The sequence below is a fragment of the Bacillus rossius genome, chromosome 1, assembly GCF_032445375.1.
Source record: "Bacillus rossius redtenbacheri isolate Brsri chromosome 1, Brsri_v3, whole genome shotgun sequence".
Classification (NCBI taxonomy): Eukaryota; Metazoa; Arthropoda; class Insecta; order Phasmatodea; family Bacillidae; genus Bacillus; species Bacillus rossius.
This window is the reverse complement of record NC_086330.1, coordinates 224,657,819-225,234,534: the sequence shown is the minus strand read 5'-3', so window position 1 is coordinate 225,234,534 and position 576,716 is coordinate 224,657,819. Positions and strand designations below refer to the sequence as shown.

Below are 576,716 nucleotides of genomic sequence, written 5' to 3'. Positions count from 1 at the left end.
GGAGAGCTTATAATGATGTTTCTTCTCCCTGATTGGCTGGGAGAGGAGAGCTCTCTAGGCTTGTTAGCCCGCACAATTTATACACGTTTCTACTACAATCATTTGTGTTAGAATTTTACATATTCCTATCCCTTTGGATCATTTGTATTTACAATATTATTTACAAGTCTACAAAACATACTTACAATACACACTTAATAATCTTCCTAAATATTTACAATAATAACATATTGACGCCGACTGCCAATGCTCCTCTATGTCGCATAGACCGCTATGCCTCATCGTCTCGCAAAGGCGTGTGCACCGAACACGCTTGTGCGCACAACAAAGTGTAGTTCGTGCAACGAGGCGAACGCCAGGCAACGAGTGCTATGTCGGCGGAAGGATCCGGCCGGGTGTGGCATATCCCTCCGCCGAACTACAACAAATGCAATTATGTATATTTTTCCACAGGTTTTATTAGGCATTATTTTCATCATTTAATATTTCAGTCCTTTCAAAATCATGTTTCACTGTGCGCCTTGTCCCGAACCTGGCCGGTTCAGTTTCCCGCGAAATTCACACGTTTCCGCAGGAGGGCTGACGGGGGGGAAGGGGGGTCGCGCACGGCGACACCGGCAGTGTCCTTCAGGAGCTTGGATAGGCCGGCAGCCTTCGCGCAATGCGGAACTATCAACTCTTGCTTTCACCGACATGTAGTTTCATTAGTTATAATCTTTTCTTAATCTTTTACGTACAGTTCTGCGGTCGGCCTCAATTTACCATGAGGTATTTCACTTAAATAAATCAGTGCTCCAAGATGAGTGTTCAGCGTATTACATAAGTACTGTGAGGAGTCTACGAGACGTTACGTCGGCGCTTCACGCAACAACTTAGCTTACCGACTAATTAGTTTCAGCCCGCACGGTGCAGCCAGTAGGTGACACGTGCCACCAAACTTATTAACGAGTCAGTCTCTGGGACACATCTAAGAGCCACTTAGGTTCACCGGAGTTTCGGGCCTACGTGTCATTAGCCCAGTGTAATACGTAATATGTAGTAGTGAAGTGTTTTTGTCATCAAGGTATAATTTGTCATGTTAGAGTTTATTTTGTAACCGCAGCATCATGTGCAAGAGTACGTCCTTCACGCGCAGTAAAATCGTGAGCCGCCACTGAGGAAGTGGGCTGCGCGTGTGACTATTCGATTCGGGACAACTGTTACGGCCAGAACGGGCGGCACTATGTATAGGGCTGTGCCGTAATAAATTCATCAAATATCCTCCAGAAACTTTTTGTTCTTCTTCAGGCGTCCCGAGTGGCCATAACAGCTCGGGGGGCCCTACTGCGTTAACCCCTACCTCTAGCCACAAGGCCGAACCCTCCCTGAGATCTCGAACCCATGCAAAAATCACGTAAAAATAATAAGAGGTAGCGGGGATGGCGTCAATATATAACATAACTATAATACATTATCTCTTTATATTCACAACTGCCATCTGGTGACGAGAGGTGGCGCTACCAGGGCCTTGGCTGGAATATTGTACCGCAGACAGGGTTGTGGCCCGGGTTTTTGTTTAAATAAAGAGGAGGTACGACGTCAAGGTTATTGTTGTGCACCGCACCACGGGAGTATATTCGCAAGAAAATGGTGTTCTTACAAGTACGTATTATTTTAATTACTAGTGTAAATCAGTATATTTAAACTGTGTTGTATGAGTATTGTTTTAGCTGTGTAACTAAATATTTACCTATTGCTGGTATGATACTTTTCACGCTTTAGTTTGACATTGGTAATTATTTGTCATGAGTTATTATTTGATCAACTAAATCACACACCGTATTATAGTTATGAGCCCACGAGCGTGTAAATATTTCGAGTCCAACAGAGAATATGCCAGTTAAAAGAAATTCAAACAAATATTGTGTGTGAAATATTACCATCTGAAACAATTTTTTCAATATGGTCTCGTGGCCGTGTGGTTAGCATGGATAACATCCACTCCAAAGGTTATCGGTTGGAATCTCGGCAGCTGCGAATTTTTTTTTTTTTTTGTACTTGTAAAAATAAATATGGCGCATGCAACATTTCAAAAGTAATAAATATAATAGAATTAATGAATGCAAATAAAAGTAAATTTATTAATTAAATTGTACAAACATTTCATTTTACTCCTTTATATCCATACAAAATAGTGATAATTCAATAAAATTCATTCAATTTTTCTCATAAAAGTATGCAGAAGTAGAATTTATCATACAAAAGATAGAAAAATTTAAAAAAATTCTTCCTCAAAGAATATAATATTTTTAAAGGCCCTGTCACACTGTCAAATTTTAGCTTCCAACACCTTCCAATATGTTGGATCCAATATCTTTGAGGGTTGTGATGTCACGTTAAACGTCACTATCGCAGCCATGTTTATTTGAGAGATTGAATGTCTAGAGTTTCCTTCAAATATTTTACGTATAGGACTGGTTCTAAAATATGTTGGATGTTGGATGGGATCAGCCAATCAGAGTTATCTAAAATAAAGCGGCCGCTTTTGTTTCCGTTTCTGAGGTGTAATAGTTTAAATATCAGCAATGGCGGATTGGAAATAAATGCAGTAATTGAATTAATACTATTTTATTTCCTGCTGGAATATGTAATTGTTATTGTATATTTTCCTCCAATTGAATCTGTATGTACGGAAGTGCAGGTTAATATATTTGACTAAAAGAAGTTACTGTAGTTTTGGAATATTATGGTCCTTAAACCAGAAAACATCTTCTATTCAACTTACGATTATTATTTGACTGCTATACCAGTTTTGCTTATGTTCAGGTATTGTTGATACACTAAATTAAAACAGCAAGCATTGCGTACAAAATGTGCCATCAGGAATGAGGTATCAAAACTAGGATATGCATTTCGGAACTTTTAACTACAAATCCAAATTAATAACACCTAAAATAAATTTTAAAATATGCAATTCAGAGACTTAATGTAACTAAAATTATTTTGGCTTACCCAATCAATCTTTCTTATAAGTCATTGTTCTCCTTATTTCACAATAGCTGCTACTCTGTAAGTATTGTCTGGAATTTTCTGGAATATAGACTCATAATTTCCTGACAATATATGGTACTGACTTATGTTAAAGCAGCATCTCTGAGTAAGCAAGTAGCTCTGGTGATTTGCAAGAAAGGCCTAGAAATATTAAAATTCTGCCTACGTGTTCAATTATTATTATTTAAGTTTTGAAAGTAATACCATTTTTCGTGAATCTAAATATTTGTGTAGCAGATCCTTGTCAGTAAGCCTATACTTCCCAGGCTGTACGAAACAAGCATACCTGGTCTAATATCTCGTTAAAAAAATTATTTTAAAGAGATAATGTGACTGAGGTGAAGTTAGCTTAAAGGCTCAGGTTGAGGTTTGTAACAGTAAATACACTTAATTCAAAATAAAACAAAATTGCCAATTTCTAAACACAGCAAAAATTAACACATTCACTTTAAAGTATAGGAACAATTTTGATGAAATACAAGTGAAAGTGTCCATACAACAGCAGCTAGTTGGGTGAGAAAATAAGCGGGAATGAGAAGGGATATGCCTACTTGCAGATTTACATTTAATTATATGTTTTATTCTTACTAAACATACCTTTAAATATTGTTTTTGAAGAGCACTATAAATTGCACTACAAATTTCAGGTAAAAATTTTGAGATGGTGTTGTGTGGAATACTTAAGGGACTTAAATGATTCCCCTGTCGCCAAAAATCTTAATGTAACTGCCAGCCTCTGCTTTGCTGGTATAGACTGGCACAAATGAGTATCCTTCTTTGCAATGCGAGACTCCACAATTGAAAGAAGAAGATAAAAACTTTCAGAATCCATTATTACATAGTTCGGAAATGAATCGGCATCTTCGTATCGAAGTTCATGACAAAAAGGGGTAAAACACCATTTGTTTGCCGGGAAAGTATCCACTGTCTCGTCCACCATCTGCGTTTCCTTTTCTTAGATTTCTCTTCTAGTTTACTGAGACTTGCTACAATTGCAATTACAGCTACAGCTTTTGAAACACTTTGATGCTCTTAATGCAGGCATTGCAAACACCTGGAAAACGTAAATTTTAAACTGTGTATGATCACAATATACCTAAATTGGAATATAACCTACTTAAAAAAGCCCGCGTTCCTTGACCCAAAATTTGTTTTCGATTCTAAATACTGTAATTTACAGTTCTCTACAGAATGTTTGGAAAAACGAGCTCACTCAAAGAAAATTGATAGTGTGAAATGACTTCAAATATATTTTACATTGCTCGTCAAATAATATTGAATACAATATATTTGAAGACGTATTTCATCCAAAATCACCCTTCAAATTTTGTTGTCCAATTTATTGGATACAATATATTTGACAGTGTGACAGGGCCTTAATGCCTAAAAAGTTTGGTTGCAAAAACCTATTACGGCTCAGTCTCAGACCGATAATGATATTACCTTTTCTTCTGGATCAATCATTTCATCAATGTTTTGTTATGACGTTGTCACGTTAAACTATCGTCCATAAACCGACTTTACAGACAACCAATTTTTTAAAGTATTTTTTTCCAAATTAGTATTTTTATGTTCTTTTGGGTGATTGGTAAGTGCCTAATCTACATCTACCTTAAAATTTATATGTATTTCGTCTGTTAAGCTAAAGCGGTGAAAGTGAGTACCTTGCTCTTGTATTGCACCTGGTTGTTATGAAGGTTATAGCTCAAAACCATCATGTTTCTGCTAACCTTCACATTTATACTGGCGCCGACCGCCGGTGCTCCCTCTGGTTCGCACAGGCCGTTATGTCAAAACAACACTTACTCTGAAGTGCATCGAACACGCCCGAGCGTGATGTCCGCCGAGTGTGTAAAAGTGCGCCGCGACGAACACCCAAGCGACGACAGCGCCCGGCCGGGTGTGGCAATGCGCCTAATTAAATATGTAATTATTCTGTTAAAACAAAAACAATCATATTAATAACAATTAAAAGATAATTAATTCAAGGAAAATTATGTCCAATTGTTCTAAAACCATATATTGTGAAATATGTCATTTAAGTCCAAAACTGGTCGTAGCTGTTTTCCCGCGCTGCACGTGTCGAGGCGCGAGGCCGCAGGGCGGTCTCGAGTTCAGTTGCCGTCCGGGACTCGCAGGGGTCGGTCGCTCCGCGAACGCAGAGCCTTCAGATTTCGCGCCTCATCCAAGTCTCAGCAATAGTGTAAGTTTTTAAAATCCTTTTTATCAGCTCTCCGCCGACCCCACTCAGTCGCACGATATTTCGTGCGACTCGTTAACTAATAAATTTTATCCCAACAGGGAGCTTTGCATTTTTACGTAATTACATGTCCAGAGATTAAGGACAGCGTAATTGAGTTACGCAGTTTCGGCTTCAAAGCCAATTAATTGTTATCGTCGAAGACTCTTAGCAAAGTGTGTCGAGTTCTTACTCGTTAACTTACGCCTTTTAACTTTCATCGTCTGTAAATGTGTAACTTGTAACGTGCAATCTAACCGAGTAATTTCTGATTAATAAGTGACTGTAACGTGTATGTTTCCAGCGTACCGGGTTACGTACTTTTCGGGACCTTGATATTTCGCCACAGGTTGGATTGCAAATAACTTTGGAACGTCCTTTTGTATGTGCTGTTTTCCATGTTAACATAACTGCCTGTAGAAGCTCTTGCAGCACAGGAGACCTGTGACTATCCGCCGCCCCTTTCACATTTATAATCGGCCACTGTATAAGTCCGTGTACACCACTTTGCAACCTATCCTGGTCGCGTGTACCGTTTACGCAGAGAGATACGCGTGTCGCACCGGTCAGACAACAGACGCGGCCAGTACCTGGACCAATAAGTGTATCGGTTCTGAATAAAGTGCAGTGTCGTGTCAATTCGTTTACCAGTTATTTATAAGGCGTCCTGGGTGGCCTGAACAGCCCAGGTAGGTTTCGAATCGCGACGCGCTCCTGCCTGCAGCCACGAGGCCAAACCCCCGTTAAAATCCCTGAGATCACTTTCAACATTACTAATCACTTAAAAACTTAGACAGGCAGCGGAAGTGGCGTCAATACCTATCTCATACCTAGTAATAAATTTGATTTTTTGGGTTTTATTATTGTTATTAATATATATGTAACAATTCATATATAATTAATCCACCACATGTATTAGCTTTCATTACAAATATTACATGAGTGAAAATAGTGCAGCAACCATACATGAAAGTGATAAAAAAAAAATTAGGTTCTAAAGAAATTTTTTAACTTTTAACATAATCGAGTGCTGTCTAAAAATTAATTTAAATTTGAAAATCATATTCTGATAACAAAGTGCACCTTGAAAAATACATAGTATAAAAATAGATTTCATTCAAAGAAAAAAAGTTCATCACATTAATTATAATACCTAAATATTGTATTTGATATCAACATAACTCCTGAGTATAAATGCTAAAATTAAGAGGTGTATCCATTGGCCTTTATGTTAAAAGGCAAAATAAAACGAAATTCTTCCATTAGAAAGAATTACTGGATCTCAAAAATCATATTTGAAGGAATTACATTTTCTTTATGTTAAAATTTACAGCAAACGAATATCCTAGATTTAAACAAGCATTTTAAAACACGCTTTCTTATGGAATATTCCAGTTTGTTTGCGATCTGCAGTCTCAACACTCCAACTTTTAACTTACAATTACTGCAAAGATCAAAATTATTGCTATATAATATTATGACGTCGTCCGACCGACGACCATCCCTAAGCCCGACCTGCACCCGCCAGTATACTCTCCCGCTAACGGAACGCACCCCTGGCCGTGGCCCACCCGAGTCGAGCGAGCCACCGAGCCGAACGGCCAAACCAGACATTATTATTATAAAGCACACTAAATCCGAGTGGACTAGAGACGAACCACACCCATTCCCCCTCAAACAATTAATTACGAATTTTGCGACCTTAAAGTCTCTTCCAGACGCAGTCATTTAGTTTTTAACGTAATGAGGTCAAGCTTGGCGCGGCAGAGGCCGACGCGCCACCGGACGCCATGCCAGTTCGGCAGTTCAACTCGACTCGCGGACCAGGACGGAACTACGTCCCACGGAGAGACCACAACCATTGTCTTCATCGCAAGTAACGTCCGGTAAATATAGTCATTTAGCATAAACCAAACCTTTTTCTATTCACCTCTCCGTGCGTGCCCGGTCCGTTTTTTACGGTTCAGGACCTAATCCGACCGCGTAAACGTAAAGATGCCCCGCACCACACCTGGTGCGCAGGGTCGCTCTTCAGCATACGGCACGGGCCGCCTCCCGCAAACCACAGAACTTTTCTTAAGGCCACGCGCCTTCGCGCTGACCACAAACCCGCAAGGGAAACTTCGCCAAGTTTAGTGGCGGTGCGTGTACCACCCCAGTGAGCACGGCACCCGCGTAGAAACAATCGCTTACGGGACTGGCCGACTTCAGTCACCCACAAACTCTGGGTGCCACGTCAATTGTGCGCGCCTAACTTTCATCAAGTGTACTTTGTTAACGTAACTTTGCGCCACGTCATTTGTGCGCGCCTAATTTTCATTAAGTGTACTTTGTTAACGTAACTTTGCGCCACGTCATTTGTGCGCGCCTAATTTTCATTAAGTGTACTTTGTTAACGTAACTTTGCGCCACGTCATTTGTGCGCTCCTAATTTTCATTAAGTGTACTTTGTTAACGTAACTTTGCGCCACGTCATTTGTGCACGCCTAATTTTCATTAAGTGTACTTTGTTAATGTAACTTTGCGCCACGTCATCTGTGCGCGCCTCTCATGCATCAAGTGTACTTTGCCTGCATACTGTTACCCGAGTAACCAGTGCCACGAAACATTGAACATGTACCGGCCTGCACCTCGCAACGGACAAGTAGCCCTCAGGGGCATGTCTGTGCTCAGTAATTGTATGGTGTGACGTCAACCCCTTGAATAAAGGCACGTCGCTACTACGGCAATCCCACGCATTCTTCTTTAACGTAATTTCCCAGGCAATACCGCCGACGGTTCTAGCGGACCACGCTGGGGCAACGAACCACGACCCCCCCCCCATTGGTTAGACACCGAGCTAGCCTGGCGCCCTCCCGGAACATAAAACGTTAACCAGACCAGCCACCCCGCTAGAACTCGCGCCCGGACTCGAACACGAGACCGCAGCCGACGGCAAATGGCGCCCCTGCGTGTGGCAAAATTTTAAGCAAAAAACGTGAAAATTGAGCAAACGGCAAGAAAACAGCCATTTTGGACGCGCCAAGAGCGGCGGACAAAGGATCCATCAACCCCCACCCCCAGCGCTGACATTCCAGCAGAGCGTGCGACGCAGGCGAACAATATCACAGCCCAGCACCACCCTCAACCCCCCTTCACTCCCGCACCTGCCCGCTTTCACTTTCGCGCGGCGGTCAGAGTACTCTTCCCCCCCTCCCACCTAACCACCCTCGTTCTTCACTCTCCGCTTTGTGCGGCCATCCGGGCGCTCAACCCCCACCCATCCACCCCCTATCAATCTCCGCTTCGCGCGGCCATCCGGACAGCTCCCCTCCCCTTTCAATCCTCCACCCGTCCGCTTTGTGCGACTGTCCGGGCACCCATCCAGCCGGCCAGCGCGGCCCGCGCGTGGAACAGCCTAACAGCACAGACTGCGCCGCTGGCGAACAGACAACACGCGCGCCCGCCCCGTCAACAGAGCTCAGCTGTCAATAACCACGCACCATGCTGTCACACGGAGCCCACGCGACATGCGCGCAATGCCAACGGCCGAGAACAATGGACCTACTAACGGGACCATTACCTTGGCAGAACACCTGCCAATGCCGATCACTGAACAGAACACCACCGGAGACCGACCCGAAACACGAACAATGGGAAGTGAATTGGGATCAGATCTGGAAGGGAAAAATAGAGACGAGGTTAACCATACCACTACAACCTGTACCAATAACTGCCGCAACCGATACAAAACCAGAACCGCGCCAGGAGTGCGGACACGCAACCTGCACCAACACCGCTGCGGAGGGCGGGGCCATCACCCAACCCGAGGCCACACATACCTACACGACGCGGACAGCGAACTACATGGCGAAATTATCAGAGTTTAGCGGAGCACCCCACGAAGACCCCCTAGCATACACACACCAATGCGAAGTGCGCCTGGCATGCAGCGGGATAACCGTCGACGAGTGGCCTGAGAGGACCAGCGAACGGTTGCGGGGACCCGCCCTCGCCTGGTGGCAACAATGGGGACGGGCCGACATGGAGTGGCCCGAGTTCGCAGAGGCCCTCAACCACCGTTTCAACGCCGGGGCTACACTGGTACAATGCACCTCACAATTTTACAGTAGCACGCAGCGAGAGGGGGAACCAGTGGAAAATTTCATAGCCCACAAACTACAACTATTCCGCCGGATATCACCACTCGTAGAACCAGCCAGGGCACTACCCACCATCACACTGCTCCTCAGAGACGAACTCCAGCCCTTCCTACACATAGGACGCGCCACCACCGTCGAAGACTACGTCCAACTGGCAGTAGCCACGGAACAAAATTTCCAGAGAGCCTGGTGGAGAAACCCGCGCAGTACAAACCGGGAGGACCCCAACCCGCCGAATGACCGGCGCCCACTAGCCATCCAAGGGGCACCACCGCCCCAACAACGCAGGTCCTCACACCCCGACGACCGACGCCCGCCCTACGCGCTGGAGGCGCCTCAAGCGGACGCCAACACGGCCCCCCGACCGCCTCACTGCCAACTGGGGTGCCCAAGGGGCACTTACCACTGGCACAATGAGTGCCCACGGAAGGGGAATACGCAGAGGGAGAGCCGCCAACAAGGGCCGCGCGACACACAACCGGCGGGAAACGGGCCAAGGGGGAACTGAAACAGAGTCCCCCAACCCCCCCAAGTGACCACCACCCACCTTCCAGCGACAACAACGGCCGCGGGAACTACCGCACACACGAACGCACTGGTAACGAACCACCGCGCCGACCCAACAAACGCGATGACCAACACGACCCCCGGGGGGCACAAACCCCCAAGACTCGGGCAGCTGACCCAAACACCGGACAACTTGCTCCGCATACCGGTAGAGGTCAACAACACACCAGCCATTGCACTCGTGGACACGGGAGCGAGCCACGTGTTCATCCACCCCTCGCTGGTACCCCCCGGCTCCCTCCGCCCACACCGGGGTGAGCTACGCCTGGCCACCGCCACACACGCCGGCCTAATGGTGGGGTACGCTGACGTCCAGGTAAGCCTAAGAGAGCTAAGTACTAACGTGACCGCCATCGTTGTGAGTGACCTAAGTGAAGAGCTCGTGCTAGGTCAGCCCTGGTTGGCCGAACACGACGCCGTTCTGGAACTAGGCCCCGCCAAAGTGAATGTCGGTCAGTCCGAAAGGTTCGTAGTCTACGCCATAGGACGAGCCCCCACACCGGCAAATGAATGCGTGACTCTCGCCAACTTGCGTCATAACGTTCCCCCAGAATACGAAGCTGCGGTGAACAAGATCTTACGCGAACAACGGGACGTGTTCACGACCACCGAGCCCCTACGGCGCACCACGGTAGCCGAACATTCCATCCCCACCACCACCGATCAACCCATCTACGAGTCACCTCGCGGGTACGGGTTTCGCAAACAGCGGGTAATACGCGAACAGGTGATGGAGATGCTACACAGCGGAGTAATAGAGCCCTCCAACAGCTCATATAACGCATGCATAGTACTGGCCGCTAAGAAGGACGGCACATTACGTTTTTGCGCGGATTTCCGCCCACTAAATGCTGTGACAATCAGTTCACCACCCCCACGGATCAGCGTCGAGACCGCTGTAGCCAGTCTAGGTAGAGCCCGGATATTCAGCACCCTAGACCTCAAGTCGGGGTACTGGAAAGTGCCCATACGGCAGCAAGACCGGGAGAAAACGGCATTCACGGACCCCGATGGCCGACGTTTCCAATTCCGAGCCATGCTGTTTGGCCTAAAATGCGCGCCAGCAACCTTTCAAGCCATGATGACCCGAGTGCTGGAGGGGTACCTTGGCCAGTTCGCTCTCGCATATTTAGATGACGTCATCGTCTTCTCGGAGACGTGGGAGGACCACTGTCGCCATCTTGCCCTAGTCCTCGAACGGCTCGCCACCCACCACCTAACAGTCAACCCGGCGAAATGTCATCTAGGCACGCGGGAAGTAGAGTTCCTAGGGCACATGGTTAATGCGGAAGGGAGCCACCCGCAACCATCCCACCTGCAAAAAATCGCAGCGGCAGAGACCCCGCGCACACGGAAACAATTGCAGCGATTCATCGGCCTGGTGAATTGGTTAAGGAACTACATACCAAACTTCTCCCATGTAATTTCACCACTCACAGATTTACTGTCCCCCCAGTCCCGCTAACGCTGGAACACCTGGGCCCAACAGGCATTTGAACAGGTAAAGGGCGCGTTCACCAGGTGTCATACTTTAGCACGCATTGACCCCGAATGCCCGTTGATCCTCCAGACCGACGCAAGCGCGCTAGGGGTAGGAGCGGTACTATTTCAAACGGATGACCAGGGGAACAAGCAGGTCATTGAGTACGCCAGCGCGAAATTCGGGTCCGCTGAGCGGAAATATCATAGCAATGAACAAGAATGCTTAGCCGTGATATGGGCCGTGAAAAAGTACCGTCCCCACATTCACCCTCTGCACGGACAACCGCTGCCTTACCTGGCTCCAGACCATGCAGGGGCGTAAGGGGAAATTGATACGTTGGGCCCTCCTTCTCCAGTCGTTCGATTTCGTAGTGGAACACGTACCCGGAGAGGAAAACCAACTGCCAGACATGCTATCCAGACACCCTAGCGATCAGCACGAAGTAACAGATGCCGAAGGGTGGGAGGAGATGCTACCCCCCTCCCCGAAGGACAGCTGGCACCACTCACCAGCCACGTGCACACGCATAATCACGGATGAGGAAGGGGCTGACACACCACCTAACACTGCCGCTGACCTGGACCTCCGGGTACTAGCAGCCCAACAACAGTCTCCCGAGGCCGACCGACGGCGACATCGCCTAAGGGAGGAACCCCACGCAAATTGGAGGGTCGAAGCTAACCGCATCCTAAATCGTGCCCCAGGGGGCGCGGGAGGCTGGAAGACATACGTGCCACCCGAAGCACGCGAGGCGGTACTCCGCTTCGTGCACGACCACGACCTTGCAGGCCACCTGGGGGCAGACCAAACCCAGAGAGCGGTCTCACAACACCACCACTGGCCCGGGATGGCAAGGGACGTCAGGGAATACGTGCGCGAATGCGAAGTATGTCAAGTGCGTAAAGCACGCCGACGGGACGGCGAACAACAACAACAACCCCGCCAACCAACACAGGCATTCCAGACCATCGCGCTAGACGTGATGGGGCCCTACCCAGGTCACCCAGAGGCAAGCGATTTTTGCTAGTGGTGACCGACATGTTTACGCGATGGACGGAAGCCTACCCCTGTAGCAACGCGAGGGCCAACACCATCATCCACCTCATGACTCACGAGTTCCTGCCTCGGTGGGGCTACCCGCAATCAGCGTTGACGGACAACGGCAGCCAATTTCTTGGCAAACAGTGGCAGGAGTGGTGTAACGGGATGAGCATCCAGCACCACACCACCCCAGCCTACCACCCCCGGGCCAACCCCACGGAGCGCAGGAACCAGGACTTGAAGGTCCAACTCCGCCTCAGACTCGGCGATGACCACACCCAGTGGGACCAGCACGTCGCCGACGCGTTGTTTTGTACCCGCCGCCGCGTAAACGCCGCGACCGGGTGAACCCCGGCGGAAATGGTACAGGGGAACAACCTCCCACTACCAGGCGAGTGGGCCACTCACGGCGTCCCACGCACCGGGGAAGGAGAGAGGGAGCGTGCACGGTGCCTAACAGCAATGCACGAGGCCGCCAGACAGCGCCAAACGAACTATACGCAGGAAATCACCCCCAAAACCGCGCGGGAGCCCCCCGCGGTGCGAGCAGGTGATCGCGTATACGCTCGCGTACATCCACTGTCCGCAGCACCTCGCAACTACTGCGCCGGGCTGGCACCCCGCTGGGGGGGCCCTACACCGTGCAGAAACCTCTAGGGAGGACGTCATACCTGGTCCGACTCGGGGGCAGACGAGTGCGTAAAATCCACCGCGACGACTTACGCCTCGCCTCGATTCCCGGGGAACCTCCCCCAGGAGACCAGAACTTTGACGAACCACCAGGATACGACGAACCGGAGGAGGGTCACCGTCCACCACCCGCAGGTGATGGCCGCGATGACGCACCACCGATACTAGAGGCGAACGCACAGAACGCGGAAGACCTACTATCACCCGCGCCAGAAGTCCCGCACGAGGCAACGACACCGCACCAGCCAGGACGAACGACAGAATACGAACATGCCACGATCACCGAAATGATGACTGGGGACTTAACACCGCAACCGGATGACGTGACGGCAATCGCAGTGGAACCAGAGGAACTTGACGCGGACCAGTTAGTAAGCCCGACACGCGGAGCATGGGGACACACGGCCTCTCTCGCGGACGCCACATTCCGGATGTTCGTAGACGAACCCAATGAGGGAAACCCTGCACCGCGCCCAGGACCGGAGCCACGCCAGCTATTCGACCCCAACGACACGGAGACAAGCGAAGCTCCAGGTATCCCGAAGCACAGGAGGCAGCCCTACGCAAGTGGGTCGCAAGCGGGTGACGTCAGGGCCAACAACTGAGGCCCGACCAACCGAACATGCCGGCAGACTCAAGGACACACTCAACGCACGGAACAGAACCCGCGCCACCAACCCCACAGACGGGGAGACCCCAAAGAGACCGGCGACACCCGAGGTATCTGGCTGAGTACGACCTCGGGAGACCCACAAAGCGAAACACCACCACCCATCACTCTGGGCCGCCAACCCAGGACGACCCATCCGCAAGGGACAGGGTGTACCAGCTGCGGCCGCCACGGCCCCCGCCAGCTCGGACGTACTACCACCCCTAAGGCGGCAACACTCCCGCCTCCACAGGCACCACGACGCCGCCCCTCGGCCCGCCTGCCACAGCAGCAGCCGGGGTGGCGAGCACATCAGATCCAGGGCGCTGACCCTATCAGCCGCTGGCCACCACAGGCGCCACGACGCCACCCCCGGCCGGTCCACCACCGCGGCAGCCGGGGTGGCGTGCACAGCAGGTCCAGAGCGCCGACCCTACCAGCTGCCGACCCACGGGCGCGCACACCTGCTCCAGAACGCGGGGCCTATCAGCTGCAGAACCGCGAACCGCAACTGGACAGGGCTGCCGGAGCTAGGGGTGCTACTACGTGGCGGGACCATAAGCGGCACAAGGTCGGGCTTCTCGAGGGGGGGGGCGTTTGACGTCGTCCGACCGACGACCATCCCTAAGCCCGACCTGCACCCGCCAGTATACTCTCCCGCTAACGGAACGCACACCTGGCCGTGGCCCACCCGATTCGAGCGAGCCACCGAGCCGAACGGCCAAACCAGACATTATTATTATAAAGCACACTAAATCCGAGTGGACTAGAGACGAACCACACCCATTCCCCCTCAAACAATTAATTACGAATTTTGCGACCTTAAAGTCTCTTCCAGACGCAGTCATTTAGTTTTTAACATAATGAGGTCAAGCTTGGCGCGGCAGGGGCCGACGCGCCACCGGACGCCATGCCAGTTCGGCAGTTCAACTCGACTCGCGGACCAGGACGGACCTACGTCCCACGGAGAGACCACAACCATTGTCTTCATCGCAAGTAACGTCCGGTAAATATAGTCATTTAGCATAAACCAAACCTTTTTCTATTCACCTCTCCGTGCGTGCCCGGTCCGTTTTTTACGGTTCAGGACCTAATCCGACCGCGTAAACGTAAAGAGGCCCCGCACCACACCTGGTGCGCAGGGTCGCTCTTCAGCATACGGCACGGGCCGCCTCCCGCAAACCACAGAACTTTTCTTAAGGCCACGCGCCTTCGCGCTGACCACAAACCCGCAAGGGAAACTTCGCCAAGTTTAGTGGCGGTGCGTGTACCACCCCAGTGAGCACGGCACCCGCGTAGAAACAATCGCTTACGGGACTGGCCGACTTCAGTCACCCACAAACTCTGGGTGCCACGTCAATTGTGCGCGCCTAACTTTCATCAAGTGTACTTTGTTAACGTAACTTTGCGCCACGTCATTTGTGCGCGCCTAATTTTCATTAAGTGTACTTTGTTAACGTAACTTTGCGCCACGTCATTTGTGCGCGCCTAATTTTCATTAAGTGTACTTTGTTAACGTAACTTTGCGCCACGTCATTTGTGCGCGCCTAATTTTCATTAAGTGTACTTTGTTAACGTAACTTTGCGCCACGTCATTTGTGCACGCCTAATTTTCATTAAGTGTACTTTGTTAATGTAACTTTGCGCTACGTCATCTGTGCGCGCCTCTCATGCATCAAGTGTACTTTGCCTGCATACTGTTACCCGAGTAACCAGTGCCACGAAACATTGAACATGTACCGGCCTGCACCTCGCAACGGACAAGTAGCCCTCAGGCATAGGCGTGCGCACGGTAGGTGCCACAGGTGCCTTGGCACCACCATTAGGGTTAACGTTATTTTATTTTTTACAAGCATAAATAATACATACTTACAAAAATCCGTATTATTTCCAAAAAAAATATGTTTTTCAATTGTGTCGAGTTACAGATATGTGCTCATAACACTATCAGTATATCAATTATCAATCTAACCAACTATACACACGAAAACAAGCCAGTTGCAATTACTTGTGTTGTACACGCGGGCCGCGGCTACAAAACTTCTGAAATGTAAATACTTCTCATAGTTCTCCTCGAATTACATAGAATGCGCGCTCGGTGTCCACTGTTCACTCCACTCGGCAGGCGCACGGAATAATAGCCGCCGTCCGCCAGGGTTTATTTAAAAAAAGAGAGAGAGTTTAGTTAGTTAAAAGGATAGGCTTACTCGATGACTTATATGCAGTCGCCGACAAAACATTTTTGTTGTATTCCAAAAGTTAAAACTTTTGCCCACTCTTATTTGTGTGTTTTTATTATTTTTTTTATAAAAATTACACATATTTAAGGTATGTTACAAAAACTCCCTTGATTTGTTGATTTTAAAACTTAACATTTGAGAATGTTTTTTTCTAGCATTTATTTGGCATCTTCAGAAAAATTTAAGTACGGTTTTTCAATGCCACCAGCATGAATTCCATGCAATTTACTTTATGGCTCAACAAATCTTAAAACTGTAAATAGTTTAGTAGTTTTTCTGGTGATTATAACGTTCAAAGCCATAATTTGTCATACAAAATGTTAATATTTTTACATCTGTGTATTTAATGTTTTTGTTCGGAAACACCTTTAATAGCACAATTTTGCTCTTTCAAATTCAAATTTTTCCGGGGGAGGCACCCCGGACCCCCCGCTTTAGGCACGGGTCCGTGGATTATAGGGCTGTTGTGTAATCTGGCACCACCACTACTGAAGTCCTGCGCACGCCTATGCCCTCAGGGGCATGTCTGTGCTCAGTAATTGTATGGTGTGACGTCAACCCCTTGAATAAAGGCACGTCGCTACTACGGCAATCCCACGCATTCTTCTTTAACGTAATTTCCCAGGCAATACCGCCGACGGTTCTAGCGGACCACGCTGGGGCAACGAACCACGACCCCCCCCCCCCCCCATTGGTTAGACACCGAGCTAGCCTGGCGCCCTCCCGGAACATAAAACGTTAACCAGACCAGCCACCCCGCTAGAACTCGCGCCCGGACTCGAACACGAGACCGCAGCCGACGGCAATTAGATATGTTTTGCTAGAAACTGTGCTTCCACCCAGTGTCAAGAAGTTCCTCGCCTCCCCCACAAGGAAATCATCAACCCTCTTGAATAACTTTAGTTTTCTCAGCAGGTCCCTTGCATTTAAAGCAAACAGCTTCCGAATACATCAAAAAATTTAAACTGTAACCGAAGTTTAAAACGCAAGATAGTTTTCAAAAAATGTCCGATACTCTCAGATGTTAATAATGGCTTGAACTACAACTAGCGCCGTTAGTTTACAAATCGCCACGAGCTCACTAAGCGGACGGAAAATAAAAAATATTTTCCAAAATTATCTACATGACAGTGATATTAAGGTTTCCTGATACTCAGAATCAGACGTCAGGGTCAGATGTTCCAGCCGACCTCCGTAGCGTAGTCGGATGCACACCGGCTTATGGTGCGAGGGGTCCTGGGTTCGAGTCCCGGGTAAGGCATGGGTGTACTATATATATTCTGATATTTGATTATGACTTGAAATTGAGATTCACACTGAATATAATGATCCTTTGGCTGTTGGCAAAAAGCTGGAGGCCACATAACCAAAAAAAAAAAAAAGTCAGATGTTCCAATATGTCTACCACAGCCTTAAGAAAAACATTCCTGTACCACGTATTGCAAGCTCAGGTGCACGGAATGCCTCGGGAAGTAATATGTTAGTGAAGGACAGTACTCCGTCACGCAAAGATGGGGTACAAATCGGATTGGGTGTTCCCTACGTTAAAACAAACTTCAGTTTTGTGGAACATCGCCAGCACGATAACGTTCGCTGCCGTCGGACTTTTTAGCAAAATTTTAATGGGTCTGTATACTTACATAATGGTAAATTTCTAACGTAGACGCTCTTCTTCGTCAACTTCTAGTGTTGCTAAAGGCGCGTCTACAATTGCAACGTACTAAATTGCGTCCGACAGGCACTGATCGCTTATTGGTCGACATCACCCTCATACGATGTGGGTGATGGGTCGAATCTCCCTGGTCTGATTTCATTGGTTAACTTGGACGTTTTGTCCCAATCTGTGTCCTTTGGTAGCATAGAATAAGAAAAACGCCCATGATATTTATGTTACCGGTTCCCTCAAAAAAAGGTAAACAGAAAAGAATGGACGTTGTGCTAGAAACAGGAAGCCAAAATGACCAAAGTTGAAATAATGATTAGTGCTGTGCGTTTCCGACTAGAGCTTGTCAGAGACCGAAAACACAAATTCATTTTTGACAGCGTGATAAATAATTTTATAGCATTTACTTTTGTATTGCCTAATAAATAAATAATATTGTGCTCCCACAACTCTCCCAAGTTAAATTAATATTTCAAACTTAAGCTGCATACTCATTTACAATGCATGAAAAAAATAAACAAAAACAATCTAAAACAGTGTTTATTTACTGTGCTGTGGTGAAAACTTAAGAAATCAGTGTATTCGGACAGCGGTCATTTAAGGTTCGGACTGTTGTAGACAGGTCTTAACTTAAAGGTCTTTGTGAAATTCACATGGGATACGTAAAAAAAAAAAATCTCGATAGTGGGGAAGCATATTAAGACCAGGAAAATTTACCATCTCCTAGTGTAAGTGCTCTTCTGAAAATAGGTTAAGTCCATTTTAGAGGCTTCTGGGTAAATATGTATTGTACGGATTAGCGCCAAAAAAAATCGTACAAATATGAAATAACTTTCATTATATGCTCTTTTACGTCCTCTTTTCAAAACCGCCTGCGGAGATTAAAAATTCCAATTACTTTTGGAGATATCGCCGTTCTTATTTTGCAATACAAGCCCTATGTAATCATTCAACAGACGCCATTTTATATTTTGCCGTGTGTGCGTGAATGCCTACATAACAGAAATTTTCCATTAGGTAAGGTTAGTTACATGATAAATACTTCAAAATAAACGGAAATTAAAAATAATATCAATTAATTTTACTTGTATAGCTTTAAGTATTTATAATGTAACTGACCTGACCTAACAAAACGGGACAAAGGTGCATTAGGTCAGGTCAGCTACAGTATAAATACTTTGAAACTGAACGGACATTAAAAATAATAAAAATTAATTTTAATGGTTGTTTAGTTTTAAAGTATTTATAATGTAGCTGACCTGACCTAACAAACCGGGAAAAAGGATGAACAGTAGGAACTCACGTAATTTTCTTTTTACGTGATGTAGTCGTTCAACTACGTCGCGAAAAAAAAAAACATAATAATACTTGTAAACAAGCAACAATGGTGAACGCGGGAAGCCTACGCATCAGTGCACAACATGAAAATTAAAAAATTCCATATCTCCTAAAGTATTTGGAATTTCTGATCTCCGCCGGGTTTAATGAAAAGAGGAAGTTAAAGAGCACAGAATAAAGGTATTTTCAGATTTTTAAAAATTTTTTTTAAAAAAATCGCCAAAAAATGAATATTAAAAAATTCAATATCTCCAAAAGTAATTGGAATTTTTTATCTCCGCAGGTGGTTCTGAAAAGAGGACGTAAGATAGCATATAATGAAAGTTATTTCATATTTGTACGATTTTTTTTTGGCGCTAATCCGTACAATACATATTTACCGGCTTCTGTCGAAAAAGCAAAACAAATACCATCCAAATTATTTTTTTTATTCTTCTTTTGTGGTGGTTATTTTGAGACAGGAGACAAGTTGTTAGATTTCATTGATTTGCATAATGTGTACCTATAGCTGAAGGTTTGTATTCATGTCAGTATATCATTAGTGCCATGTTAACCATGTGTGAATTCATATTTTTTGTACTACTTGGGTTAAGTATGGTATTTTATTAATTATGAGAAAAGTTTTGCACATAATTGTATGGGTTTTTCATGATTAAAACTATAAAGACTGGTCAATTTCCTGATTTATCATTTTAAAGTTGTCATTCTATACCTAATCAATACAGGGTATCAGGGGCGTAGCCGGGGGGGGGGGGGGGTTAGGGGTTCAACCCCCCCCCCCCCCCGTAGCACCAAATCTTTAATTAATTTCTTATTCATCACTCAAACAAATTTCATATTAAAATTAATAAAATTTTTGCCATTGAGCCATTCCATTTCAATTCAGGCAGGAGCGTGTCAGGTCACCATCTTGGATTTGCTTTAAAAAATTACAGCAGTTACAACCAGTGCAGACAAGAAGTATGCCAAAAGGATTTTGTCCCAAAAAAATTTTTCCCCATGTTATAGCCTTTTGAAGTTGGTTCGAAATCAAAAAAGGTGGAAAAAGGGGTGTTTTTTAAATGAGCGGCATTTCAAAACTATTATACTGATTTTGTTGATTTTTTTTTATTTTGTACCTATTATAGTGAACTACAGAGTGGAATAGTTCCAATGAGCCCAACGACAATATCTTTAAGGGGGGGAAACTAGAATTTGGCAAAAAATTTGAATTTTTTTGAATTTTCAAAAAAAAAATTTTATGTGGAATAATCAATTTTCATAAAAAGTAATTCTGGTAATATGTGGACCTATTACAGTAGTTTTACAGGAAAAATTGTTTTTAATTCTATGATGCATGGAATTATTAAAATTTAACTTTAAAATTTTCAAAATTTGACAAAAGTGCCATTTTTGATTGAAAATTACTCAAAAATCCCATATTTTAAAAATCTGAAAATTTGTAACTTTGTAGTCCTCACCTTTAGTAATAGCATGCACTTTGTTGGATAGTGTGTTTTTGCCTGTAAACATTTCTAGAATTTTTTGAAAATGTAATTTTCTTACATTTTCTAAGGTCTGCACACTCAATTAACAAATGTTTTGTTAGTTTCCATAAAGTGAGATGTAATTTGTAAATTGGGGAAACCTTGGGAATTACAAAAGGAGAGTCTGTGTATACATTATCACATTAACATAATATGCACAATACATATACACACATATAATACATATGCATACACTTTAACTTGCATGAAAACCAAAATTTCAAAGTAAAATTGAAACCAACAATATGTACCTATAATTAATTATATGTAGACTGCTTACCCTTCCTCAACTATATGTAACATATATTGACAAACTTCCTAAAATATTATTTGGCTGATTAAAGACAGTAGATCTGCTGGATCTTCATCAACTCAGCTTTGTCGAAAGTGTGGAGTCTTGCTGATTGTCCAAGTGGAGTAGGATTGCTTACTGCTAACAAAACATTTTGTAGTGGCACCGGACATTCATCCTTCTTCTTTCCAGATTCCTGTGGCCACTGAAACCCTTTAGCTGGACCATGGGGATGCATAAAAGACACTGTCATGTCGTTCAACTCTTTAGATATACCAGTGATCTGTCCCATCCACCAATTCTGATCGTATACACAAGCAACGAACTGGCCTACTTGGAAATCATTTATTGAATAATGTGTTTTAATCTGGTTAGATTGTACAACTATTTCTATTTTATCTTTAATTGTGCGTCCCATGTATGTCTCAATTTTAATCAGCCAGTAATGTTTAGATTGTATTCCAACAACTGGTTTTACAGTAGCCCATTCTTTTTCCTTAGATGACCTATACATTTGAATTGTTTTACTTTCAAGAGCCAATAGAGTTATCTTTGGTACAAGGTTACCTACTTCAGCAACAAATGAAGCAGAATCTCTAATGGCATTAACACACTCTGCCCGAAGATTGAACTTAGTTGCAAAGTGTTTACACAAACCACCTATTGCATCACATGCACTTTTGCCATGCCCTGTAGCAGAAAAAATCCATTTTTTTTCAACAGTTTGAGTATTTTTACATAGTTCATACAGCTGAAACCTATTTTTTAAATGTCCAGCTGCCCCATCTGTAATGTACACTATTGAACTCAAAAGTTCTAACTGACAAAATTTTGAAATTTCCAGTTTTATAACCTCTAAAGCACAGAGAACGTGAGCAGAGTCGTGAGCTATATCATCAGATACTATAACAAAACTTCTTATTTCCGCACCAAAGTATGCAACACAGGTAAACAGTGAAAGCTGATCAGTTTGCCAGTGGTAAGTTTGGATTTCATCAGGCAATACAACTGACCAGTTCTCAGCAAAATCAAAATGTAAAACAAGAGCATTATTTTGTTGGACAGAACTTCTTGCTTCAGCTATTCCTTCCCTTTGTATTTTCCTAATGTAACTGTGAGGAATAGCTTTTTTAACCCAATGCCTTACATGTTCCAGAAAATTATTTACAGATACAGTTTTTTTTATGAGGTCACCATGTTCCCAAATCGCAAATGTAACTTCTTCCCCTTCATCCAAGCCAAAGTTTTCAACAGTTAATGTTTCTGTGCCAGGACAGTCACCACACTCCTCAAGCCAGCAATCTTCATTCCTTGTTTCGTCACGCAAACACTTCAGTAGAAGATAGTCTTCATCAATTTGGTTATTTGTTACATTTCGAAGAGCTACACAGATAAGTTGCATGTTACTGCAGTAAATACAAGAACACACAGTCTGTTCTGGCTGAATTTTCACCCATCTTGGTCGTAAGGCATAAAACTTTGAAAGACTAATTTCTATAAGAGGATTATCTTTTTTGAATGCTTTGCATTCCTCTTTGATGGACCTTGTCATGAATCTTTTAACCTTTTTTACTTTCTCGCCATTACCATCCTTAATGCAAATAACATCTTTTTTGTTTGGACTTTCCCTTGAACAGTCTTTACTATCTTCTAGGTAATATGATAATGCTAGATCTTGTACCTGTGTAGGTAAAGGATGTCCACTATAGGGGTCAGGTTGAGCATAAATTCCCTTATTTTTTATAACTGTGCGACATTTATCAATGAGGTACTTTGACACTGAAGGTAATTTTTCCTTCAATACAGTTTTACTAAATGTTTGTGGTACCAATGTTAGTAGCTGTACTTTTCCATTGTAGTTACAAGTATGAAGAGCTGAGTCAATATTCGAAAACCATAGACTACAATTGACACACACAGGCATTTCATCATCAGACTCACTTGAAAGATGCACGTGATATATGTCTTGTAATTTGTTCACAGCAGAAGTTTTTAACTCATGAACTAATTTTATCTTTTTCCTCGCATAACCTTCTCTCCTATCCATTCTCACCTCTGAAGGGGATTTCAATGGTGATACTTCTACATTTAATGTTTTAATGAGACTGCTATTTAAAACACTTACTAGTTCATCCTCCGGAATAAAATTCTCTGATGTGGATGTTTCTTCTGCATCTTCAGCAAGTTCCAGAAATTTCTTTTTATAAAAAGTAACACAGTTGCTACCCAAAATATCATTTTTATTTACTGAAACAGATACACCCACAAACTTTTGAATATCATCTGCTAAATCATTCACCTTATACATCCTCACACACTTTTTTTGTGCCTTTTAATGTAGTCCACACATTTAATTCTCTCCGTACTATGAAAGTCTGACATGATTTAGTTCACTAGCTGAACATCACCCATGAACACACACAACACAACTGTAACAGCAAAAGTTTGGGAATTCCCTTGTAGTCTTGTAGTTGATTCCCCCTATGGTCACCAGGGATTTCCCTCAAGCTACCAGGGATTCCCCTTACAGCAAGCGCCTGGGAATATTCAGATAGGGACTCCCCCTTCATATTTCCCAAGGTTTCCCCTCATACAAAACCAGTTACAAATTATCACATACTATTTAGATACCAACAAAACATTTATTAATTGAGCATGCACAACATACAAAAGGTAATGACATTACATTTTCAAAAAATTCTAGAAATGTTTGCAGGCAAAAACACACTATCCAACAAAGTGCATGCTATTAATAAAGGTGAGGACTACAAAGTTACAAATTTTCAGATTTTTAAAATATGGGGTTTTTCAGTAATTTTCAATCAAAAATGGCACTTTTGTCAAATTTTGAAAATTTTAAAGTTAAATTTTAATAATTCCATGCATCATAGAATTAAAAACAATTTTTCCTGTAAAACTACTGTAATAGGTCTACATATTACCAGAATTACTTTTTATGAAAATTGATTATTCCACATAAAAATTTTTTTTTGAAAATCTAAAAAAATCTAAATTTTTTGCCAAATTTTTTAGTTTCCCCCCCTTAAAGATATTGTCGTTGGGCTCATTGGAACTATTCCACTCTGTAGTTCACTATAATAGGTACAAAATAAAAAAAAATCAACAAAATCAGTAAAATAGTTTTGAAATGCCGCTCATTTAAAAAACACCCCTTTTTCCACCTTTTTTGATTTTGAACCAACTTCAAAAGGCTATAACATGGGGAAAAAATTTTTTGGGACAAAATCCTTTTGGCATACTTCTTGTCTGCACTGGTTGTAACTGCTGTAATTTTTTAAAGCAAATATGAGATGGTGACCTGACACATTATCTTGCTAACTGCCTGAATTGAGGTGGAATGGCTCCATTACAATATTTATCACTTTTACTACCGAAACCCCGGTCTCACAGACCGCTAGGAAATTGTACATCTTATTGTTGGCAACACTAGTGGGACGTCTCGGGTCCACCTCCCTAGTACCTTCCCCCCACCCTCCCCTCCTACTGCTGACACATCCTTTGTTCAGTTTGAGTGCGGCACTTGACCTTGACTGAGCCCTAATCGTAAACAAACCGGTCTCCCTGACCGACGGTTTCTGTAAGTGTAGTGGTGACGCGCGGTCACACAGACCGAGGGTTTCTGTTTATGTTTGAACTGATTTCTTTTTTTAGTTTTTAGTTACGTTGTAGGATTTAAAGTAGTGTGTATAACAATTTTAGGCTGAATCTGTGTGTAAGATATTGTTTTGTACTATGGATGAGAATCAGGGTGGGGTAAATATGTAGTTGGGCGGTATTTGCGAAAAAAAATGTTAAAAATCCGAAAATACTTTTATTCTATGCTCTTTAACTTCCTCTTTTCATTAAAAGCGGCGGAGCTAAGAAATTCCAAATACTTTAGGAGATATAGAATTTTTAAATTAAATCATATGTATTTGAGCGGTATTTGCGAAAAAAAAATTTTAAAAATCCGAAAATACCTTTAGTAGACGCTCTTCAACTTCCTCTTTTCATTAAAAGCGTCAGAGATAAGAAATTCCAAATACTTTAGGAGATATCGAATTTTTAAATTTCATCACAATTATATCAGTGCATTCATGTGGCATTCCGCATTGTTTCTTGTTTACAAGTATCTATTTTTTTTATTGGATAATGATGTCACGTGATTGATCGTGATAGGCCAGAATTCAAATGAACCAATACGTGATTATTTAGTTCATTTATTGTTTTAAAATGGTGTGTAATTACCGCCTCCAACTTAGGCGAGTTTTTAACGTTTCTAATTTTAAAGTCTTATTTTTTATTGTTGCTAAAGTAATAAGCAACAAAAAAATTTTACGTGAGTTGTTACTTTTCATCCTTTGTCCCGGTTTGTTAGGTCAGGTCAGTTACATTATAAATACTTTAAAACTAAAGAACCATTGAAATAATTTCATATTATTTTTAATGTACGCTTAGTTTCAAAGTATTTATAATGTAACTGACCTGACCTAATCGCCAATTTTCATTAATTAGGCATTCACAAACACACGGCAAAATAAAAAAAATGGCGGCGGTCGAATGATAAACGCAGGTCTTGTATGCAAAATAAGAACGGCAATATCTCCTAAAGTATTTGGAATTTCTTATCTCCGCCGCTTTTAATGAAAAGAGGAAGTTGCAGAGCATCTAATAAAGGTATTTTCGGACTTTTGACATTTTTTCCGCAAATACCGCTCAACTACATATGATGAAATTAAAAAATTCGATATCTTCTAAAGTATTTGGAATTTTTTACCTCCGCCACTTTTAATGAAAAGAGGAAGTTGAAGAGCGTCTAATAAAGGTATTTTTGGATTTTTAACATTTTTTTTTGCAAATACCGCTCAACTACATATTTACCCAGGGTGGTAGTAATCAAAACCGACCCCGAAGACGTTTGGACTCTAGTGATCCACGGTTTGGTGATGATATCTGAGATTTGTTGCATAATGACGTCCCTGACGATGAAACAAGCAGTGTAAGTGAAGTGGATGACTCCGACGAAGATCCCGACTTCATTTTACCAGGGCGGGAAGGACAAGTTATAGATGACAGTTCTGAGGAAGAAGATGAAATTATGTTAGAAGAGGATGCTTCGTACGAACCAATAGTGGATCAAGCTAATCAAGCTGTAAGAGAAGTCTTTTTCATTGAAAGAACTAAGAAGACTGATCTAGTAGTGCCAAACGCATGGACCAACAAGCCACCACCCCGAAACGTGAGAACACCTGCTAGGAACATTATTAGGGGCTTACCTGGATTACAAGTATGAGGTAGAACACTCGGAAACCAACCAAGCAAAAAAGAGGTATGGCAGCTTTTGTTTGATGACGTAATTATGAACATGATCCTGGTAAACACCAACATAAAACTTGAAGCCGTAAGAGCTGGTTTGTCAGTTACGACTAAAAAAAACAACTATAGAGATACAGACGTTGAGGAGCTCAACGCTCAAATTGGATTATTGCTGGCATCATCAGTTTTATCTTCAAATGAAGAGAAAATAACCTGTATTTACAAAAGATCCTTACAGTAGACCGATTTATTTAGCGACTATGTCCATCAAACGATTCGAGATACTTCTAATGTGTCTACGCTTCGATGATTTTAGAACACGAAATCAAAGAAGTGTAACAGACAAAGCTGCTCCTATATCTGAAATATTTGGAAATTTCATTGAAAATTGCAAAAGATCGTACTCAGTATCTTCTGAGGTAACGATTGATGAGATGCTCGTACCTTTTCGAGGGCGGTGCGGGTTTAAGGTGTTTATGCAGAATAAACCTAAGAAATATGGAATCAAAGTCATGTGTCTATGTGATGCTAAAACCTCCTATCTTCTAAATGCTTACATCTACACCGGAAAGAGTTCTGATTCCGTGGGACTGAGTGAGACAGAAAAAACCCTTGCCATACCAACTCAATCTGTAGTAAGACTTTGTAAACCGATCGTAAACAGTAACAAAAACGTTACTGCAGATAATTGGTTTAGCTCACTTGAAGTTGTAGATAAGTTACTGAAAATAAAACTCACTTACGTCGGCACAGTACGAAAAGACAAGAAGGCTATCCCAGAAGTATTTCTACAAGATCCTGTACGTCCAGTTCGCTCATCATTGTATGGATTGAGAGACAGAATTACTTTACTGAGCTATGTGCCAAAGAAAAACCGAGCTGTTATCCTCATTTCATCGATGCATCATTCAACTGAAACAAACGAGAATAAACGCAAGCCTGAGATAATAGCGCATTATAATGCAACTAAATGTGGAGTTGACATCATGGACATGCTATCTATTCTTCGAGCCGGCGAACAAGAAGATGGCCAGTAGCAATGTTCTACAGAATGCTGAATATTGGTTCCGTGAATTCGTTCATCCTGTACATGAGCTACAAGAACTCTTCTCTTCTGACACAATTCGAGTTCATAAAACAGTTGAGTTTTGAGCTCATCAAACCCCATCTTCAAAAAAGGTTCTCTCTTCCAAGCCTTTAACGAACCCTGAAAGAAGACATCAGAAGAGTGCTTGGAAATGACGTGCCAGCCGAAGAACGTAGAGGCAAGGGAGAAGGAGACGAAGCTGACGCTGGACCGAGTGACAAAATGTAGAAGAGGAAAACCTGCAGTACGTGCCCAAGTGCAAAGAAAAGGAAGACGGCCTACAAGTGCATACTTTGTTCAAAGGCTATCTGTCTGGAGTGCAGTAGAAAACTTTGCTTGGAATGTGCAAAGGAAGTCATCTCCTAATCAGGTGATGTTTTTATTTTCTTTGTACATTTGAAAACATTTGAAAATTCATTGAACATTCTAAAACATAATATTTTGATCTTATAATGATTTTTTTCATACGAAATAAATGTAGTTTTTTGGCTCAATTGGTTTTATTCTTTCAATAAACACCATTTTTCATACTATATAGGGTAATTACCATTAAAACCTAATGGAATCATGGGTTATATTATATTGAGGTCTGACAGACCGGGGGTTTCGGTTAGTGGTGTGAGGCCTAGGGTTTCGGTAAAAGTGTTAAATTTAAGAACCAAAACTGCTAAAATAGCACTATTTTACACCTTAAAATCCAAATTTTCCCGGGGGAGGACCCCCGGACCCCCTGCTTTAATAACGGGGGGGGGGGGGGGGGGGGGCATGTTTCTTAACACCCCCCATACACAAATCCTGGCTACGCCACTGCAGGGTATAAACCTGACCACCTCAGAATTTGATGAAATTTGGTATGAAGAGTCTCCTATTAACACTAAGAAAATTCACTCTAATCATTGTTCTACAGAGAAAGTAAAAAATACAAACTCTGCATTAAAGTGTAAATTCTTTTTAGGAGCTGAAGAATCATCTAGTGATGATGAGAATCTAGATGAGTAAGTTTTACATAACCTCAAAGAAAAGTTTTCTACATCAGCAAATAGAGTTGAGAAGTTAATGATACTTACGTGTCTCCCAGAGAAATTAAACATTAGAAAAATAATGTGGGATTTTAATGCACCAAATTATATGGTGAGACAGGCAAAAAAAATATTAAAAGAAAAGGGTATTTTAGAAAGCCTTAACCAAAAGCCTGGAAAGGCTCTTTCAAAAGCTATTTTCGATACTGTTAAGTCATTTTATGAAAATGATGATGATAGTAGAATAATGCCTGGTATTAAGGACTGTTTGACTATAGTCAATTTGAATGGGATTAAAACAAAAATGTCAAAATGACTAATATTATGTAATCTGAAGGAAGCTTACTTATTGTTTAAGGAAAGATTCTCAGATATTTCAATAGGTTTTTCAAAATTTGCCAAGCTGAGACCAAAACATTGCAAACTGGCAGGGCAAAGTTGTACACATTCAGTCTGTGTATGCACACTCCACCAGAACTTGAAGTTAATGATAGAAAATATGAAATTAGGAGCTTTCACAAATGGAAAACTAAATACTTATAAACACTGTTTGGCAAAAATTCTGTGTAATCCACCAAACATTACTTGCTATACAAGTGAATGTACAGAATGCTCATGTGTGGCCCCAGTTCACAAAATCATTGAAGAGGCTTTTGAAGAAAATCTTATTGAAAATGTCACTTATCGTCAGTGGGTGTCTGTTGATTGTCGCAGTCTCAAAACTTTACAGAATTCTAATGAGGATTTTATAAATATTTTCTGTGACAAACAGACCATTTTAAAAAAAGCATGATTTTATTGCAAAGCAGCAGTCATCATTCATTAATGACAAAAAACAGAAAGAAAATATTAAAGTGTCTGAGTTTGTAGTAAACCTAGATTTCTCTGACAACTATAATATTGTTGTTCGGGATGAAGCTAAAAGTTTCCACTGGGCAAGTGGTCATGTGACAATACACCCATTTGTAATTTATTACAGAGAGAATAATAATCTTAAGCTTTTAAATTTTGTTGTAATTTCACCATGTTTGAAGCATAACACTGTTTCTGTATATACATTCCAGAAAAAACTTGTTGAATTAATGACAACAATACCCAAAAAAAAATATTTTTTATTACTCTGATGGTTGCTCTGCACAATATAAAAATAAGAAAAACTTCATCAACTTATGTTATCTAGCAAGACTTTGGTGTAGAGGCAGAATGACATTTTTTCCGCTACTGCCTGTGGAAAAGGACCATGTGATGGAGTTGGGGGCTCAGTGAAGAGACTTGCTGCAAGAGCTAGCCTACAACGTCCATATGATGACCAAATTTTAACACCTATCCAGGCTGGTATATGTGTTGGAAAAGATTGAAGAAAAATATGAACTAAAAGTGACATTTCTGCATCCTGCTGGCCCTTCATCATCATTTTCATATCCAAGACAACCGGACATATTGTGGATACCACAGACAGTTGTACTTTGTAAAGTTGATCCCAGCACTCCTACAGGAAGGATTTATATAACAACATCTGAAGAAGCCATAAAAACTTCACAAATCATAAAGTTCTGAATAACTAATGCCTAAGATGAAAGCGTTAAAAATTTATTTTTAAGTTTATGATTAATGTTATATATAGTAAAGAAATCTGTACCTAGTAGGTAGGCTGACCAACAGTTTCATAAAACACCCTTTTTTTGTATTATTATTTAACTATGAATCTGTAGCCTCCCACTTTGAAATTTTGAGAGAGAGAGTTACTTACCAAAAGTATGAACTATTATTAGGAATTTTTTAAAAATTTTCAAAAATGCACTTTTTGAGAAAATCAAAATTATGAGTTTTATTACAGTAATTTTGAAACCGTTTGAGATATTTGGGGAAAAAATTGGCATTTTTATTAATCTCTGTGAGAACAACCTTCATACCAAATTTTTTCAAATTCTGAGGTGGTCAAGTAAAATTATTTTTCATTTTAGTGTGTTGATTTCATACGGAATGACCCAGTTCACCTTTGCAGTAACAAGAGCACCTCCATGTGTGGCATTAGTCCTACTGTACTTGCAGTCAGCTTGCCTCAAGAATGACAAGGACCTTTTTATCATATGAAGTAACAAAGGTTTGTACTTGCTGCAACTTTGAAATTACTATATTTATATTTTTATTGGATTATTACCCCACAGTTTCAGCAAGTATCTTTGTTACGTCACTTGGTACATTATGCGACAGGTTCTTATTTGAAGGTCTCTGTTATTATTGAGGCAAGCTGTTGACAATAACAGTAGGGACTCGGGCATAGTGGACCCACATCACTGAAAAAGCCACCTTAATTAACTGTTATATATTTTCAATCATGGAAAACTGCTAATTTATGTGTGATACTATTTTTATTATTAATAAAATACCACACTTGACACCAGTAATATCAAAACAGATACACACATATAGTTAACATGGCAGGCCTCGTCCCAGTTACCCTCAAACATTGCGTCTGGCTCTCGTCATATTGAGGAGGCAAGCCTAGCTTAGCTTCTCTCTTGCAAAGACATACACGGTGGCAAAATAAACTCGTAGGTGATTGTGAAGAAACTAACTAACCAAACTCCCTGTAATTTTTAGGTTCTATTTCTTAAGGTACTTAGCTGCCAATGGTTCAGGTGTTACTACTACAAAAACTTTAATAAAGCGGCAAAAAAAAATTTGCAAAGTATTTTAAGGTTTATGAAATGATTTAGTACAATTTTGGTTAACGAAATGACTTTGCATTCCTGTATACCCTAGCTAAGTAATGTAAGAGTATGAAATGTGCATCTAGGGTCTAATATTAAATCAAAGTTCACTAAATATTGATAAATATAAGTATTTCCCTGCAATAGTCACGTATGAATTCAAGTTGCGTGCACCCTCACACGTTTGCAATGGAAATGGCATTCGAAAATGCTGTCTATTAAAATGCCCCTTAGTTTCAATTGTGATAAACTTCTAACTTCATCAGGTATTTATCTGAGGGGCTGAGTGGCTGTGCAAATAATATGTTTACTTACAAGCAAATAAACATTTATGATGTGGTCACAAAAATCTTATATGTTTTGGCACAATAGGTCTTATTAACGCCATTGTTTCAATGAATTTGTAAATCATTGGTCGTGATCAAAGAGAACTTTGTTTTTAAATTTCTGTAAAATAAGTCAGGAAAAACTTATTGCTTGTTTGTAAAAAAAATCAAGATTAGTTGAGGGAACTCTGGGGGGAGACCTCCAACTTTCTTAAACTAAATACTAGTGAGGGTGTGCTTTGATGGTAACAGCGCCATTAATTCAACATTAAATTACATGGGGCTCAACGTGCAGAAGAAACAGTTACACTTTAGTATTCAGTTAAATCCTCTATAATGGTTCACTTCTCACAGAAGGCCGGCTCCCTAGTTAACTACTAGTGGTGCACTTCTGGTGAAAGCTACTAACAAACAATATAAAACCTTTTGCAAATAACACGGAAAACAATTTCTAACATCCAACTTTAAAATAAAAGGGGAGCCTTCCAAATGCCCAACGCTTAAAATATTTGAAGACAATCCACATACAATCAGCACCCTGATACAAATTACAACTAAGTTGTAGCAATAAAAATTAATTATAAAATTAAGTAGTTTCATTTACCAAACAACTAACCAATAATTTGCACATTTATTTACTTGAGCCATAAACAATAATTACTACTAAATGTTTGATCTATGACGATGCAACAGTCTTAAATTTTCTTTAAGAGCAACAACATACAAACAATATTAATCAACAGCAATGTCTTCTGAATGGGATATCAAATATTGACATTTACAATATTTACACGTTTCTACTCGGAAGTGAATCCTATATTATTTGGTGGCCTTTAAATATTAACTCCACTTGCCTTGTCAGTTTTAGTAGTTCAGCTGGTCGCCCTCTGGTGACCCGATTGAAGGCGGCTTTCATTGGCTGCCCAATGTCCGTCCGCAGGTGCACAGCAACTGCAACAGCTCCAACTTCCTCATGCCAACCTCTGACACCAGGTCGGCAATGTCCGCCCCGTCTTCGTGCTGCAGGTTACGTGTGGTGGATTGGGGGAGCACCCCGGTGATCCAAAACCGTTCACTGTCTTCACACTGCAGGTTCCAGGGGGTTATTCGAGACAGCACTCAACAGTGATCTGGAAATGTCCTCTCCATCTTCAGACTGCAGGTTCCATGTGGTGGATAAGGGCTGCATCTCACGGTGGTCCGGCAACGTTCACTCCGTCTTCACACTGGTACTTCTTGGTGACGTCCGCTCCGGGAGGCAGCTCAGATGGTTCACCCACTCGTTAACAACAAACAGAATGGTTTCTTCCATTATCTGCTCAGAATATCTTCGTTGTTAGTTAAGTCCAATTCGTCCGTCAGACTTTTGGTAATGTCTGCCATACCTCGTCCAGTACCTTCGCCAACTCACCTCTCAATAACTACTAGCAGTTATACAACATTAACAATTCGTCTTCTCCTACCATAACCAGTCACTCGTACTTATCACTTGCATACTACATGACGAAAGTTTCTAAGTGCAGGAGTGTAGTACTATACCACTACATCTTCCAGAGTCCATCCTGGCGTGGCTGCTTCCTCCAGCAACGTTAAGTCTTAGGTGAGCAGTGACGGTAGGTCAATTCGATGATGATCGCATGCTTCTTTCGTTTTTCTGTTTCTGTGACTGTTCTGTGTGGTGGTGCTGTTGGTCCCCCTTGTATTCAAGAAAAAATCGCTATGAGATCCGGTTTGTACTTTCGAATCACTGGTCAGTGATCCAGTTCTCTCCTGGGCATTTCACCTATGGTCTCGACAACGACTCTTGGTGACCCGGGTTACGGGTCAATTGATTCGGATCCAGGGACTGGGTCCTGGCGTGTGCCTGGGCGTAGATGGGAGACACATGGTTAGGATGACCCGGTTCACTGGTCATGGGACATGCTTCGCTGAACCATGTCTCTTCCAGTCAATTCGACTCAGCTCTCGCCCTGAGCGACTGGGTCATGGGTCCTCGTTCTCGGGACACGTGACACTTCCAGTATTTGATACAGAAAACACATTTTACTTATAATTAGACAACAAACGTTACTGTGTCTTTGACACTGCTAACAGATTTAATAATTCTTAAGTACAACCTCTTCGTTTGAGAATTAATATTTATGTTTTCAATGTATATATAGAGTAATTTACTAAAAATGACAAATGAAATTTTAGGTTTGGTTTCAGGACAATCAAAACCTTTCATAGCGTGAATGTATAACATAACATTCAGCATAAGCCAGTGGTAAAATTTATAAAATAAGTATCAAGTTTTTAGGTATTTCGCCTATTTTTCAACAAATAACAAATTAACATTCTTCTAAATTCCATATGTGGCAAACAAATTAAATGTACCTATACCTATACACGTGAGCAAATAGTAATAATATTTCAAATTTGTTGGTGAATTGTGTTAAAACGTAAGCTAATTAAAAATATATATATCCTTATAATGGATGGTTCTGTAAAGTGTTAAGAAAGCATAGTAGGTTGGGTGTGTATAATTCTTTGCGTATATTATACAGACGTGTTGAGCGCATAACATTCATAAAAAAATTATATGGGTGTGTGTTTCTGGATTTTTATATTTCTGGCTAACAAGCAAAGAGCTACGTTTGGCTGCAAAAATTTACGTAAATGGTAGTTAAGTTATTTTGATGTCTAAATTTGTATTTAAAATTTTTCAGTAAATCTCGGTAATAAAACAAAATGTTAAATGTTAAATGCTGTATTGTTGAAATCCTTACAAATCAGCAATACATTTTTTAATGTGATTATTACATTTTAAATGATGTTGCATTGTAGAAATCCATACAAAGCACAACTTGAGTATATTATTTTCATCGGCAGCATGCCTATAAGAAACTTTTATTTGTACCGTATCGTATAGTTGCAGAATAGTTAATATTTAAATTCACATCTTTTTTAGAAATTTAGATACCACATGGTAGATTTTTTAGATTTTATATTATTGCCAAAAAACTGAGCCTTTTTTTCATGTCATAAAAAATATCTGTATAAATAACAAACAGAAAAAAAATTAAACTTGTACTCAACCATTAAGGCCCTTAATTGTTTGTTTTTTTATTCTATTGTAAAAATATAATTGTGATGTATACAGATGCTTACCATTTTTGTTAATGTATTTGGATATTTTTTATTCAATTATCAACTGCAAAAAAATAAATATTTGTAACAAGATTTGTAATTCTGGAAAAGGGACGTACCAGGGGACTGTGTTTTGAGACGTTTGAGGTTCATTTATACAAATATTCTATTATGAAATTACTAAATAAGCTGTGGCATGCCAAGAATACCTAATAGTATGTCAGTATTAATACAAAAAACTGAGAAATTTTAAGATTTATTACATAAAATTAGCTTGGGACAGCGATTTTCCATTTAGTGGAGAAATGCCCATCAATCTTATTTGTTTGCTGTGATAAACAACAGTTACTTTATTTGTATACGTTAGCTTACAGTTCAGGCAACGCCCCCTCTGGTATTGTTTAGCGATTAGAATTAAATGTTGTGCCCGTCAAATTTGTGCAAAAATCAAGTGGGTGCGTGTTTATGCTTGATTATACATTAGAACCTCTTTAAGTCGAACCTCGATAAGTCGAAAACCTCCCAAACTCAAAAAAAAAATGTTGTGTTCCCTTCCATTCAAGCCCAAAAACCTCCGTTGCCCGAAATCTCAACCCTCTATTAGTAGAAATAATCAGTGAGTCCCTCCAAGCCATTTTTGTACAGATTTTCCCTCCATAACTCGAAAAATTAAATTGGACTTCTGTATCTCAAACATAGCAATGTTTTATTTTACAACCTTTACTACTCAATTATTTGAAACTTATAACCTCTATAGTACGAAGAAAAATAAGTTATACCGACTTTAAGAATTTGTCGAGAATGTAAGTACACCATTGTTTCTTAGAAATCAATTTAGGAGTATACAATAAATAGGATAACCACGAATTTATGACTCACATGTTTGCTTGCTTGGTGTCAGGTGCTTAATTTTATTATTTTTGATTTCATTTGAACTTTAGCGAAGAAAGTCATTTGTTGTCGACTGTTACGACTGCTACACATCAATTTGTACAACAGTTAACAAATAAAATTGTTAAAACATAAGTGCCGTGAAACGTAAACTGAAAACTTTGAGTCTGGCTGAAAAATTGGAAGTGCTCGAAGCTGTGAAGAGCTGTCAAAAGAAGAAAGATGTTGCTGAACAATTTGGCCTGCCAATGAGTACTCTGTCAACAATAATAAAAAATGAATCAGACAACATGAGAAAAATACAAAACCGTCAAAGTTTGTCCTGCATGAGACGAAAAATTGCAGAAATACCAGGCTTGGAGGAGTGCTTACTTAATGGTTTCAACAGTGTCCGAGCCAAAATATCAGTGTTAGTGGACCACAAGAAAAAGCGAAAACATACTCTAAATCATTGGGACTCGCTAATTTCAGGGCCCGTAATGGATGGCTAGAAAATTTCAAAAGAAGACATGAACTTGTTTTTAAAAAAGTTTTGTGGGGAAAGTGCAAGTCTCAACATTGGAACCTGTAACAAATGGAAAAGTGAATTGCAAGATTTGTTACATAGTTACGAACCTGACAATATCTTTAATGCTGATGAAACGGGGCTGTTTTTTAAATGTCTTCCTGATAAGACTCTAACTTTTAAAAATGATAAATGCCATGGTGAGAAGCATAGCAAGAAACGTTTGACTATTCTGCTAGCAGCAAACATGTCGGGCACAGAAAAACTCTCACCATTGGTCATTGGCAAATCTAAAAAACCTCATTTTTCAAGATGTAAATCACTACCTTTGCAATATGAAGCAAATACAAAAGCATGGATGACATCTGCAATTTTCAAAAACTGGCTCATAAATATTGATAAGTAAATGGCCAACGAAGTTGATTTTGATAAGCTTTCACCAAATCTTACATTGTTGGTTAAAATGTTACTGATTATGTCCCATGGAAATGCATCGGTGGAAAGGGGCTTTTCAGTAAACGCAGAATGCCTTGTTGAAAATCAACATGAAGAGAGTCTGATAGCATTAAGACAGGTGTATGATTCTGTATCAATTTTAGGGGGCATAGGAAAAGTTCTAATTGATAAAAGTCTTATCCATTCTTGCCTGAATGCTCATGCGAAATATGTGGAACTCTCAGAAATTAAGCAAAAACAAAAACATGAAGAGTCAGTTGCTATCCAAGAAAAGAAAAGGAAGGCCTTAGAAATTAAGGAATTGGAAGCCAAGAAGGCTAAACGGCTAGCAGATGCAGCAAAAGCAGCTGCATTAATTGAAGATGAGATTTCAATGAAAATAAAGTAACAAGTAAGTTGTCCATTTTCTGTTATCTTCTAAGTGTATATACCTACCTAATTGTAATAATTCCTATGTAGTTCAATAATTTTACGGCGTTAAATATATGTTACAGCCATTGTTTGTTGTGATTTATAATTTTCAAGTTTGTTGCAATGCAATTTCAGTGAGTTGAAAAAACCTGGAAAAAACCAGGAATTTCAAAATGTCAATAGGGTGACTACCCTGTTCCTTGATAGTTGTACAGACCATATTGATATTCCACAAATTAAAGCTGTTAAAATCCAATATCTTCCCGCCAATACCACATCAAAATTACAGTCTATCGATCAAGGTATCATTAAAAACTTTAAGTCTTTATATCGGAAAGAAGTTGTCAGGAACATGTTGGATAATATGGAAGAAAAAAAAGAATTCTATGATAGATTAATTGCAAGCCATGAGAATGGTTGATAAAGCTTGGCAAAATGTAACTGCGACTACTATAAAAAACTGTTATGTACACTGTGGTTTTTCGTCGTCATCAACAGAAGAAGCTGAAACCGAAGATTTTTCTATTTCACCTCCTGCAGAATGGAATATAGTGGTGTCTGAATCAGGAATATCCTTTGAGGACTTTGTTAAGTGCGATGATGGAGTTATGACTGCTGGGACATCATCTGATGACGAAATTATTGATACAGTAGCCAGGGTCGGACTGGGCCGGAAGGGCCCGGGTGGCTGACCACAAGGCCAGGGCCCGAGACTAGATGATGGTAGATGGGATACTATCGGAAAATACTGAGATACACAAATTGAGATAAACAAAATATAAACTTTAATTATGAAAGATGTAATAAATTATTAGGTACGGACAATAGCACATCAGGTTACCCACTACCAGTATAAAAGGACCTCCCTTAATAGTCGAGTTTCATATAACTGGAGCTCAGTTCAAGGTCAAAGTATAGTAACCTGATAGATATTCCAATAATTATTAATTATACTAAACACACACTTAAGAAAGGCGTTCTTTGTAAAGAGACTGATATTAATTATATAGTCTCTCCTCTAACATTAATGGGCTGTAGGTTATTTTATTTTCCTAGTATTTAATACACATGTACATTACCTACTACAAACCTTTAAATATTGTTTTTGTTTTTAAATTACACTTACATAAAATAGCAACCATTGGGTGCTTGGTTACTTTGGCAATAATGTCCTATTATTGACTTTTGTATTATGTATAACACAATTAAAACATGTTTATTAAATACAAGCTGTTGGATATCTCAATCAATAAAATAAAATAATAAGTATAACAAAAAATATATAAAGCTAGCCAATAAACATTTTTTTTAAAAGAGGAGAACTTTCAGCTAAGCAATTAATGACTCGATCGTAAAACCTGCTGTTCTCGTCATCCTTGATTCGATCCGATTCTGTGTTTAATATAATCAACGAATCCAATAGTTCTTGCCCCAGTAGAGAGCGAAGTCTCATTTTAATGCGCTTCAACGCTGAAAATCATCTCTCACAAGTCACTTGCATGAATGAAACTGTGAGAATTACACAATATGCAACATATAAGGTGGTGTACGTGCTGATATGCATGTTATACTGTGATAAAAGTTTACATGCAAATGGTATGCAACTTTGACAGACGTCCAAACCACTTCTGGTAAAACACACTGCGTCCTTTGCTGTTTGGTCTAAGTCTAAGACATCGTCGTCGTCTTCACTTTGTGAATCTGTCTTGCCTATGTTGCCTAGGTGAAATGTGCTCATCGCAAAGAGTTTTAGACAGTTCAATAAAATTATTTGCAAAGGATTTCAGTTCTTTTGACAGCAACTCTCGATCGATATTTGCAATTGATGCGAGAGACTTTAGTGCGTCATTGGAAATCCTATTTGTGTTGATTTTATTTAAGTTTTTTGGGTCCAAACAAGCAGCATCTTTCATTAAATCTTCGTTGCATATGAATTTTTCGTTTATTTGAACTAAAGCTGAATTAATAATGACTTTGTAGACAGAAATAGAATAGAATCTCTTTTGGTCTGTAGCCAATAATGTTGCTTCATCTTAGCATAACTCATCATGTTTCTTCGGTTTTTTAGACATTCTGGTAACGGCAACGTGGTTTGTATATCGAGATCAATGTTTCCGGCATCTTGAACATTGGATGCAAATAAACTTGCAGCCTTGAAAACATCATTAAAAGTATCTAAATATCTTCGTAAATTCATATCTAAACATTTGACGAATCCCCAAGCTTTAAGATAATCCAATGTAGGGGTTTGGAGATATTGGCTTACTGGGGTTGATAGGTCAAACATTTTTTTGTTTCAAATTTCAAAAAGGAAGCCATCAATGCATTTGCTTGGAACGAAACATTTGGCTTGAACTCAGTGCTCGAAGATATGGCACTTAAAATTTTTATTAACACGACATATCGAGTTTTCTCCATAATAGTGGTCAAGGCTTTGTCTTTAGCACACCATCTTGTTTTTCCAATATTCTGTAATTGTCTCAATTTGTCTTGTCCAGCTGTTAATTCTAAAATTTTGTCCACCCATAGAGATGTGCGCTTAAATGATTCATGAATGAATACACTGGTAGTCTCCAAGAGCCCAAACAAATTCTTTGCTTCAGTACAGCTTGACGTTGTGCCTCCTAGCACTTAAGTTTAAAACATGTGCATAACAATGTGTGAAAATTAATTTTGGCACTTCTTCCTTCAGATTTGCTTGAAGACCATTATACCTGCCTGCCATATTTCCGGCGCCATCAAATGACACGCTAATAAGATCTTGCAAATCTAAGCCTAACTGGGCTACTTCATTGCTTACAAGAACTCTGTAATCTTCTCCTGTTGATTTCCGGACAGGGACCATGCTGAGCATCCGTTCTTGTGGGATCCCATTCTTAATTTAGCGTACACAAATTGCAGCCTGGTCAACAACGCCAACATCCTGACAAAAATCTACATTGAGGCTAAAAGATTTTGCCGCCTGGATTTCTATAACGATTTCTTGTTTAACTTGACGTGCACATATATTTATTAATTTTTTTATAGTGGTTTTTGACAAAAAGGTAACAAGCCTACCTCGACCCTGACCTTTTCCTGAGTCTTTTCTTATTTTACTTTCAGTAATTGCCTCGGATATGTGTGCCTTAAGAACTGGATCATACTTCGACAACAGGACAACTAAATTAAAAAATCTTCCGTGATTCTGTTTCTGGTTGTCGTCAGCGATATCCGTTAATGAGTACAAGGTCTCCCTTTTTCCACGATAAGCAATGCCTTGTTTAGATATAAATAGTATTATAACAATTATTCTTTTCAGGACCAGACGCCTATTGGAAATCTCTTGCATATTCTTTCGCCTGAGATGTTGTTCCACATTTCCCTTTTTTTTTTTGCTGTAAGGAAGGCGACCACGGCTAACTGATAACTGTGGCTTTCCTCGTGTTTGACGAGTTGCTCATAAATATATTTTTTGGACGGAGTAACACCATCAATAAATGGACTTCCTCCTCCTCCTTTTTTTTGTTTCGTCAGATGCAAAACACATGCAGGCAGTGCAAAATAACTTATTTAATTCAAGAGAATAAGAGACAGATTCTGGTCGAATTAAAGTTCCTGTTGGTATCTTTCGGTAGTAAAACCCGATTTCCATCAAAAGGCAGACTGTTTTATCACCCGAAGGTTGGATAGGGTGAACAGATAATAAACTTAATTTCTCAGGAGTCGTAGCATTTTTTCTTGGCGGAGCAAATTCAGAAAGTTTTTTAATTTCACTGTAATCATTGTCTGTAAAAGTGGCTTTAGTGCAACGCTATCGATATTTGCATTAGCTCAAGTATTGCTAGAAATTGAAGTAATTGTGTCTTTAAGATTAGAAATGCATGCATTTGTTTCTTGTGATGCTGTGTCCTGCGTGATACGTATCGGTACAGCCGCCGCTGCCATGCTCTGTTCTGAAGTACTTGCATGCGAAACTGAATCCATTTTTTCATCTGACTCAAATATTGGTGATGATGATGAGGGTCCTATAAAAATAATATATTGTATATACATATTTGATAGCTATACACATTCACAAAAATTCATTGAAATCGGTTGCATGGTTTCGGAAATTTAATAAAAATCCGCCTTTTTCCTCTACAACAATACGAGTAAAGGGAGCCTCATAACAAAAGTTCAGCTACCTAGGTCCAAGGGTTTGGGCTGAGTATTAATGAGTTAATCAGCCAGGACTTTTGTATATAATACATTAAGATTTCTAAAAATTGAGCATTCTCTAAAATATTCCGTACCTATCTGCATCTTAAAATTCATACAACTGAAAAATTATATAAAAAGACGTAACTTTGGCTTAAAAAAAGGTAATTTCGACAGATTTTAGAATATAAAAAGGAATTAAAAAGTGAAACTACAGGTAAAACTAGCAAATATGTAAAGATTTGTTAAATTAGAAAAGAAAACAACTGTATTAAATTAAATCTATTAACCTGGTTTTATTTCGTTCCGATTTTGAGGATCTTCAAGCTCTTGAGATGTAGACGTGAAGGAAAGCCTGGATTGCTTTGGATTCGAGGCAGCTGTTTGTAATTCGATCTTTCTTTTATTTTTCTGTTTCTCGGAACCAGATTTGTGTTTATATGCAGCTGAATGTGACTGAAACCATTAAGTATATCAATTTGAGTAAGTAATGCATATATACTATTAGACATGTACAAAGTCTCCAAAGTAATTTTTTTTCAGAAGGCAATTAAAATAATATGCAACTTACCTTTTCCATTGTAATGGACAATTCATTTTTTTTAATGTATTAAGTGTTTAACATAATATAAGCAGAGTTAAAACAAACTACACGCATCACACATCAAAACATAAAAAAACCATCAATAAATTCCAAATAAAAAAAAAAATATTATGAACTTGCACTAACTAGAGTATCGGCGATAACGGCAATACAAACCGATAAAACAATGGAATACGATGCCAGGAGCCAGGAGCACACGTCGGGGATTCCCAACCATAAGATTCTTTACTTGTGTCCGTTGCGGTCCGTTTCATCAGAAATATGAGATGAGAGTGGATAAATATGTTACGTTCGTTAATTTTTATTTATAAATGTTGCAGTACGGAATCAATCGAGTTTTTAAGAACATGCAAAAAATTAAATTTCGTTTTTTTTTAATATCTATGAAACAATGTAAAATGTAATGCATTATACTTTAATGATACACGTCTAAATTAGTTGATTCGTTCAAAAGTTATTGCCGTTCAGAAAAAAATTCAAAACTAGTTTCAGTGGGTGGCTTGCTCAGGTTCAACCATTTTTCGAATTTTTCTATTTCTTTTCTCTCTAATTGTATGAGCGAACTATCATATCTAGTTTTACACTTAGGTCCCAAGAGCTGGGACCCAGCCTATCCTACGGTTGCCGCAAGCCCCGCAAGCCAGGACCGTGGGGGCCCGCGCAGGCTGGGGCCCAGCTGGCAAATGCCACCTCGACTATATGACCAGTCCGACACTGACAGTAGCTCAGAAAACCGATACTAATTATTAAGTTGACATAGAAGACTCAAACAATACTACATGCGCTCTATGGGTTTCCATCAAAGAGGCAAGAACCGCATTGAATACTTTACGGAATTTTATAGAGCTAACCAGCAACTCTGAAGAAGAAGAATTTTCTGCTCTTTATACCATAGACAAATGCTACCGATAGAGAACAACCAAATTATATAAAGCAAAAAAAAAATTACTGACTTTTTTAATGCCATATTTTTATTTTATTTTAAGGATGTTTTGAAATAATTATGATTTATAATAAATAAAAATATGTTTGTCACCTCAGCAACTTGAATTTTTATTTATTTTACCTCTCTAACTCAAAATGTATAAGAATGAATCTCAACCTCTTTATTTCGAATCAAAATTTGTTTAAGTCGAAATCCTCTATAAGTCGTAAACTCTATAACTCAAATTTTTTGGCGTCTCCCTTCGAGTTCGACTTACAGAGGTTCTACTGTATTTATAACTACAGGGAACGAGTCCTGTTTTGCTGCAAATTTATAAATGTTATAAATTGTATGTAGGTAGTTTAGTTTATTGTTTGTGTTTATAATAATTTAAAAATGTTTCATATGTTACCATGTTGGTAACTGCCTCGACCGTGTGTGATTACTTGCTGTTCTATATATATAATTGTTTTATATTTATTCAATTTCTTGTTATATTTAATTACATTTATTTACTTTTTGGTAATTTAATTGGTAAAATTAATTACTTGAACTTTTATGAATTTGCACTGTCGAGCTAGCGAGAGTTAAGTTGGTACACTAGACTGCACGCTTTCGGTAATGTTCGGGCCGAGCCGAAGATTTCCGAGTGGAATACTCCGTGTGAAGACCGCGAGGAAGTGGGACTGCTCGATGTGACGCCGGAGTGGACGGACCGCAAGGGACGAGTGCCTACGCTGAACGAGCGTGGAGGTTTCGACAGCCGGGCCGCGTTGGAGAGACGCGAGGCGAAGGACATCGCTGGTGCCCCGGGGTGGTCAAGTGCCACGGCAGCGACGGACTTGCTGCGACTCTGAAAATAAGACTAGAGACCCTTATTTATTTTCTGGTGATGGTTCACCTGCACGGAAGGTGGAAAAAGAAAATTGCAATTTGACTTAATGCTAAGTAAAGCGATCGTGACTGCGTTTAACGCCTGGCGCTAATGTGATTAATACCCTCAATAACTTAAAACTACTTCTGAAGCGTGCTCAATATAGCTCGATACCTTGGTGCAAAAACAATGTGGAAAATACCGTTCGGTAAAAATGACCATACAAACGTTTTTTTGAAATTTCATAATAATAGTTCATAATAATATTCTTTTTTTTTTAGTAAATCCATGCGCATGGTGGTATTGCGATTATATTTCCTGTATCACTTATTAATTTTTCATGTCGGCTCTAAATGTATATTATTATTATTGTACGGCATCATCACTCGCAGTAACAGTATTGCATTAAATTCATACTCCGTACGTCTGTTTGCTTTATATGTGACGTCCCATCGATCCCACTTCAATTTGTTTCTTATAGAATCTTTTTCGAATCCCATACACACAAGACAGGGGAAGGGTACATATAAGATTTTTTTATTATTTTCTTTTGCTTCCCTGTGGCGGTGTGTGTGGAAGGTTTTTTGTAGACCCCGGTAGCGATCAAGGTTTTTGAGATTGCTGGAGGCCGGGGTTACAAAAAATAGCTGCGCCACTCTGCTTCACGGGAGTCAAATGGGGACATGTCACTTACACATGTTAATCATCATCATGGCCGTAAGTTGGATTTACAAGTTAAACAAACAAGGGCTCATGGTCAATCTTGAAACGGCAGAAATACCGTTTGACGATGATGATAATGTAGATTCCTTACGTCGGAAACTGGCGGTCGTATGGTGGAAATTACGTCAGTTAATCAGAAACAGAATTTGTTGCTAAATGTAGAAAGGAAATTTGCTTACGATAATGTGAATAACGTTCCGTTTTTACGTGGTGGTCGAGCTGATGACATTGTACAATTTTGTTTGGAAGTAGATAAAATAAGAGAGCTTAAATTGTTTGAAAATGATACGGATTTATTACGTTGTGTAATCGGAAAATGTCACGGAGTAGCTCGAAATATTTTGGGGAAATGCCTAGATGAAAACTTTGTGTTGGTGGAAAGCAAAAGAAAGTTTGTGGGAAAATATGTGCCCGCGTAGAATCAATGATAAATTACGAAGGGAACGAGTTTACCGTTTTCAAAAATCAGGAGAAAGTATGGTCTAGTATGTCACATGTATTTCTGACTTGAATAAAGCTATGTGTATACCCATGTCGGGGAATGAATTAATTTCCCTGGTTATTGAGAGCATGTTACCCGTTTTGCGACGTAGTGTAGCTTTATTGATAAGCCAAAAGGTGTCACGGAGATTTTGCGGTGGGCTAGTGAAGTCTATAATTTGTGGTGTGTGCGGCAAGAATTTTCTTACTTAGAAGCTAATGGAGGGCGGAAGGAAAATTTTTCTGACACTATTGAAATTGCGATTGTGGGGAAAGTGGCCGCGTAAGGGTAATTGGTAACAGAAAGCGAGGCCGTACTGCACAAAACTTTACGTGTTTTAATTGTGGGATAGTAGGTCACGTAGCCGCTAAGTGCGGAGGCCGGGAAAAGGAAATTTCGGACGAAAATAAAATAAAAGCAAACATCACAATTCAGTCTTCTGCGAACGAGAATAAGGGAGAAATAAAAGACGAACGTAGTAACAAGGAAAAGAAAGAGTTGAAGAAAAACAATGCTAGTAAATTCCCGCGAATATGTTATAATTGTGGCGAAAGTGGGCATGTGAAATATAATTGTGCCGCGGGGAATTTAAGCTCTAGGCGTGGCGGCGAGATATTCTGTTATTACTGCCGAGGTATAGGGCATAAGAAATATGCGTGTCGGATTAGGAGAGAACAACATAATGTTTGCCGATATTGTAATAAGCGTGGGCATGTTAGCAATTCTTGTAGGTTTAAGAAAAGGGAAAATAAATATCGTTTTGGGAATAAGCATCGCCTAGCGGTTATTCGCGACGAAAACAATCTCTGTGTTAATTTGCTAATGTACGATAAAAAGTTAAATGGTTTAGTAGACACGGGCGTGAGTAGGAGTTTTGTAAATCAAGAGTTCATGAGTAATTTAGTGAAGGAGAAAAGGGAACTCCGTCATTTAATAAAAATGGGGGAAGGAATGACAGTTTATCTAGCTGATGGAAAGAGGATGGCAGTTAAAGTGAAAATAAAATTACATTTTAAAATACATAAATTTTCATGGAGCAGATATTTTTGGATAGTGCTGAATCTGATCCAGGAGGTAGTTTTAGGAATGGATTTTCTGACAGACACTAAAGCGGTAATTGATACTAGGAGGCGGGAATTGAAGTTTTTGTTTAATGATGAGGCACGAGTAAAGTTAAAGAAAAATAAAAAGGTTAAAACAATTTGTGGAGGTATAGAGGGAATTACAGGTTATTTAGATGCCGAAAAAATAAATAGGATTGAAAAAATAATTTCAGATTTTGATGACGTCATAACGGAGAAAGTGGGGAAATGTACGATAATGCCGTACCATATAGATTTGACGGACAGTAGCCCCATAAATGTGCTCCATATCAATGCGCGCCACCGAAAATAAAAGCATTTAGGGAAATAATACGTAATTTGGAGGACGAAGATATAATTGTTAAGTCTAAATCTTTATTTGCTTCCCCTGCCTTCTTAGTAAAAAAGAAAACTCCGGGGGAATTTCGTTTGGTTTTGGACTATAGGTTGTTGAACCAACGTATTAGGCTAGATCCTTTTCCTTTACCCAAAATTGAGGTTATTTTGCAATATTTAGGTGAGGCAAAATATTTCACGGTATTGGATCTCAATACCGCTTTTCATCAATGCGTTTTGGATAAAGAGAGTCAAGCGTGCACCGGGTTTGTGACGCCGTGGGGGCAGTATGAGTGGAAGCGGGTGCCATTTGGTGTTAATTTTGGTGCACAGTGCCTTTCCCGTATTTTGAGTCACTTGTTGCAAGAGTTTCAATTCATGTTTACGATAAGTTTTTTTTTTTTTGGATGATGTTTGTATATCTTCTAACAGCTTTCAGGAACATGTTGAACATGTGAGTATAGTATTATCTAAATTACGCGAGGCAGGTTTAACCGTAAATCCCAAGAAGGTATGTTGGGCGAAAAATCAGATAAATTTTTTGGGGTGTTTGGTGGGAAACGGTAAATTGGAAATGGACCCAGAAAAGATAAGTCCGATAGTTAATTTCCCCATACCTAAGAATGTAAAGGGGGTGATGAGGTTCCTAGGAATGTTAGGTTATTTTAGCCGGTTTATCACAAATTACGCGTCTCTATGCGCACCACTTAACCATCTAAAAAGAAAAGGAGTCGATTTTCAGTGGGGTGAAGAACAAGATAAGGCTTTTAAGCAGTTGAAATATGCTATTTCACACACGCCCGTGTTAGCATTGCCTGATTTTAAAAAGAAATTTGTGGTTCAATGTGATGCTAGCAGTTTAGCTTTAGGAGCAGTGCTATTGCAAGAGGGCGAGAAGGGGTTACAACCTGTCATGTTCGCGAGTCGGACCCTCACTCCCACCGAGCAACAATATAGTGTATATGAGAAGGAGGCATTGGCATGTATTTTTGCTCTAGAGAGGTTCGAAGCTTTTATTTAATTTGAGAAATTTGAATTATGGACTGATAATCAGGCCCTAACGTGGTTATTTTCGCACCCCCGCCAACTAGGAAAAATTGGGAGGTGGATTATGAGATTAACGAAATTCAGGTTTGACATAAAACACGTTAAGGGAGCCGATAATGCGGTGGCCGATGAGCTGTCCCGCATGTTTGATGCTCAGGAATTCCACCAAGGGGATTTGGAACAAGAACAAAATGTAGAAAAAGGGGAGACGAGTGAGTTAGGACCAGAAGAAATGGAGTCGCATAAGGAGTTTTGTAATGTGTTAAGTAATTATCCTGAAGCCTTTTGTGATATGAAGGAGTGGCAATGTAAGGATGAGGATGTACAAAAAATTTTGAGAAATGTTGATATGCAAAAGAAGGGGTACGAATGTATAAAAGGGGTTTTGTATCGAATTAAAGATAATAAGAAAAGGGTTTTTGTACATAGTGGAGTGCGAGGTATGGTATTAAATTATTTCCATGATTCCGCCTTAGGGGCCCATGGCGGAATAGACAAAACCTTGGAAAAAATATCTCATCATTTTTTTTGGCCCACGATGAAAATCGATATCGAGAAGTATGTTAAGGAATGTAGTGCTTGTCAGCTAGCAAAACAAGCGGGGAATACTAAAGTGGGGCTGTATTCCGTCAAACCCATTGTAAGGCCTTGGCAACGAGTTTTTATAGACGTTTTTGGTCCTCTACCGCGTTCAGTTTCTGGAAGTAACTGTTTGTTGGTAGTTATCGATGGTTTCACGAAATTTAGTTTTCTGTTGAGTATGCAAGATATGAAGAGTAATCAAGTTGTAAAAGCCTTGGAAAGTAGAGTGTGGAGTATATTTAGCGGTCCGGAGCAGGTTATATCGGATAATGCTAGTTACTTCGTCAGTACGAAATTTAACGCGATGTGTTTTGAATGGGGTATAAAACATACTACGACTAGTCCTTATTATCCTTGTGCGAATCTTGTACAACGTTTCAATAAGAATATTAAAGTGGCGCTCTCTATTTTCCATCAGAAAGACCAACGGAGATGGGATGAACGTTTACAGTTTCTAAGTTTAGCATTTAATATGGTCAAACCCGATTCTACCAAATTTTCTCCTGCGGAACGTTTTCTAGGGTGCAGTATTGGGAATCCCCTATTGAATGTGTGGGGCGTTCCTCCAGAATGTTTGGCTACATCGAGCCCCAGACTATTAGAAAAAAGTTGGGTATTGGCTGCGGAGAATCTTGAAAAGTCAAGGTTGAAAAGTAGTATCCAATACAATAAAGGTAGAAAGGAAAATAATTTTGTGGTAGGAGAGTTGGTGTTGTGTAGGCAATTTGTTTTGAGCCAGAAAAGTAAATATAAGAGTGCTAAACTAAAAAATGCCTACGCGGGTCCGTTCAGGATTGTGAGATTTTTAGGACCGGTTACGGTTCTTTTGGAAGACTGTGAGAATGCTTTTAAGACTAGAAAGGCTCATTTAAGCCACTTGAAAAATTTTTGTGATAAAACAGATGATTAATTTTTTTTGTGTTGATTTTGCCTGGTTTTATATATCATAGCTCCCTAGATTTATATATATATATATATATATATATATAAGGTATAGTTTTTTGTGAATGCTCGGTGGACATTTGGGTCACTGGGGGGTTTTGTTTTCATGAGCTTTTAATTGTTGTGCTTTTTGGTCGTAACTTTTATGTCTTGCGAGTTTTTCCTATCTTTTATAACTTTTTCCTTCTTGCTTCTCTTTTCACTATCTGTTGTCCGTGAGGGGAGTTTTGTGGTACGTGGTTGAACAGCCCAAACCTCTGGCGCGCTGATTTTTTTTTAAGGGGGGAGGTTGTTACCATGTTGGTAACTGCCTCGACCGTGTGTGATTACTTGCTGGTCACTATATATAATTGTTTTATATTTATTCAATTTCTTGTTATATTTAATTACTTTTATTTACTTTTTGGTAATTTAATTGGTAAAATTAATTACTTGAACTTTTATGAATTTGCACTGTCGAGCTAGCGTGAGTTAAGTTGGTACACTAGACTGCACGCTTTCGGTAATGTTCGGGCCGAGCCGAAGATTTCCGAGTGGAATACTCCGTGTGAAGACCGCGAGGAAGTGGGACTACTCGATGTGACGCCGGTGTGGACGGACCATATGGGAGGAGTGCCTACGCTGAACGAGCGTGGAGGTTTCGACGGCCGGGCCGCGTTGGAGAGACCGAGGCGATGGACATCGCTGGTGCCCCGGGGTGGTCAAGTGCCACGGCAGCGACGGACTTGCTGCGACTCTGAAAATAAGACTAGAGACCCTTATTTATTTTCTGGTGATGGTTCACCTGCAAGGAAGGTGGAAAAAGAAAATTGCAATTTGACTTAATGCTAAGTAAAGCGATCGTGACTGCGTTTAACGCCTGGCGCTAATGTGATTAATACCCTCAATAACTTAAAACTACTTCTGAAGCGTGCTCAATATAGCTCGATAACTTGGTGCAAAAACAATGTGGGAAATACCGTTCGGTAAAAATGGCCATACAAACGTTTTTTTGAAATTTCATAATAATAGTTCATAATAATATTCCTTTTTTTAGTAAATCCATGCGCATGGTGTTGTTGCGATTATATTTCCTGTATCACTTATTAATTTTTCATGTCAGCGCTAAATGTATATTATTATTATTGTACGGCGTCATCACTCTCAGTAACAGTATTGCATTAAATTCATACTCCGTACGTCTGTTTGCTTTATATGTGACGTCCCATCGATCCCACTTCAATTTGTTGCTTATAGAATCTTTTTCGAATCCCATACACACAAGACAAGGGAAGGGTACATATAAGATTTTTTTATTATTTTCCTTTGCTTCCCTGTGGCGGTGTGTGTGGAAGGTTTTTTTGTAGACCCCGGTAGCGATCAAGGTTTTTGAGATTGCTGGAGGCTGGGGTTACACATATAATTTCAATAATGCAACATTTAAAATTTATTAACTAAATTAAATCCATATTATGTGTTGATGATTTAAGTACACTTTACTTTATTACTGATTACTTAAAAATGTCCAATTTAATTTAAGCTAGCTAATAAGCAAAGGTTATTTTTATTAAAAGTGTATTGCAAAGTGTCAAATATTATTACAATCCGTTAACTAAAAGGTAAAAACACCATTTGTAATTGGGCTTAAATTCATCAAAATGTAAAAAAGTGTTTTGAAACATAATTGAAATCAGACACATTTTATTGGTTAAATATTTTTGAAGCACTGAATACTTTAGCAAGTTATTGTTAAATTTTTTGTTTAGGGCCTACTTAAAACTATGGTGTTTGGTAAATTAATTTTGACCAAATATTCAAAAGTCAAATATAGAAAATTCTAACCTCAGTATTAAATTTAATTGAAATAGGTAATATAGGAGAAAAGTTAATAGTGACATGCATTTATATATAAAACATGCCTATTTACATATTTATGTGTACATATACATACATATACACAGACCTACATACAAACAAGTAGATGATCTCTTAAGCATATATTCCTTAGAAAATTTGCTAAAAACCAAGAGCATTTCTCGAGATAGTTATTCTGAGACAATTACTATTATCCAAGTGCAAGGGCGCTCGAAGACAAAGAAGACAATTCTGAGTAAGGGAGCATTCAAGTATTACGTAACGCAATATTTGAAAATTTTTGACCCTCCCTCCCCCCATGTAATGAGCAGTAACATTTTTCTGTACCTACCCCCTCCCCCTCTTTAAACGTTACATAACACCCAAGTGACCATTTTTACCTAAAAGTCATAATTATGTTGCGCAAAGTACCGGAAAGTACTGAAAAGTCGCTAGAATACCTTTGTTATTGTTTTAATAGCGTTTGCGGTAATAATAAATAAAACAAGCAATTTATAACTGGCAATACATGCGCATATTGTTTATTTTATTTATTTATATTGTTATTTAATAAAAAAAATTACGCACAATATATTCGAGGGATTCCCCGTACAACATAAACGAAAAGGGTTGCAAACTTGGGAAATTTTAATTGCCTAGTTTTTTTATTTAAATAAAAAATAAAACAATATTACGTAACGCGTTGTTCGAACCACCCCTCCCGCCGTTGTAACGCATCGTAACATTTTACAAGACCCCCCTCCCTCAAATTGCGTTACGTAACTATTATAAAACGTGTTTTTGATATTTGATCCTAGATACATATTTCATCTGATTATAATACCTTTCTAGTGAAATATCGTGAAGGGATAAAGGGGGGGGGGGGGGGGGGGTGTCCACTTTACTCTACCTCAATTACGTTAACAAATAGATGAATGACAAAAAAAGCATTGGCCCTAGTAATAGGGTCAGGCAGAGTGCCAGACGTGTTGTGTGAAAAGTTAAGCCAAAAACCCCTAAAGAAAAAGCATAAATATCGTGACAACTTTATTATTAATTAACTCAAGACCCATATGAATATGGAGGGACAACACATGACAAGTGAACTGCCAATAAAGAGGGAACAATGTTAAGTACAAAAAATTTACGTAAATACACGTGATCAATACAAATAGTCAGTATACAATTTACGTGCTATCGTTATTTAAAATCCATACAAGAAATTCTGAGAGAATGCTGTCTGTTCGGACGTGAGAGGTGCCGCGGAGAAAACGGCATACGCCCCAACAGAAAATGGGTCAGAAGCAAGTAACAAACTCGAAGTGAGCACAAGGCAAACAAAGAGGCCGGGAAAAATTTAACCTTTACAAAATACATGGCCTCGAAGAGAATATATAAAAATAACTAAGGAAAGCCAAATAATGCAATTTAGGTAAAACACACTGGCAATGCAAACCAGATAATTACGAAATAGAGTCGGTGTCCAGCAAGCATCACTTTACGAGCCCAAAAGAAAAAGAAGGCAAACATGAACGCAGAAGGCAAACTACTGAACTATCTAAAATATAACACACCGACCAGAAGCCACACCCTAGCCATGCGTAACATGGCGCAAAGCCGAAGCACCCATCACGGCGATCGCTCCCGGAACAGAACAGAACGAGCAAATGAAAAACAGCTCTATGTGTAAAAAATCCAGATGGCGCTAGTGTCGCACTCAGTAGGCCTGGAAGGAGGTGCCTACGTCACGCGGACGTCAGAAGGGATGGCGGGAGGGGGATTTAAGGGGAACGAGGGAAGGGGAGGAGCCGGCGGGCGTCTGAATGCCGGCGCGCACGTTGCACTAGAATCATCAGTAATGAAATATTCTTTCATAAATAACATTGTACCAAATCACTTGCCAATCCTTAAAATTACTGTGTGACATTTTTTCTGCCATATTATAGTGAATGTGGTATAAAAAACTTAACCATTAGAGGCTATGTACATTAAGGATTATTTATTTTGGATGTTTAGTTTCTTCACAATGAGTTTATTTTATCGCAGCGTACTGCTGTACTGGCCAGGCACTTCCAGCTGCTCACCATCCTCCAAGTGACATCAGATGCCTTCAGCCAATGAACGCGCAGTGAGCGGGAATAGCTTACCTTATATACTATAATTACCTTGGCACTAATATACTGACATGAGTATACGAAAACATGTATAAATGTTTTGCAAACTTTTGAAATGGTACCTACTCAGTCTCCCATCTTAAAAAAATCCACCACAAAGGTAAGTTGAAAAAAAATAATTTAGTAGTTCTTTTTTTTTTAGCTGAAGCCTTTAAACTAAAATTTAGCCATGGAAATTCTTTACTGTAGGGGCACCACACAAAAAATTTTGCTTTCTTTGCAAAAATGTAATGGTGATGTGATACCAGTCTAATCTCTGCCTACATGATCAAATGAGACCTTTAAATCAGTGTTCTCAAAGTGTGTATATTGTTTGTCTAATAATTTTTCATAATTTTTTTTTTTAAATTAAACAATCAACAAGTTTTAATACAGGCATATTTGCATAATATTAATTATGAAAATTGACTTATTTTTTTAATGAGGCTCACAATCATGCCTAGGTTTTCCAACTTGATCATTTTGCCTTTACAAGTTGGAAACTTCGGATATACAGTACACTCCCGATTATCCGCGAAATTAAGTGGAAGGGCCACTGCGGATAGAGAAAATTGCGGATAATCCGCCGAAGAGCTTAAAATGGGAAACAAAAAAGGAAACATTAATATCAACTTAAAAATCTAACAATTTATGTACAGTAATAGTTACAATTAACAGTAAAAAAAATTTAAATGATGCTAAAATTGTAGTATTTTACTGAATAATTAACATACAATACATTTTAGTAATGTAAACATAAAAGTGCTCGGTACTTGCTTCGTAACAAGGATACAGTACCGTACGTACTCAGAGATTTCATTAGACACTGTATACTGCACACAAGACACTCGTCAGTAGAGTTCAAATTTGCTCACTTGTAATAAAATACAGATTTACATACCTATGTGCTGTATTTTTTCGTAGCATGCGTGGATAATAGGGAGTTTACTGTAGCTACATTCATTTGTCCTATACATCACACAGTGTCAATGTACTAGTAAAGGTCCACAAAATTACAACAGAATTATCAGTGATCAAAACAACGCATATTCTGCAAAATGGCAACTTTCTCTCATATCCTGTTTATAAGCTAAAAGTGTGACATAGAGGTTAGACACAGTTACGATATCAGTAGGATGATTCGATCTTTGTAGTAAGGGTTTTAAGTTAATGGTCATGGAAGCCATGCCTTATATTTTTCTGCCAGTTGTGTTTCTGTCTGCCTCATTTCATTTTTAAGTGTGCAGGCAGATTCAGAGAGTGCACGGTATTATTTTGCTACGTTTTACTCTGAATTATTTGTTTTTTTAATGTCTTTATTTGTAGCTACTGATGAAAAACCAGTTGTAGGTTGTTGAGACCAGGAGCCACAGCTCTTGGCATCTGCCCACTTGGTGCGTGTGTTGTCCACTACATCTCGCAGTTTTAGCCAAATCTTTTTTTTTTTTTTCATGTATCTGAACATTTTATTATTTTAATTTGGTAACAAAAAATTTTATTTTCTAATTTTAAATATTGTACTCAAATTCACATCAAAATTTGAAGCTTATCTATAGCTAATATTAGTCAAACATAACATTTCATTGTAGAGCAACCTTGTGAAGTATTTGTATAGCTATAGCTATAGCTATAACTATAGCTAGTATAGCTATAATGAACAGGGATGTTCTAGCAGCGCTGCTGTCGGCTCATCAGCACATCGACCCTGCTGTTTGCAGAGTGGCTCAACACGACGACGGTGTACAACAAGGGGGTGATAGACAGAGCCATTGACGGCCGGCCGCGTCACGTGCCGCTCGTCACCATCTCCAACCATTACTCCTGCTTCGACGACCCGGGACTCTGGGGTGAGTCGTGTCGCCCACCTTCATTGCTATCATTGCCGTTTATTGTCAAGGGCGCTTTGCAAACTGATTGGGTTCTTTATAGTTGGAAACATCTCAAGGCATATTGTGATTTAAATGGTCTGAGTGAACCTATAATTTTAGTAAATAAACTGTTGTACAGCTGCAAGAAATTAATTGCTTTCCTGGGCACCATATTTTCACAAGTTGTTTGTATATAGAGAGTGGTGGGCTTGATCACAATTCCTACACACATTTGGTGGCTGCCCAGTGCAATAGGTCTGTTAAGGGATAGTGTCCCAGTAATGTGTGCTGCTGCAACAATCATTTCACACCCCTCACATATGCTTTTAAAACTGTTGTTTTATGGAAGTTAGACTTTTTTAAAGAGCAAATATGTTTTTTTTGTGGTTAGGTTATTTTTATTTTTGTAATAGCCTGAACTTGGTCAGCATCATGAAAGGAGGTAAGGGCCTGCGCATCTTCCCTCCCTCCACTCCCAGGCCTCTGACGTCACCTGGCGGCCAGGCATGCGAGCAGCGCTGCACGTGTTGTTTGCCGCTCCTGGTACGCCGTTGTCTGTGATTGACCTGGTGAAATGTTTAGGAGACGGCAGCGGTTTTAAATATACTTAAATATAATATTATTTGTATTAGTTTATTATAAGTTATAATTCAACTCAAATATATGCAAGACTTTATTTAGAAACCATGTCATACTGCTCTGTCTGTGGGTGCAGTAATAGCAATAGGCGAAATAAAAGTGTGAAATACTTTCGTTTTCCTACTTGCTCTAAAATTCAGAAGTTATGGATCAGCTGCTGTCGAAGGGCAGATGTAATTAATGTCAAAACCAGTAAGTCATATTATAATACAAAACTTTTAATATTGTTTACACGAGAATTTCTATGTTTCTATGTTGTCAATAATCTATGTACGTGTTTTGTTCATTTTCAGCACGAGTATGTTCAGCTCATTTTAGCGAAGAGAGCTTCTACAAAAGCTTATGAGAGAAACTGCTAAATTACTCACCGGTGAAAACTCGAAAATTAAAGAAGGACGCAGTGCCTAACTTGAAGCTTCCAAACTTTACCTGCACTGTAGAGTTAAATAGAACTGAATGACAGAATATCAGAACAAGGAAGAAGAATTTAGTAAGGTAAATTCTACTACATGCAAACAAAACAACAGAATGAGTAGTAATTAAAATCTGTATACTAGCATTAATCTGTCGTAGTAGTAACATTAATTTAACATGCAGATCGATTTTTAATATATTTTATATATCTTTCTAAAACATGTTTATGGATATTTTTTGCTGGCTTGCGTTCTGTTTTTATTTAACAAATAATATTTCCGAGAAAATTAATTTTTTTTATTTTTTACATGCTTTTATATTATAGTGATAATTTAATTATTTAATTTTCACTCGTATTAATTCTGTGAAACCCACAAATGAATTACTCTGCTAAACTTAACCGCCTATAATTACGCATTTCTTGATCGTTGCTGTATATTTTATTCTCGTACAAATTCCCTTACAAAGTGAATTAACTTTTGAATTAGGCTTATATATAACCCTTAAATTCTCAAGTATAAATGTTTAGAATTTTCCCATATTGTATTGTAGGTCTATATACTGTTGAGATAATGTTAGTCCTATTTCAATTACTGCCAAGTGAATATTAAAGTACAGTAAACTCTCGATTATCCGTGTTAATTGGGACCTTCCGATGCCCGGATAATTGAATGCCCATAAAAAAAAACGGATAATCCGTTTCACCACTTAAAATGGTGTATTTACTGGCAAAAGAGTGTCTCTTCAGTAGAATTCTATGAGTACAGCAAAGGCTTTGTATACCGTGTCCCAGCTTATTGGACCGTAAACAATACTGGCACTGTGTTGCCGCCATCCTTCTCCTGTCCCCTTTATTGCTACGGGAGGGAGGGAGCGGAGAGCGGCGACAGTCCCAACTCAGCATCTCTCCACCCTTTTAACGACCTATTATCCGGGGTCACTACAAAATACTTGTACGTGTCTGAACCACAACACAATATTGTACACCTTTTTTTCCCCCTTCCAGCTATAGCATTTTATTTTTCTACCTCGCGCGGCAAGATATTGTTTCTTGTTAATTCCGCCTATTAAAATTAGGATGCACTTTACAGTCGTAACTACGAGTATGGGATACTACGAGACCTTCGAAGTTACGAGAGTTTTGAAATGCACCGTCAGTTTGACTACGTAAATAGTAATCCTAAACTAATCTGGTTATTACGAGTGCTTCCTTGTTGGCTCTTTCGTAAGAAAGAGTGATTTAAATGGCATCTTCAAACAAGGAAAAATACCGTTAGTTGGAAGGAAAAAAAGGTTCACGCAATAAACAAAGGCTGCAAAGCGAGAGAGGGCCGTGGCGCGTGGCTATGCTGGCACCGGGGCTGTCGAGAAAGAATGAAGGCTGTTGTCTGGTAGCGAACATGCTCCCTTTCTCTCTCTGTCTCTCTCTCGCTCGGGGGTTTCAAGAAGCCCTCCCCCTCCCATTGTGTTACTGGCTGCTTCGGCCGGTAGAGGGGAAATTCCTAAACCACCCCCCTTCCCCCCCCCCAAGTGTGTACGTGTGCACGAGAGCCCTGTTCCTTTTGTGCGTGTGTGAGACCTCGTTGCGTGCGTGTACATGGCAAAAAAAAAAACACACGCACTCTTCTTGTGTAGCTTTACTGGTTTTAATGATGCAATATTCCAATAGGTAAAGGAGGTAGAGGGACCTTTTTTTTTTTAGCGTGGCGGGGCGCTGTGAAAAGTACGCTTGAAAAGAAAATGAAAAGGGTGGGAGGGAGTTGAGCCGGAAGCAGCAGTCAAGGCATTCCTTTTTGGTTTAAAGTGTGACAAATTGACGGGTGAAGGTGGCGGGGAACGAGGGTCTGAAGGGTCAGGTAAATAGCTTTCTAACACAGCAGTTTAAAAAAAAAAAAAAAAAAAAAAAAAAACGCAGTCGCGGCGTAGCTACACCCGTCATTTTTTTTTACAACTTCATAAAAAAATCAAGCACGGATAACCCGAAAACCGGATAATCCAGGCCCGGATAATCGAGAGTTTACTGTATAATATAAGTTTTGAAAACTAATACATATAATATAGCATTAATGAATTTCAATAGCTCTAATATGTTTGTAAATAAAATGAAATAAAATTAAATGTCAACGCTTGGATTTTACAGGCTGAGTCCGAACACCGAAGAGCATGAATCACTGCCGCCTGTCTCTACTGCCTGCCAAGACTTGCCTCCTGTTTGTTCCGAGGATGATGTTCGAAAACTTCACGATAGGATTCGAGAACTGGAATCACAGGTTAAAGAAACTTTGATTAAAAATAAAGAACTAGAAAAAGAGAAGACATCTCTGAAGGAAGAAATGGAAGCAATTAAAACACTGCACACTGACTCTAATATTAAAGTGCAGGAAGTGTTAAGGAGATTTTTCACTTCGGGACAGATTCGTTTGATTTTACAGAATAAGAAACAAAGGATTTGTTGGTCTGCAGACGATATAGCTGCTGCCATTTCTTTGAAGAGTGCGAAAGCATATCGATACCTTAGAAACAAGCTTAATTTTCCATTACCTGGTTTAAGTACTATACGGAAGTGGGCTTCGCAGTTAGATTGTAACACGGGCATTTTATACGATGTTGTGGCTTTGATGAAATGCAAGAGCAGGGAACTTGGAGATTTTGATAAAGTCACTGTCATTTCTTTCGATGAGATGAAAATTAGTAATCAGATATGTATGGACAGGAAAGAGCAACAGATTCTAGGTCCTTACAATTACGTACAATTTGTAATGGCTCGTGGCCTCTTGAGTAACTGGAAGCAACCTATTTACTATAATTTTGACGAACCCATGTCTGAAACAACACTGAAGAAAGTGATTGTGTGTTTAGAAGAAAGCGGTTACAAAGTTTGCGCAGCAGTAAGCGACATGGGAGGAGGTAATCTAGCTGTTTGGAAGCAACTCGGCATATCTCCTAGCAACACATCATTTAAAAACCCTCATGACAGCACCAGGCTAGTTTATGTTTATCATGATGCGCCACATTTATTAAAACTAGCACGAAATCATTTCATTGATAAAGGCTACGTCCTTCAGTCAGAAGTTATTGATAAAAAATCTATTGAAAAGATACTGTGCAAATCAACACATGATCTAAAATTAGCACCAAAACTGACCCAAAATAATCTTGATGTCCAAGGGAGTGGAAGGCAGAAAGTCAAAATTGCTGCACAATTATTTTCAAACACGGTTTCGTATTCACTGAAGTATGCATATGCTAATAACCTTATTGAACCTGATGCTAGTGTGATCTCAACATCAAATTTTCTCAAATTATTTAATGACTGGTTTGACATTTTTATTTCTTCTGTTTTACAAACTGCATACCTACGGGAAAGGTTTGGTTCATCAGGATAAGAGTTTACGTGAAATGACAAACACAATCAAACTGCTGAGAGTTCAAGGTGGGAAACATAAAATCCCTTTTCAGAAAGGAATTCAGATAAACAATCAATCTTTGAAAGATTTATTTGCCTACTTAAATAAGTCACTGAACGTTCGGTACATCACGACTGTTAAACTTAATCAAGATGTATTAAAATGCTTTTTTTCATAAATCAGAGGAATGGGCATCCAAAATACACATCCATCATCAGTAGAGTTTAAATACAGGCTAGGAAACTATGTATTTGGTAAGCATTCTGCTGCAGTTTTTTCTGAGAAACAAAATACCAATGAGAAACCTGAAGAATCGTGCTTGATTGAGGTCGCATCTCATGTTTGCGAAGGAGAAAAATATGTGGGTGAACATAACAACTTATTACTTCAAAGAGAATTTGACATAGCATCAAAGCTGCAAATGGAAACTTTAGCTGCAAGTGACTGTGTAGAGGAATTTCCTTTCGAACACAATGAACATTCTGAATTAACGGAACATTCAATAAGGAACGAAGTGTTAAAATACATTGCAGGCTATGTTGCTCACCGCTTCAGAAATGCACATCCTGAGCTCGGCTCTGTGAAATTGACAACGGAAAATTATTTTATTGCTACACAATCTGCGGGAGGCTTTGTGAATCCCGAAAATGTATTTCTTGAAAAAATTTCTGTCGCAGGAAAATGTTTGAACGATTTTCATGGTCCACTATTTTCCATTGATAAAAATATATTTGAACTTTTGACAGGTGTAATTATGAAAGAAATAGGGAATACCTTACCTTTTAAAGTTGTTTACTGCTTCGTAAGGACAAGGACATATATACGCATCAATCATTTGAATATAAAGAACAAAAATGAAAAGGACATGGAAGAGGAAAGAAATAATCAAAATGAAAAAAAATATTAACTAATTTTGTTGAAAACTGTACAATACTGTCACCTAGGCTGTCAAGGTTTCTACGGAGTTGTTTTGTGTAGTAGAAATTGTTGAATGCATTATCTTGTTCTGTGAGAATGCACATGTCGAAAATAATAAATATTTTTGTTAATGTTTTATGTTTCCCAGGTATTGTGTTCAAATAAAAAAAAATTGTGTTTTGTAAATGTATACTTCTTTCATAAATTTGTTTTTGTTTACTATAAATTTCTACTTTGGTAAGTAATTTTTGTAACACGTTTGACTGGCCTACATGTTAATGCAAGTTCTAACTACTTCACAAACACTCATATATATAATTGCATTTATTAAGTAAAAAATGTATTTGTAATCATTCGCAACGTTGTCGGCCAGTTCAACATTGTACATTCCGCTGTCACCAATGAGGTAAAATAAACCACAGTAGCTGGCTGAATAGGGGCCGAGCGGAGAGACAAGCCAGATGACGTCATGCGCAGTAGCCGTCGAAACTCGTCGGCCGCTTGCCTGCCCCCTGGGTCAGCATGACCTAAGGATATTTCTGCCTAATTATCAACCATTATCAATATTTGTCTTTTTTTGGCCTCCGCATGCTGATACCACACACACACACAGATATATATATATATATATATATATATATATATATATATATATATATATATATATATATATATATATATATATATATATATATATATATATATGAGAGAGAGAGAGAGAGAGAGAGAGAGAGAGAGAGAGCTATTGCACAGGGTAGTTATTTAAAGGGTTTTATGATCATGATCATTTACCTCAGGCGTCACCACATGAATTACTGGGCATGCAGACCGGACTTCTCCTACCTCAAGACAGTGACGTTGCCCGTGTGTGACAAGACTCACAACTCTCCTTACAATCTACCCTATCAGACCGCTCTAAGCAACTGGCACGCTTTCTCACTTCACACAAAGGATTGCCGCCAGTGGGCTCTTAAAAGGCGTCCCACATTCTTTGGCTGCCACACAGGTGTTGCATTTGGTCGGTGTCAGGCAAAAGGGCTTTATTGAACATGTTACTTATTCGGGCGAACACTTACAAAATGTACACCTCGATAAAACTGTAAAATATGCCAAATGCAAATTGTCCAGCTTAAGTGCGGGCCAGGACACACAAGACCTGGCCTAGAAGTATGTATCATAGTTTTTTTTTTAAATATCCCGCGGAACTTTATTAATGGAACAGTCTACCACTCAGAATAGGCCTTAGGCCTTAAAGATAAAAGAAAAGGTTTAAAAGATTAATTCACACGGTGGATGCTAAGCAATCAGTTGAGAATAAGATGAGTTCCACAAGGTGTGGTGGCTGCGTCCTACCCCAGCGGCTATTGGAAGAGACTGGGGAGTGGTCAGGGTATCATGGCAACAGGAAGCGTATTTACCGTTAGCAACGAGCAATTTGGAGAAACAAAGTAGTGAATCAGAGGCCTTACAGCGCTTAACACTAATTAACACATATTTTCCTTGAATTAATAATACATAAATGTTACTTATTTCTATTTAAGTTCAAATGTAGTCTGCCCGCATCAGGGTAGTTCTGAAACTGGTCACGCATGACACTGCTCTGTCCTTATATCTAACTTGCAAATGTAAATACACTGGGGAAATTGTAAAAATAAAATATTAAAGATTGACAATTATTTAAATAAATAATTATGTTTGAGATGTGTGGCACAGATTCTATAAATATGCCTCTTGCAGGGCAGACCAACGCACACATATGTAGGCAGGTGGTTTGAAATAGAGGGTGATGTTGGGAGGAGAAGGGTCCTGGAGTTGGCAAGGCATATATATATATATATATATATATAAAATTTATGTTAAAGTAGAAAGAAGTGAAGATGGGATTCTGTATACAACAGTAATGTAAAACAGAACTCTGCTTTTCATAAAAACACACACATGGTATGGCTGTTATAAATGTCTGGCTTTATTAAAAACTGTGGATACTTTATGCTATGTAGTTATATGATATTGGATAGTACAAAAGGTTAAATGCAGCATAAATTATACAGCAGTTAAAATTTTAAGGAAATTATTCTTCTAAAATTTGGTCTTTGCAATTTTTAAAAAGATTTTTAATTTTCTTATTCATAATTTTTATTACTATATTCACAAAAGATGAATATGTATTTTGTATTACCAAAATTATAAAATAAAATTTCTTAATTGCTTGAACATCATGAGTGACATAGAGGGCGCACACAAATCTGTTGGCCGCAACTCAGTCGTGTCCGCAGTTCAGTGCTTACTGCATAAGAGTTGGGTTCTCGCGTGAAAATTAAGAATCTAGAAATATTTAGCAAGTGCCAATACTGCTTTGCTTTGATGCACAATGGCAATTTCCGTAGAATAAATTACAGAACTATATTAAATATTAAAAATAACATCAGATCTTAAAATAATATTTTAGGAAATCCAAATATATACTAATAATAACATTATTTGAGGCAAAAAGTTTGTATCATTAATGAAATTATAAAAAACTATTGAGCATTGCTATTTACATTATTGAGAATTAAAAAATATATTTTTAAAAATTTTTGTATGATTTTCCATCTGTTTGTGTATCAATCAAAATACTACTTGACGGCTTTTGATGAATTTTTTTTTATTAGAAAGGTCCTTGACTAACTTAACAACTAGACTGTACATAATTTCACCCCTAAGGGGGTGAAAAGGGGATAAATATGGTTTTAAGATTATTAATTTTATCTCTGAAACTAATTAAGCATAAGAAAAGATATTGGGTACAATAATTAACATACAAAAACTACCAACCACCATTTCTATATTTTTCTAAATCCAACCCTTAAGGTATGAAAAAGGTATAAGTATGTTTTTAACATTAATAATTAGGTATATTGTAACGACCTGTATGGGGAGAGTGGGTTTGTAAGGGATAGCCCAATTAAGTTTTATTACAATTTTATTAATTACTAAAATTTACATTATTAATAAATAATTGTACTTAAAAATGTCCGATCACAAATCACTTGCACTTAATGTTTATCCCCAAATCACTCAATGTCTGTCAAGTTCCACAGTTCGCACTCCTCACTGGAGCCAGGCTCAACAGTGGTTCGAACCTTACCTCGCGCCTGTACACACACAGTCTCCCGCCACTCAATCTCGCTCTCTTGATCTTGTCGCTCTGCGTCGCGCCACTCTCGAGGGGGCCTCTCACCCTATTCACCGATGTCGCCCTTCCCTTCACTCACGCCTGTGGCGCCCTTCTCAAACAGACGAGAGCAGCTGTGTCGAGTCGCGTCATCCCGGAAACATCAAGAATAGCGTTGCTTGCTCACGTCACTTCATGCGGCAGTCTCTCTGGAATTCCCAAGGCTACTCAGCGATAGATAACAGCGCCGAGGCAGGACGATGCGTGGGGAGCGAAGGGGGGAGGGGGGTAGTAATGACCCTTGTAATCCAGTCAGGCACACGTGGCATGCCTTATGTCAGTGGACTGAACGTGAGACAGCGTGTGACGCTAGTGGCCATGCAAGGCCGCCAGTCAGCTCCGAATCTAGCGCGCGTTGCGGTCCTGTAAATGTGATTTGAAGATAATTAATTAAATCTGTGAAGCTAAGCAAGCATAACAAAATATACTGACCAATAATAAACACACAAAAACTACCAACCATAATTTTTATATTTTGCAAAGATGAAACTCTAAGGGGTTAAAAAGAGGTAAATGTGGTTTGAAAATAATTTATTAAATCTACAAAGCTAAAATATACTTAGGACAAATAATAGACACAAAAACTACCAACCTCAATTTTAGCATTTTGCAAAATTCTAACCCTAAGGTTATTAAAAGGGGTTGGTGTGTTTTTAAAACAAAAAAACTAACACTTCCAATTCAATTAGAACTAAAAGTATGAAACAAAAAAAACTTGTATCTCGAGTTATGTATTGCTTTTTTTTTTGGTGTTTATTAAATTTGTCTTTTAATAAGGGTGAAAACAGGGTTTTTATTTATTTCTAAAAATATTCTCTCTGACTCTAATTTAGTAAGACGTAAATTAAATAGTAAAAATAATAAACTAAAAATTGTTATGTTACCTATTTGCAAAAACCCCCCCATAAGGGTTGCAAATTAAGAATGAACAATAAGCATATAAAGGGTTTTGTTTTTAGTTAGTTTCCAGATTTTGTCTTTTAAGGGATTGAAAAGTGAGTAAGTTTTGTTTTGTCTTGTCTTAAAAAATTCCTATCCCCTGAAAATAAAGCTGGATGTAAGAAATCTAGCATGAATAACGTAGATAAATAATTACATAAAGTACTTTTACAATTTTTCTATATTCTGCCACAAAGGCAGTGAAAAGGGGTCGCATTAGTATTCATAGTAATAAATCTCCAATAATTAAATATCCAAACAAATTAAGTTGAAGGTAAGAAACTGAGCGAGAATAACGTAGAAAATTATTATTTAATATCATGTCTTAACTTTACCATTTTTCTATGTGTATTCAACTGCAAAAAGGGTTGAAAAGCTGTCAGATTTGGTTTTTATTATTATAAAGGTCGTATATCTGAAGCTAATCAAGTGGGATGCAAGTTATGTGGTATGATAAAATAAAAAATCAACCAACTCTTTTTTACGATTTGCTGAAGTTCTACTTTTTAAAAAGTGAAATATTTTAACATGGTTTTGCATTTATAAAAAATATTATTTTCTGATCAAATCAAACTTAATTTGAGATATTGGAAACGATGAATAAACATATATACAAATATACATTCTCTTATTCAACATTCTCCAAAATTTCACCTCTTTTAAGTTGTAACGGTAAATTTATTTTAAAAATATAAAAGTTATGTAATCCATTAGATGTTTATTGGCAAGAAATATTTTCATTCAATATAAAAATAAGTTTATTATAATTATTTTGGAGTTCACATATACTGTAAAAAAAAGGGGGGGGGGGGGGATGAGATTTTTTTTAAATGGATTTTGCCATGTTTACTTGGTTCTGAATTTTTACATTTGCATCCGTTTGGGAAATAGGAACTTGGTAAAAAATTATGGCGATTTTGTTTATGTAATACTAAAGCAAACTAATAATCAACTAATACGTGGGATAATAAATTTGATATCTGTACTTAAAATTTCAAATAAAGATGTGATTGTAACAAATATCCTTAAATAATGGAAGGGATTTGCAGTAAGATTAAATGATTTAATTATTCTAAGCATAGCTTTAACAATAGTAAATGAGTGTTAGTGTAAACAATAGCATCAACTTAGTTAAAATGAAATAGGTTCATGTTAAAAAATTTGTTAAATTGTCTACCTCATGTAATGAAAAGGAGGTAAGTGTGATTTCATCAAGGTAGAATATATCCTTGAACACTCTAAAACAGAAGTTTTAAAATCAGATATTTAATTGATACTAAATTAAAATGACCAATGCATAACCACTTAAAAAAATACCATTCTTTAACGATTTTGTTATGAAATAAATCTTTTATGCATCTGAAAATTTATTGTGTATATTTATTTATGGAAAAAATGTGGAATTAATAACATACTTTTCTTTAAATGGTAAGATTTTAGCAATTCTCTGAAATAGCACGAGCAAAGCAGTGGGTTATAGCTAGTCTAATAGTGTTAATAAAATTCAAACTACAATACAATGCCTTCAATGCAAACACAGTCTAAATCTATATATATATATATATATATATATATATATATATATATATATATATATATATATATAAAAGCATTCTTACTGTACCACTCCTCCTAATGGGTCTCACAGTTTGTTAGTCAGTTTACTATGTGCAGCTACTAGCTTAACTGCTGTTACTATTTACTTGTATTGACACACAGATCGATATACACATATATTTATAGGTAGGGGTACAGTGGTTAATAGGTATACTATGATGTTACAAAACACAATGGTAATTTTAATTATTTAATAATAAAATTCAAAATATCTCAGGGTTATATCAAAAGTAAAAATATTTATTGCTTTCAAAATTTTAATAATTGTTGGCACTGCAGAACACATATATATCCATATATCGAAAAATGTCTGGAGTAACGATGCGCACATTTTCTAAATCATCAAATGTCTCTTTTGTTCGGGTTCGGAATCTTATACGCAGATTCGGTATATAATTTTGATTTACACATGTTTTTACCTCGGCTAGATCATAATAATTTAAGTCGGTAGAGCTTTGATGCTCTCTCTCCTAGACCACTGGATAATTAAATTGTGTGTTAAATTGTGTGTCAAATTAAATTCACGTAGTTAATATTCCAATATTTAAGTTTCTCAATGTCTTTCTTGAAATTAGGCTGCAAAATAACTAAGTATGGGTGTGATACGTGTTTTGTATCAAACGAAATGGAGTAACAGATACAGTTATTTCTTACTCACGTATTTATATACTCCTAGAATCTTTATCCTTTTGGATAAAGCCCTATTAATATTCACTGACACTTAAACAATCCGTTTATTTCATCCTTTTGTGCGGATGCCTATTTCTAATTAGCTATTCTTCAGGATAAATTTCCGACGATGTCATATACGTGTCCATTCATTGATAGGCCATTACATTCTTTCTTTTAAAACCTTCTTAATTTAACTTGTTTAACAATGCGTGCCACATTAAAAATACTGTTCCTGATTGGCTGAGAACTAATGATAGTTACACATATTTTAAATAAAACACATCAATTCCGCGCGCAACAATAGTGCGGAACACAAAATTCTCACATTACATTCAAAATAAAAACATGTAGTAATAAAATTTTACATTAATAAACACACTGTCAAATTAGCAATTTACCGTTTAAATTTCAATTGCTCCTAGAGGGGTCCTTGCAATTGCTAGTCCTCAAACGTTCGTTTTAGTCATAGAGTTTCAATTACATAGATAGACATATCAAATCCAAAGAGTTTTCATATAATAAAATATATACATGGAACGAAGAAATATAAATTAAAATAAATTATTAACTTAATCTGGGCTGGAAATATACATAGTTGCAGTACAGATTATTGCCGCCCTTGGCAATCATATTGAGCTGAAACCGTTGTCTCGTTTAAAACAGTACAATGTGATTGGCACTTTTCTTTCTCTGTCGCACAATATACAAAATATAGCCTCGTCGCTTAGCGACACGCGCACAACAAAACATAAAAAAAGAACATAGGCGCAACCGCGTGTCTTTTTTTAATCTTGTTTTTGTCCATTACACTCCTAGATTTCGCGCACTTTTTTACTGTTTCGCCTCAGGTCGTCATCGCTAGTAGACCTGCCCTGGGATGATCCATGGTTTCCCGTGCGAAATCTCTGTCGCTGTAGGAGCTGCATCTTCCGGAAGGCGTCTTCTTCCTTGAGCCGCTCCTGATGTGAAGGACGTGGGAGGGCTTACTTACGGTAAGTATTAATCACACAGGGATGCAACGGGTGAATGTATATGTGAATCAACAATAAGTGGATCGGCGTCCGCCTGCGGTGATGACAGCATCCTCGACGGCGGCTCTCCCCTAGTTGGCAGTAGACGAGGCGTCGGGACGGCGCCTGTCCTCAAAGCGGCCAACAATCCTGGCCTTGTTCACCTCACGTCGGCGGATCCTGGCGTGTGGCAACGACGCAGTACCGGGAGCACGACTCCTGGCTCTGCGGCGATTATCTGCAGCGGCGGACTGCATCTGGCTTCCGCCCTGCCTCACGACTACGCGCGAGGCAGCGTCGGGGCGTCTGCGGCGCTGCTCGTGTCGGCGGGATCACCACTTCCCACAAGGAAGCACTCGTCGGTTCCCATCACTGATAGGTACACGGCCGTTGCGAACCGTACTGTGTCTAGCTTAACTCGGCTTCGCACCTGTCTTAAATTATAGGCGTCCGGGTTTTAGTCACTAACTTATTCAATATGTGCGTACTAGTACTCTTGCAAATACAAGTGTCTGCAGGTAATTAAACTTGTGTTCTTGCAGTAGCGTAATGGAGTGCCAACAATTTAACTACCTAACTCTAATCAATAACAAAATAAAATTCTTTACTTATTAAACGAAAAAAATCTGATTAGCAATTAATTAACATTGTTTAACTTACAATTTACAATTATTCTCTATTTACATTGCACAACAATATATGGTTATTAACAAAAAAACAAATTTGATATTTTACTATTAACATGTCACATTGTTAGTTTACATTTTGTCATAATGCATCACAGTGCATTGAATTGCTCATGTTTTTCTTTCAATTAACATTTCATACATTAATATTTCATACTATTTACATTTCATACTATTTACATATCATATAATCAACATGTCATTATATTTATATATCTTGCTTTCATTAGCAGACAAGACCTTGTAGAAAGAGTTGCTTGTTTATTTTCTTACAACTTCTTTTATTTCCATTCGGCTGCGATTTACTGAATCGCGCAGCTGTTGCGTCTTATCATCTCTTCTCATTTTTCACTACTTTGTGCGGTCTAGCCCGCAGCGGATTCGCTGGGTTGACTAACGCGTTCATGTTTCATTTCAGCCTCATTACTTTTATCAGCAACTTGTGTCTTGTCGGTGCTCGAGGCTCCTGGCTTCGGCATGAATAAAATTCTCTTCAATCAGCTGTTTCAAAACATGCTGGTTCAGGATAGCTTTTGATGTTTGACATCAGATGTTCAATTTTTTTTCTTCTTTTCTTTAAGTAGAATTTTCTTGATTTTAAATCTACATAATTACAGTTTAATGAGATTGCTTGTGGACACTTGCTTGCCAGAGTGTATTAATTTCTCGAGACAATGGGCTTAGATACTGTGTTTTTCAGGTCGGCAATCTTCGCTACTCTTCACACTCGTCGATGAATACATTACAAACAATTACATAAAAATGCGAGTGCTTAGTGCAGTGGAATTATACAATTTTTTGTATAGAGCCATTTTACTTAATAAATCTTCGAAAAATGTCGTTTGCAAATCTCGTGTTCTCATTTCTTAAAACATCAGTGTTTGGACATCCAATGGCAAAATAAATAAAATTCATTGAGTTAAATTCAAAACAAAATCTGATTGGATTTGTATGCGAAATGAATGCATACTTTTCTAATCTGCATCCTGGGAAGAATGCAATCCTACAGATAATTCTCATCCCGAATCAATCCCAGAAATGGCAAAAAAAAATATTAAATTTTACAATTAGAATTTCTTCTCTTTTATCAGTGTTCATACAACTAATCAAATATTTATTTTCAATAAAATAAAATCTTGGCGATTTATTCATAATACTAGTGAAGTGCTTCGCAATTGGATTAACCAGCAACATCAATAATTCAAGGTAACCTTTACACTTTTGCTTGTAGTTGCAAAAGTGCTATGTGCTTCTAGATATGCTTTGCATGCCAGTGCCTACACATGTATACACAGCAGGATGGGTTCATACCACATAGGTTCATCGACAACATATAAGCTCAACTTTCTTCTCGTTAGTCAGTACTAGGTATTCACAGCTTCATACAAATATGTGAGTCTAATTTCCATATTTAGGTACTGTATTAGTAATAGTGAGCTCATACTCATACGAAGAATTATGCAAGCCAACTGATAAATAAATAACATTATACACATAATACACTGATAGTTTCTCAGGCTACAATATCTTCTGTATAGGTGGCATGTCACTTCACCTTTAATAAAGGAAACAAGCGGAAATCACACTTCCGCCTAACAACAGGGTAATTTTCAGTGGCTGCATTACGCCTCACATGGCGTATTAAATCACACAATCACATAATACACTTAACCTTCAGTACAGTAAGATCCTTGGTTTGACCACACTTAGACTGCGATCAGCTGTTCATGGTACTCTTGCTCGTACCATAACGAGGTATCTTTAGCTTGTGTCTGTCTTGTTTACATTGTGGTAGAACTCTGGTATGCCCTTAGCTGCGTTATGTTGTAGCGGCCTACTGGTCGGCCTGTTACTGGCTCTGATAACGTATAGCAATTCTCCTGCACAATGTCAGTGATGACATACGGTCCTTCGAATAACAAAAATAATTTCTTCATTACATTTTCCCAGGCCTTGCTTACTGGAGTTGTCTTCTTCAGTACCTGGTCGCCGATTTCAAATTTAGAAATTTTGGATGCTGGCTTCCTCCTCCTCCTAATATCAGCTTCTGCTGTTAGCTTCATTCTTACAAATTGTTCAACCTCTTCTCTGGTCGGTAATCTTGTGTCCTCAGGGTCTCTGTCAGATCGGGGTAAATAATTTGGATTGATCGCCACCAATCTATCCAGGCTCATTGCTTCTCCAGGGGTAACTCCAATTGAACCATGCACAGTATGGTTAATTACACATTCAACATATGGCAGTTTATCTCGCCATGACTGCTGCGAGCTGTAGCATAATGTGCGAAGTAGGCTGCCTATTGACCTCATAAGTCTCTCCACAGGATTGCTCTTTGGGTGTCGCACACTTATCGTCGTAGGTATAGCACCTAATTTACGTACGCCCTTCTGCCATAAATCGCTCGTGAACTGGGTACCTCGGTCAGATAGTACCACTTTAGGCGTACCTATTTCCTCAATGAATAACTTCAACTTGTTCATTACTGCTTTTGCAGTAGGATTCACAATAGCATATAGTCTTGTAAACTTGGTAAACACATCTTGCATAACAAATATATATTTGACACCTCCCTTCGACTGTGGTAGGGGGCCAAATAAATCAACAGATAATAGTTCTAATGGTGTTGTCGGAATTATAGGCTGCAACACACCATGTAGGTGTTCTCCAGGTGGCTTCGCCTTCTGACATAGTCGCTCACATAATGAGACATATTAGGCTAGTATACTTGCCTTCTCTGGGCCTCAATAAGCTTCTTGCTACCTACATGTCCTAAGGATACATGTATTTCCCAAGTGACTGGCTGTCTCAGGTCAGCTGGGATCACTGGTTTCCAGTGGTCTTCATACAGGCCTCTTTTCTTCGATTGGGCAAATAATATGTTGTCTTCTGACAGGCAAAAATGTTGGTGAATCTTGTTATCAGCTGATTGTTTCTGAAGCTGGTTGATGGTGCTCCTGTAGTACTCGTATTCTTGTTGCTTATCTTGTAGATTCTTCAGGATCTCTCGGAGCTTAGGGTTGTTTCGGAAAACTTCTGTTGATACAGGAGCAACTTAAAATTCTTTTTGATGAGTGGATGTTGAAGTAGAATTCTCTTGTAGTTCATGCAGGCGACTGAGGTAATCTGCAGTGGTGTTCGTAGATCCTTTAATGTGCTGTATCTGGATGTCATACTCCTGCAGTAAAGGAAACCATCTAGTTAGGCGGCTCCCAAATAGCTTGGCTGCCTTAAGGCATGTTAATGCTTGGTGGTCTGTTAGCAATTTTATAGTTTCTTCAAGCAACAGATCTCTGTATTTCTGTAATGCCCATACTATAGCAAGATCCTCTCGCTCTGTTACTGTGTAGTTTCTCTCTGCTTGGCTTAGAGTGCGGCTAGCCATAGCAACAGTTTTCTCTACACCATTCTCCTCTTGAGCTAGTTTGCATCCGAGGGCTGTGTCGGAAGCATCTATATACAGTAAAAATTCCTTTCCCTGGGTTGGATGGTAGATGACATGCTGTGCCAGAAACAAGTTCTTCAGGCTGACGAAGGCTTGTTCATACTCTTCAGTCCACACCCACACTTGACCTTTCTTTAGCAAGGTAAACATAGGAACTGCACACTGTGCTACTTGGTTAGAATATATTCTGTAGAAACCAATGATGCCTAGGAAAGCTCTCAGCTGTTTTACATTTCTAGGAGTAGGAAAATCCTGGATGGTCTGTAGTTTGTCTGGGGCTGTCTTGATGCCTTCAGGCGTGAGGATGTCTCCCAGGAAGGGTAGTTCCTCTCTGCAGAAAACCGATTTCCTGATCTTGATGGTCATGCCTGCCTCTTGCAATCTATGCAGTACTGTGGCAACATGCTGCAGGTGTTCCTCAAAACTGGACGATGTAATTAGAATGTCGTCGACATATGCCCTTGCAAATCTCTGGCACTCTGGTCCTAAGGTTGCATCTAAACATCTTGTAAAATCAGTCACTGCATTGCACAGTCCAAATGGCATGACTGTGAATACATATTGCTGGTTGCGGAACAGGAAGGATGTGTATTGGCACGAGCTAGGCTCCAGTGGAATCTGCCAATATCCTGATGACAAGTCCATTGTAGTTAGGTATTTTACACCTTCATATAGCCGTAGTATTTCCGATGTCTGCACAGGACTTTCCCTGTCTTTCACAGTGATCTGGTTAAGTTCCCTAGCATCGAGACACAGTCTCACTGTACCATCTTTCTTGCTCACACACACTATTGGGTTAGCATAGGGGCTAGCTTCCCTCCTAATCACCTGCCAGTCTATCATAAGCTGCAAGTAGGCTGTAGCTTCCTGTACGTACTTCACTGGAATTGGATATGATTTCCGGTGGTAAGGTGCCTCTTCGTTTATTCTAATCTTGGCTTGGTAAAATTTATTCCGGCCTGGCTTGTCGGAAAACACAGCCTGGAAAGTAGCCAGTACACTAAACAGCTGTTGCAGCTGGTTGGGTGCCATACTCTTCACATTTTGCAGTGATTGTGAATGTCTTCGAGCGATGCCTGGAGCTGCTCACTGGTCTGGCTGCTACATATTTGTAGGTGCATAGGTTCATTATACAAAATACCAACAAAATTATTTCTCACATGCCACTTGCCAGTGAGTGATACTGGAGTCTCACAATCACTCGAGTGGATAGCACACAGTTGGAAATCTATCACCACACCAAACTGTGATAAAAAAATCTGTTCCAATTATCAAGGGCTTGGCTAGGCCTTTTATTACAAGTACAGTCATGTCTTTAGGTTTACCTAGGCCATGTATTGTAATCAGCACCTGTCTATTGATTACAGGGCTGGCCCTTGAGGTCACTCCTATTATTTTGACTGCTGGTACTGGAATCTTAGGTATATGTATTGATACCTTGCTGTTCGAGGTAGCTCACTAACTCCTCACTGATACAAGTGACTTCAGCGCCACTGTCTATTAAGGCATCTACATTACAATTACAAATATTCAATGTCACTTGAGGACAAACTGTGCGTAGTTGATGATCTGAGTCTTCATCATTCTCCTTAAACAAAAATTCCCTCTCACTCTCGTGAAGCATAACAGTGCATATAAACTTCTGATAACTTATGCAGCTGTAGATTGGAGTCGTTTCATCCACCCCTGAGCCTGGATAGTGGGTTTCTGTTCGGGGCGATCGCACGGAAACCAGTTCTAGTTTAACGTGCCAGGATTGGCACGTCCACCTCGAGCATTATGTGTAGCTCCATCGTGGTGGGTCCACTGTTTATGTCCTGCAGCATTCGAAACAGCAGCCTTGAACTCGGCTGCTACTGGATTCTCCACTTCTCGTTGATAATACACAGCTTGCTGTGATGTCGGTGGCGTCGTAAATGGCGGTGGAAATGTCGCATTCTGGTGTCTTCTCTGGTACGAGAGATGGCTGTTGTGGGCACTGCCACCATTGTTCTCGTGTGTCTGGGGGGCATAATGGTATGGCATGCAGTTGTCCTCGTGTCTGCCGATGTAGCGGGGCTCGTCAGTTCTACCATTGAATATGTACATGGATAGAAGTCGCTTCCTAATGGAGAAATACTTTCGTGATTTTGGGGCGCTATTCAAGTAGTTGGCCTAACAGCCACGAGATGGCAGGGCTTGCGGGAGTGCGAGGCAGTAGGACAACTACAACATTTTATCGCCATCCTTTTCTTTCCAAAATGCTTGTCCTTCATGTTTGTGTGTGTATGTGTGACGGCAAGCATTGGGAAGCGCAGGATATCGCCTTCAACACTGACCAACTTCTACTTGACAATCATTGGCAGTTGGCAGGGGGGTCTCTTCCCGCTTATCGCTCATTTTCCCCCCTCCAACATCGCGCGCTGCTGACGTCACGTGGAGGATTCAGACCAAGCTTGCCGCTTGCTAAGTCGTACACACTGGCAAAGTGAACTCGTCATTGTGAAGAAAGTAATTAACCAAACTGCACAAAATTTTTAGTATATATTTCTTAATATCCATAGCTGCCAATGGTTCAGTTGTTACGACCTTAAAAACTTTAATACGGCAGTAAAAAAATAATACTTAAAAAAGTGTTTTTAAGGTCTATGAAAAGTTTTAGTATCTACAATTTTTGTTACCAAATTATTATGTATTCCTGATTACTCTAACTATGTAATGCAAGAAAACAAAATGTGCATCAAGGGTCAAATATCAAATCAAAGTTTACTAATTCCTCGTAATTGCCTTGTATGTTTTCAGGTTCCATTCGCTCTCGCACATGCACAATGAAAAATACCTTCAAAATTATAGTAGTCCCAGTATTTCATATGATGATTCCACCAACGAAACAACATGCACAAGTCCAATATCACAAGAAGTGATCAATAATCTGGAAGTTTACAGTAATTCAAAATACTTGCATACTCTTCAATATAACTCTTGATATTCGTAGATAGTCTTTTAAAGTTTCGTATTAGGACTCAAAAGAATAATTATATAAACCAATATAAATTGACAGTCCTTTTCAGTCTGCTTCATGTCAATTTTTTTTTCTTTGCCAGCTATATCATTCTTAATAAACTTTTAGTTTTTTTTTATGTCGGACTGCGCTTGTTTTAAACATAAAATATTTAATTACAACAAATATTTTAGTGATGTGCGAGTCTCGGCATCATCGAGAACGAGTCGAGACAGAAATTTTCTCAATCTCGTCTCAAGATAATTTTTTTGGCTCGGAATTTTCGAGAATTTTGTAAACAAGAAATAGGTTAGGTAATATAATATATTGAGGCAGCATTTTGCGTTGCGTGTTGAAATAATTAACATATCTTCAACGTAACGTAGATCGAATAAAATAAAATATACTTGTTACGATAGTATACACGATAAATTATTAAAAAGTTAAAAACGAACAACTTCCGTTCACAAGTCACTACATGAAACGGTAAACGTAAACAATGAATTGTGCTGTGGTTATCACATTAAACTACAGAAGAAAATGATTATTTTCCGTTAATAAAACCAACATTAAAGTTAAAAATAAATCATTTTCAGTATCAATATCAAGTATCAACGTAAAACGGTACGGTAAAAAATAAAAATATAAACATGACTGCAGAATTCTTCCGCGATTGCATTTTGTTTTATGGCCTTAGGTTATACACACGGCCAGCAGTATATAACAAGCAACATGATGTTTAAATTGCGGTCCGTATAGATAGTGACATATCGATAGTGGTGAATGTTCAGACTTTCATGATCAAGTACCGTCCATGGCTCAAGGAAACTGTATAGACTATGGAGTCAATAACGTATGTTTACATACGACAGTAGGCAAATAAACTGTTAAGTGAGTGTAAAGGTAAAGTTGTAATTGCAAACCGAAAACAAGTAAAGTTGAGTGCGATGGAGGAAAGTGTTAGTGGTGTGGATAAAAAAGAACGGAAAATAGCCACAATATGGAACTTTTATTTAAAAAAGAAAGAAGGTGGCGAATGTAAATTGTGTAAAAACATTATTAAAACGCCTTCATGCTCGACAAGTGGACTTTTGCGGCACTTGAAACAACATCCAGCCGCTGAAAAATAATTCAACAAAATAACTGCTGAAGAAAAGAAGACTTCTAGTCGACAACTTTCAATGTTTGAGTGTGTTGCAAAAAAACAGAAGCTTTGCATCAGCGATGTGAGGAAAAATCAAATAGACAAAAAAATTGCTATCATGATGGCTTGTGATTTTCAACCTTACAGCATGGTGGATGACCATGGCTTCAGAGGTCTAATCAACGAATTAGAACCTAGCTACGAGATTCCTTCGCGAACAACATTTTCAAGGACGGTTATACCACAGTTGTATCAAGAGGAAAGAACCAAACTGGCTGATGAAATTAGTACAGATGCCATCAATGGTCTGGAGTCGCTTTCTTTCACTACCGATACATGGTCACCTAGGAGACATGAAAGCTACATTTCGCTTACAGGCCATTACCTAACAGAAGAGATCAAATTAAAATGCCATATTCTTGGCAATTACCACTTTCCAGTCTCACATACTGCAGATGCAGTACATGCAAAGCTTGTAGGGGCAATGGAAGAATGGAATTTGCCAACTGATCAAGTCCCAGTTTATGTCATAACAGACAATGCAAAAACCTTAAATGTGCCATAAGAAAAACCTTATTTCATCATGTTCAGTGTTTTGCACATACACTACAGTTGGCACTGCACGATGCAAAAAATGAACATGATATTACAGCACTTTTGGCAAAAGGACGAGCTATTGTTGGCCATTATCGACACAGTAATGTTGCTCGTGAGAGGCTGCATGCACTTCAAGTGAAGCTAAACAAACCTGTTCACGAGCTACTGCCAATGGTGCCAACTAGATGGAATAGTGAATACACCATGCTGTCACGTCTTGTTGAGCAGCAGGTGCCCATTTCTGCTGATTTAGGAGAGAGCATGGCAGTGGAGAACTTCACCTCTAGTGAGTGGAAACTAGCTGCTAGCATTGCACATATTTTGCAACCAATAGATGAGGCCACAACCGAGTTATGTTACTCAAAGTTCCCAACACTGTCATCAAAAATCCCATTGATATATGGAATTGAAGCAATGCTTACAAACTATGTCCAAACAGACCAATGCAAATCTGGTACTGCATTTGCTAAATCACTGCAAAGAGGTTTAAAATCAAGATTTCCTTCATATTCTTGTGTGAAAGAAGATCTTCTTTCAATGGCGCTTGACCCTAGATTCAAGACTGTGATATTGCAAGACCATGAAAAGTTGTTGTGCACGAAATACATCACTTCACATCAGCAACCTGAAACTGATTATCGTCCTGAACCAGAACTGGAGCAGGTGACTGAAGCTAAAGAGACTTGCTCACTGTGGTCAAGTTTTGAAGTGTTGAAGAAGACATCACAATCATCAGTTAGGACTAAATCATCAAGTCTGGAGGAAGAACTAAAAATATATTTACGTGAAGATGTAATTCCAAGGAACGGTGACCCACTTACCTGGTGGAAAAACAACAAGATACGCTTTCCAGCTCTGGCTAAAGTAGCAAGAAGGTATCTGGCAATACCAGCTACACAAGTTGAAAGCGAACGAATATTTAGTACTGCTGGAAACACTGTGAGCATTAGGCGTGAAAATTTGTTGGCTGAAAATGTTGAAAAGCTGGTGTTTTTAAATAGCCGCTTTAGACCTTAAATTAGGCTAGCCACTAGAGTGTTCTTTCTTTGTAAACTAATGTTTCATTCATCGTCTTTTGTGGATACTTGATAAAATTATTGAATAATTATGTATGTTCTTTCAGATTATTGAGTTTTACTTTTTTGGATCATATTATCCTGTTAACTAAAGTACAGATTTCTCGATCTCGACTCGATTCTCGAGAATTTTTAAATTGCTTTCTTTATCTCGTCTCGAATTCAAAAAAGTCTTTCTTGCACATGCCTAAAATATTTAGTCTATAGAGCGAAACATTAAAATTTCCACAGATATGCTATGGACAAGCATAGAGTAATGGTGTAATTTACCATAAAATTATAAATGGTATTACTAAAACAAATATATTAATTAAATTGTCTATACAAACAAATTAAGTACAATTTCATTACACTTTCTTAGGAACTTTGCTAAAAAGCATATTTCGTGAGTTTTTGTAACGCGATACCATCGTGCAAGTGTATGCGCGCGCGAATCTCGAAAACATACAAAACGATTCTGAGCAAACGGCTATATCCATCAACGATTAGTTAACGTCTTTTTTATATTTGATCCTTAATGCACATTTCGCATACTTTTATTACATTTCTAGTGTAATCTGGAAAGAAACATCCTTCCATAACGAACATTGTACTAAATCACCTGCCAAACCTTAAAATCACTGTGTGATGTATTATTTTTTTTCTGCCGTATTATATTGTATGAGGCATTAAAAACTTACCCATTACAGGCTATGTACATTAAGGAATAAAACCTAAAAAAAAAAAAATTGTTTGGATATTTAGTTTCTTCACAATGACGAGTTTATTTTATCGCGGCATACTACTGTCTTGGCCGGGCAATACCAGCCCTATCTCAATCCTCCAAGTTACGTTCGACGCCTTCAGCCAATGAATGCCAATGAATACCTTGGGCAGTTGGCATATAGCTCCGCTTCGCTTCTCAGACAGCAGGCAGTAGCTTAGTAACCTGGTCGGCTGGGGATGAGATTTGCCAACCACCCTGCTTACCAAGAACCATGACTCTCAACACATTGATAGAATCTTTTCTTAATTAGTCCATCAAGTATCACATCAATTCATTCTTTTAAATTCACACCACGTATTGTAGTTGATGCCCGGTGAAAGTAAATGTCAATTTTCATAAATGCAATTTAAATTTTTTGTAATATACACTTCTCTGACTGATTCAGCTTAAGCGCAGTTTACCTTATGATGTTATCTATTTTTATTATTATTAATTTAAAAAACTTTACATCACAGCTTGACAACCGATGCATAATTGTAATATTAACAGTTACGGTTATTTGATAATTGTAACTGTGCAACCACCTAAGGTTAGTTTACGATTGAGCAATGAAAATTTAATACTTGTACATGACCCTGTAGGTACGTGGAAAATTATTTTAACAGTTTATTATTGACGTAGGTCTAGCCAATAATAACAAAATAATGTAAACAAAAGCAGACTGAAGTCGTGTTAACTGTCTTTTTAAATAAATTATGGTAGCAAAGGATTGTACGTGGTATCACCCTATTATTACTTAAATAGACAATATAACACATAAGATTTCAATGCATCATTTAGGAAATATAATAAATGCCAGTCTTTTTTTATTATGTTACCGATGTGTTTTCCGTTTACCGAAATTCAATATAGGCTTAATTTTAATGTGACCATTTTATAATCATGAATATTGCTATTCAAACACGTACACCAATATTTAAAATCACTGGCCCGATAATATCACATAACCTAAACATTACATTTACTGGCAATAGGTAGATGCTTAATTGAAATTTGAACTATTATGGCTAATCGAAAATAAGATCTGTACTACTACTGAAATACCGGTACGCTAATAAAAAAGGAGAGATTTTAAGAATTTTTTTTTTATTTTTAATTTTTTTTTTAATTTGTGCATTATGATAACTTTTTCACCCACATTGAAAGGTTTTCAAAATTCATAATGTTGTGGTAGTCTCCAGATTTTTTTCTCCGTACGGCACCACATGTAAAATCGTCTACTTCGATTATTTTCCTATGCTCTGTTTTCTAACCCGTTCTGTATCGTAAAAGCCAAACTGGTTTTGGTCTGCTTTTGTTCATTGAGATGTGTTGCAACATGTAGACAATCTCGCGAGCTTTTTCGCGCTGTGGCGTGCCAGATTTCATACGTAATTTAAATCCCGACGTAGAAGCCATTACATACGTAGATCGGTTCGTGTAATTCGGACTGCGAGACAGCCGAGCGCGGCGGTGTTATCAGCCAGATAGCGGCTTCATTAATAACCCCCTCCACTTCCTAATGCGCTCATCATGTGACCGTCTGCTGGCAGTGTGATCTGCGCAGGTTCTTTTCCTTGTTGTCCTACTCGCCGCAGCGCGCGCCACTGCCTCGCACTCCCACAAGCCCTGCCATCTCGTGGCTGTTAGGCCAACTACTTGAATAGTGCCCTAAAATCACGAAAGTATTTCTCCATATGGAAGCGACTTCTATCCATATACATATTCGATGGTTCTACGGTACTTCTGGCGTACTCCCTCTCATCATCCGATGAGGATCTCTGTCGGCGATCACGGGACTCCCTGGGAGGTCGTCCCTCTGGTGAGTACGATCAACGTCATGTGTCGCTGCGGTCGTCCTGCCTCCTTCTGTTGTCAGGGTGGCTACAAACAGGGAAAACAGGGAAAATGCAGGGAATTTTAATACAACAGTGAAAACAGGGAAATACCAGGGAATTTTAATAGCAGACTAAAGATAGAAATTTTCAATCACAACTAATTTTGAAAATAACCTGAATTTTTGTGTTTGTGTTTGGAATGTTCAGAAATTGTTGTTGGGTTTGATGAGTCTTTGAACAAGATGGTTCAAAAAGGTCAGATATTACAGTGAGGTTTTGGGACAAGAAAAGTGACACTATTTAAAAATGGTATTTCAACTCTTCATTTTTAGGACATTTTACAGCTTTAGATATTTTGAAAGCATTTTGAGGCTCTGTCAGAATTGAGATCGGTCAGAATACTGCAAGTATCAATGAATGGACCAAACTTAAACCTGAAGTTTCACAAGGACCTTATTGATGATATCACCTCACATGATCCTGATAGTGCTGTCAGGTGGCTGCAAAATATTGAAGTGGCTGAAAGAGCTCTTACTATTCTTACATGTATAGAAAAGTATGTGGCGGGAGTTCAAGCTGCCAAGAAAGTGCCAGGGTGCCAAAGTTTTCAAGTTGTGTCTGCAGTGATAAAGGACAAACTGTGAGCTGAAAAATTGGCTTTCTTTCAGTCAGTAGCTGCAGAAGTGGAACCATTTCTTCGTGAATTTCAAGCAGACACCCCGCTTGCACCTTTTTTGTATGAATACCTAAACAAGATTATTATCTCCTTAGGTAAGAGGTTTATAAAGCCAGAGTTCCAAACAGAATTTGAAACAAAATTAATCATTTCAGAGGAAAAGTTAATGACTGCCAAAAACGTTTACCTGGGATATGGAACAAGAGATGCCCTCCACAAAGTGAAGAATGTCACAGAGAAAGATATATTGGTTTTTCAACAAGAGTGTAAAATTTGCCTGAAAACACTTTGTAATAAACTATTGGTTTCATCACCACTTTGTTTCAAGCTGACAAAGGGGATATCTTATTTGGATCCTGGGGTGGCTCAGCATGCATCAGTTCGCGACAGAAGGCTCTGTATGGTATTGGAGGTACTAGTAACGAAGAAGTGGGTGTCTGGTGCAGGGAGAGCAGATCGTATTGATCGGCAATTCAAAAGTATTTGCTGTGCTTCAGATTTTGTTGGAAAAATGAAAGGTTTTTCCAAGAAAAGTGACAGATTGGAAACATTGTGGTTGAGCCTTATTCCTAGTGATGCCGAATATGGTGATTTGAAGGCTTTTCTGAAAATAGTATTCATCATTTCACATGGAAATTCAGCTTTAGAAAGAGGATTTTCTATAAATAAAGTGTGCATAGTAGAAAATCAATGTGAGGCATCACTTGTTGCTCAAAGACAAGTGTACGATGCGGTACTGGCAGTTGGTGGTGTAGAGTATATTGAAGTGACAAAGGTATTGATTCACGCAGCTCGTAATGCTTGATCACGATATGGAGAAGTATTAGCACAGCAAAAAAAGGAAAAGGAGTCCCATTGTGAAGCAGAGCTGCAGCAAAAGCATGGAATGAAAAGAGCTTCAGAATTTGAGGTTAAAAAGAGGAAATTTTTGGAAGAAGCCCAATTACAAGCAAGAGATTGGGTCTCTTCGAAAGAACTAAGAAACTTCCTGAGGGTGTGTCTTATAAAAAAATCCTACTTGATTGCAGTTATTCATATTTTTGTATATTTCTTAATTTGCCCCTTATTAAAAATATTGTCATTGTTGAAAACATTATTATGGATACTTGCAAGAGGAAAGCACAAAGTTTGCTGTCTACACCAAGAAAAATTAGAAGTTATTCATATAGAGGTATTTATGACCAGGGGCGCAACAACAGGGGGGGGGGGGGGGGGGCAAGGGTATTTTGCCCCCCCCCCCCTTCTGAAACCTTGAAGTGGGGGCAAACGGGGGCAAAGAAAGTGCTGTGTAATAAATTTTTAGATAATAAAACTGCTTAAATAGCACCATTTTCCACCTTGAAATACAAATTTTCCCCGCTTCAATAGGGGGGATCGATGATTCTTTATAAAAAGGTATATTCCCCCCCCCCTTTGGAAATGTAGTTGTTGCGCCCCTGTTTATGACAATATATTTTATTATTTATAACATTATGTTATTCTCATAGCATTTGTTCATTTATATAAAAAGTGGTTCTAAAAATATTGTTATCCAAGTATTATTGAGAAAGTTATTTCATAACAGGGAAGTTTTTTGGAATTACTCTGGAAAACAGGGAAAACACAGGGAATTTCAAACTTTAAGTTCTGTAGCCACCCTGGTTGTTGACATCCTCATCGTTGTAGTAATTATGGGCGTTGGACCACCATGTTCTCTTCTTTGGGTAGGGGCCCTTTCGATAATTCGTAGTTGCCACACAAGTATTAAGTATTTTTAACTAACCTAGCTTGACCATGGCTGCTGAAAAAATATCTGGCAAGATGTTGGTTAAGAAGCCCATTATTCTGTGACAGTGACCTGATTGCTGTGTAATTTACACACTGCTCTCAAATACCAATAAATGCTTTCATTTCATTAACTGATGTATCTTTCCAACGTTTAGTGGTTCCTGAGTACTTCACATGTACGCTTCAATGCTTCTGGTTGCTTTGAAGTTGGTATTATCACGCACTATAACTAGAATTTCAGTAGGAATAAAATGTAAATATGACTCTTAACACAGAATATTTTTGGTGCTTTCAGAAAGTGCCAGTTTATTACTTTTCATGATGTTATGAGCTCGCCATTTACTTTGACGTGGAGGATTTGAAGATCAAAAATCTGCAACTTTTAGTTTAATAAGTTTTCAATTCATTTACACTATTTTCATCATCTGATGCATCATTCTCAGTACTTCAAAACTAACCTCATCAGCAAACTCTCTTCTTCAACGAGATCTTCATCTTCACTGGCTCTCCAGATACTGAATATTTCTCTCTGTTCAGTTGTAATATACTTGGATCATCAATAGCTATTATTTCTTGTATCTCATCAGGAGTTTATTTTGTAAACATATTCAAATCATAAAACATATAAATGTTAACCATACATCTTTAGCATAAATATTGGAATTTTACCAATATATAACTTGCTGTTATATTTCCATTTTGATTGCCTCCCTTGGTAGCAGAAGTGTTAAATACAAAAGCGACATTGACACACATGTACCATGTTTGAAATAAATTAGAACTTATAATATTTATATCCAAAACTTTTCTATTCATTTTGAACACATAGTGCCAGTTATTTTATAAGTACTGATTTGTAAAGAGGATGATAAATAGTATTGTTTATTTCAGAATTAAATTTTTGTTTAAGATTTTAAGATTGAATTGTGCAACTTGTGTTTACACGAATTCTGATGCCCTCTATCATTGTATTTGTTTCATAACCATAACACTATTTTTTTTATATAAAATATTCGTACACTGTAATAGAAATAAAATTGTTTTTTTTTTTTTTTTTTTTTAAGTTTACTGTAATTATTTAGCATCTGATAGAGACTGTTTTAAATTTTTCCATTTTATTGAACACTTTTTGAATATGGTTGAAAATTTTTATTTATATACAACAAAATATGTTCTACTCATGCATATAACATGTAGGTTATCAAGCAATGATGAACACTTATTAGTACATATTTAGAACTTCAGAGCTATCAAAAATTCTGTAAAAATTACCTAATGCTCAACACAGTTTTGGTAACGTTGCATTATCTTACATGTATACAATGTTACATTAATTGATAAACATAATTGACACATAAAATTTGTGCTAGTTAGTTGTTATAATAAATTCAAGAAAGATGTCTGCATGTGTCAGTTGTTTGCACCATTAATTGGGAGAAATCCGTCTGCTGCCTTAGCCACTGGGATTTCCACACTGAGCATTACCATCCGCATTGTAGTGTGTGTGGTTCAATAGGTGTGTGTGTGCTGATCCTGTTGTGAAATGGTCACTTCGCTGAGATGAAGAAAGCATCCTACTATCTTCAAAGAAAATGTGAGAAACTGTAATTCAAAACCACTGAACTGACCAGAAGATTATAAAAACCATTTTACAATACTTTGCTTTTTAACTACATGATTTATCAAGTAGCTTTTGAAATTGTCAGTACCTACAAAATATATTTTGAACTTGCTTGGTTGAGAGAAGGAACTATTTCATGTAATTAGCGGTCAATCTGCCGGGTGCTCTGTGTTCTTGCTGGCTGACCTCCTACCCCGTGTTCTCTTTCCCTCCAGGTGTGTTTCGTGTTTCACTGTGCTGTCACGAGGACTCACGAAGCTCGTGCAGTTCAGAGACAATGTGATCTGCTCGCTCTGCAGGAACACTCAGCATGAAGCAGCTGACCAACCAAAAGAGGATACGCTGGTCTCTTGCTGCTCATGACATCTGCTTCACCAATGTGTTCCACTCGTACTTCTTCGCCCTGGGCAAGTGCGTTCCTGTGGTGCGTGGCCGTGGCGTGTACCAGGTGTGTACCAGCTGACTTGCATGCCACCATTGTGCTGCAGCCAGTCTTGGCTAGTTCATTACATTAATGGCTAATGAACCTAATTTGCTATAGTTTATTTGCATGGAATTTTTTTTTCTAAACAAATCCATTAATCAAGTACAACAGACTCCAGATTGTGTTTATCAAGGGGAGCGATGCCATGTTTAATCTGCGAGCTAATGTGTAAATGTGACAAGTAGGTGTAATACAGCACTAAACATACACTGTTGTATTATTTGTAACTTATTGTCATTCAGTGGTTTGTTCAAAAACCTTTTTTAAAGAAACATTAATTATTAAAATACAACAGGAAATTTGGTGACTGTTGAAAGTAACAACTCCTGCAAAAGGAGATGAACTAAGTAAGAAGTGATGCAATTTTTTCAGCGTATCTGGTTAATATTGTGTGATTTTCCAATGCAGCATTGTAACTTGCCAGTAATTTTTTACCTGTAAACATTTTTACTTATTTTGGTTTATGTTAACGTACCATTTTCACCATATTGAAGTCCATAAATCAGTTTTATGTGTTTGTTTTTAAGCTCTTTGAATGAAGGTAAGTGAGTTATTTGTACCAACTGTTTAGCAATAAATTGTTCATCCGGACACTGGCATATCATCTAAGGCCATCAGCATCATGAACAGTTTCGTGAATGACATACAAAATCTATATTATTGTAATATATTAAATAACTAATTGTTTCTATTGTTGGTTATGTATTGTATTCTATTCCTTGTTTATTTTTTCATGTAAAACTAAGAATTATTTAATACTATTTTCATTAATTGAAGTCATAGCAAATATTCCAATATTTAAGTAAATGTTCTGTGGTGTATAAAGTTGTAAGTATTTATGTTTCCTGTGTTACTGTATCTGGTCAGTTTAAAGATGTTCATTTAAGATCAGTGTAAATGATAAGACATACAGAGATGCATATTCTGTTCATGATGCAGAATGTGTAATGGTATGTTTTATAAATTTTTTTTATGATTTTGTTATTTATTGATTGTGTGTGATATTTAAGGATGAGGCAACCAAATTTAAGATTCCATGTATGATTCATAAATAAAATAATTTTGATCACAAGGCATTCAAGTGATTTTTGTAATAAAGCTTATGATTTATTTGAAAGGATATTAAATTCTTAGAAAGCATAACATATATTTTTTCGTATTGAAAATTTGTCTAAAAGATATTTTCCTTTCAGTTAGTAAACCTACATCAAGAGTGAAAATATACCATAGCTTAATGACAATAGTTAATGACCCTAAGAAGTAATGAAGTGCAAAGTACTAGAAAATTTTACTTTTTTCTTTTTTGTACATCGTAGATTTTTAACACAAAAAACACTTTTTGATATTTTGAATGTAGTATTTTCTCTACTAAAACATGAATCGATAATATTAATAAACGACACACACATGGTAAATTGCTGTGTGTGGCAACACAAAAGTTAAACATCCAGTACTTTCATATATTTGGTTATTTAGTGATTGCAGGATGGGAAGTTTTGACGAGTCACATTAATGCTTGGCTAAGACGACGATTGTTCCTTACACAAACGAAAAAACTTGAAAAATATTTCACCTGATTTTGCAGGTGTAAAAGTCTGTTAATTTTCTCAAAACTATTACTGGTTGTATTTAAATAGAAGAGTTTGAAACAAATTTTGGTAAATTATTCTTTTCTCATTGCATTTACATACCGGTTCCATGATTTCTGATGTCATGTAACGAAAAACACTTACTCTTGCAGACCGCTCCTCACAGTCCTGTGCCGTCACTAAATAATGCCCCTAGCGACCTCAGCTAGGTACCAAAATAGAAGGGAACTATGTTCCGGTGGATACACGGGCCACCCTGGGCCTGTACCGCATGTTTGGGCCCTGAATTTCTAATTTAAATGTTCCAATAATGCTAAAAAAAAAAAAAATTAAGACTTACTGCAGCATGGCTTTTACCCCAAACAAGAAATTGTCCACCACTTTTTGCTTGTACTATTTGTTTATGAGCCATCGCGTGGCACGTGCTTTCGGCACAGCATTCGAACAATGACTAATGAGGCTACGCAACTGCCAACAACCACGCCGGGAAGTGGAGGCTGCAGATATTTTTGACCAATCACATTGCAGCTGTTACACAGACACATCACTTATATACATTATACTTGCGTCTGGGCGTTTCTGTAAAAAAACAAACAATTTCAAAGTTAACTTCTGATGTTTTAACCATTCAACATAAAATTTCTAACCAAATACAACACGTAAGCCATAAATAATAATTTAAAATTCAAATCATTAACGTGTTGATTTTAGGTGAACATGCACAAACATGGTCTAGGAATGGACAAGTGTGAATCCCAGGCTTCCCAATTGTGGGGTGGCTGTGTTTACAAGAGAGACTAACATGTATTTTATTTTTATTCTTGGATTTAAATTACCTTTTTTTAAATACGTGATGTGACACTTATAAATGCTGGCTTTTTTGAAGTGGAGAAAAAATTATTTCCCCAGAAAAAGTAAAAAAAATATGAAAAATAATACTGAATTAACACATCTCATTTGTGTACAATTTACATTTTAGTAATTTAATTTGTTAGACTAAGAAATAATATTAAAGGTACGAAAAAGCCTTCAACATTGTATTTAATTAATGTTTTTTCTATCTCTTTGTTTGCATTTGATTTAGTTAATATGCCAGATGATAGGAGTTGGTGTGGTGCTTCTGTTTCATTTGACCATGTTATTTCGAAACCACAATACTAAAATAAAATAAAATGCAAATGAACTGCATGTGATATCCCAGCTGAAAATAATTGCAGTTTTTGATCCTGCAATGTATTACAGAGCTTCTGAACATTTAAAATTCAAAAAGTTTTCTTAATTAGTACTTACCATGTGTCTGCATGTTTAGCAGTTACTTATGTTAGTTTGATTGAATTTTATGAAGGTTATAGAAATAATCAGGTGTAGTATTGTATGAAAACATTCATACAGAAGTAACAGTTAAATTTAATTTCTCACTTAAAAACCACTGTTTGCTGTGTTTGAAATTGAAACAAGGTGTAATCAAACTATATTGTATTAATTTTCTCTTGTGTATATGCAAGTAATATTTTTAATGCATTGTTTTGAATAAGTCTTTGACCTAAATTACTTGTAATCTGAGTAAACACTATAATAAGATTAGTTTCAATTTAAATTTTCTTTTTCTATCCTTTGACATTTTATGACTGTGTTATCATAGTAAATGTGTTTGTTTAGGGATTTGATGTTTTAAATACCATTATTAAGTTCTAGAGGAAAAGGAACTCTTCTTGCAGGCCTCTTGCCATGTTGGGCCTTTTCGACTCACAAGAGGACCACCAAGTATGGTACAAATGGATTTTAATGGGTCTTATATATGTTGTGGAGGGAGGCCCTCAGAGTACTAAACTTAAAGGGTTTTGTCCAATGCATCTTAGTTTTCGCGAAAATAGTGGTTAAAGTTTTATACGAACGTTTTACACCAGTACATTTTCCGTCACGCCAGGCGAGCCAGCCTACCCTACTTGGTAAGGCTCTTGCCTAGCAGCTGGCCGGTCAGGGTTCGCTTCCTGCTCATAGTAATTTCATTTTTTGATTATTTCATAATTTTATAATAATTCTTATTTTAACGCTAGCGACGATGTATAAAATTCGTACTAGAAGTGTATTAAAATCACATTGAATATCATTAAATATAACAATGAGTGAATGATGTGTTATACATTCCTTCCTGACCATTTATTTCCCCTTTAAAAGATTAGAATCCCATTAGGACTCGCCTACCGTAACTACAGCATAAGAGTGATTATTAAAAGGAAGATTGAGAACAGCAAAATCAGGTAGCAATCGTTGCCCAAGTATGACTGAAAAAATTACATCACGCAAAAATAAAATATTTTTTGACTATTTATTTTAGCATTAAAATAATAATTATTAAAAAATTATGAAATAATAAAAAAAAAATTCTATGAGCAGGAAGCGAACCCTGACCGGCTGCTAGGCAAGAGCCTTACCAACTAGGCTAGGCTGGCTCGCCTGGCGCAACGGAAAATGTACCGGTCTAAAATGTTCGTATAAAACTTTAACTGCCATTTTCACGAAAACTAAGGCGCATTGGACAAAACCCTTTTAGCTTAGTACTCTGGGGGCCTCCCTCCACAACATATATAAGACCTATTAAAATCTGTTTGTACCATACTTGGTGGTTCCCTTGTCAGCCAAATTATTGGCTTAGTGGCTAGCTTAGATAGCTCACACAGGCTATTGCACTGTGTATTTGAAGCCTGAAGAGTTCAAGTGTCAGAATAATTAAGCAGATTTAAAAGTTCTGTTAAATAATAAATGTTACCAATAAATTTAAATTCAGTGCAAATCTTCATGGTAATTCCAAACCATCTGTAAATATTGTGTAGTTTTGAGAATTTTGTCAAGGCAAAGCAACCTCAATATTTTTCACCGCTAGTTGTACGTGCTAGGGTGAAATTTATTTCTAGTTAAGAACTGTTAATTCATATAGATTTTATTTGTATTACGTCAACAATATCTGTAAACAGTAATAAAAAAATATACTGGTCTTTTTTTCATAAACGAGGAGTCTGGGACCATGGCCCTTATGTTAATTGATTGAATGTTAATCTGAAGAATGATTTAAGTGTAGTAACTACAATTTACTAAGTCTGGAATTATATTTTGAACCTAAAAAACTGTCAAAGTTAAAAAAAACTCTTTGAGTTACTGTTTCGGGGTTAATTCACCCTTCTACATTATTTGTATGCTGCTGAATATTGGTTTTGTTATGAAACTACCAGGTCTACTTGTATTCATTCAGAGTATAGTATTTTAGCTGATGGGATATGATAATATACGTGTTTGTATGTGGCTAATTGTTAGTGAAGTAGTTATGTTTGTTTGTCGTTGGTTCTATATATTAAATGTTAATAATTTTAGCATTGAAAAACTGAAGTCTGAGTATTTAGTTTATATGTATAACCAAATAATCACTATTATTAGTCTGTGTATATAAGAATAATTACTTTTATATTTTAGCAACACCAGTTTGTGAGTATTGAACAGGGTTGTAAAGTTCCGTAAAAATGGTTTTATTTTTTACCAAATTTCGTTTTTAAGGTTAAGCATTTCGGTTTTATTTCGCTGTTATGATTTTTTATGTGGTTTTAAGTCTAAAATATTTGTAACTGTTTTTTGAAACATATAAATAAGTTAATTGAACAGATTAAATTTATTTTAGTCACACAGTGCACACTTATAATAAAAGAAAGTTATATTAAATTCTCAATAAAAAATGTTTTTGTTACATTCACATGCAACTTTATATATTAAAATTAAAATCAGGTGTAATAAGATGCTAAAAAAAACTATATTAAGTTGGCCTCATTGAAAAAAAAATTAAGAGATACAATATCTAAAGAAAAACAAAAGCAAAGTCACTTAGTCTTTGTTGTAAGAAACCATTGTATATATTTCTGCATTTTCTGGTGTATGTCGTCTTCTCCGGTCACTAACAATACAAGAATACGTTGAGAAAGACCTCTCAGAATCAGCATTGGATGCAGGCAGCCACAGCAATTTGAGTGCAAACGTTGAAAATTGAGGATAATCTGCTCTGAGAAAACAGAGAATTTCACAGAGATCAACATTCTCGATATTTGGATCTTGCAGCTGTTCTGCAGTTATTCGCTTCAGGACCCTTAAACCTTCAATTACACATGATGGTTCCAATCTACATTCCTTGAAAGTTGGCAGTTTATGCAATAGTGTTGTAATGTCTTTTTCATTCGACTGGCCTACGAGATGTCTCGGATGTAGCATTCCACTGCAAGCATGAAAAATGCTTCTGGCAGGATCCGAAGACATCAACGCTTTCAGTTTAGTTTCACTTTGTTGAGCAGCTGTTTTCAGTTTATTTACAATCTCAGCTTGCTTCACAGTTCGAAGAAAAGACAGTTTCTGTTTAAAAGCATGTGAGAAAATTCCATCTTTGAGTAATTCAAGCTTAGTACAAATGTCTTCCAACTTGCACTGAAGTAAGTGTGATGTCGGGAATGAAGTCCCTTCCAACAACTCTATTAACTTGGTTAATTTTGTACAATTCTCAGCAACAAAACAAGCTTGAACTCTGACTTCCTGAAGTTCATGTTGAGTCATGTCATTTGTCTTTCACCCCTGAATTGTTGCAATCAATGATTTCATTCATGAATGCAATTATATTGTCAAAATGTTTGTCAATGTACACCACTGCCTTAAACCAAGAATTCCAACGTGTTGGTACTGGCAGAGGAAACAATTTCACTGCTTGTGGGTCTTCTTTATATCTTTCACTTAAAAATGTCAGGTACACATGTCTCCTTTTTCTAGTGTTCAAGAATGCACTTTTAACATTTATGACAAATTTGTTCAACTCCTTAAGTGAATGCTGCCATATGTTGCCTACAAGATTTATTTTATGTGCCCAACATTGTATATGGATCAAATGTTCACCAATAACACCAAGAAGTGAAGTAGCACACTTATTCATATATGGAGCTGAATCTGTCACAATCGCAATACAGTTTTCAAACTTGACATCATATTTGTTCAGAATTTCAAGTATCGCCTGAGTGCATGTGGTTGAATTGGCCGTATCCAAAACAACTGAGGAGGCCAAATACACATCTTGAACTGATGAAGGTTTCAGTGTTTTAAAAAGGATATTAAACACACAGTTTCCATTTTTGTCCGTGGTTTCATCACACAATATTACCAAGTCTTCATTGCTGATGTTTTCCTTGATTCCCTCCATCATTTTCTGACCGATCAAAGGGACATATTTCCTTCGCAATGTGTTGGCACAAGGCAAATCTCCACCTCCAGTTACGTTACCAGCTATCCAGTTCGGTAAGCTGGGATGATCAAGTTTTTCTAGAGGGATTCCAGCAGCAATGAAGGCCTCGGTGGTGTTCTTCACAAAATATTCTTTCTCAGTTTTGCCTTCTTAGAAATTTCTTGCACCTCTTGAAGTGATACTTGTCTCTTGCATACACTGCCAAGTTTTTGTTTCTTGTGAGGATCACTTTCCAAATGTTTTTTTAAAGTATCCATCCGTTCATGTTCTAACCGACAATTACAGAACTTGCACATGAGAATATTGTCCGTAACATTAAACCCGTCACACTTGAACTGCGTGGCCCTGACCTGAGGGGTTACTTTAGGCTTAGGCATATTTAGAAATAATTTACTCAGCTTGACATAAAAATACCGTTGTATAATACATAACTTCACATACTTCGTTAAATGATAATAAAAAAACGTCACTTAACGAAGAACAACTCCGAAAATATTACATGTGCAGGTGGCTTTAAAACAAAGATGGCACAGTAAAATCATATATGTACGTTAGTAGAATACTACATGTAATACTTGGTAAAATTGATGGATACAATCCGAAATCATAATTACCCAGCGCACGTGTATCTGTGGAGTTTACGTCTATGGTGGAAGCAGACATCAATTGTTTTTGAAAGCCTAGGGAAGTTGGCAGATATAATTTATTTAGCAGTTGGTAGACTAGGTTTCAGATCGAAAACATGGTAAATACGTGAATATATTTTAACCACGGCCTAAGTTCTAAGGCCGTGATTTTAACTAAAATGAACAGTCTTCTTGATTAAAAGGTTATTTAATACTTTATATAAACTGCGCGTTCAAATAACAATTATATTTAATCAGAAAAATTTTTTTTCTCAGTAATTAACATATGCTATGGTGCATCTTCAACTATTGCAGTGAAAACATGGCAAACACAATACACGAGAAACGTTTCTTTTTTAGTAGCCAGGATTAAACTTAGGTGCGTACATTAAGGCGATTAGTGCACGGTAAAAAACGGTCACAGGCCCGAAAACAATGAATTTTGTATCATATGACCACTAAAAAGTCTAGATGCCTATGTGGGTGACCGTTACTATGTAGGGAGGTCAGGAGCTTAGTTCCAGCTCGTCAGTGGCGAGATGGCCTTCATACGGGAAGGGTGTTGCTGGCGGTCGCTCTGCGGCCTGCCATCTAGGAGGAATTAACAGAACCTCAAAGGTTTTATCTCCCTCTCCCTCTAACACACAGCCGATACGGTTCTATCGTGCCCGGAGGAGGGGAAGGTTTAGCAGGTTTTCTCTTTCACTCATCCTTCGCCATGGGGAGGCGGAATGGATTATTTTTTGTCCGCAACTGCGCAGACGTCATGTGGCCACTCCCGCACTCTTCTCACTCAACTCGCTCATTCTCTCACACTATTTCAATAAATCTTTTCAAATCTTCAACATCAATACTTTAAACCATTGCGCTTCCTACGGATTAATTATATTTCATGCAAGTGCCCGAATTCAGCTGCAAAAAAATAAAACTCGTAGTCAATTTTTTTCTTCAAAAACCTTCCCAAACACTGTGTGTTAAAAAACATTCTGAAAGCCCATTTTTCTAGATAAATGGAAATTCTAAATCACCTACGCCACAAGGAAACATTGTGCTTTAATATTATGTAAAGAAAACACCTCTTAGTTTTATAGTTATGTAAAGGTGGTGTGATATGTTTTAGATGTCGCACCATCTTATCATCCATGTAGAAGAGTTACCCGAAAAGCTAACAAGACTATTGCCATGGAAATGGAAATATGGTTAATGAAATATTTTTCAAATGTTTGTAAACAGTAAACAACATATAAAAAATCTTATAACTGTAAAATTAAAATACAAACAACCCTATAGCAAATTTGATTTCAATATGAAAAAGTCTACAATAATGTTTACAAGAAACGAAATTGCAATAGCAATACAAAAATATTGCAATTTTGTTACATTGTTAATATATATATTATTTTTAATAAAGGCAATAAAAATGACATACTCAATATTTGGAATACAATAAATACCTTAAGCCCTACATAATTGCTGCGATATTCACAATAAATGCTTTTCTTAAATATAGTAATTATAAAACATCGTAAATAAATTATGAACATACATATTATGGTGAAGGAAAGTGGACACTATCACACTGAAAAATCTTAGAGGGTAGTTTTCCTCATCTTATTTCTTTCTTTGCGTTTTTTGTCTTGTTCGTTAAAATATTTCATGTTCAAATACTTGATACGCATATACGTTCTTGTCCTGACAAAACAGTATATAACTTCTTCTGGATATTTATTTTCAGTAGTTCCGCAAATAATTTTAGTCAGTGATTCAAAAATCCGCTCTTTTTTGCACAAATTGTTGCCATGAATATTATCAAAACACATTTCAGCGATCTTTATTAATTCAAAAAATTCATTAGTGGGACATTTTAAGTTACCCTTTGATTGTACATGTATCCAGCTATCGTCCTCCGAATTGAAATCTGTAGTGCCAAGGTCAGGATATTTATTTCTGAAACGGTGAGCTATATTGCCAGAAACATATTTCAGCCCTTCAATAGAAATTTTGTCACTTGAAAGGGGCCTGGCCTCTAAATCTAAGTCTATTTCTTCCATGTCAGCAAGATCTATTTCATTTAAAGGTGATTTCTCTTGAAATGTCTTTGTAAAATACATTTCCTTGCACAAAAGTAGTTCTGTAATTTCATTCTGATAAGCACTGTCCTGTTCCATTTCATTTGACGAAAAATCACTTACCAAACACATTTTGTCTGTCTTCTCATCCGTGTTTTTCCGTTCAGCAAAAACTGCTGCAGAATGTTTTCACAATATGTAGTTTATAATTCTGTATTTAAAGTAAATGGGCGACAGATGCGTATTTTATTACATGCTTTATATTAGCTTCACCTGTATGTTTGTTTGTCTGTCCGTCTGTAACTCTTTCGACTAAGAGTGAGTGGCTCATCACTGCAAAATGTCCCACCAATTTCATCACGTTCGTTAGCCGAGCGGTCTAAGGCGCGCGACTTCTGAGACGTCAGCTTTCGTATTCAGCGATCGTGGGTTCTACTCCCGGCCACGCCGGAAAAAAAAATGTTTTTTTTTTCTGGTAAATTCTAAGATTATATCCATACATCTAACTGTAAATGATTCGGAGAGACTTTACCATTTCTTTGTGACATTGCAACTCCAAATAGTTATCTCAGATGGTAATAGGTAGTGTCGGTAACTCATTTCCCTATGATAATTATACATAAATATAGTTTAAAAAACTAAAAAAACATGCTTTTAAAGAATATCAAACTAAAAAGTAAAAAATAATTTTAAAATTTAATTTATGACAATAGTATATAAGCAATACTAGTATAAATGAGAAAAAAGCATGGGGCGCTTAATATACAAAAAATATGGCACAAAGCGCCTCAAGTTTTTTTTCTCATTTATACTAGTATTGCTTACATACTATTGTCATAAATTAAATTTTAAAATTATTTTTAACTTTTTAGTTTGATAATCTTTAAAAGCATGTTTCTTTAGTTTTTTAAACTATATATATTGATGTTCCATACCTCTAATATACGGACAGAGAAAAAACCACTCTAACACATCTTAGTTCAGTTTAACTGTTAACAAATATTTAGGTTAACAGGTCCTATACATATTTCCGAATGTTTTACTGACTGAGTTATACTGGACATTAATTAAATTGATCGCTGATATTTATACTTTTAAACGAAATTTTGAATTTATCATTTTATGTAAACTCTAATGCGTTAAAACGTGTAACGCAACACTACACACAGGTAGTGATGTCTAGTGCACTGCCCTATGCACATTAGTTAACAAAAAAATAAAATGAAATATTAATTACTGATAAATAATACCTTGATGTCGTGATACAAGTAACACATGATTATCTGATATTTATTTCAATTAGAATACGAAATAGGAAGATAAAATAATTAACTGATTTTAAGACTGATTTATTACTTACACAGTACAGTGCATTTTGAAGACAAATGGGTCTCAAGAAGCGAAAATCTAACTCGATTAAATGATGGTATGGTGTTCGGTATATTAAGGTTTCCCTCAAAGTAACGGTTTCAGAATGCTTTTAAGATATTAGTTACATCCCAACATAAGTTTAAAACATTTCTCTTAAGAGTGTGCTTCGTAGCATTAAAAAATGTGCCTTAACTATTTTGCAAATTTATCATTGTTATGGTGACGATGTCAGGGGTTTTCGTAATTTTTTTTTAGAAATATAGTACAGTATTAGCAACTACGTTAAGAACTGTTATTTTATTCACACAGAGAAAAGAAATACAAAATGCTACAATTTGGCGTTTGTCTTTTTATATACTATATAGGTTTGTTATTATATGTGTGTTGTAACATGTATAAAAATGTTAAATATTGTTACGATTTACCTGCGGGGGTTCGTAAAGGATAGCCCAATTAATAGATTTTATTTCACACACACAGTTTTATTTATTACCACTACTTGTCACTTACAAATAATCTTCTAAATTGGCAAATAATTAACTACACTTAAAGAAATGCCAATTCCCCAGTCACTCGTTTCACACACCTCGCTGGGCCGCACTTCCGGCGCAACTCTGACCGCAGCACCCCTCGTGGGTCTCCGCCGCGGGACTCCGTCGCCGCACTCCGCCGCCGCCGTCACACCCTTCGCCGAGATCCCACACGACGCCTCACTCGGAACTTCACTCGGCTCCGCCGCGCCCGCGACTCTATCGCCCGGAAACTCCGCCGAGGGAAAACTCCCGACTCCACTGAACTTACTCACTCCCTGCCCTGGAACCTTCGTCCAAGGACTTCGCCACTCTGCCGCACCCGCGGCACTATCGCCCGGAAACTCCGCCGCGGGAGAACTCACTCAGTCACCGACTGACTGACTCGAAGGTCGGCCCAACCTCCTTAAAAAGCCCTTGGGTTCCCATCCAGAACAATCGGGCATGTCTCCGAGATATCGCGCGACCTTCGCCGTCGAAATGCCCAGAAACTCATCGTGAGTCCTCGAAGGACGCGGTGGCTGCTCTAAGAACGCCGATAAAGGCGTCTGAGTCATTTTATTCCGCAGTGCGGCCTCTTTTAAGTAACCCGATCTGAGGCAGGTGCGCGCTGCGACGGTCAGGATGTAGCGAGATAGTATGACACGAGATACCAGGGAGAGGATGCGGGTGGAAGGGGGCGCAGACAGGCCGAACGAGTGCGGCGATGCCATGCACTGCAGCCAAGCGCGATCGTAACATTGCCCCCTCCTTAAACCTGTTCGTCCCGAACAGGTAATGCATCTCCTCCTGGAGGTCCCCATGCTACTCGAAGTTTAGGCCTCCTGCCTTTCCTCCATCGCGGGCTGTACAGTCTCACCAGATAACCCTCTCTCTCATTAGATGTAGCTTCTCTTGTCACCCGGCGACACTTCTGGGTCGCAGATTCCCCATGTCGTTCAGCCAGCTGCCCGAGACGGACCGACCATTGCCTTGGACGGACTCGATACTCTTGAGAGCATTGCTCGTTGCCTCCCAATGGTTCGCTTGTTTCTTCCCTTTTTCTCTCTGTTTGTTCTCTCTTAGCTACTCGTTCACAAAGCATTTCTTCCCAGCTCTTCTTCGTCTCTTCTTGGTTCCTCATTCCCTCTTTGTTCTTATGAATATCGTCTGGACTGTACTCAGTTACTCCTTGCACCATCTTCTTCACTCTTTGTGTTCTCATTTTCTCTTCTCGGTCTTTCTTCCCCTGTTCTTGGTCATTCTTCACCTCTTCTTGGTCTTCCTGTGTCTCTTCTTGGTCTACCTTCGTTTCTTCTTTGCACTTCTCTATCTCTTCTTGACTCATGTACATCTCTTCTCAGCTTTTCTTCAGCTCTTCTGTGCATTTAGCTCTCTCTCTTTGGTTTATCTTCATTTCTCCTTGTTCAATATTCCTTACTTTGTAACTCATATTCACTACTTCTATGCTTTTCTTCAGCTCTTCTTTCATCTTCATGTCCTGGCTGTTCTCCTCTCCTTGGCTAATGTCCTCTTCGCAGTGTTCTTGGCTGTTCTCTTCGCTGTTCTCTTCACTGTTCTCCTCTCGGCAGGTCTTCTCTTCACTGGTCTTCTCTTCGCTAGTCTTCTCTTTGCTAGTCTTCTCTTCGCTAGTCTTCTCTTTGCTAGTCTTCTCTTCTTGGCTGGTCTCCTCTTGGCTGGTCTCCTCTTGGCTGGTCTTCATTTCTTTGTTCTTCTCTTCGCTGTTCTTCTCCTGACCGGTCTTCTGTTCGCCATTCTTCTCTTCGCTTTTTTTCTCTTGGCTGTTCTTCTCTTCTATGCTTATCTTCACTTCGGTCTTCATTTCATTCCTCATTTCTTCTTGGCCATGCTTCAGTTCATCCTGACCCTTCTTAATTTCCTCTAGGCTATTATTTGACCCGCTCTTCTTTTCCTCATAGTGGTTCTTACTCTCCTTCCTTCCACTCTTCATTTCTTCCGTATAGTTCTTTATACTGGCTAACATTTCTTTGTTATAGTTCTCCCAAGTGGCTCTTATTTCTTCTAGGGCAACCATTATCTCCTTGTATTGCTCGTCAGTAAGCCCTTCAGTAGCCATCTCTCTCTAAAGCATTTACTAATAAAACAACCTAAATAATTTTTTTCTAATACTGATCTTAATTTTAAATGACCTAGCCGAACCTAAAAATATCTCTCTTACATTCAAAACTAACACTGACTACAGTATACTCAAACTAACTCTAGAAAATTTCAAATTCACTAAAGTTCTAAACACTAACTATATTCTCGTAAACTAAATTCTATTTCTTAACTTTATTCTAATAAAACTGAATCCTAAATCTATTAATTAGGGCTATCCCACTTCTGACACCAAAATGTTACGATTTACCTGCGGGGGTTCGTAAAGGATAGCCCAATTAATAGATTTTATTTCACACACACAGTTTTATTTATTACCACTACTTGTCACTTACAAATAATCTTCTAAATTGGCAAATAATTAACTACACTTAAAGAAATGCCAATTCCCCAGTCACTCGTTTCACACACCTCGCTGGGCCGCACTTCCGGCGCAACTCTGACCGCAGCACCCCTCGTGGGTCTCCGCCGCGGGACTCCGTCGCCGCACTCCGCCGCCGCCGTCACACCCTTCGCCGAGATCCCACACGACGCCTCACTCGGAACTTCACTCGGCTCCGCCGCGCCCGCGACTCTATCGCCCGGAAACTCCGCCGCGGGAAAACTCCCGACTCCACTGAACTTACTCACTCCCTGCCCTGGAACCTTCGTCCAAGGACTTCGCCACTCTGCCGCACCCGCGGCACTATCGCCCGGAAACTCCGCCGCGGGAGAACTCACTCAGTCACCGACTGACTGACTCGAAGGTCGGCCCAACCTCCTTAAAAAGCCCTTGGGTTCCCATCCAGAACAATCGGGCATGTCTCCGAGATATCGCGCGACCTTCGCCGTCGAAATGCCCAGAAACTCATCGTGAGTCCTCGAAGGACGCGGTGGCTGCTCTAAGAACGCCGATAAAGGCGTCTGAGTCATTTTATTCCGCAGTGCGGCCTCTTTTAAGTAACCCGATCTGAGGCAGGTGCGCGCTGCGACGGTCAGGATGTAGCGAGATAGTATGACACGAGATACCAGGGAGAGGATGCGGGTGGAAGGGGGCGCAGACAGGCCGAACGAGTGCGGCGATGCCATGCACTGCAGCCAAGCGCGATCGTAACAATATATTCAACAATATTTGGTAATTATATATATTAAAAATCTTTTATGTACGCGACTTGAAACTACGTGAAAGGTTTTCAGTCTATAAAGGCCTATTCTATGATTTTTTTTAAATTATTAATTCTTATGCAAACAATTAATAAAATTGGAAGTTTCTTACATTATCAGTATATGCATAACATTACAGTTATTCCAAACAATTCTCTACCAGTGTTTACCTAAGGTTTGCATGTTACGTTGGTTCTTCTACTAATACACGTATATTACAAGAGGTTTGTAATAGATTAAATGAGGTAAGTAAGAATTCATTTTTATAAACATTGTGTATGAAATTATAAATTTTGAGATGTATAATAACAAAAAGAAGTGCGTTCCGAAGACATATGTCGGTAGTGTTACCCACTGAAACATTATTCCCACTTCAACTCTCTGTAAAAATAAAAGTATGGGGTTGAATGCGTCAAAAGGGGTATATAAATAAAATTTGAGGCTTCTTCCTTATTTCATACGCTAGTGTCCCCCACTTACAATTGCAAACAAAAATTTTTCCTCGATGTTGTATTTTACTCTGCGTAATCACAAAAAATTTTGGCAGTAAATAAGTATTTAATTTTTAAAAATGAAAGCATTCATGTTTCGAAAAAAATATTAAAGCGATGTGGGGAAAAATGTTTATAGATACTCCAGTAAAATTTTCGGTTTGATTGTTTTGATAGTTTCGGAGCTGTTGCGAGTTTAGTTTGGAGGATTCTTCAGCCGCGCGAGGCGTGTTTGGCTCTTTTTCATTTTCTTCCAGCGTAGGAAGCCGATACCCGGCTTCACCTCGCATCCTCTGCTGGTCTTCCCTCGTCCTCTCCAGATGTATTACAGTATATTAGCTCCATGAGCGCGACCTTGACAGACCGTTTCTTCGGTCTCCTCTCTCGTCATCCCTCTACACCCCATTCTTCCCCCTCCCCACCCGCAGGCTGCGGCCCGCCGGCTGGAGCTCCGCCGGACTACCTGGTTGCGACAAGCGCCGCCCTCAGCGCCACGTCGCGGGGACATTCTTCCCGGCGGCGAGAGTTTTATACGCAGCACTAGAACTGTCACTCCAGAGGGCATGTTTTGAGTCGGATAGTATCAAAAACAAAAGGATATGAAAATATATACATAACTCAATAGTGTTCTGCCAATTATGTTTTCATTTTCATTTAAATTTATTCTTTAAATCGCTCCTGAAGTAGTCCAGCAGTGATCAATGGAAATTGTCAATATTAAACTGTAATTTTGATGATGAAAATTTTTTCTTCTTACTTTTATATGTGCAGAAACCTATTCGTACACTCGCTTCTTGAACTATACTTAAGTTTAACATAATTATGTGTTTTCTAAATAATTCTGGCTTGGAATAAAAATAAATGCATTTAAAATGACATAACTCAGTAAAAAAAAGTTTATTAAAAATATCCTAGGTATATTATGTCTTAAAAAGAAGCATCAAAAATAAATATGTACAGTTAAATTAGTTTTGTCGTAATATTTTCCATGCACCAATCGCCTTAAAACTTTCGACTTGCATTTTTTTTTGCACGCGATTATGTATTGTTAATATTAATAACACTGGTTTTAAGTTAATTTCGGTTTTTATTTCGCGGAAAACAACTATTTAGCGGTTTTGTCGCTAATTGAGGTTCATTTTAGTGTGTTATTTCGCAATATCGCAATTCGCGAAATTTACGTGCCACTAGTTATAACAGTATGTGGTGCGTTGTGATTTTCAATTGTTATTTGTGTAACCTATCCGCATACTGTTCTGAAGTCCACAACAAACTTCTTTATGGTTATGAAGAAGAAATATGGTCACACAGAGAAGTGGCTTGCCCTGAAGAAGGTCTACATCCATCTAATTTACTAAATTTCTCGTGTAGTGGCACAGAAAGTGACACCATATACTTGGGACATTGAGTATAGACAATCTAGAGCTGGTATTACTAGCCAGATTTTCATAAACCATCATGTTCTTCCCCTCCTTCAGGCATGACAATTGAGCCATCTGGAATAAAAGAATCTGTTAATTTTGAAAGAAAACATTCAAGTAAAAGAAAAGCTGATAATGATTCTAAGGTCTCAGACAAGAAAATGGCTCGCACATTCATGTCAGTAAACGATTCTAGCATTACTTTGAAAAGTCAAATGCTAAATTTAAGTCGTGAAGAAAAGCTCTCTTTCATTGCCACTAAATAGAGCTTTTTGCTTGTTTTTGTTGCATATAATACCAATATTTGAGAAGGTAAGCATAATGCTTCTGGCATCAGAAACCACAAATTCACATTTTGCAACATATGCTCTGCGAATTTTTGAAAGAGCTATTTTCTAGGTTTATGAAGCCTGCTGCTATAAAGAATGTGGATGTTCTTGAAGTTAGATATCATGCTAATGAAAATCATATGCATCACTCTGATATGGTGATTGGTTTCCAGACTTCACAAACTGTAAGTGAACTAAAAGCATCTGACAAAAAAGTTTTTTATGAATCTGTGAAAAAGTATTTTATCACTTCATGTGATTATATTGTGAATAAGTTCCCTTTGAAGAATGAAGTTTTTGAAGAAAGCTAGTGCTGCAATCATTGATGGCATTGAAAATGTCAGCTATTCTGATGTTGAGTACTTCCTGAATTTTTTTCCTGTAAATTTACCAATGCAAGACAATAAACAAAAGCATGGCCATGGATGAACTTCACAATCAGTTCATTTCCCTTCAGCTGGAAGACATTTCTTGTTTAACACAGAGTGCCAGTATTGTTGAACAATGGGTCTGTGTCACAAACAAGAAAAGCTTTACTGGGAAACCAAAATCTGACAGACTATCTAGAGTAATGTTTTCCATACTCACAATTCCCCACAGTAATGCAGTGTGTGAGAGGGTGTTTAGTTTGATGAAGATAAACAGGACCCAGTTCAGATCTCAGTTGTCAAATAACTGTCTAGAAAGCATATCTGTAATTAAATACAGACAAGTGGGTTTTTTCTATAATCAGAAATTTTCTGATAAATTTCTTCAAAGAGCTAAGAAAGCAACTGCAGCATCCATAAAGCATTTTCCATGAGAAAAAATAACTAGTTTAAATGTTGTAAATATATTTATGCAATGAAAATATGATTGGTGCAATGTTGTGTTAAGTACTATAAGAAGCTAGTTCAGAAGTGTGTAAATAAATTTGATATGAACAGATAATTGATGCAATATTGTGTAAATTACTATAAGAAGATGTGGGAAACTATGCAATTTACAATGCAGATTTCTCAGGTCAGTTGATAGCTATATATTGTATAAGGGTATATTAAATATTTTGGCTTCGGTAGATAATATAAAATGTACGATATTTAGTAAGTTGTCAGGCTTAATCATAGAGTAACTAAAGTGATGTAACTGATTTACGCTAAAATTAAAACCATTCTAATATTTCTACTGGATTGGGAATTTCGAAATTTGGCAAGTGTGTACTTCAAAAGACAAGAACACTTTGCTGCACCATCTTCCAACACAGATGCTCAGTTGGTCAGACACCATCATCTAGCTGGAACTGGGATGGCAATGTCACGCTGGCAAAGTTCAGCCAAACGTGAGTCAGGTCTGTTAACTCATTCGGGTCCATGCTCGAGCTCAGCTCTCGAGTCTAACTTGAGCAGATGTTTTCCTGTACTGATGTGTACTTGCTCAAACAGAAAATGAGCCCTGATTGTCACGCACACTTTCCATGGTCATTGTAGTTCTACCAGTTGCCTCTAGATTCCTCCGTTTTACGTGTTAGTGGCTTCGGGCATGTCGCATTGCACCTGCAGAATCATTGGGTTTTATTTGCGGTAGAAATGGCAAAAAGATTGTGCAAGAGTAATTAATTTTATGGAAAAAAAAGTTTTATGCTTCTTTTGGTTTAGAATGTGATTCTGATTTTTTGTTTGATTTATCATCTGAATATTCTGACACATCTGATTTGTATGCAATTATTTAAAAACTACCGAATGTGCTTGAAACGTGTTTGATACATGTCTAAACATGTATCAGTTTTGTACGTAATTCATCAGGAATTATTTTATTTTATACTAGCTGAAGTACCTGGTGTTGCCCGTGACAGTGATTGTCTTCTTAATTTTAACATCAAGTGTGCAAAATTTCATCAACAGTTGCCTAATTCTAATTCATGGTGTAGAAAAGGGTAATGGGGGGGGGGGGGGGGTGAGTAAAGTAGTACAGTCAACTCCTGATTATCCGACGGCGGATTATCTGATTTGCAGCTTAACCGGCGGGTTTTTTTAAGAAAGAATAATTTTAAACAGATAGTAACTTTTCGGTCACGCAGACTGCTGTGGCATGCGGTGTGGCAACGCTGTTGGATGACCGAGATAAAAAAAGGTCTGCACCTTTTTTGTTTACACGCTCCGATTCCTACCCCTCTCCCGTGAGTCATCTGGCTGGCGCAGCGCTGTCTTGTCTGCTGTACAGTCGCAGTCAATATTGAGTTTCATCAGTCGTGATTGCAATATGTCTACTTCCAAACGTAAACGAGTTGTTTTAACAATTAAACAAAAACTGCAGGTGTTAAATAAACTGGAAGCTGGTACTTCAGTTAGCCAGCTTTCAAAGATGTATGGTATTGGGGAATCTACAATACGGGATTTGCGAAGTAACAAAGCTAACATAATTGCCTATGCAAGTGCTTCACTCTATGAGCGCGATGAAGAAGAGGAAAACTATGAAAACAGCAGCGTACGAAGAACTCGATAAAGCTATGTTTGAATGGTTTAGTCAGAAAAGAGCCGAAGGTACTCTAGTGTCCGGTGTAATTTTTGCAGAACAAGCAAAGAAGTTTTTTGAAGATCTTGGGATGGAGGGAGAATTCAATGCTTCCTCGGGTTGGTTAACCAGGTTTAAACAGCGCCACGGCATACAAGATATTGCGATTCAGGGTGAGAAGTTAAGTGCTGATACATCAGCAGCAAGAGATTTTTGTAAAGAATTTGAAGAATTTATTGAAATGGAAAATTTACAGCCTGAACAAATCTATAATGCAGACGAGACAGGTTTGTATTGGAAATGCCTTCCTTCCACGACACTAACTTTTGAAGCAGAGCGTAGTGCACCGGGCCACAAGTCCAGCAAAGAACGATTGACGGCCATGGGTTGCGCAAATGCTACCGGCACTCACAAAGTAAAACTCTATGTAATAGGCATGTCAAAAAAACCACGCTCTTTCAAAGGGACTGAGAAAACAAATTTGCCTATCTCATATTTTAATCAAAAGGGAGCATGGATGGATCGACAAATTTTTAAAACTTAGTTTGATCCCAGTTTTGTGCCACAAGTGCGGGAGCACTTATAATCAAAAGGCCTACCACTCAAAGCTGTGTTGCTAATAGACAATGCGCCATCACATCCTAGTGCATAAGTTTTTAAATCAGACGATTGGCAAATATTCGTTAAATATATGCCACCTAATGTGACGTGTCTCATTCAACCCATAGATCAAGGGGTTATTGCAACAATGAAGAATCTGTACAGGGGCAGTCTTCTTAGGATACACATCAACGAGGGTGCTAATATCAAGACATTCTGGAAGAAGTTAACTGTACTGGATGCTATTTATGAAATTTCAAAAGCATGGAATTTAATCAATTTTACAACCATCACTAAATCATGGAAGAAAATTTTCCCTGACATTGAAATTGAAGATTTCACAGGGTTTGAGGATTAAGAATTTTCCGCAGAGAAGTTAGCGGCTTCTTTACATCGCATGGAAGGGTGCGAGAATGTTGACAGTGATTGCATCACAGAATGGTTTGAAGTGAACCGTAATCTGCTAGGCTACGAGATGTTGAGCGACACAGAGATAGTGCGACGTGTCCAAGGTCACACGGGAGAAACAGATGACAGTGCTCCTGACGATAGTGATGTTGACCTGATTCCACTGAAGCGTATTGCACACTCAGCAGCTCTGGAATGGGCTGATAATTTGCTGGATTATTTAGAGCAGGAAGATGATACACTATTGTCAGACAAACTTACCTTAAGAAAAATTTGTAGAGCGATTAGAAGAAAAGAAAGCACATCGCAAAAACAAAAGTCTGTTACAGATTTTTTCAATCAAAGTAGCCTGTATTGTTTAGTGTACATAACAGCTGTACAGTAGAATGTACCCCTACTACACCTATGTACATGCATTTATGTTTACATATTTGCCAATTGTATTTGTGTAGGCCTAAATAATTTTTGCGTGTTTTAAGATGTGTGAGTATTTTTTAATGCTTTAAAATGTCTATAAATTAACATTCTATCTTTCTTCAATTCTTGTTTACATTACATATTCATATGCACATACCGACATACGTATACGACCATACGTATTTGTATAAACATACTCAAGACAAACACGTGGGCTAATAGGCCGAGATTTTTTCGCCAGAAGCATTTTACTTAAATGCACTCGACTGTACCTCATTTCTTATGCCAAACGGCCGGAAAGTCAACAGAAAATGTCAGTGTGTGCACCAAACGTAAGTAAAATGAGTGTCTATGTAATGTTTATTTGATAGTAATGAGATGTGAAAGTGCATTATGTATCTACCCCACACAGTTTGTTCGTTTGTTTTATTGCATCTGTTATATTTTTTTCTTACATAACTCCAAAGATATTGAACAATTGCATAAATTAGTAAGTACAATTTTATATAATGATATACTAATACTGTACTATGTATACTGGCACATAATGGTTCATTAGTTACTAGTATTATTCACTGTAACACATTACCGTACTTCCGATTGCTTTCCGTCGCGGCCGTGGTCGTTTACACGATAAGGGGGGTGGAGAATGACCGTTTTTGTTTACATTGCTCTGTAAAAAAAATGGTTAAAGTGTATTATCCGGCGTTTTGGGTTATCCGCGGCCTCGGCCCCTTTCATTACCACGGATAATCGAGAGTTGACTGTATATACCAAAATCTGATGTATTCATTTAACATTTTGTTAAAATCATCTGTAGATAGTAGTGTTTCTATTGTTAACGTCAAGTCTCAATTGTGCAAAATTTCATATAGAAGGCTAAATAATGCTTTAAGGGGTAGGAAAAAGAAATGGGGGTTGTTTTTTTAATCTAATGTTTTCAATAAAAATTTTCTTCAATTGGATGTTGACTATAAATTCCCCTTTTTTGTACATGAACTGTTCAAAATTTCACCAAAGAGAGTCAAAAATCTGCTTTCAGAGTTAGTTCAGTGGAATATGGGGTACATAGTTATTTCTATTCTAAACTTAATATGTAGCCGAGAAAAGGGGAGGTTTAACAGTAATTTTATTTTATTTTTAACATTAAGATTTTAAAAGTTTGTTCAAGGCATGAAAAAATTCTCCTTTAAGTTGTGAGAAAGGGGAATGGGGTAGTTTTTTAAAATATCAGGTATTCAATAAATGTTCTTATGAAAACCAGATGTAGACAGTAATTTCCCTCTTGTTTGAATGTCAAGTGTGCAAGATGTTATCAAGTTGTACCAATACTATACTTTCAGTTTATATATATATATATATATATATATATATATATATATATATATATATATATATATAATATTATGGAGGTAAATTTTTTATTAAATTTAGACATTTATTTTTATCTTAACTAGAACGTTGAGTTTGAAATATTTCACCAAGAAGTACCATACATTATACTGCTTTTGGGGTAGGGAGGGTAATTAGAGGTGATATTTTGAAATCTCGTGTACATGGGGGATGGGAGAATTTTTTTTAAAATTGCAGAGCAGCCAACTATTACGGATTTTCCGTAATTATTACGGATTTAACACTGAATTACGGAACATCGCTGGTTTATTACGGAAATGAGGCTTTGTGCTGCATGGTAACGGAAAAAATTCCGTTTCTGGTGTGCGTGTTTCGTGAACGCAGTTCAAATACATCACGGGGTTGCGCAAATAACGGAACTAGTAAGTGTGTGCATGTACCAGTGATGCCAACTCCTACAAAATGTTCCCCCTAGGACCAACTTCAAATACCCCTAAATGTCGATCAAAAACCCCTAACGTTTTTGTTGTACACTTGGTTTGAGAGGTAATTTCAAATATGAATTAAAAATACGTTGAAGTAGTAAAAAATAGCTGTTGTATTTATGTGAGTACATTTTACATATTTATACCTATATGTTAATCAATGATTGATATATGTTAATCAAATTAAACGAGACAGAATTAAAATAAATTGCTCAATGTCTCCTTTTTTTCCTTCTAACACAATATTATTAAATGTCATTGGGATAAGCTTCTAATAATTTTGATAAAAGGAATACATGTTTACTAACCTTGAAGCTCGGGATCGGTCTCCCAACATTTTGTATATTTTTGTTGATATTTTTTGTTCTTTTCTTTTGTCATTCTGAAAAAGATTCGAACACGAATAATTAATTATTATTCATCTTTTTTGTTATTTCTTTGGACCACAGAAAAACTTAAACGACTTACTTTGCACCTCAATAGAACTCGCCAATAGATAAACGGACACAAGACACAACCTCAACTTGTCAACGTGAAAACGTCGAACAGCGAATAGCCAAAGCGCGGTGAGAGTAAAAAAAAATGTTCTCTTGACTTGAGCAGTAAGTTGTTATTGGTAAATTCAGCCACCAGCGCCACCTGCGTCTTGCTTAGTACAAGACACGAAGTACGGCATTAGTTTAAACATATTTTCAAGGCAAGTGTGTTTGTAGAGAAAAAAAGTTCTTGACTAAAGTACCCCCTAAAAAATCCCCCTAAATTAATGGACATCTTGTTTCCCCCTAAATTTGGGGGGGAAACCCCCAAGTTGGCATCACTAGCATGTACTATAGAAATAAGTAGATTAATTCTCGTGTTTGAAATAATAATGGGATGGTATTACGTCCGTTGTACGATACATAGTACATATTCTTTGACTTTTTGTTTGTTGGCTTCTTACATCACAATAAATTTTTTACGGTACTTTGGCTAACCGGTGTTGTTTTAATTTATTTCTTAAAAGCCATTTTTTTCATCAAAGTGTTTTTGTCGGGTCTACAGATGTGATTTTTTTTTTATGTTTTTCGATATTGTTGTGTTCTTCAGTGCCGGTTGTAGAAATGCAGCGTGTGACAGAACACTGTGTATCTGGGGGGGGAAAAAGAACACAATTCTTCAGAACTTTCGACCTAACTATTCAAAACAATGGCCATGCTTGTCCTCTTCAAATGTTTCGGAACGCCATGCGTTTTGTAATGTATGCCCGTGTGACTTTTCGATTGCACATGGTGAAAGGGATGACTGTAGACGGCATATTGATACAAAGAAACATGTGGAACATTTTAAAGCCATGACGAGCAATCTATATCGTCGTTTTTTCGCTACATCTGAAGAAACTAAAGTAACGAACGCAGAGTAATTGTTTACAATTTCTTTTGTTTGTCTTCTGTTGTTTGTTTACAAGACAGTTCTTATCCAACCAGGATAAAAGACGCAAATATAAAGACAGTTGTTCAAAATTTTTACTTTGAATACTTTGAATTGAAGATTCAAAATTTCCACTAAAATGATTGACATTTCTTACATATTCAGATAATTGTATTGTTCAAACAGTTTTTTTTTTTTTTCCGATTCATTAATTTGCATTAGTTCATATACATAGGCCTATATTTTTCATTTTTTTTTAATATTATTGTCCTTGTTTTATCTTGTGTGTGTCATAATTTCCCAGGAGAAAATTGTCCTGCATGATTTAGGCGTACTTTTTTCATATAATTGTCATTACTGATGGGTGTGATTTGAGGTTGGCAGCTCTGAAATTGTACGTAGATAATGACGTCAGCCGGGGCTTCGCCGCATAAGCCTGGTCCGACTCCACTGTCCCTTTCCCCTCCTTTCCAGCATTTGTATCGCCAACGTACATAGATGTACGTGTGTTTGAATTGCGCGCCACAGACTACTGCAAGAGTGCACTTAGCGGCAGTGCAACTTCCCCCTTAAATCAATAGCAATAATTATTGTAAACCTTTTCTCATCAGTCCCAAGGGCTATGTGTGTTCCAGCAGACCTTATTAGTGCTGTATGTAATTAGTATTTAGGTAATTAGGTTTAGTTAACAAAGATGTTGCCGGGCGGACCAGAGCGGACCCAAACTCGGCCAAAGCTAGGCCTGATTTAAATGTTTATATTAAAAGAAACTGATGTTTTAAGGTTTGAGCTCGGATGAGCCATAGTATAAATTATAAGAGTGTTTTTCTATTATAAGAGTGTTTTTCTTAAATTCACACTTGGCACAGGATCGCAGAGCTTACCAGAGGAAGGGTTGCTCATTTAAAGTCCTCTTCTGCAATGTTCATGCCTTGGTTGCCTCCTATCCCCCAAGTTCGCCGGTAGGTAGAGGCGCTGAATCACAGTCCCTTTGAGCAGCTATTTTTCTCAGCTAATCAAAATAAAACATACACTTTCTTTTAAATAACAATTCACCTTAGTCAACTCTTGGCAAATAAGTACATCTTACACAATACAATAGTTTATTCAACTTATTACACAACCTCCCATGGTCTTAAAAGTGACACATGCCAATTTATACTGTTTGCCCTATACATTGTTACGAATTATTAAAAACATAAATAAATAATAATTTGTCGTGTGGGAAACTACCGGGTTTGTAAAGTGATAGCCCAATTAAATATTTTACTACACAGTTTTATTTATCACCAATATTTACATCACTAACAAATAATCATCTAAAATGCCTAATAATTAATTATACTTAAAAATGTTGCTTCCCCAGTCACTCGGTTCTTACACACCGCACACCTCGCTGAGCCGCACCTCTGGCGCAACTCTCGCCGCAGCACCCTTCGTGGACCTCCGTCGCGGTACTCCGTCGCCGTACTCCGCCGCCGTACTCCGCCGCCACCATCGCACTACCCTTCGCCGAGGATCCATTCGACGCTTCGCTCGGAACTCCGCCGCGCCCGCGACACTATCGCCCGGAACTGAACTCTCCGCCCTGGATTCTTCTTCCAGGGACTTTGCCGCTCTATCGCCCGGAAACTTCGCTGCAGGAAAACTCCAGACTCCACTGAACTGACTCCACCCTGGAACCTTCGTCCAAGGACTTCGCCGCTCTGCCGCACCCGCGGCACTATCGCCCCGAAAACTCCGCCGTGGAAGAACTCCCAACTGAACTGACTCAGAGGCCGGCGTCCCGGGCTTATATATCACAGGCGCCACTTCTAGAATTCACGAGCGTGACTGGTACATTTCGCGTCATTCCGCGCCGACCCGACGCGAGAAATCTCTAGACACGCGTCGGCAGCTGCCGGGTGGCGCACGGAACTCCCCCAGCTGTCAGGTGTCAGGTGTCAGGTGTCAGATGTCGCTGAGATAAAGCGTCGCGTGGGGAGGGGAGTGGAGGGAAGGAGGGGGGAAGCGACAATCCTTGTAATCTTCCAGACGCGCGCGGCCCGTTTTACGTTGTGGCGGCCACGTGATGTCAGCCAGCTCTGCACCTGCGCACCGCAGCCCTGCTTATGTTCGTAACATTATGTACAGATTATACTACAAATGGTCCATCACACAATTTGAAAATCTTGTGGTTTTTTTTTTATCTTTTAATGATGACACTTTATGAAAAGCAATCACCCTTCTTAAAAACCATAGGTTTTAATCCCTTATAAATAATTACGTTTCCTCCTCTTTTCTTTTAACTCAAGTATTTTTAATATAGCACTTTTCTCTTAAGGGTCCGCCTACCTGGGCACACATACGGTGTGCAGAGCTTCAGGAAAAACAACGTGGTTTCAAAACTACTCAAGATATCCGAGTGGGGCTTATTTACGAATAGCATTTAAGAGTTCACTGAGGGCCGAAAAGTACTTTTAATTTCGGATTAAGTTTTTAAACTGTATTTTTAGAAGCGTTAAAATGCCTAAAACGCATGTTTTCAGAGTAATTTTTAGGCATAAAACAATCAGTACAGATTCTTGAAAGCACTTAAGGGGCTTGCATAACACCTTTATCTTCATTTCTCCGCCATATAATGTTACGGTCACCGCTCAAATTTCACAGTTATCCTGTGACGACGAGACGAATGCGCGCCAGTTCAGAGCCTTGCGCTTAGAGGCTATACCGCGCTGGAAGCACCAGCGAGCGTCGCGCTTATCACCCCGCCTCACTAACACACATACACCCCTGACGAGGCGGGCCCCTTAAGTTTAGTTGTTGGTAGTGTCTGCTACGTTAAATCAGTAGGTGAGAAACTTGTGCTTTCATGCCATACAGTTTATCAGTCCCTCCACTTCGCCCACTACGTTAGCCCATTGGCTGTGATTCTCATTAAAATACACTCTGAACAAGTGTCTCAACTCTCATCAACCTTCCACAGGATTCGCTGATGGATGATACACTGATGTGTATCCTACTTCTATATCTAAAATACCAGATAGTGTTTTCCACAAGTGCTACTGGAATTGAGAGCCAATTTATGAGATAATTTTTTAGGAGTACCCACCTTTTTTACATTTACATAATTATTTAATATATTGAACACAATAAGATTATACTTGTCTCCATCCCTCCCTAGGCAGAGGGCCAAACAAATCCACACACACCACTTCCAGCGACTATGACGCCATCACATGTTGCTGCTCCCCTTGCAATTCTCATTCATTACCTTGGTTTGAACACACAACAAACAACGACCTAGAACCTTCGCAACATCTCTTGGTACACAAAAACCGTGAATGTGTTGCACAGTCAAATAGTCCAGGCTCTCTATGCATCAGTGTACTTTTTTCAGTTCTAAAACTACCTGATACACACAACACTCATTTTGGCACAGTATTGTTTACATTCTGAAAAAAGGGTCTTTCTTAATCACAAATGTTTCCTTGATAACATCTCTACAACATGCTGACTCCAGCTCTTTTATTACTTTTTGCAACCTCGGATCCTTAGCAATCCCATCGTTCAGATTCTCTGAAAACTCCTTCCCATTTTCCCTCTATGCCATTTTCTTGCATAAACTCCTGATCTGAATTTCTTTCATTTCTACAGCCTTTATATTTGCAATACTACGTGACAAAGCATCTGCTACTATTTGTGCTTTCCCTGGAATGTTTTAGATGTCCAAATCATATTTTTGCAAAGCAACAGTTAAGGCTTTTTAACTTTAAAGCTAGGCTATCATAAATGTAAGAATGGAAGTTTTAACAAGAAAATACAATGCTTAGCAGTTCCTTTTCTGTTGTAGTGTAGTTGATCTCTTCTGTGTTCAAAGCCCTGCTGGTGAAATTACTGGTTACCTGTTTGTTCCATTTATGTGATTTTAACCATGTCAAATCAAAAACACTAGCTGTAGCTTCAAAACAACTAGCTCTGCCACCATGCTACCAAGAGACTATGATATTGTATCTGAGATTATGTATTGTCAAGAGAGTAATGCTAGTTTTCTTACATATTTTGAAAGTTGTGATTACTTTTTATTGTGACAATTTAAGTATACCAAATATATTCCAGCATAGTTACGTTATCATAAACCTTTATTTGTCACACCGATATGTTTGGTATCTCTCCTTATGTTCAATATAGCGGTTTGTGTTTCCACACATGGGTCTACCATCTTGGTGACTTCAGCTCGTGGGTATAGCAAAAAATAAAATGTGTTCTAGTATGGTTTAAGAGTTAAGGTGGACTCAAAATGATCCATTGGTTCCGTCTGACACCCATTAGTCCGCCATCCTTCTGTCTATGAACAAGTCAAACAATTCACAATAATCCTTACATCAATCAAATACTTTTCCATTTTGATTCTGCTTACTGACTATAAGGCTTAAATGGTGGTGAAAATGTATCTTTCATGGGTTGATGATCATTAAGTTAAGCACTTATTAATCACAAAACAATTTTTTTCACTCTGATATTTGTTAATATATTTTCAATTTTAACAGGCAATTTTTTTATCAATCATCAAACCTAGATATGTTTTAAATATTAGTTAAAACATTTAATGAAAGCAGCTAAACAGGCAAACAAACTAAAAAACCTTTTACGATAATAAAGGTTGCTGGTAATAGATATCTTTCTAACATTTTGTAATTATTTCATTCATTCATCCATCCATCAAAAGTTAAAGTTTTTTTTGGAACGAGGGGAAAATAAAAAAAAATTAGAGGGAAATTAGGGAAATTTCATGGAAAAGGTGGTGACATCAGAAATGAAAGGGCACATTATAATGTCACCCAAGATGGCGGTAGTCATGTCAAAGGTCACAGATCCAAATATGCGCTTGTAGTTACTATATCTAACTACCAAGCTGTAGACGGGCCAATGGGTTTCAGTGTGGGAGCCAGTGATCCGACCACTCGGCCGCACGGGGTAATGCTACGTGAAGTGTTGTAGTGGGGTTTTGGGTTGGAGTCCAGGACCGCTGGTTCGGTAACCTGCTGCAATGCTTGTTGCAGAAGGCACTGGACTTCTGCCTCGCCAAGCTCCAGGCGGGAGACTGGGTGCACATCTTCCCGGAGGGTCGTGTCAACGAGAGCAAGGAGCTGCTGCGCTTCAAGTGGGGCGTGGGGCGGCTCATCTACGAGTCTCCGGTGCTGCCCATCGTGGTGCCCATGTGGCACATCGGCATGGATTCCATCCTCCCCAACGACCCCCCCTACATTCTGCACGTGCACAACCGCATCACGCTCAACTACGGCCGCCCCATCGAGCTGGCCGACCTGGTGACAAGCCTCAGGGCCACCAACGCGACCACTCGCGAGGCTCGCAAGGCCATCACGGACCGGCTGCAGCACGAGCTCATGATGCTCAAGGCCGAGACAGAGAAGCTGCACGCCATTGGTGCTCCCTCCTGACGGCTCATCCTGTCACCATTGTGTTTGTGATATCCGTTCATTCGTTTCATCCTGGCCCATTATGTCTCTGCAATTTCTTGTACGTTCAAGATCACCAAGATGTGCTCGTGAGTCAGGGCTAGGCCCTAATGTTTATCTTAAAAGTAACAATTCTTTGCCTGAATGATTTGGAACCCACTTTAATTTTAGATTGTTTAATGCATTTAGCTTGCTGTGTGCTATTTTTAATTTTAGCCTTTCAATTTTTTGTATATGTGTAAATCATGTTTGTCATATTCTACAGGACAGTTTAACTGAGAATATTATTTTATCTTGAGACTACGAAAGCATAATGTGAAGTATGTCTTGTTTAGTTTTCCTTAAGCATCCATAAGTTCCCTGAGAGGTAAAGGTGTATGATAGGTATCCTGTACAGTTATGATCAAAGAGCCTTTGCCTTTTACTAATGTATAGTGTCTGTAAAGCCACAGCGTTTGCTTACTTATCAATGGTGGTGTACTTATTCTTGGTGCTGATCTCAACCATTTTATGTTTTTCAAGATTTTGACAAAGCTGGGTGTTGTGTACATCTTTTGTATTTAGTTCTAATAATATGTTTTATAGGTTTATTCATGGTTTTATATTGTCATCCTTTACCTTTTTCTGATGTTTTGTTATTTTCTTCTATTGTATTTTCTGAAAGGAAAGTTATGCTAATTTGAAGAGATTGAGCTGCAACTTGTCGTACTTAACAGGTCATTTTTTGTGTCAATTCTTATTTTGCTTTTGCATGCTTCTTGTGCACTTGGTAGAACTAAGATGTGTTGAACGTCGTCCAAAGCACGGTAGAATAGTGATGAAGGGCATGCTTAACTTATTATTGTATTTGTATTAATTTTTCCACTGCATAATTTTAAGAAAAATTATTTAAACTGATCACCCTCCATATTTTGAAAATGCTTGTTAACTAGTTCCAGACTGAACACTTCCCCTCAGCTTTTTGCAGTCAAACTAAATCTTATCACTTGAAATGGTTGCATCTGGAAGTGGTGCCAGGCAGGTCATTGAGGGGGTTGTTGGTTATATCATATTTGGTGATGAGCAAGTCGTTGAGGGGGTTGTAGTTCTTTATTTTGTGCCAGGCGGGTCGTTAAGAGGTGGTTCTTTCTTGTGTGGTCCCAAACATGTTGTTGGTCTGGTTTTTTCTTGTGTGTTGCTAGGCAGGTCATTGAAGTGGTGGTAGTTCATGTCTTGCCAAACAGGTCATTGAGGAGGTGGTTCTTCCTCGTGAAGTGCTGGACAGTTTGTTGAGGGAATGGTAATGTGGTGGTTCTTTGTGTCATGCTGGGCAGATCATTCGCGTGGTTATTTCTTGTGTGATCCAGAGCAGGTCGTTGAGGTGTGGTTCTTTCTTTCTCGTGTGGTGTAGGTCAGGCCGTTGAGGGTGTGATAGTTCCTCGTGTGGTGCACACAAGTCATTGGAGGGGTGGTTTTTTCTTGTGTGGTGTCAGGCAAGTCGTTGAGTTGTGATTCCTTTTCGTGTGGTGTCAGGTAGTTGTTGAGGGTGTGGTAGTTTTTCATTACTTGCCAAACAGGTCGTTGATGTGTGGTTCTTTCTTGTGTGGTGCTGGGGAGGTTGTTCAGGGGATGATTCTTACTAGTGTGGTGCCGAGCAGGTTGTTAAAGGAATGGTATTTATTTATGTGATACCGATCAGGTCGTTTAGGGGGTGGTTCTTTCTCGTGTGGTCAAGGGCAGGTCAATGAGGTGGTGGTTCTTGCTCGTGAAGTGACGGCAGGTCATTTAGGTGTGGTTCTTTCTCATGTGGTGCCATGAATGTCAATGAGGGGTGGCTCTTCCTAGTGTAACTCACCTTGTGTTCTGAAATTAAAAGACATTAGAATGACCATAGAAAAACTGGGTACAAGTATACATCCATGAGGACCAGCTGCTATAATGGATCTATGTAAGAGCTCGGCAAGTTGCACAGGAACGTAAGTCAGTGAAACTCCAATCGTAGGACTGTTTAAACCCCACTGTGAACAAAAGGCCACAGTGGACAAGTTAATCGAGACATCCAGAAAAGGACCAAGGGGGAGGGGGTGTGATAAATGTCACAAGACAGATAATTTTCACTTACCAAGTGGGGTAGAATACCAGACATTATTCCATGGGGTTTGAGAAGTAAACACACACACTGCAATAAATTCCATTAAGATCCTAAGGCAAATTTAAATTCCGCAAAAATACATTGCTATTGTTGGCAGGGAAGACACTCTCTAATGCTTCGGAACTACATCCCGGTTATTAGGGGTTGATCACCACAAGTTGCGCGATCAAGAATATATGGCGACTCTCCTGATTATTGGAAGAATGTATGATTAAATCCGGCGCTAGGGGCTTGGCACGTAAGGTAAAGGGAAACTGCCTTCAGATTGGCCAGCAAGGCAGGCCGGGAGGGGCCTCAAATAAAGAATAAAAAACTATGCTGGAGTCGCACTGTTAGCATACCAAGCAGGGCAACCAAGGATGGTCGAGTGGTGAGTGGTGCAATCCTACGAGTGACAGAATCACTATCTCGGGAAGCTTCTCGCAACTACCGCGAGAGTGTGCACCTTGGCATGAGTGCTAGACTAGGAAGTGGGCAAAGCGAGGGTTGCTCTCTGGGGAGCAGGAAGGGAATTAATTAGGATGTAAGTTTAGATTCAAGGTTGCTACGGTCAGGGAAAACCGGGAAAAATCAGGGAAATCAACAATATTTCTGGAATTTACTGCACATACTCAGAGTATATTTCAGTAATATATTTGTAAAAAAAATCAGTTATTTTCAGTAATTAACAAATTACCTATTACACCATTAACGACAAAATTGTACACAAGAAAACCACACACAAACTTATAGCACTAGAAATATAAAAAATTCAGCTAAACCAAATAGGCCTACTTAGAGAGTTCAATTTAACTCACCTATTTGAGCAGATGAATGTAATTTTCAACTTAGTCCTAATAGTTTATGTACAATTTCAATTTTCATATATAGTAACTTCACATCAGTTCAAATGGCGTGCACATGGATGCCCTCTTTTTTCACACACGGGATAAGGGATAAGGCTAAGTCTGTCAAATCAATATTCTTATAATGTTTCAACAACATGTGTAAAATTATATACAGTTAAAATTTGATGTCCCAAGAATTTCACTCAATTATGGTGACTTTTGCAACATTTTGTTAGTTGCTTTTTTTGCTCGAACAAGCAGTTCTGTGCTGAATTTTTGTTCGTAACATACTATTCCACTAGCCATCATGTGAACTTTTTGTATGATTAACGACTCTTAACAATTTGGACCCTAATGTAGAACGGAATTCTGTTTTGTTCTTCCTGACTATGCTGAATATTCTTTCACAAAAGAGGAATGCACAAAACTGCTAACATTACTTTTGGGACAACACTGAACTTAGGCGCACCATCAGCAGTTTTCATATTCATGATTAAATGCCATGAAACATCCATTCTGTCACTATTGAGAATTTTTGGAGGGAGGTTCTCTGCTTGATACCTGGCAAACTCAAGTTCCAAATTGGACGTTTCCTCCTCACTTAGCAAGAAACTGAATTTCTTACGGAAAAATTCCACAGTCATGTGTCATGTTATCACGCTGATTAACATCTGCAACTGCTGCATGAATCAAGATTTCACTGTTGAGTGGAAATTTGTCCACATTGTATTTACAGGCTGACTGAAAATATTTCCTGACACTGTTGTAGAATACAGTAATATTTTCTTCACTTAGTCCTACACTACTGTCTTTCATGTAGGACCTAGTTTCGAAGCCAATCACAAGACTGTCGTTTTCTTTTTGTGATTTTCTGTTGCAATACTCTACTGCCAAGACACTGTCAGCAGTTCTGATGGCTTCAGGCTTAATAAATCTTACATACAGTTCACTTAGCAAAGATAGGAGTTCACCACGAAGAACATGAATAAGTGGGTTCTCATTCTGCAGCAAAACATTAACCTTTGTGAACACTGGAACAGTACTCTGAAGAAAAAGACAGTACAACTTTGTAACTGGTGAAGAAATAGCTTTTTTAATCCTATCAAATCTACTATTGGAGGAAACAGGCTTAATCTTGCTGACTGCAATCTTTTTTACTGGTCGGTCATTGGTTGAACCATGTTTCTTGCGTTTACTTGATTTAGCAGACTGACTGCTGGAGGATTTGTGGCTCGCAATTTTTTCTTTTGAAATCAGTTTTGTAGGTTCACTCGTTTTAGATTTAGGACACATTCCCAATTTATTAGATGATGTAGACGTAACACTTGCAACAAACTTACTAGAACTCACTGGAGTGGGAGTGGAAACATATTTTGGCGTACATTTGTTTCAAGCTGAGTCAAAAGAAGACACTGAAACAGCCAACACAATTGTTCAGTGACAGCCATCTAGTGCTGGTATGTTTCAATATTTTATGGGTTGCTGCATCACAAAGAACTTGACACTGTTTCAATTTCTGATGATGCAGAGCACTTTTGTCCAAATAATAATACAGATCTATCAATAAATCTTCAATAGAAACAGGTAACTCTTTAGCTGCTTTCTGTGCAGCTATATGTATTTAGTAATAAAGGCAGCAGTTCCTTTATGGAGGCCAGTCATAGTGGAACATTTATCAGTAGCAAAGCAAATGCAGTTGCTCCATGAAAGGCCTTTATTATGCAGCTCTTCATTTAGGAGTTTGAAAATATTTTCCCCAGTATTTGACTTAACACAAACTGGAAGAGCCAAAACTTCAGGAACTATTTTCCCTAAATAAGATCTGTAGGCTGTAACAACTATCGGGTACAGAGTTTCCTCACCAGCATGATGACTACCGTCGGTAGCGATACTAAAAGCTGACCTCACCGTATTTCTCACGATTTCCTCTTGGGAAGCCTCTGCAAGTGTCTGCATTACAGCTGTAGTCTTGGTTCGTTCGCAGGAGTATTTTTAATAATTTTTGAATCGGGACACATTGCCTTTAATAACGTGCCCATGTGGTCTGCTACGGCAAGCGGTATGTTATGTTCCACTAAAAACATAGAAAAAAGCACTTCCGCATTTGTTGTAGGATCGACGGCATCACTCTTAAAAAAATTAGTTACAGGCTTGTTCAAAGTTTTCAATTTAGAAAATTCGACATGTTTTTTGCTATTTACGTGACGCCGGCAATCGTTCTTCCCGCCATGTTGTGTGCTAAAGTTACATTTACACAAATCACAAAATACACGTTCTGATACACTTGAGGCACTTAAAGATGTCCATAACTGAAAATATATTGGACGGTATTTCTGACCAGCTTTTGGTTTCGAATTCATTGTCGAAATTTAGAAGTTTACGCGCACATTTTACTTTAACTTCACTCGCTTGGCTATCAAAAACAAACAGAACAGCAGCGCTACCGCAGCGGCGCAGCATAGCATTCCGCGGAAGAAGCAACTCGAGATAAAACAAACGAAGCCGGGCGCATGCGCTTGAGGCTGCTTCAGAGGAATGGCTGTTGTTTTCGCCACACGCCACACTTCGGGTAGATACGTTAAACCTATTGTACATCTTTGGGCAAATGCTTGTTGGCTGACAGCAGTTGCCACTAACGGAATGTTGTTAAATCTATGGCAAGTTGTGACGTCACGCAACTTGAACAATAACAAGCACAGATACGTAAACACTAATGCTGAAAGTAAGATTTGTGATTTTGAAAATAACAAATTCCGTAGTTTTACAGGAGCAATCGTAATGCCGTAATAAAGAACTATTATTCGTATAAATTATGGAAAATTCGTAGTACTTGGCACCTCTGCATACTATGCACAAAAAAACTTTTTGCAACGCTGTTAAAATATAAAATATTCAAGTTATTTAAGAAAACGTGTTTGTTTCTCCTGTAATTTTTTATTTTGTCACGACAGACAAGACTGCATTTAAAAATGCACAATTAGCCCAGTTAAATAAGACCCTGACGTGGAAAAAATTGTTGGAAAGCTGAAAATCATCTTAAAACCTTTGGTTGGCATCCAAATAGAGTATCCTGAGTTTTCACCCTCACAGGTGGTGAGCTTAAGGAGGGGGGTGGAAAAAACTGTGAAATTATCGGACTTTTTGTGTTTTTCACACGTAACTCGAAAACGATGCATCTTAGGTTAAACTTAGCAGTAAGCATAATTAAAGTGTGTATTATTATGCGTCGAATAAGACCATAAACGTCCAAATCAGTTTAGTGGTTTCGCCGCAATTGACATTTTAATATTAGAAATGTTTTCTATATTTGTAAATATTTTAATTTTTCGCCTGGTTACCGTCAGATATGATCTAAACCACCACTCATATCAACAAAAACCACAAAATAAAGTTGTAGAGCATTAAAGTCTAAGTTGAATAGACACTTAATTGCAAAAATCAGCTTGATTCTTTGCGAGATATGTCCGATAATCTGAAATCCCAGTTATCATGAAAATGTTGTGCCAACCACTCACCCCACCTCACCCCACCCTACTATTTTATATATATATATATATATATATATATATATATATATATATATATATATGTGTGTGTGTGTGTGTTAGGGATGTGCGAAAGTGACTTTTTCCACACGAAATGAAAGTGAAAGAAAATTTATCAAGTTTCGCGAAAGTGAAACGAAAATGAATTTTTCTATGAGATAAATATATTCTTAACGAAAGTTAAGCGAAATTTTTTAATTAACAAAGAAAAAAGTGCCCCAAAATTTGCTCTTCAGTAATAAATTCTATTACATAAATCATTTTGGTACCTTTTGATATATATATATATATAAATATTATTATTTAATATAATCAACATCCGCCCTAGACCACACAACACAGCCCCATGTCACTCGTAAATTTCAAGAATCAATCCAGATCTTTCAGCGCACAGACTATTTCCTTTACAGTCGTAATGTCGCAGTCTATGATAATATATTTATCATGTGCATGGTACTGATGAAAAAATATGTGAATACTGCAGAACGGCCGCCATCTTGCACCACTGTCACACATGGCTAGCTCAGGAAGCTGTAGACCAGGCAAGGGACATGGTCAAAACAAAACATAACAAATGGTTGCTGCCAAGTGGTCATTACACGCAGTGACTTGTTGACCTTTTTGTCTAATTGGCTGTATATTATGAGGATTTTATATGCCAGTCAGAGTATGTAAAATTTAAATAAAGCAGACGACAATGTTTTTGTTTGGCTGTGCGCGAATAAAAGTAGGTACGTTCTTTGTTTATGTCTATACAGTAAATACTAAATACTGTACTAACAGTTCTGGAATGTATGTTTTACGAATATAGTACCTACATTACTGTTTGAAAGCAAATGAATCAGGTAATTTTTCAAATATTGCATGATTTTGTTTTGATACCTAGGCCTACTGTAATCACGGTTGAATTTTGTTTACTTTATCTGCCATGTTTGTTCAAATTATGATTTTACCGTATTTTCATTAATGTGAGTTTTTTTCATCACCACGTAAATTAATCTTGATGGAAATCTTTTTTCTAATTAATGTCTTTATATGATTTGCATATGTTATTACATTATTAGTAATAACAAGCAAATCATATAAAGACATTACAGTAGAATCTCAGTGCTAAGTACTTACAGGTACCTCAAGTTTTTGTACTTAGTACTGAAACATGCATACATATCTTTACAAAGAGAAAAAAAATATATAAAAAATTGCTACAGGAGAGCCGCAATGCCATATGTATTAGCAACTGCGACTTGCTTTTTTCCCCTTGTCTAGTTCTCTGAGTATATCCACTTTTTCCTTAAGCGTGAATTGCTTTCGTTTCTTTTTATCTCCAGGTTCATTCATATTGTAGCACAAATACAATGCGGTGTCTAAATAACGTAACCTGAAAATAAACTCAACAATAACATTAAACAATCCCGGCACAGACATCAAACAGTATTTTTAGCGTAGCGTAACAATTTTGTCTAAATAATTAATACTTCTCTCAAACTTCCGTCTTTCGATGTATCGAATGGTGTTGTGTTGCTCACGTCGCATACTACGTACGGTATAATCTATGGTTGTGCGCGCAACTGTTTGTTAACTTTGTTTTGAGAATTTAGAGGTTAGAAAATACGTTGCGGTGGTATTTGTGTATCTTTGTTCTACTACATTAATCATTTAGCTGGAAATTTATTTACCAGTTTAAGTAAATTTTGGTGTAGTAATGCCACGCTACTAGTAGAATTTTTACGTTATAGTGAAAATATGATACTTTAAACTGAAACCGTTTTGCATGGCGAAGATACGATTTTTGGCAGGAACTTAAAAAAAATTCGTTAAGTGAAATATACTTTATAATAAGGTACGTTATTGTACCGGTATTCTACTGTACATTTTTATTAAATTACGAGTTCTTTTTCAACTAGAACAAACGGAACTTCGGTAAGCTATTGAACTTTCGTTTGGCTCGAAATATTTCGCTAAAAACGAACTTCGACAGATGAAATTCTTACCGAAATCGAAAATGAAAGTAGCAAAATTTCGATTTCGGTATCGGTATACCGAACATTCGCACAACCCTAATATGTGTGTGTGTGTGTGTGTGTGTACCTAAAAAATGTGTTTTATGAATGAGGCTTGTTATGGTTGACACAAAAAAGTAACTATACTAAATTCCCAATTATCCGTGTTAATTGGGACCCACAAATGCCCGGATAATTTAAATCCAGTAAAAAACCCGGATAATTCGATTCACGGTAAGGGCTCTGCCATATATGAGGGCCGCACCATAAATTTGTCTCCAGTAGAATTCTGAGCACAATATAAGTCTTTATGAACTGTGTCACAGTTTAGTGGAACGTAAACACTATGGCTCTGTGTCGCCATGCGGTCTTACTCCGTCTGCTGTAGAGGCGGCATTCACCGACTCTTCTTCCTTCCCTCCTTTTTTTATTTATTGTTTCTACCCTTCGCAGCAAGTAATTCTTCCTCCCCCCCCCCCCCCAGTTTCTCCCCCACCCTCCCCCTTATGCTCCACCTCTTTCTCGTGTGTCCATTCGTCCAGCCGAATGCCAGCCAGATACATCACTCATCCGGCACCAGCTGGGCAGATTGTCAGCTGGCGACACCGGGGAAACGAGAGACGGGAAGCAGCAGTCAGGTCATTTCCCTCGGGTCTTAATAGGTTGACTGCTGAGGGGGTGGGAGATTAGAAGGGTCGGACCAGCTATTTTACGCGGTAGTAGGGTGGTTTAAAATATAGACAGGCCAAGCATAAAAATGTGCCACCCTCGCCCCTTGGCGGAAGAGGAAATGTCTTCTTAGGCGTCCAAATAGCCCTCCATCCCTTCCCCCCTTCACAACCCGCCCCACTTCACATTATTAGTCTTCACAGTAAGAAGATCTGACAAATTTTGGTCTGGCCTATGGTCAGATATGGCCATAGAACAGACCTTGATGAAATCTATGAAAACGGAAGGAGGTGTAAGTCGCGGAAGAGGTGTAACGGACAGTGTTCTAATGAAGTGGGTATCGTCCATGCCTGCAATCTTGGAGATATGTCTACAGTTAGAAAAATTTTGTGGGGTCACTTTCAGTACAGTAGAGCAACACGTGGATGCCAGGCCATCAAGGATCACTAGAGATGAGCTGGATGTGTTGAAATTTACTGAGTGGTTATCAACACACGACCCTTTGCCGGAAGGAGAATGCATTATGTCAATAGGCACCGGAGTGGTGGGGGACGATACGATAAACTGTCACGAGGCATACGAAATTGGGCTGAAGGTCATTAGACAAATAATTGGCAGCAATTTCAAAGATGTGAAATTTCAAAGGAAAATGCGAGTGACTCCATTGAAAAGTTTCAACTCCAAAGTCACGATCCATGAACAAGAAGTGCCAGTCAATCCTGACACAATCTTCAGGAGGATATCTCTTTTCATAAAGTTCAATTCCGATCTCAAAACATACTTTGAATTCGAATTGGCACCCTACCCCCTTTCCATATTTGATGAATCAGGCATGAGGAAAATTCTAAAATTCATGTTATATGACTTATAAAGCCCCTTGAGAGATGAAGATGAGGAAAATCATGATTTGTATGACCCAGTCTATGTCATTGATGGAGGTTTTCTTTTGCACAGAGTTTCGGTATCCGGTGCTCAGTCACGTTCGTCCGTCGTAGCCGGTCTGCCGCCGCAAATACCTGTGCCTGGGAGGCGAGGACATTGTTGATGACGTCGACGTACTCCTTTGGGACACCGTGCTGAAGATCCTCTAGGCGGATGACTGACTGAGGGGGACTGGGGGGAACCTGGTGCATGCCGTACACCGTCCAGTGCCCCCGGGTGCCGAAGTGCATCCGGCCAGCTCGTACTTCCACGGTGGCGTCGACCTCGTACAGCCACGGGACCCCCAGGATCAGCCCCTCGCGGAGCTCGGGGACCACCCAGGCCTCGATGTGGCTAACGTGACCAACGATGCTCAATGTTACCTGAGTGATGCCCCCTGCTGCGACGACGGCGTCCCTGGTGGCCAGCTGCACCAGCTCCCTCCGTGGCGTCACTGCCTCCGCTCTCACCAGGTGGGCCGCGATGTAGGTACGGCTGGCGGCGGTGTCCACCAGGGCCAGCATCTCCCGTCCGTTAGCGTGGACGGGAATTCGCAGCAGCTCCTGCTCCTCGGGGCCGACCTGCCCCAGCTGTGCAGTCGTCTGTCCCCCACCGCCCCCGGCCTCCTGGCCGTCCGGGCGTGGGGAACTCGCGGCGAGGTCCGCGGCTTGCTCTGGCGCTGACGTGTTGACGTTCCGGTGGCCCACCTTGTCACTGACAGGTCGACGAGTCGACTGGTCCGGCCCCGGAAAAACCTCCGTCGGGGCCGCTGTGGTCCTGGCGGGATCCAGTTGTCCCTGCACGGGAACTGCTGGCGGGATGCCTGTGTTGATGCTCCGGTTGCCCACCTCGCCGACGGCATGTCGACGAGGCGGCTGGTCCAGCTCTGGTATAACCGGCTTCGGGGCCGCGGTGGTTGTGACGGCATTCGGCTGTCCCTGAGGTTGTCCTGGCGCGGGGACAGCTGACGAGGAGCAGGTCTGTTGCCCCTCGCTCCCTGGCGGCGTACGCGATGTTGGTGTGGTAGGCGCCGGCGGTGGTCTACGAGTCCTGTCGGTTACTGGGTCTGCCGGTGGCTGGCGGGCCGGGGAGCGGCACCCAGTTGTCCCTCCGTCCCCGGTCCTGCGTTTCCCGCCTGCGACGTGTTGCCTTCGCGCGCCTCCTCCCACGCGGCTCTGGTGGGGCACAGGCATAGCCAATGGTACGCCTCCGGGCAAAACCGGCATCGCGGCGGACGCTCGTCCCTCTCTCGCGTAGCTGTCCGCTCGTGACGTCCTCCTCCTGCTGCAGCTGTCTCCGGACGTTCCCTGGGGCCACCACGGTCTGTTGTCTTGTGCGGTCCTGCGCCGTCGGCGTAGCTCACCACGGCCATGTCACTGTCCGTGACCTCTGTGACGGTTACCCCCCGCGGCCCCGAGCGGGCACGGGGAGCTCTCGCGCCCCTGAGTGCCGTCCTCCACTGCGACATGTCACGTTCGATCACGCGGGCGAGGGCCACGAACTCCTCCGTGTCATGACCAGCGGCCGTTCTCATGAAGGGGCGGAACTCTGGTAGCAATTGTTCGACAATGGTTGGCAACGCCGCACTCACGTCCCCACTCGTCCCCAATCGGCGGAACATGCGTAGCTTCTCGTAAATGAACTGCTCCGCACTCTCGTCCTCCTCCTGGTTTCGGCAATAAAATGTCCGCAAACACATTGCACGCGCCTGATCGTTATCAAACCTAGTCTCGACTTGGCGTACAAAATGTCCCCACTCGGTATCAAAACTCCCGGCCATTGACCACCAGTTTCTTGCCTCGCCGCGGAGCTGTCCCGCCACTCGCGACGCCCACTCTGCCCGTCGCACTTCGTATAGTTTTAGGAGGTGTTCGCACTCCCGCAAAAACTCCCGCGGGTCCTCGTTGTCTCTCCCCACAAACACTGGCAACTCGAACTGCGTGTTCACGTACCGCACTACCGGCCCCTCCACGTCCGCGGGCCTGTCCCTCTGTCCCCGTTCACAGTCCTTGTCCATGCTGTCCGTGCCGTTCGCGCACTCGGCCGCGCCGCCGGACCCGCACACTACGTTTTTCACGTCCATTTTCGCGGAGTCTCCTTCCTCATGCATGTCTGTTTCGAAACTTATTAGATCGTCTCTCTCTTGTTCCACCTGCTTCCACGCCATCCTGTCCTCCGGTGCTACTGATCCGGGATGGTGATCACAATCTGTCCCAGTAATACAATCCGATCCTACCCGGCGCGTTATCTTCAGTCGGAGATACCGCTGCGCCGCCGTCTTGTATTTCTGTCGCCCCCGCGACGCGCTATCTCGCCGAAACGTCTCGTGTTCGCGCCGTTCCCGCGCCGCGTTATCTCTCCGAAACGTCTCGTGTTCGCGCCGTTCCCGCGCCGCGTTATCTTACGCCGAACGTCTCCGGTTCGCGACGTTCCCGCGCTGCGTTATCTCCCGCCGGCGCGCCGGCGCGACGTCTCGAGTTCGCGCCGCTCCCACGCCGCGCGGCTACACCTGCTTCCGTCCTGCCCTGCACCTGCGCGCTTGCGTGCGCTTGCGTGCGCTTGCGTATGCTTACAGCCACACTAGTTGGGCGCCAAATGACGTCTGTCGGCTTTAGGCCCCTGATTTACCGCTCATGTAATTGTCCTGTTATGCCCGTACTGCTCTCGTCGGAGAGTTGTGGGTCCAGGCCGACGTGGCCGGGACCGGGAAATGCGGGACCTGGAGGGAGAGTGAGGTGGAGAGGAATGTTGGTAGGCTGTCGCAAGGAGAACACGGCATTGACGATTTCACGAGCCTATTTTTATTAACGTCTTAAAGCCTGCCCGCAGCCTGGCGGAACCGTCGCGGAACAAGCGCCCTACCCGCGGCGACCCGGACTCCCTGAAGACCGTACTGTTCGCGAATACGTTTCAACACGAATCGAAAAGTTCTCAATGCAAAACTGACCCCGTTAGAGATGACACGGTGACGAAGCGCTGTACGTACGCGGCCCGTTACGTAATGTCCCTTAAGGCGGCGAAGGTTCAGAAACCTGTAATAACACGTTCGCGCTCCAGAAACTCTCAGCTGGACACGTCTCCCGAAAAACTCGTAAATCAAGCACGTTGATGGTTCGCGGAGGCAGCTCAGCTGCCGCGGCAATCTGTGAACTGAATGAACGACTAGCCACGAGCGCAAGGTACGCGCCTCGCGGAGCGGCGTACACGTCTGTCTCCGCTCGAGACCAGGACACGACTGACTCTCCCCGCCCGCCCGCGGGCCGCGGGGAGGGGAGGGGAAATCGGCCGGCGTGGGAGAGGTCCCGTCCCGCGGCGCGCCAGGCTGTGGTTACATATTAACACGGCGAAACCCTTCAGAAAAGTTACAGAATTATTTATACAACTTAAACGAGACATTAATTAAACAGCGAATTTACACAAGAATTAATAAATAAATTAAGTTATTTACATACTTTTAAGACCCGTGATCGTTTGCAAATATATACACACAGAGTTCAGTTACACAGAGAAAAACCTCACTGGCATGCTAGGGCGCACGCGGGTGCGTCCCTGGCCGTCGCACTTCATCGATGTAGCACTGGGGAAACACACTACCTCAGGCCCCCGTCGGTGGCCAGGTACGACCTCTGAACCCGGGAGGCACGACGACTGTCGTCACAACATTAACCTGGCTTCCTTGCCCCCCCCCCCCCCCCCCCCCCACAAAGGCAGCAGCTCGAGAGCATAGCTTTAGGGCCTACCATCAGGTCCAAAAGTGGCTCGGTGTCAATAAAGATGCACTCAACTGGGGATGGAAAAACAGCAAAGTTGGATTGGTCCCCATCACTACTGAGAAAGAGGCAGCCCCACTGAATGTACTCAAGACAATATACTGTCAATGTGAAAAAGGATGCAAGGGATCCGGTTGTAGCTGCCGTTAAATGGGTCTTAACTGCTCCTACATTTGTGTAGCTTGCAAGGGGCAGTCATGTGCTAACGCAACAAATGTAGACACAGCTAAAGCCACTGACTCAGAGCACGATTCTGCAGCTGATGTATTGTCAGGTAAGTCTATTGCCCATTTAATGCTCCTGGTAATATTGTTTTAGTTTGTACAGTTATTTCCACCACAATAGGTATCAATATTGTTCACTTATTCAAATTACCATTCATTTACTGTTACTGATATATCATTATACTTCTTATTCAGATGCTGAAATCATGGACCCCAACCAAATGAATGACGGTGACGAAACAAGCGACATTGAACACAGACCTATCCTGTGCCTGCACTCAACAGTAGCCATCTTCTTCCAGGCTAGTCGATCCCCAGATATCCACATCTCACGATCAAAACCATCGACATCTAAACGTAGAACATTATCTTCGCTTACATATTTCTTCGCAACTGTAAATATAGTTATTTATTTTTTTGGTCAATCACAAGCCTCATTCATTCCTTTCTATAACCCGTTTGGCAGTATGTATAGGATTAGGGAGGGGGGGGGGATGCACAACAACTTCATAACTGGGATTTCAGATTATCGAGCATATCTCATGTTGAACTAAACGGATTTTCGCAATTAAGGTATCTTTTCAACTTAGAATGTAATGCTCTACAACCTTTTTACTGTGGGTTTTGTTGATCTGAGTAGTGGTTTAGATAATATCTGACTGTAAACAGGCGAGAAATTAAAATATTTACAAATATAGAAAACATTTCTAATATTAAAATGTCGATTGCGGCCAAACAACTGAACCGATTTTGACGTTTGTGGTCTTATTCGACGCATAATAATATACACTTTAATTATGCTTACTGCTAAGTTTAGCCTAAGATGCATCGTTTTCGAGTTACGTGTGAAAAACACAAAAAAGTCCGATAATTTCACAGTTTTTTCCACCTCCCTCCTTAAGCTCACCAACTGTGAGGGCGAAAACTCAGGATACTCTATTTGGATGCCAACTAAAGGGTTTAAGATAATTTCCAGCTTTCCAACAATTTTTTCCACGTCAGGGGTTTCTAGGGTCTAATTTCACTGGGCTAAATAGACTTTATAGCGTGTCCCGTGATTTCAACTAATCGATAGGGCCTGATCGTGGAATAGCATGAGGCAGTGATGTACTTTGCGACCGATTCTTTGGCGATTTCGATTAATCGATGTGGGCAAATGAAAGTAAAATTCTTATAACGTTCATGGCGTGCAGTGGTTATTTCATTATTTAATAGCATTGGTAAGTGAAAAAACTACTGTTTGTATTTTTTTCGTAGATCGTGCCTATTTTTCTTGAAGATTAACATAGAATTTGATTTGGGGGTTAATGAAGTTAAATAAAAAGTAGCGTAAAACATTTGTCTTCCTGGTGGACCTGGCTTTTAGGTTATTGAATACAAAAACTAATGTGTTCAGATTATTGTTTGCTTAGTCCGTGTTCCAATATGTAGCCGTTTCAACATTTTAAGTGGGTCTACGATTGAAAAAAAAAAATTAGAATTATAAACTTAATCTCTACGCCTACGAGTACACGGTTAAGTATTATCCCGTTTATGATTGAATTAGTGGTCATTAATTCCAGCCAATAAAATCGGGCGAGAATGGGCCATGTTATTTAAGCTGAATTTTAGAATTTTTAGGTATTGTTTGCATTTTGAAGTGTGTTTTCGGTTTGGGATCGTTGCTGACTGATATTTCGTTGAATGTAAATTTTTTATTCATGATGAAATTGGTTATGTACCTACTCCAAATACCGGACACATGGCTATGATTGAAATAAAAAATTGCAGCATTTCAAATCGTAACCTCAAATTCATACATAAATCAGAATCTAATACATATACAGTCAAACCTCTCTGAAACGACCCCTCACGGTTCCCAGGAATAGGGTCGGAATAGAGGGGGGGTCGTAATAGATGTTTTCCGAAATTTTCAGTTGATTTCAACCCCCCCCCCCCCCCCCCAACCCCTTTTCCCAAACCGCTACTCGCTAAGAAACCAGCCATACAATGGCAGGATGCTGTCACTCACAATGCTAGACGGCTGTGCTTTAAACCTTCATGACAAGTCCGTCGCCCTACAGGCCACCTCTAAAGAAAATATGTCAATAGACAGTTTATTTTTACTGGTTAGATTACATGTACGATTTCTTGCTTGCCGTAGTTAAATACACTAGAACCCCGATGTCACGAACCCCGGATTTAACGAAGCAGTGATTTTACGAATACATTCTCGAGAACCGTCAAAAAATTGGACATTTTGACCAAAATGTGAAAATCAGAAGAAAAAAAATTTAAAACAAAACAAAATGAAAGATTATTAAAATCTGTTAACTTTAACACACAGCGTATTTTTTGTGTCGGCTTTAATATTTCCAATAATGTTCATGTGAGAATAACAAAAAAATAATGGGACATTTCCTTTAAAAATACGGCAGCAGTAGCTTGTGCAACGTAAGTGGGAGCGCGGGAATATCGTCTAGACAGGCTGGCGGCAGCACAGGCGGCGGATGCATGACGTCATACGGCTTACCTCTCCTTCCCTTGTCTAGACTTCAAGGTTCATCCCTCCCAGGCATACAAACCATCGTGTCTCTCTCCCCCTCCTACTTCAACGTCCTTTGGCATGTGAAACTGTCAACATCCTTCCTCACCTTCACCAAACTGTGTGCGACTAAAGCCAGGTTTGTATAGTCCAGTTCTGGTAAAATGAAAAATTTTTAAGGGCCCCCGCGACAGCCATTTACCGTTAATTGTTTTGATACAAATTGTTTGTTAGTTACACAACATTATTTCTGAAGGAAAATCACTGAAACTTCAAAATTTATTTAATGGAAAAATTTAGCAGGGCCGTAAAAGTATTCATTTTTGCCGCAAATGAACTATACTCGCCCTTCCTGCCGGACAACATTCTCGGCGCGTGACGCATGGCAACTACAGTCGTGTGCCGCGCACAGCCACGAAAAACCTACGCAATTTCCAAACTATACTATATATCCGACTGGAGTCTGTTTACGAAAAGCATTTAAGAATTTGTTAATGGTTCTTTTGAGATAAAATGGCTAAAAGACATGTTTTCGAAGTTTTAGGTGTAAAAAACCCGTTACAAATTTCTTGAAAGTATCATAGGGAAATGCATTACACCTTTATCTTTATTTTTCCGCCATATAATGTTATGGTCACCGCTCAAATTTCACTGTTATCTGACGGGAACGAGATGACTGCGCGCCAGTTCAGAAGCCTTGCACTTAGAGGTTTTACCGCGCTAGAACTACCATTGAGCGTCGATCTTATCATCCCGCTTCACTAACACACACGCTGACCAGACGGCGCCCTAAAGCTGATTAGAGGAAGCATGTAGAAATGCAAGGCAGGAAATTTTTCCAGCTTATCAACCAGGACCCGGGCAAGTCTTGACTATTAAGCTTTTCACATTAAAATATAAGAGACTTGTATTGTGTAATTTCGGTGTTATTTAGCGGTTTTTCTTAAAAATCGCTTTTTTCGCATTTTCCATATAAATTCGCGGAAAATTTCGCGATTTCGCGATTCACCATATAATCGTGGCCCTAGTTATTGCTCGCGCGAGAGGAGAACGTGGAATGTTAGAAGAAAGATAAATGCGGGGTAGACAGACGGCAGCCAGTGTGTTTCCTGCGCGGGGAATAAGTGGCGTAGCCTTTTTTTTTATGCTGGGTGAAGCGACCTTTTTCTATCAACCCACGGGAAAAATTAATTGCTTGAGCTGTCAAAATAAACATCGCTGCGGCAGTTAAAACAAGTCGAGGCGGGCGTGCATCCAGTCGGTCGCTGTGTATTGTCAACCGATAGTAATCAAAATCAAGAGAAATCCAGCAGGTAGCTTTGCCTTAACTGCGTACCACACTAGACACTCGCAATAAGCTAAACGTAAACACGTTGCCACAAAAACCTTTATCTGCACCCTGCCGACAAAGGGACGTGGAATGGGGGTTGTTAAGCGCTGACAGCGGTCGACAGGAAGCACTCGGCAAGAGAAACGCAGCAACACGTTACTCACCACAAGAAACTTATTTTCTGTCTGTTTATCTTCGGATTTTCGGCAATTTTTTCACGGTTCCTCGAAATCGGGTTGTAATAGAGAGGTGGTCGCAATAAATGGGGTCGCAACAAAAAGGTTTTACTGTATTTAACTTTAATATATAAATACTAGTTAATGTAATCCTAATATATATTTCAGACCACCATGAAAAGTATTTACAAGTAAACATATATATTCATGGATTGTAAATTCATGGATTGTAGAACAGCAAAATTTAACCAGAAGCAATCAGAATAATCCATTTCTGAAATATTAAAACAATGTACATAATTATTCCAATCAGAGCTTTATTTTAATGGTTCGTGCAATTTTCTTCTCTGTTTCTTATAATTTCTTGGCATGGTGCTAATATTTCTGTATTTCGTACTTCTTTTGTACTAAATCATAACCTGTTTTCCCAATGAAACATTTTGTGCCAACAACACACAGTGTTCCCTGGTTGGTTGCTACTCATAACTCTTAAAGATAAAAATATATGTATAACCATTATTGTCCCGTCGTAACTCCTACACGACATTCATGAACCATTCGACTAGTAGCCTACACATAGTCATACCTATGTTAAGTAAAAGACCAATTTTAATTTTTAATCTTCAACCCACCTTTATCAATTAGCTTTTTGTGTTTTGTTGACTTTCAGTTGGAACACCTTGACTTCAATTTGTCTCTAGGTGTTCCATTGCAGTGCTTTCTGTTTCTGGTTACCCTTGTTTGCGTTGTGATACACCATTAGGTTAGTATGGAAAGTGGAAAACTACAACAAATGTGAGAACCAGATATGTAAATGTTTGTAACAAAGCGTGCAATAATTTTTAATTAATATGTGCTGAAAAAATTTGTATAATTATATGCTACAAATAAAATGTGTCATGGGTCAACCTGATATTTTTAAACAGAAATGGCAGATATTTTAACTTTTGTGATTTGTGTTTTGCCTGCTTGGAAAAAGGGTGTTACACAAATTGCAGATCGCCAAAATACATCATAGCTTTTGTCACCAAAAACGGGTTACATAACCATTTTGTTTGCAAAATATCGCTGTAAATATGTAGAGTAACGGTATATGCGGAAAAAAAATGCTAAAATTCCGAAAATACTTTTATTATATGCTCTTTTACTTCCTCTTTTCAAAACGACCGGCGGAGATAAGAAATTCCAAATACTTTAGGAGATATCGAATTTTTTAATTTTGCAATACAAGACCTGTGCAACCATTCGACCTTCGGCATTTTTGTTATTTTTCCATGTGTTCGTGAATGCCAAATTAATAAAATGGTCGATTAGGTCAGGTCAGTTACATTATTAATACTTTCAAACTAAGCCAGCATTAAAAATAATGTGAATTTTAATGGCTGTTTAGTTTTAAAATATTTATAATGTAACTGACCTGACCAAACAAACCGGTGACAAAGGATGAACAGTAGGAACTAAAATGGTTGATTAGGTCAGGTCAGTTATATTAAAAATACTTTCAAACTAAGCGGACATTAAAAATAATGTGAATTCATTTCAATGGTTGTTTATTTTAAAGTATTTATAATGTAAATGACCTTACCTTACAAACCGGGACAAAGAATGAACAGTAGGAACTCACGTAATTTATTTTTTTTTTACTTATTACTTGCACAACAAATCCAAATAACAAAAATAAAACATTAAAATTTGAAACGTTAAAAACTCACCTAAGTTAAAGGCGGGTACAATTCCTTTGCCATTAGTAGAAAATGATTTAGTCGTTCACCTACGTCGCGGGAAAAAAAAAATCATACTCGTAAACAAGAAACAATGGTGGCCGCATGAATGCACAGGTATTGTGATGAAAATTTAAAAATTTTATATCTCCTAAAGTATTTGGAATTTCTTATCTCTGCTGGGTTTAATGAAAAGAGGAAGTTAAAGAGCATAGAATAAAAGTATTTTCGGAATTTTTAAATTTTTTTTAACAAATATAGCCGAAATATTAAAATTAAAAAATTTGATATCTCCTAAAGTATTTGGAATTTCTTATCTCCGCCGATTGTTTTGAAAATAGGAAGTGAAAGAGCATATAATAAAAGTATTTTCGGATTTTTAGCATTTTTTTCGCATATACAGCTACTCTACATATTTACCAATATGGCAATTGGAACACAGCGATAGTTTGCCTAGGTCTATTTTGTCCAACAGGAAGAGAGAGTGTTTTTCATCGTTAGCTGTGGTGTAGCCTAGCTATAGTATGGTATTTCAGTGTTTTGTCTCATAGGTTTTGCTATTGTTCGCAGGTACAAATAACAATGTCTTGTTCAAAGAACAAAAAATCAACTTTCAACCCACAGTGGTTGAACGATCCTGAATTAGCAGCATGGGTGTCACCATGTGCTTCAGATAGATTTTCGATATTCTGTAGATTGTGTAAGAAGAATGTGCTTCGCAGTAATATGGGTAAACAGGCTCTTACCAGTCACATGAAAGAACAGAAGCACATTTTAGCAAAATGTGGACAGGACACATCATATAATATTAGTGTGTTCACGACAAAGAAACAGCATACTTCGCAGAGTAATGAAATCAGAGCAGGACCTTCAAAAGTAACTGTACCTGAAACAACAAAAGTAGTGGTAGAAGAGTCAGCAGTGAATGAACCAGTTATTACATCAGAACAATCACAGCCTATACTAAAGTCTCAGAAACGTGGATTGGAAACTTTCTTAATAAAATAAAATATAACAAAAGCAGAAATATTGTGGTGTCTACAAACTGTTTCTGTTCATGCATCAATGTATGCTGCAGGGAAAACAACTGAAATTTTTGTAGCTGTTTCCAGATAGTGAGATTGCAAAAGGACTTGTGCTTGGAAGGGCTAAAATGGCATACACGATTGTCTGTGGATTAGGTCCCTACTTTCAATTTCAAGCTAGAAATGATGTTCCAGACAGTGATAGTTTTGCTGTATCCTTTGACGAGAGTCTTAATAAAGTAAGCCAAACCCAGCAAATGGATTTTGTCTTTCGGTACTGGAACAAAGAAAAAATGAGGTTGTTAGTAGGTATACGGGGTCCACATTTTTAGGCCATACTACATCTTCAGATTTATTGGCAGCATTTAGAAAGGAGCTTGTATCCTTTAATTTGAAGCATATGATACAGATAGCAATGGATGGCCCTAACATAAATCTCAAGTTCTTTCGTGATTTGAAGAAAGAACTTCATCAAGATCCACAAGGTGTCTAGTGACCGGGAAAACCGGGAAAGCCGGGAATTGTACGGAAATTATAACTGCCAGGAAAAATCCGGGAATTGTAACAGGAATTTTTCATAAATCCGGGGATAAAAACAAAGTTTTATTAAAACGTGTTATGCTGCATTTCATTTCTGGATCATCATCGCTGACCAACAAATACCGTTAAAAACTATCAATAAGTTTTAAGTGGGACGCGAGTCTTCACAGGTCCATGCGGCGCCCGGAGACAGCGCGATAGACTTGGCAACACTGCTTGTGTGACTCACCCACGCGAGCGCACGCACACACACCAGTTCACAATCTCTCGTTCAGACGTCTGGCGCCGTCTAACAGCATTCTGCCGCCGTTTTCCGCTATCCAGTGTTTGTGTTTCGTTGCAATGCGTGTATGTGGATTATTAAGTATTTACAGTAAAACGTAAGTACTGCTTTAATTTTCCAAAGTGGAATATTTGCATTCAGAGGTGGCGGAATTTGTTGCTAATAATTAGAGACCTGAAAAAATCGCGATCGCGATAAACTCGAAAAATAACGCGAGTTGTAATGTTTTGAAGTTAAAAGCGATTTCATAATTTTTTCAGACTTTTTCACGAATTTCTACGAATTTTGCATGAATTTGTGCATTTTCACGTCTTTCCCATCTCAGAATACAACACCAAAACCACCCGATATCGTCACGTACCAAGCTTAGCTGAAAAACTACACGTTGTGCATCGAAACAGCGTTACGTATGCCTATTTTAACTGCTGCTGATTTTCATAACCTCCTTTAAAATGTCCGGGAAGGTTGCTGTCTTTTGATAAGTAAATTCAAACATATTCTGTTTGAATTTTTATACTCTTAAGTTTTAAATTTAAAAGGTAAACCAATTACAAAACAGAATCTCTGTAAAATCTTATTTAAACATTTGGTTTCGGTTCAGTTTTTTTTTAATTATATGCAGTCAAATAAAATTGCAAATAAAAGTAAAATAACCTCGCTTTTTGTTGCAAATTTTGCGAAAAATAACACCGCTTTTAAGAAAAAATAACCACTCTTTTTTCAGGTCTCTATATAATAATGTATGCATTGACAAAACACATTTCTTTGCGTTGTTTGGCGTTCAGTTTCCTTGCAAAGGTCGTATCCCTATGCCTAAGCAAAATTAAATACTTTTCCAACAAATAAGTTACCTTATTTACCCGTGTAAACGCCCCATTCTAAACTTAAAATATTTTAGAGAGAAAATTTTTAATGTTCTTTTGTTTACTCTGGAAGGCACAGTACTCCATCAAACTGCGTGCGCACATACATTTCACTAGTCAGTAATTTTGTGAACATAATTCTTTTATTGATAGCCTCATTGATAAACGTAATAAATTGAAATAGTGATAATAGGCGGGAGAAAATAGCTATCACGTGCGTGCGCTTGTCCCGTTCCTGGGTAAACATACTGTATTTCTTTTGTACAAATTGTAAACACAACTTTGCAATTTTCGTGCCTTGTAGCTTCCAGAAATTATATAAAATTTACTATCTTGCAATATTATGTGGTTTGTTGAAACATTTTTTTGTCCGTCACCCGATGTCTGGGACATCGAGGTCTGAGATATATAGGGTTTACTGTATACCTGACAATACCTGCTACAGATATTAACATTTTGGCCAAAAAGAATAAAGATTACACTACATATTTGTTAGAGACATAGTATGAAGCATTCACACGAGTAAATATGGTAATGAAAAATTGAAGTTACCTAATAGTAATTTTATAATTTTTAGGGACTTGAAATGGTTCGTCGGGTGAGAGGGAAAATTTCGTTTCAAACGGATTGGAAAGTAGAATTCCCTTGGGTTGAAGACATCAAGGATGATCGTCACTCTGCTAGGTGTGCAGTCTGTGGGACTACTTTTTCCATTACTTCCATGGGAAGAACAGCTCTTACAAGCCATGCCAGTGGAAACAAGCATAAGAAAAATGTGAGTAGTGTAGATAAGACAGCGCCAATTCAAATTTGGGCTACTACATCTGCCCCTGAAACATCTAAAGCATCTGAACCTTCACCTTTACCATCTTCATCTGTAATTCAACCTTCGTCAGCTGCTGTTATTCCTGGTGCGAGTATGAATCTACCTGCTGAAGATTCGTTAATCCCGAAATCTGCTTCTACAACCCGCTGTTTGGATAATTTTCTTCTTAAAGACGATGTGACTCGTGCCGAAGCTTTGTGGTGTCTTGAAACGGTGATGAATCATAACTCCTTACGCAGCGCTGCTAGTAGCGTAAACATGTTCAAGCGAATGTTTCCCAACGATCGTGTTGCAAACAATATGAAACTTCAAAAAGATAAAATTTCATATGCCATAGTTTATGGACTTGCTCCTTATTTTTATGATAAGTTGAAAAGTGTTTTGAAAGAGTGTGAACATTTCGTGTTCGGTTTTGATGAGAGTGTGAACAAAATTGCACAGAAACAACAGATGGACTTGTCTGTCAGAATTTGGGACTCAAATGTAAATAAAGTTATGTGTAGGTATGTAACATCCATCTTTTTGAATCACGCTACAGCTGAAGATCTCTTACAAGCCATGAAAACTGGCTTGGAAGGATTTGACATGATGAAGATTATCCAATTATCAATGGATGGTCCTAACGTAAATTTCAAAGTACTTAGGCTTTTACAGCAAGACAGCAGATCTGACCCAGAATCCCCACAGTTACTAGATATTGGTTCTTGTGGTTTACACACAGTGCACAATTCCTTTAAGACAGGCATCAAGAAATCTGGTTGGGAGATAATTGAGTTTCTTAGAGCCCTTTACAATTTGTTTAAAGAGGCTCCAAGTCGACGAGGAGACTATACAGAGGCTTCAAACTCACACGTGTTTCCTTTGAGGGTTTGCTCAATTCGTTGGATTGAAAATGGCAAAGTAGCGAGGAGAGCAATGGAAATATTGCCACTTGTTGAAAAATATGTCAACATAGTCAAAACCACAGCAAAGGAACCATCTTGTAATAGCTTTTCTGTTGTATGTAAAGCCCTGCAAGACAAACTCCTGCAAGCGAAAATAGCTTTCTTTGAGGCACTGGCAAGTGACGTTGAACCATTTTTGGTAGAATTCCAGTCTGATTCTCCAATGGCACCATTTCTTTTCGATAGTTTGACATTTATTGTAATGACTGCTATGAAAAGAATTGTGAAAACCGAGATTATTGAGAAAACTCCTCTTCACAAAATTGATGTTTTCAAACAGAATGCAGATAAGACTTTTGTAAATCTCAAGGATGTGAAACATGTTGAGCTTGGTTACAGTACCCGTGCAGCACTAAGGAAGTGTAAGAATGCCTCTGAGAAAGATATTTTAATTTTCAGAATAGAGTGTCGGAATGTCCTGCAATTTTTTGTGAGTAACCTGTTGCTGAAGTCTCCTCTGAAGTATTCTCTTACCAAGGCTCTTACTTTTTTGAACCCTTATCATATTTCTTCCAAAGATAGTTGTGTAAAACAACTTACTACTGCTCTTGACCACCTCCTTACGGCCAATCTTCTGCCAGCTAGCACTGTTGAAAGGGCTGATAGAGAGTACAGGTTTCTTTGCTCGCAATGAAATGTCATTGAAGAAATGAAAACCTACTCTAAGTCTGAAACTCGCTTGGATACCTTCTGGGTGCAGCTTATAGAAGGAAAGAAGGAATATGAGAACCTCTTTAAAGTAGTCAAACTACTTTTAATTTTGTCTCACGGCAGTGCTAACATCGAACGAGGATTTTCAGTGAACAAAGAAATTTTAGTCAAAAATCTGAAAGAACCATCACTCATAGCCCAGCGTCGTATTTTTGATTTTGTTAGTAATGAGCCGGGTGGACTGATGAAGCTAGACATTCCTAAAGCCATGATTCATGCAGTGAGGAATGCTTATTCCATGTACAGTGAGGCACTTGCAGAGCAGCAGTGTGCAAATAAGAAAATTTTCAAGCTAGCGGAAGAAAGAAAACGTGCAGCTACTGAGATCAAACAGCTTGAGGCGAAGAAACTCATGTTGCTTGAGGATGTACAGCGTGCAGTATCTGCCATCGATGAGAAGGTGAAAGATCTTAAAAAATAGTATAGGGCTGTGTATTGCATGACACTATACAGTTAAACTTCTCACAGTTTTGTACTAGTGTGACTATGGACCAAACAAGCTGCAAGACAATTACTATCGAACCAGGACAAATGAAAAATTCCAATGTTTTAATAATGAATTTGAAGTTCCAACATTTCCAGTGAGAAGGTAGGCCTGCATATGTCTTTGATGTTTATAGCATCTTTAGATGATCATTTTGTTAAAATGCTTTTTCTCATTACATACAGTAGTAATTTAGTAATTTATTGCATTTGTTCAATTTTGCATGTACTATCATGATTTTGGGGTAAAATTTTATCGCGTATGATTTACATGTATTCTTTTCATTTTTGACATGTACAGGAATTGTACAGGAATTTTTTCTGATCATTTCCCTAGACACCCTGATCCAGATGATCCTGTTGTTTTGGATATTGGCACTTGTGGATTGCATAGCCTACATAATTCATTCAAGGTAGCCATTAAGTCGACAGAATGGAACATTGTTGAATTCTTGAGGGCCATATATAACATTTTTAAAAATGTCCCTGCTCGTCGAAGTGACTATGTTTCTTTTTCTGGGTCCACCAAATTTCCATACACGTTTTGTGCCGTTCGTTGGCTTCAAAATATTGAAGTTGCAAGCAGGGCCCCCCCAAGAGATTGTGAAACATTTATAAGAATATGTAAAAGTTGCTACTAGCAAAAAAAAATAACCAGTTTCTGCTTGTTGCCAGATAATGAAGACTTGCTTAGAAGAAAAATTGTTCGGACCTAAATTAGCCTTTTTTAAAGTACTGGCTTCAGAAGTTGAACCATTTTTAACTGCTTTTCAAGCTGAACAGCATATGGCTCCTTTTTTGTATGGAGATTTGCTATTAATAGTCACAAATGTAATGGCCAGGTTTGTTAAAAAAAGAAGTCATGGAGAAAGCCAAAAATGTAAAAATTAACATCAACATAGGTGAAAATTTGATTGATGTTAAAAAAGTGGATGTAGGATATGAAACACGTGAGGCCAATAGAAAAGTTGTTGATTATAATCCTAAAGACATTCTTCTCTTTAAAAGAGATTGCTTGGAATGTTTACAAGCATTTTGCAACAAACTGCTTGACAGGTCACCACTGACCTTTTCGTTGACTAGAGGGCTGTCGTTTTGTGACCCCAAAGTAATTTCTGCAGACATTGAAGTCGCTTCAAAGCGACTTAAGTTATGTTTAGAAATTTTTGTTGGAAACAAGTGGATAACAGGGATATGTGCAGACAAATTAGAGAGAAATTTTAAATCACTTTGTTTAACCCCTATTTTCGCTGAAAAAATTAAAAACTATTCAAGAGGTACGCGGCTTGACTACTTCTGGAAAGATGTGCTTGAATCTACTGGGTCAGATTATTTTATGGTGCTTTTGAAGAAAGTGTTTGTAATGTGGCATGGAAATGCGGCAGTTGAAAGGGGTTTTTCTGTCAATCGTGAGTGCCTTGTCAACAGCCAATCGGAGGAGTCGCTTGTTGCACAAAGGCTTGTTTGGGAAGGGGTAAAAAATGCAGGAGGCATGAGTTATATAAAAATAACAAAGAGTATGATCCACTATGCTTGAAATGCTCGTTCAAGATACCATGAAGCTTTGGAAAAACGGAAGAAGAAAGAAAATGATAAAATTTTAAGGAAAGAAAAAATAAGATCAGCAGAAATGGTTCATGCATTAAAATTAAAGAAACAAAAATTTTTTTGATGAAGCTAAGAAGGAAGCCCAACTTTTAGAAGATGAAATCTCTACCATTACTTTGAAATGTGAAAGTTCTTTTTAAATTTAATCTTTTTATAATTGTGTGTTTGATAATTTGTGGGCTATGAATTTTCAAAATTGATATTTGTGTGTATTTTTGGTAGTTAATTAATTTTGTTTTCTACGTACTCATTGAAATGAGTACGTAATCTAATACTAAGACATGAACTTTATGAAAGGACATCTCTTCACAAATTATAAGATAGTCGTGCTACTAATAGTTTGGAAAAAATTTACTGTTTACGAACTTTCTAAAATATGTTACAAAGTATAATTACAATCATATGTGATGGTCTGGAAAATTTTCTGTATGGACTGGAAAACTTGGAAAAGTCAGGGAATTTCATATTCAAATATGTGTAGCAACCCTGAAATTGTCACCGAGGGTTGGTGCTTGCAGTAGCTCGTAACAGCACTGGAGTTGCGACTCGGAAGGACACAAGCTCCAGGGTTATGATCGGTCATTGAACGTGGCCGGTGTTCCTAGAAGCTCAGCAGAAGGCTAGTGGTAGAGGGGCAGAGGGCAGGATGCTGTGTTGGTGGGAAATGGGCCTGGAGATGTGCCAGGACGTTAGGGAAACTGACTCCGGGGGCCTGAGTGGAAGTGCTCACCTGACAAAAACCTGCTGGCCAGGTTCCAGTTGTCCTGGGGGCTGGTGCGTCTGTGGCGTGTGTCGGGCCAGGTAACGTTCCTGGCATCGTCGGGCGTCTTCGCGTAGATCGTCTGCGGTCGTTTCGTGCGAGTCTGCGAGTGTGCGCGCCTCCCCGGGCAGGGCGAGATTCCGGCCCTGCACCAGTTAGGCGGGGGAGTGGCCCGTGACGTTTGTCCGACGGCGCAGGCAATACAGCAGCGTCAGCAGGTGTAGGTCCCACTTGGTGTGGTCCTCGTCCAACCGGATGCGCAACTGAGTCTTAATGTCCTGATTCCTCCTTTCGGTCGGATTCGCGCGCGGATGGTAGGTGGGCGTCGTGTGGTACTCCACCCCCGAACCCGCGCAGGACATTCGCCAGTGTCTCCCCGTGAACTGAACCCCGTTGTCCGTCAGGAGGACCGCGGGGTATCTGTATCGCGGGAAGAACTCACGCTCAAGCAGGGCAATTACGGTGCCGGCCTTCACGTTTGGCACTGCGAACGCCTCCGCCCAGCGGGTGAAGACGTCCGTGACCACAACGATGAAGCGCCGGCCGCGGGATGTGCGATGATACGGCCCCATGATATCCACTGCCACAGTGTGGAAGGGATCCCGGGGCCGTCGTGGGACCTGTTGCTACTTGCCGTCGGGTCGTCTGAACTTCCGCTCCTGGCAACGCTGGCAGGCCCGCACGTAGTGTCTGCTCCGCGCCTGGATGCCCCGCTAAGGGGTGGTCATGCAGGTAGATCAGGACCCAGCGCCTAGCCTCGGGCGGCATGTGAGTCTGCCACCTGCTCGTCCTGTGAGCCCCCCTGGTCTGGAGCACCCCGTTCAGACTCCGGCAGCCCGGCACCACCCCTCCCCCGCACTCCGTCAGTCGAGTCTGGGTATCTGGTTCCCGGAGCTGCGCAGCGTGGATCCACGAAAGCAGTTCGGTCATAGTTTCTGGTCGAGTGTCTGGCGCAGGGGAAGTGGAGCTGGACATCGCATACAATGCGCACGGCCATGGCACCGAGTACTCGACCCTGTGTTCTCGCTCAGGGAGGAGCACCTCCTCCCAGCCCTGGTCATCGCGGAACTTGCTCTCAGGATCCAGATTCTGGGACAGCTTGTCGGCCAGCTGATTCTCTCGTCCAGGGACGTGTTCAACCGTGAACAAGAATTCCTAAATCAGCATGGCCCACCGAGTTAACGTAGACTTCCGGCCCTGAGCGGAGTCTAGCCAACGGAGGCATTGGCGGTCGGTTCTCAGTGAACATGAGCGCCCCTCGACGTGGTGACGGTAGCGCTGCAGGGCCCAAATCACTGCAAGACACTCCTGCTCATTCACGTGATACCTCTGTTCAGCCTGTCCAAACTTTGCGCTGGCGTACTCGATCACACGCCTCACTCTGTTGTCATCCACTTGGTATAGCACCGCACCCATCCCCTCCTGACTCGCATCTGTCTGGATGAAGATGGGGCGGCTGGGAACCAGACGTGAGAGCGTGTGACAGTTCCTGAACCAGTACTTAACCTGCTGCAAGGTCTCGTCCGCGGTGGGGGTCCACTGGAACTTGGTCTTTAGCGACAGTAGGTCTGTCATCGGGGCCGTGATCGTGGCGAAGTCGGGGACAAAGGACTGCAACCAGTTGAGTAGCCCCAGCAGCTTCTGGAGCTGCTTCCTGGTCCTCGGTGCCCCCTTCCCCTCGATCAGCTCCAACTGCTCGGGTCGGGGGCGGCACCTCTCCGCCGTCACTATGTGCCCCAGGAATTCGATCTCAGTTGCCCCAATGTGACATTTCTTTGGGGCACAGGTCAGTCTGTGTCTGGCCATATGTTCCAGCAACAGTGCCAGGTGGTGCGGTGTTCCTCCCACGTCCTGGACCAGATGATGACGTCGTCCAGATAGTCACTGGCGAATTCACCAATGTACCCATCCAGAACACGTACCATCAGGGCCTGGAATGTGGCAGGGGTGTCCATGAGACCAAAAGACATGGCGCAGAACTGATATCGCCGGCCGTCTGGTGCTGTGAATGCCGTTTTCGAGCGGTCTGCAGGGCATACTGGCACCTGCCAGTAGCCTGATTTCAAGTCATGAGTCGTGAAAATGGTCATGTCCCCCAGTCCGGCTAGAGCATCTGTGATGTTGATTTGTGGGGGCGGGGCGGGAATAGTCAGTTTGTTCACTGCCTTGAAATTCACACAAAAGCGTAAACTTCCGTCCTTGGTGGCCAGCACCACCCTCGAGTTGTCCGGGGAGGTGCTGGACTCTACCACTCCATCACGTAGCATTTCGTCAATTTGTGTCTGGATGGCCTCTCGCTCTCGGGGCCCGAACCCGTTTACCTTCTCGAAGGGAGGGTGGTGCGGTACCATCGGTATCCGGTGTTCTGTCACAGTCGTACGTCGTAGCCGGTCCGCGGCCACAAATACCTGTGATTGGGAGGCGAGGACACTGTTGATGGCGTCGACCTGCTCCGCGGGGACGCTGTGCTGAAGGTCCTCTAGGCGGATGACTGACCGAGGGGACTGGGGGGAGCCTGGTGCACGCCGTACACCATCCAGCGCCCCCAGGTGCCGAAGTACATCCGCCCAGCTCGTACCTCCACGGTTGCGTCGACCTCGTACAGCCATGGGAATCCCAGGATCACCTCCTCGCGGAGATCGGGGACCACCCAGGCCTTGATGTGGCTAACATGACCAACGATGCTCAATGTTACCTGAGTGCTGCCCCTGCTGCGGCAACGGTTCTCTGGTGGCCAGCTGCACCAGCTCCTTCCTCGGGGTCACCACTTCCGCCGCCACCAGGTGGGCTGCGATGTAGGATCGGCTAGCGGCAGTGTCCACCAGGGCCAACATCTACCGTCCGTTAGCATGGACGGGCACCTGCAGCAGCTCCTGCTCCTCAGGGCTGACCTGCCCCAACTGTGCAGTCGTCTGTTCCCCACCGCCCCCGGCCTCCGGGCCGTCCGGGCATGGGGAACTCGTGGAGATGTCGCCGACTCGCCCTGGAGTTGACGTACCGATGCTCTGGTCGCCCACCTCGCCGGCGGCAGGCCGACGAGGCGGTTGGTCCGGTCCCGGGAAAACTTCCGTCGAGGCCTCTTGTCGTGGTGACACACTTGTTTCTGTGGTCGCTCCGGCACGGAAACAGCTGGCGGGGATATATTCGTCTCCCGTCGTTCCCCGACGCCAGACACGATGTCGGTGTTCTCGGTGCGGGTGGTGGTTGACGATTCCTTCTGGTTACTGGGTCTGCCGGTGGTTGGCGGGTCGGGGAGCGGCGCCCAGTTGTCCCTCCGCCCCCGTCCCCGCGTTTTCCTTTTGCGATGCGCCGCCTTCGCGCGCTTCTTCCCATGCGGCTCTGGTGGGGTACAGGCGATGCCAATGGTATGCCTCCGGGCAAAACCGGCACCGCGGCGGGCGCTCGTCCTTTTCCTGCGTTCCTGTCGGCCTGGTTTCTGTCCTTCCCAGACGTCCCCCTTCTGCTGCAAATGGCTCTGGACGTCCCCTGGCGCCGCCTTGGTTAATCGCCTTCCGAGGTCCCACGTCGTCAGTGCACCTCGCGTGCAGGGTTATCGTCTGGAAGGCGGCGGTGGGCTCCCTGGGTCGCTGCTGTTCCTCTCCGTCCCATCGCCATGCCTTCCTCGCCTGGCAGACCTCGCACTCCCGGACGTATTCCCATACGTCGTGTGTGATGCCGGGCCAGTGATAGTGTCGCCCGATTTCTAGTTGCGTTTGGTCGGTCCCCTGGTGTCCGGCAAGGTCGTGGTCATGGAAGAATCTGAGTGTCGTCTCGCGAGCCTCCAGCGTGATGTATGTCCACCAGTCACCGTGGTCTCCTGGCGTCCGCACCATAATTAACCCCTGTTGCACGTGCCACGTCTCGTCCCCAGTGATCGCCTGCTGGCGGCATCTGTCAGCATCCAGTGACGGTATTGCACGGGTCCTCGTCCCCGTACACGTCGGCCGTTATGCGTGTGCACGCCCAGTCATGTTGCGCCCATCCGTCTGGCGTGCCCAGTGGTAGTATTCCCTCCCAGTCATCTGTGTCTGTTAGCAAGTCGAGCAGTTGGTTTTCGGTGCCAGGGATATGCTCTACATCAAAATCGAAAGACTGGAGGAACAGGGCTCACCGGATTAGTTTGCCCTTTCTTCCCTGCATCGTGTGCAGCCACGTAAGGCATCGATTGTCGGTTCTCAACGTGAAGCTCCTCCCCTCAAGGTGGGGCCGGTACTTCTTCATGGCCCAGACTACGGCTAGACACTCCTGCTCATTACTATGGTACCGGCGTTCGGCCGGCCCGAGCTTCGCGCTAGTGCAGTCGACGACCTCCCTGTTGCTGTTCTGGCCCATGTGAAAAAGCACCGCGCCCACGCTGCATGCGCTAGCGTCTGTCTGCAGTTAGAGGCGGTGCCCAGGGTCTACTCGTGTGAGGGTGTGGCAGCGGGTAAAGGCGGCTTTTATCCCGTGACAGGCACGTTGAGCGCGTTCGCTCCATCGGTACTTTGACTGAGGGGATTGCAGGTCGGTCAGCGGGACTATTATCTGTGAAAATTCGGGTATGTAGCTTCTAAGCCAGTTCACGAGTCCGATGAAACGCTGTAATTGTTTGCATGTCCGTGGGGGTTCCGCCTCCGCGATCTTCTGCAAGTGGCTGGGCTGGGGCCGATTTCCTGCCGCACTTACGAGTTGTCCCAGAAATTCCATCTCTTGGGTCCCAATGTGGCACTTCTGGCGCACAGCCGTTAGGTGGTGTGTGGCCAGGCGTTCTAATACTAGTGCGAGGTGTCTGACATGATCTTCCCACATATCGAAGAAGACTATCACGTCATCAAGGTAAGCGATTGCGAATTGACCTAGGTAACCTTCTAACACCAAGGTCATCTTCCCTTGAAACGTGGCTGGGGCGCATTTTAAACCAAAATACATGGCACGAAACGAACTTCCGTCCATCGGGAATCGTGAATGCTGTCTTCCGGTCCTCAGCTCGTATAGGTATTTGCCAGTAGCCGGCATTCAGGTCGAGTGTGCTGAAGACTCTAGCTCGACCGAGTCCGGCCACTGCGGTCTCTATGCTGATTTGAGGTGGAGGGGCACTGATCGTGATTGCATTTAACGGTGGGAAGTCGACAAAAAACGTAATGAGCCATCTTTCATGGGGGCTAACACCACAAACGTGTTATAATGGCTGCTTGAAGGCTCAATCGCCCCTTCCTTGAGCATGTCTGACACCTGTTCGCGAATGGCTTGCTGCTCAGGAACCCGTAGCATCTTGGGGATTCGTTAATGGGGTTGAGTGTTGTCGGGATATAAGGTTCTGTGACGGTGGTGCATCTGAGGGGGTCGGTTATGCTGAAGACGTCTCGCCTCTCTTCTAATACGCAGTTGACAAGTTGACAACTGTCTGGTACTCGAGAGGGACATTGTGGTGTAACTGCTCCAAGGTTAAGCTCTCCGCGTGTGCTTGTTGGGTGGCCCTGATAGCGTACACCATGAGGTGCTCTCGGTTTCCGATGTAGACTCGTGTGGGTTTCATTTCTATCACCGCTGCCTGTTCTGCTAACCACGGCTGGCCTAGTACGATCTCCTCGTGTAGCTTCTCAACGACAAGGGCAGTCACTGTGGTGGTGAAGTCCCTAAGGCTACCTTGAGTTCTACTTGTCCCACTGTCACTCCTGGTTGGGTGCTGGTTGCTAGTCTCAGCTAGGCCTAGCGTGGATGCAGCATGCCGGGCGGCTCCAGGTGGGGGGCCACGAAGATGTGGCACGCGACTGTGTCCACCAGGGCCGCCTCGGGGCGTCCTTTGACCTCCACCGGGAGGCGAAGTAGGCCATCTCGACTTCGGGTCAGCTGGTTCAACTGGGGCGGCGTCTCTTCCACGTCTTGCATGGTCTAGGTCGTGGTGTTCAGAGGCATGGTGTTTAGCGCCACGCCCCCGGGGTTGCATTTCCTGTCGTGGTGGTGGGCGGGGGTTTTGCTGGCGAGAGGGGCAGTCGTTGTGCCAATGATGTGTGCCGGTGGGGCAGCCCAGTTGACACTGGGGTAGTTGAGGGTCACCTCGCTGTGGTGTCCCGTCATGCCATCCTGGCGTCGCTGCTTCACGGTGCGGTGGTGCGCCTTCGATGGTGCGGCACCGCGTGGGTGGCGGGTATTCACCTGTATCGAGGTTATGCCAGACAGGCAACCTTGGTCCCAGTACGAAGCTGGTGTGCCCCCGTCCCATGTTTGGTGTATTGCGGCGCCATCGTCCTTGGAGGTTATGCTCAGTTTCTGTGGCCTGTTGTACGTAGTCCTCTATGGACTCGGGTCGACAACACCGCATGAAGGGTTGCAGTTCGTTTCCCATCAGGGCCGTCACTGTGGTGAGGGCAGCGATCGGTTCGGCGGTGGGCACCACTCGTTTGAACAACTGTATCTTCTGACCTACGAAATGTTCGGCGGATTCGCCGTCGCGTTGCTGTTCACCGTAAAATCGGGAGGTGCACTGGACTAGCGCCTGGTCAGTGTCGAACCGGTTGCTGAGTGATGTCGTGAATTCCTCCCAGCACATGCCGAACCGTCCCCAGAGGCTCCACCACTGGCGGGCAGTTCCCTTCAGTTGCTCACTGACGCGTCCCAACCACTCGTCTGCCAGTATCTCAGACCTCGCCAGTCTCGCATCACAATGTGCTAGGAACTCCTACAGGTCCTCGTGCTCTACTTCGCTGAATTCTGGTAGCACTAGTTTCCCTGAGTAGCAGGGACTGTGGCTGTACGCACCGGTGTTTGGCACGGTGAGTGATGTTGGTTTTCGGGCGTAAATAGCGGCCGGGTGGGTGTGTGTACCCGTCTGGCACGTAATTGGTAGCGTGTCTATTAATATGTCGCTGGTCGTTGCTTCAGTTTTGAGTGGTACCCATTGCCACGGTAATGGTACCTGAGATTTTTTCGGTGTCATTTCGTCTCATGGTCTGACCCAGGTGTGATCGGTAGCCTTGTTCAGGTGGGATGTGCACTGACATGTCCTGTACCATGGCAGTGATCCTGTCAGCAGGTCCATATTTTTGGGTAGTAGGCAGTGTGCGCACACGATGCCCCTAGGTGGTGCCTGCATGTTGTTAAGTTGGTTATGGTTTAATGTTCACTGTTTATTAGGCCGGCTAGTTCACGCGTGCGTGTTGTGTGCGCGGCGTTGCGGTCAGTGGCTGGACAGGTGCCCGGACAGCCGCACAAAGCGGAAGCCGAAAATGGCCGCATCTCAGGCGGGGGTGCAGACAGGCGTGCGAAGCGGCGGGCGAGAGCGCCCGGACAGCCGCACAAAGCAGAGGACGGAAACTGGCGCGGTGGAGGAAGAAGGGTGCGGGTGGTGACATCGGTGGTGCGTCATGCGCTGCTCCGAATGTTCCGTGGTAGGGGGGTTGTTGGAGCCCCTTTGTTTCCTCGCCTCGTTGCGCCAGCTTGACTGACTCTAATTCCCTTTTCCTGCACATGATGGCCGTGGCGTGTCCGCGCTGTGTCCGGAAAAATAATGGACAGATAGATGGCAAAAAAATGTTTTTCGTGAAAGTTTTTGTAAAATGAACGTGAAAAAAACCTTGAGTTTTCTGTCTTCGCCCCACGCAGCGGGCGCCAAATGCCGTCGTCCGGGTTCTCGTGTTCTAGATCCGGCGTGGTTCCTAGCGGGAAGGCTGGTTTTTTTACTGAAAATGTGTCCAGGAGGGCACCAGGCTAGCTCTGTGGCTAACCACGAGGTGGGTCGTTGGGTGCGAATGCCTCTGCGTGGCCTGCTAGGAATGGCGGCGGTGGTCATGGTGGGAGAGATCCCTGGTTATTGATACGCTACTGGCCCTACACAGTATATATGCTGATCTCTAACTGGATTGGGGAAGTTCACAAAATAACATACACGAGTCTGGTTTTGCACTGTCGTATACATGTCGCGCACAGAGTGTGCGGAGTGGACGTTTAATTGAAATCAGCTGTTATACTTGCAGTTACAGTTACACTATGCACACTAATTTTCCCTACAAAAATTACACTAGGTTGACACTGGGCGCTCTGACACGCCGTCACTAATAGTAAGTTCTCACGCCAGTCGAGGTTGAGAGGGGGGAGTTCGATTGGAGTCGGCCAATCCCGAAAATTGTAAACGACGACGCCCGGGTACACCTGTTTTGACTGCAACTCGCTATGAAATTCGTTAAAAGTCTTTAAGTCGCTGTGACCGGTGCCTGTGCACTCGGCGATAACCCAAAAGTCTGTGTTTGCGGGAGTCGGCCCGCGCTGCCCATACAGCACAAAATGTTACAGATATGTTTCAGAAATATAACTTTTGAAACATTGTAACATGTTTGAAACATTTCGCAACCTACCTGAAACATCTCGGATATATTTCAGAAACGTCTAAATGTCCGCCCTGTGAAATATTTCAATGAAACCCCCTGCAACATCAAATGGTAATGTTTCTGAAATGTTTCAATGAAACCTCCCTGCAACTTCAAATGGTAATGTTTCTGAAATGTTTCCACTAATGTCCCATCAATATTTCTGAAACATTTAACCGAAATATTTCCATAAATGTTCTGAAATACATATAAAATGTATCATGTGACCCAAAATACCTCTGGAAATTAGGATGACTGAGGGTATATTTATAATTTAAAAGAGTATTGCACTTTAACAGATACCATAATGTTACAGCTGCATTGGTCAGCTAGTTGTAGTGAAGTGCAGTGACTGTGTTCCAATTCATCACAGCATTCCCTCGTACACTTCCTCTTGATCACTTTTTGCATAATGCCCCTTGACCACACCCTTAGAAAGTGTTAATCGGTGGATTGATATGATCTTGTTCGTATCTTCTTGTTTTCGTCAAGTTTTGCTTGTCCATAGTAATGTGTCATTTTTTGATTATATAAAAAAATAGATATTGTAATATTATTTTGTTTGAAATTATTTTAAAGACGTGCTCTGGTAGGGCATAGAATGTAAATTTTTGTCGTTTTTAATGTAATGATAATTGATTATATTTTACTTAATAATTTGGCTTGTACAATAATTAAAAATTTACTTATAATTTCTAATGTAAGATTAAAAAGGCCTGCCGACAAAATCCAACAATTCAGGTAAATTAATGAAACCATATTCTCCACCCTACTGAGCTTAATTTATTATATATATATATATATATATGAACCAAGTTAAAGAAATAATTTAATTAATAAAGACATCAGATGTTTTCCAAGGTCAGCGTACCAGACTTGCCTAACATTAATTTTACAAACTATTTTATTATTCTAAAAACAAATTATGGTTATAAAAGTAAAATTTAAATAAGTCTTTTCAGTATGCTTGCAAAGTGAATGAAACTTACATGAATGTAATAGGTAGCCCAGCATTGGTGTCCATGGTTCCTGTCCATTGCATTTTATTTTAATGGGGAATTTGAATGTGATATAGTGGCAGGCAGGCATGCATCTACATCAGTACATGGGGAAAAAGGGACAAGCTAATGCACAAAGGTTCCATTATTAAATACAATGACAATGTCATCTTGTAATGAATAAATTAAATTGAGGCTCCCCAACTATCTGGATGTGATCTCCTTATGCTCAGCACAGAAAGTATGCTAATATTTACTTAATCCATAACAACCAAACCCCACTTGCATAGGAGACATGATTACTGAGCATTTTAAAATATAATTTTCACAACCCAATGTGTTATGGCCACTTCAAGTTTGTTTTTGAGTATCATAAATGAGCACTTGTCCATCGATGTCTTTATCTGTATTTGAACAATGTCTTGAGAATTTGGGTATGGTTTTCTATTGCATTCCAGATGTTGACATTCTCAAAAATCACGACACTGTTATTGTGTACGGTATCAGTGGTCTAGATAATCATGTGGTATTACATTAACTTAAAATACTTGATACACACAAGAAAAAAAAATCGCATTCAACCTCAAACAAATGTTATAGAAATAAAAAAATAATATACCTATATACAATACACTAACATATTATAATATAAAATTCCTACTTGTATGTTGCACAGGAAACCGGTATTAACATAATGAACAGCCATGAGACTTGACCTGTGCTCGTATTGTGATGTACTTTTCTCCTTATTTAATGCTATAGTAAGTATATATGGCTGGTGCTTGTTTTTTGGACATTTGCAAGAAAAAAATGTGCGCTTGAAAACCCTCAAAAGACATGTAACAATTTTATGTTATAATTAATGTCTTTTTCTTCTTAAACACACATATACTAATTTACAGAGGGTCTAAATATGAAACAATGCAGTCTTAATACAATTTCATCATATAGCTTTATAATCGACATATTGTTTTCCATTTCACACAAGCTCAACATAAATGAGACTGGACTAGAATTGGCTGTCCTCACTAAACAAAAAACTTGTCTGACCAGCCTAAATGAAGTGAGATGGTGGTGTAGTAGTGGAATATAAATGGGAATGAAACAAATGTGCAATGAGAAATACTCTTTAACATTGCAATGTCACTTTCCCTAATTGAAAGACTTATTGTATCAGACAAGAGCTCAAATTGATCCAGCTTCCCTAACATTGAGTGGCCAGTGACTTGCTGAAGATACAATAGTGGCAGTCCATAAAAAATCTGGTTTCCTTAATTTTTTCTATAGATAGCATGTTAATCTACCTAAAGTTCGTGGATTAAGCTAGGTTTTATATTTGTATTTTAATACTACCAAATTGACTAAATAGCCTAAGGATAAAACAACAAATACAATATGGCAATAGTATATAGGGTCTCTAAAATCCAAATTTTCAAAGTAAATACACAAAATAATATTAACACAACAGTACTTCCACACAAACTATATTCAAATGAGATCACAAATTTATTGTAAACAAATAATATAAATAATTTTGTAATATGCAGTACAAAATTTTAAAATAATATGAATGGCGAGTTATACTTTGTACAAAATAGAAGGTAGCTAGTTTGGCCTAACTCGTCAACAATGAAGTCATTAGAGATAGAGAAACTTATTCAAACAGACAATAGGGTTTTGGATTGTAACTTCTATGATCTATGTTATGAAACCAGCCAAGAATGCACCTGAAGTAAGTTAAGAACCATGTATAACCATAATCAGAAAGCCACACCAGGTCAAACCAGGTTCTTTCCATTTGAATACTTAACAATAGAGGCAAAGATGCAAAGGGGTATTTTCAATAACAAATAACAACATAGTCTGAGAAGTAGACTTTAATAAAAAAAAACTATATATATATAAATAATATATACAATACATTAAACTTTTAACGGACTCTCTATGCAGATGTTTTTGGAGATTTTTGCTGAAAAAAAAAGAAGAAAAAACAATTATTTTTAACTTGTTTCAGGTCAATTATGACATGTATGTGAGATTTTTAAACATGTAGACACTAAGTTGTTACATTATTTATTTTTAAATTACCATGCAAACAGAAAAAAAAAGTTTCTGATGCCAATGATAAATTTCAAAACTAAAAGCATCTTAAAATGGACAAATTGGTATTGCAACCTATGCATTTTTTTTTTCAAACTTATTAAGCAGGAATACTTCTTCACTGGGAATTTCTTAACATGCTATTTACATTCCTAATAATCAATTTAATGGTGTCTGGTTAATGCAAAGAGGCCCATGACATTGTATAATAACACATTTTAAGCAAAGTTTTAAAAGAAAACTTAAATTTAAATCCTAATGATTTCCTAATAAGTGTCTGTGTGAACAGTGCCTGTGATGTTACATCATTACAATTCAGCCCATGTTTTTGTGCAATAATACTCCAAAATTTCTAGTAATTTTTTGAGCAGATTCTCAATATTATCCTTTGTAGTGCACATTTAATGTTTATTTTCATTATTTAAATTGCTACCACTACATAACTATACACATGTAATCTAATAAATCATCATTTACTTAATGTGTTTCCTTTATTGTCATATAATGGATGGAATTAGGTTTTGTCAAACTCCCCAAATCAAACATACTTGGTTACTACCATAATTTAGCATAAGAAAAACTAATTTAAATAGAAAAACCAATGATGCTTATGCTTAGTACAACACAACTCGAAGACTTGTACCTTCTCTGCGGTAAAGGACAAGATTTATTTCAATTATTTTGCGCTGCAATTCCAGCCCACCAATAAAATGAAGGCCAGATTGCAGAAATAACTTTGTTAAGCGAAATGGCAATTAATGAAACCGCTGTCTAATTATATGTGTAGGCCTAGTGCATTCACTTACAATAAATTACATTTATGACAAGCCAGATATAATAGCAGGCTTTATTAAATTTCTGTTAATAGTAATACGTAGGCCTACAACATACGATGTAAGTACTACATGGTGCAGAACATAACATAATAAAAATAATTACTTAACCAGTAGAATTGTAAATTATTTCAAATAAAACACTTCAATATTTATATTAAAATAAACACAAAATAATTAATTCATGTGTTGTGCACAGTAAATAAACATTAATTACCCTTAACTACATATTATAGGTTATGAAATATATTTACTTAAGTATATTATAAAAGCCCGAAGGTGATAACTGAATAAAATAAATTGGTTTAATCAAATGCTATTAAAACCAAAATATTTAGGAACCTATAAGCCTATATTTGTGTGATTTTTAACTAAAGATAATAAATAACCCAAAAATTAGCATTCGTGTTCTACAGTCAACGACCATATATAGCTACAGTAAGTAGAAAACTCATTAGATGCTTTCGCAATTTTATTAAATCGCGAATATCCTGTTAATGCATCACATAAATTAAAAAATCAGACTGAAAACAGCGCACATATAAATATGGCACGGGAATGTTAAGCATACCGACAAAAAAAGACATTCCTTAACCTACAGCTTTACACATTTCGAAGACGCATAAAAGAATGTTTCTATACCGGTACTTGCTTAAGTGCGAAAGTAAAAACAAAAAAAAAGTAAACTAACATGAAATAAATAATGTTAAAACTTACAATTTATTCACCACATATAAAAATCCAAGTACCAAAATACTGCGCCAAAACAAGAAATAATACACAAAGACAAAGATTTCTAAACTTCAGTGCCAACAAGCATGATGGGAAGTTTCAATATAATGTCTCAGATACATTTCAGAATCAACCACAATGTAGTATTGCCAAACGAATCTTGCTGAAATGTATCTGAAACTTCATTTATAGACATGAGTACTATGTGTCCAATGAAATGTTTATGAAATATTCCAGAAACATGACAGATGAAATGTAATCTATTCGAAACATAGTAATGTTACTGCAATATCACAGACATGTTACTGAAACATTGTGTGCTGTATGGGTGTATGCTGCACTGCCCTGCGTAATGCTTTGTGCGGGGAGTATACATTTAAGCAGCTAGGATAGGCCCTACACCGTAAAAGGACTGGGCACACACAGGGAGTTAAATATGAAAAGGTTTTGTAGAGTGACTATAATTACCAGGAGTGCAATCGGTGAAGACAAATGTTGAAGGTTCCCCGTGGGATGCACGTCTGTCCCGGTCCGCGAGTCGCTCGGTACTGGCGTCTGGCCCTGGCGCGTGGGGAGGGCTCAGCATCCTCTCGCGCCAAAGTTTCTAAAGTTCCGTTATTCGGAAATTATTAAATTAATAAGAGATTGAAAGTGGCTCTAAATTCACACATTAAATAATAAACATTAACCTAATACACAGATACATTTTAGGAATTGGATTCAACAAGTTTACATTAATTAAGTTTGAATAATGTGAGTCACACTGGAGACTGTTCGTCACTTGTTGACCGTTCCAGCGGCGAATGATACACAAAAATTGGGGAGGTTATAATTACGTCACACACTACTTTATTTAATTTAGGTTGAAGGCCGCAAGGGGAGCACTCACAAATGTGTTAATAAAAATCCACACGTGAGTGACCCGGGCACTCCTACGTCGCACTTCCCTTGCACGGGGTTTTTAATTAAAAGTGATGTTATCATTAAATTATGTTTAATATATAATGCACAGGGATCGCGGTGGCTGGTTCATTAGGGTATGGTCTTTAATTCTTTTTTTTGTTCCGGTGCTCGCCTGACTCGGGTGTGCCATGGCTAGGCGTGCGTTCCGTTAGTGGGGTCGGATACTGGCGGTTGCATGTCGTGCTTTAGGGTGGCCTTCGGACGGACGACGTCAAGGTAACGAAGAGATTAGTGGTGCAGTATGTGGTTAACATTATGAATGATAGTAATTGGCTTCAGGAGTACCAACATAGTTTCAGAAAGGGTTATTCATGTGTGACTCAGTTGGCAGGTTTTTTAAAGGATATTGTGCAGGAAGTTGATGAGGGTTGACGTCGTCTGGCCGACGACCACCCCAGAGCCCGACCTGCACCCGCCAGTATACGCTCCCGCTAACGGAACACACCCCTGGCCATGGCCCACCCGAGTCAGGCGACCCGAACAGCAATCAAAGACAAAGCCGCGGAAACCTGAGTAGACAAGAGAAGAACCGTACCCATTCCTCCTAAAACATTAAATTAGGATTTTAGCGACAATAAAATCTCTTCCAGACACACCCGTTTGGAGTCTAGCGTAATGAGGTCACGCCTGGCGCGAGAGAGGCCGAGCCTCCCTCGGACGCCATGCCAGTTCGGCAGTTCAGCGCAGCTCACGGACCGGGGCGGACCTACGTCCCACGGAGAGGCAACATCCTTTGTCTACATCGAAAGTAACGTCCGGTAAATATAGTCACTAATTAACAGAACCCCTTTTATTACTTAACCTCTCCGTGAGTACCCGGTCCCTTTTTTCGGTCCAGGACCTAATCCGGCCGCATCAATTTAAAGACACCCCGCACCACACTTGGTCAGCGGGGCTGCTCTTCAGTATACGGCACGGGCCGCCTCCCGCAACTTACAGAACTTTATTTAAGGTCACGCGCACGGCGCTGACCACAAACCCGCAAGGGAACTTGGACAAACTTAATTGCGGTGCGTGTTTCACCACAGTGGGCACAACACCCGCGCCGAGACATTTGCATACGGGATTGGCCGTCTCCAATCGTCCACCCCCTTAATTCAGTGTATTTTTGTATCCCGTATTTTGTATTGCTAACTTACGTTACCCGAGTAACGAGTGCCACGTAACTTGTGCGCGCCCCCTTAATTCAGTGTATTTTTGTGTCTCGTACTTTGTATTGCTAACTTACGTTACCCGAGTAACGAGTGCCACGTAATTTGTGCGCGCCCCCTTAATTCAGTGTATTTTTGTGTCCCGTACTTTGTATTGCTAACTTACGTTACCCGAGTAACGAGTGCCACGTAACTTGTGCGCACCCCCTTAATTCAGTGTATTTTGTGTCCCGCCTTTGTGTTACGAAATTACGTTACCCGTGTAACCAGTGAGACGTATGAGACGTAGCAGCGTCCGAGGCCACGTAACGCGGAACACAAACCATACGGCGCCACGGAATAACGAGTAAACCCCCCCCGGGGACCTCTGTAGAGTGTTGTATTGTGTACGACTCGTTCCTATGAATAAAAGGTACGACACCACCACCTTAACTCCACGCCTCTTATTTAAAATCATCTCACGCAACACCGCCGCCGGCCCTAGTGGGCCACGCAGGGGCACATACATCCACGACCCCCAAACTCACGACTAGAACCGAGCTAGTCTGGCGCCCACCCGGACAATACGTAGCAAGAACCGCCTTTTCCCACTAGGAGCCACACCGGGACTCGAGCCCGAGACCCCGGACGACGGCATTTGGCGCCCGCTGCGTGGGGCAGAAAATAACGTGAAAATTTTTTTTTCTCCACCTCCTGGACATTTTCGAGATAAATTCACCAACAGGCGACAGCGGAGACACGAAACGGCCATTTTGGACGCAGGAAGGGTCGAAGGCCAGACAGACCGGCGCGACGAGGCGAGCGGACAAAGGACACTCCAACCACCCCCACCTCCACACGTCATCACGGCGAGGCGAGCAACGGAGCGACGTCACCACCCCCACCCCGCGCGGACCGTTTTCGCCTCCTCTTTGTGCGGCTGTCCGGGCGCTCTCGGCCATCGCCTCACACGCCCATCCGCACCCCCGCCCATGCCGCGGCCATTCTCGGCCTCTGTTTTGTGCGGCTGTCCGGGCACCTGCCTAGCCGGCGAGCGCGACCCCGCGCGCAGACTTGCACAGCGCGCACAGAGCCACGAGTGAAAAACACGACTCGACACAGCTGAACACGCACGATAACAAGAGATGGATGCAGACGAATGCAGTGGGTGTTACCACCTCTACCCGAGATGGTACTTAAACGGCAGGATCGCCGCGGGGTACGAGTGTGGCTATTGTCAAGAGTATCGCACATACGGGATGACGATGTGTGGAAGCCGGTCGTGTCCTGGAGGAAGTAGCATGGGCTACCACTGCGACGAGTGTACCGACCTATGGCATCGTGACTGCACCAACGAGCGTGAAGGTACTTTGAGGCGCGAGTCCTTCACGTTCACGTGCGCGCGATGTACCGCAGGACGAGCCACCCAAGTGCAGTATTCGGGAGCAGCGCTACTAATTCCTCCCCTACGATACGCCGCGACAATTCACGACATCGAGACGCCACTCACGCAGACGCAAGACGTATCACGAACTCACGCCCCGACGACATCCGCACCGTCACGTACAACCGTCCCGACGCCGACGACCTTCATCATGCCGCCAACAATCCCGCTCCCGTCGCCTCCTGTCCCGGAGCCACCAACCTCGGCATCCCTCGTAGACCTGACGCCTCCCGACCCAAGTCCGGAAACACCGTCACCAGCGAGACCACGCTACATCAACCTGACGCCACTCACGCCGACGCACTACGCCTCACCAAGGACGCCTTCCGTCCCGACGCCGACGCTCGTCACCCTCTCGCCGCCAATCCTGCTCCCTCCGCCTCCGGGCCCAACGCCACCAGCCTCAACACCCCTCGCAGACCTGACGCCACTCAACATGACTGCGACGACGCTTGACCCGCCAAAGCCGACCGAACGACGCACGACGCCGACCGTCCCACCGCAGTCTGCCACGACGACCCGAATCCGCAGCGTGTCGGAGACACCTCACGACGCCGGGATGGCCTCGCCACCGCACCTGACCACTGTCACAGTGCCGCGAAGGACCGTTCCGACGCAACCCGCGTCGTCTACGACACACGCCTCATCCGGGACGCCACCAGACTCGGCACCGACACGTCGCGCCACACCGTCGCCACCGCCTAGCTTCAATTACATGCAGCCGTCGTCACTGCCACATGAGCGCGCGGTCTCAAAAGGGACGCTGGAAAACGGAATGCCCAGGGCCACGACGCCGAGACGCCTGTGCGAGGCCCCGCCACCGGGACTCGCCCCGCGGTGCCCGCCTGGCTTCGAGGCACAGGGGATGGAGCCCACCAAAACGAGACAGACGCGCACGACATCGACGTCGACGCCGTCTTCGGCACCGCCTGAAACATCAAAAATGCTAGAGGCGCCACGACGCCGCCCCTCGGCCGGCCTGCCACAGCAGCCACCGAGGCGACGCGCAATCTGCCCTCAAGAGGCGCCACGACGCCGCCCCTCGGACAGCCTGCCACAGCAGCTGCCGAGGCGACGCGCACACTGCCCTCAAAAGGCGCCACGACGCCGCCCCTCGGCCAGCCTGCCACAGCAGCCACCGAGGCGACGCGCAATCTGCCCTCAAGAGGCGCCACGACGCCGCCCCTCGGACAGCCTGCCACAGCAGCTGCCGAGGCGACGCGCACACTGCCCTCAAGAGGCGCCACGACGCCGCCCCTCGGACCGCCTGCCACAGCAGCTGCCGAGGCGACGCGCACACTGCCCTCAAGAGGCGCCACGACGCCGCCCCTCGGACAGCCTGCCACAGCAGCCACCGAGGCGACGCGCAATCTGCCCTCAAGAGGCGCCACGACGCCGCCCCTCGGACAGCCTGCCACAGCAGCTGCCGAGGCGACGCGCACACTGCCCTCAAGAGGCGCCACGACGCCGCCCCTCGGACAGCCTGCCACAGCAACCACCGAGGCGACGCGCACTCTGCCCTCAAGAGGCGCCACGACGCCGCCCCTCGGACAGCCTGCCACAGCAGCCACCGAGGCGACGCGCACTCTGCCCTCAAGAGGCGCCAGGACACCGCCCCTCGGACAGTCTGCCACAGCAGCCACCGAGGCGACGCGCACTCTGCCCTCAAGAGGCGCCACGACGCCGCCCCTCGGCCGGCCTGCCACAGCAGCTGCCGAGGCGACGCGCGCTCCGCCCTCAAGAGGCGCCACGACGCCACACCGTGACGTCACCGCGGCTACCGGGTCGCCTGAGCTCCCTGCATCTGCCTGACGCAATGCAGGTCGACGCCACGGCACCTGGACGCCCGACCGCCCCCCCACCGCACGTGACCGCCACTCGGCCGATGACACCTGTCATCCGTCTGGCACGACGGGCCGCGAAACGCCCGCATGTCGGCAAGGCTGAGCCGGGCCGTGCCGAGCGCCGCCCGCGCTTGCAGCCCGCCTACCGAGAGCCACCTGACCTTGGTCGCCGCCGCCCCTGCCGGCCGGCACCCTGGCCACCACCGCACCGCTGCACGCTGCGAGACACCGCAGCCACACTCGGAACCACTGTCACCCCCCGAGAACGAGTCCGGGGAGGTGCTTAGGGCACAACCGCACAACGACCACGCCGACACCACCCTCATGATGATGGAACTGGACGACGGGGACGAGGAGGCCTCTACTCCAAACCCGCCCGGTACACCGGAACGGGAGAGGAGGCTGTACCCATCCACGCCGTACCAGACGCTGAGGGCCAACGTCAACAGGCCAGCACCCGGATGTTCGGCGTGGGACGACCCGGGACAGGTGCTCGGGCCCTACCAACTGCGGCCACCGAGAGCGCCACCCGGGTGGAGCTGTTGCCGGAGCTAGGAGGCGCCACGACGCCGCCCCCGGCACGCCCGCCACGACGGCAACCGGGGCGGCGCGCACGCTGGCCCAGTCGGCCACGTTCACCAGGTCCAGTGCGCTGACCCTATCAGCCGCTGACCCCACCCAGGCGCCACGACGCCGCCCCCGGCACGCCTGCCACGACGGCAACCGGGGCGGCGCGCACGCTGGCCCAGTCGGCCACGTTCACCAGGTCCAGTGCGCTGACCCTATCAGCCGCTGACCCCACCCAGGCGCCACGACGCCGCCCCCGGCACGCCTGCCACGTCGGCAACCGGGGCGGCGCGCACGTTGGCCCAGTCGGCCACAATCACCAGGTCCAGTGCGCTGACCCTATCAGCCGCTGACCCCGCCCAGGCGCCACGACGCCGCCCCCGGCACGCCTGCCACGACGGCAACCGGGGCGGCGCGCACGCTGGCCCAGTCGGCCTTGATCACCAGGTCCAGTACGCGGAGCCAACCAGCTGCTGAGCCGCGAACCACGCCGGGATGGAGTGGCCGGAGCTAGGGGTGGCCCCATGTTAGCGGGACCATAAGCGGCGCAAGGTCGGGCTTCACAGGGGGGGGGCGTTTGACGTCGTCTGGCCGACGACCACCCCAGAGCCCGACCTGCACCCGCCAGTATACGCTCCCGCTAACGGAACACACCCCTGGCCATGGCCCACCCGAGTCAGGCGACCCGAACAGCAATCAAAGACAAAGCCGCGGAAACCTGAGTAGACAAGAGAAGAACCGTACCCATTCCTCCTAAAACATTAAATTAGGATTTTAGCGACAATAAAATCTCTTCCAGACACACCCGTTTGGAGTCTAGCGTAATGAGGTCACGCCTGGCGCGAGAGAGGCCGAGCCTCCCTCGGACGCCATGCCAGTTCGGCAGTTCAGCGCAGCTCACGGACCGGGGCGGACCTACGTCCCACGGAGAGGCAACATCCTTTGTCTACATCGAAAGTAACGTCCGGTAAATATAGTCACTAATTAACAGAACCCCTTTTATTACTTAACCTCTCCGTGAGTACCCGGTCCCTTTTTTCGGTCCAGGACCTAATCCGGCCGCATCAATTTAAAGACACCCCGCACCACACTTGGTCAGCGGGGCTGCTCTTCAGTATACGGCACGGGCCGCCTCCCGCAACTTACAGAACTTTATTTAAGGTCACGCGCACGGCGCTGACCACAAACCCGCAAGGGAACTTGGACAAACTTAATTGCGGTGCGTGTTTCACCACAGTGGGCACAACACCCGCGCCGAGACATTTGCATACGGGATTGGCCGTCTCCAATCGTCCACCCCCTTAATTCAGTGTATTTTTGTATCCCGTATTTTGTATTGCTAACTTACGTTACCCGAGTAACGAGTGCCACGTAACTTGTGCGCGCCCCCTTAATTCAGTGTATTTTTGTGTCTCGTACTTTGTATTGCTAACTTACGTTACCCGAGTAACGAGTGCCACGTAATTTGTGCGCGCCCCCTTAATTCAGTGTATTTTTGTGTCCCGTACTTTGTATTGCTAACTTACGTTACCCGAGTAACGAGTGCCACGTAACTTGTGCGCACCCCCTTAATTCAGTGTATTTTGTGTCCCGCCTTTGTGTTACGAAATTACGTTACCCGTGTAACCAGTGAGACGTATGAGACGTAGCAGCGTCCGAGGCCACGTAACGCGGAACACAAACCATACGGCGCCACGGAATAACGAGTAAACCCCCCCCGGGGACCTCTGTAGAGTGTTGTATTGTGTACGACTCGTTCCTATGAATAAAAGGTACGACACCACCACCTTAACTCCACGCCTCTTATTTAAAATCATCTCACGCAACACCGCCGCCGGCCCTAGTGGGCCACGCAGGGGCACATACATCCACGACCCCCAAACTCACGACTAGAACCGAGCTAGTCTGGCGCCCACCCGGACAATACGTAGCAAGAACCGCCTTTTCCCACTAGGAGCCACACCGGGACTCGAGCCCGAGACCCCGGACGACGGCAGGGTAAACAGGTACCGGTAGATGCGTGCTTCATAGACTTTGAAAAAGTGTTTGACAAGGTGTCTCATGCGATGTTTATGAGGAAGGTAGATGATCTGCAGGAGGACAAGTCGTTGGTGAGATGAATTGGGGACTTTCTCAGGGGACGAAGTCTCAGAATGTTAGAGTGGGCAAGGCAATGTCAGAGAAGGTAGAGGTTACATCAAGAGTACCTCAGGGAAATGTGTTGGGACCTTTGTTGTCACCATAATGATAAATGACATGGTATTCAATATAACATGCTTGTATATAATATGCTTGTGAGAACTTTAAGGGAGTGGTATGTTCTGCGGGAGAAGCACTATCAATGATAAAAGACCTGAGTTAGAACATTTAACATATGGTAAACTACAAGGATGTTTAGCGCCCTTGCTGTTAAACAACACAATTAATGATCTTCCAAGGAATGTAACATCAAGTCATATTATTTATTCTATCACCGATATTATAAATGTTCATACTTCTCGATCTTGATAGGTTAAATGACATTGTTAATACTTCTTTGCATGAAGATCAAGAATAGTTTGTTGCAAATTGTTTTATATTAGATATCAATAAAACCCATACTGTAGCTTTTTTTTAACAAATGTTACAACTGAATAGAGATTTAAAAAAAAATTGCTGGTTAGGTCTGTAAAAGATGTTAAATTAACTTGGTTGGCTCATATAAATGTAATGGCGATAAGACTGTTATCTATAGTACTCTTCTAATGAAACATAAACTAGGCCTGCATACTTCTGTATCTCGTTTATTATCAAAATTGTGTTGCAAAATGACAAATATAGAAATGCAAAACTACATGGCCATGATTTTTTAAGTAGGCCTACTTATATTTTGCCAAAAATGTTATGTATATATTCTGTATCCAGTATTAAAATATATTTATACTCCACTAGGCCCAAACAAGAGGCATGTTTTAACCTTACATGAACACTAGACGACAATGATTAAACTTACTTGTGAAAAGTTATTTTCTTCTGTTTTTCTTCCAGCTGTTCGGCCCCTTTCCTTAGACTCCTGTTCGTGCACCCATATGCTAAAAAAGACGACATTTCACGTAAATACACACTCCAAGAGCTCGAATTCCCATCCAACATGATCCAATGTTAACACAACTGTCCTAATTTAAGTAAAACACTTCCAATTTGGTGCTAAAAGTTTTCACTTAGTATATATAAATGTAGTTTACTACATACTCTTGTACACAATCATTTTTCTCGAGTCAACGGTCTTTATTTGTTTAGTATTCGTGCACTTTTCCACCACCATACATACATCACTTATGAGAAAATTCGATTTTTTTCACAGAACAATATGGTGGCGACCTGTTTTCCCCTTACTTCCCTGGCTTCAGCAGTGATACCACCAAACTGTGTTTATGCTCCATCTGTAACTTTATCTATTCTCTGGTAAATATATATGAAAACTTGTTGATAATTATATTTAAATTTTATAGTTAAATGGCAGTTGATTACGAGTATAATTTCTAGTATTTATTCTTTTATTATTAAAATAAAAATGATTAAATTTTATTCATAAAAGTATGTTATCATTTCATCAATGTTTTGTTATGATGTTGTCATGTTCTATCGTCCGTAAACCGACGTTACAGCCAACCAATTTTATTTTACTATAGCGATTCCAAGTATTATATATTTATACTGTCTTCGTTTTAATTATTTGTCATCCCACAATTTCAGCCTTGAATCTAATAATAAACTTACTTGTGAAATGTAATTCCAGTCTGCTTTTTTACTAGCCTATTTGTACAACCATAAGCACAACATGGCATTGTTTTATTTCAAAAAAACACCATTTCAAACTTGTATTCGCCGTTAATTTTGGTCGCGTTAGTGGGCGTGTCCCAAAAAGCAAAATGACTCAGAATCCACGCCAAACAACTACTACAAGCCCAAGCCAACTGTGGTCCCGGGAAAAATGTGAACTACCCAAGGTCAGACGGACCCCTCCCTCCGCCGTCATCCCTTCCGCCACACTTTCCCCTCCCTTTCCCTAGTCCGCCTCAAGGCTCGGAGCGAATCATGTCGCGGGTGGGACGGCAAGTAGAGTTGTTACCATAAGTCACGACACAGTGCGCGGACACGGGCGTATCGCTGTTCAAGTATTTCACGGATCCTTTGAAAGCGGAGCAAGGTTTCGAAGTGTACGTGACTGTTATATAACGTGTATTGACAAATGGCATCGGGCAGTACAACAAAACACAAAACTATACATAGCCAGTGCAGGGAAGTGATTAGCAATGTGATTGCATTTTGTGATCAGGAGAAGGCATCAGGCAAACTTACCCATCCATTATGTAATGCAACAAAGCGTGCGGCCGTAGCGACAGGGAAATCGAAAGGAACAATATGCAAACTTAGAAAAGAAAGTAAAGAAGCCGCTATCAGTGGGGGACGAGATGAACTTAGCAATTTTTTCCAGATGGGTACAAGACAAGCTTATTCCAAATCTGCCTGCTAATTCGTTGGTTGTAATGGATAATGCCCCTTATCATTCCGTTCAGTTAAATAAGCCACCAACAGCCGGTACATGAAAACAAGATACCATCCAATGGTTACAGAACAACAAAATTCTGCATGACAATGATATGACAAAATGTGAACTCCTCCAGCTCGTTCGTGGTTGACGTCCACCTCCCACGTTTCGCATAGATGAGATGTTAGAAGAACATGGGCATGAAGTAATAAGATTACCACCATACCACTGTGAGCTTAATGCTTTTGAGTATGTATGGAACATTGTGAAATCACATGTTGCTGAAAAAAAATGTAGCTCAATCATTACGTACCATTGAAAACATCACAACAGAATCAAACATTATCATCACTAAAGAAGAATGGCAAAATGCTATTTTACATGTAAAACAAACAGAAGCAGAGTACTGGACAGGTGACTGTCTAATGGAGCACGAAATTGAAAAAATTGTTGTTAACTTTGGCGAGTCCAGCTCAGACAGTGAATGGGACTTTTCGGACAACAGCAGCACATATTTCAATGGTAACATATCAGGAATTGAAGAACTAAATGGATGAGTGGGCGTTTGTTACGTGCACTATGCACGAAACTGTGTTGAAATGTTTCTTGCATTTTTTTCATTAATTAATCACACAAACAATATTTTCTTTGATTATAGGCAAATGTATACCGACATGTATGTTAAATATGGTGCTGAGTAAAATAATTATTATAACACAAACGGTACGATGTGATGCTGTGACACACTTTGGTACACACTGTGACATCTTCGTAGACACTGTGTTTCGCTGTTTCATATGACTGTACCTTAACGTCGTACCGACCATGGCCTTTAAGCCCGTGCTCCGCACCGCCAGTACCGTATCCCGTTTTCGGAGCGCGCCCCTTGCCCAGCCGGATTGAGTCAGGCGAGCGCCTCGGGCGTGACCCCAATAGACATAATGAAATGTAAAGGTACGGAACCCCGGAGGCTCGAAACCATAATTCAATTAAGGGAAAAGCCATTAGTACGAAATTACTAATTACCCGACATGTAATAAGTGCATCGTAGCCACTCCGGGTGAGTACACCACGCACGGAGCAGACAACAAACCTCATTAACAGTAACCGCGGCCACTGGCCTTAATTAAAATGCCCGTGACTATGATCAAGTCAGAATAGGAGAAATCCCTCTAAAACAATTCACAGTGGGACAACATGTTCGTAAATTTACAGTCGCCAACTTGATGTCACAATTTAAATAATTAAATACATTAAAACCATTGTTAAGCCTTAAGCACACAATTACCAGGTGCTACATTTTAATTGGGCACCTGGAACATGTTTTAACTGGTTGCCGTCGTCCGGGGTCTCGGGCTCGAGTCCCGGTGTGGCTCCTAGTGGGAAAAGGCGGTTCTTGATCTGTGTTGTTTGGGTGGGCGCCAGACTAGCTCGTTTCTAGTCGTGAATTTGGGGTCGTGGATGTATGTGCCCCTGCGTGGCCCACTAGGGCCGGCGGCGGTGTTGCGTGAGATGATTTTAAATAAGAGACGTGGAGTTGAGGTGGCGGTGTCGTACCTTTTATTCAGAGGAGCGAGTCGTACACAATACAACACTCTACAGAGGTCCCCGGGGGGGTTTTACTTGTTATTCCGTGGCGCCGTATTGTTTGTGTTCCGCGTTACGTGGCCTCGGATGCTGTTATGTCTCAGACGTCTCACTGGGTACGCAGGTAACGTAATTTCGTAACACAAAGGCGGGTCACAAAATACACTGAATTAAGGGGTGCGTGCAGGTTACGTGGCACTCGTTACTCGGGTAACGTAAGTTAGCAATACACAATACGGGATACAAAAATACACTGAATTAAGAGGGTGCGCACAAGTTGCGTGGCACTCGTTACTCGGGTAACGTAAGTTAGCAATACAAAACACGGGATACAAAAATACACTGGATTAAGGGGGCGCGCACAAGTTACGTGGCACTCGTTACTCGGGTAACGTAAGTTAGCAGTACAAAATACGGGATACACAAATACACTGAATTAAGGGGGCGGGCGATTGGAGACGGCCAATCCCGTATGCAAATGTCTCGGCGCGGGTGTTGTGCCCACTGTGGTGAAACACGCACCGCAATTAAGTTTGTCCAAGTTCCCCTTGCGGGTTTGTGGTCAGCGCCGTGCGCGTGACCTTAAATAAAGTTCTGTACGTTGCGGGAGACGGCCCGTGCCGTATGCTGAAGAGCAGCCCCGTTGACCAAGTGTGGTGCGGGGTGTCCTTAAGTTGATGCGGCCGGATTAGGTCCTGGACCGAAAAAAGGGACCGGGTACTCACGGAGAGGTTAAGTAATAAAGGGGGTTTTGTTAATTAGTGACTATATTTACCGGACGTTACTTTCAATGTAGACAAAGGATGTTGCCTCTCCGTGGGACGTAGGTCCGCCCCGGTCCATGAGCTGCGCTGAACTGCCGAACTGGCATGGCGTCCGAGGGAGGCTCGGCCTCTCTCGCGCCAGGCGTGACCTCATTACGCTAGACTCCAAACGGGTGTGTCTGGAAGAGATTTTATTGTCGCTAAAATCCTAATTTAATGTTTTAGGAGGAATGGGTACGGTTCTTCTCTTGTCTACTCAGGTTTCCGCGGCTTTGTCTTTGATTGCTGTTCGGGTCGCCTGACTCGGGTGGGCCATGGCCAGGGGTGTGTTCCGTTAGCGGGAGCGTATACTGGCGGGTGCAGGTCGGGCTCTGGGGTGGTCGTCGGCCAGACGACGTCATGGTAATAGAGTAAATTCAATTAATATAAGTTTTTTGACGCCGACTCACAAAGAAGAGAAAGTTTCTCTTCCTTGCGAGGCGGCCATGTTCGGCAGTCTCGAACCACTCCGCGCCGGGAACAGACGTGTGTCCGTGGGCAGCATCCAAGTTTTCTTTCTTTGATTATTTTATTGTATACTAAATCTTTAAATTTAAAACCTCTTATTAATTCATCGCTGCCCACGTCGACTCGGCGCGTATTTTACGGAACCGGGCCTATCCCGACCGTCTTCATCGTGATACCGCGACGTATCGTATCACAGAACGTACGGTACTGGCCGACTCCAGCGAAAGTGTTTATACTTAAGGACGCCGTGCATATGCCTGCCGGCTGCACACACGTAAGTGTTTCGCCGAATTTAGGAGCCCGCTCATAGAGCCCCCCCTGCACCCGTTAACTTTCGGCGCTGGCCGTCTCCAGCGAGCATCGACCCACGTCCTGCGAGACTGCCGCGGTAACCATTGTCACGTTTGTGTTGTGTTTAATGTTGGTGAGAATTTTTGTAGCGGGACTGAACCGCGGAGCGGACTTGTAGAGTGTACCGTGTACCCACATGGACCCCCGGTGAAACTCACAAATTAAATGTATTCTCGCCAACTCGTATATCATTTTCCATAATTCCCCGTCCTCCACACGGCCGAGCGGCCTTCACAGTCAAGCGTAGAACGATTCAGGTTACAGTCAAGCCGTGTACCTGGCGGGGCACGCGGGGGCAGAGTACCCACGACCCCACACCAACGGCCTAGCAGCCCGCTAGCCTGGCGCCCCTCCGGACAACAAGAGCATCGCGACGCCCGTAGCGCCCGTCAGGTACCCCCCGGGCCTTTCACAGAGGTCGGGTGACGGCAACCTTCTCCTTATCACAACATTTCTTACTGCACGACTGCGCTTCATGGCCATCGTTTCATCCAGGTAATCATGCTTACATGTTGCGTACACTTATGAACACACGTGTATACTCCTTGCTTCCCCAGCTAACAGTATTCCCCTACTGCCAACCCCTCCTCATTCCCCACCCCTCTCTCACTGCGACATTAGCGCTCCCGTCACTCCCCTCCTCGGGACCACAGTTGGCTTGGGCGTGTAGTACTCCCTAACTTCCATAGAAAAGAGAGGGAGGGATAGAAAGGGCACACTCTGAATAACAGCTAGAATGCTATTTGCAGCGCTGTTGTGGCCGTGCACAGTACTAACCTTATAAACATTGGTGGAAGAATGACCTAAGTAGTTATTTATGCTAAACCCACCTATGTCACAAGCTAGCATTACTATTGAAGTTTGCAATCACATCTACAACATTAAGAGGGTGGAGAGTTTCCAGCTTCTCGACGTTTATTCTCTGTATCCATTCATTGTATACCGTTTCTTGGTAAACTGGGAAGTGGTGTCTAACAGCAAATTTATCATCGCAACCAGGCACACAGCATTTTCGTACATGTGGCGGCATTGTATTTTACTTAATACGTAATTTTATACTCAATTTAACAACCTTACCTCAATGAAAATATGACCACTAAATAATTGAATAAATAAACGCCAGATATTTTCCAGTTTCCACCTACTAAGCAATAAGCAAGTAGCACGCAAATAACCTAAAGTCCTAAACAAAAATACAAAAGAAAAATTGCCGCCATTACAAATGAGCCTTGGCAACGAATCGTAAACAAACATTGAGCAGTGATCACACTAGCGCTCTTACGGCCGTGCACACAAACAAAACGTCGTTCAAGCATCTCTCTAATTAGTGCCCATCCCGTGCTAACTTCTTACCTCCATGGTTAAAGAGTTTCTTGTTTAGCGAGGTTTCGTATTATTTATTCTTTCAGAAGTTTATTGAAATTTGAAATGGTAGCAGCGATGAGTGATGCTATGAAGAAGCGTGTTGCTGTCGCAGTTAAAGTTGTGACAGTTGTATTTAATTATGGATTTATCCCTGGTGTAATATATTTGGGTTTTCGTAAAGGAACCGACTCTGGCATGCCACCATTGACTATAATGAACTTGCTGTGGCAATGATTTAGTAGAATATACATATTGGAACAATTCTGTTTGAAATATGAATGAAACTTAGATTTGGTAGGTAAGTTTTGATATAAGTGTTTATTGTAATGCCGAACTACTGTTATAGCTTTGGTACATTGGGATGCAAAGAACGACTTGTAATGGTGCTGATAATGAAATAAGCTAGGTTGAAAGAGTTCTCATACAAAATCTTTAATAATTGGAATTCATTCGAATTTGGATATGCATTTAGTTTGGTCATGAACAAGGGATTTAGGAGGCTTTAAAATTGTTAAGTACTAACGTTCTTACGGAGGGACCTATACGTAAATTCAAGGTTTGAAAAAAAATCTGGTTTAAACCAGCCAACCCTGCGTTAAATAAAAATTTCGAATATACTTTTATCGACTACCTGGGACGTTCCTACATAAACCTTGAAAACAGTGTTTCTAAATTACTACACTGAGCTGAACTTAGCTCTATCCTGCGGCTCTATCCGGCCGCCCGGGACTGAGAGCTTGGAACAACAACAGCATAAGTCATTCCACGCAAATACGGCAATTACCATCCAAGTTTTAATTGTTTCCCAAGAGAATGAGCAGTCATAACGTTGAAGCAGTTACAAGAAAACATAAATACATCTGTTTACTATTAATAAAAATTAAATTTACTGTGTAAACCAACGTACAGGTTATCCCAAGGACTCTAAGCGCGACCAAAATGTTGTTTTATGTTGCGTATTTCAAAAATTAAGATGACCCAAAATCCTCCAAGAGATATACAGACCAAAATAATATATAGGGGTGTTCCTACAGAAGTCCTTAATAAATAAAAAATAAATTTGGAAGGATTTACAACGTATCCATTGCACAAGACACTCTTAGGGTGTACAAAGTGTTGTTTTTAAGGTATTTAAAAGAAAACTTTATTTTTTTTCGAAACTTTGGCCTACACGTAACGCCATGGCAGGTACATAGAACCTTTCCTCTATGATCCTTCTAACAAAAAACTATTAATTTCCAGAGGTAACCCCCGTACGAGATTCTCCAGGGCCTCCTAGGGCCTCCAAAGTGTGGTTTTTTACGAACTTATCACAAACATTATTTTTTTACATCAACTTTTGCGGCTGGAAGTAATACAAATGGTATATAGGGGTGTTCCTACAGGTGTCCTTAATAAATAAAAAATAAATTTGGAAGGATTTACAACGTATCCGTTGCACAAGACCCTCTTAGGGTGTCCAAAGAGTTGTTTTTAAGGTATTTAACAGAAAACTTTATTTTTTTTCGACACTTTGGCCTAAACGTAACGCCACGGCAGGTTCATAGGACCTTTCCTCTATGATCCTTCTAACAAAAAAATATTAATTTCCAGAGGTAAGCCCCGTACGAGATTCTCCAGGGCCTCTTAGGGTCTCCAAAGTGTGGTTTTTAACGAACTTATCACAAACATTATTTTTTTACATCACTTTTTGCCGCTGGAAGTGATACGCATGGTATATAGGGGTGTTCCTACAGGTGTCCTTAATAAATAAAAAATAAATTTGGAAGGATTTACAACGTAACGTACAAAATAAAGTTTTCTTTTAAATACCTTAAAAACAACACTTTGTACACCCTAAGAGGGTCTTGTGCAACGGATACGTTGTAAATCCTTCCAAATTAATTTTTTATTTATTAAGGACACCTGTAGGAACACCCCTATATACCATTTGTATCACTTCCAGCCGCAAAAGTTGATGTAAAAAAATAATGTTTGTGATAAGTTCGTAAAAAACCACACTTTGGAGGCCCTAGGAGGCCCTGGAGAATCTCGTACGGGGGTTACCTCTGGAAATTAATATTTTTTTGTTAGAAGGATCATAGAGGAAAGGTCCTATGTACCTGCCATGGCGTTACGTGTAGGGCAAAGTTTCGAAAGAAAAAAAAAGTTTTCTTTTAAATACCTTAAAAACAACACTTTGGACACCCTAAGAGGGTCTTGTGCAACGGATACGTTGTAAATCCTTCCAAATTAATTTTTTATTTATTAAGGACACCTGTAGGAACACCCCTATATACCATTTGTATCACTTCCAGCCGCAAAAGTTGATGTAAAAAATAATGTTTGTGATAAGTTCGTAAAAAACCACACTTTGGAGGCCCTAGGAGGCCCTGGAGAATCTCGTACGGGGCTTACCTCTGGAAATTAATATTTTTTTGTTAGAAGGATCATAGAGGAAAGGTCCTATGAACATGCCGTGGCGTTACGTTTAGGCCAAAGTGTCGAAAAAAAAATAAAGTTTTCTGTTAAATACCTTAAAAACAACACTTTGGACACCCTAAGAGGGTCTTGTGCAACGGATACGTTGTAAATCCTTCCAAATTTATTTTTTATTTATTAAGGACACCTGTAGGAACACCCCTATATACCATGCGTATCACTTCCAGCGGCAAAAAGTGATGTAAAAAATTATGTTTGTGATAAGTTCGTTAAAAACCACACTTTGGAGGCCCTAGGAGGCCCTGGAGAATCTCGTACGGGGCTTACCTCTGGAAATTAATATTTTTTTGTTAGAAGGATCATAGAGGAAAGGTCCTATGAACCTGCCGTGGCGTTACGTTTAGGCCATAGTTTCGAAAAAAAATAAAGTTTTCTGTAAAATACCTTAAAAACAACACTTTGGACACCCTAAGAGGGTCTTGTGCAACGGATACGTTGTAAATCCTTCCAAATTAATTTTTTATTTATTAAGGACACCTATAGGAACACCCCTATATACCATTTGTAGCATTTCCAGCCGCAAAAGTTGATGTAAAAAAATAATGTTTGTGATAAGTTCGTAAAAAACCACACTTTGGAGGCCCTAGGAGGCCCTGGAGAATCTCGTACGGGGGTTACCTCTGGAAATTAATATTTTTTTGTTAGAAGGATCATAGAGGAAAGGTCCTATGTACCTGCCATGGCGTTACGTGTAGGGCAAAGTTTCGAAAAAAAAAAAGTTTTCTTTTAAATACCTTAAAAACAACACTTTGGACACCTTAAGAGGGTCTTGTACAACGGATACGTTGTAAATCCTTCCAAATTTATTTTTTATTTATTAAGGACACCTGTAGGAACACCCCTTTGTATTATTTTGGTCTGTATATATCTTGGAGGATTTTGGGTCACCTTCATTTGTGAAATACGCAACATAAAACAACACTTTGGTGGCTTTCAGAGTACTTGGGACAACCTGTACGTTGGTTTACACAGTAAATTTAATTTTTATTTATAGTAAACAGATGTATTTGTCACCTTGTAAGTGTTTCAACGTTATGACTGCTCATTCTCTCGGAAAAAAATTAAAACTTGGATGGTATTTGCCGTATTTGCGTGGAATGACTTAGGCTGTTGTTGTTCCAAGCTCTCAGTCCCGGGCGGCCGGATAGAGCCGCAGGATAGAGCTAAGTTCAGCTCAGTATTACTACTGGTTTCTGAAAAATCACCATTGATAAGTTTCATTACAATGCATGGCATTGTAACGTTCGCCACTATTATTTTTTTTCTTTTCTGCATGTGGTCTGTGTGTATATGTGAATTGGAGAAATTGAGTTAATTTGTGAAAATGGTTGATTAAGTTAATGCTGAAGGTTGGTTAGGCAATTATTAAAATTATTTGACAGTATTATTAGTTTAAGGTAATTTAGTTATACTAACCCAACCAACAGTTCACAATGTTCTGAAGTATTTTTAATATTCCTAACCAATGTAATCTATGATTCTCATGGTTTAACTCAAGTTATCCAAATTATAACACACACTAACCCACAACGGAAAGCAAAACAAGGCAATGGCTGCGTCTGTCGTTGCAGGAATAAAATGAAACAAAAATGTAAAAATTCACCTATGTAGAAGGCAGGTACATGTACTTTGCAGTGAGCAGAAAATGCAGTAATTCGCGATTGTAATGATACTTTCGAAGGAACATGAATTCCTCAAGGTATTCAACATAGCTTTAAAATTCGCTAACCATATCCGCTAAACTTTTGGTATTCTTGAGGTGTTTGCCCCTGTGTTGAGATCAAAAATATTCATACTATGATTTACCTGAAGGTGAACATAATCATGGGTAAATATTTACTTGGGCGGTATTTCCGAAAAAAAAATGTTAAAAATCCGAAAATACCTTTATTTAATGCTCTTCAACTTCCTCTTTTCATTAAAAGCGGCGGAGATTAGAAATTCCAAATACTTTAGGAGATATCGAATTTTTAAATTTCTTCATTATGTAGTTGAGCGGTATTTGCGAAAAAAAAATTTTAAAAAACCGAAAATACCTTTATTATATGCTCTTCAACTTCCTCTTTTCATTAAAAGCGGTGGAGATTAGAAATTCCAAATACTTTAGGAGATATCAAATTTTTAAATTTCAGCACAAAACCAGCGCATTCCTGTGGCGTGCGTGCACCATTGTTTCTTGTTTACGTACGAGTATCTATTTTTTTATTGGATAATGATGTCACGTGATTGTTCGTGATAGGCCAGAATTCAAATGAACTAATACGTGATTATTTAGTTCAATTATTGTTTAAAACTGTGTTTAATTACCGCCTCCAACTTAGGTGAGTTTTTAACGTTTCTAATTTTAAAGTCTTATTTGTTATTTTGATATTGTTGCGCAAGTAATAAGTAACAAAAAAATTTACGTGAGTTGTTACTGTACATCCTTTGTTACGGGTTTGTTAGGTAAGGTCAGTTACATTATAAATAATTTAAAACTAAAGAATAATTAAAATTAATTCACATTATTTTTAATATCACCTTAGTTTGAAAGTATTTATAATGTAACTGACCTGACCTAATCGACCATTTTAGTTTACTGTTCACCCTCTGTCCGGGTTTGTTTGGTCAGGTCAGTTACATTATAAATATTTTAAAACTAAACAGCCATTAAAATTAATTCACAAAATAATTTTTAATGTCGGCTTAGTTTGAAAGTATTAATAATGTAACTGACCTGACCTAATAAACCATTTTATTAATCACGTATTCACGAACACACTGCAAAATAACAAAAATGGCGCCACTCGAATGGTTCCACAGGTCTTGTATTGCAAAATTAAAAAATTCGATATCTCCTAAAGTATTTGGAATTTCTTATCTCCGCCGCTTTTAATGAAAACAGGAAGTTGACGAGCATATGATAAAGGTATTTTCGGATTTTTAACTTTTTTTTTTTGCAAATACCGCTCAACTACATATGATGAAATTTAAAAATTCGATATCTCCTAAAGTATTTGGAATTTCTTACCTCCACCACTTTTAATGAAAAGAGGAAGTTGAAGAGCATAAAATAAATGTATTTTCGGATTTTTAACATTTTTTTTCGGAAATACCGTCCAAGTAAATATTTACCTAATCATGCACTGAAAGACAATTATAAAAACTCCCAACAGTTGCTAATAATTGTTGTTCCAGTGAAAATTAATTTTTCAATCACTTGCAGGAGAGTTCTGATATTGTTATCTTTGACAGGAATGAGAAAAATGTTTTTTATTTCTCTCAATTCCGTCGAAAACCTACTTACTCTGGACAACTTGACCATTATTATGTTTATGTTTACCAAGTTTGGCATTACCTATTCCAACAACTAACCTCAGTCTTCCAAATTTCCCTACAGATGCATCCATTCTCTATTTAGTCATCACCTCTTGATAGTAGCATGACCAATCAGTGATGTTTTTAAGCCCAATATGACAATGTCTGCAAATGTATTGAGTACGGTGTGTGGCCGGGTGACAACAGTACGGCCCGGCAGCATACGTGTGGACGTATAAACATTTGGTCCTTTACACTCCATAGACGCAACTTAACTTGCCATAGCTGATGTTTGTACAACAGCTGATAGTGTAGTTAGATAGACCTGCGGGTGCATCTCTTCCCCTCTCATATAGCTAACTGTATGCCTCAGTAAATCTGTTGTGAAGCAAGTTGAAGCAGACTTTGGGGTGTCATGCCCGAGTTTTTTTGACCTGTGGCGATTTCATGCTAACTGAAATTTACAGACGTGCGATTCAAGACTGGGGCAGTAAAATGAACATCACGCTAAATTGAATTATCACAATTTGAAGATGTGCCAAGTGTGGGATTGGTGTATTTTATTTATTTTCAGAGAGGAAATCCTTCACGCGTACTAAGCTTTAAAGCAGGAGACCCAGTTTTGGTTTAGATCTTGTGTGGAAATGTTGGGAAGTAGTCTAGATCAAGATGCCCTAATATTGATGAGTTCACCAACATGGTGGATCTGAAGTCATTACTACCCCTACATTCTTACAGAACAAGCACGGGGATATGGGTGTTTTGGAGGGGAACATTCACATGCTTGTTTTGCACAGACCACTTAAAACATGTTCTATGCCACAGCCCTACAAATTCTAGTATAGGTCACGAATACGGAGCAGTTTTTCCCACAGTATCATGTTCTTTATTTCAGTCATCCGTATTATATATAATATAGGAGCCATTCCATTTCAAATCAACCAAGGTCCCAACCCGACCTCAGATTTGTCTGAAATTTGGTATGGTGGTAGCCCTATTAAATAGTAACATAGAGAAATTTTATTTTATTATTATCCCTTCTGGTTTTTTAGTTGTACAATTCCAAACATTGCCAAAATTCAGGGTTTTTATTCGCGAGCAAATTTTTATTTATTTATAGGTTGAGTTCTAATAAAGCTGGAACTGTGAAAATAAGCTCATTTTTGAGATTATTTTCTGGGCTTTAATTTTATATACAACATAAAAACATTTTAAAAAAAATTCACTTTTCAAAAACTTTTTAAAAATTGTATGTACTGTTTTTTGAAAAAACAGAACTTTTAAAATTCTGAAAAAAAAATATGTTAAAGAACAACATACTGACTATGAATGCTGAAAGTTTTATTATGGGATGCCAATGGGATCATATTAAAATACAATTTTATGTATAAGAGTGGGTCACTATTTTAACCTGCTGCTGTACATGAGGTTAGTAAATTTGCTTTGGAATGTCAGTAAATTCACAACAATAAAGTAGGCCTTGAAGTAATTTATAATATCAACTACCTAATATAATTAATATCTTTTATTTTGGAAAACACTAATTGTTTGTGGTTTCATAAGCATATTTTTCAAAACAGTTATGTAGTTAAAAAATTGTATTGTAGCATATAAACAAGTAGGACAACTTACCAATTCTGATTCTCTGAACTGCACTGCAAATTGTTTTAACTGTTGCAATTGAACTGTCTGATGATTCACATCATTTAGCACATATTAAAAAATATTAGAACACTATATGTAAATATTGTACGGTTCTGAAAATAGTTTACACTGTGCAAACCATCTATAAGGTTGAGGGTTGAACTCATTGAATAAGTCTCGAGCATAGGAGCATTTCACAATGCGAAAGGGTGTATGTTCTTCCAGTGGCAGTTTTTGGATTTAATGTATCACTGCTTCTGATATGTAAAATGTCAAGATGGCGAGGAAATGAGAATGATGCTGCCGGTCCATGTGGATGCAAAAAGCTAACCTCAATCTCATCATTTTCTTCACTTTTATCAAGTACACATGCCATCCACCAGTGGTCATCGTATTTACAGGCAATATAGCCACCATGTGTTATTTTACTGAAGGGTACAGGATCAGTGTCTAAATCAGTAACCAGCACAACTTCACTTTTGTCTGAGTTAGAGTACAGTTTGGTCTTGATTTTGTTTTTTGTCAGAGGAATGTAAGAGTGCAACTTCTGAGTTCCAGTGATTGGACAACATTTGTCAAATCTTTATTTGAGGCTGAGTTCATGTCTTAAATGGTCTTCTGAAGTAGAGAACTGAAAGTGAATGCCTTTAATATTTTCTTTAGCAAACAAGTAAAATTGTTCAGGGCTCAGGACCTGGTCAGAGAGAGGTCGTTGAAGACTGGCACGAGCTGTTAGTCTCTTGACAGTCCCACCCACACCATCACTGGCTCCTTTTCCATGGGCAGTAGCAGAAAAATGCCATTCAGCATTGATTCCAAAATCTTCTTTATGATGGCATAAATTAATAAAGTTTTTTTTTCTTATACTGAGATGCTGAGCCGTCTGAAAAATAGAACATTTTGGTAGGATTCTTACCAAAGTATCCAGTTAAAAAGTCAATTAAATATGATTGGAATAGATGTACTGCCACTGTGTCATGAGTCAAATGCTCAGATATTACAACATAACTGATATGTTTGATTTCATTATCATCATTGTAATAGGCAACAATAGGGTGGACAGTTGCTTGAGTGTTCGTCCAATGGTAACCTTGAACCTCATCTTGTATTATAAATGTGTAATTTTCTGAAAAATCAGTAACTACCAAAAAAATGTCCTACCTTGAGGTCACACTTTGTGTTTTTTTGAAAATTAGATTGTTGTGTTGCAATAAAGGAGTGTCGTTTCAGCAAGTCCAACTTTTCAATCAAACAATCGATAAACTCTTCTGTTGGTTGTATCATCGTTTCTAAAGAAGTCCAATCAACTGTTCCAGCTTTATTAGAACTCAACCTATAAATAAATCAACATTTGATTGCGAGCAAAAAACCTCGAATTTTGACCATGTTTGGAACTGTACAACTCAAAAACTGGAAGGGATAATAATAAAATAAAAATTGCTCTATGTTAGTATTTACTAGGGCTACCACCATACCAAAATTCAGACAAATATGAGAAAGTTGGGTTGAAAACCGTATTTTTTTTGGTTGATTTACATGGAATGACCCATGTAGGACACAATACGGAATTAATTTTTCCCATGGTATCATCGTCTATACTTCAGTCCTACCTATTCAATGATACTGAATATTAATTTCCTACTGTATCTTATATACGGTTAAATTTCCTTATCACATATCCAATTTTATCCCTTCATCCTGATGGTATGATTCTTTATACCTTAATCATGTGGTATTTGTTGTTTTCTTTTTTAGTTTAGTATGTGGAAAGACCCTTGACGTAATAAATACTTGTGATAAACTAATAGATTATGATCACAAAATGTATATGAAAGAAAAAATTTCCACAAGACCTGATATAATATAATCCCACCAAATTTAGAATATTTTTCATTACCACGTTTTGTAATTTAGTTATAGAACACAATAATGAAAATATATTCCATACACTAATTTACTTTTCTCAACAACAATATCTTTGGCAAACCAAGCATGTGAATTTTCCCAATTCAAATCATCCGTTCCCGCACTTATACCGTAAGAACCTAAAGGTCGTAAATACTTCAGCACAGCCTTGTTGATGACTTCATCAATATTCCCTATATCGCAATGTATATATATATTAATTAGCTGATTAACCCTCATTAAAACTTTTGTTTTGTTTTTATCACTTTAACGATTGCAAAACTAACCTATAAAAATTCTGCCCCTATTTTTACATTTTTTTTTATTGTTTTACCTCCTGATCATTTTACAATTGCAGGCAAGTGCATAATTTGATAAGGTAATTCAGTAGAGGCATGGCATTTCCATTAAAAAAGATACAGTCTAAGTACTTCTAATGTTCATAGATTTTTCTCAATAAACAGCATTTCAAAATTCTAAATGGATTCTGAAATACTAAATAGTGGTGATTGAATAAAGTCCATGGAAAAAGTGAGAAATAAATTTAATAAAATATTTAAAAAGAAATAATTATAATATTAACATTGCTCTTAGAAATACCATTTTCAGAATTATTTCTCTTTTTACTCCTAAGCAGTGTTGCAGGTGTTGACGTAGACAAATTTCTACAATTTAGCTGTGTTTTTATGTGGCTATGCAATGTATAATTATAGACTAGAAAAAATGAATGTTTACAACCTTGCAAAGTTATTTGATACTTGTTTTTTCTATTACAGAGTTGTGTTATATCTAATTAGATAGTAGGCACAGATGCTATCTGTGTAAATACATAGTTTCAATCTTTATTGTAGTGTTTAATTTTCAGTGATCTAAAAGTTAATATCCTGTAAAAATATGAAACTTCCTTTGTTTAGTAAATAATTTTCAGACATGGCACTTTTCTCTTCATGTTCTAGGCCTACTTACGGGTTTTTTTTTTTTTTTTTCAACCTCCGATCGGCTGTAATAAAAAAACGGGAATGAATTGGGAAATTATTTTAATGTCAAAAGAAACGTACATCTTTACTCTATTTTTCCACATAATCACCGTGCAGATTGAAGTATTTGTCGTACCGATGCACCAGCTTTCCAATACCCTCTGCATAAAATTATGCCTCCTGCCTATTCAGTCGCATTTTAACACACAACACTCATTCGGCGATGGATTTCTGCTGCAGTGTGCCCTTCTGCCTGTAAGAAACGGATGACTCCACGCAGCTCGCATTTTGCCGTACAGTTTATCGTTGCAGCCATGTTGACATTCCCATAACCAAGCTTCAACTGAGGTGTGAGTTGGCCGCTCCACATGGTTGGTGGAAGGGGGTAAACACTACGAGACGTGTTGATTCGTGTACGAGCGATTAGGGTATCGATTAATGGGCATGCCATGGAGAAATGAAACTGTAATCACTCTGCAGGGCACTGTTAAAACGTGGCTGAATAGGCAGGAGGCATCATTTTATGCAGAGGGTATTGGAAAGCTGGTGCATTGGTACGACAAATGCCTCAATCTGCACGGTGATTATGTGGAAAAATAGAGTAAAGATGTACGTTTCTTTTGACATTAAAATAATTTCCCAATTCATTCCCGTTTTTTTATTACAGCCGATCGGAGGTTGAAAAAAAAATAACCCTCGTACATTTGATCTTTAAAAAACTTTTCTGCTTGGCGGGGATTTAATTTCCTAGGCGATGTGAATGTAAAATTACTGGGAACATTATTCTACTTTAAAAATGTAATGCTGCAATCAACTTTTCTATAATTGGTAGTGACATGGTGACCCTAGACTTTGCAGGGCCCTGATATTATGAAAGATAATCACTTACAGATAAAAATTAAATTTGAAAAAATGAATTCTTTAACATTTTAAGACAACCTGGAACTTAATTTCCAAGATTATATTTGTATATTCAACTATCTGGCATACCCTTGTTTCGTTACAGAAGTCTACAGGCATAACATATTCGCACTGTTCATTATACAGAGGGGCAAACAGAAACAGCGACAAACTATTTTATTATTACAGATTAACCTATAATAGCAGACAGGAAGTATTGAAATGCCAATTTTTTGTTAGCGGAATACGAAAATGAAAATGTTAACGTCTCGCACAACTGCATTACAAAAGTAATACAATATAAAAGTTAGTTATGATGCAAATAAAATTCTCATAATTCTCACAAATACTGCATTAAAAATCTGCAAAGAATTTTACAGTCGTCTATCTACTATTCTTTAAGCAATTATCCTATATATGTTATTCACATAGAAGTTTGGTGATGGTTTGTATAGATGAATGGCAACTAAAAAATCCTTTCTTAGTGCTGCTTTATGACCTACTATAAATATATGTACACATATTATTAAGATATTTTTGTATTTTGATATACAGTATTCATCTTTCATGATTACCCTATATAATTATCCTTGAGACCATTTTCTTGTTAGGAATGTGTCCTGATTGTTAAAATGATCTCAAACTATACTTATATGTTAGATTCTGTTCATCAGTTTACCTAAAAAATTATAAAATCCAGAGATTTATATATTTTTGGTCTTTATGCCTACCCGATTTTAACAATTTCAAAGCTGAAATTAAACATACATAGACAAACAATAACGAAATAAATTTATGGTCTGGGTTGATCATAGAGTCCAAATAAACATAAGAAATGAAATATAAAGAAAATAAATAAATATTGCATGAAATTAAATATTTACTTTTTATAAAACGTATATATTGCCTTTATAGTACTTTACACTCCATAGCCTCAATTTAACTTGCCATAGCTGATGTTTGTACAACAGCCGATAGTGTAGACAGGCCTGCACGTGTATCTCTTCTCCCCTTTTTTTCCACCTGTATCCCACGTCACATCTGTTGTTTACAGAAGTTGAAACAGACTTTGTGGCATCGTGCTCGACTATTTTTTTTTTGCCTGCTGAGATTTCGTGCTAACTGAAATTTACAGACGTGCTATTCAAAACTGGGGCAGTGAAATTCACATCGTGCTAAATTAATCCGCCCAACCTGAAGACGTGCTAAATGAGGGATAGGTGTAATTACAAAGTAAAAAAAAAAGTGCTATAAAAAATTTTTGTTAAGAAATGTTTTAGGTAATTCTGAAGAAGAGCCACTTTTCTGAAGGGGGGAAAAATTAATCCCATAATGATTTTTTTTTAAATTCCTATCATGTTTTTGAATTTTTTCCTGAGTGGGCTTTGCGATATTTCAAGTAGTTAACAAGTAGTTTACCATTTTCAAGAGTGTTTAGATATGTGTGCTATATAAGAAATACTGTGATATTGTGACAATGATAAGTTGGAATGTTTTTTTTTTTGTTATTTGTTTTATTTATAATCATTCTGTGGCACCACATCATATTTCAAGTACTCCACATTTAAAGCCATTAAAAATGAGTTATGTAAATTTGTGTTGTGATTTAATAGTTTAGCTAAGATGGACTATAATGTCAGTACATTTTGGCTGGTGCCAAGACTTTTCTAGCTTGAAGTGAATAATTATTGAAGAATATTTGAAAAAATATTCACTTGAACTGGAAAATAAATTAGGGTAGAAAACAGTCTTTGCCCCAGCTAAAACATACTGTCATTAAAGTCCCTGTATTATTAAAACAGCTTTGGCAACACTATATTCCTAAGTGTCTGTGGAGAACCTTAGTATCAAGTTGCAGCTGGTATCAAGAAAACATTGTGGTACAAGAGAACTATGACAATCTCATGGAAAATGGTATTGGCTACGCTATTGAAGCACAACACACATTTGTCACCATATTACATTACAGGTAATATTTCCCATAATTTTACACTACCCGTTAACCCAAAACACCTTTTTCCACGTACGGCTACCCATCCTAACCTCTGCTTAATTTGTTTACTGCGGGAAACCACGTGCAATGTACCTTTAAAGAATGACTGTAAAACATGTTAGAAAATAAAATTAAATGCATTTTTGAATATTTTAAAACCTTTTTGTGGAAAAGTAACTTAAAGTACATTTATACTGGACACTTGTGTCATGACATAAATGTCATCTGCCAGAGAAAACTATTGGACAGTGTTTAGACCTGACACTCATTCAGATTATATATATTTGCAACAGTGTCTGAGAATTAATTTCCAACATATAGTTGCTAAACTGTTTACACTGGACATTGGAACTGCAAAAATAAAACTATGAGATGAAATAACTGACTCTTTTAATGTAGAAAATTAGGTTGAATAAGATGTGAAATACAAAATGATGAGCAGTGCATTCAGAGTTATATTATTTTGTTCAAATAGGACAAATTGAAAAACAAAAAATTGTTTGTCCGTAAAGTCGGTTTACAGACGATAGTTTAACGTGACGTCATAACAAAACATTGATGAAATGATTGCATACTTTTATGAATAAAATTGAATCATTTTTATTTTAATAATAAAAGTATAAATACTTGAAATTATACTCGTAATCAGAATTTTAAAATGCAAGAATAATTAACCTTTATTGCCGAAATTGTTGTTGTAATAAGCAATGAAAACCACATTAACTTTTCACTTCACTTTATAAGCAGTCGATGAAACAGTTCACATGTAGATGACTTGTAATTAATTTAATAACTGGCATTTAGCTATAAAGTTTAAATATAATTATGAACAAGTTTTCATATAAATAAACTGTAATCAAATATATATATCATCAATTATATGAATCACTATAATTTTTTAGTCAATTGTAACATAACCTATTATTACTGCACTCGCCAACAGGTGCTACTTTTTTTTAATAATAAAAGAATAAATACTTGAAATTATACTAGTAATCAGATTTTTAAAATGCAAGAATAATTAACCTTTATTGCCAAAATTATTTTTGTTATAAGCAATGAATATCACATTAACTTTTCATTTAAATATAATTATGAAAAAGTTTTCATATAAATAAACTGTAATCAAATATCTAACATAACCTATTATTACTGCACTCACTGACAGATGCTACTTTTTTTAATAATAAAAGTATAAATACTTGAAATTATACTAGTAATCAGATTTTTAAAATGCAAGAATAATTAACCTTTATTGCCGAAATTGTTGTTGTAATAAGCAATCAAAACCACAGATTAAAATTTTTATTTTAAAATATTTTACGTTTTTATGTCTTCCAGTGCTCAAAATGGTTTGCAATTGTGGCCCCGGGCACGAAATTTTATTTATAATTCATTAATAATAACGCCCATCGCGATAAACAAAGGAAAATATGTATTAACGAGTGCCTGATTCCCGCGGCAGCTGATAGAGAGCACGATTCGTTCAGTTCGCGTCTGTCACCGTAGATTGCAGCACTGTAGGGGAATAATATTATTTTGTCTTTATAATACGATTTTATAACAAATACGCATCCAATATACACCAAACTTATTTATAATGTGTTACAATATTTTTTAAAACATTGTGCAAAAGATCCCGGGTGTAATTTGAAGTATTATGTGTAATTGTAAAACACCATTGTTCGTTAACAACGTATTTGAAAATTCAACAGTACTTTTAAATAACCGTACTGATTGTGCTGAAAATCGGTGTACGATCGTTAAATTATATAATAATAATTCAAATGATGAAAACATGATTGAAAAGTCAAATCGATTGTTGTTCCAATCGAGGGGAAGAGAGATACGGAGTATGCGTACAATGAGCGTAACGGGACACATTTGTAGTGGGACAATGTGCATTATGGGACACTTTTTCGTGCGTGCAGCAGACGTCACGTCAAAAAAAGTTACATGGAGTCCACACAACAGAAGTGAAACTCTTGCTTATTGGATATAGATAGAGATAAATTATTTGTATTTATTTATTTATTTATTTATTTATTTATTTATTTATTTATTTATTTATAGAACAAGAGATTATCATTGAGAATATTGCGCAAGGTGCTGTGAGGTCAACTCTCCAACTCTTAAAAGTTCAGAATATTAATAAATGTATTGTTTCGTTGTCCAGCAGGTTTTGTTTAAACAAACGTTATGGTTTTGAAAAACTAATTTAAAGGAAGTCATCTAAATTTGTGAGTTCGAGGAAATATGAAAGCCCTTTACTGTGTTTCAAGTGTATGTCTACAGACTTGAAACTTGGCAGGGATGTTTTTTATATTTCATACGCATTAACTGAGCGCAGGGTTTTTCTAAAATCAACTTCCAAGACAGGTTTCGAGAATGTTAAAAGATTTTGGGGCTTTAACCTCTCCCCTGGCATATTTTACACCATAACCCGACCTAATGGATCAGAAACACTCCAAATTAAAAAAAAAAAAATACTTTTTTTAATTTTTCAAAATTAGTCATTAACCATATTCTACTATAACATGACCTCGGAAACACTCTAAATCAAAAAGATTATATTTTTAAAATTTTCTAAATTTAGGGTAATTAACCCCACCCCCTCCGAAGGGGACAAAGTCAAACCCTGGGCACATTTTCCACCATAACCTGACCTTGGAAATACTCTAAAACAAAAAGGATTCATTTTTAAAAATTTTGGGAATTTGTCTTCCCGGGGCTCATTTTCCACCATAACCTGACATTTTGTATCAGAAACACAATCGAAAAAGCATTGATTTTTAATATTTTTTAAATTTTGTGTTATTAATCCCCTTCTCACCCTCCGTTAGGGACACAGTTAACCCCGGGCAAATTCCCACTTTGCCCCAACTTTATGTATACACAAAAAGCATGGTTATTACCCAAAGCTCGAAATTAGTGGTTCTTTTACCCTCTGATTCCCCCCTCCCCCCCAATTCCTAACTGCCCCTTAACTCTAAGGCCTTAAGTTACAAAAATATTGCATTGTCAGATGTACTTTATATGTAGGTATGCACAATTTCAACACATTTTGGCACCAAAATGTTAGTAAAAATTGAATGGAAAGATTTTATTACATAGTCCATTTATACATACAGGTCAAGCTAATAAAAGTTTTGGTAAAAAAGATATTAAACTCTACATAAGTGTTTTTATATCTTAGTAATATCTGAAGGCCAGGCATAATTTTGAGGTAGAGGGCATCTACTAAAATTACAATAAAAACTTATTTTAACAGTGGAATACAAAATATGAATTTTTATTATAACAAGCCGGGTAGTATCTATTTGGCAATAGTGGGTGCTATTTAGTCTGTAATACATACTAAGAGTGACACATGCTATATATACTCGACTCACATTATTGCTTTCCCTGTATATGTTATGGGAGGTTTGCGGCTGTGATTTAAGATTGTGCAGGAGTGTTGGTATAATTGACTCCCGAGCTTATTCCAAAATATTTGGACCTTGAAAAAAGTGTTATGAACATTATGAAGATCTGTATACATCCATCACATCATAATTTAAAGTTAAGAGATTATTTTCAAAGTTTGAACACACTAAGTTGAGAATAAGTAGCACATTTAATCAAGGCAGACTTGTTTTCTGTATCCGGCAGTTCCTTAGCTATGTTCCGGTGAGGATGCGACTGGATGCAGTGGTAGAAAATATTTACTGAGGTACAGCCATAATGAAGGTTTTGTGTTGATTCATTTCTTGTCTTTGTGCAGCCAACTAAAAAAGCATCAGCTAACTCTGTATTGAACAGTTAATATTGTAACACTAATAATAAACTCACCTCTTCCCTGGGAATCCAGGTTTAGCACAAATGTTCTTAATAGTCCTACACAATTTGTTAAACTGTGAGGAGAACCTTTACTCTGATGTTAAGGTGACATTCTGGGAGAGGGCTCTGAATTGGAGCACTGCTGTCGACGAGTAAAACAATTATTTAATCTAGTATGTATGCTTAAACTGTTAGTTGAAGTATAATTTAAGTGTCCATTTTTACCATGGACACCGAAATTAATGTGTTATAAACTACATTATATCTATATGTTTATATTTTAAAAATATCACCTAATTTACTCATAGTATATATTAGGCATAATAATTGTCACATCTCAGACCTCCCGTGCTAGCTCAAAATTTGGCGTGAAGTGGACTTTCATAAACACTTGCAAAAAGATTTGGTTGCTGAAAAATCATATTAGTTCCAAATAAATGTTTCTATCTGTGTTTCATTTACTGAAATAATGTCTCTCGGACACAGACTGATATTAACTGTTTATTACCATTTTACAAATATTCACAAGTCATCATGGTGGCCATCTTGTGACCACAAGAACAAGTACATGTAGAATTTACAAATACTCTGCACATAACCTCGTCACTGATTTCTGAACAAACAAGTTTACTGTCAACAGGTACCGAAGGATGAATATTTAAAGATAGTTGTAGTTAAGTCCCGTGGTTACACACAAACTCACTGTATAGCCGAAAGACTACTACCTCCCAACACTTGCACATTCACTCTATCATTGCTGTGGGTTAACATCTGCGAACTATGGTCAAAACTTCTAGTTAAAAATTCTGAAATATAAAATCAGGTTGGTGATAAGGTAGCGCCTGAACTACAGCCACTTAAATATCTATAAACTCACATACATAATTATATGCTTTTGTGTGCCACTGCCCGACTTGCAACCTACTCGGCACCACGTCCAGACAAAGACTGAAGGACAAGGCTATGTAGCTGCATATGCCCGAAGGACGTTGCAGGTTCTTCTCGCACTGAGCCCTCTTGGGTAAGAGCCAGTGATCCTGTTTCCAGGGGTGTACAGGGGTAGAGAAGGTTGAGCTGGTCTTGTGGCAGGATTCACATCCGGCTGGTATGCAGGTTGGGCGTTGGTTTGGTCAAGAGGGGGACGAGGGGTCTCACCATGGTGTGGCTGTTGGTCTGAGGTTCCCCTCTCCTTGTGGCTGGACGGTCTTCTTGGAGGGGCACGTCCGTCTCCGGGCTGGTACTGTATCGGCAAGGGCTGCTTGTAGATCCTTGGGTGAGGTGGTTTGATTCACACCTGGATGTCCTGGAGAGCTGGCGATGGGTTACAGAGGAGCCGGGAAGTGCTGGCAGAGACGTAGTATGCTGCATATGCGATTCTGGCTGGGTTCCTGGTCTCTCGATGCAGGGCCGAAGGGGCTGGTCCTTTTTCCTCCGGGAATGATGGACTGCTCGGGAGCAGGTGTCCTCGAAGGGCTGGTTATGGGTGAGAGCGGAGGTGGTATGAGGTGATAGGGGCGTAGGAGGTGGAGTAGTTGGTGCTGGTTGAGCTCCACCTCTTCCTTCCTCTTGATGATGGGTGCACTGATGTTCGGAAGGGCGGTCTGCAAGAGCTCGCAGAGTCCCCTCGGCAGAGGGAAGCCGAAGCGCAGATCTGGACGGCTCTCTTGACGTTGGACGAGCTCCTCCAGGGTTGGTGGTGGTCCGGGTATCCGGACCAAGGCTGGGAATAACTCCGGCGGATGCTTGAAGGAGGTGACCTTCAGTTTCCTCTGCTGTGCGGCCTGCTGGCGTAGGTGAATAGCTAGCGGGGTGAGGGATGGGGCTAAACTATTCATTGAGAATGACATTATGTTCACAAGAGTACTTTAATTGTCCTGGATAACAGTTCAGTTGGTCGTCTGCGATGACTTTCACATGCACAAAAATTACACTATACACCCTAGCATCAAGGAAGGGGGGGGGGACAAATTCCCTATGCCGATATAGGTCCTCGGATGCCCTGACTCGCGAAGGAGGGGTGCGAGCTGCAGAAAACTGATAGCCAGTTGTTCTGCTGCTCCCCCTAGGATCGTCCTGTGGTCAGTGGGTGGATTCCAGCCCCACTGGCCGTTGGGCCGATCAACTCCTTCAGGTGGATGACCTTCCCTTTAAATAGGGAGTAAAGCGCGGGAACGAAGAAAGGAAGGGAGGGGCGAACCAACTCCCTTTTGGAAGAGATGAGATGCGCGCGCATAAATTTTGCCGAAATTTCCCTGCCCTGGTGGTGGAAGTATAAACTAGATATTAGTAATAAAAAAAAAGATACACATGGCATAAATAATTATATGTACATACATATAAATTCAATCCTATGTATTAAAAAGTATTTAAACTTGCTTTCACAACTTAATTTATGCTCTTATAAAATATAAATATAGTTGGTAGATCGCCGGTCACAAGATGGCGTCCCAATGTACATGTTCAGCTGTGGCGAAAAAAAAATATCCATTTGCGTACATAACTCGTCCATATTTACTGTTATATCCCGAAATAAGTAAATATGTGTGGTTATAGCAACGTAAAAAATAAAGGGCGAAGATGGTTGGTTGCTTCAATGAATTATTCTATTGTTCGTCGCTTTGTTTATAACCTAATATGTTGCACAGATTCCTCGCCGTATATTACGTGAGTAGGCCTACTGCCGAAATACCTTTTTTCCCTGAATTGCTTCTGAGCTTACTAAAACTCGTTTTGGGTTTAATTATAACGTAAAGTAACGTGATATTTAATATAGAGAGGGCGGGCAAGCGTCAAGGTGCTTTACTTCTCCAGCCAATCACAGCATAGCTCTTACAAAACCATTGCAGGATACAATTTCTGACACCTCATAGCGAAGTGTTTCTGGCAAAAAATTTCAACAAGAAAAAATCACAAATACTAGTGACATTATTTTTCAACCAATCAAAAAATACCTTGGCAAATTACCAGCAAATACGGGCACATAGCAACAGCCGTCCGACACTATAATGTTTTTTCTCACTGCTACAAACTCTTGTCACACACTAATTATTACGCAACTAGGAAACCTTGCACCTGCTCGCCTTCACACAAAGGATCATGGCGAGAAAAAATATGTAATGGGAAATTACATTAGCATTCTCATTCATGAACAACGTAATGACAAGCAATCTTTTTGAGTTACAGGTATAAACAGGTAGGAGCCTATAAAGTAAGCAAATTGTACAAATAACTTAAAATGCATGAAATAATGTAAATCATGATTATAAAATATATGGCAAACATAGGAATACTTCTTAAAAGGACCAAAAAGCTGTTATATAAATTATATCATAAAAACTAACCATAGTACTGAATAAAAGACTACATACTGAATCATTGATTAAACCATTTAGCAAGTGGGGAGGGCATTAGCCTGGGTTGTTACATGTTCTTCCTCCCAGAATGTATTGTGTATGCCCTGACTAGTACTATTTTTATGTATATTAATGTATTTGTGCTGTTTACACTGAAGTCATGCCGTGTTTGTTTCCTGTTAGGTTTGCGTGATCCGCGGTGTTGTGACTGTAGATGCCACTTCTCTCTGGAAAGTGTTGCTCATCCATCCAGTAGCTGTGTACTTACAAGTTCTTGAATTGTTTACTGTTATTTATACACGTTTTTATGTAAAACACTCATTTAATTTTCAATAAAGGTGGTTTCTACCCTGTTTTATTTACTATTGGCTTGTTTTTAGTTGTATGTTTAAAGGATATTGCTGCATATTTAAATCTTTATTATAGGTGAGTAGTTGAATGGTTTTATTAGCCTTATTGAGTTCAAACATTTGCCACCTCTGCAGAGACAGCAACCTTAAAGAAGTATTGATAACATTTAGTCTAGTTCTAGTAGACGACTATTTTTTGTGTTACATCAACAGTGAAATGAGATTTTTTTAGATAATGTTCTATAATTTTAACACTATTTTCCTTACCTTAACTAACTGCATGATCGGTGCACTAAAATGAACCCAGTGGTATGAAAGCTAAGAATAGTGTGCTATTTGGAAGTTTGTAAAATCATTATTTCAAGGAAAATACCTTAAATTTGACACAACCAATTCACACATAATGTAATATATACCTGGCCAAATACATAAAACCCATGAATTTCCTTGGGCTATGTACAGCAAAACCCCTTATTTGCACTTTTCATGGGGACAAAGTAAAAAAATGTAAATAAAGGGAAAAGTAAGAAATACGTTAAAGTTAATTAAAATACAGTCACATCCTGCAGCGTTCATAACAAATACGGGCTACATTACACATACGCATTGCACCACAGTAAAAAAATTTAAAAAAAAGGGCCGCAAATTGGAAATTTACCGTCAATAGCGCGTCGTGCGCGGAGAAAGGTCATTGTACTCAATCAGCTGTTGTTACGGCGCGGCGTAGCCGCCGGCTGCCTCTCTCTGTTCTCTGAGCTGCGCATGCGCAGTATAACTCACTCAACGCTCCGCCCAGACTCGTGACCTTCCATCAGCAGCCAGCCAATAGATGTGAGCTTAGCGGGAAAAAATATAAGCTTCACCTCCCGTGTACCAGTTTTGTCCAGTTCTAATACCAGTTTATTGGTATACGCACAAAGTACGTATAAAACAGTTACCAAGACTCCGCTCATTTTATCTTGTGAAGTTATTTCGGCTAAGTTGTGACATAAATATAGTATCAGAAAAGAGCCTCGTAAAGTCCCAATATTCCCGTTAAGTGTATACATTCGTGAGTTTACTTTTTTCCCTAGTACATTTTAGATTGTCTCCTGCTATAATTACTTGGACTTTTACACGCCTAGGCTTATATTATTATATGTTTCGAAATAAAAGCAACTTTTCATGTTATAAAATATGTATATTTTGCGTTTTAAAATGTTCATTGCCGAATATAAACGTTACGTTTTTCACAATGTTTTTAGGCCTACTATGGTTGTTACGTGACGTAAATAGCGGGATGGACTCGATTTTTGAGACGTAATTCGCGTGAAAGTATTGTATTGGACTAAATGGGAACTAAATGGGACCCCTGAAGAATATAGTGCAAATAACGGGAAAACGTAAATAAGGGGTTTCGCTGTATATATTGTGCCGCAAATTAGAAGTAATTGGCACAAATTTATTTTTCACCTAAATTCCCTAATGTAAACTTTGTTAGCTCATTGCTCATCCTGATCAAATCTTTCTTACTAGAGTCTGGCATTTCTAGTTCCTCTTGTAGTGTTAAATTATTTTTCAAATTTTCAATGTTATAACTTTGGATAAAACTTCTTTTTTAATATCTTGGCATGTCCTATACTTTTTTGACATTGTAAATATGATCATGTGTCTTCAACTCTTAAATCATATTTTTTTATTTTATTTTGCAAGTAAGCCAACATCCTTGTTACTTCAGTGTAAGTACCTTTCTTTAACTCTTACAGAAAGTGCCTCGGATAGTTGAGAGTTTAAAACTGTCTCTTTATTCTTCAACTTCTCTCAAATAAATCGAAAAGTTGTGTTTGTAGTATTAGTTTGATTTTGTACCATTCTTTATCAGTAAATTTTATGTCAAATCTATGTCAATGAGAGCTTTCTCATTATACACTTTAAGACTCTAGAATTAAACTTAAATTCTTTCCCTGTCTCTTCTTTTACATATTTCTGCAAATTGTAAATTTGACTGGGTTTTAGTGATTTGTCAACCAATTCACAACTTTGTGTATCTGTGTGCAGATCTGCAAGCCAGTGTAGGATCCCCCAGGCCTTCAAATGATGCTGGATCCCATGGGATTACGGGACCCCACTTTTCTGGATTGCAATCCCTACTTCAGCATGACAAGCTACACACAGGCAGCATCAAAAAACTTCATGGTATTGGCAAACTTAGCTGGTGGTAGGATATGTGCATGAATCTGTATGTGTCAATAAACTGGACCAAGAACCTATTGCCCACCTTTTTCGAGAATGTTATAATTTTTCTTCGCTGTGAGGTATAATTATCTCTTAGGTGTCATACCCAAACAGTTTAACAATAAAGTGCTGGTTGTAGCCAAGATTATGAAAGAAGACAACTAGCTTCTTCGGTCTACAATGCAGCATGTTGCAGCCATTACAGGAAGGTCCAATTAATTGCCAAAGAAGTAATGATCCTTCATAACCTTATAGTTCATTGTCGTGAAGGGCTTGCATGCTGGTATGTAGCATACTGAACCTGCATCAGGGGCATCATCAGAATGGAGGTGGCATATATATCCTTCATCTTGTTCCCAATGTCGACCATGAACTTACTCGCTGCATCAACTTCCTGATATAAAACTGGTTCCTGCAGTAAGTCAGTTATTAGAAAAGTTGTTATACTAGCATTGTCCACCTTAAAGTATATACCATAGTTACATGCTTCTGGTACCTCTCTGTGTACACATTAGGGTTAGGCTGGCATGAATCCACCCTGGTCAACATGGCCTTGAAGTATGCATATACAATGATGGGTAACTTATACATGTGGTGTGAGTTGGAGAAATCCATCTTGGGTGGGTGTTCATCCCTGTCGGGAAGTGGCATCTACACACATACTGGTGCATGTTGTTCAAGGCACAGTTTCCCTATCATGCCAGTCGAGGGGGGGGGGGGGTTCATCAAGCATATTGAATTATCGCTTGCAAATATATATTATGCCATCTTTAAGCTTACCAGTTGCTAAAAGTTCATTATGAAGCAGTAGTGCTTGTGATCGACATCTTATATTAACAGAAGGTCAAAATGCTGCTACTTCTCTTTGTCCGCGACCCGGATTGGAGCCACCTTGTTTTCTTCGTCGAGGGTGTTGAAATTTACTGATACAGCTTGGCTATGCCACTTAAATACATCAGTCTGCTTAACAGGTGCAGGATACCGGAATCCGTCAAAATAAAATTTTGTCTACATGTCCATGTACCATTCGACCACTCAGCATATCTTGTCACCCTTGACAAATGTGAAGAAGTTGGCCCACTTGATACATTTATGATCATTTTCATTCTGTGAATTAATGGTGGCATGTTTGATAGCGATGAATGGAGGCAGAGGCAGATAGGAAGATGCATGCAGTGGGTCAAACTTGCTGACACGAAGTTGTATATGCTTCACTATGGTCAGCGACCAACCAGACCCTTTACTCATATAATCTCCCTTCTCCTTCCAGATATTGAGAATGCTGTTTCGAGCAGCTTTGGCAACATCATCTACATTATATGGGGAAATTTTGGGAGTTTTGAAGGCACACAGGTCCGTGTCATGGCTTCTCATATAAACCGTCCATCTAGACATTGAACTTGATGTGTCCCAATGTCTCTTAGCGTGATAAGTTGCGCAACTATGCGAGACTCCATTGCTTCCAGGAAGATACTGATGTCTATTGTTCTATAAAACCTTATTTCAGCAACATATATGCACAGGTGGTTTTTGAAGGCGATCATTATCTGTATGAAATTGCTAGCAGCATCACCATGGGCTGAACTGCTCTATACGTAGAGGCATGCTGTTGCTCATCACCCTCTAGCATTGTGCACCGGGTAGGGAGGTCTGGACTCGGCAACAGAGGTCCACGACATACCAGGTGGTGTGCTGACAATTTGTCGCATCATGCAAACACATTGCCACACTTATCACATAGCATTAACTGCCCGAGCATGATTTCCTGAAAAGGAATTATCATGCTTCTTCACATCGAAGGCTTTGTAAACTGCCTTTAGTAGTGCAATGCATGCTGACAGATAAAACTCAGCACCACTGCAGGTTTGCATATGTCACTGCAAGTTATATTTGCGGCCATATGTGTTACCACAGGGTTTGAAGCATGTGAACACTGACACTCATATCGCAAGGCATTGCATCGATGAGTAAATAGTTTGCCGCAGAAAATGCGGGAAATGTTCTGTGAATAAGACGTTATCTCTCTTGGGCTCTGTCCCAAACGCGACTCTGGAACTCTCTGCCTTGGATCTATGGAGTAGACCCTCAACATGGCTCGACGATGAAGAAGTGCTAGAAGAACGTTACTGGTTGTAAGACCTAATAGTAACGCTTCAAGCACCTATTAGTTAAATATACCTGATTTCTTCTTGTCTAGTAACTTTCAACATTTTTTATCGTTTGAAAGTTTTTTTTAATGAATATCATGAATTATAATGCATCAGTTGAACCTCCAACTCTAGGCGCATGGCATATACTGAGCATTAAGATGCATATCAGATGGAAATGTTTGGCTCTGTGAAGAAGAATATCTGTGTTAGGATGACATGGGAAATTACAACTGTCTAGAAGTACTGATTTAATAGGCAGCACATATAGAAAAAATTACAATATAATGGGTACAATGTAGTAAATAGGATTAAAAACCTAAAACATAAGAAAATAATGTTGATGGTGTAATAATATGTGGAAACATATATACGTATCATGTATACACTAGCTGCGCTCCATGGTTTCACCCGCGGTTGAACAGTTAAATTTAATTCAAGTGCGATAAGGACTCGCGCACCAAAGTTTCCGTGCCTCCACATTATTAACACTTGGCTGTAATCCGTCTCGCATGTGGCCAGATTTTATTATTTGTTGCTGTACTTTAGATTTGGACTATATTCACACTAATATTGACTATTGTTTGTATTATAGAACTGAAACAAAGAATTAGTTCAAAATAATTCAGTTATCACAAAAGCATTATTGGAAAGACATTTCTCACACATTTTCAACAGATTGACATCGTCTAGCACATAGTTGCCTAGGCTAGTCACAAGAAATACCACTCGCTATCCGCTATCCAGGGTTCGTACGCCTCCTTAAAATCCTTAAAAAGCCCTTATTTTTTCATTTATGGAATAAGGGCCCTTAAAAGTCCTTAAATTTTACCAAGAGTCCTTAAGAACTCCTTAAAAAAACATCGTGTGAATGTAATGACTACTGGTATTTTCGTTACTTATCCGACGACGACTTTGGCAATAAACAACGCTCGGCGCATGCGCCGTGCACGTTTACAGCTCTGGGTGTGTGACGAATGAATTAGTACTATCCAGAATTCAGTGTGGCGTGTCCATGTTTGTTTTGTTAATGGCGGACCATTCAGTGTTCAGCATGACGTAGTTTATGATACAAATTATACCTGGAGGAAAGTGTGTTTTTAAAGCCACATGGCTTTTGAAAAAGGAGTACAAGGAGTGGTTGCGTGAATACGAAAAGTGTAAACACTAAGCCATGTGTGCACGGTGTAACAAAGTTTTGGATGTTGGTGTAATGAGTGAAAGTGCTTTGAAAGTACATATGCAAGGTACGTAATTTTTTTGTAATTAGCTTTTTATAGACTTTATATTTGTTCTATGTCTGAGAAATGCTATATTTAAATTTGAATTATGGTCTTTCTAGTTTATTTAATTAGTGGGTTTAAATGATGCTACGTTTTCCAATATCTACATGGAACAGTATTGTTTCATTTTATTGTTGTCACACGATCACACGTGATTTTTAAAATTTCTCTGGACTTCCTACATGGGTATTTTCTACCAAGGTATACGACTTAGTTAAGCTTGCTAGGCCCGTTTATGTAGGTTACCTAGATATTGGTCACGGAACACTCATTTTTCCAATGCCATGTAGGAAATGACTAATTTCGAGCCACGTGACCAAATTTTGTTTATAAAAAGTATTTAATATTTTTCATACTTTGCATCTCGCATTTAAACTTAAAATGCTTGTTTCACCATTTTAATTTTAACTGTTAAATTAACGGTTATTAGGTATCAAATTATATTTTAGAATTATAAATATTTTTATGTATAATATACTTAGCTATAAGATAGTGAATCACTCAACCAAAAAATTTATTTTTGAGCATATACATATACATACCATACAAGATCATTCATTTGTGCTGCAAGTGTAATAGTTTAAGAAAAACTGCAAAAGATAAAAAATTGTCAGTTGAATCTCTGGTGCAACAAATAGAGTAGAAAGTGAAAGAATGGAAAAACTAATACCTTTGTCAAATATCTAGGCAACATAAGATATTCGTGAAAAAAAAAAAAGTTTTATTTTTCGCATATTATTTTCCTTGCTTTCTATCAAAAATATTTGTGCAATTTGTGTTGAAAATTAACATCATAATGAGATTTTAGTTACTATTTCATTTACATGTGAAGATAAGGTCAATGTACCTATTCGTGTTCTAAAAATTGTAATTCCTAATATCACATGTATGGTACGTACTAGAGACTTAAAAATAGTGCCTTATTTTACTTAAATATTTGTAGGTATTCATGTATATCTTATATCCTTAAAGGGGTCCTTAAAAACTCCTTAATTTTTGATTTCCCAAGAGGGTACGAACCCTGCTATCATTTCTCAAAGGTGACCACATCATATTTTTTTTTTCCGTCCTGTTTAGTGTAGTGAATCAATGCACGTGCCAGAAATTACTTAATTCTTTTATTTTTAACTAACAAGCAATCTTAATCACATAAAAAGCTTTAGATTATATAATAATATAAGCGATTCAAATTTTACCAAACACTTATTTTATTATTGACTATGAATCACCAGTTGCCTGTGTTAAAGTAGGTTCAGGGAAATTACGTTTTGAACAAGTAAATACAGATAACAAGGCTTTATTACTAACATTTTATTGGAGTTTTTATTCTTGTACAAAACTTTAAAGTCTTAATGTTTCTTTCTCTGTACAAAACAACAGGAGATGAAATCCAATATGAACACTTGTTACTCAAAAAATTGAGCAATCAACATTTTAGAACTAAAAGTCAACCACAGTGCGAGAATCAGTACTAAATATGTATTCATATAATATCTAATGGCATGCATGATTGGGAAAAGTGCATCATTTAGTAGTTACAGTTAATTTGTCCATATGCTGAAATGGCATTTTCCATTCTCGCTTAATGTTCTTTCAGCCTAATAACAACAAAAATATAATTATTTTGTTTAAATATATTTACACATTTTCATTCAACAATATTTTTTTTGGTAACTACCATAATCGCATGGTAAACTTTCCTCGTTACAAATGTTGCGATGCACTCCTACGAAGAATCACCATGGATAAGTTGTATTTATTGTTCTTTCAGGAACCGCACCAACAATGAAGTTCTTGCAGAGAAGTCCTCGCGTTTCCTTCAGTACGATGGAAGCAAGACGACGGGACTTATTGAAGCGCTCTCTTTTTAAACGTTTTAAGGGCAAAGGGAAGGGGGTTGAGGCTGGGGTGTCATCTGTCTGCCTTTCCAAGGGCACAAGATGACTCCATGGAAGTTCAGTGACGACTCGTGGGAAAATGAATGAAAAGCAACACAAACATAATGCGAGGCAAAGCAACGTGGTTATTATGATAGAAGTTATGTCACAATTATGGAGAGCTATATAGTATTGATGGTATGGAAAGGATAATGAAATTAGATATCCTATTAAAAATATGTTAATCGGATTACACGTGTATCTTAACTATTAGTTTTGAAAATAATGTTAAAGTACAAAAAGGTAATCGGAATTAGTAATTTTGAAATTAAATTAGTGTGTTAATTTCGTGGTGTTAAACAAACCAGGCATATTTTAATTTTATTTATTGACATTAATTTGACTTTAAAATGAGCGCATCTTCTTATGATTTGAATGTAAGCTTTTTATGGCAGGTTACTTCTTCCACTGGTCCACTACAACTTCGCTGACTGCAACAAAATGTAATACGTTATGTATGTTACTGACTACAACATATAAACAATAAAAAAGAAGTGGACTATTACAAGCTGCAGCAGGAAGTAAGATGAAGAACGTAACATAGCTTATAAGCAACACAAAAATATGATCGTAAAAGCAAAGCATAGTGAGCGATACATGGAGAAGGATAAAATATGTTGGGAAGACATGAGTTTGTTTCAACATGGAGCTGTTTCCTAGAGTCTTGGTTCACATTCCAGCAGTCGCAACCACCAGGCGAGGCACGCTGCACGGCACCAACTGGCCTCTACTTATTTACCGGGGAAGGCACTGCGAAGCATACAGATCAATAACATTAGAAACTTCCTATCAAAAATTTGAATAATTGAGCGGCAATATACAAGCACACACCAAAACCTAAAATAAAACATCCAAGCTGTCATAGCAAAACAAAAAAATGCAAGCGTTCGTAAAGCACAAGTGGAAACGACTATTCATTGATTTTTATCATAAGTATTTCTGTGGAACAAAAATTCATTACATTAAACAGTTTACATATTAAATACCTTTTATAACCCAGATAACACTACTTTATCCAGATTAAGTTGAGAACAGAAAAGTGGGAAATAGATGAGAGGGGGCAGGGAGAAGGCAGATGTGCCACAGATCACTGATTGAATTCAATTAAAATAATTCTGGAAATATGTCACTACACTTAAATATTGGGTTCAGAAAAAATAAGGAATTATATATACATAAATTTGCATTTCATGAAAACTATAAACGTATACAATTAAGATTTCTGTACATTTAAATGCAAAAGTACATTACAATCCAATGAGGAAGAGCAATTTTAGTTGCGATATAGTCACGAGGTTTTCAGAACATAGCTGCTGACAGCTGGTTTACCTGTATTGAAATTGTAGAAGAGCCGAAATAATTTATCTAGCAAACAAAATTACAAGTAAGTTACGAAAACAGATTTAAAAACAATAAGCTTGTAGAAGGTGAATGAAACAATAGTAGTAATTGTACATTTTGGGGAACATTCATAAAAAAAAGTTTTAAGTCCAAGAATTATGTTTTTGGCCACTGTTTTTTTGAGGGTTTGTTATCTCACTAAATTCATGACTAAAACATTTTGTATGCTTTATTGTTGCTCGGAGCAGAGTAGAGATATCTGCAGCACAGCCACCCAATTGCAGAAGTTATCCCTTGTTTCTACCTGTTCATTTGACTGTCTCTATAGCATGTAATGTCTGCACTTAAGTATTTCTTTACCTAAGCAGATTCCAACATCTATTAACTGTAATTTGAGGTGGATGTAGTTAAAAATTAGAATAAGCTGGATTTTAAAAACTACTAACTTTTAAAACTGTTTTAGTCAAAAAGAAGCAGCTTTTCTCTAATTTTAATTCCAAAATTATTAATAGTTCATGAAGTATCTAGATCATCAAGAAACCATACCCGAAGTCTTAACTGATGAGAGAATGCTTATAAAGAATGATTGTTTTATTATTGAACTATCTTCTTGATATACATCATCAGGTAGTATACCTATTAACGTAACGGTAAAGTAATAACATGAAATATGGAGAGCTCACAGAACTGAAAGAGCTCACACTGTTAAAGCGGGAAATGGGAGCTCACCAGAAAAAAAAAGTGTATATTGTGATGTGCACATCGTCAAAATGTTCTCTGGCTGTTATGAGTCATTGGTTCTGACTGCTATGTTGGAGGGTTCACTGCCTCTACATAAGGCTGATTTACCTAGGGCATATTGCCTCTGACAAAAGGGAGACCTCTCTGACTACTGTGCCTGGGGGTTTATTTTCTTTGACAAAAGGAAGAGCTTTCTGATGACTTTACCAGGTGGTTCATTGCCTCTTGACAGGCTAAAGAGTTCTCTATGCCTGTTTTGATATTAGTAGCTGGCTTTGTTGGGAATATAAAGTATCAACTTATCGACAATCTGTTGGAAGTCACTAGTGTTTTCGTTGGCTCTGAAAATTGAGTGACAGTATAATTTGGTGTTTGAAGATTGACTGTGCTTGGAAATCGTGGCTTGCCAAACTTGTTGGATGGGCAGCAGTTTCAGGAAAATGGGGTTCTTTGCACATCACTGGCCAGTGACAGAAACGAAAAACCAAGTCATGACGATATGCAATATAGAAATGGCAATCCCCAGCCACCTACATGAGTGGAGAGCAAGTCTAACCTATGAGTCACTAATTCTAGGGAGGAAATACATTCTGTTTAAAATTTAAAAAACAATGGTGTGAAATAACCTGCAAATGGCTATGTATTTAATCAGCGTCATACTAGTGTATTTGCAACCTTATCAGTGCACATATTTTATTTTTACAAGCAAAAAATTTTAATGACTTAAGAAATGCATTAGGAAATTATCTCTGAATTTAGAAAATATATTCACTAGTATTTATTTTACACTAAAATTTCGACAATATTAACTAATGCGACTACCCTTGTTTAAATACTACAGTTGACTCCGATTATCGGTAAATACCTATATAGTCTACGGGTTATCGTAAAGAAAAATTTTAAAAATCTGAAATAACTTTTATTATATGCTTTTTTACGTCCTTTTTTCATTACAGCCTACGGAGATATGAAATTCCAATTACTTTTGGAGATATTGCCATTCTTATTTTGCAATACAAGACCTATGTAATCATTTGACCGCCGCAATTTAATATTTTGCCGTGTGCGCGTGAATTCCTAAATAACAGAAATTTTTCATTAGGTAAGGTTAGTTACATTATAAATACTTCAAAATAAATGGAAATTATAAATAATATCAATTAATTTTACTTGTATAGTTTTAAGTATTTATAATGTAATTGACCTGACCTAACAAAACGGGACAAAGGTAGATTAGGTCAGGTCAGCTACATTATAAATACTTTGAAACTGAACGGACATTAAAAATAATAAAATTAATTTTAATGGTTTAGTTTTAAAGTATTTATAATGTAGCTGACCTAACCTAACAAACCGGAACAAATGAGTAACAGTAGAAACGAACGTAATTTTTTTTACGCGCAACAATATCAAATAACAAATAAAGCATAAAAATTTGAAACGTTAAAAACTCACTTTGGAGGCGGGTACACTTCCTTTGCCATTAGTAGGAAATGATGATAAATGAATAAATCATCACCTATTGGTTCATTTGAATATTGGCCTATCACGAACTATCACGTGACAACATTATCCAATAAAAACAATTGATACTCGTAAACAAAAAACAATGGTATACACCGTGTGAATGTACAGGTATAGTGATTAAAATTTAAAAATTCGATATCTCCAAAAGTAATTGGAATTTCTTATCTCCGCAGGCTGTAATGAAAAGAGGGCGTAAAAGAGCATATAATGAAAGTTATTTCAGATTTTAAAAAAAATTTTGACGATAATCCGTACACTACATATTTACCCGATTATCCTGGGTAATGACTGGCAAGGGGTCCACGAATAACCGAAAAACATGATAAAGCAATGCAATAAAAAAAACTTTTTAAGATTTTACCCCGAGTATCTAGAAAAACCACTGTTAAGCTACGGCCACACAGCGTTATGTTCGCTATGTTCGCTACGCGATCACAATATAGCCAGTTGCATCTCAGGTGCCACTGGCCACACAGAACTGTGTTCGCTATGTTGGCGACGTCGCCAGGTGTTTGGTTCTTAGCTATTTTTCTAGAACGTCGCTGACTTCGCGCATGCGCAGATAAACAAAAACATCTGTTTTCGCGCGGAATTGTGCTGTAGGTACCCACTTCAGTGTTTACATTATTAGTATAATGTCAACGGAAAATTTTATTGAAGAAGTAAGAAAATATCCATGTTTATGGAATAAATCAATAGAAGATTATAGAAAGCAGGACATGCGTGATAATGCCTGGGATTTGATTTCCAAAGAGGTTAATAATCCAGGTTAGGTGTAATTGCAATTTATTAGTTATTCAGTTAATGATCAAATTACATTTCTGCTCCAATGCTTTTCCTGTAATTTAAATTCTTCTCAATTTTATTCTTGATTAGCATTAATATGCTATCAAACTGGCAGGGTTCGTACGGTCCTTAGAAGTCCTTAAAAAGTCCTTATTTTTGAATACTGTTTTTAAGGGCCCTTAAAAGTGCTTACTTTTTTACGTTTGTCGTGTTTACTTTAGAAGTTACTTTTTCCTTTGTTACGCATTGGATGTTACGTAACGGTAGTACGACTATGTTTTTATGGTACAAATATTGGGCCGAATAGCTTAGTAAATGTCGTACGATGTACCAGAATACTTTTGTTAGTGCACAAAATATACCGGAATTATCGGTTTACCGGCTTATAGTGCTCATAACTACTGAACAGAGCGCGCTGTAGTAGCTGTGTTAGTGTTTTGGCGCGTAAATGCAGAAGTTTCGTTGTTTTGACTTGGTGTGATTGTTTTTTCTTGTGAGAAAGGTTATCTGCTAGTGAATTTATCTTGACCGTGATGCCGGGGAAGTGTGTCTTTAACATACTTTGGCTCGAAAAAGAGCAGTACAAAAAGTGGCTTTCCCGTGACCCAGACAAGCACAAGGCAAGATGCCGATTGTGCTGTAAAGTTTTCGATATAGGGAATATGGGCGAATCGGCTTTGAAAGCACACATGGCAGGTGAGACGCGTGTATTTTTATAGGTTTTTCATGAAAATTTTTTGGTTGTCTTACATTTTTGTATGTCTACATAAGTTAAATTGTTTCATGTATAAATAATTAAAAACGAAAATATGAATTTGTGAATGGTATTGGAAGTTGATGGATTTGTGTGCGGTGGGATTATTTTCACCTAATGCATAACGAAGTACATTAATAAGGTTAACATTTTATTTGAAAACAATGTAGTTGGTATTGAATGTTTTTTGTTGTATTAATATATCTGTTATAAATGTAAAATAACTTATGTATTTTCGAAAAAAAATTTTATTAGGGTCGAAGTACTCTTTATTAGTTGAAGAGAAAACCAAGACCGTTGCGATAAAAGAGTTTTTCAGTCCCATGAACTTACCTAATCAAACTTCTTCAACCTCAAATGCTGCAGGTGTATGCAAGCCAGCTACAGAAGCAAGTGGTAGTTTGAATTTGTTTACCACTGGGAAAGACGTTCTGGATGCAGAAATTTTGTGGACTTTAAAGTGTATTTGTAATAACTATTCGTACAAGTCTTGTGAGGATTCATCTCAACTTTTTGCTAGAATGTTTCCAGACAGTTTAGTCGCACGACAGTTCTCTTGCGGTGAAAAGAAAGTGGCATATTTGTGTCATTTTGGTTTGGCTCCCCATTTCCAGACACTTTTATTCAAATCTTTTCAGGACACTACTCACTATGTCTTGCTGTTTGACGAAACACTGAATAAAAGCACCCACCAAAAACAAATGGACATCCATATTAGATTCTGGCATACTGACAATTCAGTGAGAACACGTTATGTTACTTCAGCTTTCATTGGTCATGCCACAGCTGATGATTTACTGAAGGCGTTTTACAAATGTACAGAGAAGCTTGATTTATCAAAATTGATTCAGGTATCAATGGATGGACCATCAGTTAATTGGAAGTTTTTCAAACTGTTGCAGGAAAACATGAGAAAAGAGTTTAATTTTGAGTGCATTGATGTTGGTTCTTGTGGGCTTCACACTTTGAATAATTCATTCAAAAAGGGCGAATCTGCAACAGAGTGGGGTATTTCATCTGTTCTGACATCTCTTTACTCTTTGTTCAAAGATGCCCCAGCACGAAGGGATGACTTTGAAAAATTATCCACAACACATAAAATGCCAGTCAAATTTTGCAGCTGCCGCTGGTTGGAAAATGTTCCATCAGCTGAACGGGCATTAGAAGTTTGGAATGATGTAACAGAGTATGTGGGAAAAATTGAAAAAGGTGTACTTTCAAAAGACATGCAAGTCCTTCGGTGTTGTCGCTGGAGCAACACAAGATAACCTGATGACTGTGAAGCTCAATTTTTTTCTCTCCGTGGCAAAAGTTCTAAAGCCATTTTTGGAAAAATACCAGAGTGACAAACCATTGTTACCCTTCTTCGCACAGGATGTTCTTCAACTTGTAAAAAAGTGTGTTCAACTGTACAAAGTCTTGAAACCTGCTCATTTTGATCGTATTTCTAGTGTTGAAAAATTGAGCAAGTTTGATTTTTCAAGCAAAAGTTTCCATGCTTCAGCAAGTGATGTTAGTGTAGGGTTTGTTGGAGATAAACTTCTGAAAGAGAAACTCTTTAAACAACAGGTAACTGAAAAGCAAGTAGTGGTTCTAAAGTATGAGTGCCAAAAGTTTGTTTTGACTATGTTGGAGAGTTTGATGGCTAAGTGTCCTGTAAATTATTCACTTGTGAGGAATGCAGCCTGTATTGATCCATCACAAATGGCAAGAGATTCTGCTAGCTGTAGTCGTAAAATGAAGTGTGTTCTTACATATTTTGTACAAAAGAAAGCGATTGCAGCAGAGGATTGTGATGATATTTTAATACAGTTCAATGACTTCCTAGAGAATGTTGTTGGACCATCATCATCAGAGTTCCTGAACTATGATAGGAATGAAGGTCTTTACAGCTTCCTTAGTGGCTATTTTTTAAGAACAGCATATGGAAAGGTATGGAATGTCATTAAAATGTTGCTAATTCTCTCACATGGACAAGCATCAGTGGAAAGAGGTTTTTCCATCAACAAAGCCTTAGAAGTTGAAAATCTGAAGGAATCGTCTTATGTAGCCCACCGCACTAAACATGACTACATCACTTACTGTGGTACCATACATGACATACCTATTACCAAAGAATTGAGGGTGTCTGCATCATCTGCCCGAATGAAATATATGCAGCATTTGGAGGAGGAACGTGCCAAGAAAATTGCTGCCAGTGCACAGGAGAAGAGAAAGGAAATGTTTGATGAAATTGAAGTTTTGAAAAAGAGGAGGGTTCTTTTGGAGAAGGAAATTGACACATCTGAAACATCAGTTAATAATCTTTCACAAAAAGCAGAAACTTCCAGAAATATTGAACTGTTTATCAAGTGCAATGCTGTTAGGAAAGAAATCTCTGTAAAGAAGCAGGAGCTGAGTGATCTCAAAACTAAAATTAGTGACTTGCAAAATCTGACTAAATAGACCTGGTTTCAAACTAATTTCATATAAAGTACTTGACTATTGATTCACACTAGTGCCGTCTTATCATGGAGCTACGAACACTTTGGTGAAAACTGTTAAATGTGTAAATGTTGTATTATAATTTTTTTACTATCAAGTCGATCAACATATAAGAAAGTTTGTGTTCGCAAAGTATTTTTAAATTGGTTAGTTCAAGGCGTTTGTTTAGGCCTATTTTAAACTGCATGACTATGTATAATTAGTACTTACACCACTTGATTTCTTTGTTATATTAATACATTTTTTGCCAACGTGCAGAATATTCTTGTTTTAAAACTTGTAGATCAATGCTAAAAGGTCCTTAAAAAAACTATAATCAAGTCCTTAAAAGTCCTTATTTTTTAATGACCTAAGAGAGTACGAACCATGACTGGGTTGTATATATTCTAAAGTATTCAATAAATTTGGCCTCGTCCGCACGCAACTGCTTCATTAAATGATGAAATTCACCAAATCCATTTCTTTTGAGATTCACTTCATGAACCCGCTTCTTTTTTCGTTTGCATACTGTGAGAGCCAACAGAATATCATCCTCGTCGGAATCATCATTCGAATCCCACGGCATGCGCCTCGCCGACATCTCAAACTACACTATTCATTGCGGCCACCTCGCATAGCGAACATAGCGTAGCTTTCTGTGTGGCCGAAGCTTAACACCTGATACTCAGTAACAATATAGTTCACTCCAGTAAAACAGACTTTAATCAAACCAGCGCTAGTCAAAACAATTTGTTTTCCAAGCAGGTAAGTGTGCTTGCTTTCCAACATTTTAATCAAGGCCCTACTACCGTTAAAATTAATGCACAGTACTTATATATGTCAAAATTCATTTGAAGCACATATAATTAAATGTTAAAGTTAATTTAAAAATTCACATAACACATTATTTACAAATGGCTTGGGCTTAACATTCCTAGATTCCTATGTAGGTGCTACCAACATTTCTGAATTTCAAAACAATGTTTTTATGTATGAGATTTCTGGTTTAATAAGATTCTTAAAAGCATTAACTCAACACTTTATTTTATTATTTAACCTATTAAGTCAAATGGCCGACTGTTGTATAATAAATGCGTTTCTGCCATGATTTGAGCTGCTGACATGCCTGATGTGCAGGAATGTGGAAAGGAAACGTTTGCTGAACACTCGGTCATCATCGGAAATAAATGTGCAATGAACGAAGCTTATCATCCAGACCATCCTCTGTCTCCTGTAAATTCCTACATGTAATACATGCCAATTTGCATCCCGCATGAATGTGCCCAGGGTTTTACCTGGGCCCAACCTATCTCTAGTTATAGTCTAGATTTAAGAGTGAGGGGAGTTCGTCATGGTGCCAATTCGCTGCCATGGCTGGCCAATCCCCTCCTAGCACATGATTCATGTGACCCTCTCCCTGCATGGCTAATCCCAGCATTACTAGACGTATAGGCTTCGGCCTGAGACGCACCTAGGTCCCTCCCTAACCCGGACCCCTACAAAATACACTTGGTTTTAGTTAGGTACGTTAGGAAAAAAAAACGAAGCGAATAACTATTGAGGAAAGAGTCGTATATTCTTTTTGATTCAATGCATTACTAACTCAGTGCACTGTATTTAATGCTAATACAACTGCTGTTGTCATTGTGGCAGGTATTCCAATAGTTCTGTAAAGGACATTGTGATATGTCAAGTAGTATATAATATAATTTGATTAATTAAGGTATAAAAATAATGAGATAATGGTTCATATATGTTAGCTATATTTAAAATACTGTAAAATCGTTACGAATTACAAACTAAGAATGTAACTAAAAACCTAACAAAACAACTTTTTTTAATTATTTCTTGAAACTCATTTCATTTTCACCTTTAAGACCTATATGCGGATTCGAGGTAGGTAAGGTACCTTTTAAGATTCGATTTGAGAAAATTGGGATTTTACCCTTCACTGGTATAGTAGTATATTTGTGTAGTTAGGGAAATGTTTGATAAAAGTTTTGAATGTTAATTATATATGTATATGTATTGCCATATGTACAAATTAAATTGTAAGTTTGGTTGGACTATTGCCATGAGATCAGTGCACTGGATGTTTGATTATTTTAGCGAAACCCATTTGATAGGGATTTAAGATTTCTAAGAGCGAATGGACACCTCAACGGCACTGGCTTGAAGGAGCTAGTGCGAAAATATTTATTTTAATGTTTTATACAGAATATATATATATAATATGAGATTACTGATTTCTAGTCAAGATGCATATATATGGTATCGTTAAGCATATCATGAAATCTATTAATCAAATTTGAATGTATTTGCAGTGTGGGCTGAGAAAATATTTAATAAGGCAGGCCCGCACTGGAGTTCATATAGTGTATTTTAGTCTATAATAGCATATTCCAATTGAATGCATGGTTGTTCAGTGGCAGAAGCAAACCTGTGCTAAAGATTATATAATAATTTAAGGTTCCCCTGGTATGTAAAATATTTTGTGAATTTTGTGTTCAGTAACAAATGGTAGTATATTGCACAGTATAGAGCCAATAAATTCTTTATCCTCAAGCCTAGTATACCAGCTCGGGACGACGTGCCGACGACCCACATTTCGTTTAGATGTTACGAACTTACGAATATCTCCAGCTTGATCCATGAAAGCACTAGACCCACCCCTAGCATCGAGCACGGATTTCAGATGATGAAAATATGGTAAAAAGCATTTTACTGAAAACACTTCCACTAACATGTTGTTCTAGAAGTAATCCATATAATCAGCCAAATCACCAGACACATGAGAGGCATAAAAAGTTCAAAGACCAAAATCACCAATAATTTGAACTCTTTACAAAAATATCCGAAAACACTTATTAACAATTTAAGGTATACACCTTTTTATTGTGTAAATGTGGGTATAAATTAATAAATCAGATTTTTAATTAATCACAATATTGTCAAGGTTTCTCGATAAAAAATTTCTGAATGTACTAACACTTTGCTGAAGAATATGAATTTAGTTCTGACGTCGTACCGACCATGGCGTCTAAGACCGTGCTCCGCACCGTTAGTACCCGATACCATTTTCGGGGCGCATCCCCAGGCCAGCGAGAATGAGTCAGGCGAGCGCCACGGGCGTGACCCCAATAGACGAAAAGAAACTTAAGGGCACGCAACCCCGGGGGCTCAAACCCATAATTCAATTAAGGTAAAAGCCATTAAGACAAAATTTCTAATTACCCGACATGAAACCAGTGCGTCGTAGCCACTCTGTGCGAGTACCACACGCACGGAACAGACACAAACCTTATTAACATTCACCGCGGCCACTGGCCTTAATTAAAGTGCCCGTGACTATGATCGAGTCAGACTAGGAGAAATCCCTTTAAAACAATTCACAGTGGGAAAATATGTTGACATCGTCCGACCGAAGGCCACCCTAAAGCCCGACCTGCAACCGCCACTATTAGACCCCGCTAACGGAATGCGCCCCTAGCCATGGCCTTCCCGAGTCAGGCGAGCCTCCAGCAACCAAGGTAGAACTCGGCCCCCCTAATAAACAGACCGAAATTACAGCCGACCACGTTGTAAAAAAAACACAGAATATTAAACAATATTATGTATACATTAAAAGTTGATTAACGAAAGTGCGACGTAGAAGTGCCCGGGCACTCACGTGTGTAAATACGTCGATACGTGTGTGAGTGTCCCCCTGGCGGCCTTCTACCAAAATTAGTCCATTATACCATGTGACATAATTATTAACCCCTTGTGTTGCGTTATTACCCCCACCAGAGCAGTCCGGCAAGAGACAAACAGTCGCTGGCGTGACGTAAAATTTAAATGAAATAATTCTTAAACATACTAACTTCAATTTGTAGAAGGGACGAGTGACCTTAATCCAGCCTTAATAATTAATGTAAGAATTTAACGCCCTTAAATTCTCTTATTAACACGTCACATTAGAAACTAACGTAATGAGGTCAACCCTGGCGCGAGAGACACCGAGCCTCGGCCGGACTCCATGACATGACTCCAGTACAGCGCGACTCATGGACCGGGGCGGATGCACGTCCCACGGAGAGACATCATCCATTGTCTGCATTGAACTCACTTCTGGTAATTATAGTCACTTCCTCGAAACCTTTATTACTTATCTCTCCGTGCGTACCCGGTCCAATTTTCGGTCCAGGACTTAATCCGGCCGCATAACTTTTAAAACCCCCTGCACCACACTTGGTCTGCGGGGTAGTTTCAGCATACGGCACGGGCCGACTCCCGAAGAACAGAACTTTAATTAAAACCAGTCGCTCCGGCGCTGACCCCAACCCGTAAGGGAACTTTGAGTGAATTTAGCTGCGGTCCGCGCTCCACTACAGTGGACGCGAACACCGCCTCGAGATGTTGTTATAAGGGATTGACCGCCTCCAATCACCCTCACCCCTCTTTTGAGTAACCAGGCTCAGAAACGCCTAGTGCCACGCTAATACGTAATAATTAGTAACTTTGTGCGACTCCTTGAATCTAAAACGTTTTCTTTTGTGAACTTGTGCGACGCGTCACCGCGCAACATTCAATAAACTTGTGCAACGCATCTTCGCGTCACATTTTTTGTGAACTTGTGCCACGTCTTATTACGTAACTTTCAAACTATCCTTGTGTAATTGTGTAATTTCTGTATTGTGTGACGTCACCCTCTGTACGACGTGGCGTGTAATCAACGATATTACACCTAAACCACAGTCGCATGAATAAATGACGCACGTCATTTGTTGCACTACTTCAGCGTATGATTAATTAACCATACGACTCCCAACCACCGCCAAGTAGGGAATTCCTCATAACCCACGCAACATCGCCGACGGTCCTAGTGGGCCACGCAGAGCAATCGACCCCACGACCCACCTATCGACTAGAAACAGAGCTAGTCTGGCGCCCACCCGGACACATTACATTCACAACAGCCATTCCCGCTAGGAGCCGCACCGGGACACGAGCCCGAGACCCGGGAAGACGGCAATGTTAATAAATTTACAGTCGCCAACTTGATGTCACAATTTAAATAATTAAATACATTAAAACCATTGTTAAGCCTTAAGCACCCAATTACCAGGTGCTACTTTTTAATTGGGCACCTGGAACGTGTTTTAACTTATAATAGAGTCAATTAAGTTAATATAAGTTTTTTTGGCGCGGACTCACAAAGAAGGGAAAGTTTCCCTCCCTTGCGAGGCGGCCAAGTTCGGCAGTCTCCAACCACTCCGCGCCAGATCAAAACGTGTGTCCATGAGCAGCCTTTCACTTTGTTTCACCGACCGATCATTCTGCATTCATTTTAATACCTAAACCTTTTCTTTTATTTCACCGCTGCTCACGTCGACTCGGCGTGCATTTTGCAGGCCCAGGCTTATCCCGACCACCTTCGTTAGTGTTTCCGCACCCCGTCGCGGACCACGCTACGTATGGCACTGGCCGACTCCAGCCAACATGCTTTTCATAAACCGCCGTGCATACGCTTGCCGGCCGCAACCCCAACTAAGTGTAATTTAAGGTCACGCTCACTGAGCCACCCTAAGACTTTCGGTACTGGCCGTCTCCAGAACACTCGTAACCGCGTCCCGCGAGACTGCCGTGGCGAGTTCATTGTGTGAGATTAGTGTCGTGTGTTGTTCTGTAAGTAACGTATGTTCATGTACTGTACAATGGCTCAGACGTCGCATAGCGCATTAGCATAAATGTAAATCAACGTAACCAGTGTTGCGTGCAATTATTTCGTGCCACCCCATCCTCCACACGGCCGAGCGGCCTCAGGGGATTTCAGTGTAGACTTCAAGCCGCGTACCTGGCGGGGCACACGGGGGCAGAGTACCCACGACCCACCATCAACGGCCTAGTATCTCACTAGCCTGGCGCCCCCGGACAACAGCAGCACCGCGACGCCCGTAGCGCCCGTCAGGTACTTCCTGGGTCTTCCAAAGAGGACGGGTGATGGCAATTCATTTAAATTACCAACAAATTACTCATGTAAAGCAAAACTGAATTTTTGATAAAAAGTATTCATACTTATTGAATATTAACAATCATTTATTGAGTGTAAAATACAGAGAGAGAAAACAATAATTGTATTTAACTGAAATAAAAATTAGTTTGGTGAAAAAAAGGTTTATTAGTTATAACAATAACTTCTTGTTTAAAGTCAGTTTAAGATCATAAAAACTTTGCAATTTTAATGCATTAATAATAAAGATAAAAAAATGGAGGCTATGAAGCACTTGTGTGAGCAGTGCACGAACGCTACAAAGATTGTGCCACTACCTGCCACGTTGGCAGTATCACTTCGCCAAGTGGGGCAAGGTGCTTCCCCCGAACTAGATAAAAGGGTTTATGGATATATTTTCAGGGACAAACTAAAACTTCTAACAGCTTTCAATTATTTTTCTGGTAAATACAAATTGTTCAACAAGCAACTGTGTCGTAATACTGGCCGCTTCTGTTTTCCCTTACTCTGCACTTTTTAGCAGGAGGTGCGCCTACCTTCGGCTCGGCGCTGGGGATACTGTCACTGTCAGGAGTTTACAGAGGTTAGCAGCCTCCACAGAAAATGGAATCAGCACCTTCGCGCGCAATTGGGCATGTAGTGGAGATGTCCGCACGTCGGTATAGTACTGCACATAACGTGCACAGTCAGCACGCAATCATATACGCCTTAAGTAAAGTGTCATGGTGTCATGTCTGTGCTTTAGTATTAGCTGCAGAGACTTAGTTCCACAAGGAGACATCCGCAGCGTCACTCGTTGGAAGAGACCTTCACAAGCAATGTAACCAGTGCCGTCATTGGAAAGGGCGTATAGTAAACCATAAAGTATGGTTCTGCTTTATAATTTTAATAATTGTGCACTTAGTATATAAAGTATATAAAGCACATTACAGAATTTTCAGCAGGTGAATTAAGATTTATTTTTAAATCTCTTCAAAAACTGCTGAAATGTGTTAGTGCAGAGACATCTATCCGATAATAGAAACGGTCAGGGGTATGATAGCACAATGTACCTCGTGCCAGTGCTAATAAACAACTATAAGTTTATCAGTGTATTTTTCTTTTCTTTTATATTGTGTCCTGGGTAGCATGATCAACCCAGGGAGTCCTTCAGTCGGCATGCATCTGCCCCCGATCACATGGCCGGATTGAACCCTGGGGCCCACTTATTTTCCTTACGGACTCATAATCTCTACAAGGAGGTAGAGGGAGCATTTTCAGTGTTATGAAATTTAACTGTTTTGGTTATTATTCAATAAAAGCAGAACACCAGTTATTCTTTACGTATGTTACTGAAAATAAATTAAAAAAACTATATTTGGCTGATATGTCAGTTTGAACTATATGATTTCTAACATCCTAACCACCCTAGCTGCTATAAATAATCTATGTTACTGATGAAACTACAGTATGAATTTATTTGAAGATAATTGCACACATTTTTAGCCAAAACTTCTTTCCACAATCCCATCTTCATTGGTGAAGAATGTAGCTCACTCTTTAGGCATAAAGTAAGAAAAATCCTCTCAATAAATTCCCCATAAAGTATGGTTCTGCTTTATAATTTAAATAATTGTGCACTTAGTATATAAAATCTATAAAGCACATTACAGCATTTTCAGCAGGTGAATTAAGATTTATTTTTAAATCTCTTCAAAAACTGCTGAAATGTGTTTCACCAAACATTTTATATATAAAAAAGTACACTATAAATAGTTCATGGCTTTCTTTGGGCATTAATTTAATTTAAAATCAAATCAAAGCTTGGCAAGAGGGTCCAAACCATTTGCGAGCTGATAATCCAGATTGAGATAGATATCTCACAATCCTCAAGCAAACATTGTTGGAAAACACCCTGACGACTTGAACACATGCCAGCTACAGTTCAACAGTAAACCTGCAACACACAACTCTTCATAAAGCTCAAACAGTAAGTGGCAAACAACAGCGAGTACGATTCGAAGCACTACAGACACACGTGGCAGCGGGCCTTGAGTCCCATGCAAAGTTCGCAGCCATGATTCGCTTAAGTGTAATTGGCACGAGTGTTCACTAGGCCTGTGGCATTACGGACGATCTTGCCACATTCTTACCACTCATTCATCACAAAATTTTGAGCTAAAAATTAAGATATGTAACAGACAAACAAATGTGTCAACCCAGAAGCTACGATATACTGAATGCAGGGTGTCGAGGGCCACAATGTGGGACCACTGAATCAGTAGTAAGAAGAAGCGCCAATGCGAGGCTGCGAGTCTTGCATGGGGCTAAAAGCACTGGAGCTGAGGCATACTCACACATGGTCCATGTATCGGCAACACTGGTGGCCATAGGACAGGGGTACAAATACTCCACTATCTTAGTGAAGAACTGAATAGGAATCAGAACAAACACATAGTTAGCAACGTATGTCGCCATACAACCTTCGATGGAGAGGGTATAAAGTACACATGCATGGTAAGTTGCAAAAACTTGGTTGAATAGTCTACATCCAACTTATTCATAATCTAAGAAAAACATAATGCAGCTTAATAAATTTAAATATAAAACACAAAGAAAAATTAAATAAAAACTTGTGTACTAATAATAATAATCTTCCAACAGAAATAACGAAAGAACAATGTTCAAATATATAAGCACAAACTATGTAACCCACAACACATGATTTTCCAAACCCGAACACCAGTCCATTAACTGCTGTGTGCCTCTGAAACCACATTGCTTCCTCCCACTTACCGGCAATGTTTCAGATTTTCATAACAGACAGAAAAAATACCAGTGTTGTCATGTTGAAAATTAACAATCTGAAATATATATAGCCATATTGTCAGTGCCTTAGAACTCAACTCGGAGTCCAAAAATATTAGTGATATGTATAATGAACAAGAGGCGAATTAACTTCAAAAAAGTTTAAATATAAAAAATATTGCCACCTTCTGTTCTGCCGAGAAAAATGTTCAAGAATCCAGAACCATATGGCATAGAATTATTTCATACCCTACAGGTTTATCCAGATGTTTCTCATATTAAATACTTATGTGAAAATGTACAGTTTTAATTAATTATCTTATAAGTCTCATAAGATCATAAGTCAACCTGAGTATCAATAAAAATATAACACTTAAAGCCCAGACACAATTACTAACACAACACAATAATAACGACAGAGTTGGACCTAACATTGTTAAATCAGACTAGCTACAGTCATATCTTGCGATGATCATGTACACAAACCCGGAATAAGCAATAAGTTAAGTTAGCTGCAAGTTTAACTCTTGCTTAATATTTTTTTATTACTAAAATCGGGATTTGTGTTAGACCAAACAGAAGCTGTGAACATCCTACTACATTGTCAATTAAATACTTTAATAAATAAATAATAAAATGTTCGTCTTGTTTGTATTATACTAAATATTATTTTTTTATGTTTGCACGGTGGAGTTAAGCAGGACGCACTTTATATTAAAATTGTGGTTTTCTCTCAATTATCGTTAATTATTTATGTTTGTATTCTAAAAAAAAAAGCCTTTAGTCACGGAGTTAGGAATTGCCAGGAGACAGCGTGCTCTGACATGGTGCAGTCACTTTTTTCACCCTGCCATCACCATATTGTATATGCCCAAAACATTGCGGAAATGGTGTTGGACCATGTGATTATGAATTAGAATATTTGCCGTTAAAAACAGCCACTTAAAAAAAAGGCTACATGCAGTTAGCATGCAGACATGACCACCCCCTGCACCTTTAGTGAAGTATACCCATGGCTACACGTCAGGGAAATTTGAGAAGCTATTAGTGATGGCCATAACTATTGTGTAGTTTCAAGCTGGAAAGGAATATTATTTCAATTCATTAATGAGAAAACTTTAGTAGTACTAAATAGGTACTACCTATGAAAATTTAGCAACAAAGTTTCTGCTGGCTCCTTTATAGCATTTTTTATAAAAATTACTATACAAAGACTACTTTCTTGAAAATCGCCAACAAATGTACTGTAAATTCATGTATCGTATTTTTTCTGTCATATTGTTCACTTAAAATTACTGGTGTGTTGTTTTCAAGGATATTATTTGTAAGATGTTATGTTGGCAACATGTTAACCAACATCCGGGCGGCCATGGTGTGTGGCAGGAACAATGAAAACGTGTAATCTTGTACAGACGTGCAATTAAAGACTCAAGATGATAAAACTGCAGTGATCTTCTTATTTATAACATGGTATCAGGCGCGGGGTTATTTGTGTTCGTGTTGCGAATGTAGAAAGTTCGTTCGGCTCGCCATCAAGACCAAAATGGACAAGTTTGCGAAACCACCTGATCACCTTTGTGTCGAGGGTAACCTAGACAAAAACTGGACCTTTTGGAAGCAAAAATTCAACCTGTATCTGCAAGTTTTAAAGATAAAAGATGATGCCGAGATCCCACGAGTTGCACTCTTACTTAATGCTATCGGAGATAAAGGGATTGAGATTTACAACTCATTCAACCTCGTTGAAACCGAACGGGAGAAGTTTGAAACAGTGATTGCACGATTTGATAAGAACTGTTCGCCACGGAAGAATTTGCTGTATCATCGGTTCCAGTTCTTGACTTCGAGGAGGCCAGAAGGTATGGCAATAGAACAGTTTGTTACTGATCTTAAAAATCTTTCACGCGTGTGTGAGTTCGGCCAGCAAGAAAGTTTTTTGTGCCGGGACATATTAGTGGCGGGAATTAACGACTCTGTTATGCAAGAGAAGCTGCTGCAAGGTGGAGACGACTTGACTCTTGACAAAGCTGTAGATGTGTGCCGGTCTGTTGAAGCAAGTCGTATTCAGCTCAAAGCCATGCAAGGCACCACAGGGAATCCAAATGCAAGTTCATCTAAGGATGTATTGTCAGTTCAGTCACCCCAAAGTCTGGGAAAATCAGGTTATGTTAGGCAACAGCCCAGTCGTAATTGTGGTTATTGTGGATACAATCATGGACGTGAGAAGCAGTGCCCGGCTTTTAATAAAACGTGTGCTAAATGTCACCAGAAAAATCATTTTGCAGCAGTGTGTAAGAATCCATCGGCCCGTCAACAATCTACAGATCATAGTACACACAATAGGCAGCCTAACCTACGTCAAGCCAATGCTGTCTCTGTGGATGTAGAATCACTGTCACATCAAGATGAAACAGTCTATAATCCTAATCAGTACCTATATATATCTGAAGTTGGTGTACCCACTCCTCGTGATAATCAGTCATGGTGGGAACCAATCACTGTTGTCTCCACAGTTGTACAATTCAAGCTTGACACGGCTGCGCAAGTCAACACATTGCCGCTTGTTCTGCTCGATAAACTCGGTGTAGGTGATAATCACATTCAGAAGAACGGCCCAGTTTTGCGAGCATATGGGGAGTTTGAAATACCTCACTTAGGGTCTATCACACTGCCATGTGTTGTGCGCAGTAATATACATTACCTACAGTTTGAAGTTGTGGACGTTCCTAAAGCTGTTCCTCTTCTGGGTTTGGAAGCTTGCCAGAAACTGCACCTGGTCCAGCGTGTCAGTGCTATCAATCAACATTTTGGATCATCTAAGGAGGACTTACTACATGAGTTCCAAGATGTATTTACAGGATTAGGAAAGTTTCCTGGTAAGCCACTTACTATTCATGTTGATCCTAATGCATCTCCTGTTGCTAACCCTTGTCGGAGAGTTCCACGTAGTTTATTTGATAGACTGAAGATAGCTTTGACAGAACTTGAGAAGGCGGGTGTCATCACCAAAGTAACCAGTCCGACGGCATGGGTAAACAATCTGGTGATAGTTGAAAAACCAAATGGGGACCTGAGAATATGTCTTGATCCCAATAGCCTTAATAAAGCCATTCAGCGGGAAATGCATCCTATTCCCTCTCCAGAAGATCTCGCCTCAAGACTGGCAGGGTTCAAGTACTATGCAACATGTGATTTGTCTAATGGTTTTTTACAGGTCACTCTTGATGAGGCCAGCTCAGAGCTGTGTTGTTTTGTAACACCGTTTGGGAGGTTTAAATTTAATCGCCTACCTTTTGGAATTAGTTGTGCTCCTGAGATATTTCAGAGGAAAACAACTGAGATATTTGGTGATATTGATGGAGTTGAGATATACTTTGATGACATTATTATGAGAGCAAACACTCAGTCTGATTTAGAGTCAATAGTTCGTAAGGTGTTGTGCAGAGCTAGAGAATGTAATGTCAAGCTTAATAAATCTAAGTTTCAGTATCAAGCATCTCGTGTAAGCTATGTTGGAAATGTAATCTCTGCACAAGGTATTGAGCCAAAAACAAAACATGTTGAAGCTATTGTGTCCATGCCAGTGCCCTGTAATAAGACAGAGTTGTTACGTTTTCTTGGCTTAGTAAAGTATGTAGGAAGATTCATTCCTAATCTAGCAAAAGTCTCTGCTCCTTTGAGACTCCTTACTCACAGCGATGAACCTTGGCAGTGGTCAGGTGAACAGGATTCAGCATTTGAATTGCTGAAAAATCTCATTTCTTCTGCACCTGTTTTAGGGGTCTATGACCCAAGCCTGGAACTCATAATCCAAACTGATGCATCCTCTCTGGGAATAGGCTGCTGTGCCTTACAGAATGACAAGCCGATTGCATTTGCATCAAGGAGTCTAACTAGCTCTAAACAGAAGTGGGCACCAATTGAAATGGAATTTTTGGCTATAAAATTTGCTTGTGAAAGGTTTCATGAATTTACGTATGGGAGGCCAGTAACAGTTCACAGTGATCATAAACCACTTGTAGGCATCATGAATAAGGACTTAAATGTGTTGACACCTCGCATTCAGAATATTAGGCTTAAATTGCTGCGATATTCAGTAACAGTTGTCCACAAACCAGGGTCTGAAATGTATGTTGCAGATGCTTTGTCTCGGGCATTTCTGAGAAGTGATGATAACTCCCATGACGACTTGCAGTTTTCAGTTCATTCATTGGTGTCCAATCTACCCATGTCTGAAGAAAAAAAAGAGCAGTTCAGAGAAGCTACAGCACAGGATCCCCAACTCTCGGCCCTCATGAAGGTTATTTCTGATGGCTGGCCTGTTTCAAAACAGTTGTTACCTGATTCCTGTAAAATGTTTTGGAGGTTAAAGCATTTGTTGGAAGTAGTAGATGGCTTGATTTTTGTTGGGTTAAAAATATTTGTGCCTGCATCTCTGAGACCAGCCATGCTATCTTTAATCCATGAAACTCACTTTGGGATCAGTAAATGTAAAGCCAGAGCCAGAGAGGCACTTTACTGGCCTAATATGTCCCAGGACATTGAAATACTTGTTGGTAGATGTGAAGTTTGTCAAACCTATCAAAGATGCAACACTAAGGAGCCGTTGTTGCCACATCCAATACCTGACCGGCCTTGGGCTCATTTGGGGATGGATATCTTACAGTTCGCAGGGAAGAATTTCTTAGTTGTCATCGATTACTACTCTAAATGGTTAGAAGTGAAACTTCTTACAGATAAATCATCAACTGAAGTAATCAAACAGTTGGAACATATTTTTGCTAGTTTAGGTAGTCCAGATTTAATTGTCTCTGATAATGTGCCTTTCAACAGTTATGAATTTAAGAAGTTTGCTGAATGTTGGAATTTTAAAGTTCAAACCACTAGTCCACACTACCCTCAGTCTAATGGGCTTGCTGAAAAAGCAGTGGATATTACAAAGCGTATGTTACGGAAGGTATCGGGGTGTAAAATCCCCTTATCTCTAGCACTACTTGAATACAGAAATACTCCTATTCCTGGTATTCAACTGTCCCCAGCTCAAATGCTGTTTAACCGTCGATTGAAGTCCAAAATTCCCACTCACTCAGATCTGCTTAAACCACACATTCATGCTGATGTTCCTGATAGATTACAGGCACGTCAGGAGAGTCAGAAGTTGTACTTTGATAGGGGTGCGAAAGCCCTCCCTGAATTGCATCCAAATCAGTTTGTTAGAGTTCAACAAGGTAATATGTGGAACCCAGCCACTATTGTTAGTAAATATGATACACCTCGCTCATATTTGCTTAAGACATTAGATGGCACTGTCTACCAGAGAAACAGAAAACACTTAAGGACAGTACCTGGCTTTGTAAATAATGTGCCTTCAGGTTGTGATACTGACTTGCCAAGAGACTGTGAAAGTGCTACTTCTATTATTGAACTGGGTTCTGATTCCGTCAGTGGTAGTGAAGAAACAATGCTCGATTCATTGCCAACCCTTAGGCCAGGAAGGGCTATTAGAAGGCCTCGCTATTTAGAGGATTATGTACATTAGTTGTAGACATATGGAAATGTAAACAGATACTGTTGTTGAGCCATGTAACTATGTGAACTGGTTGTAGTTTATTGGGTGTAAATTTTGTATGTTTTTAGTGTCAATCCATATATAAAGGAGATGTAAGATGTTATGTTGGCAACATGTTAACCAACATCCGGGCGGCCATGGTGTGTGGCAGGAACAATGAAAACGTGTAAGCTTGTACAGACGTGCAATTAAAGACTCAAGATGATAAAACTGCAGTGATCTTATTTATAACATTATTATTAAATGTCTACCTGCATGGAAGAAATGTAGGATATGTTTGAGAAATAGGGAGGGGAAACTGGATAACCTTTATTTTTATATTAAATTGTAAATGGATATAAATGCATATATCGGGAGTCATTTTAAGTGCATTTAAATCATGGTAAGGGCCCTTTTCTCTACGAATAAATGTGCATGTATAAGTCTACCGATAGTTCTGATGCAATTAAAAAAAAAAAAAAAAAAACATGAAATATATTTTTGCAATATTTTGAGTGCAAAACAATTGATATTACGTAAACACATAGTAATAACTATAATGGTCATAAAACAAAATTTTACAATTACACATTAAAATTGTACATAGTGAAAATTTGAATATTTTTCACATTGACGCCGTCGTCGGTGCTCCCTCTGAGAGCACAGGCCGTTATGTGTCCTCAACACCTGATCAGTGCCGCGCCTCGAACGCGCCCGCGCGCGCAACATAGTGCAGTGCCCCGAACGCCGTGACGTGCAAAGCGCCCGGCCGGGTTTGGCACTGCGCAAGGGTATTATTTATTCATGCATTTGATAAGATAAACAGAAACTCATAAGTCTAAAACCATTAATAATTAAGGTTAATTTAATAATCATTTTATAAAGGGTTATCATTCACAAAACTGGCCGAAGTCATCTTCCCGCGCTCCACAGTTTTCCCGCGGAATTTCCCCCCTCCCTGGCCCCGGCGGCCAGGGAGGTTAGTCAGTCGCCATCCAGCACTCGCCCGGGCCGGCAGCCCACGCACGGGGAGCTCTCAACTTTCGCGCCAACATCACCAGTCACTACAATAGGTAATTATAGCCAAATCGTTTTAATTCAGCTCCCCGGTCGGCCCGAATCGACCGTTCGAGACTCCGCGCGGTCCTTTAATAAAATGTGCAGTCCGACACAGGACTTTTAGTATACTACGTAAATGTTTAGGTGGCCCATCGTGGCACCTGCGCCTCACGCTGTAAAGTCCCACATCGGGACGTAGTTCATCGCCCACGCAGGGCGGCACTGCGCCAAATGCGAATCTAAAACTTTCAGACGAGTCATTAACTGGGACGTGCCACGGTCACGTGTGTGATATCCTGCAGGATTCCACCGCGCCCGTACCCAGTGTAACGTGGCCCTCGCCACCCCGCGGAGTAGCCGCAGTTAGTTAACCAGTTGAGTGGAACAATTTACCTAGACCCGAACACGGGACTATTCGCAGTGACTATTGTGTAGTGTTTGATTTTAAGTAATTTCGTGTGAACAACCTCCCCACGCATTTCACGTTGCGTGCCGCAGACTTTCATACAGGTATGAACAGACTTATCGCCTGCCAGAGCATTCCACTCGCAATTCGCCGGGATTAGCCCCTATCGACGTACTTGCCACCGGGCTACCGTGTGGCCGTAAAAAGTCCGCCAATAGTGGGTGGCGTGCGTGGAGCTTAGGTCGACAATGAAGCGGCCAGTTACGTGAGCGTGTAACGTGTAAAGTGTGCGACGGAATAAACTATCTAAAAGTACGTGTGTGTTTTTATTAATAAGGCGTCCTGGGAGGCCAAAACAGCCCGGGGAGTCCTCTGTCGACGCGTCCCTGCCTGCAGCCACGAGGCCAGGAACCCCGCCTTTGAGACCCAAAATTAATTAAACAGTTTAGATTCATGTAAAATTCAGATCAGGCAACGTGGACGGCGTCAACATAAAATGGTAATTAATGAGACTTACAAAATGTGTAAAAAAAAAATTTAATAAAAAAAGATTGACTTTCCACTCGCAGAATTAAACCTTTACCTTAATCTTGGAATTGTTAGTTCAATACAAGCTTTTTCTCAAGAACACAAATTTTTTTTATGTAAGAATGACACTTCTGTTGTAATATAAAGTACTTTTGCACATATTCTTAAACCATCGCATATAAGTATGTTTAGGCTTATATAAATAAAGTTTTTCCTCTGAGATTAATTATTAAATTTCAAACAAACATAACATACGACCTGGCCTAGGTACTTATCACATAGCATACTTTTTATTTGAATATACAGCACATAATAGGCCTATTTCATTATAAGCATATACAAATAGTCCAAGACAGTTGATTATTTCAAATAAACTTCAAAAAAATTCCAAAAGATTGGAATTGTGTGAGCATTTACAAGTTTTATCACAGTTGATAACTTAAGACGATACAGTAATTGATAGGCTAAAATTTCAATCTACAAAGAAATCTACAGAAAATTGAACAAGACCAATTACCAAAATGGCCATCCATACAAAGAAAAAATTCATCGTAGCATACCAAATTAAAGCTGGAATGGATGGTTAGTAGTATATATAATAGCCGGAACTGGCACTGGAGCAAGAGCGAGGAGTAAGGAGTGGATCAATTACAGATCGCTCTGACATCACAGTGGCCAGGTGTCAAATTTCCTCAAAATTCTTCAACATTTCCCTATTTCGAGAGAAAAATTCCCGTTTTGAGGAATAATATCCCATTTAATTCCAGAAAAATGCCAATGACTTAAAATGTTCCCATTAAGCCTTTAATTCATCATGGGGAAGCCTCCAAAAAGCATCTGGAAGGGAGCTTTGACCTTGACCATCATGATTGCACTTTTCGTTATGCCCACCATCTTAAATGCTAGCATTTTTGTTATGCCCACCATTTGGATTCTAGAATTTAGCATTCTTTGGTATGGTTGTCATATTGTATGTGTATGATGTCATAATTGCAAATTTAATTACTGCTGACATCTTAAAAATTCGTTATTATCCGATTTTAAACGAAAAAAATTAAAAAAATTAATACAATAATACAAAATTAATAATACATGGAGTTCTTGGTTCAAACCCGACGAGGTCATTCATATGGCGATGGATCCTTCCTCCATGGAATCTACCGACAAACTGATATGCCACCACTAATGTCAAGGTAGATATTATGTCAGTCAGTGTGACGTCTTTACAGCCATCTTATTTTGCCTGCTGGAGACAGTCATCTTTGAGAGCGCATTGTCGCCATATTAGTTTAATTTCCCCCCGCTAGAGTGCAGGAATCATTTAGTATCTTGGCGTCTGCTTTCTTGATATTTGGCTGCCATGTTGAATTCATGTAATTATTAAGCTAGAAATTCTGAAATATTTCCAAAATTCATCAAAAAATCACTCATTAAAATAACGACTGATTCAATCGATTACAGTGCTTGGTTGAATCCCTGGTCGATAAGAAAATTTAATTTGGTGTTAACATCACTTATTTTAATAAAATATGGCGAAATAATCTAAATCCAGCAAAGGTTTATAGCCAGGGCGTATTGTACACGATTAAAAAGAACTACTACAGGAAGCTACTGTCTCACTTTTGTGAGCACAGGTAGGGGATAGATCAGCTTGCCCTCTGCCTAGCCTGGTTCCTGTTAGAAGTAAGCTGGTTCAGGTCGAGCAGGTGGATAAAGAATAGGAGAGCCTCACTCGACAATGCAGGAGTTACCTGCAAGGTATACTGCTGTGGACCCTGTTTTGGTGCAATCCCCCTTTTTTGGCAGGCACCGACATGAACATGTTTGTCACTAGCGAACAAACGATTCCACAGCGATGACGAAAGCGATGCAAATAGCTCGATGTCAAAGCAGCCACTACTTTCAGACCAGCAGGCCCTGCCCTCTGGGGTGGATTAGGACGAGTTTACACTTGTAAACACCCGTAAATAAAATAATAAGCCCACCAAGGCTACAAACTCCACTCCTGATGAAGCACCACACTACCCAACAAGTAGGGAACATTGTTCCTATCTTTGAAAAAGGGAAGTCAAAAACAGACTCACCATTACGAAGTGCAACGAGGTCCGAATAATGTTCGAGACGCGATTAGACCAAATAAATTGGTTGTCTGTAAAGTCGGTTTACGGACGATAGTTTAACGTGACGTCATAACAAAACACTGATGAAATGATTGCATACTTTTATGAATAAAATTGAATTATTTTTATTGAATTATCACTATTTTGTATGGATACAAAGGAGTGAAATGAAATCTACAATTTAATTGATTTATTTACTTTTATTTGCACTCATTAATTCAAATATGTTTATTACTTTAACGAAGAGATTATTTTAACTATAACTTTTATACATGTTTGCTATTTTACTTCTTCCAATCTGTGTTTTCTGTTAAGGATAGGACGGTGATAGGAAAAGTAGGAAACGAATGGGAGTGTTTCAAGGATGATGTGAAGGAAAATGGCTTACCCAACACCAAGATGCAGTCAAAAATAATATATTTGCACCACGGGTTAGCAAAGAGCAATAAAAATGTTACATTGAAATGCATGAAAACAGAATTACACCACAGACTCGGTCGCAATGCTAGGAGGTTCAGGTTAGCAAAGAGCAATATAAAATGAGCATAATGGGACACAGCGTAACGGGATAATGTGCGTAACGGGACACTTTTTCGTGCATGCAGCCGGCGTTCATCGATTTATTAGACGTCATATAAAAAAAGGCAGTAACTTGGCTTAAGGCCAATAACATATACAACACACTTTCTCATAACCTGCCGAGCGTGGCCAAAATTTTGTTCACCTCTCTCGAAGCAATAAAGGAAGAGCTGACAAACCTCGGATTTCAAAATAATTGATTACAGCAACTAAGTGACAGGCAAACAGACCTGGTCACAGGACAGGTGTCGTACCAGCCGAGCTCTCTTTTGTTGTCGTGGTAGCACCTAGCACGCATGGTATATACAAAGTAGACTGCCACTACTACACGAGTAGGATGAAGATAGAGAAGTCTGTCACTCGCGCGCAAGACGTCCCTCTGCGCGGTAGATGCGGAGATTTTGGTCACACGACTGGTAACTGCAGCGAGGCGCCAAAAAACCTCAGATGCGCGGGTCCGCATCCCCGCAGTAAGTGAGTGCCCTGTCCCTGATGAGGCCCCTATAATATGCACGAAGTGTAGGAGAAACGACCCCATAGCGGCCTGGAAACAGTGGCCTATCCTCGTGAAAATAGTCGAGAACAGGCGCCAGGACACGGTCGAACAGGCACCAAAAAACTTACAATCGAGCCCACACGAGGTCGGCCCGCAGCTCCGCAGCTGAAGAGACCCCCTCCCCCCTTCATCATCAGAGACCAGTCTGCGTGGCGTGCAGAGGGGGGTCGCAGGTGACGAACAAGGCGACGACGCTTCTGCTGGCGTGCAGGAACACCAACCTGACGGCGGAGCGCAAGTTTCTCCGCCCGGACTGACCCCTAGTAGGTCCGTGCGTGAAACGAGATACACCGCAGCTGAAATAGTACAGGCTCGCGTCGATAACAGCCAGCAAAGATCACACATCACTACAGAACCGAAAAAAACGGAAAATGTAATAACTCTCCTGGAACTCGCAAAAATCCTTCGTATGTGCGATTATTAGAACTTTGTCAGGGCACTGGAGCCATTCTATACATGAATCCGCGACACAGAAAGCCTAAAAACTCGTCAAACCATTTTTCTGGGCGCTCTAGCGCCAGTGATTCAGTAAATGGCTGCACAAATTGGGAAAACTCTTTAACTCCTGAATTTTAATGCCAATGGCCTTCGTCCCAAAGCTTATGAATTGGAGCAATGCCTAATACAGTACAAGATCTATGTTTCATTTATTAGTGAAACATTTTTAAAGCCTGCCCATCGATTTAATATACCTATGCGCTATGCGGATACACAACTTATAGAACTGACTGCACCACTCACATGGGCGGGTACTGCTATTTTCATAAAACATGGGAATAATCATCACCCAATAGAAATCACTGACCTAGAGCACATTGAGGCCACATAAATATTCGAAACAAGAATTCGCATGTCAGCAGTTTATAAGCCACAGAAAAACCACTGCTCTCTAGAGATCTTAACAAATTAATTAACCCTCTGCAAAATGTTTTCATTGCAAACGATTTGAATAATAAAAATACAGATTGGAGCTGTACATACTGAATAAAATGCAGCAGGTAGGAAATTTTTCGAACATGCAAGAAATTTTCGCACCAAATTAACCGACTTGCTATTCATCCTCCGGGGGTACCCCATATATTTTGACATAGCCCTCAGAAATATCCCAGACACCCAAGTCACCCCCGAAAAATTAGACGAGCTTGATTCTGACCATTTCTCTGCGCACAGCCATCTTCAGCCGTACTTTCGACATTGCCGACTGGGATAATTTTCGCGACCACCTGGAGGAAGTCATCTCCCGAATTCTAGAAATTAATTCCCCGGATGAATTAAACACTTATGTTCCAAGTGATTTCCGACACAGTTGCAGATGTGTGAAAAAAACTCACACACGACTCGTGAATAAAATATAATTAATTTGCATTTATTATTCACACACACACATAAATCATAGAAATCGATAGGTGCATATAACCCCCCCATTAGAAACCATTAAATTTGATTAAAAACTGTGAACGCAATTTTAGCGTACAAAACTGGCCCAACTGCATAGAAAATTGCTAAATTATTTACCATCCCAAAGCCAGGGAAAATTGCGGCTTTACCTCAAAACAGACGACCTATAGCCTAAGTCTTTTAAATAGCACAAGTAAAGTCTTCGAAATTCTTCTTTTATGGCGTCTTAAAGAGTACACAGAGGCTAATAAAACCAATTTGGTTTTAGGAGTGGCCACTCAAACCATAAATCCCTTAATTAAACGTATTGAGGATGCTACCTAGGGTTTCAATACACTGTAGCCACGATGCTCGACATGGAGATAGCTTTTGATAAAGTTTGTATCCCGGAATTGATTCAAAAACTAATCACATATAATTTCCCCGACACCTATGTTTATCTGTCCACTACTTACGGCAACGAGGGTTTTTCGTTGCGATCGATGGGGCAAAGTCAGCCACTAGAGAGCTCACAGCTGGAGTGCCTCAAGGCTCTCCCCTCTCCCCTTCTTCGACAATATTTACACTGCTGACACTGCGATTGTGCGTCAATCACTCAACCTAAATTATGCCCCCGTGGCTGTTCAGAGGCAATTTACCTCACTCGAGCAGTGGTACACTCGCTGGCATATTAAAATAAATGCTGCATAGTCCACCACTATTATATTGACCTAAAAAAACGCAGTCCCTAGTCGAGAACTTTTTAATTTCAATCAAGCTATTCCTTATGAAAATTCAATAAAATATTTAGGCCTCCCCCTCGACAAAAATCACACTTGGAAAAACCAAATCTCGTGCGCTGCAAGAATAGCTCAGGCACCTTGCACTCACTGTACTCGATGCTTAAGCCCCCCTCAGTTCCCCAGGATAAAGAAACTCAAACTACATATGCAAATAATGAGACCTTAAATTCTAGATGCCTGCAAGATCTGGAGCCATGCAGCCAAATTCCACATACATAGGCCCCAGGTAACTCAAAATAAATCCCTCCAAAACATCGCTGACTGCGACTGGTACACTCCAAATGCCAAAGTTCAAGGAATACTCTGAGTGGAATATGTTTAGGATTTCATAAAATGCATAAATAGGTCTTTTTATTGCCAACACTTTCATTCAAACTTTACCCGATCACGACCCAGCCGAGCACCGACAATATTAAAAACTGTGACTTGCCTAAGCCATCACCAAACTCGGTCCCATACGAGCCTCACCCTACCCTCTCCTCTTGATCTTTCTTTCGATTGTGTCATATTAAATAATTGTTTGCCCATAACCGAGGTCACTAGGACTGGACTTTGATATTCCCACGAGTTGTTTGTAACTCGTTAGTGTGGTAGTTCCGCACCGCATATGTAGGTGATGCCGGCATGACACAATGTAAGTACGGTGGATAAATTGTGTTGGTGCGTGTGGCAGTTTCCTTAGCTTCTAGCTTTGAGTTCCGTTGTTGAAATTAGCTTTCTGCGTTAGTTATCATGTCAGCTTCACTGTCCTCATGATGCATAATTGCGCTCTTCAGCATGTTATGCTTGTGCAATTGGTTTTGGAATTATGCTTCAATTTAAATTATTGTATTTTTTGTTTATTCTGTAACACAATTTTGCTGGACACGTGTCTAACTTTGCGCGGAGACTTTCACTTTGTTTCCTTGCATTGGATAGCTCGCAATCTTTGACTGCCTATTTGACCTGCATGTTGTTTTCATTTGTGGATGTGGAGAGACGCCCACTGCAACCTTCATCATTCACATTCTGCTTTCCTTCACTGAACATGCAACACCAGCGACCAACCATTTGACCAGACATGACATTTTTACCATACATGGTCTGTAGGCATTCATAGATGGACACACTAGTCCCATGTGCCCATTCAAATAGAATAACAGCACGCACTTCCATTGGCGACCACGTAGTCAGTACACGTCTGTCTGCCATCGTTATTTGTACTCGAATAACCTCGGGCACACCGGTCTGCTGCTACTCTCTCTTCTTCAGCGCTCTGTGCATGCGTCATTCCTCCTCCCCTGACGCTGCTTCCGTCATTGAACCAGCAATGGGTGTGGAGTCTTAAGGTGATAGTTTGTTTTACCTGGTGTACCATCTGCTCTTTCAAAAAAATGAAAGAACTTACTTTCAGAATGTCCCTTGTATGTATGTATGTATGTATGTATGTATACTTTCAAGCTAAAATACCAGATATGCAGCATAAATAACTTTTTTTTTTTTAAAGAGAAAGTAGTTAGAACACAAAAATGAAATGTTTTATTTCATAAATTTTAACTTCAGATGGATGGGAGTTTTTTTTTGAATGTTAAGTATGAAAAATCTCGCCAAGCTCGGAATAAAACATAATATTTGTATAATAAAACAAACTAACAAATTCATTTTTATCTATAAACATATATTTCTAATCAGTCAGTTCAGTTTTGTTTGTGAGATATTTTTTTGTAAAAACGTTACTTTCGTGGAAAATAACCAAACCAATGGACTGAGCCATGTATTAAAAGTTATTATAACAATTAGTTAAACAAAATCATAAGTAATAATACAATTTTATTAAATTAGTGTTAACCCTTTCAGTCTATTTGTCCACTGAAGCAGACTCAAATGATACAAGAAGTTTATTAAACCTTGAATGTGTGGGTTAAGATGCACTTACATTCTAGTGAACATCATCATACTTCATGGCTATGAAATAAATAAATTTTAATAATTATCATACAATAATTATACATTAATAATATTATAATTATAGCATGAGATAATTACAAAATACAAGTTTAGTTACAATGAAAATATTAAAATTAGTTATATTTTAGGAATTGACAAAGTGTGGGTGAAAAGTGAAAGGGTTAAAATTAAAAATGAAGGTATATAATAAAAAGTAAAAAAAAAAAGGTTTCTAACAGTGATATAATTCAAACCTAGAAACTTTAAGTCTGAAACCACACACTTATCCTTTGAGCTTAATAGAATCAATAGAAAAAACAGGGAAGATATTTGGTTATAAATGTTGTAATCCCAGGATAACATGACATTTTGAAATTTATTCATTTTCATTTGTGACTGTTTAAGTTTATAAAATGTATTCCATGACAGTTTTGCTATCACAAAGATTCGTCCACGAAAATAAATACAAGCTTATGACTTCGATGGTAGTGAGGAAGTGTTCTCCCACCTGTGCACCTGCCCCTTTGTGGTATTCTCAAATACTAACAAGCACCTCGTCACTTAAGACAACATCGTCTATTTCCCAGCTCTTATACACTAGTACTTTATCAATATTGGGTCTATCAATTATGGTTACAATTGAATCGCTGGTTATTTAAATGGTCAAAGTTATCAGCATGTGTTTTCCCAATTATTTTTTTTATAAACCCTACTGTTTTCCCATTTGCATACACACAGACTATAAAAAAACTGCCATTAAAGCTATAGCAAAATCCCAATACTCTAATAATAACTTACCCTTTTTTCAGCTTCAAAAGAAAAGTTCATTTTAGTTGCTCATATAATTTTAAATAATTTGATAAAAAGATTGAAGATATTGATTCAGGCATCTTATTTATTTTTCGTAATATGCCATACAATGGCTTCAGACTAAATGAGCCAAAATTTTTTCTATAACAATAAAGATATTTTAAATTTAGCGCATAATCTTCTTTAAAAAAAAAAAGTAAACTAAAAATTTCTTGCACAACAAAAAACTAAGAGACAGGAAAAGCTAGTTTTAAGGCATTAAAATAAACTCTTCAAAACTGTTTTTTGGATTACCAAGAACTGTGTAAAGAAAAACAATTGTATCTAGCTAATGGATCTTGGATAACTAAGAACTGTGACAAAAAAAGCTGGTATGGCCAATTTCATTTTAGACAAAACCAATTGATACTATTGATAGCAAGAACTGTATATGGAAAAAAGTTTTTCCTAAGACTTAACAATTGTTTACAACACAGGTAAGAATGGATTAATAGATGAGATATATTGTACAAAAAAATGTAATAACTATGTTTAGTATTTTAATGTCTCTCATACTATTCTAAACATCAACAAATTACATTGTATCATATCTTGCGCAACTGAAATACATAGATCGTGATACCTAGAGGTTGAAGTTATGGTATTTATTTGTCCACTAGATTAAGCAATGTGATAAACACAGAATTTGAGAATTAGATTCACTCGCTCCAGATAACTGGTTACCGTAGACACTGACCATTTCCACCCCACACCCTCAGCGTGCTAAAGATGTATAAATTAAAAAAAAAATAGTAAGCTTTATTTCTTTGTTTTTTATTTTATTGTAAAATAAAACCTTTTTCCTTTACTAACTAAAATTTAAAAACTTACTTTTATAAATATTACATTTTATTATTTAATAAAAGTAGCCGGTTAACGTTTTTTTGTTCATAAACCTTAAAATTAGGGTTTAACTAACTTTTATCAGAAATATTTGTTAAACTTTTCAAAAATGGAGTTAATATATTATTATTATTATTATTATAAACCACACTCTCTGATCACACACTGCACAACGCTGAGCTGCATTACACATTAGGAATAAGATATAACTGCTTGTTACTGCTTCATCCCTGCCTCCCCGCGCTCCATCGCTGCGAGCTTCGCCTGCCGTGCACACGCAGGCACACGCCTGGTCTTCAAACACGCTCGTCTAACATGAGCAAATATACTTGGAAACGGTTTGAAGTGAGGCAATGAGGCAGAAGACAACAAATAAAACAAATGACAAGATGTACCGATGTAAAACCTATTACAAAAAATTCAAAATGGTGAAGACTTCCTACTTAATCTAGATCCTATATAGAAATTATTCTTGTTTACTTTTTCTGTAAACAGGAAGCACAAAATGTTTAAATGAATAACACACACATCTTGCTCATTTCTACAAACCACAGTCAAGTGAGTACTGTTGTCTGTGATAGCGGGAGAAGGTTCTGTGAAGTGTGAGCGTCGAGGGGCAGTCGCTGGGAACCACACCTCACACTTACCTCGGCACCGCAGACAAGCACCAGGGACGAGCATGCTGGTTACTGGGAGACCACCGCTCCAGTCGGCCGTCCAGGACCTTGGAGGGGTGGGAGGGGCAGACAGGCACGCCACCACAACTGGCCCACACACACTCTCCTTCTGCAGGTCTTGTTGCAGCGACTAACCCACAAGCTTATCTGACTGTTTATTCAGCAGTATGCACTTATATGTTGCACTCTAGCACTGCTATATTGGTCGGGAAACATAACACTGTGTGTTGGCTACATTTCATAGACGTACAGCTACGGTATTTGCCAGAGTCATTACAAAAAACAGAGATAATTTTTTTTTGTATCTATGTACCACTATCTATTATATATTTAACAAAAATGTTATTTATTGAATCATTTCTCTGAGATAAAATCAATAAAACACTATTTCCTTAACCCAACATTTTTAATAACTAAGCATTTCATGTAAAGATGGTTGTTATACACATGTTCTTTGCTTGTTTTACAATGATTTGAATAGAAAAATAAGCCAGAAAGCTTAAGATATTAATTTGCTTTACTGAAAATTTAATTACTAAAAAAAGATTTCGAACTTCAAAACTCTTTAAAAAAAATTGGCACTTATCACTCAGCAAAAGATTTAAACCATAATTAGCCCTTCTTATACATCAAAGTCTACCATGATGGAAACTATTTTACTTTGTGTTACAAGTTCAGCAATTTCTGAAAATTTAAACATACTAAAATTATCACTAAAATGACAAAATTTGCAATCCAGTCTAATTTGGAAACTTTTAAAAGGTTAGGAAGTTTGTGACCTAGCAATCATTTTGAAGTCTGAATTATTTGATCCTTGAACTCAGAATACTGTTTCCATGTTCCTGGTATTACAACCAGGGTATTAATTCTTTCAAAAAAAAATTCTGTGCCTCAAACGTAAGCGCAAATGTACGCATGTCCAATAGTGAGTGTTAGACTTGAGTGCAAGGTGGTTACTGCTGTAAATACTGACTGGTAGTAAGTATTAGTACATTAATGGGCAAGCCATGGACAGGGTGGTCCTAGCATGTACAGCAGTCGCTTGCAATAGTCAAAGCGTAAGTCGGCCTGAATAATGCAGATAAGAAATGACTGCCCGTTCATGGTATGTTTGTGGATACGTATCCTGGGGGCAGTCAACAAGCAGTTGAAGCCTATTAGTGTTTTGGCACGGTGCACGAGGCCTTAACTGCTTCATGGGCATCGTCTGCGCGAGTAGCTGTTTGCGTAGCAAAGTCAGTAATCATGTTGATTTTTTTAATTTTATCCTCAGATGACCCCAGTATCAAGGTTCAGAGTTAAGGAGAATGGTCAGCAACTGGCTAACATTGTGAATGGCACAAAAAGGCAGAAGTGGTTGACCCGAAGGAGATTGGCCCCATGGGGATGATTTGCTCGTCAAATAAAACCACGGGTGATTTTTTATAATTTTTTTTAGTTGGGTTGGAGACCCATAATAAGAGTACAGGTGTTTTGATTATGTGATGTCTAGAGGAAGTTGGGAAAGATGTCGAGGAGCATAGTACATAACTGATGATTTGAAGAGGAAAATAAGGGGACAATAATCAAAGAGAAAGAGAATAAAAAATATCCATTTGATTTATCTTGGAACAGATGGTATGCCTTAAGTAAGTAAACATAGAAATTGAGAAATGAGCTGTGTTCATTTAAATTATTTTGATTGCTTGCCTAGGTGCAATTAATTTTTTTTAGTCATAACAAATTTTTTTGTGAAAAAAAAAAAAAAAAAAAAAAAAGAGAACTAAATAATTACTACAAGAAGAGAATAGAAAAATTTGTTCAGGGGAATGTGCAAAATAATTTTTTTTTCAGGACCTAATATAAACGAAACATAAATGTTACCAAAGAGATTAAAATTTATTGTAAAAATGTTATAGATAACCTAGATGAGCAGTGCAGCTGCAAGATGCAAGATTATGGAACAAGACTCAAGACAAAAAGAAAAAGTTAGCAGTCATGGACTTACAAGTCAACATAATGACCAGGTCATCTAAAGTTTTAATTATTTACTTTATTGCTTTAGTAATCTGTAGGAGGACCTGATTGATTCTGTAATTAAATGAATTTTACTTACAGAGCAGTATATATGATGACATAAGCAGACAGAATGATTTCATAACTTCGAATGTCTAACATTTTAATATTCAGTGAAGCATAATTAATGGAATGTTTTCTAGGTTTTGAGTGGATTGAGTGTCTGGAAAGAGGACCAAAGATGTGTTGTTTTATGTTAAAGTAATTATTGCATTACCTTGAGTTTTTTTTGGCTTTATTACCAGCATGTTATTTCTTAAGAGAATATTTGATATTTGAGCCTTTTGCTAAAACGATTATTCGCAAAAAAAAAAAAGTTTACTTCAATTTATTATGAACAGATATTAAATAACAATTTAAAGTTACCTGAAAAAAAAGTTTGGCAATGGCTAAGTATGAGTGTACACAAACTGCGACTGGGAGTTCAAGTTGACGGATGTGTTCTCGGCGGCTCATGTGTCTTTATTTATACATTTTTATTTTCACCATTAGTTCTGTGTTCTACTCATCAGTAATTTTTCTTTGATCAATCAACCTGATTTTACAGAATTTTGTTCACCCTTTTGTGATACCTCTGTTTGTGATTTAGAACAAGTTTTCCACTCAAATATGTCCAGACTGCCAATAAAAATAACAAAGGCCAAAACTAAAAGAATTCAAAACAACTGTCACTTCAATCAACAAAGTTGGAAATTTTAAATATGGATGAACTTGTGAATATTGTGAGATCCCTCTGTGAAAAGGTTGATGGCCTGAAGAGCACAACATTTTAATACTGAAAACACCACTCATGGACTCTAACTCAGAAACGGCTGATATCAAGCAAGAGCAGCTCTTCATCAAACAAAGTATTTGTTCAAACAATGACTATGATAATTCATATAGCCAAGTTTTTAAGAAGCCCCCGAACATGAAGTTAACAGAGCGAGTGGTAACTCAGGGAAACTCCGGTAACAGCAGCCTGGTCGGTGACCCACTTTCCACTCGGCACGAATCGCACAGTCTCATGAACTCTACCAGCAACAACCAGCGTGTCGACAGTGAGGGGTTTACACCAGGGCAACAAGTGCGCAAGTCCTGACTTCAAGTTAACTTTGACTCTAAACGGGAACAATAGAAAAATATCGCCAATGAAAGTTGGAATCAGAAACATATGCACACTTGAAACAATCACCAAGCCTGTCTTAAACAAATAATACAATTTTTTTGGACCATATTTCAACCAACTGTTCAATAACAGGAAATCATTGATTATATGTATTTCCAGCAAACTGAGTATGTCTCAAGTAAAAGTCACTAAACTCAAAACAAAATTAAATCCACATGTTGATTACTTGTACAGTACTTCTCGAAGAACACATCACTTTTCATGCCACCAAATATGATTATATTCTTTCCCTTTATTTATGTTTAATTAGATCTAAACTTGAATACTGTTCAATTATCTGGAATAACATCAAGATGGTCGATATTAATAAAATATAAGTATACAAAACAAATTAATTAATCTAATTACTCTAAAGAATTTTCTCCGACCCTCTTTAACTTCACTTGCTGACCATACAACTCACCTAGATTTCCTCTTTGTTCAAAATTGCTATAGTTATAAATATTAAATGTATTCACTTCCTCAACAATACTGGTCTCAGGGTTCCACAATTCAATAGTCGCATCCTTTCAAACTGTGTGTGCTCTCCATAACAACGACCTAATCTATACACTTATTTCCAACCACAATAAATTAAACATGTAATTAATTAAAATTTTTACTAGTATTTAGAGTGTTTCTTGTTAATATCATTCTTTACTCATATTTCCTAATTCATGTTATATTGATTGTTTCGCCGTTTTTTTAAAATTAAGTGTAATGTATTGTATATTGTATCCTAATTTCCATTTGTGTGTTATTTGTGTTATTATATATGCCCTTATTTGTTTGGTTTTGTTTTGGTTGCTGCTGCTATGTGGTCCACTCGACTTCCGTGCGTAGGCCGGCGTGGATATGCCTATCTGCTGTAGTTTCCCCTCAGGTAGTGCCCAACTACTGTTGGTTTTGGAGTGTTGTGTGGCAGCACGAGTCACTACTGTCCTTGTCTTATATTTGTCACACCCACCACCCAAGCCCTAGGCTGTTGGTGGCCATGTAATGAATTTAAAATGAATGAATAAATAAATATAATAAATAAAATATTTTTAAGTGCAGATAGGTTTGCAGGATGGTGACAATGATTATTATAATAATTATTATTATGGTTGCATGATTTATTTTGGATCTTTTAATTAGTTTTGCTGGGATGTATAGAAATGGTTAGGAAAAAAACACTAGTTTTTGTTGTTTCCATGATTTTTATTAGTATTAATTGAGAGAGAAAAAATGTTTTAGTTTTAAGGCAAGTTTGTTTAATATTTTATACATGGTGTCGGGTGGTGATGGGGTGGGAGCTGGCCGCTTCTTCTTCACACCCTTCCTAACATGGCCTACTGATGTATCCAACACTTTTAAAGAAAAAGGAGACTAGAAAATCTACATAAAGGTAAAACCTTTACATAAAACTGGACTTGGTGTCAAAGAGTAGCAGTGGGCTATGCTGAATGAATTTAAATGTATGTTTAGCAACCATGTAACACAATGAAAACATTATTGCATAAAGTGTCTCCAAGTTTTAATAAAGTGGGGTTATTTTTAGTTTGGAAAATTTAAATTTTTAATTTCAGAGGTGGCTCGATGGGGCTGAAGCTCCCCGAGGAGTGTTCGTCAGGCTTCAGAACTTATCAGTACCGTTATTCAAATATCAGTGTTCTTTGGTTCGGTCTCAGTGGGTGTTGCAGCCACGATGACGTGACGGCGCGCACGGGAGATTGTTGCACCACATTCCGATGTGTGGCGTTACCACAGCTGTGCATCTGCTGTAACTCGTGCTACCTCAGCTAAAATGACATTTTCGGGTCGCGCTGCGGCTTAAGTGGCACGGGTTACGCCTGCGTGTCACTTGCAAATTGGGCACCAACTCAGCTAGCCTGAATATGGGTTACAAAATTTGGGTGGGGCAGGGCTGAATTGTTCTGGAACATGGTACAGAAGCTTTTTAAGTAGATGTTTGTGGCCGAGCAGTGCTCACTTCGGGGGAAGCTAAGCCCCTCGGAGGTAACCAGTTGATTAGTCGTGCTACAAATTAAATGAGTCAGTGATGTAAAGTTCATTAAGGCACCGGGGGCAGGAGTGGTCCGAATTTAACTGTACAAGTCCTGGCAAAGGTAATTATTTTTTTTCTCTCATGAAAATTTTGAGTACAGAACAGTCGTATCTAAGGAGTAATCACAATTTACATGCAAGATCATTTTATGTCATGCGTTGTAATGGTTAGGACTAAAGTTGGTAAAGCGCTCTCTATTTTACTGTCTTTGAGTACTTATAAGTCTTTAAGGCATTGCTTGAGGTTAATTGTAAATTATTCTTATGTTTAACTTTAATCTGTAAAGACTGATTTTTATAGTTGAGAATCTTTATAATAGAGAATCTTTATAATAAAAGTACTTTTTATAAAACTATGTTACATTATTTTTAATTAATTCCAGTCCTATTTTTAAGGTGGTTAAACTTCCCTTAGAAAACATCCCGATTAGGAAGGCGAAACTTAGGACCCAATCGGTTCTGATTTTTATCTCTCGCAACTGATTTTGCTCTACTGACTGAGTGATAAATTCTGATTTTATGTTTCCCCTATGTTTTGATAAGGTGATGGTAATTATGCAGAGATAACAACATTAACCCCCAAGAAACATTTTGACTGGAATTTTTAAAATAATTTTAACAAATATTCATAATCTAAATTTTAATTTTAATAATCTTCCCACCCATATTTTAAATTTATTTTTCACTTCACCAACCCCCAGCCTTGTTGAAATATCACAATATCACTGAATGAATACTCTGGTAACACAGGTGGTTTATGTGTATACATTAATGATTTCCATGTCTACTTGAGATTATTTATAAGAAAACTGCGGTAATGTTGAAAAAGTGATAAACAATTTTCTAGGTGTAATTACTTTTATTAAATTTAATAAAAGTATTTTTGGCAACGGAATTTTTTTAGGCATAAGGTGGTTAAAAAAAATATTCCAAAAGATCCATATGATAAGAAGTTATATGAACTTTTCAACATTACTTCATCTTTTATGATCTTATTAGATAATAATTCAAACAGTAAACTTTTACATTTGTTACACAGAGGCAAATTTATGTTGACATGTCTGATGCGACTTGACAGTGGGACAGAAAACTGGAGTTCCACCAACCATGTTTCGCCTTTTGACATCAAGTCAATTTCAAAGCGTTCTCCACCAATTAAAAAAAGTTGAAATTTTAACACTCCAAATACTTTTTTTTTGTTATAAGTTGTGTTTAGATCTCTGCAGCATGCAATTATTTTAGTTAGCTCAAATCCTAAACACCAGTAATGTATTTTGATGAAAATCCCACCACATGCAAGTTTTCCATCTCTGTTTTTACAGCAATAAAAAACACATCACACTACACCACAATGTTTGTTGTAAGTATTAACAATACATAAGTTCAGGGGCACTCAACAGGTGTCTAGGAAACTGTGCGGAGTGTGGCGGGGTCTACTTGCGGCACTGCATGCAGCGACCACTTGGGGACAGAGCACGGAACCAGGCAAGAGGTCTCCTGCTTGAGTGATCAGTCAATACAAAACCAACATGCTCACTTATAACTTATATATCAACTTTAACATTCATATTTTAATCATTACATTCTTTTTCTAACAGTTTAATTTTGCATATCAAACTAAAAATTAAACTATAGGTAAGTATTTCACTCAAGCAGTTTCCACTCTTAAGGAAGACAAACATGAATAAAAATAAATATAACCTGGGCATTAAAAATGTTTCTTCCAGCCTTTTTTTTTGTAATTTTACTTAACAAGACACTACTGACTGCCTGAGCAAAACACCAATTAAAATAAATTTTTGAAGCGCAGATCGAGATCATACATACAATTCTAAATAAACAACTAACAGGATGCACGAACACAACATAAAGAGTCCAATCAAGTTTGAGCCAGACTAATCGGCAGGTAAAATTTACTCTAACAATAGTAAGAAAAAATAATTTAAAATAGTGTAGCTAATTGGTACTATTTTGAAAACAGCTTATGCTTCACCTAATTATATTTCTTTAGAGAGAACTTCCAGGCTTGTTAATGTGTTACCATAAGATGACATTCCATTGCATTAGGTCGTATCGAGCACTGCAAACAGGTAGATGGTCACACCATCCGGCAAGCATACTAAAGAGTATTCATTTACTGAACACTAGTCACAAGCAGTTAATTTCATAAATCTTTCACTTGCAGGCTTGTACCACTGCACAGTTCTATAATTCATTGTAATATCACAACTTTCATTTTAAAGACATGCTTTAGAAATTCTAAAGAATTCGGAGAGCAAAAAAATTATTATGGTTTGAACCGTGTTATTTGTGTTGAAGCCAGTGTCAACCATTGAAATAATACAAGCTGTTGCAAACTCGCTCTCTAAGAATATTATAAGGATCACATTACACTAAACCACACTATATCTTAAGGTGACAGGAAAACTGAAACTGCAGAACACACACTAGTAATGTATACAAGAGAAAACACACAGGTGGATCTGCGTAACATCATGCTAATAACAGCATAGGTTTTATAAATGTTCATGACAAGTCAGAAACACAACAGATAAGATTCAGAATGCACGGAGGTTTCGACAGGAAGCTGGACTGATCCCGCTCTGTCTGCCGCGGTCGCTCGAGACAGTGCTAACACGGCGATGGAAAAACATCTGCATCGACTCTACATCAGGGACTTTGAGTTTGTATTGTGTTTTGAATCACAAGTAATTCTCAAAGTTGAAATTTAAAATTAAATCAAATTTTTTTGTACGGGAGACCCTTGTAATGTTGTTTCGTAACATATATGTTTGGAAAGTTTCAACACTCAAGTGTCTTAACAACTGGAATGCTGGGTAGTTTCTGCACAATAACAAATATGTAAAAGGAATTAAAGAAGATGGACAGTAATAACTTTACAGTTATTAACATTGCAAACTATATGCAACTCATTCCCTGTGATAGATATTGATTCTCTCTCGCTCTTTATTAAACTAATATATTTGAAAACTTAATTTTTTTAATGAAATTAGGAGGACAAATAAAACTTATCCTGATCCTTTACAGTGAAACCCAGCCAATCTTTACATTTTGTAATATATGTCTGCTCGTCATTCCTACAAAAAGTACCCAAGTCCACCTAATCATAGCTTGCAACTCCATGTATAGGGCAAATGGTTTCAAATATGTAAAATATATACAGTCTAGCTGGAATGTCTAGTTCATGTACACACCAACCAACTCACGTATCTACTTACATTTGCACATTGACTTGAACAAATTTTCATACAAAAACACAGCGTATAAGCTAAGAGGTACACAATTAGTATATTTTGATATTGAGACTAATTGTACAAAAATAAGACATCTTCTTTAATACCATTTACATATTTATTATTATGCAGAACAAGAATATGATAATATATCTGTGCAATTGTATGCATCAACATTAATTTATGGTGTTTATTTAAAACATTAAAATGAATACTTGTGGAACACCAGCATTAAAGATTTTCATTGCTTTATAGAACTATTGTTTATACTTCTAATGGATAATACAATAACCCACTGTAAATATGTGCACTATAATATATGGTTTATGCATCAAGCCACGTGTTTCACAATATTTATTTAACTCTTACATCATACACACTAACCTCATTGTGTTGTACAACACAATCATGCGTAACAAAAAGCACTGTGGCAGAAAATTTGGTAACAAATGACAGTAAAAGTGTTCCATTAAAAGATGACAAAATGCAAATGGAAAAATGCTGAATGTTGAAACGGATTTTGATTGGAACACAGCCTAAGCAAACAATAATCTGAATGAATTTGTTTTAGTATTCAAAAGTTTACCAGGTAGAATTGTTACTTTGGTATTTTTTCTACATTTATTGACACAGTTTCTAAGCAACGTGTTTATTTAACCTCGTTAACTTTATCATAATTATATGTTAATCTTCATGAAACAGAAATGATAAATTGTAACATTTAAATTTCTAGCTGATTGTAGTTTCTATGCACAATCTAAGTAAAAGTATGAACCGTAGTTTTTGAACATTCCAATACTACAAAATAATAATGAAATAATCACAGTGCACGAAGGACGTTATAAGAATTTTTCAGTCTATTGCCCTAATTGATTAGTCAAAATAGTAAGTATCAGTCTCAATGTACATCACCGCGACATTCTATTCCAAGATTAGTCGAAATCGCAGGACACACAATACGGTATGAAGCAGCATCGTTATGAATTGGTGGGGGAAACGAGAGTACCCCGAGAAAACCCGCAGGCCAAGGCAACGTCTGCCACGTTTTCCACATGCGATAAATCTGGGTTCAACCCTGCCGGGAAACAAACCCCTGTTGTCTGATGGAAAGTGAGTGTTCCAACTGATATCAAACACTAACTACTGAAGCTCAACCTACAAAACATTTTTCCATGAAAAAAAAAAAAAATCTTGGATTGTAAAGTGATATTTTAGGTTCTTTACTTTTTTTAAGTAAGGCTGCATTATTTGGTATTTTAAATTTTTTAAATTTAAAATAATGTGATTTCCCTCCTTGAAGGACAAGAACGTGCATGTACCATTTATCCTACGATACACATACACACCAAGAATAATCAGTAATCACTATTATACTTGATAGGGTGTGCGAAGCTTGGAAAAGTCAAAGTCGAACCAAAGACTAATATTCCTTGACTTCATTTTCGAAAAAATTAAAAAACTTTGAAGATTCCGAAAATTTTTTCTCATAGAAGAATGTTAATAATTACCAGCTTTTAGGTCATAAACAACATCCGCTGTGTCTCGGCTAACCACTGTTTTTACCAGAAAGAGAACCCGCCAAGCAGTCAAAAATGGATAAGAACTGTCAGCACGTTTCACAGGGAGATAACAATGACAATGAATTCCCACCTAGCTGAAACAAAAAAGGGACAACTCATACCATGAAGGGAAAAAAATATATAATAGGCATCTTTTATTATGCTTAAGATGACATTTTTGGAAGGTATTCTGAACAGCTGAATATTTTATGAAATTAACAAAATAAAAATTTATACACTATTATTCTGGCAACAATGAGCTGTAAATTCTGAAAGTTTGCTGAAGAACGGGTCATAAAGCCTAACCAAATCGTGAAAAAAGTGACTATCATCTTTAGTCCTATGTGTAAAATAAATAAAAAACTCAAAAATGTTGGATACAATATTGTGAAATAAGCAGTGAACAGTTGGTAGGTCAATTAATGAAGATTCTGAATTTAAAAAAAGTGTCATTATTTCCAACAGTTTTTAAAAACACCACCCTACATCAAATATTTAGATACTATGGCTTCATATTTCCAAATTTCTGTATTCTAATTTTTGTCACACAATCCTGAATGACAATTCTATTGTAAATTTGAAATAAAATTAAACATGCCATACTTTTCGGTAAATAAATTATTTTTGCATGACCTATTTAGCAAAACTTTAAATCAGGTAATTGCCTATTCACAAAGTAAAAAAATAAATTCTAAGTTATCTTGGGAAGTTAATTTTTAAAAGGGAAAATTTATAAAAATGTCAAAATGGTACGTACTTATTAGATTGATTTCAGTTGGTCTGTGTGGGACAGGGAGTGAGGATAATAGGCTATTTACTTTAATTTCAATAAAGGGATAGTTTCATTTTTAATTCCACTGTGTGTCTCAATAACTCACGCCAAATGCCCGCACTGATGGTCTCAAACGGACCAAGTGGAAGCGAGTTGTGAATAGTTAGGGTGGCCACACAAATCTGCAATAAAAATTCCTGACTTTCCCCTGACCATCCATTTTAAATTTCAAATTTCCTTGACTATTTTTAAAAATAATAATTGACATATTTTGTAATTTTCTGAAAGAAATAATGTAAAACCCAATTTCCACCATTCCCATAGCTTAGAATTAGAATTATATAACAAAAAGAAATTCAAAAAACCTTGTACAAACACCATATAAAAAATTATTTCACAGTCTGTGCAATGGCATATCAAAGAATAAAATTTTATCTGCAAATTACTACCACTGGTTAATTTCCATGACTTGTTCAGGATTTAAAGTATATTTCCTGAATTTTTCCAGACTTTCCAGAATGTGTACAGCTTGATATCACAGCACAATTAGAATAGTATGGTATGAAAATCTATAGTTACAGTAGCCAGTAATTTGGTGTACAAAAAATTGCATATAGCTCTAAAACTATGACACTTTTAAAATTCAGAACCACCATTCATTGACCTATGAACTGCTCATGTCTGATGTGTTCTATGACATTATGTATACTTGCTTTAGTCTCACCTTTTTAATTTTATCTCCTACAGAAAGTTTTACATATCTGCAAATCAGCAATCTTTATATATATATTTCTTGTGTGCGTGTGTATGTCACTGAACTCCTCCTAGACGGCTGGACCGATTTTGATGAAATTTTGTGTGTGAGTTCACGGGGATTCGAGGATGGTTTAGATTCACAATTGGATATTTTATCTCGATTCTGAGTTAAGAAAAACTAAAAAAAAACACGCTTTAAAAGCAAAAATTGCAACGCATTATTAGAAGCCATTAAGTTTTGCTATTGTAAGGAACTAAGTAGAGAGTAAGAAAAAAATAAAGATCCTGACAGTTTATAGCGTCGCCATATTTGTTTCAATTTTCAATACCCTTTTTGTATATTACAATTAAATTGCAGAAAAAAAATCATGTTTCATAGCCACACAAATAGTGAGGATGGTTTAGATTCACAATTGGATATTTTATCTCGATTCTGAGTTAATAAAAACTAAAAAACCTTTTTTTAAAAGCAAAAATTGCAACGCATTATTAGAAGCCATCAAGTTTTGCTATTGTAAGGAACTAAGTAGAGAGTAAGAAAAAAATAAAGATCCTGACAGTTTATAGTGTCGCCATATTTGTTTCAATTTTCAATACCTTTTTTGTATATTACAATTTAAATTGCAGAAAAAAATCATGTTCCATAGCCACACAAATAGTGAGTGTGTGTCATTTCTCTATGTCCACGAGGTCTCGCCGCGTCAATTTTCTCCTTGGAGCGAACCCGTCCGCTTAATTAAATAAACAGCTTTTATCGTTGAATGATTTCATGATTTATTTAATGAAAATATGCTCTCATAAAAAAATTAGTTGGATAGACATTCAATAGGTGTCTTTCTCTCACTCTCTCTCTGAAATGTATGTAGCTTGCTCGCGGGTCAGTAATGCAGACAATCTTTACATTCTAGCTCGAGACGGAAAAAACAGTAAATGTGGTTTACAAAGACATTTTATGAAGTGTCTTCCCGTCATTACATTTGAAAGTAGAAACATATTTACTCAAAATTTAGGTAGTAACATATTTTTATTGCAAAGACTGAAATAGAGGTGAGAAAAATTATCATTTGTGAACATAAGAAAACTACTACAACTGTATCAACTGTTATGTTATAATATTTAAATTTCTAAATGGTGCAAGATAATACAAAATTCCATGCGGAAAAAGTCGTGGGCAGCAGATACGTATAGTTATAGGTGTGGGGCTATGCGTGCTGATTTTTCATATACTGCATGGATGCGAACATGTAAGAATAATCTATCTATCTTACTATAATAAAACAGTACTTTTTCTGTCTGTCTGTTTGTACGCGATTTTGATGAAATTTTGTGTGCGAGTTCACGGGGATTCGAGGATGGTTTAGATTGATTGAGGCATTGCAATGCATGTCGGGCATTATCTAGTATATTATAAAATGTACAGACAACTGTATGAAGATGCAGTTACACAATATGGATCTAAATGTTAAAATTGTTTCATTCATTTAAGGTGTAAATGCATAAAGCAGAAAAGAGAATAAAAAAATTAAGAAAAAGCGAAAGAGAGATAGAACACAAGATAAATCATACATAATTATAAGATTATTTGTGTTTAATGAGTTTTGTAAAGTTTTAAATTTTAACAAAAAAATGCAAATTTTCTGACAGTGTTTCAGAATTTGGACAACCCATTTAAATATATCTCAACATAGGCTTAGCTGTATGCAATAATCATAATTCGTTTACATTTCATATGTAAGTCATAAGTTATCTTGCTATTATATGTAATTTAGTTTTAAAATGTTAGCTCTTTATTTACAAGCAGATGCAGTTGGTTAACTTGCTAAATGTTTCCTACTTTGTTCTTATTCAGCGTGTGGTACGCGGGATGTGCAGATTCAAAATGTTACTCTAGCACTCAAAGTTGTATCTATGCATTTTTCGTAATGTAGTAAAATATTCAAGTGATTTTTGACTTCATCTTCGGTGAAGACTTAAATCTTCTTCTTTGAATTCGATTTGAAGTGAAAATATGGTCTTTGCACACGCCTAATACTTAATGGAGTATAAAAACATAATGCAAGACTTTTAAATATTATTTCTGGATCAAATTAAAACGATTTCTCAATCTCCTTTGGTATTTGCACCAGTCTAAATAATTTAAATAATTAATTGTAGGGATGAGCCGGACGAATCCTCGAATCCCACTGAATCTCTAGTATTCGAAAGATTCGAAATTCGAGGGAAAAGATTCGGGATTCGAGGGAAAATATTGATGTAAATGTAGTACTACAAAAACTTAAATGCTTACAATTTACTTGGCCTGTTTACGTTTTCCTTGGAACACATCCTATTGAGGTACAGTAGAACCTAGTTAATACGTGATGGTCGGGACCGAGATAAACATGGATTACCGAATTTCACGGACTAGTGATTAAAAGCCCGGAAGGTCTTGTCAAGCTTCTCAGACACCGGCGTGCAGCTGGGTTAAGGCCAAGGTCATGTGACGTAACATCTCCTGAGGCTTTACTGCGCCTTGGCAGCAGATGGATAAAAAATAGTAAACTCCCCATTATTCGTGTTAATTGGGACCCGCCAATGCCCGGATAATTGTAATCCTGTAAAAAAAAAAAAAAAAAAACTGTATAATACGTTCACTGTAAGGGCGGGCCGTATTCGAATTAGTGTCTCTGCTTAAAAAAATACAGCACTGCCTAGCCATTACTTCACGGTCATTTACAACAGCAGAAGAGAGAAAGATATGATCGTGCTGAGAATTTTAATGGGTAAACTAGAGAAAACACCCCATCAATTTTAACTTCGGGCATATTAATCACTATGCAGACTTGCCAACTTTTAAAATTCTCAAATAGTACAATAAGCAAAAATGTTTAAAAAGTGCGTAAAATGCTCGCGGGAGTTTTGGAACAAGTATCTGTAAAAACTGATGTCCTTATAGAGATGTTATCAAAACTTTTCTGCAGTTTTTTTTTCTTTTTGAACTTTTTTCAAGATAGTAGTAGACATCTATCAAAATGTCATGGACATTACAAGGGAGGCCAGCAGCTGCCTTCTCCGCTGCCAAATTAATCAGATGACAGGGACACCCAACTACAATAAGCGCTTCTTGTTTTTCCCTTAACACAGAAGCTGCACCATTTTTGCTTCCCAGCAAAACTGGAGCATTATCTGCAGAAAATGCAAGTGTGTTAAAGGGACATTCAAATGTTCCAATTCTGAAATTACTAGGTTGCCAATATTTCGGCCAGTGGCATCCCCCTTTAAAACTGGCAACGAAAGCAATTTGGACACTACAGACTTCAAATGTTCATCGTAAAATGTAATTACCAAAGGATATAATTTAGAATTTGAATCATTACTGCCGTCTGTTGCTATCGAAAATGGTACAGACAGCAACAAAGAAATAATATCCTCGGTGGCAGATGCAGCCATTTCTTGCATAATAGCTGTTGACTTAGTTCTACCACAACCGTATCTCTTGGCGGTCTCAGAATTTGGGAACATTTTCCTAAAGAGTGGGCCGGCATGGTCAGAAAAACTTAACGAAATGTTATGTTCCACAAGAAAACTTGTGAAAAGACATTCAGCATTTATCACAGCACTGTCAGATTTTTCATTCCTAGCAAAGTAGTCAAGAAATTTTCAACTCGTCTCCTTACTCATAATATTCGAAACATGTTTTGCACATTTTAAGTGAGCATTTATATCACTTCTGCCACCATGTCCGATATTTATGTCACACCTACAAATCGAACAAAACGCGAAGTTTATTCCTTTTCCAGATTTAATCATACACGGAAAATCTTTCGCGTAAACGTCAAGGAAAACTTGCATATACTGTTTTTTCAACTTTGGAGGCATTTTCCACCTGAAGCGTCGTCAACTATCAACAATATTATTACATGAAGGAAATTAAATCTTCGCGGGCGGAGAGCGAAAGTGTGAGCACAAAAATGTAAACCAGATTTAGATCCACTGCACAAAATAACTTTCTACGTGAGTTGGCAAAGAATATATGCATATAAAACCTTAACGATCAACAAAGGCACGCGCTGCGAGACGCCATGTTGTTTACACTGACCTGTGCGCGCGCAACTGTCGCTGCAAGCTGAATACAGCTATCTAAACAAAAGACGGCCATACAAACGTATTCGTAGTACGTTAATTATCCAAAACTTACCAGTATATTTTCTATTTGTGAAAATATTTGTATTGGTTGGCGGCGAAAAGGGTACGGCGTGACTAACAGTAAATCACAATAAAAAAAAATTGCCAGTAAGCCTAAACATGACACATGAGCGCGAGCAACTAACGTTTCACTTTTCACCAACATACCTACACTACAAAATGCAAAAAATCCGGAAGATTTCCAGACGTCCCCGTACACCGTACAAGTAAGTCGTTTTCCGTACATTGTACGGGAAAATCGTACAAGTTGGCAAGTCTGACTATGCTTTAGTGAGGCTTAATTTTAAAAGAGGCACGACAATATTTCTTATGGCCTAAAACCATTGAAGCCAAGATGGCGCCTTTCAGTTTCCATGAAATATTTCAGGAAAGCGTTTATCTTCATTTGGGACTTGAAACAAATGTCAAGTTGGTAACTACAAAATATTTCGTTTTCCGATTTCCGTGGATACATGAATCACTGTACTCACAGATAATGCCTGAATGCCTTAAATTCACCAAGTCAGATTCTACAGCAATTGATGAAGTGACCAGATTCTTACGTGATCCTACTGATACTGGAAAACTCAGTCTGCATGTTCACCCAGGCTACATAAACTGTCCAAAAAATATTTGTGTTCACCACCTGCGACAGTGTTCTCTGAACGTTTGTTCAGCACTGCAGGAAACATATGTGACCAAAAACGGAATCGTCTTGATCCAGACCGTGTCAAAATCCTTGTTTTTTTAAATAAAAATTTAAAGGGTTAAATAATGCTGCATAATATTTAATTTTTTCTCTTAATTATTTTATAATTAACCCTTGAGATCTGGATTCGGATGGGGTGGATTCGAGGTACTGTTTGGGATTCGAATTCAAGATTCGGATTCGGGAAAAATGGAATTCGACCCATCACTAATTAATTGTATTGTGATGCAAGTCAACTTCTAGCATTTTTTTATTCCCCATAAACACCATGTTTTATCACTTTGCATATTAACTTATAAAAAATATAAAAAAATAGTTATAACAACTTTTTAGAATGGTATAACATTCATACCACGTATGCGAGTACACAGTTTATGAAATTACATTAGTGAACTGCTTCCAAGGTCAAAACATGTTACTCCAGCAGACCTATACATAGACATGCCTAGGGAACTGAAAAATTTGCTAACGTGATAATGTAAATAATGTGAATTTCAGCTATTTGTCTATTTATTATGCTTTTTCCACATTTGCAAGGAATTTTGTTAATTTTATTTTTTATGGTATATATCAATGCTAAAAATGTATTGTAGTCAATAAAAGATAAATTTAAATTGTTTGAACATAATTGGCATTATTTTTGTAGACACTACAGTTATTTTGATTTTATCGTTTAACCGCTATCCTTATTAACTTAATGACGTTGACACACAGATTGTAATGCTGTTTTAAAGTACAATTGTCTAGGGCTTGGGAATTTTTTTTTGATGTAATTCTTTGAGTATAATTCTCAATTTATTGAGTAAATTGTTTTGTTAGGTCTATATTTATGGGACATTGAGTAAATATGAACTAATTTGTTTATAACAATCACTTAAAAATTTGGTTAAGTTTTCAATTCTTTCTCCACACATAGTTTTATAGTTACTGTTTGATAGCATTCAAGGCATTTAAATAGTAGTCTGAAAATAAAATATCTGTACGAAGCAGTACATAGGGAGTTAGTCGACAGTTGTTAGAATAAATGGGAACTAGCTTCTGGTAGAAATTTGTTATAGTCATCTCACAGCACAATGTTCTATCATTTAAAACTACGGTTGCCATGGAAACTACATCATTTTTCTACCATCAACTATGCACGTTTAGATGTGTTGTTTTTGTGTTCACTTGGTTTTGGGCATTGCTGAGAAAAGGATTGAACAGAAAATGTTAAAATAAAAATCAATTAGTCAATCTTCTGTTCGAAATGATGAAGCCCCCAATAAACGAGTATATGTAGGTGAGAGATTTCAAAGGCGAAAGATTCCATGCTCTGAAACAAAAACTTTAATGTGGAAGCTTTTTATCTGTTTAGTAACTTATGAGAAAAAAAAAGTTAGGGACCCAGAAAATGATGTTAAGATCACAGTGCTGGCTTACCAGTTTCAACAGTTATAGTGTTTGGTTGATTCCAATGGTATCAAAGGATTTAGAGCCCAATAATTTTGGAATTGAAGCTGGTCAATCATTTCCCTATAACAAAATCTTAGTATTTTTATTTTTATTTGCATATTTAATAGGGGCATGAAACATAATTTATTACAAATTTAACTAATAATTTTGATCTGACTCATCAGCAGATATCGCGCTAATTGGCAGATGCCGCACTAATCTTGAGATTTCCGACTAATCACTCTATGTTTGATTAATAAGTATTTTACTAGGGATGGGCAGAGACTCAAAACTTGAGTGGAGTTAAGTGAGTAGCTAAAGCTCGACTTCACAGTTGAGTTAATCATAATCGACAAGACGAGATTCTATGATCTTTTTCTTATCAACTCAATCCATTTGACATAGTATGAGCACAGAATCGCATTTCCATTATTTAGTGTAAAATTTTTTTTCCCAATTTTCAATCAACAACTTTAAGTTTCTTGATATTTACTATGCCTAAATAAGTCCTATGTCATTATCAATATTTTATAGAAATTTACCACTTTACAAAATGCAGCATGTTCACCTTTCCTCGATTGCAAAATGCACGGAAATTCGTCACTGATTGTCTTCTTGTACACAGCAAGATACTTCACTGTAGGCTTACTTAGCGCCATTTATATTAAATCCCTATTGCGGAGTAGACCTACAACTAAAAAAAAATACTCATCACGCAACTGCTTCACAAAATAATATTTTTATGAATACACCTGTGAATAAATTCAAAGACTATAATGCTAACTCTACACTTTGTCTGTGAGCACAGACGCGAACAAAGGCGAATTTGTTCGGGCACAAACTAACAATTCACACATAGCCGGCTTACAAACCGAAGCGAATTTGGGCACGAATGTAAACAGTGGTATCATAAACTCATTAATTCAGTCCGTCTTTATTTCAAACCACCACCACCGAAAACACAGTTTTCAATGTTGACAACACACGCCATCTTGGAAAACAAATGAAACCTTTTTCTGGTTGGCTAACAAACACCAATGACGAACGTGTACCAAAACAGCTCCCATAAATATCGTAAATAACCAAGAGTTTTAGCTGACAATTGTGGGCATTGAGGCTATTAAAATAACCACACGTTATGGTACGAACCGTAGTTACTAAACGCTTGTACGGAATAATGGTACAAACATATTAATACTATAAATTTACGGCATTAAAAGCTTCAAGAGAAACAGAACCAAAAAGCGGGAGATTTGAATGACAAATCGGGAGGGCGGGAGAAAGGTTATAAAATCGGGAGTCTCCCGCCTAAAGCGGGAGGGTTGGCAGGTATGTATTTGGCCAATAACAAAATTACTGCGTTTCACACTTAATTATAGGCCATTTTTCAAAAGAAAATCTTGTCGTGATGTTTGAAAATGCCTAAGTATGCAGTTTTTTGAAGCAAGTGATAGAATAAAATGAAAAGTTTATTTTTGGTTTTCTTACATTTTTTTGTTTTGGTATGGTTATAGTTTATTCATATGATTTTGTAATGTCCATTTAATGAAGTTAAAAAATAGTCTCAGGAATAAAGTTTTTTTGGGGGAAAGTAAAGAAATTCTGAAAAATGTATATTTCAGTACTAATGTTGCTATGTTATACTGCATAAGGCCTTTCCTACATTCAACTGGTTTCTTAAAAAATTTTGATTGCCAGGAGGGCTATAAAATATAGAGATATAATCACAAATAATAGCCATTAAAATTCAACTTTTGTTTTACATTATAACATGTATAAAGTTTTTATTCTAAAAGAGTATTTATCAGTTCTCCATTTTAACAAGTATTTCGGGTATGTACATTAAAAAAGAGCATCACATTGTGAGAACAGTTGGTAAGGTTGGGATAACTATGGTTGTAATACTGTGAAATTAATTTTTAAAAGACAGCTAATTTAACATGATCATCCTGACCATTAAAATAAATTTACTGTATTTTGAATGTAGCTTATCTAACCCAACAAACTTTTAAATAATTTTATAGTAATTTTAATGCAGCTAACCTTACCTAACCCATTGATTAGCAACTCGAGTTACTGCCCTTACCACTTGTTAAATGGTTTAATTTACATTTTATTATGGAGTCTCATCATGTGCAGTACATTGGTTAGGTTTCCTGATATCACTTAAATAACAGTTTTTTTATTCTAAGAATGTGTTTTTCAATTTCACAGGAAAAGCCTTGTTGCGAGGGTTAGAAAATTTGAATACTGTTATGTTTTTGTAAGGGCTGTGCTGTAATTGGCTGGAGAGGTCATACACCTGCCACTTCCCTTGGGCGGTACACAGATGCACGTTGCCTCGTTAGTCAGCATCTGAACGAGGTACCGGTAGGCAGTGTGTTGGGCAGTGGCTCACAAATAACATATTAATGTGAGTTATAGAGAATTTGCTGGCTGTGGTCCAGGCGCTACCTTATATAATCAAAATTTTTCATAGTTTCGAACCGTAACTAGAAATGTTTGACCAAAATCGCAGGTATTTAGCCCACAGCAATGCTAGAGTGATATCGCCATTGTTCCGAGGCCTTAGTCCTTCAGCTTGTACTCCAGTTTGTGTGCAACCATGGGATTTGATTGTGAACTATATTTTTATGTGCATCCTTCAGTACCTGCGAACAGTCGACGTGTTTGTTTAGGAGTCTGTTAAGAGATTACATATAATGTTTGTCTTGTTTGTAAATTCAACATGTATTTTGTTCTCGTGGTTTGAAAATGGAGACTACAATGATTAATAAAAAATAGTGAATATCAGTTTGTGATGGAGCGACATTATTCATCTATTTAATTATTGACAGTAACATTTAATTCGGAACTTGCACCTGTTTTCACCGTCATTCTGCAAGTTTTCAAGAAACATGAAGGCCACTCTAGACTAAATATTTTGAGCTAGTCAGGGGTTTGGATTGCAACAAACCCAACACATCCGACCATTCTACCATTTCTAATGCAGCTAAGCTAACCTTACTTAACAACTCTAAAAGGTGAACAACTGGTAAACACTCATAGAAAACAACTCAAAAATATGTAAAACAGATTAAAAAGAGAATGTGTTTTTTTCCTAGAAAATATACCCTTATAAAATATTTATTGATTAGATAGTTGTAAGTAAACAATCTACATCATTATTTATTTGTAATACATTTGCAAATAACACAAATAATAGTTTGACAAGCTTTAAAGCTAGTGATATGTTGGTTCTATTTCTCTCTCTGTTCTTGGATTGGTTTCAGTTCTTAAAAATTGATTCTCGGTTCCAGGTTAACCACCAAACAATTTCCAGTCACACCAAAGATACAGAATGTCCTGATAGACTTTACCACAATTCCACCCCAAACAAATCAGCTAGCACCTATTTAATTTATTTTTAATTTACTTTAATTTAGGCACATGAGAAATTGCTTGAGAACATTTAATTAGGCCTGTGCGAATATCAGTGTTGAGATTGAATCGAATATGAATATCAAATTATTCTGGAATACAAATATAGAATTCGAATAGTATTATGTAGAATCACACAAAAAAATTTTTATTTTCACATATCATAACAAATACACACTTTAAGAAAAACTAACTGTGTAGTGGCTTTTGGAACATTATATAAATAATACTTAAGTTTAAGGTTGGCTAGGTTAAGTCAGCTACAATTACTATAGGTACAATTTTGTTGATATTCAAATTTTCAATGAAAAATATATATTAAAAAAAAATACTTTTCATGGTAATAAAAATAGGATCTGATCTGCAAAAATATTTTTTTAAATAACAGTGCAAAATAAATATGTAAGGCAATTGCACTGTGTGTAAATAAACTTCAAGACAGTGGGTTTAAATATCATGTGCAGTGAGCTGTTTTAATCTATAGTTATTATATTTGAGGTTGTTTGAACTAAAGTGTAGGAACACAGAAGCTGCTAAGAATGTTCCCTCTTGTCTGTCCAGTGTATGTGCGCTTGGTAAAATAGGCAAAGTTTTTTCCCCCCTCTTCGTGTAACAATTTTTTTAAGCCAATCAGGAGTGAGAATTTTTTAAATTTTAACACCAAGTGTGCCAAATTTCATTAATAAATACCATTATATCATGTTTTAAGGGGTGGTTTCTGAAACCTCATGTCGACAGGAAGAGAGGGTGTAATTATTTCAAAAATCAGATAAAGGAGTAAATTTTCTTTTGTTTTCAACATCAATTGTGTTTAATTTTATTTATATTTACCAACATTTCAAGGAATAAAATAAGGATATGGGTTGGTTTTCCACAATTTCAAGTAGGCATGAACAGTAATTTTGTTCTTATTCTGAATGTCATATGTGCGAATTTTTGTCAAGAAAAACCAAATTTCTGCCTTTAAGTTTGCGAATGGGATTTTTTTTTTGACATTTAACTTTTTTTCTATATCAGTTGAAAACAGCGGTTTCTCCCTTAATTTAAATGCAAAGTGTGCTAAATTTTATTAAAGAGTACAAAAATTATGTTTTAGGAAGTAAAAAAAGGACGGGTATTTTTTTTTTTAAATATTATTCGACGTAGAAAGTGACCCACCTCTTTTAGTATTCAATTGCAGACAGTAAATTTAACCTTATTTTGAATGCAAGGTGAACAAAATTTTTATCAAGCAGTGTTGATTTAAAGTTCTGTTTTAAGGGGTAGAACAGGGGATGCGGGTGGTTTTTTGAAATCTCATTTAGACAGTGACCTTCCTAGTGTTTTGAAGGTCAAGTGTGCAAAGTTTCAACACAATCAGATGAACAATGCATGAACGCATAGAAAATGAACAAAACAGAATGTGTTCTCATATTTATTTTTATACTGAAGATTAAAAAATTAATTCTATTAACATAGGGTAGATGGCTTATCACTGACAGAGCTAGGAATTGGCTATCTACATCACCAGATTGCTTTGAAAGGTCCCCGAATTCTGTTGTTTGCAGGCGCACTAACTCAAACCTGATATTTTATGTATTATTACAAAATTACGGACCATATCTAGCTCATAGGAGCCATGCATACCGTCTTTTATTGCATAATCGTCGCACGTGCGTAATTGTCAGACCTATATTTTTTTTCGTCCAAATTGGGATAAAAAACTTATCGCCTAAACGTCAAATGATGTTTTTGGTCCTGCTATTAGATGCCGAGCATTTGTGTAGGTATCTTTTCCGTATAAAACGATGTATTTTAAAGTAGAAATCTAATATTTATTCGGTAATCACCACTTACTTATTTAATTAACGGAAATACGAAGTTGTCTGACATGTAAATTTTCTTTTAAAGACTTTTTAAACATTCTCTTTATCTGATCGTCTGTGTCGCCGCTGTGTACCGCTTATGAACGTGTAGCCAGCGCGAGTTGCCATCATTCATGTTTGGTTATGTTGCTTCCCGTATAGAGCGTGCGCACGTAGTCGAATATCGATATCTCGCCGATTGCATACAACGCGCACGCTCTCTGTCGAGTGCCGAGTTAACTACATTTGATGGCCTGCATTCTTTAATGGTAAATGTGTACTACAGCAATAGTTACGCGTTAGTTCACGTCGCAGATTAAAGTGGCTTGCGTTCGCGTTACAGTTTGGGTTTTCTATTCAAAGTTGAAGAAAGGTTTTTGTTTAATGAATTATTAATATAAATTGTTTGGTGTGCTCTTGTATACTCCACCTTTTTTTAAAAATAAATAGTGGTGCACCGATGCGGATACCGATGAATCGTAATCGGCGATTATGGGTACTTACCGATTAATCGTAATCTGCGATTATCTTAACGATTACTTTGCCGATTATTTACGTCCCGGCGTAATTAAGTAGGTTTTTACCATGTAATATTTTGTTACACATTTTAGGACGAAATACGGTAATATTTGTATATATTACAAAATTCATCTAACTCCGTCATATCATAATTACAGATATTTCGTTAAGTTTCATAAATCTCATTGCCTCGAACAATAAAAAATACATTTTTCCTACACGTTTATTTACGTTTCGTCTTTTGTTTAGTGGCCTTGTACATTACCCATAGCCAGAGACGTAAAATAGATGGCACGCAATCAAAATACCACAAACAGTTGCAGTGGATTCTATGACAATCAATCTTTTCGAGTCGTAGTAGCGGTTCAAAATCGTGGTCCCGATACCTTCTAGTTTTTATCACTGTGTTTTACAAACTCGTTATGGGCGTCTTTGGTAACATTATCCGTTTGCTATTTGTATGTGACGTGAAAAGTGAAAAAGTATTTATAATTTTATATATTCAGTGTACATAAATAAAATCACATATGCTAGAATTGGTTTTTAGTCATTTTTATATAATTATAGTGAAATGGCGAGTAGGGAGAAAAAAAGTGAAGTGTGGAAACATTTTTCTATAAACTCAAGTGAACAAAATAAAGCAGCATGTTTACATTGTTAAACGGTAATTTCTTGATGCAACCTTATGTGATAGTCGATAATAATGCTAGTTTTCCGCAACAAAATCTTACCCATTGTAAATTACAATTATTAGACTGTAGTTCAAGTTGTTTACAATAACAAATATAAATAGAAATTACACTTTGCAATGACTTAATAGTGTATTTTATATATTTTTATACAGTTGTTATAACTGTATTCTCAATTTTACCTAATCTTGTTATTAAATTCACATGGGAATAAAAAATTTTGTGAGCATTATTATTATTACACTTAAAAAAATGTCTTCATTATAATCGGTAACTGAATCGGTATCTGCCGATTACTGCTCTCATAATCGGTAATCGAATCGGTAATCGGTAAAGTCATATCGGTGCACCACTAAAAATAAATGTACTTTCCATGAAAGAGTTTTTTTATGAATAACTTTACCTAACAAAAAAATTTTTTTCCCCACATAATCGTCGCACCCCTTCTTTTCAAACTTGATTTTAGAATACAATGTGCGACGATTATGCGAGAAAACACGGTAAAAAGTTGCCTATGCCACTCTCCGGCCCATAAACTATCTCTATGCCAAAAATCACGATCTGTTGCTCCGTTGCTGCATGAAAAAGGACATACCAACAAAAAAACAAAACACAATTTTTAATATTAGCAAGGATGTAGAGTACCACCCTTTAGTAAGTTTGTTAACCGATCACCAGTGCCCCTATCCAAAGGTTACCTTATTTTTTCCACTTTAAAAGGAAATAATCATCAGACAGGCACTGATTACAAATTAGTCTGCATGCAGCTTATCCTTCTCTCTCAAATATTGAGTAAATAAATAATAAAATTAATTATATTCACTAAAAACTGTCAACTTTAATAGCAGTGTTGTGAGTTGTTTTACAGACACGTATTAAGCCTCCTCAGTGTGTTGCCAGTTCTAATCTATTTTTATCTTCCTGTAAAACAAACACGTGTTTTGATAAGGGGGGTCTTAGTGCCAGAATAGAAAGGGTCCTAGCTCCTAACACGGATAAGAGGAGTGAATAAACGGCTTCCCCCCTCCCCCCTCAAAAAATCTAGACAGAGGACAGAGCAGCTACACAAGTGCCTATTGCTCACGCGCCAATTAGCAGAGACACGCACGGTACACAATCAGACTCAAAATTGTGTAAAAGATAATACAGTCAAACCTCGTTCGTACGGCCCCCGGTTCGTACGTACACCTCGGTCGTACGTACAGATTTCAGAAACAGTGAAAAATGAGGCGAAAAATAAAAAAAAGTTAAATATGAAAAGTGTAAGAAATACGTTAAAGTTTATTAAAATACAGTTTAAACCTGCAGCGTTTATAACAAACATTGGCTACATACACATTGCATCACAGTAAAAAGTTAAAAAAAAACCCCGCAAATTGATGGAAATTTACCGTCAAAAGCGCGCAGTACGTGGATAAGGTCATTGTACTCGGTCAGCTGTTACGGCGCGGCGTAGCCGCCGGCTGGCTCTCTTTGTTCCCTGAGCTGCGCTTGCGCAGTATATCTCACTCTACGCTCCGCCCAGACTCGTGACGTTCCATCAGCAGCCAGCCAATAGACGTGAGCTTAGCGGAAAAAAATATATGCTCCACCTCCCGTGTACCAGTTTTGTTCAGTTCTAATACCAGTTTATTGGTATACGCACCAGTTTTCTCGCTGCCATGACATGTTCAAGTTTACGTTCATCTTGATGTCTTGATACCAATGATTAATTATTTACAATCCCCTGAAATAAATGGTTAGTTAAAAAATATGCATCAACTGTGAAATACTTCTTAAATTATAAAATACGTATAAAACAGTTACAAGACACCGCTCATTTTATTTTGTGAAGATTATATCTCATACGTACCAGTATTTCGGCTAAGTTATGAAATAAATACAGTATCAGAACTTACAAGCCACGTAATATTCCCGTTACGTTCAGACATCGTGAGTTTACGTTTTTTCCTCGTGCATTTTAGATTGTCTCGTGCTATAATTACTCGGACTTATTGCTACTCTTAACTGACTATGATTTAGATTTTGGTTGGATTACGAATTTCATCTGGATTTAGATTTTTTGTTTCATTACTTGGATTTATTTTGCTTCGGTTTTTGAAGACCGCTACTTTTTGGACACGCATTTCGTACATCATGAGCGGAAGCAAGAGAAAAGCTATTACGCTTATGGAAAAATACGAAATAAATAAACTATTCTATAAAATATATATATTTTGCAATTTAAAATGCTCATTGCAGCCTATAAATGTTACGTTTTACATGATGTTTTTAGGCCTACTAGCTAATCTTATCTACATTTATAAAGAACCCACTGTAATTTTTTTATTTGAGCAAATATGTTATGCGTTAATTCCAGCATAATAAACATACGTACATGTAAAAAATTTACTTGTTTGCCAACGGCACATGTACGTGCCGTGTATAGACACGGCAACGGCAATTCATTTCCCGTGGCAGCGGTGGGAAAAAGTATGGGGGGGGGGGGGGGGGGGGGGAGTAGCCACAAATGGACGTAATTTGGCCTCACTGGTTCGTACGTACAACTCGGTCGTACGGACAAATTTTGGAGAACCGTGAGTGTAAGTAGAATCGAGGTTTGACTGTATCAGTTTTATTTTACGGATAGCCGACATCAGAAAAAGTTTCCACAATCCTTATAGCCAATAACAGCTATCTGACAATGAAATCAACTAATTTAAAATAAATTTCCAAAGCTTCATACACCCCTAATGTGTTCTCGTTATGGGTTTGATTGTAGTAATGCCAGAGACCAAATTGTAGAATGATATCCACAAAATCTTTCAACTATTACAGCACTGAGCCTGGAAGTTTAGATTTCAACTGGGCTCAACTAAAATTTCAAATGTTCGTACATCCCTTAAATATCCATACTGAAGAACAATTCAGGCACTACAAATTACAAATGAATGTACGATAAAAGAAATAAAAAACTCTGCAGTTTCCTAAGTCTACACAATCATACAGGCGACAAGACAATTATTATTTTTTCAACATTGGTTTTATTAGTAACACAAGATCTTTTTATAACAATTTCACAATGACATAGGTTTACCCATATTTACAAATTTAATCACTGTTCTGAGAGTTTTATTTCTCTATAATTTCCATAAAAATTCACGTAACAACTCATACCAAAATAAAATTAACTACGCACAAGTTATAACAATTGAATCACTTGAAAATCCACAGCCGTGTATGGCGGCGTTGGGAAGCACATGATAGTTCTCTCGATTCCACTTGGTTATTTTCAAGTCAGGATGCTACAATAATGTTAACTGCGACGTCAAAACACCCATAGAATATTATCTACTACTCCGATTGTGAAATTGTATGTGAACACTTGGTGTTTTGTCATAGCAATAAGTTTTTATATTTTTAAAATTTCCAGTTATTAAATAAAGTGGATCACAAAAATTGTAAGACAATAATACTTTTCTTGGTTTCCCCTCATAACATACATGCATACACAACATTCACCAGAAAACTTGCCACTTAACATACAAAAACAAACAGGCTACACACAGGTTGGAAATAAGGGAAGCCCAATGGTGGAACACATACAGCTCACGTGAAACTATAATATGCTCTTAAAGAGCACGCAGAGTGGTCGCACGGATAAGAGGCAGCACCGCGCCATGGCACGCCAACAATCACGGAAGTGAACTGACTAAAGGCTTCATAAAAAAAAACAAAAACAAAACTAGGAATTGCATTTGTGTGAGTGTCGGTGAGGTTAGTTGGTGCAGCGATGCTTATTGCCGTTTCCTTTCTTCCCCGTCCCCGGGTCTAGGCGAGTGGTCGGGGCCCACACCTGGACGGTCAATTACATGGTAATGTCTACAGCAAATTATAAATTGGAGAAAAATGCATGCAAAACACAACAAACCAAAACAAAATGCAACAAAATGAGATTTAGTACCAAAATACCTCAAGCACAAATTCAAGTCTAAGTACCTTTAAGTAAAAGCAATTACTAAAAATTAAAAATAAAACCTACTTGTTCAATATGTATTCAAAATTTATAACATAGAAAACCTTAATTACATATTATTAGGAATCAAAAATAATAATAATAGGTTATATGTCTGTGTGAAAAGAAAAAGGAAGTTATTCAATACCCCAAAAAATATTAAAAAAAAAAAAAAAAAAAAAAAAAGCCTAAATCTCTGAACCATGACCTCACTAAATGATAATATGACTAGTCACAATTGTATAAAAAATAAATCAAAATTTAACAGTAACATAGTTTGAGACTTTTGCACCAAAATTAATTTAAATGTAGTAAAAGTCCCTTTTCTAAGCATCAGGAAGAAATGTAGCCAACAGTACGAATTCATATAAAAGAAAAATTTTAACTACATTTTCAACAAATGGGATTAACCCCTAAATGGAAAAAAATGAAGTAGAATGTAAAATCACAAGGTGTAAAATGAAAGATGTGACTGTCATAACATTCACATCAAGAATTAAATGTTGGTGCACTAAAAAATGTTTGTTCTTAAAAAAGCAAAATAAGGATTTCTTTGTTAATTTGCAAATAAATTACAAACCAGAAATAATTTAATCAAAAAGGCTCCAAAAGCAAAATAAAAAAAGAAGAAACATTATGCCACCATGTAATACATACTAAAAAGTGATGTAGTACAGCTTCCAAACCCAAACAAAAATTCTAGCCAGCTAAAAATAAATTACAGCTTTTCAACTACCAAAATAGACTAAGATATTAGGAAATGTTCATGTAGTTTATAAATGCAAACAAGTAATGTGATATGGTTGCCTGATTAATTAATTAATGTACCTGTATCTCAAAATTTTCTCTCACCTTCAATTTAAAACTTGCACTACACAAGCTTAGTAAATGAATAAATAAAAAAAAATCACACACACACCAAATGGCAAAAGGGTAATGGTGAGGGGGAAAAAAATACGTCCAAATAGATTTACAATGAAAAGTAACCAAATAAAAATTCTTCACAGTACAAAATTCAAAATATGCTTACAAAAAAACTGTGACAAAATTGCAAGTTAAAAAAAATCAGTTACAGTTGTTTTTATTGATGCAGAGTAAAGAGGCAACTGTGACATCACCTCTTCATAAAAAACAAAAACAAAAAAAAGTAGAAAAACAGAAATACGAAAAACAAAACTCCCCGCCACATCACTCAATGTCCACTAAACATGTCCCATCTTGGCACCAGCCTACTGCCTCTAACCTAGCAGTTCACTGGTGATTAAAACACACGCCATGCCAGCCGTTACGATCACCATTAAAAACTATTTTCTCTTTCATCCCAAAACAAGTCTTGCCTTCGGAAGAGCAGAGTCCGTGCGGTTGCGTCCTTGTCTTCTTGCTTACGCCTCACAGTGGTCCGAACAGTATCAAGGCAAAGAACACCCCCCACATTAAAACAATCCCGTGCATGTTTAAAATGTAGCTCTCACCATCTGTGATCCGTCTGGCGATAAACTTGAGTGTTTCGTCCAGTAGGACGACCGGGATGGAGAACTTCATGACCGTGAGCCACTCCTCCACGGTCAGCGGCGTCACCTGGAAAACTGTCTGCAGAGCGAAACAGACATTCAAATCGATCCAACAGACCGTGACCCATGACTAGCAGCAATAGCTGCAACCATCTAGATTAATGACCAACCCAAGAAACACTTCCATTTACCAACATGAATTAACTGAACGTTTACCCCACTTATACTAATACCGTATTTACCCGAATATACTGCGACTCTGAATATAATGCGACCCCAAACTTTCTGATTGATGTCTAGAAAAATAAATTCATGGAGAGGAAACCACAGTTCAAATACAAAGTTATAGAGAGGAAATCATAGTTAAAAAACACAGCACTTATTTTTTTATATTTTTAATTAAATTTGAAATAAAAATTAAATATATAAACTTACCCAGGCAAATATAAATATGAGTTTGTCACAACACTAACAAAATTAACATTAACAGAATTTGTTATGAAGCTGGTAAGGCAAAATCATTCACTGTCAGTGCCTGTACCATTGCTGCTGCTACTGCTACTACTGCCTTGACCTTCATTTTACCACAACAGATCATCTTCAGTGCCATCCATGGCATTTGAAATGCAACACTTCTTAAAACCACGGACGATGGACTCTGGAGTTATCCTTTTCCATGCAGTGGAAATCCATCTTGCTAGCTGCAGAATTGATGGTTTCTTCATTTTCCCAGTCGGTGTGAGAGCATGGTCACCTGCAAGCAGCCAATCACTATATTGTTGGCGAAGGTGGTCCTTGAATGGCTTGTTTACCACAACATCGAGGACTTGTAGCTGGCTTGTCATTCCAGCTGGAATAACAACCAAGTCTGTGTTAAAATTACATACCGCAGCTTTAACCTCAGGTGTCAGATGTCCCTGAAACGCATCACGAACCAACGTGCCCCTTTTCTTCAGCAGTGCACCAGGGCGCCGATTCCACACAAGTTGCAACCATTCTTGCATCAAATCACTCGTTATCCAGCCTTTTTCTTGATAACGAATGAATACGTCCGGCGGAAATGCTTCTTTGGGAAGTGTTTTTCTTTTTAATACGACGAATGGTGGCAGTTTCCTGCCGTCTGCCAAAACAGATAACACCACCGTGACTTGCAGCTTTTCATTATCAGTCGTGCGCACAGTAACAGTCTTGACGTCTTTTGCATCAACGGTAGTGTTGCGGGGCATGTCAAAATAAACTGCCGTTTCGTCTGCGTTCCCGATTTGGCCGTACAAATAGTTGTGTTGTTTACGCAAACCAATCACAAAATGCAGAAAACTAGTCAATTTCTCTTGGAAATCTTTTGGCAGCTTTTGTGCTAATGATGTTCTGCGCCGCAAACAAAAACCGCAACGGCGCATCATTCTCACGCACCAGCCAGTACTAACCTTGAAGCTAGTCCGCGGAATATTAAACTCCCGGGCAATTTCTAGGGCTTTTAAACTTATTACTTCTCGCGAAATAGGCATCCCGTCTCTTCTCTTCTCTTTGATAAAATTCACAACGCGGGTTTCAATATCCGAGAACCGTCCTTTTATTGGCGCTCTGAATGCTTTCCTGGTACTACTTGTGTCTTTAGACAACGCAAATCTTTCCTCCAGTTACGCACATTACTTTCACTGACGTCGTATTTACGAGCAGCTTGGCAATTGTTCGTTTGTATGGCATAATTTGCCACAATAATCTTAAAGTTAGCATCGTAACTTCTTCTCAGCCCTTTAGGCATATTTAATCGTGTACTCCCATGCTTTTCTACAGTATCCATGTTACAAAAGATCTCTCACATACTTACGATGCAAAACAAAACTTTCGTCACAGTAACACAGCACAAGCGACCAAACAAACAACAATCGCTTCTCAACAATCGCTTCTATCTAATACTGACCCAAGCTGAGAGTAGCAGCGCTGTTATTTCACGTTTAAGCCGCATCGCTGGTGCCTACCGTGACCTTGACACATTTGTCTCGCCGCGCCGTTTCAAAACATTCCTCCGGCGGCAAGACGTACATTTGCGATTATACTGTGAGACTCACTTTCAGTGCCAGCAATTTTGGTAAAAATCATCGCATTATATTCGGGTAAATATGGTACCATACTTTCTGGCGTGTAAGACAAGATTAATTTTGGAAAATAAAATTGCACCTTTACAAATAATGTAAAGCCACTTTTGTGAGCAGTTGAGAGACAGTGAGCACTGTGGTTGGTGTAATACCGTAAAGGGCACAAGGCAACCAGTCGCGGGCAAGGACGCAGCGTGATCCTGCAAACCCAAACGTAATATTTCGTAAGGCATTCACATGAGTCTAAGGAAGCTATGACAAAAGAGTGATAATGAGAACTAGGAATTGACTGCAAAGAAGAGAGCTCAAGAAGAAAGAGGAAAATGTAGCTGGTGCCTGGAACTTTTCAACCGCAAAATTTATAAACAAAAGTAGTAGAAATTTTTTTTAAAGCAAAGCATGACAGATACAGAAAACCAACATGCAAAAAAATTATAGTTCCAAAAAGTGCACAAAAATCTCATCTCATAAGCCTGAAAATAAGGTAAATATAAATGAAATATTACTAATATTAAAGAGAAATATTAAACAACTAAGTAGACATTACCCTATATTTTTTAGTAGACCAACCATTATAGATTGAATTTTTTTTGTTTATAAATAATATTAATTACACTGAACTCTTTTAATTTTTTACATAAAATTGGTTCAAAATATGTCAAACAACAAATTATGAAAAAACATTACCGTCTTTTATCGCATGATTGTCGCACTCGCATAATTGTCGCACCCATATTTTAGGGCGAAAAAATTGTATAAAAAAAACCACTCGTGTAAACATTGCATGATGTTTTTGGTCTAGCTATTAGATTCTGAGCACTTTGTGTAGGTATCTTTTCTGTATAAAACTATGTATTTTAAAGTAGAAATCTAATATTTATTCGGACATTACCTCTTACTTATTTAATTAACGGAAATACGAAGTTGTCTGATGTGTAAATTTTAGGGGTGTGCGGGAATAGGTTTTTGTACTGCGGGAAATTTTCGGAAAAATAAATTATTCCCGCGGGAAACGGGACGGGATCGGGAAAATTAAAAAAATAAAAAAGCAAATTTATAATTCTAATATGAGAAGATGGCCATTTAAACGTTTATTGCAAAGTTAGTTGTTTTTTTTTGCTGCTATTTCTTTTGTCTGCTTCACTTGCCCTTTTTTCAGCGGCGACTTCATATTTTATAGCATCCTCAAATTCTTTTTTTTATAGAGGGATGTTTATTGAGATGTCTTAATAATTCAGACGTGCTACCATGCTCGCATCTCAAAATTTTTTCACATGAGACACACTTTGCCAGGGATTATTTCTGTCAGACGTTCAAAATACTTCCAAACACTTTTAGGTTTACAAGTAACAAGCTGATCGGTTGCGACCTCCATTATTTGTAGGCTGCTAGTTTGTTTTAATATACAATGGCATCGAAAATAGGAACAGATACTTTGCACAAGCCTTAATAACGTAACGTCAGCCGACGATGCCCGCCAAACTAAACAGTAAACAAACAACTATTTTTTTCTCCCAAAGCAAAATCATAGATGTTTAGATACTCATGAGCAGTGGTGTAAAACTACGTAATTTCATATTTTTCAAAGTGCCAATACAGTTCTCTACATTGCCACTGCTATCAAGTAATGAGAACGGTTTCGCTTCGTTATGTAACGCAAGTCTAGTATTCTTATATCTTTGGCGAAAAGGTTGGATTGCGCATGTGTTTTGTTTGTGTCTAAGGACACACAGTGGTTTTAGGTTAGGTATTCGATGGTGACGGCAATAACGTTATATAACTGACTATTCACGTATCTTGCAAATTTGTACCCTTGAAGAAATATATTTACGAACGCATACAATATTTAAGGTACTCCATGTACGTTTTATATATTCCAATTAGATATGTGTAAACGATTATCATAATTCACTGCACACCACAGCTGTCGCTATGATCGGCTTACGTTTAAAAGATGTTTTGTGTTTAAATAGTACGGAAACCCTTCAAAAATGTACGAATCCATAAAAAATATTGTTGTAAAAACATTTTGAATTCATAGAAAACATTTTCACATGATTAGTAAACATTTGTAAATTTTTAAACAATTTCCTGAAAAATTCGGGAGTAATAAAATTCCCGCCCGGCATTTCGGGAAGCCTATTTTCCCGACTTTTTTCCCGAAGCGTCGGGATCCCGCACACCCCTAGTAAATTTAATTTAAAGACTTTTTAAATGTTATAACCTTCATCTGTTCGCCTGCGTCGCCGCGGTGTACCGTTTATAATAATGTAGCCAGCGCTAGTTGGCACCATTCGTGTTTGGTTATGTTGCTTCCCGTATAGAGCGCGCACACATAGTTGAATATCGATATCTCGCCGATTGCATGCAACACGCGCTCTATATCAAGTGTTGAGTTAACTACAGCCCGCACTCTTTCGTGGTGTGTACTACAGTATTTATGCGTTTGTTCGGCTTGGATTTGGAACACAGAATTGGTTTTTCTATTTAAAGTTGAAGAAAGGTTTTTGTTGCATGACTTATTAAATTAAATTATATTATATTGTTTGGCGTGCTCTTTTATACTTCACTTTGTAAATAAACGTACTTTCCATGAATGGGTTTTGTTTTTATGAATAACTTTATTTAACAAAAATGTTTTTCCCCGCATAATCGCAGCACCCCTATTTTTGAAAGTTGATTTTAGAATAAAATGTGCGACGATTACCGTATTTACTCGCGTAACCGCCCCCCCTTTTTTTTCTTAAAATGTTCGACTCCAAAACACGAATTTGGAGGAAGAAATAGATTTTAGTTTTTTTCAGGTATGAAAAACTAACATTTAATAAAAGCAAAATGAAATACCACCACAACTTATTTAAACGCCAATTAAATTTTGATTAAATGAAACAGCTGGCGGAACGACTGGCAAGTCGTGCGTCTTTGTTCTAATGAGGGAGGGTGGGGGAGGCAGCGACGTGGCAGGAGGGGGAGAGAGGCAGAGGCGTGGCTTAACCTCCCTCCTGCCAGCTAGCCAGCCAACCAGACAAAGGAGTGTTAGAAATACCAGTTACTTCCCTTCCTCCTTCACTTCCCCTCTTCTTCTCCGACAACACTGCACATCAACACAAGCGCGCCTGTCCAGCTTTCTTTATCTTTATGTCGTTTGAGATACGACTAACTGCCTACGTCTGTCATGCCTCACGACGGTCCTACTGAGAGCGGACAAAATATAATACCAGTTTCTGTATCACTGCCGCTTACAAAATCACCTCCCGCCGCTCACAATACATGGCTTGCTGTTTGATGCATGCCAAGCTGCCCTGCCCTCAGATAAACCCAAAAAAACACGTTTTTAAATTTTTTCTCAAAAATGTTTACAAAACAAGGAGGTGGGGCGTATACGTGGGCGGAGCCTTTACGCGAGCAAATACGGTATACGAGAAAACACAGTAAATTAAAAAAGTTATAATTACAGAATTAAATTTTTTTCTTACATTTTCTATAAAATTACAGTTGTGGTTTTCAAATCAAAGTTATTTTGTGTTTTAAATTAATCAATAACTGTAAGCAGGATGTTGTTGTTACAGTTTGTTGTAAGTGATTAGATGTCAGGAGACTACTGTGCCTGCACCTGAAATAAAATTAGCTTAAATTCTGAGGTAAAAAAACTAAAAGCACTATCTGTCGATTCTTTGGTGTACTATGCAGTGATGATCGTGTCACTGAGGTAAACATAAGAAAACTTCTGTGAGCGCCTTTTAAAAATAAGTAATGAAGTTCAATCATTTGATTTTTATACAAGCTGTACTAAGCTGAGAAGTATCCTAAAACTTTAAAATAAAGATAATTTTTTCCTTTAGTGATATAATTTTGATGAAATAAAGCAAGTCTTTCCATGTTTTACACTAGTATGTATTATCTGGCAGTTATGTCTATCTCTAGTCTGACGAGAACATATAAATTTTACAGAGTAATTTTTTTTTGTAATAACTATATAATTGTTAAAGGTTTTTTGGCTGTGCTCTGGCTGATATGAGCTTAATTTTGTATAAAGTCATTTTTGAAGTTTTTTCATCTTCTCGATTGGATAGATATCTAAAGATTCATTTGAAGCCACTTTAATGTTACAGTGTATCTTTTGTGATGTTTAGACTTATTTATCCAGTTTGATATATGTTTATGTGTAAATTGTATGGCATACTTGTTAATTATTGCTATTGATTATAGAGGTACATGAATTCTTTCACAATTGATATATTTTGGATGTATTTGTCAATTGCGTGACATCTGTAGTTTGCACTTATTATTTAGAGCCTCACGGTCATCTGTTATTCACCAAGTTAATCAAACCCCTCTATTTGTTTCTTTTCGGAAATAGAACCGAGCTTGTATTGTTACTTTGTGTCCCTCCTTAATCTTGTGGGATTTTGGAGGCTCGCTGGACTATGCTTAATCCAGGGAGACTTCAAGATAAAGCATTTCCTTTAACCATATGCAACTGCACTACCTATTGCTTTTTCTCTAATATAGACCCCTTTATTTGAGATCTCCTTACACAGGAAGAATGAACACATAAGTATTTATCTCTATTACAACACTATATTGTACCTGCTTCAAAATGAGCAAAAGGTAGAGGATATGAGCAGTGACGTAGCTAAGGTGACTGGCGCCACTGGCCAGAATTAAAAATGGCACCCCCTCTTGGATTAAAAGAGGAGTGGGGGGGGGGGGGGGGTGTCCAGTAACGCGAAACCGTCACGGCGGCGCCCCCTCCTGCTCCGGCGCCCCTGGCGGGGGCCATCCCTGCCACCCGCTTGCTACGCCACTGGATATGAGACCTCCCATGATGATCATAAACATCCTATCCCTAAACAGCGCTGTACTCACAGACAGCACTTCCACGTGCAATATGACGAAGTGCAGAGTGAAGGAGAGAGCCATGGAGCCCAGCAGCCAGATGTTGCACCATGGCGGCATTGCGATCAGAGACTGGTTCTCAGACAGGCTGCAACAAACCAAACACTGTGCTCATACAATACACTTCACATTTCGACGTAATACAATACACAATGTGGACTGCTCGTACAACACACCATGCACTGTGCTCATTAACACACATATAAGTGTGCTCCTACTACACACCAAGCACTGAGCTCATACTAGACACAAAGCACTGTGCACATACAACACACTACGCACTGAAATTGTACCACACATTGAGCACTGTACTCAGACAATACAAAATGCACTGTTATACTACACACCAAAAAATGTCCTTGTAATATACCTACATCACGCACTGTGTTCATATTACACAACATGCACCGTGCTCACACAACACATTACACACTGAGAATGTACTACACAATACACACAGTGCTCTTACAACACCCCACCTACTATGCTTGTACAACACACCACACAATGTACAGTAAAACCTCGTACAACGAACTCCTTTATAACAAAATACTTGTTCTAACGAAGCAGCTGTTAGGTCCCGCCAAACCCTTATATAATCTTATGTAATTGTACCCCATGGTGTCCACTCTAACTAAAGTTTGAAATTCCATGACATTTCCCTGACAAGTTACCATTTTTCACCGACACAAAAATATTATACATTAGGCCCTAGATGTCCTTATAATATAATCACTTAAGTTCCGACATTCAACAGATATGCCTACATGAAAATAACAAATGCATCCACAATAAAAATAGAAAAAATACAATAGTAACTTACTATTTTTAGTTTTGGAGAGACTTTATTTGACTTTCGATGGCAGCGACAGTTCTTCAGCAGTGTCCAAGATTCTCATTTTCTACTCGTTGAGCTCCTTTATCATTATTGCCGATTGTTTCTTCTCATTTTTAGCTAATGAATATGCTTCTTCCGCAGTTCTTTGATTTTCTAATGCTTCAACATAACACGTGCATGAGCACTACGGGCACTATGTACGAGCTTCTTGATGACCACCACATTTTCAATTCCACCTCTAGCAGACACTCCATCATACACTTGTCGCAGCCCAACTAAAGATTGTTCATGAAGATTCTCTACAAGAAGCTCTTTATTAATGGAAAACCCCCTTTCTAATGCAGCATTCCCATGAGAAATAATGAAAATCATTTTTAAAAATTTGGGCAACTCTCTCACTTCAGAGAAGCTAGGTAGAATATTCTGCACCCAAAGGTGATCCACTCTGTCCACAGTTCGTAAAGACAAACGCACAAGTGAAAACATCACTCTTGCATACTGTCCTAAACTCCTTTTGAATTGTGTCTGCTTGAATACCTGAAATTCAGTTGTGCTCTATAAATGAAATGTATTTAAGGTAGTCGAGAGACGTGCATTTCGAATGGTAGGCTGCGTGGCTACAACAGGATCAAAACAAGAAATTCCTTTTGTAAGTTTATATTTCAAGGGTGACTGTTCCAATAATTTTTGGCACAAAACAGTCATGGCACTACAACAATCATGACGGAATTCCAATACTTCACGTTTGTTGACTCCCTGGCAGTTTCGTAAAGCTTAGTTTGTGGCATAACCTAAATCAATTTTGTTTGCAGGTAATATGCTAGCTTTCAACTTTAGATCAAGTGTTGCCACATTTACTGTGGATTCAATGACTTCCGGTTTCACAAATCTAGACATTACTGTTTTCATTGTTGAAAGAAGTGATCCGTAGACAAATGGTGCAAGTGGTAAATCAGATTGAAATATTTTAGGAATGGTTACAAATCTGTTGCAAGAGACTGGTAAAAACAGAGTTTTGCTTTCAGAAGTTTGTCTTCAAAAGCAGTCGAAACCACTTTATAGAATTTCTTGCGAGTTTGATGCCCTCTACATATTTTTCAACATGAGTGAGAACAGACAAGTTACGCTCAATTACTTTCACATTTTCGAGCCATCTGACTTCACAGTATTTCAATGGGAAAATACTTGAACCTGAAAATTGCACATAATCAGCACATCTTGCCGACACATGGCGAAACAAGCTCTCAAGAATTCAACGATACTCCAGGATGTATTTTTTATGGCTGCTTTGTACGAGTTGTGCAAAGTATGCAGTCCACATGTCCCTAAATTGAGTATGATTAGAATACAAGGATCACCCTTCAAATAAAGCTTCAGATCTTGAAGGAACTTTTTATTTACGTTTGGGCCATCCATTGATACTTGCATCAGTTTCTTAACGTCAAGCCCACCCAATGCCTTTAGGAAGCCATCTAACAAATCAGCAGCAGTTGCATGTCCAAGAAACACAGACCCAAAATAGCGAGACATACTTCATTGTCCTTACCTGACCAGAATCTAATCATAACATCCATTTGTCCTTTCTGGCAAACCTTATTCAATGATTCGTCAAATCCTGCAACTAAGTGTTCACACTGACTGCACAATTCATGTAGTTCTCTATGAAAATATGGTGCTAACCCATACAATATTGTGTAGCATATTTTGGTTTTGTGCAACTTCAGTTTTGAAGCAATTTCTGAATCAGGGAACATCAAAGGAAATAATTTCACACTAGACTCGCTTCCACGCAGTGAGTGATTTTGCATGACAGCATGCATGCACCATATTATCTCTGCTTTCGTAACATCAACTTTCAAAATAAGTGTAGAAAGACTAACAGATGGTTTTTGTTCCAATGTGGTGCAGCTTGCACAACAGAATGTGAGGAACAAGTTGTTGTCACTTCTGTCGAAGGAGAGCTTACACACTGTGAATCCAGCTTGGTGACAGTATTAAGAAACGTTTTTAAACTCACAGATTTTTCTGTACAGGAGACAGCAGTTACATGTTTCTGCCTGCCATGTGGCTGCTCAAAGCACGCTTACCCATGTTGCTTAGTGCAATTGAGGTTCTAAATACCGTGCAAAAAGCAGAATAGGGATCTTAAACTATAGGTTTTAACCACGAAGAAAATGTACCATTCAACAACTATCTTTCGTTAAATTTAGTTTTTCTGGATATTGCCATGTCTCAAAACTAAAGTAATATAGCCTACTAAGTCAAAAACTTTAAACAAAATAAATACACTATAAATTAAAATTACAAGTGCACTACCAATAAACTGTATACCATGTGATGGCCAACGGTTTCATTAGTACCGCAAAAAACAAAAGGACAATACAGTAAAACCTTTTTGTTGCGACCCCATTTATTGCGACCACCTCTCTATTACAACCCGATTTCGAGGAACCGTGAAAAAATTGCCGAAAATCGGAAGAAAATCGGACAGAAAATAAGTTTCTTGTGGTGAGTAGCATGTTACTGGGTTTCTCTTGCTGAGTGCTGTACTGCCGTAGGCAGTGCATATCTAAAAATAGATACCACTTCCTGTCGACCGCTGTCAGAGCTTGACAATCACCATTCCATGTCCCTTCAATGCAGGAAAAACCTTCCGGCCGCAGCGTGTGAACATGGTAGTCGGCCGCTCGCCCTTGCTCACCCTCTCCCCGTACCGTGCGCTGCGGCCGATCTCGGATGCTGCTTGTACTTGTTAACAATCACGTTATCTGCTTCATTTTAACGAGGAGAGTAAAAATATATTAAAACTGTCAGCAAATTGATAAAAGCTTTATGTGTCCGCAAAACAGGGCACAACACTGGCCCGCCAGTTGTTTTCATTCAAAACGTGGCTAAAGAATTTGCATGGATCAGGCTGAAAACATCCAGCAATACGTGTAGGTTATAAGGAATCTTGTTATGAATTGAGATGTTATGTTTTTCGAGTAGATATACACAGCGACCGACTGGATGCACGCCCGCCTCGACTTGTTATAACTGCCGCACCAATGTTTATTTTGACAGCTCAAGCAATTATCTTTTCCCGTGGGTTGACAGAAAAAGGTCTCTTCGCCCGGCATAAGTCAAGAAATGGAGGGAAAAAAAAGAAAAGGCGATAAGCTTAAGGGTATGGACTATTAGAAAAAGTGGTGTGGTCAAGCAGTTTCCAGTAAATAAGCTACGCCACTTATTTCCCACGCAGGTAACACGCTGGCTGCCTTCTGTCTCCCCCGCATTTATCTTTCTTCTAACATTCCACGTCTCGCCTCTCGCGCGAGCAATAATGAAGCGACCATGCCTTGGGCCGTTTTATGCTTGCTTTGGTGACAGCAGCTTCATTTTATTCGGTATATTCCTTTTCATAGGACCCTTGCTATTAAAATACATTTATATTTAAGTTTGAAAGCTTGTAAATTCCTTGCCAGAGATGACTGAACTCGAACTTGGTGTGAAAAGTGACATATTTTGAAATTTTTTTTTTTGGGCGTGTTTGGCGGGGAGGGAGGGGTCCGAAAATATTTACAACGATCCTACCCCTCCCTCACCACTTTAGTACCCCATTCATAATAGCCCAATTTTACGGGAGAAGGGAGGGTGAAATGAGCATTTTCTCACTGAAGGTGTTTCAAAGGAGAGCAAAGTTGGGGTGTTATAAGGCAGGACACTTGATGGTTTGTGTGTCTGGGAGGGATGAGCTAGCCTTGAAGAATGTTAATGAGGGGAGGGAGGGGTGAGCTTATGAGACATAAAGCCGCTGCCGCCAGCCAGCCGGGCGAACTTAGTGTGCGCCCACTCGCGTTGCAGAACCTACTGCTGCCATATTTTTAAAGGAAATGTCCCATTTTTTTTGTTATTCTTACATGAACATTATTGGAAGTATTAAAGCCGACAAAAAGATATGCTGTGTGTTAAAATTAACAGATTTTAATGATGTTTCATTTCTTGTTTTTAATTTTTTTTTCTGATTTTCACATTTTGGTCAAAAGTCCAATTTTTTGACGGTTCCCGAGAATGTATTCGTAAAATAACTGCTTCGTTAAATCCGGGGTTCATGACATCGGGGTTCATGACATCGGGGTTCTAGTGTATTTAACTACGGCAAGCAGAAAACGTACATGTAAACTAACCAGTAAAAATAAACTGTCTTTTGACATATTTTCTTTAGAGGTGGCCTGTAGGGCGACGGACTTGTCATGAAGGTTAAAGTGGGTTTAAAGCAAAGCCGTCTAGCATTGTGAGTGACAGCATCCCGATGTACCAGTAATGTGGTATATTACCGCAATAGTATGGAGCAGGGTATGTTGATTTTAATTAGCATGATTTAAATCGTGATTTAAATCATGATTTAAATCATGTGATTTTTTTTAAAATCAGTGAATAAAATCAATTTATAATATGATAATATGAACGTTAATATTTCCTATACTGTATTGTTTAAACCAAGTAATCATGCCTACTTACATAAAAATTGACTGCTGCAAAGATAGAATGAAAATTGAATAGTACTTAATTTCTTCTACAATGTATTTATCGTTATTTTGAAACACATTAAATATAGGTGGGTGGAACGTAACATTAAATGCCATCTCATTTTCTCTTCTCTCCTCTACCTCATGTGTTTGTGTTGTGTGTGTGTGTGTGTCATATCTCTATGTCAACAGGTTTGTCTTCCAACAATGTCAAATGCTAATTTTAGAACTGTAGGAAGGAAATTTTCAGTTCTTTGGTATGTCTGGTTTAGTTCAGTCAACATTAAGAAATTGACTGGGTACAGAAAAAGCTCCAAAACTTGTAATTTTGTTTAAAATTTTTAATAAGTAATATTTTATGTAGAAGTTTTACTTTCATACCTGCCAACTTTTTAGTTTGGTCACCAAGAAAACTTTTAAATTGGTAAAATGTATCGTAAATCGAATGCGGCAATTTTTTACATGCTTTATGTGCAATTATTTTCTATTCCATTTGGTTTCTGCTAATTTACTAATGACATGAAGGGCATATCGATGGCCTAGAATGAAAACCTCATACAGTCAATATTGTAAATGTACTGGGAAACTAAACCTATCCAGAATGTGCCAATTTACATAGCATGCATATGAAAAGCAAAATGATCAAGTACAAAACAAAAGCAATAGTATTCACTAAACAAGATTACTTAAAGACATACACATATTTCAGTCATCTCTTGATTATCATCCTTGATGCAATTTTAAGACATGGAATGTGCAGCAATTGCCTTCTTTGCTTTACCTAATAAATCTGAGGTAAACCTTTGTTCATTACAAACACAATTCCTTGATTTCAACACAGAAAAAGACTGCAAAGTTTCAGATGACACGGAGGACCTAAATTGGGTTCTGTTTTTTTTGACCATACTGAAAATGCGCTCACATTCTGAATTACTGTGGGGGATTGACAGAATTGATAGCATTATCTTTGACAGTCTGTTATACTTCAGGAAGCCATCTACTCCACGAACTCTTGATAATTCAGCCCACTTGACATCAACCGTACCTGCTTTCGTCACTTCTAACCCCGTGTGCAGTACTGGTGAAAAAGCTATTAATCTTCTTATTTTCTTCCTCAGAAAGCACGTTTTTTCCTATGCTTAGGACACTTAACGTGTGTAGTTATGTCGGACCTACCTCCATGAGCAATACTAAAATCACACCGGCACACTGTGCAAAACACAAAAGTTTCTCCTTTTTGCGATTTCAGAATACACGAGAATTCGTTGTTATACGCAGCACGGTTAGTCGGGATATATTTCTTGTTGGCTAGCTTACTCATGGTTCCCATCACGTAAATTTAAAAAAAAAAAAAAAAAAAAAAAAAAAAAAAAAAAAAAAAAAAAAAAAAAAAAAAAAAAAAAAAAAAAAGGTTGCGCAGCACTACATTGGAACTACGAACAATAGTCAGCCATTTTGGACATAATATAAGGAACAAGGAACAGACCAAGGAGGTAGGGCTGACGTCACAATTGTGGTCCGTTCCTCCGTTTAAGGAAGCTCTTTTTCGTTGCGGTAAGTGGAAAACAAACGTAGACCGTCCAGACCAAACCATATACAAATAACTATATCTTGTTTTGTTTTCATTCCGCCTTCCGTCGGTGCGTCGGTAACATGGCCGGTACAGTAAAAGTTGGCAGGTATACATGGCCGGTACAGTGAACGGTAATAAACCACCACACAAAAATAAATCCGTAAGATATTAAAGACGTCCGTAAAACCGTAAAATAGTATTAAAATCCATAAAACTTACGGACAATCCGTAAAAGTTGGCAGGTATGTAACTTTGAATACTCTCGAATGTGTTCAATTCTGAGAAGAAGAACAAAAGGAAATTGTGGTTTTGATTTAAATTACTTTATTTAGAACAATTGGACTATAAGACTATAAGGGATGACAGAAGTGACAAAGTTACATTTAAATATGATATATTTTCAATGATGACATATTTTTTTTACTAATGTTAACTATGTTACTGTACTAAAATTTTTCATAAAGTGACATTATTAATGTTTCCTTAAAACATTATGCAATGTAAAATGTGGTTATTTCAAAGAAAGAAAATTAGGCTAGTTGTCTTTACAAAATGAATTAATCTGTTATTAATTGTACTGTAGAGCAAAGTCAAGTCATGAAAACAGTCATGAAAATGTACTGTATATGACACAGATTACAATTTTTTTAAATTTTAATCAAAAAAATCTGATTTTAATCAAAAAAACCTGATTTTAATCAAAAAAATCTGATTTTTTTTTAAAAAAAATTAGGATTTTTTCATACCCTGGTATGGAGTACCGTACTGGCTTAAAATACAATACTATGCCACAGGTGCGACATACGGCAAATTGTACATTGAGCGAACTTATGGTATAAATGCCAAATATATGGTACAAATAGCCGGTGCTTCGGTACTTTCCAACAATTCAAAAGTTTACATAATTCGATGATATTGTCCAATTTCCTGCAATTCTCTGACATCAAATTCACTGAAAATTCCCGGTATTCCCAGTTTTATAGATGAGTGGACACCCTGACCCCTAAATATTAAAGTATTTATTCACAGTTCCACCAAAAACACCCCCTACAGCAAAGGAAAAAATTAAAAATCTTCAAAACATTTTCGTAGAATTGTTATATATTTTTTTTTCATTTGCTTCATAGATATATTACCTTTCAGCAGATAAACAAATACTACCGCCATCTTACAACTGACTGACCAAAGAAATATTGATGTACAGAAACACACTTTTAGCTAGTGAAGTTAAACACACTGTACCAACATTAACTAACAACAACAACAACAACAACAACAAAAAAAAAAGTTTAATCAATGTTCGGAAAATCACCTTGAAATTTATCCCATATCCCACATATGATATTACATAACAAAAAATTCGCAGGAGTTTAAGAGTTTTATTTTTTAAATTTCGTAAAATAAATGTTAATTAACATTTTTTTTATTTGGAGGTTAGTTTCTATGGATTAATTTTGTTTACTTACAACATGTGCAATAGTTTATGACGAGACTTAACTTTCGGTGATGTATCTTTAGTTTTAAGATAGTGGATTGAAAAAAAACTAAACAGAAAGTAATATCTTTTAACATGAACCTGAGAATTTTGTATGCTGTTGATCAGGGAAGCAAAAAGGTCTACCTAGCTGAAAGACTTGCACAGTTATGACTTGAGTCAAAGTGAAGTATTTCTCCATTTGATTAACCTGCATATTTTTAGCTTAGATTTTACTTACATGACTCTGATGCCCTTAGCATCCCGACTTCAATTCTATTAACTATAAAGCTATTTATTTTTGTAGCAAATATAATTTGTTAGTTTTTAATTCACAGCATTATAAAGAAACCTCACTAAAACAAACACATCCTTCAAGTTTATTATACCAAGGTTTTACTGTACTTGTACAACATACAATGTGCTCGCTTAAGACAATACTCACTATTTTTTATTTTACACTTTGTAACTCGTGATGGTCCTGTACTATAATCAGTGGGGAATCCTCAACCATCTGCAGAGGACAACAGTTTTCTCTTATGCGAGACAAACCATCCTGTACTATAATAGGTAGTTCATCCTTCAACCCTAAGCAGGGTTTAAGGTGATGGTCAAGACATTCACACCCATAATATAACTAGTGGTGAATCCAAACTCTTGTTGAGGACGGCACGTCTCAACTGTGCAAGGTAATGGTGCGAGAAAAAAAACATTCAGACTATAATCAGTGGAGAATCCTTTAACCTTCTACATAGGACAGCAGGTCTCTGATATGCAAGGTGATTGTTAGAACAAACCTTCCAGAGATTTAATCTGTGGACAGTCCTCTACTGAGGACAACAGGTCTCTTTTGTAAAAAGTGGTGGTGCAAAACAAATCTTTCCATTCTATTATCAGTGGTGACCTTTTTAACCCTCTGCAGAGGTCAAGGTGGTGCCATATGAAACTTGTACTAAATATGAACTTTGACCAGTGGTAAAATCGAGTGTTACAGAAATGCTTGCACCTGTTCATGGCGTTAAGCATCTCAATGGTGACCAGCACGGAGAGAGCCATCGTCATGGGGTGTGGGTCGTTGAACACCTTGCAGTCTACGCCTTTGAACTCCTCCCCTCCACCGATGCACGCCAGGTGGTGTGTCTGGAACATGCTCACAGTTATATATCAGCCTGCTCTTAACTATTGTTTATTTAATTTAACTTGTCTTGGTTATATATAAAATTTATTTAAAATTAGTGTTAATATTAGAGCTGGACCAATACCGACTGATAAATCGGTTGATACTGTCATCTTACCGATCATCGCATACAGATTCATTTCTACCAAACAGCTACCCTGTTTACCTGCAGGAGGGTCGCTCCTGCATAAGGGTCACATCTATAGTTTTGACCATAGATATAAAAGGTTTTTACTGCATGGTTGCCCTTGAATACAGGTTGCATTTATATTTGTCTTCAGTAGAGTTCCACTGACACAAGGGAAATATTTATAAGTTTATTACTCTAAGAGGGGTTGAGGTGGCATACTTTTTCTCTCCCCCTCCACACTTTAAAGTCCATCCCCTCCCCCACTGTACTTACAAACAAAAAGACAAAGGAAAAGAATACTATTTTTTATATTTGTTTCCCTTACCGTCTATTGTAGAACCAACATACTTCATATCATGGTATACTGTTTACTTGAAATGATGATTGGTTATTGGCATGATTTGCGAATTCCCAGACTAGCCCAGCTCTAGTTAAAATGTACAAACTTATTGCAAAAAATGTTTTCAAATTACAACATTAAAACAAATATAATTTGTTCTGCAACAAACATGAAGTTATTAGGCATAGCTCTCTTTGACACCAACTAAGAAAATGCAATTTAATACAATCACATATAAGCACTAACCTAAATCAAGTTCAAGAATGTATTTAAAAAATATTTATTATTCAAGTTAAATTTCAACTTTAAATGTACAAAATATACTACTGCATGTGTTTTAATTTTATTTGTACATGATCTGTTTGCAAGTAATGCACTTTTACCTATAACAAAAATTCATATATAAATTGTCATAGCTCAGCCCACAAAATAATAAAATCGTAGTTAGGTTTACATCCATTATTTAAACGGCTTTCACCAGATTTTGGAATGAAATGTAAAATCCTAAAAATAAATTTTATGAAGTGTTAAAATAGAAAACAAAAAAAAATTCTTTGGAGAATGATACTCACTACTGTTAGCGCAAAATTGTTTTATATTTTACTGGAGCAAATTTGATTACCAACAGGACTCTTAAAAGCTATTGTAGCTGTTGTATTTAAGTGTTTATTATTTGTTTGCGAGCATCAAGGGTGTATGTACACAGGAGGAGCAATTCCTATCAAAAAAATTAAGGAATTTAAAAGCAAACAGTTGGCAAAGTGGTTCTACACTTTTTTCTCCAAATTAAATAATGGTTATTGCCACCTTCACAAATAGAAATGTATCAGAAACAAACATATTATTAAAAACCAAGGTATGAACATAAAAATTAATAAAAAAAAAAAAAAAAAAAAATTGTTACAGTACAATTTATAATAGATAAATTAATTATCCAAAAACCTATAAATATAATGATACAAAAGATAGTTACTAATAGAAAAGTATAATGTAAGTGTATAGTGCCTTTCACTGACTATCGATACCACAGTCTTAAGTGATTACTGACGTGATGGTAGAACAGCATGACTACTATAATAAAAGCTACATTTTTCTTGTGAGAAAAAAAAGTGTTACATAACTGCGACAAAAAATTGTGGAAACAGCACTCCAAAAACTGTAATGTCCTTATTTACAGCAGGCATAAGCCTAACAACTTAGTATAGGGTAAGTGCTGAGTTCAAGTATTGGATAAATACTAGAACTGGACCTGGAAATGAGTACTCATAAAACCTTACTCATGCAAAAACTAATTAATTATAATAAAGTAATTAAGTGCATGCATTTCCACTCCACCCTTCATGATAAAAATAAGTGGAATATATTTGGAGGTAAGACGATAGGGGTCTGAGCTGGAACTGGCATTAAGAGGCGAGTCGGCTCACCACTTGGTAGTAGTTCAACTGCGGGCCATGTGGACTGAACATAAACCACCAGGTGGCAGCTCCCACAGTCGCCGCTCCCACGTAGAAGCCGATGGCCAGGTAGCGGAAGAAGAGCCACCCGGAGATCAGCGACTCATCACTTCTGCGCGGAGGCTGCGACAGACACAACACGCCAGTCATGCCACTGTGCAGTTCTGGTCCAGTTCTACTATACTGCACATGTTGAAGACATCATAGTGCTTTAGTGACGGAGACAAGGCAGCCCCGACTCTTCACAATAGTCAGGCTCCACTATCTCTCTCAAAGTATCATCTTTGCACCTCATTAAGAAAAAAGTGTTGGGCTCATGTGAGTACAAGGATTAGTTCCAAATCAATATGAAGAAAGGGGTATTGCATAAAAAAACTTGAGAAATCCTTGTAAAATACAAACTTCACAGCGGAACATAGGTTCGAGGGCAAACTGAATAATTACAGATTAGGAACATAAATTTTTTTTAAATGAACATAACATTAACAGTTCCAGTTGCTTCTTTCCATGACAAAAGTAGCTAAATGTTTGACAAGTGGTTCTTCAGGAAGTATGATACGTAGATCAGCGGGAAATTGAGACAGGAAAATCTCGACAGTTCTATATAAATTGAAATTAACATTTTAAGTAGTAAAGTTATGTCTGCGTTGACAATCAACCTTACAAAACATTTCAATAGTGTCAAAAATATTTATACCGTGTTTTCTCGCATAATCGTCGCACATTTTATTCTAAAATCAAGTTTGAAAAGTAGGGGTGCGACGATTATGCGGGGAAATTTTTTTTTGTCGGATAAAGATATTCATAAAAACAAAACCCATTCATGGAAAGTACGTTTATTTACAAAGTGAAGTATAAAAGAGCATGCCAAACAATATAATTTAATTTGTCATGCAACAAAAACCTTTCTTCAACTTTAAATAGAAAAACCAAATCTGTGATCCAAATGCAAGCCGAACGAACGCGTAACTATCACCGTAGTACACCCCACGAAAGAGTGTGTGCGCTCTATACATAAAGCAACATAACCAAACAGAGAGCGTGCGTTGCATGCATCGGCGAGATATTGATATTCGACTACGTGCGCGCGCTCTATACGGGAAGCAACATAACCAAACATTAAAGATTGCCACGAGCGCTGGCTACATTTTTGTAAGCGGTACACCGCGGCGACGCAGACAAACAGATGAAGGTTATAATGTTTAACAAGTATTTAAAAGAAAATTTACACATCAGACAACTTCGTATTTCTGTTAATTAAATAAGCAAGAGGTAATGTCGGAATAATTATTAGATTTGTATTTTAAAATACATCGTTTTATACGGAAAAGATATCTACACAGAGCGCTCGTAATCTAATAGCGGGACCAAAAACATCATACAACGTTTACGCAAGAGGTTTTTTTCTATCCAAATTTTGACGCCCTAAAATATGGGTGCGATGATTATGAGAGTGCAACGATTATGCGATAAAAGAGGGTACTGCATAATTAAAACAAACTTAGTTTACATGTAGTGCCCAGAGTTTTCAGCCCTACTATAATGTTAATTAAAAAAAATAAATATAACACACTATTTCTTTTATAAAAATATAAACTAAGCTATAGGCAAATTTAAAAAATGTAATATGCTGTAAGTGATAAAAAAAAAACATAAGTCACACAATAATACTGATGATTAAACTACTTTGCACAAAAGTTTTTTTTATAACGGCCATTTAATACTATAACAAAAATATTTCAAAAATTTAACAACAGTATAATTTTGATAAATTTGTGGTTAAATACCTGCGCAAGTTATCCACAGCAGAGTCAAGTTATTAAGAAGGAAAAACATAAGTTGCAATGTTGTCTCCTTCTGCCCCTCAAATACTATCGGCATAATTGTTATGTTACAGCATAGTGCATTTATCATATTTAATAAATTCATTATTTATTGTTGTAACTTTAATCAGGCATTGGAGGATAGAAGTTTGCAAGTTTCTCCAATTTATTAAATTTAATTTATTCATTTAAAGTTGTTACATGTCTACCAAAAGCTGAAAAGCCATTGGTGGTAAGCACCATTCAAACAAAATATTACAACATAAACATACACAGACAAGGGACAACTACTACAAACCAAATTTTTTTAATAAAAAGTCACCATTATATCCTTAACTTATATACAAATTAAATATTAATGAATAGCCAAAATTTATTATAATTAACATTTATTTGTTTCTGCAATAATAGAAAAAAATACCATATTTATAAACGTGATTGATCTAAATCTAAATAAATATACAGCCTGATGTGTAACTCACTCACTGACTCATCTATGCAAATTCTAAACCCCTTTCTATACATTATGGAAACTTGAAATTTTCACAATAGGTAGATCTGATCCCGTAATCAACAGGAAAATATTAAAGGTTGAAATTTTTAATTTTAAACCTGGGAAAAAATTAAAAACTATGAAAAAAATATTAAGCCAGGCCATCTTGGTATTTTTATAAAAAGAATCTTCATGGTAGAGATCATAGAAAATCATCTTAATGATATAGTCACCAATAATTGCTACAAACACGTTTACTGATAAGATGCTATAATATAACTAACCACTGAATTTTTGTGACACATTTTTCATAATTGTTTTCAGGTGAGACCAATGTTTTTACAAGTTTTTATTTAAATTCACATGTTTGTCTATTTGAATAGTTCAAATCTTGTAAGTTAAATTAAAAGCATTTCCACTTGAACTAAACAGCTGGAATTTTACATACTTTATTCGTTCTGATGACAATAAATTTATCTGGCACACATAGATTCCACAATTTTTATTTTGGCCGCCATATTGAAAGTTTGCTATTATTAAATAATAAAAAAAAATCAGAAAGGTTAAAAAAATTTTTTACTTAATTTTATTTGAATAAATCTCTAAATTCCTTTCATTATTATTATTATTTTTTCAAACATTTTCTAAATAGGTGCTGTGATACTTCAAAACGTTTACCATTTAAATGAGTGATTATGTTTGGTTAGTTACATTCAGAATACATACTTAAAAATAGTGTAGATTAGAGGTCTGCGAGTACTTGAAAATCTAGCTCGAGCCGAGTACTTACTTCAAGCTCGAGCTCGGCTCGAAAAAACTGTTAGACTCGATAATTTCGAGCATCCAACAGCAGCAGGTTATTTGGCCGGAAAGCATTGTGACGGTGTTTTACTATTTACTAGACTTGTGTAGTTCGCGAACGAACTAGTTCGGAAGAGCGCTCCCACAGACGAACTACGCGAACTAGTTCCCAGATCCCTCGCTCATCAGTTCATTAGTTCGTTCTTTTTCCGATCTCCTTCTTTTAGTTCTGTGCACATGATCTGGCTCTTATCAAAAGTCGTCACTCGTTCTCCCTTTCGAGTATTAATTACGGCTTTGTCGCTGGTCTTTTTGGCTGGCTATCGTTATCTGCTCGGGTCGGATAGCTGAAATTTCAGACGTCTAATGGATACTGACTTTACAAAAATGTTGACTCTTGATCGCTGCAAATGTTTACTGCAATGAAACATTTTCAGATGATAGCTTTATACTCATGTCCGAGCAAGGTAACTTCGCGGTGGGGAAACCGTGGTGTATACTGAGAACAAGTCAGACATAATTACATTAGGTAGTTATATAAGTGTTTACAAAATGATTTCAATATTCATAAAATAAATTTGACAGCTGATGACAACTTTAATATTAAAATTTTGACTTATATAAAACCATTGTTAAATAAACTTATTTTTGACGTGACTTCTAATAAATCGATGAACGCCGGCTGCACGCACGAAAAAGTGTCCCGTTGCGCATATTGTCACGTTACACTGTGTCCCGTTACGCTCATTGTACGCTTGCGCCGCATCTATCTCTCTTCCACTCGATTGGAACAACCATCGATTGGACTTTTTCGAGGCACATTAATCTTGAAACACTCCCATTCGTTTCCTACTTTTCCTATCATCGTCCTATCCTTAACAAAATAACACAGATTGGAAGAAGTTAAATAGCAAACATGTATAAAAGTTATAGTTAAAATAATGTCTTTGTTAAAGTAATAAACATATTTGAATTAATGAGTGCAAATAAAAGTAAATTTATCAATTAAATTGTAGATTTCATCTCACTCCTTCTTTGTATAAATACAAAATAGTGATAATTCAATAACAATGATTAAATTTTATTCATAAAAGTATGCTATCATTTTATCAATGTTTTGTTATGACGTCACGTTAAACCGACTTTACAGACAAACAATTTTTTGTTGATTATTTCTAAAACTTAAAAAAAAAAATAATGTATTTTTATAGGCATAAAACGGTACTTTATTCACTAAAATAAACACATTTCATAAATAATATTTCTTAAACTAGCTAATAAATAAATTCTTTTAGAAATTAAAATTTTTCGATTATAGAGTATATTAAGTGTTGTTGAACTTGCTAAATTTAGTGGATTATATATAGGTCCTAATGAACATACACATTCTTAAGCAATATTAGCATACAATCTTACTTATGAGTTTTTATTAGTTTTTCTATGTCTAATTGTAAGGTAACAAATTAGAAGAGTAATGGGTCTTTTTTCTTAATAATTTAGGTAATTTTGTAGCCTGTACATAATAACGCATTTTTTGTTGATTATTTATTAAAAAAATATAATTTGTATATTTATAAAATGGTATTTTATTCACTAAAATAAACACATTTCATAAATAATATTTCTTGGACTAGCTATAAAATAAATCCTTTTATAAATTAAAATTTTTCGATTATAGTGTATTTTAAGTGAAGAATAAAAACAGAACTGTTATATACGTCATTTTACCCAATTATGTAAATTATTGTTTTATTTACTCATTTGATGTATAATAACCCAAAAAAGGATAATAATCTAGGCGTTCACAACACTGATCATTATAAAAAATAACAATTATAACATACAAAGAAGATCGCCTGCAGTAGCAGTAGCAAAGCAAACGAACTATCTGTGACCTGTCTTCTTTGAATTCGAGATGGGAGCGGACGAACTAAAAGAGCGACCTCACCTAGTTCGCCAAGGAGCTGCGAACTAAAAGGAGCGCTCCCGGTCGCGAACTATTATGCGCAAGTCTACTATTTACGGAAGAAAATACAGTAAAACTCGCTTACGATGGTCCCGCATGGTAATTTTTTCCGTATAAAGCGTTGAAATTGTCCGGGGTCTCTTCAAATTACGTCATTAAATGTGTGATATTAAGTACAGTTTATAATTTTTCCTAAAGTTCCTGTCTCAAATAGGATGGCACACATAAATGTGAATAGAAGACAAATGAACAACAACTTACGAAGAAATATGGATGATGTACCATACCTACAATACAAGCCCAATAGTTATCTTAAGATAATTACCATAAAAAGAACTAAAGATTCCTTGTAGATACCATAATTACTACAGAAGAATGATAGCTACCACATTTGCACTATAGTTACTGTAACAACAGAGATGTATTTTTACCGTGGCGGTAATGTATTTTTATTTATGACGTATTAAAATTAAAGAATATTATTGAAAAATAAAGATGTTAAATTTTGATATGTACGGTTGGCACATGTTGCTAAGAAAAAATGTGAGTTGAAAGAATGCAGTACTACTATGAAAAGTAAAAAGGGTACTCGTGGATTTTTAGGTTATGGCACTCTTTCGTTTTTCAGTTATATCGGCCAAAAATTAAAAAGTGTATCAGAAATTGGCAGAAATGCTGATTCAACTAAATATCAGCAAAATCGGCTTCTGCCGATTCGTATTGGTACAGCTCTACATTTGATGGCATGAGTAAACATATTTCAGCCTTCAGGATACTGAAAAAGACTTTAATTTCCTTGTAGGTCTATTATGCATATGTTTTTTTTGGAAGTGATGAATCAATGTAAACAGGTAAGATTCAATGGCAAAAATGTTTTTTTTTTTTTAATTTCTTTCTAGCAGTGCAAAATGTAAATGCACACTGTAAATAGTTACCAAAATTAACAAGCCCACTTCATTTTAACACTTTATTCAAACATTATACTAAGTTTAAGATAAAAATAACTTCCAAAAAGTGCAACTGTACCATAAAAGTCGAGAACTTTCACGTAGGCTCGCTCGCTCGAGCTCGGCTCGAAGTAAAATTCTTAGGCTCGCAGACCTCTAGTGTAGATGGTTGCTTACATGTTAAGGTTAGGTTAGCAACATTAAAAAAAATAATTCTGAATCATAAATTTAAAACATAACCAGGGTTCGTACTCCATTGCTAGCATGACAAATAAGGACTTCTAAGGACTTCTAAGGACTTTTTAAAAGCATTTTTAAGAACTATTTACGGGATTTAAAAAATTTACAGCAGAAAAAATGGGCAACGAAAACACACAACTTGAAAAAAATATATAATCTTGTGTACTTACCACACAGAAGATGATTTAACTCCTTAGTTCCCAATCAGTAGAAAGAGATCATAAGTAAAAAAGTACCCTAATAATTATTTACATAAGTAGTAGAACACTGTTAAAAAAAAGATTCCTTGTGCAAAAAAAAATTATAAAACATTATGGACTAAAACACTTGACACTATTTCACCACTCTTGACAGTTCACTTATTTCGGTTCCAATATCAGAGAGCTCCCTTTTCTTTTCAGAAATTTCTTTTCTAATTGTATTGCACTTAATGAAAAGTCCTATGTCTCTGGAAGATTCCGCTTTCTGTGCAAGAGTATCAATAGACTTCTCAGATTCTTCTATGTCCTTTTCCAAGCATATTTTCTTCCTTTTAAATTTTTCAAGCTGATCAAACATTACCTTCCTCTTTTCCTGTTCACTCTCTGTATTTTTCTGAGCACGTTGATCCTCTAAGTACTGCATGTATCTGGATCGAGCAGACGAAGCTGACATCCTAAGCTCTTTTGTTATTGGCACATCATAGATGGTACCACAATACATTATGTAGTCATAAACTGTGCGACGGGACACCAATGAAGTTTCTTTCAAGTTCTCTACTACAGAAGCTTTATTCACAGAAAAACCTCTTTCTACTGAAGCTTGTCCATGTGACAAAATCAACAGCATTTTAATTACATTCCAAACCTTTTCGTATGCTGCGCCTATAAAGAAGCCACTAAGAAATGTGTCTAGGCCTTCTTTCCGGTCAAAATTCAAAAACTCGCAGTGTGAATGTTTGACAACATTCTCCATAAAGTCTCCAAACTGAATCAAAATCTCGTCACAATCTTCAGGCAAAATCTTCTTCTTTTGGACAAAGTACGTCAGAACGCTTTTCATTTTGCTATTGCAGCCAACAGAATCTTTAGCCATTAGAGAAGGGTCTATACATGAAGCATTTTGCACAAGAGAGAAATTCACTGGACACTTGGCCATCAAGCTCTTCAGCATAGTCAAAATAAAATTTTGACATTCATGCTTCAAAACAACTACTTGCTTTTCTTTTACATGTTCCTTGAAGAGTTTCTCTTTCAACAATTTGTCGGCAACAAATCCTAAACTCATATCACTTGGCAAAGCATGGAATTTCTTGCATGAAAAATCAAACTTACACAAATTATCAACTGTAGACACACACTCATCAATATGTGCAGGTTTCAGAACATTGTACAGCTGTGTACACTTCTTAACTAGCTGTAAAATATCATTAGCAAAGAAAGGCAGCAATGGTTTGTCACTTTGGTACTGTTCTAAAAATGGTTTTACAATTTTTGCCAATGAGATAAAAAAATTTAACTTCACTGTCATTAGTTTGTCTTTAGTTGCCTCAGCTACAATCCCAAATGACTTGCATGACACTTTTGGCAAAGTCCCCTTTTCAACTTTTTTGACATACTGTGAAACATCCTCCCAAATTAGCAATGCCCTTTCAGCTGCAGGAACATTTTCTAGCCAGCGGCAACAACAAAACTTCACAGGCATCTTCTGTGTTTTGGATTCCTTTAAAAAGTCTTCTCTTCTTGCTGGGGCATCTTTCAGCAATAAATAAAGGGAGACAAGAACAGAAGATATATGCCACTCTGTGGCTGTTTCACCTTTCTTGAATGCATTATTCAAAATGTGAAGACCACAACTCCCAATGTCCATGCATTCAAAATTATATTCTTTTCTGAGGTCTTCCTGCAAACGTTTGTAGAACTTCCAGTTTACAGATGGTCCATCCATAGACAATTGAATCAGTTTGGATAAATCCAATTTCTGTGTGGAACAGTAAAAATTCTTCAGCAAATCTTCCGCTGTGGCATGTCCAATGAATGCTGATGTAACATACAGTGTTCGAACTGTGTTGTCCGTGTGCCAGAACCTAATGTGAATGTCCATTTGTTTCTGCTGAGTACTTCTATTTAATGTCTCATCAAACAATAACACGTAGTGGCTGATTTCTTGACAATACTTGAATAGAAGTGTTTGAAAATGGGGTGCCAAACCAAAATGACACAAATATGCAACTTTTTTTTCACCACAAGAAAACTGTTGGGCTATTGAACTGTCTGGGAACATTAAGGAAAAAAGTTTTGAAGACTCCTCAGATGACTTGTAGGAGAAGTGACTCTGAACACATTTCAAAGTCCACAAAATTTCTGCATCAAGTACTTCTTTTCTAGAAGCAAAGGAATCCAAAGAAGTACTTAGATGTACGGTTGGCAAATCACATGCTTGAACAGTTGGAGCTGTAGCAGTTGAGGTGGAAGCAGTTGTATCACTTTTATTCTCAAGCACTGTTGCTTTCCGACTGAGAAAATCACCTAATCCTAGTGACCGACTCTTCTCCTCCATCAATGAACAGTGTTTTGCTCCTACAAAAAATATAGTATTGTATGACAATCATATTCAAAACGTTTTGAAATAGTAAAGTGAATTCGGAGGTTATCCTTTCAGCCAAGTACATCGGCTGAGAAATAATATTGAAAATCTTTTTAAGTAGTAATTCATATTAAAAATACTTTAAAGTTTTCTTACTTTTAACAAAAATTAATGATACAAGCAATCATGTCTTGTATGCCTTTATAATTTGCGTAAGTAATACTCTTAAAACATTGAAAACCACGTGTTTGTTCAAAGTCGATAAGTGAACCAAGCTTACGTATAATGAAGTATAATATTAATTTTAAAAATATTAATAAATACACGAAAATGTTACACTCACCTGACATGTGTGCTTTCAAGGCCGATTCGCCCATTCGGCCTATATCGAAAATTTTTCCGCACGGCCGACATTTTGCTTTATGCTTGTCTGTCGTTTCCCGGGACAGCCACAATTTATAACTTTCTTTATCAAGCCATAAATTATTAAAAATGCACTTCCCTGGCATGTTAGCGCACAAACATTACACCTTGGCCTACGTAAAAATGCACATACACACGTGGATCAAAGTACAGAGCGGAGAGCGCACACGCAGAACGTTGGCAACAGCAGAGTGTTGCCAGACCTTGTAAAGTCTCCTACGGTACAACAAAGACGCAATAATTGTCGTACCATACACCAAATTAAACCTCCAAGGTAGATACCAGATTTAAATTATAGTGTCCTGAGTACCATAAATATTGGTGCATTTACAAGAACGTACGCACGTTTTGCAACACAGCGAGTCAACGACAGCACACGTCACGTACACAAATTAAAACATCATGGTCAAATACACGATGCAAATTTCTAGACATTATTGACACTGCTCATTCCAAAATATTATTTTAAATACTTGAAAAGAATGAAGAAAAAAAAGTGAATTTGATGAATAAAGTATAACAAAATAAGGACTTTTAAGGACCACCAGACAAAATAAGTACTTATAAGGGCCCTTAAAATGAATAGTAACAATTAAGGACTTTTTAAGGACTACTAAGGACCGTACGAACCCTGATAACTAAGAAACTTAACCGACCATCCTAAGTGTTTTCAAATTTCTTTAATATAGCTAAGCTAACCCATTTTACAGAATTTTTTATGTATCAACCTTATCACCCATTCACAAAACGTCATAGTACTTTTTGTACCTCATCCAACAACTTGTTAAACTGGTTAAATTACTTTAAGTATCAAACCCTCTCTTGGAGAATGATTGAAGAAAGAAAGAAAGAAGGTTTATTTTTTGGAAAGGAGGTATTATCCTTCAGAAATACCAGAAGTTCTTAAGTTTCAGTTCACAGTGTCTATAAAACATTTTTAAGGGAATAAAAGGCAAAAATGAACATTGGATACTGAATTTTGGAAGGAACGTTAAATTATTTACAACAAATGTTTTGCACAAAATTTATGTTTTAGTACCAACTTCTTGTACTGCTCTTGCCTTATTTTATTTACTATTTTTCAGGGTCCCTACCTATTGCATTCAATTTTGTTTAACATTTCGGGACATAAGAGTTTTGGTGTGCTTTGTGATAGCAAAAACATTCCGGAATACATTTTATGAACGTTAATAGTCACAACTTTTATAATACATTATAATCCTGAGAGAATAAATAAAATTTTTAATTATAAGGTAAGTGCCCCGGTACTCGTCACTGCTCCAATGGTCGTCACTAGCAACTTCAAATGTAAATAATAGAGAAGTAGCTCAATATATTGCCAACTTAAATATTGATAAAAATTTGGTCGACTTTCTAGCTGAAATTACCACAATAGTTTTCGGAACGCACCCTATTTTCAATCAAAAAAAGTCCGTGCATCAAAAGTTGGTAGAGCAGTGAAGATAAATAGGGGAATTCCTATACTTAAACACTAAGGAGGTAAGTGCACATTTTTACTTCTAATTCTGTAATTTTCATGTTTATTCGTGATGTTTTGTGCTGAATGTGTTGGTTAAATGTTCTTGAAGAGGTGAAAGTGTTTATTTAAAAAAGTTCGATTTCTTTGTATGATTTAGTTAGGGTGACGAAAACTGGATCAATAAAAACCTTCTATTGCTAGTGTTCGTCATACCTGACGAGCACTGGTACATTTAATATTTTATTTAAAGTTGTGCTAAGTTACACCCTAGAGTTCTTAAATAATATTGGTTCTTTGTTGTTGATAGGCAAAGTACATTATTATGATCAGATCCAGTAGTCGTCACCTATGACGACTTCCGATGCATGTGTATGACGACTTCTGGGTCGGAAATTACTTTACTTTATTGATTGCAGAAATTGTGAAGGCATTGTTGTTTACATTAATTTAGGGGTCATTTGATATATATTTTGACATTAATAAGTAAATTAAACATTGTAATGTGTCTCGTTCTTTAATTACAGGGCAAAATGCCAAAACGGAAAATACTGTTGTATGAAGAGTCAGCCATGGAAGCTGCTCTTAAAGATGTAGCAAATGGTACGAGTATAAAACGAGCAGCGGAAAAAAAATGGTGTGCCAAGAAACACATTGTCCGATAAACACAAAGGCAAATCGCCCTTGGGTAGGAAGATGGGCCCAGATTCATTTTTAACAAAAGAGGAAGAGGGTTTGTTAGTGGAATGGGCAGTTACAATTGCTAAAGCAGGTTTTCCTGTCACAAGAGAGGACTTGCAGAACTGTGTTCAGCAACTAGTGAAGGAACTGAAACGAGACTTTCCTTTTAAAGGAGGCCACCCAGGAAGGAAATGGTGTGATTCTTTTATCAAAAGAAATCCTACCCTCTCACTACGAACGCCCCAAAATTTAACAGCAAGTCGGGCGAGTGTTTCCCATGAAAATATAAAGGCTTGGTTTCAGGAGGTTGACAGTTATGTAAATGAAAATGGGCTGCAATCATTATTGTTAGACCCAAACAGAATTTTTAATGCAGATGAGACAGCATTTTTTCTAAATCCAAAAGGCAGCAAGGTTTTGGCTCAAAAGGGTGACAAAAGTATCTACCAGCAAGTAAATACAGATGAGAAGGAATGCCTCACCGTTTTGATCACCGGAAATGCAGCAGGAAAAGTATGTCCCCCTCTAGTTTGTTTCAAGTATGAACGTCTTCCTCAAGACATTGTTTCCTCAATGCCTGCGCATTGGGGCATTGGGAAATCTCCCAATGGATGGATGACGGGAGAGGTGTTTTTTGAATATATGAGCAACATATTTTACCCATGGCTGGTAGAGGAAAATATTGTTTTGCCAGTTTTATTTTTCATTGATGGACACTCATCGCACCTGACTCTACACACTAGTAAATTTTGTGCAGAACACGGTATTGTTTGTGTAGCATTATTGCCCAATTCCACACACATTCTTCAACCAATGGATGTTGGTGTGTTTAAACCTTTGAAGAGTGGGTGGAAGAAAGCAGTTCACAAATGGAGAATAGAAAGAATCTCAAACAACGAAGACACAACTCTGAAAAAGAAAGACTTTGCGAAATTGCTAGACGACACCATCAACAAATGCATACAGCCAAAACACTTGGAAAGTGCTTTTCGAGCATGTGGGCTGTTTCCATGGGATGCTTCAGCAATTGATGTCACTAAGGTGATTCCAAAAGCATCGCAGTTGGAATCTACTAGTTCAGTTTCACAGCACCTTGAAACATTCCTAGGAGCAGAGAAATTACATCAGTTTAAAGAAACTGAAGATGTCTGGCTTGGGGAGGTTGAGGATACTTCCTTATTCCAATTTTGGAAGTATCTACAGAATATTACGAATGAAGATGACCAGCAAAATACCACTTCCAACACACCACCACTTGAAGATCGCATAGCAGCAGGAAGTTCACTTCTTTCTTTGACACTTGGTGCTCAGACAGGTTCATCTGATAATGTACCTGATCATTCAGTCTCACCAATTCATATTGATCAGGCAACCACACCTTTTATTTCACCTGGTCCTTCAGCCTTGCCAGAACATGTTGGAAAGGCAGCTACAAAACCTAATGAGTCTTCTTCAGTGTTACCATTACAGGTTGATCAGACAGCTGTAACAATTGTTGCTGAACCCGGTCCTTCAAATATTGATCAGGCAGTCACAACATCTGTTGATGTACCTGGCCCTTCTTTTTCCTCAGGTCCATTGCCTGCTGTGACTCCAAGTGGGAAGATAATCCCCTCTCCTTTCAAGCGCTCTTTATTTTGGCCTGGGCCTCAACATAAGAAAAGTAAAAGAGCACCAAGAGAAAAAATCCCGACAGTGGCAAGTTCAAAACTATGGCAAGAATATTATATGCGAAAAGAAAAACAGAAGGAAGCACAACAAAAAAAAGGAAGAGAGGATTGCTGAAAGAAATCGGAAGAAAATGGAAAAAGTTATGATGGCCGCTACAGCTCAGGCTCAGAGATCATCCCAACAGGACACATCATCAGAAGATGATCCTCCATGTCTAGAATCATCAGGCGAGTGCAGCGAATCCAGTGAAGATGGCATTCTTGATGTTCAAGAGCCAAACAAAGATAACTTGCGACCAGGATTCTTTGCCCTCGTCACATTTCAGGGAGTGAAACGAAAATTGACTAAATACAGATATGTATGCATCATACAAAAGGTAGAAGGAACTGAACTTCAAGTAATGGGTATGAAGTCTACAGATAGTACCAAAAAAACTTTTGTAGCAAAAGATGATGATGTCTCGTACATTAATGTGTGCCAAGTTCACTGTATTCTACCTTCACCACTAATGGTGCAGCAAGGAGCCAGAATGAGGTACATTTTCAGTGCTCCCGTTGATGTGTTCGAAATGTGACAATTGATTCACTGTAAGATATTTCTGGATTTTTGTGCTAAGTTTTCAGATGTGTTTTAAATGACATTCTTTTTTTTTTAGTGACAATCTAAAATCAGCTGTAAATTGCTTTAATTGAAATGTAAATAATTACTGTAAGATGTTTCTAGATTTTTGTGCTGAGATATAAGTTGTGCTTAAAGAGGTTTTTTTTTTTTCGTACAATATCCATCTAAAATAGTTGAATTCATTTTCTCTCTTTAATTATACTGTTTAGGTAAAAAAAAAAAAAAAAAAAAACCTAAAGTGATCCATTTTTGTTGTAGAAATAACTATTATTTTGTTTGAATAAGTGATTGTTTTCTTATGTTTTCTAAAGTCAATGTAATATTACAAATGTAAATTTTACGAACTTTTGAGATATGTATATATATATGTATGTATTTTTTTTTTTTTACTATAGTGGTGTTTTCAATAACTGATGAGCATAAATGTCGTAGTTGGAGTAATATATTTTTGTAATGTACTGTCATTCATAATTACGTTTTTTAAACCTAATGTTATATAGGTACAATAGGCATATTTACTTTTTACTTTTGATGCCTGTTTAGGTTTACCTTTGTTATGTTTAAATTGTCTTAATATGGCTATAATTATATTTTTTCAATGTTAGCATGCAAAAATTGGTATATTTTAAACATGTTTCATTTATTGTAGCTTTACTTATTTTTAGAGGTGTAAAAGTAACGAAAAAAAGTGTACCCGTATGTATTCGTTACTATAACAATAAATTAGTACTCGTTACTATAGTATTGTTACGTTACTCGTTACTTCTATACCGCATAACATGCTATGTTAATCGAATATGCGCGCGCATGCGTAAAACACACGGAAAATGCGAGTAACGAAATGCCTTTGTGTGTAACGTTTCGTTACTCGTTACTAGATGGTGCAACCGTTACTCAGTACCGAATACATACGGTTTGCTACAGTTTTACTTATTTTCATGTTAGTTGTGCCGTCCCTCTTTGTTCCGTGAGTTCTGTAAGTAAATTCAAAATTTAATGAAGATTATTCATTATATTACTAAACGATCTTTATGAATTGCCATTTTGATGTTTAAAATATAGTACTAAATAAAATTTGAAGCCCAAATAGTACAATACTATCATTCTGGATCTATGAATTAAAACTAATGCAGCCGAAATCGCACATGACGACTACTGGCACAAACATGTGACGAACACTGGCAAACACGAAAATTTGCATGACTACTGGCTCGAAATCACACTTTTTTCAAAATTATAAATCTACAAAAATAATTTGTTTTTATTGAAGAGTGTTGGATAGCATTGTAGAGTAAAGTTTGAGGTTAAAAACAAACATGTAGGGGGCAGTAATACACCTACGAGGTTATGTACATAATTTTTTTTTCTAAAACTCTTCTTAGCATGACGACTACTGGTACATTTACCTTAAATGTTATTTTTGTTTTGGTATATTTAGCCTTGGGAAAAATTGAGTGACTGCTACTTAGTGATTCTTAGGATCGAATCCCATTAGGGGAGACCGGGGCTGGTTGTAACAGGGGCAGGTTGTAACACGACAGTTAGTTCCACAACCAGTCACCAGAAAGTCTTCTCCATTTAGTCACGGGAGCGCCTGTAGTTGCTCTCAGTGTGAATGGCAACATATCACCGGTCAGACACGCTCGTTAGAAACAAGAAGAGAAAGACTGTTTTTCGACAAGTTGAGTAAATATTTCCCGTTTAATATTCATAATTATTGTAATTTGTGTTTACATTGTTTAAAAACTCTCTTTGGAGTACATACATATTCTAAAAACTGGCTTTGCATATATGTTATTGGCATTTAAATTATATATATACTACTTTGTCAACATGTATGAATTCTCTAGTAGTGTCATCTGGGGCAGGTTGTAACAACTCAAATAAGTTGTTACAACCAACCCCGTCGACTGTTACAACCTGCCCCGCCCTTAAGCTTTTGACAGTTAAAAAAAAAAACCTACTACACTTGTTGCCCTACACTCTACAGATACTATTTTGAGCAGGATTTATTACCTCTTGCTCGTTATCACCTTGACAGCTACACGTGTCGATTTTGCTTCCCACTGAAACTGAAATTTGGAGCGATGACATCAGCCGAACGATGACAGTTGGTTACCTTAACTGTGGCAGTGAATGCTGCAGGAAATTCTATTCCTCCCATGTTCATCTTTCCTAGAGTCAGGTATTACGATCACTTCATCACAGATGGTCCAACAGGGTTTATAGGTGCTGCAAATAAGTCTGCATGGACAACTGAAGCCGAGTTTTTGATTTTTTTTAAGCATTTTTTCGCTTGTGTTCATCCTAGCTTAGAGACACCAGTCCTCCTACATTTAGACAATCATCAGTCACACATATCTCCTGTATGTCTAGATTTTGCAAAACAAAATGGCATAGCTATGTTATCGTTCCCACCTCATTGCACTCATCGGCTTCAGCCATTTGATAAAAGTGTCTTTTCACCACTCAAGAGACAGATAAACACAGCAATGGATGCATGGTTAAGGAACAACAAAACCCCAGAGGCAACAGTTAAGCCAATCTATGATATTCCATCAATCTTAAAAATAGCTTTTCCGCTAGCTACAACTCCGATAAACATCCAACAAGAATTTGAGAAATGTGGAATTTTTCCTTACAACAGAGACATATTTAATTATACAGATTTTGCCCCTTCGTTTGTGACGGACAGACCAAATCCAGACGTAGCACCAAGTTGTTCACATGATATGGCAAGGTAATCTCCAGATTATCAAACTCAAGCATGTCCTAATAATTCACTCGAGCCAGAATTGTTTTCCCCGGAAGCAGTCCAACCACTTCCAAAATCCGCACCGAGGAAAACAAATGGTGGCAGAAAAACAAGGAAAAGTGCCATTTTGACAGACACTCCGGAACAGACACTCCGGAAAAGAATGCGCTGGAGGAAGAATATGAGAAACGATGAAATCGGGTCTTCCTGAAAGGAAATAAGAAATTACCACAAATGTGCAGACGTGTTAAAGCTAAGCCAAAACTTCCTCCAAAACAACGAAATTCATTACAAAGTGACAGCAGCTCATCAGAGGATGACAGTGAATGTTTTTGTTTAGTGTGTTTAGAACCATTTTCTTCAAGCAAGACTGGTGAGGAGTGGGTTTGTTGTTTGGACTGCCAATTGTGGTCACACTTTTCTTGTGCGAAAAAATCGAAAAAGTATGTTTGGCACAACTGTCAATCAGATGGAATATTCGAGTAAGCATGAGGTACCTACTATGCATTCGTAAGACTTTTTCGTTCTGCCAAATATGTGAAAATAAGTATATGTTTAATATTTCCTGTACGGTTCGCAATAAATAGTAAATAATTCCGGGATTTCAATTTTTAAACACTGTTAGAACCAACCCCAGGGACTGTTACAACCAGCCCCAGAGCGGGGCTGGTTGTAACACATTTCTCTTAAGCGGTTTTCCCCTTGTGCAGCAAAAAATAGCAGAAGGATTGTTTCCAAAATACCTGAGATGGAAGAAGGGCTGTTTCATAATTTGCCCAGTAAATATTTTTCTTAAGGTATTATACATGAACACAAAAAAAATTAAATACAAAAACTGTTACAACCTGCCCCGGTCTCCCCTACTTACAATTTGTCTTTTTTACATTTTCTTGTATAACTTATTATTGCTTTTTAACAATACAGTTTAGAAGAATTATATTATTACTTGTTACCCGTTTAAGATCCTTAAGTGAAATAATAACTTTTAATACATATCTCAGTCAGTTAGTTTGGTTATTCTACACAAGGTAGTTATAAAAAATTTACTTTTTACTTAAGATAAAGTCATTGCCCACATAAGATTGCTCTTACCTATCCAAAGGTGTTTTGAGTTCTTTTAATCCTATTTGACAACTGCTAAACAGCATTGCGACATTTCAAGTAGTTTATTAATACAGTAGAACCCCGATTCGCGGATTAACCGCGATTTATGTCCATCAAGTCCAATTTTTTAGTTACATATAACCAATGATTCAAAATGTATGTAAATGTTAAAATACTTTGCAAAATGTATGTTGGTCAAAGTACTTTGACTCAGTTATATTTATATTCACAGAAAGTTAAAAAAAAATACTAGTACATACATACGTATGTACATAATATTTTTGTGTTCCATGTTACGTGAATAGATTATACACTGTTGCGCGATTCCACGTCCGCATGACCGGACTGTACACTCCCGCGCGCAGCACGGCGCCGTGCCACAGAGATTACCCGGCGCATGGAGACAGTCCATTCCATTAGTGTACGTTGTTGAAGCGTGAAAGTGGTGATCATTTTATGTATTGTAACAGTGATCTGCATTCCGACGGATTATACCGTTGTGTTGTGCGGAAGTGTTGAGCGCAACATTTCATAATGTCATCAAATGAACAGAAAAGAAAGCGAGTGGTACTGTCCATCGACAGCAAAACAAAAATTATAGAAAGATTTCAGAGTGGAGAAACGATTGCAAACTTGCGACTGAGTTTAATGTCGGTAACACAACAGTGCGCAACATCATAAAAAATCGCGAAAAAATCCTTCAGTTTGCTTCACAGGCCGACACTTCAAGTGGATTAAATAAACGCAAGACGATGAACGAATCCACATTTAGCAGCTTGGACACTTGTTTGTTTGAATGGTTTCAACAGAAAATGTCAGAGGGTGTAGCATTAAGTGGCGTAATTTTATCACAGCAGACGTAATTTTTTTAAAAAAACTAGTTTTGCCAGAAGAAACATTTTCCTGTTATATTACTTCTCCGTTATTTTATGAGTACCGACTGTACGGAAGTGTGTGTGTTGCAACTAGTGCTTGGCACGCAAGATAAATTCAGCCTATCACTTGCTGACGCGGCGCAGTGATACGACGGTGTTTGTTTATTTCAAAACTCAGCTAAGAGTGAACGGAGAATAGATATAACGACCCCTCACGGTTCCTGAGATTAGGGTCGTTATAGAGAGGTGGTCGTTGTAAGATTTCCGACCCATCTGCACTAATTCCACGTTCAGCAAGCTAAAAATAAAATCTAACATTTTAAATTCATATAAATAAAGGGGGATAAAAACACCGTGAATTATACGAGAGAGAGACACCGTTTCAAAACCATCAAATCAAGTCTCAATGCACTGGTATGAAAAATCTTATCTCGAAAAGAATTTTGAAGGCAGTCGTTCTGTAAAACAATAACCAGCCCGATGGTGTTACTGACAACAGAGCAATGAGCTAAGTGTGGCAGCGTCGCTTACGGGCGATGAAAAGAATGCGTGACCTTGGCAGCTATCAGCTGTCTTGGGCCCTCGGACTGGCGGGCGGCTAGTCACACACCTCGGTGCAACTACGACTCGCGTGCCCACGTCTCCGCACACGAAAGACTTAAAAACCACTGCTGCCCAGCACTAAGCAGTCCGCTTATATGTCAACAACGCACACGCACACAAAGCATGTGTATATATGTAATCTCCGAATGTCCACAGATGGCTGTCTGTGGGCTAATGACCTTTGAGGCAAGCATGACTCGGTTAACCGCGATTTTCGATTATCCGACTCACTCGTCCCCTTCATTAACACGGATAATCGGGGTTCTACTGTAGTTCATGGTTTTGAACAGTTAGTTAGGTTAACTAATTTAAAATGCTGTAAATTGTTGTAAATGGTAGGTTAGTTAAAGTTAGCAACATTAAAATACTTAATGGTGTTTTTCCAGAAAGTAGTAGTCAAAAATAACATTTTCTGATTTTCAATTTATTTCTCAGATTAACATCTAATACAGGACATGAATTATTTCATTATGTTTCACAGAATCATTTACGAAATAAATTCAAGTTTGAAGTTAAGTATGTTTCATTGTTAAAAATTGTATGATCTGAGTCCTTTTGGCGCAATGTTTAAATTTAGTTCATTTTTCATAATATTATCAATGAATTTTTGTAGAATGAAAAAAATTCTTTAAAGGTAGCACTAATTTAAATGTACGTTTATTGACGTCAATTAGAACTCTTCACATGTGTTCATAAGTATCAAATTAGGATTTATGTCTGTTATAAAGATTATTATTGAAATAATGACAGTTAATACTGTACTGGTTAAAACATGTTTCAGTATGACAAATAATATAATTTTCTATTTGAGACAATATATAAAATAATATGTGTATTTATATTAGAAAATTTAGAGTGTAATTAATAAGTTTTAAATAAATTGCATTAAAAATGCTAACTTGCACACTAACTAACTTACGCAGAACCTATAATCATCAAATTTAGCATTTTTATACTGCTGCCAAGTATAATTACATCTGTCCTTAAAACATATGAATAAATAATTTTAATTTATTTAAAAAAATACGTGAAACACACAAGACTTGTATTTTCCCACAAAATATAGCTACAGACCCATGTGGTTAGGTTTTCTAGTTCACTGTAAAGCAGTTTGCCTGTTTCAGAAGTATTTGTGTGTTAGTAATGAGCTTTGATCATCATATTTTTCATAAGTTCATGTTTTTAATTATTTCTGATAGTTTGTGTGATTTAATTTGACACAGTTGCTTAAAGCTATTTCGCCTATTATCTGTTTGCTTGTAAATTTTCATGTTTTTCAAATTTTTTTTAAATATTTTTTTTTTTGGCATAGAGCTGGGCCGATCACCTATTTTGCCGATCATGCCGATCATCTGCTGCCGATCTTGCCAATCTTCTGAGCCGATTAGAGACTTTCAAGTACCTATGAATTGATTAATTTTGTAATAAACAAAATTTTAAATAACCTGAAAAAAAAAAAAAAAAAAAACTGGAAATGTGTGGCCTATCCAAGCAACATCACAGGATTTAAAATTGACAGTTTTTTAATGTAAGTGTGAATTACTTAAGGAGAGAATTTCAAATTTAAATTTTCAATACTAATTACAATTACAACCAATGCTGTTGCTGTAAGATCAGATACTTGTGATTTGTGGGTCAGATCTTCATGCACCTGTATTTCCATTGCTTTGCTATGAAACGTCAGTAAATGTCTAGATAAATTTGTTGTCGTGAATCCTCGTACACTGGTACCGCTACGTGAAATTATAGCGTTACAAAAATTACACGTTGCTTTTGACGGATCACTATAAACGGTGAAATATTCCCAGACAAAACTACTTTTCTTTGACATGATTACTTATAAATCACTACACACACACTTAACTGCGTTAAAATGAATTAAGGTCAAACCAATTCTTCACCTAATCACAACTCCGTCATTCTGTGATCCGTGTGTGCCGGTAGACATCAGCGATGATAATTTTATTGCCCTTCCTTTCCCCCAGTGCCGCCAACAAACATTCAATAATTCCCGATTGTAAGTTAATTTTTGAATACGAAATACCACTAAATGGGGAACAAAACTCTTCATCAACCAGGTTTTTATACAAAAGAAAATAAGCTCTATTTCCCGCTAAACAGGATAAGAATATTAATTTTGCTAAACAAAACTTTCAATAGGCCATATTTAGAGAGAAAAAACTAAACAGATGAATTCCCGAAGAGGTAGTTGTTTACTAATCACGAGACTACTAGTGCCATTAATCTGTACGAATTACATTGCGCGACGCGCGTCACTCTAATCTCTGGCGTAACATAACCAACCTAAACAACAGTCACCATTCGCCATTCCAGTAATATTGACCGTAAATGGTAAACAAATACACATTTTTCGGTTCGTAAATGATAAGAAATAACTTTGCAAATAGTATAATGGAAAATTATTTTACCGAACGTACCGTAAATATACGTGGAAATTGATACTTAGGTATGTAACTGTTCAATGTTTATAAAACTCACGTTATTTCTTAACTTTATTGCTATATTTTTTTCGTGTGTGGTTAGTTTTAAATTATTAAATCCTATTATTTTTCAATGAATAATTGAATTTTCTTCCCGAAAAGTACCGTAAACAAACATGGAAAGTTGTTAGGTATAGGTAATTATTCAATGTTATAAGTTTGCAGTAGGATATCAATGATCAGCTAAATAATCGGTTACGTTTTGCCAATCATTATGACTGGCAAAATTAACAAAATCGGCCGATTATTACGATCGAGGATTGGCATCGGCCCAGCTCTAGTTTGGCATACAAAATAGATTTCATTTGTGAAACATGTATTTCTGATTGTATTTACAAATACCTGGATACAAGATTGGTTCTAGAATGTTCTAGAACTGGGCTGATGCAAATGTTTTGCCAGTTACATAAGTGTTAGAGAGAGAGAGGTACCTATATTTGTGCATGGGATAAGGAATCACCAGATGGTCACTTGGACAAGAATTGCGAAAGACCACGAAGTGTTATCACTATGGTAAATAAATTGTTGTTATTGGCCGTAGTTGAAAGAGGCTCTGTTTTTGGCCTATGACTACAAATCCTTCCAGGATCCTTCAAGGATGTGGATTCATAGGTCGCCAACATTCAGTTGTTACTTGGGCACTTGTGGAAGCAAGACAGGTTGCGTGGCTGATCGCAAAAGTTATCATTTTAATGAAGGTGAGAAGAACTTCACATCCCGGCCATGTGTCTTAACCATTATTTCGGACATCTGTTGTAACATAGAAGATTCTATCACAAGCGGCAGCGTAGGCCGGAGTACAGCCTTTTTTTTGTGAATTGGAGGCCACACCGATAAAACAAACATCTTTGTAAATTATTTTATTTATGCCAGGGAATCTTCAGATTATTTAGTGTCAACATGAGAATAATGTTTTTAGAATTTCTGCTTTTTTCAATGCCCAGTAAAAATTTTTATAGCTGAAGGTACGAACTATACAAGCTAGCCGGAAACTGGGTTGTGATATTCAGAAAGGGTTAAAATGAAAGTTACTGGAATGCAGAGTAATAGAATAAAATCATGAAAATGATTCTGTTTCCCTGAAGATAGGCTCATTAGTTAAACAATATCTTCACCATATTTGTTTTCATTCTAGTGTAGGAATCCACATATCTGCAGTGACCAAATTGTTCTTAACTGTATTGCTGTCATGTCCACCTCAAAAGCCCTAGGCTGTTGGTGGGCACATGAAATGAAGAAGTAGTAGTAGAAGAAGAAAAGTGTAATTAAGCATTATCTAATTTTCTTAAAATCAACAATTATGATGTTTTATCCTATTTCAGCATCTTTACTAACAAATTGAAAGCTGAATCAGCTAATAAATACAGATATTTAAAGCAAAATTTACATAAAAAGGTTACGTTAAAAAAAAAATTAATGAATCTGCTTTACAAATTGGGAGGGATCCTAATCCTAAAAATGGTGACAGTGAAATTCATGAAAAATACTGAATTTTGGCAGTTTTTAGAGTTTAATCATCTTTGTGGAAACACAAAATTTGGCGCAAAATACAACTGTTTCCACGAGTTGATAGATGTCATTTCCGAAAAGTCATGCAGTTAGTAATAGCTTTGTTAACAAAGGAAACAAATTTCAATAAAAAGGATTTGATCATCCCAAAAGTACAGTAAAACCTCGGTATAACAAACTTGAAGGGACTTATGTGAGTTTGTTATAGCGAGGTTTCTTTATAACGAGGTGAATTAAAAACCAACGAACAAATGATTTATGATACGAAGGGTTTTTTCTGTAGCCATCATTATTTCAAAAAACACATAAGTAATAGTAGGTACTCAGTATATAGATACAGTATACACAAAGTACTTAAGCTTATCTACTTTTTAATACATGCTACAGAGTCCTCGAGCAGAGCAAATGAAGATTAAGCAAACCAATCCGATTTGATTACAGTACATAAGTACTATATTGTATATTATTGTTAACGGCATTGAATTTGGAATGCCAAATCTTTTAGCTATTTCTGCTTTTTTTACCTCCCTGATATACTACGTGTAGAATTTACAGTTTCGTTGTAAGAGAAATTGCTTTCTGTTTTTTTTTTAAATCCATTTTACGATGACTAACAATAAATTACTTAAAGTTAAGTCTCATTTATTACCGCACGAGATTTGTCCAAACATAACCTATTTACAAGCGAACAAATTTAACCCAGAAAAACTTAACCTCTAAACAAGATGCATAACTGGTTAAATAATTTATTTCCCCCTACAACATGGAACAAAAACAACTTTCTAAACCTACAGATTTTAATTAAGAAACACTTCCACAGAATCTGTATAGGTTATCTGCATTCATTACAACACGGATAAACGATCACACATATTCACAGAACAATGATGTAAATTGTTCACGTGATGAAATTTTCTAGGCAATTTCGGAAGATTGATTAATCGAAGTACGATATATTATGTTGGTAGTCAAAGTGTGTTTCAGTACGTCCGTAACTCTTACTTCTATGACCAATCAGCTGTAAGATGGTGGCAGTATTGTTTACTTGCCGAAGCATAATTTATTTACGTAGCACAATTGAAAATTTATGACAATACTACAAAAATATTTTGAAGATTTTTCCATTTTACCTTCACTGTAGCGGGTGTTTTTGGCGTTGCATCCAAAAAATGCTTCGTTATTTAGAGGTATACATAGCGATTTGGCGGGACTTAACAGTTGCTTCGTTATACTGAGGATTTCGTTATAAAGGAGTTCGTTGTGAGAGGTTTTACTGTAGTATATTTTCCTAGGACAGGCCAATTGATATTATTTATATATGCCTCAAATGCAATACACCAATCCCTCACTTAGCACGACTAATTCGTTCCTAAAAATGTTCGTGTTAATCGAAATCGCGTATTCTGAAGCATTAGTCCCCATAAATATAAGGCTAAATTATTTAATGTGTTCCAAGATGTGTAGGGAAGTAATCTTTACATAATATAAATGCGTAGAATAATACTTGAAAATGCATATGTCATATCATTTATCTTTTTAAGCCTACCACCGAATACGTTAGATAAAGAAAACATGGCACAGTGTAACGGGAGATAAGTGGTAACATATTTACCGTCAGTCAGCAGGTTGGCTTGCCCGCCCAGGCGTGACGTTCAACACGCGCGTGCGTCTGTCTGCCTGCTGTTGCAAGCAGCTGGATCCTTTGTTATTACGTTTAAAACTTAACAAAATTAAAACACTTTTATGAAACTAAGAACCGGTTTTATATAACTTTAAAACACACAGCCATATGTAAACATTTAATTTGTTACAAAACCTCCTCTTATAAAAGCGGCTATGTAAACAAATAAGTTAAAAGATAAACAGATTTAGATTTTCCCTAGAGCACAAACATAACATTAAAATACGGGTACACTCCCTATTTAACGCGGTTGTCGGGGGACATAACTTTTACCCGCGTTGTTGCATAACCGCGATGTTTCGATGTGACCAAGGTCAAAAGGCATAAAACACCGCCTGTGTTCTAATAGGTCGGCAAGCACGCACAGTATAGACGGCCCGCCGTTGTGCGGACTTTGCATCCGCAGTTTTCACTAAACGCGGGTGAAAAAATAAAAATAATAAATTTTAAAGATAAATATTAAATGTTGAATTGTTTTTATTTTTCCGTGTGCCGCGCACAGTTTGTCGCACGGCGTACGAGCGCGCCAAACACACGTGCGGCACACAAGCTGCTGCCAGTCTCGTGGTGTCAGCCACAGTACACCAATCCCTCGCATAGCACGTCTTCAATTAATGCGAATTCAGTTAGCACGATGTAAATTTTACTGCCCTAGTCTCGAATAGCACGTCTGTAAATTTCAGTTAGCACGAAATCGCCACAGGCTAAAAAAAATCTCGGAAACGACGCGACGTCAGGTATGGAATTCGAGGGGGGAAGAGTGGTTTGGAATGCGAGGGGTAAGAGATGCGCATGCAGATAAACAAATACCGGGCCGTACTGTTGATGCCCGGCCGCAGACCAGGCCGTACCGTTGATGCCCGGCTGCAGACCAGGCCGTACCGTACAGAAACCAAAGCAGATGAAATTGGACACGTTTTTTTAAAAAAAAGCAAGATGATAGTGTTAATTTCACCCCAGAAAATATTTAACTAACTTTTATGTTTTGTATATGTACATATTGTACATATTTTAATGTTATGTTTGTGCTCTAGGGAAAATCTAAATCTGTTTATCTGTTAACTGATTTGTTTACATAGCCGCTTTTATAAGAGGTGTGCATAACAAATTAAATGTTTACATATGGCTGTGTGTTTTAAATTTACCGTATTTACTCGTGTATAGCGCGCCCTCGTGTATAGCGCGCACAATGATTTTTGCAACTAATTCAAAAGAAAAAAAAATTGAAATTTTTTTTTCCCATAAATAAATTTTACTAACATTTTGTGGTACCTGATTATTTAAATTGATGTGTGGTGATGCGTCAGGAAAATACATAAACTCTGCTGTGTAAACAGAAGATAATGAAGCCATATATCGTCACAACTGGTACGTGGAAGGAAGGAAGGGAGGGAGGCGTGCCGCGCTACGTTGCTAAGCTGGCGCGGAGAACTAGATGACTCACCGGTCGCTGCTGGGACGAGGAATGGAGGAAGCGAAGAAGGTGGCTGGGGGGGTGGGAGGGAACTGGTGACAACATTCTCTCTTTCTCTCTCTCTTTTTACTAGCTTCTGAGCTGGCTTTCTGTAAAGGGGGGAGGTCTAAAAATAAACAAGAGACCATGATGCGCGAGCTTGCACGCGCGTGTGCGTGTGTGTGTGTGTGTGAAACAGAGGCCTTGTTGCTTGTGCGTATGTGTGGGGGCTGGCCAGAAACGTCACCCGTCACCCGGCAGTTAACGACTTCCACTCCTCCCCGCCTCCCCCCCCCAAATTTTTTTTTCCGTGTATAGCGCGCATCCTTATTTTTTCCCTTTACTTGAGGGGAAAAAAGGGCGCGCTATACACGAGTATATAAAACCGGTTCTTAATTTCATAAAAGTGTTTTAATTTTGTTAAGTTTTAAACGTAATAACAAAGGATCCAGCTGCTTGCTACAGCAGGCAGACAGATGCGCGCGCGTGTTGAAGGTCACGCCTGGGCGAGCAAGCCAACCTGCTGACTGACGGTAAATATGTTACCACTTATCTCCCGTTACACTGTGCCATGTTTTCTTTATCTAACGTATTCGGTGGTAGGCTTAAAAAGATAAATGATATGACATATGCATTTTCAAGTATTATTCTACGCATTTATATTATGTAAAGATTACTTCCCTACACATCTTGGAACACATTAAATAATTTAGTCTTATATTTATGGGGACTAATGCTTCAGAATACGCGATTTCGATTAACACGAACATTTTTAGGAACGAATTAGTCGTGCTAAGTGAGGGATTGGTGTATCTGCTTCGTCAGTGTCCGTAACAAGTAAGTGCAGTGTGTGCGGTTACACACGATTCTGTGGTCGAAGTCTTCTAAAAAGAAAGGCCGTAGTGATACTTCAAACCGAATATGAATCGCAAAGTACCGAGTTTGATTGACAAAATAAAAATTCTATATTTACTTACAGATAGCTTGTCTTTTGCAGAAGTAGGCCGCAGATACAGGAAAAAACGATTCTAGCATTCGTACAATAAAAAATAAAGAATCGTCAATCGTGTCAAGTGGTTAAACTTTATTATCCATGCTTACAGTAAATTATAAATGGTCACGTGTGGGAAACAAAAATTGCGCCAATTTAATTTTAGCGCAATCAGTGACGCCGTATTAAAAACCGTGTTAAACTATGTCTTTACTTATTTCACCAAACGCTGTGTCGAGTTGCTGAGTGTGTGTGGCTCGGATCGGCAAGTGTTATATTCCCCAGCCTCTGGTTAAAGGTCGGGAGACCGTTACACATAAACATTTCCGGAACTTGTTTACTACCTCACGGCAAAAGTGGTACAGTATGGTTCACGTAAGTATTGGACCACTGGGAATTCCTGGGCAAAGATTAAAAATATGCTAGCTGATTTACTTTACTATTTAATGTTAAAACATTATACCAAAGTAAAAAGATGAACGTGTATAATACAATGAATTACCCAATAATATTACGTCTGTAGGTTTAAGTTGTAACAAAACATTTATATACAGATGTCCAGTAAAGTACCAATTAAGATTCTGTAGTGGAATTTTAAACACCGGACTACCTGATTTTGCCTTGTACGCAGGAACGCTGCTCAGTCAAGTGACTCATGCTCTGCCTGTGTGCTGCGTGAACACATTCCCTCCCCCACTCCCCCTCTTCATGTTTCTGCCCGCTCTAATCTCTACCTCTCTCCATATTCTCGTCTCGCCTCTCCCCTCCCAGCGCTTGCCGACAACCAAGCCTATCCAACATCAATCCCCAGCCGAGTCATGCTGGATAATGACGCTGGACGGTGGGCTTTATCAGGTCCCCGTTCCGATGCTTCATTTGCGAGATAAAGCGACGTTAAGAACTAGTGTTTCAGAAAATATCACTGGGCTGGATTGGACCATAATTTGAAAACCCTACAAGATAGAGGAATAATGTACGGAGATACCTTGTTTAGAATTTTACTGCGGACATTTTCTACGCCTAGGCTTTTTTCTGCCCGATGCTTAGTTTGTTAGTTACAACGCAAAATTATCCTAATCGGCTGTCAACCATTTATTCCATTATTATTATTCATTTCTGACTGGGGGACATGGTTTGACCCGCGATATACCCGATTCCGCGATCAATCGGGGCGCGATATACCGGGAGTTTACTGTATGTACAATATGTACATATACAAAACATAAAAGTTAGTTAAATATTTTCTGGGGTGAAATTAACACTATCATCTTGCATTTTTTAAAAAACGTGTCCAATTTCATCTGCTTTGGTTTCTGTACGGTACGGCCTGGTCAGCAGCCGGGCATCAACGGTAGGGCCTGGTCTGCGGCCGGGCATCAACAGTACGGCCCGGTGTTTGTTTATCTGCGTGCGCATCTCTTTCCCCTCGCATTCCAAACCACTCTTCCCCCCTCGAATTCCATACCTGACGTCGCATCGTTTCCGAGATTTTTTTTAGCCTGTGGCGATTTCGTGCTAACTGAAATTTACAGACGTGCTATTCGAGACTAGGGCAGTAAAATTTACATCGTGCTAACTGAATTCGCATTAATTGAAGACGTGCTATGCGAGGGATTGGTGTACGTTGTTCTTTGTCCATGCTCTTTGTGCTTTGCACAGAACAAAAAATTATACATTTGTTTGTTGGCACAAAAAATGGATTGTTTTTTCAAGTAGAGAATAACTTCATTTCCTAGGAGTCATGCTTTTGTTAGTACCTACCATGTGTCAATGATTTAACAGTAAGTGATTTAAGTTTTTGGGGTTGAATTATATGAAAGCTATAGAGATGATCAGGTAAATATTTAATCTGTAGTTCTAAAGAGCCTCTTTTCTAACCAAAAATAAAACTAACAATTGGTATTTATTTTCCAATATTAAAAAAATTAACCACTTTAACTAGTGATGATGTTTGGTTAGCTACATTCAGAATCCTTAAACAGTGTATATAGTTGGTTAGGTTAGTTTAGCTACCTATAAAATACTTAAAATAGTGTGGACAGTTGATTATGTTTGGTCAGTTACACTAAAAATACTGAAGATCATTTTGAATTATCAAATTAAAATTTATCTACTTAATTTGACCTAACCAAACATCCTTTCTATTTTATAGTATTATTAATAAAGCTAACCTTACCAAATTTTCGCATAACTCCACCTAATTTTTTATGTAGCCATCTAACCAAACATCACACATCAGATTACTTTTAGTGTACCTAAACTAACCCCTCATTAAAACTGTAAACTACTTATGGTCAGTTTTATTCACTGTTTTCTGGGGTTCTTATTTAATGATAATAAAACTCCTTTAACCAATTCACATTAGAATAATCTCTGGTGATGGGTAACCCACCTTGTCCATGATGTCAAGGTCTGGAGGGTTGAAGCCCAAGGCTGTAGCGGGCAAGCCATCTGTCACCAAGTTCACCCACAGCAGCTGCACCGGGATGAGAGCCTCAGGTAGCCCCAGCGCCGCAGTCAGAAAGATACTGCAAAAATCACACATTGCTAGCAACTAGTGTCATCTTGGTACATGCAAACTGTGCTAGCAGCTAATGCACCACTAACACTGCCATCTTAGGACACGCCACACATACTAGCAACTAGTGCACCAATAGCACTACCACCTTGGGACTAGGGCTACAGAACTGAGAAAAAGCACCAGGATTTCAGCTATCTTTGAAAAAGTAAAAGAACCAGGAATATCATTGATTCCATGTACTTTTGGTACTTTCGAGACTCGACATTGACAGCATAAAATTTAGTTTTTATCACGTGCTAAAGTTACTTTCATTTGATGCTCTCCTCTGGCGAGGCGACTGATGCGGGCAGAGTGAGGGGTGTAAGCCTGCTGCGCTGAACCGGCACTCCGCTCGCACTCCTCAATTGCCAGTCGTGCTAGTGCCTGTGGTTGTTGCGCATGTGCTGGTTGACTTCGAGAAGGACTTGTAATTGTAAGTATTCATTCAAAATGTAGAACTTAAATTTTAGTAAAACATAGGTGTTTACAAGTGTAATTCCAAATTGTATACTTTGCGTCAATAACAGTTTTTCACTCTAATTTGGAACTAAAGACCATAGAGTAGGGAAGCTTTATGTATATTCTTTAGAGCAGCAGTTCTCAAAAGGTGTTCTGTGGAACCCTGAGTTTCCATGGCAGGATCACAGGACTTCGTTGAGTCAGGACAAATGTCACATAAAGCAAGCACAATTACTGTCCAATAACTTTATTTGAAGGAGTTGGGGTTCTGCCAAAAAAAAAGTCAATAATAGGGTTCCCTGGCCAAAAAAAATTGGGAACCGTTGCTCTAGAGGAAGGATTCAAGTTCATGAGCTAGAACACAGGAAGCAACCCAAAAGTGATGAAACTGCAATGTCGACCGAAAAATAGGTGATATATTCGGCTATTCGCCTTTGACGTGGCTACAACCCAAAAGCCAAGCAACTTCAGACAATGGCCATGAAAGCCTGCAATCTTTATTTCTATAAAACATTACGACATGAAACTTAAAAGTTACTAAATTTGCATTTTATTTTGATAAAGTAAATTATCAATATATACCTTTTATTTTGTAGGTGATGGATTTAGTATTTTCCAATGAATCTGGCCATAAATTATCTGTATGTACGCCTGTGCGAATATCAATTTTGTTTTTAGTTTGAATTGAATATGAATGCCAAATTATTCATGAATACGAATATTGAATTAAAATAGTAAGAATGATAGAATCAAAATAAAATTCTTTTTTTCATCAAACAACTACTGGAAAATTAGACAAATAATACAATGTGATAGGTTGGTTAGGTTAAATCAGCTACGTTAATTATATGGAAAATGTTTGTTAAAATATTTAAATTATAAAATAAAACATTGTGCTTTTAATTATGCAGCTAACCTATCTTAACATAACATAACCTAACCTATTAGCCTTATTTTCCAGAACCTACTACTATTTTTGTTGATTCAGAAAATTTTTTGTGAATGGCAAAATACCGTGAAATCCTATTTCTGCTAATTTAAGATGGAATATTAAACCATTACCGTGTTTTCTCGCATAATCGTCGCAGATTTTATTCTAAAATCAAATTTGAAAAGAAGGGGTGCGACGATTATGCGGAAATTTTTTTTTGTTCGATAAAGTTATTCATAAAAACAAAACCCATTCATGGAAAGTACGTTTATTAAAAAAGTGAAGTATAAAAGAGCATGCCAACAATTTAAATTAATCATGGTGGCCACTCACAGTCACCAAAAATATTCCCTGGTTTTTCCCTGATTTCCCTGATTAAAAATTCAAAATTTCCCTGATATTTACAATTACAAAAAAAAAAAATACTTTTGATGAAAAAATATATTATAGAAAGAGATTACTCATATTTTAGCACCCTGCTGTATTGTCTTCATTATATACATACGGAAGTTTGTTAAATAACAAATACATTTTAAATATGTCACTTTACATTATAGCGTCCCGTTCAATGACATGCAGTCTGTGTTTTGTTTTATGTAATGGGGTATTTCAGTGGCGAGTGCTCAAACATTTTTTTCACACAACTTTTGATAACTGTTCTTTAATTCATTTTTGAAGTGTAACATTTCTAGTTGTGAAACAACTAATGGATAAATCTTCACTGCATTACAATCAGTACTCCCATCTGTAGCTAAAGCAAATGGTCAACTTACTAAAGATTCAACAGTTTCAATTTAGTTTCACCAGCCTATACTCCACTAAGGCAGATGTTTTTGCTCTCGCACAGCTGTATTTCTGTGCAATTTTTGAGTCCGGAAACATAGCTCTATACAAATTACCCGAATGATTGGCTACTGCTATCGGTAAATTGTGTTCAACCAAAAAACTTGTAAACAATAACTCTGCGTTTGTTACTTTCGTTTCTTCAGATGTAGCGAAAAACGACGGTATAGATTTATTGCTCGTCACGGCTTTAAAATGTTCTGCATGTTTCTTTGATTCAATATGCCGTCCTCAGTCATCCCTTCCACCATGCGCAATCGAAAAGTCACACGTGCATACATTACAAAAAGCGTGGCGTTCCACAACATTTGAAGATGACAAGCATGACCATTCTTTTATATAGTTTGGTCGAAAGTTCTGAAGAATAACGTTCTTTTTTTGACTTAGATACACATTGTTCTGTCACACGCTTCATTTCTACAACCGGCACTGAAGAACACAACACTATCGAACGACATAAAAAGGTTTCACGTCTGTACACACGACAAAAACACTTTGTAAAAAAAATGGCTTTCAACAAAGTAAATAACACAAGACAGGTTAGCCAAAGTACCATACAAAAATTATCGTGATGTAAGTAGCTAACAGACGAAAAGTCCGAGAATATGTACTAGTTGTATCGTACAACGGACGTAATACCGTACCATTTCTATTACAAAACACAACAATTAATCTACTTATTTCGACAGTACATGCGCACATTTATCAGTTCCGTTATCTGCGCAACCACGTGATGTATTCGAACTGCGTTCACGAAACACGCACACCAGAAACGGATTTTTTTTTTCCGTTACCCAGCAGCACAAATCCTCGTTTCCGTAATAAACCAGCGATGTTCCGTATTTCCGTAATATTGTGTTAAATCCGTAATAATTACGGAAAATCCGTAATGGTTGGCAGGGAAATATACATGACACAAAAAATTCCCGGTTATTAAAAAAATTCCCTGACATTTCCCTGATAATTCCCGATTAACGTGATTTCCCTGATAAATCCCGGTTTTCCCGGTGAGTGGCCACCCTGTTAATAAGAAGTCATGTAACAAAAACCTTTCTTCAACTTTAAATAGAAAAACAATATCTGTGATCCGAATGCGAGCCTGAACGAACGCGTAACTATCGTAGTACGCACCACGGAAGAGTGCGGGCCATCAGATGTAGTTACCTCGACACTCGACAGAGAGCGGGCGAGGTATGCTTTCGGCGAGATATCGATGCTCGGCTACGTGTGCACACTCTATACGGGAAGCAACATAACCAAACAATGATTGCAACGAGCACAGGCTACATTTTTGTAAGCAGTACACCGCGGTGACGCAGACGAACAGATGAAGGTTATAACGTTTAAAAAGTCTTTAAAAGAAAATTTACACCTCAGTAAACTTCGTATTTCCGTTAATAGTAAGAGGTAATGTCCGAATAAATATTAGATTTATATTTTAAAAGACATTGTTTTATACGAAAAAAATATCCATACAAAGCATTCGGAATCTCATAGCGGGACCAAAAACATCATGCAATGATTATGCGAGAGGTTTTTTATATCCAAATTTTGGGTGCAACGATTACGCGAGTGCGACGATTATGCGATAAAAGAGGGTATTTACATATTTTTAAATATATTTTTGAGTCGCAACATCTGTTTTGTTATAGAAACATACAGCAAGTAAGCTGCTAATGTGTCACATGGTGTTAGAACGATTGTAACTATTGATTTATATGCCATTGAAACTATAACGTTTACTTATTTTGATGGCCACCGTAATGGAGTGTCCGTGTTTTGTGGTGTTATAGATTATGGTTGTTGATGTTAATTCATTAATATTAATATATATATTTTTTTTCATTTCTGGTGCGTGTGACTACGGTATTTGGAGTGATGAAATTAATGCAAATAATATTTGGTTTTCCAGTTTGAAATGACAAATACAATGTTTTTTGAAATGTTTACGTGATTTTTCCGTTGCCGTTTAGCGAGACTGTAGTGGAAAAACTTGGTATATTTGTTGCAAGTTTAAAAATCACATTATGTTAATGTTTTTTATTATGAAGTCCCATTAAAACATCACAAAAGAGTATTTATATGGCACAACTGACTTAACCTCAACAGTAAATGTTGGTATATGAAAAACTAATGAGGTATGTACGCTATGTCAAATATTCATAAGGAAATTAATATTTATTATTTCAAAGTGTTGGCATTTGAGGTAGAATCTACTATTCCCTCAGGTCTATCTATATGGCATTGCTTTCTTCGAGCTAAAAATAAAATCTCAACCAAATGTACAAAATGTCAAAAAGATCTTGAAGTGTGCTGGAGGCAGCAAAAGTGGCCTAAAAAACTTTTGCATTATGTCCACAATATAAACTTGATTGAAGAACCTCTGAGTGATAGAGAAAATGTATGATTTCTATTGTAGCGGTCGGGAGTTCAGTAGCGGCCGGGAGTCCATAGCTGACGGACGTGTGCGCGCGCGCTCCTCGTGTACTGTCGGTTATCTTGATCTATTTTGGTTTAACATCGTCTGTTGGTGTCAAATATTAATTCTTCCATCTTAAATCAACCTGATTTCCGGTTTTTTTTTGCCCCATTATGAACCTCTCTCTTTAAAGTCAGTGCAGGTCGTCAACACGGAAATGTTTAGATCGCCGACCAAGAAATCTGGTTCCAGTTCTAGTGCAACTCAGGAACTACCCACGTTGGAGATAACCAAGCTGGAAATAATGAACCCAGATGCTCTTAAACTCGATGATTTAATTAAAAAGGTTGAACTGCTTTGCAATAAAGTTGATGTTCTTCGAAATGAAAACGCTTAACTTAAGTGTCTGCTTATCGAATCCCGCTCTGAAACAGCTGTGATTAAACAAGAACTCATCTCAATAAAAGAAAGTTTGTTTGTAATAAATAAAAGTGAGATATCTTATAGTCAGGCTTTAATGAAGTCTTCGAGCGACAAAAAAACTGAACGTGTAGCAGCTCAGAGCGTCTCGGGTAACGGGCGTCCGTCCAGTGACCTACTTCCGACGCAGCGAGAAAAAAGTGATGTCACCAAAAACAACCACACTAACCAACATGCTGACTCTGATGGCTTCACCGTTGTGCAAAATGCACGAAAATCCAAAATGAATGCGAATACAGAATCTAAGCGTGAACCGGAGAGAAAGAAAACACCGATGCAAGTGGGAATAAGGAATATTCCCACCCTTAAAACGGTCACCAAGCCTGTTCCGCGAAGAACAAAAGCACTGTTTGTTACTCGTTTTGATCCTTCTGTTCATGCAAATGAGATAGTTGACTATATAACTAATAAACTCAATCTTTCACATGTTAAGGTAGTTAAACTTAGAACCAAATTCGATTCTTACGCTTCGTTTCACATAGTAGAACTTGAAGATTTTAATAGAATAAATAACATAGTATTCTGGCCGAGTGGGTGCTTAATCAGTCCCTTCTACAGTAAACTCCACCCGGAACAAATTGCTACCAGTGACTCTACTTCGAATAATTCCGTCAGCACTGATAAGACCGTCATCCCCATGAAGCCCTTATCAGCTGGTGTCACTGCAACGAACCTGTCTCCGGTGCCAGGAGGAGCACCGTAATTTGTTTTCGTGTATCCTATTTCAAAGGAATTGGAATTTTTTTATCAAAACGTCCGTGGTCTAAGAACTAAATCAAAAGAATTCTATGAAAACATTATTATCTCTAATTATGATTTTATCTGTCTAACTGAAACCTGGTTCAACGATCTAATTCCCACTACTTCACAGATCAATACTATCTACAGAAATGATAGAGACGCCTTCCTGACTTCTAAAGATCGTGGTGGCGGTGTTTTGATAGCAGTCAATAAGTTTAAATTCACTTCTATTCAGCCTATTTTTAACCTGGACTACCCCGGAATTGAATCTGTTTGGTTAAAAGTTAAAATGACTCAGAATAAAACCTTTATTATTGGCAATATATATTTACCACCCCAAACATCTCCAAATACTTATTCATCTTATTTTGAGACTTTAGAAGATAAACTGGCTGCTTATCAAGATGAGTTAGTGCTACTTGGTGATTTTAAAGTCCCAGGTGTTGATTGGACCAATAATCTAACTACCAACATCGTGCACATGCACATCAAGACTAAAGCACAATATCTTATAAACTGTATATCTAGTCTTGGTCTATCTCAGTATAATACAATCCTATCATCCAAAAACCTCTTAGATCTTTGTTTTACAAACATCTCACAATCAGGGTGTCTACCAAATCTAGTAAATGAAATTCCCTGATTTTTCCAGGTTTTCCAGGTCTAAAACTGAATTTTTCCAGGTTTTCTTTAACACAATTACGACATTCCACGAAACTGAAAAAACTGCATAACAGTACATTGACAGGTTTCAAAGTATTTCAACTTACTTAAATTAGTAAAAAAATTACCTTCTTCCAGACGTGGCCAAAGTGACTCAATTGATGGCAAATAAAACATGCTGCTACAAATAATTCACACAATTACTTTTGCAAAAAACATTAGTAAAAGGAAGCTCCCGTCAATTTCGCAGTGACTGAACTTTTGCATCTATTGCACTTGCTTCAGAACGAGCCAAATCCAACACTCGAGCCTTCTTAAACTGCAATGCCTTGATCTCCTCTTCAACTCTTTTTTCTGCCTTCTTCTTGTCTGCAGCTTCCCTTTCTTTTTGTTTTGTTTGCAGGGCTTCCTTACGCCTACAACTAGCATTTCTTACATACTGTAACATGGACTTGGTGATATCAACATGCTCTACATCTCCAGAACGTTGAACAAAGTCGTACACTAGTCTTTGTGGAATCAGTGTTTCTTTCTGCAAGTTTTCAGTCAGCAGATTAGAATTCACTAAAAATCCTCTTTCCAATGATGCATTTCCATTGAAAGTACCAACATCATCCTCACAAACTTTAGAAGGCCTGTTTTAGCAGCTACTGTATGTGCCTTAAGAATTAGCATCCACAGTGCTTCAGAATCTTGCGAGGAACATACCAACTGATATGATCACTCAATATTATCAGCTTCTTGTCCTGATAGCCACCTGTTTCGAAGACGACATTATAAACTGTACTTCACACGCTGTTTCCTCACACCTGAATTTAAAGCCACAAACGGACATAAGCAGGAAATTCCCTTGGTATGTTTGTACTTCAGGGGAATTTTGTCTTGAAGTTTTTTTTACCATAACCTTTGGACAAGTCCTAACATCATTTTTCAGTAACAGGACAGACTTTTCTGGTACTTTCTCTTTCTTGATGGCATGGCGTACTGCATAACCCAACTTGATATTGTTAGCAGTCAATAGATTTTCCTGGTTATCTACATCCAATCGAGATACATTACGTTTGTCCATAAAGCTCTTCAGTACCTCTGGTTTCACAAACTTCCCTGCCAAAGTTAATAAAATGTCTACCAGTGAATCATAGAGAAAAAGTGCCATGGGTGCTTCACTTTGGAACATTGTAAGAAACAATTCCAGCTCTGATGCTAAAGAGTGAAAGAATGTCAATTTTACTTCTAGAAGACTATCTTCAAGAGCACTTTTCACTACATTGAAAGAGACAGATGAAATAGAAACATCACAAACAAATTTCTTTGGGTTTGGTAATGTTTTCATGGCACGCTCAGCAACAGCAGTATTTTCTAACCATCTGATTGCACAACATTTCTTGGGAAAAAGCTCTGATCCAGTTATTCTAATGTAATCTGCCCTCCATGCAGGTACATGCTTAAACAAAAAGTAACTGTGCCTCAAAAAACTAACAACGTCCCATTGTGTAGCAGAAATTCCAGTTTTGAAAGCACCATGGACCGTATGAAGCCCACAGCTACCAATTTCTAGCAATTATGGCGAATCTTCACCAAAAGTGTCTGTGATACGTATTTTCAAAGCTAACAAAAATGCCCAGTTTACGATGGGAGCATCCATAGATACTTAAAATTAAATGCACCTGTCCATATAATCCAAACGTGGGAAGCATATGCCACAGCACGTACGTCAGCAGGATAACAGACCAGCTTGAACCAGTTTGTATCACGTGATTTGACGCCACTTCCGAATCCGAAAATGGACGTGGTAACTGTTCATTATTTGCCATTCAAAAATAAAAAATGGGAGGGGATATACTTGATGCAACGTTAATGCAACCTGATCAATAAACAAAAAAAAATTGCCAACTACAACCTACCAAACAAAAATTTCCTGATTTTTCCAGGTTTTCCAGGGTCAGTAGACACCCTGGACAATGTTCAGTATCTCATGCGGATGAAGCACTCGTCACTGAAGACCCATATCATCCTGCCTTAATTATAAAAATAATATCTAACAGCATTCCTTATGTGGTCAGTTCTACTAGAGTCTCTAGGTCCTATATAAATGGTGAGTATCTTGGTCTTTACAATGATGTTAAAAATTATGAATGGTAAAATTTCTATGAATCTACTGATGTTAACTATCTTGTTGATCAATTTACTACTTGTATATGTCACAATATTAATGAATTCATCCCAGTTTTCATTAGCAAACCATTAGACACCTGCGAGTACTCAATTCGAGTTTCGAGTCGAGTTTTTTTAGTAATACTCGAACTCGAGTTCGTGGCTTTTCAACAACTCGAAATTCGAGCGAGCTTTTCTTGCACTCTACCTATAGAAAAAAAAAGACTCTCATTATATCGGAATAAAAGTCCTACAACACTATTATCCTTTACTTTATAATGTAACATAATCGACCGTATACATGAACACATCATTTTTACGTACCCGGGATTTACGAATTTCCGTGATTAATTTGTTTTACTTCTATAATTTTCCGCATAGCATTAATGTATCACTTTCCTGCTTTATGCGGAAGTATTTCCCGCTTTATGCGGAAACATTTCCCACATTTTACTGTGAAAAGCGTTTAAATTGTCCAGGGTCAAATCATTTACGCCATTAAATGTGTGATATAAAGTCCTGTTTAAAATTTTTAATGAAAGTTCCTGCCAGTAATGGCGCACGTAAATATAAATATGAAGAAAAGACAAATGAGCAACAACTTACGAAGAAATATGGATGATGTACCATAACTACAGTACAATTCCAATAGTTATCTTAAGATAATTACCATAAAAAGAACTAAAGATTCTTTGTAGATACCATAACTACTGCAGAAGCATGATAGTTACCACATTTGCACTATAGTTGCCGTAATAACCGAGATGTGTATTTACCGTGATGGTAATGTATTTATTTAGGACATATTAAAATTAAAGAACATTATTGAAAAAAAAAAAAGGATGTTAAATCTTGATATGTACGGTTGGCACATGTTGCTAAGAAATAATGTGATCTGAAAGAATGCAGTACTACTACGAAAAGTGAAAAGGGTACTCATGGATTTTTAGGTTATGGCAGTCTCTTTCGTTTTTCAGTAATATCGGCTGAAAATTAACAAGAGTATTGGAAGTTGGCAGAAATGCCGATTCAACTAAATATTGGCAAAATCGGCTTCTTCAGTACAGCTCTACATTTGATGAAATGAGTAAACATATTTCAGACTACAGGACATTGAAAAAGACTTTAATTTCCATGTAGGTTTATTGTGCGTAAGTTTTTTTTGCAAGTGTAAATTGAATTAAGTAAAATGCTTCTATTTTTATTACTTTAAATTGATTAAACTTAATGACAAGTTACAGATATTTGACACTAATTTTGAGGTTAAACAATTTGGTAAATATGTAGAGTAACGGTATATGCGAAAAAAAATGCTAAAAATCCGAAAATACTTTTATTCTATGCTCTTTCACTTCCTCTTTTCAAATCAACCGGCAGAGATAAGAAATTCCAAATACTTTAGGAGATATCCAATTTTTTAATTTTGAACATGTAGAGTAGCGGTATTTGCGAAAAAAAAATTATAAAAATCCGAAATTACTTTTATTATATGCTCTTTCACTTCCTCTTTTTATTAAAACCGGCGGAGATAAGAAATTCGAAATACTTTAGGAGATATAGAATTTTTTAATTTTGCAATACAACACCTGTACAACCATTAGACCGACGCCATTTTTGTTATTTTGCCGTGTGTTCGTGAATGCGTAATAAATAAAATGGTCGATTAGGTCAGGTCAGTTACATTATTAATACTTTCAAACTAAGCGGACATAAAAAATAATGTGAATTAATTTCAATGGTTCTTTAGTTTTAAAGTATTTATAATGTAACTGACCTGACATAACAAACCCGGACAAATGATGAATATTAACAACTCACGTAAAATATTTTTGTTACTTATTACTTGCGCAACAATATCCAAATAAAAAATAAGACTTTAAAATTAGAAACGTTAAAAACCCACCTAAGTTGGAGGCGGGTACATTTCCTTTGCCATTAGAAGGAAATAATCACGTATTGGTTCATTTGAATACTGGCCAATCACGGAACTGTCACGTGACAAAATTGTCCAATAAGAAACATAATAGATACTCGTAAACCAGAAACAATGTTGATTGCCGCATGAATACCCAGGTATTGTGATGAAAATTAAAAAATTAGATTCCTCCTAAAGTATTTGGAATTTATTATCTCCGCCGGTTGATTTCAAAAGAGGAAGTGAAAGAGCATAGAATAAAAGTATTTTCGGAATTTTAGCATTTTTTTTCCGCATATACCGCGACTCTACATATTTACCAACAATTTTACTAAAGCATTCCAGCCACACAGGTTGCCAGCGAGAGACGCTTCTCTTCTGCTGTAAACACCATCTCCAGTCGTAGAGCTAATTTAACTCCTGAACGTGCAGAACAAATTATTTTTCTGCATGATAGATTGACGAACAGAATTTAATACTCTATGACAATCTCTCTCAGAATTTTTGTGCCGAAAAGTGGAAATGTTGAAACAATGTGAATGTACTTTTCAAACAACATGATTTTTGGTGCTCAGTTAGTTGAAGCTCAGTAAGGACTCAGAAAAATTGACAAGGATGAAATTATTCCAAAGATATGTTACATTTACACAAACATATACATACTTGTAAACTGTGGTTATGTTAGTTGGATGATATCAGTTACTAATGAACCAATGGAAACAGGTTAGATTCAATGGAAAACATGTTTTTTTTCCTAGCAGAGCAAATTATAAAAGCACTCTGTAAATAGTTACCCAAAATTAATAAGCCCACTTCATTTTAATACTTTATTCAAACATTATACCTACTAAGTTTAAGGTAAAAATAATTTCCCAAAAGTGTAACTGTATCACAAAAGCTCAAGCTTCGAGAACTTTCAAGTAGGTTCGCTCGAGCTTGGCTCAAAGTAAAATTCTTAGGCTCGCAGACCTCTAATGTAGGTCTATCTATTTAGTAGGCTAACAATGATAATGGTTTATTTTTTTATTTCCATATTTTTCTCAAAAGTTCTCACATTTTATTACTCCATCACAGTAAATTTATGTGCAATAAACTTAAAAAAAAAACTCGAACTCGACTCGATACTCGCGAGTATTTTAGCAAACTCGCTCGAGCTCGACTCGAAATGAAAATATTCTGCTCGCAGACGCCTACAAACCATCTAAATACCCTGTTTGGTTTTCAAAAGACTTAATTCAAGATTTAAAATCCAAGATTCATTTTCACAAACTTTACAGAAGAAACAAAAATATGTACTATTATACTAAATTTTCATTCTTTCGAAAACAAACCAAATATCTTATCAAGCGTGATAAAATAAATTGGATCAGATCCACTAACAATAATATCAAGAACCACCCTAAGAAGTTTTGGCGCTATGTCAAATTAATAAAAAATGGTTATCATGAACAGTATTCGTTAAAAGTTAATAATGTCGTATCTAGTGATCCAGCGGTGTTGACTAATGTATTTGCTGAATACTTTTCAAGTGTTTATGTGTCCTCTAATGTCAATTACCAAGTTCCCACCTTAAATTCATTCCTTGATACAATATCTGTTTCCTCTGTTTCTGACAGCCTTGTGCTTTGGGGCATAAGGGCTCTAAAACCCTCAATGTCTACAGGACCTGACGGGATTCCTAATTTTATTCTGAAAGGCTGTTCAAATTTATTAGTACCCCTATTAAAACATTTATTTAATACTAGTTTAAGAACCCAAGTTTTTCCAAATAAATGGAAAATTGCAAAAGTCATTCCAATTCATAAAAACGGAAGCAAATTAAATGTGGTTAACTATAGACCAATATCGCTATTAAATGGTCTCTCTAAAATTTTTGAAAAAATAGTTTTTAAAATCACTAATATCCAACTAAAAAATCATTTATCTAGTAATCAACATGGCTTTAGATCAGGAATGAACACAGCCACCAATCAAATTACTTTCCTCAATCATATTTTTAATGAAGTCATTAGCAGGGGTCAGGTAGATGCCTGCTATTTTGATCTTGCTAAAGCTTTCGATACTGTAAATCATTCATTACTATTAGGCAAGTTACATAATTTTGGTCTTAGTGACAATTATGTTAATTGGTTTTCTAGCTACCTTAACAATCGAACTTTTTTTTTGTATCTATCAACAATGCCAATTCTTCAAAATTTATAGCTAGTTCTGGAGTTCCTCAAGGTGGTACCTTGTCTCCTTTAATTTTTAACATATTTATTGATGATATTACTCAAATTCTGAATCATTCTTCTGGCACTCTATTCGCAGATGATCTAAAAATAAGTAGAAAAATTTTCTCTTTTAATGACTGTTTATTATTACAAACTGACATTAATGAAATTAATAACTGGTGTAAAGCAAATCTTGTGACCCTCAACAAAAGCAAAACAAAAATATCCTTTACTAGAAAATACCTTCCTATCAAATATGATTATAAATTAGGCAACACCTTAATTCATAAATCCTCTTCTCTCAAAGATTTAGGTATCATTCTAGATTCTAAATTGTTCTTTCACCAACATGTTCAACATTTAATTTCTAGTTCTCGAAGAACATTAGCTTTAATTAAATATGTCACATGTTATGCTACAAAAACTGATTCTATCCTCTCACTTTATTTAGCATTAATTAGGTCAAAACTAGAATACTGCTCAGTAATTTGGAACAACATCAATATGTGCGACAATATGAAAATAGAAAATATACAGAATAAATTAATAAATATTATTAATCAAAAACATCTTCATCTACCCAATCTGATATTTCTTTCAAGTTGAAGAGAATTACTTGACTCCATTTTCATTAAAAACTGTTACACTAACAAATAGAGGTGGACGGGAATAGCATTTTTACTTCGGGACGGGATTCGGTCGGGAAATACATCAGATTTTCGGGATCGGGATCGGGATCGGGAGCAAGAGCAGTAAATTGTCTCTTAGCTTGATGTACAGAAAATTATATTTACTTTTAAAATGTGCGTATTTTTAAGTCTTTTTTTAAATAAACCATCCACATTTATAGTCCAAATCACAAAAAAGGAAAGGCACACAAATACAAATAATAAATAACATTAAATGTAATAAATACAAACATATTGTGTCCTACTCTCCTTTAAATTTTCATGAAGAAAGACCAACTCTTCAACATGTTCACTTGTTAATTTAAGTACATTGCAACTTGTTATTTGGTAATTTCTTAAAGAACTTCCAAATAGGAGCAGAAGACACACTTGGTTCACTTTTGCTACTGCCAGGAATGCACGCGTACTTTAAAAATACTTGTTTTTAATTGTTCACTTTCATTCTTACATAATGACCAACTACTAAAACGTAAAACCCTCTGATGTTTATGAAAGACTTTTATAATGGCATAAACATGTGAAACAAAGATGGCGTCCATCAGTTTATTAATGTTTCGAATATTATGTGTTTGGCAACACTGCTTATTGTTGCTCTTGTTAATTTTCAAGACAAATTATAACCTAAAAATACGGCAAAGATGTTAACATTCGCCAAACTTAAAAATAATATTCAACATTGAGTTCTTTATTTAGTCAGAGATTTATTTTAAACTATGTTTACGAACGAGTGTTGAATTTACGTTATTGTTTATAATATGTATTTTATTTTTTGTGATGTCTTTGTACTTTGTTCATTTAATACGTATACGAAGTATACATAACGTATTTTTATAATATAAAAATTAGTACGACAAAGGTTTTTACTATTTAAAAAAAATTTGTTTTCCCGAGGTATTATCCCGAAGAGAAAAATTATTTTCCCGAAGTTTGGGAATGGTTTTTTTCCCGACTTTTATCCCGAATTTCGGGATCCCGTCCACCCCTACTAACAAATTGAACTGTAAATATGTACTTGACAACACCGGTTTAAGAGTACCCCTTTTAACAGTCGTTTAACTTCCACTTTATGTACAGTTAATAGAAATAATGATCTTATCTTTAGGCTAATAACCAATTTTAATAAATTTGATAAAGACTTCAATTATTTTCCTTAGTTCTTAATCATCATGTGTGTTTTAGTTCTGTATTGTCTAAATTGTAATGTTTTAATTTTGTTTTATTGTCTTCGTTATGTGTGTTTTGTTTTTATATGTATTATATTGTATTGTTTTGTGTTTTTCATTTATGTTAATTATTGTGAGTGTATTTTTGTCTAATTGTGTGCCAACCATTAAGGGGCCCGCCTACCTGGGCACACATACGGTGTGCAGAGCTTCAGGAAAAACAACGCGATTTCAAAACTACTTAAGATATCCGAGTGGGGCCTATTTACGAATAGCATTTAAGAGTTCGCTGAGGACCGAAAAGTACTTTTAATTTTGGATTAAGTTTTTAAACTGTATTTTTAGAAGCGTTAAAATGCCTAAAAACGCGTGTTTTCAGAGTAATTTTTAGGCATAAAACAATCAGTACAGATTCTTGAAAGTACTTAAAGGGCTTGCATAACACCTTTATCTTCATTTCTCCGCCATATAATGTTACGGTCACCGCTCAAATTTCACAGTTATCTTGTGTCGACGAGACGAATGCGCGCCAGTTCAAAGACTTGCGCTTAGAGGCTATACCGCGCTGGAAGCACCAGCGAGCGTCGCGCTTATCATCCCGCCTCACTAACACACATACACCCCTGACGAGGCGGGCCCCTTAACCCTTTGGCCAGGGAGGATTAATAATGGATTCTCTAACCCTGTGGAGTGAAGTTTTTTTTACAAAAAAATTTTTTTTTAATTAATTTTTAAAGTAGTGATATGTATTGTAGTATGCAAATTTTTTGTTGGAATTTTTTTCAGTGAGTTATTTAGAGAAATATACATGCATGTATAAGTTATGTATGTGTGCATAAATTTACACACACTCACATATATATACATATGTGTATATATATCAATGCTTGTTGCACATAGCCTTATTATTCTAAAATAAAAAAAAATATGGATGAGCTATTTATCACATATTATTTTGTCGTATCATTTTGGTTTTTGATGTTACACTGTAAAAAATCGATAACATTTTGAAATTTTTATATTAAATGTTCTATTATTTCGAACCATCAATATCAAAATTATACTTGCAAATAAACTTATACATTTTCTTTTTTTGTATTGAAGAATTTTAGGGCACATCTCACAGCATTGCTACACTGCAAAAAATGGTAATTTTTCTGAAAATTTTAAAAATATGTTTTATTTCCTAGTATCATAATCAAAATTACGTAGAGAAATTAACCAAAGTTTAAATTTTTAGTTGAAGAAATATGAAGACACACACACATTTCAATGCTACACTGCAAAAAAATTATTTTGTGTAATTTTTATAAACATCAGTTTTCTACTATCAGTAGTCTATGAAATTATATTCATAAATAAAATTTTTTTATTTTGAAGAAATACGAGACACACTCTCACATCATTGCTACACTATCAACAAATTTTATCTCTTGCAATTTTTAAATACTGTATTGTTTATACCATTCATTTCAAGAAACGCATTACAATCATAATAAAAAAACTCTAAAACTACAAATATTTATAAAATAAATTGGAACATAAACTGCACTGGTAGAAAATGCACAAAGTAATACATTTATAAATCCATTTGTTTTACATTTTACTTTTGATCAGTTGTGTAACTGAATGTATTCACTGTCAATGTCATTGATTCCACTGTATATAAACACACTTATACAAGTTGGCAAATTTTGTGCAATTACAAGTCAACGAAAACACTACAAAATGTTCATGAAAAATATAAATGAATAAAATTCACTGGTAAAAAAAAAGCCTTTACCATTACAATCAACTTGTATATACAAATAACCAACATTTTTTTTTTCTACATTTTTGAAAAAATATGTCGCTGAACATATTCACTTACAATATCGTTGAAAATACTGTATATACAGATACACATAATTATAAACAAATTACTTCATCATGTTTATGAACTCAAAAAAAGCGATGTTATAAAGGACTAAAAATTCTTGACTGTATGAAATGCAGTGAAACATGGAAAAATGCAAAGACCCACATCACATTCAGCACACATCCACTTAGAATCTTTTCGCCGATTCTGTCCTTTGGTGGTATGTTTACAAACGTAGCATTGCCTCTGCGGTTTGACCTTAGCTGCGGTTGATGGCACAGGAGATGGGAAATGTCTTGCTGACAGCCGAAGAGGAGATGGAGTAACGTCTGCAGAGCGTCGTCCTCCTTTCGAGGGGTTGCGAGTAGGGCTGAACTCCTCTAACAACTGCCGTACAAGGTTCAGCCGAAACTGAAGCAGTGTAATTTTCTTGCCAGTGTGCACATTATATAGAATGTGTGCATTCAAGACTGCCATATCTATAATGTGAAAAAAAAAGTTTCTTGTGCCACTTGATAGACTTTCTGGTGCTGTCAAGGAAACTTATCTGCATGGCTTTGTCTACGAGGCCCATATTTTTGTTGTATTCAATGACAGACAGGGGCTTTTTGACATTTTCGCCAGTAGTTCTGTCCTTTTTTTCCAGTTTCAACCCATTTATGTTCATGAACTGTGCTTAGCATGCATACGTCTCTTTTATCATGCCATTTTTCTGCGAGAATGTTGTTAGTGTGAAAAACTGCACTTTCCCCTTTCTTCAGTTTTTGAGGGAATTTAGGCATTTTTTTTTCTGTTTGGCCGCACCGTACCACATGCACCAGTTTGTTTTGCAAGCAGGTATTCAAATAGCTTAGGGCTAGAATACCAGTTATCGGTAAACACTACATGCCTTAAATGAAGATATGGCTCTAACAATGTTGTAACAACAGATCCAGAAATACCAAGGTCATCAATAATTTCAATGTTGGTCTGTGCACCGGTGTAGATGAGGAAATCAAGAATAAACCCTGTTGCACAATCACACAAAACGAATAGCTTGACACCAAATCTGTGGCGCTTGGATGGGATATACTGCTTGAATTTCAAGCGGCCCTTCCATACCAATATAGATTCATCAATGCATAAGTTTTGTTTCGGCTGGAACACAGATTTGAATTTCATCCTTATTGTTTCCAGGATGGAGCTGATTTTGCATAGTCGGTCTCCTGCTAACTGGCTGTAAGGATCACAAAAATGTAGAAGACAGAGCAAAAGCAAAAATCTGTCTTGTGAAAATAATTTGCTAAATATGGGTGTAGCCAAAATGGGATCGGTGGACCAGTAATCATTTATGCGGTTTTTTGCAGTGTGAGGCATCAATAGTATTACAGCTAGGAAAGTATACAGCTCAGAAACTGTTGGTTTTGTCCATAGGTTCAGTTTGGATTTTTTTTTCACCTCAGATCTGTGAGTTACGTACGAGTGATATTTGTCAGATTCTGTCGCAATATGTTCAACAAGATCACTGTCAAACATAAATTTGAACACGTCCGATTCACTTGGGTTTTCGGGTAGCACTAATTCTCCTGTAAGTCCCGAACGTGTGTTGTCAAATGGTAAGTCACGTGGCATAAAATTATCGTTTTTTTCCCACATAAATAAGTCGTGAACACACGCGGTAACATCTGGATTTGATTGTATATATACTGTTTCGTTATCTGCAAAATCAATTTCTATTTCAGTATCATTTTCACTTTCACTTACCGAACTGATGTCACTTGCCGACTCCCAATTCGTGATTATTTCTGAAAGTTCTTTTTCCGAAAGCGCTTTTCGTTTACGTGACGATGCCATTTCTAAACATTACGACACTAACAACAATAAATAAACTATCAAAAAATACTCGCGAAAGTATCTTGCTAGAAAATGCGCGCGAAGCGAAAGTCACAACCACGGAATCTAGCAAGAGATAAAACAAACAGTGATATTCCAGACCACAGCAAATTGGAATTAGTGCTGCTATCTATGCGGCACCAGAAAACACTGTCAGCTAGTTACTATAAGGCTCACTAGATAGCACAATAACTACAACAAAGCCGAATGCGCATCTCCGTTCATTGACGAGCATACTAGTTTGTACAAAGCTAGAAACGTTTATTTACGTGAATACTCTATCGGGCACAGTTAAAATACGCACGTTTATTAACGTTAATACTAGCGAAAGGGTTAAAGGCTCCGTCCTGTTAGTTGGCATGTTACAATTACAAATAAATAAATATTCCTTTTACAAGTACCGAAGGGGTGCAAAAGAAGAAAAACAAACTAACAGTTTTTTTATAAATCTGATGCAAAACCGTCTATGGAAGTTATGATCTCATACATGACTTCACTGAGAGAATACCCTTTTTGGCAATTCATATAATGTGAGGATTTGAGAAGGCTCTTTAAAACATCAGGTCACCAAATACAGAAATCTCTAGATGCTATTCAGCTATTCAAAGTAATATCGTTAGAGATGATGAAAAATAGCATTTAATAAGCTACTTTATAGCATTTATTTTTTGTTCTGTAGCATTTATTAGTGTTTATAATTTTTTTTAAGTCCTGTAGTGTGCAATGTTCAAAAAATGCTTTTTAAAAATTTAGCAATATAATATAACAATACTGACATTGTAATTACATAAAGTAATAAACTAATAAAGAATTGAATCAAAATACAAATAACAAATACAGCTACATGGGACAATCAATCATACAAATTATTGTTTCTGACCACTAGTAACACAACATACTGTAGCAGAGAAATTTGACACACTAAAAAAATTACACATCGACATCATGTTCATGATAATTCATGATTAAATGAAAGCATTGAACATGTTTCAATGGTATTCTCTGTCATCCTTGGCCTCCTGTCAGTGACAATGAGGTTGTACTTACTGAAAAACCTTTCAGCATCAACACTACTGACCGGAAGCCACACGCCACACACATCTCAATGCAGCCTCAGAACACAGTGCACATTTTCACTGTTTCTTCCACAAACTCCTGCTGTTCAGTTATATGTTTTTTTTCCTCCTGAACTAATGCTGGCAGAGTCGCTTGCCGTTTATTTTCAAGCTGGTGTGAAAATTTCTTAAGCAGTTCGATGTGCGACAATGTTTTGATATGTTTATCAGCTGTCTTTTTTCCCCAGTGTATACGAATATTGCTGGGCTTGCACATGAGAATATTGGTATCGCTAACGTAGAAATGATGTGATTTAAACTGCTCTGCTCTTGAATGCGGCCCTACAGTTTTCGTCAGCCCCATCTCGTTAAAATATTTACGCAACCTGATACACGGAACAGCAAAGCCAGTTTTTCTTTATCGCGTGGCCGACTTAGGAATGAATCACACCAGGAGTTTAAAAAAGAGAGGGCGAAAGGCAATAACAATGAACGTGGGTGGTTCGTTGTGACGCACGGCTGGAGAAGGGAGGAGAGGCGGAGGGTGGCTTGTTGAATGATGGACGGCGAGGGGTGGGAGAGACTTTTTTTTTGCTTGTAAGAAATACGATGGGGGAAGGGAAGTTTGTTTTACGGTTATCGGTAGTGTTTATGAAGAAAATAAGTTATACAGCTGAGTTCAAACAGAAAGGTGTGAAGTATGCCGAATGAAACGGAAAAAATGTGGCTGCGAGAAAATAAGATATCAACGGCAGCAACCAATGTCAAGTACTGACTGGTGCAGCCAAACATAACTCCAGAAGGTGCCGAAAGATAAGCGAGCATTTCGAAGGATGAAACAATGAAAATATCCAGAAATAGAAGCGGCAGTGACCGTGAGTGACAGGCAAAGAGATACGGTACGGTAATTTATTGTACACATCGCCCGGGACACGAGTTGTGTTTACCGCACTTTAGTGCAGACTGTACTGGTTGGTATTGACAACTTCCGCTGGCTTATCGCTGCACGCATGCACACGCGCGCGCGCACACACACACGCGCACACACACGCACAAAACCGCTGCCTAGTGCCTTGCCCGTTGCCACTTTAAAACAAAACGTGCTCTGACGGGGGAAATAAATCCAGTAACTCAAAATAACACAAGGGTTATTTAGTATGTAGGCCAATTCGCAAGTTGGTTAGTTTATCGCATTTTATCGCTGGTAAACGGGTTTGTCGCATTTATTCGTGGTTATATCGTTAAAACGATTTTTCATCATCTCTAAATATCGTCAATATAGCCCCCCAAATTGGTGACAGAGAGCCGGAAACCACATGGCACGGGCACGGGCACGGGAGCTAATGGAAACGTACGAAGCTGCCTGATGCTCTCAAGTCTCGTACCAGGCACAAATTATTCCATTTACAACATGCCCCGGCCAACTGGTTTACAGACGCCTTCAACCACTTTCAGCGGGAAATCACTACAAATGTGCTGGCTTAACGCCTAAAAGGGTCTGGCCGATGCCAGTAATTAAAACCATAAGCACCACAGCCGTGGTAGCGAAGCTTCCTTCAGGGCGTGGGGTGAGATACCATTGAGAAGCCATCAGGGTAGCGGATGAAGTGAAGGGCCGGACGAGGCCGGTATCGAACCAAGTACCCCTGTGCAGGAGAGCCTAGGAGAGGGGACAACACTAACCACGTTTACCCTGACAGAAGAGGTGGGAGGGGGATTCCAGGGATTTACTGAGACAGGAACAAAACCCCCAGTAATGACCATGCACCGACTATGCCGTAACAGCTATTCTTGGATGAAGAGGACGATCCGACAAATTTCCATAGGTTCGAGGAGATCCAGGAAGAGGAGGGAGTAACAGCACGCACACCGTCACTGACCCCCGTGATGTGGGAACAGGACTACGCACCGTCATCCCCGGACACTCAACAAGGACGAATCCAGGTGGCTCCTACATGCCACTGGCCAACACCAGCCAGTGTTGAATGAAACTACAAGACTATAGCATGTTACTGATAGTTCCTTCAAAGAAAATTCTTGCTGTTAACTATGAATTGCAGTCAGCAAGCTTCAATTAGACTTGAGACTTTTTCGAAGCTTTGAACACCCCTAATGAACTTGGCTAGACTCTACTTGAACCAACAATTTGCAGATTTGTCCATTTTAAGTATGGTAATAAATTATGTGGATTTAGGAATGACAAATTCTTATTTCAGTAAAAAAAAAAAAAAAAAACCCACACTATGAAACTTGTTTTGAGTCAGTCAGTCGGTCAGTTACACACGATTTTAATAAGCATAGCTAGCATATTATTATTTATATAAAACAATGTATTATTCCTATAATGATTACTTTCAAGACCAATCAGAAAACAATATAAGTATAAGTTCTATATTATAATAAATGCTGTGATTCAAAAATCTGTGTAACGCACCTCACTACCTCGCCGATGTTGGATGAGATCAGGTAGCGAATGAACTGCTTCATGTTGTTGTAGATAGCACGGCCCTCTTCCACAGCCGCCACAATGGATGAAAAATTGTCATCTGCTAGCACCATCTCCGATGCAGACTTGGCTACCGCTGTTCCCGAGCCCATGGCAATGCCGATCTCCGCCTTCTTGAGAGCCGGGGCGTCGTTCACGCCATCCCCGGTCTGCATGAAACACAAGCACAAGCCACATAGCATTACACGAGTGCCAATCCTCATCTGACATAAAACTGAGGCGTTATTCGCACCATCCCCAACATGTAAGGAAGAAAAGCACAAAACCCACAGCACTACATGAGTGAAAAATTGGCCACAGCAGTTCCCAAACCCATGGTAATTCCGTTCTGTCTTCTTGAGAGTTGGGGTGTCATTCATGCCATCCTCCGCCTCATTGTTCTCATCTGTTTACAAAGAATATGGTCCACCTTGTAAAAGCTTAACAACTGTGCTAGTTATGCTGGATTCCATTTATTTTATTATCATAGCAGTTTTCGTACGTCTGCAACTATTACGTTTTGCTCTGTCTGAAATCGAGAACATTTTCTGGAATAAATTTCCAGCATTATCAGCTACACTAAATGAAATGTACATTCTATTCAAAAACTGGTGGAATAGCATTTAGCTTGAATCAAATCCATGTCGCTAGTATGGCTTATTGCCGTTAAAAAAAACTGTTGATTTTCAGTTTTTCTCGGCAGATTTTACATTACTTACGTGTTCCAAACACTTTGTGTAATTAGAAACATCGTTCTTACTGCCATGATAAAATTTTATATCACAACAGCATAAGCTGCAAAATGCATAGTTCAGTTCTTTTTCACTTTCAGTCATACATGGAAACAGTTCTGAATACATTGACCTAAACACTTGTCCATTCTGTTTTTTATTGTTCATGGACATTTTGATGGCATAAACCACCTCACTAAATATCTTTATATACAAGCATTTTAGTTCTGAACATGTAAAGAACAAAACAAACCAACAGCAACACCGCCCTATCCGCCACAGAACTAGATGTCATGTGAATAAATTTCCCCTTTGGTTATTTCACGGGAAGAAAAAAAAAGGAGGAATTGTACATCTGCTTTTCAGTTGGTTAGCTCAATTATTTCTGTTCAATAATTTTCACCTTTTCTTGTTTACATGACAAAACAAGTCAAGATGAGCTGCCATACTATAACAGTTATAAAACAAAATCAGTAAAAACATTTCCACTAACAGAATTGAAGGTGGAAATAAATTGTACGCTTGAAGAGCGTTAGTCAATAAGAATTTCCATAAAACCGCAATGTCGATTATTTTACATACAAATTACAGGAAAACTGTAAAAGTTGACAGGTATGTATATCAGTACATAACTACGTGTTATAATAGGTATAGTTCAGGTAACTAAGAAAAAACCATTGAGACAAAATTTATTCAATAAACAATTTTGCCCTAAGTGTACAATTACTTTTACGGGTTAGCTCATATTTTCTTAGGCACATGCATAGTACTGGTATTGTGGCTGTGGCCACACTAGGCTATTGCTAGGATGTGAAAGAGAGGCATGCAGACGTGCATACCATGGCAGATATCTCGTTCATGCCCTGCAGGAACTCCACAATTTTGGACTTGTGGGCCGGCTCGACACGCGAGAAGAGGCGTGCTCGAGCCACAGCTTCCTTCTGCTCGCTTAATGACAGGTCGTCAAACTCGCGACCCGAGTACGACTTGCCCGTAGTGTCCTCATCTTCTCCGAACACTCCGATACGCCTGCAGATGGCCTCGGCAGTTGCCTGCAATCACGCACCAGTACAGCCATACACTAGCCATTCCTGTGTACTGTGGGGTTACTAATTGCAACAAAAATAAATAAATTTTAAGGTACACAAAAATTAATTTATTCTCTTAGTACAAAGCTGAAAGAAGTGTTATTTTTTTTATATCAGAAAAAGAGATATCTCAGAGTAAAATATATAATAGTTCTTCGAAAATCTTATAAATTCACGTTATGGTATTATTTGTTTAACTGAAACTTGGTTTCTGATATTTCAATGATTATTTTGTGTATAGAAATGATAGGAATGCTCTATTGACATCTAAAGAATGTGGCAGTGGTGCCCTGACAGCTATCAATAAATTTAACTTATCAGTTGTACCTATATATAATATTCATTATCCTGGAATTGAAGTGGTTTGTCTTAAAATTAAAATATCCCCTACTAAATCTTTTACTCTTGGGAATATTTATCTACCTCTTTAAATATCCCTAAATATTTATTCTTTATTTTTTAAATTTTTATATATTAAACTTGCTTCTAATCAGGAGGGTTTTAGTGATTTTAGGCAATTTCAATGTTCCCGGAGTTGAAACAAACCACTCAAGTTCTTTTTATGCACATAAAAAAACAAGACATCATCTTTTTGATTTTACATCCAGTCGTGGACTTATTCAATACAATAAAACCATGCAACCTAAAAATATTTCAGATCTTTGTTTTACCAACATTTGTGAATGTTCAGTAATTAAAATAGATAAAACACTTGTAAAACATGATTCATACCATTCTGCCCTAAATATTAAAATAATATTTGCTAGTTACTCTCAAAAGCTAAACTTACATTTTTTAGGTCCTACAAAAAAGGTGATTATCTAAAAAAAAATCATGGCTGGTCTAACTTACCAATCATCCGATGTTAACTACCTGGTGGATCAACTACAGACCTGTATTTGCAATAATATCAATGAATTCATTCCTGTGACTATCAAAAATATGTTGAAATACCCTCATTGGTTTTCTAAAGAAACAATTCAAAACTTGATGTCAAAAAAACATTTTCATAAACTATGTAAAAGAAATAAAAATATCCTATACTATGGATATTTTTCATTTTATCAGAAAATAGCTAAATATATCATTAAACGTGACAAAAATAAAATTAACTGGTCTAGAACGCTCAACACCCAGAACCAATCCAAAAAGTTTTAGTGTTATGTAAAAAATAAAAAAAAAATGGTTACAATAAACAATACTCATATGTGAATGGTTCCGGATATAGCGATGAAAATCTATTGTCTATGTTAATAATGTCTTTGATCAATATTTTAAAAGTGTTTATGTGCCACAATCTTTTTAACGTGTTACATGCCTACAAACAGTAGTGAAACCTTAGTTCCAACCATCAGTACTTAACTAAACAACCTACTATGACACAATAACTGTTTCTGTCATTTAAAAAAACTTTATGCTTTAGGGATTAAAAGCCATAAAATGCTCCATGGCCACTGCACCTTATGGGATTCCAAACTCCATTTTGAAAGGCTGTTCACATTTACTGGTCCCTCTACTTTAACATTTGTTTAATTTGAGTCTTAAAACCAACATTTTTCTTGATAAATGGAAAATTTCCGAAGTAATACCTATTCATACAGGTGGTAGTAAACTGAAGGTGTTAAAGTAAAGTAGGATGATTTTGAGAATAACGGAATAATAATACTTTTGTACAAAAATGTAAGAACAATAGGACAAATCAAAAGTCTGCTCTTACTTCGGTGGCTGATGGTGAATTAGCTTTACACAATATATGGAACTACTCGGTTTTAAAATTACATTATTTTTAAGTGTATAGTATTTAGTTTCGAAAACATAATTTTTTAGGCCCAGTTTTTTTTTTTTTTTTTTTTTTGCTAAATGAAATTAATGTTGTGAAAAAATGACCTAGAATACAGATACATGATTGGAACACTAAAGTCACCTTGTTGTCCCCAGTGATGACGATAACGCGGATACCGGCCGCTCGGCAGCGCTGGATCGAGTCGAACACCTCCTTGCGTGGAGGATCCAGCATGCCCACCACGCCCACAAACGTCAGGTTCACTTCATACGTGTAGAATTTGGTGGAGTCTCCCAAATCCATGTCCTCTGGCTTTATGGGGTTGTCAGCCGTGGCGAGTGCAAGGCAGCGCAGTGTGTCGCGGCCCGTGCCGTACTGCCGTGTCAGCTCCAGGATCCTGCTCTTCAAGGTCGCTGTGAGTGGCACCTGACAACACATCGCACACCTCCTACACTTGCTCAAACTCACAAATACAATGATTCAATGTGACACTTTGGTATTTATTGCAGAGTCCAAATGTGCGTGACATGTACCAACAAACACAACACTTAATTAATGTGTGACACTAAACTGCTACACAAAACCTTCAAAATAATATCTGCTCGCTCAATTCTTACCAAGATGCCAAAAAAGTTATTATGTGACTGCACTAACAAATAAAATAAAACTAAAACAATAGTTGGAGCACTTTCAGTAAAATTATACAAAAACAGAAAAAATTCTATAAGGTTCACCTATTTATTAAAAGCTTGGTAGGTGTGCAGTATTTTTATTTATATTGCAACAATTTTAACTCAAAAATTAAAAAAAAATAAAATTATAAAATATTACATGACTGATGTGAAACATAATGATTATTTAACATGCAAGGTTAGCTCATTTTTGATCATTTAAATGATAATAGAATTTGTGAGTTGACATACATAAAATATTTTGTAATTTTTTAATGTCAATTAAAAATGTTTCAATCCAATTGTGTTTTATATATGTATTGTATTTAAAGACAGACTTATGACTATTTTTAATATTTGATGTTGACATACATTGAAGGTAGTCTTACATTCAAAATGTGCTAATAATTATAGTTCATAGTTGTCTTGTTTTTGAGGTGTGTTATATTAGAGATCCATGTAATTCTAACATTCAATGATTTTACAGGATGTCTATCAATACCAGGTGAACCAATTTCATGAATTTTTCAGAAGATTTCAATAAAATTTTCTTATAATGTTTTGATATCACATTGTCATAATTAAAATGTAATAAGAAAAATTAATCTTAATAGGGAATATATACATTTGATTAGCAGGAACCTGTCAATTTTATGTTACAAAGCTAAAACATTTTCAATGATAATATTTACATGATTTAAGTGGATGGTCTCCAAACTATTTAAATTTAACATGTAGTTATTGACTTAAATGACATCTAGTGTCTCATAGATAAATGCAGCAAGTGAACTACTACCGTGTGAACATGGTGGTAGATCGATAGTAACTATCAATTCAAATATAATTTCAATTGACACGTTCACATTTGTCTACATAACACAACGGTTCCTGTGTTTTTGTTGATAAAGTGAATGGTTGAAACCAATTTTGTTTATTTTTATTTCAATACTGGTAACACTAAACAAACAAACAATTGTATATTATGCATTTCATATGTCTAATATTTGAATTTTCAATCATGGACAAAATTGATTTCACTACCATTTCACGACAGCAGGGCAAAAACTATTACTTCGAAATAACTTAAAAATTGGGAAGAAGTGGGGAACGCAAATCTAAAGCACTGTTTGTCTCCAGATTTAATCCCTACATAAAAAGTGAATTATATATCTTAAGCTTTAAGATAAAATATTATATGTTTCATTCTATGCCGCTATTCATGAGAATTGCCCTAATAGGTTACATAATATAATGTTTGGGCCAACTGGTTGCTTATATACAGAGTTTCGTGGTAGTCTCCACAATGAACAAATATTTTGTTATGCACAAACCAGAGGTCAAACAACTACTCTTACTGATAGCTCAAACCCCTCAAAGTCGCAGACATCTGCTACGATGGCAGAAATAACGAGGCTTCTTTATTGTTTTGTTCCACATCTGCACCTGGAGACGTGTCCTAACCTTATCATTTGCATTGGGAGACTTTGTGTTTGTGCAGGTTTACGAACTAAATCTGTTGAAGTTTTTGATAATCTTTCTCATACAAAATATATTTGCCTCACAGAAAAATGGTTTAACAGGATATAAACTCACACTACTTTATTTATAATTATCTTATTTTTAGAACAAACACAGATCCTACACTGACACTTGCGGACAGAGGTGGAGGAGTATTGATTGCAGTCTATAAAACTAAAGTGTACAAAGGCCCCATGCGGCGAAAGGGGATAAAATACAAACAGAAGTACTAATAAGTCCCTTCATGTAGCAACTAGTGATGGGTCAATTCCTGTTTTTTCCCGGTTCTCAGTTTGGTACCAGTCTTAAAAATCGGTTCTCGGTTCTCACTTCAAAAATAAAATAAATATTATTCACACATTATTTATGAGGTGTTTCAAGTAATAAACTACCGTATAAACCCACGTACCACCCGCCCCCGGGTAAGACCCGCACCCTTATTTTTAGAATGCCATTGTGGGAAAAAAAATTTTTTATTGCAAATCTGCATGGAAAAAAAAATAATTTAGTTGTGATTTCTTTTTCTTTCAAACAATAACAAATCGTCAAGAATTACCAAAAAATTACTATGCTATTTATTACAGCCTCTGCATTTGTGTTAAAAGTGTACAGAAGGCAGGCAACTGCAATGTGGCAACATCGCGCGAGGAGAACGTGGCATCGCCGCGCGCGATCGAGAACAACACGCCGTGTGTGCGCGTGACCTTGCCCAGCTCCCAGCTGTTTAGAGTTACGATCTTCCGCGCCCATTATTGTGCGCTGGGCAATGACCTCGTTCAAACAATTAAACGATTAAGTGCGCGAGTCCTAGCCACGCATAACGAAAACTATTTTTATTACATGCATAATTAAAAACCTTGTGCCTAAATGTAGCATATTCTACATAAAAATGTAAATTAGGTTAACACAAATACGGCATTTATTTAGGCTTAAATAGAAGTGACGTACAAAATCACACAGACAATAAAAATAACAAAATAATATGATGTCACAGCCATCAGCCAAGAACAGACTTTTCCTCACAGCTGTTGTCCACAGTGCTGCCAGTGTCGGAGCACTCATCATCGGAGCTCAAGCAATCGTCTTCCGTGCCATCGAGCGCATTTGAAATGCAGCACTTTTTAAAACTCTTTATGACTAATGTTTCTGGAATCGCAGACCAGACATTGAGAATCCACTGACACACAAGATACAAGCTTGGTCGCCTTATTCTCCCGGTCGGTGTCATTTCGTGGTGTTCGCTCGCCATCCACTCGGAGTATTGCCGCTTCAGATGCATTTTAAACGGCCTATTTATACAGACGTCAAGGGGCTGCAAAACTGAAGTTAATCCTCCAGGTATTACGACCTGATCTGTTCGCCCATCTTTCAGACGATTCTTCGTTTCTTCGGTTAAATGACCGCAAAAGCTGTCCAACACCAGCATGCTTCGTAATTTCAACAAAGCACCGGGTCGTCGTTCCCACACACATTTAATCCAGTCCACAACCATTGCATGGTCCATCCATTCCTTCTCTTGAGCCCTCACAATAATACCATTAGGGAATTTTTCATTTTTTTTGGGAGCGATTTCCTTTTAAAAATCACATACGGCGGTAGTTTTTTTCCGTCGGAAAGGACTGTCAACATTACAGTGCACCACATTTTTTCACAGCCTCCAGTTAAGATGCGCACTGTTTTTACACCTTTTGTTTCAACTGTCGTATCTGCAGGCATTTCGAAGTACAAGTGTTTGGTCGGCGTTTCCGATTTGTGAAAACAAATAATTGTGTTGCTTCCGCAGCTTTAACACATGCCTCTGAAATGCTATTAATTTCTCATCGTAGCTTCTCGGTAAACGCTGGCATATTGTAGTACGCCGCCTCATGGACAAACCCTTTCTTACCATGAACCTGCGTATCCAGTTCCTACTTGCTTTAAAGCCTTCACCCACGCCAAGTTCACGAGCAATTTGGAGCGCCTTTAGTGAACACATTTCCGTGCTTACAGCGTACCCGAATTGCCGTCTGTCCTGTATGTAGTCGTAGAGTTTTTCCTCTATCTCCGGAAACTTTGCTACCGCACCACGGAACGCACGTCTATCGCCACTGGCCGAAAGCAGTTTGTCTTTATTTTTCCTCCAATCCCTCACACATGATTCGTCGACATCATATTTTCGGCCAGCAGCACAATTACCGATTTCTTCCGCTTCACTGATTATTTTTAATTTTTCCACAACTGTGAAAGAACGCAACTTTTTACGATTCATTACAATAGTTGCAGCCAACACACGTGTAAAACCACTGGGTACTTTGCAAATTAGGATAGGACAGTGCGTGGGAGCGCGCGTTTGTAACCAGCGAAGCTACAGTGTGACAACGCTGTGAGGAATGTGACCTTGACTGTCTGCCGCTTCCTTCCCATCCTTTTCCCCTACCCCTCTTGTTTATCGCAGCAACCTCCAGGCGCGCCGGCGTTATTTCGTCACCGTGCAAAAATGGTCCAAGACCCACGTAACACCCGCACCCTACTTTTTCGAACCTGATTTTTTTAAAAAAGGTGCGGGTGGTACGTGGGTATGTACGGTATTTATTGTTTTGGCTACAAAAAAACACTAAAAAGCCTGTATCCAGACTTACATCTTCAACATTTTATTGTTTATAATGCTGAAAAATAATTATTTATTTGTATTGTTCTTTCCTCAATGTTTTTATTGCATGTTTACAATGCATTGGCATAATGTTTCAGTCTTTAAAGAGGCTATCAAAGCAAATTAAAAGTTTTAGTTTAGTTTTCAAGCTACAGCATACACACCAACCTATTGAAAATGTAATATGTATTAGTGAAAAATAATTCTAAATAATATAGAGAACACTTAATAAAACTAAAATTTACTATGTTAATCTAGCAATTACCTCAAGAAATCTACATAGGTGCACCCTCCTTTAAAACATATGAATAAAAAGAAAATATTACAATAATGGAAATGAATAAAATGATGGTGAACTTTCAAAGAATTAAAATAATAAATTGTCCATCAAACTTATTATCTACATCAAATTCTGTTTGTTTCCACAGTCATGCCAATTACTGCCACACTTCTGATGCCATTTCTTACACAATTTGCACTATTTTGAAGGGATTAATTATACTTTACAAGTGTCAACAAGCATTTCGTTTGACCAGCGAATAGTAAAATTAATCTACACATCCATACACCACTTCACACACAAAAAAAAAAAACTTCCCCCTTCAAAACAATCCAGTTTACCTAAAAGAAGAAGTTACTAGCCATTACGCTAGATGGCTGCAGATGCAGTGAACTTACACTGAAGCACTGCACAAAAAAATGCATAAAATTTTAAAACGCCGAAAATTATTACGTAAAATTTTAAATCAATCATTAATTCTATTAAAAATATATTCTGTGGAATTTGCACTTTTAATTGTTCTTTATAGACTAGTCACCCTTACTTACATGTCAACGACTCAATTAACTGCCTATTTTTAAAAACAAATTGAAACAAACATGGCGTCTTTCTGTTCTCACATCTCTGCTGAGGCACGTTATAGAGTTGCACACATCTATGAACTACATCTATGGCACCTTCAACTGTTATGTTTTGATTGTAAAACGTACTTTGTTTACAGATGTGACGAGAACATTAAATATTTTCACATGCAATTTATTTTATAGTTAGAGATGAATATTATTCCACAGAAGTCCAAAAAAATAATTCATATGTGAATTGGACGTGAGTTGAGCCATTTCATACTGCAGTGAAGTTGTAGTGAAGGACTATTTTCGTAAAGGGGTAATGCTATACTGTCGGTATCGGTACCGTCACCGACATTTTAGCTGCGGTTCTCGGTGCTTGTTAAAATGCTGAGAACCATAGGAACCGAGAACTGGTACCGACCCATCCCTAGTAGGAACAATGTGAAAAGCGTTAGTTCCCCTGTGTGTTTCAACATTGACATTGATATTGAAACCCATTTCAAAGGCAAGGCAAATTTGTTAACCACTAAACATTACAATAACATTATCAAAAGCTGTTCCGAAAAAAATCACTTTTTTTATTACTAAATAGAAAAGTACTTTAGAAATGTAACGAAAAACAGTTGGCCTTTTTATTTTTAAAATTTGTTTGTTTATGAAATATGAACGACGATAATTTTACCACATATTTATCCCGAGTTAACTCTGCTAGTCATTATGTCGGCATAAATATGTTATTCTTGCAGCGGAAATGCAAATCATGTAATATTTTGTCATATTTTGTGAATGGATTTAATTTTGTGTAATTAATTACGTTTGCATTAAGTAATAACATATTATTTGTAGAAAAAAATCCTTACAAAATGTTGATGCAAAAATTTTATACAATATACACTAATGAAGAGTAAAAAAAAATATATGTATTCCAAAATTACATATGCTAGTAATAAATGACCAAAATATTAAATAAGAACAATACAATTAATAATATACATGAAACAAAGTTTACATAAGTACAAATTATTTGTCACACACAGTCTGGAAAAAAAACATAAAAATGTCCCAATACGAAAATAATGTACATGAATAGAGTACATTTGTACCCGAATACAAAAGAAAACATTGCAAAATGTATGGCAATATCCATGACAAAACTCATTTAAAATTAAAATATTCAGTTTAAATATTCATAAAATTATTTATGAAATACGCATACGACAACGAAAGAAATTGTCTACTTGAGTGTCGCGAAACTCGCAAAAAAACAGTACCATTGCTATTGTCTCTGATCACTGCACTGTGCACGGTAAGGTAATGAAATCTATATAGATACTGCACCCTGTCAAGGAAATAATAAACTAAATATTTGTAAACAAGCAGGTGTAAGTTACGAACGTTTCATGAACACGCTTATCATCTTGCGTGTCGGCAAGCGCACAGAGCTGCCATCTCGTTTCAAAGCTTGAAGTGTACACAGATAGTCGATATGTGTCACAATCTACACAGGAAAAAAGTAAACTACAAGAGCGAAGAAACACGACAAAAATATTCAGGATACATAACTAAGGACAGCAAAGTGAATTTTGTCACGAGTATACTTGGGTTAGCATAATATTACCACTTTATATAACCCGAGTTAAATCGGGTTAACATGTTAAGTGGTTAAGGTACAAAATATAATGAATGCTTCTACACACCCTAATGTCTGGGTTCTACAAACAAGGCAATAATATGCGAAGCATGTCATCCGGGTGCCGATCATGGGTAATACAATCAGGTAAACAAAGCTATAAGACTCGTGAAAGGGTCATTCCATGCCTTTTCACACACCTGTTGACATCACTATCACCGAATTCAATGAAACTTAGGGCTTTAACAGTACAGGTGCAGGAAAGTGAATTATCAAAATTACAGCCCCCTGTGAATAATACTTTATATACAACAGGTTTGCCAACTTGTGGAAAAAGTGGAAATTTTGCTGTGCAAGGTCCAATAAAAATATTTGTAACTTCCTTTGTAGTTGAGTGAGAACTTTGATGTATGACTCAATAGAAAGCTAGAAAAGTGTACTTTGAGATAAAAATAAGTTTTACGAATTTTAAAAGAAATTTGTTTCACGGTCATGTTCATGTAACCTGTGACCTTGAAAATTTTGAAAAGTGTATTTTTGAAAAATGTGAAAAAATTATATGTTATGAAGTGCATTATTGGCTATAAGTGACATAAGTTTCATTTTGGGATGGATCTGGGGGATCAAACACTAGATCATTGTGAATTAGGTCATGTTCAATAAAACTACTCTAGTAAGGCATTAACACAATTAAAGAAATGGCGTAGCTTTAAGTCATTCGTGGATTTAACACTGAATTAATTCCTATACATGATTCATTTAATTGGCTTTCCGAGGTCTTTGTGTCAAAGGCTGTTAAAACGTATGTCCTTCCTGTTGCTGTTCTTGGATCTACAGTTGTGATCACATCTTCAATTGAAATCTTCATAACATCTGGATGCTGGGGATATACATAAGATGGGGAGGGACCTTGTGGATGCAGGAAACTAATAAGAACTTCATGAGAACTTTCTTCTAATTTCAGAACACATCCCAACCACCACCCACTTCCGTACATGCATGTCACAGAACCTTTAACTTCATTCACAGACAATGTACATTTAATTTTATTCATGTAGTGAGTTTCACCTTCAGTTTCACTAGAAAATCTCTTCACAATTATTTCCTCAGATGAAACAGGCAGGAAGGCATGACGCTCTGAGTTCCAGGTATTGGTTTAGCATTTGCACATCTTTCAGACAACACCTTTCTTTCATTCATTACCTCTTCCTGAGTGACATAAGCAAAATTCATGTTATGCAAACTACTTACAGCCCATTCAAACAGTTGCAGTGGGGTCATAATTTGGTCTGTTTAAGGACGTTGCAGACTTGCCCTGGCTGCCAGTCGCTTCAGTGTTCCCTCTAGACCATCACATGTATTCTTGCCATGAGAGGTGGCAAAAAAGTGCCACTCAGCTCCAACTCCAAAATCATTTACATGATACATCAAATTTGAGAAGTTACTTTTATTCTTGTATTGAGCAGCACAACCATCAGAGAAGTAATATATTTTACATTAAGTGACTTTTTCTTTCAAAATGGAATAAGATGTATTTACTGCAATGACATCATGTTGGAGACAATCAGAAATTATTGTTAGGTTGGTAGAAATTATTTCCTCTGTTGACTCATCACGGTAGTATATTGCAAATGGATGAACTGTAGCCTGTGCATTGTTCCAATGGAATCCCTGAACTTCATCTTGCATAATGAAAGAATAATTTTCTGCAAAGTCACATACAATAACTACCTCATCAACATCTTGCTGGTATGTGATGAAAGAGTGAGTTTTTAATATTAATAATTTAGAAATGAACAATTCTATGAAATCATCAGATGACTTCACAAGAACTTCAAGTGTGTAAACTTTTGATGCAACCCACTGCTTAAATGTTACAGTTTCAATTGAATTCTGCTCCAATGTAGTCTCCAGTGATTTTCGTATGTTATCAGGGCCTGACCATTCTGCACTCTCATGGAAAAAACCATTTAATTTGGGGAGGATTACACATCATTTGAGCCACATAGTGGTGCTATGTTAACAGATTTTCTCTTTCAATGAGTTTGGCCAAATTACAGCCATCTATTAACAACTTCATATTTTGGTGTGTTACAGACACATATAGTGTGTGTCCCACTAGATCCTGCCAAAACCACATATTTAGGCCGTAGAAATGCAAATTTGGAGAAACCAATTTTGACACTTGGATGCTCCTGTAGGAGCCTCTTTTGTTTGTGTTCTTTGGTATCGCCAATTCGAATAGTTACAAAGTCATTTTTACCAGGCATCATTCTGCTTACATTGTCGTTTGAATAAAACATCTGAACAATATTGACGACACTGCAGTCTAGATTTATCCCTGGTTTTGGATTAGGTGATTTCATTATTCCACTTTCCTTCACTAACTTCTTTGATGTTCGTATCATGTAGTTCGTTGCAGTTGGGAATTCCTTCTGTATTCTGCTAATACTCCAATATTTAGGTAAAAAAGTCAAAATTTGCACCTTCATAAATCTTCTGTACACCCATCAAACTTTTCCTTCAATTGTTCTAATATATTTTCATCACAACTTTTTTCCTGTGATACTCCTACTTCTGGTACAGGGATTTGAAATATTCTTTCTTGAATTGCAGACAATATTTTCATTACTTTTTTCCTTTCATATTTTGCTGTTCTCACTTTTCTTTTTTTATGGGTGATTCCCCTATACTTGGTAGACTGTTATTAAATGTGTGCAACACTACATCCAAGCTTGATTCCTCTTCATCACTGTCAGTTGAGCTTTCCTTTTCACTGTACTCTTCCTCCCGTGTAGTACTTGCACTTGCTATTGATGAGATTTGTTTCCGACATGAATCACATACCTTCTGTTCAGTCTGCAGGTGTGGTTGTTTCTGTATCATCCACTGAAGAACATTTCTCAATTGTTTTCTGCTGCTTTTGTGACTCTGAATATTAAACGGATTACAGCACTGTGTTTTTATGTAATTCTTTTCCATTGTTGCAAAATATTTATCAATGACAAAGCTGCACTAAGACTGACGTGATTATATACACTTGTGTGAACTTGCTCTAAGAACATTGGGTGCAAAAGTGGCTCATTTCCACTGCATCCCTAGTCAGTATTTGAGATGTAGCTTATGTTCCCAGATCCATCCCAAAATGAAACTTATGTCATTTATAGCCAATAATGCACTTCATAACATATAATTTTTTCACATTTTTCAAAATTTTCAAGGTCACAGGTTACATGAACATGACATTGAAACAAATTTCTTTTAAAATTCGTAAAACTTATTTTTATCTCAAAGTACACTTTTCTAGCTTTCTATTGAGCCCTACATCAAAGTTCTCACTCAACTACAAAGGAAGTTACAAATATTTTTATTGGACGTTGCACAGCAAAATTTCCACTTTTTCCACAAGTTGGCAAACCTGCTGTATAAAAAGTATTATTCACAGGGGGCTGTAACTTTGCTAATGCACTTTTCTGCACACCTACTGCTAATTCGCCAAGTTTTTTTTTAATTCGGAGATGGTGATGCCAAAAATTATTATTTTCTGGTTGATTTGGCATGGAATGACCCAAAACCAAACTTCAATTTAGAATGTGGCTACGAAACTAATTTAAGCAGTATACAATACAATAACTACCACGAGTCAATATGCCACTAAGCCACATTGCAAACTTGAATTACGACTTACCCATGATTGACCGGCCGAGAAAACAGGACAAACAGCTCATCCAAGAAACTAAGGTGAAGTCATGGTAGAGGCATGTGGGCACGAGCTTATATAACTTAAGCGGGATATAAGTCCGCAAGCAAAGAAAATAGTTCCTAAGAAGGGGAAGGAGGGAGGGTCACCAGCAAACTAGAGTGGGCAGGGGGGGGGGGGAAAGCGGGATGTGGAGAGAGGAGGGGGTAGGAACACAACACTAACGCCGACGAAGGTCGAAGACAGCCGAAGGCTCACTGTGACGAACACGAGTTCGGCGCAAAACAAATGAAAATCATTTCTACTCCTGATCACTTATAATTATAAAGGTATAGAAGCAATCACGGTCAAATTTAAAACTGCAAATATCAATTTTGTAACCCTTAGACACATTTATATTCCCCTTTAAACCTTATTCTCAAGTTATGCTTCCTTCTTTTGAGGGTTTAACTGATAAACTTGCAAATTATCATGACAATATTCTTATAACTGGTGACTTTATTATCCCAGATGTTGATTGGGTTAACAAGCATACTTTTTAATATTTCTCAAAAAACTATAAAAATCAAAGCTCAGGCCGTAATTAATTCAATTTATGGTATAGACCTCTGCTTCACTAACTTGCAGTATTGTTCTGTGTTAAAAGCTATTGATCCCTTAGTGAAAGAAGACGCACTTCACTCATCCTTAACTTACCAATGTTAAACTTGATATTTCTTTCAATAAAAAAATACAACTTATTCTTATGGAAATCATAAATTTGGTGAGCCAGGCCATCCAGGATCATGACTGGTCTGATTTTAATAAACTCAAAAATATAAATTTAATAGATGACTACTTAACAGATGTAATCATTTATTGGTTAAATTATTATAATCCTACATTGAAAACCCAATCTTTAAATAAATCGCACATTGGTATTCAAAATAATTTACCACTCAGGGTTCATACGCAAATTGAAAAAAAAAATTTCAAGGACAATTCCAGGACATTTCACAGATTTTCAAACATAACAATTGTTATTTGATACTATGTTGTAATCGATAGAATGGCAAGCACTATTCAAAGATAAACACTAATAATAATAAAAATGCTGTTTTTCAATATTTTTCCAGGATTATAAACTACAACAAAACAATTATTACCTTTTTTTTAACAGATTTTAGACAGTTTTTCAATCTCTTCACATAACTTTGCGACTTCGGCTGCCAATTCACATGATTTTTTCCTGTATGCGTTGGACTTTGAAAGAAGAGTGAAATCATTTCTTTTCTCAGCAAGTAATGCCATTGAATCAGCTTCTTTATTCATTGAATCAATTGATTTCTCAATCTGCAGCTTCTTCTTCCTCAGTTCTTGGACAGTTTCTAACATGTGTGACCTCTTTCTACTACTTTCCTCTCTAGATGTTTTTTTCTTCTGTTCATCCAAGAAGTGCTGATAGCGCATTATTGATGATCTAGCATTTGCCAACAGTTCTTTACTGAAAAAACCATCACTTACTTTTTTATCTTTAAATTCATCGTACACAATCCTCATTGCTACTAGAGTTTTTTCTGTTAAATTTTCCACAAGCATTTCTCTGTTGATAGAGAAACCATGTTCTACAGATGCTTGGCCATGAGACAAGAGTCAAAATAAGTTTAAATACTTTCCACAAATATGCATACTGTTTGTTGTCCAGGAAATATTTACAAAAAAAAAAAAAAAAGAATCTAAACTTTGAGTATTTCTATCAAAGTTTGTAAACTGTGAAGGATCTGGTGACACTTCTCTGAGGAACAACTTGAACTGTAGTAAAGTTGCATCACACACACCTGTACTGAACAGTTTTCTATTTTCAATCTGCTGAAGCAACCTTTTAAATGTTTCAGTGGTTTCAGTTTCATTGCATAGTTGAGTTCTAGGGTCAAGACACCTGGAAAATCTCACTACAGGATATTTCAATGGATTTTTATCTTGAATTCTTTTAACCAATACTTTCAATAACTGTAGACATTCAGACTTGAACACTAAAACATCCTTGTCTGAGACTTTCTTTTGTGTAACACACATAATCAATTGTTTTCTTGTTGCAAAACCAGTTTCGATACTCTTCGTAAACACTGTGTTATCCTTGCTATTAGGATCAAGTGCACACAAATCTACATCATTGTTTGCCTTATCCAAAATTTCCATCTTTAAGAATAATGACATTAGTCCATACAACAATTCTATTGTGTCAGAAGCTTGGAAAGGAATCATGGGAGAATCAGTCTGGTAGCACTTGAGGTATGGTTGTATCTGACTTCCAATAAAGGAAAAGAGAGACAATTTGGCAACCATCAGTGGATCTTTAGTAGCCTTCTGAACAGTCTGAAAAGACTTGGTACACAGAGCAGATTTGGGTTTACCTTTGTAAGAATCGACAAATGCTGTAACTTGTGGCCAAATGGCAATAGCCCGTTCTGAAACAACATCCTCCACCCAAAGAAAATATCAACTTGAAAGATTTGCAGCTGTAAATATATTTTTATTATTTTTATGATTTGTGACAAGAAGGAAACTGTGATTTTTTTTTGCTAAGAGTATTACTTACAAATTAATATAAAAGTTAGAATTATGTACAGATCTGACTAAAAGTAAATAATAATTTCCTCATTTTAATGGCTTTAAAAATGTTTTTACTAGTATCTCTGTATTAATATATAATGTTCATATTAATTTTGATCATTAACCTCGAGAATCCACAAAAAAAATCACATTGGTGAAAACACAGAAAAAAAAAAAAAAAAAAAACAGCTTTAAAGTGCAAGTTCGTGTATTACACCTTTTTAGTTTATAGATGAAAGTCTACTTCACGACATGTTATCTATGAAATTATGTTTGTTTACAATACATGCTGCGTGGATGGAGAATTTACTTCAGTTAAAGGAAACTTAAGTTATTTAATCAAGTGTTTTACTGTAACACAGTGTGTGCTAAATAAAATTTCAAGGATACGATAACATTTCCAGGACAATTTACAATTAATTGCGAATTCCAGGACATTTCCAGTACAGGAAATAGTTTTTTGAAATTCCAGGTTTTCAAGGACGTGTATGAACCCTGCCACTACATTAAAATTAATATATATATATATATATATATATATATATATATATATATATATATCTTAAATTATATAAACAGAATTTGAACCCAACATGTTTACTTTGTTCTCTCAGAAATGTAAAAAAGCAAAGCCTCTCATTCTCGGGACAAACAATTTGGCTCCACTCTATCAATAATATCAAACATAAAAAAATTAGTATTATATTGTATTGTAATGTAATGAATTAGGTCTTACTAGTTATTGCTTAATTTAATGAATGATTTTATTTGTTTTATTTATTTCAACTTTATGTTTTAATAATTTTTTGTCCTTGTTTGATTTTATATTTTTATGAATGGTGTCTACTACTTGGCTTAATGCTGTGGGTAGACATGTCTTAATTAATTAATTAATTAATAAATAAAATAAATATTTAAGTTTAATTGCAATTGAGTAAGAATATAAAACAGTTATACCAACCACAAAAAAAAAACCCTTTTTAATATGTATGTATTATCAGAGTACTATTAGTAATGACAAACAAATCCTTATGTTATAAGGTAATGCAGTAAACTCTCAATTAACCAGAACCAAATTATCCCATTTTTGGATTGTGCATGCTTTAATTTACCATGTTTTATTGCATAATTATCGCACAATTTTTCTTTAGATAAATTTCTCTTTAGATTCCAAGCGCTTTAGGCAGGTAGTTTTCCCATATAAAACAATGTATTTTAAAGATGAAATCTAATATGCATTCGGATGTTACCACTTAATTATTTAATTAACTGAAATACGAAGTTGTCTGATATGTAAATTTTCCAGGGACCGGAAAGTTACTTTTAAAAAGTAACTCAGTTACAGTTACAAATACTCCACTGGAAATGTAACCCTGTTACAACTACAAGTTTCACTACTGAAAATAAACCAGTTACAGTTACAGTTCTGAGAAAAGTAACTGTAAGTTACTTTAACAGTTACTTTGTGAAAAACTAAAAATGTGATACGTAATATTGTTATAATTAAAAGCTAATAAAACGTATTGTGTTTAGTAAAGATATATGTTTATTTAAACTGAAAATTTTTAAATAGGTCTTAAATTACATTGAGTAATTAGTTCACACTACAAAATTGTTCGTAGAACCACACAAGCACTTCACAATAAGGTTATTTTTATCACTCGACCGAACTTCGAAAAAATTAGAATATGAAGGCCACGGCAACGAAAATTCTGGACTGCTTTCTCGGCTTCTCGCTTCATTATATTCTGTCATTGCTTTCACGCATGTGCACAGGTAGGTTAATTAATTAAACAGCACAGCAGTAAACCCGCATGTCAAAAATATTAAATAAATGACAAACAAAATACGAGCGCAGGCTAGCCAACAGCAGTTTTACAAGTACAAGCAATACCATCGCAAATAATATGCTTGTCGGGATTTTCGTTCTGGGTTTGAAAAAATCAACAAATCGTTGTTCGTTCAATAAGAAATACATTTAAAAAAATGTAACGCAAGAAGTAACGACAATTATCGTTACTTTAGGGCAGAAAAATGTAATTCAGTTACAGTTACAGTTACTGAAAACTTAATATATTGCGTTACCACGATCGTTACCGAAAAACGTAACTGTTACAAATAACGTCGTTACTAGTAGCGCGTTACTTCCAGTCCCTGAAATTTTCTTTTAAAGACGTGTTCAAACGTTATAACCTTTATCTTTTCGTCTTCATCGCCGTTATGTACCGCTTATAAAAATGTAGCCAGTGCTAGTTGGCATCTTTCTTGTTTGGTTATGTTGATTTCCAAATAGAGCTCACACACGTAGTCGAATACCGATACAGATAGTGCATTGATTGCATGCGATGCGTGTGCTCTGTCCAGGGTGTCTACCAGATCTAGTAAATGAAATTCCCTAATTTTTCCAGGATTTCCAGGTCTAAAACTAATTTTTCCAGGTTTTCTTTAACACAATTACGACATTCCACGAAACTGAAAAAACTGCATAACAGTACATTGACGGGTTTCAAATTAAGTATTTCAACTCACTTAAATTAGTAAAAAAATTACCTTCTTCCAGACGTGGCCAAAGTGACTCAATTGAAGGCAAATAAAACATGCTGCTACAAATATTTCACACACTTACTTTTGAGTCTATTGCACTTGCTTCAGAACGAGCCAAATCCAACTGCAATGGCTTGATCTCCTCTTCAACTATTCTTTTTTCTGCCTTCTTCTTGTCTGTAGCTTCCTTTTCTTTTTGTTTTGTTTGCAGGGCTTCCTTATGCCTACAACTATCATTTCTTACATACTCTAACATGGACTTGGTGATATCAACATGCTCTACACCTCCAGAACGTTCAACAAAGTCGTACACTTGTCTTTGTGCAATCAGTGTTTCTTCCTGCATGTTTTCAGTCAGCAGATTAGAATTCACTGAAAATCCTCTTTCCAATTATGCATTTCCATGGGAAAGTACCAATACCAGCCTCACAAACTTTAGAAGGCCTGTTTTGGCAGCTACTGTAAGTGCCTTAAGAATGAGCATCCACAAGTGATCAAGGCGCCCGTCTTCTCGAGAAAAAGACGAAAACAGTGCTTCAGTATCTTGCGAGGAACATACCAACTCATATGATCGCTCAATGCTATCAGCTTCTTGTCCTGATAGCCACCTGTTTTGAAGACAACATTCTAAACTGTACTTCACACGCTGTTTCCTCACACCCGAATTTAAAGCCACAAACGGACATAAGCAGGAAATTCCCATGGTAAGTTTGTACTTTAGGGGACTTTTGTCTAGAAGTTTTTTTACCATAACCTTTAGACAAGTCCTAACATCATTTTTCAGTAACAGGACAGACTTTTCCGGTACTTTCTCTTTCTTGATGGCATGGCGTACTGCATAACCCAACTTGATATTGTTAGCAGTCAACAGACTTTCCTCGTTATCTACATGCAATCGAGATACATTGCGTTTCTACCTAAAGCTCTTCAGTACCTCTGGTTTCACAAACTTTCCTGCCAAAGCTAATAAACTGTCCACCAGTGAATCATAGAGAAAAGGTGCCATGGGTGCTTCACTTTGGAACATTGTAAAAAACAATTCCAGCTCTGATGCCAAAGAGTGGAAGAATGTCAATTTTACTTCTAGAAGATTATCTTCAAGAGCACTTTTCACTACATTGAAAGAGACAGATGAAATAGAAACTTCACTAACAAATTACTTTAGATGGGGTAACGTTTTCATGGAACGCTCAGCAACTGCAGTATTTTCTAACCATCTGATGGCACAAAATTTCTTGGTAAAAGCTCTGATCCAGTTATTCTAATGTAATCTGCCCTCCTTGCAGGTACATGCTTAAACAAATAGTAACTGTGCCTCTAAAAACTAACAACGTCCCATTGTGTAGCAGAAATTCCAGTTTTGAAAGCACCATGGACCATATGAAGCCCACAGCTACCAATTTCTAGCAATGATGGTGAATCTTCACGAAAAGTTTCTGATATATGTATTTTCAAAGCTAACAAAAATGCCCAGTTTACGTTGAGGCCATCCATAGATACCTGCTCCCAAACATGCCTGCAGTAAACACTGAGATGTGGTATGCCCCAAGAACACTGATGTTAAGTAAGCTGAAACAACTTGGTCTTATCAGAGCGCGGGAAGCACATGCTGCAGCACATCACGTCAGCAGGATAACAAACCAGCTTGAACCAGTTTGTATTTCGTGATTTGATGCCACTTCCGAATCCAATGGTAAACAAAAGAAAATGGACGTTGGAACTGTTATTTGCCATTCAAAAATAAAAACGGGAGGGGATATACACTTGATGCTACGTCAATGCAAAATGATCAATAAACAAAAAACGTATTGCCAACTACAACCTACCAAACAAGAATTCCCTGATTTTTCCCTGATTACAATATTCCCTGATTTTTCCAGGTTTTCCAGGGTCGGTAGACACCCTGTCTGTCTAGTACCGAGTTAACTACATTTGATAGCCCACACCTTCTCGTGGTGTGTACTACGATAGTTATGCGCTTCGACTCACGTTTGCATTACAGTTTTGGTTTTTATATTTAAAGCCGAACAAAATGTTTTTGTTGCATGACTTATTAATTTAAATTGTTTGGCATGCTTTAGTATACTCTAAATTTTTAAATGAACGTACTTTCCTTGAATAGTTTTTGTTTATATGAATAACTTTACCTAACAAAAAAATGCTTTTTTCACATAATCATCGCCCTCATACTTTTCAAACTTGATTTTAGTATAAATTGTATGACGATTATGCGATAAACCATGGTAGGGTAATTATTAGCTTGTTATATTCTGAAATTAAAGAAAAGTTATTTGTCACTCACTAAACCAGAGGGGGATGCTTCGACTGCTGCTTCACGTCTCTAGCTCCTCAGTCTTGTTCCCATGCCATATGTAACTTTCTGTCCACACATTGGGCCCAGGCCCAGTGAGTGACGAGACTGACTGGCATTCGCCGGAGGAAAGAACGAGAAAAAATCTAAAAACTAACTAGCCATAATTTGTGTGGGCATGTTTGGCGCGGTGTTACCTTGAGCAGTGTTGATTAACTTTACCTGTTCAACCATTGTAAAGGACATGCACTAACAACGTAAATGAAGGCAATCTCATCATGTCTATCACAATGGGTTTTCATGATGCCAACAATATTGTTTCTTTGTGCTATTCATTTCCCATGCTTGTAAATACAACATTTCATGATTATCACTGCAGCCACGACTCCGACAGTTGCGCACATATTGCTGCATCCATTATCGATTTATGGAAACTTTCCAGTGTTTAGATCTGTGAAAAGCATGCCTAATAGAATTGGTGTATTGAATAGCTACTTATTTATTCCTCCAGCACAAATTTCTTTGTGTGCTAATTTTATTTAAGGACAAGGAACTGAGAAGAAAAAATAACTTGTTGCAGAGGGGTGGAAAAATATAAAACCTGGGGGGGAGAGGGTAGAGGGGAGTGAGGGAGGAGGAGTGGGTGACTGCTGTCTCTCCCGCAGATGGAGAAAAACCACGTGGAAACATATATTGTTTATTTCCTAATGTGCTCAGAATTTTACTGAAGTCAAATATGAGGTGCAACCCAAATTTGAGGGCAGCACTTGCAGTGAAACAAATTACCTAGGTTTTTTTTACAGGATTTAAATTATCCGGGCATTGGTACGTTCCAATTAACGAGCATAATCGGGAGTTTAGTGTATGTTCATTGATTTATGCATGCAATACAAGGTAATAAAATTTTATACATTATATTGAATTGTGCATATACAGTAAATTCTCTTTAGTACGTACCCCTCCTTTACGTACTATTCTGTATAAAGTATTAACACGTCGGTCCCTTGAAAGGCAATGATAATTCATAGGGATTATTATCATATAACGTACAATTTTCCTTGGCGCGAATCATTAATACTCGGTAATACGTACAATTTTTATTCGTGTGAACAAAAAAAGTTTATGTAATATTTCTCTATGTAGTATTTCTACGTAGAATAATTGCATTCACTCGTTTTACTTCGCTATACGCCATATTACGTTGCTTACATTGCTTTACAAGCGTGTTTATTGATGAACATGGCTAAAAAAAAAAATATCGTCAGTGCAGGAAACAGTGCGCGGCTAAATTTCATTTTAGCGCGAAACATTACTCAACTTACGTATTTACGTGTTAACTGACTGCCAAATCAAATTTATCAACATCAAACGAAGACACGGGGCCAAATTTTAAATATTGTTGAATGTACTATATTATGCATATTATCGTTGTTGAATAAGCAAATGGTTACGGCAGCGATGACGTGTTTTATTAATCGTACCTACTGGCTACACTGCAGCCTGTGACCGAGCGTCTCGAGGTTGGCTATGCTGCATCTTGTAGCTAATCTAAACAGTGTTTTGTTCGCGACGTAACGTAACCTAAACGGTAATAACGTATAAACGGAATATACCCTGAAATTGTAATTAAATTCCACTTGCACATTGAAAGAACTCGCGCTTTCTATTATATATTGTTAGTTTTGTTAAATATATACTAGATAAAATGGCAAGTGAAACTTTCCGCCGCAACTAAAGATTTGTAGGTCACACTATGAGTACCGGTACTAAAAAACGTGTCGGTATTAGTATTGCAACAAAACTCGAGATTCTAAAAGCGGTTGACAACTGCAAGAAGAAGTGTGATGTGGCAAAACAATTTAATATCGCGCCCACAACTCTGTCTACAATAATCAAAGACAGAGCTAAGATAGAAGAGAATGCAGCAAAATTGCACCACAAGAGGCAACGGTACAGTAAATGTGTGGATAGTGACCTCGACAAAAATCTTTTTGATTGGGTTGTTCAGGCACGATCCAATAATATACCAATTTCTGGCACAATACTGCAAGAAAGCACGCATGGAGGCATTAAGGCTTGGAATGGATAATTTCCAAGCCTCAAGTGGGTGGCTTACTCGATTTAAAGCAAGGTGGAATCTAAGTACACTTAAAATATGTGGCGAAGAAGCAACAGTTGATACCACAGTGACAGAAAATTGGAAAACGAATTTACATTCTCTCACAGCAGGTTATGCTGATAAGGACATTTTCAATGCCGACGAAGCTGGCTTTTTTTATAATCTCTTGCCAGACAGTACTTTAAGCCACAAAGGTGAAACCTGCCATGGAGGGAAACGCAGTAAGGAAAGATACACTGTACTTTTCTGCACTAACTCTGATGGCTCTGAAAAATTGAAGCTTTTAGTTATTGGTAAATATGCAAAACCTAGATGTTTTAAGAACATTAAAAAAACACCTTGCACCTATAAAAACAATAAAAATTCATGGATGACTGCTGTGTTGTTTAAGGAGTGGTTACAAATGTTGGATGCTAGAATGGGAGCATACAACAGGATGATTTTGTTGTTTCTGGACTCTTGCAGTGCACACAAAGTTGGTGTCGAGTTACAGAATGTAAAGATAGTTTTTTTTCCACCTAACTGCACAAGCAAATTACAGCCTTTAGACCAGGGTGTAATTTCTCAAGTAAAACGCTTGTACAGGAGGCAACTAGTGCAGTTTCTATGTTGGCAGATGGAACACCAGAAAGATGTTTCAAAATTGAAGTGGAACATTTTAAATTCCATGGAAAGACTTTGTTTGGTGTGGGACAAAATCCCTCCTGTTTCAATTGCAAAATGCTTCAAGAGGGCAGGTTTCAGCACTGACAACTCTACAGATGCATCTCTGGAAGCTGATGTCCAGTGCCAAGAAGAAGATATACTTGAATGGTCTAAAGTCACAGTAAATCTGCAGGTGCAAGAAGCAACATTTGCTGACTATGTTGAAGTAGACACAGCTCTGGAGACTTGCCAAGAACACAACGACGACATTTCTGCTTCTGCTGGTAGTACTGAAGACCTGCTGGAGGATGATGCGGAACAGGAGATAAAACGTCCTACAAAGCAAGAAGCAACCAATGCTCTGGATGTTCTCCACAGAATGTTTTTGACATCTGAAGTGCCAGAAGCAAACATGGAACTTTTCAGGAAAGTTGAGTGTGTGGTAATGAAAGATATTTCACAGCGAAAAGTCCAATCTACCATTCTGAATTTCATGCAAACATTGTAGGTCTAACTAAGTGTACATTGTAAAGTTGAACATAGTTTTTATTATTAGTACATAATTATTTTGTTAGTTTTATTTACCGGTAACTTATGTCAGTGCCCAAATTTTTGTAATTAATGTTTTCAAAGTGGAGAAAATATGGAAGATATGGAAATAATACTGTATTGTAGGGCCTATGAAATGAACATTTAAAAACATCTCTGATGCACTGTATGAATGGCTATTACTTCCACTGCAAAAAGAGGTAAGCCTACTATGTATGTATATTTAAGGTTACCTATGTATTTAAATTATATTAACTATGTTTTACTAATATTTTGCATTACTTTATTTTTTTAAGTAAGTAAATCACATTATTGATAAAAACAAGGCGTGTAAGACCACATACATACGTTTTAATTAGAAAATGAAAAAAAAAAAACTGTAAACATGTGCGGGTAGCGACATTTTTTTGGTTTAGGGTAACTCCTCTATAAAGTACTCCTCTATAAAGTAGTATCATATTTTTGGTCCCCTAAAGTACTTTATAAAGGGAATTTACTGTATAGGCATGACAAAGGGAATCAGTGTACGTACTTATTTTAATATACAGTACACTTCCCATAATCCGGTATGGTCGGTACTTTGCACAGCTGGACTACTGAAAATGCAAGATTATGAAGTGGTGAAACCTGCAATCTCTAAATGCTCAGTTGTAGAGCAAATAAATTTGTAAAATGGTGAGTGGATGCAAATATCGAATAAACTATGCACAATTTTTTGTAAAACGTAGTATGTGTAATGCTGCATAGTACCAGTTTTGTCAAACTCCAAAGTTAGTTAACCTGCTGTATTTTAATGGAACCTTACATGTGGGTCAAAGGTTTAATAATAATAATAATAAAAAAAGAGGTGAGAATTTGTTGCACGTGCTTCTTGAGCAGTTCTCGGATGATGTTGTTTATATTTATAACGTAGCACTGATTTCATTGAGTCCTAACAGAGATGTTAATGATGTTTCACTGAAGTAAATAAATCGCCTGTGGTCCGTAGCCATTTTACATGACAATAATTCACAGTTATGCCATGAAAAAAATATTAACTGCCAGATATCTTTAGTTAATTGTATTTAAAAAATATTTTTAAATGGAAATACATATTGATATATTTAATAGTACTACTGTGGAAAATAAAATGCTGAAAAAACTGCTAAAAATCAACATTGGTACTGACAATGATACAATTTTTACTGAACATTAAAGGCAATTAATTAATTTGGATTATAACATAATTCAAAAATAAACATTAAATACCGTATTGGTCCGAAAATAGGCAGACATTTTTTGTCAGTTTTGTCAACCTTGAAATCTAGAGTCGGCCTATAATGGGGCACTAGCCAAAATAGTATAAATAAACACATACATTTCAAGGAGAATCATTTATGGCATAAAAATGTTATCAGATATACAATTCATTGACCTAAAATTACGCCGTACTTACGTGGAATTAGTAATTTTTCCAACTTAGAAATTAAGTAAACACACTTAACCCCAATAACGTATCATATTTTAAGTTAAGTACACAGATGTGGTCACTTGTAGCACATAGCTTTTAAAAGGTCAGTCTGGTTATTTTTGAACTGTATTTAACAGGCTGCGGTAATTTTATTTGCTTGTAAAATGTGATATTTACAGTAAACAATTAGTAAAAACAGCAATTTTTCCGTAAGGTTATTTACCGTAGTATGCTTTATTTACTTTTCTACCACAGGAAAATCAAAATAGGTTAATGGCACCAGTGTTGGCAACTTGTAGTTGCGACACGAATAAACAAATACCGGTACATACCAACAGTAACAAGAACAATAAAACATATTTGCAATATTGGCTGTTTTATGGTTGATTTATACACGTTTTACATGAAACCATTTTGGGTTTTTTACATCAAAATTAAACGTACCGGTAAATGTTTTTACGTCACAATTTCTATGAACTTAGAAAATGTAGCCATTGCCGTATAAAATGTTGGCACCACTACAAAAGAATGTGAAGAAATGGAAACACAGGCCTATGCCTATGTAAATATGAACTCTCAAATATTTTGGTAAGTAAGAATAACACATTTTGTCAGTTCAATAAATACTAACTTAGTTAAAGTGTTACTGTGGTAATATGCTGCTGATAATCATTTTAGTTAGTTAAAATTTATTTTTCCCTGATTTTGAGTGTGCTGTAGAAGGGGTCGACCTATTTTCGAGGTTGGCCTGTTTTCGGACCAATACGGTAGAAACTTGAAATATGGTCTCAAGTACTGTTTTTAGAAGATTGATTTTAAAATTTTGATGTGAGGATTATTATAAACTACCATTTTTATTTGTTATTTTATAAATATTAAGGGTGCGAGGCTTTTTCGAGGCTGTAGCTTATTCCAGTAAATACGGTATTGTTAAGCAGGAACATAAGGATAAACATTCCAACACCAATACAGGCCAAAACTGAATTTTCTGTCGACTGCAGAGTTCTGCAAAGAAACAAAGTGGGCTGATCACTTCAGTTAAATTAACCTTGGGCCATACAGAGTGCTTCTGAATACCACTTATGTGCTTAATGTGAAAGTATTTTCAACCTTAAATAATAATATAGGTACTTTTCATTCTGATGTTGGACCACTGGCCATTCCTGACTGTTGGATATCGGACTAACATAAGTCTACTGAACTATATTATCATTTCAGGGTTTTATTTAATTCAATTTCATTTGCTTGATCATTCAAATAATAAAATACTACTTCTCAATACATAATAAATATACATTTAACTTTTTTTGGCCAAAATTACATGATTGCAGACTAATAGTTTCATTAGTTTGCTTGTAAAACTACAGGGCAAAGACTCTTAACCAAGGAATGTGCAGTACCTTAGTGGTGCCGACACGAGCGTGCGTGCAGCGGTCCAGCACGCCCTCTGGTGCGCCCTTCACGAACAGTTTAGGGCCCGTACCCAGGCGCGTGGGCTTGAGTGGCACGCAGTACGACGACATGGACTTGCGATCACGTGAGAACTCCAGCGTGAACTCCTTCTTCCACTTGGTCTCCATGTCATTGCGCACTGCAATGGCAGCACTACGCCGGTCCAGCCCTGCCTTGCTCACGCCAAACGGGTTGATCTTCTCCGCCAGCACGATGAGCGCAGTCTCCGTCGACTCCCCCACCTTCTCGAACGCCTGCTTGAACTCGTTGAAGTCGATGGCAGAGTCGTTGCACATGATGCCGATGGTGGATATCTCTTGGAGGCCTTCGAAGTCCCCGCCCTTTACCTTCTGGCCGCGCAAGAACACGTCCCCGATGGGCTCGTACGTCGATCCCGTGATCTCAAACTCATGGAAGGTGCTGTCTGTGCCTTCTATCTTCTCGAAGATGAACATCCTGCAACACACCACATTAGCATTACTCCTTTGTTACAAAGAAGAGTAAACACTTCAATAACTCATATTTTCCTCAACACCAATTTTCTTCCCCAAGTAATTACAAAAACTGACTTATTACTCTGGTTAAGTTTTACATTTCATTCTGAAGAACTGTAATCTTCAAAGTGTTACTAATAAATACAGCTACTTTTAACTTAAAATCATATTCAGCTGTCTACAAATACAAATAACTCTTTCTCTCTCTGTCTACACACACACACACACACACACACACTTATACCCACAGCTTCAGTTTGAGCGTGATTAGCTAAAATCCAGTAGTTATTATAATTATGCAACAAATGGGTTTTTATTCATAAATTTTTATGTCAGACAAAACTAAATTTAATTAAAAATGACAAACATTTTTGTTTCATACCCAGATTCAAACAAGACTGATACTTATGAAGTTGTACATTACCATTGTTTATTTGAAATTTTTGTTACAATACATATGTGTGAAGTGCTCATAGTTTGACTTTTTTTTTAAACCAAATTTCTTCCGAGAACATATTGAAATGTCAGTATGAAATAACATGGTTAAAAATGGTTTTAAAATCAAAAATGCAAACATTTATCATTGTTTTTATGCAAAATTGAGATCCATTAAAATTTATGTGGGTTTTTGGAAATGAATCCTCATTTTGTAAGTAGTGAAACATTTGAGTTATCTTAAGAAAAAAAAAAAAAAAAGGTGCGCGCACGCGCGTGTGTGGGAGGTTTTGGATTGCAAATGCGATTACATTTTGATATGAATCACTTACTATAATGAAGCTAACGTAACCTAACCAACTGCAAAATACAATGTAAAAGAGGGAAAAAAAAAAAAAAAAAAAACCAACAGTAGGTACTAAAAGAAGTACATCTTAAAAATATGACAAATATTACAAAATTTGTAATTTAATTCAAATTAAGAACAATATTTACCAACTGAAGTGAAAAGTTGGTTAGTTTTAAGTCAGCTACAATAATTAAATGTAAAATTTTGTCAAAATATTTACAACAAACAAACAATGTTTCTTTAGCATTCCTATTTACCTTATTTTTTCAGATACTTTATACTCTACATATTGATCCAGAAAATTTTTGTAAACCACAAATTACCATGAAATCCTATCCATTTCCAGAAAAACAAGATTTTTTGGTTTATGCTATGTTCCTGAATTAGTGATTAAATCGTAACGTTGCAAGACCCTGCCCTCCTACCTAAATATATTTCTTTTAAACTTCTTTTTTGTATATGTAAGCAGTAATAAGTCAATGTTTTTTGAGTGGTGTATATGTTATGAAACAGTATAATCAGACATTATGAATATTAATATATGTTATTTGCACGTGCGATGTGTTTTAAGAATGTACCTTGTATTTTAACAGACATTTTTAATCATCAGTATTTTTTTTATGTAATTATTCACAAAGAAGTCGCTGTACTAGAATTTTGCCTGTTTAGGCCTACTTTTTCAGGTTTTTCTCAATAAGCTGAATTTTGTCGAGTAATTTGTATTATGATTCCTGTTCTTAATTATCATTAACGTGTTGCAATATAATTATAGATCACGGGACTGTGTCTGGGCTGGTGTGATGGTTAGAAAGAGAGACATGAAAGGTCTGTAAGTGTGAGTGAGAAAGAAACAGTGCTTCCCCACTAACCGAGATAAAAGCTGGGATTCCCCACTGGTCGTGGGAAATGTGTGATAACTGCTGTCTCACGGTGTGGGAGTGAGAAGGAAAGTGTAAAGTCCCTGGCTCTATGGAGAGAAAACTGTTTTCAATATGTGTGCTGTGTTCCTATTGGCTTGTATCTGTAAGTGCGAATGAAGCGTGCGTGTGATTGGTTGGTGAGGTCATGTGACATCTACTCCCTGCGTGGAGGAGACGTGTCATGAGTTCATCAGTAGTCGTCGGGCGATCGCTGCCAGGCGAGGCCGCGTTTCGGCGGCTCGCGGTTTTTCACCAGGTGCGGTCGTATTTGAGGCCATACTGATTTTTGTATAATTACAGATTTCGGATACTGAAAGATTTAAGCGAAGTTATATTTTTTATTAATTTTCATTGCCCGGGCTGCGAGCATTTCTCGACAGGCGAATGTACGACTGGAATGAGTGAGCAAAGTATTGAAAGTGTTTGAATTCGTCTGTGCATTCTATATGAAAAAATAAAAACAACAAAATTACAATCGGCGTTGAACATCTGTTTATTTTTGTATGTAATGAACCGTTACAAAATGAACCTCAGGTTTATATATTTGAAACCTAATTAGTAATTACAGTAAAACCCTCTTAAGAAAATATTGGAAAAACCAAACAAAATGTGCTTCTTAAGCAGGAAAATTATTAAAAGTGTAAGTAAAAAAAATTTAGATTTCATGTGTTAAAATAGTTATGATAATAAAAAAAATCAACGGCAATAAACAGTTTGTTCACAGCTTATTTCTTGTGAAAAAATTCAGTGATGGTTTTTTGTTTTGAGTTTTTTTTCACACAAATTGGAGGTGAACTTTTGTAGCTTCCACAAGTTCCTCACGACTGACTCAGGAACATCAGGTGTTCCTCTTAAAAAGAGATTAAAATTGTCCAAGAACTGCATGGCTTCCCGACATGTTGGAAGGGGCTTCCATTCATCTGCAGCAGATTCATCCTCTTCTTCTTCTTCTTCTTGTTCATCGACTGACTGGGCTTCAGCACAAAGTTTGCCCAGATCTTGCTTGCCGCAGGGTGGTAAAACATCATCTGCTGTGACAAATTCATTGAAACTGGTGGTGATGACAAGTTTTTCCTGAAGTCTTGACCATGTGTCATCAATTTCATCACCACCACCTACATCCTGCTCACATGATGTTGATTCAGTTGTGAACCCAGCCTTCTTAAAACAATTGGCTATTGTTTCTATGGTCACTAAGTGCCATACCATGGCCAGCATTGAGGTGGCATCCAGTAGATACAACTTGTACCTTTGCTGGCTGGTTTCAAGCCTTTGTAGCAACCTCAAAACAAGACTACTTCAGAATTTCTGTTTTAAGACCTTTATGATGCCTTGGTCCATTGGTTGCAATACAGCTGCAGTGTTTGCAGGAAGAAACTCTACTTGCAAATGTTCCACATCCTTTGGATGAGCAGAGCAATGGTCAATGAACAGAAGAATCTTCCTGTTTTTCACTGCCATTAGTATGTCAAGGCAAATCAAAAAATCACGAAATATCTCACCAGTCATTCATGCAGCCTTGTTATTGCGGTAAGTGCATGGAAGGGTCTTGACATTTTTAAAACATCTGGGTTGTTTTGCTTTGCCCACAACAAGAAGTGGCAACTTTTCAGTACCATCCATGTTTGCGCCCACAAGAACAGTAATTCGCTCCTTATTTACCTTAGCACCACTGCAATTCTCTCCTTTGAAAGTATAGGTACGGTCAGGGAGCATATTATAGAATAAGCCACATTCATCTACATTGAAGATATCCTGTGGTTTATATTTCGACAGTAATCCTGGAAAAATTGTGCTTTTCCAGGCTTCAACTTCCTCCATGTCGACACTCTTGGATTCCCCACTTACTTTTTTGTAGACAAGCCCACAGCGTTTCTTGAACCTGTCTATCCAGCCATTGGACGGAGTGAACTCTACATTTAGTTTCAGTGCAATTTCTTCAGCCTTCTTTCTTAATATCGGGCCATCAACAGGAATGTTAAGGGCATGTTTTTGTCAAAACCATTCCATTAGTACACTCTTAACTTTTTCATATTTCGCAGTTTTGATTTTTTTTTTCTGCCTACCTGCTCAGTGGCACATTGCTGAAGACAGGGTTCTTACAGGAACTTACAATTAACTTTCAAGGACTTTTCAAGGACTGTACAATAATTTTTCAAGGACCACAGTAAAAATAAATTATATTAGCTACATCAAATTTTTACTTAAGTAAGTCAAATTCAGTTTAGTTTCGCAACATTTCTATTTCTGCTTTTGTATTTTTAGTATGTTAAGTATGTTTTTCTACTAAATTTAATCCCTACCTAAAAACCTACGTAACATTCACACAATACCTTAGTGATTTTTATATTCTTCTAACTTCTCACATAACTGTCTGTTTACTTCAGCAAGGGATGCAGATTTTTCTTTGGCTGTTCTTCGAAGGCTGTTGGACTTTGACACCATGGTTAAACTACCGGTTGCTTCCGCCTGTTCAGAGAACCTATCAGCTGATTTTGTGAGTTCACAAATATCTGCTTCGATTCTTTGTTTCTTGGTCTTGAGTTCATCTATTTCATCTGTGATATTTTTTCGTTTTAACTTCTGCTGTTCTGTTTCTTTCTTGCGCCTTTTCTCTTCCAAAAAGCTTTGCCATTTTTGGCGTGCGCTTGCTGCTGAAGCTATCAGATCATTTGTAATGTTTACATTTGAGACACCACCAACAGATGTAACATGCTGACAAATGATTCTCTGCGAAATTACTGTACGGTCATGCATGTTTTCTACTTCAATTTGCCTGTTAACTGAGAAACCTCTCTCAACAGAGGCTTGTCCATGTGACAAAATCAGCAGCATTTTCATCACACACCATAATCCTACGTAGTTGGAACTAGTTTGCACTACCAAATAACAATGAATCCAAACGGTCAGCTTCAGGTTTGAAATTTCGAAACTGTGATGACGAACCAAACTCCAGAATAAAATCTTTGTAAGCTGAAAGTAATGCATCGCAGTCTGTTTCTTCAACTCGCCCTGCATCTACCAAAATTTTCAATACTAATGAAAACCGGGTAGTGCAAACTTTTTGGTCATTCATTTCTCTAGGGTCCAAACAACTGAGGTTCCTAACAAGAGAATATTGTAAAGGACACTTGTTCAACAACTTTTTCACAATTTCCAAGAGAAAATCACGACATTCCATTCGTAACTGTATAATGTCACGATCCTTGCTTACATTCTTGTGAACCAAATCTTTTACTCTATTTCCTGCAGCAAATCCTAAACAGACTTTGGTTGCTGGCAAATGGTTTTCTTTCTTTGCAACTTCAACTCTGACAAGTTTGCCACAAGAATTTGCATTCTTCATAATATCATCTTTGATAAACCTTTCCATTAGGCTTCGCAGCAATTTCAACATATCTTTCCCTAAAAATGGCAGAACTGGCTTATCAGTTTGATATGCTATCAAAAATGGTTCCACTTCTTTGGCAATTGACTGAAATACTAGCAGTTTTACAGGCGTGAGTGGGTCAGCTGCCGCTTCTTTGATGGCCATGAAAGATTTGGTGTTGGGGTTGGGAACATTTTTGTCTGTTACAGACTTTACATACTTGAGCATATGAGGCCACATTTCAATAGCACGAGCTGCAACTATCGAATTCTCTATCCACCTAACAGCACAAAATTTTAAAGGAAAAAGAGTACTACTGGTCACATTCACATAATCTTCCCTCCTAGCTGGAGAGTCCTTAAAAAGATAATACATACTTGACAAAATTCTCTCCACATCCCAGGTAGATGAAACTGATCCATACTTAAATGCACCATGAAGTATGTGTAACCCACAACTGCCAGTTTGTATCACTGTTTTATTTGTGTCTTCCTTCAGTTGATCACAAACCATGTCGTAAAATTTCCAATTGACATTTGGACCATCCATGGAGAGCTGCAGTAAAGGCATGCTGGGAAGAAAAATTTCAGAACTGAGTTTTTCATACGAACTAAACATGTCTTCTGCAGTTGCATTTCCCAAGAAACTAGAGTGCATATAGCATGAGACGACTTTGTCGGTATCCCAATATCTAATATGGTAATCCAATTGCTTCTGATGAAGTTTTCGGTTAACACTCTCGTCAAAAAGCAGAACATACAAATCTTCCTTTCGAATTTTTTCCATGAGTAAGGACCTAAAATAAGGTGCTATCCCAAAACAACACATATAGGCACACTTTGTTTCTCCCAACGAAAAGCCTTTGGCAACACTGCTATCAGGAAACATTTGTCTGAACAAGGGCCCAATATCCTCACAGGACTTGTATGAAAAATGGTTACTGCATACTTTAAGGGCCCACAGAATTTCTGCTTTTAAAGTGTCCTGGCCAGTAATAAAAGAACTAATCAGGCCTACCTGCTGATCTTGAGAATTCTGGATATCTGGTTTCACGACTGCTAAACTTGTAGATTGGCCATCTTGTGAAGGCTGTTTACCACCGAGATATACTTGTATTCCAAGTTTTGGCTTCTCACTTGCCAGAGCGACATGTTTCTTCCCACCCATATGACTCGTTAACGCCGATACACCCATGTTACTGATATCGAAAACACTACTACATAAAACACATTTGGCTTTATTTCTGTCAGTCGTTTTTTGTAGCCATTTACTGAATTTTGGGTTACGTAACCACAAATCGTTAAAAGTACAGTTTCCAGGCATTTTGAGAAAACATGTTAACAGTATCTCTCAAGTTGCATAGGTACATAAAAACACCAAAAGCACTATCAAACACGTTGAAGGAAAATAATAAGAGAAAGTGTGAAAAAATGTAATTTTTACATACGACAGCCGCAAAAATTAAATCAAAATGCAAACAAATAGGCTATTTGATGCAAATATCAAAGCCGGCAAAAAAATCTTTTCGCAACTCGTAGGAAGTATAAACTAAAAACGAAGTCGGAACTAATATTAAAACATTTCTAGAAATAAAACTTTTCCCTTTCCAATCACTCCGACAATGCCATACAATTACAGAAGCATGTAAATCCGGAAAAAGTACAAGGGATCCCAAAGTACAAAGCAAAACCACCATCTTGCATCTAACTTCTTTTGTTTGTACCACATTTACCATACTATACCATATTTATCCTGCATATTTTAAAAATCGATACCACAACTACCACGCGATACCACATTTACTCTTGTGTACCAAACTATATCCAATAACACAGTTACGCAAAGCATTATTACGCACCATAACCGATAAATGTCGTTGCCAATAGAACACGAGAAATTCCCAAATCCATTTTTTTTTTTTTTTACGAAAATTCACTCGGTTATCGTCTGTTCACGTCAAGCAAATTATATTCTAGAAATAAGAAACAAATTATGGTTTTGTATTCCTAAACTAGGATTTTAACTATGGGAAACTAACTGGAATATTATGTTACTTGAAAATTCAAGGACTTTCCAAGGACTGGATTGAATTCAAGGACTTTTCAAGAACTTTTAAGGACATGGTAAAAGTTCCAGGACATTCCAGGACCGTACGAACCCTGTGAAGAATGTCCTTTAACTGTAAAAAACTGTATTTAGCGTTGATACTGGAATACCAATCTGAGCCGCAATTTGAGTAAAACATAGTTCTGCCAAACAATCAAAATAGATCTGAAACAACCATAAAACTTATTTTTCCCCCTCAAATTAATTGCAAAAGATAATTCTTAGTGATGGGTCGAGTCACCCTATTTCAGCATAGAGCTGAGTTCGAGTTAAACACTGAAATTTATCTTCGAGTCGAGTTCGAGTCGAACTCATAGAAATTTGTCTTCGAGTCGAACTCGAGCCGAACTCATGGAAATTTGTCGAGATGAGTCGAACTTAGCGAGGTTCAAGTGGCAGAATGATGAGCAAAATAAATATAAGTTAAATATACATATATAATATATGTAATTAAATATGAAAAAAATGCTTCCCTCTAATATAAAGTTTCTTTGAATTTGTTCTAATTTCTCAAAAGACCACTAAAAATAACATACAGTAAGTCCTCGGCTTACGTCGGGGTTACGTTCCTGAAAACCGCGACGTAAATAGAAACGACGCAAAATGAGCCATGTTTCATGCCACCCGCCGACCACGGCCCAAGGTCGGCCGGAAGCGCTGGCATACAGACGTGACAACGGGCAATTTTATCAGCAAATTACAACCGACAGCGTGGGAAACAAGTCCAACTAGTACTTCTCAGCTTTATAGAATGGTTATTTAACCAGCTGCTTTATTACCTTTATTGATTGAAATATAAAAACAGATATATAGTCGTTTGGAAGACATCTTATGAAGAAAAAATCATAAATTGCAGTGAGCTGATACTGTAGGCCTACTACAAACGCATTTAATCACGATAAAGTTAACAACGGCACGTTTAAAACTCCGGCCAACTCAATGATATCATAGCGACTGAAGTGTAGAGCTGTAGCAAACCGTATGTATTCGTTACTGAGTAACGGGTGCGGCATCTAGTAACGAGTAACGAAACGTTACACACGAATGCATTTCGTTACTCGCATTTTTCGTATGTTTTACGCATGCGCGCGCTTATTCGTTACAAAGAACGATGTTTGTTTATTAAGAAAAGTATAATTTGGAAATTCGTCGTCCCAGTTTTTTACTGTTTATTAAAGGTATTGTGTGTGTAGACAAAGTTTGAGATTGGAACAGAAACAACGTAAGAAAGTATTTTTTACAAATTAGAAATATGTATGTTTTTGTTTTTTTATCATCGCGTATTTTCACGTTTTTTGTTCTTATCTTAAAAGAGATATTATAATAAAGCTGCTCTAATGAGATTTTATTGTTTCTTGGTTAACAAAAGCTGTTAATTATCAAATACTTTTAATTGTTTATATTCGATTTATTATTATTTACGCGACGTCATACTGTACGCGTACGAAATACGACTCGATTCGTTGCTGTTACATAACATAGCATGTTATGCGGTATCAGAAGTAACGATACGAAAGTAACGAGTTCTAATTGTTATAGTAATGAATACATACGGGTACACTTTTTTTAGTTACTTTTAGACCTCTACTGAAGTGCCAAGGAGTTGGACGAAAAGGGGTATAGTCCATCCACGGTAACCTCCTACTTTTTTAAACGAACCTTTGAAAAAACACACCAGGATGCAGCATGTTTGGTTCGTTTGCAAAAATACTTTCCTTCATATGCATATTAAACATGCATTAACACTAAATTACCGTATAATGATGTTAAATAAAATTTTACAAAAAAAGTAACTATCTATGTACAATATTATTAATATTAATGATCTCGCATGTGTGTAAATGAAACAGTGAGAGAAGTGGTGTGTTGGCAATGATTAGAACGAAATAGTTCCATAGCCAAAATATATATTTTTTGACTTTCCGCGTGTATTTAAGAATTTGTTTGGGTATTTGTTAAGTTTGAACATTTTTTTAAATCTCTGGTGAAATAAAAACGTTATGTTAACGGTAAAAAAATATTACGTGCCGAAACCGTGGTCGCGCATTAATAATGTTAATAGTCACTTGTTTGTTTTCTCTTTCAGCCGCTTTCAGCAGCTCTTTAAGCAGTCTGCAGTCTGTACGCCATTTTGCAGTGTGTTTTACTATATTACTGACCGTGAAATAACGTACAGTTTGTGTTTCAGGATTTTGTGTTAATATTGTGTATTTTAACTTTGTTATATTATTTATTATCTACTATTGTAATGATGGAATTTGTTATCGTTTTGATATTTTGTGTGGTTCTTGTGATTGCTGTAATGGTAATTGGTTCCGGGATGGGGAAAGCTACTTCGTCGCAGCGTCAGATGGACATCATTAACGTCGCTCAGAACTTATATCTTTTAATTAGGAAAGGCGACTTGAAGAAATGTGACGTTACGCAGACGACCGCGTTTCTTCTCAACATCGCAAAGTCAACTGTTCTCAAGTAAGTAGGCTTTTTTCGTTTTCATGCACGTAAAAAAAATATCGACTGTGTCCTAAGTATTGTCGGCCTGTGTTTTAACTCACGAGGTTTTTTGTGTTTTATTTCCAATTTATATTTTTTGGTGTGCGACAACACCGCCATGTGGCGTCTCTGTTGAAAACTTAACCTAAAATCATATTAGGCCTACTCAGGTCCTAACAATAACAATATAGGCACTTTCAAGTATTTTTATGGGTGTGATACACGTTTGTTTATAACGATGTTTATAAACTTTATGATAGGTTTAACTATAACATAAGGGAGTGATTTTATAATTTGCATTTAATTAGTTTTTCATCTGTTTGGGAGATCACAAAATAAATAAAAAACACTTCATTAATTTCGTGGACAAAGTCTGTAATGTTTCCATTTAGTGACCACAAAGCAAATATTTGTGACAAAATGCCATATTTGGAACACTGCCTAACTGCGTATTGTGAACGGGTCCCCGGAAAAGTGTTATATGACAAATGTTTTTTTTTTTGGTTAGGTACTACAAGAAAGACATTGAAGAAGTTTCAACACCAGGAAAAAAGAGGAAAAAAAGGCCACAGGAAGGAAAGTCACTTGACACAGTCGACGATTTCACAGTAAATGCAATCAGGAATGCAATTTACAGGATGTACGCTGAAGGTAAAAATTTGATACTGAAGAGTAGTTTCGATATCACTGGGGTAGGCCCTACTTAATTGTATTCATTTCATATATCCATATGCAGATTGACCGGTTCAGTTTTTTTCCCGATATCATCTGTCCTTTAAAAATACTTAACATTTTTGGGTGGTTTGTTAGGTTTCTTTATTGATATGGTATTGATATATAGAATATTGTGCAACATATTAAATACGTAAACGTCCTTTTAAGGTTAGGTTAAAGATAGAAAGAAAATTGTTACATTCTAAAACTACAAGTAATGTTTATATCGTTATACACAGTATACATATTAAATAACCTCAACTTTTATGATGTATCAGAAGGTTAAATAATGACTATTTCCAGTATCAATAATATCCAGTTGTGCGCTTTAGCAGTAATTGGTTACAAATTAGTGAGTTGTGGTCTAAGCAAGCATGGTTATTAAAAAAAAATTTGGATACTTAATTGGCTAAATTGTACTGTGTGGCAGGGTCCAGTACAATATATATTCTATTGCAAAATAGTGTCATGCCCCGCCTAACCCTTTAGAAAATATAGGGGTATTGTTATTTTATAAACAATAGTCCTACTTCATTGTAATGAAGTATCATATGAAAACACAACTTAGCCAGACAAACTGTGTGTTAGTGTATGAAGTAACAGAAGGTTATAAAACAGTAAAAGTTTAGTATCGCGTATCCGATTCGATACATTGATCCTGATCGCATGATCCTGCAAATATTGATCCTGTGATTGATGATGCTTGCTTTTCTAATTTATTACGTTTAAAAATCCTGTACAAAACCAAAAATAAAAACCTGTGATGTAGTAATGAGTTATGATTTAAAGTTGAATAATAATGAAAATATATATGTCTTATTAAACTTATGATAATTATTTTTGCTATACCACAATATTTGATTATGTTCAGGATCTTTGATCTGAATAAATGAAAAAAAACATGCACCACACGATCAATAGGATGTACAGGTTCATGCATAAAGATCTAGGGATCACATGGGATACACGATACAAAACATTTACCTACAACACAGTGTAGAGCTTGTAACTTATTGATTGCTAAATTGAATGCTGAAATACTAATGGGTAAATATTTACTTGGGCGGTATTTCCGAAAAAAAATGTTAAAAATCCAAAAATACCTTTATTTTATGCTCTTCAACTTCCTCTTTTCATTAAAAGTGGCGGAGATAAGAAATTCCAAATACTTTAGAAGATATCAAATTTTTAAATTTCATCATATGTAGTTGAGCGGTATTTGCGAAAATAAATGTTAAAAATCCGAAAATACCTTTATCATATGCTCTTCAACTTCCTCTTTTCATTAAAAGCGGCGGAGATAAGAAATTCCAAATACTTTAGGAGATATCAAATTTTTTAATTTAATATTTTAAAACTAAAATGGTCGATTAAGTCAGGTCAGTTACATTATAAATACTTTCAAACTAAGGTGATATTAAAAATAATGTGAATTAATTTTAATTATTCTTTAGTTTTAAATTATTTATAATGTAACTGACCTTACCTAACAAACCCGTAACAAAGGATGTACAGTAACAACTCACGTAAATTTTTTTGTTACTTATTACTTGGGCAACAATATCAAAATAACAAATAAGACTTTAAAATTAGAAACGTTAAAAACTCACCTAAGTTGGAGGCGGTAATTAAACACCGTTTTAAACAATAATTGAACTAAATAATCACGTATTAGTTCATTTGAATTCTGGCCTATCACGAACAAAAACGTGACATCATTATCCAATAAAAAAAATAGATACTCGTACGTAAACAAGAAACAATGGTGCACGCACGCCACAGGAATGCGCTGGTTTTGTGCTGAAATTTAAAAATTCGATATCTCCTAAAGTATTTGGAATTTCTAATCTCCGCCGATTTTAATGAAAAGAGGAAGTTGAAGAGCATAAAATAAAGGTATTTTCGGATTTTTAACTTTTGTTTTCGGAAATACCGCCCAAGTAAATATTTACCATTAATTTAAAAGTATTTTTGAAATGTAAGTTTATTAAAACTATTTAATAAATGTAAATTGTGCACTTAAATTATCTTCTACGGGGTTGTGGTTTCGCTTAGTTTTGTGTACCTCTGTTATTTCATGTATTGTTAATGTATGCAATAAATTTACAGGTTTGAATGTTACAGTCGACACCATTTTGAAAGAAATCAGGGAAAGACAAATAGATTATTATGGTGGAAGATCAAGTCTTCATAAATTGTTAAAGAAGATGGGATTTTCATGGAAAACTGTTGATGGACGAAAAGCTTTGATAGAGAATGAAAACATAGTATTGCAGCGAATAGATTTCTTGAGAAAGTATAAAGAAGAAAAAGAAAGAGGTGCCAATTTCATATTTGTTGATGAAACATGGATTTTCCAGAGAGGCAAGGCATTAATTTATTTGAAAATTTGTTCTGTGGTCCAATACAAAGTATTTCATTTCCATTTCATATATTTTTCAGGAACTGTATCAAAGTCATGGCAGGACAAGAGTCTACAATCTGCGAAGAGACGTACTGTTGGAGATGGTAAAAGGTTTATTGTTGTTAATGCTGGAGGGCGCACTGGCTTTGTGCCAGGAGCAGGATTACTTTTTGTTTCAGGTCAGAAGACTGCAGACTACCATGGCGAGATGAATGGGGAAACTTTCTTGATGTGGTTTGAAGACATGTTGGTGCATCTTGAGGAACCCAGTGTCATCATAATGGACAATGCTTCATATCACAGCACCCAGGTATGTGCAATGGTAAAGCAGTGTCTTTTTATTGCTCAAATTGTAATGTGAAAAATTTACATGTGTTTATTATTGTGTATAAGTACGAATATTCGAGACTAATACATTTTGCCAGCAATAATTGTTATCTTAATAGTATGCCTACACTACATTTTTATAAACTATAATGTTTGAGCTGAAATTGATTACACACACACACACACACACAGATATATATATATATATATATATATATATATATATATATATATATATATATATAATGTAATTGAATTACACTGTAGTGCAAACTAATTTAGTAGAGGGTTTGAAATACCAAATAAAATTTTTTTATTGCAAACAGCATTTGAAAATGACATAATTACTTGTTTGGTAAAAGGACCCACTTTATGAATGCTCTGTTGCCCTACTTAATAAATTAAAATAATATTTTCAAAAAAATTTCTAGTCACTAAACTAACATGCTTTGTTAAATTTAGAAATTCATTACGACAATATGCCAAAACACATGTTTGCTTTGCATAAGTACAGTAGAACCCTGTTATAATTTGTTTTTAAGGGGCTACAAGAAAAAAAAACATAAGCAGGAAATTCAATTTAGTACTTTTTAGTGTGGATTTATTGCCAATGGACTCAACAAGCTGCATAAAGATATATTTGATGCTCCAATTTGCTTGTAGCAAGCTAAAAACAATTTTTCTTTAACATCATGGTGCTTCCAGCTTCTATCTGCTTTGTCTTTACTTACACATTGTCTCATTGCTGTAAAATTGTCATATTTCTGTATAATTGTCATAATTCACGACAGTGTTTACAGTGGAAATGCTTAAGTCCAGTTCTTTTGCCACTTGAACATGTGATTTAAGTGAATACATTTGAAAACACACAGAATGGCTTAAAATTTATGAATTTATTTGTTTTACAAGGGTGTCAACAGGCAGTTAACTGCTAACATACACATATACATAGACAGTATAGACAAAGGCTTTTAATTTTTTTCGTCTTCTAAAATTTTATGAAGTGAACATTACAAGCACGAAACGCATAATTTGTGAAACATTATATCCAGGAATTAAATACATTGTCCTTATAGGGAAAATATTGGACTTGAAAAATAATACATTATAGGCAGGAAAACTTTATAAGCAGTAAAATTGTAACAGGGTTCTACTGTCATGAATTCTTATCAGCTACTTGAGTATTTAGTTAAATGTTGGCACAACGTAGGTTGAGAAAACACCTACAACGAACTGGACCAAGGCTGCACTGATCGCGTGGCTGGAGAAGAATGGGATAAAACATGAAAATAATTTGTTGAAAGTGGAGCTGCTGAGAATAGCTAAACAAAACAAGCCCCGAATACGGTATATTATTTCGTTTTTTTTACAGCATTTCTTTAAAAGTGAGATAGTTGCAAAAAATTACGTATACACCTTGTTCTAACACACTTTTCAGATATGAGGTAGACGAGTTGGCTCGTAACTATGGCCACGAAATTCTACGACTCCCACCCTATCACTGCCACTATAATGCAATCGAACTAGTTTGGGCTCAATGTAAACACCATTACAATAGTAACGTGGGGCGGGCCAAGAGATTTGACAATGATGCAGTTGCAGCCATCTGGAAAGAGGCTCTTGATGCTTCCACACCAGAGAGGTATTTTCATGTTGCATGACCAATGGGGTATTCCTTTTGAAGTAGAAATTGTTTTATTTTCCTGTAGAACATTCCTCAAGCTTCAGCAAAACCCTTACCATACATTTTTACATAATACGTAAGTATTGTTGCCTAGCAGCCTGGTCCTACCATTCCTTTTGATAACTTTGTGTGCTAGTGTGTGTATAGTGTGATTATCATTTTGTGTATATTCATATACCAGTAATACAGCTTTAAAACAATTGGTAAAAATAAGTGGTTTGAATTTGTGTAGTTGTCGTTTTGAAAATGTGTTGCATGTATGTGTTTGTGTTCGTGTTTGTGTTTGTGTTTGTAATTTTATTCCCATGTGATTCATACATATCTGTGTAGTTTCTAGATCTAACAGTGGTGACTTATTTGCAAGGTTTTTTTTTTTTGTAATTGCAGTCCATTTGCAATTGTTTCATTTCCATAAATAGTTTTGTATTTATTAGTAATTGTGATATTACTTTCTGTTATGCTTAATCTTGTGTCAATGACTTTAAAGTTATGGTGGGTTCAGTGCTGTAGGCAGATTTAAATATTCAGATAAAATTTCAACGTAGAGAATTTTGAATATTTTCATCTAGCGAACTTGAATAGGTATTTACACATGTAGTTCTTGCACATTAGTATTTTCAAAAGTTATGTTATTATAGTGAAATACATATACAGTAAATCATCAAAACTATTCAAAAAATTAAATTTTCGCTATATCTCACTGTTTTTGTCTGGGACAAATTTTAACCAAAAACAAACACAAAACTTATGAAATAAATATTTTATCATATGCATTCTAAGCCTTTATTGATAACATATATAATATTTACAGCTTTATTATATCTTGAATAAACCACTATAATTTTTTTTTTTTCAGATAACATAAAACAAAACATGTTACTTCAAGTATTAAATAATAGCTTTGATAGTTGAGGAAAACACATTAAACGAGTTTTGTTGTGTTTAAAAATACTTTCTTGTGGAGTGAGTTCAAAATTGTATGTAATAAAGAGCATGCCATGCATTGTTTACTATGCCGTTTTGACAGAAACAAACATATTTTGTTATAGAGTGGTTTTTGCTATAAACAGGTCATTTATATAGAGGTTTTACTGTATACATTAATTTTTTTAGATGGGCGAGGTGTGTGGATCACGTGGAGAAGCTAATTCAAGCAGACTGGGAGAGAGAAGTCCACATAGACAGCGGCACCATTCCTCCACTCATCATCCACCTCGGCGAGGATAGTTCAAGTGAAGACAGTGACAGCGAAGAATTTGAGGTTACGACACAGCAAGTAGATGGAGACAGTGAAGTACTGGCAGTTCCTCTTGATGATTTACCCGGGTGTTCTTATTGAGGTCTGTATGTAATAAACACCTGGGCAACTGTAAGTATTGGGGTTTGAAACATTTTTTTTTTCTTTTATGCATTCCCATGAAGTATGTTGATTACTGGAACTTTATGTATTAACTTTATATTACACGTATTATGAAATGAATATTAAATTTCATTTCTGGATTCGTATAGGTGTATGTGAAACATTTTATTTTGTTGTGTGTCTTCATTTTTCAGTGAACTTACTTGGAAAACAAAAAGCCAGTCCCCATCCAGGGCCACAAATAAATAATGCATATAAGTGGTATAGAAATTACTGTCAATTCTTCACCACAATTTTACTGTTCATAAAATTATGATTTTGTCTAATAAGTATACTCAGGAAAATGTACATAACCATATTTTTATTTGTGGCCTTAACCGGCAAAATGGTAGGGGTTTATTAAATAAAAGAAGAAAATTCATTTTTAAATGTTTTCATCTGAATTTGTTAATTTTATTAAACCTTCAATCCTTAGTCTTTTCCAGATTGCTTAGATGGACAGCCATATGTATAATTTACAATACTTTTTTTTTCAGATGCAGAAAACTGTGTTGAACTGTACTAAATGATGATATTTATTGCTTACATAAATGTTGTAAATTTATATATTCTCCTAAAAATTTACTTTAAATTATATGTTATTTCTTTAGCTAACAAACTTATTTTTTAATATTTTTACCATTGGGTATCATAAATAATGTTATGAACATATGCATGCATACTTAGATCATATTCAAATTACTTTTATATATATATATATATATATATATATACATACATACACACATTGTTTTGACAGCTGGTGATTGTAAACAAACCATTTGACATTTGTCACATGGCAATGTTTTTGTTTACATACGGCGGAAGGATACATAGTGACATTAAAGTAGATCCGGTGAAAAGCAGGGCTTCAGAAAAGTAGGAGGTTACCGTGGATGGACTTTAGGAGAAAATGCTGTGTCGTTGCGGGAAGTAGATAACACTTCTACGTGCGAGATACGTGAGTGGCCGAGCGGGCGGGCTGGTAGTATTGCATCACCGCGCGGAGAGCAGCGGAGAGCAGGAAGCGTCCCTCATGATGTATGATAAGATAAGGCGGTGAACGTGTAGCTTACGCTACATAGCATAAATTAACTACCGAAGGAAACAAAGAATTATAAACGAATTATATACGGTGTTTTGGTTAAAATAAAGATTTACGGTCATTGTAAATGACGTTATTGTGAATCGGCGACAACTTAAATTGAAACATGAGTACTCAAACATTAGCGACGTTAATCCGAAACGACGTAAATCGGTACGACGTAAATAGAGGACTTACTGTACATAAATTTAACATTACAAATATAAAAGTAAAATGTTCAAGATGAATACACAAAAATCACATTAGTTCATGCTATCTAAAAGTTTTTACAAATTATTATGGAGGAAGACTAATTCCTCAATTGTCTTATGAGACAGGTTTTGCCTCTTCACTGTCACCACTTGACCTGCTTTTGAGAATAGCCACTCGCTAGCTACTGACGTAGCAGGTATTCCCAAATAATGTTGGGCTACAGAAGCTACATGTGGAAACCTTGTCTTATTGTTTTTCCACCATGCCAGGGCATCGTCTGTCCTATTTATTAAGGACTCCTGTAGGATTGTCTCAACCTAAAAAATACAAAAGACCTGACAGTAAGTGTCGTGATTTACTCGCAATAACTTATGTCTTTACTAAGAATAAATTTTTATTCTTACCTCATTTTCTACCACATCCACCTGATCAATTCAAGGCTTTGCTTCTACTGACTTTTCAAAACACCCCCACAGTCATGTGCAGATGTAGATGCTTGTGGAGACATGTTTGCTGATGGTTTGTGAACTCTGTAGTTTCCTTGAGGGTCCATCAGCTTTGGCTTTTTTTTGGCCTCCACCACTATCAGTTTCTTTGCTAGCAGCTGTTCATGACTTTCAAACACAACACATTTGAACCGTGGGTCAAGCACAAAGGCTAGCATATAGGTTTGTACTTCTTTGATACACTGAAAACAAGTGGCCAGTGACTTGGAGAGTTCCCTTGCCAGTGTAATTCCACTTCCATATTCTCCAGAATGCACACTCAAATACAGTAGAACCCCGATTATCCGTGTTAATGAAGGGGACGAGTGAGTCGGATAATAGAAAATCGCGGTTAGCCGAGTCATGCTTGCCTCAAAGGTCATTAGACCACAGACAGCCATCTGTGGACATTCGGAAATTACATATACACACATTATTTGTGTGCGTGTGCATTGTTGACATAGAAGCGGACTGCTTAGTGCTTGGGCAGCAGTGGTTTTTAAGTCTTTCGTGTGCGGAGACGTGGGCACGCGAGTCGTTGTTGCACCGAGGTGTGTGACTAGCCGCCCGCCAGTCCGAGGGCCCAAGACAGCTGATAGCTGCCAAGGTCACGCATTCTTTTCATCGCCCGTAAGCGACGCTGCCACACTTAGCTCATTGCTCTGTTGTCAGTAACACCATCGGGCTGGTTATTGTTTTACAGAACGACTGCCTTCAAAATTCTTTTCGAGATAAGATTTTTCATACCAAAGCATTGAGACTTGATTTGATGGTTTTGAAACGGTGTCTCTGTCTCGTATAATTCACGGTGTTTTTATCCCCCTTTATTTATATGAATTTTAAATGTTAGATTTTTTATTTTTAGCTTGCTGAACGTGGAATTAGTGCAAAAACGGCCTATTATGACTTAGTGTTGCAGATGGGTCGGAAATCTTATAACGACCACCTCTCTATAACGACCCTAATCTCGGGAACCGTGAGGGGTCGTTATATCTATTCTCCGTTCACTCTTAGCTGAGTTTTGAAATAAACAAACACCGTCGTATCACTGCGCCGCGTCAGCAAGTGATAGGCTGAATTTATCTTGCGTGCCAAGCACTAGCTGCAACACACACACTTCCGTACAGTCGGTGCTCATAAAATAACTGAGAAGTAATATAACAGGAAAATGGTTCTTCTGTCAAGCCTAGTTTTTTTAAAAAAATTTACGTCTGCTGTGATAAAATTACGCCACTTAATGGTACACCCTCTGACATTTTCTGTTGAAACCATTCAAACAAACAAGTGTCCAAGCTGCTAAATGTGGATTCTTTCATCGTCTTGCGTTTATTTAATCCACTAGAAGTGTCAGCCTATGAAGCAAACTGAAGGATTTTTTCGCGATTTTTTATGATGTCGCGCACTGTTGTGTTACCGACATCAAACTCAGTCGCAAGTTTGCAATCGTTTCTCCACTCTGAAATCATTCTATAATATTTTGTTTTGCTGTCGATGGACAGTACCACTCGCTTTCTTTTCTGTTCATTTGATGACATGATGAAATGTTACGCTCAACACTTCCGCACAACACTACGGTATAATCCGTCGGAATGCAGATCACTGTTACAATACATAAAATTATCACCACCTTGACGCTTCAACAACGTACACTAATGTAATGGACTGTCTCCATGCGCCGGGTAATCTCTGTGGCACGGCGCCGTGCTGCGCGCGGAAGTGTACAGTCCGGTCATGCGGACGTGGAATCGCGCACCAGTGTATAATCTATTCACGTAACATGGAACACAACAATATTATTTACATACGTATGTATGTACTAGTATTTTTTTTAAAACTTTCTGTGTATATAAACATAACTGAGTCAAAGTACTTTGACCAACATACATTTTGCAAAGTATTTTAACATTTACATACATTTTGTATCTTTGGTTATATGTAACTAAAAAATTGGACTTGATGGACATAAATCGCGGTTAATCCGCGAATCGGATGATCGAGTCGCGGATAATCGGGGTTCTACTGTAGTTTTTTTAAATATCCTTCTATGCTAAACAGAAGAGGCCGGACAATGGAAATAGTGGGGGAATCTTCTCAGCAGAGCTCTTTCGTTGCCAGAAAAGAGGTTTCAAGATGGTAACGTAGCCTTCAATTAGTCGCCATTCCTGTGTTGTAAGACTATCTTTGACAGTGTTTGGCAAATCTGCAGATATTGACTCCTTCTGCTCCTGAAGTCGCTCCAACATTATGTAAACACTGTCCCAACACGTCTCCACCATTTGGCAGAGGGAGTGTTCAGGTAAGCCCAACTTGGATTGCCGTGAATGGAGTCTTTCACTCGCCTTGGTACTTTGCTTGTAATGCCCAACGATGGAGCGACATTTCTTTAAAATCTGGCCCATGCCAACTTGTGTAACAGCATTATCAATTGCAAGCTGCAAGGTATGAGCAACACAGAATAAATGCTCAACAGGTTTGCCAGTAAGAGCAGCTTTATTGTTCCTGGCATTGTCACTAACAACATAAACGGGTACGGGTACGGATACGAGAAGAGCACTAATTTTCCAGTCAGCTGTTAAAAGGCATATCTTCTCATAGATTACAGATCTTCTCATAGATTGCAGCACCAGTGTGCTCTCCTGGGAAGTGTGAACAGTCTAATGTCCTGTTTTGGAGACAGAATTCTGCATTGAGGTAGTGAGCTGCCAGTGAAATGAAAGGTACTTGTGCTCTAGAAGTCCATATGTCCAATGTCCATGAGAAAGACTGAGCAGTTTGTAGCTCACACTGCAACGATTCTGAAACTGTGCCCTGGGTATCTGCGTAGAGTTTGGGCACAACCGTCTTTAGGAAATGCTTCCTGCTTGGAATACTGTATCGAGGCTCAAGAAAATTTATTCATTCCCAAAACCCACAGTCATTCACAATTGAGAAGGGCTGATAGTCCAAGGCAAGCATGTGTGTGATTTTTGATGTAATTGTTTTTGAGCATAAAATGTCATGCAGCAACATTTATTTCGCCTCAAAACTTTGAATTATTGAAAGTTGACCTACACATTTTGATTTTTTGTCTTTTTTTTTATCTTCATACTGACACTTTAAGTGAAAATGCACATCCAAGTGACGAATCAGACTTGAAGTTGATGATGACGGAGTCTTGTAAATTTTTTTGCAGCACTTGCATCTAGCTGTCGGATGATCAATTTTTTAAAAAAATACCCAAATCTCTGCTCTTGATTTCTGTTTGTCACTTTGTGACGTCCCAGGCCGTACAAACATATCCATTCCACTAATTTTTTTTAAAGTTGTTTGTGTGGTTAACGGCTTTCGCCTACAACCAGAACTATATCATTTGAATCTGTATCATATCGCAGCAATCAAATCTCTTAATGTAAATTAACATCCATGCCTTACCCGGGACTCGAACCCAGAACCCCTCGCACTGTAAGCCAATGTGCATCCGACTACGCTACGGAGGTCGGCCCATTCCACTAATACTAAACCGTTTATGATTAATACGATGCCAGCGACGCAAACATTACTTTCAAGTGTAAACATAAACTTCAAAGCCTCAATTTTCCGTTCGGCCATGGAAAACTGGTTGGAGATTTCAATTATTGTTGATATCGATTTGTCAAAGTGGCAACATTCCCTGGTTGTATAATGACTTACGTAGGCCATTGGCCCGGCGTTAAATGGCGGCTATCTAGTGTTTAGTAGTAAATATTATTTACTTCCAAACCTGCCCAAATATTGACGATGTTCATGGTCTTGTTCATGACTGAATCTAGAGAGCATTTTTAAATTCCATTATAGTTAAATAAAGGTATTTTGTTGCAATTAGATATAATAAGTGCATATTGAAGGATGGGATGCACTGTTTGCGATTATACACAATCTAAAATAAATAATCTTCCGACTTCGTTTTCAAGGTTTTCAGTGTAGGATTAGAGGTTTTCCACAAGGTAGGCCTAAATAATACATTTTATTTTATTTTATTTTAAAGTGCATGGTTTCGTATAAGTACCTTCACGATTGGAAATTGTGCAACATTATGGGCGAGCCAAAAACTAAACTTTGATGAGACTCGAAGACACAATCTTAATCAACTCGGTTTTCGATCGAGTTTAGTTTCGCGGGCTCGACTCGACTCACTCGATTTTTCGAGTCTTGACTCATCACTAATAATTCTGCGTAAAAAAAAACACAGCTTCGAAAAATAACCTCACTTTTTTCTCACACCAAAATAACTGTTTTCAACTGTTTTGATGTTACAAATAGTTGCAAACAATTTAAGTCTTTAATACATCTATATACATATTTTACGTGCTAGAAATTAAATTTTGGTAATTTGGAAACTATAATTTATGGTTTCAACTTATTTTTTTATAGTTTTTAACATAGTAAAAACGTTTTACGAAGCTGTTATAACTGCAGCATTTCGTACGGAAGTAAAGTTGGTACCACAACCAAAATGGCAGAGGCTAATGTTTGTAACGGAATCTCAACACTTACATCTTAATATTTACGGGCTAACGTACAATCCAACCTGGTTCCTTGCCGAAATTTTTAGAGAAATAGAGGTATTTACTCATTTAAACACCGTAACAGTTCCTAACTTAATTGGTGTGAAATTAGTTTGGTACGTAATAGGCCCACGAATAACAAAACAAACTATGTTTACAGTGGTTCGCCAAATGTAATACGTATTTAATTTTGTTTTTATTGAAATGTAAAATACATAATATATTCTATCTTGTTTTTAAATTTGTATATGTAGTGGTATAACAAAATTTAAACGCTGACTGTCTTATTTTGCTATGTTAAAAACCGTTTGAGAAATAAATGATAGTGCTTATGTGCACTACATGCAATAGTACAACTTAACTTTGGCGACGGTAAAGTTGCATTCAGGCAAGTGTGGGGGAAAGATTTTTTTTGAAAAATTGAAGCATTGTGTGTTTTTTAGTGCTTATTAAGTGGGAAAATCAAAAAACCTAAAAACATATTACAAGAGCTTTGTTAAGGTAAAGTGTATGAGAAAATTTTGGTTCTTTATCATCCTGACATTTTAGGCGGGAAAACGTGTTAAACCGTGACGTCTTATACGGGTTTTACTGTATTCACAAGATTTCATTGTTTACGGCAACCAGGTACACTGTAACTTAGTTCAGCAATATTATAAATACAATTTCTGATAATTTCATCTGATATCTGAAACATTATTTCCTTTTGTTTTTGTTTTTGAGTCGCAACATCTGTTTTGCCATAGATACATACAGCAAGCAAGCTGCTACTGTGTCACATTGTGGTAGACTGACTGTGACTATTGATTTGTACGCCGTTGAAACTATGACGTTCACCTATTTTAAATGGCATCGCAAATGAAGTGTCACGTGTTTTGTGGTGGTATAGACGGTATAGTCCATGGTTACTGAGATTTATTTTTCTTACTAATACTGATTTGTGAGACAAAAAAGTTTTTATTTACAAGTTTTAAATGTTACAAATATGCAGTGTTTTGAATTGTTCACGTGATTTTTCTGTTACTGTTTGGTGAGAAAGTAGTGAAAAAACTTTAATACTTTTTGCATGTTTAAAATGGTGCTTAGTTTTATGTTTGTAACTATGAAGTCTAGGGGTGGGCGAAGCTTTGAAAGTTCGAATTCGAGTCGAACATTTGTTATATGAGAATTCGTACTCGAAAAAATGAAATTATTCTAAGTTCGAAAAATAGTAAAAAAAATTTCAAGAGTTTTTAAGCTAATCTTTTACTATACATACATTGCCTAAAAGTTAAAGAATGCCTACAATCAATAACATCAACTTGGAGTTAACTTAGCATAATGAGAACCCACACATGCTTAGCCTAAGCCTATATAAGCCTATATGCCTGATCATTAAAACTAACCTCAACCATAATACAAATATGTTCATTATACTTTGTTCAACTTACATTGGCTTAGAGTAAAATAATTGTCAGTATCGTATTTTGCTGAGAAAATGGCAAATAGCAACTCCCAATGAATTATTTTTTATGTTTAGAAACGTGCCAGATTCATTCCCGGTTCGGTATTAGTCTTTATCTCCCTCACAACATCTCTTTTTCCATGCATAAATTACGTCAATAATAATTTAACTAGGGATGGGTCGGTACCGGTTCTCGGTTCCTACGGTTCTCAGCATTTTAACAAGCACCGAGAACCACAGCTAAAATGTCGGTGCCGGTACCGGCAGTATAGCAAAACCCTTTACGAAAATAGTCCTTCACTACAACTTAACTGCAGCATTAAATGGCTCAACTCAAGTCCAATTCACATATGATTTATTTTTTTAGACTGCTGTGGAATAATATTCATCTCTAACTATAAAATAAATTATACGTGAAAATATATAATATTCTCGTCACATCTGTAAACAAAGTACGTTTTTCAATCAAAACAACAGCTGAAGGTTCCACAGATATAGTTCATCGATGTGTGCAACTCTATAACGTGTCTCAGCAGAGAGATGTGAACAGAAAGACGCCATATTTGTTTCATTGGTTTTTAAAATAGGCAGCTAATTGAGTCACTGACACGTAAGTAAGCGTGAATGGTGTATAAAGAACAATTAATAGTGCAAATTCCATAGTTTAACAGAATGGATGATTATTTTAAATATTTATAGGGATGGGTCGTGTCGATTCTTCGGTGCTTCGATCCCACCGATTCTGCCAGGAATCGGAACTGTCGATTCTTCCGCCAAGTTTCAAGGAATCGTATTGTATTTAGTATGGTACTAAGCACTCTTAATAATTAAAAGTTTTTTCCTGAATGAAACCAGCGATTCCTGCTAAAATTACCGTTTTTTTTCGGCCAGAATATTGTCACAATATTTACGTAACTCACCTTGCACTTTGAATTAAAAATTCGGTAAATTACGTAATAGTTATCTTATATCACGTTTATATTGGTTGCAGTTTCAGCTTATACAATTCCATTATAAAAGTCGTTTTAGGATCAAGCGAAACATTTGTTTTCCAAACTCTAGAATCATAACCGTGTTTTAACTTATTTCGTGTTGAATTACACAATACGTAAAGAAAGGAAAATAAAAAAATTACAAATACATCACCTCATCTAGCAGAGTCCGCCATACTTTAACGTTGTAAACAGCTAACAGAGCGTGCAACACAACAAAAGCAATACTATCTATCGTAATTTACAGTAAACTCTCGATTATCCGTGTTAATTGGGACCTTCCGATGCCCAGATAATTGAATGCTCATAAAAAAACCCGGATAATACGTTTCACCACTTAAAAATGGTGTATTTACTGGCAAAAGTGTGTCTCTTCAGTAGAATTCTATGAGTACAAGCAAAGGCTTTGTATACCGTGTCCCAGCTCACTGGACCATAAACAATGCTGGCACTGTGTTGCCGCCATACTTCTGTCCCCTTTATTGCTACGGGAGGGAGAGCACGGCAGTCTCAACTCAGCATCTCCCTCCGCCCTTTTAACGACCTATTAACCGGGGTCACTACAAAATAAGTGTCTGAACCACAGCACAATATTATACACCTTTTTTTTCCCCTTACAGCTATTGCATTTTAATTTTTTAACCTTGCGCGGCAAGATATTGTTTCTTGTTAATTCCGCCAATTAAAATTAGGGTGCACTTTACAGTCATAACTACGAGTATGGGATACTACGAGACCTTCGAAGTTACGAGAGTTTTGAAATGCACCGTCAGTTTGACTACGTAAATAGTAATCCTAAACTAATCTGGTTATTACGAGTGCTTCCTTGTTGGCTCTTTCGTAAGAAAGAGTGATTTAAATGGCATCTTCAAACAAGGAAAAATACCGTTAGTTGGAAGGAAAAAAAGGTTAATGCAGTAAACAAAGACTGCAAAGCGAGAGAGGGCCGTGGCTATGCTGGCGCCAGGGCTGTGGACCATGACTCGCAGCTAGCTGTCGAGAAAGAATGAAGGCTGTTGTGTGGTGGTGTGGGGGGAGGAAGGTGTCTGGTGGCGAACATGCTCCTTTTCTCTCTCTCGCTCTGCGGTTTCAAGAAGCCCTCCCCCTCCCATTGTGCGGTAGAGGGTAAATTCCTAAATCATAAATCACCCCCCTCTCCATCCCCCCCCCCCCTCAAATGTGTGTACGTGTGTACGAGAGCCCTGTTCCTTTTGTGCGTGTGTGAGACCTCGTTTTGTGCGTGCGTGGCAAAAAAAAAAAAAAAAAAAAAAAAAAAAAAAAAAAAAAAAAAAAAAAAAAAAAAGCACTCTTCTTGTGTAGTTTTACAGGTTTTAATGATGCAATATTCCAATAGGTAAAGGAGGTAGAGGGACCATCTTTTTTTTAGCGTGGCGGGGCGCTGTGAAAAGAATGCTTGAAAAGAAAAAAAAAAAAAAAAAAAAAAAGGGGGGGGGGGGGGGGGGGGAAGGAGTTGAGCCGGAAGCAGCAGTCAAGGCATTCCTTTTTGGTTTAAAGTGTGACAAATTGACGGGTGTGGCGGCTGGGGAACGAGGGTCTGAAGGGTCAGGTAAATAGCTTTCTTACACAGCAGTAAAAAAAAAAAAAAAAAAAAAAAAAAAAATGCAGCGCAGTCGCGATGTAGCTACACCCGTCATTTTTTTTTACAACTTCATAAAAAAATCAAGCACGGATAACCCGAAAACCGGATAATCCAGGCCCGGATAATCGAGAGTTTACTGTATTTTGTTTTAAGTTTTAAAATGGTTAAAATTGGGTTAAAACACGTAATATATCACGGTATTTTTATTTAATATAATAATATATTTAACTAGTATGTCTGATTAATTAACTTTTTTTCCGTTTGCTTTACACACAGATGGTACATTTAGACACGGCTGAGCACTTACTGCATGAGATGAAAAACGAAAGCCTCCATATTATCGAAAACTTTATGACATGTTGTAACCTCACTTTTGTTTCTATTAACACGCGTGGTTTCAATTACTATTTTTCAAGAGATCAGGTCAGTTTATTTCTACTATAGTATAGTACACGTATTTCTGTATTGTATATAACTCATTTTTGCAGAAACACACGTGAAACTGTGTATTAAAAATAAAAAATCATGTCTGAAATGTGGAAACATTTTACAATCTACCCGTTCGATGACAAATTTGCAATATGCAATTATTGTAACACGAAAATATCTCATGGGCCAACAAAGACCACAACCAACCTATTAAAACATTTTGGGACTCAACATAAGTAGGACCTACCTTGCTTTGGGGAACTCCAGTGAAATTCATAATGTACCATAAGATTCTATTTTTGATTTACATACTGTTTTAATATTTCAGTTTGTTTTGTAAATACACCTGAATTCTCATTTCTAGAAATTGATGAAATTATAACCTTGCATTGCTTATGAATTAATTAGCATAATAGAAGCAGCTGAGTTCTCATTAGAATTGCATTAAAAACTTTGTCTTGAAATAGAAGTTTCTTTGGAATCATGGTACATATATTGTAGTTTTCCTTTAAATTCTTTAATGATTAGGCACATGGCCATTTTTTTGGTGGAATCGGAATTGAAGCAATTTTTGGAATCGGAATCGGAATCGAGAAAATATGGAATCGACCCATCTCTAATTATTTCCGTAATGATTTTCGGCATTATAAAATTTAATGCTATTTGTGCAGTGCTGTGGAGTGTAAATTCACTGCATTTGCAGCCATCTAGCGGAATGGCTCGTAACTTTCTCTTTTAGGCAAAGAGGTTGCTTTGAAAGTGGCACGTCTTTGTTTTTAGGGTGTTAATAGCGTTGACGAATATCCCACGGACATGTGATAAAAAATGTCTTTAAAGTGTTTTTTTTATTTAAAAAAAAAAGCAAAGCAGTGTATGGTTGGTAGATGTATTTTACTATTGACTGGTCAAACGAAATGCTTGTTGACACTTGTAAAGTATAATTAATCCCTTCAAAATAGTGCAAATTGTGTAAGAAATGGCATCAGAAGTGTGGCAGTAATTGGCATGACTGTGGAAACAAACAGAATTTGATGTAGATAATAAGTTTGATGGACAATTTATTATTTTAATTCTTTGAAAGTTCACCATCATTTTATTCATTTCCATTATTGTAATATTTTCTTTTTATTCATATGTTTTAAAGGAGGGTGCACCTATGTAGATTTCTTGAGGTAATTGCTAGATTAACATAGTAAATTTTAGTTTTATTAAGTGTTCTCTATATTATTTAGAATTATTTTTCACTAATACATATTACATTTTCAATAGGTTGGTGTGTATGCTGTAGCTTGAAAACTAAACTAAAACTTTTAATTTGCTTTGATAGCCTCTTTAAAGACTGAAACATTATGCCAATGCATTGTAAACATGCAATAAAAACATTGAGGAAAGAACAATACAAATAAATAATTATTTTTCAGCATTATAAACAATAAAATGTTGAAGATGTAAGTCTGGATACAGGCTTTTTAGTGTTTTTTTGTAGCCGAAACAATAAATAGTTTATTACTTGAAACACCTCATAAATAATGTGTGAATAATATTTATTTTATTTTTGAAGTCAGAACCGAGAACCGAGAACCGATTTTTAAGACTGGTAACGAACCGATAACCGGGAAAAAACAGGAATTGACCCATCACTAAATATAACGTGATACAATATCACCAACGGACTTATAAAACAGCAGTTACGGCACTGAATCCAATGAAATAAGATTATTGAATAAAATTCATTTATAAATAAACGGGGAAAATATTCCATGGATGGAACAGTAGAAAAAATGAGTTTCGTGAATCATCGTAAACAAAGATGGCGACCATACAACCACTCTGTTTTTCACCCACACACTTTCTACACTTCTTAGGCCGGGCCTGCTTTTGTGCAAAGAGTAAAGATTTTTTTTTTTTTACGTTGGAAGTAACGTAATAGTAAACAATAAGTCGTTTGTCTCTAAACGGCTGTGCGCGTAAACTGAAGGCCAAAAGTAAAAAAAAAAAAAAAAGTTTACATTTACCTTCATTGTTCTTGTTCAATATTATTATCATCATCCTCATCACCATCATTATTATACGATAACAACGTAGAAAGTTCAGCCGGCCATATAAAATATTACCATACAGTATTTAGATGTATATAAATAGCAAATGTTACATGACTAAGTTTTTGGCAATGGTTCAAAAGGCCTAAGTTGATGGTTAAGTTAAATTATGTATTAGCAAACGTGTAATAAGCAATCCTTACATTTGGTGGAGAGATGGAGGTAAATTTAAATATCCTAAACTGGCAAATGTTGATCTGAAGTATTTAAGTATTCCTGTCACAAGTGTATCAAGTGAGCGGGTATTTTCTTCCTCCGGAAATGTGGTGACAGCACGTCGTCAACCCCTGACACCTCAACAGGTGCAGGAACTAACATTTTTGCATGACAATTTAAATAAGTTTTGAAAAATATTTTCTGTCACCAAACTTGTAGTTTATTATGTACTTTAATATTTTGAATTTCTTGCATTTAAATGTGCATATATTTTGTGCATCTGTGAATTACATTAATTTTTTATATTCAACCAAGCTTGTAGGTTTTAAGATTTGTACATTTATTATAAATAAGATTGTTGCATTGTTTGGTGTTTGCATTTAAGAAATTCTTTTATTTGGCCTAGTATTCGATATTCAATTCGAATTCGGGAATACTTATAAAAATTTGCTTCGAATTCGTTTCGAAACGAAAATATCTATCTTCGCCCACCCTTAATGAAGTCCCATTAAAACACACACACACACATATTAGATGAAAAACAAGTGCGCTACACACTATGTACTGCGCTGCGCGTCACGTTTTTCTTGGCGAGCGCTGTACTGTTGGCAGGCGCACGCATGGCTAAAAATAGATACCACCCCTCCAGAGTCCAGACTGGCCACCCTAGCGATAACGGTAAACAGTGGTGCGCATGCGCATTTCTGTTGCCGTCTCGATCCCGTGTCTTTGTCTTGTGGCTTGTTAGTGTGATCTTGCTCGCTGGTGGATACGCTTCTTTTGCTTGTTGATTCGGATATTTCTTGGTTTTTATTATTGTTGACGACTTATTACGCTTTGTTTCTTGGACACCGATTTGGTTAGTGGTTTGATTTTGTGAATTTTGTATATTGTTGACGACACACGCATTTGTTTTTGGATTTTGATTTGGTAAAATTATTGGCTTGATTCGTTGACGACACACGCAGTTTTACACAGATTTTGATTTTTTTTTTTGGGATTTTCGTTTTGCATTTGTGAAAATGAGTGCCAAGCGAAATACACAGCTTAAATATATTTTTTGTTTATCATTATCTGAAGCTGTAAAAAAAAACGTTGCCATCGCTTCGGCCCATTTTTGTGTTTCGGCCGCTCTATATTTCAAACCACTCAGTTAATAACCATGTAAAATAGCTTTTCGGCCCGACCCTTATTTATAACAACCTCAGCTGTCACACTTTTAAAACCCAGGGAAAATACTCTGACGTCCGCTTCCCTTCTCACGTCGGTTGGTTATTATGTCCGCCGCCCGTTAGCTCGCCTGGCGCCGAGAGACATGTCTGGCAGGCATCCGGCGTGGCGGGACGAATGGTGACGCCGAAAGAGAGGGAAGGGGGGGGGGGGGGGAATAAATGGATAAAAAATAAACTACCCACGTTACATAACGTTAGCACGATGTTATTTTAAAGCTGCCCAAATTCAGGACAGTTGTTTCCGTGAAACGGCCGGGGGGGGGGGGGGGGGGGGGGGGGGGGGGGGGGGGATATTGGCCAAAAATTGTCCAAATTCTCTGGAACGACCCTTCCGTAAGTACGACCGTTTTTTCGGGAACCGTGAGGGGTCGTTCCAGCGGGATTCTACTGTATATTGTACAAATGAATTTACCTCAACAGTGATAACTGGTATATGACAAACTCACAAGGTATGCTATGTCAAATACTCGTAAGCAAACGAATATCCTTTATTTCAAAGTGTTATAATTCAAGGTAGAATCTAATATGTACATATACTAAACTGTTTGTATTTTAAAATTCGGCACATGCCTAGGAATTAGCAAATTTAATTTTCGCTAGCTTAACCTAACCAACAATTCACAGTATTTCAAATGTACCTAACATAACTACTTGTCCAATTGTAAAGCATTTGAAATATTAAAATATATTCTTAGATACCTGCCAGAAAGTAAAAAAAAATTAAAGTATTGATTTTTATTTCTGGAATAGTCCCATTTATTCAGAATCACAAATATTTTTTAGTTTCAATTCATATTGTATAGAATACATATTTAAAGGGAAAAAAATTAACTTTTTGGTACAGAATTTAAAACTTACAAAAGTTTTTAAAAACAAATATTTGCATTGCTTTTGCATTATTTTAACACTGCTTTTGGTCTATTTTATTTACAGATTTTTTTTTTTTGGGTATGTAACTATGTTTTTTTTAATAATTTAGATTTACAGTTATTCATGTAAGTGTAAAAAATAAATATATCATAAAATTGAAGGTCAAAATAATTATGATATATATTCACAGTAAATCAGTATTCAGAACCTACATACTTAAAAACTTTATATTTATACCACAGTTTACTTTGAGACAGTATTATAAAACAAATAACACAAATTTCAAATTACTGGAACTTTTAGTCTGTAAAATTAAAACTAAAACGTTTTCTAGACGAAAGAAAAACATGGTGAAACATCTTTGCTAGGGGTCTGCGAGCAGAGGATTTTCACTTCGAGTCGAGCTCGAGCGAGTTTGCTAAAATACTCGCGAGTATCGAGTCGAGTTCGAGTTTTTTTTTTTTTTTTTTAAGTTTATTGCACATAAATTTACTGTGATGGAGTAATAAAATGTGAGACCTTTTGAGAAAAATATGGAAATAAAAAAAGAAACCATTATCATTGTTAGCCTACTAAATAGCTAGACCTACATTAGAGGTCTGCGAGCCTAAGAATTTTACTTTGAGCCAAGCTCGAGTGAGCCTACTTGAAAGTTCTCGAAGCTTGAGCTTTTGGGGTACAGTTACACTTTTGGGAAATTATTTTTACCTTAAACTTAGTAGGTATAATGTTTGAATAAAGTATTAAAATGAAGTGGGCTTATTAATTTTGGGTAACTATTTACAGAGTGCATTTATAATTTGCACTGCTAGGAAAAAAAAACATTTTTGCCATTGAATCTAACCTGTTTCCATTGGTTCATTAGTAACTGATATCATCCAACTAACATAACCACAGTTTACAAGTATATGCTTGTGTAAATGTAACATATCTTAGGAATAATTTCTTCCTTGTCAATTTTTCTGGAGTCCTTACTGAGCTTCAACAAACTGAGCACAAAAATCATGTTGTTTGAAAAGTACATTTACATTGTTTCAACATTTCCACTTTTCGGCACAAATATTCTGAGAGAAATTGTCATAGAGTATTAAATTCTGTTCTTCAATCTATCATGCAGAAAAATAATTTGTTCTGCACGTTCAGGAGTTAAATTAGCTCTACGATTGGAGATGGTGTTTCCAGCAGAAGAGAAGCATCTCTCGCTGGCAACCTGTGTGGCTGGAATGCTTTAGTAAGATTGTTTAACCTCAAAATTAGTGTCAAATATCTGTAACTTGTGATTAAAGTTTAATCAATTGAAAGTAATAAAAATAGAAGCATTTTACTTAATTCAATTTACACTTGCAAAAAAAAAAAACATACGCACAATAAACCTACATGGAAATTAAAGTCTTTTTTAATATCCTGTAGTCTAAATATGTTTACTCATGTCATCAAATGTAGAGCTGTACTGAAGAAGCCGATCTTGCCAATATTTAGTTGATTCGGCATTTCTGCCGACTTCCGATACGCTTGTTAATTTTTGGCAGATATTACTGAAAAACGAAATAAGACTGCCATAACCTAAAAATCCACAAGTACCCTTTTCACTTTTCGTAGTAGTACTGCATTATTTCAGAACGCATTATTTCTTAGCAACATGTGCCAACCGTACATATCAAGATTTAACATCCTTTTTTTTCTCAATAATGTTCTTTAATTTTAATATATCCTAAATAAATACATTACCATCACGGTAAATACACATCTCGGTTATTACGGCAATTATAGTGCAAATGTGGTAACTATCATGCTTCTGTAGTAGTTATGGTATCTACAAAGAATCTTTAGTTCTTTTTATGGTAATTATTTTAAGATAACTATTGGGTTTGTACTGTAGTTATGGTACATCATCCATATTTCTTCGTAAGTTGTTGTTCATTTGTCTTTTCATATTTATGTGTGCCATTACTAAGGCAGGAACTTTCATAAAAATTTTAAACGGGAATTTATATCACACATTTAATGGCGTAAAGGATGAGACCCCGGACAATTTAAACGCTTTATACAGTAAAATGCGGGAAATGATTCCGCATAAAGCAGGAAAGTGATACATTAATGCTATGCGGAAAATTATAGAAGTAAAAAAAATTAATCACGGAAATTCGTAAATCCCGGGTACGTAAAAATGATGTGTTCATGTATACGGTCGATCATGTTACATTATAAAGTAAAGGATAATAGTGTTGTAAGACTTTTATTCCGATATAATGAGAGTCTATTTTTTCTAAAGGTACAGTGCAAGAAAAGCTCGCTCGAATTTCGAGTTGTTGAAAAGTCACGAGCTCGAGTTCGAGTATTACTAAAAAACTCGACTCGAAACTCGAATTGAGTACTCGCAGGTGTCTAATCTTTGCAGAACCTAACTTAGAGTTAAGGCAGCATAGGAGATCTTACCGGCTGACAGACATCTGGTTGGTCGTGAGAGTGCCCGTTTTGTCTGAGCAGATGACGGAGGTGCAGCCTAGCGTCTCGACCGAGGGCAAAGACCGCACAATGGCATTCTTCTTGGCCATGCGGCGTGTACCCAGGGCAAGACACGTGGTGATTACCGCTGGAAGACCCTCCGGGATGGCAGCAACTGCCAGCGCGACCGCAATCTTGAAGTAGTACACTGCCCCCTGCAACAACACATTGCATGCATATCCTGTCCACAAGTTCTCGGAAGTAGTACTCTAGCCCATACAATAATACAGAATCGAGATACATTGCGTTTCTCCCTAAAGCTCTTCAGTACCTCTGGTTTCAAAATCTTTCCTGCCAAAGCTAATAAAATGTCTACCAGTGAATCATAGAGAGAAGGTGCCATGGGTGCTTCAGTTTGGAACATTGTGAGAAACAATTCCAGCTCTGATGCCAAAGAGTAGAAGAATGTCAATTTTACTTCTAGAAGATTATCTTCAAGAGCACTTTTCACTACACTGAAAGAGACAGATGAAATAGAAACTTCACTAACAAATTTCTTTAGGTGCCGGGGTAACGTTTTCATGGCACCCTCAGCAACTGCAGTATTCCATCTAATTGCACAAAATTTCTTGGAAAAAAGCTCTGATCCAGTTATTCTAATGTAATCTGCCCTGCTTGTAGGTACATGCATAAACAAATAGTAACTGTGCCTGAAAAAACTAACAACGTCCAATTGTATAGCAGAAATTCCAGTTTTGAAAGCACCATGGACCGTATGAAGCCCACAGCTACCAATTTCTAGCAATGATGGCGAATCTTCACCAAAAGTGTCTGTGATATGTATTTTCAAAGCTAACAAAAATGCTCAGTTTACATTGAGGGCATCCATAGATATTTAAAATTAAATGCACCTGTCAGTATAATCCGAACGTGGGAAGCACATGCTGCAGTACGTACGTCAGCAGGATAACAGAGCAGCTTGAACCAGTTTGTATCACGTGATTTAACGCCACTTCTGTATCCGATGGTAAATAAAAGAAAATGGACGTGGGAACTGTTCGTTATTTTCAATCCAAAAATAAAAAAAGGGACGCAATACACTTGATTCTACGTCAATGCAAGCAGATCAATAAACAAAAAACGTATTGCCAACTACAACCTACCAAACAAAAATTCCCTGATTTTTCCCTGATTACAATATTCCCTGATTTTTCCAGGTTTTCCAGGTTTTCCAGGGTCAGTTGCTTATTACACCTGTTTTTAATTTTAATATGTAAAGTTGCATGTGAATGTTACAAAAACATTTTTATTGAGAATTTAATATAACTTTCTTTTATTGTAAGTGTGCACTGTATGACTAAAATAAATTTAATCTGTTCAATTAACTTATTTATACGTTTCAAAAAACCGTTACAAATATTTTAGACTTAAAACCACATAAAAAATCATAACAGCAAAATAAAACCGAAATGCTTAACCTTAAAAATGAAATGTGGTAAAAAATACAACAATTTTTATGGAACTCTACCCATTGGTTTATAAACTAATTTAATAAGGGACAAGTAAACCACTGTTCTTTTATTTAACAAACACATTTACAACGGTTTCCTGCATAATACATTAAAGTTCAAAGGGAGAGAAAAAACCTAAAGATAAATTCTTAGTTACAACATACAGTAAAACTCGCTTAAGACATCCCTTGATAACTTCCATATAACCCTATGTTAATTTTTCCCTTTCATAATGTTTGCATTAATAGATGCTTCCCGCATATAACGTTCAGCGTTTGTTGAATAAAATAAAGTAATAATTTTTATCTTTAAATTTTAAAATTCTTTTTATCATTAATTTTTAAAAATTTATGATAACTAAATAATTTATACTGCATTTGACCATCGAAACCTGTGCCGCACGCTACATGCTGTTACAAGTGTATTTTCGACCAATCATCTGCTCGCTGTTCCATTTTTCCTATTCCAGTTATATCATGTGATGAATACACAGCAAACCAGGTTTCCACCAGCCAATATTCGTAGACCTGTTTGCATTTTTAAATTTTTTTCCAAGCAGTGCGTAAACTTTGTATCGTGCTCAGTAAACATTAAGTGATTACCCACAAATAAGGGGTTTTAGTTTGCAATCTTTTTAGGGGTGCTAAGTTATCAAGAATAATAAACATTTAGTGTTCTGAAAAACAGTGCATAATGGCATCTACAAGTAGTGGAGGACCCATTAACGGAACGCCTTATCGTTTGAAGAAAAACTGAAAATAACATCGGAAGTTGATGCGAATCCTTTGATACCAAGAGTGAGTATGGCAAAAAAAAAACTCGGGATGCTGCTGTTTACTTTGAACAGAATCATATGAAGCGGGACCAACTTTTGGCTACTAGTGTTTCGTCAAAGTGTAAAAATATGAAGGTTAGTATATACACAAAATGTTCCAGATAGTGTGAGGAAGAGATGGGGGAACTGGACAATTTTGTGATGCGTCAGTCTGAAATTGTGTTAAAACAAAAAATTCTGACCCAATATTTTCAAAAGAGTAAATGTTAGTTACCTTGTTTTATCGCATAATTGTCGCACGCACATAATCGTTGCACCTATATTTTAGGGTGTCAAGATTTGGATAAAAAAAAACCTTTTGCATGATGTTTTTGGTCTCGCTATTAAATTCCAATCTCATTGTGTAGGTATTTTTTCCATATAAAATGATGTATTTTAAAGTAGAATCTAATATTTATTTGGACATTACCACTTACTTATTTAATTAACGGAAATATGAAGGTGTCTGTTGTGTAAATTTTCTTTTAAAGATATTTTTAAACGTGATAACCTTTAACTGTTCATTTGCGTGCCAGCGGTGTACCGCTTATAAAAATGTAGCCAGAGCTAGTTGGCATCATTCATGTTTGATTATGTTGCTTCCCGTACAGAGCGTGCACACGTAGTTGAATATCGATATTGATATCTAACAAATTGCATGCAACGCGCGCTCTCTGTCGAGTGCCGCGTTAACTACATTTGATGGCCCGCACTCTTTCGTGGTAAGTGTGTACTACGACGATAGTTACGCATTAGTTCAGGCTCGCATTCGTGTCACAGATTTTGTTTTCCTATTTGAAGTTGAAGAAAGGTATTTGTTGCATGACTAACTAATTAAAATTGTTTGGCGTGCCTTTGTATACTCTACTTTTTAAATAAACATACTTTCCATGAATGGGTTTTGTTTTTATGAACAACTTTACCTAGCAAAAAAAAATTTTCTTGCATAATGGTCGCACCTCTACTTTCCAAACTTGATTTTAGTATAAAATGTGTGATGATTATGCCATAAATCACAGTAGTTTTTTTTTTGCTGGTATTGTTTTGATGAATTTTTTTTATTGTGGTTATTGAATAAATTTAGTTTAAATATGTAATTCAGTTTTTTAAAATACATATATCATTTTCCAGCACACTGACAATAGGTAAGTGTAATTTTTGAGATAATGCAATATGTCATTTGAGTAAAATTTGTTTTTATGTAGCAACTGAATTTGAACTATGCATTTTCCTTTTAAGAAGTTTTCCCCGTTAAGAATTATTTTAGCACCCAGTCCTTTGAGAAAGTTTTAACAGGGTTACTGTAATTTTCACCACAGTTTTGGTTTATTGCAGTATAGTTTACCATATTGCGTAGCAGGAAAAAATTGATATGAATGTTGTTTACAATAGCAATGAAGCTGGTGTGACCAAAAGCCATCACAGATAATAAATAAAATTCACAACAGTTACTTTCAACTTTAAGTGTTCAGGCTAGACATTTTTCTGATGGCTGCTATTATAGGGGGAAAAGTTAAATCTGAACCGTCTCTGTTATCACTCTGCGCATGGTCTGCCTTCCCCTTTACCACCCCTTAGCGCAACGACAGTGTCTGAAGGAGAAGGCGTGGCGACCCCTCCAAATCAAGGCAATGCAGTGTTAGCCCGTCTTACACGAACGCAACACAAGGGTTATAACGCATGACTAAGGACCCCAGAAAATGGTAAATAAAACTGGCTCATTTCAGTGTAAAAAAATGACAAAAGCTGTGCAAAAAAATGACAAAAGCAGTGCAAAAAACCGGTGTAAAAATTAGCAAGCGGTGCAAAATATCGGTGTAAAAATAAGCAATCAGTAGAGACCCCAAAAAATTGTGAAAAAATTACGCCATTGGCGGTGTAAAAAAAAAAACCTCATAGCCTTACTGCTTCCTTATTTGCCTGGCCAATTTTTGGGACATAAGTTTCTCTAAGAGTGTTGGCTGATGATGGCAAATCCCCTGCACCTAAAATGTATACATAACTTACAATATACTTATAAATAGGTAGCATTTATAAGGTTATCGCTGAAAATATTAATGGGCTAATTTACTCAAAATAATTCTTAGCCAAACCTAACCTAACCTTTTCTAGATTAGGTACTGCTGGATTACAGAGTCAAACCATCAATCAATCAGTCAAAAATATTTTGTGGTGTGCTCACCATTTCACAATGCAATCCATCCTATTTATGTGTTTGTTAATCTGAGGTACTTGCATATTTATTTAAAGTAAAGGTAAGTTAATCAATAATATTGTAGGCCTACATATGCTTATGAACTTTTATTAGAGGGGGAAAACATTTCTAAATAAATAAGGCTAACCTTCAACATGGGTGTTACACCATTCCCTCATAGCTGGATGATCAGCTTTTTCCAAAGTAATGTTAACTTACAGCATCATATTAACAAAATCAGAAAAAAAATTCTTGTTTTCTGCACTTTAAAGCTTGTTTGCTTTATTCACGCTGTCGCCTATCGAGATTTGTTTAGACACGGTAGAATGCTTGACAAAATAATTGTCTTTTTTGTTTTGTTTTGTGTGTGTCATTTGCCACATGCTTTTTGCACGTGTCTTTGCGTGTACAATCAACCCGCACGTTGCAGAACTTGCACATCATAATTTTGTCCCGCTGATCAAAAATATAAAATCATCCGATTTTATCTCTCTTTCGCGATCAAACATTGTCGAAGTTTTCGGCATCTTAGCCACAAATTCAATTGTATCACAAAACTTACAAAATGTGGACGGTAGTTGTAAACACTCATAGATATGTGCACGCAAAAATGACTGCCATCTTAGCTCGATGCGATTAAATTAGGTTAGAAAAATCGTCACCAGTGCGCCTTGCGGCAGAAACGACCATTATTCAAAACACGAAAACTGTGGAGTCAATTTGTTATGTTGGTAGTGTGCACATATCGATTGTTGACAATTTTTACATTTTGTTTTCATTTGCGATGGCAATATTTACTGTTTGTAAACAGAGTAATATAAATACGTGAATTTCAGTAACGTGTCAAAACGAAGATAATATCATGGCACTAGTCTTTCAGTCTATGTTTATTTCACGCATATGTTTATGATGGTGTAAATAAATAGAACTTACGACATAAGGACATTATTTTGTGCGAAAAAGCGTGAATTTCGCGCGAAAATTCGTGAATTTCGCGACTATGTCAAAATCAAAGGAAATTCGCAAAATTCGTTTAAAGTATCAAATTTCAGCATAATTACCTTATTTTTACATAAGCCGTGTTCGTGTATGATTTTGATGCTCAAAATTGATCTCGGGTATAGTTCGCACTAAGTTTCTTCTCATTTGTGCACCGGGGTTTGTTCAAGTGGCAACCCCGTGTTCCTCCACTCCATTATGCCAATACCGTATTTATTGAATGCAAGCAAACTCAAACTTTTGCACTCTACGAAAAATAAAAATAATATGATGCCGAATTCTAAACTACTGTGCACACTTGGCCGGATATGAGAACGTGTTTATTGTATTTTGCGAAAAGTGTATAAAATACAGTAGAACCCCGATTTTGCGAACACGGATTTAACGAAAACAGCGATATAACGTAAAGGTTTTCAGGAACCATCAAAAAAACACCAATTTATTAAAATAATAATATAGATTTCCAAAACATGAAAGTAAATTGTAACGGAAACTTATTAAAAAATACTCTGTGGTGTCAGTAATAGAATGGAGGTACTATATATTAAATTGTGCCTTTGCATCATCTGTCCAAACACGAAAAAATAAAAAAAAAATTGTTCAAATTGCTTAAAAACTCCGGGCGCTGTAACTGAATTGCGTAGGTGCGTGCCATTGCGCGAGCCTGGACAGATAGACTGTCCGCGACACATGACGTAATGAAGGGTTTGTTTGTCCGCATCCCCCTCTCCCTTCCTTATCCCTGGCTTGACTCACCATGTTATCTTCCAATCACGCCCGCATAGTAACAGTGCTAGCCAATAATCACACGTTTCCAAATATTCCCTTTCCCATCCTCCAGGTTTTTTCAACTTGTGACCACGTCAAACCAATACGCCATTATCATTATTCTCAGTAAGAGCTTTGTGCGCTGTGTTTAGTTTTTGGAATACATTTTTTATAAGTGCTGTTCGGACTTCAATGTTTTTGGAGTAGATAATCACAGCGACAGACCGACAGGATGCGCTCCCGCCCTAGCCGTCAGCGATGTTTATTTTGACAGCTCAAGCAATTATCTTTTCCACGTCCCTTCGCAGCGTAAAAAAAAAGAAAGAAAGAAAAAAACACGTTGGAATGCAAATGGAAAAGTAACTATGCGTTAAAATAAATATATTTACGGCCCTGCTAAATTTTTCTATTCAATAAAATTCCAGGTATTAGTGATTTTTCAGCAGAAACTGCTGTGTGACTAATAAACAAATTGTATCATAATAACTTAAACTTATAAAGTATTTATTAACGGCGAAGGACAGTCGTATAAGCCCATAAAAATATTTATTTTTACCGAGAATAGACTGCGCATGCGCAGCTCAGCGAACAGAGAGAGCCCTCCGGCGGCTACACCGCGCCGTAACAACAGCTGACCGAGTACAATTAATTACCTTTCTCCGCGTACGGCGCGCTATGGACGGTAAATTTCCATCAATTTGTGGCCTTTTTTTTTTTTTAATTTTTTACTGTGACGCAATGTGTATGTAGTTCGTATTTGTTATAAACGCTGCAGGTTGCGACTGTATTTTAATAAACTTAAACGTATTTCTTACTTACACTTTTCATTTTTTTTATGCCTAATTTTTCACGGTTTCTGAAAATCTGTACGTACGATTGAGGTGTTCGTACGAACCGGGGGACGTATGAGCGAGATCAAAAACGTTTAAGATGGAAAGTTGACAAAGTCTGAGATAGCACGGCAGCACAAGATATTGGCGTCGATCCTGTCTACGATATGGAAACGTAGGGACGCGATTATGAGTGCGGGGGTCATTGAAAATTGGTAAATCGGATTTAACGAAACATCGATTTAGAGTAAACATTTTCGGTAACCATAGCACTTCGTTAAATCGGGGTTCTACTGTATATCAAAGCAAAAGAATAACTTAATATCTTGTATTTATCCAAGTTGCGTCGTATATGGTAAAATGTAAAGGTCCAGGTTAGCGAACATAGCTTCTACTAACATCACATGTAAGCGAATGCTTCCTTACCGAAGATAATACATTTCCCAGACTGTGAGAAGTTTTGTTTTGTGTAAAGCTAAACACATATGTTAGCGGCTAACAAATTTATCTTACCGTAGTTGTTTATTTTGTGTAACTTCGTAAATAGCAAGAGAATAAGCAAATAATTATTTTGCAGGTACAAAATTAGTCTGCGCAGCGAGACTGGGAGTGTGCGGGCATGCGTGACTATCATGCAGCCAGCATCTGTTGTTGTCACGAGCCGCGACAGCATTCCCAACGTAGTGACATTCCACTGCTGATATTTATTTGCGCGCCAAGTTTAGTCGATTGTTTTCGTAACAGCCTGTATGTAGTATGTTGCAAGATATTTCTGTCTATAGTTTGAAAATGCCGAATAATACTTTGAGTGCTCGAGACCAAGCATATCAGTATCAGAAACATGGGTTTTATTGTACTGACAATAGCACAGTGATGTGCAAATTTTGCAACTGTAAAGTTTCATGGGAAAGAAAAGATTCCATTGACAAACACCTAAAGTCAGCTAAGCATGTGGCATCGGCAGCTGAAAAAAAGAAAATTTGTAGTTGCAAACATCTATAGCAACGTGACTGTTTTGTGTAACTGTTTTGGATTTAATTGGCTGTTATTATGCATATTAGTCTATTCCTAGTATACATGGATTGTTTATTAAATATGTAAACTATTATATTCAATAACTGCACTATTTAGTCAACATTTAAAATACCGGTAAAATTTCCATCGCATAACGAAAATACAGACTTTAAACCACCGCTTTTCTAATTTGAAAGTACCGCTTTTTGCATACTGAAAACACCGAAATTTTCCAGGCCCTACTAATAACCTATCACTGTTCCAGTATTCATTCTTGATTTTTTCCACATGCCGGCTGCATTCTTTCCATTGCTCTTTAGAGTAGCTACTAAACAGCTGTTCAAATAATGTCTTCTTGTCTTCGAGTGAGGATAATATTTCTTCGCACACTTGTCCTTTAATATATCCCCACACTAACTCATCGGACTGAGGTCAGGATGATAGGGTGGAAGCCTGATTACTTCGTGGGAGTTCATTTGAATGATTTCGTCAATTTTGAAAGTTTTGGAAGTGGGCACTTGTTTCGCAAGTAATAGTAGGTTGGCTTTTGTTAGGCCAGAGGAGAAAGCTACGTTGTTTATTTTTAGCCACTCTTGAATCACTTATTTGGTGTTAGCGGAAGTCGGCTTCTTATTTGTCTGTACATTGTGACAACTTGCATTGTCGAGAACAATGACTGAGTTTTCAGGCAAATTTGGAAGCAGTTTATGTGTAACCCATTTCAAAAAGTTTTCGAAATTCATGTCATTATGATAATCTCCCGTTGTTTGTTTTGACCGGAATATCAACAATGCATTCTGTACAAATCCCTCCTCTCCTCCTGAATTCACAATTATTAAACGCTGGCCTTTCCCGATTGGCTCTGTGCCCTGTGTGCCCTCTGTGCTCTGGCCCGGCATGACGCGCTGACGCAATATTCACGCAGCCAAGTGAAGCGCGTAACTGATCCCCTCCACTTCCCCTGGCGGCTATCACGTGACGGTAGTGTGCGTCACGCCACGAATTGGGGTCTACGCAAGTTCAGAAGTATCTTGCCGTACTATAATAGCGGCGTTGTTGGAACATAAATTGCAGGATATACTTTTATAAAGTGGAATAGTGCTGTATTAACACAATATGCCGGCCGGTGCCAGGAAGAGAAAGAGAGGGGAAAAAAAAAAAAAAAAAAAAGGGAGAAGAAGCTCAGATTCTCAGATTCCATTGATCACAATTTTAATTCTCAAAACTAAAATGTCATACAATATGCCATGTTATTGCCTCGGTGCACTAGACCTGTGGCGTGCATCAATCAGGCTCACCTTTATCCAAGAGCCTCCGTGGGCCGGGTCATTGAAGTGGCCGATGTTGATAGCCCACACAGCCACACAGATCACGGAGATAACCTTCGACAGCTGCTCTCCAAACTCATCCAGCTTCTGTTGGAGTGGTGTCTTAATCTCCTCCGTCTCCGACATCTCGGTACGAATCTTGCCTGCAACAAACCAGACACCATCAACCTCTTGCTGACACAATCTATCCGCCTCTGTGCTTCAAAACATACTGAATGATCTTCATGTCTGCATTCTCCCTTATGATCAAGTTTGTTACAAGCCAGGCAGCATGATTTTCCCACCCCGCCTCACTCTATTTGCCTCTGTGCTTCTAAACATACTAAGTGATCTATGTCTCCAATGTTATGTTTTGTTCTAGCTTGAAACAAGCCAAGACCGTGCATCTATCACTATCCACCACCAGGTACAGGTGTCATTGGTAACTGTGCTAAAGGGGTACCAGTCATGCTTGCACAAGGGTGACGTCATCCCAAGAGGACAGAGACTGCCGGGTCCGTGCCCCTCAAACATGGTGGCGCCCACCAATCAATTTAATATCCAAAAGCGAATCCCACGTTCAATCAAGTGAACAGCAGCCAATTATTTATATTTAATGTGGGAGGAAAACTGAAGTAAGGAATCAGAAAACTGAACTCCAGTTAGCAAATGGCTGCTGAAAATTAAAGTTCCATGACTTTTATCACTGTTAACTTTTTATATCAGAACATTTTCATGACTTTCGAGACCATTCCTTCAGTTTAGTTACTTTTTTGTGACTTATAGACTTTCATGATCTTAAAGCACACTTGCAGTTAGCTAAGTTAGCCAACAACTTTACTACTACTACTACTACTACTACTACTAATAATAATAATAATAACAACATAACTTTTTTTAAATAACTATATTTTTATTTCTAAATAATCCTAATAGCCATTTTCAATAGTTTATTCTTAATTTCATCTAATGTAAATATTTTCTTCTCAAACAGTTTTATCATTACTAAACATGACACAAAAATTTGAGGAAAATACCCAAAATTTAAAAGAATTAATTGGTTTTTTTGAAAGAGTTTGCAAGTGACTGTTGTGCATAGGCTGTATGGCACGCAAACCCTTCAGAAGCTGCCTGACTCAGTGCTCGTGGAACTTGCTACCACATTGTTTTGCTGTTAATATAGTTTTGATTTTGTATGTTCCTTTTATTAGTTGACAAAAAGTATTTTTGAAAATATATTTGCATCAATATTTATGCATTATTTGTTTTTAGATTATTTAATTTATTTTGTTAGGATTTTTGTTAACCTTAATCCAAAATTTTTTAAAGTTTCTTTTAGGGATGGTTCGAATCCTATTTTTGGCCGAATCCGAATACTTAGTCAAATCCTTTAAGGATTTGTCGAATATCGAATCCCAATCCATGAAAAAAAATTATTACAAAATTTATTAAAAAAACATTTTTTCATTCAAATTGTTTTCTAGTACTAATGAACCTAAAGCACTGAGATTATTCCATTAAAAATGGCATAAAACAAATACAAAGAACTTACTTGATGAAATATGGGCATGCGATGCTAGTTAATATAACCTAAAAAATAAAAAAATAAAAAAAACCTACTTTAACACTACTCATGAGTTAATTTAAGTAATATCTTTGAATATATATATTCAAAGGTAATATGAACGTCAGGTAAAATACGTAACGATCAATTCCGCTATTTACATTTTTTCCCCTCATAACATAACCCCAAAATCGCGACAATTAACAGTCACCACAGATCATATACACGGGAAAATAAACATAAACATCATAAACACGGGAAAAAGTTTTGGTCCAGCCATTTTTCTCATTAAGATATGCACTTTTTTTCTCCAGGATGTGAATAAAGTTATTTTCCCATATCAAACGTTTTATGTATTTTACAAGTTGAAATTTATTATTAGTTTGATTACTACCACTTACTGATTTAATGTGGAAATCTTTTTAAAGATATTTTCAAACGTGCTGAATTATGTCGTTGAATCTTAGCATCATTCACGTTTGGTTACATTGATTCCCGTATAGAGTGCGCGCATGTAGTGGGCTATCGATAAATCGCCAATGATAGAATGCCCCGCGCGTGCTCTATCAAGTACTGAGTAAACTACCTATTTTTTCGTTAGTTATACTACGAAGATAATTATGCGTTAATTCCGTCTTTCGTCCGAGTTCCGTTTTTCTGTTTTAATTTGAACGAAATGTGTTTTTGATGCACGGTTTGATTATAAAATGTGCGACTATCACATACTTCACGTTTTCCCCGCATTGCTGGCGCCGGCCCTGACCTTGACACAGTTGTCTCGCCGCGCAGCGTCATTTCAAAACATTCTTCGAGCGGCAAAGATGTAGGTTTGCGGTTATACTGCGATCCCCACTTTCAGTTTTGGATATTTTGATAAAAATCATCGCATTATATTCGGGTAAATACGGTTATATCTACGGACATATTTCTCTTGTTCTTGGCTGAATGTTTACTAATGTGTGTGGTTTTCGCCAATTAGTTACTTGAATCCGACGAATCCTGGATTCGACCAGCCCATCCCTAGTTTCTTTTATAGTTGCAAGCTCAACCCGATTTATTTCTAAAAAAATGTTTCATGGTATGAGAAATGTGCACGTTGGGAAATGTGGTGCGCGGACATTTTGCGGCCCTGGTTTTCTGCTGTAGGTGTCCTGCAGCACTGGATGCGCTGAGCATGAAATAATGAGTCGAAGAAAGAGGAGAGTGCTGCATATGAGTTCCGCGGCAACCACGAGCGGTGACGGTCGTCGAGTGTGTGGGCGTAGAGACAAGCGGCACTACGACAACTGCTTACAAGAAACCACCACTGACCATCTACTGCTGTGACAAAATATGTAAGTCATCTGGTCCACCTTATATGGGTATGAATAGCTGGGAGTATAGGTGAACTGTATTTTGTGCGAGAGTTTAACAAGTGCTCAACTTTGTTGGTGACGAGTGATAAACGTTATCCATAAGTAATTTTACAGACTTTTCACTCAGACTACAGAAGTGTTGGCTATTACTCGTACAACAGTAACCACACATTTGGTGCCCAATCTGTTAGACTGTGCTGCCTACTGGGAGTTAAGAAGCACACACGGCACCACTTACCATTGGGTGCAAAGCTGGTTGGCAGTTTCCTACAGACACATTTAAGGCTGAAATCTTTAACTGAAGTACCTATGATCACTGGTTAGGTCTTTTCCTGCCATAATGTAATTTAGGGTGGACCTAAGATTTTCCAGGGAAAATATAAGTGAAGTGAATTTTCGGTTCAGGTAACTTGCCCGGTTGGAGTTGCTCCGAAAAAATACGAATTCATGCAGTGCGATACACATTGGGAGCACCAAATTAATTTGGAAACTGAGGTTTCACGAACAGTAACTTTTTGGCAGAAACATGAAAGTGCCTCTTGATAGTAACATCTTTGAAGAAAGATGTGATTGCGTCAATCATATTTACGTCCCAATTTATGAGGACGTAGAACTTGCACTTAAAACTTGGACTCTTTACATGGTATTGAAAATGAAGTGTTGTAACGACATTATATTTCAAAGGTTTTTCGAGGATTATGGACTCTATATAATTTTTTATAGCTAATAGGTATATTACTGTACAATGTGCCTTAACTGTATTGCAACTAATATGAAAAATATATAGCTTTAGTTCATTGCATGCTTATCATTTTTCTAATTATTTTTCTGCTCAGCTGGGCTTTAGTTTAGGTAACTAATATCTTTTTGAATGTTCAGATACTTTCTATTTAAATATGTTGTACTTTTTAACATACTTGTTCAATGCTCTCCAAGTGAGGACAGATTTGAGCTATTAAAAAATTAAAAATAAATATTTTTGGAATAAGAAGCTATGGGTTATCCTTATCACTCAAAAACCACAACTTTTAACTTTTATTTTCAATATAATAACCTAAACAAGTATATAGACTGAAGGTACTACGTTCGTTGCTGAGAAATTCCACTTATTAAAATATTTTATTTTTTCTTTGTGCTTAATATCCGGCTGATGGCAAGGTTTTTGCTGGTGCTTGCTCTGCCCTAGTGAAGGAAGGGAATACTGTATGCTCAGGGCAGTAGACCATACGTAGGTGCCTAGAGTAACTCACCAATAGCAGTGTTGAGGCCCGTCCCAATGACGACACCACGGGCCTTGCCGGCTGCAACGTTTGTGCCTGAGAACAGTATGTTCTTCTTGTCCTGCAAACAATATGCTACATCACACACTATTTCCCATCACGAATGGCTACGTCACTTCATCAATGCAGTCAAAACTAACATATCTTATAAATTGCAACAATGTAAACAGCAAAATCATTGAGTCGAAAAAATTAAAACATACAAAATAATATAAAGTTATTAATGAAGTTCTTCAGGATTAACAAAACATTTGCACTAAGCCCCTTCTAAGTTTAGTAAGTATAGTTTTGTTCCTGCTAGTTTCAATCAATTTTATGGACATTTTAAAGGCTTTTGATACAGTGGTTGAAAGACTTAAGTTGGTAATTTGCTTCTAGAAAGTTAAAGAACTGTTGCTATAACATTATGGATATTATTCTATTTTAAAATTTATTCTTAAATTATTTTTTTAGAGCCTATTTTAATATTAGTTGGCTACAGAATTATGAGTATTTACTGCCTTTTAGAGTTTAGTTAAGTTTTCAGACCTTTGGTAGTGCCTCGAGGTATAACTATTTTCTTTGGTGCTGTGCGCTACGTTTGTCCGTGCCAAGTGGAACTCTGTCTAGTTGAGTACGGGGAGTTGGCCTGGTTGGTTAGGCAGTGCAAGAGCTGGAGCCATGAGTGTGAAATGTTGCTGGTAACTACAGTAGAATCTCATTATAAAGTACATCAATAAAGCCTAAACTTTTATACTTAGTAATGAAAGTACTTTATTCTGAATGTTACCTTTAAAACGTAGTATTTTTGAATTTTTAAAAATAAAGTAGTAGGGGATTAAAAGTTACATTAGCTTGGAAGCAAATATTTGTAAAACAACAAGAATTTAAAAAAATTACTGAACATAATACAGTAGCATAAATTCTAGGCCTACATATACAAAATTTATATCTGTCTAACACAAAATGACAAATTGGTTAAACTATTTTGCAGATATGTACATTTATTGGGATAGAATTCCCTCATCATCTCCTAGGCGAAGTCTCTTGCGACCAGCAGATAAAGATGACTGTTCATACAGTTTAATAATTTTTTCGCGATCTTTTATTATTGTTGACAGTGCAGTGGGAACCAAACAAAACCACCGTGCCACATCTTCATTTTTCCTGCCTTTGTCAACTTCTTTTAAAATTTCCACATTTTCTTCAAAGTAAACTGCTTGCGTTTCTTTTTATCTTTTTAGCCATCCATCCTGATTAAAATATTCAATCAACAATATTGTTCTCCTCGTGACACGTCAAATGTAAACAAACCTCTCATCCATAGATAACCATAGCTCCGCACTAGTAGCGTGCGTCGAGAGCATGGCTGTGCCAGACAACATTCCGACCTTAATGACAAAACAATTAAAGTGTGTTGGCCATGTTGTGACACCAAACAGTTCAAAAATTAACCTTCATAAATTAACATTAATGGATTTTCTATTTTGTATACAATTTAAAATATAATTTTTATTTAACGTTTGTATCTGCGGTAATTGAAACTTTTAAAACGTGCTCTATAAATAACCAAAAGATGCAGCTAAAAACAATTGTCTTGAAGAGGGGCGAGACAGCAATCGATTGCTAAGATCGTCTCGTGCACTAAGTGTGTGATCCATGGAGGAGGACGAATGGCGCGTTATACTGTGTTTCTTTACGTTTTATACTTGTTAACGATTCTTGAAAGTGACTATTATGTAAAATTTTCCTGATAACTGGAAAAGAATGGTCGTTGTATTGAAAGGTAGGATATGTTTTGAACGTTAAGGTGAAATATTTTTACATTGTTTACATTGGTGTTTTGAGCGGGAATTTAAAATCATACGTTGAACTGAAAGATACGTTATTCTGAAGTATGTTGTAACGGAATTTCACTGTATTGGTATTGGAGCATGCTGGCAAGGACTTAACGTCACGTAAACGGTATGTGTGGTCAAAATTACGAGTTCATGAATATTTTCTTTTGCAACATGAAGACAGAGTGTTTTCGGACACGGCTCGTGAAACAGCAGAGGTGCGTCACTCAGGAGCTGCCAGATGCATGCTGTGCAAGAAAGTGCTGTGGTATTGGAAACTCGCCTTGCTTGGGCGTGCGATCATTGCTGGATTGCTAACAAGTAAGTCGCAACTGCCTATCCGAGTCCCGGCACGGATGTGTTATTTTTGCGGACTTGTGAAAATGGTTACAATGTTGTTTAATGCCTCGCGACAGTCCACAAAGTTAGTAAACAAGCAATTCCCACAGAAGTTAAAATTACCTTTTTCTTTAAAATTTATATACGACTACGGTAACTTGTGTTGAGGTGTCAGTATACTTATGAACTATAACTGCATGAATTAAAAAAGTAATGACAATGATTGAGATAAAAACTTTTCCAATTGTGATACGAGCTGCTGCTGAGAACAAAGACTGGATTTTAGGTGAAATAGGTTTTATGGAAATATATTTTTTTATACCTGGGCATACTGATTTTTATGAGTATATGTGTTCTCACACACACACACACACAACCACACCCCCCCCCCACACAAAAACAGAGATAGAGATAAGAGCGATAGATAGATAGAGAGAGATAGAGAGAGAGCGATAGATAGATACATATAAATGTAAATGCGGTGCCTACTTTACTTTGCTGTATAGGTATATATTTTTTTCTTTAGTAATTTGATAAGGATGAAAGTATTAATGTTATGACCTTTCTTTATAAGGTTGTGTTTCATCATTGTAGTTTTTAATTATTTTGTAATCTGATTGGTCAATGTGTAAGATAATCAGTCTTGTTGTGAGTGTTTTTAACAAATTTCCATTGCTCTCTGTGCCGCCAATAGTGATTTTTGGCACAATTTTTAAATGTGAATTTTAAATTATCACCTTAACAGTAATTTCATAGCTAAATTTAAAATTGTTCAGCTCACATAACCTCCCACTTAATAATTGATTGGCTAGTTTCTCCAGTTGTTCCCAGCACAGTATCTGTGTTTTAGCTGACCCTTTGGAAGGCTAGCATCTTGCCTCGTGTTCTTCCCGATTTGGTGCATGACCAGCACCTGAAATTCCCCCCTGCTGTCATGACCAGGACCGCTTGTCCCTGCAGCTTTTCAGAGAAGCTCGTTTCTCAGAGCTCGCCTCAGGTGAGCACTTACAGTCATGCCCCATCCTAATGCTCCAGGGCTCTTGAGCAAGTATAAGTGCTCTGGGTACGACATTTCTCACGAGCCAGCACCCCGCCCCCCTCCCTCTATTCCACGAATCACCGCCCAGAGCATTGACCGGTGCTTAACCCCGGCTCGCGATGCCCTGTCTCAAGGACTGGCCACTGGTGTTCGAATGTACCGCCTCTGACCTCTAGTGGCAGAGTTGTCAACTGCTTCCCCTGGGTGTTCAAATTTTTGCTCAACACACCTGCCCTCTAGCGACCCATGCAAAAAACGTTCTATCTTTCTCTTCCAAGCCACCAGAGCGCTCAACCAGTCCCTTGCTTTTGAAGTATTCTTGTTCGAGATGTGCAAGTCGACTTCTTCTCTGTTTCGGCCACTCCCCAGTAGATAGCACTGAGATCAGGCGCCAACTGCAGCATCAAGCTCTCAAAGCCTGTATTTTTTGACCCCTCCCTTGGACATCTTCGGAACCTTTCGACCCTGAAGCCGAAGTATCCCCTCTTCCTTGCTAGGCGAAGTGCCGAATTTAATTAAGCGACACAGGTGCCACACTGGGGACTTCTTGGCGCGACTTCAGACTGACTGCATTGTTCTCAGCCAGCCCTCAGCTAGATTCGACTTCCCTACTTCAACTAGGATGAAGTCGCCTCGTCAAGGGATGTTTTCCTAAACCTCATTTTTAGTTACCTTTATGATCTAATTCCTTTGGATTTGGCTTGTTCGCAGACAGGGTCCAAGACCCGGAGCCGAGATTGCGGCCAAATGGTCTTCCTGGCATCATAATATATAACCACTCCAAATCCACCGGCTACGGACTTTCAACATCCAAATTCTCCACGACGACTCAGGACCCTTTTAGTTCCGTAACACCAACAGTGGGCCATTACCACAAGAATTAGGATGTTAGCTAATTCGAGCGAAAATGCAAAATTTAAATACCGCAATAGTTTTATAATTACTTATATACCAAACAAAAGTGTAAGTGAATTCTATATTTATGTTAGCATATTGTCTTACGCTCTATTTTTAATTTTGTTTTAATGCAATTGTGTAATTATTTTTGGGCCAGCCCTATTATAAATTTAACTCTTGTCATAAACTTAACATGTTTATTTTCTTTTGTAACAATTCAGATATATGAAGTAAAATAAATCAAAGCATGCCTACAGATGAAATTATATTTTTTTATTTGGCCTTTAGTGCCGCCTCTGAGGTAAAAAGTTTTCTTAGCCTGTTTCCTTTTTTAATCCCAGCCACTTCCAAGGTAAATTATTGTAATTTTATTATTATATTTTACTAAATATTTTATAGACCCAAAGGCCATAACATCTCAATTCATTATACAAACTGTTACAAAGGAGATTTAATTTTATTTTTCTGGTGGAGCAATAAAATTGCCATTTAACATATATTAATTTTTATTCTTCCAGTCACTCCTAAAAAATTTCCTATGCATTTATGTTTCTGCTATAGTGCTGATAAAGATTTTCTGTTTTTACCTGCATCCTTTTTTAGGAGAAATGGAGACGATTCTGATCAGGCAGATCCGTGATGATTATTATTTTTTAATCATGTTTATGTGTGGCGTGTCTGCTGAAACTCCTGTGAGAGTGCGGAAATTGTTGGTTTTTCCCCAGGTTAAGGGTAAGGCCAACAAGGTTATCAGTTAAAAATATTGCCACCATGACAAGCAAAACATTGATGGATGTTTTCTTTGATGGAAAAAATTTAACAATCCCTCAATATCATGTTTAAGGAGTAGGAATTTGACTGTTCCTGAAATAAAGATAGAAATAAAGAAAAGATAATTTGATAAACATATAAAGGGAGACATATTATGAGAAACCCTAGGGGCAACACTCCTGGTCGCCCAAAGCATTGCAAGGTTCGGCGAGATTGCAGCAGTCAGGGTGGCCAACCTCGACTCTCGAACAAGGATTCTTAAACAGGGAAACCCAACAGCTAGCTGCGAAATCAGTCTCTCGGGTAGGCCAGTGTAAGTCTTCCTCACCTATTAGATGTGATGTGCAACCACTGAACCCAAATCTAGGGACATCTACTAAGGCAATGCCGAAATAACTTAACAGATGGAGTAATAGAAGTCACAGCTTTTCTGGTAAGCACCCAAAATGTATTTTTCTTAGGGGATACTGACCTTGGGAGAACAAGCCTAGTCTATCATCGCATCAATAAGGTGATGCAGAGCCAATTTGACAAGCACCAAGGTGGCTGCCTCTAGCAAAACAGGAAGAAGCAGAGAAGTTGATCACGGGTATGATGGAGGGTGGTGTAATAGAATTATCAGCAAGTCCTTGGGTTTACCCAGTTGTTTTAGTGGCGAATAAGGATAGCCAAATGAGGTTCTGCGTGGACTACTGGAAGCTGAATGACGTCACCAAAAAGGGCAGCTACCCCCTCCCACGAATCAATGACACACTTGATACACTGTTTGGCACCAGATGGTTCTCTACACTGGACCTGAAGAGTAGTTACTGGCAAGTGGAGCAGCACCCCGAGGATAAGGAGAAGACTGCTTTCACAACAGGGAGTAAGCTGTTCCAGTTCACTGTGTTACCACTCGGGTTATGTAAGGCTCCTGCAACTTGAGAGATTGATGGAACTTATCCTGCATGGCTTGAATAGGAAAACATGCCTAGTATACCTGGACATCATTATTGTGGTGGGAAATACAGTGAGGAAACATTTGCGAAATCTCCAGGATGTATTCAACAGGCTTCGCCGTGCCCAACTTAAGTCCTAAGGAGGGCTTTTTGTTCCGGCATGAGACATATTGTATAAGAGGATGGAGTGCGAACAGATTATGAGAAGATCTGGTCTGTTAAGGAGTGGCCTCAACCTAAAAATAAGCATGAAATAAGGAGTTTCTTGGGACACTGTACCTACTACAGGTGGTTTGTGCCTCGGTTCTAAAAAATCCCAAAATCATTGCATCAGCTAACTGAGGAGAAGAGACAATTGATATGGACTTCAGCATGTGAGACTGCCTTTCAAGACCTCTAAGAATCCCTGTGTATTAACTCCATACTTGCCTACCCCTGTCAACATGGAGAGTATATCCTTGACACAGATGCAAGTGGGGATGGGTTCAAGAAAGTTTAAGAAGGAAATGAACGAGTAATATCATACTACAGCAAAGATTTGTCTAAGCATGAACACAACTATTGTGTCACAAGACGAGAACTCTTGGCTGTTGTAAAGTCTCTGAAACATTTCCAAAAATATTTACATGGGAGAAAATTCCTTTTATGCACTGACCATGCCGCATTTAAAGGGCTACTACAGTGCAAGAATCCGGAGGGACAACTTGCTAGGTGGATTGAACAGACACAGCAATATGATTGTCGGATAGAATAAAGGAAAGTACCAATTCAAGGCAATGGCAATGGCCTCTCCCGAAGACCTTGCAAGGTAGACTACAACCATTGCAATAAAGCGGAGAAAAATGAGGGGATTGAAGCTGTTCGGCGAACAATGATAACTAACGGGGAAGATAAATGGGATAATGCCAGCTTGAAAGCAGCGCAGCGGCAAGATCCTGACCTGGCACCTATTATAAGCTGACTAGAGAGTGGTACTGGACGTCCAATATGGCATGAGATCTCCAGTGATCAAAGGACTATGAAAGCTTATTGGGCACAATGGTATTTCTTGAGTATGCAGAATGGGCTACTAATGAGGGCATGGTAGAGTCCAAATGGAAAAATAGTTACAATGCAACTACTGCTTCCAAAGAGTCTAGCGGCTGAAGTGTTGAAAGAAATCCATTATGGCAGGCCTGCAGTTTTTACGGATTTTATCCGTTTTCACGGATATTTGAAGCTTAAAACGGACTAACGGATAAACGGCGACATTCACGGATATTTACGACGCTTCACTGATATTTTCATATTTGAATTTCGTTTGTGTAAATATTTACATTCAACTACCTATTTGAAGTTGTCAAACCATACAAGCATTCAACAGTAAAGCAAACACTCACATTAGGTGTAGCGCCATGGCACTTCCAATCGTTTAACCACAAACCAAAAATATATACTCCCACATATCGTTTCATGAAGTACAATATCTATGGTTTCGGGGGAAATGTTTTTTGTTTGTTGAGTTAAACACTAAGAAGTGTCATGGCGTCAGTAAACACTGGAATTTTTTGCCGTTACAATGTTTTAGGTGCGGCATTTGTTTACAAACTTCTTACGTGATTTAAGTAGTAGTTTTGGTCTTATCCGATTGAGATGGAGAAAAAACGAAAGGCTTCGCCGGACAGGTCACTTTATAAACAGCATTATCGTAAAGAATGGGAGCAAGAATTGAAATGGTCGAGGCGTGGCAAAACGGAATTTTCCGCCGTTTGTTCGACTTGCAACTCGGAACTGAACGTGACAAAGGGCGGCTTGAAGACGCAAATTCATGCGAAAAACCAACGAGCTGCTGATCAGAGTTGTTCTTTGACGAGTTTTGTAACCAAACCAAACAAAATAATTGATGCGGAACTGTTATGGGCGAACTTCGTTTGTGAAAACAATTTATCTGTGAAACTCAGTGATAATTTCACGAAACTTGTCTCGCAAATGTTTCCAGATAGTGAAATCGCAAGAAACTTTCATTGTTCTCCCACTAAAACTAGCCAGATAATTATTCAATCTTTGGGTACATCAGCTGCAGATCATGTTACCTATGCAATGAAGACAATTTTTCACACTGATGATTGATGAATCAACTGACAGTCACTAGGCAGGTTGTAGTGTTAGCAAAGTTCTTTCCATCTGAGATTGTTGAAACTCATCTGTACAAAGTGTTGGCTTTGAGTGGTGCTGCAACTGGAGAAAATCTGCTGTGGAAAGGGTTGTTTTCAGCAATCTCAAGATGGTTAAAACTTTTCACAGATCATCAATGATCACCAATGTTAAATACGCTGTTGCATTGCAGAATGAGAACATCTGCAGGTCTGGCTTTCAAGCCCACTGACAAGATGCGGAAAAGAGCACAGAACATGAAAAAGTAGCTAGTTAATGATGTGAATGGCATAAAGTGTCACAGTATGAAATTATGGGAAAACATGTTTTCCACTGCTTTGTAAACTTGCAAAGGCGTGGAAATCATGTTTTCCACTGCTTTGTAAACTTGCAAAGGCAATGCTTATTCTTCCACATAGCAATGCAGGGGTGGAAAGGATATTTAGTAAGCTCAACCTTATCAAGACAGCGCACAGGTCATGTCTTGAATCGCCAATGCTAAATGCTTTGTTGCATATATCTTCTAGGATGAATATGGCAGAATTCCAGTCAACAGAAGAATTGAGGAATAGGGCAAAATATCTGAAAAAGTGATATTTAAATACTGCCAGTGGTGAAGTGTAGGCTACGTGTGTGTGTGTGTGTAAATACTTGTATAAAGTGTTAAAAATTGAATTGTTTTGATTGAAGTATAGTTACGTACATTATGATCTAGTAATTTTCATAAAAATTGCATAATATTTTGTATTTTTTAAGGTACAGGAATTTACAGGATATTTTATATTCAAAACAAGGATATTACAGGATATTTCACATTTCAATCAAGGATATTGTTTTCAAAGTGGTGGCAGCCCTGCATTATGGTATCTCTGGTGGTCATCAAGGGTTAACAAAACTCTAACCAAGACCCGTCAACGCTACTATTGGTTGAGGTGTCGCCAGGATGTGGAGGCTTGGTGTAGACAATGTAAAGCATACTTGGCTAAAAAAGGCCCACAACACCGGAGTCGTGGGAAAATGATGACACACAATGTAGGAGGAGCCCCTTTTGAGTGGATAGCCATCAACATTGCTGGACCATTTCCCAAGACAAAAGATGGTAACCGGTATAGTCTGGAAGCAATGGATTACTTCAGTAAGTAGCCAGAGGCAGATGCAATAGTCAACAACTTCATTTGCATATTTGGGGTACCAATAGAGCTCCACTCAGAACAAGGCTGCAATTTTGAGTTTACAATATTTCAGGTGTTGCGCATGCTGGGAATAAATAAAACCAGGACTACAGCCCCATATCCTCAGTCCGATGGCATGGTGGAGAGGTTCAACAAGACTCTCGAGGAACACCTTGCCAAGGTTGTTCCTTCCTAATGGCATATAGGTCTAACATACATGATTTCACTGGGCAGACCCCTGTGAGTATTGTGTTTGGATAGGAGTTGAGGGTGCCTTGTGATGTTCAGTTCGGTCGTCCTCACAGGGAGCCGAACAGCACCACTGATTATGTGAATCTTCAGAGGATCGAATGGCACTTATACATGAAAATGCCCGCAATAATCTTCGATTGGCAACGAATTGAATAAAGACGATGTACGACTTGAAGGTTAACTCCGGATTTCAGAAGGGCGATTTGGTGTGGCTGTACAACCTGCAATGAAGGAAAGGAAGGTGCCCAAAGCGTTAAGCAGCTTGGAAAGGCTGTATGAAATCTTGAAGCGAAAAAATTATGTGTTCTATTGCATCCAGAGAGGAAAGAGGGGATGGATGAAAGTGGTAAATTTGGACTGATCGAGGGAATATGCCAGAAGGGATGCATTAACGGTTCAGGACGAATAGGTTTAAGGAGGAGGTAGTGTTACGAACGCACACAGGACCGCCACACGTGCCAGGTACTTAGCTGGCTGGCGGTTCTGCATGGCTACTGGCGTCACGCGCCTTCCGCTGATGTAAAGCATGCCATGCGTGCCTGGCGGGATTTCAAGGGTCGTCGCTGATCCCCTCCCTCCTCCACTCCCCGCGCATCATCCTGCCTCGGGCTGTTATCAATTTTAGTGACCTAAGAATTCTGGGCGTACAGAGGCCGCCGCATGGAGTGGCGTGAATAAACATTGCCATTCTCGATGTTTTGGGCATCAGGTCGACCCAGGATAATGCGACTTGTCACAGCCGTTCTCATCGGTTTGAGAAGGGTGCCACAGGTACTTAAACAGTAACACTGGCCTCAGCGGAAGTTCCGAGAGTTTCACGAATGAAGGGAAGTGTGACAACGGCGATGAGGGCGAGAGACCCTCTTGAGAGTGGCGCGACGGGATCGGGAGTGCGAATGTGTGTGTGTGTGGACAGGCGCGAGGTAACAGCCAAACACTGTTGATCCTAGCTCTCGTGAGGAATGCAAACTGTGGAACTTGACAGACATTGAGTGACTTGTGAATAAACATTTTTAAGTGCCAGTGACTGGTTGATTGGACATTTTTAAGTGCCAGTGACTGGTGACTGGACATTTTTAAGTACAATTATTTATTAGTAATGTAAATATTAAATATTAGTAATTAATAAAACTGCAATAAAACTTAATTCGGCTATCCTTTAAGAACTCAGTTCCCCCACATTAAATTGTATCCATTACCTAACGATATGGTAAAGACGTTTACGTTTTTCAAAGTAAAATAAATAAATTAAAAATATGTTCGATCACACCGATTACTTTATTTATTCTGAGCTTTTATTTTTAATAGAGTTTATAAATGAGTGGTGAATTTACGTTTTACAGACAGAGTTAATGTGTGTTTTTGTAATATCTTTTTGCTTTGTCTGGTCAATATATGTGCAAAGTTTCTGTTTGTTACGTGACGTAGATCGTGACAAAAATGTAAGCATATAATTTTTTTATAATATAAAAATTAGTTTGCAGGAGGTTTATACTATAAAAAAAATTGGAGAAACATTATTTTTCCAAGTTCGGGAATGGTCTCTTTCCCGACTTTTATCCCAGAGTTTTCGGGATCCTGTCCACCTCTAGTTTTAATGCTTCCGTGACTCTGTCGACAATCAATTTGACAGAGCCAAATAAAAATAAGTTGCAAAAAAAAGTACACTTGAAGTAAAAAAAGTTCTCATGATATTGTACTGAAACTTTTTCCCATAATGTCATGATTAATTCTCAATATACGTTTTTATACGTTTATTAATTACTCTCCAAAAACATTATCTCCTTAACAAGATACTAAATAAAACCATTTTAAGTGTTTGAAATATTTATAAAATGACTAGGCCTGTGCGGGATCCCGAAATTCGGGAAAAATTTCGGGAATATAGAGGCTTTTATCCCGTCGGGAGGGAAAATAAATTTCCCGAAATTTTCGGGGAATTTTAGGTTTATCTTTACTAGATATAACATAACCTCAAATCAATCAGCTAATGAACCTAATACACATTTCCTTCAAAATAAACATTAACAGTGCTGGAAAGAAAAAAAAAACGCAAATCCATTTTCTGTTTTAGCAATCTTTAAACTTTTTTTCAGGTTCATAATTACTTTATTTCATAATGTCTGACATACATACGTATTTACCTATAACATACTCAAAATATGACAGCATTAAAAATAATGAATGCCTCACTTGATGTTTATAGCAAAACAAACAAAAATACGTGAAAATGGTTTTATCCCAACTCTACTCACGAGAGAAACTTGTCAAACATGACAGCAATATGCCAGTTTTGCATTAAATAATGCCAGAGTTTTCCATGCCATTAATTTTCTTAACTAAAATATAGACGCTAGTAATATTTTGTCATAATTAGTATTCTGCCGATTTAAAACACCTAATATATTTTTCTTTATCAAGTATCACGAGATGTCAAAAAATCAGTTTCATTTAGATGCCAACAGGCCATAAACAAAGCGTAAATGATGCCTGTCGATCGGATCACGTATTTCTTTTGTCATATTTTCGGAGACTTAAAAGCCAAAATAAAAAAATAATAATAATATTGTAAAATTAATTACAATTTACTGTAATAGCTTTGAAACGTACAAAAGTTTAAATATTATCTTTTGGACAGTTAATTTTTTAGCAAGTTTAAAGATAAACAAACTTCAGCGTTTTGTAGTTCGTGGTAGTTGGTTACACTGGTTAATAGTTTACGGTGCTTGTCGGCTATCTTTAGTGGAATTTAACGCGGTATTCTGTCATTCGTTTACATTTTCTTTGTCCGTATTGAAAACTCGGGAGAAATAACTTGTGAGTTAAAAGGCGTGTGGAAGTTTTATGAGAAAAATGCTAACCAAACCGCAAAATGCAAACAGTGTCAAAAAATTATTAAAACAAGTTACGGTAGCACATCTGGGTTGATAAGGCACCTAAAACAGCATCCCACATTGCAAAGAAAATTCAATACGGAAGAAAAACCTGAACGTGAATCAAAAAAAAATTACACTAGTGAAGGCCAACCTACTTCTAAGCAGTTAAAGATTGAAGAGACTTATCAGTGGAGTCCTAACCATCCAAAAGCTAAAGTGATCACACAAAACATTGGAGAGTGGATGGTTGGTTCCATGGTGCCCTACAATGTTGTGGATAATGTGCACTTTAAGAAAATGTTGCAATCTGCACAGCCCCTGTACAAAGTTCCTTCGCGTACAACTTTTTCCAGGTCAGTTGTACCTAGTTTGTACACTTCAGTGCAAGGCAAACTTCTCGACCACATTTCTCGGGCTGTTGCTAATGCTACCATAGCCTCTATGTCCTTCTCGTGTGATTTGTGGACATCACGCAGCAATGATGCCTATATGGCAGTTACATGCCATTTTGTTGACAACTTTGCATTGTCCAAGTATTGTTTGGGATGTGCAAGTTTTTCGGGAAGTCACACAGCTGCTGCAATTGGTGACAAACTTACTGAAATGATGACTAGGTGGGACCTTCTTAAACTTGAAGAGACTAAAGTACCTCTCTATATGGTAACTGACAACGGCAGGAACATCAAACTCGGTTCGTTGCTTTGTAAAGCAAAGTTCACACATTTGCAGTGTTTTGCCCATACACTCCAACTAGCCTTAAGTGATGCCAAGAAAAGTACAGAGAGCATGAACTTAATGTTGAAGAAAGCAAGAGTAATAGTTGGTCATTACAAGCATAGTTCCTCAGCAAATTACAGTTGTACAAAATTCAAGAAGAGTTGGGACTTCCATGTTTGGAACTTATCCAGGACTGTGCAACAAGATGGAACTCAGAATTCCTCATGTTGAAAAGATTGTTAAAAAACAAAGCGGCACTTTCCCAACATTTACTTAAACTTAACATTGATAGTTTAACTGTCAGTGAATGGCAACTTGTGGAAGACTATGTAGCAATTCTTCAACCACTTCATGAAGCAACCACCCAACTGTGCAGTGACACGATACCAACAGCATCCATTGTAATCCCAGTCCTTTTTTGAATGCAAGCTTGCCTGAATGAGCATTCTGACAGTAATAGCAAGGCAGGATCTGATGTTTTTTTCTAAAGCTCTCCTGTTTGCTCTTAAAGCCAGATTCCCAATGTACGAAAAGCAGGAACCATACTTCACTGCAATGCTTATGGACCCTCGTTTCAAGTCTGTTGTGATTCCAGAGGAAGAAAAGACACTGTCAGTAAAACACTTGCAGTTAATGCTGCAAAGATCACAACAAACAGCAACATTATCAGGTAATTAAATTTAATTACAGCATAATTAATAAACCATTGTATAAAATTCAATTGTAACTAAAATAACTTTTAAAGCATTATGATATAAATAAATTAAAATTTAACCTAATTGTTTGTTTCATCACAGTTTATTCTTATATTAAACATATGTTTTTGCCGATATGGAACAAGTACCTGAACCCAGTGTTAAGCCGCAGAGTGGATTATGGAAACAATTTGACAGCTTAGCCAGTTCTTCAAGTGTTAATGCATCTCCAAGTGAAGTAAATAACTATTTGAGTATGCCCTTACTTGCAAAGACTGAAGATCCCTTAAAATGGTGCGAAAAAATATCACAGTGTTGCCAAACCTTTGCAAGATAGTGTAGCGTCCCTCAAGATCAAGAAAAGTCTTCAGCGCTGAAGATGCTCCCTTTGGTCGTTGTACTAGACCTATGTAATCCTTCAAGAATCTTTGGCCATTATATACGGCGTGTAAACTTTGTATGTTTATACTTAGACTGACAGTTGAAATTGTGTTCGTCATGAAAATAAACATTATCATTACATTACAGTAACATTATGAAGATGGAGAAGATGGAAAAGGGCGGCGGGTACCGTGGTTTAAGGGCAGGGGAGTTGTAGCGATTTGAAATGCGCGCGTCATCGCGGGCCTCCGGCACTTCGCTCCCCTCATCCTTCTCCCTCCTTTTCTCCCCCTCCTAGTGTTTGTTCAATTTGTACTCGTTTCCCCCACCCTTTCAATATGCGCATGCGCGTGCTGCGGCGCGAGTTTATAAAATCTGCTGCAGACATGTTGAGGGTCTTCTTCTAATGGTAGCCTTTGTGAGGCTTGGTTGTCAGCAGTAGCTGACCAGTTGTTAATTTCACTAGCATGTAGTCCGAGAGCTTCGACTTAGTCTTCGTGCGTGTGCGACCTCAGGGGAGAAATGTAAGTTGAATCGAGTCGTCTGTGAGGCGGTGGCCCTCACCCTAATGTAGAATCAGTATTGTTTAAATTTGTTCTGTCTAAATTCCTTTTCGGCCGCCACCATCAAAAATTGTTTGGATTTCTGCTTTAAATTTAAATTTAACTTAACTTGAGTTTTTCTGTTTGTAACTTTCTCCCCCTGAGACGTCGTCGCACGTATTTGTTTGGTCCTGCTTTTTAAAGAATAATGTAACTTCTTTCTTTCGTGTACCTGCACTTTGCAGTAGTTTTGTAAATGTAACTTTTTTTGTAATATAACTTCAGACAAGGAAATTGTCCCTTTTTGACGATCGTTAATTGGATCACTGTGTAGCCGGCTTACCCATGCAAATTATAATTGTCAACTAACTCGTTTTGTCAGAAATGTTAACGTAATATTATTATGTATTAATATTGAATTTGTTCTTGCGTTAAACGTAACTGTATCTGAATGTTAACGTTATATTAATTTTGAATTAAAATGTCTGTGTACCTGAAACCTTTAACCTTGATTACCCAACTGCTCCAATCACGTAATCCGCAGTCCTAGCCAGGCTCTGGTCTTCCTTCAATCCCTAATAGGCCCCTACCTATTTCAATAGCAAGCAAGTGAAAGAGATTTTCTTCAGCTGGAAATGTGTCAACAAGAAGAGAGTCCTTGGTCACACAACATGTGGAGGAATTAGTGTTCCTTCATGGGAACCAAATATTATTTTGAAGAGTGAGTTTATATATGACTACAGTGTTTTATTTTATACACATATTTACAGTTTAATTTTTAATGTAGGCTTGGTTTATATTTAATTATTTTGAAACATATTAAAAAAATTAACATATATATATATATATATATATATATATATATATATATATATATATATATATATATATAGGATACAAAATTGATAGGAAGCATATAAATCAATCAATTTTTTCCCGTTCCCGTTTCCTGCGGGAAAAATATTTTCCGTCCCGAGAATTTCCCGAATAAAAAAAATCCTTTCCCGCACAGCCCTAAAAATGACCAGTTATAATATTGTGACAATATGCCAAAACACATCCATACAGTTCCCTTACATTAGATAGAGTCACATCAATAAATTGATAAAGAGGAATCACTGTACCTGGTTGACAGCTCGCGGGTCAGGAATAGCATCTGTGTGCTTGATGACAGAGACAGACTCTCCTGTCAGGATAGACTGGTCAATCCTCAGTGTGGTAGAAAAGATCTTGACAAGCCTGATGTCCGCAGGAATCTTATCTCCGACTGTGAACACAGGAATACTCTATAGTTGAATATTAGTATGTAGATCAATTTATTAAAACATGAACCATAAAATCACTATTAGAGACTTCACAAAAATTATATTAGCTATAGCAATTCAACTCTTGTGCAATATAAAAAAATCTGTTTCGGTAAAAAATATTGTTATGGGAAAGTCGGAGCACAAAACAGACATGCAGACGACGTGTAACTTTCACCAAGACTGCGTTTATTGCAAAAACACTTCTTCCAGGTAATACACAAATCAGTACCACCAACTGAGCATTAAACATAATGACAAATTCTCATACACGTCAAAATTGACTAATACCAACAAATATTACCTTCCAAGGCAATCCTACTAATATTATAAACGCGAAAGTTTTTAAGTATGGATGGATGTTTGTTACTCTTTCACGTAAAAACTACTGAATGGATTTGAATGAAATTTGGCCTATAACTAGCTTATAACCAGGATTAACACATAGACCCCATATTAATATGAAATTCCATCCCTAAGGGAGTGAAAACGTGATAATTTCATTTTATAACAGAAAAAATAACAGGTCATAGACATACAAATAGTGAGTGAGTGTCATTTCTCTATGTCTGACACACGATCATAAACGTAGTAAGGTCTGGCAAATTAATATTTTTCTCCTTGGTGAGACCAGTCCGCTTAGTGGAGCTAACAGCGGGTAGCAAAATAAAGGCGCTAATAACAGTTTTGTTCTTAACTTCTTCAATAGATAGAGTTGCCTTGAATTTTAAACGCACCATCGTTTGATGCGTTTGTCATGTCTTTAATTTTCATTTGTTTGTGCCGTATGCGTTCCTATACCATTCATCCGATTGCGATGAAATTTCGGTGATTTGTTATGCGCATGCCCATGAAGGTTACTGAGACGGTATAACTATTTTTCAATATTTGAAGCATGAATCGTGTCAAAAATGTGTTTATTTCATTTTATATAGCGGAACTTCGTCTGTTTTTGTTGTATAAGTGCGCACGAATGACACAATTTATTTAAATATAAAAGAGAGACAGAGATAGAGTGATATATATATTATATAGAGTGATATAGAGACGGAGAGATAAGTTGAGATAGAGTGAGGTATAGAGAATGAAATGGGTTAGACAAAGAGATATACCTATAGATGTATAGAACTATATAGACACATATATAGAAGATATAGAGATAGTGGGAAGTATATATGTAGATATAAAGATATAAATAGAGATAGAGAGATACATAGATGTATATAGATGTTAGCATTGCAAATGAAAAAAAAAAAGCAAGGTTTTTTCTCAAAAATACATGTTTTTTTTTGTTCATTTTAAAAATAAGTTCCTTTTTATCCTTTCTAATAGTCAACAAGACATTAATAAAATATTATACATAAGTGATGTGTAGGGATGGTGATTTTTCGTTTTCGCGAAATAGATGCGAAAATATGCTAAATTATATATTTTCCGCTATAAAATGAGAAATCTAGACTATTCCGAGATAAATGTGAAATCAAGGTAAAAAACGTAGATTCATCTTCACTCTACACAATTTATTTACAGATTGTATTTCGTTTCAGTTCAGTATCAAAAGAAACCATCATTTTATGGCGTATTCAGAACAAGTATCTTATTGTCACGTCATTCACAACACTATTGTTCGTAAATATTGAATGAAAAATGGCCATCCGTGACTTGCGATTGTAAACAAAGCAAAGAACAACTAGCTGGAAGAGTGTCCGTCATCTTGCAGAGTACAAGTTTTTAGGCCACCATATTGCGACATCTCTGCTTCGCCGCGCCCATTTTCTGTCTGTGTTTCACGTGAAAGCCGCGTTCTTGTGTAGTCTGTGGAAGGTGGTGTGTTTACAAATACGTGCATACTCGTGAATGTGCTGTATACTGTTATTTGTCATGGTAAAAATGGGACGAAACGTAATTACCATTCGCGATCGCATAAATGAATAAAAAAGTGAACAGTTCTACGAAAGTGATACGAATATGTTAATGTGCAATTTATGTAATCGCCATCTGGAGTGAAAAAAAAAAAGATGCACTTGAAAAGCATATTAAATCTGAGGGACATCTGGCTGCAAAAAAAAGATTCACCGAGAAATCGGATGAAGGAAAAAAGTCGGTAAAAGGCAAGCAATGGTTTCTGGTAGTGGTGCACCAATGCGGATACCGATGAATCGTAATCGGCGATTATTGGTACTTACCGATTGATCGTAATCGGCGATTATCTTAACGATTACTTTGCCGATTATCTACGTCCCGGCGTAATTAAATAGGTTTTTACCGTGTAATATTTTGTTACACATTTTAGGATAAAATACGGTAATATTTGTTTATATTACAAAATTCATCTAACTCCGTCATATGATTACAGATATTTCGTTAAGTTTAATAAATCTCATTGCCTCGAACAATAAAAAATACATTTTTCCTACACGTTTATGTACGTTTCGTCTTGTTCTGATTTTTGTTTAGTGGCCTTGTATATTACTTATAGCCAGAGACGTAAGATAGATGGCACGCAATCAAAATACCACAAGCAGTTGCAGTGGATTCTATGACAATCGATCTTTTCGAGTCGTAGTAGCTGTTCGAAATCGTGGTCCCGATACCGTCTAGAGTTTATCACTGCGTTTACAAACTCGTTATGGGCTTCTTTGGTAACATTATCCGTTGTTGTGTTATTTATATGTGACGTGAAAAGTGAAAACGTATTTATAATTTGATATATTCAGTCAACATAAATAAAATCACATGTGATAGAATTGGTTTTGTGTCTTTTTTTTTTTATAATTATAGTGAGATGGCGAGTACGGAAAAAAAATTGTGTGGAAACATTTTTCTATAAACTCAAGTGAACAAAATAAAGCAACATGTTTACATTGTTAAACGGTAATTTCTCGATGCAACCTTATGTGATAGTCGATAATAATGCTAGTTTTCCGCAACAAAAACTTACCCATTGTAAACTACAATTATTAGACTGTAGTTCAAGTTGTTTACAATAACAAATATAAATAGAAGTTAATTTAATTTACACTTTGCAATGACTTAATAGTGTATTTTGTATATTTTTATACTGTTATTATAACTGTATTCTCAATTTTACCTAATCTTGTTATTAAATTCACATGGGAATAAAATTTTTGTGTGCATTATTACACTTTAAAAAATTTGTTCATTATAATCGGTAACTGAATCGGTATCTGCCGATTATTGCTCTCGTAATCGGTAATCGAATCGGTAATCTGTAAAGTCATATCGGTGCACCACTAGTTTCTGGCATGATCAAAAACCAAAAGAAGGCAAAAATTGAAAAAAAAAAAAAAAAAAAAAAAAAAAAAAAACATTATTTGTGCACTCTACATCAACTATGGCCATGAACACGGCTAAGAAATATTTATTGTAATTTTAAGTATTCAATTGATTGCACTCATAACTCATAGTCATAAGTAGAGACATGCAAAAGGTGTGTTTATTTTGTGATGAAAAGTGGTGTTATTTTCCCTTAAAATCGGTGTTATTTTTACCTAAAAGTGGGTTTATTTTTTTTTTAAATTTTTGCGATTTCAAGTGTAAGAAATATGAAGAGAACATTGTAATATAATTGCACCATCAGTTAAAACATTATAAATTAAAATTACACAAATATAGGTTAAAAAGACACAAGTTTAAGAACTCAGATTCTAAATTAAGTCAACCCAATAATTTCAGAAGCAAAGTACTTTGACACAACGTTTAACTTTCAAATGAAATAATAGCCATTGTAGCTAAATTTTCTTAATTCAAATTAGTTCTCTTGTCAGCGAGAACATTATTGTATTGTAACAAGAAGCGTTCCAAATCAACGTTTGCACACAACATCCACACTGCTTCCAGGCACCTGTCAGAAAATTCAGGTTGTGAAAGTTTTACAACTTGAAGTGCCTTCACTACATCCACACTTCTTTCCTTCATTTGTTTCTCAACTATCTGTTTCAACTCTCCAAAACCGGTGATCAGCTCCTGGCGGTCCATTTCTTTCAGAGTAGAAACGTTACACAACTTAGCAAGCAAAATAGGGATCATGTCTGTAATCAAAATATTTTTTTGGATCAAAGGCAGTTAAGGGTTTTCAAAGTCAAGTCTGCTTGGATCTGTAGCCATCAAGCTGGTAAGCTTCACCAGAGATTTTGTAGACACTTGCACTACACTTATTTTCACAGCAGCTGATTTCGTGGTGTTCATTTGGTCCAAAACTGGTTTTGTTTTGTCAAAAAAATGCACTGCTTCATGTTTTCAAAGTTGCATTGCATCTTGGTGAGCTCGCCATGCAAAATATTAGCATTTGGGTATTTCCAGCTTTCTAGCCTCGTTATTAAAGTATTTTCGGATTTAAAAAAAGTGTTTTTAACACATATCGCCCAACTACATATTTACCCTCGCATATAACCCACGATCACGAAATTCGTGCTCACGAAGTTTGGTGATTGCTTGAGGTTTCGGCATATTTTACACTTTCGAACTTCTGCTGAGAAATGTGAAGACGTTTTCTATCACAAACTACAGTTTTTATAAAATAGTTGCACTGTATACAACATTTTAAAACGAAAATTATCATTCTTAAAATAAAACGTAATTGTTAAGTCTGTTTAAAGTATAAGAGAACAAATTAAAACAGTTTGCATAGTCCATAGTGGATAGATGCAAGATGAACAGTTGAGCGTAATTTATAATTTGCTTCAAGACACAAGCGCTGTAATGCACAAAATATCCAACAAAATGGCCGTACATTAATCTTTGACTCTGTAAACGTGCCTTCGAGAGAACATGAGCATATTAGTGCACGAGTGCAGTTCGCCAAGAACGCGTCGTATCAAATAAATAATAAAACGTAAACATTGGCAAGTGTAGTCTTTACGTTGATGGTGTTATCAGTGGTGACAACGGCTGTTTATTTACCTTTTTTAAGTTACCAAACGGCGGGAAAGTGTTGTTATTCGTGGTAAACAGACGTATTTCGCACAAAAAATTCGCGGTATCAGAAATTATGTAAAAGTGAGGTTATTCGTGTTAAACTTACAAATTTCGCGTAAAAATTTGTTTTATCGTAAATGCGAAATTTGCATGTCTCTACTCATAAGTGCTAAAAAGTTGTTTGGATACCTGCCAAGATAGGCTATCTTTGTAGTTGTGTTAGATCTTTATTTCTGTGGTTGTTAATAATTAATATGTGTATTATTTAATGCTTTTTAAAAATATACTTTTCTTCAGTAATGTAAAATGAGAGAATTGGCTAAATCTTGTTTTTAAAAATGCTACAAAATGCTAAATTTCAAATTCAAAATGCTAAATGTTATTATTTTAAATGCTATGAATCACCATCTCTATTTATGTGTGATATAAAGTTTAGACTAAGTAGGCAAATGTTTGTTTAATTAAAAAAAATAACAATAAAAAATAAAAGTGTAATTCTCGGGAAACACACTAATGCATTGTTTGGTATAGTTTCACTGTTTCACAGCACAGAAAACTAAGCAAATAGAATAAGAGTAAGTTCAAACACTATAATTAAATGTTATATAATGGCAAAAAAAATCCATCCACCAATTGTCTTCATAGCCAAAGGTCAGAAAACATACACAAAATAATTTTTCCAAAACTACAAATAAAAAAACCACAGTCCACCACACAAGACAATAAGACATACAAGACCACTCCGTCTCTGCAACAAACATTTAAAAGTCCATTTCTTCTGATTCAGACGCATCCTCCCGAGTATCAGATTCACTGTCAACCGGAACCGACCAAACCGAATAATCATCTGATTCATCTTTATCCATGTTGGCTACATTCGGGACGGACAACGCTTGAGGTCGAGGACTGGGGCTGGCTTCACGAGCTGCCAGTGCCACGCTTGTGTCTACATCTTCTTTCCCAATTTCTAAGTTGTGTGCTATAAACACAATTTTTGCTGCCCTTTCATTGGTGAGCCTATTTCTTTTTTTTTTTGTGTGAATTCCACCATACGTACTGAAGCTCCTTTCACAGGCAGCTGAAGTAGCAGGAAGTTCCAAAAACCTTACTGCCAACTTTGAAACTTCTCTGCTGTTGCTAAATCCTTTCCACCAAGCTATTGGCGTTATTTTGGCAACTGATTCCCAAAGGAAAGTTTTCCTGAAAAATTCACTTTTTGCACTGTAATTTGCAAGGTCTATTAGCACTGCACTTTCATCAATCCCAGGCATTTTTTTGGCAGCCTCAAATATAACTTCTGTAGCTTCAGTCTGAAAAGAAAATAAAGCAATTTAACTATGCAGACTTTAGTTTTTTGCAAAAATATAAATTTAAGTTAATTCATAATTGAGAGAAGTATGAAGAGTTTAGTTAGAAAGATTAAAGTAGAGTACATTTTTTAGAATTTTTGTAGCACAAGTTTCAGCGGTATATTAATATTTTGGTTTTATTTATTATTACATTGTCAGGTCTCAGGTGACGATTGATTGTAACATTTTAAAAATGGTTTTACGCCTTTTTTTTAAAAACTAATTACGGTACTTTATGAGGGTATATTATTCTTTTGTAGCAAAGTAATTGATGAGAAATAGAAAATTAGGTCATACTTTTTTTACTTTAAGTGCTCAAGTCATACCTGACAAAGAACCAAATTTTACGTGTGGGTAAAACAAATTTCTGGTTTTCAAAAAGTAAACATATAAAATTGTTAAGCAATAGCTAAGTTAGCTCAAAAATAACAATGTAAATGTTACATGATTTTTAAAAAAATTTATGTATAAATTAAATAGAAATTTACCTGCTCATCTGGCGTTAAATCAACACCTGCTGCTAGTGGATCAAGGAGATTGGCTGCCCTATGAACTTCACAAACACCAAAATCTTTTCTTTTTGCAAGTATTTTTTTGACTTCATCTTCTTCTGCTTTGGATAGTGGGCTCTGTGGAAGAGTTTCTTCAAAGTACAGCTCCAATCTCCTAAAAACACTTACAACTTGTGAAATTTTAGGTTTGTCACTCTCAACACTGATTATGGCAGTTGCAATGGGTTTTAGTAATTGGAGAAACCCTTTCACTTTATCCCAGAATGTTTCATCCAGAGCAACCTTCTTTATAATTGGATGTTTCTTCAAAATTTCTTGAGCCTCCTCCTCTACAGCAAGTAATTTAATTGCTTGTTTATTCTGTTCTAAACTGTCCAAACAATGCACTGTGGATCCTCATCTTGTTTGCACGGGAAGTTTTAAAGTTACAGGGTTATGATTATGACACTGCTGACCTTGCTTTTCTTTGAAGATTTCTGTAAGTCTATGAGAGTGTTTTATTGCTTTTACAGCAGAAACAGCTTCAGCTAAAAATGTCTGTAGTGTTTTGGATTTTTCAGGTCAGTGAACAGTAACTTTAGTGTGTGTGCATCCATACGTGTAAAGATTAGTGGAAACATTTTCATTTTTTAAAATGTCCCATGCTGCTTTCATATTCGCATCTGTCACGATTCCAAACACTTTTTGCGCTCCAATTTCTTGAATTACATAACCTATTTCTTGCGCAATGTACTGTGCTGTGTGCGAGTCTTTTCCAGTTGGCAAAATCTTGTACAAAATGGGTGAAGGTGTATAGTAACCACAAAGTTTACTACAGGTTCATTTCGGATGTTGGTCCACCGTCCACCCATCACACATTAATGAAACTGTCTCTGCAGCAGCAATTTTTTGACTCACTTGTGAAGCTATTTTTTCATATTCTGCATTCAGTAATGTTACAGATACCTCATGCCTTGTCGGTACTTTATAGGCTGGTCTTAAAAATTTTAAGAATTCTATCCAAAATGGATTTTCTACTATTCTAAGTGACGAATTACTTGCATAAATAGCCCTTGCCAGTAATTCATTCGCTTTTTCCTGATCTGGTACACTAATTCTGTCAATGAAAGTTTTTAGTTAAGTTTGTCTTTCGGTTGATATGTTTACATTTTAAAAACTTACTGGACTTTGTAACGAAGATGCAAGACTTTGTTGTGAAAGGCAGTAGGATTCTTGATGGTCTGTAACTTCTCCTGAAGGCAATGTAATGTACTTGTCTCTCTCAGAGTTGGGACATTTATTGCAAATATTAATAAGTTTGGTCATACGAGAACCAGATTTTGAAAGTTTGTAAGAACAAAATGTGCATTTAACACGATCTAATTTACCACCTTTTGATGGAATACTGGTAAATAATTCACTCACAGCTGCTTTTTTCCTGCCAGAACCAGGCCTAAATGGCATTTTGTCGAATTTACCTCTGAAAATTGTTTTCGTAAAAGATAACAAAACAGCATTGTGGAGTTTCACACGTAAACAATATTGGCCTCGGACGTCATCTCATAAGCCAGTGGGCCGCAATCTGCAATCGCAAGTTGTTAAAAGCAACAGTAGTTTGCAGAGCAGAAAACAATTTTAATATATTACTTAGCTGTGTGACTCATACAATGTTGATATTAAAATATACTGCCGAAAAACCAAATTGGACAAATATTTAATCAATGCAAGCTTAACGGAATATTTTTTTCCTGTGTTGGTGAATTACTGCATTACGTTTTAGACATCGACGATGATGAGTCTTTTGTGTAACCAAGTAAGGTTATCTTAAGCATAGTAAGTATGCATATTACATTTATTTACTGTTAAATACGAAAATAAGTATGTCGGTTACTCATAAATTACGGTAACTTTATTTTTGTTACTAATGAGCCTGTGAATTGCAAATTATCAGGTCATGACTGTAGCCAAGAAGTGAGGTTAAGTGCTTTTAAACCTGTAAGATGGGTAGTTGGCAGTTTAAATATATATGAAATTAAATTATAATAAACTATGGTAAGTTCAACAAACATTAGTTTTTACAGTTATTTCTTACTTTAACTGTAGCTCATACTTTACAGTTAATCTTTATTGTGTCTATGAAAAAAAAAAAACATTTTTTTTTTGGTGAAATAAAACAGGTTTGTTTTAAGAAAAAAAAAACATGCTTTGAAAAAAAAAAAAAAACTTTTTTTACAACACTAATAGATGTAGATAAGATATATATATATATATATATATATATATATATATATATATATATATATATATATATATATATATATATATATATATATATATATATATATATATATATATATATATATATATATATATATATAGAGAGAGAGAGAGAGAGAGAGAGAGAGATGGATAGATGATTTGTATAAGCGGAACGACTTCAAACATATTACAAAACAAAACTGAATGAGGCATTGCAATGCAGGCCGAGCATTAGCTAGATAATGGAATCTTTTCAATATTAGTAATCTCTTATACTTCAGCTTTTTTCTATATAGCTTTATAAAGTCTAAATTACATACAGACCAGGTAAATAACTATAAACTGGCAGAACGTCTGTCAGGATCTGAAAGTGATATAAATTAATTTTCACACTTGACATTCAAATTAAGAAGACAATTACTAGCTACACCCTGTGTTCAGCCAGGGCAATGCCGGGTATTGCAGCTATATAAAAATGTGCAAGTCGTCACAATTTATAAAACATACATACTGAATGTGAGTGCACACTCACCTGACACCTCAACCAGGTCTCCAGGCACAATCTCCTTTGCGCGCACTTTCTGGACACCCGCCTTGTCGGAGCGGACCACCTTGCCCATTTCAGGTTCATACTCCTTCAGCGCCTCGATAGCTGACTCTGCATTCCTCTCCTGCAGGGTCCCAAATAAACACCATCACACTCTCACTCTCTCTGATGCTTTTCTCCCACACTTGCTCATGCCTTCCCCCAACACACTCATACTTTCCACCCAACCTCTCTCAAGCATTTCTCCCCCAAACTAACTCTCATGCTTTCCTACCACACTCTCTCTTGCTCTTCACCCGGATTCCTCTCCCACCCCATTACAAAACAACTTCACACACAATGGCATTCTGCTTTTCACTCTATCTGATACTGCTTCTCACCTACATTATCTCATTATTTCCTCCCAAACTTTTTACCCGATATTCTCTCCTGCCCCATTTAAAAACAACACCATCACACACTCATAATGGTTCTCACACTCCCTCATGTGGCTTCGCACATACACTCTCTCATGCTTTACTCCCACTCTCTCTCATGCTTTCCTCACTCTCTCTCATGCTTTACTCCCACTCTCTCTCATGCTTTCCTCACTCTCTCTAATGCTTACCTCCCACTCTCTCTCTCTCATTCTTTCCTCCCACTCTCTCTCATGCACTGTTTATTAATTTTTTTTGCAGATCATGTTCTGATTACCATGAAAAATAAATATATTTTGCTTCCAAAATTTAAACATTTCAAAAAAATTTGACCTAGTAATTGTAGGTAATTTAACCTACAATTACCTTTCACTTTAGTACATATTTACCTAATTTCCCAAAAGCCACTGCACTACACATATAGTCTCTTTCAATATGTATTTGTTATGATATGTGATTTTTTTTAGTGGGATCTAATCCTTACTATTCAAATGTGATATTCCTATTATACAATAATTTGATCTTTGTATTTGATTCAAACTAAAAAACTGATATTCACACAGGCCTACAAATTACACAACACTTCAATCACCCAGAGTATCATACTTCACTCACATAATCTTTCATACTGCTTCTCTCAAACTCTCTCTCCTGCTGTTCCTCACATACTGGCCCATTACAGAATACCATCATACACAATGTCAAGCTACTCCCCACAAACTCTCGCATACTATGTACTTCTCACGCACTCTAACAAACTGCCATTTATACACTCTTATAATGCTCCTTCCACACTCCTCTACAGGCCCATTTCAAAACAGCATCTCCACGTACAATCTCATACTGCTTTTTACACAGTCCATCATGCTGCTTCTCACTCACTCACAAATACTTTACCTAATACACTCTCTCATGCTACACCTCACAAACTCCTCTCTGGACCATTTACAGAACACTAATATTAATATCTTAAACTCTCTCATACTGCTTCTAAACACTCTCATACGGCTTTCACTTACTCTCTCTCCTTTTTTTCTCACTATCTCTTATGCTGTTTCTCCCATTCTCTTAAACCTGATTTTTACACATTCCTTACCTACCCCATCCCAAATAAAATCCCACCGCTACACACTCTCTCATGCTGCTTCCCTCATACTCCTCTTCTGGACTATAACAGACCATCACCAACACTCCATCACACACTATCTCATAGTCCTTCTCACACTCTCTCAAGTTGCTCCTCATACAATCCTTCATGCTGTTTCTCACAGTCTTTCAAAGCTGCTTCTCTCATACTCCTTTTCCACTCCATCCCAAAGAACCCCGGGCCACACTATTTAGCTTCTTCTACCACACTCCTTTTCCACAGTGACCCACAAAAATCCATCTCCAAAGACTTATACTTCTTTGGGAATATTATATGTATGTAAAGTTTTAAAAAGTGTTTAAAAACTTAAATTTTTAAAAATATAGGGATAACCTATAAAATCGAAACCATATTTGTTAGAGCTGGGCGAACCTCAGTTCTCTGGTTTCGAACCAAACCGAATCAAACCCTAGCAAAAAAATTTTGAACCGAGCCGAACCGAACCCCATACAGAAATAATTGTTTTGAATTAAAATGAACCGATGACCAGCATTTTAGGCTTTAACTGAATGGTGAGAAAGAAAGGTTCTCCAGTCATATGTAAAATTAAAACATTATATAGCTTAGCTTTATTAAAACATTGCAAATTATTTTATAAGTAAAGTTTATGCAATAAATGAATATATGTATATATATACACACCAACTTTTCATTCATGAAGAAGTTCCATCTAAATTTCAAAAAGACTATCTTCCTTTTTCAGTGTACATTAACCTTCATTTACAAAAATATAATATTATAAAGATGACGAACATTCAGCATAAGGCCACATAACATAATTTTGTGGTAGACATAACCTAACATTTTTAATAAGTAAAACTTTTTAATAGGACATTAAAAAAAAAGTCTAATGTGAATTAAGTTACCTATCTATATTACAAAACCAGCTGACTGCAGTTGCTGTTTTCTTGGAAGAATGCTGCTCGTCAGAAGAAACTATAGACATTTTTTTGGGGTGGTTCTGGGTCTTCTGAGTCGTCATTATTTTTTCTCCATTTGGAAAACTTAAACGACGTAAGCCTGCTCATCGCAAATAATACAATAATACTGTAAACGTAACGTAAGAAGTGTGGTTATAGAAATTTGCATCTGAAAAAAGAAAACACGAGAAATAATGATGGCTGCCGCGACTACGCTAGTCAACTTAGTACTGTACTGTAAAATTTACTGGACCAGTACTTTTAATCCACAAGATAAAATTAATATTTTCAGTACCTGACTGTTATAACCAAAAAGGCCAACGAAAATAAATACATCCCAGTAATTTAAAATACGTAATTTACGTAATCATTTCCTGCCACATTTGTCTTGTGTTAACTTGATCACGTTAGTTTTGCCGAAATACGAGTTCTCGTACATGCACTTTAGTTTAACTTATGGGGTACGCAATCTTTGGTGATTTTACAACACTTCTTGTACACGCACTATAGTTAAAGGTATAATATACAAATATTTTCGAACTTCGCCCAGCACTAATATTTGTTAATAAATGTACAGTATGACTATGCAAAGTGAAGCTATTTCTTACTTTTTAAAATAGCTTATAGTGTGATATGAATTACTTCCCTTTGATTTTTAGATTTTCTTATACATATACAGTAGTCAGATGTGAAAATGGAAGTATCGTAAAGCTAATAATTTTACGAGTTATTTGCAGGAACTGTGTCTTTCAATGACGTATTAATTTCATAAAATTAAGTAAGGCAGCAATTGTAAAAATTCAACAATTGTCTGTTATTAAAAAACTTCATAAAATGATTTTTCATTAAGTAAAAATTTTGTTTTCTTCTAAGTCACCTAAACATTTAAAAACTGACGCTTGCCCGCCCTCCCTATATTAAATATCACGTTACTTTACATGATAATTAAACCCAAAACGAGTTTTAATAAGTTCAGAAGCAATTCAGGGAAAAAGGTATTTCAGCAGTAGGCCTACTCACGTAATATGCTGCGACGAATCTGTGCGACGTCGGTTATATACAAAGCGATGAACAATAGAATAATTCATTAATGCAACCAACCATATTCGCCCTTTTTTTTTTACGTTGTTATAACCACACATATTAATGTACTTCAGAATATAACTGTAAATATGGACGAGTTATGTACACAAATGTATATTTTTCTCTTGCCACAGCTAAACATGTACATTGGGACGCCATCTTGTGAACGGCGATCTACCAACTATATTTATATTTTATAAAAGTATATAATTAAGTTGTGAAAGCAAGTTTAAATACTTTTTAATACATAGGATTGAATATATATATATTTAGATATAATTATTTATGCCACGTTTATCTTTTCTTTCTAATTATTATCTAGTTTATACTTCCATCACCAGGGCAGGGAAATTTCGGCGAGATTCATGCGCACGCATCTCATCCCTTCCAAAGAGGAGTTAGTTCGCCCCTCCCTTCCTTTCTTCGTTCCCGCGCATTTCTCCCTATATAAAGGCGAGGTCATCCACCTGAAGTCAGTTGATCGGCCCGACGGCCAGTGAGGCTGGAATCCGCCCACTGACCATAGGACGATCATAGGGGGAGCAGCAGAACAACTGGCTACAGGAAAGCACCAGTACAACGAACTTCAGTTAAACGAACACTTCACTTAACCGAACTCATTGTTTGGTCCCGCCAAAAACGTATATAATAACCTTGAATTTTATTTCATCTTACCGAATTTTACGACGGTCCGTTTCTTCGTGAAACAAAAATATTCACTTGAACGAACAACCTTGAGGCAAATTATGAAAAAAATTACCATCCAAAAACTTGTTCTTTATTTTTAATTTTCTTATTCAAACGTAACAGCGTGTACGTATACAAAAACAATAACGGAACTAGTATGTGTGCGCACGTACTATCAAAATTAGTAGATTAATTCTCGTGTTTTGAAATAATATTGGAATGGTATTACGTCCGTTGTACGATACTAGTACATATTCTCGGATTTTTCGTTTTTTGGCTACTTACATTACGATAATTTTTGTACGGTACTTTGGCTAACCTGTGTTTTAATTTATTTTTTGAAAGTCATTTTTTTCATCACAGTCCATAGTGTTTTTGTCGTGTCTACAGGCGTGTAATTTTTTACGTTTTTCAATAGTGTTGTGTTCTTCAGTGCCGGTTGTAGAAATGAAGCGTGTGACAGAACAAAAGTGTATATGGGGGAGAAATAAAATAACGCATTTCATCAAAACTTTCGACCTAAGACCTAACTATTCAAAAGAATGACGATGCTTGTCGTCTTCAAATGTTTTGGAACACCATGCGTTTTGTAATGTATGCACGTGTGACTTTTCGATTGCACACGTTGGAAGGGATGACTGTAGAGGGCACATTGAATTAAAGAAACATGCGGAATATTTTATAGTCATGACGAGCAATAAATCCATATCGTAGTTTTTTCGCTACATCTGAAGAAACGAAAGTAACTAACGCAGAGTTATTGTTTACAAGTTCTGTTGTTTGTTTATAAGACAGTTCTTATCCAACCAGGATAAAAGAAGTAAATAAAAAGACAATTGTTCAAAAGTATAACTTTGCATACTTTGAATTGAAGGTTTAAAATTTCCTGTAAAATTATTGACATTTCTTACATATTCAGATGATTGTATTGTTCAAATCGTTTTTTTTTCTTTGATTCATTAATTTTCATTGTATTCATATGCATAGGCCTACATTTTTCATTTTTTTTTTTTGCATATTATTGTCCTTATTTTATCTTGTGTGTGTCATAATTCCTCAGGAAAAATTTATCGTACATGTACTTTTTCCATATAATTGTCATTACTGATGGGTGTGATTTGAGGTTGGCAGCTCTGCCTACAATGTGTCTCCTGACCATAGACAAAGCATCAGCAGAGAGTATGTGAACAGGTTCTTCAAGCGGCCATAGACTAATGACTGAGATACTGAACCATAGTACACTTAAGGTGTTTCATGTGTTTATCGGTATATATATTTATAACAATGCTTATGTTTCAGTATAAAGAACTTCAGTATAACAAACTCAACTATTTTTTGGTCCCTTCGTGTTCTTTATAGTGAAGCTTTCCTGTATCTGTTTTCTGCTGCTCGCACTCCTCCTTCGCGAGTCAGGCCATCCGAGGACCTTTCTCGGCCTAGGGAATTTGTCTCCCCCCCCCCCCCCCCTTTTCTTGACGATAGGGTGTACTGTGTATAAATTCTGTGTATGTAGTGAGAAAGCCGATGCAGGTGACCAATTGAACTGTTTGGACACTCAGGTCAATTAAAGTTTCCTTGTAAAATACCGACATTTTCAATGAATAGCCTAGCCCCATCCCTCACCCCACTAGCTATTCGCCTACACCAGCCAACTGTGAATCCTGCCGCAAGACCAGCTCGACCTCCTCCACCCCTGCTGGCTCTCTGTCAAGAGGGCTCGGTGCGAGAGGGGTGCAAGAGGAGAGAATCACAAAACATAAAACAAGATTAATTTTATTCTATGCTGTTAGTTGCTTACCTGATAATTTATAAGTAGAATTTCATGGTACAAGTATAAAATTGAACATATTAGATCAAGTAAAGATACTGTAGTAACTAAATCAACCAGTCTAAGAGCACAAAATTGTGTTCAACAAATTTCTTAGCTATACTAGTGACCATTCATACTGGCTGTTCAAACAGTTTCCAACTTTTAGTTATACTGCACTGACATAATTAATTAATTTGTTTGCATCTGAAGTTATTAATTCAAAATATTTACCAAATTTTATCAATTATAACATTAAAGTTTGTGAAATGCTGCTTTATATATTGCAATAATCACTTTATCAATGAAATACACTTTTTTTTGTGTTAGTTTAATGTTAATATACTATTTTGAGAGAATAATTTCCACAGTTCATATTAAAACTGTACCACTGTAAGAAGGCTCGTATGTATCACGGACCTGCCATACTCCCACGATGGCATTGGCAATCAGGATCAGCAGAATGACGAAGGGCTCCACGAACGCCGTGATCTGGTCATCGTGTTCTTCGAACAGTGCCAGCACCTGTGACAACAACATGGCGTGATGACAACACAGTGAACCCATCTCTATGACCACTTTCAAACAGAACTACTAAGACCCGATTTAAATGAGTTTATGGTGGCCAAGGTATGGAGATTGCCTACTACTTAGCCTTTTTTGCAGGAGATTGTTGGTAGATAGTTTAAATTCAATAGGGACACGGCCATCAATATAGCATGAAGATTGTCAGCCTGCGAAGGAACTAATGTTTTCAATGAAAGCCAACCCGTTATCCACTGAGCCAGTAGGATATTAAAAATACGTGCGGACTCACATGTCTACCTGAGTGATGCATGTCTGGCACTTGTATGCTTGTAGGGACTACAATGTCCTTTGTGCCTGTTTGTATGTCATGCCCACCTAAAAAGGTTCCTAAACTGTTGGTGGGCATGTTACAAATTTAAATTAAATATATATAAAAAATAACAGCTTTTTATATAATTTATAAAGTATTCTTGTGTTTGCAACATGTTTTATGGTATACTTTATATTATTTCATAAGTTTAAGCGTTCCTGATGATTCGCTAGAATTACGATGAAGCCACTTGGGGTACTTTCTATTTTTTTTATTGTGTACTAAGTTTTTATGTGCTTTCACATAATTTTTAAGTATTGCTTGTTTTTTTTATTCATAAATACCTGTGTGTTCAAGTATATTCTTTAGTATTTTTTTGTCATGGTTCTTTGTTTGAACAAGCTGATGCAATAGTTTGCAGGATGCATAAGAGAGAGACAGAGAGTTCGGAGTGTGTGAGAAAAGAATCACAATTTAGTCAGAGTGCTGCTGCCAAGCGCCATGATTGGCTAATTTATTTCCATGAATTATTTGTAATTGGTTAAAAGTTAATGCACACGAACGCCCTTTTTCCTCCAGAAAAGAGGACGGTCGTGTCATCAGTCAGCGACTGTACAAAGTACTGAGAAGTTGCATGTCGGATAGTGGCTCGCAAATAACATACTAATGGTGTGAAGAGAAAATTTTGCGGTTGTGGTCCGGATGCTACTTTTAATATTGAACCTTTTTTTGAGTTTCGGAACTATAATTTATAATTCAATGACCACAGTCGCAGGTATTAGCCCAAAGCAATGAGCGAGGACTTCGCCGTTGTTCCGAGGACAGAGTCCTTCAGCTTGTACAATAGGTTGCAAGCAATCACGGGATTTACTTGTGAACAGATCTTAAGTATTTCATTGCCAAAAACCTCCAAAAGTAAATTTGTGTGATGGAGCCAGTAAAGATTTTTGTGGGACCAACTTCTATATTTTACATGTATTTGTTCTCATAGTCACAAGATAGCGGCCACGATGACTGTAAAATTTCTTTAAGTAGTAATTAAAACATTTAAAATTAGTTCCTGTCCGAGAGATCTTATTTTCGGAATCATTCAAAAGTAAAGTTATGTTTTAAGTTAAATATTACTTCAGTGCCCAAACTCATTTCTGCAAGTGTTCATGGATCTGCACTCTAGGCCAATTGTAAGCAAGCTGGGACTTCTGGAGTGTCACAACTTATATAACTAATAAAACCACTGCAAAAGCCCAAAACACACTAGAACAATCCCTGTATTTACGCATTTATGAATCGAAGAAATACAACCAACAATTCTTAAAAATTACGTGAAAGCACATCAAAACGTAACTCCACAAATAAATCAACAGGCAAAAATAAGTTTAAATAGCTTATGCACCATTAAGCAAGATAACAGGGTGGCCACCCATTTGACATTTTGAAATTCCTGGTTTTTTCCAGGTATTCTCAACTCACTGAAATTGCATGGCAACAAACTTGAAAATTATAAATCACAACAAACAATGGCTGTAAAATATTTTTAACGCCGTAAAATTATTGAACTACATAGGAATTATTACAATTAGGTATATACACTTAGAAGATAACAGGAAATGGACAACTTACTTGTTACTTTCTTTTCATTGAAATCTCATCTTCAATTAATGCAGCTGCTTTTGCTGCATCTGCTAGCAGTTTAGCCTTCTTGGCTTCCAATTCCTTAATTTCTAAGGCTTTCCTTTTCTTTTCTTGGATAGCAACTGACTCTTCATGCTTTTGTTTTCGCTTGATTTCTGAGAGTTCCACATATTTCGCATGAGCATTCCGGCACGAATGGATAAGACTTTTATCAATTAGAACTTTTCCTATGCCCCCTAAAATTGATACAGAATCATACACCTGTCTTAATGCTATCAGGCTCTCTTCATGTTGATTTTCAACAAGGCATTCTGCATTTACTGAAAAGCCCCTTTCCACCGATGCATTTCCATGGGACATAATCAGCATCATTTTAACCAACAATGTAAGATTTGGTGAAAGCTTATCAACATCAACCACTTGCATCCAAAATTTATCCAACCTTACTTCATTTCTTCTGTACGATTTTACAGATTCCAGCAGATATGGTAACTTGCATAGCTCCCTAAATTCACTTTTTATTTTGTCTGCTAACAAACCAGCCATCCACCTCTTCTCAACAAGTGCTTCTAAAAGTTTTTGCATCCTGTGTTGAGCTAATGTGGGACTAGCACAAATTACTGCTGGATCCAAGCAGGATACATTCTTTGATAACCTAAATGAGAGAGGCGACTTAGAAAGAATCTTTTGTACAAATGATTTGTAGAATTTGACACAATCATGTTTGAAATGAAGAATATCTACTTCTTTCACATGTAATTTAGAGTTCTTTAATGCATCTTTTGTGGAAAATCCCAAGTCAACATTCTTTGCAAATATAAGATTGTCACTGAGTGTTAGATCTATCTTCGTGATATCTTTGTTCTCAATTATATTTCCTTTCACAAACCTTTCCATTACAGATTTGACCATCAAATGAAGAGCACTATACAGAAAAGGAGCCATTGGAGCTTCATTCTGAAATTCCTTAAGGAAAGGCTCCACTTCTGCTGCCATGGCACTAAAAAAAGCTAATTTAGGCCCAAGAAGTTTGTCATTTAAAAATTCAGAAACAATTCTGTAGCTTTCACAATCTGGAACTTTCTTTTGTTTGGTAACATTGCTAGTGTACAAAAGTAAGTCAGGTAGCATAGCCTGAGCCCTGGATGCCACTTTAGCATTTTCCACCCATCTAACTGAACAGAACTTGTGGGGGAATCTGGATGAGTTTGTGTAACTTATAAAATCTCCTCTCCTAGAAGGTGAATTTTTGAACAAATTGTACAATGCCCTTAAAAACTGAACCAACTTCCAGCCTGTAGATGTAACACCTGTCTTAAAAGCATTATGCACAGTGTGCAGACCACATGTTCCTAATTGAAGAAAGTAAGGAGCATCAACATTCCCTTCATGTAAAACATATTCAAGGTCTTTAACTACTTTAATATTTACATTTGGCCCATCCATAGAAATTTGAATGGTTTTCTCAAGAAGCTGAGGAGGGACTAATTCTTGAATAGCTCCCAGAAGGTCACTGGCACAGGCCTTATTAAGGAAAGCAGAAGTGAAGTATCTACTAGTTACCTCATTGTTTATCATCGTCCCAAAATTTGACATGAATGTCCATTTGCTGACGTTGGGAGATTTTATTAAAGCTTTCATCAAATGCCAAAACAACATGTGGACAACTATTTAACTTATTTTTTAGTTTTTCAGTGAAAATGTACTACTGTGTAAGCTAACTTTGTTCTCTGTATCTGCAATTTACTAGCTATGGTACTGTCAGCAAACATGATGGGTAGCAAAGATGCCAAACCAGCAGCACTCCTAAATGACAAATGAAACATAACACTTGCTAAACACCATAAAATCTCTGCCTTGGACGTTTCTTCGTTAACAAGAAAAGTTTTTAATGCCGGAACTACACTGCTTGAGCAAGGCAAATCTAAAGATGGTGTAAGTGTTACAACCGAAGATTTAGGCTTTAAATCATTTTTTTTCTTAACGAACACATCCATAGGTAAAGATCTTGCCTTATTTGCTGCCGCAAATGTGTGCTTTGCACCTTTAGCATGACTAACAAGGGCGGTTCTACCCATACTACTAATATTGATTTTTCCATTACACAATTTGCACAATGCATTTGTACTACACTTGGGGTCCCTTTCCACCCACTCAAATTCATCTTTGTACTTATCACTGTACGTGGTAACGGAACACTTCGGCATATTAATTACACACTGTTGCAGATCACATAACCTTACTGTACAGAAAATAGTTATATTTACATCATAAAACAAATAGTTGTTACATCAAACTCTTTCTGTTGTTCACGTAAATAGGATATATTCATCATAAAACAAATATATGCAAAATCAAACTCAAATGCGGCGATTTATATTAAACGATTACTGTAAACATAAGACGGACTTGAGCCACGCACAAAAATACTTCAATTGATAAATCCTCAAATGCTGCGCGTATGGACTTCTAAACGTAATATTCCAACATCTCACACACTTCACTTGCGTAGAAAATCGTATAACCTTGTCCGAGCACTAAAATTGTACAACAAAGATGGCGAAGCGCGCGTGCGAACGAGGAAGCAAACAAGTCATGTGACTTGACTGTTGACTGCTAGAATGCATGCTGGGAGAAATATCGATCGATCGCTGTGCGCGTGCGTACCTGCGCAAGCAGACTCGTCACATTTTTTTTAATAGACATCGAAAACTGGTTACTCGCCATCATAATGCGTTATTTTAACTTACATTTAATAAGATAATTATTATTTGAAGAGTTTATACAACAATGTATTGGAAAGCTAAGGTTATTTACTGCTGATGCGTATTTCATGATGAAAAATCCCGCACATACACGTTCCCGACTCTCTACGAAAATTCCTGGCTTTTTCAAGGTATTCCCGGTGCTCACGAAAATTCACGGCTATTTCACGGATTTCCCGATTTCCCGGTTGAGTGGCCACCCTGGATAATCATTAAGATCACTTAAAAAGCACAAAATAATCTAAATTATGATCATGAAATACACGTAAAACACATGAATACTTCTCAAAAATATTAAATAGCAGTGTTTTAAACAATATCAAAAAACCTCAACGACCACTGAAAAAAATTACTAATCAAACTATTTAACAAGTAAGGAAGGACTGAAGACTGGGTTATTACGACTTCTACGTGCCATTCAGTTGCCTGCTCAAGCTGCATTAGCTGTTGTACCACCATCTATCTCCTCATGTTCAGCTAGCTGTTGCTCCTATTGGACACGTTGCTTTCTTGTCGTACGAAATGCTGCTCTAAACACTGTACTTTACCTTCAAACTGAAAAAAAATTGTTTCATCTATCTACTTCATTTAATCTTGAGTAGCTACTAGTTCACTTGGCATTTCTTCTTCTGCCCTCTTCATGTTGTCAATTTCAGTCTTCATGGCATTCTTCACCTCTAATAGGCTGTTCCTCATTTCACTCTAAATTTCCCTCTTCGTCTCCTCTTAACTGTTACGGTTTCATTTTTAACTCTTCCTGGCTAGTCTCCACTTTTCCCTAGCAATTCTTAATTTCCTCCTAGCCACTCTTCATTTCTTCCTGGCAACTCCTCAGTCCTCTAATTGCATTCATTTCCTCTTGATCACTCTCCACTTTATTCTTCATTTCAGCCAAGAAAACCATTGCAGTCTAAAGTTCGTTGTCACCAACTTCCTAGTCCACATACACTACCAGTCTGTCTTTACTGTCCTATTAACTACACTCAAATTTTACCTATGACCTAACCTAAGCTTTTACTCAAAACTAACTGCAGTTTCTAACTCTAACTTTACTTTGAATTGCTAAATTATTTTTTTAATAGTTTTTGTTTATTTTGTTTGCAAATTAAATATTATTTATCCTAAACCTATTAATTATGGCTATCCTTAATACTACAAATACTTTTGAAATTACAAAAAGATTATCTACCTGAAACTTAATCACTCAAATTAATAATTAAAAAAAAAAAAAAAAAAACATTGATACTTTTACAAGTTGGAAAACAGATTTGAAAGGATAGCCCAATGAATTAACTTAAGTTTTAAGTAATAATTAATATTTACAACATTAAATAAATAAAAAAAAAATCAATTTTCTGTACACAAAATAATCTAACTTTAAGAAGACCACTATTACCTATCCCCACCAGAGCTCAGCTCTACACTAGCTCTCTCAAATATTTGTCTCTCACAAATGCACTTAGTCCCAACACACTGCTTCACAATTTTCACTTGTTCGCGCCACCATAGTCTCTTATGCACCAACCTTCCCACCTGAAGCCCCCTCGTCATGCGGTTATCAGTCAACAAGAGATCACTCACCCTCTTCATTTCAGTGCCCTTGCACGTCGGTCTCCGTTCATTTATCTGCTAAGTCATGCCTTTGAAAGATCTTGTAGTTCTCAAAATGTCACGCGTCATCAGAATCCCCGACGCATTACTCAAACCTCCAAGAAAATGGCATCCTAGTTAAGCCACTTCACCCAATTGTGGCTCTGAGAACATTCCAAAACCTCGAAAGTTGCAGACAATTCTCCGGGCTCAATAAAAAAGTCCAGAAGGAGGGGAAGGGGGTAGCTTAAAGTAGCAATACAAGGTCGGACGCTACCTATGTCACGCCCTTACCACAGACAGGCGCCCTGCTGCGACCAACCTAGTTGCTAACTTTCATAAAAACTCTAATTTATTTTGGAATCATACAAATAAAAAAAACAGTAAAAATGCCAACAGTATAGGTACCATGCTGAAGTGTACAAGTGTGTGAGTGTGTGTGTTATGAGTGCACTCACAAAAGATATGATGGCGGCCAGCAATAGGATCTTCACAAGAAGATCATCGAACTGCTCCAGCACAAGCTGCCATATGGACTTGCCTGCAACAAGAACACAGACAAAATATTACCCACCATACTCCAAATACTGACACCAGTTACCACCACTTACACCCCGAAACTTCCTTCAGTCTCTACCACCTCACCCCCTTACACTACCTCCCGTCATTACTTATCATACCTCTAATTGTAGCACCAGTTACCAACACTTACAGCCCCTCACTGTCACTCAACCTTGATGCTAAATACTGTCATTACTTACCACCATTTACACACTAGTTACCATCACTTGCACCCCCATACTGTCTTAAGTCACTTCAAAAACAATCCCTTATGCTATCTCCTCTTGTAAATTACAACCACTTACACACCCAAACTGACTTCAGTTACTATCAATATATTACTACCTGATGCTACAGTCTGTCATATATATTCATCATTACAAATACAAATTTTAAACCAGAAGTGGTCCAAACAAGTCTACCGAAACAAATTGTAACCTTCCCTTGGGAATGATGGATTGTAATTCCCATACTAAGTTTTGTGCGCATGCTTGGAACTTCGGCACCAATCACACGACGAAGTTAACAAGTACACTTGTCTGCTCAAAGCTTCTGATGAGTTCTTCGTACCTATATGACCCAGGCTTATTCAAGTTTGCCAAGCTAATTGGTTTATTACCTGTTTTGGTATGACAAGTTTTCACATGTCAAAATTTGATTCCATTTTACCCTGCGAAAACACTATGCCATTTCCATAAATACAGTACTTTCTATGTATTATGAGTTAGGAAAGTATTTCTCAATTTATTCACTAACTTCTGACAGAATTCAACTTCAATTTGCAATTTCAAATTTCCTTGAAAATTTTCTTGAGTACTGTGTTATTTTACAGTTTGTCTGTTGAGGCGCTTGCTACTAAAAATTCCCTAGCAAAGGACTCATATGGTAATAAATCCAACAATAAGTCAGGTACATGATTATCTTAATCAGCTACATTTTCTGTTCCTCTTATGCAGATATTTCAATGTCAAACTCTCGAACAAGTAAACACAATCGGGTTAATCTACCAACAAAATTTTTTCCTGCTTTTAGGCAAGTCAGCCTAGCGGTTGGCCAATAATTTGACGTGTTCACCCAACAGTAGGTATTAGAATTTCTGTGAAAACCAAACTATTGCCAAAGTTTCTCTTTCCGTGACCGTATAATTCCTTTCGGCGCTATACAACATCCTACTTGCCATCACTATTGTTTTCTCAAATCCATTGTCGCCCAACTGTGCTAATTTTGCTCCCAAAGCATATGTGATATAAAGTGTATGTGATATAAATTCTTGACCTTGTACAGGATGATAGTGAACACATTCTTTTAGAAAAACTGCTTTCAGATAATTTGTCCATTATCATCCCACTTCCAAACAATGTTTTTAAGCAGCTCGAAAAACGAGATAGCTATCTTGGCTATTTGGTCACTGTAATTTTGGTTAAACCGTATCACTAGAAAAGTTCTTTAATGTTAAATAATTTAAAGAACTGGAAAATTTGTAGGGTTAAAATATGGCCTAAAAACGGTAGTTCTCGACTACAAAACACTGATTTCTTAAGTTTTAACATCATGCTGGCATTTCTCAAATTGATAATACTGTATGTATGAGCCTGATGTCGATGCACTTAGGTCCCAAGGTCGCACCTGAACACCTTGTAAATTCTGCTATCGCATCACATACCTAATACAAACAGCTCTCAAACTTTCTTTTAGAGGTATTTGCATGTACCTGGCTGACAAATCTAACATATCAAGGAATTTGAAACCTTGATATAAGCCTAAGATATTGATAGTCATGCACTGACTTTCGATCTTGTATCGTTATTTTGTTAATGTCACACACGTATAAACATTAACGAACAGACCCATCCTTTTTTCTTACATACAAAATAGGATTAGCACTTAGACTGGGTGCTCGCTTAACTATGTTCCAGTCAAGCCTGAGGTTGAAGGAATTCCTCCGCTTCTTTCAAATATTTAGCCGAAATGGTATATGATTTCCAATGAAATGTTTCTCTGGGCTACACTCTGATGTTAGCTTGATACTAGTTATTCCATCCTGGTTTGTCAGAGAATGTTTCTTTATGAAGAAATAACACATCAAACCACTGCCAGTTCAATTCAGAACTACTAACTGCAGTCACCTCTTGAACAACCTTAAGCAAGAAGACTGCAGTAGCTATCAACCCATCTACTGAGCTACTACACATCTGAACTGTCGCTGTTTCCTTTCTAATAAGTGAAACACATCTGTCAGAAACTTAACATTTTTCAGCAGTGGTTGGTAAGTCTTGACGTCTATCAACATAACCATTCATCGTCCAAAATCCATAATGACATTAAATTTTGTGATAAAATCAGTGCCTAATATAATTCATTTTGCTAAGCCTTTTCCAATAAGTACTGAGACTTGCTTGGTAATTCCTTGTCCATTTTATTTCCAATTATGTCTGATTATTAATTATAAGACTAGCACATGATGTTACTCTCAGGGAACAAACGTAATTTAACTCCTGTACTCTCAATCATTGCAACACAACTGTACTGAAAAACTAAATTTCAGCTTCACTGTCTAATGATATTGGTAATTTTATACTGTTTACTAATAACAAGATTTCTGAACATGAATCTTTTGCGTTGATGGGAGTGTCATACTGCTCGTCCATAAAAAATTCTCGCTCATTTTCCTACAGAACTATTGTACATATATTTTTACTGTTTTCTTTACCATTAATATAGTAACTGCACTTGGGTAACCTAAAGAATTAACCGCTTCATTACCATATTGGATTGACGTCAGGAGCTTCATTTCCCCAATCCTTCCTAGTTTTCAAAGTTCTGTTGTGGATTAGTCATAGTTGATGGTGGCAAAGTCATAATCATAGTATTGTTATACATTGTTATACCTACAGAGAGGTTTTCTCCTTGTGACACATTTTCCTGTGGATTTTAAAATCTAGTATTCAAAATAGTATTCCACACTCGCATATTCTCGACATTATACTTTAAAACGTGCTGCTTTTCATTGCTGCACACTGTGATGGGTAAAACTGTTTGCATGCTGCTCATTGCCCTGTTGAACATGGTGCTTGCAACAACTGAGTTGCAGCTTGTACAGTGGTTTCTTGACTATGCTGAATCCAGCCTGCCCCATTCTGTATTTCCGCAGTTTGTTGTAATGGTGACTAGTGGTGCACCGATGCGGATACCGATGAATCGTAATCGGCGATTATGGGTACTTACCGATTAATCGTAATCGGCGATTATCTTAACGATTACTTTGCCGATTATCTACGTCCCGGCGTAATTAAGTAGGTTTTTACCGTGTAATATGTTGTTACTTGTTACACATTTTAGGACGAAATACGGTAATATTTGTATATATTACAAAATTCATCTAACTCCGTCATATCAAGATTACAGATATTTCGTTAAGTTTAATAAATTTCATTGCCCCTAACAAAAAATACATTTTTCCTACACGTTTATTTACGTTTCGTCTTTTGTTCTGTCTTTTGTTTAGTGGCCTTGTACATTACCTATAGCCAGAGACGTAAAATAAATGGCACGCAATCAAAATACCACAAGCAGTTGCAGTAGATTCTATGAGAATCGATCTTTTCGAGTCGTAGTAGCGTTCAAAATCGTGGTCCCGATACCTTTCAGAGTTTATCACTGCGTTTTACAAACTCGTTATGGGCGTCTTTGGTAACATTGTCCGTTGTGTTATTTGTATGTAACGTGAAAAGTGAAAAAGTATTTATAATTTTATATATTCAGTCAAAATTAATAAAATCACATGTGCTAGAATTGGTTTTGAGTCATGTTTATATAATTATAGTGAGATGGTGACTAGGGAGAAAAAAAGTGAAGTGTGGAAACATTTTTCTATAAACTCAAGTGAACAAAATATAGCAACATGTTTACATTGTTAACCGGTAATTTCTCGATGCAACCTTATGTGATAGTCGATAATAATGCTAGTTTTCCGCAACAAAAACTTACCCACTGTAAATAACAATTATTAGACTGTAGTTCAAGTTGTTTACAATAACAAATATAAATAGAAGTTAATTTAATTTACACTTTGCAATGACTTAATAGTGTATTTTATATATTTTTATACTGTTGTTATAACTGTATTCTCTATTTTACCTAATCTTGTTATTAAATTCACATGGGAATAAAAATTTTTGTGTGCATTATTACACTTAAAAAAATTTGTTTATATAATCGGTAACTGAATCGGTATCTGCCGATTATTGCTCTCATAATCGGTAATCGAATCGGTAATCGGTAAAGTCATATCGGTGCACCACTAATGGTGACTAATTGTCTACCCCTTATTTCTAAGTTTTAACTATAATTCTGTCTATGGTGTTTGATTATTTTCAAAACAGTGCCTACCTTACAAACCCCTATTTTATAGCTTAACCTTAAAGTATGGGCTTGTGGTGCTCATTATTCTCACACAGTGTCGTTCCTCCTGTGTTTCCACGTCTGGTGTAATGGTGCAGGTGCGTTTGTGTTCCTACACACATTTACTTTCCTGGGGGTGTTCTGTCTATCTAACTTCTATAGTCTATAGCAGGGGTCGCCAAATGGCGGACCGCGGTCCGCATCCGCACCGCCGACCCATTTTGTGTGGACCGCGAGAACACAGCAACTTGCACTAAAGAGTACGTAATTTAATAAAACTGTATCGCCCGCATTATCTTTGTTGACGTCAATTCGAAAACGGCCGGGCGACGTAACGAGCTAACAAGCTAGAAAGAGTTCACAGATTGCGAAAGCCTTGATCGTCGCAGTGGGGAAGCGTGAGGGGCGTTGCGAGGGCGACTGTATTCACGCGATCGCGCTGCCGGCCACCGGGGGAGGGGGGCAGTGGTTTGTTTTAATTTTGAGTGACGGACGTCGCGACAATCCACGTGCTTGAAATATTACGTTTGCTTGTTTACTTTACGAGTTTATGTACCTACCTGTTTACATAAGCGAGTTTTATTACTATGGAACTGAAAAAAAGAAAAGTTGAAGATGAAAATAGAAAGTTTTTGCCAGAATGGACCGATTTTCATTGTTTACATTGCCAAATCGTGCTGGAGCAGTACCAATGTGCTTGATTTGTAACCAAACAGTGGCATAAATTAAAAGCCTAAATATAAAACAACATTATGATACCAAACACAAATCATTTGCTGAAAACTTTCCACTTGGTAGTGATCTGCGTAAGTCTAAAGTTGCAAGTTTACTATCAAGTTACTCATCTTCAACCCAGATCATAAGTCGCTCAATGACTGAGCAGGTAAAATGCAGTGAGGTTTTGTTACGTATTTCTTGGACTGTTGCTAAGCATATGAAACCATTTACTGATGCTGACGTAGTTAAAGAATGCTTTCTTGAGGCAGGTAATGCTTTATTTGAGAACAAAAAGGATGTTGTTGAGACGATACAACGGATTCTGTTATCTGCTTCTACTAGCACCAGAAATACACATGTTTTGGCAGAAGAAAATCATTGTGATGTGAAGTGGCAGTTAAATAATGCAAACTATTACGCCTTGGCTATGGATGAATCATGCGATGTCAAAGATATGGCACAGTTAATTATTTTTGTACGCTACCTGGACCAAACGAGAGAAACTTTTGTTGAGGAGATTTTGGCTCTTTTGCCACTATTAGGAAGAACCCGAGGAGAAGACATGATGAAAGCAGTGATGGATTATTTTGATTAAGATGAGTTAGACTTAAAGCTTTCATCGGTAACTACTGATGGTGTGCCAGCAATGGTTGGGAGTTAAAAAGGACTAGTTCACCTGTTGAGTAGCATTGCAAGATGTAATGAAAATTTCATTTCCTCCCACTGTATTATTCAACAAACTGTGCTTTGCTGCAAACTCAATCATAATTTTGAGCATATTATGCAAGAAGTGATGAAAATAGTAAATTTTCTTCATGCAAAATCATCACTGCAACATCGTGAATTGAAATCATTTCTTGAACAAGTTGATGCACAATATGATGATCTACTGTTGCATAATAATGTGAGATGGTTAATCAAAGTCTGCGTTTTAGAAAGATTCTTCAGCATTTTAGAACACTTGAAGACATATCTTTTCAACAGTGATCAGACTTAAGCAAACACCTACTTAAGTTTTCTATACGAAAAAGAAAATGCAGTTGCCATTGCTTTCTTGACGGATATTTTAAAACATATCAATGACCTGAACCTTGAACTTCAAGGCAAGGGAAAGCTTGTATGGGATCTCATGTCCGAAGTAAAAAGATTTTCGCGAAAACTCGATCTCTTTATTAATGATCTTGTTAATGAATGCTTACACTTCCCCAATTGAAATAAAATAATCAGCAGTGACAACGAGATTGATGTCGACCAATACAAGATGTTCATTACGGGTCTTAAATCGTAATTGAAAAACAGGTTCACAGATTTTAAGAAAATTGAGAATGTTGTAGAAATCCTCAGCAGCATTTACTCTCTGCATCCTGATGGTGAATGGAGCAACGAAGCTGCAATTGTTTTCGAGAGTGATAAAGCTACTCTGCAGATGGAAATGATCGATTTCCAAAAAAACACAGTTATAAAACACAATCATGCGTAAGTTTCCAATGAAGAGTTCTGGAAAAAATTTGTGTGTGGTAATAAATATCCAGAATTACAAATATTAACTTTGAAACTTCTTACTTTGTTTGGGTCAACATATATTTGTGAAGAAGCATTTTCGAAGATGTACTTCATTAAGAATAAATAGTGAATTTGACTTACTGATGAACATCTTCAGGATTTAATGTCAATAGCTTGAACCAATTTTACTCCAAACCTCAGACAGATAGTCCGCAACAAAAAATGTCATTTTTCTCATTGATATGTAAAAAAAAATACTTTTGTTATTTCCATAATTACATTTCTTTAATAAATATTTTTTTCTATAAAACGTTGTGCGGACCACGATGGTCATTTCATTTTTTAAAAAGGACCCCGAGCGAAAATAATTGGTGACCCCTGGTCTATAGTATGTAAGCAATTGAAGTCGACGATGCTATACTTGTATTGCCTGCCTATCAGTTGCAGTTTAAATTTAAATCAGTAGCTGTGACAATATCACCAGAATAAACTCCTCGTCCTCCATTTTACAGTCTGTATACCATGTTCGTTCATACATGTCACTTATATGAGCCTCCCATTTTTTACCTTTCTTAAGGTCATATTTTTTAGAATGCAACTATATTCTTAAGTTGCTTTGGATACAAGTACTCCAAAACTGTTATAAAAAGAATTTTTGTAATGACCTGTATTTACATACCTTGTCCTGCAACAATTCGCACAAAAATAAGCTATGTTTTCTGAACTATTACTAACACATTTTCACTTTTCTACCTCCGTCAGTACGAACACCTTGCAGTACTCCTCAAAATGTAAGAATATTTTTGGATTCTAAGTAGTTTTCCCTGCACACATCTGAATGTTATCAGCCGCTGCTTTGCTGGGTGGTGAAGCACAAGAACTGGGTCAGTCATCACAGTGCGATAATCCTTGCGGTCTGTGTATTGTCAGTATTACTTTCAGCTAACTACAGACACTCACATTTTCATGTCGAATTCTTGGTCAATGTTGTGTTTAATACTTGTGCTATTTTTATAACCTTTTTTCGCTCTCCCATCCCCTTCACTCATGTTTCTCCTATTATTCCTTATTCTCCTTGTTATGTCTCTCCACCTCTTTTCATTTCTCCCCATTATGCCATTCCTCTAATTCACGTTCCTTCTCTTGTAAGAACTGAAACATCTGTTCTAATCTCGATATAAGATTCATGACTATCGGTGCAACTGCCTCAAATGTTTGTTGTGTTTCTGCAGTGTCTTGGCCTACATTTACCTCCTCCTCATGTCACCTCTCCAAGTTGCTAGCTATTCCTTTTCCCCTTCTCCCAATACTTCTGTCAAGTCTCTCTGATGTTGGGCTCGAACCATTTAGTTACCTCTCAAAAAGTAGTGTAAACAGTTTTCCTCAGCCATCTCCTGACCTTTTCAACTACTCACTCCTAAACCTTGTTTATACTTGTGTATTAAGTCCAGCTTTACGTTGGGTTGCCAGAAATGATACCAGAACAAAAGTGAGGAAACATAAGCATTTAAGAGTGATTAGAATGATATTGTCTCCACTTACCAAATTACATGGGTAGGTCAGAATCAAATCATTAAGAAAACAAAGAAGACCAGATAATATTAAAGTAGGATCCTGGTAAAAAAAAAAAAAAAAAAAAAAAAAGGTGCATGCACTTTTGTACATGCATTAAAGTTATACACCAATCCCTCACTTAGCACGTCTTCAGACTGAGCGAATTCATTTAGCACGATGTAAGTTTTACTGCCCCAGTCTTGAATAGCATCTGTAAATTTCAGTTAGCACGAAATCGACACAGGAAAGAAAGAAAAAAGTCTGGCATGATGCCACAAAGTCTGTTTCAACTCGGTAAACACAGATATAATGTGGCATATAGATAGCCATACAAGGGGGGAAGAGATGCATGCGCAGGCCTGACTACGCTAACAGCTGTTGTTCAAACATCAGCTATGGCAAGTTAATTTGCGGCTATGGAGTGTAAAGGACCAAATGTTTTTACGTCCGAGCATATGCCACTGGGTTGTATTGTTGTTGAACGGCCACACACCGGGCTGTGATGAACTGAGACTAGCGAGTAGCAGGGAACTCGCACAAACACAGAGCAACATCTTTCCATTCGTTTTCCGGTAACTGTACATGCGCAAGCACCTGCAGTTGGAATCATAGTGGAATCATAGCTTCCAAGTGAGAGCATAATGCATTCGGGTTCAAGTATTTGTGACAAAACTAGGTTGGTTGCACTTTAGTTTTAAGCAAGTCAACTGTGCGCACAAATGTATGAAACAAGGACTCTATCAAATGTTTATATAAGTCTGATGCTGTTGGTTGTACTAACGCAAAAACATTTGTCATTATATATCGAAAAAGAAATGAACAGATGATTCTCATGGAAAAGGTTGTTATATGAATGGTGCAATGAAATAAAAATGACGGGCGTGACAGGATTGGTGTGAACCAAGCGATGATACACGAATAAGCACTTTAATTTTTGAAAAATTAAAATGTAAATATCTGGACAGTAATATTGGTTTCACTGCCAGTAAAGGATGGTTTGGAAAGTTTGCGGAAAGGTACGTGACGCGAGTTGAAGGTTCACACCCGGACGGGCAAATCAGCCAGATGACTGATGATACAGTACATAACCACGTATTTCCCGTTATGCGGTGACGTATTTGTCATACACAGTGCGATGGGAGGCATATAAAGATAAATGGTGTGACATATTTATAGTTGAGTGGTATTCAATACATTTATATTATGTAAAGTATATTTTCCTACACAATTTTGGAACATATTAAATAAATTACAGTTGCTATTTATGGAAACTCATGCTTCAGAATACTCGATTTCGAATAACACGAGCATTTTTAGGAATGAATTAGTCGTTCTAAGTGAGGGATAGGTGTATAGCAAAGATAGCTAATGTTGTGGCTGTAGCCAAATCTCCAAATTCTAGTGCAGAGTCCCGTAGGAATCTGGACTGCCCCACACACGGGAGATGTCTTGCCCAATGACTCGTTAGAACTCTAATTCTCATTAAAGTGAAAAAATTATATTTAAATTTAGGCAGCCCACCAAAGACTAACAGAGCTAAGAAAAAGACTGAAAGACAATATTGCTATCTGGATAGCTTTATAAAGGTGAAATTTATCGAAGAATGTTTAATGCAGATATATATCAAATAGGAATATTCAACAATCAAAATATGGAAGTGAAGACTATCCTATAATAAAGTAAATTGAAAACTTTGATGAAATAATAGTGCTAGTGGCAGGTTGCTCACTATTTATATGTACCAATCATAAAAATTAAAATTTTTATGATTTATAATTTAATACACTTTCTCAAAATAATAATAAATAACATAGAGTGCTGACAAGAAGTTATGCTGTGTGAAGTATACATGATTTTGTCAACGTTAACTACGATTCCGCCAGTCTTACGAAATTCACGTATTTATATTTGTTCGAGATCACACCCTCACAAAACAACTAATCCCAGCTTTTCAATCAACACAATTGTCTCCATTTTGACTTTTTTTACAGTGAAATCTAGCAATTTCTCAGATATTTCTCTGCAATTTAAATTGCTGTCTTCTTGCAAAGTATTACATAACTTCTTCATAGGCGTGCCTACAGTGGGGGCCAGGTGGGCCATGGCCCCCCCCTAATGTAATCACTCAGATCGGCATTTTCTCTAATGCTTTCGTTAATATTCGTATATTCCTGGCACTGTAACACTCAAACTGTTTTTCAGTGTTGCAGCATGCAAATTAACTATATTTTTAAACATTTTATCGTTCTGGAAATACAGCCGCCTTAGTTTATTAAAAACACGAGGTCCCTTAAAATGGCCAAGAAAAATAAATATTTTAGGAGGTTTGTTAAAGTCTGTTGTCTGAATTGCTGTGTTTGCATTCACTAAAAAGAAGTTCATTTCAAGGTAGATCTAGACCAAGCTATTGGAAAATTTGAGGGGGAAAAATGTGTAAGTACCCTTTAAACATTGTCTCTGGGAAAAAAAAACATATTTTCAAGATTGTTAAAATTATACGGATATAAATATTAACTAGTAAACATATCTCGTTGATACTGCACAAAAATATAAACACGGCAATGAGTGAATTTATTTAGGCTATTTAACATTCTAAATTCAGCTTCTGATTTAAAAATTTAGCAGGGCCCCCCCTAATAGAAATGTTTGGGCACGCCTATGAACTTCTTTACTGTTGGGACTGATTCTAATAGAGGAAAAAACTCACCGATTTTTCTCAACCTACTTTAATTTCTTTCCTATACGGTTTTCTTTACCTGGGTGTGTAAATTTTTTTTAAACTGATATAGCTTTTTCCCTTTCCCTGTGTGTGTATTTGTTCTATTGGTAATATTGAAATACCTGTTGCTACACTAGTTGATTCAGAAAAATTGTACATTAAAATTTCACTTAAATGTGTAATAGCATTGTAAACTACATCTATGGTGCTTGTCCCTGCAGTGGTGTACCTAATATAATATGCTATTTAAATTCCGATGCAAAAGCCAGTTCGTAAATTGGATTGTGTAATTCAGACCCTCAGACATCCATGCATGAACGATATCATCAACCAGGAGGCAGCTGCAGACACTCTCAAGCGTAGTATCAAATTTTCTGTTGGATAATTTTGGTCAAACACAAGTTTGATTCAATCCATGTTTACTTTAAATGGTTTAATACAAGACTGGAATGTCTCTTGGGCAAATCTAATCAGTTTCTTTGTCAGTTTGTTTCTACTTTTAATACATAGTTTTTAGTTTTAATTCTTACTTGACCCTTTCCCTAATGAATTACACTTCACAGGCATGCCAACACAAATCCTCCCCGCCCAAAGTTTAATTTATAATTGAGGACCCAGTTAACCGAATGCCCAATTAATTGGGTTACGGATAATCGAGATTCTACTGTATTGCACAATGGAATTTTTTTTTAATTTGTGCTAAATTGTATTTTCCTGCTTATAATGTTTTTTTTTTCCTTATGCCCCCTTGAAAAATGTTATAACAGTGTTTGCCTGTAATATATATTAATTTAATTCAAACAATCACAGCAATATATTTACAGAATATTATTTTCAGTATAATCTTAACAATAAAATATTTATATGGAAAATCTAAATTTAACATAAAACTTAGCTTTTTAATTTACATTCTTTGGGGAAACACAACTTCACTGAGAGTTTGAGTTTTAATAAATGCACAGCTACTGCAGTCTGTCTGTAGTGAGGAGGTTCTCATTGGTTAACAACATAAAACATATAAGAATATTAAAGCATTACATTAAATGAAAATTCAATAACATTTTCAAACACAGTACTAGCCATGAAGATTTATTGTTCAAGTCTAATTTGAAAGGTTTCAATGTGAAATCTGATAGTTTGAGAAAGTATTAGCTAAGCATGAAATAGATTTACTATTTGCTGGAACATACTATAAGTAAAGCATGTACAAAAGGAAAATTTTACATCAGGTTTTTGAAAATTAAAGATAACTTCACAGGGATTTTCAATTACTTAACATTATCATACAAAATGAATGTTTTATTTAGCTTTGAATAAAACACACTGGCTCTGCTTCACTAATGGTGAGTAGTGAAGTTGGAGTGAAACCGACCAGTGCAGGGTCTCACTGCGGAGCAGTGAAAAAGGCAAGTGCAACTTAACTGTATTTGTACACAAACAGATACAAGTACAACTCACTGTAGAGTTAGTGTTTAGATGTAAAACATGAATGCAAACTCACCTTCCTCTGCGGGTAATTCTGAAACAAAGAGAGAACACTTTTAGAATTAGATATTAAAAACTTAAGATTATTTATACAAGAACTGTGAGACAAGCACATTATTTTTTTGTGCATTATTTGTTTGTTCGACAAAAAACTTCAATTTAAAATTAATTATTATAAATTTTTAGTTCATTCAACAATAAAAGCATGTTTTTGTAAAAGTTTTTTGAACTATAAGTTTATTTCTTGTTATTTTTTAACTGCATAGTACATAGTTTTATAAAATGTCTATTATAAATTTAGACAATTTCTGCAGGCAATCTGTCTACATTTGTCATTTGTGAACACTATTCCTACATTTTCACCATTTTGTCATTCATTCTTTAAAGTATTTTAGTAAAGCCTATGTGTATAATATACCAGAAAACACGTGATACGGCAGGAGCAAACTTAGTCGCCTATGAGGGTGGGATAAGCCTAACCTAAAAGTCACTAAATTTTTGGTATAAAATGTGATAAAACAATGGAGCAGACTGCTAGGAGCATATAAACAGCAACATTATCTGCATTTTCAACCTTATCAGTGCATGTATTTTATTTTTACTATTGAATATTTATTATCACACAATGGAAAGCTGAATATAATTAAGAAAACTGGTAGACATTATTGTGTAGGTATTGCATTTTGAAACAACCAGAAAATTAGAGGAACTAAAAATACAATTTTCTTAATTTTATTACTTTTTTCACATTAATTTTTTACTAATTATATATAAACAGTTCCTTTGTTTATAATTAATTGTTTTTAAGTGATTTGAAAAGATCAATCTAGTATTATAATAAAGAACCCACAAATATTTTGCAATACATTATTCACAAAGTTATGAAACAAAGCTAATATATACAGAAATTTACATATACATAATATTTGAGTAAAATAATTCAAATTAAATTTCAAATGAAAATACAACCATATAATAATAGTCTTATCTGGATTTTCAGGAGTTTGAATACTTAATGCAAAGCAACAAGTTATGTTAATATGTACTGCAAGTGTACAAGAAAAAATAATCTGACAAATATCTGCGTTGTTTTGACCCAAAAACATTTTTTTTAAAAGTCTCTGCGATATTTACTACAAAGATGGTTATTGTTCTGGGAATATCTGCGATGACTATAACAGTTTTTCTTCTTTTTCATGTTTGTGTACAGAAATTATTTTTGCAATGTTTAAAAAATGTTGATTTATTACTGTTCTTGCCAGGATATTTACATATATAGGTCTATTTTATATGCTGTCAAGGAATTTAGATATTTCTTAACACATGAAAGAAAATTCACCAACAAAGATACGAAGGAATATAAATATATTCTCCCTCCACTCTGGAATCTAGGAGGGCGGCTGGCGGAGATAGCATGCCTCGTGCTAATAGTAGCACACTTGATGTGTGTGTTGCGAGCAGTGGCTGAAACACTTGTGTCTTTATCACGGCACATCCACGCCTATTTTTAAATTAACTCCTTTTCTTCAGTCTTTCACGTGCCATAAATGTTGGAAAGCTATAAACTTTCTCAACAGATAAAAAAAATATATTTGGTATAAAAATTAAAGTGAACTAAATTATATTTTACTGAATTTACCCATACAGTCTGTGTTAAACTGTCACTATGAATAAAAATTACAGGTGAGATAAAAACACCGAGAGCGACACCGCACGTCCATCCCCGACCAGGCAAACAAGCTCTCACAAATATCTTGTCTTAAGAGAAGCATGGTTGTCACAGTGACTAAGTAGCAACAGGGCCTCAAGTTGATTTTTTAATAAAATCTTACTAAATATTTCCTTACACAAAATTAATTTCATGCTTCAATATTGTCTACACTTTCCCACTAAATTTACATCCAGACTGCTGATTTTTGTGTCATTAGGTGAATAATATCTAACATAATAATTTTACAGGTTTTCATAAATATACACTGTGTACTAGTAATGAACTCAAATGTTCTTGAAAATATGGCATAAAACCTAAATTTTAACACATGGTGCTCTTAACGGCAGCATGACCTATCTAACTTACTCAGCGAATAAAGAGCAGTGATAGTTGTAAACAGTAATGCATGCACAAGAAAAAAATGACATAATGGTTTCTTGATACATTAAAATTTATTTAAATATTTGTGTATAAACAGCCAAATCCATCAAAATTCCATGTTTGATTAAGTAAGTTCTCTAACTTATTCCACTACTTTACAAGTTAGTAAATTATGCTTATGACATAATACCTTTGTCAAACACCACAGAACAAAATGTCTGGAATCTCTATGCATTTGGATGAAGAAGGAACACATGTGTCATGTGAAAGCTATCACTTGTGAATTTACAGCATTACTATAAATGTGCATGTCCTGAGCCTACCCACCTTAGTTAGTCATTTGGTAATACAATCTAGTGACAGCTATATGTGCTATAGTGTAATGTTTTGATAGTAAAAATTGTGACTTACAATGAAAATAAACTCGGAAAACCCAACACTGAATAATGAACAGTAAGATTTTGAACTTATGAAGAAATAACTGAATGTTTGTTAAAAGACAATTATTATTTGGAAGAAAATCCAACCAACAACAGGAGAAAACACATGCACTTCTAGGCCATGATATGGTTGCAATAAGGCTGATTTAACTTATTACAATACTCCCTGTACCAAGAAACAGTATTTATATAAAAGCAGATACTGTTTTTAGGAAGCTTTAAATTTTTGAGACAGGTATTGTAGGAATTATTGATAGTAAAATGCTAGTAAACAAGTGAGAACAAATATTGTATCCACGAAACTGTCTAAACACCACATTAGAAGAAATGTCAAACATTTATTACATAATTTTTTGTTACACATTATTGTGGGTCAACCTTTAGCTTAGTGATGAAAAATCAGAATAACCATGTTAATAATGTTTGTCATTTGATGCTTATAACACTCATAAATATAGAAAAATGAATGCACATAGTTTTCCGCTTATAAACATCTTAACAGAAAACAACTACAAATACATCAACACAGTGCCCAAGTCAAAATGTTAAAACCTAAAAAACAATGTATTTACAGTACATGTTGTTACACAACGCACTCACCATTTAGGCCGTACTTCTCCTGGTTGCGCTTGACCTGGTCCGTGCTAAGACCTCGCTCCGGATCCGTGTTGAAGTAGTTGAGCACTTCATCCACCGTCTTGCAGTGGGAGTCATCCATGGTAGCGCCTGCTCGAGTCTCTCACGGAACAGGGCCTGCAACATCACACACCACACGCTCGCTGTGACCAGATGCCACACATACTGCCTGTTGTCCCCAACAGTCTACAACAATATTCTTTTCAGTAGCATTGTGGCAGTGTTACAATTTGGGTACAGTACACTTCTGATTGCCTGGCACCAACGGGAATGTACAGACTTGAGCCAAATAAGCAAACTTTAGCTAAACCCTTTATCATTTTTAGCACAGGTCAAAAACACTTTTATAATAAGCATATACGTGGTAGCCAAAAGAACTCTGTGTGGCCTGAGATTAGACGGGTGCATTTTGTGTGGTTTGGGATTGCTCGAAGTGATCAGCGCGCTTATCGGCAGTCATTGACACCAAATTCAGTTTTGGCCTGTACTTTTGTTGGAATATTTACCCTTAAGTTCCTGCTAAACAATATTTGCTACTAAACACTACCTTACAAATGTATTTGCTCTAAGACTTAACATTTAGTAATCACTGGAGTTAATGCCTGATAATTTGGCATTCTCAGTAATCCGGCGCCTGCAGTCCTGTATCTCGCAGATTTTTGGAATTGACCGGACATCATTTACATAGATGCAGCAACATTTCCAAAACAATTTAGATAAATATGTATGACTGCTACAAAGATACAGGAACAAAACATATTTTTATTTATCACAATAAATTTACTGAGGGCATTATATGGAAGAAATAGTTTTAAGGGCATGTATTATTTTAAATTTCTCTGCTTCTATTTTAGACATCAAAAAAAGTTTAGCTTAAAACTGTCTGCATTTTATGTCAATGAACTGGTGAACTAGCCAACTTTATCGTGTTTTCTTATCCTATTCATGGGCTGTTGTTTGTAGCAGAGATATTCTAAACAATATTTCTGTGGTATTTTATTAAGTTTATAAATTACTTTATTACAGACCTGTACAAAAAACGAAGCTAAATATGTGCATTATAACCATAATAGCACAGCCAAAAGCATGCCAAATTCTTCAAAATTAAAAATAATTTGTGAAAAATATGTAACAATGTTTTCAGTTTTAATGACTTACACGGGAGAGAATAAACATATGAACTAAAGGAAGAACAGATGTATCCATCCAACCATCATCCATCATTTATCTTTTTTTTTTTCTGGCAAAATAACCAGTTAATTGGTATTTACTCATTCGGGCAATATTTTGCCTCTGAAAAAAATATCACGTGGAGATATGTAACCTCAAAGCAACTGCAGCCTTTGAGTTCTCTTCGCCAGCTCACTAGAAACAATGGAAACAGCGCTTCACCATGTATATGTTGGCATATAGGTATTCAGTTAAACCTAACAGTGGGAAAATAGGCATACTTCTCTGGGGAAAAGCATACAACCCAAGGGTACATGGGGTCAGTGAAATAATGGAGAAGTTCATTACCGTACTGCATAGTTAAGTAGAATTGCAACTATGGTGAATTGAAGCATGAACTCATCTCAGATCACAGAGTAGTTGGCATAAAAGGCAGCCAAAGAATACATGATCCCTGAAAGAAGCAGTTCTGGCAGTGAATAACACAGCAGGAAGGTTTTGCAGGACTAGAGGTGAACATTTGGTGCAGTAGTGTATATTCTGTGGGCTGTCTAGCCAACAGTGCCACGTGTTTCATATTCTAAACAAGGCCACTGGGCAGTTGTCTATAGGGCACCTAACCCCCTCACAGTTTACAATGAGGCAAAGTATAAGTTAAGACCAGGCAGACATTCTATGAAACTTAAGTCTTTCCTTATTCAGATGATTCAGGTCAATGTTGGGTCACAAATCCATGAGCAGTTGACAAGGAAGTGATTAACTTTGACAGAAGTTTTCAAATTCTTACAGATACCTGCCAGCTTAGAGCCTAGTTAAACCAAGATTTTAATATTCCCTTCATGGATAAAGTACAAGAACCTGGTGATCTATTTCTAATAACATCCAAGTTTCTCTGCACCAATCTGCATATTACAAAGCTAAAGTTTATGTAATATCTACTGTCAAAATACACCTACATTAGCTAGGCTAGGTTTGTTGAGGCGTGAGATAGTAACATTTAAAGGGAAACACTGAAACAGAATATTTTTGTAATGAAATTGCTCAAATTCTAGGGAATAATCCAACCAAGCACCACCACATTTCACAAGGATGACAATTTAGTATTTGCACCATCTATTGAAGAAAATGTAAGGGATTTGTGATTTTAGTTGATCTGCTGCTAGGTATACAAAATTTTCACGAACCACTACCAAACAGGAAATTCACATTTATTCGTGATTTCTCATGGAAAAATCAACATTATTAGAGCCATTACTTTCACTACTTCACAGAAAAAAATTCTCTATATTTGGGGTCCACCACAATGGGAGGCATTTGTGCCGATAAAAGAACTTGTATCTGAGGTACTAACATTAGCTTATTTTGATGCAGAGCAACAAATCATTCTTAGTGCAAATGCCAGTTCAGTGCCTTATACAGAGAAGGATGGACATAGAGAAATAGTAATTAAGATTCTCACACCCTCTCTGACAAAGGAAAATTTCTCCCCAATTGAAAAAGATTTAAGTAGCTCTTACATGAGATTCAGAAAAGTTCAAATTATACATTTTGGTACTACGTTGATTCTTGAAACTGTTAGATGCTACTTTGAAGTCTACAAAATAGGCATTTGTAACTATATGAACTGACACCTCGCATAAGGCTGATGTACTCCCACAGAGTGCAGTTCGCACCAGGCACACAGTTAAAGGTGGCAGATTGTTTATAGCAGAGCCCTCTTAAGGCACGTCCTGAAGCTCGAGCCCCAAGAAAAGGCTTAATGAACTTAATTTTTTTCAAAATAGGTACCAAAACACTGATAAGTTTATGTCTACTGTACCGGAACACAGTACAGAGTTAAGACTTTATTTATTGTGATTTTGTTTACTCTTAACATTTTAAATTACTAATTTTAGTGGTAATATATATATATTTTTTACGGTTACTCAATCACTGAAATATTATTTTGCTTTAAGGTGAAACTGTATATGTTACAACTACTTTCAGTAGACCTTTTTTTTCCCCTGAACGATTCTCTTTGTATAGCATCATGAGTTGGCATGACGTGTTTTGGCTACTACCTCGATGGCGTGACTTTTAAAGGTTAAATTTTTTTTTTAATCTTTGAATGTACAGCAATTTTTGCTTAATGTCAGTTTTCGGTTGTTGAAAAGAAGTTTATTTTTATCGATGTATGTAACTGATATTTTGTGACCTGAAGAGGCAATTTCAGACTAAATAGTATTTAAAATGTCCTGAAATTTGTCGTGTTATAAACACTCCACATTATAATCTACTTCATTTATCTAATGGGATAAGAAATCTCATGGTCACAACGATTTATGAATATTGGAAATCAAAATCTAGTGTACAGGGCAACAGTCATTGTCCATGTTGGATTTCTCAAGGAAATGTTGCATGACAAAAGGAGTGATGACTATAAAATTGGATTACTATTTGCATGTTAAGATGAAAAATTGCAAGTACAGATGCAAAAAAATTTTTTTTTGATTACCTATATTGGTTTTTGCTGTAAATTAAAAATTTATCCCAGATTAACACTTAAAGCACCACCATTAAAGAAGTTACTATTCAGAGGTGGTTCTATCAGCTAAGCAAGGCAAAAGTAAAGTTTCACTGTTAACTAAAATTAACTAATGGAACTATTTGAACAAAATGTTTGCCTGCTTGTCAATGAATTACACCAGTACTGTTTAAGATTGGAATTATGTTTTATGTGCACTACATACACACAACGAGATCAGTATAATTCCAGGTAATATTTATGATTATTCACTCATAGACAAAATATTTCTTTGCAATGTTAATTTTGTATAGAGAAGTGTAATTTTATTTATATTCATTTTGTCTATGACGAGTTTAAACAAGGAAATAATTGAATAAAAGAAAACGGTATTCAAAATTTTGTTCAAAAAATAAACGGAAATTCTTTTAATGATTGTGTGGTGAAAGTTTATATGTTGATGCGGCTCCGGGACTGAACACATTATGAAGGATAGAAATCACTCCTTTATAGTTAATATTTGTTTTGTCATGAAATCTATCATTTTGTTTCATACAAGCATAGCTGTGGATATCCATTTCACCACTTTTTCCTTATGTGTTACTTATCATTACTACAATTAACATGTTATCCATGGAATAAACAGTTTAGTAGTTTATGGCACTAATGAAATTAGTTTTTTGTATATAAAAATTATATTAAATGATATTATGTGGCTAGAGAAAATTTGTAAATCATGACGAAGAATCCAATGATAAATTTGATGGTCCGACCACTCTTAGTTACAGACTATTACACATCTTGCTGCTTAATAAACAGACAACTGACTTGAGACCCATGACGATAGGAAAATTTTAAGAATTATTCTTTTGGTCCCGATAACCGACGTATGTCATGAGAAGACCTCCGAAAATTAATATTTATCGTCGAGCAAGAAACTAAGAAACGTCTTAAAACAATCATTATTTATAAGAAGCAACCTGTAAACTATAAAGGCTGGAACAATTTATAGAAGATTTAATGTGTATATGCCAGTTCGTGATTTCTACCACGACCACTAAGACTGAGACATCTCTTTTAATGTACTGATGAACTTCAAGAGAATTGATAGTTATTGGAGAGAAGTAATCCATTGATTCTACAACTGTATCAATGAGTTCCGGAGAAAAATTAGTTTTGGAAGTAATTTGAAGAACCAGAACACTATCCTGTAGTGAATTCTATGTCGACGAGACAGAGCTTGCCAGCCATCGACAGTGACCAGCAGAAGCAGACTACGAATGATGGATGACTTCATTTTTTCAGAGCCAAAAGCAGTTTTCAAGTAGTCACCAGAACGATGCCCCATAGAAGGGATGCCATTGACACCATGGGAGTGCTGCCCAGGACCCAGGTGTATCAGTGGAGTGAATTGAGGTAGCTGTTGTTGCCGAAAACACCAGAGACTTCAAGTAGTAAGTTTTCCCAGACCCCTGACGATGCTTCGAGACCCGACTTAACAGCCCTGTTGATAAGTGAGAATTATTTTTGTTGTTTAAGACTAGAGTGGAATAAGCAACTTACACTTTAAACCGACTATTATTTCATTATAAAGCAAGAACCAAATCATATTTGTCTAATGTAGAACTTTTGCAGCAACCTTTTATGTGAACCCCAACATTGTTGTAACTAAAATTGTTGTATGATATGTCTGAATTACGGATGCTCCTTAGTTCCGACCAATCTTAAATGTAATGTCACGTTAACTTTATTTGAACTATTGGAAATACTTGCTTAAGTTGACATATTTTGTCCAGAGGTCAAGCTTTAGCTGAGCCCATGTCGTGGTATAACTTTTATACTGTAGAGAAGTGTTTTAAATTTACCTTTGACATACAGTATTTGTAAATTAGAATCTCATATGACTTGCTGTGAAACAACTCTGTATCTTGCTTGAGTACAACTATTGAGTGCTGTAATTGTGTGATTCTTGCATTTGTCCCACGGCAAGTTGCAACGTGTGCTTCGGCATTCAGACGCCCGCCGGCTCCTCCCCTTCCCTCGTTCCCCTTAAATCCCCCTCCCGCACTCCCTTGTGACGTCCGCATGACGTAGGCGCCTCCTTCCAGGCCTACTGAATGCGACACTAGCGCCATCTGGATTTTTTTATATATAGGGCTGTAATTATTTTGCTCGTTCTGTTCTGTTCCGGGAGCGATCGCCGTGAGGGGTGCTTCGGCGTCGCGCCGTGTTACGCATGGCTAGGAGGTGTTCTCTGGTCGGTGTCTTACATTTTTTTTCTTTTGATAATTCTGTAGTTTGCCTTCTGCGTCATGTTTGGCTTGCCTCCTTTTGGTCTCATAAAGTAATGTTTGCTGGACACCAAATTTGTTTCGTAATTTTCTGGTTTGCATTGCCAGAGTGTTTCACCTTGTGCATTTCTTTGATTTTGTTTTTTTGCTTTCGACCCATTTTCCGTAGGGGCGTTTGCCGTTTTTCTCCACCGCACCTCTCACGTCCGGACAGACAGCATTCTATCTGCAATTTCTTGATTTAATAACATTAGCACATAACATTTGTATATTGGCTATTTGTATTGCTCACCAGTACCTACCTGTTTACGTAAATCTTTCTTTAGTAATTCTTGTAATGTGTCGCCCTTCTATATTCATATGGGGCTTGATTTAAAGAATAATAAAGTTGTGTATTTTTGTATTTCTGATATTTACGCTTTTTTCTTTAGGGGTTAATTGTTCTCGCACAACACGTCTGGCACTCTGCCTGTCCCTTTACAAGGGCCATTGCTTTTTTTTTTTAAATGTTTCTAATTGTTAACGTCATTGAGGTAAAGTGAGGTGGATTTCCCCATCCCCTTCACGATACTTCAAAGTTAATGAAAGTGGCACCCTTAGGTATTAAATGTTATCAATTTATTTAAATAGTCAGCTCTGAAATTTTGAAGTAACTTATTTACTGGTTAGTATATATAGCCACTATTTTTAAGAATGCTCCATAAACATTATTAAAAAATTTCATTTCAGAACATAATTATTTTATTTTATGCACTTTTAATAAATGGATCTACAAATTACTTGTCCAGATACTTGGGACAATAAACAAAATCTATTTGGTGGATCTTGTAGATAAACTAGTTACAAAGTCTACCTTATAACATGCATCATGTATTGTCATAAAATTGGGCTACTACCTAAGATTAATAGAAACAATTAAAGCTAGAATATTAAAGTATGGTATATGTTTCTAATGTTAAAATTTAATTCAGAAAATTTTGCCTGCATTCTTTATCCAGAAGTTGAGTGTAGTGATTGTGCTTGTATTCAAAAGAGCTACGCCTGAAAATTAAATTTAAAAAAAATTATTACAGTGAAATAATTACAGTGGCGCTCAACGTGGGGCATGAAAATAGATAGTAACAGGCGTTTTGCCTAACGGCGTTTTGCCTAACTCCAATTTGCCTAACAGCATTTTGCCTAACAACGATTTTCCTAACGGCAATTTGCCTCAAATGTTACTATGATAACAAAACCTTGTTTTGTCTAACGGCGAATTGCCTAACGGCATTTTGCTAATGGAGATTTGCCTAATGGCATTTTGCCTAACCTAACCTAGCCTAGCCTAACCTAAGCGAACCTAATGGCATTTTGCCTATCAGCATTTTGCCTAACGGTGTTTTGCCTAACTCATATTTGGCCAACGGTGTTTTGCCTAACGCCATTTTGCCTAATGGCGATTTGCCTAACTGCGTTTTGCCTAAAATTAGGCAAAACGACGCATGCCCAAAAGAGATGTTCGTAATGTTTCTGATACCTTAATCATAAACTAAGAAAAATGAGTAAGGCAGATCAGTCACCAAATTTATTGCGGGACAAATCAGAGTCAGTATTCAAGAGGAGGAAAAGAATACTGAGGAGTGTAGTGGCAGGTCAGATGAGCCCAATGGTATAAACAGGACAATGAGGGACAACCATGGGACATTACCAGGTGTTAAACCTATGGAGCAGAAAAACTGCTGAACTGGCAAATGCACAGGAAATTACACCATCTGTTCGGGTCGCTGTAAGTGTAGATAATAACCCAATGGATTTGAATGCATCTCTACAGCTGATATCAGTGAAGATGGAAGAGCAGGGCAGATGTATGCAAACATTGAGTACACAGATGGAAGTGCAAAGGAGTGCAGATGCATTTTCAAACATTAGATACCAGGTTGGAAACACAGCAAAAACCATTTACAGATGCAGTTTCAAACACTAGATAATAAGTTCAAAACATTGAATGATAGGTTAGAGGAGAACGAAATTCGGATCACAACATTGGTCGAACAAAAGTTTTGTGAGCAGGCTGAAGAGTTTGCAAAAGTGCAGGATAAAGTAGGTTTGCTAAATAACCGTCTGAACGAACACGAACTAAAGACTGCACGCAATTGCGGCAGGTAAGAAATGAGGTTCGTGAAGTTGGTAGAGCATGTAATGACAATAAAATTCGGAAAAATTTAAATCAAGTTCAAGAGGGGATAACTACTCAGATGAAGGAGATAATGACCAGGGTGAACAAATTGAAGTTGGCCTAGTCCAAGCTCAATCAAATGACGAGACCACGACTAGTGAGGATATCAATGAAAAGGTAAGAGAAATTAGGAAAGAGCAAGCTGAAATGGGTGAGAGTGACTGGGAAAGACAACAGGTTCTTTAAGAATGCATCATGTCTGTTGACAGGAGGGCAGGCAAGCTGGACAGGAATATTCAGGCACTCAACTTACAAGATCCATTACAAACGGATGGCGAGAAGTCAACAAGTAATGTTTCAGCACCGAAGGTGACTACCAACCATAACGTAACCTCACATGTACCAGCCACATCATGAATACAATACTTCTCAACAAGTTATACTGACAATGGATCCTGTCACCTTGATTCACCACCCAGCCAGAAATTGGGTTGAGGCAATGCCAACATTTTCTGCATCTTTACACGAAAATCCAGTGTAAGATTCCTGAAGCAGTTTGATGAATATGAAAAGATGTTTTAACTTCACTAAGCAAGACAAACTCAGATGTCTCAGTTCTTGTTTAAAACACCATGCATTTTATTGGTGGGAGGTAGTACAAAACCAACACTGATTTTGATTCACTCCAGTGTACTTTCTTACAGCAATACTGGAACATGAAAATCCAAGAGAATTTGAGGGCACAAAATCATACAAAATGCTACGAACCATGAAAGAACAAATTGCTTGAATCTCATTTGAGTGCCATGTTCGAAAAGACTAGGTACTTAGATTTATCAATGGATGATGAAGAATTTGAGGTGATGATTTTGAGATACTACCAATTCGTTACAAGGTGCACTTATTGGGAAGAAACTAAAATAGCATTTCCGAAATTAGAGAACAACTCTTTCCTTCGATCATTTAGAGCGGATAAGTAAGAATTTAACATTTTAGAGTCAGGTGAAAATACAAATCAATCGAGGAATCTACCACTCTAGAGTAGATACAATAACCAAACCAGAAACCAAGTCTTACCAGACAGATAACTAGCGATAGCAAGAGCCCACAGATGGAAATGGCAAGGAAAAGGAAGGTTCTATGGGAAAAACAAAGACCAGCAATATTATCAAAAGCACACTAATAGCCGACCACATAGAAAATCAAAGGCATGGTGGCGTAAGCAGCGAGGGATGAGAGAGATTCTAATGAACAAGGAAGAAGAAATGATGCACGACACGGGTCTCAACAACAGGGAGCCTCGACCGCGTCCAAAGAGGTACCCAGATATTCGTTTTTTAAAGATCGTCAGCCACCCTAACTGAATTCCTACAGTAACCAACAAGGTACTTGGCCGCAACACAGCACAACCTTTACACTACCAACACACCCACTTCATGGCTTAATCAGGCATCATCATCCTCAGCAAACCCAGAGGGTATTTCACACGTCAGGAGCCTCTGAACCCATCTGCTCCTACGTATTAATCGAGAAGAAGTCAAGGATCCAAACTGGTCAGTCAATCCAGCAGGAGCTTGAAACTAATTTTAAACTAGACAGGATCGGTGAAGCAACGCCCATATCCATGGAGTTACCCAGTGAAGCGGCAGAACCAGATCTGAGGCGTTGGTGGCTTGTTATACTGAAGTTTGACAAAATAGCAGGAGAGTAGAAAAAACAAAATTTTACTCATGATGTCATCGAATATAATTCATGTGAGCATGGTTAACAGCAATAGCAGAAGTAAGAAGAAAACAAAATCCTCCTTCACACAAAGAATTTCTAAGTTGCAATCTAGTACTAAGGTGTAGGTACATCACTTCAACCAGCAAACTATGGAAGAGGTGACGAAGAAGCCGTTTATTTTGTACGATGGCCCTTTTAGAGTGAGTAAGGTGATAAACCATAATGCATTGGAGACAGTGAATAATTACAAGTTAGTAGGTAATTATAACTTAAGAAAGTTAAGAGAGTACAAACAGCCCATAATACAAGCTTAAAAAAATTTATCCTTTATGTAACACTAGTCTCAATTTGAATGGTATGTGATGATAGCATATGAAAAATATATTGGAAAATTGAATTAATTATCCTCAAATATTCCAGAGGAAATACATTTAAGTATGGACTAACCAGTATTATGATGAAAATTTTATGGTCTTTATTTTCAGAAAGTGGCTCTCCTTCAGAATTACCAAAAATACAAATGATTTCTACACAATAATTTCTCTCGACTTAATTGCCTTCCACAAAGTCCAGTTTTTTAGAATACAGTAGGAATTAAAAAAAAAAATAAATAAATAAAAATTGTTTTTCCAAACAATCAAGCAACATTTGCAGTAGGTACTCAAAAATACCATTTTCAGACTTTGTTCCAACAAACTAGCTCACTGAGCTGAACTTAGCTCTATCTGCCGGCTCTATCCGGCCGCCCGGGACAGAAAGCTTGGGACAACAACAGCCTAAGTCAATCCACGCAAATACGGCAATTTCCAACCAAGTTTTAATATTTTTACAAGAGGGTCATTCCATTGTTACGGACGGGACAGTTAGATCTTTAAAATAATGTTGCACACTGTCTCAAATATATTATTTAAACATTTTATCAATATCTGCAGTTAGTCACCCTTAGTACGTATTATACAACTCCCAATTGATGTACGAGATAATTATTAATTTTGATCCTTGAATTATACATCTTTTTGGTATTGTTACGGACGGGACACAGTTTGGACAGGACGGCAAAGGTGAGTTTTTCACCGAATATTTTCTGTGAATTATGAAGTGATTTACATCCAGTTATTACAATACATGGTATAGTAGTAGTTAATTCAAACATGCATAACCTCCTGAAATCAGAACTTAGTTTTAATAACCACCAATAAAATGTTTTTGAGAAAGTGACACGTTACGGATGGGACGTTACGGATGGGACAAAAGTCTGAATGACAATAACTCTCTTAATTTAGTACTTTGGCTTAAATAATTTTCTTAATGAACAGAACATAATTACATTTAATAATATTAGCATGATGCTATTAATTGTCCATTTTAAAGTTATTTTTGGCCTCTGAATCAAAGAGGAATACTAAATATTTTCTGAAAATCATTAAGTGTTTTTATCCAATTAATTTACTATTTAGTATCTAGATAACGAGAAGTTAAAAGTATACTATATACTGACATAAAAAATTAAGTTTAAAGCAACAGTTAAAATGTTTAGTTAGTGAGTGACCTGTTACGAACGGGACATGACCTGGGACAAAATACAATTTACAATACCACCTTACTGAACATAACAATTTGGTTTAAAAGTTACTCCTTAATAAACACAACAGCAAAAATTCTAACATTATCAGTCATTTCAGTATCGTAAATATTTTTTAAGTTCAGAAAAGCAAATTCTACATAATCGCAGGAATTATCTTTTCAAATTTGTAAAAAAGTCTTATCTCTAAGCTGTTTTAACTCAGGTTCTGGAAGTAAACCTATTACTTCTGAAAAGTTCACAACATATTTCTTCCTCGTATCAGTTTTAAAAAGAATGTCCTGGCATCCATCGCGTACAACCTGCTCCATGTAGAAAAACTCAATGCTGCCATCATCTTCTACTCCTCCCTGGCTCACCACCACATATTTATGTTTACTCTGCCCTACTTGCTCAGTGAGTAGGTACTGCCCTCCTTGAACATTGTTCTTGGTAAGCTTCTGCACAACACACTCTTCATCTGTCTCCGAATCAGTGTACACTTTACGGTAATATGGAATTCTGTTCCTTGGCTTCAACTCTCAAAGTAAAGATTTTTGTACATTACATGCTTCTAAATTTGTTAATATTATTATAGAAATGCTCATATGAATGTTGGTTATTAGCACATGTTTAGGTAAATTCGCAATAATTTACAAAAAACAACAAAATGGTTATATATTATAATAAATCTTAAAACGTTACGGACAGGACAAATCTTAAAAAAGTGATTTATTAGTCCAGAAAATTAATAATTCTGTTAACATCTAGTTGTAGTATCTAGTCATGTATGATAATCAATTACTTGATTAATATTTTATGCGTATAATAAACTTTCTTACTTTTTTGTTACGGATGGGACTTGATCTTCAAAAAACACTATCTGAAAACTCTGAAAAATAACTTTAAGCCACAAAAACCATACAGATAGAAGCCAAATGAACTGGTATTTTCCCACCAAAACACAGCTGTTAAAGAAAAACATATATAGCCAATGTTAAAGGAGCGCCAACTTGACTTGTTTATATCATAATACATGGTGATTATTAGGTACCCATTTTAAAATGAAAAGTTGTATATGAAAAATTAAAAATAATCGAAAAATGCATACATTTCTGGTTAATTAAGGATATGTTGGGTAGTTATAGTTTTATAAAAACATTTTATGTTATGTTTTAGTTTTACACAATTTGGTCCTTTTTGGCATGGAATGGCCGAAGAGAATGAGCAGTCATAACGTTAGAGCAGTTACAAGGTGACCTACATACATGTGTTTACTATAATTAAAAAATAAAATTACTGTGTGAACCATTGTACAGATTGTCCCAGGGCCTCTGAAAGCCACTTAAGTGTTGTTTTCATTGCGTATTTCACAAATGAAGGTGACCCAGAAATCACCAAGAGACATACAGACCAAAATGATATATAGGGGCGTTCCTACAGATGTCCTTTATAAATAAAAAATAAATTTTGAAGGAATTCCACCATATACGTTGCACCAGGGCCTCTTAGGGCCTCCAAAGTGTAGTTTTTAAGGTATGTCCGGGATCTTTCAACGTACTAAGTACAGGATCATATCATCAGGATCAAGGAGAGCCCTTTAACATTCCTTAACAATAATAATCTCAGCCATCAACACCTTTGTTCTTGTGCTGAGCCTATATTGAATGTGTGAAGAACTACCTGAGTTATAAACTAAATATTGTAAATAACTTACTGCATTTGTTTAAGATGGTTGTATTTTATACTATTAGTACAAAGTACTACCAACATTTTTCTTCTTATCATCCTGTAAATCAACAAAGCTATAAAATGTGTGATTATATTACCGAAGATAAAATAACTTTCTTGTAGTATGTTCATGGAGATATTTTTGCCACCAAGAATAGTCAAAATTGAGGTTAGCATATAATATGAAATGTGAATGTTGTGAGTAATTGTATATAAGTCATGAAGGGGAGTTATTTAATGTCCCCCCCCCCGCGGAATTTTGTTGGTTGTAATTAATTGTTTGATTTCATTAATATAGGTTTCAGAAGTTCGTTTACCTTAGAGGTATAGTGTATCCAATTCTATTTAACATTAAATATTAAATTAAAGGAAGGAATTGGACGTGTTTGTGATGCATGGCTGAAAAATTATGAAAAAAATATATTTTACATTGAAAATATGTATAAACTTTGAGGAACATTTGTTAAGGGAGCAATTTTTCTGTTTAGCATATTCAATTTTATTTTAACATAAAAAAAATTAAATGGAGTAAAATGCAGATTGTGTTAGTTAATTGAAGATGTAACTATAGTTACCAAAATATTTTTGATTTGAAATATATGCATTATAAAGCTTTGATATAAACTGGGTACACAATAAGGTAGGTAGGCCTACAGTGTTGCTGGGAGAATTTGTTCCTTGTAACATATTCAGTTGTATTTTAATGTAAAACATTAAAATTAAGTAATTAATTGATTGTGTGATATGAAACTGTAACATAACCAAAAAAATATTTGATTTTGAAAATATGAATTAGGTATACAACTTTGATATTGCATACAAAAAAGGGAAAAATTACAAATTGCTGTCCATGTTGCTGATTCTTGATAAAGGTTGTAGGGTTTCGGTTAGATATATTAATGTAACATCTTAAAAATGTAATTAATACATACCTTATAGACTACATAATTAATGTTGCTGATCTAACATACCACTATTTTTTTCCCAGTATTTTATTAAATGTAGTTAGTATTCTCACCATACACACATCTTTAGTGTTGTAAATGTACCTAACAAGTACAATATTAAACTATTTGAAACAGTACAAAGCAGTTTTAGAAAAATGATTTTAATATATGTCAGAATATAAAAATATGCTTTATCACATTTCTTTTTCAGATGCACCACTCTAGTAATTACAAAAATTTACCTCTATGCATATGCACAATTGACTAATTTCACAATTCTAGAGCATTTTGCTTCATAATGGTTTGAAAGAATATAAATAAAAAGTACAACACATATTAGACATGTCGTGCACAACCTATTACTCGGAAAAACGCCAGTAACTTATTTTATTCAAGATACCTTATTTCTGAACGAAAACGGTTTCGTCAAAACTCGAAAATCAGCTGAGATTTAAAAAAAAATGCTGGCCTAACCTACGACTACGCACTCGTACCTCTTTAGAAAGGTGCTGGTCATGAAGGCTGCCTTAACCTAACTTTCCATGCATACGGTTCTTCAATTCTATTATTCCATAATATTGGTGAGCAAATTAGTTACATAAAAAAATAATCTTTAAAGGAACAAAGAACTACAGGTATGGCACATAAGTAGTGATAATTTGCACATAGGGTATATTCAAATAAACAAATTAACATAAACATGGCAACATTTGCAGAACACTACAATAATCCAAAACTTCTTATAAGAAAAACTTTTATGCGTAAGCTTGGAGGAGAAAAAAGAAACAAAACTCACCTCCAAAAGATGTTAAAATTCGCAAATAGTACACAGAAATACCATTAACACTACAAAATAAAAGCGCAAATATTTTTCTCGACTTACAAAATGCTTAAAAACAACGAATGGAACATCGTAAATTCAAACACACGCTATCTTACACACATCAAACTTAAAATTTCCCAGTAATACTCTAACCACTATCGCAATTTTCATATTGTCAAGCAACACGTTTCAATACCGTCCTACTTCAGGAATAATCATTCTTTTACTAAACTAGTTTTTTTTTTTTTGCTTACGTACAACGACTACGTTAGTCTTCTGCGTCATGTACTAATAAAAATATATACTTTGAAATACTGTTGTTCATCTTTCTACATTTATTTTAATATATAATAACAATTATTATGTTATTCAGAAAATCAATAACTGGGCAGTATCCAGTTTCCTTTTTGATACTTTTCGGAAAATAAGATTAACAGTAAGATGGCATGTGGACGAAGATCATTGGCCTATATGAACCATGTGAGTGGAATCACTGCTCAGCGCGAAATACAAATTTGCATTTCGCGCTTAACAATACGTTATAGCTCAAAACCGAAAGAGAAAAAAAACATTTTGTTAAAGTCAGGGTATTTATTTAACAGTCTACTACTTTCAGAGACGGATTCAGTCAGTTTTGTTTATTCTGATTTCATATTATCCTGGATCAAATGTTCAATTGTTATCAAATAATAGTTTCTGGGGAAAACTAGGTTAAATGTCAGTTTCTGAACATATTTCCTCGCCAGACGTGGTTCCTGAGAGGGAGTGATCCCCTTAAGTTTTTAGTTTTTTTTATTTAATATGGAGAATATATCTATTTATTTATGTGAGTGTTTACTTAATTTAAATTCATCTGATAAACATTTTTTTCATCAAAGGTTGTATGAAGCTATTAATTTTCAGTATTTGAGACCATTAATTTGTAAATAATCCAAGCCTATCCATTAATTTACTAATGTCATGTTGTGCAACTGCATCCTTTGTACGAAATCACCTCCTGAAGACTTTATGGAGCCACCCTTGCAACTTTTGTTTTACCTGGGTTACATCATTCAATACCTACAGTCAAATGAATAAGATTACCTATGTCAAACATACAAGATCAGATCAGCGCACAGTAGATGACATTTGCAAATTAAATACCTGAATAGAAGAAACGATATCAATATAGAGCATGGTTTTAGCTCTGCCTAGGAAATATCACTGTAATGCAAGAGAGCCAATTCTAATCTAAGGTTTAGTTCAAAGATGTTCTCCGGGCATTCATATCAGGCCAGGGAGACCGCCATCTTGCCAAATCGCGAGCCAGCCTAGGGAGCGGACACTTTTAGCACATTCGGGTAGCTTTCTTAATTATTTTGGCAAGCGCAGCTTGAGCGAAACGCGCCAAGAAAAGGAAGGAGCTCGAGAACGAGAGAGATAAGTAGGTTGAGAGGTTTTGTGTGAGAGAGAACGAGTTATGTTCTAACTTTGCTGTCCTTGGGAGCCCCCTCCCCTCGTTAAAATGGCTCTGGTCTTGTGACATCTGCGAAACTTTCTAGCCAATCAGATGCGAAAACATTCTAGCTTTTTTTTTTTACGCTGTCTCTCTCTCTCTCTCTCTCTCTCTCTCTCTCTCTCTCTCTCTGGTAGGTCCTGCTTCTCAAGCATGACTCATATAGCCTCGGCCAAATAAAGATGACCGCCAGAGTTTAAAAAAGCCCATCACACGACCCAGTTGACCACGTCTCACATCACATAGCGTAGCAGGTCAGATTCCAGGTATCAGGTATCAACGGTAGTTTGACATAGTGGGAGGAAGTCACTAGCTTGCTACGAGACAGTGCGATAAGCGTGCACCGCAGAGACAAGGCTCAACGCACGACCCAAGGCATCATCCACCACGTCATCCACTTGCAGGATTAGCGAGCGAGTAGCCCCCTGCTGCGAGCTCGCGTCACACTTGCTTCTAGTTTACAAACTATATCACCGATGTTCAGATAAAACATACTTAAATGTCACATTATCACTGCACTCCTCCTGAGCGAGCCCAGTTTGTTCCCTCTTATACACAGGTCTTATCTGGGCTCGCCCAGTTTCATTAGAACAAGTTAATATCGGGGAGTTGGCCATGGCAACAATCGCTACCATAACCATCCGATACAAGAAAAAAGATTGCATGTAACCCTTCTGGCATTGTTGATACCTAGCATGATAAGGTTTAGATCTGTGACACACCTAGGTCCAATCCCTAGCCCGGACCTCTCCTTATAATCACTATATTTTAGCTATATGTTAGGTAAGAGGAAAATAATTCCTATTGAAAACACACCCTGACCTTAAGCAATAGCAATTTAAAAACTGCGAGGCAAAACCACATTAAGTTTGACTCACATTTCGAAGCACTAATAAATGTTTATATTTGATGTTATTGATATTTACACAGTAAGTACCTATATGCGTTAATGGAATAATTGGTGCGGTTGGCGGGCCGGCACGGTGCTACTTTTTGGAAGAAACATTTGCTTCATTGCAAATTGTTAGATGTGCATAATGTCTGATGAACGAGTTGGCAGGGAACTAAGAATGTCAGTTCATGTCTAAAATTGCTTATATAGGAATGGTGGGGATTGTCAGATACGGACGGTAATATCCGACACCTTATATCGGTACCAATTATTATAATCTAGTGGATAATTAAATAACTACGGATGTGGTCATTCGTCAGTGGGTTGTTTTTGACCGTCGCTATTTAAGCAGTGACACAGTGACACATTTATCTGGATTTTTAAAATCCTACCTTTTTTAAGGTATGTAGTACATTTTCTGTCATCACCAAAATTAATTGTTTTTATTTATAAACTAGCTAATAACCCGCGGCTTCACTCACGCAATTTCAGAATATTGCTAACATATTACCATCGAAAGAGAAGTATGTGATTATTCCAAACATTTTTACTAAATAAATAGACAAAATAAATTGTCAGGTGCACATAATGTTTATTTTATAACGAGATACTTTAAGAATGATATTTTGTAAATGGTTTGGTGTAGGATTTCTTAATTTTTAGTATTGATTAAGTATCTGATATTAAAATTTCTCATTTAGAGTGTTTGAGGGTATATCTTATCTTGATTTTATCACACTTACCTAGTTTTCATTTCATAATGTAAAACATTGTTAAACACGCACCTATTTCATTATAACTAAGATTATGCTATCGTTCGCACTAACATCATTAACATTTACTTTTACTATGGTTAAAGCTATGCTTAGAATAATTACATAATTTCACCTTATTACATAATACCTCCTATTATTTAAGTATATTGATACGAGATTTTATTAGTTTCTAATTCTAGTTCTAATTAATTTGGAAATATATTTTTTTTTTGTTTTGAAAACAAACGTACACTTTTTACCAAGCTTATTGTCTGAATATCGCAAAAGGGTAAAATTGTGATTGGTAATTTTGGAATGTTTATTATTGCTAATCAAAATCATTTGACTCAATTCATTAAATTCGGAGATATAATTATTATTTATCTTAACAACATACGTACCCCTTTTACGCATCATAGGGGTTGAATTACGAAAAACATAAAAATGTTGGTTAGTAGTTTTCGTATTTTTTATTGGTACACAAACTCATTTATTACTTTTAATTAAATCTGGAGATATAGTTATTAATCTTAAAACAAACTTAACCTTCTATTCACTCCTTAGGGGTTGAATTTCGCAAAACATAAAAAAATTATGTTTGGCAGTTTTTCTATGTTTATTATTAGTTCTCAATATATTTTATTATGCTTTATAAATTATAGAGGTATAATTAACTATCTTAAAATCATATTTACAATTCTTAACCATCTTATGGGTGTATTTCTCTAATTGTTTACAGCCAAGTTTTTAATTTAGCCAAAGACCTTTCTGATAAGATAAAACCCCTTTCGGCACAGCTTACAGGCGTATGTTGATTTCGAAGTACCTATTTCTTCTGTAAATATTTTAAAAACTTCTATAAACTTCTGAAACATTTTAAGAACTTAATGTACGTAACAAATATGTTCTCCAATATTTCAAAATGGCATTGTGCGTACAGGTCTCTACCTTAACTTGCGGAGCAGACGCAACACTATCTGGTCCGCAGTAGGTGAACGGACTTTCCCCTTTGCAATTATGTATTTTCATAGAAGTTACAGGGATATATTGTCTGTATTCCTCGATGCATCATTACTCCGTAATGCACCACTAACACAGGTCTTCGGCAACGACAGTTTCGACTGTTTGACGGGAAAATACCTTTGTATGCAGTTCATGGCATGTATTTTTAAATTATAATTTCTTGCAAACTTCTTGCGAAATTTTTCACAGTTATATTTTGTACGACGCGGATTATTAGCACATTATCTATTCTCGTGTCGGCGAGTATTAGTGTTCGAGAAAATCTTGTCCCAGTAACGCCACCGATGCTAGGAAGACGCCGATGCACCTTCAGTGGAAATCATTGATACTAGTGCCATTGAAGTCTCATTCGATGGCGAAAGTCATTAATTGAGGTTTCCACTGCAGACTGCACTGCAGGGATTAAAGTCTCTTCTACTGGTGCAACCACACCTGTTGAAATATCCTTTAATGCTGTTGGTGACGATGGTACACATTCCATAGAGTTTTTCGTCGTCGACGACGTCGCTGCCATCGAGCTCACCGCTACAAATGAGGTCTCCGCCACCATCGTCGTCGCTGTCATCAGGGTCTGCTCCATCGATGGTAGACCGTCCATCAAGGTCGACATTGGAACAGCAACTAAATATCAAGTAACGTACTAAAGAGAGAGGCGATTTGTACAGCACAGCTGTCACAGGAGGACTGAGGGCCCTGTCGTCTGGGACTCGCTTATAAACCCGCGGCCGCCGGAATAACACGCAAGTAAAAACACGATACATTTACATTAATATGCGATACAAAACAACATTCAAAAAAGGAAGCACATAAGGATGCACATTCTTCAAAAAGGAAGCACATTCAAAAAAGGAGGCTCAATCGAAGCACAATCAATGAAAAGTAAACTCAATCGGAAGAATATTCGACAAAGAGGAAGCACAATTGGAAGCATATTTAAAAAAGGAAGCACAATCGCAAGCACAGTCAACGAAAAAGAAGCACAATTGGATCAATCGACAAAATAAAAGGACACACAATAAACACACAGGACACACAAGGGATACACAGTACACACAAAGGACACATAATAGACGCACAGTGCACACTGGACATGCAATGAACATGTAACGAACACGCAATAAACAAACAGGACACGCATTGAACACACAATACACAAACTGGTCATGCATTTAACAAAAAGGAAAAATATTTGTACGAAAATTCAACTTGGTGTGACATGATCTCACGATAGAAATACGATCTCATCACAGGGATACGTTCTCGCCACAGGGATATTTTCTCGCCACAGGGATATTTTCTCGCCACAGGGGTACAATCGGTCACAGGATACGATAAGATACGGTTCCAACAGATTCAGCGTCATTTGACTACAAGACTAAAAGACTACGAGGCAACTGCACTATGAGACTAGGAGTCTACGAGGCTCCAACTAGCTACGAGACTACGAGGTTACATGGCAACATACTTGAGACTACAGGGCTACAGGCTTCTTGGCTACGAATCTACAAGTCTGTGACACTACAAGACTGTTAGGCTACGAGGCTACATGGCAACAAAGGCTACTAGGATATGAGTCTACTAGGCTGTAACTGGCTACAATTGCTCCATTCAGCAACGAAAGTTAATTTATCTCATGCAAATAATTTGTTGCAAGTAGTCCCAATTCTTGCAACAGTTCGCACCTCATACTGTGTTATAGAGGCAGTGGCTGTTTTATGCGGGATACGGGATGAAGACTCATGTCGAAAATAAAAACAAATGAATGATTAACTGTATAGAATTTTTGTTAGATATGATATTTTGTATTTTATAAGCTTCTATAATGTAATTTTTCTTGTGTAACTTGTAGTTTGTACTTGAAGTTGTATAATATGATACCTTGTATTGCTTTTTGTACTGGTGTATTTTTTTATCTCGGCTGTGACTAATGTTTTTGAACCAATATAAGGTCGTCTGGACAGACCATCCAGATGGTCGCAAAGGATATGATACTCGTCTACTTCCGTCTCCCGTAACGTATCAGTTTTTCCCTCCAACCATGCGGGGATACCTCCCACCCCACTCGTGACAACAGCGTTTGCGAGCAGCTCTTTTTACCCCTGATGCTGCTTACACCCGCATAGCTGCTCTCTGGCTTCGCTTCAAACTGCACGGGTAGTTTTGACCGTCGCTACTCTGCACTTATGGGAATGTGGATGCCACCAGCATGTCGAAGGTTCTACCACCGGGTATATAAAGTCCCCCGCTGACCTGGGCAGGGAGCATCCAGGTGCTGTCTCGCTCTCTGCCGCTTCTACCGCGGCCCCCCCCCCCCCCCCCATCATCCGACGTCACTATGCCCGCCGCCCGCAAGACGAACTCCGTGTGTTGGTAAGCCCGCCGCAGTGCAGATACTTTAAGCACTTAGACTTTGCAGCTTATAATGACCTCGTGTCAGAAGTTGAAGTCTTATAAAACACAATTCAACGAACACGAAGTGGGACTTCTGTTTCGGCAGCAAGCGAGTAAGGTAGCGAGTCATTAGTTGACCTAGCTTTCTCAGGTACTGACGCTGATGACGAGTGAGAAAAGTGGTTATTTATTTACTGTCTATTGGGAAGTCGGTCTGTCTCGAGGCGTGGCGAGGCTTGCGATGCGCTACAACACACATGATATTCTAGTTGTGGGCAGTTGTGAACTTTACTACTTTCATTGACTTTGAATTCTTGACGGACGTTGCTGCTCGACTCTACGCCAATTATGTCTTGACGTACTGTTGGAGGCATTGTGGTGAGAAACATTGGATGTGGATTTATAAGGCTCATGGACGCCGAGTGTGGAGTTGTTAGTGGTTGGCGAAGACAAGTCGTCGACGAGAGAGCCAGCAACTCGGACGACGTTGGTCCGTCATCACTAAGGAGCTGAGAGGCTGAACTCCCCCGTTCAACTCATCTTCGGGGATGTTAGTGTTCGGAGTGGGACCTGGCTTTTGCTGCTCGCTTTACTTGTGTCAGCGTGGCGAGTAATTAACTTATGGCTTACCACATATCTCGGCGGTGGAACTGTTGTTACTCTAAAGCCTTTTAAAAAGTTGTATAATACAGTTGCACTTCAACCATTTAAAAATTTATATTTTAAATAAATTTTAATTTTTAACTTATATGTTTCGATTATAATTTGTAAGGCATAGCATCTTTAATGGTTTGTTTAAATTCTTAAATATATTTTGGCAAGGCCCTGTTGTGTTAAGAACGGCCTTTCGATTCAAATGTGTTTTATAAATGTTCAGAACCATAATATTTCATATATTAATGTTGTATTTAAATTGCAATGGTTCTTTTAAGGAAATTGATCGTATTAATGTTTGATAATATATGCGTCTTTATGTATTGCTTCTCATTACTAGCATATGTTTTGTAATACTATAGGATTATAATTTTTTTGTGGGTAACAGAAATATCACAATATTTCTTAACATGGATTATTAAAGCCTTCAAGCTGATTAGGAGCCTTGAGCGCCTATTTATTTTTATTATGCTATTATTACCTTAGTGTCTTACCTCTGCTGTTAATCTTTAAAGTACTTGATAACCCGTTTTTTTTGGCGAGTGTATCAGCATGTAGAGTAGAAGTGACAATGGTACTATCAGGTACTGTCAGGTGGGTGGACAATAAGCATATGATTAGCACGGCATGTAGCAGCGGGGGGAGTCGCACAGCTCATCTAAGGGGCACGTAGAGTAGAAGTGACACTGGTACTACTGCCAGGGCCACTAGACGGTGCTGGTGGGTGGTCAGTATGCATGGGAGTAGCAGGGCATGTATCAGTGCAGCAAACCTCACAGATCCTCCACAGGCCGGTAGAGGGTTGGAGGCACTGGTTCTGCTCTAACTGCCACTAGGATTGTCTGGCGTTGGGAACGCCTGGCTGGGAGCCAGTGGCCCGGGGATACGGGTGTTGCGCAAGTTTCCTCGCTCCCGGCAGGCCAAGAATACTTCTTTGCGAGCACCCTTTAAAAAGGGCTCAATCCATTCGCGCTGCGACAATTGGCCATGTGAATATAGCCAGTATGGTCTTTTATTTACTCCGCTGATACTAGGCTACTCGTACGTGATAGAAAAACAAGGCTTGATTGGGATTAATCTGAACCTAAAACTGAAGGTCTAAGTCACCTAACGCAGAAGTGTTCTGAACACTACAGTATAGGTTGATTATCTCTATTCTTATTTAAGAATATCCCCTACTTGTTACTTTACCTATAATTTGAGAGTTTAGACACGTGCTTATTTTTTTGGTTGTCAATATGTTTAGTAAACTCACGAGTGTAATTTATTTCCGGCCGAACAAATTTAATCTAAGTTGAACCGAGTTAGAAAAAATTTGGTCTTTAATCTTCTGAGAACCACTTAAAATTTCAGAGAAAGTCAAACACTATTTTTTTAAAATTCTCCTTCTATGCTATTTTTCAAATAAATGTAATGTGAATATTTACTTTTCGTAGGTTTCGTGTTTTTTATTTATTTACAAATAGTATATAAATTCCTATGAATTTCGGAAAATATTAATCTCAAGGTTTTTATGCTACTCATAATGATTTTTAATCGAAAAAAATATACTCTTCTTTGCAAGCATTCTGTTTTTTTTTTTTTAAATAATTAGAGGGGTTCTGCAGATAATATTGAATCATCTGGAAAAGAGACGAAGACAAGGCACTCTGACGTCGTAACAGCTGTGGCACCAATTGGTTATTTAAGTATTTTTTGCTTTAAATTAGAACATAAAATTGTGGCACAGCCACAAATAACAAACATAATTTTTGGTTGTATTGCACACTGTGTATGTGTCCTGTTTTAAATGAGAGTGAAGGTTCTCCCACATTGGTTACTGGTATCAACAATGAGAATACAGAGGTGCGATGCCACATATTTGGACTTTTCTTGCTAATGACAATGCAATATTACGAGTTTCATATATATATATATTTATATATTATTAATCGTTTACTTTAATTACACAGTATTGTGAGTTTGTAATAACAATATTTATAAAAAAAAGGCAGAAGGTACTACGTCCGGTACGTCGATTGTGCACTGAAATAGTCTGTTAATGCATGTACATTCAGGAGCAGAAAAAGAAGTGTAGTGAAGAGTTACCAAATATTTATTTATCAATTCTGAAATATTACATACTTTGACTTGATGTAAGTTTTTGGACATACGCCATTGCTCTTAGCAATGGTGTATGTCCAAAAATTTACATCAAGTCATGCACTCCCATTGCACAAATCTTTCAAAGATAATATTACATACTTTGACTAAATTATTCTCCTATCAATACTACGGAAGTATAAAGTAGGTAATAGAGTAAACATTTGTTTGACTTCTTTGTTTAGACTTGTCTGTAATCAAGGTTGAGTCAATGATACCTCTCAATAACACGTAGGATTCTTTGTGCGGTGTTAATCAACAAAAGAACCATTAAAGTTGTGTAGCCAACATGATAACATCCACAAAAAAGACAGATAATTAGAATCTTTGGCTAAGGAATTTGAGCGCTTCTAAAGCATCTTGCAGAACTTTTATTTGGCAAAAAGTTAGTGAAATTATTCATTGCTATTTTCTTTAAAAATAAAGTTACATAAATTATTTATTTTAGGTTAATAGATAAGTTCGGAAAACAGGTGAAACTATAAAGACTACATGACGACTGTGTAAACGCTCGTGTGATTGTTCCGTAAGAAAGTGAGCTGTCCAAAAGAGAGTCAAAAATATTAATGGAATGACAAACTTATGAGAGGGCAGAGCATGAAACACCAACCTGAAACAAGCGGGGGAAAAAAGGCAGCTACAATGAAACTACATGACAGATGATACGTCACTGGAATGTCTGCCAGGCTTTAGCAGAACTGTCAAACAAGTACCAAAGTCGATCAAATTTCAGCAAGAGTGCCAACTGGTGCAATAACCGGTAGTGTTTCAGCAGTAGTACCAAACTTGGCCCCAAGCTGAAATTGTTTCAACAGAAATGCCATACTGGGGAAAGAGTTGACAAGTTTTTTTTTAGCAAAAAAAACTTGTGACCAGGCTAGTATTAATAGAATTTATGCATGAATGCAAAAATTGGAACCAGTATAGGTGTATTTCTAGTAAGTGTTAAACTGGTACCAAGGTTGGTAATGTTTAAAAAATATTGTCAAACTTGTGCCAATGCCAGCATTGTTTCAGCAGGAGTGCTAAACTATTATCCAGGCCAGAAGTGTTTCATCAAAAGTCAAACTGTTGCCCGGAATTATAGAATTTCAGCAGAAGTGACCAAATAATTCCGAGTCATGAATGGTGTTAGCAGGAGCAGGCTGGCAGTGGTTTAGAAAAATCATAGCTGGTGCCCAGGAGTGCCATACTGGTGTAAATGCTAGTAGTGTTTCAGTTGGAGTTCTAAACTGAAGCCAAGGCTGGTAATGTTCCAGCAGGAGCTGACCATTTGGTGCTCAGGCTAGTCAAGTTTCAACTGAAGGCTAAACTTGTGCCAAGGATAATAAGTTATCTTTCACAAAGAATTTAACAATGATTGGCATTAGTACTATGTTAAAATGTGCTTGTTCCTTTGTCTCAGTTGATAAAATCAAAATTTTACAATTTCTCAAATTAGTTTAGAAAATAATTTTTCATAGGACGTTTTTTTTTTTCGTAATGCCTCTGTGCGTGTGGGGGACTGCCGCCCGACCGCAAATCTGTGGATGTGTGCGTTGCGAGCTGGAGTCAGTATGGCGGTAAACTTCTGCGCATCTAGCTCTGTCTCTGTCTAAACATTTGTGATGTCACTCTGGAGATACTTTGTTTAGTTGGTATAAGGAAATGTACGTTGAACTGTGTTTACATGTTGTTGAAACTGCGATTATCAACTAATATTGAAGTTAATGGCAGTTTGATTTCCATTAAAATATTTTTTAAATGTAATTAGTTTAATTGCCTACTTTATGTCTAAATAAGTTGTTCTCGGTGGTTTTCTCTCTCTCAGCCCGACCTAGATTTCAAATGGACGAGAGCATTTAAGTTTGCCCAGTTTTTAACATAGCTCAGATTTTTTTTTATTTTAGTAAAATGCATATACAACATAATTTTGGCTAAATTGATGAAGAATTGACTCCAGTTAATTGTTTGCTACGACCATGACGAGTGTAAATCGTCGAGGAACACATATGTAATAAAATTGTTTATATAACTGAAAAAATCTGTATATACTAGTAAGAAACTACTGCGCGGGAAAATAAAGTGGTAATTGTTAATGCTAGAAAAAAAATATTTGTTAGTTTACCATCTTCCGCAAAACCACTTCTTTCAAAAACCAATGTTAGAAAATTAATATAGTCATTCATGCAATATAAAACATTATAATACATTTTTCATGTTTTTTTGTCATTTTACAAAAAAATAACATTTGTTTTTTTTTTTTTTTTTTTAAATGCTGACATTTCCTTTTTCTGCATTTTTAATCTGGAAATCTGCACCCCGCTTCCCTAATTGCAAAACAAAAGTTTTTATTTAGTATTCACATCCTAATTAAAGTCATTTAATATTTTTAATGTTACTAATCTAACCTATCCAAATATTTACAACAATTTATAGTCTTTTAAATGCAGATTGCATAACATAACCAAACGTTCACATCATTTTACAGTGTTTGAAATAAGACTCGCTTGATCGAACCAGCCATTCACACGGTCTAACAGTATTTTAAATGCAGCTAACCGAACACAACCAACTATTCAAATTATTTTACAGTATTGTAACTAGCCTAAAATAAACAAATATTCTAATAAAATTGTAAACTACCGACAAACTTCTTAAAATATATAAATTCCAATTTACAGAATCATCAAATATCACGGAGGGAAGTTAAAAATACGAATTAAGATTTTATTTAATTTTTTTTCAGAAAATTATCAAATTAATTATCTAAACGATAAAGTAAAACCTTCTCCGAAGCATGACAATTAACATTTCATACGTAGTTACCACAATTTTTTTTGTTATTACTATCAACATAAATTTACATAAATTATAATTTAGTTAACTTCAAATTTTTGTTTTCCATTTCCAATAAATACTTAGAGAGAGTAGGTATAAGTTTTCCAAAGTTAATGTTAGTTCATCAGATAATACAAGTTAACATAAATGTTCATTTATGTGGCAATACAAGATACATTTGGTTGCAAATGAAATGTAAACATCAATACTAATAACATGAACTTACATCTGTATTCAACATTCTTAACGATATAGTTTAGAAAGCCATTTGAGAAGAAAAAATCATTGAAAGAAAGTTTTGCTCAACTGTTTAAGCTTAGGTCCACACAATAAAAAAAAGCAATTTTTCAACATCAGTTGCTATAAGAAATTAATTTTTCAATTAATTAAATCCAACTTGTTTTGTGATTAACTTACTATTAAAATTAGTCTTTTGCGCGAATACACTCAATTCTGCCGAGTGATAGTTTTAAAAGAAAGTGTACGCCTTTATTTAATCCTTTTTTGTTCGTTTGCTGTCATTTGAGCAACCATATTACACACAATTAAGCATTTTCTCATTTCATATTATCAAACTACAATTAAAACCGGTGCAATATCGTCTGCAGTATCTCCAACGTGACGTATGTGCGTATAACGATGAAAAACGTCCGTGGATCGGGCAGGGCAATACTTAGGCCATGCACAAGGTAGGCGGCAAGCAAACCCGAAGTAAGTGAAAGTCATGAAAACCGAGACTTGTGAAGAAGAGAAGCCTAAGATGTACAAGTTCTGTCAATGCTCGAACACGCCCGAATATTCACCTTCGGCCAACCTCGGGTTTATTTATATATATTTATATTTCTCTGTTTATTTTAATGTAGCTATACTAACCTAACTAACCGTCCATAGTGTTTTAAAGTGTTTTAATGTATCTAACCTAACCGACCACTTTTAATATTTGAATTATTTTTTCCTGCGCAAAAATAAAACAAATCCCGAGGTTGGCCTAAAATGAATATTCGGGCGTGTTCGGGCAGGGACAGAACTTGATGTACATCTTAGGCTTCTCTTGTGAAGAACGATAGAAAACACTCTCGAACTGTGAGTCTGTGGTATATTTAGAGGTGTGGCCGCTCAGATCAATCGATGTCGGACACACTGCATGATGACCAAGGGATCGAGAACGACGAGTCTCCCAGGAATAGGCCTATGTAGGGAATAGTGACCATTTTTGTAGAGATACATGTGAAAGATTAATGCACTCGCTGGGCGAGTGTGGCGTAACCTCTGGGGTGATCATCAGTGCATCTAACACATGCATTTAACCAAGCGAGCATCGAGTATGAAGCCGGCCAAGCAAGGAAAAGTTGGGTAATGACTCGAGTAGTATGTATTAGGAGCTCCAGCGCATGGGTTCAGGGTGTGAAGCCATGGAGCTGTTCCGCCATCTTGAATTGTGATACCATGGTGGCCATCGTGGATGACCTTGACATTTGACCTTGACCTCGGCCACCACATTGTTTGACATCATGCCCGAAATTTTTAATTATGATGCCACGTCCGCCATTTTGTATTCCACCATCCTGGATTATGAAGTTACATCCAAATCTAAATCCTAGAACATTCCACCATTTGGTTTCCTGTTATTTTTTAATTATGACATCACTGTTGCAATTTTCGTTACGGCCACTATCTTGAAAATCCATAAATTTTAACATAAAAAATCGGGAACCGTTTTAAAATTTATAAAAAAATATTTAAATACTATATTAATAAAATTTTAATAAAAACACATTTACTAATGGAGCTCCGAGTCATTGGTTAGTACCCAGTGGAGGGAAAAATATGGATCCTTCTTTCATGGAGACCACCGGCAGACTAACCTCCCACCACTAATATCAATGAATATTTACACCAGCCAGTATGATATCATGACAGCCATCTTGGATCCACCATCTTGTTTTAGTCTGTTAGAGGGCACTGCAGCCACATTGGTTAAAATTTTACCTGCTAGCACGCAGTTGTATTTATTACCTTGTCATCCGCCATACTCTTAGCCATCTTGACCTCCATATTGATTATCTGTAATTATTAACATAGATATTCTAAAAAAATTCTAAAACTCATGTAAAAATTCGTTTATTAATATATTGATGGACTCTATCCATTCCTGTACTCTGTTCAATCCTTGATCAACAAACAATATTAATTTAATTAATATTACATCAATATCAATATCAATTATAAAATGGCAGGTAGTAGGTTCAGGGAAAAATAACACTTTTACAAATAAAATAATTTATTAAATAATTTCAACAAGTACAAAAAAACAAATCACTAGCATTTCTCGATTTATGCAATGCTACCCATGAATTAAAGCAAGGTGAGAAAACCCACCACTTAACAAATGATCGTCCATTACTTCGTTTAAGAATATTCTCCACCAAATACGTGTTGGGATACATAGTAGGCTGAATCTCTTCAGCATAGAAGCCACCACTAAAAGTATTGTGGTCCAAATATTTGAGATAGTAGGTCCTAGACTCAGATTCGCGAACGTAGGTCACACGGAAAAGTTCGGGACTCCAATTCACAGTGTAATGTTTCTCTGAGACCCCTTCAGTTCTTCGAGTATGGAGACTATTTCGTTGATGTGCGGATAGTTTCCTGCACTAAACGAAGCAAGTAAAAGTCTTAACTCATCTAGCAAGTAGATATTTTACACGAACAGACTCTATAGTACGAAGGGGGTCACTGACCAAGTCCGACATTGTACTGACTGAAAACATATTGCAATACTTCCTTTTATACTTTTTATTCGTCCGCAAAAAGCCCTACACTGTGGTTAGCAAGATTTGTTTTATCCGCCAAGTGAGTTAGTGATGCATTCAGGCTACTTTGAAAAGTTCTTAATCGTCACGTCTTTGCGCATTCGATACTTCGATCACGTCGCCAATTCGAGAAACTGAGGCCTCCACGCTCTGTGCGATTTGTAGCAGGACATCTAGTAATTAGTTTTTTGCACTTTCTACTTTTTGGCCAAGAAGCGAAATATATTTTCGAATATCAGAAACGCGAGACTTGACAACACTATGCAGTTCAATAGTGCGACTGCTACGACCAAATTTCGAAATACTCCGATTCATGTTTGACGATAAACTGATCGAAACATTGTCTGTACTTGCCCTTATATATAGGCGAGTCCTTGTCTATAACTAGGAATCCATGCTCGTTTTTCCAGCTCATTTCCCGGAACATTATATCGGTGTTTTAATGATCGTCATAAGCGTGATGTAAATTAAGTTTGTCCATTTGAAACAACACGATGCATTCGAATTGTCACGCAGCAAATGTTTAGGTATTCGATTATATGTTTGACACAGTTAAATAGAGTCTACGTTTGTATGTTTACCCATTGAAACGTACTCCTGAATAAAGCCTTGCTTCTCGCACACGATGTAGTCAACAACTATTACAGAATTGGCTCTTGCTTGGCTAGGAGGCACCACATCTGGATTATCCTTTAAAGGGATTTATTACAGGCATTCCACTAACCATAGAATTGTAGCCCGGCGTTGGTACTTTGGTTGTTGCAATTATTTAGAATAAACGTACACATTCTCGAACCGAAGATCGTTTGGTTTTTCCAGAAAACTCAGTAGACACACTTCTTCCCAAAGTTGGACGGGCCTGTCATGATGCATCATATGGAAGAAGGCAATTATGAGACATATCGCTATTCGCGCGCACTGGCTTCGTCTTCTTGCGTTATGTGCATAGGCAAACAAACGTCCTGCTTGACAACTTGCATTTTACAGGCGAAATTCTATAAAAGAAGAGTACTTATACTTTCTGCTAGGCTTTTCGAAATGTCTCTAAGAGGTAAGAACAAATAAATGTTGGTACAGGACTCGTAAACTCGCTGATAAATAACCTGTCTTTGACCAACACTTTCCCAGCTACAAATTATGTGGTCCAGAAAAAGAACTAGCCAAAAGAGTAGCTGGAGGTGACATGGGCATTAATTCTCTTGACGATAAGTGAAATTAGCACGATATTGCCTATTTTCTCTGCAAGGACTTGGAATCCAGGCTTAGGGCAGACGAGATACTGGCACAGGAAGCCAATGATATAAGTAAATCGCCAGACGCAGGACTAGGAGAAAGAATCTCGGGGTAGGGCATATCCAAATTAATGGAGGTGAAGACTAAATTAGGAATGGGTACTCGTCGAGCCAGACCTTGCAAGACCAAGGCTCATTCACGCAAGACTTGGGCACATGTGCAAAAAGCCAAGAAAAAAGCACAAACTCTCAATATGAAGATTACTGGCAAATTTCTACCGCTGCTCTTACCTGCAGTGGGTGTCTTTGGCGGCCTCATCGGTGCTACGAGTGGTATAGTGCATGCCGTCAACACTTCCAAGAACCAGCAGAAACAATTCAAGAAACCACAACGACACAATGCTAACATGGAAGCCATTGCCATTGATTAAGAAAAGGTGCAGGACTATACTTACGGCCTCAAAAATTAAGTCGAGGCATGAGAAAGAAAGGTACGAAAAAATCCTAAGTTCCCTGTCGAAGGGTTCTATCACTGATATAGATTTAATTAGGTATTCTCGCAAACTGAAAATACCAAATATCCGGTGTGTTTATGCGAGACAAGACTAAGACTCGGGAGTGTGCCATCGTTAATTTAGACACATATACAGGTCATGGAATGCACTGGGTGGCATACATAAAGTCTAGAAAAAAGGCCGAGTACTACGACGGTTTCGGTAATTTGAAACCTCCGCCAGAACTTAGACAGTACCTGCGTGAGACTACTACATTCTACTACAATTGCAAAACAGAATAGTCACCTAACCAAACAAACTGCCACTTGTGCCTTCACTTTTTAACTTAAAACATAAAAAAAGACTTATGAAATATTGAGAAGTAGTCAGTCATATCTATAACTCTTAAGTTGACAGGTCAAAGCTCGGAGCTGCAGGTGGTTCATTTCCCGCCTCTAAAACAAGGAGAATGGTGTTTCGGACTCGAAGTTTTGCAAACATAAATATAAATCCATACCGAATATCGATAAAGAAAAATGCAAGATTTGTTTCCTGAAAAGTTATGTGACCTCTCAAGAATTACAGTTACCTGTTGGCTCTTACAAAATTGATGACATTGAAAATTATATCAAGTAATGTTACTACCAAATGTAGACTTTCAACTATATGTGGAAATCCAAACACCTAAAAAACCATTCTGAAATTAAGTGAAAATGTTGACTTTACGAAAACCTGGGACCATAGGCACGATGCTCGGATTAGAACAAAATATGTACACTACATGAATAACATGTATCTATGAGAGTAATTAATAAATTAACCGTGAATGTCATATAAATAAACTGCAATTTAGCAAGTGGAACGTATCTCAAAAGATGTCTAAACAACATGTTACACAAGTTTTCGCCAATGGTTCCGCCAGGATATAAACTGGTTGAAGTGTCGCAAAGTATCATTTATGTTCCTGTCGTCGTGAAGCGCGCACACAAAGTCGTCGTCCGAATTTGACTAGCGAGGACGCTTGGTGAATATTCAAGACGAAGAAATTACATTACATCTACACTTAAAGCGATGGGCATAAAGTTTGTGACATGGAGCAATTATAAAATAAATTGAATGGATGTGCAAAAGACCATTTATCTACCAGACGTCGGTGTACTAATAACTGACAGAGTAAAGTTTCTTCTAAGTATAGGACATGTGCCGAATAAATATGAAAGACGAAATTCTCAACGTGGAAGACCCAATAATAAGCGATGATAGCATTACGAAAATGGAACTGCCCGAGTAACAACCTTTCCTGTTCGGACCATACGCACTACCTTCTGAAGTATGCGTCACTGTACAGCACCAAGATATCTATACTTTGACTTCGCAGTCGTTTCTATGTATAAAGGCAAATGGTACACATCCGACAACGACGAAAATATCCTGCAATGTGGCATTACATATGTACTCAATGCTGTCGAGGTAGACCAGACGAGAGATGTGGGCATAACATCTGCTCACGCAGAATGAACTGACTGCTGCAAAGATGGCCAGTTGGGCTCTCGAGGATGAACATAAGCTTCCTGTTTATGCCGAAAGAAAGTTCGAAGTTTGTGTTCTTCTGTCCTGCTGCTGGGATTCGCTGAAGACTACAAGATATAATAATTAATTTAAACAAGAGCGCGTACGTATTTGTGTTTTCGTGGAATGGAGCATAATTTTTCCATTTTTTCCTTCATTACATTTGGTCCTATGATAATTGTTTATTAAAGATTGATTTTTTTTTTAAATTTATCCACTTTTTAGGCCAAGGGAGTCGAGTAAGTCTATTCATAAGAGTAGACTAACAATATCTTTGGATTGCAAATACTGGGCGCGTCGATTAACTTTTTCTTTATCACATTCCACTCGCCATATTAAGTGGTCCTTTTTGTTTGTCCCTTGCTCTCCAGTGAGAATGCTTGAGACGAGCAGAGCCCTATCTTTATCATTGTGAGCAGGTTTTTCATTCAGTTAATTAGTTAGGTTTTACCAGCATTAGTTTTGGTTGGTTAGTACATATTATTTATGCATTGTACAAATTCTTGTTTGTTCTTGGTTAAATTTATGCTAAGGTTACCACTATAATAAATTATGTATGAATTACATGTTATTTTCTTGTAGCTTGTGTTAAATTATTTATTGTCTGAGTAGGTTCGTTCTCTTTGATTATTTATATGATTAGTCCCAAGGGCTCACTGTACGATTAAACTGGTACCTACTCTCTTAAGCCTATTTACCGATGTTAATATCACAAACTTTGATGCTACCTTGGTTGTTAATATACAGATGATTATTTACCAGTAGACAAAACAAAGAATGGCCTGGCCTCTTAAAGCAGTGCATGAAAATATATATATATATATATAACTGACTTCTAAAAGTAATGGACTGTATATAGCAGTGAGATTGTACATTGTAAAAATTTCGTTCAGTTACACATAGAAAGTTTTAGTAATTTTACAGGTTTTTTTCAATTATTATTAAAAATTAGCACAGTTTATGGAGCTTGACAAAAATGTTTCTAAAATACCAAACTGTGGTACAGGATTCTGTAAAAATAAAAATTACACAAATGTAATCTCCTATTACAAACACTAAAGTGTTAAATCACACATTAGGATGTATATATGAAAATACTCAAATAACAAGTTTTAAATTAATCAGTATTAATTTGTCAGTACAGTGCACTTCTAGGTACACACATACATCATTATAAAAGTGCAAAATATTTGTCAGAGTAAAATTACAACTACCAAGGAGCTGCAAAAATTACAATGTACCTATTTTAGAATTCATACTGACAAGCACCATTTAATTCACAGTATGCAACAAATTGGTTTTTCATTACTTCATGATGATTTGTTAGTGCGCACGATGGTCTAGAGGTTAAGACGGTAGTATGACCTACATAATATCATGGGTTCAATAATCCACTAATTCGCTCATATTGTTTGAAGAGTTAACATCAATAATTAATGATGATAAAAGTAAAAAAAAAATCGCTCTATAATACACATGTTCATTAACAGCTAAAAGCTCCAAAATATAATTTTTTTTGAAGTAGCACAAATTAAAATCGTCACTGTTAATGTAAATTTACTCAATGATGCAATGGAACTAACTGAAAGTTTTGGTAAATATACACATTCCTGCATGCAAGTGTACATATTTATACACCAATGAGTAAAATACGCCAACAGCTATGATGTTTTTACCAAACCATAGCATCTGTAATTTACACTTTCAATAGTATTTTTACTTGAGAACAATAGTAAAAATACACAAACATACGTAAATCTAAAACAACACTAACATCAGTGGAGAGACACAGCCACATACGATACATTTCGTGAAAATATTTACAGTGTGCGTAGAATGGTCTGGCTCATAAAGCAGTGGGCACATAAAGTGGCCTGACCCCTAAATGCAATTAACTTTACATATAGTGAACTGATTTATGAAAGCATTGGACAGCACATAAACTGGACTGACCTGACTTAACATAACGGCCTGCCCTCTAAATGCAGTAAACTAAAGTGGACTGATTTCTGAAGGCAGTGGATTGTATATATACTGGTTTGATCTCTAAAACCAGTGGACTGTAAACAGAGTGGATTGTACATTGAGTAAACTGTACATAGAGTGACTTGACATCTTAAAATACTGAACTGTTCATAGAGTGGCCTGAACGTTTAAATCAGTGGACTGTACATAAAGTTGTTGGACTTCTTAAACAATGGACTGCACATAAAGTGGTTTGCCTTCTGAAAGAAGAGAAGTGTACATAGTGTCATGAACTTTAAAATATGTGGACTTTGAATATATTGTTTTGAGTTCTGCAATTAGTGGACTACACATAGAATGAACTGTACTCTAAATTTATTGGTCTGTGCATAGAATAGCCTCAATGGACTGCATAAGGGTAGTTTTATCTCTTAAATAAACCTGTAAACGGTTAATAGAGTGGGCTGACCTCTAAACGAAGTGGATTGCAAAAGAGAGGATCGATCTCGAAAAGTAGGGGACTACATATACTGTAGCTCTACCTCTAAAGTTAGTGGACTACATATAAAGTAGTTGACCTGTGAAAGCTATGTACTATACATAGAGAGACCAGACATCAAGAAGCAGTGTACTGTACATATATAATTTTGTTCTCCAAAAGAGTGGACTGTGTGTAGAATGGTCTGACCTCTGACAAGAGTGGACTGTATATAAAGTTGTCTGACTTCTAATAACAGTGGATTGTACTGAGTGTTGCCTTTCCTTTAAGTTCAGTGAACTGCACATACCTATAGAAGCTTGACCTCTGAAAGAAGTGTGTCATTGACACATAGTATGTACGAGGGTTATTTTTTTTTCAACCTCCGATCGGCTGTAATAAAAAAAACGGGAATGAATTGGGAAATTATTTTAATGTCAAAAAAAAAACGTACATCTTTACTCTATTTTTCCACATAATCACCGTGCAGATTGAGGCTTTTGTCGTACCGATGCACCAGCTTTCCAATACCCTCTGCATAAAATGATGCCTCCTGCCTATTCAGCCACGTTTTAACAGTACTCTGCAGTTCATCATTGGTGTTGAAGCGTCGTCCTCCAAGCCACTTTTTCAACGTGGGGAAACGGTGATAGTCACTCGGTGCCAAATCCGGACTGTGAGGAGGGTGATCAAACACTTCCCATCGAAATCTTGCAAGGAGTTGTTGTGTTACGGCGGCACTATGCGGTCGGGCGTTGTCATGAAGCAAGACAACACCAGATGTCAGCATTCCTCTCCGCGTGTTGCGTATCGACTGTCTTAGCCGTCGTAGTGTCGCGCAGTATGCAGCAGCATTGATTGTTGTCCCTGGCTCCATGAAATCAACCAGTAGCACACCTTGGTGATCCCAGAACACTGTAGCCATCTGTTTCTTGGTGCTGAATGTCCGTTTGAACTTTTTCGGCTTGTTTGGAGAAAAGGTGTGTATCCACTGTTGTGATTGAAGTTTTGTTTCTTCATTATCGAAATGAATCCATGTTTCATCACCTGTCACAATTTGAGTCAAAAAGTGTTCACCATCGTCTGCGTAACGCAGCAAAAACGACAAGGCTGATGCCATTCGCCGCTCCTTGTTGATGTCAGTCAACATCTTGGGTACCCATCGGGCACAGATTTTCCTGTATCCGAGATTGTCTGTAACAATGGCGTATAGGGCTGACCTTGAAATGAGCGGAAATTGTTCAGACAGTTCTGAAATCGTGAATCGACGTCTCTCACGAACAACTGCATCAACTCTCTGAACTGTTTCATCTGTTGCTACCGACTTCCTTCCTTGGCCACCTTCATCATGAACATCAATACGGCCTTCGCGGAATTTCCGACACCACTCTCGCACAACGCCATCGCTCATTAAGTTTTCACCGTACACAACGCTCATTCGGCGATGGATTTCTGCTGAAGTGTGCCCTTCTGCCTGTAAGAAACGGATGACCACGCAGCTCGCATTTGGCCGTACAGTTTATCGTTGCAGCCATGTTGACATTCCCATAACCAAGCTTCAACTGAGGTGTGAGTTGGCCGCTCCACATGGTTGGTGGAAGGGGGTAAACACTACGAGACGTGTCGATTCGTGTACGAGCGATTAGGGTATCGATTAATGGGCATGCCATGGAGAAATGAAACTGTAATCACACTGCAGGGCACTGTTAAAACGTGGCTGAATAGGCAGGAGGCATCATTTTATGCAGAGGGTATTGGAAAGCTGGTGCATCGGTACGACAAATGCCTCAATCTGCACGGTGATTATGTGGAAAAATAGAGTAAAGATGTACGTTTCTTTTGACATTAAAATAATTTCCCAATTCATTCCCGTTTTTTTATTACAGCCGATCGGAGGTTGAAAAAAAAATAACCCTCGTATTTAACTATACAATGTTGACTATAAACAGAGTGGCGTGACCTTTAAAAGTAGTGGACTGTACATAGGGGGTCATGAACTTTAAAATTTGGGACTATAGACAGAGTGGTATGACCACATTAATTAGTGGACTTCATGGAGATTTTCCTAACATTTAAAGGTAATGAATCCTAGATAGAGTGGTCTGACCTCTAAAAGCAGTATGATGCATATAGAGTGGCCTGACATCTAAAAGCCATAAAAAGTACAGTGAGTGGCCTGACCTGTAAATTGGCTTGTTATGCATATTTCGGATAGTTACAACTTCAGCGAAACTGCGTTTCTCTTTTCTTTACGAACACTATGTTTTTGTTAAATTAAAGAATTTTGCGTTTGATAATTTTAACTCCGAATAATTACTGTTCGGGTCACAATTTCCTTATTTCGGGAACCCACCTTAATGGATAAAAAAAACTAATAATTTTTTAGAGACAATGTATGCTATTGCGTATTCCATTTCATAATTATAATATGTATGAGATATACATACTTTACTTAAAAAAAGTATGAATATTTTGTATATTCATCGTTTTCACTCCATAATATTTTTTATTAAATATAATAAATATTGTATTGAATCATTAAAAAGTTTTAATATTTCACCTTAGAATTTCCTATTGTGTAATTTATCTCGTTATCTTCTGGTTGGTGCCAATAAGGAATGTAAACTATTTGACTCATATTTCATACATTTATATGCAGAGTATTTTTTTTATTTTTATTCGTTGAAACTATAGAAATTGTTAACTCTCTAAGTAGAATAGTTTTTTTTTTCAAATAAAATTTAAACAACGAAATGAATGGTCCGCTAAACCCACTGCACTGGATCGCTTCTTGTGAAACGAACAGTATGCTGTATGTGTTGCGAAAGAGTGTCTAAACTATCCTATAAGTTTATCAGTGCTTCTGTTTGTTATAAGTACAACCAGGACCAGAGCACCGTATAGCTGGCGGCCGATAACAATAGTTTGGTAAAACAAATTACAGGTTAGTGGCGCTGGTTTCCCTCTACGCGCGCTTGATATACAAGTCTCGTGTAAGCAAACAATAAATCCCATAATGCATGCGGGGCGGCAAGTCCGTCCAGACTGTGCTACATCCACCTCTGTTCCAAATTTTTCTCTACACTCTTCAAACATTGCAAACAAAACTACTAATTTCAAGGTGGTTTTCACAGTTATATTAAAATACAAACACAGAACACAAATTGAGGATTAGAGCACAGAATCACGTGTACTGAAAATGGATCTTCAAATATTTTTACACACCAATTATATCTTATATTCACTATTCGAAAACTCGCACGAAATATTTTCGTTAGTTCTCTTTCAAGTTAAAAAACATATACACGAAACCATTTAAGAGCTTATCTCAATTTTTAAGGGTAAAATTATATATTTAAAAATCATTGTAAGAAGTAGAATATCTAAAAATTATTTTAAAAAAATTGACATTTAACTTATATTCTGGGGAAAGGGATTTATAACAAAAAGTAATAAAACTTATACAATTCCTTGTTCTCTTAATTAATCAATAGAGGATATTTTTATATTATCGAATATATTTTACGGTTATTGTAATGCATTTGGTGTTAAGTTCGCGCAGGGGAACTTCGGGTGTAGTAAGGGAATATTCGGGTAATATGGAAACCTTGATTTTTCCTCCGTCAAGTGGTGCTGCCAAGCGGGAGACGCATGAACTACTCCAAAATGCTCCCATGATGCTCAGGCCGGGTTGATAGAAAACGCAAGAACGCAGAAACGCAAGAAACGCAACTACGGTAAAAGTCCAACCTTAACTCTTCTACCAGCACGTTTATAAAAAACGCAAGACACGCAAGAACGCAAGAACGCAACGCAGAATTTATTCAACTTTCTACATCTTGCGTTTTCTCCTTGTGTTTCGGCCTTCTATACTGGTTGCTTAGTATGTGGAAACTGAAATTGTCATGTAATGCATATAGAAGGCTCTGCGATTGTAATTAATCGTTACGCTTGTGTTTATTTATGTTTTGGGCTGGCATTCTTCTAGTGAATACAGCGCAATGGAGGAAGCTGATGAATTTCTTGTTCAGCTTATCCAAAATTTTCCCTGCCTGTACGATAAGTACAACTAAGATTTTAAAAATAATCATGACTTATTCCTGTTATTTTATTTTTTTGAGGTTGGCGATGGCCGGCGTCCTTGCGTTTTTTATAAACGACTGTGAATTTCTTGCGGTTGTCACGTCCTGCGTTCTTGCGTTTCTGCGTTCTTGCGTTTTATATAAACCCGGCCACAGTCGTGAGTCTAGTTCGTCTACTAACTACTCTTTATTACGAATACTAAGGAAACAACATAAAGGCCTTAAAACTGTTTTTGAACTAATAAATGCGCGTTTTTCAGACATGTCCAAGAAAAAGGAAGACGGCAAGAAGTTACTAAAGCAATGGAAATTCGAGGATATGGAGAATGCAATAACTGTTGTCCGGGAGGAAAGAATGTGATACCTGAAGGCACCAAAAAGATGTCAAGTACCAAAAACTTCTCTCTTTGGTCTTGCTAGCAGTGCCGAGCAGAATATAAAGCTAGGGACTGTTTACAAACTAGGGCGTAAGCCAGTTTTTTCCCCCGAAGAATTATAGGAAAAAATATTGAACTACGTTGTTCAAATGGAGGTCATGTTCTATGGGCTTACTAGAAAGTATATTTAAACTATAAATATAGAATTATAAGATAAAAAATTATGAATAGACAAGACTCACTTAAATTTTAAATCATTTCTAAAATGTACAGATATTTTACTTTAATTATTTTTATCTCAGCCGCTCAGGCCAACGCCTTGTATATCCGCTAACATGAAAAAGCTGCTTCATTATCTATGACACACCGGTAGCTGTTGGTTTCAATAGCTGACATGAAACATGCAGCATCTTACTCGTGTCTCAGATCCCATCACCTGTAGCTGGCTGAAGTCCCTATGCCGTGCAGTTCGGACTCAGCGCATTTCCCTTTATAGTATAGGAAAATGAGATAAAATAAACAAATAAATTGTACATTAATGAAACTTTGGTCATAACTCAGCTTAGTAGCAGGAATTGAGATTTGCAGAGTCCACCCAAATATTTGGGGGACAACCTTCTCTTTGAGGGGTTGAAGAGGAAAAAGGTTGAGGGGGGGGGGGGGGGGAAGATGTGCAAAATAATTTGCACAAAGTAGGTCGAGTAAGGTATAGTTTTTTTTTTTTGTTGTTTCTGAATCAAATGAAGCTACTCCCATGCAATATTATATTTTTATTAATGACCGATTTTATTTGAAAAAAAAAGAAAAATCACTATATTTTGTGGTTGAACTATTATAATCTACAAAAACCTGACTACATAGAATTATCATTTTTTTTTTACATAAAAGGTTGACTCATGGATATCAATTTTATGAGTTTGGTTCGTCAAGTGGATCCTCCAAGTCTTCAAAAACATTTTCTCTAACCTCCAGGAATGTGGCAGGATTGGAGCAAGACTGTCCCTCGCAGATCTTGAAAATTGATGAACAGGGAGCACCACTCTTGACACATCTACATTGAGCAGTGGGTCAATTATATCCTTGCAAGAGCCAAATATCAATGACATAAAGCGTTTGGAGCAGGTGGTAGAATCTTCCGTAAGGGGTGTTTATCATGTTGACAGTTCCAAACTCAGTCTTCTGAGTTAAGCTTATACCCAAGCCATTCTTGAACCTGATAATAAGCTCTGACTGAGTGGTGTGATGCCGTAGCTAAAACAGTAGCTTTTATAATTTTGCAGTTTTATTCTTAAGATATTTGAGAGTTCAAATTTGTGCCCGTCAAGTGTGAGTTTGCTTCTCTTTGTCCCATATAATTCGAGGAACAAAGTCTCTCCAGCAGATTTTACCTCCTTAGGTGCAGAATTATTTCTGTTGAATGGTTTAGCACATTCAATTATGTCACTGTTCTTCTGTAGAAGTGAATAGGTTGCTTTACCCTTAGATGAAATAGCATTTGCAATGTTATTAACTGTGAATTGGTGCACAATATGAATATATTTATGGATGTAGACACGCTGTTTCTGTAGATGAGTCGAGCTGATTTTTTATTTAATCTCCCCAATTTTCATTTTATAAACAGGATAAGCTATTTAGTATCAGAGCTAGCAATAGAGATCACTAGTACATATATGTCCTGAGAAATAATTGGGGGTTAAGCTGATTGTTCTACTGCTATTTGCACAATCAGCACATCGGCATCACCAGCTGATTGCCTTACTTTATAGTTATGTTGTGTTATTACCTTGGACACTATTGTATCCAGGTTTTATTTTTAAATTTTCATTGTTGTTCAGGAACCTCTCTCGGGTATCTCGCAGAGGCATGGTTTCACTTATGTTGAATTGAGGCGCGAAGTTCTTGTACATACGAAGTTGTTCACATCTTTTGGTTCTGTCCGTGTCATCATTACTGCCATATACCACTACAGTTTAATTCATTGCTTTATAATACATAACTTCTAAAATATTTAATGTACACTAGACAGATTAAAACAATATTTAGGACAGGTAGATTTATTCAATTTGACGGCATGAATCAAATAACTCCTATCGATGTAAACATCACTGTTTTGGCCAATTCCTGTTCATCAACACACTCAAACTCCCCATAAAGCGCGGGATAAGTGGTTTTCCGCATACCAGTGCTTGTGAACAAACATGGGGAGATTTTATACTTGAAATACGAAATCAAATCATATGTTGGATTCTTCCATGAAAGCATCCGTTTGTAGACCACCAAACGGTCGAGACTGATGAGTTTATTGTCAAACTTGAACATTTTGGTGACTGCGGAAAGCAGACGAACATTGTTATTCCTTTTCATTTTCACATATGCAAATTTTTGGCCAAACAACTTTATCATACCAGTCCCCAACGATACACTCACACTCGTGGAAATATATTAATTCTGAATTTTCAGCCACTCCTGTAATTTTGTGAGGTCAGCATTGTCCCTTTCATCCATCTTTTTCTTCACATCAACATGCTGTTCATTAGTCATACATCCGATCCCTGTGGTTGCTGAAGCAAATGCTGGTTTCGATAGAAAGTATGTATTTAAAAACCACATCAAGGAAATATTAATTGAACTTAGGAATAACTGACTGTTCTGAGACTTTGAGAAGATTGCCGCAGTGGTCACCGGCTGGAGTCCGCGTGGGTGTGCAGTTGCCTTCTGCCTCGCGGGCTGGCGAGTGCGTGCGCCGCCGGTCTCCTGTTGCTGAGGACACGGCGCCCCCGTGACAACTGGACATCACGCCTTTTAGAGGAGACGACAAACAGCAATCAATAATTTAAGGCGAGTTTCATTCATCTCACACACCGCTGCTTCGTGGTGGTCAAACCAGTTCGTCCCGGAATATGAGACGTATAAAGTGTGCTGGAATTTATTGTACGCTACGGACGTGTACTTACAAATGATAAGAAATCGTAGTAAATAGTATCGTAACATTTCGTATTGTAATTTTGCCATTAATAACGTGCCGGCCTCAGTTTTACATCCCTATTTTAAAGAGATCTATTTTGGTTTCAGGCATGTGTTAGAGTTCATATTGTAATATTTATATATGTATAGACCCTAGACTAGACCCTAGATTATATGATTGATTTAAATATTTACGTGCGCGTATTGATCCATTTTAGTGCTGTTATCCGTTTATTGGAGGCTGTATGGCGTTCTATTAAAATTCTGAAAGTTATCATAACGAGTTTCAGAGAGTCACTCAACAGTTGGTAATTGTTGACAGTGTAAACAGGCTAACTGCACATGGCGTTGAGTCTTGTAGTTGCGTGCTAAAACGGCACTTTACTTTGCTCATTACACCGTCGAGACATTAAGGGTATCGCCACATATCTATTAAGGCTGGTAATTAATTGCTAATTGTTATGATTTTGGGGAAGAACTTCTTACAGTTACAGAACCATTAAGAGCATAGTGTACATATTCCGAATATTTGCCCATTTGTAAAAGGGTTGTGTGGAATTTGTAATATGTGTTCATATTCACTTAACACTCTGTATGCAATCTGTATTCCCTTTTGCCTCACTGCTGTCATCTCTCACAGGGGAGAGGGGTTACAACGCCATGTATATTTTATTCTTTACTAGCCACACCCCACCTGCACTTGAGTGAGCTTGCCATCGAGGATAATTATTCGTGCTCTCCGTATGTCCTGTATTTCAGCACGCAATGCACATTGTTTAACATTTACCACTTCCCACCCGCACTTTTGTGAGCCTTACATCAAGGTAATTTTCCTGATCTAGCCCTTCCTTTATGTCAGCATGCATGAACTTTGTGTTTATTACATGCCACATTCTACCTACCCCATAATGCGCCTGATATCAAGGTAATTACTCCTACCCTACCTCCTTGTCCGAATGTTGGTACTCGCCCCCGTCATAGCGACGATGCGTCGGCGATACGACGGCTGAGTTGTGACGGCCGCGTGAAAAGGCGAGCACAGATCCCGTCATAACTCTCCCGTCACTGCTATGGCGTCGTACCTCAAATGGTTTGGCATTTTTTAATATCCAGAGTTTGGCAAAGAATTTGCAGAAAGGATATGTTTTCTTTTTGGCAGGTCGTGTATCTACGTGCATTTTACAGCAAATAGAAAACTACCGAAACAAAAACAAGTTCATTGACATTAATAAAACTAGGCTTGATGTTTCTATCAGATTATGAATTTCTCTTTACTTTAGTCAAAATTTATATCATAATGCATAATATAATTACTAGTATTTCGTGCAATGTATTTTTATTGACTATTATTTGCACTGCAATACACCTGTCTAGTATCGGACTCATAAATAATGAAGTCATTTGACATGCTAAAGTCGGTTGTTAATATTAAATACCTTTTCTCTTAATAAATGTTTTGTTAAACTGTGAAAGTTTGTAGATTTTAATATGACGGCGTTATTTAGCGATCTAGCGAAAAGTGTTGCACATTTTTATTAATTTGATTTTCAAAGGTAATTTGTTACTTATCATAACCATATGATGAAACCAAGAAATTCAATAACTCTTGTTACTCGACGTGAAAAAGTAAATTAACTGCTTTAATCATAATTGGGTTATTTAAGTTACCAGTTGATATTATCTTACCGATTTGGATGAACCGAAACAATTTAATATGCTTTACGCCTACATCCCATAAAAACTGTTTTAAAATACTGTTATTTTATCAAATGACAATTTTTCTAGATTTACTTATAGCATTTATTTTTAGTACACTTCAAGTAAGCCTATTATTCGAATCGTTTTGCATCCCAGCATACGTATCGGGTGAATTTGCTGTTACTGTATTATTATTTATTTAGCATCTTGAAATCTTGAAACAGTATAACTTAAAGTCAGTGTTGTTAATTAAATGCCTGAATATAATATAAAGAAACGGTTATACACAATATTGTGGCTGTATTGTGTAACAACCAGGAAATTAGAAGAAATAAAGATGAACTTTTTAAAATGTTACTAAAAAATTTTCACAGGAGCCACTATTCTCAAAATACACTATTTGAATATTAAAGATAAACATACCTGTTAACTCTACCTGTACACTATTCCTACACTGATACCATTTTATCATACTTCGAAATATTTTAATTATGCCTTTGTGTATAAAATATGTGGAAATATGCCTTAGGCCTGTTCCACAATGACACGGAAATGGAACAGACGGAAACGGAGACGAAAACAGAGTATTGTTCCGTTCCGTCCGTATTTTTCTCGTTCTACAATACACGGACCCGTAAGAAATCTTGGCCAATAAGAAAGAGCAAGCGTGACGTAACTGAAAACTACGAGTATTAAGTGAACTACCTGTTAAATCGAAATGTATGGTTGTTAACTTGGTTATGAAGTAAACCGATTTGTGATAGATTTTTTTTTTTTTTTGCTTTGTGGCGGTGGTAAAGTAGTCCTCCGTCTTGTCATATTTAGCAGGTATATCTTTAACCATGAAATTTAAAAGTTCATCAAAATTCGTCATGATGAAACCCACGTGCACAATTCAAATTTCAAAACAAATCTTGTTTTGTTTTTCACGAATAAAAAAAGTAGTCGAGAAATACGGAAACCAACATTAGTCAAAACTAATATATTAATTAAAATGAACGCGCAACTGTGGCTTGACAACTGCAGTGAATAAATAACGTGCTCCTATTGGTCTAACGGAGTAACGTAAACGGAAGACTTCAGCACTGCTGAGCAGGTCCGTACGGGCCCGTCTCCGTTTGCGTGCTATTGTAGAAGCTCTGTTCCGTGAAATCCGTCTTCGTTTCCGTGTTCCGTCTCCGTTTCCGTGTCATTGTGGAACGGGCCTTACAGCAGAAGTAAACCTGAGAGTGGGGAGATGGCCTCACCTAAAAGTCGCTAAATCTTGGGAGGAAATGCTTTCTGTTTAAAATGTGATAAGACAGTGGTGAAAAATAACCAGCAGATTGCTTGGAACCTTTTTAACAGCAGCCTTATTGTGTCTTTTCAACTTTACCAGTGTACGTATTTTATTTTTACAAGCGAAAATTTTTATAATGTAAGGAAAGCCAAAGGATAAATTCGCTGTTTTAAAAGTTATATAAACGGCATGTTTGTGTGTGTTTGACAATTAATTTTGGTCAAGAATAATTAACTAATGTGACGTTATCTTGCTTAAATATTACGTGATTCTGTCCAGACCTTTATTTATTTATCTATACCTACTAATAATAAAACTGTTCGAGGTAAAATGTTTGTTTTTCTGTTTGTGCCATCATTAATCCAAAACTACATGACGGATTTTGATGAATTTTTCTGTAAGATCGTTTTCTGGCTAAATTAAAAACTAGGCAATGTATAATTACAGAATTCGATTCCTAAGGGGATTAAAAACGGGGGAAATATCGCTGAAACTAATCAAGCATAAGAAAAGATATCGGATAGGCCTAGGTACCAATAATAAATATACGAAAAATACCAACCACAGTTTACCATTTTGCAAAATTCAACACCCGAGGGCATATTAAGGGGTTATATAGTTTTAGGATAAATAATAACTCAAAATCTAATCAAGCATTATTTTTGGGTACAGTACCTACCGGTACCAAAAATAAACATACAGAAACCACCAATCAATATTTTACTATTTTGCGAAATTTAATCCCTTAGGTGTGAAAAAGCGGTTATAAGGTTTTAAGATAAATAATTATAACTCCAAATCTAATCAACCATATTAAAATATATTTGTTAACAATAATAAACATACAAAAACTACCAAACCACAATTATTCTATTTTGCGACATTCAACTCCTAAGGGGTGAAAAAGGGGTTGATATGGTTTTAAAAATAATTATATCTCCGATTTTTAACTAGGCATTATATATATATATATATATATATATATATATATATATATATATATATATAGGGGTAAAATAATACGCATTCAAAAACTACAAACCACGAAATTACCTTTCGCGAAATTCAACCCCCTAAGGCCTAAGAGATGAAAAAGGGGTGAATATTGGTTTTAAAATAAATAATTATAGTTTCGAATCTAAACAAGCATAAAAAATATATTGAGTACAAGACTAAACAAACGAAAACCTACCACTCAAATTTTACTCTTTGTGAAATTAAAATTCTAAGGGGCGAAAAAGGGGTGAATATGGTTTTAGGATAAATATTATATCTTCGAAATTAATGAAGATTATTAAAATATATCCGGTACTAATAATAAACATACGAAAACTACCACCTACAATTTTACCATGTTGGGAAATTGAAACCTTAAGTGGACTAAAGGGGGTAGGTATGTTTTAAAAAGGAAAATGAATACTTCTGGTTCAATAAGCACTAAAAGTAAGAAGCTAATAATAAAACCTTGCATCAAGTGTTACATATTTTATTTTTTTTTTCCATTTATTGAAAGTCGCTTTTTAAGAGGGTGAAAAGGGGGTAAGATTTTATTCAATTAAAAATATCGTTTCTTTTACACTAATTAAGTAAGATTTAAATTATTTAGTAAGAATAATAAAAATATTAAAATACATATTATTTTATTACTCAACAAGATACAGCCCCTGAGGGTGCTAAAGAGTTAAGTTTGGTTTTTAAAAATGCATATTTCCGAATCTACGAGATCTAAGGGTAATAATTAAGAATGAACAGCAAGCATTGCGAGTTAAAAATTGTATTTGTTCAGTTTTCATTTAACGGCTTGAAAAGGCAGTACGTTTTGTTTTATCATAAAGATAACAAATATACATAACAAATAAAGCTGGATGTAAGAAACTGAGAATGAATAAATCAAACACTTTATTACGTAGGGTGCTTTTACCATTCTTCGATATTCGACCCGAAAGACAGTGAAATGGGGGCACGTAGGTTTTATAGTAATAAATCATATAGCGCAGCAATTTTAGATGGCGGTAAGAAACTGAGCAAGAATAATGTACATTATTATTATTTAGTAGCATATTTTTTTCCCATTAACATTTTTCTATATGTAACAGCAAAAGGGATGAAACGGCGGTCAAGTTTTTTTATTATAAAAGTATCCTTGACGGTAAACAAGCAGGATGTACGTAGTACGTTATGACGCATGATTTATAAACATGCAAAATCTTTCTCATATTTTTTACTATATGCTGAAGTTCTACTACTTAAGGGCTTAAATATTCAAAATATGGTTTAACATTAAAAAATAATATTTTCTGATCAAATCAATTTTAACTGTAAGATATTGGAAATTATTAATAAACGTACATTAACTTTCTCTTATTTAAGGTTCTCCGACATATCACATCTTCAGTTGTAACAGGGGTTAATATTATTAACAAATATATATAAAAAGTTTTGGAATCCACTAAATTAGTGTAAGAAAGATAAATTTAAATGTAATATAAATGTTAGTTCGTTATACTTATTTTAGAGGCTACATTTGCTGTAAAAAAAGGAATGAATTTTGTTTTATTGGGTTAGCGGATATTTCAATATTTACTTACTTCTGAATTTTTATATAGGCATCCCTGTGTCAAAAGAGGAGAGATAAACAAGAAATTTATCTGTATTGTGAATTTAAAATAAAGACGCTGTAGCATTAAATATCTTAAGCTAATGGAGACATTTTTAATACGGCGAAATTATTTATTTATTCTAAGCATAGCTTCAATCATAATCAATTAAAGTATAAGCGTAAACGATTACATAAAGTTAATTAAATTGTAATAAGTGTATGTTAAACCGTTTTTAAATTGTCTACCTCATGGAATTCATTTCATCAATGACACATGTATCCTCGAACACACTAAAGCAGAAATTATATAATCAGATACTTAATATATACTAAAAAATAAAATGGCATACGATTACTCAATTAAATAAAATACCATTTTTAAATGGTTTTGTTATGAATTACATGTTTAAGGCGCCAGACAATTCATTGCGTACATGTCTTTAATAAAAAAAATTGGAATAAATCACATACATACATTTCTTTCGATGGTAAGAGATCAGCAGTATCTTAACTTGCGCGAGCGAAGCCGCGGGTTATTGGCTAGTTATTTAATATGACACAGACAGATTTCATGTAGATTTTTTTAATAGGAATATTTCGGCAAAATGTTTATTGTGGGGTTTAAAATAACGATAAAATAATAATCAATGTGACTTATTCACACGAAACGTACAAAACTATATATTCATGCCACTTAATTATTAGTGGAGACGAGTAGTTCCGAAGTTTGTTCAGAGACCAGCATAGCATTTTTTTTAGATTCAGCATGAACCTATAGCGTCTACATCATTTCTGAGTTTATAGGATTGAACCAAAACATTAATTTTGACGAGAATATATTACTGATCTCGTTTGAAACAATTATTTCCAGTATTAAATGAAAGTAAAACACGTCATCGGTTGTATGGTGGGGTTAAATGAACGTCATACTTACGACGGGCGTGTCATACCGACGATGACTTTTAATCCTTGCGCGATTTTAGTGGCGAAGCGTCATGCCGATGTCGCGTCGTCCCTATGACGGGTTGAAAAGAGAACCATGCTTGCCCTGAGATCTCCCTCCTCTTCCTTGTACGTCACCACGCTATGCACTTTGCCACATACTGCCTGCCCTTTGGTAAGCCTGCCAGCTCTCCCTCCCCATTCCTGTTAGCCACAATACCATGCATTCCACATCCTTCCGGCCCTTTCGCGAGCCTGCCAGCAAGGCGGTAATTGCTGCTAGATACGAAACATAGCGTTTTTTTTTCTTTCAGTGACAATAGTTTGAACCAAGGAATGAAATTGATGAAATAAATCTATATTGTTCGTAAATGTTTTTGTATTTTTTTAGTATTTTTCGTATGCTTAGCTTAATTTTTTAAGATTTTCGAGGAATTTCGATGTCTGTAAAAAAAGTCTTGTAAACATAATATATGTATTAAATATAATTTATTATATCTTATTCACTATGCTATAAACGTTCAAGTTGGTTGTTATCTACGAACTCGTTGGGTTCAAACCAAGTAATCTGATGTCGATGATCTAAGATCATCTAAGACGATTTTTATTAAATACCTTAGTTGTGATTCATTATATTTTTATTGATTTTTTTTTCTTTATAAATGATGGCTGGGACAATGTCATGGTTGTTAACTCAGGTTGGCCTTTAAAGGATACAGGTTCTAGGAAAATACCCCTTCTAAGTGGAAAATTGCCATGTCTGTGGAAACCAGATTTAATGGACTCTTGTTTGGAAAATTACATCATATTTTTCTTAAGAAAAAAATGTTTTTCTTATATGGGAATTTTTCACTTGGAAATAAAGATTTCTGTGTTATTTTGAGAAATTTTGAGTCATTGTTGAGGAAAAGAGAAATTTCGAAGGTCAAACTTTTTCTAAGTCACGATTGGTGGCCTATATCAAAGTTAATCCCCCATCCCCTTTCTTAAGACTGTGCCAGAGCCCTAATTTATACACTACGTATTTCTAATGGGTGGAAAAAACGAAATCTTTTATAATTTCGTAAAGCTAAGAAGATGGTTAAGAACGCCGACAAACTTGCAGCATTCTGAATTGCGATTGGAGGAGTAGCGAGTGTGAGGCGAGCGTGTTGTCACCGCTGTCTGCTGGCGCGGGCCGCACGGCAGATACGGCCGGAATGCAAACAAGTGCCGCGAGGAGCGTGGCGGCGGCTGTAAACACGGCACGCGCAACCGAGCAGCGCTGTGCCTGCAGGCGACAGCACGTCGCAGATACGGCCACTGCGTCCAATGAGGCGTTCGCATTTCATTTTGTTAAACAATCGAGACACCAAATGTGAAAAAGTGCATTAATCTACTGCGATGGTTTCACTAGCAAATCGCGAGCCATGGCTACCAACTTGAAGAAAACCAACATGAGGCCAAGGCTGCTTTATTTTGCGGATTTACCTAGTTGTATTTATTGATTGTTGAAGTAAATTTGTAACTTGTAATACCTTTAGGACTTTTTTTTATTAACTTATGGTATATTAGATTGTAAAATTAGGCTCTGTAAGTAAATATTATTAGCTACTAATCATTAATTACGGTTTTTCTCGACCATGATTCACCTCCTGCAAGTAGATTTGAATTTAGTGACACCTATGATGTTATCGATTTTAAATTTTACCATCCCAAATAACACCTTTTTTTATTGTGTTGCAAAATCAAAGTTGTTTGTTTATACTTATAATGACCGTCCCTAAAACTTCCGAAATTCTTCTTCCAAATATATAATTTATAAGGATATAAATAATATTCTTCTTCCTCTTATCTTCTATGCAGCGACTTTGGGGATGTACAGCCTGGACGGGACCTGAATAATCTTTGCATTCAATATGAAGCCTAGAATGCCTGAGTTAGGCTGACTTATTCTACGTTGCTTCACCCAATCACAGCTGCAACTTAGAATAATCCAAAATCACTCACTACATGTGCCTTTTGTGGCCGCGCTTTTACTTACGATACTGTGCCAGACAAGCTGTGGTCAAAAAGGATACACTCACAAAATGTAGACAATTGCTCCAACTGGCTAAAAATGTTGCCAGAAAAAGTAGTTTAGATTTTTAAAATGGAGGCTAATATGGCGGACGTGACGTCATAAAAAATGGCAGCCGTGCTCAAGGTAAAAGTTCGGGTCAAAGGTCCCCGGGGAGGCTTAGAGTAGGCTGCTATATATCGCGAATTTAAGCCTCTGTGAGGACATTTCAAGCGTCCGATATTTTTGGGGAATAAAAAAATCAACTTTTCCCCAAAACAGGGATGTTTCCTTGAAAATGGAAATTTTTTCAATTATTTTTAAACATTATTTTCGGTTGGAAAAAATTCTAAAAACGGGACATTGATGTATTATTGGCATTTTAGGTCCATTTTAGCGAATCTAGGGAAATTTTGTAATCCACAATTTTCACGACATTTTGAGAGGGATTAAAAAAATTTAAAAAATGCAATACGTAAATCTACATGCTTTTACAGTTTTTTTTATAACTCTAGTCTTAATAGATTCGAAAGTAAATTTCGCAGCATGGTAAAATTATGGATGGTAGCTTTGGTATGTTAATTATTGATACCCAATATATTTTATTTTGCTTTATTAGATTATGAGATATAATTAATTAATTAAAACCATATTTACCCATTAATAATACAATTGGGGTGGAATTGTGTTATTACATAGCCTAATAAATAACTAACAAAAATATTCAATCAAAATCTGAGATGAAGTTTTCGCTTGATGCCGAAACAGACAGACAAATAAACAGACAAAAAATTCAAACAATATATTTTTTAATACTTAATAATATTAATAGTCATTTCCAGTAGTTTTTAAGATAATTTTATCTAAAATACGTACTTTTAATTTAACAGTTCCATTAGTAGTATAGATATTAACATATTACGAAATTTAACTTTTTTCCTTAATAAATGTGTCTACATGTGAAATTAAAATTTGTAAACTATTTTATTTTTATTATTCCTCCATAGCACTGAAGAGTGCAGATGCCTCAAACAGCAGCAAGAAGCCGACCCGAAACATTAACTGAGCGAGTTGAGCCCAACTGTTCTTCATTGAACAAAATTAACATACATATAAATATTTTTTCTAGAATTATTGGCATGTTTATTTTATTTTGTTCGTATTATTAATTAATATTTTTATTCATATATTTTATGGAAATATTGGATTTTATGAACCATAGATTAATCATATAAATTCAATACTCTTATCATATAACATTTTTTTAGCTTTTGTTATTATCTTCGTATTAACTTTATATTTCGATTTATTTCTCCAATTATATCCTCTTGCATTTAGTTATGATTATTTTCACCGAATTCAGTCATTTATACCGGAAATTATGTTTATTTCTGGCTTTGTTAACTATAAGTAAAAAAAAGTAGACTATAATGCCTTTTGATTAGTACAATTTTTTTTTGCAAGCAGAAACAAGTGTCTCACAGACTATGTTACAATTTAATACACCTTGGAATAAATACTATAGACATGTCGTGGAAAATAAGCAAAACCTACTTGTCATTGGGCTAGCATAAATATAAAATACAGAAATTACCAAAAACAACCTCTTAAATCATTAATATCAATAAATATAACGATTATAAAATATTTAATTAAAAATAACAGAAGAAAACCTAGAAAATTCTCAGCCATTGGTAAAATAAATATATTTTTATGAAGTATAAAATATTAGAAATGTCAGTTGTATTTTCGAGGCCAAGTTTATTTGTACTTGAGAATACTGACAATTTTATTCTTTTACCGGAACCAACATTATCGTAAGATTGTTAAAACGAGTTTTTTCCTCTCGTCTAGACTGCTTCACACTTCGCACCAGGCAGTGGTGCAGAGAGGACAGCCTCTCTAAGGCCTAGCTTCGCTGTTCATATCAGTGTTTGTCAGCCACCACTGCTTCAGGTATTAGGCGACCCGGCGGGTCGGATAGCCCGCGAATCGGAACCGCGACAGGGACAGGGATCATGGCGAGTACGAGTACAACAACACACGAACAGGCCATGGAAACCCAACAGGCTAACGCCAAACGCGAACGCGCTGACGATGAGATCGACTTCCAACAGGTCTCGGGTAAAAAGGCCTTGAGGGGAAACCGGAGCACATCACTCGGTAGGCGTCGGGAGACGGTACTGGCGAACAGTGAGGACGCGCGGATTTCGAGGCGCGGCTCCGCACAACAACACACAGCAGCGACATCCGCAATCCCGCTGCAGAACAGCTACGGCGTGCTGGCAAATTTGCCTGCCGACACACAACCACAGACAAGTGCACAACCACAGACCACAACCGCGGCCGGCACACGGTACAGGGGTGTACCGATAATGGTCAGGGAAGTTGCGAAGCTCAAGGAGATCGCAACTTTCCTGAACACACACAGAATCGCGTTCAGGAACACGATCACGCGCAGGAGAGAGCTGCGACTGACATTTGAGAACAGAGAGGGCTACTCTCAAGCTCTCTCATACCTGAAAGGCCACAACATCTACCACCACACGTTTGCGCATCCCGACGAGCGCAACACAAAGGTCGTTATTAAGGGATTGTACCCGGAGGTCGTCGAGGCCGACATTGCCGCGGAACTGACGGAGAAGGGATTCGTAGTTCATGACGTGCGTAATTTCGAAGTCAACCGGTCAGACGCCACAGGGCAGCAACAACGATTTAGGTCGGGAACTTTCTGCGCGACAGTCGCGGCCTCTGACGTCAACATTCTCGCCGTTCGTACACTTCACTATACGACAGTGACTATTCAAAAATACCAGGCCCGCCCACAAGACATCGCCCAGTGCAAGCGCTGTGGTGAATTTGATCACACCCACACTCGCTGCAGTAAGCCACCGCGATGCGTCAGGTGTGGCGAAAATCACACCCGAAAGGACTGCCCGAAAGCTGACGACGCAGATAAATTCTGCTTTAACTGTAAAGTGCGGGGACACACTGCAGCATGGAAGCAGTGTCCAGTATTTTTGAAAATGGTCACGAGTAGGTCACAGCGACAATCCGTGCAGACACAGGCGCAGACAAAACAACAACCGCCAGCCACGCACAGCCAGGTGGAGTTCCCCCCCACCCGCACCGCTCACGCACAGCCGCGCGCCCAGGTGGTCAACAAGCCACAGACACAGCCGCAAACAACAACCACCGAGCTGACACGATCGGAGCGTAAATATTCGCAAGCCGTGAAGGAACCACGCACCACACACACTCCAGCGCAGAACAGAGTAGAAGGTAACACCGTCGGTGATCTATTCGAGCTGGCAGAGATTCTGAAACTCTGCAATTTCTCACAGCTCATTGCTACACTCTCGCCACACTACGCCGCCATCCGAGCTGAAACAGACGCATCGAAGCGACAGATGATTCTACTATCCGCAATCCTGAATCTCGCTACACCTTAAAATGGCACAGAACCCGGGGAAGCTTTTACAGGTCCTAATTTTCAATGCACACGGCCTCCAAAATAAAATATATGAACTGGAACAGTTACTTTTTGTATACGGAATCGATGTCGCTTTCATCTCTGAAACTTTTCTAAAACCACACATGCGAGCGTACATATGCGGCTACACAATATACAGAACAGACCGCCCCGCACTCCACGGCGGCGGTACAGCCATACTAATAAAACACGGAATTCACCACCACCCGATAACAATAAATGGACTACAACACATTGAGGCCACCAGCATAAACGTCCGTAATAATAATTCGCATGTTTGCATGTCCGCGGTATACAAGACGCCACAAGACCCACTCACACCACAGGACCTCAATAAATTAATGGAAGTCGAAGATCAATTTTTTATAGCAGGAGACTTAAACAGCAAACACACTGACTGGGGCTGCACCCAAACAAACGCCAACGGGAACATTCTACACGGCCACGCGGTTGCAGGAAACTACATCATTATTGCGCCTGACTCCCCGACATGCTATCCAGTAAATGGTGGCACCCCAGAAATTTTAGACATAGCCCTAACCAACATTCCAAACGCTCAGATAAATACAGAAACCTTAGATGAACTAAACTCCGATCATTTACCGGTGCTAACACAAATAACTTTTAATGCTACATCCAACATACAACTCTTTAATAATAAACTAAAGATTACAGATTGGGACGGGTTTAAGATAGAACTTATAGACACCCTAAATCAGCCCCCCGAAATAAATTCACCCGAGGAAATAAATCCACACGTAAAACTTTTCACGGACACAGTAAAAAATGCCATTAAAAAACACTCTCGCTTTGAAACAAAAAGGCAGTTCACTCGAACACACTACCCCGATCTGGATTATTACATTTCTCTTAGGCAGCAAGCCAGAAACAGAGCACAAAGGCTCCGCACAACAGAAGCCAGAAACGAATACAACAGACTGAATAATCTCGTACAGCGCAAATTAAAACAGGAAAAAATAAATCAATTCGGAAACTTAATAAACGAAGTAGCCACAAAACCGCAGGAAATGTGGAAACTATCTCGCAGGCTCCGCGGCAACAAAAAATTTATTTCAACCCCAGCTATTATAACAGCCACCGGGGCTAAATACATCGCAGAAGACAAGGCCAACGCAGTCGCAGACCTACTGGAGAAACAATTCTCCCCGAACACAGACGTAAATGACAGAAACTTCACTTTAACAACAACACAGGCGGTAAATAACTTTTTACAAACAGGCACGCAGTCTGTTCCTGAACCCATAACGTTAAGGGAACTTTTAAAGCTAATTAAAGCCAGTCCGAACAACAAATCAGGCGGCACGGACGCAATAAATTACGAAACACTTAAAAAACTCCCTCTAGAGGCACTCGAATATTTACTGGCGATATTCAACGCAATACTAACACACAAAACTTACCCCGATTCCTGGAAACTTGCAAAAATAATCACAATTCCTAAACCAGGGAAAAACCCAGCCATCCCAGAAAACAGGCGACCTATAAGTCTTCTAAACAGTATGAGTAAAATTTTTGAAAAAGCCTTACTCTCGCGCCTTCAAACACACGCAGAGGAACACGACGTGATTCCAGACATTCAGTTTGGTTTCAGGAAAGGTCACTCAACAATCCATCCCTTAATTAAAATCGTTGAAGATGCTACCGACGGATTTAATAACCCATCTAAAGCCTACACAGTAATGACAATGCTCGACGCAGAAAAAGCATTCGACAAAGTCTGGATTCCGGGTCTTATTCAAAAATTAATAAACTTCAATTTTCCAGACACATATATATACCTGGTGGCCCACTATCTATGGCGTCGTAACTTTTATGTTGCTCTGGACGGGGCTAAATCGACTACTCGCGAACTTACAGCTGGAGTGCCACAAGGCTCCCCACTCTCTCCTTTCTTCTATAATATTTACACAGCCGACATACCGCATGCAAACGCCTACGTACAGATGTATGCGGATGATACAGCCATAATTAAACAATCTGGTAACCTAAGATATGCCATGGTATGCGTCCAAAGGCAGCTAACTGCACTTGAGCAATACTACACTCGGTGGCGAATTAAAATTAATGCAGCTAAATCAACCACGCTTGTAATTTCAAAACGTAGAGGCAGACCAGACAGGGAACTAGAAATTTTTCACCAACCTATTCCTAATGTTTCACAGGCAAAATATCTAGGACTCACGCTAGACAGGACATTACTATGGAGCAAACACATTACTCGAGCAACAAACATTGCAACAGGATCCTTAAGAAGCCTGTACCCAATGTTAAAAGCACCTAATTTACCACGCAGGAAAAAACTCCAACTTTACACTCAAATTGTACGCCCGCAGTTGCTATATGGTTGCGAGGTCTGGGGCTATGCTGCAAATCACCATATAAATCGGCTACAAGTTAAACAGAATAATTTCCTAAGGGCCATTTTAGACTGTAACAGATTTACGAGTAACGAAACTATTCACAACGCACTTAAAATTCCGTACATCCGCGAAATAATATCAAAGAATAATAATAAAATGTACCTAGATTTACCACAGCACGAAAACGCACTGATAAATTCAATAGCGATCTACGACCCGTCCGAGCAACGAAAACATAAAAAACCTCGATTAAATTAAAACAATAATTATTACAAAACGAAAGCGACATGGATTCAGTTTTTAAAAAAAAGTCTTCAATAAATTTTAAATTACATAAAATAGCTCTCCGAACACCTCGTGCGGGGGCTTTCGGGGCCCCGGCCAATCACAGGCCTAGAAGCTCTCTGATTGGTCGGGGCGCTGGGGGCCCCCAAACAAAACTGTTTTTTTCTCCCGACACCAAGGCAGTCGCATTCCAGCTCCGGGCGTGTTCACACCGCGCAGAGCCTACAGTTTAAAGTTTAAAGTTTACACGGCCTATACAATTCAAAATGGTCCGAAGCACGCAGGTGTAGGTTTTGGCTCCCGGGAGATTCACTGCCTGTGTTGTTAGGGCTGACTCCCTATGCCTGAAGGGCGAGACCCGCCTGGCAGGCTTCACCTCCAGTGCCGGCCGCGTTTCGGAAAGGCATGGGATTTTGAATTGTGAAACAATTATAATTTCTATATAATAACAACAATAAAAATAAATAAATACAAGCTACAAAATAACTTCAGCATCATTAACTCCACTTCTTTCGATTCAAAATGGTCCAAAGCACGCAGGTATGTGCGGCCCCCTCGGGTTCACTGCCTGTGATGTTAGGGCTGACTCCTTGTGTCTGAAGGGCGCGGTCCGCCTGGTAGGTTTCACCTCCAATGCCGGCCGCGTTTCGGAAAGGCAGGGGATTTTGAATCATAACAATAAAATACACTTCTAGCTCACCACTTAATAATAGCAAATTAAATTTCTTACATTCTCTGCATTTTTCTCTCTCCTAGCTAATTCAAAATGGCCCGAAGCACGCAGGTGTAGGTTTTGGCTCCCGGGAGATTCACTGCCTGTGTTGTTAGGGCTGACTCCCTATGTCTGAAGGGTGAGACCCGCCTGGCAGGCTTCACCTCCAGTGCCGGCCGCGTTTCGGAAAGGCATGGGATTTTGAATTAAAAAAGCTAGTTCCGTAAATCCATCATCACCTAAATAATTTTCCCTTCCCCGGGGTACGTAACATTTTACAGCCACACCACTACAACACGCGCGACAATCCACACACATGTCGTAGCACCTTGTCAAGGCAGAATCATGCAGGTGAACTGGTAGAGGGAACTACCCCAGCCCTCGCTGGGGATCCGGGCCGAGAGGCATGCATGCCGGTCAGGGCAGGGCTCTGGGGGTTTGTACAGTAGCTTTAAGTCTAGATTTAAAAATAAAAAAAATAAAAAAAAAAATTTATAAAATAATAAAATAAAATAAAAAATATATATAAAAATTAAAAACAAAAAAAAATTAAATAAATAAAAAAAAAAAAATACTGGACGAGGGCATCTCTCTGCTCGAACAATAATAGAATAGGACGACCTTCATTTATTAATTTCACTTTCTATTTTTCAGGTTTAGAAGACAACAGCCAGGGGGCTAGCTACAGCAATACTGGTTTAGCCTAACTTTGACCGAACTATATTGGAACGCAATAGTTCGGTCCTTAAGGCGGCCAGGTGTTTACTAATCTATGTAATTTCTTTTATCGTATCACCAACACGACCACACGATGATATGCCTGTGTGAAGTGACGGCCTGAACTACCTTGTTACATGCAATAATGGGCTAACTACCCTAGCATGTTTCTGTGTTCCCAGGGGTTCGTAGGAGCGGCTTGCACAGCTTTACACTACACGCCACACCCGAATTTAACTAGGTCACTTGAAATTACAGCACACCGACAAGCCTCTATTGCACACCAACACGACACTACATCACGCCAGTTAGCCGATCTAGCTGGTGGGGAGCTTCTCTCCCCCGCCGAATTAGGTACACGTAATTTTTTCTAGCATTACACAACCTACCAGCGCACACACAGGCCCGTGTGCCAAACTTATCCCTCAAGACACGCGCCCCGCCCGTTGATCCAAGTGATTCTACAAAAGTGTGGGGTGCACCTGATTTACAATGCACTAAGCGAGTTATAGAAACTTCGGTTTCTGGTCTCGCACACACTAACTGCCCCGGATGGCAATATGATGGATCGGCTAGACTGCTTCAAATGGTTAAGCTTAGCTTTCAAAGAGGAAATACTAACACGGCTTCTGCCCTGATGAATTGTCACAGAGAGATCAATGTTTGGACATGAATGCAGTGATGGAAGGTTTAAGGGGCCTGCATGGAGGCGGGATGATAAGTGTGGCGCTCGCTGGTGTTTTTAGCCCGGTATCGCCTCTAAGAGCAAGGCTCTGAACTGGCGCGCAGTCTTCTCGTCGTGGATAGGACAACTATTAGATTTGAGCGGTAACCATAACATTAAATGGTGGAGAAATAAAGAAAAAAGTGTAATGCTTTCAAGAATCTGTATGGGGGGTTCATGTCTACATAAATCTTACACCTTTTCACTCTCCGAGAAACACAGTTTAAAAACGAAAGAAGGAAACACATCCACGCATCCGCTCTCGGCGTATACTTGAATAATTTCCGTAAACAAACACACTTCGGACATCTATAACAGTTCACAAATCGCGTGGCTTCTTCTGAAGCTCTGCACACCGCATGTGTGCACAGGTAGCAGACCCACGATGGCTGTCAGATCCCCCGGGTGGAAGCATTGACTCCTTGACGTCAACAGACTGATGTTACATGGAATATGCTCAGCAGCATGAGCATACAGGAGTGATATCATCAGGTCGAGGAAGATCCTAACATTTTGAAAGTAACTTCTATGACTAAATGTATTTAAAAAAACGTTAAAGCCCAGTTGATTAAACATCTTTTTAAAAATTAATTATGAAAACTTTTCGAATTTTATAAAATCTTGAACTAAAAATTTAAAAACCCTCGACACAACAAAACGAACGTTTAAAACGTAAAATAAAATCTGTTAATTAATTTTTAAATTATGTTTGATCCTGAAAGACGTTCAATCCAAAATGCTAAGTCCAAGTGTTTAATCAAGTACCTATTTAAACTTGTACGTATGTTCTTGTGTAGAAAAAGGGGTTATACATATAACTACTAGATTACCGACTTGGGATTGGCTTTTTGGATTCACTCCTGCTCAACGATTTTGTATTGCCTACTTTTTCTTTTTAAGTTCGATAGTTTTAACTCCCCCGTTTTGTTTACTGAGCGGTCCTCCATACCTTAGAGCACAAATGATCTGGAAAAATTTTTAGATATTATTTTTTAAGTGTTATTTTTGGCGTGTCAATGGTAAAATGGGTAAAGGGGGGGGGGGGTTAAAATCTTAATTTTGGTTTTATTTAAAACTTTTTCAACTTTAGTATTAAAAATTATAATCATTTCAACTTAGACACGTGATTATCGACGCACCTTCCTCAACTTAGCGCCAATAGTTACCTACCTAAGCGCTTAAAACACATTCTTAATAATTTGAAGTCAAAAAATTAACTATTTATTTGTAAATTATTTGTTTGTGATAACTTGGTCTTCGTGTAAAGTACTCCACTATTAAAAAAATTCTAATCCTTTACTAATTTCTTCTAAGCCTGAAATAATAATTATTTAAAGTTATTTTATTGTAAATATAATACCTATGATAGTTAATAAAATAAAAATGTATTAAGAGTTGTAAGGTAGATTAAGTTAATGATTTCTGAACATTATTAAAATAATGTATGTTTTCTAAAAATTACATTTAAAAGTTTAAAATTATTTATTGTTTCTGTTTAAATTGAATGCTAAGGTAGTTTTTCTACTATTTAATATTTTTTTTTCATTTATAAAATGTATTCCTGTAACTATCTCCCTGCTACGTCATCAGACCCGGGACACCAGCCAACTCATCGAGACCAATTCAGTGAGCCTTAACACGATAACATCTGCCGTGAGATGTCGAGGGGTTGGCGGGTCCGATTCTGAACTGCGCACTGCGAGCAGACGGTGGACGTGAGTGTTGTCGGGTTCCCTGCCTGCGGGCCGTGTCGCGGTGTTCTCTATACTAGCGACACTCTACACCAGAGCGTAGCTTTACAAGCTCCCCGGTTGCGAGGCTATGCCCATTAATGGCAGTGCCTTCGGCCTGACTGGTTCATTCATGTGGCCAGTGATTGTAGCCTCGTGCACAGGAGCTTGGAACTGCGGTCCAACTCCCGCCTGTGGCTTGTCTTTAGTATTTGAGAATACAACAATGAGGCCCACAGGCGGGAGAACCCGTCATCGCTACCAACGAACCGATCTCGTCATCATGGCGGATCCACGTGTTGTAAGATATATATATATAAAGGAGTATTTAAGGAGTAATCAGAACTTTAAAATTACGTTTGAAACCTGGTACTATTATTAATTCTAATAATCTCTTTACAATTTATGTTGTTTTTTCATAGCATAATGGTACAGCGTGCGCCTCCTAACAAACCAATTGTTTATAGGAACTGCACCCTTGTTAAATGAAAAGGCAAGTTGGTTTTATTTCACTAAGAATTGAATAAGAATGGGTATTATTATTAATTTAAAATGTACTTTTTTTTTGTCTCTGTTGGTAAGATAATTTTTTTACAATTTCTCATACTAGTTGAATAAGCAAGTTATTATTCTAAATTAAAATTAATTTGCGAGTATTTTGAACTCGTAACGTTAAATGAGCATAATAATTGCTGTGAATTAGCTCTATGAAATGATTAATTGCATGTAATGTTATATCATAAAAATCTATATTAAATTATACCCCAATTCCAGTTTATTATTATTTACATAATATTACTGGACTTTCACTATAGCATGGCAGGATAATCCAAATTCATTAAGTAAAAAATTGCACCATATATATGCATCATTCAATCATTTTCTTTACGAACTCAAAAATAGTTTAACCCAGTTAAGACAGCGGACAGTTAAAGCAGTTCGAGGAGAGGAAATTCATATGATGTTTTGCAAAGACTACATGTAGAACCTTTAAAGTTATGGATGTTAATTTCATTCATTTCTTTAAATATTGTAATATTTGTTAAACAATTAGGGCCGGCCCTCTCGTAAATAAAATTAAAGAATATAATATAATAATTGTAATAGTAAGGAGTTTATGTAAGATCACTTATCAATGAAAAAAAGATGTTAGAAAGGAAAATTTAATCAATTTAAAAAGGAAAGAAGAATGATTAATAAAATAAGGAAGTCTATAGACGTAACTATTGTTTATATTTAATAAATCTATAATAACGATTCTTTTTCTCCCAAGTGTTCGTAGGGAGGCATTAAATTTTCTTTGTATATAATGTTCCATATTAAGCAATTGAGTTATAGAAGAATAAATTACATATATCCATTTCCAAGGTTGCATAATTTTATATTCCACAGCTGAAATGTTCGTGTTATTTTCAGTATTTGGTCAAATTTAAGTAATATATTTATTTATACTCATATATGTAGCAGCTTTAGTCAGCAAGTATGGAGGCTGCTTTTCGGTTGGCATATTATCGTGTGTGTGAAGAACCAACTGAATTCATTCTTCTCTACTGATTTACAAATTGTCATGCCCACTTCTATACCTAAGGGGATGAGAGATGATATGACAGAAAGACGGGCTTAATCGCAACCTTAAGTGTCTGCCGGTCGATATCAATCACAAAATTGAGTGAAATACAAATATTATTTTGGATATCGTGCTTATGAAATATGGCCGGTAATTCATTTTATTAGACCTATTTTACTTTGTGTAATTAATGTTTTCATAGGTGGTAACCTATAGCAAAAAAGAAATCATTTGTGAAATAAGAAATATAATTAGTTTAAATTTCAAAATATTTTATTTAGTAAGATTTTTTTAAGCTTCAATATTCTTAAATAACTTACATGAAGATATCGCTGCTGAAGTGTGCAATGCGACATTTCAATAATTGATGTTGTACCATTAATAGAGCGTCACAAGAATAAAGCTTGTTAAAACATTTTTTTCGCATATAACCTCACTTTTGACACAGCAATAATAATTTCACTTACACAATGAAATTATTATGCCACCAAAGCCAAAGTGAGAAAACGTATGGCTAATGTTTATGTAAATTTAGTTTTTTTTTTCCCGTGGTAAATTTGAGTTGCACAGTGGCTGTATATCTGTGTATAGAAATTGCTGTCAATTTAAGCGAATACTGAAAATAACAAAAAATTGTAAGCATATGATCCTAAAAGAATTTTACCCGCGGAAATGATTTATTTATAATGTTCTTCTACACCTACATTGCAAAAAAATGCAACTTATGTGTCATCGATTGAAAAAAAAATTCTGTCCAGCTCTGGAATAAAAAAATGAATTTTTCCTTCTTGATGGGCTAATTTAGAGATGTATTTATCTAATATTATTTTAGGAAGTATAGAAGATAATTTGCATTTGATTTTATGTAGGAAACTTGTGATATAGGGCCTACACCTAATCGTAAAATAACATGTATTTAATGCATAGTGATAGTCTACAGTAATAAATCTGTTCATGTAAATAGTTCAAATTGCCAACGAGTCACACTATGCTAATACGTTATTTTGGGTCAGTTTATTACCGTGTTTTATATCTTATTAAACTTTTTGAGTATCTGTAATAAACGATTATTTTTTGAAGTAATAATATAGAAACAAGCAAAGTTAGAGATAAGTGAAGTCCTCGTCATAAACTACAATCCTAAGTGAAAGAAAACCACCTTGCATTGCTATCAATATTGTTTGTTTGAATATCAATAATATATGGACATCAAATTCGTGTAAATTTCTTTCAGTTACAAATTTAATATAAATTTATAAATTTAAAAATTGCTATTGTATTTATTTTTTAATTTTAAAACAAAAAAATTAAAACATTTTGTGCCTGGCTAACAAACGGGCAGAAATATGAATTTAAATTTATTTCAGCACTTGAGGAAATAATACAATTAATAATAGCATTTATGCATAATGTAACTAAATATATATAAAGCAATAACAAAGTACATAAAAATGAAAATATAAAATGCAATGACAGGGTTTGAAACACGTCTTTTTGGCCTTCATATTTCGTTTATTGGCTCCATGCAATTTACTGTTGTTTTACAGACACACGCATTACCTGAAATTTTGAGAAGTTTCCTCATAAATTAAATAAATCTAGTTTAATCACGAATTCTTTATGTTATATTTGTTTCATATTAAAATTATTTAGATTACAAGATAGTTTTCACTATGACAAAGTTTCATTTGACACACCAATACTTTCGGTACGTTTCCCGATGTCCAGAAATGCTGACATATGCGGGTGCGTGCTGCCACACGCGCGAGTCCGCCATCTGACAGCTTGGCTCGGGGTGTAGCAGAAAGAATAACGCAGTTTCCCAGCATTCAACACTAGTGGTACCGCCCAGTAGTCCGCAGTGCTCGGAGGCTACGACAAGTAGGTGGGAGTGTGGATGTCGCCTACCCGTGTTTCTGTAATTTGAGAATAGCGATGCTTGCGGAAGACGGGTTGTGAGCGGGAGTCACAAGACTCGCCCCCGGTTGCCGCATTTGATCAAGGTTATCATTATTGCAGTCATAGGCGTGCGCACGGTAGGTGCCACCACAGGTGCCTTGGCACCACCATTAGGGTTAACGTTATTTTGTTTTTTACAAGCAGAAATAATACATACTTACAAAAATCCGTATTATTTCCAAAAAAAATATGTTTTCCAATCGTGTCGAGTTACAGATATGTGCTCATAACACTATCAGTCTATCAATTATCAATAGAACCAACTATACACTCGGATACAAGCCAGGTGCAATAAATTACTTGTGTTGTACACGCGGGCCGCGGCTACGAAACTTCTGAAAAGTAAATACTTCTCCTAGCTCCTCGAATTACATAGAATGCGCGCTCGGTGTCCACTGTTCACTCCACTCGGCAGGCGCACGGAATAATAGCCGCCGTCCGACAGGTAGCACTACTGTGTACCTAGTGTTTACTCTTACTGTTTACTCATCAGTTTACTGTTCTAATGAGTACACGAGTACAGCCTGTGTTTGTTAAGTGGATCACTCATTAATTAATTATTTTATTTTCACTAGTTGACAGTTGTTATGGTTCGTTAATTGCTGTATATATCTGTCTGTATGATGTATAAATGGGTGATTAAAATTAAAAAGTTGGGACCCGAAAAGGATTACTCAATGACTTATATGCAGTCGCCGACAAACATTTTTGTTGTATTCCAAAAGTTAAAACTTTTGCCCACTCTTATTTGTGTATTTTTATTATTTTAATATTTGACATATTTGAGGTATGTTACAAAAACTCCCTTGACTTGTTGATTTTAAAACTTAACATTTGAGAATGTTTTTTCTAGCATTTATTTGGCGTCTTCAGAAAACATGTAAGTGCGGTTTTTCAAAGCCACCAGCATGAATTCCGTGCAAACAATTTGTGCAATTTACTTTATGGCTCAACAAAGCTTAAAACTGTAAATAGTTTAGTAGTTTTCCTGGCGATTAAAACGTTCAAAGCCATAATTTGTCATAAAAAATGTTAAAATTTTTACATCTGTATATTTAATGTTTTTGTTCGGAAACACCTTAAATAGCACCATTTTGCGCTTTCAAATCCAAATTTTTCCGGGGGAGAACCCCCCACCCCCCGCTTTAGGCTCGGGTATGTGAATGATAGGGCTGTTGTGTAATCTGGCACCACCACTACTGAAGTCCTGCGCACGCCTATGATTACAGTGTCATCGGATTTCCATAGAATACCTAATTTCAAGTCAATCAAATAAACATTTAATCCTGTGTAATAGCGATAATACAAGACGATATTTTCAAATGTAAATCTAAAAGTGTGATTGCTTGTTTTTATCTGTTATAAGATCAATGTTAAGTAAGTGCTTCAGCACTCGTTGTAGTATATTGTAATAGTGAATATCATTTAGTATCAAGAATGTACTTTTGCAATAACAATCCAAAGTCATTTCAAAATATGAACAGAGAAAACTTAAATACCTACCTCGAAAATAACTATTACATTTAAAGTATTTCGTATAAATTATATTTGCTACGAGAAAATATATGAGACATAGTACTAGCTGAAGTAATATATCCTAGGACATTTTCTAAAACAGTTTAATAATGTTACTATCATAAACTAATAATAAATTCATAAGTAAAACTAAAAAAAAAATATTTTAATATTAACTAAAGTAAAAAAAAAAATGGGGAGGATGTGTTGGGACGGAGCCTTAAGGTTCCGACTTTACCAACTTCCTAGTGTATTCTATTGATTGTGTTCTTAACGCGAATGGGCAGTTTAAAATAAGACAGTAGTTATAATAAACTGTTTGTACAAGAGCTTTTCACTCGAGCGCATATCGCTTTGAGCGCGTGATGCCGAGGGACGTTCGCCATCTTGGCCGCCCCTCCCTGCTGTCTGACCCGTGGCACCGGCCTGTGCTGCGTTAGGAATCCTCTCCAGCCGCTTTCTTCTTACAGTCGTTTCCTGCTGTTACAATTCATGCATGCACGCCACACGCCTCCACACTGTAGTTGTTTTTCGCACTATTCTTTTTAATTTCGTCTCACATTTGTTATATTGTAAACATTTTTTTTTTAATTTTCAAACGTGGTATAAATAGGTAACTATTTTATGCACAAAATTAATTTTTTATATTTAAATTGGTTAACGCGTGTGTACAATATTTTCTCTTAAAGTAGTTGAGTCAACCAGAATCTAACGTTCGATAAACTTGCCTGTAACTCAAAGTGACCTGTAAATATACAAAAACTGTTTAATAATGGCGCATGCGTAAACAACTCCCCAACCTATGCTTATGCACAACTCGAACATACTAAGCCCGGTTTGTATTTTATAACGTTTTATAAGCTATTCTAGTTTAGTTACACTCCAATTTAAAAATTAGCATCACGATTCATAACAAGTATTCCTTTAAAAAAAATATTAATATCGAAATGTCGCTACATTTTCCTTCTTTTAACCCAAGATTATCATAGCTAGTTAATGCAAAACTATTTCTCTAAAATAGTTTATCTAATCGTAAATCAACACAAATGAATCAAAATACAATGCGTAGCTGTGGTTTTCGCATTATAACTTGTTTATAATTCTCCCTGTTTGCCAATTAAATACCACACAAAGACTACCATATATATTTTTTTCTGTCAGTCCTCAGTCTACGCGAAATTGACTTGATGTAGGCTTTTGGACATACGCCATTGCTTAGCACATGTATGTCTGCAGAAGAAAACTACAAAAAAACACAAATTAAGCAAAAATTGCTGTTGTCAGGATTTAACGCCACACAATATTCCAATATTATTATTTTTTTTTGTCTCGTTTCAACTGTTGTGTTGAATCTTTTTGGGCTCGGAATTTTTGTGCTGTCATCATTTGTGTTTTTTTTTTTTTTTTTCGTTCTGTTAGTCCATTTTTCTTTGTTTTTTCCTTGTTTGTTGACCATATTCCTGTTGTGGAATATTGTGTGGCGTTAAATCCTGACAACAGCAATTTTTGCTTAATTTGTGTTTTTTTGTAGTTTTCTTCTGCAGACAAACATGTGCTAATCAATGGCGTATGTCCAAAAGCCTACATCAAGTCATGCACTCCCATTGCACAAATATTTCAAAGATAATACTACGCGAAATTATTTAACTTTAAAAACTGATGGTGCTAATGACTTGAAACTCGCACATAAACAGATAGTAACACCAGGATTATTAAGTCTTTATTGGTAATCTTAACGTTTACTCAGGAAATATTATGCTTTTATTCCAATATATGTACTTCCGTAGAGAATTATAACGCGGAGTCATAATAATACTATTTTTTACTAAGTGTATGTTTAGAAACATGGATGTATTAGTCTTTCTTTCTCTACGATAAAAACAAAAAAAAAAAAAAAATATGTAAAATAGCGGGTGACCTTTAAACGGGTGAACACATTTTTCATCAATCATATATACGAATCATTCCAAACAAACAAGCCTTCAAATAATAATAATGAAAAGGACAAACAAAGCCACTAAAATCTCTAAACAAAACGAAATTTTTTTAGAAAAAGTAATTGCAAGCTGAAACTGTGTTTGTATCTCTCTCGAATATAGTAAAGAAATAAAATTCTGTAAATATGCCTCAGCAAACTAATCGCAGCTGAAATATCTATTCACGCACATCGCAAGTTTTTTTATCGCTTTCTTAAACGGAAGCATTGTATCAGTGTATCATTTATTGTTTAAAGTATACACAAATTATGTTCACTCAAAGAATTTATTAAGTTATTAATCGCTCAACATTAATTAAACATATATGTACAGATTTAGAGGACTGTTTGTGGGCGAGCTGTGATATAAGGAAAATAAAATTACATTAAACTAAAAAAAAAGTAACAAATAACTATGTACATTCCAAGAATTGTAGATAAAGTTTTGAGTCGCTGCAATATTAAAGTATAATAATAAACGCATGTTTCTATTAAACAAATATATACTAAAATAAAACAACATTTTTTTTAATTTAAAAATTATTTTTAGATAAAGTGATTGGCGTGGGCTGGGCCAAAAAGGCAAGGGGGGGGGGGGGGAGTATGTCCGCATGCTCTTGGAGTTAAATAGGAGTCTCTTGCTATAATAATAAATTGTTATTAAAAATCATGATTTTAAAATCTTCAAAGAAACAAGAGATTTAAAAGATGGCGATTAGCTTGAAACCGATCGTGTGATATAATTTCTATACATTGTTACCACTCAGTTAAAAATTAATTATATTATAAACCACATAATTAAGTTGAATAAAGTCCATCACTCTAGCACTTACACAAATTAAATTGTAAGAAAATAAAATACGTCTATGTAAAAATAGCCACCTACATACAAAACCTATTGACACAGCTATTTTTTCATAAAAAAATATTTCTACAAGATATAAAATAAATTAAAGATATATTTGGTGAGATAGTGCATAAATTGTAACTCAGCAGGGATTTCGAAAGAATAATGTTGTAGAAATGTTTATGCTCAAATATGAAAATATAAAGAAATTTTTTAATAAAAAATTTTCCTAAAAAAATATTTTTGTTATGTTTAAGACAGCAAGAAAAATAATTACTTAAAATGCGATGTCTTACATTTTAATCATCCTACTAATATTATAAACGCGAAAGTTTGTAAGTATGGATGTTTGTTACCCTTTCACGTAAATACTACTAAATGGATTTGAATGAAATTTGGCCTACAGCTAGCTTATAACCTGGATTAACATATAGACCCCATATTAATATGAAATTCCATCCCTAAGGGAGTGAAAAAGTGATAATTTAATTTCATAACAGAAAAAATCATAGGTCATAGATATACAAATAGTGAGTGAGTGTCATTTCTCATACACATAGTAAGGTCTGGCAAATTAATATTTTACTCCTTGGTGAGACCAGTCCGCTTAGTGGAGCTCGCAGCGGCTAGCAAAATAAAGTCGCTAATAACAGTTTTGTTCTTAACTTCTTCAATAGATAGAGTTGCCTTGAATTTTAAACGCACCATCGTTTGATGCGTTTGTCATATCTTTAATTTCCGTATGTTTGTGCCGTATGCGTTCCTATACCATTCATCCGATTGCGATGAAATTTTGGTGTTTTGTTATGCTCATGCCCATGATGGTTACTGAGACGGTATAACTATTTTTCAATAGTTGGAGCACGAATCGTGTCAAAAAAAATGTTTATTTTATTTTATATAGCGGCACTTCGTCTGTTTTTGTTGTTTAAGTGCGCACGCATGACACAATTTATTTAAATATAAAAGAGAAACAGAGATAGAATGATATATACATATATATAGAGTGAGATAGAGACGGAGAGATAAGTTGAGATAGAGCGAGGTATAGAGAATGAAATGGGTTGGACAAAGAGATATACCTATAGATGTATAGATCTATATAGAGACTTATATATAGAAGATATAGAGATAGTGGGAAGTATATATGTAGATATAAAGAGATAAATAGAGATAGAGAAATACATAGATGTATATAGATGTAGATAGAGATATATATAGAGATGGATAGATGATTTGTATATGTGGAACTACTTCGAACATATTACAAAACAGAACTGAATGAGGCATTGAAATGCAAACCGAGCATTAGCTAGATAATGGAATCTTTTCAAAATTAGTAATCCCTTATTTTTCAGCTTTTTTCTATATGGCTTTATAAAGTCTAAATTACATTCAGACCAGGTAAATAACTATAAACTGGCAGAACAACGTCTGTCGGGATCTGAAAGTGATATAAATTAATTGTCACACTTGACATTCAAATTTAGAAGACAATTTACTAACTACACCCTGTGTTCAGTCCGGGCAACGCCGGGTATTGAAGCTAGTTTAAATATAGATTGTTAAAGGCTGATAAATAAATGTAATCAATTAACAGTGTAAAATTAGGATATGATGGAGCAAGCCATCCACGCTACACCTGCTCAGCTGTGACAGAGCCAACCATACCCCTCTACACCTGCTCAGCTGTGACAGAGCCAACCATCCCCTATACTGCTGCTCATTTGAAACAGAGCCAACCATAACCCTCTACATATGCTCAACTGTAACACAGTAAACCATCACCCTCTACACCTGATCAGCTCTGAAAGAGCTAACCATTCCCCTCTACAGCTGCTCAGCTGTGACAGAGCCAACCATCCCCTTCTACACCTGCTCAGCTGACAGAGTCAACCATCCCCCTCTACACCTGATCAGCTGTGACAGTCAACCATCCACTTCTACACCTGCTCAGCTGTGATAGAGCCAACCATCCCCCTCTAAACCTGCTCAGCTGGCAGAGTCAAACACCCCCCTCTACACCTGATCAGCTGTGACAGAGCCAACCATTCCCCTCTACACTTGCTTAACTGTGACAGAGCCAACCATACCCTCTACACCTGCTCAGTAGTGACAGAGCCAACCATCCCCCTCTACTGCTGCTCAGTTGCGACAGAGCCAACCATATCCCTCTACATATGCTCAACTGTAACAATCAACCATCCACCTCTACACCTTCTCAGCTGTGATAGAGCCAACCATCCCTCTCTACACATGCTCAGCTGACAGAGTCAACCATCCCCCTCTACACCTTATCAGCTGACAGAGTAAACAATTCCCCTCTACACCTGCTCAACTGTGACAGAGCCAACCACCCCCTCTACACCTCAGCTATGACAGCTAACCATCCCCCTCTACACCTGTTCAGCTGTGATGGAGCCAACCATTCCCTCTACAGCTGCTAAGCTGTGACAGAGCCAACCATCCCCCTCTACAGCTGCTCAGCAGACAGAGCCAACCATCCCCTCTACAGCTGCTCAGCTGTGACAGAGCCAACCATCTCCCTCTACAGCTGCTCAGCTGACAGAGTTGACCATCCCCCTCTACACCTGCTCAGTTGACAGAGCCAACTATTCCCTCTACACCTGTTCAGATGTGATGGAGCCAACCATCTCTCTACACCTGCTAAGCTGTGATGGAGCCAAAAATCCTCCTCTACACTTTCTCTACTGTAACAGGGCCAACCATTACCTCTACAACTGCGCAGCTGTGACAGATCTAGATATACGCTATATTGTTGCTCTTTTTTGTCAAGTTCAGCTCTCCACTCTACACCTACTCAGCATGGTCGCTCACACAATCTTCGTTACAAGGCTGGTCGCGTACAGAATGTGTCGCCGTATTTCACACACGCTGTATAGACGAAGGGTAAGTCCACATTGCTGTTGGCAGTATTGTTAACGCACACATGCCTTGGTGATATCCGACAACTTCACACAGTTACACAATAAGTAACTAGTACTCGCGAACACTTATTTGACTTACCCAGATATATCACAACTACAAATTGAATCTTCCAGAAGCACTTGTAAATTTCCACGCTTTACTCGTAGTAAAATATTGTTGCCGAATGGAAAACGCGAACTTCGTTGCACTGCGGTTACAAAGTGGCGGCCGTCATACCGCCTCACGGAGCGTGCGAGCAGATCACGCGACGCCGGTGCACGGGGCGTCGCGGCAGGCCGCGTGCGCTTTAAATAAGCTTGGTGCTGGCACCTGGCGGCGGCGGCGGCAACTACCAGGCTGGGCCGCCGCAAAAAATAACCCCAGGCCTCCCAGGCGCCGCGTTACAGCACAATCTCCACCCGGCGGTCCGGTCCGAGCGTGTGTTATCTGCAGTTATCCGCCATAGTCCTGCAGACCGGCGACTCCCAATCGGAACAAACACGAGTCGCTGCGCGTGGGGAGCGTGGCTGAGGCACGCTCACGTCCCAGCAGCTCTGCTGTGTGATCGTGGCGGCAATATGCTCTCCCACACGTCCTCAAGGCGTAGTTTCACAAGGCGTTTATAACGCCAGAGAATATGGGCACATCATGTGTGAGTATAATGAATCTTTACAGGCAAAACATGAATAGAAAAATTCCTTATATTTAAGCAGCTTTCACAGCAGCATGTCGCATCACATCAAGCGTCAGCCAATCAGCGCGCAGCAGCCGGTGTCGAGAGACTTGGACGAACTGCTTGCTATGGTGTGGTCGACGTCGGGCCCCGTCATACGAGCAAGGGAAAGTTTTATTTACATTTTATAAATAAGTGGGAAACAAAAATAATATCTCAAGTGATTGTTTACAATATGCTAGGAGGCATACTTGTTACCACTCATACAATATATTTCAGTTTAACAGAACGCGACTAAATATGTTTAGTTTTTCTATCTGTCACTAAAAACGCTTAATGTGAATACTTGAAAACAAAATTAGAATGTAATATCGCCTAGTAATACAGAACTATATCACAGAAGGTTCGGACTGATTACAGACGCGGTGTTCTCGACTCGTGACGTAAAAATGGAACATTAACGATCGCGGCCATCGGACATAAAATTCTAACAATACATTCCTCTAGACATAAAATTGAGGTTTAAAAAATACAACTATAACCTTTGACATTGGCATCAGACTTAACATTTTCAAATATATTTCTAAAATCTAAAATGACGTTATCATACAGCACGTAATAGAAGAAAAGTCCAAACGTTTAATAGTACTGTCAGTACACATGGAATCTGTGGTTTAGTTGACAGGGAAGTCGTACTGACAATACAAACACGAAGCGCCAGGGCTTGCATTAGGAAATCATCCCAGCGTTTGCCTCAGTGATTACTGAAGTCATAAAACACGAAATAAGATTGGACAGGCCTGGATTAGAAAAGTGGTACTTTAGAACGCACCTGTCTTCCAGTCGATGGGTGTGTGTATGAGACTATTTAGGTATGTGTGAGAACATGCAAGTGTGCGTATGACTATGAAGGTGTTTGTGGGTCTATGTACGGGGATGTTGAGTCTATGTAGGTGTGTGTATGACTCTATGTAGGTGTATGTATGAGTCTATGTAGGTGTTATGAGTCATACAGAGTCATACATAGAGTCTGTATGACTCTATGTAGGTGTTTCTGTATGACTCTATGTAGGTATTTCTGTATGACTCTATGTAGGTGTGAGTCTACATACGTGTCTGTGTGTCTAAGTAGGCGTGTATATATATGTAGGAATGTGTATGAGTCAATGTGGGTGTTCATATGAGGCTACTTTTTTGTGTGAGTCTTCGTACGTGTGTGTGTGTCTATGTAGGTGTGTGTATGATTTTATGTAGGCGTAAGTATGAGTACTATATGTAGGTGTGGATGGCTTTTAAAATGTGTGTTATGAGGGTACCTATAAATATTTATATTTGTTTATTGATTTAAATTATAGTTAAAATAATTAATGATATACTTTGGGATCACAAATAATACATAAAAATTATATAAAAATTTACGCTATGAGAAATGTACAAACATTTTGTTTTAAATAATCAGTTTAGTTAGTTGTTTGTAAAAAAGAAGTTTCTGTAAGAAAAACTAAAGAAATGTCAAATAGCCTTGTTTGTGAAATGGACATGTACAAGACTTTTAATAAAGTAAACCATCGATCATAAAGCATATTCGTAAATAAATAACTATATATATAGACGTGTACAGCTGTAGCACTATATATATGTGAAATATTTATATTATAACCAGTTTCTGACTTCAAGTGTGTCAATACTGTGAATATAATACTAATGAACTATTCAACACCTTAGTCCTATAAGATCTCTTACAATATCGTGGAACTTCTTGGACATTCAAAATCAGTTGCTGTATTCACGATTCTTTGAAACCAGAGGCTAAGGCAACGGACTTTCGAGGTGACCTACGATGAAGACTGGGAATTTGTTGAATGTCCAGAAATGAGCTACATTAAAACAAGTAATGTAATTTTTTGTATTCTGTGTGTCATAGTATTTGAACATCTTGTTAATAACTTTCAAATATGTTTCTGAAGAATGTATAAACGTTATTGATAAAAACCCAGAGGTAGAGGTAGACTGCAAAGTAAATAGTTAGTGTATAAGAGTAAACCTATGTACAACAGAAAATTTTCATTTATTTAAATTGTAAATGAATAGTTTCAAGCACTGGCCAGTTTTAAATGAATCTAAATATAACGTAAACAGCCCAGTTGAAAAAATAGTAGGCCTAATCTTGTAAATAACATTGCATTCATGAATGTTTGGAATGTGTATGTTTTATCTTTGCCAAAATATCACAGATATAGATTATTAATTTCCGTAACTTAGTTATCTAATATTATTTATTTTAATTGGTTAACTTTGAGTGTTATGACATGACATGAACGTGATAAATTTACTATTGTAATATTTGGCTTTAATAATTTACTTTTGATTAGTTTATAAAAGATAAAGATAGTGTCATCATAAAGAGACTATACGTGAGTAGTATAGGATAGCCGGTCCGAGCGCAGGGTTCAGGGAGTGGAGCCGTGGAGCTGACCACCATCTTGGATTGTGAAGTCACGGCGGCCATCTTGAACTCAAAAATTCCTCAAAATTCCTCAAAATTGACTCAAAATGACTCAAAATTTCCTGTTTTGAGGGAAAAATTCTCTTTTTCTTACTCAAAAATTCAAAAATTAGGATTTCGAAAAACCTCAAAAGACTTTTAGCTTAGAAAGAACACAATGTCAATATAGAGGCTTAAGCATCCATGTCTACAGCCTCCGATAAGCGTCTGACGTCATCTAGGGTGATGTCACCGTTGCAATTTCCGTTACGACCGCCATCTTGAAAATCTTTATTTAGTATTCGATTTTAATGAAAAAAATTACAATTTATAAAAAAATCAATTTATAAAATTTCAATAAACATGTTAAAAAAACATACTTTTATGACATGGAGTGCGGAGTCCTCGGTTCGAACCCGGTGAGGGCGAAAAAAAAAATGGTGACCAAATCTTCCCCCAAGGAAGCTGCTGGCAGACTGACTCCCCCAACACTTATGTCAAAGTATATAATCTATCGTCACCTAGTATGACATCATGTACGCCATCTTGAAAAACAGTAATTTTAATGCTAGAAAATCGGGAAAATTTTTAAAAATTAATAAAAAAATTATTAATTAAAATTTAATAAAAAATCATTCAAACCATTGTTGCACTTTTCGTTACGTCTGCCATCTTGGAAAATCGTAATTATTTAGCTATAAATTCGGGAAAAATCCAAAATTCATCAAAAAATTCACTCATTAAATTAATGATTTATTACATTGATTCCTGTTCTTGGTTAGATCCCTGGACGATGCAAAAAAAAAAAAATTTTATATAAAAAATAATAATTTCAATAAATCATGACCAAGTGCTAAAAGAAACTTAAAATCATCTACTACCATCATCCTATAAAACATTACGATACGACCACCATGTTATATATTTGTATTTATTGACTTATAAATTCAGGAAATGTTCCAAAATACACCGAAAAAAATCACACATTACTTTACATATTGAATCGATACTTGGTTGGATCTATGGACGAAGCTAAAATATATTTAATTTAAATACCATAAAAATGTCAGGTTCGAGAAATAAAACACAAGTTCTTTTACAAACATAATATTTATTACATAATTTATATTCTACTACAGGATCACTTGCGAAAGCCAAAAATCTTATAAACATTTAGCCCTGCATAGGCGTGAAATGACTAATTCTTAGCTCAAATCGGTTTTTAATAGACAAAGACCAACCAGAACCTTTATTGACATAGTCCTCCTCTTCTTGACAGAGTTTCTGGATACCAAGTTGAACGGTTTGCTTCACATCGTCAGAACTGTAAATTACTGCAGCCGATGTCTTCAATGCAAGTTCTTCACTTTTTCATCGAACGGATATGGCTTTACATATATACAGTCCAACCACAAGTTATATTTCAAAGGTCCGTTTGTTGCTACGTCATCAGTAAGCTGATTGATTATGTTGTCTAATATCGTCAAGATTTTACAAAAGTCTTTCGACTCACTAAGCGTATTTAGATAATAGTACTTAGTCTTTCAATGTTCCCCGAAATGCAGACTGCGCCAAGTAGAAGCCATTATCATTCACCTGTAGGGCACCGATCACAGTCTTAGGTTTAGTTCCATATCCAGACACCATAGCAATCGCTTGCTGCCAATCTGTTTTTTTTTTTTGCTTGTACGCTTTCTATTCTCCAATCTAAAGCGAGGAGTCGAAATTTCTGCCGGTAGTTCAGCAGTAGGCGCACGGACTTCACCTTTACAGTTTTTCACATGTCGTTGCAAATTATCAATTCGAGTAAACCATTCATGACACTCATCACAGCGAAACTTCATGCGAGAAGGATTCTTCGTACATTTACTCCTCTCATGTCTCCGTACATCATGAGCAAATGCAAACGTCAGATCGCAGTAGCTGCAAAATGATACCGCGGTGATGAAGACGAGCCTTTCTGCCCCGGTACAGATGTCGATGTTACTGCAATTGTACCATTTCCAGGCATACTCTTATGCACATAAATAATTCGCTGTTGTATAGAAACCTTTACTTTCTTCCGCGCAACAGGTCCTTTGCATGACTCAAAGTGTTGCTGCAAATTAGCATTTCTTGTAAATTGCATGCGACATTTCTCACAGCCAAACATTTTTCTAAAAAGGTTCTTGGCACATTCTCTCTTCTCGTGTCGACGAGCATTGCTGTTGTTGGAGAAAATGTTGTTGCAGTAACGGCACCGATGTTCATTAGTTGTTGTCGAATCACCAGCCAATGAAGTCTCCATCGAGGGCGAAACGAAGTCAGTAGTATATAATAGGGCATACTAGAACTGGCTTCTGGCTGTGGAGCTGGGAGCCAGTCCGCCATCTTGGATTGTGACGTCACAGCGGCCATCTTGAACTCAATATTCCTCAAAATTCCTCAAAAATGACTTAAAATGACCCATCTCGTTTTCGTGGGAAAAATTCCCATTGCGAGGGAAAATTTCTTGTTTTAGGTACTTAAAAATACCAGCGGCTAGAAATGTCCCCATTGTGGCTTAAATTCCCCATGGTCAAGCTGCTCTAAGCCACTGGCGTGGAGATTTGATCTTGACCGTGGCGGCCATATTGGATTTTAGATATTTGCTCATTTTGTTACGGTCGCCATCTTGAAAAACTTTATTATCCGATTTTAATGAATAAAAGATCAAAATTTATCAAAAAATTAACATATTAGAATACAGATTGATTAGATCGATTCCCTTCCTTGGTTAGAAACCGGTAAAGCAAAAAAAAAAAAATCAACAGATCCTTCCTCCATGGAAGCTACCTAGACTGACCTCACACCACCAATACCAAGGTATATATATCGTCAACTGGTATGACGTCATGTCCACCATCTTGTCTTCGTCCGCTGGAGCCCGCCATCTTGTTTTCGTCTGCTAGAGTGTGCTGTGACATGTTAGTATAATATTCTGTTCATATCTTTGTCCTCAACTGTTGACCTTGACTTTGAACTTTGACCTTTGAACTTTGACCTTGACCTTGAACAGTTGACCTTAATCTTGAAATTTTACCTTGACCTTGACCTTGAACTTCGACATTGACCTTGAACTTTGACATTGACCTTGAACTTTGATCTTAACCTTGAAATTTGACCTTGACCTTGAACTTTGACATTGACCTTGAAATTTGACCTTGACCTCGAACTTTGACCTTGATCTTGAAATTGGATCTTGAACTTAAACTTTGACCTTTACCTTGAAATTTGACTTTGACCTTTACAGCCATCATGGATCCGACATTTTATGTTCAGTACATGCTACCAGGAGCTACCACCTGCTAGAGGACATTGTCACCATCTTGTTTTCGTCTGCTGGAGGACACCATCTTGTGTGTGTACTCGTCTTACCATCATTACCATCATTACCATCATGCTAGTTTTATTCTAATTCACTAGAGTGCAGTAATCATTTATTTTTACTGAGGTGCCTGCCATCTTAAAATTTGGATGCCATCTTGAAAATTCAAAATAACTAACGCACAAATTAGGGTATAATACCAAAATTCATTAAATAAATTTGCAATCAATAACTGATTAATTAGATGGACTTAGGTCCTTGGTACGATACTAGATGATAAAAAAATTAATATAAGAACAATTTAACATAATAGTGACAGGTTCGAGAAATAAAACAAGTTCTTTCACAAAATAAAAGTTAGAACATTATTATTTTATATTCTACTACAGGATCACTTGCGAAGGTTATGGATTCCTGGTCCTATATAAATGTAAACTTTGCTAACATGTTCACTGTCGGGCTTATTTAACTAGCCGTCGTTATGCTGTTAAATGTCCGAATGTAAATGAATAATAGGTTGTTAATTGACTTATTTTAGTTTTTGTGTGCTGAGTGTAGTCGAGTAGACTGATGGAAAAAAGTGAGGAGCTTAATGTAGAATGAACTTGTGTTGATGGATATGATGGTGGCCTACTGTATGTGCATAAATCGAATGCTAGTGGTCTGATAATATTTTGGGTTATTTACGAAGATATTTATCGATGTGAGCTATGACAAGCATAAAAATGTCTAGTAAACTTATAGAGTAGGTCTCTTGTTTCGGAGACGTTTGTCGTAAGGCTTAACAAGGATCGATTCTGAAGGCTTAGGATTTTGAAGATGCGTGGTACTGAGCATGTCTTGGCTGTAGCTATATTAACACTGAAGGTCCCCATAACTATATATGAGAGGTACAAAAAATAATTGACTTTTGACCTAGCCTGGTATCGGATAAAATATTTTAGTCATGTGTTGTAGTCATTTGGAGTCAGTTGGAGGTTATGTGTAGCTGTACATAATAAAATTTACATTTGAGAAGTTTAAATTTTGTTTGGATTCTGAAAGTTCCATTGATTACAGACTCTTGCTCCTCTAGTAAGTCTAAATGAAGCTTGTATGGACGATGTGCGATTAGTTGTTTGAATATATAATTCAAATTCTTATTCCTTGAAATTACTAATTTTTTTCAGTAATAACAAAGGATGATGTATTGACTCGCGTATTATACAAACGGACACTGTTATTTAAGCGAGTCTCAGACAACAGGTCCCTCAGTCCACCTCTTGTAGTGGTACAGTGCAGATCTGATGGATTGACTTGAGTGCATATAAGTCTGGTAAATGAATATTCATGTGTATCCGAACTCAATGGTAGCAACGTCGACATCGGTACAAATCCCAATGGTGGCGTAGTCAACGGCTGCAGGGAACTTGGAGGAGGGTCTCGCGTCTTCACCGGGGTCCCTGACGACTGGAGGCGATGATGACGAAGCAGAACCCGATGGCAACGAAGAGGGTAGCTCCAGAGATTCCGATGGTAACGAGGCTACCATCTCCAGAGATCACGATTATGGCTGTATCTACTGACACATCACTCCAAGAGACTTCAATGTGTGCATTATCGACAGCAGAGGAGACTCCGAAACCTACAACTACAACACATTTGGTAAATAAAACATTTTGTGAGCAATTCCCAGCCTCTGCATCAGTCGTGTATACTAGTAGTGTGTAAATGGGGCTCCGGGCACAGGCGCCAGGCGGTGGTTGTGGTGTCGGTGTTCGCCATCTTGGATTGTGACGTCACGGAGGCCATCTTGGACTCAAAAATTCCTCAAAATGACTCAAAAATGACTCAAAATGACTCAAAAATTCCCATTTTAAGAAAAAATTTCCCGTTTTCGAGGGAAAATTCCCGTTGCGAGGGAAAAATTCCCGTTTTAGTCCTCAAAAATACCAGAGGCTAGAAATTTCCCCATAGTGGCTTAAATTCCCCATGGTCAAGCCGCTCTAAGCCGCATGATGTGGGGAGCTTTGAGCTTGACCTTGGCGGCCATATTGGATTATAGATCATTGCTCATAGTGTTATGGTCGCCATCTTGGAAATCTTTATTTATTATCCGATTTTAATGAATTTTTTTTTAAAATTTATAAAAAAATTAACTTATTAGAATACGGATTGATAAGATCGATTCCTATCCTTGGTTCGAAACCAGTAAGAGCAAAAAATAAAAAAAAATCAGATTCTTCCTCCACAGAAGCTACCTAGTCTGACCTCGCACATACAATACCAAGGTATATATAACGTCAACTGGAATGACGTCACGTCCGCCATCTTGTCTTCGACGGCTGGACACCACCATATGGTTTTCGTCTGCTAGAGTGTGCTGGTGACATGTTAGTATAATATTCTGTTCATCATACCTTTAACCTAAACTGTTGACTATCAACTTTGACCTTGACCTTTGAACTTAACCTTGACATTTGACCTTGACCTTGAACTTTAACCTTTACCTTGAAATTTGACTTTGGCCTTGATGACCATCATGGATCAGACATATTGTTTTTTTTAGTACATGCTACGAGGAGCTACCACCTGCTAGAGGACATTGCCACCATCTTGTTTTCGTCTGCTAGAGTGTGCAGGCGACATGTAAGTATAATTTTCTGTTCACCGTACCTTTAACCTCAACTGTTGACATTGAACTATGACATTACTTTGAACTTTAACCTTGACCTTGAACATTGACCTTGACCTTTAAATTTGAACTTACACTATGACCTTGACCTTGAACTTTGACTGTGACATTGAACTTTGACCTAGACCTTTAACTTTGACCTTGACCTTGAAACTTGACCTTGACCTTGAAATTTTACCTTGTCCTTGCAATTTGACCTTGACCTTGAAATTTGACCTTGACCTTGCAATTGACTTTGGCCTTGACGACCATCATGGATCCGAAATTTTGGTGTTTAGTACATGCTACCAGGAGCTACCACCTGCTAGTGGTCATTGACACCATCTTGTTTTCGTCTGCTGGTGACCACCATATTGTGTGTACTAGTCTTACCATCATTACCATCATTACCTTCATGCTAGTTTTATTCTAACCCGCTAGAGTACGTAATCATTTATTATTACTGAGGTGCCTGGCATCTTAAAATTTGGTTGTTATCTTGAAAATTCAAAATAACTAACGCACAAAATATGGTATAATACCAAAATTCATTAAATAAATTTACAATCAATAAACTAATTAATTAGGTCGACTTAGGGCCTTCGTACAATCCTAGTTGATAAAAAAATTAAATATAAGAACAATTTAACATAATAGTGACAGGTTCGAGAAATAAATCAAGTTTTTCAAAAATAAAAGTTATTACATTATTTCTATTCTACTACAGGATAACTTGCGAAGGTTAGTTATATTATAATCATTTAGGTCTGCATAGGCGTGAAATGACTAATTCGTAGCTCCAATCGGTTTATACTCGTCAGAGTCCAGCCAGAACCTTTACAGACATAGTTCTCCTCTTTTTGACAGAGTTTCTGGATACCGTTTTTAACAGTTTGCTTCACATCGTCAGAATTGTAAATTACTGCAGCTGATGTCTTGAATGCACATTTCTTCACTTCGTCATCGAACGGATATGGCTTTCCACATATACAGTCCAACCACAAGTTATATTTTAATGGTCCGTTTGTTGCTACGTCATCAGTAAGCTGATTGATTATGTCCTCTCTGATATCATCAAGAAAATTACAAATGTCTTTCGTCTCACCTAACGTATTTAGATAATAGTAGTCTTTCAATGTTCCACGAAATGCAGACTGCGCCAAGTAGAACCCATTATCATTCACCTGTAGAGCACCGAACACAGTCTTAGGTTTATTTTCATATCCAGATACCATAGCAATCGGTTGCTGAGCATCCGTTTTTTTGCTTGTACGCTTACGAGTCTCCAATCTAAAACGAGGAGTCGAAATTTCTACAGGTAGTTCTTCAGTAGACACACGGACTTCACCTTTACATTTTTTTCACATGTCGTCGCAAACTGTCAATACGTGTAAACCCAACATGGCACACGTCGCAGCGAAACTTTATACGAGAAGGATTCTTTTTGCATTTACTCCGCTCATGTCTTCGTGCGTCATGAGCAAATGCGAACGACATATCACAGTAGCTGCAAGGATACCGGGGTGATGAAGACGATCCTTTCAGACCCGAACCAGATGATGTTGTTGCAGCTTTTGTAGCAATTCCCGGTGTACTCTTATGCACATCGATGCAACGTTGTTGTATAGAAACCTTTACTTTCTGCCGCACAGCAGGTCCTCTACATGTCTTCAGGTGTCTTTTCAACTTATCTTGCCTTGCAAATTGCTTACGACATTTGTTACAGCTAAACATTTTGCGAGGAGGATTCTTAACACATTCTCTCTTCTCGTGTCGTCAAGCATTGCTGTTGTTTGAGAAAATCTTGTCGCAGTAACAGCATCGATGTTCGTTAGTTTTTGCCGAATCACCAACCATTGAAGTCTCCATCGAAAGCGAAACGAAGTTCGTCGAGTTTTCCTGTGTAGCCAGCGTCACCGGCATTAAAGTCTCTTCTGCTGATGGTATCGTGACTGTTGAAGTCTCCTCCAATGTTGTCATCATCGTTGCCGACTGGATCTGCACCTTCTTCGACGTCGCTGACGTCAGGGTTCCCGTAGTCGATGGTGCGTCGTCCATCAAGTTCAACGTTTTAGATGGTAAAGATGCCATCGTGTCCACAAGAACAGATAATTACGCGACTTATGCAACAGATGAAACAAACTAGGTGATCCTTACACCGACGACGACAGTAACAAACTGAGCGACCTGCTTTCTAGGACTCGCTTTTATACCCCGCGACCGATCGAATAATTTAAAACAAGATCCGTTTACTTTAATACTCGAGTCAAAACATCATTGAAAAAAGAAGCACAATAAAATAAGGTAACACATTTGGAATAAAATTCGTCAAATGAAATGATCTCACAATGCACGCACTTGCAGCTTTCATCTCAAGGTATCATTTAAATTTCATTCAAGCGAAGTATCAAGCCAATGACACATCATATTTACATCCTATTGCTAATACCATCCTCAATATTTCTCAGCATTATAAATCATATCAGTTATAGAAGGACTTATAGTTTATAACAAGCATCATTTCAGTCATTGTTCTTTAACAAAATCAAATTTAAAAATTCAAAATATACACGTTAAACGAAAAACCAGGTACGTAAATATTTTATATACTTTATGTACACTGTAGGCGCCAAGAGCTTGAAAGTCCATATGTAAGAATGGTATTTAATGAAACTCATAGTAAATTGTATATGTATGCCCAATAATATACATCAGATCAAAAAAAGTAGGTTTTATTCTATAAACCACGCATTTCTTAGTTTATGCTTCTTTGAGGACGTAAAAATTATCATCATTTCGCGATCCAAGTAGAAGTTTTAGCCTATTCTCCATCATTTGGATTGACTCTCGATGAACAATTGGTCTGTCATGCTACGGCTCCCATCTTCTGTACATATATGCTATTAATAGTCTTAAAGCTCCGCGTTCGTGTCACTATCACAGACGAAAAGTCATCATCACCGTAGCGACCAGTTATAATACCAGGAGCTGCATCAATATCACTCATTTTATGATATAGTTTCCTTATTTCAGTTGTCAGAGATTTACCACAATCTATGTTCTTGTGAGCTTCACATTATTCTCTATTGTTTTATAGACATGGTTAGCTCCATTCTCATTTTCTGTAAAAGCTAGTGTGTTCAGTTTTATTATTTATCACATCATCCAAACATCCCAATCTCAATTAAATTATTTAATTATATAGAACAAAAATCATCAAAGTTCCTTTCATTTAATCGTAGGAACCACATCATCCTTTCCACCTATATCATAACTTCTTGAACCCAAAAGTCTTTCATTATATACCATGCAGTGTTCTTCAAGAAATGTGGTATACTACCAGTTCTACATACAAATCCATCATATCAATAATTTGTTTACACATTAGAAAAAAAAATCATCACGTTATTTTTACGAATTTTACTAAATTATCACTTCGACTAAAATAATTACCACACCTAGTAATTTCTACAAAGGACTCTTTACCCAAGACATTTTAACCATCATCTCTGAAAACAACCATGTCCCATCTATATCACATAGTAAAAGAGGGTTAGTGGAGATAGTACACGCCACAAGTGCCAGTCACCCATAGGGTAAGAACCATGTGTTCGATACCTATCTCAGACATTGAACTAACTCTGTATTATTACCTGCCTCATGTAGAAAAATATCTTCCTATACATACGAATTTTAACTTATTCACGTACGACTAGGCAAAAGTACCTAAATCCAAGCCCGTTAACCTCAAATATTTTTAAAAATTCTCGAGGCTAGAGGCAGAAGTTGTCGAATGAGACATGGAGACAGGCACCTGCAAATGAACATTGAAACCTCGCGTGGGAGTGGCAAGCTTGTTGATTGCGGCGACAGTCAGATGTTTGCTCGAGACGTGCATACATCACATCGATAGCGATCCAACAGTTTACACGTAAAACTCCAGTGAAATCGTAATCAAGCTCATGTAAAGTACTCGCTGGAATCAGTTTAAAAGTGCTAAACACGGATCCAGAGCAGAAAATCAGCCCTCGAATGTAGATCTTGTTACTATAAAAAAATTGTAGTGTATATAACAGATTCAACCCCAATAGCATACTCCTTACTCTGAAAATTATAAGCGGTAAAATATTTTAAATCATGACCCCGGCCAGTATACATTTTTTTCGTGTACCCTAAATTCATGTTAGTAATCAGTACGAATGTGTGAGTAATTCGGACGAATAATCGCTTACCAAGTATCCAAAATCTTACTGTTACAGCCCAGCCAGTGCACCAGCTTACTCCGAAGTGTGGTCAATTGATGACCATTATTTAATTTTTTAATATCACCTCCGTATATATCACCACCAATATATGACAGGTTACGATTAAAAGACCATAAATTTTCCACAAAGCTGTTAGTTTTATTTCGGGGAGTAATAAATTATTTCTCAGAAATAATAAATCAAGTTCCTATCAGATTTGCTCTAATGTTACGGTATCACCTGGGCCTGTACTTTACCAAAACATCTCACATAAAAATCTTAAGAATGCAGATGTCATAATCATACAAAAATAATTTTAGCACAATAAACTGTCTTCGGCATAATTGTTGAAAAAAAAAAAAACACATAAACAAGACAAATTTCGCATTACTGACCTGACCTAAATTACGTGTCACATGTAGTTTATTACATTAAGATAATCGATGTAGGTTAAGAAAAAACAAATTAAAAATTCTTTAATTCTATAATTTATTTAAAATCTTACATTTATACACAATAAAATCGGATACTGTATAGATAGATATATATTGTTTACATTTCTCAGTCCACGCGACATTCATTTTTATTAAAATAAATTATTATAGTTCGTTTTAAGAGTGATAAAATACAAATATTTCATACATATCACGATACATCAGTTCTGGAGTGTAACACATTAAAGGACCAGTGATGTTGTTGCTATAAACCTACCTTTACAAAATTTATAATGTTTTTTCAAGTAAAATTTTCGTGTAACCTGTACACCGCACATCTCACACAGAAATTTTACACGGTCAAGATTTCTTCTAGGGCCATGCTTTTCATGGATGCATGTACTTCGTAGTCGTCCAAAACGTTTACCACAGTAGCGACACCGATACAGATATTCATCACAATAACCATTGCTTCCCCGAAGTTCAACTTGCAAATGAACTTAGCTTTGACAATACCAGTAGTATATAATAGGGGCTCCGGGCACACGGGTCCAGGGCGTGGAGTCGGAGCCGGGTCAATGACCGATTGCTCTGACGTCACGGCGGCCATCTTGGATGAGTGTAACGGGACACAGCCTAACGGGTCAAGTAGGACATTGACCTTTGACCCTCAAAACTAGTCAAAATTGGGCAAAATTTGCCCAAAATTCCTCAAAAATCGCCAAAATTTCCATTTCTATGGAAAAAATTTCCGTCAAAAATTCTCAAAAAATTCTACAAACCAAAATTAGGATTTCCATAATCCTCAAAAGTCGTTTTGCCCTAGAAAGAACCCAAATTCCTAAAAGAGGCTTAAAACTCCTAAGAGACAGCCGCTTTAAGCCTCTGACGTCATCTAGGATTATGACCGCCATTTTGAATTATGACGTCACCGTTGCAAATTTTGTTACGACCACCATCTTTAAAATCTTTATTTATCATCCGATTTTAATAAATTTTTTTTAAAAATTATAAAAAAATTCAAATTATTAAATTTTAGTAAATTTTTTATAAAAAATGTACTTTTACGACACGGAGCTCAGAGACCTCGGTTCGAACCCGGTGAGGGTAAAAAATAATTAAAAATGGCGACCGATCCTTCTCCCCGTGGTGAATGCTGGCAGACTGACTCCCACCACTTTTTGCATAGCATATATATTGCCAGTTAGCATGACGTCATGTCCGCCATCTTGAAAATCTGTAATTTTAATGCTAGATATTCGGGAAAAAAATTAAAAATCATTAAAAAATTAATCAACCTAATTAAATAATAAAAAAATCCTTAAAACCACCGTTGCACTTTTTGTGACGGCCGCCATCTTGAAATCACCCGCTGGAGATCACCATCTTGTTTTCGTCCGCTAGAGTGTGCTGATACCATGTTAGTATAATTATCTGGTCACCACACCTTTGACCTTTACCTTGAAATTTGACCTTTACCTTGAAATTTGACCTTGGCCTTGAACTTTGACCTTGACTGTGAACTTTGACCTTGACCTTTAACTTTGACATTGAACAAGTTATTTGACCTTGACCTTGATATTTGACCTTGACCTTGACATTTGACTTTGTCCTTGTCGACCATCATGGATCCAACATTTTATGTTCAGTACATGCTACCAGGAGCTACCACCTGCTGGAGTACACCATCTTGTGTGTGTACACGTATTATAGAGTACATTTCCTTCTGGATAATTTTATTCTAACCCGCTACAGTGCAGTAATCATTTATTACCGAGGTGCCCCCGCCATCTTGAAATTTGGCCGCCATCTTGAAATCATGTAATAATGTAGCTAGAAAAGCGGGAAAAAATCCAAAATTCATAAAAAAAAATCACTCATTAACTTACATATTGATTCGATCCTCTCCAGTCCTTGGTTCGATACTCGATCGATGCAATAATGTTTAATTTTATGAAAAAAATAATAATTTCAATAAACCACGTTCAACATTCTTAAAGAGACTTTAAATCCTCTACTACCATCATCCTATCAGACATCAAGACCACCATATTGGAAATTCGTAATTGTAATGCTAGAGATTCGGGAAAAAGTTCAAAATTCATTAAATAAATTTGTAATCTATATACTGATTGATTAGATCGACTAAGGTGCTTGGTTCGATCCCTGCCCGATACAAAACAACTTTAATTTTAAAAAAGTACCAGAAAAGTGTAAGGTTTGAGAAATAAAACACCACAAAGTCTTTTACAAACATAAGATGTATTACACAATTTCTATCCTACTACAGAATCACTTGCGAAAGCCAGAAATCTTATAAACATTTAGCCCTGCATAGAAGTGCAACGACTACTTCTTAGCTCCAACAGCTCCAAATGCTCCAACAGCTCCAACAGCTCCAAATACTCCAACTGCCTTTTCTTTCAACAGCTCCAATGATATTGGGCTACAATGCTACGAGTCTAAGAGACTACCTGATGGAAAATATGAGGGAGGCTCCAGAGATTCCGATGGTAACGAGGCTACCATCTCCCGAGATCCGGATGATGGCTGTATCTACTGTCTCTTCACTCCAAGAGACTTCAATGTGTGCATTATCGACAGCAGATGAGTCCCCGATACCTGCAACTACACCGCATTTGGTAAATAAAACATTTTGTGAGCAATTCCCTGCCTCTGCATCAGACGAGTATACATCAGATTCTTTGATATCCGTTACAGGTGATCTGACAATGTCGTCTGGGAAATCTCCAGCTCATGCAACATACGAGACTTCGTTGCCTTAAACAGCAGTGTACATTGAAAGTAATAATAATAAAAAATTTAAAATTAAAAAATATACAAAAAATACATAAATAGATTCTGCTAGCTTGTGAACTTCTCATTGTTAAGCAAAGATAGAGTTCTAGTACAAGCCAGATTCAGTTTTTGAATTTTTTTTGGTTTTTATTTTTAATTTTTTATTAATTTTTTTTGTATTTTTATGATATTAAAGAAAACTTGTGGTGGTTTTCTCCGTGTGCTTCCGATTATTCTTGTCAATATTATGGTGGTTTTCTCCATGTGCTCCCGTTTATTCTTGGCAATATTATGGTGGATTTCTCCGTGTGCTCCTGATTATTCTTGACAATATTATGGTAGTATTCTCCGGGTGCTCCTGATCATTCTTGTCAATATTATGGTGGTTTTCTTCGTGTGCTCCTGATTTTTATTGTCAATATATTGATGGTTTTTCGCCGTGTGCTTCCGATTATTCTTGACAATATTATGGTGGTTTTCTCCGTGTGCTCCTGATTTTTCTTGACAATATTTTGATGGTTTTCTCTGGGTGCTTCTGATTATTCCTGACTAGACGTCTGATGGTTTTCTCCGAGTGCTTCTGGTTACTGATGAGGAATTGATCTCTGCATGAAGGATTTTTTTACTTAATGAGGCATGTCATTTTTATTCAAGGTTGCATTTAATTAGTGAACTTCTGCTACTTAATCATCACTTGTAATATTTTTATCAGGAAGAAATTTAAAAAAAAATCATTACTAAGTCGAATAATAATAATCTGTGAGAAATCTAAGAAGCACTAACAGGAAGGACGAACTTCCTTCTCCTTGGAGTCTAGCGAAGCCAACCTTCCTTTGCGATCAATAGTGAGCATTCCGCATCCCGCATTAATGAAATAGATATTATTTACCTGCAAGAAACACGTGGCGACATCTGTTGATGACAGCCAAAACTACTTGCATCAATTTGCTTTGCATTAGATAACTTAACTCTCGCTGATGAAATATTTAAAAAATTCTATTTAAGAAATGGTTCCAATTGGAGAAAACTGACAGTTTGTATCTAACATTAGTCACAGAAGCTACCATGGATCATGGTTTGTTATCTGCAGCTGAATCGGAAGGAAGCCGCTGTAGATACTGTGGCAAGGATTTTGTCATGAGAAGGAAAGCTAGACGTCATGAGAAGAATGATTGTGCTAGAAACCCACTACGCAACCTGTTAAGCTGTAATCGTTGTAGCAGGTTGTTAACACGAATTGACAGCTTAAAAAGACATGGTAGAACATGTAAAGTCAAGACTACTTACGGCATAGAGGACACCGATGGATCCACTAGACTAAAGAAGAGTGATCTTCATAACGACAATAATTTTCCTTGTCCTGAGCGTGATGGTATTAGCTCACCCGATCGTGAGGAAGAACATAAATTGAAGGATGCTAATGGCTTCGGGAAGACTGAAACTAATGGAAGTATCCACACCGTAAAAAGTGAGAATACATTCAAGCCTATATTCAGTAGATCCTCCATTCTTTGTAAAAATGATGGACTCCTAAAAAAGGAAGCATGAAGACGATGAAGACACTTCGACATCATCGATAGCGAATTCATACGGTAATCTGGGTGAAGAGGATGTCTTCTACAGTGATTGTTAAGTGACTCTGAGGCGGTTGACAAATGCATAGACTGTGATGAAGCACCTAAAGCTGACAAGATCGAAGAATGTGGTGGTGTCCTGAGACCGAAACGATGGAAACGTCGTGTTATAATAAATAAATCTGATAATGCTTATTATGATCACTGGGACGATTGTGATATTAAAAGTATGTATAATAAACAAGCAAGTAAGATGATGGCAGAAGAGATTGATTACACATTATGGAAAGATCCAAACATATTGGTTGACCGGCTAAGACTTCTACATGGCTCGCTTTGTGCAGGAAAATATTCGTGCATCAATGAAATATCCGTCATACTCTAAGAACTGAGGAAAGCTGGCTACATACAATAATGGCTTCTTTTACTTGTATTTGTGTAATGTTGAGAAATAAATTAAATATTGAAAGTAAAAAAATTTAATGTTTTTATTTCTTGTATTCTGAATTCCAACTAAGACCGTGTTTCCGCTACTGTATGTGTGTACGTTCCGTTTCCTGTGTGTACTGTGTGTACGTTCCGTTTTCTGTGTGTACGTTTCGTTTCCTGTGTGTACTGTGTGTACGTTCGGTTTTCTGGGTGTACGTTCCGTTTCCTGTGTGTACTGTGTGTATGTTCTGTTTCCTGTGTGTGTACTGTGTGAACGTTACGTTTCCTGTGTGTACGTTCAGTTTCCTGTGTGTACTGTGTGTACATTGCGTGTTGGAGCCGAGTAGACTTGTATCCATGTAGCTTCATAGACATGTAGTTTCGTAACCATGCGGTCTTTTAGTCATGCAGTCTCGCAGCCATGTATAACTCGGAACCAGCTAGATCCTTTTAGACTCGTAGCCTTGTAGCCTCGTAGTCTCTTAGACTCGTAGCATTGTAGCCCAATATCATTGGAGCTGTTGAAAGAAAAGGCAGTTGGAGCATTTGGAGCTGTTGGAGCTGTCCGAGCATTTGGAGCTGTTGGAGCTAAGAAGTAGTCGTTGCACGTCTATGCAGGACTAAATGTTTATAAGATTGCTGGCTTTCGCAAGTGATTCTGTAGTAGAATAGAAATTGTGTAATACATCTTATGTTTGTAAAAGACTTTGTGGTGTTTTATTTCTCGAACCTTACACTTTTCTGGTACTTTTTTAAAATTAAAGTTGTTTTGTATCGGGCATGGATCGAACCAAGCACCTTAGTCGATCTAATCAATCAGTATATAGATTACAAATTTATTTAATGAATTTTAAACTTTTTCCCGAATCTCTAGCATTACAATTACGAATTTCCAATATGGTGGTCTTGATGTCTGATAGGATGATGGTAGTAAAGGATTTAAAGTCTCTTTAAGAATGTTGAACGTGGTTTATTGAAATTATTATTTTTTTCATAAAAGTAAACATTATTGCATCGATCGAGTATCGAACCAAGGACTGGAGCGGATCGAATCAATATGTAAGTTAATGAGTGATTTTTTTTATGAATTTTGGATTTTTTCCCGCTTTTCTAGCTACATTATTACATGATTTCAAGATGGCGGCCAAATTTCAAGATGGCGGGGGCACCTCGGTAATAAATGATTACTGCACTGTAGCAGGTTAGAATAAAATTATCCAGATGGAAATGTACTCTATAATACGAGTACACACACAAGATGGTGTACTCCAGCAGGTGGTAGCTCCTGGTAGCATGTACTGAACATAAAATGTCGGATCCATGATGGTCGACAAGGAAAAAGTCAAATTTCAAGGACAAGGTCAAATTTCAAGGTCAAGGTTAAAGTTAAATGTCAAGGTCAAAGTTCACAGTCAAGGTCAAAGTCAAAGTTCAAGGTCAAGGTCAAGGTAAAATTTCAAGGTCAAGGTCAAATTTCAAAGTCAAGGTCAAAGGTGTGGTGACCAGATAATTATACTAACATGGTATCAGCACACTCTAGCGGACGAAAACAAGATGGTGATCTCCAGCGGGTGATTTCAAGATGGCGGCCGTCACAAAAAGTGCAACGGTGGTTTTAAGGATTTTTTTATTATTTAATTAGGTTGATTAATTTTTTAATGATTTTTAATTTTTTTCCCGAATATCTAGCATTAAAATTACATATTTTCAAGATGGCGGACATGACGTCATGCTAACTGGCAATATATATGCTATGCAAAAAGTGGTGGGAGTCAGTCTGCCAGCATTCACCACGGGGGGAAGGTTCGGTCGCCATTTTTAATTATTTTTTACCCTCACCGGGTTTGAACCGAGGACTCTGAGCTACGTGTCGTAAAAGTACATTTTTTATAAAAAATTTACTAAAATTTAATAATTTGAATTTTTTTATAATTTTTAAAAAAAATTTATTAAAATCGGATGATAAATAAAGATTTTAAAGATGGTGGTCGTAACAAAATTTGCAACGGTGACGTCATAATTCAAAATGGCGGTCATAATCATAGATGACATCAGAGGCTTAAAGCGGCTGTCTCTAAGGAGTTTTAAGCCTCTTTTAGGAATTTGGGTTCTTTCTAGGGCAAAACGACTTTTGAGGATTATCGAAATCCTAATTTTTGGTTTAGGGAATTTTTTGAGAATTTTTGGCGGAATTTTTTCCCATAGAGATAAAAATTTTGGCGATTTTTGAGGAATTTTGAACAAATTTTGCCCAATTTTGACTAGTTTTGAGGGTCAAAGGTCAATGTCCTACTTGACCCGTTACGCTGTGTCCCGTTACACTCATCCAAATTGTCCGCCGTGACGTCAGAGCAATCGGTCAACGACCCGGCTCCGGCTCCACGCCCCGGACCCGTGTGTGTACTACTGGTATTGTCAAAGCTAAGTTCATTTGCAAGTTGAACTTCGGGGAAGCAATGGTTATTGTGATGAATATCTGTATCGCTGTCGCTACTGTGGTAAACGTTTTGGACGACTACGAAGTACATGCATCCATGAAAAGCATGGCCCTAGAAGAAATCTTGACCATGTAAAATTTCTGTGTGAGACGTGCGGTGTACAGGTTACACGAAAATTTTACTTGAAAAAACATTATAAATTTTGTAAAGGTAGGTTTATAGCAACAACATCACTGGTCCTCTAATGTGTTACACTCCAGAACTGATGTATCGTGATATGTATGAATTATTTGTATTTTATCACTCTTAAAACGAACTATAATAATTAATTTTAATAAAAATGAATGTCGCGTGGACTGAGAAATGTAAACAATATATATCTATCTATACAGTATCCGATTTTACTGTGTATAAATGTACGATTTAAATAAATTATAGAATTAAAGAATTTTTAATTTGTTTTTTCTTAACCTACATCGATTATCTTAATGTAATAAACTACATGTGACACGTAATTTAGGTCAGGTCAGTAATGCGAAATTTGTCTTGTTTATGTGTTTTTTTTTTTTTTTTTTAACAATCATGCCGAAGACAGTTTATTGTGCTAAAATTATTTTTGTATGATTATGACATCTGCATTCTTAAGATTTTTATGTGAGATGTTTTGGTAAAGTACAGGCCCAGGTGATACCGTAACATTAGAGCAAATCTGATAGGAACTTGATTTATTATTTCTGAGAAATAATTTATTACTCCCCGAAATAAAACTAATAGCTTTGTGGAAAATTTATGGTCATTTAATCGTAACCTGTCATATATTGGTGGTGATATATACGGAGGTGATATTAAAAAATTAAATAATGGTCATCAATTGACCACACTTCGGAGTAAGCTGGTGCACTGGCTGGGCTGTAACAGTAAGATTCTGGATACTTGGTAAGCGATTATTCGTCCGAATTACTCACACATTCGTACTGATTACTAACATGAATTTAGGGTACACGAAAAAAATGTATACTGGCCGGGGTCATGATTTAAAATATTTTACCGCTTATAATTTTCAGAGTAAGGAGTATGCTATTGGGGTTGAATCTGTTATATACACTACAATTTTTTAATAGTAACAAGTATACATTCGAGGGCTGATTTTCTGCTCTGGATCCGTGTTTAGCACTTTTAAACTGATTCCAGCGAGTACTTTACATGAGCTTGATTACGATTTCACTGGAGTTTTACGTGTAAAGTGTTGGATCGCTATCGATGTGATGCATGCACGTCTCGAGCAAACATCTGACTGTCGCCGCAATCAACAAGCTTGCCACTCCCACGCGAGGTTTCAATGTTCATTTGCAGGTGCCTGTCTCCATGTCTCATTCGACAACTTCTGCCTCTAGCCTCGAGAATTTTTAAAAATATTTGAGGTTAACGGGCTTGGATTTAGGTACTTTTGCCTAGTCGTACGTGAATAAGTTAAAATTCGTATGTATAGGAAGATATTTTTCTACATGAGGCAGGTAATAATACAGAGTTGCTTCAATGTCTGAGATAGGTATCGAACACATGGTTCTTACCCTATGGGTGACTGGCACTTGTGGCGTGTACTATCTCCACTAACCCTCTTTTACTATGTGATATAGATGGGACATGGTTGTTTTCAGAGATGATGGTTAAAATGTCTTGGGTAAAGAGTCCTTTGTAGAAATTACTAGGTGTGGTAATTATTTTAGTCGAAGTGATAATTTAGTAAAATTCGTAAAAATAACGTGATGATTTTTTTTCTAATGTGTAAACAAATTATTGATATGATGGATTTGTATGTAGAACTGGTAGTATACCACATTTCTTGAAGAACACTGCATGGTATATAATGAAAGACTTTTGGGTTCAAGAAGTTATGATATAGGTGGAAAGGATGATGTGGTTCCTACGATTAAATGAAAGGAACTTTGATGATTTTTGTTCTATATAATTAAATAATTTAATTGAGATTGGGATGTTTGGATGATGTGATAAATAATAAAACTGAACACACTAGCTTTTACAGAAAATGAGAATGGAGCTATCCATGTCTATAAAACAATAAAGAATAATGTGAAGCTCACAAGATCATAGATTGTGGTAAATCTCTGACAACTGAAATAAGGAAACTATATCATAAAATGAGTGATATTGATGCAGCTCCTGGTATTATAACTGGTCGCTATGGTGATGATGACTTTTCGTCTGTGATAGTGACACGAACGCGGAGCTTTAAGACTATTAATAGCATATATGTACAGAAGATGGGAGCCGTAGCATGACAGACCAATTGTTCATCGAGAGTCAATCCAAATGATGGAGAATAGGCTAAAACTTCTACTTGAATCGCGAAATGATGATAATTTTTACGTCCTCAAAGAAGCATAAACTAAGAAATGCGTGGTTTATAGAATAAAACCTACTTTTTTTGATCTGATGTATATTATTGGGAATACATATACCATTTAATATGAGTTTCATTAAATACCATTCTTACATATGGACTTTCAAGCTCTTGGCGCCTACAGTGTACATAAAGTATATAAAATATTTACGTACCTGGTTTTTCGTTTAACGTGTATATTTTGAATTTTTAAATTTGATTTTGTTAAAGAACAATGACTGAAATGATGCTTGTTATAAACTATAAGTCCTTCTATAACTGATATGATTTATAATGCTGAGAAATATTGAGGATGGTATTAGCAATAGGATGTAAATATGATGTGTCATTGGCTTGATACTTCGCTTGAATGAAATTTAAATGATACCTTGAGATGAAAGCTGCAAGTGCGTGCATTGTGAGATCATTTCATTTGACGAATTTTATTCCAAATGTGTTACCTTATTTTATTGTGCTTCTTTTTTCAATGATGTTTTGACTCGAGTATTAAAGTAAACGGATATTGTTTTAAATTATTCGATCGGTCGCGGGGTATAAAAGCGAGTCCTAGATAGCAGGTCGCTCAGTTTGTTACTGTCGTCGTCGGTGTAAGGATCACCTAGTTTGTTTCATCTGTTGCATAAGTCGCGTAATTATCTGTTCTTGTGGACACGATGGCATCTTTACCATCTAAAACGTTGAACTTGATGGACGACGCACCATCGACTACGGGAACCCTGACGTCAGCGACGTCGAAAAAGGTGCAGATCCAGTCGGCAACGATGATGACAACATTGGAGGAGACTTCAACAGTCACGATACCATCAGCAGAAGAGACTTTAATGCCGGTGACGCTGGCTACACAGGAAAACTCGACGAACTTCGTTTCGCTTTCGATGGAGACTTCAATGGTTGGTGATTCGGCAAAAACTAACGAACATCGATGCTGTTACTGCGACAAGATTTTCTCAAACAACAGCAATGCTTGACGACACGAGAAGAGAGAATGTGTTAAGAATCCTCCTCGCAAAATGTTTAGCTGTAACAAATGTCGTAAGCAATTTGCAAGGCAAGATAAGTTGAAAAGACACCTGAAGACATGTAGAGGACCTGCTGTGCGGCAGAAAGTAAAGGTTTCTATACAACAACGTTGCATCGATGTGCATAAGAGTACACCGGGAATTGCTACAAAAGCTGCAACAACATCATCTGGTTCGGGTCTGAAAGGATCGTCTTCATCACCCCGGTATCCTTGCAGCTACTGTGATATGTCGTTCGCATTTGCTCATGACGCACGAAGACATGAGCGGAGTAAATGCAAAAAGAATCCTTCTCGTATAAAGTTTCGCTGCGACGTGTGCCATGTTGGGTTTACACGTATTGACAGTTAGCGACGACATGTGAAAAAAATGTAAAGGTGAAGTCCGTGTGTCTACTGAAGAACTACCTGTAGAAATTTCGACTCCTCGCTTTAGATTGGAGACTCGTAAGCGTACAAGCAAAAAAACGGATGCTCAGCAACCGATTGCTATGGTATCTGGATATGAAAATAAACCTAAGACTGTGTTCGGTGCTCTACAGGTGAATGATAATGGGTTCTACTTGGCGCAGTCTGCATTTCGTGGAACATTGAAAGACTACTATTATCTAAATACGTTAGGTGAGACGAAAGACATTTGTAATTTTCTTGATGATATCAGAGAGGACATAATCAATCAGCTTACTGATGACGTAGCAACAAACGGACCATTAAAATATAACTTGTGGTTGGACTGTATATGTGGAAAGCCATATCCGTTCGATGACGAAGTGAAGAAATGTGCATTCAAGACATCAGCTGCAGTAATTTACAATTCTGACGATGTGAAGCAAACTGTTAAAAACGGTATCCAGAAACTCTGTCAAGAGGAGGAGAACTATGTCTGTAAAGGTTCTGGCTGGACTCTGACGAGTATAAACCGATTGGAGCTACGAATTAGTCATTTCACGCCTATGCAGACCTAAATGATTATAATATAACTAACCTTCGCAAGTTATCCTGTAGTAGAATAGAAATAATGTAATAACTTTTATTTTTGAAAAACTTGATTTATTTCTCGAACCTGTCACTATTATGTTAAATTGTTCTTATATTTAATTTTTTTATCAACTAGGATTGTACGAAGGCCCTAAGTCGACCTAATTAATTAGTTTATTGATTGTAAATTTATTTAATGAATTTTGGTATTATACCATATTTTGTGCGTTAGTTATTTTGAATTTTCAAGATAACAACCAAATTTTAAGATGCCAGGCACCTCAGTAATAATAAATGATTACGTACTCTAGCGGGTTAGAATAAAACTAGCATGAAGGTAATGATGGTAATGATGGTAAGACTAGTACACACAATATGGTGGTCACCAGCAGACGAAAACAAGATGGTGTCAATGACCACTAGCAGGTGGTAGCTCCTGGTAGCATGTACTAAACACCAAAATTTCGGATCCATGATGGTCGTTAAGGCCAAAGTCAATTGCAAGGTCAAGGTCAAATTTCAAGGTCAAGGTCAAATTGCAAGGACAAGGTAAAATTTCAAGGTCAAGGTCAAGTTTCAAGGTCAAGGTGAGAAGTAGTATAGGAATGTATATCCGGAAACTGGGTCCTGGGCGTGGAGTCGGAGCCGGTGTCCGCCATATTGGATTGTGACGTCTCGGCGGCCATCTTGGATGGTTGTGACCTTGACTTTTGACCTTGACCTTGTCATTTGTCCTTCAAAATTTGCCAAAATTCGGCATAAAGTGCCCAAAATTCCTTAAAATTCCTCAAAATTTCCATTTCTGTGGAAAAAAATTCCGCCGAAAAATCTCAAAAAATTCCACAATTCAAAAAATAGGATTTCGAAAGTCCTCAAAAGTCGTTTTGCCCTAGAAAGAACCCATATTCCTAAAAACGGCTTAAGCATCCATGTCTACAGCCTCCGGTAAGCCATTTCTAGGAATAAGGATACCATGACAGCCATCTTGGATTATGTCGTCACCGTTTCAATTTATGTTACGGCCGCCATCTTTAAAATCTTTATTTACTATCCGATTTTAATGAAAAAAAATTAAAATTTATAAAAAAATTATATTAATAAAATTTTAATAAAAAAATTATCAAAAAAACATACATTAACGACATGGAGCTCATAGTCCTCAGTTCGAACCCGACGAGTGCAAAAAAAATAAAAATGGCGTCCGATCCTTCCCTCGTGGTGGGTGCAGGCAGACTGGCCCCCACCACTTTGTTAATAGCATATATATCATCCGGCAGTATGCCGTCACGTCCGCCATCTTGGCCTCGTCTGCTGGAAGCCATCATCATGTTATCGTCTGCTAGAGTGCTCTGACACCATGTTTGTTTAACACGTACCCGCTAGAGTGCAGTAATCATTTATTATTACTGTGACACCCGGTATCTTGTCATTTGCCCGCCATCTTGAAATTACATAATTATTTAGATAGAAATTCGGGAAAAATTTAAAAATCATCAAAAAATTTAATCAATCGAATTATATAATAAAAATCTTAAAAAAACACGTTGCACTTTTCGTTTCTACAGCCATCTTGAAAATCCGTAATTTCAATGCTAGAAATTCGGGAAAAAATCAAAAATTCATAAAAAAATTCACTCATTAAAGTAATGATTGATTCGAGACTTGCTTCGATCCCTGGACGATATAAATAATTCTAATTTTTAAGTAAAAATACCTAAAAAATGACAGGTAAAAATAAAACACAAGTTCTTTTACAAAATAAATTTTTTTACATAATTTCTATTTTATTACAAAAATTAAGGTCCGCATAGGCGTTAAATGACTAATTCTTAGCTCGAATCGGTTTATACTAGACAGAGTCCAACCAGAAACTTTACAGACATTGTCCTCCTCTTCTTGACAGAGTTTCTGGATACCGTTTTTAACAGTTTGCTTGACATCGTTAGAACTGTAAATTACTGCAGCCGATGTCTTGAATGCACAGTTCTTCACTTTATCATAGAACGGATACGGCTTTCCATATATACAGTCCAACCACAAGTTATATTTCAAAGGTCCGTTTGTTGCTACGTCATCAGTAAGCTGATTGATTATGTCCTGTCTGATATCATCTAGAAAATTACAAATGTCCTTCGACTCACTTAATGTACTTGGATAATAGTAGTCTTTCAACGTTCCACGAAATGCAGACTGCGCCAAATAGAAGCCATTATCGTTTACTTGTAATGCACCGAACACAGTGTCAGGTTGATTTTCATGTTCAGACGTCTTAGCAATCGGTTGCTGCACAACGCTTTTTTTGCTTGTACGCTCACAAATCACCAATCTAAACCGAGGAGTCGAACTTTCTACAGGTAGTTCAGCAGTAGGCGCACATACTTCACATTTACATTTTTTCGCATGATGTCGCAAACTGTCAATTCGAGTAAACGATTAAAGGCACTCATCACAGCGAAACTTCATGCGAGAAGGATTCTTCTTGCATTTACTCCTCTCATGTCTTCGTGCATCATGGGAAAATGCGAACGACGTATCACAGTAGCTGCAAGGATACCGTGGTGATGAAGTCGAGCCTTTCAGACCTGTTCCAGATACTGGCGTTGCAACAGTAGTACAAATTCCCGGCATATTCTTATGAACATCAATACATCGCTGTTGTATAGAAACCTTTACTTTCTGCCGCACAGCAGCGCCTTTACGTGTCTTCAAGTGCGTTTTCATATTATCTTTTCTGGAAAACTGCTTATGACACTTCTCACAACCAATCATGTTGCGAGGAGGATTCTTAGCACATTCTCTCTTCTCGTGTCGACGAGCATTGCTGCTGTTTGAGAAAATCTTGTCGCAGTAACGACATCGATGTTCGTTAATTGTTGTCGATTCACCATCCATTGAAGTCTCCATCGAGGGCGAAACAGCGTTCGGCGAGGTTTCCTGTACAGCCAGCACTACCGACATTAAAGTATCTACTGCTGGTGGTATCTCGACTGTTGAAGTCTCCTCCAGTGTTGACGTCGACGTTGCTAACGGGATCTGTTCCACCATCGTCGTCGCTGACGTCATGGTTCCCGTAGTCGATGGTACAACCTCCATCGAGTTCGACGTTAAAGACGGTAAAGATGCCATCGAGGTCTCAAGAACAGCTAATTAACACGACTTATGCACCAGAAGAAACAAACTAGGTGATCCTTACACTGCTGACGTCAGTAATAAACTGAGCGTCCTGCTGTCTAGGACTCGCTTATATACATGCACCGTATGGAATAATAGGCTAGTCAAATCAAGAACCATCTACAATAATACTATAGTCAAAACAACATTAAAAATAGAAGGACCATCAACGAAAAGGCAGCACATTTGGAAGCACCGACAACGAAAAGACAGCACATTTGGAAGCACCGACAACGAAAAGGCAGCACATTTGGAAGCACCGACAACGAAAAGGCAGCACATTTGGAAGCACTGACAACGAAAAGGCAGCACATTTGGAAGTTACCGACAACGAAAAGACAGTACATTTGGAAGCACTGACAACGAAAAGGCAGCACATTTGGAAGTTACCGACAAATAAAAGACAGCACATTTTGGATGTATATGATCTCTGGTGTCTTGCGTTTTACCACCAACCTCAGGACAATTTTCATTTATGAGACAGTGATCATCACAAGCTTGATCAGATTTATTTAATATATATTACGTCGTTTCCATCGTTTCGGTCTCAGGACACCGCCACATTCTTCGATCTTGTCAGCTTTAGGTGCTTCATCATAGTCTATGTCTTTGTCAACAGCCTCAGAGTCACTGTAACAATCACCGTAGAAGGAATCGTCTTCACCCAATTTACCGTAATAATTCGATGTTGATGATGTTGAAGTGTCTTCATCGTTTTCATGCTTCCTTTTTAGGAGTCCATTATTTTTACAAAGTAGGAAAGATCTTCTTGAATTCGGCTGGAATATATTCTCACTTTTCACGTTAAGGATTCTTCCATTGTCTTCATTCTTCCGTAAATCATCAAACTCCTTCAATTTAAGTTCTTTGTCGAGATCGGAAGAGCCAAGAAAATTATTGTCGTAATGCAGATCACTCTTCCTTAGTCTAGTAGATTCATCGTTGTCCTCTAGCTTGTATGCAGGCTTGGCGTTACAAGTTCTGCCATGTCTTTTTAGGCTCTCTCTCCGCGTAAACGACTTGCTACATCGAACACAACATATCATATTGCGCAGTGGATTTTTAACACAGTCATTCTTCTCGTGTTGTCTTTTATTCTTTCTCAAGATAAACTCTTTGCTGCAAAACTTACGCCTATGTTCTTTCGATACAGCGCCAGATCCCAAATCGGAATTCATATTAGTTACTGAGACTAATGCCAGATACCAATTGAGTGTTTTAAATTAGATCCATTACTTAAATATAATTTTTTTCATATTTCATCAGCGAGAATTAATATATCTCATGCAAACGTACTTTATGTATGTAGTTCTGCTTTTCAACAACAGATGTCGCCACATGTTGCTTGCAGGTAAATAATATTTAGTTATTTTATGCGGGATGCGGGATGCTCACTAACGATCACAAAAGAAGGATGGCTTCGCTAGACTTCAAGGAGAAGGAAGTCCGTCCTTCTTGTTAGTGCTTCTTAGATTTCTCAGAGATTATTATTATTTGACTGAGAAATGATATTTTTTTTTTAATTTCCACCTGATAAAAATATTACAAGTGTTGATTAAGTAGCAGAAATTCACAAATTAAATATAACCATAAATAAATTAACATGACTCATTAAATAAAAAAAATCGTTCATGAAGAGATCAATTGCTCATCTGTAATCAGAAGCACGTGCATAAATCCATCAAAATATTGTCAAGTATAATCAGGAGCACACGGAGAAAACCATCAAAATATTGACAAGAATATTCAGGAGCACACAGAGACAACCACTATAATATTGCCAAGAATAATCAGGAGCACACGGAGAAAACCACCATAATATTGACAAGAATAATCGGAAGCACACGGAGATAACCGCCACAAGTTTTAAGTTCAAGGTCATAGTTCAAGAAAAAGGTCAAAGTTCAATGTCAAGGTCAAAATTCAAGGTAAGTCAAAGTTCAATGTCAACAGTCGAGTTTAAAGTAATGGTAAACATAAAATTTTACAAATTGTCGCGTGCACACTCTAGCAGACGAAAACAAGGTGGTGACAATGTCCTCTAGCAGGTGGTAGGACCTCGTAGCATGTACTGAAAACAAAATGTCGGATCCATGATGGTCATCAAGGCTAAAGTCAAATTTCAAGGTAAAGGTTTAAGTTCAAGGTCAAGGTCAAATGTCAAATGTCAAGCTCAATTTCAAAGGTCAAGGTCAAAGTTGATAGTCAACAGTTGAGGTTAAAGGTTTGGTGAACTGAATATTATACTAACATGTCACCAGCACACTCTAGCAGACGAAAACAATATGGTGGTCTCCAGCGGTCGAAGACAAGATGGCGGACGTGACGTCATTCCAGTTGACGTTATATATACCTTGGTATTGGATGTGTGAGGTCAGACTAGGTAGCTTCTGTGGAGGAAGGATCTGATTTTTTTTTATTTTTTGCTCTTACTGGTTTCGAACCAAGGATAGGAATCGATCTAATCAATCCGTATTCTAATAAGTTATTTTTTTATAAATTTTAAAAAAAATAATTAAAATCGGATAATAAATAAAGATTTCCAAGATGGCGACCATAACATTATGAGCAATGATCTATAATCCAATATGGCCGCCAAGGTCAAGCTCAAAGCTCCCCACATCATGCGGCTTAGAGCAGCTTGACCATTGGGAATTTAAGCCACTATGGGGACATTTCTAGCCTCTAGTATTTTGAGGTCTAAAACGGGAATTTTTCCCTCGCAACGGGAATTTTTCCCTCGAAAACGGGAATTTTTTTCTTAAAACGGGAATTTTTGAATCATTTTGAGTAATTTTTGAGTAATTTTGAGGAATTTTTGAGTTTAAGATGGCCGCCGTGACGTCACAATCCAAGATGGCTGACACCGACACCACAACCACCGCCTGGCGCCTGTGCCCGGAGCCCCATTTACACACTACTTATACTTCCGATTCTTTGACATCCAGTACAGGTGATCTGACAATGTCGACTGGGAAATCTCCAGCTCATGCAACATACGGGACTTCGTCGCCTACAACAGCAGTGTACATTGAAAGTAATATACTTTCCGAGCCGTCGTTGACTCAAGGTCTAACGACGAGACGTGTGTACGTAATGTGACAAAAGTTTTAAATAACGTCAACATGCAAGAAGACATGAAAACCATGTCTGTAGAAGAAACGCTAATCGTATAACATTTCTGTGTGACCCATGTGGTGTACATTTCACAAACAAAAGTAATTTTACTAGGCATTGTAAAAGCAAAGTTCATTTGCAAGTTGAACATCGGGGAAGCGATTTTAATTGCGTTGAATATCTGTATCAATGCCGCTACTGAGGTAAACGTTTTGAACGACTACGAAGTACACGCATCCATGAATATAATGGCTGCAGAAGAAATCTTGACCGTGTAAAATTTCTGTGTGAAAAGTGCGGTGTAAAGGTTACACGAAACATTATAAATTTTGTAAAGGTAGGTTTCTAGCCTCAACATCTCTGGTCCTCTAAGGTGTAATACTCCTTAAATGTTGAATCGTGATCTGTATGAATTAGTTGTATTTTTTCACTCTTAAAAAGAACTATAATAAATTATTTTAATAAAAATGAATGTCGCATGGACTGAGAAATGTATATGATATATATACAGTGTCAGATTTTACTGTGTTTAAATGTTAAATTTAAAATAAATTATAGAATTAAAGAAATTATTTTATTTATTTTTCTTAACCTAAATCGATTATCATAATGTAATAAACTAAAAGGGGACAAGTAATTTTGTAATTGGGTCAGGTCTGTAATATGCATTTTGTCATCATTGGGAGTATTTTTTTTAAACAATAATGATGAAGGAAGTTTTTTGTTGACAGCATTTTTGCTTGAGTATGGCATCTGCATTCTTAAAAAAATTATATGAATTGGTTATGCAAGGGGGATATTGAAATTCGTATTTGTTTATGCATGAGTGTTAAGCATGTACTTTGTGTGAGTGTGTGATGAAGCTGGTAAAGTAATGGAACAGGTAATATCGAAACATTAGAGCAAGCCTGATAGGAACTTGATTTATTATTGTTTCTATAAAATATAAATTATTACTCCTCAAAATAAAACTAATAGACCTCTGGGAATTGTTTGACCTTCAAATAATAGTCTGACATATATCGAAGTACACTATGATGGTGATATTAAAAAATTTAAATTGTAACCGATTACCCAAACTATCGAAGATGCTAGTACTTACACTAGATGGACTGTATCAGAAAGATTCTCAATACATGAGTAGTATGTTTTGGGGGCTCCGGATACTGGCTTCTGGTTGTGGATTGAAAATTGTCGACGCCATATTGGATTGTGACGTCACGGCGGCCATCTTAGATAGTCCTGACCTTGACCTTTGACCTTGACCTTGTAATTTGACCCTAAAAAATTGCCAAAAGTTGTCAAAATTAGGCAAAAAATGCCCAAAATTCCTCAAAAATCACCAAAATTTCCATTTCTGTGGAAACAAATTCCGCCAAAAAATCTCAAAAAATTCCACAATACAAAAATTAGGATTTCTAAAATCCTCAAAATTCGTTTTGCCCTAAAAAGAACCCAAATTCCTAAAAACAGCTTAAGCATCCATGTCTAAAGCCTCCGGTAAGCCATTTATAGGAATAAGGATACCATGACCGCCATCTTGGATTATGACGTCACCGTAGCAATTTACGTTACACCCGCCATCTTTAAATCTTTATTTATTATCCGATTTTAATGAAAAAAATGTTTAAAATTTATAAAAAAATTAAATTAATAAATTTCAATAAAAAATATTTAAAAAACAAACATTTACGACACGAAGTTAGGAGTCCTTGGTTCAAATCCGACGAGTGCAAAAAAAAATGGCGGCAGATCCTTCCCTCGTGGTGGGTGCTGGCAGACTGACCCCCACCACTTTGTTAATAGCCTATAAATCATCAGGCAGTATGATGTCATGTCACCCATTTTAAAATCCATAATATTAATGTTATAAAATCGGGAAAAATAAAAAAAATCATCAAAAAAAATAATCAATCGAATTAAACAATAAAAATCTATAAAACACACCGTCGCACTTTTCGTTACGACAGCCATCTTGAATTTCCGTAATTTCAATGCTAGAAATTCGTGAAAAATCCCAAAATCCATCAAAAAATTCACTCATTAAGGTAATGACTGATTCGAAAATTGGTTCGATCCCTGGACGATACAAAACAACTTTAATTTAAAAAAAATACTACAAAAGTGACAGGTTTGAGTAACTAAAACCGCCACACGTTCTTTTAAAAAACAAATAATTTTATTACATAATATATATTTTACTACAGCATCACTTGCGAAAGTTAGTAATCTTATAATCATTTAGGTCTGCACAGGCTTGAAATGACTAATTCTTAGCTCCAATCGGTTTATACTAGACAGAGTCCAACCAGAACCTTTACAGACATAGCCCTCCTCTTCTTGACAGAGTTTCTGGATACCGTTTTTAACAGTTTGCTTGACATCGTTAGAACTGTAAATTACTGCAGCCGATGTCTTGAATGCACACTTCTTCACTTTATCATCGAAAGGATACGGCTTTCCATATATACAGTCCAACCACAAGTTATATTTCAAAGGTCCATTTGTTGCTACATCATCAGTAAGCTGGTTGATTATGTCCTGTCTGATATCATCAAGAAAATTACAAATGTCCTTCGACTCACTTATCGTACTTGGATAATAGTAGTCTTTCAACGTTCCACGAAATGCAGACTGTGCCAAGTAGAAGCCATTATCGTTTACTTGTAATGCACCGAACACAGTCTCAGGTTTATTTTCATGTTCAGACGTCATAGCAATCGGTTGCTGCACATCTGTTTTTTTGCTTGTACGCTCACGAGTCACCAATCTAAACCGAGGAGTTGAACTTTCTACAAGTAGTTCAGCAGTAGGCGCACAGACTTCACCTTTACATTTGTTCGCATGATGCCGCAAACTGTCAATTCGAGTAAACCATTTATGACACTCGTCACATCGAAACTTCACGCCAGAAGGATTCTTCTTGCATTTACTCCTCTCATGTCTTCGTGCATCATGGGAAAATGCGAACGACGTATCACAGTAGCTGCAAGGATACCGTAGTGATGATGACGAGCCTTTCATACCTGAGCCATATACTGTCGTTGCTACAGTTGTACCATTTCCAGGCATACTCTTATGAACATCAATGCATCGTTGTTGTATAGAAACCTTTACTTTCTGCCGCATAGCAGGACCTTTACATGTCTTCATGTGCGTTTTCATATTATCTTTTCTGGAAAACTGCTTTTGACATTTCTCACAACGAAACATGTTGCGAGGTGGATTCTTAGCACATTCTCTCTTCTCGTGTCAACGTGTATTACTGCTGTTTGAGAAAATCTTGTTGCAGTAATGACATCGTTGTTCGTTATTTGTTGACGATTCTCGAGGGCAAAACAGCGTTCGTCGTGGTTTCCTGTACAGACAACACTACCGGCATTGAAGTCTCTTCTGCTGGTGGTACCACGACTGTTGAAGTCTCCTCCAGTGTTGTCGACGTCTTTGTCAACGGGATCTGCGTCTACATATACATTGCTGACGTCAGGGTTCCCGTAGTCGATGGTACAACCTCCATCGAATTCGACGTTAAAGATGGTAAAAATGCCATCCAGTTCACAAGAACAGGTAATTACGCTACTTATACACCAGATGAAACAAATTTGGTGATCCTTACACCGTCAACGTCAGTAAAAAACTGAGCGACCTGATGTCTATGACCCGCTTATATATATGCACCCGATGAAATAATACGATAGTCAAATCAAGAACAATTTACTATAATACTAGAGTCAAAACAACATTAAAAATAGAAGCACCATCAACAAAAAGGAAGCACATTTTGGAAGCACCATCAACGAAAAGGCAGCACATTTGGAAGCACCTTCAACGAAAAGGCAGCACATTTGGAAGCACCTTCAACGAAAAGGCAGCTCATTTAGGACGCACTGTCAATAAAAAGGATGCACATTCTACAAAACGAAAGCTCATTTAACGAAAAGGAGGTACATTCTCACGTACAATCAACTCGGTAGGATACGATCGTCAATGTTAAGTTAGGATATAATGTCTCCATCAGTCTATGAATCTATCAGTTTGTAGTTCCATAAGTCATTGGCTCCAATTTGCAAAGGCTCCAATATTCATTGGCTCCATAAGTCATTTACTCCAACAGTATTTTGGGTCCAAAAGTCATTGGCTCCTACAGTCATTGGTTCCAACCGCTTTTTGTTTCAACAGCGCTAATGATATTTGGCTAGAATGCTACGAGTCTAACAGACTATGAGGCCACAAGGCTAGGAGTCTAAAAGTATCTAGCTTGTTACAAGTTATACATGGCTGCGAGACTGCATGGCTAACAGACCGCGTGGCTACAAAACTATATGTCTATGAAGCCTCAAGGATACAAGTCTTCTCGGCTCCAAAATGCTCCAACAGTTCCAAATGCTCCAAAAATGCTCCAAATGCTCCAACCGCTCCAACAGCCTTTTGTTCCAACAGTGCCAATAATATTTGGCTAGAATGCTACGAGTGTAAGAGTCTATGAGGCCACAAGGCTACGAGTCTAAAAGGATCTAGCTGGTTACGAGTTATACATGGCTGCGAAACTGCATGACTTAAAGACCGCGTGGCTACGAAATTACATGTCTATGAAGCTACAAGGATACATGTCTACTCGGCTCCAAATGACTGCAAGGCAACATGGCTACAAGACCACTTGGATACAAACCTTCAATTCTACGAGTCTACAAGTCTCCGCGAACTAACTTCGAGTGTTTAAAGCTCCAACTACTCCAGCAGCATTATGTTATAAGATTACATGACTACTTGTATATGTAGCTACAAGTCTACGAGGCTACTTGGCTACATTGCTATAATTCTACGAGGTCCCAAGTCATCATTTCTACGCGACTACGAGCCATGAGGTTACGATACTACGTGACTACGAATCTTCAAGTTTACGAGACTGCGAGGCTACAGAGCTACGAAGCTTCTAGAACACACTTTTACGTGACTGCGAGGATACAGGACTACAAGTCTGCATGAGTACTTGACTACGAAGCTACACATCTTCAAGACTCCAATTGTCGCATATGTCTTCGACGGAATTTTCTCTTTTGCTCCAACTGCTCCAACAGCATTGTGTTATAAGATTACAAGGCTACTTGCTTACGTAACTTCAAGTCTACGAGGCTCCAATGAATCATGACTACTAGACGTGTAGCTTCGTAGTCAAGTACTCATGCAGACTTGTAGTCCTGTATCCTCGCAGTCACGTAAACTTGTGTTCTAGAAGCTTCGTAGCTCTGTAGCCTCGCAGTCTCGTAAACTTGAAGATTCGTAGCCACGTAGTCTCGTAACCTCATGGCTCGTAGTCGCGTAGTCATGATGACTTGGGAACTCGTAGAATTATTGCAACGTAGCCAAGTAGCCTCGTAGACTTGTAGCTACGTAAACAAGTAGTCATGTAATCTTATAACATAATGCTGCTGGAGTAGTTGGAGCTTTATACACCCGAAGGTAGTTGGCGGAGACTTGTATACTCGTAGAATTGAAGGGTTGTATCCAAGTGGTTTTGTAGCCTTGCAGTCATTTGGAGTCGAGTAGACTTGTATCCTTGTAGCATCATAGACATGTAGTTTCGTAGCCATGTATAACTCTTAACCAGCTAGATCCTTTTAGACTTGTAGCCTTGTGGCCTCATAGACTCTTAGACTCGTAGCATTCTAGCCCCATATCATTGGCGCTGTTGAAACAATAGGCTGTTGAAGCAATTGGAGCCTTTTGGAGCTTTTGGAGCATTTTGAACATTTGGAGCATTTGGTGCTGTTGGAGCATTTGGAGCCTTTTGGAGCTGTTGGAGCATTTGGAGACTTTTGGAGCATTTGGAGCATTTTTGGAGCATTTGGAACTGTTGGAGCATTTTGGAGCCGAGAAGACATGTATCCTTGTAGCTTCATAGACATATAGTTTTGTAGCCACGCGGTCTGTTAGCCATGCAGTCTCGCAGCCATGTATAACTTGTAACAAGCTAGACCCTTTTAGACTCGTAGCCTTGTGGCCTCATAGTCTGTTAAACTCGTAGCATTCTAGCCAAATATCATTGGCGCTGTTGAAACAAAAAGCGGTTGGAGCCAATGACAGTAGGAGCCAATGACTTTTGGACCTTAAATACTATTGGAGTAAATGACTTATGGAGCCAATGAATATTGGAGGCTTTGCAAATTGGAGCCAACGACTTATGGAACTACAAACTGATATATTCATAGACTGATGGAGACATTATATCCTAACTTAACTTTGATGATCGTATCCTACCGAGTTGATTGTACGTGAGAATGTACCTCCTTTTCGTTAAATGAGCTTTCGTTTTGTAGAATGTGCTTCCTTTTTATTGACGGTGCGTCCAAAATGAGCTGCCTTTACGTTGATGGTGCTTACAAATGTGCTGCTTTTTCGTTGATGGTGCTTCCAAAATGTGCTTCCTTTTCGTTGATGTTGCTTCTATTTTTAATGTCGTTTTGACTCTAGTATTATAGTAAATTGTTCTTGATTTGACTATCGTATTATTTCATCGGGTGCATATATATTAGCGAGACCTAGACATCAGGTCGCTCAGTTTGTTACTGTCGTTGATGGTGTTAGGATCACCTAGTCTGTTTCACCTGGCGCATAAGTCGCGTAATTACTTGTTCTTGTGAACTCGATGGCATCTTTACCGACTTTAACGACGAACTTGATGGACGATGTACCATCGACTAAGGGAACCATGACGTCAGCGACGACGGTGATGGAGCAGATCCCGTTGTCAACGTCGACGTCAACACTGGAGGGGACTTCAACAGTCACGATACCACCAGCAGAAGAGACTTCAATGCCGGTAGTGTTGGCTGTACAGGAAACCACGACGAACGATTTTTTGCCCTCGAGAATCGTCAACAAATAACGAACATCGATGTCGTTACTACAACAAGATTTTCTCAAACAGCAGTAATACACGTCGACACGATAAGAGAGAATGTGCTAAGAATCCACCTCGCAACATGTTTCGTTGTGAGAAATGTCAAAAGCAGTTTTCCAGAAAAGATAATATGAAAATGCACATGAAGACATGTAAAGGTCCTGCTATGCGGCAGAAAGTAAAGATTTCTATACAACAACGAAGCATTGATGTTCATAAGAGTATGCCTGGAAATGGTGCAACTGTAGCAACGACAGTATCTGGCTCAGGTATGAAAGGCTCGTCATCATCACTACGGTATCCTTGCAGCTACTGTGATACGTCGTTCGCATTTTCCCATGATGCACGAAGACATGAGCGGAGCAAATGCAAGAAGAATCCTTCTCGCGTGAAGTTTCGATGTGACGAGTGTCATTAATGGTTTACTCGAATTGACAGTTTGCGGCATCATGCGAACAAATGTAAAGGTGAAGTTTGTGTGCCTACTGCTGAACTACCTGTAGAAAGTTCGACTCCTCGGTTTAGATTGGTGACTCGTGAGCGTACAAGCAAAAAAAAGGGTTGTGCAGCAACCGATTGCTATAACGTCTGAACATGAAACTAAACCTGAGACTGTGTTCGGTGCATTACAAGTAAACGATAATGGCTTCTACTTGGCGCAGTCTGCATTTCGTGGAACGTTGAAAGACTACTATTATCCAAGTACGATAAGTGAGTCGAAGGACATTTGTAATTTTCTTGATGATATCAGACAGGACATATTCAACCAGCTTACTGATGATGTAGCAACAAATGGACCTTTGAAATATAACTTGTGGTTGGACTGTATATATGGAAAGCCGTATCCTTTCGATGATAAAGTGAAGAAGTGTGCATTCAAGACATCGGCTGCAGTAATTTACAGTTCTAACGATGTCAAGCAAACTGTTAAAAACGGTATCCAGAAACTCTGTCAAGAAGAGGAGGGCTATGTCTGTAAAGGTTCTGGTTGGACTCTGTCTAGTATAAACCGATTGGAGCTAAGAATTAGTCATTTCAAGCCTGTGCAGACCTAAATGATTATAAGATTACTAACTTTCGCAAGTGATGCTGTAGTAAAATATATATTATGTAATAAAATTATTTGTTTTTTAAAAGAACGTGTGGCGGTTTTAGTTACTCAAACCTGTCACTTTTGTAGTATTTTTTTAAAATTAAAGTGGTTTTGTATCGTCCAGGGATCGAACCAAATTCGAATCAATCATTACCCTAATAAGTGAATTTTTTGATGGATTTTGGGATTTTTCCCGAATTTCTAGCATTGAAATTACGGAAATTCAAGATGGTTGTCGTAACGAAAAGTGCGACGGTGTGTTTTATAGATTTTTATTGTTTAATTTGATTGATTAATTTTTTTGATGAATTTTTTAATTTTTCCCGATTTTCTAACATAAATATTACGGATTTACAAAACGGTGGTCATGATGTCATACTGCTGATGATATCTATGCTATTTACAAAGTGGTGGGGTCAGTCTGCCAGCACCCACCACGGGGGAAGGATAGGCCGCCATTTTTTTTTGCACTCGTCGCGTTCGAACCGAGGACTCCGAACTTCGTGTCGTAAATGTTTGTTTTTGAAATATTTTTTATAGAAATTTTCTAATTGAATTTTTTAATAAATTTTAAATATTTTTCATTAAAATTGGATAGTAAACAAAGATTTTAAAGATGGCGGGTGTAACGAAAATTGCTACGGTGACGTCATAATCCAAGATGGCGGTCGTGGTATCCCTATTCCTAGAAATGGCTTACCGGAGGCTTTAGACTTGGATGCTTCAGCCGTTTTTAGGAATTTGGGTTCTTTCTAGGGCAAAACGACTTTTGAGGATTTTAGAAATCCTAATTTTTGAATTGTGGATTTTTTTGAGATTTTTTGGCGGAATTTGTATCCACGGAAATGGAAATTTTGGTGATTTTTGAGGAATTTTGGGCATTTTTTGCCCAATTTTGACAACTTTTGGCAATTTTTTAGGGTCAAATTTCAAGGTCAAGGTCAAAGTTCAAGGTCACGACGATACAAGATGGCCGCCGTGACGTCACAATTCAATATGGCGTCGACAATCTTCAATCCACAACTAGAATCCAGTTTTCGGAGCCCCCAAAACATACTACTTACATGGTAAGCGATTCTTCGTCTAAGTTACTCACAACTTCGTACTGATTACTAACATGAATCTAGGGTTCAAGGAAGAAATAAGTATACCTGCAGGTGGCTTGATGTACATTTTTGTTGCTTATAATTTTTAGAGTGGTATTGGGTTCGAATCTAGTATATACGCTGCAAATGTTTTTTTATTGTTGAAAGTTAAAAAAACTTATGTCAGTTTTCTGCTCTGGTTCAGTGATGCATACTTTGAAGTGGTTCCAGCAAGTACTTAGGTATGCTGGATTATGATTTCATTGGAATTTTATGTGTAATGAGTTGGAAGGCTAGCGACGTGATGTCTAGAGAAAACATCTGACTGTCGCAGCATTCTGAAAGCTTGCAACTCCCGCGCGAGGGTCAATGTTCATTTGCAGGTGACGGTAGGCGTGTCTCGATCGTGAAGTCTCTGCCTCTATCCTTTGAATTTTTTAAATTTTCTTAGGCACTTTTGACTAGTCACACATGAATAATTTTAAATTCGTATGCATTGGAAGATATTTTTCTACATGAGGTAAGAAAAATACATAGATGCTACAATGTCTGAGATAGGAATCGAACACATTTTCCTTACCCTATGAGTGACTAGCATTTGACATTTGTCATATCTCCTCTAACCAGCTTTAACTTTGCGATACAGATGGGACATGGTCGTTTTCTGAGATGATTGTTAAAATGTCTTGGGAAAAGAGTCCTTTGTAGAAATTACTAGGTGTGGTAATTATTTTAGTCGAAGTCATAATTTAATAAAACACGTAAAAATAACGTGAAGGTTTTTTTTCTAATGTGTAAACAAATCATTGATGGAATGGAATTGTATATAGAACTGGTAGTACCTATACCTCATCTATTGAAGAACACTGCATGTTATATAATGAAAGACTCTTGCGCTCAAGAAACTATACTATAGATGGAAAGGATGATGGGGTTCCTAAGATTAAATGAAAGGAACTTTGTTGTTTTTTTTTCTATATATACTACGACTAGCTGCCCGACCCGGCTTCGCACGGCTAT

At 37.6% G+C, this 576,716-nt stretch overlaps 4 protein-coding genes and 1 long non-coding RNA gene across 16 annotated transcripts; 3 read left to right on the top strand and 2 right to left on the bottom strand.

The window, feature by feature from the left end:
- The first annotated feature begins 17,454 nt into the window (after positions 1–17,454).
- On the top strand, positions 17,455–132,863 carry LOC134527331 (tafazzin). Its single transcript, XM_063359907.1, has 4 exons — positions 17,455–17,707; positions 54,231–54,359; positions 84,085–84,233; positions 113,422–132,863. Exons 1-4 carry the CDS (start codon positions 17,593–17,595, stop codon positions 113,818–113,820), a joined length of 792 nt encoding a protein of 263 aa, XP_063215977.1. The 5' UTR covers positions 17,455–17,592; the 3' UTR covers positions 113,821–132,863.
- Positions 132,864–169,760: 36,897 nt separating this feature from the next.
- On the top strand, positions 169,761–190,508 carry LOC134527330 (uncharacterized). The gene is made up of 2 exons (XR_010074165.1): positions 169,761–170,071; positions 190,330–190,508. It is a non-coding gene; the product is annotated as an uncharacterized LOC134527330 (long non-coding RNA).
- Positions 190,509–197,436: 6,928 nt separating this feature from the next.
- Positions 197,437–535,154, bottom strand: LOC134527327 (calcium-transporting ATPase sarcoplasmic/endoplasmic reticulum type). 9 transcript variants are annotated; one of them, XR_010074164.1, is made up of 21 exons: positions 534,936–535,129; positions 462,360–462,512; positions 459,244–459,261; positions 446,746–446,828; positions 439,883–439,987; positions 433,388–433,526; positions 423,639–423,781; positions 407,916–408,006; positions 403,738–403,910; positions 394,301–394,524; positions 359,991–360,498; positions 335,525–335,809; positions 333,352–333,564; positions 331,731–331,951; positions 309,674–309,809; positions 280,072–280,224; positions 278,007–278,140; positions 268,578–268,695; positions 261,571–261,688; positions 214,018–214,090; positions 198,397–198,508 (listed from the first exon to the last, which is right to left on the bottom strand). XR_010074164.1 is itself a non-coding variant. In XM_063359900.1 (20 exons), exons 2-20 carry the CDS (start codon positions 462,475–462,477, stop codon positions 198,805–198,807), a joined length of 3,003 nt encoding a protein of 1,000 aa, XP_063215970.1. In that variant the 5' UTR covers positions 462,478–462,512; positions 534,936–535,154; the 3' UTR covers positions 197,437–198,804. The 9 variants fall into 9 exon arrangements, 8 of the variants coding, with proteins under 8 accessions (XP_063215970.1, XP_063215969.1, XP_063215971.1 ...); XM_063359900.1 differs by lacking the exon at positions 214,018–214,090 and having other exon boundaries at positions 197,437–198,827; positions 534,936–535,154; XM_063359899.1 differs by lacking the exon at positions 214,018–214,090 and having other exon boundaries at positions 197,437–198,508.
- On the top strand, positions 369,864–377,409 carry LOC134527328 (uncharacterized). 4 transcript variants are annotated; one of them, XM_063359906.1, is made up of 6 exons: positions 369,864–370,188; positions 370,718–370,860; positions 373,033–373,287; positions 373,366–373,431; positions 373,507–373,637; positions 376,452–377,409. In XM_063359906.1, exons 1-6 carry the CDS (start codon positions 369,965–369,967, stop codon positions 376,563–376,565), a joined length of 933 nt encoding a protein of 310 aa, XP_063215976.1. In that variant the 5' UTR covers positions 369,864–369,964; the 3' UTR covers positions 376,566–377,409. The 4 variants fall into 4 exon arrangements, with proteins under 4 accessions (XP_063215976.1, XP_063215975.1, XP_063215974.1 ...); XM_063359905.1 differs by having other exon boundaries at positions 373,366–373,637; XM_063359904.1 differs by having other exon boundaries at positions 373,033–373,431.
- LOC134527326 (histone-lysine N-methyltransferase SETMAR-like) lies at positions 488,883–509,408 on the bottom strand. Its single transcript, XM_063359893.1, has 2 exons — positions 490,536–509,408; positions 488,883–490,228 (listed from the first exon to the last, which is right to left on the bottom strand). The coding sequence occupies exon 1, from the start codon at positions 499,460–499,462 to the stop codon at positions 498,488–498,490; it is 975 nt and encodes a 324-aa protein (XP_063215963.1). The 5' UTR covers positions 499,463–509,408; the 3' UTR covers positions 488,883–490,228; positions 490,536–498,487.
- Positions 535,155–576,716: the final 41,562 nt, after the last annotated feature.

Excerpts from the sequence above, each read along its gene's own strand:
- LOC134527327 (XM_063359894.1), bottom strand. The coding sequence starts at position 462,477 with ATGGATGACTCCCACTGCAAGACGGTGGATGAAGTGCTCAACTACTTC. Across the intron at positions 403,911-407,915 it reads GGGCCTCAACACTGCTATTG|GCAAGATTCGTACCGAGATG; the intron begins GTGAGTTACTCT and ends GGTTTGTTGCAG. Across the intron at positions 360,499-394,300 it reads AACCAGATGTCTGTCAGCCG|GATGTTCATCTTCGAGAAGA; the intron begins GTAAGATCTCCT and ends GGTGTGTTGCAG.
- LOC134527328 (XM_063359903.1), top strand. The coding sequence starts at position 369,965 with ATGATGGAATTTGTTATCGTTTTGATATTTTGTGTGGTTCTTGTGATT. Across the intron at positions 370,189-370,717 it reads GCAAAGTCAACTGTTCTCAA|GTACTACAAGAAAGACATTG; the intron begins GTAAGTAGGCTT and ends TTTTTTGGTTAG. Across the intron at positions 370,861-373,032 it reads TTACAGGATGTACGCTGAAG|GTTTGAATGTTACAGTCGAC; the intron begins GTAAAAATTTGA and ends ATAAATTTACAG.
- LOC134527326 (XM_063359893.1), bottom strand. The coding sequence starts at position 499,462 with ATGAGCGTTGTGTACGGTGAAAACTTAATGAGCGATGGCGTTGTGCGA.
- LOC134527331 (XM_063359907.1), top strand. The coding sequence starts at position 17,593 with ATGGGGTACAAATCGGATTGGGTGTTCCCTACGTTAAAACAAACTTCA. Across the intron at positions 17,708-54,230 it reads TTTTAGCAAAATTTTAATGG|AGTGGCTCAACACGACGACG; the intron begins GTCTGTATACTT and ends TGCTGTTTGCAG. Across the intron at positions 54,360-84,084 it reads CGACGACCCGGGACTCTGGG|GAACACTCAGCATGAAGCAG; the intron begins GTGAGTCGTGTC and ends CTCGCTCTGCAG.